Source organism: Xyrauchen texanus, chromosome 8 (genome assembly GCF_025860055.1).
Source record: "Xyrauchen texanus isolate HMW12.3.18 chromosome 8, RBS_HiC_50CHRs, whole genome shotgun sequence".
NCBI classification, from domain to species: Eukaryota; Metazoa; Chordata; class Actinopteri; order Cypriniformes; family Catostomidae; genus Xyrauchen; species Xyrauchen texanus.
The window spans coordinates 4733285-5310000 of NC_068283.1; the positions used below are offsets into that span (position 1 = coordinate 4733285).

At 40.1% G+C, this 576716-nt stretch overlaps 13 protein-coding genes, 1 long non-coding RNA gene and 1 pseudogene across 25 annotated transcripts; 9 read left to right on the forward strand and 6 right to left on the reverse strand.

Annotated features, from left to right (window-relative positions):
- The first annotated feature begins 6504 nt into the window (after positions 1-6504).
- On the forward strand, positions 6505-17804 carry LOC127647421 (gastrula zinc finger protein XlCGF52.1-like). The gene is made up of 2 exons (XM_052131640.1): positions 6505-6784; positions 14405-17804. Exons 1-2 carry the CDS (start codon positions 6703-6705, stop codon positions 15532-15534), a joined length of 1212 nt encoding a protein of 403 aa, XP_051987600.1. The 5' UTR covers positions 6505-6702; the 3' UTR covers positions 15535-17804.
- A 6258-nt stretch (positions 17805-24062) lies between these two features.
- On the reverse strand, positions 24063-25118 carry LOC127647504 (uncharacterized). Its single transcript, XM_052131772.1, has one exon. It carries the CDS (start codon positions 25116-25118, stop codon positions 24063-24065), a length of 1056 nt encoding a protein of 351 aa, XP_051987732.1.
- Positions 25119-33480: 8362 nt separating this feature from the next.
- Positions 33481-311786, forward strand: LOC127647428 (gastrula zinc finger protein XlCGF49.1-like). Of its 8 annotated transcripts, none has more exons than XM_052131657.1 (3): positions 33655-33701; positions 265844-266009; positions 266358-267327. In XM_052131657.1, exons 2-3 carry the CDS (start codon positions 265934-265936, stop codon positions 267035-267037), a joined length of 756 nt encoding a protein of 251 aa, XP_051987617.1. In that variant the 5' UTR covers positions 33655-33701; positions 265844-265933; the 3' UTR covers positions 267038-267327. The 8 variants fall into 8 exon arrangements, with proteins under 8 accessions (XP_051987618.1, XP_051987617.1, XP_051987612.1 ...); XM_052131652.1 differs by lacking the exons at positions 33655-33701; positions 265844-266009; positions 266358-267327 and adding exons at positions 191075-191089; positions 303830-304033; positions 309655-311786; XM_052131656.1 differs by lacking the exon at positions 33655-33701 and adding an exon at positions 216570-216658.
- On the forward strand, positions 73119-230017 carry LOC127647193 (zinc finger protein 850-like). The gene is made up of 4 exons (XM_052131307.1): positions 73119-73344; positions 205799-207104; positions 217915-217976; positions 228411-230017. The coding sequence occupies exons 1-4, from the start codon at positions 73242-73244 to the stop codon at positions 229487-229489; spliced, it is 2550 nt and encodes an 849-aa protein (XP_051987267.1). The 5' UTR covers positions 73119-73241; the 3' UTR covers positions 229490-230017.
- Positions 98945-132313, forward strand: LOC127647415 (gastrula zinc finger protein XlCGF57.1-like). Its single transcript, XM_052131632.1, has 3 exons — positions 98945-99182; positions 127109-127891; positions 131393-132313. Exons 1-3 carry the CDS (start codon positions 99101-99103, stop codon positions 132112-132114), a joined length of 1587 nt encoding a protein of 528 aa, XP_051987592.1. The 5' UTR covers positions 98945-99100; the 3' UTR covers positions 132115-132313.
- LOC127647437 (uncharacterized) lies at positions 137254-137843 on the reverse strand. Its single transcript, XR_007971058.1, has 3 exons — positions 137773-137843; positions 137446-137605; positions 137254-137358 (listed from the first exon to the last, which is right to left on the reverse strand). It is a non-coding gene; the product is annotated as an uncharacterized LOC127647437 (long non-coding RNA).
- LOC127647423 (gastrula zinc finger protein XlCGF8.2DB-like) lies at positions 164197-174365 on the reverse strand. The gene is made up of 2 exons (XM_052131646.1): positions 174094-174365; positions 164197-166915 (listed from the first exon to the last, which is right to left on the reverse strand). Exons 1-2 carry the CDS (start codon positions 174173-174175, stop codon positions 165924-165926), a joined length of 1074 nt encoding a protein of 357 aa, XP_051987606.1. The 5' UTR covers positions 174176-174365; the 3' UTR covers positions 164197-165923.
- On the forward strand, positions 221703-225924 carry LOC127647429 (uncharacterized). Its single transcript, XM_052131659.1, has 4 exons — positions 221703-222559; positions 222875-223456; positions 223629-223772; positions 225054-225924. The coding sequence occupies exons 1-3, from the start codon at positions 222455-222457 to the stop codon at positions 223692-223694; spliced, it is 753 nt and encodes a 250-aa protein (XP_051987619.1). The 5' UTR covers positions 221703-222454; the 3' UTR covers positions 223695-223772; positions 225054-225924.
- LOC127647477 (HMG domain-containing protein 3-like) lies at positions 257306-263714 on the forward strand (annotated as a pseudogene).
- On the forward strand, positions 302717-334406 carry LOC127647416 (gastrula zinc finger protein XlCGF57.1-like). Of its 3 annotated transcripts, none has more exons than XR_007971056.1 (2): positions 302717-302958; positions 325412-325421. XR_007971056.1 is itself a non-coding variant. In XM_052131634.1 (2 exons), the coding sequence occupies exons 1-2, from the start codon at positions 302877-302879 to the stop codon at positions 333181-333183; spliced, it is 1368 nt and encodes a 455-aa protein (XP_051987594.1). In that variant the 5' UTR covers positions 302717-302876; the 3' UTR covers positions 333184-334406. The 3 variants fall into 3 exon arrangements, 2 of the variants coding, with proteins under 2 accessions (XP_051987594.1, XP_051987593.1); XM_052131634.1 differs by lacking the exon at positions 325412-325421 and adding an exon at positions 331898-334406; XM_052131633.1 differs by lacking the exons at positions 302717-302958; positions 325412-325421 and adding exons at positions 321534-321819; positions 331898-334406.
- An 11933-nt stretch (positions 334407-346339) lies between these two features.
- LOC127647413 (galectin-3-binding protein A-like) lies at positions 346340-370427 on the reverse strand. 3 transcript variants are annotated; one of them, XM_052131627.1, is made up of 5 exons: positions 349544-351727; positions 348795-349001; positions 348578-348709; positions 347678-347939; positions 346340-347590 (listed from the first exon to the last, which is right to left on the reverse strand). In XM_052131627.1, the coding sequence occupies exons 1-5, from the start codon at positions 349614-349616 to the stop codon at positions 346561-346563; spliced, it is 1704 nt and encodes a 567-aa protein (XP_051987587.1). In that variant the 5' UTR covers positions 349617-351727; the 3' UTR covers positions 346340-346560. The 3 variants fall into 3 exon arrangements, 1 of the variants encoding a protein (XP_051987587.1); XR_007971054.1 differs by lacking the exons at positions 346340-347590; positions 347678-347939; positions 348578-348709 and adding exons at positions 354569-354772; positions 355541-356203; positions 370298-370427 and having other exon boundaries at positions 348862-349001; positions 349544-352103; XR_007971055.1 differs by lacking the exons at positions 346340-347590; positions 347678-347939; positions 348578-348709 and adding exons at positions 354569-354772; positions 355541-356203; positions 357643-357710 and having other exon boundaries at positions 348862-349001; positions 349544-352103.
- A 1419-nt stretch (positions 370428-371846) lies between these two features.
- syngr2a (synaptogyrin 2a) lies at positions 371847-377783 on the reverse strand. Its single transcript, XM_052131662.1, has 4 exons — positions 377553-377783; positions 375847-376084; positions 375335-375471; positions 371847-373323 (listed from the first exon to the last, which is right to left on the reverse strand). Exons 1-4 carry the CDS (start codon positions 377649-377651, stop codon positions 373129-373131), a joined length of 669 nt encoding a protein of 222 aa, XP_051987622.1. The 5' UTR covers positions 377652-377783; the 3' UTR covers positions 371847-373128.
- Positions 377784-378798: 1015 nt separating this feature from the next.
- LOC127647434 (transmembrane channel-like protein 6) lies at positions 378799-423040 on the forward strand. Its single transcript, XM_052131666.1, has 27 exons — positions 378799-378921; positions 379012-379152; positions 382742-382836; positions 382939-382990; positions 386072-386180; positions 386274-386414; positions 386496-386639; positions 389594-389702; positions 389792-389888; positions 389989-390225; positions 391090-391256; positions 391340-391484; positions 404347-404502; positions 410754-410905; positions 412002-412074; positions 412325-412422; positions 412497-412592; positions 412697-412772; positions 413169-413302; positions 413756-413878; positions 417651-417729; positions 418324-418409; positions 418512-419372; positions 419549-419642; positions 419732-419827; positions 422493-422639; positions 422737-423040. Exons 5-22 carry the CDS (start codon positions 386081-386083, stop codon positions 418393-418395), a joined length of 2199 nt encoding a protein of 732 aa, XP_051987626.1. The 5' UTR covers positions 378799-378921; positions 379012-379152; positions 382742-382836; positions 382939-382990; positions 386072-386080; the 3' UTR covers positions 418396-418409; positions 418512-419372; positions 419549-419642; positions 419732-419827; positions 422493-422639; positions 422737-423040.
- Positions 423041-426149: 3109 nt separating this feature from the next.
- Positions 426150-428993, forward strand: cenpx (centromere protein X). The gene is made up of 5 exons (XM_052131665.1): positions 426150-426208; positions 426362-426413; positions 428053-428106; positions 428344-428432; positions 428856-428993. Exons 1-5 carry the CDS (start codon positions 426155-426157, stop codon positions 428868-428870), a joined length of 264 nt encoding a protein of 87 aa, XP_051987625.1. The 5' UTR covers positions 426150-426154; the 3' UTR covers positions 428871-428993.
- Positions 428994-512159: 83166 nt separating this feature from the next.
- LOC127647274 (uncharacterized) lies at positions 512160-520941 on the reverse strand. The gene is made up of 6 exons (XM_052131422.1): positions 516653-520941; positions 516365-516542; positions 515740-515957; positions 513876-514148; positions 513547-513653; positions 512160-513235 (listed from the first exon to the last, which is right to left on the reverse strand). The coding sequence occupies exons 1-6, from the start codon at positions 520912-520914 to the stop codon at positions 513000-513002; spliced, it is 5274 nt and encodes a 1757-aa protein (XP_051987382.1). The 5' UTR covers positions 520915-520941; the 3' UTR covers positions 512160-512999.
- Between the last annotated feature and the right edge of the window lie 55775 nt (positions 520942-576716).

Genomic DNA, 576716 nt, shown 5'->3' on the forward strand with positions numbered 1-576716 from the left:
GAGATTCGGCAGTTCTGTTACACTAAGCTTGTTGAAAAAATATATCACATAAAAATACTCTTTACATGCAATATTTTACTGTAAACAAATGAATTACAGAACTTTGCTGCTTTTTTTATCACAAGGATAATATAACAAAGTATTTCTGTAATGAACCCTCAAATCACTTCAAATAAGCAATAATTTGAATAAAGACACTGAGCCTGTGTACATTTTGGACCCCGTTTCCACCTGTATTTAGCGCTGACCACATTTGACCAGTTCATCTCATGGAAGAGGAATATGATTCCTGTATGGAAAAGGCAGCTCAAACGGTCAGTGAGTGGCAGTGTCCTGAGTCTATAAAGAGTCTTCAAGGCTCCTGTTAACTTGTCACCAGAGGAGTCTCTTAGCAACCCAATTGATTAACAATGGTGCTATGCTAGCATTCGTGCTACAGGTGTACGATCATCAAAATAATTTAATTTACTGTGTTTTACACCTGTCTGCAAACGTTTGTTAAACAAGCTGTAATATTTTGTAATGTAGGAACATTGATTCATTAATCAATATAATTTATCAAAAGTGAATGCACTAACTTTGTACATCTTTCTGTGTGCCGACATGTTTGTGTGACGTCACGCACCTGCATCTTTGTGGAGAAAAATTGCCCAAAACTGCTGACTGAAGGTGCACCACAATGCTATTTTTCGTGGTTGCAAGTGAGCAGGAGATGCACATGTAAATGGTGTGCAACAGAAAAAAATATTTTTTTGTAATTAAATTGCACCTTATACAGGTTGCAAAGTACTTAATTTCTGTCACAAGTCCTATCTTGGTTTGTTTTGTACAACACATAGTATTAAGAGGTCCCCATCACTTGATCGACTGACATGGAATCATTGTGTGTTTGTTTGTGGTGTTTGCATCAGTGTTCCCAGACACATCTCACATTGGGAGTTCAGAACTCACTCAGAGCTGAATGAAATTTTAGAAGCTAATGTCAAATCGTCAAATGCGTTAATCGCAATAAAGAACAATTAACGCATTAAACACTTTAATCACGTGTGGTAACATATTAATTTTCACAGCTCGAATTATATTATATTATTATTTTAATAGAAAGGTTTAAAAATAATAAAGTGTCTGATTTTTTACACAAGGCTAAATAGTCAAGACACAAAGAAAATAATCAAGTATGCCTTCATTGGGATGCGAGAGTCATGAGTGGAGCCAAAATAACACGCACACACACACAGGATCATCTCGGCCTTTTCTCCCCTCCTGCGGTCTGGGCTGCCCTCTCCGCTCCCACAACAAACAAAAAACAGCTGTTCGAGGTGATTTTCACTCAGGTGTCAATCCTCAAAGCACTTAATCTCTCTTTCCTCCCTCTCCACAGACGTCGCTCGGGCAAACCCACATCACCATATACCCCCATCGCCCGATTCAGGTCGGGGGCCATCCGACCTGTCACGTACTCCCCCTCCCATTTCTGGGGATTAATCCGCAAGAGCCATCTCTTCCCCCAGCCTGTGGACCACCTTGGACTTGAAAGGCTGGACACTAGATACCAATGGGTATCCGCACGTTTGCATCCTTCATGCGATGGAGCCACTGGAGCGGGACGTAGTCTGAACAGAGGGTGAAAGCACATCCCAACAGATTGTACCAGAGGGTGAGGCCGCCCACTTTATGGCAAAACACTCCTTCTTGATTGTGCTGTACTTAGTCTCTCTCAGTGAGAGCTTGTGACTAATGTACAGCATGGGGCATCCTCCCACTCCACCATCTGGGAAAGGACCGCCCCAACCCCCTGTCCGATGTGTTCATCTGCAAGACAAAAGCGAGAGAGATGTCAGGAGAGTGCAATAACGACACACAACAAAATGCAGCTTTAACTTGCATGAACGCCTGCTGACACAGCTCCGTCCACTCAGGTGCACCCTTTTAGTAAGATCAGTCAGCTGGCTGAATAAAGAGGCTCAATAATAGCCAGCCAGCCACAGGAACTGTCTCACCTCCTTTTTGGTCTTAGATCTCTTGTAGGCTGCAATCGCTGCGTTCTTATCAATTTGGGGCCGCACCTGTCCATGACCCAAGTGGAAGCCCAGATACCGTACTTCCACTCATCCAACTTCACACTTCTTAGGGTTTGCCGTGAGTCCTGCCAGTCTCAATTACTTCAGGACAGCCTTCGGATGCTGCAGGTGCCGTTGCCAATCATTAATGTAAATAATGATGTCATTGAGGTCTGAGGATTATGTTCATGAGCCACTGGTACGTAGCCGGGGCCCCTAACAAACTGAAAGGGATGGTGACAAATATAAGCCGAACGGTGTGGAAGGGCCCTTTGAGATTCTCTCAGATTCTTCTATAACCCCATATCTAGTATGACCTTTAATTCATCCCGAGCCACTTTTTTTCTGTGTTCGGGTAATCGTATGGACGACTGCTTACCACTACCCCTGGGGTCGTTTCGATATGGTGCTTTATGAAATTCGTTGACTGGGAAGTGGCGAGAACACGTTGAAGAATTCTCCTTGCAACTTGGCAACCTCCTGACTCGTGATGGTGAGAGGTGGTCTCCGCAAGTGACCAGGATGATTCGATCGTTGACTTTTAAGTTCACCTCCGGTCCAAGCTCCTCCCTTCTGCCCAAATGTGTGGAGTTTTGCTCTCAGGTCAAGAACGTATTGAAATTAGTTTTTGCTGTTTGAAGATCCCTCCTCTCAATTTTCCCGTAGGATGTCGAGCACGCCACGCGTTCAACACCCATACAAAAATTTCAATGGGGAGAACCCCGTGGAGGCTTGTGGGACCTCTTGTACTGCAAAAATTAGGGACTCAAGCCTACTTACAAATCATATTTTTTAGTGTCTTGTTAAATCGTTCAAGCCATCTGTTTGGGGGTGATAAACGCTGGTCCAAATCTATTTAATCCCCAATAATTTTTATAGTTTGCATAGTGTAAGTGACAAACGTTGTGACCTGATCAGTGAGGATTTCTTTCGGAAACCCTGCTCAGGAGATAATTCTGAAGAGTGTCTCCGCAACACTATGTGCTGAGATGTTGCACAGAGGCACTGCTTCCGGATATCACATTGTGTATTCCACCAGAACCAACAAAAGCGATGTCCGTGTGCCGTCTGCTCTAATAGCCCTACGAGGTCCATGTCAGTTCACTTGAAGGGGGCCTCGATCAAGGAAGGGGCCCAGTGGTACTCTTGGGGTGCCCTAAGTGACAATGTCTCCACCTTCATCGTGGCACATCGGTCCTGGAAATGCCCAGGACCCCCACAGCTCCAGCAAACCTGCCCAGACTTCACGTCAACACCCACGGCAGCGGATTCACCAGCCTGTGGGGGAGAGTGGAGAGAGTTAGGGGAAGCCAGCAGGATGAATGTCCCACAGGACCTGGGAACTGGTTTTTGGGAAGGTATTCCCTGTTTCTGGGGAACAGGAATAGGATATGGGGAAATGATGGGGAGGGAAGGGAGAAAGAGGGTGTGAGAGAGAGATTTTTCATTTTAATAGCAAACTTTATTCAATCATTGTAACAAAAGCACAAATATTAAACCAATTTCAAGTCCACACAAGATAAAAAAATAACTCCTCCACCACCACTGTACAAAAAATAAAATTGTAACACCAATGTAGTTTAAAAGTTTCTATATCTTTCATTGCTTTATTGTACTTAAACTCCACAACAATTCTTGACTTGACAAAAGCTTTAAATAAAGAAGAGACAGAGCAGAAGAGAGACGTGTTCTTCCTGTTTGGAACTATTTGAACTGAAATTGGCCGCATCCCCAAAGGTGTCCTGTGCCAATCAGAAGTGACTTTTCAGAGTCACATGGTCGACTGGGCTGTCTTTTCCGACAGTCGATTTATGGTCCTTTGTTAGAGATTCTCACAATTTTCCCGCTCAAAAATAGTGCATATGTAATCATGAACTTTATATCTTCCAAGAGACATGATATTTGTTGTAATCAGCTTTCTCTATGTACCCAAACAAATGCTTACATACTACGTATACATGACATTTTTTCATGGATGTTATACGTGTAGGTAATAAAACATGAAAATCCCTGGTTACAAAATCATAGTGGTTTTACACATCATTGTATTTTATCAAGTTAAACCTTATAGTTATCATTCTTAGAATGAGATGAATTATAAAAAATTAAAGATTATATTTATAAATTACAGGTGATTGCACATTGCTACACATATTTTAAAGAGGTTAATCAGTCTATAATCATTAATTTGTCAGGTACAAACGTTACCACAGTTCAAAGCGATTTTCAGCATTATCTAGCAAGGCTAGATTAAGATGAAATGTCTTAGAGTTGTGCAAATCTAATGGTCCTTGTAACCTTACAAAAGATAAGTCTGCTTTAACTCTGTGTGGAAGATCAGGACATCAGGTTGCGGAAGGGCCTTTCTGACCAATGAGGATGACTGGGCCATTTGATTTATGACGGTAAAGAATTCCAGGACTGCAAAGGTTGAAAACTCTAGATTCAAATCATATCGTTTTAATTCTTCTGCATGTATAATACTACACTTGGTTAGTTGCCTAAATAAACTATTGTTTTTAGAAATGCTATGTTGAAAAAAATCGTTGCTCCATTAAACAGCACTTAGGAATTATTTGAAAAATAACTAAATATTTCAAAGGGGGTGTGGGAGGGCGGGGCCGTGTCGTGATTATACACACCCGGTCGCTTAAATCAGGCTAATTAAGCCTCTGAGAGGGATAAAGGCTGGCTGCAGATCGTTTACGGTTAGGTGACCGTCGTGTGTGTTTGTGTCTTGGTTTTTTATTTAGTAATTTTCATTAAAATATTATTTATATTGTCAAGCCAGTTCTCGCCTCCTCCTTTCCATTGAAATCCCTTTCAGGGGGCTAATAATTTTGTCTTCAACTGTACGTCTTTTCCCCCTCTGGGTGTGAGGAACTGCACTACATTTTTGGGGCATTGGGGGGAGACTACATGCAGACTGAGTGCACCTACTTTTAGGCACGCGGCAGCTTGCTTGCACCTGCACTGGCAGTCCACGTATGTCCACAGTTAAGTAAGTCCACAGTCAGTACACATTTAAGCTAGTTGTGGCATTTCATATAGGGACTCCATAGTGTCACTATATCGACACAACGTCGAGTGAGTGACAGATAAGGAATGTCTTGATAACAGTTGTAACCACCTTTCCCTGATGGAGGGAACGAGACGTTGTGCCCCTCTTGCCACAATGCTGAACTACCCGCTGAAATGTCAAGGACCCTGTCTCAGTTCCTTAGCACAAAACCTGAATGAGTCGTTGCGAGCTACGTATGTCCAGGGGAGTGGCATGCAAATTTACAAAGATCAGAGGTGTCTCTTTCCCTCCAACAGTAACCAAGATGTTTCTAGCCATTTACATGCACAAGTAAATTCATGTTGATCATAATTTCTATTTTCTAGTAAGACCTTTGATATTAGGGCTAAAATCGTATTCTTGATAATAATTTTTGTATTGTTTCCTGTTAAAATTTTGTTTTAAAAAAAGGTTTAGAAACAAAACTGCAAAAGATATTTGGGTTTTTCAGAGAATGTATTTTTAACATGTGTATTTTGTCTTACTGTACTGGCAGAGTTTTTATAGTCAAAACAAGTAAAAAAATCTACCAGTGCTGAAGAAGTAATCCAAAGTATTTAGAATACGTTACTGGCTTTGAGTAATCTAACAGAATATGTTACAAATTATATTTTACAGCATGTATTCTGTAATATGTAGTGGAATACATTTCAAAAGTAACCCTCCCAACCCTGCCTGTACGATACCTTAAACATCTTTTGCTAAAAGAGGGAAAACTCAGTTGCACATTTAATTGCTCAACACATAGCAATTAGCCACTGGGTCAATGCAGTGCTCTAGATGGTGTTTATGGCTTGACTGTCTGTCTGAACAAACCTTATACTATAAACCATTCAAACAATAATGTCATGTAACTTTGATTCATGTGTTTAATTTTATATGAATCATATATAATTATTATAAAATAAACATTAAGTACTATATATTACATGATATTTCTGATATAATTTAAAGTTGAAATAATGTTTTAAAGTGTTACTTGCACTTTTCTAGAAATATAAAAAATGCTCTGTATTCAATTTATTCTTGCTCGAGTGTATTGATTTTAATTCACAAAACAAATAAGCGTGAACAGTCTAAAACTGAATAAAAAGGAACAAATGTTTCTTGGAGAAACAGTTAAAATACAGAAAAAAATTAAATATATATATTTTTTAAATGAATCCTTTTGAGGTTCCTGGACTGGAGACTGTAACTGTGGAGGAGTCTTAAAGATTTGTTTTAACTACATTCCAAACTTCATTGTATATTGTAAGTAAAGTCCCATTATGTCTCAGAGACAAAAAATGAAAAATTCTCTCTGGTCCAGATGCGTTCAATAGGTGGCGATAATAAGCAATTGTAGTTTGCGAATCGCCATTAGACAAGAAGAAGAAGAAAAGAAGCAGATGACGGTGATGATGATGATGAAAATTATTCGCGCTGAATGAGAATAAATGTGTGACTTTCATCTCTTTTATTTCTTCAGTGACTTCACAAGTTTTATTTCCGGTGTTTATTTTCGGCGGGAGATTTGCGAGTTGTCTGTAACGCAGTAACACTCCAGGAAACAAGTGAAATCTGTGTGACACTGTTGTAAAGATGTTTATTAAAGAGGAGAGTGAAGATATGGGTTATCGAGAAGCATGCAGAATTAAAACCGAACACACTGACGAACGAACAGGTTGGTGTTCATTCTTCATTGTTTACATTCAGACAGTTGAACACATTTCTTGACTGTAGTTATTAAACCAGAGCAGCTGGCAAATAACATGGTTAACAAACCAATAATAACTCATATAACAACATGATTTTGAAAATGGCCCCAAGTGATCATGACTTTGAATTGCAAACATCTAGATTTGTCGGAGGTGCACAATCTATTGCAATATGGCTTGTAATACATGATTTTTATTGTATAATTAAATGAGAATGTCCAATATAATAATCAGTAGTGAAAATCTAGTTGAGTAAAAGTATTATATTGAAGAACTTGAATACAATTTAAAGTACTGGGAAATAATATTACTCAAGTAAATGTAAATAGGTTTGAAAAAAAAAAATACTCAAACTTATTTTTATGAAAATTAAATATAGTTTAAACACACTTTTATAGTTTTTAAAAACATATTTTATAGTTTATCAATTGAAAATTAATGTTAAAAGATCATCTGTTTGTTCTGAAGCATAGTGACAGCAGTCCAGTATTTGTTGGAATATTTTTACATCAAAATTAAATATTTTTATATATTTCTTTAGATTTAGATACCCAAGTATGGGGCATAGAAGCCCTTGTGACTGTGGAATGATAATGAATGTGGGTTCAGGGGTGTCCCGAGAGAAAATGTAGAATTTTCAAATTCACATTTGATAATCCTGTAGGCTAGCTTATGTGCACATTAAAAGAAAGCACAGGCTCAGCTTATTGACGGTTTTCGGAAGTTACGGTTGTTTGAATATGTTGCCTAATGATGCTTGCTCATAACGTCTGTGTATATGTATAAAAAAAACTCACAAATGATAATTCTCTCTAATTAAATGTGAATAAATAATAATGTAAATGAATAAGTCTCAGTTGCTTGGGCGTCCTTGTGAACACTGAATGTCGAAAGAAAGTGTTTATCATGTTTCTCCATTGCAGCGTCCCTCCAGCAAGTCAATATTGTGGTGAACTTGCGTTTGTTCATATGTTGTTTCTTCTATTTTATGGTGGTGAGCAAAACAATCTTAACAAGCATTATTGCCACAAACTGAATGGTCAGGATGTTGTGAGAAAGAGCTCTGAGGCATTTAGCTCTGGCCTTTTGAAATTCTATGCAGTGATAGCGGTATTAGCAAGCCTATTTTGGATGGATACCTACTGTATGCATAGCCAACATATAGACCGCAGTCATTTAAATACAGATAAATTAGTTAACCTTTATTTATAGAGTACATTTAAAAACAACAGCAGTTGACCCAAAATGCTTTACAAATCCAACATACAGAATGTATAAAAACGTATTGATTTAAAGTTAAATATAAAACATAATAAATTAAATTAAAACATTTAAATACAACATCATGTATTAATCCATTTCAACCTGTTCAATTATCTACTCAAAAGCAACATAATTAAAATATGTTTTTAAAGAAGATTTAAAAATTGGCTAATGATGAAGCTGACATTACATGGAAAGGGAGACTATTCCATAGATTAGGACCTATTGCAGAAAAGGCATGGGCACACTTGGATCTATAGTGACAAGGTGGAACCTTCAATAGAAGTTGATCAGAAGACCTGAGTGCTCTGGTTGGGGAGTAAGGGTTAGAAGGTCACTGATAAATTGGGGCGAGACCAGATAGTGCCTTGTAGAAAAAATCAGAATTTTAAAATCGACCCTGAATTTCACTGGAAGCCAGTGTAGAGATGCTAAAAGCGGAGAAATGTGATCCCTCTTTCTTGACCCTGTTAATGTCACAGTTCCGCCTGACGCTCCCAGCACTTACACTCCACGTTCTCTCTCTCCCGAGTACTAATCACCCGCACCTGAATCCTGTTCCCACATCATTCTGCCTCACAGTATATAAGCTCCACTCTCCATTCACTCTTTGTCTGGTCTCACACGTTGATCATAGACTCACTTACCTGCTTCCTCTCCTAGACGTTTCATGGTCATCGTCCAGAGCTCCTTGCTCCTTCGTTCCAGCAACGTTCCACGTAATTCTCCTCTCCAACGCTCTGGTGTGTTCAAGCTCCTCATTCATCACTCCATCGTCAAGTTCCCGTGATCTCCTCTCCGAGCTCCTCGCCCCGTCATTCCAGCTACTTTCCACGTAGTTCTCCTCTCCAACGCTCCGGTGTGTTCACCGTGATGGAATGAGTCATCACTCCACACTGTCTGCAAGCCTTCCACGACCCCGGTCTCCAAGCCTTCCACGGCCCCGGTCTCCGAGCCTTCCACGGCCTCTGTCGCCAAGCCTTCCACGGCCCCTGTCCCCAAGGTAACTCCACGCCTAAATAAATTTTTTTTGGGGGGGCTAACCCTATCCTGTTCCCAGTGGCCGATTCACTGCTGCATCCAGCAGCAGCGGCCACGGTCAGCGAGCCAGCGCCCACGCCTGCCATGGCCAGCGAGCCAGAGCCCATGCCTGCCACGGTCAGCGAGCCCGTGCCTAAAGCCCCAACCGTCAGCGAGCCCGTGCCTAAAGCCCCGACCATCAGTGAGCCAGCGTCAGCAGCCTCGACCGTCCCAGAGCCAGCGCCTGTAGCCGCGACCGTCCCAGAACCAGCGCATCCCGAGCCTCCCAGGGCTCCGCCTCCTGAGCCTTCCAGTGCTCCGCCCCCTGAGCCGTCCAGTGCTCTGCCTCACGAGTCTTCCACGGCTGAGCCTTCCAGTGCTCCGCCCCCTGAGCCTTCCAGTGCTCCGCCTCACGAGTGTTCCACGGCTCCGCCTTCCAGGCCTCTGCCTCCCGGGTCTTCCACGGCTCTGCCTCACAAGTGTTCCACGGTTCCGCCTTCCAGGGCTCTGCCTCCCAAGTCTTCCATGACTGAGTCTTCCAGTGCTCCGCCCCCTGAGCCTTCCAGTGCTCCGCCTCACGAGTGTTCCACGGCCCTGCCTTCCAGGGCTCTGCCTCCCGGGTCCTCCATGGCTCTGCCTTCTACGGCACCACCCCCAGAGTCCTCCATGGCTCTGCCTTCTACGGCTCCGCCCCCAGAGTCCTCCATGGCTCTGCATTCTACAGCTCCGCCCCCAGAGTCCTCCATGGCTCTGCATTCTACGGCTTCGCCCCCAGAGTCCTCCATGGCTCTGCCTTCTATGGCTCTGCCCCCAGAGTCCTCCATGGCTCTGCCTTCTATGGCTCTGCCCCCAGAGTCCTCCATGGCTCTGCCTTCTATGGCTCCGCCTCCGGAGTCCTCCATGGCTCCGCCTTCCACGACTCCGCCCATTCCCAGGCTTCCTGAACCTGTCCCTGTCCTGTGGCTGATCCCAGGCCTCCAGACCCTGCCCTGTGGCCGGCTCCCGGGCCTCCTGGGCCTGTCCCTGTCCTGCGGCCGCCTCCCAGGCCCCGTTCATCCTCCTGGGATCATTCTTCCCCATTTCTCACCCTCATCTGTCTTGGGGTGCCAGGAGTCGCCCTTTTAACCTGTTAACCTTCACCCCCACTCAGGGGCTCACAGCTGAAAATGACATACCTGAATTAAAATAAATATAGCTCCTGAGAACAGTGTACCACAGGCACAATTAAGGTCTCTTTGGAAAGAAGACACTTGGCACCCTACTAACAATAAATCAGAGTTGATAATGCTCAAACAAATAAAAAGTTATAAAAGTTGAAGTGCCTCATAAATAATGTGAACTTCAAAAAATGTTTTATTATTTCATGTACAAATATATAAAAATAGACCTGGAGGAATCCAATTAGGGAAAGGATTGAAAGCCACAAGTCTCATCAGTTTATATTTCAAATTTGAGGAAGATATAATGAAAAATGGGGTTCCTGCAAGCTTTTTTCCAAGACTATGTCAGTTCCCTTTCTCCCTTCCCCTGCGTGAGGCACATCCCCAGAAATGACATCCCCAAACTAAAATAATTGTAGTTACTGAACAATTTGCTCTACATGCACAATTTAGACATATTTAAAAAGAAGACACTTTGGAGTTTATTACCCAAATGTAAAAGTTGAAAAACTTACACAGACAAACATTTATAGAATTTAAAGTGTCTTGAAGATAATTTGTACTGCAAGTAACATTGCATTATTTTATGAAAAAATAAATGAAAACGAACCTGGAGGAATCCAGTTAGGTAATTGATTGAAAGCCACAAGTCTCATCAGTTTATATTTCACATTTGAGGAAGATATTATGAAAAATGAGATTTCTGCAATATGTTTTCCAAGACTATGTCCAGGTACCAAGAAGCCTCCTTGGATACCTCAAAAAGCAACCTAATGACCAAATGTTATGAAGGGTACTGCAAGCTATTTTAGTCATCATATACACTGTTCCATGCTTTTTCAATTATAAAATAATCCACACAGCTGTTGCATGGGAAAGAATGGAAAGATAATTAGCACCGCATGTCAAGTAAATAATTCTGTATAGTTTTTATGTGGCTGGCCATTCAATCAACAATCAAACTGATGGGCAGTCGTTTAGACAGCATTCATAAATCAACAATCAAACTGATGGGCAGTCGTTTAGACAGCATTCATAAATCAACAATCAAACTGATGGGCAGTCGCTTAGACAGCATTCATACTAAAGGTCGTCCATACAATCAAACTGATGGGCAGTCGTTTAGACACGTATAATGTGTGCATGTTACATAGCAACTCACCGATGTGAAATTGGACCATCTTTTCCGTCCTCAAGCATATCACCCTCGACGCTGTCTTCACTCTCCTCAATTTCGTCATCGCTGCTTCGAGTGATCGCAAATAAAACATCTTCAGCAGAAAAAACTTCTTTTGACGATCCATTTGATGAGATAATCCGTCCAGTAAGTAAGACGCGAAAACAGATGTTGACTGGGGAACCGCTCTTTTACTATGGCTTGTTTGTTGTCAAATGACGGGGTGTGGTCACAGCCTACATCGCAGGTTAGCTCCTCAATAGAGAGTGGCTGATTCAAATAAATAAAAAAATATCTTGTTCGCGAGGAATTTAGACTTTCCGTGTATCGTTGGAATCGTGCACTGCTTGGCTACATTTTCTATCAGTCATACAATTTCAATTCTTTCATTGGCTTTCGTTGTAAAGACAAAATAATAGGATCAGCATTTCATGACGCCAGAAAAACTGACCGCAGTGTTTGGATATTTTGACCTATATATTGCCTATCTTTGTATTTGTGTGTGTGTGTGCGGTCTTAATTTGTTCATTACACTCTAAGCAACACACCCATATAACGTTCGGCTACCGGAGTCTGTTTTTATGCATAATTTTATTGCATAACCGACAAGTATGATACTTCACCCTGAAGAAACTCGATGTAAACAAAGGAATAACCATCGATGTTACAACGTTATTGTTTCTTTGGACTAAAAATGCTCTATGGGATGTTATTCAGTGGACCCTCACCTTTCCATTCAATCTGGAACTTTTAGCAGTGGATGCGTGTGTGGCTCGTTATTACGACACTACTGGTATGTACTCCGCTTTTGATTACGTGTGTTTTGATCTGTACTGCTTACATAAATGCAAGAAATACATTCATTATAAGCTTTTCATCAAAAAACAGAGCTCTATCATCGATGCTTGAGGCTTACACCTTTAAAATGATATATAGTTTGCCAAGATTAATGATGTTCTTTCACGTTAAATCTATTCATAAACATTAAACTTGTGGGGGAAAAAAACTCTTCCGTGCGCTGGCGCTCTGGCAAAGGTTAACAGGTTAAAGAGGGCGGGGGTAATGTCACAGTTCCGCCTAACACTCCCAGTACTTACACTCCACATTCTCTCTCTCCTGAGTACTAATCACCCGCACCTGAAACCTGTTCCCACATCATTCTGCCTCACAGTATATAAGCTCCACTCTCCATTCACTCTGGGTCTGGTCTCACACGTTGATCATAGACTCACTTACCTGCTTCCTCTCCTAGATGTTTCATGGTCATCGTCCAGAGCTCCTCGCTCCTTCGTTCCAGCAATGTTCCACGTAATTCTCCTCTCCAACGCTACGGCGTGTTCAAGCTCCTCACTCCATTGCTCCATCGTCAAGTTCCTGTGATCTCCTCTCCATTGCACTGCAGTGTGCACTCAGGTTCACCAGCTCCCCTAAATCCCTTAATATACTACACCTCCGGGTTTAACACTACCATCGAGTCTGTGTATCTGTGACAGTTAAAAGCCTATCTGCCGCGTTTTGAACTAGCTGTAGGTGGGATAACACAGTTTAGGGCAGACCAATGTACAATGAGTAGCAATAGTCTAACCTTGATGAAATAAGTGAGTTGATCACAATCTCCATGTGTTTTTGGGAAATAATTTTTTTTATTTTAGTGATAGATCTCAGGTGTAAAAAGCTACCTTTGACAGGAGCACTTGATCTGCTTATTGAAAAGTAATGATGAGTCTAAAATCACTCCAAGACTCCTCATCTGATCTTGTACATTTGAAGACTGAGGACCTAACTGGGCAACCAGGCCAGGTAAGTAGGACATGGAGGAATGTAAAATCAGAACTTCAGTTTTGTTTTCATTTAACTGTAAGAAATTATTTGCCAGCCAATGTTTAACATCTTTGAAGCAATTTAGGGCGTTCTCAGATACTCATCATCTATACTCACTGGGAAATAAAATTGGGAATCATCAGCATAACAGTGATAAGATATGCTGTACTTATTTAAAATAGAGCTCAGAGGAAGCACAGTGAAAATAACAAGGGTCCTAAGATTACCACACTGGGGACACCACATTGTAATTTAGCCGAAGTAGAAGAAAAAATACCTATATTCACAGAGAACGTCCTTTCTTTTAGATAGGTGGAAAACCACTGGTGGTCATCCCCTGGATGTCAGCTATACATTCAAGGCGATTGAGGAGAATATTATGGTCGATTGTGTCGAACGCGGCACTGAGATCTAATAAAACTAAGACGACAGGTGAACTTGAATCAGTGGAGAGTAAATATCATTAGTGACCATCAACAATGCAGATTCAGTGCTGTGCAAGTGTCTGAAACCAGACTGAAATGATAAATGTATTTAGATAGGAGTAGAGCTGCAAATAAATAACTCTCCATAAGCGTGGAAATTTAAGGCAGTTTGAAGATTGGTCTGTAATTGTTGGATATATTGCCAGATACAAAAAAGTTTTTATTTTAACAAAGGATGTCGTATTGCATGTTTAAAACTACTTGTATCAACTCCACTTGCTAATGAGCTGTTAATTATAGTTGTCACACTGGAACTGATAGTCATGAAAACTTCTTTAAGAAGGTGTAGAGAAAGAATAGAGACTACATCTGCTAACTGTTGTAACTGGTTCAAAGTGAGTCAGGGAGCTGGATGGGGAAGGATTTAGTGGTTGATCAAATTGGGAAGTACAATTGCACCTTTAATCTGCTCAATTTTGTGAGTAGAGAAGTTTAAAAACATTTCACATTTCTCTTAGGTGCCGTCCAAAACAGAATCAATTGTTTTGAACAAAACCTTTGGTCGATTTGCATTATCAGAGATTAATGTAGAGAAAACATTTATTTAGCTTCCTTTACAGCTCTCTGATAGTTTGTTAAACACTCCTTTAAAATATCATATGATAACATAATTAAAGTGAATAAAGGTCACATTTATTGATTTTCATATTTTCTTTTTAGACTTGATGGAAATTAAAAAAGAAAATCAAGAATCGATTGAAGTGAAAGAGGAAAGTCAAGAACTGAGTGAAGTGAAGGAGGAACATCAGAATCCTCATTCCATAACTGAAGAAAAATCTTTTAGTAGCTCACAAACCAAAACTCAAGCCAAAAATCCTTGCACATCCCCTCAGTGTGAAAAACGTTTCACACAGAATGAAAATCTTAAGGTACACTTAAGATGTCTCTCCGGAGAGAAACCTTTCACGTGCCCTCAATGTGGAAAGACATTCATACGGAAAAGAGGTTTTAAGGATCACATAAGAAGTCACACTGGTGAGAAGCCTTTCAATTGCCATCAGTGTGGAAAGAGTTTCATACAGAAAGAAAGTCTTAAGAGACACATAAGAATTCACACGGGAGAGAAACCTTTCACTTGTCGTCATTGTGGAAAGAGTTTCATACGGAAAAGTACTCTTAAGGAGCACATAAGATGTCATAATGGAGAAAAACCTTTCACTTGCCATCAGTGTGGAAAGAGCTTCAAACAGAATGAAAATCTTAGGGTACACTTAAGACGTCACACCGGAGAGAAACCATTTACGTGCCCTCAATGTGGAAAGACTTTCATACGGAAAAGAGGTTTTAAGGATCACATAAGATGTCACACTGGAGAAAAGCCTTTCACTTGCCACCAGTGTGGAAAGAGTTTCACAAAAAAGGGAGGCCTTAATAATCACATTAGATATCACACTGGAGAGAAGCCTCACACTTGCCATCAGTGTGGAAAAAGTTTCTTTAATAGTGGACATTTTCATGTGCACATGAAAAGTCACACTGGAGAGAAGCCTTACATATGCTCGCAGTGCATGAAGAGTTTTACGCGTAAAGAAAACCTTGACATTCACATGAGAATTCACACTGGAGAGAAGCCTTACACATGCCATCAATGTGGAAAGAGTTTTTATCGGTCATACGCCCTAAAACGACACGAGCGTGTGCATACTGGAGAGAAACCATACCACTGTACTTCATGTGGGAAATATTTCAAACAATCAAGATCTTTAAGTAATCATAGAAAAGTACATTGCCATAAGCAATCTGTAGATAATTGCATGTCATTGGAATGCAATTCAGAGAAAGTCAAATAATAAAATTACTCCTTTGAAAGAAACACTAACACTAAAACCAATGTGTTCAGAATTATCCAATCACATTCAAACTCTTGTGCAAAAGTAATGATCATCCATTCTTCTAAAGAATCCAGACTGAAGATAAGCCGTTACATTGGCATCCTCTTGGTTGCATCTGACTGCTGAAGCCATGGACTGTAAAGAGTCTACTAAGCATGTGTGGAATCTCATTGTGAAAAGGTACCAGTCAGCACAGAGGTACAAAATTTCAAAGCATTAGTTATGCCATGGAGCACCGTGTAGGTCATCATAGACAAGTGGAGGGAATGGGGCAACACAATAACATAAGAACAGGATATGTGTCCAAATAATGATGAAAAGACTGGAAGAAAACCCATGAGGCTGTTGCTTTAAGTAAACATTGGTAGCCCACTTAATATATTAATTCAAATGTTTTCTTTAATATTTTTTTTTTTTAAGTATATTGTGTTTGCATGAGTCATCTGTGAAATTTTATGTTTAAATTTACATAAATTCCCATGATGTCATGACAGTGGGAGAAAGACTATTAGTAAATACAGGTATGTGGTAAGGATTATTGTAGTATTTCAGGTTTGGTATAATCTATAATCTCATTTACTGTACAATCTGGCCAGTTGCTGAAGGAACACAAATAAGTGGAAATCAAACTTTCAGCTGAGTATATTCTGATCATGTTGTTTAAGGTAAATCTGGGAACTGTATGTATATATTTCCTGTTGTATCATATGTGGAGTAATACAGAATGATGGACAGCTAAACTAATGGCAGGCTAAAGTTTAACTGGCTGTTTCTTTTATTGCTGTCTTGGCCCTTAAAGGAATATTTCACCAAAAAATTATATTCTCTCATCGTTTACTCACCCTCATGCCTTCCCAGATGTGTATGTCTTTTTTCATCTGCTGAATTCAATTGAATATTTTAGAAGAATTTCTCAACTTTTATTTAAAAAAATTTTTTTTTAAATTAAATCTTCGGTTGTGTTCTGTTGAGGAAAGAAAGTCATACACATCTGAGATGACATGAGGGTGAGTAAATGATGAGAGAATTTTCATTTTTGGGTGAACTATTTCTTTTAAGTAAAACAGTTTTGTCTTGTACACCTATAAAAATGCTGAATGAAAATAAATTGAATGATAAATCTAACACTAGAATTTGCATCTTTACATGAAGCAGTTAGTTATTTATTGAATACGCCAATATTATTATTATGTTCCGATATTTGAAAATGTTTCATTTATTACATATGTTTTCAAGTAGATCAGTTAAGTTTAAGGTAATACAAACTTGGCTGGGTCTTATATATAAAGGGATAGTTTATATCTCAGGTGTGTATGACTTTCTTCACCAGAACACATTTGAAGAAAATTAGAAAACGTTCTCAGCTCAGTAGGTTCTTAAAATGCAAGTGAATGGAGATTTCTCTTTTGAAGCTCCAAAAATCACAGTCAGCATGAACTTCATCGATACGACTCCAGTGGTTAAATTAATGTCTTTTAAAATGGCACGAATGAATTTTGGTGTGAAAAAGTAAATCTCTAGGTACTTTTTAAAACTCGAAATCATGCTTCCTGTCAGCTGCAGTATGCACATGTGACGTAATTGCATTGGCAACGCGCGAGAACTGGCACACGTGCGTCACAGCCAGAAGAGCAGCGCTAATAATACGAGTAGCAGAAATGCTGTACAGTAGCTTGGTTGGTTTTGGTTTAGATCTTTTATTATCTGTTTCTTTACTTACAGTGGTGCCTTCTTGTGCTTATCCTGGATGTCTCAACTGAGTGGAGAATGTGAGATTACATCTGTATTCATGGATACACGAATATGGCACCCGAGAGACCACTTGGACACCACCCTCTAGCGAAGCGTTGGATTATTGTTAAAAAGTACTAAAATATTCAACCGTTTCAGTCCAAAATATCGTATCGCTTTAAAATGTAACTGCTGAAGTTGTATTGATGATGTCTGTGATTTTTGGAGCTTCAAAATACAAATCTCCATTCACTTGCATTTCAAGGGCCTCCTGAGCTCAGACATTTTTCTTCAAATGTGTTCTGGTGAAGAAAGAAAGTCATACAAACCTGAGATATAATGAGGGTGAGTAAATAAAGAGAGAATTTTCATTTTGGGGTGAAATATCCCTTTAAAATCAGTAGTAATCACTCTCTGTACGTCCAGAAGATATAAACTAGTCTGAAACAGAATTATGAGACTGAATAAAGGGAATAAAAAGACCCTTCTTGGTTTGTGATATGAAATGAATGTGTAAAATAATGGAAAACAGAATAATAAAGAATAAATCAGAAGTTTGTTAAACACCGTTTTTTATTTTTTTAATTGTCATTTATTTCAATGATGGTGCCGCAGACGGTCGCCTCGGTGTGGAGCTCTCCCAATTTTTTTTTTTATTTTTGTTTGTTTGTCCTGTGTTTAGTAATCTTTTCCTAGTCAGTTTTACCAGGGACAAACTGCTGAACATTCGGCAGCACATACCAGATAATCTTTTTGAATATTCCAACGTTTTGCTGGACATTTTAGTCGAAGCTGTGTTGTTTAAACGCGCTACGAGACGCAAGAGAGGGACGCGAGCCAGCGTGCTGGTCAAGCTCCGTCAGAGTGGTGTTCGAACTGCACTGCCGATCATTCATCTAGCGAATCTCTGCTCTCTTCCCAACAAAACGGACGAACTACATCTCCTCACATGTACAAATTAGGACTTTTCAAACTCTGCTGCACTTTGCTTCACAGAAACCTGTCTGAGTGAAGCCATTCCGGACAGCGCATTACATCTGCCGGGCTTTCAGCTGTTTAGAGCGGACCGCATCACGGAGTTAACAGGGAAAACGAGAGGCGGTGGAACATAATTTTACATCAATGAAAGTTGGTTTACAGATGTAACAACGTGTAATGCTACTGTAAGGATGACAGGAAGCAAGACTCCGAGACACGGTAAGCCTTTTAATTTGCCTTTCTAGTCACACAGTATTTACAATGTCTCTGTCTTCGAACGCTGAGTTCGTTGTCGATCTCTCTTCCCCCTGCTCTGCGGCTGCTGGCTTTTTATCCGCTCTCCTCGCTCTACTGCAATTAGAGACAGGTGTTAGACATAATTTAGCCCAGGTGTGAGCGCCCTTACCGCTTTTCTCTCCCGGACGGGCGCTTGACCACGCCCCCGCTGCCACACAACGTTAAAGAGAATGTGCTGTACTAATTTAGCCTTTCTGCTCACCGCGGGAGTTTTCCTCGTTTATTCTGGTGTGTATTTACATTGCTCCAAACGTGTCTGGGAACATAGCGCTGCAACAGCTGCCTGATCAAATCACAGACGCTGAACAAAAATACCTGGACTCAGTTATTATTATTCTTGGGGATTTTAACAAAGCAAATCTCACATGTGAACTGCCCAAATACAAACAGCACATTACATGCCCCACCAAAGACAGGAACATTCTGGATCACTGCTACACAACAATAAAGGATGCATATCGCTCTGACCCACGTGCAGCTTTGGGACTCTCTGATCACTGTCTGGTTCATCTTCTGAGCTACAGGCAGAAATTAAAATCAACAAAGCCAGTTGTAAGGAATGTTAAGAGATGGACCACTGAAGCAGAGTGGGAACTACAAGCCTGCTTTGACTGCACTGATTGGCGTGTTTTTGAAGCTGCAGCTACAGACTTGGATGAGCTGACAGATACTGTTACATCATACATCAGTTTCTGTGAGGACATGTGCATCCCTACTAGGACTTTTTTATCATTCAAGAATGATAGACCATGGTTTACAGGTAAACTCAGACAGCTTTGCCATGCCAAAGAGGATGCTTGCAGGGGTGGGGATAAGTTCTTGTATAATCAGGCCAGAAACACACTGAATAAAGAAATCAGAGTGGCTAAAAGAAGCTACACTTAGAAGCTGGAAAACAAGTTTTCAGCTAATGACCCTGCATCAGTGTGGAGTGGACTGAAACAAATGACTAAATACAGGACTCCTACCCCCAACCCTGTGGTGGACCAATGACTGGTTGTTGACCTGAATGTGTTTTACTGTAGATTTGAAAGGCCCAATCTCACATCCCACACCCACTCGGACCTTCACTAAACAGAAACACCAACACCTCCTGCAACCCCCCTCCACCTCCCTCCTGCTACTCAACCTGCACTCAAGATCTGTAAAGATGATGTGTGCTGTGTCTTTTGAAAGCAAAAGATGAGGAAGTCTTCAGGCCCAGATGGCATCTCACCAGCGTGCCTCCGATCCTATGCTAACCAACTGGCCCCCATCATCAAACAGATCTTCAATAGATCATTGGAGCAGTGTAAAATCACATGCTGCATCAAATGCTCAATTATTATCCCTATCCTTAAGAAACCAAAAATCACAGGACTTAATGACTTAATGACCTGTCGCCCTGACATCTGTGGTCATGAAGTAATTTGAGAGACTGGTGTTGGCCCAACTGAGGGACATCACTGGACCCTTTCTAGATCCCCTTCAATTTGCTTATCGTGCAAACAGGTCTGTGGATGATGCAGTCAACATGGGATTGAATCATATCCTGCAACATCTGGACAGACCGGGAACATATGCAAGGATCCTTTTTGTGGACTTCAGTTCGGCTTTCAACACCATCATCCCAGCTATTCTCCGGACTAAGTTAGACCAACTCCCTGTTCCCATGTCTATCTGTCAGTGGATTATCAGCATTATGCCGGACAGTTAGCAGCTTGTGAGACAAGGAAATTCACTTCCAGCACCTGTACAATCAGCACTGGTGCCCCCCAGGGATGTGTGCTCTCCCCACTACTCTTCTCCCTCTACACCAATGACTGCACCACCAAGGACCCCTCTGTCAAGCTCCTGAAGTTTGCAAACGACACCACTGTCGTCTGCCTCATGCGAGTAGACGATGAGTCTGTATACAGAAATGAGGTTGAATGGTTGGCTCACTGGTGCAATCATAACAACCTGGAGCTGAACACGCTCAAAACGTTGGAGATGATTGTGGACTTAAGGAGGAACACCCCAACACTGACCCCCCTCACCATTTTAAACAACACTGTTGCGGCAGTGAAGTTATTCAGGTTCCTGGGCACTACCATCTCACAGGACCTGAAGCAGGACACACACATTGACTCCATTGTGAAAAAGGCCTATCAGAGGTTGTACTTCCTTCGCCAGCTGAGGAAGTTCTACCTGCTATAGGCGCTGTTGATACAGTTCTACTCAGCAGTCATTGAGTCTGTCCTCTGCACTTCAATAACTGTATGGTTTGGTGCAAAAATACAGTAACATACTGTATTTTTGTACTTTATATAACGGATTTGTTTTAGATTTGCACTATGTAAGTGTGTGTACGTATGAAGGTGTGTGTCTGTGTGTGTGCACGTATATGTTTAATTATAATTATTTTCTGTCTTGCTGCTGTTTTTGTATTGTTGTGCACTGGTATTCCTTGTATGTGTAAGCATACTTGGCAATAAAACTGATTCTGATTCTGAAGTGTACAGCAGAGCAAATTCCTACAAAAGACAGATTATAACACTGTAACAGAGTTTCACAGCAGAAGGGAAGGAGAACACCTCCAAAGTCCTTTTAGATTGCCTGTTCCATGCTTTTCTTAATCATCAACGAGCTCTCCTTTGTTACCATCTCCGACGCTTCGCCTGCAAAACATCATGCTCTGTCGTTGGTAATGTATCATTTTCTTATTCTGGTATATAATGTAATGTAATTTTGTTTTAGGTTGCACTATTCTAATACATGTTTTCTCTCTAAATCAAATCAAATACTTGTCCAGTAATTTACAACACAGTATTTTTTCCTTTTACCTTAAGCTCAGCTCCCAACATGTTACTCTGCACAGGCAGACTCCTCTCTTATAGGTTATATACACACGTCATTTTATTTTCTACCTAATGAATAAAACACTACTGGGTTAATATCATAACATATTACATTAACTACGACATTCATTGGTTAAATATGCAACATATTAAATAAAATACAGTTCAACAATGACAAACCAAGGTTTACAGCCAAACTCAGGCAGCTTCGTCAGGACAAAGAGGGTGCTTACCGAAGCTGGGATCAAATCTTGAATAATTAGGCCAAAAAAATACTGACAAAGGAAATCAGAGTGGCTAAAAGAAGCTATTCTGAGAAACTGAAAAACAAGTATTCATCTAACAACCCAGAATCAGTGTAGAGATGCCTGAAAGACATTACTAACTTCAAGACACCATCCCCCCAACTCTGTTACCCCTTTTCCACCAAGGCAGAGCTGGTGCTGGTTCGGAGCCAGAGCCTAGTTTCAAATCGGTTCTTTGTTTTTCGACCACCAAAGCACCAGCTCCGAACCAGTAAAAGTGGTTCTTAAGTAGCACCAAATCATTGCTGGTCTAGAAGTAAGAACCGCTTACGTCAGCGGCTGGGGGTGGGGTTACCGTGACCATCAAGACGAACAGAAACTTGTGACCGGCATTTTTGAATTAGCAGATAAACACGATGGACGCGATTAAACAAAAACAGTTGTGGTCAGAGGAGGAAACAAGCTGCTTTGTTGCACTCTGGTCCTCTGCAGAAGTCCAGGGTAAGTTAGACGGGCTTTGCGGATCTAAACCGGTTTTGCAGCAAATTCAGCGAGAGATGGCTGTAGCGGGTTCGACCGAACCTCCAACAGATAAGCAACAAACTAAAAAACTAAAGAAGGACTACAGGGACCAAAAAAAGGACCTCGGTCGAAGCGGCAATGGTCGCCTTCGTCGAAACCCACATTTCGACGTCCTCGACTCTGTTTTCGGCGATAGGCCGGCATGCCAGGTGACCGGGGCGCTGAACTCGGCAACAATAATGCTCGAGTCAATGGTGGATGATTCGCTACAGCAAAGTTGCACCGATCCTGGTAAGTTCTGTTTTTTAGATTATTTTACTTGTTCCGAGCATGTTTCTTAGCTGTTTAGTGAGGTTCTAATTTCTTACATCAGTGTTTGCAATGTGGCTATCTAGGATTGTATTATCTGTGATTTCATTGTATAAAGTAGCACAGAACAGTGTGTAACGTGTAATGGACAATATTTTTTAAAGCACTGTCTTGTTTTTTTTATAGAACTGTCTGCCATCACCGACCGTGATGATGACAACGCTGAGTTGCCGCCACCGCTGGGCTGCAGCTCTCCGTGCCGTCGTGTAGCAGCTCTGGAGAAGCATCTTCAGAACGGGGTAAGACTTGGTAGTGCAAATGGTCACATCATACACTATGCAAACATTGAGATGTGACTGTATATTACTATATATTATCAGGTACTGAAATGTTTATATTTTTTCTTCATTTAAAGGGTTAGTTAACCCAAAAATGAAAATTCTGTCAGTATTTACTCGCCCTCATGTTGTTCAACCCCGTAAGACCTTCGTTCATCTTTGGAACAGGAATTAAGATATTTTTGATGAAATCTGAGGGCTGGATCACTCCTCCACTAGTCCATAGGCTTCTTCAGGGATTGAAACTTGCCAGCCCCGAAAAGTTATTAACTTGCTATATACAATATAATGTTGATGCTTTTTTATGGACATGAGCAAAATCTGAAGTGATAGTGATGTAGTATGATGCTATACATATTTTTTATATAACTAATATAGCAGATGCATACCCGTAATTCCCTGCAGAAAACAATTATTTGCAATGCTATGACACATCATTGATGATCTGTCATCTGCTATTATTGCTGTACACAGGAAAAAGGAAGAGAGACAGTACCTCAGAACTGGTGCAATATTTGGAAAGGGCAGATGAGAGGTTCTTGCAGCACAGCAAAGAAATGGACGATGCCTTAGCGTCAGGACATGAGAGCGGACACACATTCTCTGCTTGGACTCATGGGGCGATGGTGGTCGTAATGGAGGCACAAGTGCAAAAATGATTGCAAATATACCACCACAGTATTTTTGGTTGCTGCTTTTTATGTAAATTTTTTTATTTAACTGCACTTTACATTTTCAAAGTTTGATAAAGATTTGTATTGGTTGTTTTTGTTTAAATACCCAGGTGAAAAAGACGTACAATTAAGTGTATTAAAAATGCATTACATTATATTTGTATCGTACTAAAAACATATTTAAGTACATTTTTAATACACTTAATTGTACGTCTTTTTCACCTGGGTAAACATGTTTATTAATACAAATGTCTGGTTCAGTTTCTTTAACACTTATCAAATATCGTATATGGTTTGTGGGTTTATTTTTTTATGTGATTTGGTGTATTTTCATAAATAATGTGTATATTAATCATGTTAATCAGGTGAAGCGATTAGCTGCATATAAAATTCTATAACATTTCAACATTAAATATGACTAAAATCAAAATGAAATTATTCACAAAATGCATAGTTTTAGAGATAATAGGGTTTATTCAATGGATGAGAATATAATACAATTTATGAAAGTGCAGATGTCCTCAAACACAAACGGCAGTGTTACAAAAATATGGCATTGGTGTATTCAAAGAATCACTCGTTCCCTCCGTTAAAATGCATCATTAATGCAGCTCTGATGTCAGCCCCTTCTGTGTTCGCACGCTCAGTTAATGTCTGAACAGGAGGCTCAATGTTTAGAGTCCTGTCTGGGTGCTCTTCAGTGAAATTATCACTATGTTCCTCACAAATGTTATGGAGCACACAGCAGGTCAGTGCAATCCTCTTGCTCAGCTCCAGCTTGCAGTCATTTCTTTTTAGGAGGCACCTCCATTGTCCTTTTAATCTCCCAAAAGACATCTCCACAACCGATCGTGCACTGCTCAGCCTGTAATTGTAGGTGTGCTGTTCAGGGGTCAGTCTGCCAGTGTCGGAAAAGGGCTTCATGAGCCAATTCTGCATGGGGTATGCCGGATCACCGATCAGGTAATGTCCAACATCACAGCCAGAGATGCTCACTTTGTTTTGCCCTAGTAATTCCCCGTCACTTAGGGCCTCCCACAAATGTGACTGTCGTAGCACTCGGGCGTCATGCACACTCCCTGGATAGCCAACACAAACATCCCAGAAAAAACCTTTGCCATCCACAACTGCTTGCAGAACAATAGAATGCCAGCCTTTATGACTGAAATAGTCTCGTGGATAGTCCTCTGGTGCAATTATTGGAATGTGGCTGCCATCAATTGCACCCACACACTGTGGAACTCTCCAACGATTATTAAAGAAAGTGGCCATTTCTAACAACTTTTCAGCATCAGGAAATCTTATGTGGATGGGAAGGAGCACCTTGATGACTGTGTTGCAGAATTCCTGAACACAAATAAATACAGTGCTGAGGCCTACCCCAAAAAGATGGCTGATTGTCCTGTATTCACCACCCGTGGCCAGTTTCCAGATGGCAATTGCCACACGCATTCGGATTGGGACACACAAACGGTAGTTTGTGTTCCTTCTCCCTATGGCATGCTTGACCTGACTGCAGTTGTACTCAAACGATTCTGAGGATACACGGAAATTCTGCATGAATTGTAAAGGGGTGAAATCCGGAACAATTGTGTCCCACCAGTGGCCAGATCGTGGGTATGCCCACATTACAGGTGGCCTCCGCCTTGCCTTCAGCTGCAAGATTGCCTGTAAAGATAAAAAATATATATATATGAAACTTATATATACAGTATATATATATATATATATATATATATATATATATATATATACACTGTATATATAAGTTTCATTTATGGGCAATAGGGTATAGGTATATTTTCTATCAAGTATACAGTACTATAAAAACAGTTGAGCTGCAGCAGTGAAGTGTTTATTAATTCATCTATAAGTACCACTTAAATGACAGGGCTACTTTATAAGGATTTTTTCAGTCTTTTTACGGTCATACATTGTCTTTTCAGACAACTTATTTTCATAGCCTTCTTGTCCAGTGAAAACCATGTATAAATCTAAATTTGGACATTTTTAATAGGCTACATATTACAGCTGCAGTAATACTAATAAAAAAAACATAATATAGCCTATAATAAAACAACACTGACAGTGGACACATTTTTCTGCAGATTATCTAGTTTTAGTTTTATTACTGTGAGTGGTTTTTGCGTTATAGCTCACATATACATATGAGTTTTCACAAAACAGCGTCGGAAAACTTATTCAACCAATGCTTAATACATTTTAATTTAACTGCAATGTGATCGATTATCAGCTAAATCGATGCTAGGAGGTTAGCAACATGCTGAGGCTAAAATATAAATCTCAGGCTAAAGTCGGCATCTTATTGTTAAAAATAAATGTTATGTACATACCGTTACTCTCGCTTGTAATCTCCGTCTGTACAAATAAAGGCGAGCCACGCGAACACGTTGGATCCGCCGTGTTTGGATGCCGATGTAGGTCCACAAAGCCATGAACATCAATAGCAAAGCAACGTCCGCCATTGTTTATTGGTGTGTTTGTGTTTGGCGCCACCGCGCTAACGTTGCTGGGAAAGATGAGAAGTATACAGTGACGTAAGTCCTGGCTCTGTGCTGGCTCTTTAGCCTGTGGAAAAGCAAACCGGTTCTTTGGAGGCTCATCAGTCGAACCAACTCCGAACCGGCACTAGCTCTAGCTCTGAACCAGCACCTGGTTCTTGTTGGTGGAAAAGGGGTATGTAAGGAATCAACAGCTGTTTGACGACCTGAATGTGTTTTACTGTAGATTTGAAAAGCCCAGTCTCATACCCCACACCCGCTCTGATCTTCACATCACACAAACACCAACACCTCCTGCAACCCCCTTCCTCCCCCTCCTGCTACTCAACCTGCACTTAAGACCTGTAAAGAGGATGTGTGCTGAGTTTTCCAGAAACAGAAGTAAAGAAAAGAAAATTGAAATTCATTTTCACTCACTTGTCTAAAATCTTGTGCTGATCAGATGGCCCCAATCCTCACACAGATCTTCAACAGATCACAGGAGCAGTGTGAAGTTTCCTACTGCTTCCAACTCTCCATTATCATCCCTGTCCCAAAGAAACCCAATATCAAAGGACTTAATTACTACAGACCTGTCGCTCTGATGTCAGTGGTCCTGAAGTAATTTGAGACTGTGGCAGGGCGGAGGGCGGGGCCGGGTCGTAATTCTACACACCCGGTCCCTTATCAGGCTAATCAAGCCTCCGAGAGGGATAAAGGCTGACTGCGGAGGATGGTGCGGGAGAGAGAGATAGTTTACGGACATGTCCGTCATGTGTGTGTGTTTGTCTTTTGTTTAAGTTAATCATTAAAATATTATCTATGTCATCAAGCCGGTTCTCGCCGCCTCTTTTCTGTTGAACTACGTTACACTGATGCCGAAACCCGGGAAGGAGGAGGGATATGTCGTAGTAGAGTTCTCGCCATTACCGTCCACCCCAACAGAGCAGCCGCGGCCATCTGCCGGGGGACGAGGAGCCCAGCCGCCTGTAAGTGGAGGAACGTCCGCCGACCGCGAGGGGAGAAGGGGCTCCTAACTGACCGCCTAGAGTGGTCAGGGCCACTGCCAGGGGTGGAGGTGTCCCCTACCAGCCGCTGAAATGTGGGTAGGGGCTCGCTGCCGACCGCCTGGAGTGGGAGAACCGCTGCCAGGGGTGGGGGAGACACCTTCTGTTCTCCAAGAACGCAGCGGGGCGTTGCATCTGCCAGGGGCTGGAGGACTGCGTCCGATCCGCCTGGAAAGGCATGGCTGTCGTCCGTTAGAGGGTGGAGGAGGGGCCGAGGAACATGCTACGGCGTATCGGAGAACTGGCGTGTAAGTGTTTTTTTTCAACTCTCTCCTCTCTGTCTCTTTCTCACTGCGTTGACCTTTTCCCTCTTGTTTAAATTTTACAGTGTTTTTTTTTTGGGGGTTACTACACTGTTACAGTTTCCCTCCTCTTGTCCCCTCCCTCATCCAGGTAGACGGGGATGACCTGCCGGCAGACGGGGCGTAAGGCACGCCCCTCCCCAGGGAAAGGGGGGGGGGGGGGTGTACATCATGCCGGGGGCTCCCCAGCCTGAGAGAATGAGGGAGGAATGTGGCAGGGCGGAGGGCAGGGCCGGGTCGTGATTATACACGCAGGGGATAAGGGCCGACTTATTTAAAATGTAATTGCATTTAATTTACCCTCTTCAGCCACAGAAACAATTACTTTGAAAATATACACATAATATAAAACAGCCAATAAAATGGATTTATATGATACCTGCAAAAATAATACTTTTTACAATATTAAAAGCTCAAGATTGCTGTGGAAATGGGTGAATGCCACCCAAAACCTTCTTTCTTTCATGGACTCGAGATGAATATATTATTTATAATAATATAAGCAATAAGCAATATAAGCAGTACACAAAATACATCTTTTATTAAAAGAACAAATATATCTTATTATTGTATACTTTTTTTTGCATACAGTATTTCAAGTGCTCACATTTTAATTAATCAATAGTAGCCTTTTGCTATCACTTTTTTTTATCATCTCTCTGGGTGCCGACATCACACCTGCGTCTCTGCAAAAAAAAAATTACATTGCACATTTCAAATCCGTTAAGATGTACAACGGACAAAGCATTGCTCAAAGGAAGAAATTTCCTTGGTTAGAGATCATGAACGGTTTGCTGGGACATGGTCTCGCTGTTAGTGGAGAGGCCATTCATGACCCCATGGCAGTTAATGTTGTCAACGGTAACTTATCTTGCTAGCTAGCTAATGTTTACATACAACATAACCTTGATATTCTAGATAATTAGATAACATGTGTATTTGGGTTGGCTTGTGAAATGGGTGGGGTTTGTGATGTTTGCACCAGAGCGGCATATTAAGGGCAGATATTATCACTTGTATGCAGTTAAAAAAACAAATGAATACAAAATGATTAATGTAAAAGATTATGTTGATGTTACACCACTAAACATAAGTTGTAAATCCAAGATACAAACTTGTTTAAATGTTAATTCTTTATGAGCTTTTTATGAATATTTAAAATGATACATTTCAGTGAATACAGAATATTTTGTAATATAAAATATTACTTTTAATAAAATAAAATAAATTACATGCAAGTTTGTTGTTTATTAATATTGCATAAATTTAGTTAAATTGGGGGATTGCACATCTCTAACACAAATTGTGTAATTATAACACATTAATGTGTTAAAAATCTTAACACAGTCTCAGTGTTAAGAGGTATAACACACTGCTCGAGTAAAAAATAACACAAAATGTGTTGTCCTTAAATAGACACATGGATGAGCTAAGAAATAACATAGGTTGCATTGTTTTTAACACATTTGTTTTAAGTGTGCGTGTGGGGATGGGGGCGTGGTTGTGTGTCTGTCTGCGGGAGAGCTCTAAGGCTCATCACCTGGGCTATCATTATCTCTAACACCTGTCTCTTGCTATATTGATGATGGAGGGAGACCTGAAAGGCCGACGGAGCAGAGAGAGAGAGAGACAACAGAGAGACTTGGCTGTGTGTGTCCGCTACTGTTAACGTGTACTCATTGACATTGTTTGTGTATATAGTTGGCCACTAAGAGCCCTTTTGTTTATGTATTTGGATGACGCTGAAGGAGTAATAAAAATACTCACATTGACTGTTCCGCTGCCTCCTGACTCCTCCATTTGCCCTGAAGATACAAACATTGTTACAGTGGTGCCGAAACCCAGAATTGGAGGACAACATCGTAATAGAAGCTTCACCACTGGGCGAAGTAACCAATTCCCTCAGCAGCATCCAACAGAATCAACATCAAGCCCTCATGGATTTACCTCTGGAGCAGGAAAAGCATATCCAACTCATGCTCCAGGCCCAATCGGAGGATTGGCAGATGTTCCGGAGCCTGATCGACAGAGAAGGGGCTATAGCTGTGACCCGGAGCCCACAACCCCTGTTACCCTTATCTAGATGGGGCCAAGCGATGATCCCAAGGCCAACCTCGACTTGTTCGAAAAAAGACTACTGATGTCTGGAAATGGCCACCTGACCAGTGGGCGGCCCATCTGTTACCTTTGCTCTCCGTGGAAGTGCAGCTAGCGGCCCAGCAACCTTTCATGCCACCAGCCTCCTCAACTACAGAGACTTGAAGAAGGCCATCATGCTGTAGGTTGGCTGTAGTCCTGAGCAGAGCCTCCAACGCTTCAGGACCCTGAAATCTGAGAAGCTGGCTGCCTGTGTGCTTTCACGCAACAGCTCAAGGATGCCTGTCGAAAATGGCTGCTGTCTGAGGAACCCACGTCGCTGTGGACATCATTGACCTGGTGACACTGGAGCTGCTAATCTCCCAACTCTCTCTGGGGATGGACGAGTGGGTCCAGTGCCACCGCCCGTTGTCACTTGAAGAGGCCATCCAGCTGGCAGAAGACTACATGACGGCGTTTCCCGGAGGCAACGATCCAGAGGCTCTTTCTTCACTCGCTTCTCTCTCTCTCCTATCTCACCAACTACATCTGCTCCTGTTCAAGATGATGCAAGAGAGAAAATTCCCATCCGCAGGGAGTTCCTTGAGGGGATTTCCCTCTAGAGCAGTCACGTGACGAGTCCCTCAAACACGTTTGACCAAGTGACAGTCATCGATGGTCAACAGCTCCAGCCTAACTTCGCACTCACATACCCATATTTTTCAATTATTAAAGATCGGTTGTATTGAGAGACACAGGACACTCAAACAAAAGAAAATTCAACCCAGTTATTAGTACAAAGAGCAGTCGGGAAACCCTCTTTCACGCTGCTCACTGTAATTCAATGGCTGGCCATTTAGGTCACGAAAAAACGCTTAACCGTATAATAGCCCATTTTTTTTGGCTGGGCATTCACGGGGACGTTTGTAAATGGTGTGTGGCATGCCGTGAATGTCAATTGGTAAATTCTTGCCACCTCAAAAGCCATTGTGCCCTCTAACACTAATTGAGGTACCACTTAAATCAAAAGATTTGGAATGGCCTCGTTGGGCCATTAGAGCGGACTGCACATGGGCATCGCTTTGTATTAGTTCTGGTGGACTATGCAACACGATATCTGGAAGCAGTGCCCCTGCGCAACATCTCAGCACGTAGTGTTGTGGAGGCACATTTCAGAATGATCTCCCGAGTGGGGATTCCAAAAGAAATCCTCAATGATCAAGCACTGCATTAGTCATAAATACTACGCAAACTGGACGAATTAAGTATTAAATCGATTCACACCAGTGTTTACCACCCACAAACAGATGGATTGGTGAAATTATTTAATAAAACCTTAAAAAATATGATTTGTAAGTTCGTACACAATGATGCTAGAAATTGGGATAAGTGGCTCAATACCTGTTATTTGCAGTGCGAGGAGTCCCACAAACCTCCACAGGGTTTTACCCATTCGAGCTGCTGTATGGGCAGTGACCACACTGTGTGCTCTATATTATGTGGGAGGAGGGACCTTCAAACAGTAAAAATTAAATACAGTACATTCTAGATCTTAGAGCAAAACTCAGTTTGGCGAGTTGGAGATCTCGATTATGAGGTTAGGTGAACAGATGGGGCGGGGCACATTAAATTTACCACCTCAACCTCCTATAATCGTGTAGCAAGGCGGTCCCTGTGGCCTTGGCAAGTCTAGTCTCCAAAAGGGTGGAGCTCGTGTTGGAGGTGACGTTCAAACCTAATTCATTCACCCCAGTCCCATGTGGAGACCACCTCTCACTTTTGCAGCTCACAGCTATGGCTGATTTGCAAGCAGGATTTGTGGACGTGTTCTCGCCTCTCCCCTATCGTATGAAACTCACAAAACACCTTATCGAGATCACCCTGGGGGTGGTGGTTCATAGCCGCCCCTATCGCCTTCCTGAACACTTGAAAAGGGTCAATGTTCGAGATGCACATAATAGAATCGCACAGCAGTGTCCAATTTTGACACATACCCAATGCTCCGGATTGATGAATTGGTCGATCGGTTGGGCGCGGCTCAATTTTATTAGATACTGGACTTAATAAAGGGTTATTAGCAGATCACTTTAACTCCAATCTCCCAAAAAAAGACTGCTTTTTCCACACCATTGGCTAACACCAATTTGTGACTTTTCTGTTCAGTTTATTCAGGGCCCCGGCCACGTTTCAGCGTCTCATGGACAAAATTCTCAGACCACATTTGGCATATGCCGCCACGTATTTAGATTATATTATCATTTATAGTAATGACTGGTGGCGGCACATGCAGCATCTGAAAGCTGTTCTGAGGTTGCTGCGATGAGCGAGACTCCCAGCCAACCCAAAGAAGTGTGCAATTGGGCAGATGGAAGTTTGGTATCTGGGGTTCCACTTGAGTCACGGACAGGTGCGGCCCCAAAGTACAGTACCATCGAGAAGGAGTGTCTTGAGATCAAGTGGGCGGTCCTCACCATCCGCTACTACCTGCTGGGATGGGCTTTCACCCTCTGTTCAGTTCACGCCGCACTCCAATGGCTCCACCGCACGAAAGATCACCCGTTGATGAATTCGAGATGATCCACATACTGGAGGCGCAGATGGTTGTGGCTGACTTTCTCTCCAGAAATTGGCAGGCCAGATGTTGCCCATGTTGGGCGGTGGGGTTATGTGGGGATGGGGACATGAACTCAAAGAACTCAAGCAAACAAACAATGGTGAGCCTTTCTCACCCTCTACTGCCATACCCTGTTTCTTGATTGGAACATACTCAGGGTGGTATGGCTGAAACAAGAGTTGCAGTGAACAGAGGGCTACTTAAAGACAGACCACTGTGTGTGGCTCACTCCTTATTTACAGACGCCTTGTGCTGCATCTTCAAAAAAACAATCAAAAACAAAAAAGGTAGGAATAACAGGCCCTATGAACCGTTGTCATTTATTAAGTGCCTCCTCTCTCCTCATTCAATATAAAATATGGATCACCCAACCAAATTCCAAAGATGACTGAATAAAAATCACACCTGTGGAAGGGGAAGTGTACTAGTTAAAACAATCCAGGAGAAGCAAAAGCTTACAGCACCTGAAAATTCCCAGACAGTCTCCCACAGAAGTACTAATCAGGCCCAACCCTGCTTAGCTTAGTACTGTAAGCTGTTTGTGAATGAAAGATATACATTCTCCTAGAAAATAAGTTTTAGCAAAGAAAAGAAGAACACCTTTCTCACTGAAACCCACTGAGAATGTATACATTGCTAAAACAAATGATCCTTCAATTGAATGGAAAAAAAATATGAGTCTGCAGATTAAAATTGGGGACAATGTTTTGTTATTTATAAGGTATAAACACTGTCATCTATTTAATGTTAACGTATTGTTGTGGCTATGATAGGAGTATTATAAAACACATTTAGATGGGCCAGTGGTGGCTCAGCAGTTAAGGCTCTGGGCTACTGACTGAAAAGTTGGGGGTTCAAGCCCCAGCACTGCCAAATAACACTGTTGGGCCCTTGAGCAAGGCTCTTGACCCTATCTGCTCCAGGGGTGCTGTTTCATGGCTGACCCTGTGCTCTGACCCCAGCTTAGTTGGGATATGTGAAAACAACTGCATTTCATTGGCTCTGCACAATGACAATAAAGTTTAATCTTAATCTTAGTTGAAGTTTATGGCTTGACTGTCAGTCTGAACAACCCTTATACTATAAACCATTCAAACAGTAATGTCATGTAACTTTGATTCATGTGTTTCATTTTATATTAATCATATTCATAAATGATTATAAACATTAAGCACTATAATATTTATGATATAATTTCAAGTTGAAAAGAATCAATTCTTTTGAGGTTCCTGGACTGGAGATTGTAAGTGAGTCTTAAAAATGTGTTTTTAACTACATTCCAAACTTAATTTTATATCGCTTTCTATCCAAGTGAAGTCCCATTATGTCTCTCTCTTGTCCAGATGCGTTCAGTAGGTGGCGATAATAAGCAATTGTAGTTTGCGAATCGCCATTAGACAAGAAGAAGAAGATTATCCTCGTTGAATGAAAATAAACGTGCTACTTTCATCTGTTTTATTTATTCAGTGATTTCACAAGTTTTATTTCCAGTGTTTATTTTCGGCGGGAGAATTGCGAGTTGTCTGTAACGCAGTAACACAAGTGAAATCTGTGTGACACTGTTGTAAAGATGTTTATTAAAGAGGAGAGTGAAGATATGGCTCATCCAGAAGCATGCAGAATTAAAACCGAACACACTGACGAACAAACAGGTTGGTGTTCATTCTTTACATTAAGACAGTTTTCACATTTCATGACTATAGTTATTAAACCTGAGACTCTGGCAAATAGGGCTGGGCGATATGGACCAAAAATCATATCTTGGTACCGTATTTTTAGGCTGAATGGCGATACAGTTGAAGTCAGAAGTATTCATAAACCTTAGCTAAATAAGTCCTGACATTTAAGCATAGAAAACATTCTTAAGTCAGTTAGGACCACTACTTTATTTTAAGAATGTGAAAATGAGAATGAATTATTTCAGCTTTTATTTCCTTCATCTCATTCAGAAGTTTACATACAGTTTGTTAAGTCAAGTCATTTTTATTTGTATAGCGCCTTTCACAACACACACCGTTTCAAAGCAGCTTTACAGAAGATAAAACTGTAATATCTATAATATCTTTGTCATCATTGTTTAGTTTGTTAAAAATACGATTGTTAATCGTGTTTAAAAATAAGTAATTAAATAATATTTGTATTAATAACCCCAGTGAGCAAGCCGAAGGCGACTGTGGCAAGGAACACAAAACTCCATAAGATGTAGATTAATGGAGAAAAATAACCTTGGGAGAAACCAGACTCACTGTGGGGGCCAGTTCCCCTCTGACTAAACATCATGAATATAATGTAAATATTACTTATGTATAGTTAAAGTCATGGTTTAAAATTATTAAACTAAGTAAGTGTTAAGGGTCAGTGTTTAAACAAAGATTTGGTATGAACTGGAAGATTAATGACCAATGTCTTTGAAGTCCATCCTGGATTAACTGCAGAAGTTCACATAGATGCAATTGTCCTTGTTAATTGTCTGATGAAGGCTTTTGTTGGCAATTAATTGATAGTCTATGTATTCCATTTAAAGAATGTAGTCCATCATTAAACCGAGGTGATGCAGGCAGAGATCAGTGAGGTGCATCCCAGTTCAACCTGGCCGATACATTCGGTGAGGTCTATCCTAAAACCAAGGTTCAGGCAATGGCGTATGAAGTATCCAATGTCTTATGGTTGGAGTTGGCATCAGTTCATCCTCTGTTGAGCCCTGGCATGTGTCGTAATTTAGCAATATTTCTTAGGTGGAAGAATGCTGTTCTACAAACATTGGCAAATTTGATTTTCAAAGGACAGCTAATTGTTTAAAATCACCATAATAGACTGAAGTGATGTTTGGCTGGCACCGGCTGTCTTTAGTTGTCATCATACAGCAACACGTAGCTGTGGAGTCCAACACATAGCAGGAATGGAGATGGATCCAGCCGGTTCTGGTGACCTCAGGATAAGAGTCCCGAGGTTGGGACAGGGAAACAAATCAAATAATATTAGCATAGATGCCATTCAGTTTATTGTAGAGTTATAAATCATGATCAATGTTTCTGGTTCCGGCAGACTAAACTAAAGCAGCCAAATTGTGTGTTGAAGGATAAATTAGGTGTATGCCTGGCTAAATAGATGAGTCTTTAGTCTAGACTTAAACTGAGGGAGTGTGTCTGCATCTCGAACAGTGTTTGGGAGACTATTCCTTGGTTTGGAGCCAAATTTGAAAAGGATCTACCTCCTTTAGTGGATTCTGATATTCTAGGAACTATTAACAGGCCAGAAGTTGTGGTCGTAATGAACGTGTTGGAATATAGCGTGGTAGAAGGTCTCTTAAGTACTGCGGAGCTAGACCATTCAAAGCTTTGTACGTATTTAACAGAATTTTACAATCAATATGAAATTTAACAGGTAGCCAATGTAACGATGATAAAATGGGGCTGATATGATCATATTTCTTGGTTCTCGTCAGCACTCTGGCTGCTGCATTTTGAACCAATTGAAGTTTATTTATTGTTCTTGCTGGACATCCTCCCAGTAATGCATTACAATAATCTAGTCTTGAGGTCATGAACGCATGAATTCGCTTTTCGGCATCAGCAACAGAGAGCATGCCAGGCTCTACGCTAACTTTTCTCCCAAGGAGTACATGCGCTCCTAAATGAAAACATTTAGGAGCACACAAAGAAATTTAGGAGCACTGTGAAAAATTTAATACAGAGTTTATTAACAAACAATTTATTACTAGGGATGCACCGAAATTTCGGCCACCGAAAATGGCATTTTTAGTTTTGGCCAAAAGAGAAAAAAGGCCGAAAATATGAGCCGATATATATGCCTCCCTGCCCCTCAGTTCTCAGGTTTCACTCTCGATCTATCTAATCATAATCATGGCGCTGCCAAGCAAAGGCCGATGTCAGCTGTGTGGAAATATTATATAATACTAATAAGCAGTACCGTCACAACCTATACGCATACTACGTTGTCTGCATAGAGCAGCAACTCCCTAGGGCGGCACCATCATTAACTAGGAGGGCACCAGATCCAAGTCCACCGGGTGCCCTTCCTCGCACGTTATACGTTATTTAAGGATCCGAAAGCAGTTGCGGAACACAGTCGATCGCTTCGCTCATATCACGCGAACACGACAATCCTCTTGACTACTGGTACATGAACAAAGATCGCTTTCCATTGCTAGCGCAGATTGCACACAGGTATTTATCTGCCCCAAGCACCAGCACAGAGAGAGAGAGACTATTCAGTGCAGAATCTCATGTTCTTGAGTTGCCAGAAAGCTGAGCAACTTTTGTTCTTGAAGAGAAACCGGACACTTAAATAGAAAGCATTCCAATTTGCTGTGTATAGCAATTACATTAAAATTTGTTTATCCCTGCAAAACTTTATTCTTCACTTGAGGTTACATCTGTTGTTTACAGTTTGAGGTTGGTTTTAATTCTATTTCTGCTGTTTTGCACAATAATTTTATATTAAAGTGGAAATATGTTTACATAAACAGAATAGAGGCACTCTGCCGTTCTGTGTTTTGCCTGTTATTTTCATTAAAATGACTGTGTAGCATATTTAAACTTTTTTATTTGCAAGATACTATACTAGAGCTGCTAAGTTCATTACTTGACTGCTGTTTTGCATATCATTAGAGTTTTTTGAATGTTACATTTATTGGATAATTGGTAAAAAAAACTCAAATCTGTTAAATTTGATTGTTAAAGAACTGAATAAAGAATAATATATTTAATATTGTTATAATATATTTTCTGTCCAATTTTGATGCGTTACTTTCAATAAAAGTGTGATAATTTTATTGGTTTGTAGTTTTTCAATTCAGATTTATTAAATTTATGAAATTAATTAAAAGGTATAATATTAATACAATTATATATAAAAAAAAAATATTTTAAAATGTGTATAAAAAAAAAAAAAAAAAAGAAAAAGTATTTTTCGGTTTTCGGCCAAGTGCATCCTGAATTTTCGGTTTCAGCCCAGAATTTTCATTTCGGTGCATCACTATTTATTACATACATATTTATACTGCGTGTATGAGTGTGTGTGCGTGTACTAAGGGATACACATCTGTGGAAAAGCACAAACCACCCAAATCACACGTTGACCCATGCCTACTAGAATCAAAGTATATCAGATGTCCAGCTGCTTTTGTATGTTGACTGTCTGGCATACTTAGAGGTCAGATATGAGCGTGAAGCAATCGTCTGTGTTCTGCAACTGCTTTCAGGTCCTTGAATAACGTATAGTGAGCGAGTAAGGGCAGCCGGTGGACTTTCTGGTGCCATCCTAGGGTAAGATGGTGCCCCCCTAGGGTGTTGGTGCCCTACGTAAACTGCGTAGTATGCGTATATGTAGCGGTGGTACTGATAATAGAACATGCCACCATATCAAAGAAAAATAAATGACACTTTGCAAAACGGCAGCATCCCACAAATTGAAATAAATGTAAAAAAAGGATGCTATTTCACATGTGCATTTAAAGTATAACTTTTTAACGTATATAAACAAAATGCATATAAATGTAACAATTCAAAACTAATACAATCTGAACAACATAATAAATTGGCTCTGCCCTCCCTCATGCATCTTTGGTTCATTGGTTTTCACTGCTTGTGTGATTGACAGGAACAACAGGTGAGGCTGTAAATCTGAGCAGACAGTAACAAAGATCGCTTTCCATTGCTAGCGCAGATTGCACGCAGGTATTTATCTGCTGAGTGTAAAAGCAGAATAAAAGCACTGTAAGTGAAATGCAGCTGCGATCAGATAATAAGAGCAAGTCATTTGTAACTCTGATAAGTGCAGTCTCTGTACTGTGTTGAGGTCTAAATCTTACTGAAATTGTTCATATATACTATTTCTCTGTAGAAATGAACATATTTGGGAGGATGCTACATTTTCTAGTATTTTTTACATAAATGGAAGATTTGAAATTTGTATATAATTAGCCAGTTCTCCAGGATCAAGTTGTGGCTTCTTAATAAGTGGTTTGATAACTGCCATTTTAAAGTTTCTTGGTACGTGTCATAAGGATAGCGAGGAGTTAATTAATAATATTAAGAAGAGGTTCTGAGTTTACAGGGAATACATCTTTTAAGGTCTTTGTTGGTATTGGATCTAACAAATATGTTGTGGCTTTTGATGTTTTGATAAGTTTTGATTTTCTCTTCATGACCTAAAGATTGAAGTTGCACATGAGCAAAATTATGAGACACTGTTTTCTGAGGTGCTATGACAGATGATTTCTTGATTTCAATTTTATTTCTGATTAAATCAGTAAAGAAATGAATGAAGTCATTACTGTTGTGCTGTGACGTGATATCTGGTTCTGTTGAGGTTTTATCGCTAACCAATTTAGCCACAGTAATGAATAAACACTTGGGATTGTTGTGGTTATTTTCTGTGAGTTTACTAAAATATGCTGACCTGGCAGCTTTTAGTTCCTGTCTGTAGCTACAGAAACTATCCTTCCATGCACTTCGAAATACCACAAATTTTGTATTCTTCCACTTGTGCTCTATTTTCCGAATGTGATCATTGTACCATGGTGCAGGGCGTTTTTCTTAAATTTTCTTTAATCAAAGGGAGGCTACACTATCAAGAGTGCTAGGGATGACTGTATTTATATTTTCTGTTATTCCATCAAGTTCTTCTAGGCTTTGGGATTTATTGAGTGTATGATATAGATCTGGAAGATTATTAGTGAAGTTATCTTTAGTGGTCGAAAGAATAGTTCTACCTGAACGATAGAGTGGAATAGATTGAGTAACATTAGCTGATTGCAGCATGCAAGAGACGAGGTAATGATCTGAGATGTCATCGCTCTGCTGCAGAACATCAACTCCATATGACAGAATTAAATCTAGCGTATGATTATGGCGATGAGTTGGTCTTGTTACATTTAGTCTGACTTCAGAGAGTTGAGAATTCCTAATTCACCAAGGAAATCAGAATAAGACCCAGGTGATCTATATACTTTAGCAAGGGTAAAAGATGACAAGCCAGGTACTTTAAAGGTTCACAGTGTAACAGTTTACAGTAACATACAGCGTCATAACTTTTTTGTGATTGATCAATTACATCTGTCTAATATCAATGAAAAATAAAGTGCTCGTAGTATTCCTAAAGAACACAAATAAATGTAAACAATTAAATAAAAACAGATGTTTTCAGATCCTTTTAACTTGGGTTTCACAGGATTTTCACATTTGTTTTTGTATTATGTCAGTCTTTATTTTTTAATGTCAAGTTTTTTCTGGAGGAAGAGAAGCTGGTCAACACGCTCACTTTCTGGGAGTGGCAAAGGTTTTTCTTCTCTAAACCTCTTAATCACTGCTGCAGCAGCATCATGTGCAGATTTTGGTGACACGTAGTCTTTAGAAGTGGCAAATAATGTTCCAAGCAAGTCAGCCAATGCACATGATCTCCTTGGTCTCTTCATGGGTAGCAGGGAGGTGGAGGCAGGGCCATCCTCATAGTTAGGTAGGTGATCATCCAGTCTCCTGGCCAGTCTCCTCTACCGGACAGTATGCCTCCTTGCTGCTGAAAAACATCTAAGCATCAAATCAAATATTTTTTTGCTACAGTAAATTGGCATTAACTATCACAACAAATTCATCCTATTGCATATTTAAATTTTTTAAATAATTATCCAAGTACAACTATTAAAACTAAATTAACATCAATGAAAATTTGTATTTATTTATTTTTATTTGTATTAACTGATACACTAAAAACTTAGCCTAATTTATTAATGTATTTATTTATTTACATTCTATTGCTTCTTTATGGCAGCCACATCAGAAACGTTTGTACATTTGAAAGTTAAATACTTCCATCTGGTGCACTTTGAGAGCAAAATTAAGAGGCTAATGTTGTGCTCTTGTAAACAGTTTTGTGCTCTTAAAGCTGCAGTAGGCAACTTTTAAATAAATTGAATTGTGAGAAACGGCGAGAAAAAAAATCGTCATTCGCTAGTAAATGTTTGTTTTTACTCGCCAGACATTTGACGACATGTAAGCACAATGTAACTAAAAAATATATTAAGCAAACTGAGAAAGGGGGCCTCTTCATATCTATTCACACAATGTAGTATATTGCAATTTCTTTTTTAGATTTTGCTTTATAATTTTTATCATATTTTAGCTTTTTAAAATGATACAAGCTGTTGTCACTGTTTGAAATTTCTTATACATTTTTAACAAAACAATTCACAAGGTAGAACCTAATAATGAAAATTAGGGGTCACGGTTGTGAAATTTGCCTGACAATTAATTGTCAAACAAATACTTGTGATTATGACAATTAATTGTCAAACAAATAATTGTGATTATGACGATTAATTGTCAAACAAATAATTGCGATTATGATGATTAATTGTCTGTTTTAGGTGTTTCACGAATATGACAATTAATTACAATACAAACTCACTATGTGTGCTTCATGCACACAACAAAGTCATTTATAAAAATGTAGATAGGGTTATAAAATAAAACAAGGGTATGATTTCCTTTTCAGGCTTCAAAAACATGAATGGCAATCAAATATAAAATATCAAATTTAAAATAATATTTTAATTATCAAAATATGTATAAATAACTAAAATATCTCTCTTATTTGTCCGATTTACTTTTGATCCATTGGACTTTTTCAATGTTTTGTTTTCTTTTATAGAGTGGTGGTGGTGTAGTGGGCAAAAGCACATAACTGTTAATCAGAAGGTCGCTGGTTCGATCTCCACAACTACCACCATTGTGTCCTTGAGCAAAGCACTTAACTCCAGTTATCACATTTGCACATTGCACATTTTTTTGAATTTCCAAATGAAGAAAACAAAATACGAAACAGTCTAAACAGTCTTTAAAAAAAACTGCGTTGGAGCCCAGTGTCTGAGGGATCTTCTATGAAAATATTATAATATTTTATAGAGTTTATCAATTGAGTCCAGTTGGATATGAATGTAATAAGATGATCTGTTCATAATGACAGTGTGTGTGTGTGTGTGTGTGTGTGCGTGTGTGTGTGTGTGTGTGTGTGTGTGTGTGTATATATATAAACATAAAAAATATTTTCATATTTCTTTACATACAGATATCCAAGTATGGAGGCATAGAAGCCCTTGTGACTGAGGAATGATACTGTATGGGGGTTCAGGGGTATCTCCAGAGAGAAACTTTTGAAAATGTAAAAGTCTGAATGGACCATTTTTCTATTTTCATTAAATTGAGAAAGACTAGGCTACAAACTAGTAATTGTTTTGTCTTCATCCTTGTCAGAGACGATGAAATCTGAATAATTTTCAATTAACAAAATAATTAACAAAATTAGAACAGAAATCTATTTGTTTATTATAAAAGGCTTTGAACATGCTGATTAATAAAACTACATTTAGAAAGAAACAACTTTATGGTCTAATGGGGCTCTGGAAACGCGCACCTCATGTTTACTTACATGTGGGGAAAAGAAGATGTGGGTGTAGCCCGGGACAGGGCATCAGTGAAGTGTGTTTCAGTGCTAGAGAAAAATATTGTCGCTCTGCTCACTAGAGATGATGAGAGGGCGTAACCGTCGTCATGATGTCTTGCAGTCAAGATGGAATCAATCTGGGATCCGGAACACGGTGACCTACGTAGCAGGGGCAATAGCAACTTCATACAGTCTGAGGCTGTGTTTCCACTGATGCAGAAGAAATCCGCACAAAGCTTCTCCAAACGCTAGGGAACCGATTGCCCCGTGCTGCTGTCGATTTTACAATCCACCTCGCAAGCTTGACGCTCGGCTTCCATTGAAAGCGCTCGCTCGCATTCGCTCACCATGCACCAGTGTTTTTAGCAACACGCATGGTCTAGATGTAGAACACAGGCTAAATATCGAAAATTACTCAAAAGCTTGGTATCATGGAGTTTTTTTATTGCGATAAATATTGATATCTTTTATCGCCCAGCCCTAACTTGGGTCAGATGTTTTGGGTAGCCTTCCACAAGTTTCTCACAATAGGTTGCTGGAATTTTGGCCCATTTCCCTCCAGACAGAACTGGTATAACTGAGTCAGGTTTGTAGGCGTCCTTGCTCGCACATGCTTTTTTAGTTCTGCCCACAAATATTCTATCAGACTGAGGTCAGGGCTTTGTGATTTTCCAATACCTTGACTTTTTTGTCCTTAAGCCATTTTGCCACAACTTTGGAGGTATGCTTGTGGTCATTGTCTATTTGGAAGACCCATTTGCAACAGATATATAACTTCCTGGCTGATGTCTTGTGATGGTGCTTCAATATATCCGCATAATTTACCTTTTTCATGATGCCATCTATTTTGTGAAGTGCACCAGTTCCTCCTGCAGCAAAGCACCCCACTCTTCATGGTTGGGATGGTGTTCTTTGGCTTGCAAGCCTCACCTTTTTATTCCAAACATAACGATGGTCATTATGGCCAGCCAGTTAAAAAAAAATGTCCTTAGACCAGAGGAAATTTCTCCAAAAAGTAAGATCTTTGTCCCCATGTGGACTTGCAAACTGTAGACTGGCTTTTATATGGCAGTTTTGGTTATGTCCATACAGTTGACAATTATTTTTTAATAATTCCCAAGAGCTGTTTAATGGAGCATTAATGAAGATTTCTTTCAACATAGCATTTCTAAACATAATAGTATATTTAGGCAACTTAGAGTGTTTATAATACAAATAGAAACAAAATTATAACCAAGAATAAAAAAATCTACTGGTCAAAATGATTATCCCTCTGATGTTAATAGTAAATAGTGTATCCCTTTTGCTTGATAGCAGCCTTTAGTCATTTGTTGTAGTTCTCAACAAGTTTTAGGCATTTCTCCTATGGATTCGCACCCCATTCCTCATCAAATCTCTCAAGCTCCTCCAGATTTGTTGGTCTCCTGGCATGGACTCTAGTCTTCAGTGTGGCCCACAGATTTTCTTTGGGATTCAAGTCTGGGCTTCATGCAGGCCAGTCAAGGACCTTCACTTTGCTCATTTGGAGGTAGTTCTTCACCAGAAGTGAGGTATGTTTTGGGTCAATATCATGCTGGAAGACGAAATGTCGACCCAAACCAAGTTTACAATTGCCTGAGTTTGTCTTTCAAAATCTTTTCGTAATCTTCCTTTTTCATGATTCCTTCGACCCTGATGAGATTCCCATTCCAGACGCACTGAAACATCCCCACAGCATTATACTCCCACAGCCATTTTTCACTGTGGGAACGGTGTTCTTTGGGTTGAGCGGTTCTTCTTTCTCCAAACATTGGCAACATCTCTTTGGACAAATAGCTCTAGTTTTGTCTCATCTGACCAAAGGACACATTTTCAGTATGCATAATGTTTCTCTGTTGTCCTTGGCAAACTTCAGTCTAGCTTGGAGGTGTCTCTCTTTCTTGGTCTGCAACCTCGCAGTCCATTCCTGTGCAGGGCTCTTCGTTGAGACATCAATCCCAAACTTGGCTAAATAATTCACTATTTTCTTGGCAGTTGTTCTTGGTTCTTTAGAAACCTCTCTTTCCAAGGTTTTTGAAATCTTTCACTTCCTGCCTCTGCCAGTCTTGTTCTCCACTCCAATTTATCACAAGGTCCTGCTGTTGTTCTGGGATTGATTTGCACTTTTCGCACCAAACTAGGTTTTTCTCTAGGAGACAAAATGCGTCTCCTTCCTGAGCGGTATGATGGCTGTCCCATTATGTTTATACTTGCATATTATTGTTTATACAGATGAATGTGGTACCTTCAGGTGTATGGAAATTGCTCAAGGATGGTTTTTGGCTGATTTATTTTAATTTTCCCATGATGTCAATTCAGTACACCTCCTATCAGAAGATAATTGTCTGAAGGCTTGACATCATTTTATGGAATTTGTCAACTTGGTGTATGTAAACTTCTGACCCACTGGAACTGTGATATAGTCAATTAAAAGTGAAACAATTGTTGGAAAAATTACTTGTTTCATGCACCAAGTAAACCACATGCCAAAGCTATAGTTTGCCAATATGAAATCTGTGGAGTGGTAAAATTTTTTTTTTTACTTTTAATGACTTACCTAAATGTAAACTAGGGCTGCAAATAACGATTATTTTGATAATCGGTTAATCTAATGATTATTCTGCGATTTATTGTAATGATTAATCATTTGCTCTTAACCGATGTATCAAGGTAAGAGATGAGCAAGGAGGAGACTGGAACCGGCTGACCAGTCAACTTAAAGTGTAATGAGAAACAAAACCCAAAACAACATACAAAAAACACGAACACAGACACACAAAAAGCGTCTGCGTGCGTCTCTCTCTCTCGAACTGGCACGTCCGGCTTGTCTTCATCCCCCTCTTTAGCTCAATTCTGGGCCGGCCGTGTGTCCTCACAGCAGCTCACTCCTCCCCCATCGGATGGCAGTAAGTCCTCCAAACCCTTGTTAAAGGCAGCAGTTCATACAGCTCTCGACCGCCTCTGTCCCTAGGTAAATGGCTGCGGCTGCTGCTCTGGTGGACGGCAGTGACGAGGACTCTGCGACAGTGCATCCCTACTTTCTGGGTTTCGGCACCAATGTAAAATGGTAATGGATGGGCAAGGAGGAGGCAGGAACCTGCTGACCAGTCAATGTGTGTAATGAGACAAGAGTAATGAGAAACTCTACCCAAAACAATATAAAACTAACATGAACACTGATACACACAAAGGACAAAATCCTCTTAAAAATTACTCTAAATGACATTCGCTGAATTAAAGGGAAAAAAAAACTTTTTTATTAAGTATAATTCAGTAAAGAAATTCACATAAAAAAAAATCGAATTGTTATCAAGTGTTTTTCGCTGGTTTTGAAATTAAAATTGTAGAAAAATCCTCAAACAAGATATGTGTATTTTTTCACTTGGTTATACTTCTGCGAGTGCAGTAAAGACAAAATATATTTATTTTCAAGATCTATTCTCTAGAAGTAAGTCTAAATATCTTATACGCTGCTTCTCAGGTGAATGCATCTTTTTTTGTTTTTTTTAAAGTATTTTTGGATATTTTAAAATATATTTGTATTTTTTATATTATATTCAACATTCTCAGATAACAATTTTTCTTCAGCAGTATAGCTGCTTACGTTATATGAAATGAGATCAAACGACTATTTGACAACAATGTTTTTTTTTTAGACATTCAGCCCTATAATGTAATCTTCTGACATCAACTGTATATCTCTGTATTTTTAGGCTGAATAGCGATACACAATATATATCTCTTTATTTTCTACAAAGTGGACTAAATGTTCAGTTGTAAGTCAAAGCCACTTGTAAAATGGTAAATAAAGCTTGCAAAGCACTTTGTTTTGGGGCAGAAGACTTTTCGGTCTGTGACTGCTTTGTGGCCAGGGTTGCAGCAGCACACATGCCGCAGTTTATGGCACTGTTTTAAATGGTGGAAGATATTTGAAGTGCTTCCAATTTTGGATGCAACCTGTTTATGGCATTCTCTACAGATGACATGCAGGGCTTGAAATTAAGCGTTATGTTGTGTAATGTAAATTGGTCATTCACTTGTCAGAGTAAAAAACTTACTTGTCCTCTTTTCTCTCTGGACATGTATTGGTTGCTTGCTCAAGTAATACGTCAGAGTTTCTGTTGTATGTTTTCTAAAATGACGTCATGGCTAACCTAATAGTATTATACCTATGCAATCAACTAGATTTTCTGGGATAGAAATGTAAACTGCGCTGGGTAGGGGAGGTTATTTTATGTTACATGTATGCACATAGTACACATGTGTCTACACATATATAAAGTAAATAAAGTAAAGCCTCCATCATCATTTACAGCAGGGGTGCTAACACTTCTACACACACACAAGCCACCTGTCAGTCAAACAGGTTAAGCGTACCGTTTTATTTGCTCAGTAAGATTCACCTTGAATGCATTGAGATCACAGGTGCCACGTTGAGTTACAACAATCTGGATGTGACTGCTGTGATTTGTGGTTTGGTACATGTGAATCGATGAAACTGTGTTTTCATTAGTGCTAAATAATGATCATAAATCACTGTTGTTGGTTGCTATGATGACGGAAGTTCACGGGAAGTCCTAAAGAGACTCTTCCGGGGCAACTCACCACACATGCGCAACCAAACGATGCCATATTGTCCACACAGCATTGCTAAGCAAACAAGTTAGCAGTCTTTCATGGAAAGCCTTTACTTTTAAAACCATACCATGTAAGCTAGAAGATAAATACAGCTTGCGTTTGAACAAACTAGAAGTGATTTAATCCTTTAACTTCTCAAACTTTAAACACACTTTTCTCTCTCTCTCTCTTATGCATTTTATCCAAATTTTGTCCCTCTCCATTGTCCCATAACACAAATTACTGTCTCTCAATGAGCAATTGAGTGGAAGTTAATTTAAGCTGAGTTTGGAAAGCTGATTAAAATTGATATTTTCTTCACGTTTCCTTTATTATTACCACATTTATCAGTTCTTAGCCAAAGCTGAACTACTAGATTAATAATAAGTCTGAAACAGTGTAAGTTTACAGAAAACTGATTCTCATTATTATCTACCAATCAGTTTCCAACTTATTTTTTATTACTTATCGGCTGTTTAATTTTATTTCATTTTTGTGTGTTGGGCAACTGAACATCAACTCAATATCCAGGCAACCCTGAATAAGACTCCAGTAGCTTCCCCATTGTGGAATTTTAAAGTGACAAAATCCCTCCAATAAAATATATCCTGTTACACAATCCTGATCTACAAGCACCAAGCCTCTATCAGAATCCCTGATATTGCCTAGCAAGCCTAATAACAAAACATTTATTGGTGGATTTTGTTCATTTAGTTGAAGTTTATTTTCCATTTAAATTTTTTGTCTTTTTTCTACCAACTGTTTGCAGTCTAGAGACAAAGCCTGTTGAACCACAGATAATTCTGTTTAAAATATTTGTCCTCAATATGAGTCATCTTGAAATGTCAAATTATTCACCAAATTTTGTGTGTTCTCGTCTAACCTCACGCAACTACTTTCTTTGTGTTTATAATTAATAATTCCTTGCATTTATATAGCGCTTTTCTAGGCACTCAAAGCGCTTTACATAGTATGGGGGAAACTCCTCAACCACCACCAGTGTGCAGCATCCACCTGGATGATGCGACGGCAGCCATAGTGCGCCAGAACGCCCACCACACACCAGCTATTGGTGGAGAGGAGAGAGTATAGTTATGTAGCCAATTCAGGGATGGAGATTAATACAATGCCATGGTAGATAGGGGCCAATGGGGGGTATTCGGCCAGGACACCGGGGTTACACCCCTACTCTTTACGAGAAGTGTCCTGGGATTTTTAATGACCACAGAGAGTCAGGACCTCGGTTTAACATCTCATCCGAAGGATGGTGCCTTTTTTTACAGTATAGTCTCCCCGTCACTATACTGGGGCATTAGGACCCACACAGACCGTATGGTGAGCACCCCCTGCTGGCCTCCCTCATACCACTTCCAGCAGCAACCTTGGTTTTCCCCAGGAGGTCTCCCATCCAGGTACTGGCCAGGCTCAACCCTGCTTAGCTTTAGTGGGCAACCGGGAAAGAGATGCAGGGTGATATGGCTGCCGGTATCGCGTTTATCAACGCAATCCAAATCCAAAAATTTCCACGTCTGTAAATAAATTGCAGAGAGAAGTGCCAGGTAACCCTGAGCATGCCTGTTTGAGGCATCTGTGGTAAGCAGTTCAATTGTACCGCATAATCAAGTGTATGTGTCAATCCTGCCAGATGTCATTTTTTTTAATTACACTTCACTAGTTGCTCACAAAAACAACACTAAGCTGTTGCCCTTCATTTGTGTCCCCACATATTGAAGCCAACATCTAGCTGTAACACTACACCTAGGCTCTTAACCTCATCTGTGTCAGTTCTCTCCTTAGTCTTCCACAACAGTGTGCCTACATGTTACTGAAGACTGATCCCATGGCCCACTGGAAAAACTTGAAGGCGATATTGAGTGACATGCTGGAAAAATTCACCAACTTCCTGGCCCAAAACATCATAGGCCAGATAAAACCAAGTGACAAGAATTCCACCTATCTGACACAGGGCATAAACAACCTAAAGCTGCTATCCACAAAACCTAAAAGGTTCTAAAGCATGCTATGAATCTGAAGCCCAATATTGACGCAAGTGGTCCAATTAACTGGAACAAGCATCACTGAGAGAAATCAAATGGCCCCAGGGAAGCCCTGACAGCTGCTAAGCACAGAGAGCACCAGGCTAAAGGCACCCAAGAGGGCCTGGAAAAGAAACTCCAGCACACCAAAGGGCAACTGGAAAAGGCCATGATTGATTTGAAAGACATGAACTCTTGAAAACAAGTTCTTGGAAGGCCATCTGGAAATGTCCAGAACTGAAGTTGAAACCCTGACCCAACAACTTTACCTCACCAAAGATGAGCTCGACATGGTCAGAGATGAACTGAAACACTTTTACGGGTTACAACGAGAGCTTAAGATGGACAGGCATCCCATAGCAGCACCCCTGGTCAACAAAGCAGCGTCCTCTTCCAAGAACCCCTTTCCAATAGCAGTACCTGGAATAGATTTTAAAGACCTCGACAAGCTGGCAAGGAACATTGACAAGTTCACACCAAATCCTGCTGAGGGTCACAAGATCCATACTTATCTCTGTGACAAAGACTTCCACCTGAATATGTGGCCTCAGATGACTAACAGAGACACATTATACCTACTATGGATAACATCCATCCATGAGGTGCAAAGTTTTCTTGACAGACAGTCAAACCACACAAAGTCTAACTATCAACTTCTGAGAGAAGACCTGATTAAAGAATTTCCAGACCCAGAGTCTGAGCAAGATTGTTTACATCCCTGAACACCAAACATGGACGGAAAGAGACCTTGCAAGCCTACTACTATCGACTACCGCAAGACTACTTCCAGTCCCTGAACAGACTTGAGATGGAAGTAGAATTCAACTTTAAATCCATTTTCCTCCAAAACCTGCATCCCACAGTGAGCTATCATCTAGGAGTCACAGCCTGTCCTTGCACGACAACAACTCAACAACTGTGTGACTTGGCACAAAAGGCTTATGTTAAACAAAGAATTGCCTTAAGAAAGGCCCACAAGGAATCATTAGTCTCAAGCCTTGCCTCTCAAAACCATCACAAGATATGTGGCATCACAGCAAAGCCAGGTTCTCCAGCATAGAGCTGAGTAAACCCCATGGCGATTAAGAGCATGGCCCCCACATAAGTGCCAGACCCATATGCATGTCCAACCACTGTGAGAAACCATGGAACAAACCACATCCCTTAAGCAATCCAAAAGAAAGGACGACATGGAACCCAGATGGACACCTAAAGGCAACTGACGACAAAAGCCATTGCAACACAGTGCAGATAGACACCGAACTGAGCCTACACACGAATACCCAACTGAGCCTGCACACAAACTAGATAAGCCACCTGCAGGAGACTCATCAGAACTGCTGAAGCTACTCACAGCATACTTCAAGCAGAATCTACCCAATGCCAACCATAAAGACATTTCGTACTCCTCCTGTCGTGACCAATGATAGGAATACAGGTGGCAGGCACAACAGGGACCAGCACGGCACTGGCTTATGGGATATAAATCTCAGCCACTAGCCTTAACTTTAACCACATCTTCCCATATTCACAACATGACAGAAATTACTCTAGCTAATGACGAGTTACATACAGACATCTAGAACTGTGTGAAAGACACAGTTCTGTGGCACCCACAGTCACCTAGAGGTGTCCATCGAAATCAAGTTGACAGCCAAGAGCTCCAAGACCAAGGGGGGCTTGAAACAGTCTGACACAGTTTAAAACCATCTCACATAGAGCTTAAACAGTTTGACACAGTTAACAACAATCTCACATACAGCTAAAATAGTCTGACATATTTCAAACTGTTCTGACAACACTTTAACACAACCAACCACTATAGGGCAATATCAAACTGTTTTCCTCATAGATAAAGCACCCAACCTTACTTTAAGGTACTTGAAAACCTTAGCTACCCTATACTAAGTTCACATCAACCACTCAGCACTGGATACATTAACTATACATTATTATGATAGGACACACTCAATAGGCAAAATGCTAAAACTAATCCAATTAGCCAGCAAGAAAGTCAATGGTATTATATCAGGATTGACTCCTTATGCTTTTTGTTCACAAGCCACCATGAATTCATAGAGCATTCAGAAAGCCTTGTGCGAATAAGACATTTATTTGTAATAGGCCATGATATTGTGAAAGAAAAAAACTAAACTACATTGACGGAACTTACTGCATTATGCTACACAATTGAACCTTGTGGATCAATTTCCAAAAGAACGCAATTCTTAATTTTTATGACTTGGCCTTCAAAACTTCTTGAGTGAAGAATATCAAACAAATCTCAATCCTTCTGGTTTTAAATGGGTACTCCTTCACCTTTGGTTCTGGATCGCAACAGAAACAAGGTGGAAGGAATTCACCTAACTGAACTGACTAATCGATTCAATTTCACGAATGATCGCTCGTATTCACGACGATTCACCTCAATAAAATCCGAATTACCCTTTACAGGTTTCCAACCATTAAGGAAAATTAAAGATGACTCTAAAACATGAAAAAAATTCAGAAGACTCAAGTAGCACCAAAACATCTCAAGAGTCATCTGAACACCTACTGAATAATTAATTATTCTCCACCAGTGCTTTAGCTTTGATTGAGGTGTTGTCTTGTTGTTGTTTTTTTCTGCTTCTGCCTGTGTTCCAGCAATCGTCAATGCCTGCATTTTGACCATTTCCGATCCTGTATATTCTTATCCTGTACATAATCTGCCAAAGTGCCTAGAACGCTAATTCGAGGTTTAACCTGATCATAATCCTGACAGTTATGTTTTTCATAAAGTGTAATGTATTTTTTTTTAAATAACACTAATTATTGTTTTATCATGCTTTATAACTGTTATTTTATAAGAATGTACAAGTGTTTGGTATGTAATTGATTCTCTCTTAAATTCCCGAATGATGATGTGTAGAAGTTTTAGGGTTTTGTGAAAAATGTTGCATAGTGAGGATGTCTTCAAATATAATGCCATGAGTTTTCATTTATCAATGAAAACAATGCGGTTTTCGTCCTGGCCGTGGAACGACGGACCAGATCTTTACTCTCGCAAGGATCCTGGAGGGGGCCTGGGAGTATGCCCATCCGGTCTACATGTGTTTTGTGGATCTGGAGAAGGCGTATGACCGGGTCCCCCGGGAGAGACTGTGGGAGGTGCTGCGGGAGTACGGGGTGAGGGGGTCCCTTCTTAGGGCGATCCAATCCCTGTACGTCCAAAGCGAGGGCTGTGTCCGGGTCCTCGGCACAAAGTCGAGTTCATTCCATGTGGGGGTTGGTCTCCGCCAAGGCTGCGCTTTGTCACCAATCCTGTTTGTGATATTCATGGATAGGATGTCGAGGCGTAGTCGGCGCGGGGAAGGTGTGCGGTTCGGTGGGCTGGGGATCTCATCGCTGCTTTTTGCAGATGATGTTGTCTTCATGTCATCATCGGTCCGTGACCTTCAGCTCTCACTGGATCGCTTGGCAGCCGAGTGTGAAGCAGCTGGGATGAGGATTAGCACCTCTAAATCTGAGGCCATGGTTCTCAGCAGGAAACCGATGGCGTGCGTACTCCAGGTAGGGAATGAGGTTTTGCCCCAAGTGAAGGAGTTCAAGTACCTCGGGGTCTTGTTCACGAGTGAGGGGACAGTGGAGCGGGAGGTTGGCCGGAGAGTCGGGGCAGCAGGGGCGGTATTGCACTCGCTCTATCGCACCGTTGTCACGAAAAGGGAGCTGAGCCGAAAGGCAAAGCTCTCGATCTACCGGTCAGTTTTTGTTCCTACCCTCACCTATGGTCATGAAGGTTGGGTCATGACCGAAAGAACTAGGTCGCGAGTACAAGCGGCCGAATTGGGCTTCCTCAGAAGGGTGGCGGGCTTCTCCCTTAGAGATAGGGTGAGGAGCTCAGTCATCCGTGAGGAGCTCGGAGTAGAGCCGCTGCTCCTTTGCGTTGAAAGGAGTCAGTTGAGGTGGTTTGGGCATCTGGTAAGGATGCCCCCTGGCCGCCTCCCTAGGGAGGTGTTTCAGGCGCGTCCAGCTGGGAGGAGGCCTCGGGAAAGACCCAGGACTAGGTGGAGAGATTACATCTCCACACTGGCCTGGGAACGCCTCGGGGTCGCCCAGTCAGAGCTGGTTAATGTGGCTCGGGATAGGGAAGTTTGGGGGCCCCCTGCTGGAGCAGCTGCCCCCGCGACCCGACTTCGGATAAGCGGTTGAAGATGGATGGATGGATGGATGGAGTTTTCATTTATCAATTAATGTCATACAAATAGGGCTGGGACAATGCGACGTTGACGCAAAAAATACGTCGACGCAAAATATGCACGTCGATTCGTCAGACCCAAAACAAAGATGGCTGCGCCGGAGAGTAGTAGCAACATGAGTGGCTCCTCAGACTATCAGAAGTGCAAGGCGGCACGCACTCTTTCCTCTAAAGTATGGGAATTCTTTAATTTAAAAGGAAACAATTCCGTGATATGTTGTCTTTGCAAAATAGAGATGGCCTTCCATTCTAGCACCACGGCAATGCACCAGCACCTGAAGAGGCACCTCCCGGGAGCAGCTGCATGTTGAAATGCTCACATTCCTCCACTCCAATATATGACAGTATTTTTTCTTGAATGACACTCACACACACACCCACACACACTATTCTTAAGGTGAAAGGAAAGTGTCAGAGTGTAATTTGTTATTTGCATGTGAATGAAGATGCTTTTTCTGAACGTTTATTTTCATTATTTATTTTTTGTTGGAAAAGCACTTTCTGTATTAGCTTAAAGCCCCCAAGTTTACAATAGTTACTGTATTCTTTTAATAGCTCTAAGAAAGGGTGGCTGGGTGACCTTTTTATATTTTTTTATTTAATGTTAGACATCAGAATGCATTATTTTGCTCTTGTACACTTTAATTGAATTTTATTTTTGAATTTTGAGTTTAAGAAAAAGGTGAGTGGCAGAGTGTATTACTACTGTATGTTGTTATTTTTATGTGAATGAAGAATTAAAAGATGCACTTTTTTCAGTAAGCTAGGCCTATGTGTTTTCAAGGCTTCAAGGTTTTATTGAATCCTACCTCTGACTAAGAATGCATTACTTTGCACTTGTATAGTCTTTTATTTTGGAATTTTAAGAGCAATAAAGATATTGCAATGTTAAGGAATTCATGTTTTTTCCATTCAGATATGTAAATCAACATGTATAAATTGCTATTAGTCAATTAATGGGGAGATAATCGAATCGAAATTGAATCGGACTGAAAAAATTAATCGTTAGATTAATCGATGCATCGAAAAAATAATCACTAGATTAATCGTTTAAAAAATAATCGTTTATCCCAGCCCTACATACAAAGTCCAGTAAACATAAAAAAAAAGCTACACTGATAAGATTGATTACTTATGACATTGATTGTGACCACCTTTGCCTTCAAAACGGCACCAATTCTCCTCGGTCACCGGGACACAATTTTTCTTGGTTGTTGGCAGATAGGATGTTCCAAGCTTGGAGAATTTGCAACAGTTCTTCTATGTTCAGTGGGGGGCCATGCTATCTTTTACAGAGATACCTGTTCTTTTATTCTATTTGCAAAATAAATGTTCGGGAGTTTAAATGTTTATTTTCTATTGACACACTAAAGCTGAAGATATAACCATCTTAAGACAAATGTTTTTGTGAAACATCTTACGTGCCTAAGACTAATGCACAGTACTGTATTTTCGGGTTATGACCGGGAAACTAACAAACCTTGGAACAAAGGCTGTAAATTATCTTGAGGAGAGGACGCTCTTGACCATGTGCCTCTGAAAAGCTGCTTATGATTAGCTCAGCATACCTTTGGGGTTTGGCCAATTTCATTTCAAAACTTTCCTACACTGAGGAGGTCTTCTGTCGTCTTCTGCTCTCTTCTCCGCTCTTCACTTCCTCTGCAGCTCTGCATCTTACGCACTCTTGCCCTCATGGCTTGTAGACTCCCCCCTGGCAACTCTCAAGTTCTGTACCATGTAGAAGTCCACAAAGGCTCTGACGCGAAGGTCAGAGGAAGCCCTTCTCTGCGCTACACACACACACACACACACGCCTCATCATCCATGGACTCAGACATGGTAACAGACATCCACAATCTAACAGCAGTCCAAGACATCAACAGAATAAACTTTCTACAAAGAGCCAAAGAACCAAGTAACGCAACGACACTCAAGTACATCTCCAGATTTAGCTGAAAGTGCTGGTGTATTATTTAAATACTTTGGGTAATCCGATTGCAAATCGATTTATACTCAAAGAAATGGTTCTTAAGGCATTGTCTACAGACTCCATAAAGCTCATTTTCTCTGTATTGATCATTTCTTTCACATTCTGTCACATTACTCACCAACATGTTTCATGTTTGTATGTTTAGAATAGCAATAAAGTCTTGTATTCAAGGATAATTTGACTATGGATCAAATTATCCATCTCTAAAGCTATACCTAAAATATGTGTGATATTTTTAATAAGACATGAGAATAATATTACTCCAATAAGTGAATTAATCATAATTCACTTATCAAAGCTAATACCTTAAAATTGAAATTGTGAGGGATACAACGAAACATTGTATTGCAACTTTAATGGTGGGGAATTTAATTCGAATTATTTGTCATTTATCTTTCTTAAATGGCTGTCAAATGTGGCTAATTCCATTATAAATTTCCTTACATTTATGAGGTATGCTGCACTTTAATCCTTACTGTGTACAATCTACATTAACCGAAATTCTTACAATACATTCTGTATGCATAGCCATCATATAGACCACTTCTTGGCCAATTAAATACAGATAAATAAAGGTCATATATTAATTTTCATATTTTCTTTTTAGACTTAATGGAAATGAAAAAAGAAAATCAAGAATCGATTGAAGTGAAAGAGGAAAGTCAAGATCTGAGTGAAGTGAAGGAGGAACACCAGAATCAGAACCCTCATTTCATAGCTGAAGAAAAATCTTTTAGTAGCTCACAGACTGAGATGAATTCCTCACAAAACAAAACTCAAGCCAAAAATCCTTTCACATGCCATCAGTGTGGAAAGAGCTTCACACAGAATGAAAATCTTAGGGTACACTTACGACGTCACACCGGAGAGAAACCTTTCACGTGCCCTCAATGTGGAAAGACTTTCATACGGAAAAGAGGTTTTAAGGATCACATAAGATGTCACACTGGAGAAAAGCCTTTCACTTGCCACCATTGTGGAAAGAGTTTTGCAAAAAGAGGAGGCCTTAAGGATCACATTAGATATCACACTGGAGAGAAGTCATACTGTTGCCATCAGTGTGGAAAAAGTTTTCATCGGTCATACGCCCTAAAGGAACATGAGAGTGTGCATACTGGAGAGAAACCATACCAATGTACTTCATGTGGGAAACATTTCAAACTATCAAGATCTTTAAGAAAGCATAGAAAATTACATTGCCCAGAATTGTTGTAGTAAGCAAACTGTAGATACTTCTATGTCATTGGAATGTAATTCAGAGAAAGTCAAATAATCAAATTGCTCCTTTGAAAGAAACACTAAAACCAATGTGTTCAGAATTATCCAATCACATTCAAACTCTTGTGCAGAATTAATGATCCATCCACCTGTCATCAAGTGAAGCTGATTAATCCTGAATGAAGATCAGTTGTTTCATTGGGATTTTCTTGGCATCCTCTTGGTTGCATCTGACTGCTGAAGCCATGGACTGTAAAGAGTCTACTAAGCATGTGTGGAATCTCATTGTGAAAATCTACCAGTCAGCACAGAGGTATAACATTTCAAAGCATTAGATATGCCATGGAGCACCGTGTAGGCCATCATAGACAAGTGGAGGGAATGGGGCAACACAATAACATAAGAACAGGATATGTGTCCAAATAATGATGAAAAGACTGGAAGAAAACTGTTGCTTTTAAGTAAACATTGGTAGCCCACTTAATATATTCATTGAAATGTTTTCTTTAATGAGTTTGTTTTTAAAGTATATTGTGTTTGCATGAGTCATCTGTGAAATTTGATGTGTAAATTTACATAAAGTCCCATGATGTCATGACATAGACCAAAACAGTTTGTCTGCCGGTGCATTGGAGAAAGACTATTAGTAAATACAGTTGAAGTCAGAAGTTTACATACACCTTAGCCAAATACATTTAAACTCAGTTTTTCACAATTCCTGACATTTAATCATAGAAAACATTCCCTGTCTTAGGTCAGTTAGGGTCTCTATTTTAAGAATGTGAAATTGAAATTGTGATTTTGCCATGATGTCAAGCAAAGAGGCACTGAGTTTGAAGATGATCCTTAAAATACATCCACAGATACACCTCCAATTCAGTACACCTCCTATCAGAAGCTTATTGTCTGAAGGCTTGACATCATTTTCTAGAATTTTCTAAGCTGCTTAATGGCACAGTTAACTTGGTGTATGTAAACTTTTTACCCACTGGAATTGTGATATAGTCAATTAAAAGTGAAGCAATCTGTCTATAAATGATTGTTGTAAAAATTACTCGTCATGCACAAAATAGATGTCCTAAATGACTTGCGAAAACTATAGTTTGCCAATATGAAATCTGTGGAGTGGTTAAAAATGAGTTTAATTGACTTCAACCTAAGTGTATGTACACTTCTGAGTTCAACTGTACATTGTAAGGATTATTGTAGTATTTCAGGTTTGGTATAATCTATAATCTTATTTACTGTACAATCTGGCCAGTTGGTGAAGGAACACAAATAAGTGGAAATCAGAGCGCTTAATAAGAAAAGGGCTATGTGGTTGGACAGGATATATTGAAAAAAATGAAGAAATCAAACTTTCAGCTGAGTATATTCTGATCATGTTGTTTAAGGTAAATCTGGGAACTGTATGTATATATTTCCTGTTGTATCATATGTGGAGTAATACAGAATGATGGACAGCTAAACTAATGGCAGGCTAAAGTTTAACTGGCTGTTTCTTCCATTTGTAAGTGTTCTTTTATTGCTGTCTTGGCCCTTAAAGGAATATTTCACAAAAAAATGAAAATCATATACTCACCCTTGTCCCATCTCAGATGTGTATGACTTTTTTCATCTGCTGATCTCAAATTAAGATTTTAGAAGAATTTCTATTAGGGCTGTCAATCGATTAAAATTTGTAATCAAATTAATTACACGGTGTCCCGATTAATTAATCGTGAATAATCGCATATACAAATATTTGTTGAGAAAGCCCCTCATATAAATATTTTTCAATAAATAATGATACATAGTTATATATATTTATTTATTTTATAAATATTTAAAGATATCTAAAATAAAAAAATATTCAGATAATTAAAATGCATTACATTCTTGTGGCAGAAGAGTTCATCATTAAGAAGACAATACAAAAAGCGGCTTTAGAATACAATGTATTGTTTACTACCATATTATTGATCATAAGTCAATCATTGGCATACAGTTCACACCAATCATTACACAAGTGATTTTGTCAATCAGTTGGAGATTTATTATGAGGGCTTGATTAAGGGCCGTCAATTTACACCTGCGTCAGACATGCTTTTGTAGCGTCTCGGGTGCATTGCCTCATAAACATAAAATTTTAGGTCACTGTGTCAAGTTTAATACAGTTTAATACTTATAACACACCTTGAAATCTCTTAGTTCGGATTTGCGTTCCATCAAGTGTTTTGAACGCAAGAATGTAACGCATGTCTGTTGTTCTGCTGCTCAAGGGTGTTTTTCTTCACTGTATAAAAACTGCGCATTGCCACACAGCTGAAGTGCCACTTACTGCCCTCTGGAGTAAACAGGTGGTACTACAAGCTTGCATTTCTCAGGAATCTTCCATATCAGTGCGGGCATTGTGATTAATTGCGTAATTTTTTGTCAAATTAATTGCACTGTATTGACGAGTTAAATCGACAGCCCTAATTTCTATACTTTTTTGGTCCATACAATGCAAGTGAATGAATGACAAAATTCATAAAATTAATCCATAAAACTCCAGTGGTTAAATCAGTGTCCTCAGAAACAATATGATAGGTGTGTGTGTGAGAAACAGATCACTTTCACATTCTTCTACTTGTGTTTTTGAGGATTCACACTCTTCATGCATATCGCCCCCTACTGGGCTGGGAGAATACTTTCAAGCTAAAAAAGGACATAAATATTGTTTTGTTTCTCACCAACATCTATTTTATTGCTTTTGAGGATATGGATTTAAACATTGGAGTCGTATGGATTACTTTTATGATGACTTTATGTGCTTTTTAGAGTGTCAAAATATTGGCACCCATACACTTCCATTGTATGGACCTACAGAGCAGAAATATTCTTCTAAAAATCTTAATACGTGTTCTGCTGAAGAAGTAAATTCATACACATTTGGGATGAAATGAGTGTGAGTAAATGATGAGAGAATTAAAAATTTTGGTTGAACTTTCACTTTAAGTAAAATATTTTTGTCTTATACACCTATAAAAATGCTGAATGAAAATACATTTTATGATAAATCTAACACTAGAATTTTGTATCTTGTTTACATATAGCATTTAGGTCTCGGTACAGATAGCATCAGCATGCAAGCTTGCTTTCATATCATGTGTTTTGGCTGTTTAGTTTTTATTTTACTCCGATATTATTATATTCTGATATTTGAAATGTTTCTCATTTATTACATGTTTTCAAGTAGATCAGTTAAGTGTAAGGTAATACAAACTTGGCTGGGTCTCATATTTAAAGGGATAGTTCACCCAAAAAAAAAAAATATTGCTCATTATTTATTCACCCTCATGATATCCCAGGTGGGTATAACTTTCTTCTTCACCAGAACACATTTGAAGAAAAATAGAAAAATGGTCTGTGGTGTGGGGACGTCCCCACGCCACATGGTCCTTAGAATGCAAGTGAATGGCGATTTTTCTTTCTTTAATTTTTTCTTTTGAAGCTCCAAAAATCACTGACATTCAGCATAAAATTCATCCATACAACACCAGCTGTTCTGGCAAAAACGTCTTCTAAAGTGACACGATCACTTTTGGTACAAAATAGATAAATATTTAAATACTTTTTTTTAACTAAATCTTGCTTCCAGTCAGCAGCGGTACATGCGTGTTACATAATCGCATTGCTTTTGAAACGTGAGAACTGACACATGTACGTCACAGCCAGAAGAGCAGCACTGTTTTCAAGTAAGGAGGAGGAAAGCTGTATAGAAGCTTGGTTGGCTTTTGTATAGATCAGTATTTATCTGTTTATTTACTCACTATGTTGCATTTGTGTCCTTATCCTGAATGTCTCAACTGAGTGGAGAATATGAAATTACATTGGTATCCATGTAAAGTGAATACATCACACGAAATACAGTTTGGACTCCACCCTCTCCTGAAGCATTTGATTATTACTTAAATATGTATCTTTTTTGCACCAAAAATTATCGTATCACTTTAGAAGACATTTATTTAACAATGATGTTTATGCTGGCTATCTGTGATTTTTGGACCTTCAAAAGAAAAATCTCAATTCACTTTCATTTTATGGACCTACTGAGCTAAGAAATTTGTCTTCAAATGTGTTCTGGTGAAGAAAGTCATAGACACCTTAGATATCATGAGGGTGGTGTGGCCTGAAAGAATTTGCTAACTTCAAGACACTATCCCAAACACTGTAGGGAACCAACAACTGGTTGAAGACTTGAATGTATTTTACTGTAGATTTGAACGGCCCAGTCTCACACCTACATACACTCTGACCTTCACTTCACACAAACATCAACATCCGACAACCCCCCTCCTTCTACTCAACCTGCAATTAAGATGTGGGAAAAGGAGGTGTGCCGTGTCTTCCAGAAAAAAAAGACATGGAAAGCACAGGGCCCAGACCATTTTTCACCCACTTATCTAAAATCCTATGCTAACCAGCTGGCCCTCATCTTCACACTGATCTTCAATAGATCGCTGGAGCAGTGTGAAGTTCCATGCTGCTTCAAGCACTCCATCATCATTCCTGTCCCAAAGAAACCCAAAATCACAAGCCTTAATGACAACAGACCTATCGCTCTGACGGCTGTGGTTAAGAAATCATTTGAGAGACTGTTGTTGGTCCACCTGAAGAACATCACTGGACCCTTTCTAGATCCCCTTCAATTTGCTTATCGAGGAAACAGGTCTGTGGATGATGCAGTATACATGGGATTGCATCATATCCTGCAACAGCTGGACAGACCAGGGACATGTGCAAAGATGCTTTATGTGGTCTTCAGTTCAGCTTTCAACACCATCATTCCAGCTATTCTTCGGACTAAATGACACCAACTCTCTGTTCCCACATCTATCTGTCAGTGGATCACCAGCTTTCTGATGGACAGGCAGCTGCTTGTTAGTCAACTTGGAGCTGAACATGCACAAAACAGTGGAGATGATTGTGGACTTTTGGAGGAACACCCAACATTGACCCCGCTCATCATTCTAAACAGCACTGTGGCAGTGGAGTCATTCATGTTCCTTGGCACTACCGTCTCATAGAACCTGAAGTGGGAGAAAAACATTGACTCCATTGTGAAAAAGGCCCAGCAGAGGTTGTACTTCCTTTGCCAGCTGAGGAAGTTCAACCTGCCACGGCCGCTGTTGATACAGTTCTACTCTGAGTCTAGTCCAGTCATTGAGTCTGTCCTCTGCACTTCAGTAAATGTCTGGTTTGGTGCAGCTATGAAATCGGACATCAGAAGACTACAAAGGACAGTTCGGACTGTTGAGAGGATTATTGGTTGCCCCCTGCCCTCCCTTCAAGAACTGTACACTTCCAGAGTGAGGAAAAGGGCTGGAAAAAACACCCTGTACCCCACTCACCCCACTACCTTTTGAACAGTTGCCTTATGGATGGCTCCACAGAGCACTGAGCACCAGAACCGTCATTCACAGGAACAGTTTTTCCGGAACGGGACAGGTTCCACTCAGAACAGGCCTCGCCATTGTCGACCAAAGAAGTTGAGTGCACGTGCTCAGCGTCATATCCAGAGGTATGATTGCTGCCAGCATTGCTGCAGAGGTTGAAGGGGTGGGGGGTCAACCTGTCAGTGCTCAGACCATACGCCGCACACTGCATGGCTGTTATCACAGAAGGAAGCCTCTTCGAAAGATGATGCACAAGAAAGCCTGCAAACAGTTTGCTGAAGACAAGCAGACTAAGGACATGGATTACTGGAACCAGTATTACCTGTGGTCTGATGAGACAAGATAAACCTATTTGGTTCAGATGGTGTCAAGCATGTGTGGCGGAAAACAGGTGACGAGTACAAAGACAAGTGTCTCTTGCCTACAGTCAAGCATGGTGGTGGGAGTGTCATGGTCTAGGGCTGCATGAGTGTTGCCGGCACTGGGGAGCTACAGTTTATTGAGGGAATCATGAATGCCAACATGTACTGTGACATACTGAAGCAGAGCATGATCCCCTCCATTCGGAGACTGGGCCGCAGGGCAGTATTCCAGCATGATAACGACCCCAAACACACCTTAAATATGACCACTGCCTTGCTAAAGAAGCTGAGGGTGAAGGTGATGGACTGGCCAAGCATGTCTCCAGACCTAAACCCTATTGAGCATCTGTGGGGCATCCTCAAACGGAAGGTGGAGGAGCACAAGGTCTCTAACATCCACCAGCTCCGTGATGTCGTCATGGAGGAGTGGAAGAAGACTCCAGTGGCAACCTGTGAAGCTCTGGTGAACTACATGCCCAAGAGGGTTAAAGCAGTGCTGGAAAATAATGGTGGCCACACAAAATATTGACACTTTGGGCCCAATTTGGACATTTTCACTTAGGGGTGTACTCACTTTTGTTGCCAGCTGTTTAGACATTAATGGTTGTGTGTTGAGTTATTTTGAGTGGACAGCAAATTTACACTATTATACAAGCTCACTACTTAACATTTTAGCAAAGTGTCATTTCTTCAGTGTTGTCACATGAAAAGATATAATCAAATATTTACAAAAATGTGAGTGGTGTACTCACTTTGGTGAGATACTGTATACTTATATTTTCTATTGACTTCACCAAGACAAATTTATGTGTAAGCATACTTGGCAATAAAGCTAATTCCGATTCCGAGTAAATAATGAGAGAATTTTCATTTTTGGGTGAACCATCCCTTTAAAACATTAAACACTCATTTACATTCAATGTAAATCCAGCAGGTATCAACAAGTCTAAATCAGAATTATGAGACTGTGAATAATGGGAATAAAAAGACCCTTCTTAATTTGTGATATGCTATGAATACGTAAAATGAAGGTGAACAATGTAGTAAAGAATACACCAGAAGTCTGTTTAACAATTTTTTTTTAACATTGTTATTGAAGTCTACAGCAGAGCAAAATTTCTACATAAAACAGATTACAACACATTTTCAATGGAGGGTAATCCCACTGTGGGCATTGAACCTGAGAAACAGATAAAAAGTGATATTTCAATAGAATTATTCAAAATACATTTTGATCTCCATGACTTCTGGTAAACAACTACATTGGCCAAAAACAGTAGCATATTTTATGTCTTTATTTATACGGAGTAGAATTCGTATATTTCATCTTTATGAAGATATATTGAGATGTATTATTTAGCGTGTGCTACAGTATGTTTTTATTAGTAACACCTTTGTGGTGGCAATAATGCGGTCCTCAGGATTTTTCTTTTCCACTGTTAAATGTTTAATGTCCAGCACCCATCAGACAAGTCATATGATTTTAGAGACTTGAATTTCTTTCCTGACTCATGTAAGCACTAACAGTGTGCATGAAGTATTGGGTAATATCACAACCAGAAGCGTTTTGTAAGTTTCAATTTATCGTCAATGAGCTCTCCTTTGTTGACATCTCTGACGCTTGGCGTGCAAAACATCATGCTCTATCTTTGGTAATGTATCATTTTCTTATTATGATATACAATCTAATGTAACACACATTTTAAGGTTATTCTATTCTAATACATGTTTCCTCTAAATGAAATAAAATACTTGCACAGTAATTTACAACACAGTCTCGTCTTATGAGCTCAGCTACACACATATTACTCTGCAGAGGCAGGCAGTTCTCGCATTGGGTTTGTACACACTTAATTTTTCTTCCTAATTTCTTCCACATTCTTCCTAATACATAAAACACTAATGGGTTAATATCATATCATATTACATTAACTACTACATTCATTGGTTAAATATGTAACGTATCAAAAAATAAGGTAGAGCAATTAAAATTTTTCCTGCTTTAGCTAACAATTTCCAAACACACTATAAATGTTATTCATGGTCACAATATTTCAAATGTATTTATTTATCACGATACTGGAGAAACTTTCTTTTTTTAAAGACTTTCCCCATTATGGTGGTGGGGTGTGTTTGATAGTGAATCGAATACTTTCTATGTTATATATTAATAAGTATTATGTAATCAAATATTTTCTATATTGTATATTAATAGGCCTTTCTCTGTTCTGGAAACTTTTAACCAATAGAATGTTCATATTGGGATGACTGATAACATGTAATGGGCCAATCAGGAGTTTGTATGTATTCCTTAACAAACATTTGGGGGAGGGTAGAAAGAGAGAACACACAGTTTATTGACTGAAAGCCTATTCACATAAAGTCTACTACATTTTTTTTAGTGTGAATGTTAGCATTTATGTTAGCATAGCATTTCCTACAAATCATCTGCCTACAATGTGAAGGTTTTTTAAGGAGAGCGGTCACTGCTGCTGTTTAATCCAGTATGTTGTGGAGCTAATCAACTGGTAAACACTGGCATTGTATGTGCAGCTGATACAGACCCCGAAAATTATAAACATAATAATAAAATAGTTGCTGTTCATGTACCCTTTGTACTGCAAGCATAAACTCTTGTTAAAGGGAGAATTTTTTTTTTTATGTAATCAGTGCGTTACGGCACACGGTCTTCATCAGAGTAGTCCTTGTTCCACCTAGTTGAGTGGAATGCTCCTCTTTGTATGGGGTTGTGTATCAGAGTAAAGTCATTTCTAGATGACCAGACAGAAAGTGCCTCGCCATCACTGTCCGCTACTGTGTATCCCCAGTCAGTGGTGGCTGTTGAAGTCCCCAATATAGATGGCAGGGTGAGGTAGAGTGGGTAGGACTTGCTGGTACCAGTAGGCACTAGGGGTATTGTATATGTTAGCAATATGGAAACCACCAAAGATGATAGTTTCAGAGAAATTGGTTGTTGTCAACTGGCATGCTTTGGCAACGTTAGTTCACAAAAAGGTGGCACGTCCATATTTGGTATGGGATGAAAATCACAGAAGATCAAAACCATTGATGGGGTAGTAGCCTGCTTCCTCAGTACCAATGTGGGTTTCTTGGAGGCAGATAACATCAATAGAGTGTTGGAAGAGAAGACTGCAATGAGGCTTCGCTTGGCTGCAGACAGGTCTTCAATATTAAGTTGTAGTATTTGGAGGGCAGGTCCTACTGCTAAGTGCTCTTGGAGCTGTTTGTTATTGCTTTTGGCTTTGGGGTTGTGACTAGGATTCCTTGAATTTGCTCTCAGGCTTCTTCTATTGGAATTTAGTCTGTTTTAGGGGGGTGCAAAGAAATATGGTAGAGGCTAGTTCTCGCGTGTGTGCACAAACATGGTCAAACTTTACATATGCAATCCATATGCATCCCAAAGATGAACCCCGGTGAACAAATATGGGATCTCTCTTGCACGATGTTTGTTTTCACGAAAGCATGCATCTCAAACTCTTAAGGGGGCACGTCCAATTTATGACTAGAGTTAAATTACATGAAATTTCTCCACTTGCCTACATTTTCCCCTGCTAAAATTAATTGTCCCCAATGACTTAATACACTTTTTTCACTTCTTTAACAGCTTCTCCAAAGAACACACTTCCCAGGCTTGTTAGCACCTGTGAGAAGACTTCAGGACTGAGTGAAACAGCATTGCATGCTGATTTTGGCTCATTAAATGGGTTTGAGTTTATTCCAGCATTGGCTTTTTTAGTTCTTCTTTGTGCTGGTACAGGCTATTTCATCTTTGGTTCGGACATTCGAGGAGTATCAGGCTCAACCCTCTCTGACCAGACACTCTAGGAGCTGTGTCATTGCTGGACTCAACTCTTTCTGGTACTGAAACTTGTTGTTCAGTGTTCACTTAAATCAGTACAGGTTCACCTATAAGGGCTTCAGTGGCTGACACAGGGTTATCGGGCTTCACATTCTCTGTCTCTTGCAGACTAGGATATGTGACTTCTTCTAACATAACAAAATCAGAATTTAGAACGCACAACCGGAACCTCCTTTTTGTTTTTCTACCCTAAGGTCTATAATGTAAGTATACCTAGAAACCCACATCAATCCCAGGGCAATATACCTTGTCATTCAAAGGGGCAAGACTCTCTGCAGCCTTGTGTTTAGTGTATTCCCTGTCATTTTCATGAGCTTCTTTCGATCTGTTTTAATGATTCACTAGCCAATCATGTTTTATGTACACAGTTAGCTCTTGACCAAGCAGTGCATCTACTGGAAGATGATGGTTGACTCCAAACAGCAAGTAATGTGGTGTTACATTATAAGCATAATCCAACTCAGGAAGGTGTTCTGACAAATGCTTTTTCTGTTTAGGGGGTAGGGGAGGAGTACGTAATAGATCATAAAGCATTCTGTTAAAGCGCTTGCACTGAGTGTTACCCTGAGGCCGATAGTGTTTGTCTTTACACCATACTTTTTACACTGCTCAGCAATCATTTCGCTTTCAAAATTTCTGCCCTGATCAGAATGAAATCATTCAGGCACTCCATATATCATTAACCACACTTTCAGAAGGATCTTGGGAGTGGTATCAGCCCACTGATTCTTGGTTGGAAATGCCTGGGTGAACTTTGTGTGAAAACATCAGTCACAATATACATGGTTTCACGGCCATCAGAGGCAGGTTCAAGCACAGTAAAATCTACTGCCACTACTTCAAGGGCCTTGAAGCCAGAAAGGGCTCCATAAGAGGATGTATCATTGGCTATGGCATCTTGGTTAGGATGCACCAATCATAACCAAGATCCACCAATCCACCTCATTATACATGCCAACCCAGAAGCATCATGTTCAGGTTCAGGTTTCTTTACTTATACCCATAGGTAGATTTGGTTTGCAGTGTGTGAGTTCGTACGTTTGACACATTTTTTACAAAAACAACACAAACAGTGTACGACATGATAAAAAGTGCTCCATATTCCATTCAACATTTAAAACAATATATAAATAGTTAAATAAAATAGACAGTGCATTTATATCATCATATTTGCAATGTTGCTAGAACTTATTCAGTAATAGCTGCCGGTTGTTATACCGCTTTGTTCTGCACTTTGGAACTATAAACCTTCGTCCAGTAGGAAAAAGCTGAAATTCACTGTGAAAAGGATGGGAGTCATCAATTAATATCAAGCCTTCAACCACAGTAACTGTGCAGAATACAGGGATGCTGGGTTAAGCTGTGACTCCCTAGTCAGCCTACTAGACCATTTGACAATTTGACAAAAAAATGTCTGTTCTTTAAAGATAGATTCCCGAACCATGACACTAAAGAAAGGCATCGTTGCCTCAACAAGTTTAGCGTGCGCTTAGAGCCATGATATCCCATACATTCATGAACATTTTCAAGGACCTGATCTTTCAGACATGAGGGTAAGAGCAGCTGTTGACATTCAACACAATGTTGGTCGTTCACAATGCGATAAAGCAAGTCATCCAGCTCTCTAACACACGTCCACAGCTTTATCAGTAACAGTACAGACTTTGATAGACCAGTTCTCTCACGAAAATGTTGCCTCAATTCCAGCCATCATTTCTGTGAAAAAAATAAATTAGTAATTAATAAGCCAAAAGTCAAATTGGTCACTGACTTCATAACTACAATTGTTCTGAAGTCTGACAAGAAAATTATGACTATTTTATAAAACGGCATAAAATATGCAATGGTGTTATCAAATAAGAGGAACACAAAAACGTACCGGTCAGGAATTATTTTTTAAGAGCACCATTGTCTATCCCAGGATCTCCAATGAAAGACACTCGGAGGGGATTCCTTGGAGAGGACCTCTTCTGCCGTTTCCATTGTATCAAGCCTCGGTTGAATATGTCCTCCCTTGTGACAAAGACACTGAAAACAGTTGTAGCATCTATTGCCTCTTTTAACTTGCTGACTGCTTCAGTAAGGCTTGATAAAAAGGAAACATACAGATGCATTTAGTTTCTGGAAGGCCCATGTTAGAAAGTACTGTACCCATGGTAAAAAGTTACGTAAAACGTAATACACCTGTTCTGCTTGTCTTGCTTTTGTTCTGCAATGTTCAAATCTATGATCGGTGTATCTTCAAATCTGAAATAACTAATACACTTTAGCTAAATACAGTTACTACAACACACACCTAATGGTAATGATCGGAGGTTAAAGCAATAAAGGGACATGTAAATTTACTCCATGAAACAAAAAATACATACAAAAAATATTGACCTTTCCACACAGGTGCTATTTTTATATAGTTTTCTGGATATAGAAACATGTATACCACTTACACTATATGGCCTAAAACTGATTGAAATAATAATTATAACTGAACTCTAAAAGACCTGTAACAAGGAGAGAAATATTTAAGATTTTTTATAACAACAGCAGCAGGCAACATAGCAACAGAATGTTGTCGTTGGCAGCAAGCTAGTTAGTTGATCTGATTCATAGAACGCTAAATATTAATCTAACTAGAACAACTAATTGGCTCCTTTACAAAGTTTACAAACAGGTAAGCATACAAAACAATGTATTTTAAGTAGTAAATTAAACTATAAAGTCTAATAACTACCCTGAGCACGTACCTCTCACTGGCCAACCATCATGCATCCGATCTTGACTGTTGAAGATTTGCCAATTTGGACTTCCAATCACAACAGACTTCCAGAAAAGGGTAAGCAACCAATGACATTTGAGTTTTCAATCAAATGAGCAAAGCTCACCCCACCACTGCCAAAAATAAAAGTGTTTGAGCAAGCAAAGGCTCACAGTACACTATAGACTAATCACATTTTCATCCAAAACACCATATTTAACAGTGTTTTAAATGACCACGGTACCGTAAAATACGACGAAGTGATTGCAAACGGCGTGAAAAACGTTAAAAACGCCATATTGTGAAAAGTGCTGCTTTAAGGAAAGCGCCGCAAATAATCTGTGTATCTGTGCAACCAAAACACAGTTTTAAATGGTGTCGAGTGGCAATCCAAACGGCATTTAAAGCGGCACTTTTCACACACAGCGGTGCGTTATTCATCAATGGCGCATTTTTTTACGCCGTTTACAATCACTACAGTGTATTTTACGATGCCATGGTTATTAAATATGCCATTTTGGATGAATACACGATTAGTCTATAGTGTATTGTGAGCCATTTGGCTTGCCATAGCAGAGATTAGATAGAGTGCGAGACTTTGGGGAATTGTCTTGCACGTGCTGTCAGGCATGTCCTCCCGTGTGAGATGTTGTGCAGGAGATGTAATTTCTTTGTGCGGCAATGAACTACTGTGCACAAGTGTCAATAATGCATGTGAGAGTTCTTCCTTTTTCCTTGCGTGGCTTTAATCTATTGAGCGTGCGAGTGTGAAAAACGAGCACGGATTATTGGCATTAATTTGCCGCCATACTATCCCAGTTCAAATCTCCAAGTAAGACCGGTTCAAACTTAATCCATTTAAGGAGATAATCAGCAAGAAAGGTGCATGCCTCACCTGCTGCTGAGGGCGTGTGAGAGCATACAAATATAATTATATCTTGTCCCTTTATAAGCGATAACTTGATGACCAAAAGTTAAAAAAATGGGTTTGCTGAGAGATGTAATGCACATACAGTACTATCAAGAGTAGCTTTCACATAAACTACAATTCCTCCCCCTTTCTTTATTTATCATTTCATCTGTCATCAGTGGTGGAAAATAATACTCAAATAAAAGTACTGTTTCATCTTAAAAAATGTAGTATGAGTAGAGTAAAAGTACCTGTCCTAAAATCTACTCAAGTAAGAGCAAAAGAGTAGCTCATTTAAAAGTACTCATGAGTAGTGTGTATTGAGTACTGAGTTGTGATAGCTATGCCCCTTTATGATAAAAACTCTATGCTGCAATTTAAATATGTTGCACACATACCGTAATTTACATTCCCTTTTATGGCTGTTTGCCAGAAAGAATAAAAAATATAGGTATATTGTAGGTGTTTGTGACAACTTTTAAAATACATCACTTATCTATAATACTGTAAACACTACATGAATCTGAATAAAAGGGCGACTTGATTACAGAAATGAAAAAATTTAAGTTGTTTTCAATATCATAATGTATGAAACATTAACATTAAAATCAGTTTATGTGTAGGGTCTAAATTTCCCTTAATGCCGACAGAGAGAGTTACAGTTGCACATAAAACATGTTCAAAACAATGCAAGGAATGCAAAAAACAAAAACAAAAAACACAAATTATGAAAACCCACTAAAAAAAGCAGAGGGGGTAGAGCAGTGATTTGGTACAGGGGCCACATTGGACTTTAATGGAATATTTCAAACAAAAATGAAAATTCTCTCATTATTTAGTCACCCTTATGTCATCTCAAATGTGTATGACTTTCTTTCTTCAGCAGAAAAAAAAAATTACGATTTTTAGAAGAATATCTCATCTCTTTTGGTTCATACAATGCAAGTGAATGGGTGCCAAAAAATTTTAAGCTCCATAAATCACATAAGTCAGCATAAAAATAGCCTATTCCATATTACTCCAGTGGTTAAATCCATGTCTTCAGAAGAGATCTGATAGACTGGTTGAGAAACAGATCAATATTTAAAGAGCAACATGCAGGTTGGACACCCCTATATAGCATAGTGTATGTTGATGATAAAACAACTAGATTTTCTGAACTGGAGTAATATATATTTAGCCATTAACAATATTTTGAGATAAATTGTGATAAAATAACTTCCGCGTCTATAAAGCACTAACCGGAAGTGACGATGGGCGAGGGAGTCAAGCTCAGGTTACAATGAATGCGAATGAAGAAACCGAGTTCTCCGGTGTGGACGAACATGCCTATGATGGCCCACAGGCCTATAATTATGAGCAAATTAAGAGTTAAAATAATTAAAAGTAAGACTTACTCTGCTAAGTCCTCGTTTTCGTTGCACAGAATGTCTGCTAACGTTAGCACTTTGTCCTCCAGTCCAGCCCGCGCCAAAATCCGGTGTAAACTTTGACGGTGGTCTTGATTCCATCGAGTGCACCGAGGGAACAGCATCAGTAATCAGCCTCACGTGGTCCTTACTCCGAAATCCCATCCGAGACTCCAACAAATCTCCAGGTCGATAATTCTCCGGAGTGAAATGTGCGCCACAAACGACCGAGTGTGTGGTAACAGACGCGGCAGTGAAGTCTGCTCTCTTCACCTGCACAAAACGCACTCAAGACCGAAAAGCCTTGTTTTTTCTAGAAGGAAAATGATGGACACGATGTCCTGACAGGCTGGAATTCGTGCAACCAGCACAAACACAATAATTTACCATTATGGCTTCTCTAAAACTTTCTGTCTCTCACTACTGCTCTAACTACATCAACACCCAACAATGAGAGAGCTGACCACGAGCTCTTTTGTTTGCCTCGCCCTACGTCATATGATGCGTTGATAGCGGGAAAGGTGTATTCCAGAGCCTAGCACATTTTCATCAAAATCTCTACATCAAATGAGATTTCATTAGTAATTTCTACATATGTGTTTTTAAAAGACCTCTGCAGACAATATAAAGTATTAATTCAGTTATAAATTCAACCTGCATGTTGGTCTTTAAGTCAATCTTTACTATAAATTCTCCTTCCTGCTCAGTCAATCTCCACTTTAACTTTCACATTCGTCTTCTTTTGTTTTTGCCGATTCACATTCTACTGGGCAGGGTGAAGACTTTCTAGCAAAAATTGACTTAAATATTGATCTTATAACAGTTTAGTCTTGGAAAACATTTGACTGTATGTAATTTACAAGTTTATGCTGATATAATGAGGTTGTTATGAATGTTTAAATGTAACAAAGTGATTGAACTGTTTAATATTGAATGTTCACTGTTCGTCTTATGGAGCGCAGTCACGTTCTTTGAGGGCAGAATATTAAAAAGTCATCATCACAGCAGGCTAAGCTTAACAAGGTTACTGCATGAACAGCTCATGATACTGCGGTCTTCTAAGAGAGTTTCTACTCTTGAAGATAAGGTGCAACTCACAAGGGAGCAACAACAAGGAGCTACCAACCAACTGAGGAAGGGGAGCACATAAGGTAGTCCACTGAGCCTCTTCAGCAGATGGAAACACGATCTCGATCCTCCAGGTCATCATTATCAAAAATGCACAATCTCCAGCACAATCTCAGCAGCTATGAGAGCCAGAGCAAAAGCAGCTGCAGCACAGGCTCAAATGTTGAAACTTACGATGAAACAAAAAGCTTTCAGCTTAAGCAACAGCATATGAGGAAGCAGAAGAAGAGCTGGTGAAAGTGGTGAACTTCATATAAAACCAGTTCCTGACATGCAGCCAGTCAATGTTGCTCAGCGTACCTGTGAATATGTACAACAGCACTTTCACAGAACTCCCATTTAATGATGAGTCATTAGTGTAGCGTATTTACGGGTTTCAATGAAAGTTTGCTATCTGGTTTGTTTGGCGGTGTTGTGTTATGCTATTAGCTTAGCTGTACTGTGTTTACAATATGGCGTTACAATATGGCGTTGGCAGGTTGCGCATGCTCTGTTGATTGCCCCAGAAGAGAACTTCCTGTGAACTTTCGTCTCAATAGCAACCAACACCAGTTTGTGATCTGGGTCAACACTAATGAAAACAGTTTAATCGATGCATATGAATGTCAACGTGTTCCACAATGCACAAATAAACAGTAATATTTGTTTTAATATTTAAAGGTAACTGTATAATTATTTCATCATTATATATTGAATTATTGTTATATGAGGGGCTTTCTCAGCAGATATTTGTATATGCGATTTAAATGTGATTAATCGCGATTAATTAATCGGGACACCATGTAATTAGATTAAAAAATATATTGATTGACAGCTCTAATATATATATATAAAATAAAAAATATTCAGATAATTAAAATGCATTACATTCTTGTAGCAGGAGAGTTAATCATTGAGAAGACAATACAAAAAGCAGCTTTTGAATACAATGTATTGTTTACTACCAATCATTGGCATACAGTTCACAGCAATCCATTTCACAAGTGAATTTGTCAATCAGCTGGAGATTTATTATGAGGGCTTGTTTAAGGGCCGTCAATGTACACCTGTGATAGACTTTTTTTTTTAGAAACAAGCCAGGGGTATACATAGTACACAGTACTACAGATATATTACTGTGTTGCTCACACAACTGACATTTCACTTACTGCCCTCTGGAGTAAACAGGTGGTACTACAAGCTTGCATTTCTCAGGAATGCATTGCGATTAAATGCGTTATTTTTTTGTCAAATTAATCTCACGTTATTAACGCGTTATATATATATATATATATATATATATATATATATATATATATATATATATATAATATTATATATATTTATATTTAGAGTTTGATTCCTTTGTTTTAGTTTTTTTCTGAGTTTGAACTGTTTCACCAACGGTATATATTTATAAATTATTTTGAGGTTCCTGGACTGGAGACTGTAACTGTGGAGGAGTCTTAAAGATTTGTTTTAACTACATTCCAAACTTCATTGTATATAGTTTTCTATACAAGTAAAGTCCCATTAAATGAAAAACTCTCTGGTCTAGATGCGTTCAGTAGGTGGCGATAATAAGCAATTGTAGTTTGCGAATCGCCATTAGACAAGAAGAAGAAGATTCTCCGCGCTGTATGAGAATAAATGTGTGACTTTCATCTGTTTTATTTCTACAGTGACTTCACAAGTTTTATTTCCGGTGTTTATTTTCGGCGGGAGAATTGCGAGTTGTCTGTAACGCAGTAAAACTCCAGGAAACAAGTGAAATATGTGTGACACTGTTGTAAAGATGTTTATTAAAGAGGAGAGTGAAGATATGGCTTATCCAGAAGCATGCAGAATTAAAACCGAACACACTGACGAACAAACAGGTTGGTGTTCATTCTTTACATTCAGACAGTTGAACACATTTCATGACTGCAGTTATTAAACAAACCAATAAAGACACTTACATATACAAAACTATTTTAAAATTAAGTGAAATATCAAATGAATGCCAAATATAATAATAATAATAACAATAATTTTGTAAAATTACTTTAATTTGTATAGCAAATGTACATGAGTAGATTAGTTTGAAAACAGCCTGAAATTAATTATTTCCATAAGTAAGAAATCTCACCCCCTTCAATGAACAATTAAAGGGTTAGGTCTTCTGCAGAACACAAATAATGATTTTAAGAATATCTCAGCTCTATAGGTCCATACAATGCAAGTAAACTGTGATCAGACCTTTGTAGCTCCCAAAAATCTCATGAAGGAAACATAAACGTAATCCATAAAACTCCAGTGGTTTCATTCATATCTTCAGAAGCAATATACTAGGTGTGGGTGAGAAACAGAACAATATTTAAAGGTTGATTGTGTAATTTCTGTGCTTCTTGTGGCACAAAAAGGAATTACAAAAATAAAGTATGTTTTCAAACAACCTTTGCCAACACCCCTCAGACTCGTCATGTCCTGTCACACTCCCTATGAACAAATAGGCCATTCTAAATAAAAGATGATACATGTTTAATGTCGTAATATACAAGACCACTATAACATAAACACTCTGGACAGAAAGCTTTGCAGTAGAATCGGCTCGTCCGCAACAGTGTTGTGTGGATCAGTACGATCCACTTTTTTATTTTCCCATTTACAGAGCCAGGGCTGTGTACGAGCACTGGATATTTTTTCAGGGCACACACAGAATGGACAGCTAGCAGACTGTAAGGAGATATTCGTGGAATTTGACAAAAACTGTATTGGATTGAAATTACACACATGTTTTCAGTATCATTTACTCCAGTGTACTAAAAACATACTGTCACCAAATCCATTTTAATGTGCTAATTTGGTACTCAAAAGTAAATTTTCTTATTATCAGAACGGTTGAAAATGGTTGTGCAAAAGTTTGGAATTCACAATACTGTCCGTGTCAATAGGCCTGTGCCCAGTTGCATAAAACACCTTAAGTTTTCCCTCAAGTATAACACTTAAAGTTAGATTTTTCAAAATGACATGAGGGCGTTATAATATAATCCATATAATCCCTTAGGGTGCGTCTCAATCAGCTCCCTTGTTCAGTTTCTGCTTCCCCATCCCCACTCTGCAACCTCTAGAGTGCATCTTATCTACTTGAAGGTTTGCAGAATGATACAAATAACAGGAAATCTTTCACCTTAAAATGTTTTTGATTTGAAGTAAGTTTACTCGGTTGTTGACGCATTAAATTCAGGCATCACTGTTATGATAGCGTTAGATACTTGCATCAAAGCTTGTTCCAAAAAATTTATTATTGGAATTAAACGCAATATTATTATTTTTATTTGTTTGTTAGTTTTTACCAAACCATGCAGCCCTAATTTGTTGTAATTGACATGTACACAACACATTGTATGAACCTACAGTACATAAAATACCAAATAAAAACTGTTACCTCCCTTGTAGATTTCTTCCATTAGATTAAAAGTGGCTCTAATTGATTTTAACTAATATTTTCTTTTTAGACTTCATGGAAATGAAAGAGGAAAATAGAGAGCTGATAGAAATGAAAGAAGAAAGTCAAGAACTGATTGAATTGAAGGAGGAACATCAGACTCAGAATCCTCATAATTTCATAACTGGAGAAAAATCTTGCTCTCAGATGGAGAAGAATTCCTCACAAAACAAAACTTTGATTAAAATTCACATTGGAGAGAAGCCTTATAAATGCCTTCAGTGTGAAAAAAGTTACATGGACAAAATAGGCCTTAAAAGACACATGCTATTTCACACTGGAGAGAAACATTTCACATGCCTTCAGTGTGGTAAGAGTTTCACGTCTAAAGGATCCCTTAAAGTGCACATGAGAATTCACACTGGAGAGAAACCTTTCACGTGTCTTCAGTGTAATAAAAGTTTCATAATTAAAGGACACCTTAATGTGCACATGAGAATTCACACTGGAGAGAAACCTTTCACGTGCCATCAGTGTGGGAAAAGTTTCTCAAAAAGAGGAGGCCTTAAGGATCACATAAGATCTCACACCGGAGAGAAGCCTTATCCTTGCCAGCATTGTGGAAAGAGTTTCCCAAAGAGAGGAAGCCTTAAGGATCACATAAGATGTCACACTGGAGAGAAGCCTTACACGTGCATTCAGTGTAGTAATAGTTTCACATCTAAAGGATCCCTCAATGTGCACATGAGAAGTCACACCAGAAAGAAGTCTTTCTCATGCCTTCAGTGTGGAAGAACTTACATGGACAAATTAGGCCTTAAAAGGCATATGGTGTTTCACACTGGAGAGAAACCTTACACATGCATTCAGTGTGGTAATAGTTTCACTTCTAAAGGATCCCTCAATGTGCACATGAGAATTCACACTGGAGAGAAACCTTTCACGTGTCTTCAGTGTAATAAAAGTTTCATAAATAAAGGACACCTAAATGTGCACATGAGAAGTCACACTGGAGAGAAGCCTTTCACGTGCCATCAGTGTGGGAAAAGTTTCTCAAAAAGAGGAGGCCTTAAGGATCACATAAGATGTCACACCGGAGAGAAGCCTTATCCTTGCCAGCATTGTGGAAAGAGTTTCACAAAGAGAGGAAGCCTTAAGGATCACATAAGATGTCACACTGGAGAGAAGCCTTACACATGCATTCAGTGTAGTAATAGTTTCACATCTAAAGGATCCCTCAATGTGCACATGAAAATTCACACTAGAGAGAAGTCTTTCACATGCCTTCAATGTGGTAAAAGTTACATGTCTAAAGGATCCCTCAGTGTGCACATGAGAATTCACACTGGAGAGACGCCTTTGGTATGCTCGCTGTGTGGGAAGACTTTTGCACGTAAGGGAAGCCATGACATGCACATGAGAACCCACACTGGAGAGAAGCCTTACACATGCCCTCAGTGTGGTATTTGTTTCAAGTCTAAAGGAAACCTTAATTTGCACATGAGAATCCACAATGGAGAAAAGCCTTACACTTGCCATCAGTGAGGAAAGAGTTTCAGTCAATCAATCGGCCTAAAACATGACAGCACACTGAAAAGAATCCATGTGGGAAAAGTTGTCACTAATCAGGGTCTTTAAAAAGTCATAGAAAAAAGCCTTTCCCAGAATTGTTGTAAGTTGTTAACAGTACTGATGTCCAGTTAGTGAATGAATCATTCTTTTGAACCGGCTCTTGGCTAGTAATGTTGCACAGTCATTTGCCTTTCTGCATTTTCACTAGCCAAAATCCCCTGACCCTTAAAAACTGATTTAGGTAACTGGAGACTGTAACTGCATGCATTTGGTTTGATCAGGGGTGTCAAACTCAAACAGCGTTCCTGTTAACATGCATTGTACAAATGTTGTACTCTTTACTCCTGTATACATGCGGCTCGATCAGTAAGCAGCTTTCACCACAGCAACGCATTTTTCCCACAACGCGTTTTAAATACAAACAGGATCCGAGGAAGACTTTGCCCTTTTATTCTCTGTTGCTTTGTTTTATTTCCAGATATTCCAGAGTTGTTGGTGTTTGTTTCCTTAACTTTTTATCATGACCTGTAGGGTAATTGTGCTGAAATTTCCCTCTGTCGTAAAACTCTGGTATTTCCATAATGGATGAGCGCATATACGTGAAAACAAGGGATCACCGTTATTTTACATTTGGGTGTTTAAATGGATATAGTTTACACATTATGTGATTTTTACACTGTACTCCTAGAAATGTTGAATTTTTTCCACTGTGTTGACTTGTTGTTGGGCTCCATCCTATGAAGTTTGTGATCTGGTATGCACGTAAACTCATCAAACACCCATTTGAACAGCGCTTATGCGTTTACATGGCCACAGTAAGCAGTATTCTCTGAAAGAAACCTAAATGTGTTGAACCGCTTTCTCTTAATCCCTTAAGCGGCTTAAGGAAATCAGCATTCTAGTTTACATGATGTTTCAGAATGCCGCTGTCTGCAAAAGCCCAGGTATACTTCCCCGCATTGCCTTTGTGAGTAAACTCTTCTGACTGCAAGCATATATGAACGCGTTTGACGGATGCCTACTACAACTTCTTTGTGATACTCTTTTAGTAGAGTCAGTCGCCAGCGCATGCACTGACGATGGAACCGGTACATCTGGACGTCAGGAAGATCTGGCCGGTGCGTGGTCGGGCCACGTGGACTGAATTATGATGAAAATTATGCCAGGTATATTCTGTGCTGAGCGATCCGCAACATGGACACGCCAAGTATAATTTGGCCTTAAACTGTTTTCTTAAGTGCATGTAATCGTGGTCAGTGTGATTAAGTTACAGATTCCTTGCAACATTTTTCTACTTTATTAAAGTACAGTCATCTCTTGGAATTTATGAAGGCAAACAAAACCTTTTATATTACTTTTAATATTAGAGACCATTAGAGAAAACACATTTTACAAAATAAGAGCAAATAAAGTGCACAGTGAGCTATGAGCCTAAATAGAACAATACATAGATTTTCAAATGATAAAATCTCACATCCGAGTCAAACAAAACTAATCAAACTGTCACTGTTTCCAGGCAGGTTCAAATTTCCTTAGAACAGTGAACACAAATATTGTGTGTGGAATTACACTGCTGCTTTTAAATAGCCTCTTCTGGGTGCTTTGATTTCGTGACGGTTTAAAAACAAATGACATTGAACTTGTCATTATTGTAAATTATTGTAAAAAAGTATGCACACAAGAACAAAAGAGAGAAAAAAAAAGACCCGACTGTTTTATGGTTTATCAAGCGCTGAGACTTTGCTCAGTAAAAAAACAACCTGAAATCATGTTTAATGGTCACAGTTAGTCCTCTTTGCAACCTGAACTTCTTCAGAACGCAACACAATGAATGAAACAACACAGGTGTTTTGAGATGCATTTATAAACAATGTTGTTATATTTAACTTTATTTTTATTGGTGTCTAAAAATGTGGCAATCCTAGGCAAGAAGCTTAAAGAAAAAACAGTGAGATTCAGCAGAAGAATCAAAGATGTCAATCCAGTGTGTTTAAACAGTAAATATAAAAACAGTGCAGATGCACACAAAAGTATGTTTGAAAGTGTAGAATAAATGACTAGTGATTTTGGTGTTCTAATAGTGGCGCATCAAATGGTTAACCGATATTGACTATCCATGCACATCTCTAATTTTACACAAAAGAAAAACGGATTGATTGGTCCATAATAATTGTGAAAACTGTCCATAGTTCTTCCATTTTATCCATAGTTATAACAATGGTATTGGGAAGACTGTGGTGTCAACATGTGAACCCATACATGACTACTCACTATCATAGAGAGTAACTATGATTTCTATTTAGGAAACTAAGGTGTTTTTCTAATGAAATATAGTAGTCTTAATACCATAGTTGTATAACTATAACACAACTAAATATATATATATATATATATATATATATATATATATATATATATATAGTTGTGATTTGTGGATTGAAAAGCCTTCTAATTGATGTCTATGCATGTAGTGTTACTATTCAAGTCGGTTACTCGACGTTACGTTGATGAGTCGACGGTAGGGGTCACTCCCGAGAGCCCCAATCTCTCTGAATGGTTTTCCATCACGCCACTTTAATTGATGTCTTTCGATGTCCCACCTTCCATGCTTAGCAAGCATATAAAAGGCAGATCAGAAGACAGCCTCCACAGAACCTTTCCTTAAGAGATCGAGTACAGATCTCTCTATGTGGATTTGTCAAGAGTTGCACAGAGTTCAGTGAACAGAGTTTTCTCTCCTGTTTAGCAGAAAGATCTTCTGTTCCCTGCTTGCTCAATAACAATTGTATCCTTACTTTTATTAAAATGTTTGTGTGTTTTTCAACAGGGAAAACGAACTAAGAGTAAAACTGTGATTTTATACGTCCTTTGAAGGATGGAAAAAAGTTTATGACTGTATTGTATTCATTTTATTAACGTATTATAATCCTGTCACTGTACTCAGGTCAACAGTACAGTGATCTGGTCATAACAGTTCTTGATTCAACAGTGCATTGATCTGAGAACCGCCTCTTTTTCTGACATGTCCAAAGAATCAATGAATGGGATTCTGATACTATCAGCATGAGTGCACCGAGGATTGAAATGAGGGTGTGAAAAGCATTTTCATTAAAACTTGCAAAAACTTTTCAGTTATGAATATAATTTTTACTGTTGTATATTTTGCATGCAGATTATATTTTAAGTTGTTATGATCTGGATCATGGTTTTTGTCAAAATGCGAGTTGATTAAGACTAGTTCCCTTTCAAGTTGGTCAGTAGCTGACACTATAGGAACTCCCTTGAATTAAATCTTTTAAGCCCTTTAGAATCACAATCATAGAATCACAAATCGCATTGTCAGATGGCACTTGGCATTCAGACACTGATGCACGTTGTCCTGGGCATATAAACCCCAGCACAGCGCAATTTCATCAGAAATTTCCTCTTCATGGTTGTGATTACATCTCTTGAACTCCGCAAGCTTAACTCATCTCTTCATCATTTGGATTTGGACACTTTAGCAGCAGGTGGATTATTTTCTTCTCCCTGTTTGTGTTCTAAAGATTAGCGTATCTTTGTATCGTATTTGTGAATTTCTTGGAAAATAATCTAAAAGAGCCATTTGCTTAGTGGTTTCTTTTTCAGTATACATTTTGCAAATGTTTCCCTCAGTGTAGCGATATAAAATCCATCTTTCTGACAGGCAGGAGCGCAGTTTTATCTGCCTGTGCAAGCCCACATGGAAGCAGCGCTCATTGAGACTTGAGTTTACTGTGAGTGTATGAAACGTCATGGTTACTGTTGTAACCTCCGTTCCCCGAGGGAAGGAACGAGACATTGTGTCGAAGGAAGTGACAAAAGGGGTCTTCCTGGGACGCCAAACGTTCCTCTGAACCTGAGAAAAGGCCAATGTGAAGTTGGCAGACAGAATTTGCATGCCCCGCCCCGGACATACGGGTATAAAGGGAAGCGGGGCAGCGAGTGCCAGTCAGGATTTTGCACTGAGGAGCTGAAAATAAGGTACGACCGTTTACAGTGGTGGGTCTAGTGCTTTGGCAGGACCTTCCTTCCCTCGGGGAATGGAGGTTACAACAGTAACCATGACGTTCCCCCTTCTGTCACTCACTCGACGTTGTGTCGAATGAAGTGACACAAGAGGTCCCATATAAAAACGGCACGCACTGACCGTGTTACATGAACTGACGAGACAGGTGCAAGCAGGCTACTGCGTGCTAGAGGCAACTGTGTCGGCTGCACGTAGCCCTCCCCAGCACCCCCAAAGAGGTGTCACATACAGACCTTAGGTTCCCCGCACCCCTGGGGGGCAGGAGCTACATGACTAGCATGGGATCAAGCCCTGCAGCCGCACCTTTTCTCTCACTATGTCTCTCACATAGGACGTGAATCTTAATGCTATGAAATGCATCGGGGAAGGTGGTCTTTCCCGGTCCTATTCTTTCAGGGGGAAAAGACCCTGCGGAGGCCACATCCTGCCCAGTCTAGGGGGAGGTAACATGTGGCAAATACACCACAAGGGTTGTGAAGCCGTACGTGGGAAATGGCGCGGTGGTAGGTCCAGCCTAATGAGCCCAAGGGAAACGCAGGTCCGCCGACAGGGGGACCGTACCGCGGGAAATACATTACAGGGAGTTTTCTTGAAAAGGAACCTGTCAAAACACGGGAAGAGACCGACTCAACCCTGAGATTGTAAAATTTGGCAGCTCCGCTGCTCTGCAGATGTCTGCTAAGGAGGTGCCATGGGCCAGTACCCACGACGATGCCACACTTCTCGTAGAGTATGCTTGAACCCGCAAGGGGCGGGCATGGCCTGGGTGTGATAAGCTAAGGAAATAGCATCAACGACCCACTGAGCTAACCTCTTTTTGGAGATGCCGTTCCCTTTCCGCCATCTGCAGAAGCAGACAAAGAGCTGCTCAGAACATCTAGATCTCTGTGTGTGGTCCAAATAGATACACCAAGCACATACCGGACACAGCAACGAGAAGGCTGGGTCTGCCTCCTCCCTGGGCAGCTTGCTTGCAGGCTCAAGGCTTCGTCGGAATCTTGGGCACGCGGCCTCAGGATAACGTGAGAATGTGCAGGACCGGACTCTAGGCAGGTGTCGCTGACAGAACGCATGCAGGTGCCCAACCCTCTTGATGGAGACTAACGCGATCAGGAGGGCCTTCTTCAGGGAGAGGGCCTTGAGCTCAACTGAATCAAGTGGCTCGAAGGGGGGGTCTCTGAAGGCCCGATAGGACCACAGAGAGATCGCAGGAGGGGAACAGGCTAGGACGGGGAGGGTTCAGTCTCCGGGGTCCTTCCAGGAACCAGAAAATCAAGTCGTGCTTACCTAGGGACTTGCCATCTACTGCGCCGTGGTGGGCTACAATAGCAGCTACAGACAACTTCAAGGTGGAGGGGGACAGGGGATTGTGTCTACAACTGCAGATGGTAGATCCACTAGATCTTCCGCATCCCATCCAGGGGCCAGACGTAGGGGTTCCAGAGGTCTAGGTGTGGGTGCCAGAGGGTGCCCTGTCCCTGAGAAAGAAGGTCTTCCTCAGAGGAATTTCCAGGGAAGTGCTGTCACGAGGAGCGTAAGATCCGAGAATCAGGCCCGGGTGGGCCAGTAAGGGGCCACCAGGATGACCCGTTCCTCGTCCTCCCTGATCTTGCACAGTACCGGTATGGTAATTTACAATAATGACAAGTTCAATGCCATTTGTTTTTAAACCGTTACGAAATCAAAGCACCCAGAAGAGGCTATTTAAAAGCAGCAGTGTAATTCCACACACAATATTTGTGTTCACTGTTCCAAGGAAATTTGAACCTGCCTGGAAACAGTGACAGTTTGATTAGTTTTGTTTGACTCGGATGTGAGATTTTATCATTTGAAAATCTATGTATTGTTCTATCTATAGCTCACTGTGCACTTTATTTGCTCTTATTTTGTAAAATGTGTTTTTTCTAATGGTCTCTAATATTGAAAGTAATATAAAAGGTTTTGTTTGCCTTCATAAATTCCAAGAGATGACTGTACTTTAATAAAGTAGAAAAATGTTGAAAGGAATCTGTAACTTAATCACACTGACCACACACAGCTGTATGTAGTGCGTCTGTCCCAATAGGAGCTCCTGTCAGGGAGTACCAGAGCGGACAGTGTGAGTTGTCTTGGGAGGCAAAAAGAGATCTATCTGTGCCTTGCCGAATTGGTCCCATATAAGCTGGACCACCTGGGGGTGGAGTCTCCACTCTCCATTGGGCAAAACCTGCCGCGACAGCGCGTCCACCGTCATATTATGGTTGCCAGGGATGTGAGTCGCGGCTGACTCCAAAGGAGTAGATGGCGGGTGAGTTGTGACAAGAGCGCACGCCGCCTTGGCGATTTATGAATCGCGTAGCTGAGTCTTCGGAACTCGTTAGCGCTGAGCAGTCGTGGGGCTGGAGGTGAGGGACTGCGTCCGGGGAGCCAGGACTGTAAAGTTTTGGTGCCGTGAGAACGGCGCACATCGGCTGGATGACCCAGTGAGTGAAGAAATCCCTCTTTATTGAGAATGTGGGTGCTGAATCCCGAAGGCGGTGCAGCAGATGAAACAAGGATTCTCCTCCCGGCCCTCAACCGGGGGATGGAGTGGTCTTGGCACCAGCTCCAGAGCGAACATCTGACTGCCTGGGTCGCCAATCTCATTAACGCTTCAGAGCTTTCCTGGTCCTGGAAGGGGTCTTGGAGACGGGGGCGTACACCGCATGCGAGTTGCTTGACACTGGGGCTGAGAGCTGGGCCTGGGCAAGATGTGCCATCTACTTCTTCACCGCCGAAAGCTGATGGGCGAAGTTGTCGACGGTGTCGCCGAAGAGGCCAAGCTAGGGATACGGGGGCATTGAGAAAGTGTGTCTTGTCAACGTTGCGCATCTCGACCATGTTCAGCCAGAGGTGACACTCCTGGACCACGAGGGTGGCCATCGCCCGCCCGAGTGCCTGCGCTGTGACCTTCATGGCTCTGAGAGTGAGGTTGGTGGCAGAGCACAGTTCCAGCAGCACGTCGTGGTCAGAACTACCCAGGTGCAGATCTTTGAGTGCCTTGGCTTGGTGAACTTGCAGGAGAGCCATTGCATGCAGGACGGAGGCGGCCTCTCCGGTGGCACTGTAGACTTTCGAGGTCAGTGATGACGTCATTCTACAGGCTCTGGAGGGGAGTACGGGGCGGTCCCGCCAGGTGGCGGCATTCTCAGGACACAAGTGGATCGCAAATGCTCTGTCCACCTAGGGGACCTCCGTGTACCCATGGGCTGCCCCGCCATCCAGGGTAGTGAAAGCGAACGAGCGGAGGAGTCGGTTCCGGGCAGTAAAAGGTGCCATTCACGACCGCGTCAGCTCATCATGCACTTCCGTGAAGAACGGAACTGGGGGGGGGCACCCTGACCCGAGGAACCGATCGAGGGGGGGACGGAGGTTTCCAGTCCAGCCTCGCGCTCACGGCAGCCCGGTAAAGCGTAGCGGACATCTGCGCGTCAGCCTCAGACTGGGCGAGCAGATCTGAAGATGGCAGCCCAGATGAGTCATCAGCATCAGACGCCCCTGTGACGCTCTCCGATGCAGCGGCGATGTCATCATCCAATTCCGGGGGCTCAAGGGAGAATTCCGGCTGGCCGTGAGGCGAGCCGCACTCATCCCGAGCTCGGACGGAAGCAAGCAAGTGTGCCGGGGGGGGCGGGTGGTTCGTGGGGATTTACCCGGCAAAACCGAGCCCGTCGTCATCCCCAAATTGCCTTCATCGCCAGCCGGGTCGTCCTCAATCCCGTGGGAAGAAGGAATGGCGCGGGGGTGGCTGAAATGGCTTTCTCTCGTGAGAAAATAAAGCCACGACCGCAATGTTACCATGGCTATGTTCTCGCTCTGAGAACATGAACCATTCATAAAATGCTGCCTGCGTGTGATCGCAGCCCAGGCACGCTGGGCAGCTTATGTGACCGTCAGAAGTGGAGAAATCAACCGCATCCAGGAACTACAGAGAGGCGGAAAGATATCTTTAAATGTATTGCTGTGTATTGCTCTTTTATGAGTGGGAACTCAAACTCTTTTAGAGGAAATAAACTCTTTTTAGGAAGAGAAACACTCTTTCAGGTAATGAAAACTCTGTCGAAGCGCCTAGGGTCGTAGACTGCTCAGCGTGTAGAGAGAGAGAACGCCAGCTGGGAACGTGCTGTAGATCCAGCAGCAGTGCTTATCGCCAGTAGAGGTGAGTGGAAGAGTGGTGAACTCAGCTTGCTGTTGCATAATCGTTAGGCTCAGAAGCAAAATATCAGCTGGCACTCGCTACACCGCTTTCCCTTTATACCCGTATGTCTGGGGCAAATTCTGTCTGACAACTTGACATTGGCTTTTTTTCAGGTTCAGAGGTACGTTTGGCATCCCAGAAAGACTACTTGTGTCACTTCATTTGACACAACGTCGAGTGAGTGATAGAAGGGGAACTAAAGACACTTTTCTTTCATTCTGTAGGATAAAACAAATAAATGATTTGTTCTTAGAATCTACCCGTATTTAATCCACCAATATGTAGTGATTTGCTATATGTTCCTCCACCAATTATATGTAGGGAATTTGCATAATTGTTCACTTACGACTTTAAGCTTATGCCTGTGTCATTCTCCGACCATTAATGGAAGGAATTTAGCTCAATAAGGGAATTAACAATTAATTTAGGGAATATTCAAATAATTAATGTTTATGTCCAATCAGAGTTTTCAGCCAGCGATGAGTTGATTGGAATGTAAGATTAATTCATACAATAATGCTACTTTCATGGCCATTGAATTTAATATCACAAATAGATTGAAATACTGTTTCTGAGCAGCTTTTAGGATTTCAAGGGACCGATATGATTTAATCAAATACACAGTCAACTTCTTAATACAAACAAGAGTTTATTAACTAATCTCCAACATAAAACCAAACTAAAACATAGACAATCAAACACAAGTTGGTGAGTGAGCTTCCACATAAAATGAAATGGAAATAATCTGTAACAGAAAAATTCACTTTATGGAGTCTGCAGACCATGCTTTGAGAACCATGATTACTTAATTTTGTATGCATCAATTTGCAATCGGCTATAAAACACCAGAACTTTCTGCAAAAGTTTGGAGGTTTATCCTTGCATAAGATGTGTTGCTTTTGTTCTTTGGCTGGGCCTGTAGAAAGTCTTTGTTATGTCGATGGATGGGTGATGGAATGACCAGACGGAGCCCCGGAAGCAAGAACTTCTAAAGGGAGAACTCTGGGCTTCCTGGGAGAGAAGTCAGTGTGGAAGATGTGGCGAAGAAAATGATGATGAGAGCTCCTCTGAACTTTGGCATTCCAAGCTTTCCTGAACTCTACGTTGTGTGGAATCTGGGAATAGGCGCCAAAGCAAAGATAAGCCAGCCGAAGAAGAAGGAAGAGAAGAGCTGAAATTGTCTGGTTGGTCTTTTAACCTGTTCTGGCTCCTAGCCAATCAGAGTTGGCTTTTGAGGTACCATGTGGTCATCTCTGTCCTCCCCTCAGGATAATCAATTTACTACCCATTGTTCTCAGTTTCCCACTCAAAAAGTTAATATTTTAATAATACATTTCATAACTTATAATAACCCCAAAATGCTTCACACCATCATTCTGGAATTTAAGAAACAATAAATTACATATCAAACACTTGTACTTTCTATTTAAATTTCAGTTATAATTAAATTATAATATATGAAAAAAAATCCTAATATTTAGTTTGTTAGTGGATAATACATTGCACATTATGAAAAACAACTGTCAGGGTTATAATCTGCATAGGATGCATTTGTCCATTTTTTTGTATAATCCTACACATGGCTGTGTATTTGGATAGTAGTGAAATAAGCAAAGTCATGTGACCGTGTACACTTTGGTTCTGGTTATAGAGCCCCTGCAGCAGGGCATTTGGGTGACGTTTCGGCGGCATAATCGTTCAGCAAAGAGACACCACTCTCCCGCTCCTGTTAGGGTTTCCAATAAATTCTCCCCACTGTAACGTTCCGGTGTTGTCTGTCCTATGTCCTCTGTTTTCACCCATCACTTTTATGTCATGTTTCCTGGTCTGCTCCGTGTTTTCCGTTTCACCCGTCACCGCTCCCATTCCATGTCACGTTTTCCCTGTTGTCTGCCCGTAGTCTCACTGTCCGAGCGTCTAAACTACATTTCCCACAATTCTCGGTCTTTTGTTGTATGTAGATGCCTGTTCCCATGCTTCCTTCGTCAGATGCCTGTTCCCATGCTTCCTTCGTCGTTTTCACTCCAGCCATCCCTGTGTTTACTTTCCGTGTTAAGTTAACCCTTTGTTTGCCTTCCGTGTTTATTTATCTTTTCCCATCGTGGATGTTTCTTTTGTTGGTGTTCTTTTGTGTTGCCGTTATTGTTAATAAAACCTGCTGCATTTAGATCCTCGTCCCGACTCTACCTTCTCCGTCATTCGTGACAGAAAGACCGACCGCAAATGGATCTAGCAGCGGTTTTCACCACACTGGCCCATGCAGGTTTTCCCGTTCGCGAGTACTCACGGCTCTTCTCCACGGTCGCCATCCACACCGGGTTCGACAACGCTTCCCTGAAGCTCATCTACCGGGGCGGGTTATCATCAAGCGCCGGAATTCGGAGAGCATACGTGGAGGGAGTACGTGAGTCTCACCCTCAGAAAACTCGCACCCGAGGAACCACTCCTCGTGTTTCCGGCTGTCGAGCCTGAGCCCCTGCCTTCCCGGATCGATGAGCCAGCGCAGCCAACTTCTTCCGCCCGGAGAAGGAGAAGGAAAGCCTCCGCTCTCCAGCTCACGCCTGCCACAGTCAGCGAGCCAGCGCCCGCGCCTGCCACGGTCAGCGAGCCAGCGCCCGCGCCTGCCACGGTCAGCGAGCCAGCACCTGCCACGGTCAGCGAGCCGGCACCTACACATATCACAGTGAGTGAGCCAACGCCTACGCACATCACTGTGAGCGAGCCTGTCGCCCCTGAAGTCAGTGAGCCAGCGCCTGTAGCCTCGACCGTCCCTGAGCCAGCGCCTGTAGCCTCGACCGTCCCTGAGCCAGCGCCTATAGCCTTGACCGTCCCTGAGCCAGCGCCAGCAGCCATGGCCGTCCAAGAGCCAGCGCCAGCAGCCATGACCGTCCAAGAGCTAGCACCAGCGGCCATGACCGTCCAACAGCCAGCGCCCCTCGAACCTTCTAGGGCTCTGCTTCCCGAGCCTTCCAGGGCTCCGCCTCTCGAGCTTTCCAGAGCTCCACCTCTCAAGCTTTCCAGAGCTCCGCCTCTCAAGCTTCTCGAGCCTCCCAGGGCTCAGACTCTCCAGCCTCTCGGGCCATCCAGGGCTCCACCTCTCAGAAGTCCTCTCGAGCTTTCCAGAGCTCTGCCTCTCGAGCTTTCCAGAGCTCCGCCTCTCGAGCTTTCCAGGGCTCCGCCTCTCGAGCTTTCCAGAGCTCCGCCTCTCGAGCTTTCCAGAGCTCCACCTCTCGAGCTTTCCCGAGCGTCGCCTCCCGACCTTTCAGGGCTCAGCCTCCCAAGTCTCTCGAGTCTTCCAGGGCTCCTCCTCCCGAGCCACCCAGGGCTCCGCCTCTCAAGCCACCCAGGGCTCCGCCTCTCAAGCCTCTCCAGCCTTCCAGGGCTCCGCCTCTCGAGCCTCCAAGGGTGCCTCTCGAGCCTCCCAGGGCTCCGCCCCTCAAGTCACTCGAGCCTCCCAGGGCTCCGCCACTCAAGTCACTCGAGCCTCCTAGGGCTCCACCCCTCAAGTCTCTCGAGCCACCCACGGCTCCGCCTCCAGAGCCTCCTACGGCTCTGCTCCCAGAGACTCCAGCACCTACTAGAGATCTGCCTCTCGAGCAGCCTTCGGCTCCACCTCTCGAGCCCCCTATAGCTCTGCTCCCAGAGACCCCTGAGCCTCCTACGGCTCCGCCTCCTGAGCCTCCTATGGCTCCGCCTCCCGAGCCTCCTACGGCTCCGCCCCTAAGGGCCCCTACGGCGCCACCTTCCTCGGCGCCACATCCCAGGTCCCCTGAACTGGCCCCTGTTCGGCGGCCACCTCCCGGATCTCCTCGACCTGTCCCTGTCCTGTGGCCATCTCCCAGGCCACCTGAACCGGCCCTTGCCTTTCGGCCAGCTCCCGGGCCACTCAAACCTGTCCTTGCCCGGTCGAAACCTCCCTGGCCTCCTAAACCTGTCCCTACCCAGTGGACGCCCCCCAGACCACCTGACCCGGTTCCCTTCACCCCCAGGCCACCTGACCCGGTTCCCTTCACACACCCCCAGAGACTGCTTACCTGCCCTCTCGGCCTCCCTGGTCTTCCGGTCTGCCCCTTGTGCCCCCGTGGACTGTCCCATTTCCCTTCTCTCCCCCGTGGACTGCCTTGCCCCCTGTGCCCCGGTCCTTTTGAGGGGGGATTATGTAACGTTTCGGTGTTGTCTGTCCTATGTCCTCTGTTTTCACCCATCACTTTTATGTCATGTTTCCTGGTCTGCTCCGTGTTTTCCGTTTCACCCGTCACCGGTGATTCTATTGTAAGGAACGTGGAAATAGAGACTCCAGCCACTATTGTTAATTGCATTTCGGGGGCCAGAGCGTCTGACATCAAATCAAATTTACAAGTGCTGGCTAATGCTAAACGTAGATTTTCTAAAATTGTTATCCATGTCGGCACTAACGATGTCCGGCTTCGCCAGTCGGAGATCACTAAAGATAATGTTAAAGAGGTGTGCAAACTTGCAAAAACGATGTCAGACACTGTAATATGCTCTGGTCCCCTCCCTGCTCGTCGTGGTGACGAGGTTTATAGTAGATTAGTGTCACTGAATGGCTGGATGTCTGAGTGGTGTCTGCAGAATAAAATAGGATTTATAGACAATTGGAAAAGTTTTTGGGGTAGACCTGACCTGCTAAAGAGAGACGGACTCCATCCCTCCAGGGAAGGTGCAGCTGTCCTCTCTAGTAATTTGGCTCATAGACTTAATAATGATATTAATTGACTAAATGGGGCCCAGGTCAGGAAGCAGACAAACTGGTTAATCTGAACGTCTGCTAGCTGCCTTGAGGCGTCACACAGGTCACATAAACTACAACACATAGAGACTGTATCACCTAGATATCTCATAGAGACTGTGTCTGTTCCCGAACTACCAAACACAAAACCCTCACTAAATCATTTAGAAAAAATTTGATTAAGGTCAAACTTGAACAAAACAAACAAATTAAAAATGTACATCATATAAAAATAGGGCTACTAAACATTAGATCTCTTTCTACCAAAGCACTAATTGTCAATGAAATTATTACAGATCATAGCTTGGATGCGCTCTGTTTGACTGAACCCTGGCTTGAACCGGATGAATATATTAGTTTAAATGAATCTACTCCCCCAGGTTATTGTTATAAACATGAGCCTCGTCTGAAGGGTCGAGGAGGAGGTGTTGCTACAATTTACAGTGAAGTTTTTGGTGTTACTCAGAGGACAGGATATAAATGTAAGTCTTTTGAACTAATAATGCTTAAGGTGACACCGTCAAATACAAATATAAATAAAAAATCTCTGTCGTCCTTTACCTTTGCTACAGTGTATAGATCACCGGGCCTTATTCAGATTTCCTTAGTGAATTTGCAAATTTTTATCAGATCTTGTAGTTACTGTAGATAGAGCCTTAATTGTTGGTGACTTCAACATTCACATAGATAATGAAAATGATACATTGGGATTAGCATTTATCGATATTCTCAACTCTCTTGGAGTCAGACAAAATGTAACAGGACCAACTCATCAGCCATAATCATACGCTAGATTTAATTCTTTCATATGGAGTTGATGTTGATAATATAGAAATTCTGCAACAGAGCGATGACATCTCGGATCATTACCTCGTCTCTTGCATGCTGCAATCAGCTAATGTTACTCAATCTACACCACGCTATCATTCAGGTAGACCCATTCTTTCGACCACTAAAGATAGCTTCACTAATACTCTTCCAGATCTATCTCATATACTCAATAAACCCCAAAGCCCAGAAGAACTTGATGAAATAACAAAAAATTTAAATGCATTCTTCTCTAGCACCCTTGATGTTGTCACCCCACTTCGATTAAAGAAAATTAAAGAAATAAGCCCTGCACCATGGTACAATGATCACACTCATGCTCTCAAGAGAGCAGCTCGGAAAATGGAGCATGTGGAAAAATACAAAATTAGAAGTATTTCAGGGTGCATGGAAGGATAGTGTCTGTAGCTACAAACACGCACTCAAAGCTGCCAGGTCAGCATATTTTAGTAAACTCATAGAAAATAACCACAACAATCCTAGATGTTTATTCAATACTGTGGCTAAATTGGTTAGGAATAAAGCCTCAACCGAACCAGATATTACGTCACAGCTCAAGAGTAATGACTTCATGAATTTCTTCACAGATAAAATTGAAATAATCAGAAATAAAATTGGAATTATGCAATCATCTGTCATAGCACCCCAGATAACAATGTCGAATAATTTCCCTCATGTGCAACTTCAATCCTTCGCTATCTTAGGTCATGAAGAGCTAACAAAACTTATCGAAACATCAAAAGCCACAACTTGTTTGTTAGACCCTATACCAACTAAGCTCTTAAAAGAGGTATCTCCTGTAATATCAGAACCTCTTCTTAATATTATTAACTCCTCACTATGCTTAGGACATGTCCCAAGAAGCTTTAAAATGGCAATTATCAAACCGCTAATTAAGAAGCCACAACTTAATCCTGGAGAACTTGCTAATTATAGAACGATTTCAAATCTCCCGTTTATGTAAAAAATACTAGAAAAGGTAGTATCCTCCCAAATATGTTCATTTCTACAGAGAAATAGTATATATGAAGAATTTCAATCAGGATTTAGGCCTCAACACAGTACAGAGACTGCACTTATCAGAGTTACAAATGACTTGCTCTTATCATCTGATCGCGGCTGCATTTCTCTTCTAGTGCTTTTAGATCTTAGTGCTGCATTCGACACGATAGATCACGACATTCTCTTGAATAGGCTAGAGAATTATGTTGGAATTTGTGGAGTGGCATTAGCATGGTTTAGGTCATATTTAGCAGACCGCTACCACATTGTCTATGTAAATGAGGAATTATCAAACCAAACAAAAGTAAAATATGGAGTGCCACAGGGATCAGTTTTAGGGCCTCTGCTTTTCTCCATGTATATGCTTCCCCTGGGAGATATTATCAGGAATCGTGGAATAAGTTTCCACTGCTATGCTGACGATACACAACTTTATATTTCTTCAAAACCTGATGAGATTTCACAATCCTCAAAATTAGCAGAGTGTATTAATGAAATAAAAGATTGGATGGCCAGAAATTTCCTTCTACTCAATTCTGACAAAACAGAGGTTCTAATTATTGGACCAAAAAACTCTGCAATATAATTTGTCTCTAGATGGATGTACTGTTACATCATCTTCAACAACGAAGAACTTAGGTGTTATATTTGATACCAATCTGTCCTTTGAAAATCAAATTACAAATGTTTGTAGAACAGCATTCTTCCACCTAAGAAATATTGCTAAATTAAGGCATATGCTCTCGGTTGCTGATGCCGAAAAACTAATTCATGCGTTCATGACCTCAAGACTAGATTATTGTAATGCATTTCTGGGAGGATGTCCAGCAAGATCAATAAATAAACTTCAATTGGTTCAAAAAGCAGCAGCCAGAGTGCTGACGAGAACCAAGAAATATGATCATATTAGCCCCATTTTATCATCATTACATTGGCTACCTGTTAAATTCCGTATTGATTTTAAAATTCTGTTAACTACGTACAAAGCTTTGAATGGTCTAGCTCCGCAGTACTTAAGTGATCTTCTACCACGCTATATTCCAACACGTTCATTAAGATCGCAAAATTCTGGCCTATTAATAGTTCCTAGAATATCAAAATCCACTAAAGGAGGAAGATCCTTTTCATATTTGGCTCCTAAACTATGGAATAGTCTCCCAAACACTGTTCGAGATGCAGACACACTCTCTCAGTTTAAGTCTAGACTAAAGACTCATCTATTTAGCCAGGCATACACCTAATTTATCCTCCAACCCACAATTAGGCTGCTTTAGTTGGGTCTGCCGGAACCAGAAACCAGAAACATTGAGCATGATCTCTTACTCTTCAATAAATTAAATGGCATCTACGCTTACATCTTTTTATTTGTTTCCCTGTCTCAACCTCGGGACTCCTATCCTGAGGTCACCAGAACCGGCTGGATCCAGCACCATTCCTGCTTCATGTTGGACTCCACTGCTACATGTCGCAGAATGATGATGACTAAATGCAGCCGGTGCCAGCCAAACATCGCTTCAATCTATTATGACGGACTTCAGAGGATGAAATGATGCCAACTCCAACCTGCATCACCTCGGTCTATAGATGGAGTACGATCTTGAAATGGAATGCATAGACTAACTATTGCCAACAAAAGCCTTCATCAGCCAATTAACAAGGACAATTGCATCTATGTGAACTTCTGCAATTAATCAAGATGGACTTCAAAGACTTTGGTCATTAATCTTACAGTTCAAACACAATCGATGTTTAATCACTGACCCTTAACACTTAGTTTAATAATTTTAAACCATGATTTTAACTATCCATAATTAATATTTACATTACATTCAAAATGTTAGCCAGAGGGAACTGGCCCCCACAGTGAGTCTGGTTTCTCCCAAGGTTATTTTTCTCCATTAATCAACATCTTATGGAGTTTTGTGTTCCTTGCCACAGTCGCCTACAGCTTGCTCACTGGGGTTATTAATACAATTATCATTTAATAATTTTTAAACACTATTAAAAATCGTATTTTATCGAAATTACACAATGATGATTAATCGACTTTATAGACATTACAGTTTTATCGTCTGTTAATGCTGATATTCTGTAAAGCTGCTTTGAAACTGTGTGTTGTGAAAGGCGCTATACAAATAAAATTGACTTGAATTGACTTGACTTGACCGTGTCAAATGTTCATGAATTAAGCTTCATGTGAGATGATGAACAGGATGCATGCATCATGATTAGTATAATAATTTAAAGTGTAGAGAGTTGGTTATATTGAAGAACAATGGAAGCCTTAGTTCTGTGATTTCACAAGTTTCCATGGCAATCATAGAAGCGACCTCAACAAATGGCTTTATCAATCATGTGATGATTTGGGGGTTTATCTGATTAACAACAAAGTTTTGCTGTGCTTCCCCATGATCCACCTCTGTTCTCAAGGCAGTTAATATTTGCCAGATGCAACAAATTCAGACTTGCTGGCACCAGTACAAATTTCTTTACAGCTCAGGGGTATGCCAGTGTATGCCATGTTTTAAGTCATTCTAAGTGGAATAGTTCAGTTTCTGAAATTGAATCGAGCCCACAACAGAAAGTGGCCAAAACTCACCCACAACTTTCCTGTGCCCCCCTTTACATAGTAAAGCCTTAACTTGCATCTGTACATGCAGTGGCGAATAGTGCTGACTGACAAAGTTTTCCAGAGCTCATGTCATGATATACATTGTGCTATAAATCTGTTTTATCTAGGTGTTGTATGAGAGAAAATTATATATAATGGCATTTGTGTTTTCAAGCAAAGCCAAATGTGGCAATTCTTAAAATATTTAGATTCTTATTGAATTCTACTCTACTGCTGATAGGTTGTTGTTGGAGTCATGCATACCAGCAGACGATGATCTGCTTTTAATGGTAGAAAGGAAATGTGAGGTGGTAGGAGAATCTCGTAAGCTTATAAGACCAATATGTGTATAAAATCTCTGAACGGCAGCATAGCGCATTTTATAAAAATCTAACTTTAACCACTTGTTTTTCTGAATAAGAACATGTAGACTCAAGAGTTTATATCTCTGCACTATTGGTTTCTATTTAGGCTCCAGGTGAGTGAACATTTATTTTACTGTTATTTAAAAAAGAATCCCCTATTTAATACATTTTGTTAATTTTTCCCCCAAAAGAAAAGTATAGTTTGTTGAAGTTATCTTATTTTGAAAAATGTCTTGGTAACGTTGGTGTATAAAACAACCTATAAATTTCACCTATATGTCATAATTGTTATTTTTAACATATTTTTTTAATTTACAAGTAATTTATTACTTGTTTTATTGTGGGGTAGATGACTTGACTGCAAAATTACATGACAATGCCCATCCCTACTCTTTTGCGACAATAAAAAAAATTCCTTGCATTTACATTTATTCATTTAACAGATGCTTTTATCCAAAGTGACTTACAAAATGAGGAAGGATACAACATAAGTGATTAATTCAATTGTATTAGAAAAGTACTAGCCAAGTGACTCCAGCCAGGTCTCCTAAGCATCCAAATTGGCCCGGTTGCTTGGGAGGGTAGAGTCACATGTGGTAACCTCCTCGTAGTCGCTGTAATGTAGTTCACTCTTGGTGGGGCGTGTGGCGAGTTGTGCATGGATGCCACGGTGGATGGTGTGAAGCCTCCACACACATTTCTCAACAAGTCACGTGATAAGATGCATGGGTTGACGGTCTCAGACATGGAGGCAACTGAGATTTGTCCTCCGCCACCCGGATTGAGTCACTATGCCACCACGAGGACTTAGTGTATTGGGAATTGGGGAAAAAAATAAAAGTACTAGCCAAGACAGAGTATAGAGTGCAAATTCCCCATCTGCTGGCAGGTCATCCCCGTCTACCTGGATGAGGGAGGGAACAAGGGGAGGGAAACAAAACAAAATGTGGCACCTACACGCCGTAATGGCGTTTTTGCTAAATTAAAAAAAAAATATTTAAAAGAGAGGGAAAAGGCCAACACGGAGCAGCAGTGGGAGAGAGAGGGAAAAAGAACACTTACTTGTCAATTCTCCGATATGCCGTAGCTTGGTCCTCGGCCACTCCCTCTAATGGATGAAAGCCACGCATCTATGGGCAGATCGGAGGCAGTCTTCCGGCCTCTTGCAGACGGAATGCCACACCGCATTCTCAGGAAACAGAAGGGGTCTCCCCCGCCCCTGTCAGTGGCTGGTAGGGGTCACCTCGCGGTCAGCGGCCGTACCTCCGCACTCAGGAATCATTCTTGGTCGTACTGAATGTAGTACAGCTTTAAATGTTAGTTTAGGCCATGGGCTGGTAATGGGCAACAAACAATGAAAAACTATGGTGCAGTCTTCGACTCATCTATGTAGTTTGACAGATCAAAACTGTTGTGCAAAGCTGTTTTTTTTTTTCATCTAAGAGCCATTTTCAAAGCTCAATTCGATTCAGAAGGTGACAATGAGAAGGTTATTCATGCTCTTATATTTTCATGCTTGGACTATTGTAATGTCCTTTATTCTGGGGCATGTCAAGCATCTATTTCTCAGCTTCAGTTCGTGCAGAATGCAGCGGCGAGGCTGCTTATGAATCCAAAAAAAGGAACATATCATACCCTTGTTAGCCTCTCTTCAGTGGCTACCTGTCCAATACAGGATCCAATATATGGTCTTATTATATGTTTTTAAAGCAGTTCATGGAATGGCCCTGGATTGTGTAGTAGATCTCATTAAGCCACATAATTTGAGCAAAATGTTAAGATCTGCTAATCAATTATTGTTGAATGTCCCCCAGTCTTATGATAAAAGGTGATCGTGTATTCTCTGTAGCTGTACTGAGGTTATGGAATAATCAACACTTTGATATTTGTCCCTCTACATCTATTACTGTATTTAAATGTTTTTTAAAGTCTTATTTGTTTCTTAAAGCTTTTTAATTTTATGTTAGTGCTGTATTGTGTTTTATGATAGTTTTATTGTGTGGTCTACCATGTAGTTTGTAAAGTGATATATATACACTCACCTAAAGGATTATTAGGAACACCTGTTCAATTTCTCAATAATGCAATTATCTAATCAACCAATCACAGGGCAGTTGCTTCAATGCATTTAGGGGTGTGGTCCTGGTCAAGACAATCTCCTGAACTCCAAACTGAATGTCAGAATGGGAAAGAAAGGTGATTTAAGCAATTTTGAGCGTGGCATGGTTGTTGGTGCCAGACAGGCCGGTCTGAGTATTTCACAATCTGCTCAGTTACTGGGATTTTCACGCACAACCATTTCTAGGGTTTACAAAGAATGGTGTGCAAAGGGAAAAACATCCAGTATGCGGCAGTCCTGTGGGCGAAAATGCCTTGTTGATGCTAGAGGTCAGAGGAGAATGGGCCGACTGATTCAAGCTGATAGAAGAGCAACTTTGCCTGAAATAACCACTCGTTACAACCGAGGTATGCAGCAAAGCATTTGTGAAGCCACAACACGCACATCCTTGAGGCGGATGGGCTACAACAGCAGAAGACCCCACCGGGTACCACTCATCTCCACTATAAATAGGAAAAAGAGGCTACAATTTGCAAGAGCTCACCAAAATTGGACAGTTGAAGACTGGAAAAATGTTGCCTGGTCTGATGAGTCTCGATTTCTGTTGAGACATTCAGATGGTAGAGTCAGAATTTGGCATAAACAGAATGAGAACATGGATCCATCATGCCTTGTTACCACTGTGCAGGCTGGTGGTGGTGGTGTAATGGTGTGGGGGATGTTTTCTTGGCACACTTTAGGCCCCTTAGTGCCAATTGGGCATCGTTTAAATGCCACGCCCTACCAGAGCATTGTTTCTGACCATGTCCATCCCTTTATGGCCACCATGTACCCATCCTCTGATGGCTACTTCCAGCACCATGTCACAAAGCTCGAATCATTTCAAATTGGTTTCTTGAACATGACAATGAGTTCACTGTACTAAAATGGCCCCCACAGTCACCAGATCTCAACCCAATAGAGCATATTTGGGATTTGGTGGAACGGGAGCTTCGTGCCCTGGATGTGCATCCCACAAATGTCCATCAACTGCAAGATGCTATCCTATCAATATGGGCCAAGATTTCTAAAGAATGCTTTCAGCACCTTGTTGAATCAATGCCACATAGAATTAAGGCAGTTCTGAAGGCTGAAAGGGGTCAAACACAGTATTAGTATGGTGTTCCTAATAATCCTTTAGGTGAGTGTGTATATATATATATATATATATATATATATATATATATATATATATATATATATTATAAATAAATACAATTAATAAAATTAAATGAATACCTTTTTCTTATATACAGTGCATTCATAAAGTATTCCTTTAATGACAAAGCAAAAAGCTGTTTTTTAATAACTTTGCAAATTTATTGAAAATAAAAAAACAATCACATTGAAATAAGTATTCTGACCCTTATCTCAGTACTTAGTTGAAGCAACCATTTTCAGGTCTCTCCAGAGATGTTCGATTGGGTTCAAGTCCGGGCTCTGGCTAGGCAACTCAAGGTCATTTACAGAGTTGTCCCTTAGTCACACTTGCATTGTCTTGGTTGTGTGTTTAGGGCCATTGTTCTGTTGGAAGGTGAACCTTCAGCCCAGTCTCAGGTCCTGAGCACTCTGGACCACGCTTTCATTAAGGATATCTCTGTATTTTGCTTCGTTCAGCTTTCCTTCAACCCTGACCAGTCCCTGCCGCCAACATCCAATTTTATCTGCAGAAGTTATAATGTATTAAATATTTGTCATATATATATATATATATATATATATATATATATATATATAAATGAGTTGATGTAAGTTGTTAACAGATGTACTGTTTCTCCAGGACCACTTCCAGGACCAGGAAAGCTCTGAAGCGCTCCTGAGATGGGCGACCCAGGCAGTCAGTGAATCCTTGTTTCATTTGCTGCACCACCTTCAGGCTACGGAACCCACGTTCTCAATAAAGAGCGATTTCCTCACACCCTGGGTCATCCAGCTGGTGCGCGCTCTTCTCACAGCACCTGGCCCCAAAACTCTACAGTCCCGGCTCCCCGAACGCAGCTCTCTCGCCTCCGGACCCGCGACTGCTCAGCACCGGCAGGCCAGCGCTGACGAGTTCCAAAGATGCCTCTCTAGGACCACCCCCCTGCTGGGTGCGTGGAGCAAGGTAAGTGCTTTGAGTTTTCTCAGCACCCAAGCCTCGGGACGCTCTTCTGCCTCCCGATGTGCTATTACCTGTCCCCTGGATTACCTGGTGGTGCACAAACCATTTCAGAGAAAGACAAAAAAGTTTCTCAAAAATAAATTGAGTGACACTTTTTTTGTGAAGTTCTTAACATATTTGTACATTGAATTATTTTATTTGTGTATTCATTTAATTTTTGAGAAACTCTTTACATTTATTTGTGGATCGCATACCTCAACTTTCTATTTGTGAATCTCTTTCCTTTTGTATGATAATATAAAACAATTCCATCTCCATATTTCTTGTTTGTTACAAAAATCACTATTTAAAAATAATTTCCAACGTCTCTGGTCAGTAGGTGGCAATAATGCGCTATATTTGTTTGGGATTCGCCATTAAAGAAGAACAGTTTTTCCCAGCGCTGATGAGAATGAATGCCCGACTTTCAGCTCTTTTGTTTCTATAGTGTACATAAGCGTATTTCCCGCCTCGATCGTAGTTCCAGTGTTTATTTTCGGCGGGAGAATTGCGAGTTGTCTGTAACGCAGTAAAACTCCAGGAAACAAGTGAAATCTGTGTGACACTGTTGTAAAGATGTTTATTAAAGAGGAGAGTGAAGATATGGCTTATCCAGAAGCATGTAGAATTAAAACCGAACACACTGACGAACAAACAGGTTGGTGTTCATTCTTCATTCTTTACATTCAGACAGTTGAACACATTTCATGACTGTAATTATAAAATTATATGAGCTGACAAATAACCTTGTTAAAGGAACACATTAAGGTACGCAAATGTATAAAACGGTCAAGTGAAATGCATCCTTGTTATCATTATTTTGATGATGAAACATCTTCCAGATTTGCTGTAGGGCTGCACAATTTTATCGAAATCAATATTGTCTGGCACAGAAACTCAATTATTATATGATCTCTCTGCAGGTGCTCCGAATCATGTTCACGTACTCCTAAACATACAATATATCACTATTATTATAAGCTGTGATTTGTGTTTTTAGTGATTGTAAATGGATTAATGGAAAGGAGGAGGCGAAAACCAGCTTGACAATATTGTAATGAAGAATTTAACCAAAAAGACAAATACACAAAGTTGTGAGACAGCTGAACGTAAATCTCTCTCTCTGTCGCACTGCAGTCTCCAGTCAGCCTTTATCTCTCTCTGAGGCTTGATTAGCCTGATTAGGGGTCGGGTGTGTGGAATCACCACCTGGCCCGCCCTGCACCCTTTCACATTCCTACCTCGTTCTCTCTTCATGACGTACACAGTCAGCGGCTGTTCCTCCGCATCCAGGCGGACGGGCTCCTCCTTCCTCCGGAGGATGGCCACGGCTGCTCCGTTGGGGTGGATGGTAGTGGTAGCGGCGCATTCCCTCCTCCTTTCCAGATTTCAGCACCAGTGTAATGGGATTAATTGAAAGGAGGCAAGAACTGGCTTGACAATATAAATAATATTTTAATGAAGAACTTAAAAAGACAAACACACAAAAGTGTCGTACAGCTGCCTGTAAATCTCTCCCTCTGTCCTACTGCAGTCTCCAGTCAGCCTTTATCTCTCTCTGAGGCTTGATTAGCCTGATTAGGGGCCGGGTGTTTAGCATCATGACCCAGTCCTGCCCTCCGCCCTGCCACAGTGATTCAAGCATTTCTAAATTTCCTTGTGTTGCTTTAATGGGATACACTTCATCTGTAGACTTAAAGTAAAAAAGTAGCTTGCTGTAACAGGAGTACCAAGGTAAAGTGAAGGTAATAACATGGTGTTTTGATTTCAACTATATGTTATTTAAATTAGACTTTAAGGTATCTTAAGTATTTCAGTAATCTTGAGTTATTTTTCATCAAATAAGCATCTGAAAAATGTTGAATTCGACACACACACACACACACACACACACACACACACACACACACACACATATATATATATATATATATATATTAGAGCCCGACCAATATGGGATTTTTGAGACCGATACGGTTTTAAAGGGGGAAAATTCACAGATTGCTGATATGGTGGCTGATATAGTTAATTTTTGAGCTAGAATGAAAACAGACCCCAGGTAGCCAAAAAAGGTTTGGCACAATAATGGCCCAGATCTGGCAGGCCAGAAGAAATAACTCTGCTCACTTGCAGTTGCCGGACTCTTGTGAAACACAGCATTGAATGACGTGCCAGAATCAGCCCAAGTATACTGGTCCGAGTCCGGGTGCTAAAACTGAGCCGACACTGCCGGCATAGGGCCACAATCACGGCAACAAAAATTGTACACTTAGCCAGTACTGGCCCGAGTCTGGATACCAAAGGCAAATCTATATGAAATACAAAATGACATCTATTTAATAATAACAACAAAAGACATTTTGCCAAAGCAATATTAGCTTGTTTGCTAAATTAAGTATATAATTGCACTTAATCTAAAACAGAATTGAAAACATTTTTGTGTTCAGTATAACTCCTCTTGTAATGAATTAGTTACCAGAAACTAATAAAATGTATGTTGTTTATTAAAGGCTCAGAGTTTTCTGGCAACACTGAACATATTTATTTACATCAGCTTAAACATCTATATGAAGAAACAATAAGCAAAACAAACTTGAGTGGAGGTGGAATATAAGGTTAAACAAATTAGTTTATTTTGCCCTTAAGAATTTAGAAAATGTATCAAGTTTACAAGGATTGAGGGTTACACCCTCTTTTTTTAATGGCATCCCCACCTACTACCTCATGTATTACCCCATAACATCCATATGTGCTCCTTTTCCCCAAGTAAAAATGACACCAGGAAAATCTGATAATTTATTTGAACCCTAAAATTAACATACAGCTTTATATAGCAAAAAGTGTCATGAACAAATGCAAAACCAAAAAATCGAATCCTCAGGACCCTCCTCAATTAAGTGTACCCTAAAAGAGAGACAGATTGACAGAAAGAGAGAGATAAGAGGGGGCACAGACACATATGGTTAGTTAGTCAGATAGATCTCAGAAATCTCAGACTGAAGACATGAATGGTAACTCTGGTAAATGGTAACAACATTTGTTACATACTTTAAAGAGAACTTGCTTGCTTTAGGGCCCAATCTCTACTTCCCCCATCTCTGTCAGATGCAAGCTGCATTCATCTTTTTATACATTTTTCAGTGTCTCCATCTGACGCACTGGCACTACTGGCATTTCTTCACACAGTTTCTTAAAAAAAAACAAATTATCAATCAGGTGAATAAGTTTTCCTGTTCAAACATGAAGCTTGTTATCCTAACTTAGCATAAAGACTGGAAAAGATGGGTTATATGGTCGTTTGAGAACGTATTCAGACCCCTTCACTTTTTGCAGACTTTATTGTGTTGTAGATTTCATTTTAAATGAATACGATTGACATATTTTATAGTTTCAAAATGACAAAAAAGGTAAAGGCCTAAAACAAAAGTTTGGGCACCCTGGATGGTCAGTACTTGGGCAAGTATCACGGCCTGTAAATGGGTACAGCTTACAGATATTTTAATAATAAAGTATTCTACTGATTATTATATTGATTAACCGAGTAATCTGATAAGAAATACTTATACTTTATATTGTTAGAATGTTATCTTTATTTTATTGATTTGCCTTATACGGTTCTTTATTGATACTCTTATTGGATATTTTTTATTGTTATTGTTATTATTATTATTTATAAATTATTATTTTATGCTGCACTAAGTTAACCATCTCCTGGTTCCAGCTTCATATCTAGCATATAGACATGACAGTGTTATCAATCTTCTCATCTAACTCTCGGCAAGAATGCATAAATGTGTTTCTTATAATGATTAATTAACACTATGATACACAAATAAAACTTACTGAGGACAACATCTTTAATGGAAAGTGCTTCAAAGCCATACTTACCATTCACTCCACGGCAGTTATCTTTCTTTGCCAGTTTGTTCGTCGTTATTTTTGACATTATTCTCCATAGTTTCTTTTACAGTCTGTAAAAATAGGTGACCTGAAAGACAATATTGTCAGTTACAAATGGTACAGTGCCTATAAATGATAAAGTATTCATCTTCCTAGGAATTTGTCATGTCTTACAGCACAGAATCAAAGTAGATTAAATGTGGTTTTTATGACAATAATTAACAGAACAATTTCTTAATATCAAAGTGAAAACAGATGTCTATGAAGTTATCTAAAAGAATTACATACAGTATATTATATACTAAATCAGGGCTCTAGACAAACATTTGAGAGCAGCAGCACCGGTGAACCAAGTTCTACAGATAGTGGCACCAGCACATGATTTGGTAGCACTGGGGTGGGGGATATTCATTTATTTTCATTAACAAAAACATTAACAGCTGTAAAAATTGTAACAACCTTATTTTTATTGGGTCAAATTTAAATATTCTGATTGACTGGGGGACATTTAGAGGCCTTCTTCTTCTCCATAAAAATGGAATGTACTTTGATTAAATGATGTTAAACATCAGCAAATATCAGTCCAAAACCTTTGACATACCAGTTTTTGTTTGAATTCCACCTGTGCAGCAATGCTCTCCTCAAGCTTCACCAGTTCATTCAGTGATATCAGTGGAATGCCAGAAACTTCTGGCACATCCACTGGACATGAATAATTGCTTTGCAGTTGAAGCAAAATCATTTTTTGAGAATTTCTGCAAAATATAGGAAAATACAAACACACGTTATAGTTTATTTAATATTTTGTTCACAGTGGACAGTTTGGTAATTTACTGTTCTCATTTTTCTTGCACACAAGATACTAACCATGGCACAGATGAACTCTTTCTAGATAAAACCAGATGATCTTGACAAATCAAGATGTGACAAAAACAATCACAAAAAGATGAAAAGAAGTATATTGGGGAGGCACATTTCTCTATTCACACAGAATATTGTGTAATTAAATAAAGTTCACTTACCAAGTACAAAATAAATAACTTTTAAATAAGTGAAATCAGTTATGATAAAATGTGTGTATGCACTGGAATAGTGAACAATACCTTTAGTTAAAGTTGTTCCACATCAAGTCCGGTGTTTAAAGAGTACAGAAGTATTAGGAGCAAAATAGTCATAAAACTAAGAGAAATAAAAGTACTCAGCTGGCAGCGAAATGAGCTCTATTCATGTGACATTATTTTAGTATTATGACAAATGTATTTTTGTGTTTGTAGCATTTTATGTTGTAGCATGTTAAAAATACTATATATATATATATATGTGTGTGTGTGTGTGTGTGTTAAAATGCATGTTAAAAATACTACTATATACTGATGTGAAGTTTAATCTTTGCATCACATTTTATAAACTTATAATATATTTTGGTTGTAAAACCTTGACATCTGAAGTAACTATATTTGCCTAATAAATGTAGCAAAGTGAAAATAACCATGAAATAAAGTGGAAGGGAAGTATAAAACTCAAGCACTTCAAATTTTTAGTTTAAGTAAATGCACTTAGTTACCAAAATAAAAGAATGCCAAAAATGTAACCAAAATGTAACATTAAATACATGTGCTAAAATTATAATATTGATACTTGCATGAATGCCTCACAGTACCTGCCTATTGGTGCTTAGCACATTCATCTAGGTTTGGTCTATAGCATAAAACCCTGTAATCAAGATTAATTACTAGATACTCTTATTAGACTAGTTACAACTGCTCAAACATTTAGAAATTGAGCTTTTTTGCCCTGGTATTTTTTTCTATAAAGAGAGAGGTAATGTACTACAGCCTACATAACATTTCTCCCTTTCTGTTTAACACACACATTTACTACAAAAACACTGCAATATGTCAGGCTTAAAATTATTCCAAGTTTAAGGGCATTTTATCTCTCCAACAAAGTACATTTTTATATAAATTAATAACTGACATAACTGTCATTTAAGAAACTCCTATTCGCGCCCATGCAGTAACCTTGGCCTGATGTGCAATAGTGATGGGAAGATCGGATCATTTTACTGACTTGGCTATTTGAATCTCGTTAAGCAAAATGAAGGAATGTTTATTTAAGTCATTTCGTTCATTAGAGCAGAATTAAATTAAAATGTTATATTTTTTAATAGCTGAATTCCCTCGATATGTCTATAGGAGATACAAACCAGCTCTACCTTTGGAGAAGGCGTAACGTTCAAGCTGGATGACGTCATGTAAACCAATCATATAATGCACCAACGTCACAGGACGGCCTTCAGTTTTAATTTGATCAAAAACATAGATTTTTGCATTTCCTTTACACAATATACAAAATGTATTATTAAATTGTAACACTACACATTTGATATGGGCTGGTGGTCATTTCACAAATGAGACCTGTCGCAACATTCTCTTCACCACCGTCTTATTAAACAGCATGTTTATCGTAGCAAACTCTACATATAGTTTTACTACAGAAGTATACAGTTTAGTGTAAAAATAAATTAAGATTAGCAGACAGGCGTTCGATTCATTGAGTGAAAAGCTTTTAGTTACCATAATTCACAAGCGTGTATCTAGTGCTATATCAGTCAACACTCAATTTTAGCTTCCTTATAAATAAACATTATGTCGATATTATATGTGTAGAACGGTTATTAACATTATATTATATGTTAATTATCAAAGATATACTTACCGCGTTAGCAAGCTTCTGCTGTTCTGCCGGTTAATCTATCAGCTCCAAAAGCCCGCCAAGTGTCATCACTAGATGTCGCAGCTATTGTGCGTGTCTAGAGAGCAGAGATGCTGTTTTTTTTTCTTTCTTCAAAACCACAATTCCCTTAAACCCTTTAAGCTTGTTTGATTATATGAATGAAATCATTAATTACCAAATTTTGTTCAATTTAATGGATTAATTAAAGAAACAAACAACCTCCATTATGAAATCACCAAAGTTAAGAAAAAAAAGACAATGTGGAAAAAAGCAAAACAATAAATGAATAATAGAAATTAAAATAATAATGAAATACAATAAATAACATAAAGTTGACATGGAAAGGGCTTTTCAACTGATATTCCAAAGTATATATAATGTGACTAAATGTTCCGTGTCTCAGCCCAAATCGGGCCAAACCCGCACATCTGAAGCCTTGCCAAATCTGGCTACCATTACTGGAAAAGAGATGGTTCGTTTTTGGTGAGCCGCTGCCAGAACACAGCTAGGGGTGGCTCGATACCACTTTTTCATGTCCGATACTGATTCCTATACCATAACCTTGAGTATCTGCCAATATCGATACAGATACACTACCATCTTTTACTCCCTCTTAAACAATTAAGCTGTTTATAACACATTTGTCAGGAGAATGCACTATGCTTAACCTATCCATCTAAAAAGCATCATGCTCAAACAGTGCAACAAACGTTCTATTCCCCTAAAGGAAGAAATAAAGTAGCCCACAACATGACTCAGTTGTGCAATACTGCTGCTTCATTTTTATTTACATTTTTCAAACAGAACTTGTTGCAGCATTTTTAATTAGTCAGCACAATTCAAACATTCAAAATTAAATTTAAAGTGCAAATTTAAAGAATTATAATTCCAGTCAAATACTGGATGTAACTCAACACTCAATGTAGTCATACCACTATTGTAAACCATAACTTAAATAAAATAAATAAAAACATAAAAAAATAATAGTATCTCCATTATAAAATGTACAGTAGAACACAAGCGACCCACAATCTTTCTGCCGATAGCCAGTGCATCACTTATACTGCATTGAGCTAGCAGACCCTCATTCACAATAAGTTGCAGGGTATGCGCAAAGCATCCCAAACTGGGAACTCCAAGGCGATCCATTGCTTTTATTACGTTACTAGCATTGTCTCTTAAAATTACATGGACTTTACTCTTCTCAATTTTCCATGTATTTAACAGCGATGGACTCTCCTGTGTGTGAGCCACGAAAGTGCATGTAGCACTGCTTTTTGCTAATTAAAGCTTGAGTCTACCCACTGTGCAGTCAGGCTTAGTAATGACATAGGACACACATCTGAGCTCCAGATGTCAGTTGTGAAGCTAATCATGGCAACATTTTCTAAACATTTTCTAAATGAATTCACACACTTGCTTGTACTTATTGGGACAGCCATGTCGGAGATGAAATGCCGGTTTGGCATCATGTAGCGAGGATCCAAATACTCCATTAAGTGTCAAAAACCCATATTCTCAACAACAGAAAGGGGTTGGTCATCCAGCACAATAAAGTCAGTCACTTTCTCCGTTATCAGCTTTGCTTTGTTGCTGTTTGGGGGGAGTTTTTCACGCTTCTGAATTGTTTCCAGCAATGTTTGTTGTTGCAGCACACTTTTCTTCTTGGCATTCATTGCCTGGATAAATTCAGCATACTCCTTTCCATGATTCTTCTGCAAGTGTTTAATCAAGTTCGTGGTGTTGAAGTTTCCACCTCGAAACGCTTACGTAGCATAAATTGCACTCGGCTTTGTTTTTTTCTTCCTTGAGTTTAAAATAACTCCACACAGCTGACATGATGATAGTGCTAACAAGTCTCACCTACAGTGGGTACGGAAAGTATTCAGACCCCCTTAAATTTTTCACTCTTTGTTATATTGCAGCCATTTGCTAAAATCATTTAAGTTCATTTTTTTTCCTCATTATTGTACACACAGCACCCCATATTGACAGAAGAACACAGAATTGTTGACATTTTTGCACATTTATTAAAAAAGAAAAACTGAAATATCACATGGTCCTAAGTATTCAGACCCTTTGTTCAGTATTTAGTAGAAGCACCCTTTTGATCTAATACAGCCAGTCTTTTTGGGAAAGATGCAACAAGTTTTTCACATCTGGATTTGGGTATCCTCTGCCATTCCTCCTTGCAGATCCTCTCCAGTTCTGTCAGGTTGGATGGTAAACGTTGGTGGACAGCCATTTTCAGGTTTCTCCAGAGATGCTCAATTGGGTTTAAGTCAGGGCTCTGGCTGGGCCATTCAAGAACAGTCACGGAGTTGTTGTGAAGCCACTCCTTCGTTATTTTAGCGGTGTGCTTAGGGTCATTGTCTTGTTGGAAAGTGAACCTTCGGCCCAGTCTGAGGTCCAGAGCACTCTGGCGAAGGTTTTTGTCCAGGATATCCCTGTACTTGGCCGCATTCATCTTTACCTCGATTGCAACCAGTCGTCCTGTCCCTGCAGCTGAAAAACACCCCCACAGCATGATGCTGCCACCACCATGCTTCAGTGTTGAGACTGTATTGGACAGGTGATGAGCAGTGCCTGGTTTTCTCCACACATACCGCTTAGAATTAAGGCCAAAAAGTTCTTGGACTCATCAGACCAGAGAATCTTATTTATCACCATCTTGGAGTCCTTCAGATGTTTTTTTAGCAAACTCCATGCGGGCTTTCATGTGTCTTGTACTGAGGAGAGGCTTCCATCGGGCCACTCTGCCATAAAGCCCCGACTGGTGGATGGCTGCAGTGATGGTTGACTTACTACAACTTTCTCCCATCTCCTGACTGCATCTCTGGAGCTCAGCCACAGAGATCTTTGGGTTCTTCTTTACCTCTCTCACCAAGGCTCTTCTCCCCCGATAGCTCAGTTTGGCCAGACGGCCAGCTCTAGGAAGGGTTCTGGACATCCCAAACATCTTCCATTTAAGGATTATGGAGGCCACTGTGCTCTTATGAACCTTAAGGGCAGCAGAAATTTTTTGTAACCTTGGCCAGATCTGTGCCTTGCCACAATTCTGTCTCTGAGCTCTTCAGGCAGTTCCTTTGACCTCATGATTCTCATTTGCTCTGACATGCACTGTGAGCTGTAAGGTCTTATATAGACAGGTGTGTGGCTTTCCTAATCAAGTCCAATCAGTATAATCAAACACAGCTGGACTCAATTGAAGGTGTAGAACCATCTCAAGGATGATCAGAAGAAATGGACAGCACCTGAGTTAAATATATGAGTGTCACAGCAAAGGGTCTGAATACTTAGGACCATGTGATATTTCAGTTTTTCTTTTTTAATAAATGTGCAAAAATGTCAACAATTCTGTGTTTTTCTGTCAATATGGGGTGCTGTGTGTACAATAATGATGAAAAAAAATTAACTTAAATGATTTTAGCAAATGGCTGCAATATAACAAAGAGTGAAAAATTTAAGGGGGTCTGAATACTTTTCGTACCCAATGTATCTATCACTCACGTTCAAGCTACTGTTCACATGATGCCAGTTTTGCCAAGTCCGAGTTTTTCCTTCTCCTGAAACGCAATTGGGCTAGTTTTGAGCAGCAAATGCGCAGGATTTTGTTGTGAAAACCTGGCAACCCTGTGTGATGCATGCTGCTCATCTCTCTTCAAGGCATGTTGCTCAGGTGTTAAGCATTTGTATGACAGTTTAGGACTAAGTTAGTGATCGTATCGGAATATACTCCCCCGGCTCCTACAGTATCCGATCCAGTGATTTTGGCCAGTATCGGACTAATACTGATACTGAATATCGGATCGGCACACCCCTAAACACAGCCGAGTGCGCCAACACTCAGCCGCAATTGGCCCGATTGCGCTGGCTACCTGGGACCTTTTCTATGTGGATTGTGCTCAGATTTTGCACCGATATGACTATAAAAAGTCATAGTTTACATTATTATTATAATACATTGTAATAGAAAATACATAGTACGAGAAAATACATTTTCTCAACACTGAGAAAATAAAGAATTAATAAAACTACAGTAAATATCTAAATAAACATCAGTACTGTATGTCCAGTGTCAGTCAGTTGCTGACCATTTAAATAAAGAATAAATAAAAATAAAATAAATAGCTAAATAAACATCAATAGTACTGTTTATTATCAGTCAAATGCTGACTATTTTAATACTGCCAGTCAGTTAGGGGCAGATTGTAAAACAAGAAGCATTTCCACCTGTCAATAGATAAACAGCAGCAGCAGCGTTACATCGTATTCTGCTATACAAGTAATGGAAAACCAGACTTTTAAATATTACATTTTGTAAGTGCAATGACTGGAATTGTTCAGTTGAAGGGGGTACCAAACTGTGAATCCTGAACAAAACAGTTTGGTGAACACATGTTTACATATTAGCTTCCACTCAGCTGGCAATGTATGAAAGTAGCTATGTGGTTAACTAGTTAGCTAGAAGCATGTTGTCATAGAGAGTAAAAGATGGATGTTGTTATTTACTTTCCAGCATTGCGTCTCACCATATAGGTAACAACATAGAATGAAATCAACACAACAGACCCACAACACCATTGCACCGCTGTCTGCTGAGCTGCAAAAAGATGCTCTGACAAACTATAGCTGGCTAACAGCAAACAGATGTGAGAAACATGGTTGTCAGGGACAGGGTTAACGCTATATTGAAAAGGGAAAATATGTATAAATAAATAAATTCTAATATATGACGTATGACGTGCCAAACAGATGAAGGTCAATACATTTGCAGGAAAACTGCTGTAATAACCAACATATAACTCACACTTAAGTTCCACTTAAACACCAGCCATTGACATAGTGACACCCCCGTGTAGTAATGCATTCCATTAACTTGGAAAGTCATAATTTCCAACAGTCCTATCCTGAAAAGTACAGTGGATCACCAATTGAAGTGACTTCCAACTTGGAAACTCAGCAGAAATATTAAAACTCTGATTTCGCCAAGATGCGAGTGCATGACATCACACAGACACGTCGGCACTCAGGAAAACAAAGTTAACGTTCAGAAAAATAGGCATGAAATCTAGATACTTATTCTATATAAAATTAACTGTAATGATCATTATTATATATATATATATATATATATATATATATATATATATATATATATATATCTCAGTAAGAACAGCTTTAGTTCAGCCACAATGGAGGGTTTTCTGGTTTACCTTCTAGTCATTCTGTGTACCGTTCCTGCCTGTTGTTTAGACCCTGATAGTTTGCTGCCTGCCCTGTTTATCTCTTGCCTGTCCAGTTCTACTATTGTTTGCTGCCTGCTCTGATCTCTGCCTGTTCTAGTTACTCTTCTGCCTGCCTTCTACATTCTCTGTTTGCCTGCCATTGACCCTGCCTGTACGACTTTTGTGCTGTCTTTAATAAAATACCGCAGATGGATCCCAACTTGCCTGAGACTTCATTACAGGAGACTTCGCCACACCATGATCCAGCGGTGATTTCACGTATGACGGAGGAGCTCACAGCCCAAGCTAATCAGCTGTCAGCTCAACAACAGCAACTTGTTCGGCTTACGGCAGCAGTTGAAGAGATGATGCGCTCCATGCAGGTAATGCATCAGCCGACATCCGCACCGGATCCCGCAATACCTCCAGCCGGCTCGGCGACGACTGCCACGCCCCTCGTAGTAACCTCCGCGAGCCCACGACTCGCGCTGCCGGAGAAGTTTGACGGTTCACCGTCGAAATGCAAGGGGTTCGTCATGCAATGCTCCTTGTTCCTTTCTCAGCAACCGGCACTTTACCCCTCTGACGAAAGCAAAATCCTTCTGATGAACTCCGTCCTCACTGGCAGAGCCCTAGATTGGGCAACCGCACTTTGGACCAGCCAAAGATTCGCTCAATTTACCTTTGACTCCTTCCGACAAGGTTTGATTGATGTTTTCGATCACCCTGAGGGCGGCAAGAACGTCGGCGAGCAACTTTTGGCTCTCCGCCAAGGAACACGGACGGCTGCGGACTACGCACTCTCCTTTCGAACCCTCGCAGCCCAAACGGGCTGGCTCGAATCCACCCACAAACTTCTCTTCCGGCAGGGCCTCGATGCAGATCTCCAGTCCGAGCTGGCTTGTCGTGACGAAGGTATTTCTCTAGAGCAGTTCATCACCTTGGCAATCGGCATAGACAACCTCATTCGTTCCAGACGTCCTGCTCGGTGGTCGACCCCTCTCTCTTCAGTGCCCCAACCAACCAACACTTCAGAACCCATGCAGGTCGACTGGTCGCACATCTCCCCCGAGGAAAGGGAACGCCGTTACGCCAACCGCCAACTGTCTCTACTGCGGTCAAGCGGGACATCAACGCATCAGCTGCCCGACGCGCCCTTCACAAGCTTCACATCCTGGGGTGAGTCTGCTAGTTTCCTCTACTTTGCCTGGAACCAGTCTCGAAGTACCCATTGAAATAACCTTCCGGTCAACCAGTATTGACTCCCAAGCTTTGATCGACTCTGGGGCGGCGGGGAATTTTATCGATGAATTGTTCTGTGAACAGTATAAAATTCCCCTGTCAGTGTGTAATCCTCCTTTGACAGTGGCGGCGCTAGATGGTCGTCCCCTGGGATCCGGTAAAGTGTATTACACCACCTGTGACCTCCTCCTGCAGGTGGGGGCACTGCACACCGAAACCATACGCTTCTACGTCATCCAATCTCCTCGCAATCCTGTAATCCTTGGCTTCCCCTGGCTCCGACTACACAACCCACGAATTTCCTGGCGGAACAATCAACTCACTCAGTGGGGCCCCACTTGCTCTACGAAATGCCTACGCTCCATTCGACCTACCTCCGTGGGGGCCGCCCACGTCATAAAGAACTTCGACACAGTTCCCGCTATTCCTTCGGCATACGCCGACCTCAGTGAAGCCTTCAGCAAGGCCAAGGTGTCACAACTCCCACCACATCGGTCCAGCGACTGCGCCATCGAGCTCCACCCTGGAGCTTCACCGCCCCGTGGCAGTATCTATCCCCTGTCAGAACGTGAATCTCTCGCCATGAAATCCTACATAGAGGAGGAGCTAGCCAAGGGGTTCATCAGACACTCCACCTCTCCAGCCGCAGCCGGCTTCTTCTTCGTGGGCAAGAAGGACGGCTCGTTACGCCCCTGTATCGACTATCGTGGCCTGAACGACGTCACAGTAAAATTCCGATACCCATTGCCCCTGGTTCCCTCAGCCCTAGAACAACTACGGTCGGCCAAGTTCTATACTAAACTGGACCTCCGAAGTGCCTATAATCTGATTCGCATCCGGGAGGGGGACGAGTGGAAGACTGCCTTTTTTACCACCAGCGGCCATTATGAATACCGGGTCATGCCGTTCGGCCTGTCCAACAGCCCTTCAGTGTTCCAATCTTACGTCAACAACATCTTCAGGGACATGCTCAATAGGTGCCTGATTGTGTACATCGATGACATCTTGATTTACTCTGATTCCCTCGAGGAACACCTTGTCCAGGTGAGAGTGGTCCTGAAGCGACTTATCCAGCACCAGTTATATGCCAAGGCTGAGAAATGTGAGTTCCACCTGAGATCTGTTGCCTTCCTGGGGTACATCATTAGCCCCGAAGGGGTGGCCATGGACGATAGTAAGGTCCAAGCCTTACTGAACTGGCCCCAACCTACCACGGTGAAAGAACTCCAACGCTTTCTGGGATTCTCCAACTTTTACCGAAGATTCATCAGAAACTTCAGCACCGTCGCCGCACCCCTCACCAACCTGGTAAAGGAGAATCAACACAAACTCCACTGGACCCCCGACTCCCTCCGGGCCTTCGCTCAGCTAAAGGAGCGCTTCACCTCTGCACCCATTCTGCGCCACCCAGACCCTGACATACCGTTCGTCGTGGAGGTGGACGCCTCGAACACGGCATTGGAGCGATCCTCTCCCAGCGACAAGGTAACCCTCCTAAGCTGTTTCCCTGCGCCTACTACTCCCGCAAACTCTCTTCAGCCGAGCGAAATTATGACGTCGGCAACCGTGAGCTCCTGGCTATGAAAGCCGCGTTGGAGGAGTGGCGACATTGGTTGGAGGGGTCCAGACATCCGTTCCAAGTTTTCACGGATCGTCGCAATCTTGAATATCTTCGCTCTGCCAAGAGACTCAACCCCAGGCAAGCCAGATGGGCTCTATTCTTTACTCGCTTTGAGTTCACCATTTCCTACCTTCCCGGGTCCAAGAATGTCAAGGCCGATTCTCTATCTCGACAACACGAAGCCACACCTCCACGCTGCAGCACCGAACCCATAGTCCCGTCCGAGTTGTTTCTGGCCCCCATCCAGTGGGACCTCATGGCAGACATCACCCAGGCCCATGCCTCCGCTCCGTCACCGGTCTACGGGAGAGGACCATGCGCTGGGTACATGATGCACCGCACTCCGGTCACCCGGGCATCACAGCCACCACCCGCCTGCTGCGGAACCGCTTCTGGTGGGAGACTGACACGGCCGACTTTGTTAACAAGTGCCAAGCCTGCAATGTCGCCAAAACCCCCAAACAACCATCAGCCGGCCTGCTTCAACCGCTTCCCATACCTCGACTTCCCTGGTTGCACATCGCTGTGGACTTTATCACGGACCTACCCAACTCTCTACACCATACCACCATTCTAACAGTAATTGACCGTTTCTCCAAGGCCTGCCGTCTCATCCCACTGCCCAAACTGCCCTCTGCCCTGGAGACCGCCGAACACCTGTTCCAATATGTCTTTCGGTACTATGGGCTCCCTGAGGACATCGTTTCCGACCGGGGCCCACAATTCACGTCCCGGGTATGGAGGGCTTTCTTCCAACTTCTGAACGTCAACGTCAGCCTCACTTCCGGGTACCATCCTCAGTCCAGTTGTCAGATGGAACGCCTGAATCGGGAAATTACAAGATTCCTCCGATGTACTGCCATCGCAATCAGGCGGATTGGAGTCGCTACCTTCCGTGGGCCGAGTATGCCCAGAACTCCCTCCTCAAACCCTCGACCAACCTGACACCATTCCAGTGTATCCTGGGTTACCAACCCCCTCTCTTCCTGTGGTCCGGCGAACCCTCCGAAGTCCCCGCAGTCAACGATTGGCTGCAACGCAGTGAGGCAGTGTGGGACCAGGCCCACGTCCACCTTCAACGGGCGGTGAATCACTCCAGAGAACAAGCCAACCGTCACCGTCGTCCTGGCCCCAGTTACGTCCCTGGCCAATGGGTTTGGCTCTCAACCCGAGACATCCGCATGCATCTACCATGCAAAAACTCAGTCCTAGGTATGTGGCTCCCTTCAAAATTCTTAGACAGATCAATCCAGTTTCTTTCCGTTTGCAACTCCCTACTAATTACCGTATTTCTCCTACTTTCCATGTCTCCCTGCTCAAACCGGCTGATGCTCCGAGGACTGTGGAGGGGGTGCCTCCCAGGCCCCTCGACCTCGGGGAAGACCTTGACGCAGGTCGCATCCTCGCGTCCGGAGCCGCTCACGGGGGGGCTCTGTTACGAACACTGAGAGCGCCCCCCCCCCCTCCAGTCATCGGAGATCTGATTCACCGGAGTATTGACCGCTAAGACTATATTTCCCATAAGCCCGCATACCTAGGTCTGATTACTCCACAGCTGTTCCCTGTTTCCCACGCTCTATTTAAACTGTTCAGTCTACTCTCTCTTTGCGAAGTCTTGTTTGCTCCGGCGACTCTACCAAGCAAGTTTATCTCTGGTTTACCTTCTAGTCATTCTGTGTACCGTTCCTGCCTGTTGTTTAGACCCTGATAGTTTGCTGCCAGCCCTGTTTATCTCTTGCCTGTCCAGTTCTACGATTGTTTGCTGCCTGCCCTGATCTCTGCCTGTTCTAGTTACTCTTCTGCCTGCCTTCTACATTCTCTGTTTGCCTGCCATTGACCCTGCCTGTACGACTTTTGTGCTGTCTTTAATAAAATACCGCAGATGGATCCCAACTTGCCTGAAACTTCATTACAGAACTACCCGCTTAAGGTCCTGCCACTGCATCTAAATTGAGTTCAAGTTAGGACTTTGACTAGGCCACTCCAAAACTTTAATTTTGTTTCTTTTGAGCCATTCAGAGGTGGACTTTCTCCTATGCTTTGGATCTTTATCTTGCTGCATAATCCAGTTGCAAGTGAGTTTCAACTCACAGACCGATGACCGGATGGTCTCCTTTAGGATTTTCTGACAGAAAGAAGAATTAATGTTTCCCTTAATTATTGCAAATTGCCCTGACCCTGAAGCAGCAGAGCATCCCCACACAATCACACTACCATAGTGGACCTTGTGCTTGAGGCTGGTATTCTTGCTGCCATGGATTACCTCTTGGGTTTGATAGCTTGTCATTTATCCATGTATTAAAAGGGCAGTCTTTCTGTCTGTGACCTGGCTGATATCCCCAACATATTCCTGGTGTGCCATAGTTTCTTTAACCGTTGTTCTGTCGCCCTCTTCCTACTTGGAGTGGTCTGTTCCAGTTTCTGTTGTTTGGGTGTACTGGATTTACATAGATTACAACTGGTGCTGGTGGCTGTGATGTTCTACCTGGTGTTGGTATTGCATTCTGAGTGACAGGTACAGGTGGCATTGCTACAGTCTGGGCAACAGGTGCAGACACATTTACAGGGGCCATCACTGCTGATTGTTCTTCTCCCTTCTCTCTCACAGCAGCTTGAATAATTTTTTTCCCCAGTTAGCTCTTCGAGCTGCAGTTTTCTTTGTAGTTCTTTTTCTTGATGTTTCAACTTTGCTTCATTCTTCCTTTGTTGTTCCACAGCATGAGTCACATGTTCACAGAACTCTCTTTGTGTATTGGAGTTCAGTCCAACTACATCCTCCAATTTGTCGTTCACTGTTTCTGTGGATGGAAATGCCTTGTTGATGAGAGAGGTTAACAGAGAATGGCCAGACTGGTTCGAACTGACATCTGCACCAACCCGCATCATAATAGTATTCTGACATGCTAGTCTTCTTACCAACTCAGATAACAATTATGTACAATTGTGGTGAGAAGACTAGCATATCTTTGTCCTACATTTCAGCGCATTCACACAATGAGGCGGCCTTGTTTGCTCATACACATTATCATTTGACTAATGAAAGAAAACACCAGCTGCAAAGATATCATACATTCAGCTTATTAGAACAAGACACCATTCATATAATAACTGATTAAAAGTATCTTTGTAGGAAATGCCTCCTGTATTTTACTGAGGCACACCACAGCTGCAAAGATACGTGCCAGCACAAAGGAAACACACCAAGGACTCACATCAGAATGCTATTAATTAACAGAAACACATTTTGTTTTTGAAGAAATACACCTGTTGTTCAAGGTTATACACCATATATCCACTCTGTGGCTTTCAGAAAACAAAGCATGATGGACACAGCAACAACTCAGCAATAATTTAAACTTGGACCCTAAACATACAATGTGTATTAGATATATGCCACCATTCAAGTTTGACTACAACTTAATGTAATTTAATTCATTGCCATGACAACACTATTAAAACTATCAAGCATCCCTTCAAAATTTTCCATCAGCAGTGTCTTAAGCAATTTGGGTAAGATAACTTTTTCAAAGTCAGTTGTAAGTGCCACACTTCCTGCTGCCAGTTGGTGGTGCTATGACTGTGACCCACAATAGCCCTGTCCATGTGATTAGCCCCCAGGAAAAATCATACAGCTCAATTTTGATCTAAATCACTCAACGCACGCAGAAGATAGTAGACACTTTCTGTTTGCCTATTTTTGCCATTAATTTAGTGAATTGCCATGGCAGCAGCATTATTTAAAAATCTGTTTACAATTTACCATCTTCGATGTCTTGGCATAATGTTGTCTAAATGTGATGACAGTCTTATGAATCACCATTCAGAGAATCAATCAATCTATCTATCTATCTATCTATCTATCTATCTATCTATCTATCTATCTATCTATCTATCTATCTATCTATCTATCTATCTATCTATCTATCTATCTATCTATCTATCTATCTATCTATCTATCTATCTCTGTCTGTCTGTCTGTCTGTCTGTCATCAATTTTTTTATTGTAATTTAAAAAAAATTGGCTAACTGCTTAATAAAAATTTTTTGCTATAATTTAATGTAATTATTTATTGAAAAAAATTATGTAGATCTAAAGATTATATTGCAATTAAATTATTTACCATTTTTTATTTATCCATAAACTGGCTTTAAATTAAAATAACAAATGTTATTCATGGCATTAGATGTTAAGATTTTAATGTGAGCACAGAAGTCATTTAGGTTAGTAATTTCATTGCGATTCTGTTGTTGCATTTTTTTCTCTGTGCACTGACAAAATAAAAGAAGTACATTTACTTTGAGTCTGCATTCGTTATTCATATGTACAACTGTTTAAATAGCTTCTAAATTAATGTAGGGAAAATGAGAACATAAATTAGTTTAGAATACTGTATGTTCGGCCATAATTATTCAAAGCATAAATTACCAACTGATTTCCAACAAACAACTATTTGTCATGGTTCCGGCATTTGTGCCAGCTCATACTGTTGTTTGTTTTTCTCTCTACCTCGTGTCACACGATCAGCATTTCCATAGGAACGGTGATTGATCTCGGGGAGATGCTGATCACAGCAATGATTTACTAGCCCGTTACCATCCGTTTCACTCCGATTGCACGCCCTACTTTTTCCTTGTGTGTCATCTCGTTATTTGCTTGTTTATTGTTAACTGTCATGTTAACTGTGCTCTCTTGTGTAGTTGGAGTACGCTCTTGTGTCTGTTGGTTGCGCCTCTGTAGAGGTGCGGTTTCCTTCCTGCTTGTCGTGACTAGGGTTGGGCGATGTCCCAAGTTGACGAAGTTGACAGTAAAACATCGCGATGGACGATGATATCGGAATGGCGGGATTATATAATTTTCAAAAATTATATGAAAAATTATAATTTCGTTATTTTAGTAACCCAACTAATGACTCGTCGGCGCTTTATCAGTAGGTTGCACGACACGTGAAGCATTTTTTTTTTTTAGCTTTCACTGAAGAAGAGTTGTGCACTTTTTATTTTAATATATCTCTTTACATAAATACTATTTTCCACTTAAAAACTATAATTTCATTATTTTACTCACTGATGAGCAAAAGGTCGAGGCAGAAATGACCATGTACCTGCAGGAAATGGCCATTGATGGGGAAGAGGACCCGCTGACTTGGTGGAAAACGAACGACAAAAGGTTTCCGTTCATGGCAAGATTAGCACGGAAATATCTGTGCATATGTGCTACCAGTACTCTATCAGAGCGGGTCTTCGGCACAGTGGGTAGTGTAGTTACTCCAATCCGCAGCTTATTAAAACCAGATAAAGTGAATATGGTGGTATTTCTGGCCAGAAACATCGAAATTTAAACATGGTCTATGGTGAAAGATATTAGACTTCTTTACGCATTTTTCGCCATCCATTGCGGAGCTATTCGATTTTGCATATTATTTTTTAAACGTTCATTTGTGTAGTTCATATGACCACTTTACAATATCTCAATAACATAATTTATTTTGTAGCCTGTGCTGAAGATAATTGTGCTGCTAATTATAAGTGAAATGTTAATGCCGAGTTTCGGTCTGAGTGTTGTTCACGTTTTCTTGTTTTATTTGTTGTTCTTCTATGTTTTAATAAATGTGTGTTATTCATATTCACCTTGTTTCTTTCATTTGATTTGACATTATGTATTTATGGCCAAGGAAATTTTTCTTTAAAAGTATTAACCAGACAAAAGTTATTTGACGTTCTCTGGTCTGGGTTTATCTTAAACTGCCGCTTCAGTGTATACAAGAGCTATGTGACAATGAGCAAGATTTTCTGAGACACTACAACTACTAATAATTAATTAATAAAGGCTATTTTCTTGTAGCCTACAACATATAATATTTTAATCTAAATGTACAGTGTAAGACATGTAAAAAAAAGACAAGAAGCTAACAATGTCAAGATCAATATTTTTGTAGCCTGCCTGACACGGTATTTTCACAGACTAACACGTCACGTCTCTGGCATATACTACAGTATTTAAAATAGCATATATGCATTAGTTATATTCTAAATTTAATTTACAGAGCAATCCCTGCAAAGTTTTTAGGTTAACTATAGAAAAGACTAGGATTAGTGAGTCACACTAGCAAGACTCGCAAAAGGGGCATGGCATCACGATGGTGGCTCTACATCGTGATGTTGGTCAGCCATCACGATGGACGATGATATCGTCCATCGGCACAACCCTAGTCGTGACCCTCACCAGTTCTGTGTGCAGTTCATGTGGAGGAGGATCCCTTGGTCTCTGCCCGCGTTTCATGGACTACATCATCTGGGCTTTGCTTCGCAACACACGGACTCTCTTTGGATTATTCCCGACTTCCCCAAAGCACACACTTATCATAAAACTATTGAATTGTCATCTCTGCTTTTGTGTCCTTTGTCCCCTCCGTGACACTAGAACACCAACCTTGTCACAAAGTCATCATGATGGGCTGGCACCACTCCAAAGTTATGTTGTGGCAACAAATACAGAAATGTAACTTTTCCGGTTGTCACAACATAATCAGTTAACAACATAATCAGTTACATTGCCACAACTAAAGTTTGGTCAGCAAATTACGGTGTAGTTAGGAAAGTGCCCATACTTTGGCTACCTGCAATTATAAAATGGCTGAATTTGCTGCTACTTTTCTCAAACTTTGCAATGCAGTTTTCTGCATTTTTTGGGGTTGTTTTATAATAATCATTATATACCCATTTAATTTAGTGTGAGGGTTTCCGATAAGGAGGACATGGGAGGCAGGTTGCTCCACTCACAGGTAAGGATTTTAATGACCACACTTCACAGCGTCACACAATAATCTCTTCGGCTTCACAATTATAAACGATTTGGCTTCACTATAATAAACTCTTTGGCTTCACAATAATAAACTCTTTGGCTTCACAATTCTAACTTTCTGGACCCAGGCTGTCTCTCACCCGTCTGCTGGTTGTGTTGCTGCTTTTATGCCACTCTCCCCATGCTCACTGGAATTAGAAACAGGTGTTAATAATTTAGCTCAGGTGTAAGCGCCCTTACCGCTTTCTCTCAATCCGGACGGGCACTTCAACATGCCCCCGCTGCCACATTTATTTCATTACATTTTAAATGCCATTACATGTAAATAGTTTATTTGGGGTGGCTGTGGCTCAGGTGGTAGAGTGGGTTGTCCACTAATCGCTGGGTTGGCGGCTCAATACCCGGCCCATGCTGAAGTGTCCTTGGGTAAGACACTGAACCCCAAGTTGCTCCCAATGTCAGGATAGCGCCTTGCGTGGCAGCTCTGCCGTCATTAGTGTGTGAATGGGTGAATGAGACGCAGTGTAAAGCACTTTGAATACTGCTAAGTTTAAAAAGGTGCTATATAAGTGCGGACCATTTACCATTTGTAATTGCCACTATTTACATATACACATTATTAAATAGTTTTCTATTATTTTTACAATTAAGTTTATATTTTTATTTATATAAAAATTAAGACATTTTTTTAACAAGAAACTTTAAAAACCAGGCTTGCCCAATACCTCAAAACATGTGAATATGCACAAAAAGGAATGAGGACATTTAATGCATTGCCCTGGCAACAGTATTTAAGATATCTCCCCGAACATGCCCATGTTCTAGGTGGTGCCGAAGAGCCCCTTCTGCACCACAACAAAGCAGCTTTACAGACAATCAGGCATTAACAGAAGATAAAACTGTAATGTCTACAATGTTGATGAATCATCATTGTGTAATTAGATAAAATACGATTTAGAATTGTGTTAAAAATAAATATAGGAACACAAAACTCCATAAGATGTTGGTTAATGGGAGAAAAATAACCTTGGGAGAAACCAGGCTCACTGTGGGGGCCAGTTCCCCTCTGGCTAACATCATGAATATAATGCCAATATTACTTATGTGTAGTGCAATTCATGGTTTAAAATTATTAAATTAAGTAAGTGTTAAGGGACAGTGTTTAAACAGATTTTTTATGAACTGTAAGATTAATGACTAATGTCTTTGAAGTCCATCCTATATTAATTGCAGAAGTTCACATAGATGCAGTTGTCATTGTTAATTGACTGATGAAGGCTTTTGTTGGCAATTGATAGTCTATGCATTTATTTCAAGAGTGTAGTCCATCAATAGACCGAGGTGATGCAGGCAAAGATCAGTGAATGATGACATTTAATGCATTGCCCTGGCAACAGTATTTAAGATATCTCCCCGAACATGCCCATGTTCTAGGTGGTGCCGAAGAGCCCCTTCTGCACCACAACAAAGCAGCTTTACAGACAATCAGGCATTAACAGAAGATAAAACTGTAATGTCTACAATGTTGATGAATCATCATTGTGTAATTAGATAAAATACGATTTAGAATTGTGTTAAAAATAAATATAGGAACACAAAACTCCATAAGATGTTGGTTAATGGGAGAAAAATAACCTTGGGAGAAACCAGGCTCACTGTGGGGGCCAGTTCCCCTCTGGCTAACATCATGAATATAATGCCAATATTACTTATGTGTAGTGCAATTCATGGTTTAAAATTATTAAATTAAGTAAGTGTTAAGGGACAGTGTTTAAACAGATTTTTTATGAACTGTAAGATTAATGACTAATGTCTTTGAAGTCCATCCTATATTAATTGCAGAAGTTCACATAGATGCAATTGTCATTGTGTTGGCAATTGATAGTCTATGCATTTATTTCAAGAGTGTAGTCCATCAATAGACCGAGGTGATGCAGGCAGAGATCAGTGAGGTTCATCGCAGTTCAATCTCGCCTTTAATTTAGGTGAGGTTCGGTGTGGTCCGTCCAAGGTTCAGACAATGGCATATGAAGTATCCTATGTCTTATGGTTGGAGTTGGCATCAGTTCATCCTCTGAAGTCCATCATAATAGACTGAAGTGATGTTTGGCTGGCACCGGCTGCATGTAGTCATCATCACTCACATAGCAGTGTAGACACGTAGCAGTGGAGTCCAACACAAAGCAGAAATGGGGCTGAATCCAGCTGGTTCTGGTGACCTCAGGATAGTAGTCCCGAGGTAGAGACAGGGAAACAAATAAAATTATGTAAGCATAGATGCCATTAAATTATTGCAGAGATGTAGATCATGATCAATGTTTCTGGTTACGGCAGACCAAACTAAAGCAGCCTAATTGTGTGTTGAAGGATAAATTAGCTGTATGCCTGGCTAAATAGTTGAGTCTTTAGTCTAGATTAAAATGCATCTTGAACAGTGTTAGGGAGACTATTCCATAGTTTGGGAGCCAAATATGAAAATGATCGACCTCCTTTTGTGGATTTTGATATTCTAGGAACTATTGACAGGCCAGAATTTTGCCATCATAATGAACGTGATGGAATATAGCATGGTAGGAGGTCACTTAAGTACTGCGGAGCTAAACCATTCAAAGCTTTGTGTACTGAAATTGAACAGGTAGCCTATGTAACGATGATAAAATGGGGCTAATATGATCGTATTTCTTGGTTCTCGTAGCACTCTGGCTGCTGCATTTTAAACCAATTGAAGCTGACTTATTGATCTTGCTGGACATCCTCCCAGTAATGCATTACAATAATCTAGTCTTGAGGTCATGAATGCATGAATTAGTTTTTCGGCATCAGCAACCGAGAGCATGTGTCGTAATTTAGCAATATTTCTTAGGTGGAAGAATGCTGTTCTACAAACATTGGTAATTTTATTTTCAAAGGACAGATTGGTATCAAATATAACACCTAAGTTCTTCGCTGTTGAAGATGATGTAACTACATCCATAGAGAATCCAATAAAATTTTAGCTGCTTATGTTTTTTTGTTTTTGGTCCAATAATTAGTACCTCTGATTTGTCAGAATTGAGTAGAAGGAAATTTCTGGCCATCCAATCTTTTATTTCATTGATACACTCTGCTAATTTGGAGAATTGTGAAATCTCATCAAGTTTTGAAGAAATATAAAGTTGGAAGTGGAAACTTATTCCACGATTCCTGATAATATCTCCCAGGGGATTCATATACAAGGAGAAAAGCAGAGGCCCTATACTTTTGTTTGGTTTGATAATTCCTCATTTACATAGACAAAGTGGTAGCGGTCTGCTAAATAGGACCTAAACTATGCTAATGCAACTCCACAGATGCCAACATAATTCTCTGGCCTATTCAAGAGATTGTTGTGATCTATCATGTCGAATGCAGCACTAAGATCTAAAAGCACTAGAAGTGAAATGCAGCCGCGGTCAGTTGATAAGAGCAAGTCATTTGTAACTCTGATAAGTGCAGTCTCTGTACTGTGATGAGGCCTAAATCCTGACTGAAATTCTTCATATATACTATTTCTCTGTAGAAATGGACATATTTGGGAGGATACTACCTTTTCTAGTATTTTTGACATAAATGAGAGATTTGAAATCGGTCTAGTTGTAGGATCAAGTTGTGGCTTCTTCATAAGCAATTTGATAACTGCCATTTTAAAGTTTCTTGGGACATGTCCTAAGGAGAGCGAAGAATTAATAATATTAAGAAGAGTTCTGAAATGACAGGAGATACCTCTTTTAATAGCCTAGTTGGTATTAGATCTAACAAACATGTTGTGGCTTTTGATGTTTCGATTAGTTTTGTTAGCTTTCTTGAACTATGACAGCAAAGGATTGAAGTTGCACATGAGGAAAATTATTAGACACTGTTTTCTGAGGTGCTATGACAGATGATTGCATAAATCCATAGATTATTTAAATTTTATCTGTAAAGAAATTCACAAATTCATTACTCTTGTGCTGCGACATAATATCTGGTTCTGTTGAGGCTGTAACTCTGCCATGTCCTAATGGCCAGGGACTGTGATGTATGTGCAAACTTTCAAGAGTTTTCACACATGTTATGTAACCCAAAAGTACTGAAAAACTTGAAAATCTGAATATTAATAATAATCCTTATAAGAACAATAGGGCTCTGCACTTTCAGTGCTTGGGCCCTAAAAAGAGGGCATTATATACAAATACAAATTGGGTAAACGAGACACACCAGGGAGAAATCTAGAGAACATAGACAAGAAAAGAACAGATCATTACAGAGAGGCTCTTGATTTGCTCTATCAATTTCTCCAGGTGTTTAGTGACCATGATGAAGAATCTTCTCTCTGCCATGTTTTCATCGCTTTCTTCGCAGAGTTCATTAGCCGAGTCATGGAAAAACACTCATACTGGATTGCAGTTCCCAAAAGCGTAGTTAGCCAACTATGGTTGCCAATTCCATCATTACCATCAACGATTCTGTGTTTCTCAAAACCATAGTTCCAATGAACCTTTGCAAACAACATCGCAAAATTGTGTGGTTGGAACTTCAGCTCTCCACCTGTAGTTTGAAGCATAGTTTCTTGTTTATTTATGTGAACGTCATTTGACTTCGCTGAGGCTTCTATATTTTTTTATTCTATTTATACCTTTCATTCTGTTAGACTTTAAGACCCTGTTTACATGCACTTAAAAAAGTGTTTATTTCGTTGGTTTGCAATAAGTAAACATCATGCATGTGCAGCCATTTTCCGTACACCAGGTAAGAGATTAAAAGTAAGTGATTTAACACACCTGTTTTTTTTGTCGAAGATCGCGGTTTATGTGGCCATGTAAATGCACAAGTTCTTACACAGAAGGTTTTTGAAGAGTGTGCATGTCCGCATGTGCTCAAATGCACTGGAGTGTAATGTATGGGAAAGTATAATGAGGGGAAACTTACTGAGCTGAAGGTAAATGGGGTAAAGAGAAACCTACACAGTGCATAAAAATGTGGACTCTGCTTTCGGGTCTTTAGCTGCTTTGTCTCAATTAACAGCTTGCTGGTTTCCATGTCACTGGTCCTACTTGTCCCGCCCCAAGCGGGTGAACGGGTGATCCCCTGCATGCGAGTTGGACGGGCTAACAAGCCATGGCTTTAAAAGCCATGGCCTCTAGCCTCAGTCGCTAGTGCGTATCATAAGACCAGGAGAGTGAGGTTTACACACTGCACAGCTATCATGTACCAGCTGGCTACCTCACTCCCATCCGGGTCATGGCACATGTGTCACCAGTCTTACTCAACCTGCATCGAGCGGGATTCCAACCAGCAAAACCCCAGCATGCTGCCCAATTGGGGAAAAGTCACTGCGCCCCTCATCTCTCCTGTGCTCACTCCAGTTGTGAGCCTGGCTGAAGAACGGCCTACTGAAGAGACGGTACAATGATGATCCACAGGAGGGGAACATATATTTTACATATATTTAACAAATACTGTATATTTCTGTGTGTAAATTTGGACTTTTGCCTCATAAAATAAAATCTTTACCCTACAAAACTTCAAAATTTAAGTACTTAAGTATACACAATAAAGAACAAATGCATGTTTTTCTGTTCTAATAGAATCTTTTTTATTTATTTATTTATTTTTTATTTAACCTTTATTTATCCAGGTAAACTGTTTGAGAACCACTTCTCATTTACAAACATGACCTGGCCAAGAGGCTACAGGAATAAATAAGAACATACTGTACAGCTGTACATAGTCAAACACATAACACACAGAACAAGCAACTAAATTAAAAAAGATAGATAACAAAGGGGAAAGGAAAAGGAATAGAGTACTTAAATATGTGTGTAAAAGTTGGTTCATGATTGTCAGCAGGAACAAGAGTCAACTATGTAATTTTCGAGATTTTGTTTAAAGGTGGAGATTGGGATCAGAGATGTAAGTTTCAGGGTATTTTGTAGTATATTCCAGTCATGTACTGATGCAAAGCGGAAGGCATTACGTCCAAAGGTAGTAGAAGTAGGGGGGTACTAAATTTAATCAAATTACTTGATCTTGTGTGATAGGTGTTATGAGCGGCATGAAGTAGGGATGACAAATATAGAGGTGCCTTGCCCAGAATTGTCTTGTATATGAAGAGAAACCAATGATGGAGCCGCCGGGTATAAAGGGAGGGCCAACCCACCAGTTTATACAGGTCACAGTGATGAGTGTGAAAGGGTGCATTAGTGGCAAAATGGATGGCTGAATGATAGATTGTGTCAAGTTTTTTTTAGAGCTGTGTTTGGTGCCATTCTGTAGATAATATCGCCGTAATCCAAAATTGGCAGTACTGTCGTCTTAACAAGGGTGCATTTGGAAGCATGGGTAAAGGAGGCTTTATTACGGCGATCATCCATGTTGTCAATTATTTAGTGAGTGAGGAAAAATATATACTAAGCTCATACTAAACAGCCTACAGCCTCTGTACAAGCGTGGAGGAACACTCTTTATTAATGCAAAAAATAACCAATAGACAAATCGTTTCATCACATCTGGGAACATAGGCTTTAATAGCAACTAGAAAATGCAAATACTAACAAAATGTACATTTGCATTTGAAATTTTATGTGCTTACATGAACTCCATTTTGTTTGCTCGTTCATGTGAATATACACATCCACATACTGTACAGAAGTTCATTGTACACTGTACATTAACGTGTTCATGTCTCAATTGTAAGCACAACATTGTTACCGTCTGTATATCTTTAAGTATTAGCTGTTTTTTCACATAAAATGCTGTATTTTCTCCATGTCAGTGTCCCTTTAACTAGGTTTTAAAGTAACTTTAAAGTTTATGTTCAGATTTTCAGCTAAATTTCTGTGCATTCCTAGTGAAATATTTTTTAATAACAATGTTTGTTAATATGGATCTCATGCAGATAATTTTTATTTTTTTCTTTGAATGCCAGTGTCGTTTAAGCCCCCATCCCCACTCCATATTTTGGGGGCCAAGGAGGCTGCCCAGGTTTAGGCTAATCTTTAAAACACAAAGTAAATAGACAAAGGTCACATTAATTGATTTTCATATTTTCTTTTTAGACTTGATGGAAATAAAAAAAGAAAGTCAAGAACCAATAGAAGTGAAAGAGGAAAGTCAAGAACTGAATGAAGTGAAGGAGGAACACCAGAATCAGAATCCTCATTTCATAACTGAAGAAAAATCTTTTAGTTGCTCACAGACTGAGAAGAATTCCTCACAAATCAAAACTCAAGCCAAAAATCCTTTCACATGCCATCAGTGTGGAAATAGTTTTACACGAAAAGGAAGTCTTAAGAGACACATAAGAATTCACACCGGAGAGAAACATTTCATGTGCCCTCAGTGTGGAAAGAGTTTCATACGGAAAGGAGGTCTTGAGGATCACATAAGATGTCACAATGGAGAGAAGCCTTTCACTTGCCTTCAGTGTGGAAAGAGTTTCGTAAGGAAAGAAGGACTTGAGGATCACATTAGATGTCACACTGGAGAGGAGCCTTACACTTGTCATCAATGTGGAAAAAGTTTCATTTATAGAGGAAACTTTTATGTTCACATGAGAAGTCACACTGGAGAAATGCCATTCACATGCTTGCAATGTGGGAAGAGTTTTGTGTGTAAAGGAAAACTTGATGTTCACATGAGAATTCACACTGGAGAGAAGCCTTACACTTGCCATCAATGTGGAAAGAGTTTTAGTCGGTCATTCAACCTAAAGCGGCATGAGAGTGTGCATACTGGAGAGAAGCCATACTACTGCACTTCATGTGGGAAAAGTTTCAGACAACTAAGATCTTTAAGAAAACATAGAAAAGCCCAGAATTGTTGTAGCGAACAAACTGCAGGTAATGGTATGTTGTTGGTATGAAATTTAGAGTAACTCGAGGGATAGAAAGGCTCATTTGCTACATTGTTTTAGCTGTAGTGACGAATCAGCTGTCCTATGTTAAGGGTAGTAAGAAGGAGAGATAGGGGATATAGCAAAAAAAAAAATACAATTGTTCTGAATGTACTCCGAAATAACCCAGGGTGTCATTATGCAGGGTGCAAGTTATGCCAGGCACATGGGCCTTGAATGCAATGTGGTCACTGCTATCACACAATTTGCTGTTTAGATAATTGCAAGAATAAGTGAACAGGTGTACTTAATAAAGTGGTCACTGAGAATATTTTTGTTGCAATTTCTTCAATTCCAAGCACCTATCTTTTATTTTGAATCGTGCTTATATTTTGATGCATGGTTTTGATGGAAGTTTTCTGCTTCACAGATCTAAAGCACACAGCTCTAATGCAGACTAAGATTGTAGCCTTTCACAGCTTTATCACATTAGGAATAACCAACACTCCTGGAACCATAACACACAATTTGATTAAAAAAGCTTTCTATCAGCCCGCTACAGTGCGAGTAAATCATGTCTGGTATTAGTCACTGGCAAGTAATATATTAACCCAACATTTCACTTGCCAGTGATTGACAACTAATCGTCATAATCAAAATCATTTGATTGTCATTTAATCGCAATAATCAAAATTATTTGATTGATATTTAATCATCAGCCAAATTTCATAATCGTGACAGTCCTAATTTTCATTATTAGGTTCAAACCTTGTTAATTGTTGTTAAAAATGTGTATGAAATTTCAAACAGTGACAACAGCTTGTATCATTATTTTGTATCATTAATTTATCATATAAATCGATGAATTGTGAAATGTTTACATTCTTAAAGGCTAAAATGTGATTAAACAATAAGGCAAAATATAAAAATAAAATATACAATATACTATATTGCATTAAGTCATATACAGCTCTGGAAAAACACATACCTCTAAATCCAGAGAAACTGATCATTTGGAGTGGTCTCTTAATTTTTCCTTTGTTTGTATTTGGTAGCATTGCCTTTAAATTGTTTAACTTGGTTCAAATGTTTTGGTAGCCTTCCACAAGCTTCTCACAAAATGTTGCTGGAATTTTGTCCCATTCCTCCAAACAGAACTGGTGTAACTGAGTCAGGTTTGTAGGCCTCCTTGCTCGCACACAATTTTTCAGTTCTGCCCACACATTTTCTATCAGATTGAGGTCAGGGCTTTATGATGACCACTCCAATACCTTGACTTTGTTGTCCTTAAGACATTTTGTCACAGGTGTCATTGTACATTTGGAAGACTCATTTGCAACGAGCTTTAACTTCCTGGCTGATGTCTTGAAATGTTGCTTCAATATATCCACATAATGTTCCTTCCTCATGATGCCATCTATTTTGTGAAGTGCATGAGTGTCTACTGCAGCAAAGCACCCCCACTACATGCCACCCCCATGCTTCATGTTTAGGATGCTGTTCTTCAGCTTGCAAGCCTCACCCTTTTTCCTTCAAACATAACAATTGTTAGTTTGACCAAACAGTTCAATTTTTGTTTCATCAGACCAGAGGACATTTCTCCAAAATGTAAGATCTTTGTCCCCATGTGCACTGGCTTTTTTATGATGGTTTTGGAGCAGTGGCATCTTAATTGCTGAGCAGCCTTTCAGGTTATGTCGATATAGGACTCGTTTTACTGTGGATATAGATACTTGTCTACCTGTTTCCTCCAGCATCTTCACAAGGTTTTTTGCTGTTCTGGGATTGATTTGCACCAAACTACATTTATCTCTATGAGACAGAATGCATCTCCTTCCTGAACGGTATGATGGCTGTGTGGCCCCATGGTGTTTATACTTGCATACTATTGTTTACACAGATGAACGTGGTACCTTCAGGCATTTGGAAATTGCTCCCAAGGATGAACCAGGCTTGTGGAGGTCCACAATTGTTTTTTGTTGTCTTGGCTGATTTCTTTTGATTTTCCCATGATGTCAGCCAAAGAGGCAATGGGTTTGAAGGTAGGCCTTTAAATACTTACAAAGGTACACCTCCAATTCAGCACACCTCCTATCAGAAGATAATTGTCTAAAGGCTTGACATCATTTTCTGAAATTTTCCAAGCTGCTGAAAGGCACAGTTAACTTAATGTAAATTTCTGACCCACTGGAATTGTGATATAGTCAATTAAATGTGAAACAATCTGTCTGTAAACAATTGTTGGAAAAATTGCTTGTGTCATGCATAAAGTAGATGTCCTAAATGACTATAATTTGGTAATATTAAATCTGTGTAGTGGTTAAAAAAATTGTTTTAATGAATGACTTCAACCTAAGTGTATGTAAACTTCTGACTTCAACTGTGTAGTATACTGTATATACAGTATATATATAGTGATTTAGAACACTGACACTTTTGCCTTTGAATGAAAAATTATTTTTACCTTGGATGAATTAAATTGATAAAAAATACTAGGAACAACATTAGTAATGTTACAATTAATTTTTACTGGTTAAAATTATTGTTTAATGTTTATATAATTGTATAAATGTATTTTCACCCTTGATAGCAAAACCCCATTTTCAGGAGTCATTATTCCAGTCTTTTAAGAAAATAATGTGTCACTTAATCATTATAACAAGAATTTAACAAATACTGTATATTTCTGTGTGTAAAGTTGGACTTTTGCCTCATAAAATAAAATCTTTACCCTACAAAACTTCAAACTTTAAGTACTTAAGTATATACAATAAAGAACAAATGCATGTTTTTCTGTTCTAATAGAATCTGGCGATCATCCATGTTGTCAATTATTTAGTGAGTGAGGAAAAATATATACTAAGCTCATACTAAACAGCCTACAGCCTCTGTACAAGCGTGGAGGAACACTCTTTATTAATGCAAAAAATAACCAATAGACAAATCGTTTCATCACATCTGGGAACATAGGCTTTAATGGGCAACTAGAAAATGCAAATACTAACAAAATGTACATTTGCATTTGAAATTTTATGTGCTTACATGAACTCCATTTTGTTTGCTCGTTCATGTGAACAGACACATCCACATACTGTACAGAAGTTCATTGTACACTGTACATTAACGTGTTCATGTCTCAATTGTAAGCACAACATTGTTACCGTCTGTATATCTTTAAGTATTAGCTGTTTTTTCACATAAAATGCTGTATTTTCTCCATGTCAGTGTCCCTTTAACTAGGTTTTAAAGTAACTTTAAAGTTTATGTTCAGATTTTCAGCTAAATTTCTGTGCATTCCTAGTGAAATATTTTTTAATAACAATGTTTGTTAATATGGATCTCATGCAGATAATTTTTATTTTTTTCTTTGAATGCCAGTGTCGTTTAAGCCCCCATCCCCACTCCATATTTTGGGGGCCAAGGAGGCTGCCCAGGTTTAGGCTAATCTTTAAAACACAAAGTAAATAGACAAAGGTCACATTAATTGATTTTCATATTTTCTTTTTAGACTTGATGGAAATAAAAAAAGAAAGTCAAGAACCAATAGAAGTGAAAGAGGAAAGTCAAGAACTGAATGAAGTGAAGGAGGAACACCAGAATCAGAATCCTCATTTCATAACTGAAGAAAAATCTTTTAGTAGCTCACAGACTGAGAAGAATTCCTCACAAACCAAAACTCAAGCCAAAAATCCTTTCACATGCCATCAGTGTGGAAATAGTTTTACACGAAAAGGAAGTCTTAAGAGACACATAAGAATTCACACCGGAGAGAAACATTTCATGTGCCCTCAGTGTGGAAAGAGTTTCATACGGAAAGGAGGTCTTGAGGATCACATAAGATGTCACACTGGAGAGGAGCCTTTCACTTGTCATCAATGTGGAAAAAGTTTCATTTATAGAGGAAACTTTTATGTTCACATGAGAAGTCACACTGGAGAAATGCCATTCACATGCTTGCAATGTGGGAAGAGTTTTTTGTGTAAAGGACAACTTGATGTTCACATGAGAATTCACACTGGAGAGAAGCCTTACACTTGCCATCAATGTGGAAAGAGTTTTAGTCGGTCATTCAACCTAAAGCGGCATGAGAGTGTGCATACTGGAGAGAAGCCATACTACTGCACTTCATGTGGGAAAAGTTTCAGACAACTAAGATCTTTAAGAAAACATAGAAAAGCCCAGAATTGTTGTAGCGAACAAACTGCAGGTAATGGTATGTTGTTGGTATGAAATTTAGAGTAACTCGAGGGATAGAAAGGCTCAGACACTTTTGCCTATGAATGAAAAATTATTTTTACCTTGGATGAATTAAATTGATAAAAAATACTAGGAACAACATTAGTAATGTTAAAATGTATTATTACTGGTTAAAATTATTGTTTAATGTTTATATACATTGTATAAATATATTTTCACCCTTGATAGCAAAACCCCATTTTCAGGAGTCATTATTCCAGTCTTTTAAGAAAATAATGTGTCACTTAATCATTATAATGTGAAACTTAGATTATGTCTTTGCTGTGATTTTTCAAATATTTTAAATAAAGTATTAACCAATTTCAAAAACAAAAATGTCTTGGTGTTTTAAAACTTTTAAACGGTAGTGTGCACATATATTTTAAAATAAATCAACTATAAAAAATAGCACGATTTGTTTTATAATATTTAAATAAAATGCTGTGTCAGTTAGCAAGTAATGCTAAAACTACATAAGCTGTCAGACTGAACATTCTGGAACTACTCTTATTTCAGTGATCTTATTGTGATTTTGCTAACAAGAAAACTCTTAAATGCATAAATGTACAATATTTGATAGTATGCAGAGTTGATTTCTTATTAATTTATTGCTTAATTCAAAGAATATTTGTTTGAAAATATAAATTGGTGAATTGCACAAAATCATATATAACTGTTATCAATTTAAATAAACACAATCAAGTAACCGATTGTTGCATACTTATTAATACCATTTAATTCAGAATCTGTTGCCCAGAGATGCAGTTACATACTCGAAAAATATGCTGGAAACCCAATCCCTACACGTTCTCGGCCAGAAACCAAGACTCTGTGCCCTCTTGTGCTTCACGCAAATACTTTGAGAGCATTACCAGGCATTTCCAGGTGGGAACCATGATGTACGGTTACACAGCTCAATGCATAAAGCAGCTGCCTCACTTTAACAGTGTTGCGTCCTTTTGATTGCATCACGATTGAGTGCAGGACACGCTTATTCTGTGTTCAAAGGTGAAGAACCTCTTTATAGGCCTTTGCAGCCATTACTTTCTTATTCCAAAGACGATGGACGTTCCCAATCGCGGCCGTTAATAGACGGAATCAGACCTTAATCAGGTTCAAAATGAGTAGGTGGAGAAAAAGCTTTTTCACATAAGATCATCATGTGGAAAAGATATGTGGATTGTTTTTGTTGCATTTTTACGGGTCCTAGGAGAGTTTTTGACTATTTTCTTAATTTTTGGAATAACAGATTTCATCAGAAATGTATCCACACTCGGTTTCGTTTCTCGATACAAGAGTTCAATTTGAATCTGGTACTCTTTGTACTACTTTATATACTAAACCTATGGATAAAAATGGTATCTTACACACTCCTGTTACACACGAGTGCTCATCCTACTTATTTATAAATGAGGTTACCATACACACAGTTTCTTCGACTGAAGCTAAATTGTACCTTTTTAAGTAAGAAGTGGTTAAAATGTACAAGCAATTTTGTTTGAGGGGCTATCTGACGAAGTGGTTGGATGATGCTCTTGATAGAGTACGTAACACAGCCTCCACACAGATGAAAAAAGATCAACCTTTTTCTGTTTTATGTACCACTACGTATTCGGCTCACAGGCAGGAAATTATGAATATAATAAAAAAATATTGGCATATACTATTGAGCGATCGCGTATGTTCGTCTGTGTTATCATATCCTCCTCTATTTCCCCACTATTGGGTGAAAAATATAAGTGATTTTTGGTTAAATCTGATACCTTATCTAGACATGATGCCATGGGTGGTCATTTAATAAAGACATCGGTTCTTCCATTGCCTTCACTGTGCTGCATGTAAGAATGCATGATAGAATGCATTCTATCTTTTTGTGATTGAACAAATTAAATGTCCTCGTAGAGGAGGAAATATAGAACGTATGCTTTTGGATTGTAGGTGGATTTGTTTTATGTAAAATCTGTTTTTGTTTTTTGGGTGCCATTATCCAAAGCGACTTACAGTGCACTTATTACAGGGACAATCCCCCCGGAGCAACCTGGAGTTAAGTGCCTTGCTCAAGGGCCCAACAGTGGCATCTTGGTGGTGCTGGGGCTTGAACTCCCGACCTTCTGGTCAGTAACCCTGAGCCTCAACCACTGAGCCACAACTGCACCTATGTATCCTCTGGGAATGAATGAAGATCTTTCTTTGAGTTGTTTTCTTTAGACTGAAACTATGTGATTCAATTAAGTGAATAAGTGACTAAATGGTATTTCTCCTTGTTTGTCCATTTCTAAAATTGCACAACGTTGGTCATTGTGTATGTGTATATGTATTGTAATCTGTTCTGATACAATTGTGAAGAAAATGTGTGAATGAAAATAAAATAATTAGGTAATTTAAAAAAATCCTGTTTTGTATTAATGGATAAGAATTTATATGTATATGTAAAAGTGTATTTTGATGTACAGTACAAGCTACATATTTTTGGATGTACAAAACTTCATCTTTTGACCTTCTATACTGTTTATATCCAGTATTAGATGTATACAGTAAATGCTTGTACTATAATTAATTGCAGGTGTATTGCTTATTGGTATTTAGCACTGATGAAGGGGTGATCCTGCCCAACCAGCATTGATTTCTGAAAATTGCCACCCTAAAGAGGCGTGTATTTACAGTGTGGTATTCACCTCAGGATGGAAACCTTATACATTTTTTACATAGCCACACACAGACAGATGTGGTACTCACCGAGCCAGGCTCTGTTGGGAACGGATGCTTTTGCTCACAAATGAGCAGCGAAAAAAACTATTCGCCTGACACACCAAGTACTTTGCCAAATCAGGCTGGATCAGGAAATCGAAATGGCTCAGCTGGCAAACACAGCCAGAACTGTGGAAAGTACATGTTTGGCCATTGAACAGAACACATGAGAAATAGATGATTTGTCACACACAGTATCTAATAAGCTAGAACCCCTTCTGTCAGGTGCATTTACACACTTAAGTGGCGAGTCTTTTCAGACTGGTGTTTATCACAGAATGAAAGCCTAGCATATTGCTCATTAAAAGTGATGCTTCACTTTCTGCAAGAGCTGTTGGATGTGGGTTTCTCCCCATCAGCTATAAAAGTGTATATTGCAGCTATTGTGGTGTACCGTACCCCTATCAGAAGAATTACGATGAGCAAGCACAAGCTTGTCACAATTTTTTAAACGTGGTGCGAGATCTCTCAGACCCTCTCACCTCATTACAGACCCAGTGTGGGACCCGTCCTTTGTCAGTGGTTAAATTGGGATTTTTGAGATGGGAGAACCCTAAAACTAGGTGATGTCCCACTATATATTATTATAAAAAAATAAAAGTAAAGTTTTAATTAGAGGTCGACCGATTAATCGGCTGATTTTTTTTTTGCATTTTTTTTACATAATCGGCATCGGCCAATACCCAGATAGCAATAAGTCGGCGGGCCGCTGGCGGTGCTCCGGAGGCAGTAGAAGTGGCAGAATGGCGATATCGCAAACACGTTTGACGGCGCACTGCCGGCGGCAGCCGCTTTTAAGCGGCAGCCGCCTTCCTACCGCCTTCGTTCTGCGGCCGGCCCGCTGGCAATCCGACCTTCTGCGGAGCGTCTGAGGCAAATGCTTTTTTCGAGTGATCTGCCGCTTATTGTATATATATATATATATATATATATATATATATATATATATATATATCTATATATCTATATATATATATATATATATCTATATATATATATATATTTTTTTTATATATATATATATATATATATATATATATATATATATATATATATATATATATATATATATTTATAGCATGCAGTTTATCAAGAATAATGATTGATCAAATCAGACAAATTTGCATTTGGCGTTTTAATTCCACATTTCAAAGTACAGTAACTGTCATTGAAACAAGATGTCAGATCACTGAAATATAAATAACAGAAAACTACAAACATTATATATACACACACACACACACTAAAGAACATGCAGGTTTCCAATTCAATTTTGGTAAAAAAATAAAAATAAAAAAACACTATTGTAACACTTACAATAATTGTTAATAATATAAAGAGGTCAGCTCTGGGATGAAAAGAATTACCAGTAAACATAAGCAATGAGGATATTTGGTACCAAATAAAGTGCAGTATACCAAATAAATTGAGGTATAACATCATATTTACAAGTCATTTCTAACAATAGGTTAAGTGGTAATAATTTAGAGTAAAGCTCTGGAGTAGAATATACCATTATAACTGCAATGCTGACCTGTGGCACAAGGATTTACAAGCTATATGTAACAATAGAATAACAGTTAAGCACTGTGATGGAATGAAAGCAGAATTTTTGGTACTAGTTAATGTGCAATATCAAGTATCAGAGGTATGAAATAGGATTTACAAACTATAATAGAATCGTTAAGCACTGACGGAATGAAATAAGCCAATACTAAAGTCACGGTAAGTAGAATATTTGATACCAGATAATGTGCAGATATCAAGTATTAGATGTATAATTTAGGATTTACAAGCTATATTTAAAAATAGAATAGTTAAGCACTGTAACAATGAAATAAGCAGCAAATTGTATATGAAATAATTGAGATCTTTGGTATCAAAGAATGTGCAGGATAACAGGTATAATATACATTTTGACATTCAACTTACACATGACAACAAGTGGGAATAAATATAATTAACAGCAGAAAATCTGGCTGTAGAGAACACAGCCAATCAGAATGTCTGGAGTGGTTGGGGACTGCGTGGCGTAGTGGGCTAAGAATCACCGGTTTTCCCCGACCTCCAGAATGAGGCAGTGCAAATTGGCATATCTTCAGTGATTCTGTGTGCACCTGTATAAAAGGACAAACCATCCCATATTCATCCAAGGAGCTGCCCTCAAAGCAGGATCACGAGAGAAAAAAAAAAAGAGCAATTTCCACAGTGAACAGTGTGGATTGGGTGAGTGTAGTCTGACATTTTTAGCAGGCTTTTTTAGGGGTCTTGATGTTACTGACTGCAGGATAAAGAAAGGGTTCCAGTTGTCAGTGATGCTGGGATGTCAGTAGTCAGCCTAGGTTTAAGGGGTCGGCTGTGGGTCCCTCTAAGCTGTGTGGCGCTTTTTTCCACCTTCACGTTCAGATGCTCCTTTCAGGTAACGCGTAACGTTAACCTGGATCGCCTCATCAGTGGCATCCTGGGTTGCCGTGTTCTTCCGGATGGCTCCTGTAGAAAATAAAGACCTGTCATTCCATTTGAATGGCATAAGGTCATACACATCTACTTAAATATAAAAAAAAATATCCAACTTACTTTGAACAATGGTCTTCAGGAACATGTCTCTAAAACATGCTTTATCCCCTACACCAGTCCAGGTTGTATTGATGGAAAGGTGATTAGAGAAGATACTCTGAAGCATTCGCCACACGGTTGTCTTTAGGTCCCTCCCACATTTGATTGCCAAAAACCGAAGCTGAAAATACAAAAAAAAAACATGTTACAAATTACATTTCTCTGAAGCTTCTCATAAATTTAAAATGTAACAGGCTGTGGATTCAGACTGTAGAATATGCAGTGTACAATCTTAACTTTACTTTTTAGATTACCCTATGGCGTTATAAACGAAATCGGCACACTTACAAATCGTTGCTGGAGCTCTTTATCCTGCCTCAAACTGTTGTCAAGCAATGCCAAATCTTCCTGGGTGTCTAGGGGGAGTAACAGATCCCCTGGCAGGGATAACTCTCCAACAGACACATTGGCACTGAAATGCTGCAGCATAGCATTTTGTTGTCCATGCTACGCACAACATCACCAAACTCCAAAACGTCGCAACATTAGGGTTTGATCTGCACCTACAGGGGTTCCCAGAATAAAAGAATCAAGTAGTCAGTCCTGGTCCTTCAACTACAAAACCATGACATTTATATCTAGGTCTACTACATGTTTGCCCCAGTGGGAATTAAACCAACAACCACAGGTGTTGTTTGCAAGTTGTACCTGATTGCCCAGTGCGAGCAAATGTCTTCAACATTGTCCCAACTTGCTTCACCTGCTCTATAAGTGAGCCGCTGTCACCTGGGAAGTAAAAATATATTGATTAGCAATACACTAAATATAATAGTAATATAATATAACCACAATTATCATACCAGTAAATTTCCCTGTAATTTCTATCCTCAGTATGTTATGCATGGCATACAAGTTCATAATGAAGAACCCTTATGATAACATCAATTTCATTTTTTTTCTTTGAAGCAGAATATTTGTTTGTAAAAGGGGAGGAAACAGAAAATAATGAAATATTGGTATACAGATTTTGGTTGATATATCATACTGTACAGTGAAATTTGCTATTGTTATATCCCTACTCACCTGAAGGACAGATAGATCAGGCAAATCTCCAGTCAGGCCTTTGTAGAGTGTGTGCTCCTGCATATCCACAGGTATTTTAATTCAAACATGCAACATATTGTAATAAATCTATAATATGCAGACTTTACCTTACACCCTCGGTTGTTTCTCTACACTTTTATTATATTAAATACTTATTTATATAGCTTGCTCACTGTATAATCATGATAGCCTAATGCTTATAACACAAGATTGCATCTTAAACGAATGACTGAGTTGAAAACTTGAATAAGAACGCATTTTACACAGAGGGGACCAGCTAGGGAAACTTACCTGCCTACAATAACTGTTTTCATTTGATTTGAGTTACATTAAACATGAATAACCTTAGCCGAGTCCCCAGGAACATCTGGCTATTAAAGTAACAAGCCTATAACTGCGGTCTTCTACACTCAAACTGTGAGGTTTATCTGCTTTCCTCGTGGACCTGTAGCACAATGCCCTGACAGTGACTTCACCTGTGCCCTGATCTTTATTAGAAACTGAGAGGAGAGCAAGTTAATACAATTGATATTACAATTATCACAAAAATTAACAAACAGTCTGCTTTAAAACTAAGAAAAAACAAGCTTCTATACTAACCTTACATTAAAAATGAACACGTGGCGAACTAGCTTAGCCGCTATCTGCCGGCACACCACATTAGATTAAAATACTTACCCTTGTAGTTGTGCAGATAACTCGATATGTAGAGTTTAAAGCCCTTGTCCCTCTTGCTTGTCGGAGCAGGGGACCAGGCATCAACAATGCGATGAACATCGCTGACGCATATTTTCGGAAGATTCTTGAGACATCGAGTAAAAACAGACATTTTGGGCGACACGCAAGTAAACCGGAAACAGATATGGCGACAGCGGAACTTCACAGTTCAGTCTTTGTCATGTGTTTTAGCAATACATTTTTAACATTTATAATGCGTTTAGATTTTTTTTATTGCCTTTACAGGGACTTTAACACTTTCTTAAACATTTGTACAGGTCATAATTGCAAAACCTGTAAAAACTTGTAAAAGGTAAAATAACAAAAAAATCGAGGCTGGAAAAAATGTAGACATAAACGAAATTTCTGCGCAACTGTGAAACCAGAGGATAATTTCGCTTTTTCATTGAGTTTATCCTTAACGTCAAAACGGGGATTTTCATGTTTATGATAGATATCACCATGGTTGCAAATTAATAAAAAAAAAATTAAAGTATACCCAAGATTTTGGCCATGTTGTAGATGTCTTTCACTGTTCACTGATAGTCAGGCATTGGTGAAAAGTCTAACTTCATCAATTTATTCTGCTAAATTGTTCATACCATGAATTAAATATCTATTTTAAAACCTAATCAGATTCAGAAAGATATTTATTGCCAAGTAAGTTTTACAAAAGGAATTATTTTTGGTTTATTGGTGCATGTCTCAAATGCGCAGCAATCAAAGAAATGTAAACAATTTTCACCTACGTGCATAAAATAATTCAATATATTTTACATATATTACTGTATAATCGCTTCAGAGTTTCAAAGTAATTTAAATGTCATTTCCTAAACCTTTCCTTATCATGGAATCAAGAGTCAAGCCTCTGTTATAAACCCTAATGGCTTTGGAGCAAAAAATAATAATAGCCAACATGGCTGGTCGATTTTGAGAGTAGAAATCCTTGCATTTCAAAGCGTCTTGCCGCCAGCCGGCCGCGGTCGATTAGCCCGAGGCAACCGCTAGAGAAAATGAAGCGGGTGGCCCGTCAGCTTTTCGCGGGCGGCATCTCGCAAGAAATGGGAGTGACGAATTCGGCGGCAAACGTTTCATCCCCGCCAGTGGGACGCACCTATAGCCGACAGCTTAGGGACGGCGGCAAAAAGAAGCCGTGCGGATATTTTTTGCTATCTGGTTATCCAAGTATATCAAGCCGATTATTAGGCAGGCACATCTGTGGGCAGTCTAGTGTTGTTGTGGAACATGTGTTCGACGCACGCTGCCCCTAAAGTCATTTTCCAGCAGAGTGAGCAGACCTCATCCAGTGCCTAAGGAAGGAGCTAAGTTCCTTGGAGAAAACGGTAAGGATTAAATTTGTATAACTCCTTTATATATAATTAAAAACTTTTGATATGTTACTGCCAACTTCAAGAAAAAACGCGATAGGCGACATGATGTTCGGCTACTTTGGATATTGATAGCGTAGTTGAAGTTGCATTATCACAGCAGAAGGGTTGCTATCATGTCACAATAAGTAAGCAAGAATTTTGCAATTTCAGACAGTGAATATGAGACTTTTATTTGTTCTGTTTGTGTGTCTTATATTTGAGAGGGTTGTCACTCAATGCAGAGAAATATGTAATAAAAAGATACCAACGCACTGTAGGCTATTGAAGGACTGGCTTTGGTAAGCTCGGACGTTATCGGTTCTGCTGTCGGTACTGGAGAAATTAAGAAAATACATTTATTATTGCTATAAAGAGAAAGTTATTTTATCTCGCCAGCTATTTCTATGTATAATAATTCTATGAAACCATTTGTCTGTGATGCAATTTAGCTATTCGCAGTCAGAGAGAGAGAGAGAGAGAGAGAGAATCTCTCTCACGAGGTGACACAGCGAGCACAACACGAGCCCTGCTTAATGAGTGACAGAACTAAACATTCAAACGTAGACAGGATACACTTTAGATCTGTGATATTAGTCTGATTTTATTTTAGATTTCGCCTTCCAAAGACTATAAAAAGAATATTTATACATAAGCCGCATTCTGTCTAGCACAACTTCCTTCCCTTCACAGCGGTGCACTGACATTTCTCCCTAAAACTCAAACTTAACGTCAGAATCAGCACGATTGGTGATTGTTGTAAAATGCAGTCTAGCTACTGTTGCTAAATTGTGGGACGCGTTTAATAATAAAAAGAGCGCAAGAGATACTGTTCCCATGGCGGCGCACGCTCCAAAACAAACCCAATGAGACAAACAAAGTATAGGCTACTTTGGGTTTCATGTGCGCGTCTAAATGATCAACTATACACAAAAATATGTCAAAACGACCGTCTTGGAGATTCACTTAAACACAGTTTAATGGACATAGTTATGGAAATAGTTGGGAGAAAATATGGTGCATCAGGAGCCTATTAGACTCGGTCTTAAAGGGGAAGCAGTCTAATAAACATGCTGACGATTGAGCCATTACTGCGAATCAAACAACAAAAGGCAAAGAGAAAAATCACTTACAGCTCTTGAATGAATAACTTCTGCATTAATAAGCATTAATCTATCTATGATAAACTATGCAGTGTTATTTTACAATTGATTACTTTATTAGATTTCTTTTAGACCACACCTGAACAGTAATGTTAGTAGACCTTCCTGAAATTAAATCACTGTGCCTATATAACGTTTATCTTTGTTTAATATATATATATATATATATATATATATATATATATACAAAAAGAACCGTTAAGAATACCGTTAAAGTACTGGATCGATAAGCAGTATCGGTAAGATAGTAATACCATTAAAACCTTAACGATACCCATCCCTAGTTATGCCTGTGCTTCTCTTGGATGCTCTGAATATTGGATTACGTGTCTGGATTGCCCCTTAATTAAAGCTGCATTTGGATCTCAACCTTCGTGTCTCAGAGCAGTTCAGTAACACCTGCTTTGTTTATTTAATATATTTGTTATACATTATTTATACAATATGTTTTTACATTATACATTTTTAATTTAAGTGTACAAGTGCAGATTGGTCAAGTGTTCAATAAATGTATTTGTTGAGAAATGTTGTCTATCTTAAGTAATTATTTGTGTTACATTTTATCTTTCAAATAAAAGGTTCAAATAAGAGGTTAAAAACAAGCACATATCGGCAAAAATAATCGGCCATCGGCCAACCTGGATTTCAAAAGATCGGCATCGGCCTGAAAAAACCCATATCGGTCGACCTCTAGTTTTAATAAAATACTGTACATGGGTGTCTAAATATGGATTTATTAATAGGCCTGTTATATAATAGTATGTAATCCATAGAAGTGTTTTTCTTTCAGATTAATATATTTTACTGGGATTCTGTTTCACTGGGATAATGATTTTTCTGTCAATATTTATGTATGTCATTATTGATGAAATTCATCTTTGACACTGGCTTAAAAAATACATCATATCAGACAATACTGTACATCAACTTACATACCACAAAATAAAACACATGGAACACACATTTGTTACCATTAAAAACATACCTAAAACTAGTGAATACAAAACTAATATATATGTATGTTTTTAATGGGAACAATGATATTCCCATTAAATAATGATATAATGATATATATGTACATATATATCATACATATACATATATACATATATATCATATATATGTATGTGTGTGTATATTCATATATACACACACACATATATACTCACATATGCATACTCATGCATACACACATACACACACCTACCCATATAAATATACTGTATAGTACCTCCATTGAGAATTTGGTTTAAAACAGTTACTGCCAATGGAACAAATTATAATTTATATATGTTCTTTTTAGCCAACGGTATACACAGCCTTCACCCCGAAGGGAGGGCCTCAAAGCAGGAATGGAGGGGATGGGTCTGGTCTGAATATACTGCAATTGCCTTTTTTCCATAAAGTGTGAAAACAGCTCTTTCAATGTGCTCTGTTTCTGGCTGGTGATCTTATTTGCTTCATTAATTACTCGTATGAATTTATTTTTCTGTCTCATTGTTAAATTGCCATACCACGAAACAATGTTATATGTTAAAATACTTTCGATCATCGATCTGTAAACAATGTTAGGACCCTCCTATTGATACTAAAATTTCTTAATTTCCTGAGAAGGCCTAAACACTGTCTTGTTTTCTTATGTATATGATCCACATTTTCCTGGAATAATAATGTGTCATCAATGATTATACCTAAATATTTAAAATGTGGCACTTGCTGTACCTATACACTTTTTATAATAACTTGTTCATATGAAATGCCAGCCGTACCGGTCCTATTTTGATTCCCACAGTATAATTCCTTTGTCTTCTCAATGTTCAATTGTAGATAACTGTTATCAAACCAATGTACAAGACTTTTAACACACTCAAAATAAGTTGAACTATGTCCGTTTGGCAAAAAATTAAAACCAAATCATCAGCGTATTTGATTAAAGTGAGATCTTCCCTGTTACATTGAAGTTCAAAAAAAGCAGAGCTGATAATACAGATCCCTGTGGTAACCCTAAATTTAAAACTACAGTATACAATCAGATGAGATGCGTTGGGGCCTATTTCTTACAACATTCCTCAATCCATAAAATTAACCAGCTACTTACACCTAAATCTTGTAATCTTTCTTTGAAAATTTGCTGTTGTAAAATGCTGATGTGAAATCCATAAAAAGAATTCTAACATGAGCATTCGCTTTATCTAAATGGTGCTGAACCTTATGTAATAGGGTCAGGGAGTCATCCACCATGCTCCGATTGGGCAAATAAGCTAATTGTAATGGATCTACAGAGCCATTCATTTGTACTAACAGTTCTTTACATAATATATGCTCCATGCACTTGGGAGGGCAATTAGGCGAAGGTCTTTAACAGCTCTGGCATGAGGTGTTTTAGGTAATGGAATAACAGTAGTGTTTTTCCATGCTACTGGTTCAAAACCATCATCTAAAAAGACTTGAAACAGCCTAGTACATACATACCCAAGTTGTTCTGCACACTCTTTTGGAACAACTTTCCCTTTATACTGTATTTGCACCTCCTTTATCTTATGTTTAACTTCTTCTATAGCTCTTTTACCTTATGTGTCTCATTCCTTAAAAAAGCCATTCTCTTCTTATTTAAAGATTGTTTAAGGTCTTTTTTAATCCAGGGTTTGTTGTTTGAGAATATTCGAAAACTGAATGATACAGGGCCTTCGGTTTGTTACACGCAGTCACATGAATGATTACATATCTTATCATACGTGAAACCAATATTAAAACAACAGATAATGAACTATACAAACTGCATAGAACAAAAATAAAAAAAGATTGTGGAGGATCACGGACCACACGGAACCAAAATTTAAAAGAACAGAGTGCCAGATGGTACACTAGAATCTACGGATCAGATATATGCAAGTGAAGTTTATACTAGCTAGCTCAATATTTTTCCCAACTGTGATGGAACTAAAATATAAACATGTCAGACTTCAATAAGCCAGAGCTTGAAGACCCACCGCCATCTCTATAAACTGTTGTTTGGGAGCATTTGGGTAGGCACGGTGAAAAAGTGCATGTGTGGGGTGCAGTGAGAAAGTGCACGCACGAGGCGATCAGCTGTGTTCCGTGACTGCTACCGGGTTCTTGAATAATGAATAACATGCAAGTAAGGGCAGCCTGTGGAATTTCTGGTGCCTCCCTAGGGTATGATGGTGCCCCCACTAGGGAGTTAGTGCACTACGCGGTCTGCGTAATGCTAACAGCTCTGCTCTGATAATGTGGATATTCAGATTTTCCTGAAAATGTGTATTTTTTAAACTCCTGTGATGTTGTTTCCAGTTCGTATTGCTGCTGTCGCAATGTTTGTAGCCTGCTTAGCATTGCTTATCTTTCTATTGTCAGCATTTAATCTCTCCCATTGTTTCGTGAGCATAGTTGTTCTGCTTTTATACTTTTTAAAGCGATACAACTATGTGCATTTTACCCTGTACTCCTTCCCTTCCACTTTTATCACAATTAAACTACATGCTTTACCACACAATTTTTTTTACAAGAATCATTGCATCAATCTCAAATCACTGGTGATCAGGATCCACCATGGCAACAACAATTACGTGAGGGCTTCACATCGATCTCAAACCCCTGTGTAAAGCGGACCAAGGAAGGGACGGAAACAGACGTCAGTTTAAGGGGTAAGCTTTATTTTTGTCACTTAATTTCCTTAACACACACACACGTATTCTCTGCCTTGTTGTCAGGCTCTCCCGATGCTCTGTGGCTGCTGGCTTTTATCCGCTCTCCTCACGCTACTGCAATTAGAGACAGGTGTTAGACATAATTTAGCTCAGGTGTGAACACCCTTACCGCTTTTCTCTCCCGGACAGGCGCTTGACCACACACTGCTGATCAAAAACCACCACCACCACAACAACCAACAATTGTGTCATGACATCTGCTCATATTATCACTTCGTGTGTTGCATGTCACATGTTTACTATAGCTTCTTCCGTCAGCAATGAGGGATTCACATGTGATAAATGTAAGGAATTAGTCAGGCTGATGGAGAAGTTTAATGAGTTAGAGACACACTTCCGAACTCTAGGGTAGGTCAGTGAGAGAGAAAAGCCGGTAGATAGTGTTTTAAATGCGGGTAGTACAGCAAGAATCACAAACACTTTGGCTCTGGCTGTGGAGCCGCCAAGCAGGGTGTTGGGTGACGTCTCTGCAGCATAATATAGGGCAAAGCGATACCACTCTCCCATTCCTATTAGGATTTCCAATCGATTCTTCCTGCTGCTCATGTTGAAAGTGCCCTTGTTATTGGTGACTCTATTGCAAGGAACGTGGAAATGTAACTATTGTTAAATGCATTTTGGGTGCCATAGCGTCTGACATCAGATCAAATTTACAAGTGCTGTCTTATTCTAACCTTATATTTTCTAAGATTGTTTTTCCTGTTGGCACTACCGTTGCCCAGCTTCATCAGTCAGAGATCACTAAAGATCATGTTAAAGGTGTGTGAAGTTGTAAAAGTGATGTCAGACACTGTAATATTCTCTGGCCCCCTCCCTGATTGTTGTGTTGACAAGGTTTATTGTAGATTAGTGTCACTGAATGGTTTGATGTCTGAGTGGGGTCCAGAGAATAGCATAGGATACATACACAATTGGAAGAGTTTTTGGGGAAGACCTGACCTGCTAAAGAGAGAATGACTCCATCCCTCCAAGGAAGGTGCCACTCTACTCTCTAGTAATATGGCTCATAGTCTTAATACTGATAGTATTTGATTAACTGGGGCCCAGTTCAGGAAGCAGACAAACTGGCTAATCCGAATGTCTGCTAGCTGTCTTGAGACATCACACAGGTCACATAAACTACAACACATAGAGACTGTATCACCTAGATATCTCATAGAGACTGTGTCTGTTCCCCGAACTACCAAACACAATACCCTCACTAAATCATTTAGAAAAAATTTGATTAAGGTCAAACTTGAACAAAACAAACAAATTAAAAATGTACATCATATAAAAATAGGGCTACTAAACATTAGATCTCTTTCTACCAAAGCACTAATTGTCAATGAAATGATTACAGATCATAGATTGGATGCACTCTGTTTGACTGAAACCTAGCTTAAACCGGATGAATATATTAGTTTAAATGACTCTACTCCCCCAGGTTATTGTTATAAACATGAGCCTCGTCTGAAGGGTCGAGGAGGAGGTGTTGCTACAATTTACAGTGAAGTTTTTGGTGTTACTCAGAGGACAGGATATAAATGTAAGTCTTTTGAAATAATAATGCTTAAGGTGACACCGTCAAATACAAATATAAATAAAAAATCTCTGTCGTCCATTACCCTTGCTACAGTGTATAGATCACCCGGGCCTTATTCAGATTTCCTTAGCGAATTTGCTAATTTTTTATCAGATCTTGTTGTTACTGTAGATAGAGCCTTAATTGTTGGTGACTTCAACATTCACATAGATAATGAAAATGATACATTGGGATTAGCATTTATCGATATTCTCAACTCTCTTGGAGTCAGACAAAATGTAACAGGACCAACTCATCGCCATAATCATATGCTAGATTTAATTCTTTCATATGGAGTTGATGTTGATAATATAGAAATTCTGCAACAGAGCGATGACATCTCGGATCATTACCTCATCTCTTGCATGCTGCAATCAGCTAATGTTACTCAATCTACACCACGCTATCATTCAGGTAGAACCATTCTTTCGACCACTAAAGCTTCACTAATACTCTTCCAGATCTATCTCATATACTCAATAAACCCCAAAGCCCAGAAGAACTTGATGAAATAACAAAACATTTAAATGCAGTCTTCTAGCACCCTTGATGTTGTCGCCCCACTTCGATTAAAGAAAATTAAAGAAATAAGCCCTGCACCATGGTACAATGATCACACTCATGCTCTCAAGAGAGCAGCTCGGAAAATGGAGCGCATTTGGAAAAATACAAAATTAGAAGTATTTCAGGGTGCATGGAAGGATAGTGTCTGTAGCTACAAACACGCACTCAAAGCTGCCAGGTCAGCATATTTTAGTAAACTCATAGAAAATATCCACAACAATCCTAGACGTTTATTCAGTACTGTGGCTAAATTGGTTAGGAATAAAGCCTCAACTGAACCAGATATTACGTCACAGCTCAAGAGTAATGACTTCATGAATTTCTTCACAGATAAAATTGAAATAATCAGAAATAAAATTGGAATTATGCAATCATCTGTCATAGCACCCCAGAAAACAATGTCGAATAATTTCCCTCATGTGCAACTTCAATCCTTCGCTATCATAGGTCATGAAGAGCTAACAAAACTTATCGAAACATCAAAAGCCACAACTTGTTTGTTAGATCCTATACCAACTAAGCTCTTAAAAGAGGTATCTCCTGTAATATCAGAACCTCTTCTTAATATCATTAACTCCTCGCTATGCTTAGGACATGTCCCAAGAAACTTTAAAATGGCAATTATCAAACCGCTAATTAAGAAGCCACAACTTAATCCTGGAGAACTTGCTAATTATAGACCGATTTCAAATCTCCGTTTATGTCAAAAATACTAGAAAAGGTAGTATCCTCCCAAATATGTTCATTTCTACAGAGAAATAGTATATATGAAGAATTTCAATCAGGATTTAGGCCTCATCACAGTACAGAGACTGCACTTATCGGAGTTAATGACTTGCTCTTATCGTAGATCGTGGCTGCATTTCTCTTCTAGTGCTTTTAGATCTTAGTGCTGCATTCGACCACGATAGATCACGACATTCTCTTGAATAGGCTAGAGAATTATGTTGGAATTTGTGGAGTGGCATTAGCATGGTTTAGGTCATATTTAGCAGACCGCTACCACATTGTCTATGTAAATGAGGAATTGTCAAACCAAACAAAAGTAAAATATGGAGTGCCACAGGGATCAGTTTTAAGGCCTCTGCTTTTCTCCATGTATATGCTTCCCCTGGGAGATATTATCAGGAATCGTGGAATAAGTTTCCACTGCTTTGCTGATGATACACAACTTTATATTTCTTCAAAACCAGATGAGATTTCACAATTCTCAAAATTAGCAGAGTGTATTAATGAAATAAAAGATTGGATGGCCAGAAATTTCCTTCTACTCAATTCTGACAAAACAGAGGTTCTAATTATTGGACCAAAAAACTCTAAAAATAAGCCACTAAAATATAATTTGTCTCTAGATGGATGTACTGTTACATCATCTTCAACAGCGAAGAACTTAGGTGTTATATTTGATACCAATCTGTCCTTTGAAAATCAAATTACAAATGTTTGTAGAACAGCATTCTTCCACCTAAGAAATATTGCTAAATTAAGGCATATGCTCTCGGTTGCTGATGCCGAAAAACTAATTCATGCGTTCATGACCTCAAGACTAGATTATTGTAATGCATTACTGGGAGGATGTCCAGCAAGATCAATAAATAAACTTCAATTGGTTCAAAATGCAGCAGCCAGAGTGCTGACGAGAACCAAGAAATATGATCATATTAGCCCCATTTTATCATCATTACATTGGCTACCTGTTAAATTCCATATTGATTTTAAAATTCTGTTAACTACGTACAAAGCTTTGAATGGTCTAGCTCCGCAGTACTTAAGGGATCTTCTACCACGCTATATTACAACACGTTCTTTACGGTCACAAAATTCTGGCCTATTAATAGTTCCTAGAATATCAAAATCCACTAAAGAAGGAAGATCCTTTTCATATTTGGCTCCTAAACTATGGAATAGTCTCCCAAACACTGTTCGAGATGCAGACACACTCTCTCAGTTTAAGTCTAGACTAAAGACTCATCTATTTAGCCAGGCATACACCTAATTTATCCTCCAACCCACAATTAGGCTGCTTTAGTTGGGTCTGCCGGAACCAGAAACCAGAAACATTGAGCATGGTCTCTTACTCTTCAATAAATTAAATGGCATCTACGCTTACATCTTTTTATTTGTTTCCCTGTCTCAACCTCGGGACTCCTATCCTGAGGTCACCAGAACCGGCTGGATCCAGCACCATTCCTGCTTCATGCTGGACTCCACTGCTACATGTCGCAGAATGATGATGACTAAATGCAGCCGGTGCCAGCCAAACATCACTTCAATCTATTATGACGGACTCCAGAGGATGAAATGATGCCAACTCCAACCTGCATCGCCTCGGTCTATAGATGGACTACGATCTTGAAATGGAATGCATAGACTAACTATTGCCAACAAAAGCCTTCATCAGCCAATTAACAAGGACAATTGCATCTATGTGAACTTCTGCAATTAATCAAGATGGACTTCAAAGACTTTGGTCATTAATCTTACAGTTCAAACACAATCGATGTTTAATCACTGACCCTTAACACTTAGTTTAATAATTTTAAACCATGATTTTAACTATACATAATTAATATTTACATTACATTCAAAATGTTAGCCAGAGGGAACTGGCCCCCACAGTGAGTCTGGTTTCTCCCAAGGTTATTTTTCTCCATTAATCAACATCTTATGGAGTTTTGTGTTCCTTGCCACAGTCAGCCTACAGCTTGCTCACTGGGGTTATTAATACAATTATCATTTAATTATTTTTAAACACTATTAAAAATCGTATTTTATCGAAATTACACAATGATGATTAATCGACTTTATAGACATTACAGTTTTATCGTCTGTTAATGCTGATATTCTGTAAAGCTGCTTTGAAACGATGTGTGTTGTGAAAGGCGCTATACAAATAAAATTGACTTGAAATAACCACAACAATCCTAGGTGTTTATTCAGTACTGTAACTAAATTGGTTAGGAATAAAACTTCAATTGAACCAGGTATTCCATTCCATTTGCTGTAATGGGTCAGAAAGAGCTAACAAAAATAATCAAAACATCAAAATCAACAACATGTACTGAATGTTAGGTCCAATACCGACTAAACTCCTAAAAGAGGTGTTTCCTGTAATCTCAGAACCGCTTCTTAATATTATTAACTCCTTATTATCCTTAGGGCATGTCCCAAGAATCTTTAAACTGGCAGTTAGAAACCATATTTATGTTGAAAATACTAGAAAAGGTAGTGTTCTCCCAGTTATGTTCATTTTTACAGAGAAAAGGTATATATAAAGAATTTAAGTCAGGATTTAGGCCCATAGTACAGAGACTGCTCTTTTCAGAGTTAAATGTACAGATGATTTCAGAGTACAGATGACTTCTAGTGCTTTTAGAACTTAGTGCTGCCTTTGACATCATAGAGTATGACATTCTCTTGGATAGGATTGAGAATTATGTTGGCATTTGTGGACAAGCATTAGCTTGGTTTAGGTTCTATCTCTCTGACCACTACCACTGTCTGTGTAAATGGAACAGTCAGATCAAATTAAAGTTATGTATGGAGTGCCAGATTAGTTTAAGGGCCTCTGCTTTTCTACCTATATTATATGCTCTCCTGGGAGACATTATCAGGAATCATGGAATTAGTTTTCACTGTTATGTCGACGATACCCAACTTTATATTACTTATAAACCCAATTCAATTTCCCAATTTTCCAAATTAATAGTGTGTGAAATTGAAAGAGTGGATGTCTAGAAATTTCCTTCTACTCAATTCCGATAAAACAGAAGTACTAATTATTGGAAAAAAAACCTCAAAAAATAAGACGCTAAAATATAAGCTGACATTTAATGGATGTACTGTAACGTCAACTTCTACAGCAAAACATTTTGGTGTTATATTTGATAGCAATCTAACCTTTGAAAAACTCATTTCCAATATTTGTAGAACTGCATTCTTCCACCTCAGAAATATTGCTAAGTTACAACACATGCTATCTGTTTCTGATGCAGAAAAATTAATTAATGCGTTCATGAACTCAAGACTAGATTATTTTAATGCCATTACTAGGTGAATGTCTAACAAAATCCTTCATCAGCCAAAATCTGTGACGAGGCAGGCAAGGAATAAGAATCTAAATGCAGCTTTATTAAACTGAAAAACAAGTTAACCCGGAGCAAAAGTAAAAGAAAAAAACTGGGAACCAAGCACAGAACATGAAAGCTAAACATACAAGGACTGACACAGGAAACAGGGAAACCAAGGGCTTAAATACACAACGGAACAAACAACGGAACGAGGAACACCTGGGGAAACAATCAGGGAATGAGACATAACCAGGGAGAACCAATCAAGGAATAAAACTACAAAGGACTACAAAACAGGAACTAAACAAGAATTTCAACATAAAAGTACAAAAACAAAAGACAACAGGGAACATGACAGAGCCCCCGCTTTAAGGAGCGGATTCCAGACCAAGGGGACCACAGCAGATCAGACAGGCGGCCAGGAGACCAAGGGGACCAGAGCAGATCCGGGAGATGGCCAGGAGACCAGGGCAGATCCAGGGGATGGCCAGGAGTCCAGGGCAGATCCAGGGGATGGCCAGGAGATCAGGGGAACCAGAGCAGACCAGACAGGCAGCCTGGAGACCAAGGAGACCAGAGCAGATCAGGCGGATGGCCAGGAGACCAAGGGGACCAGAACCGATCAGGCGGATGGCCTGGAGACCAAGGGGACCAGAGCAGATCAGGCGGATGGCCTGGAGACCAAGGGGACCAGAGCAGATCAGGCGGACGGCCAGGGTCAGAAGGCCTGGGAGGTGGCCGTAGGACAGGCAGTGGATCAGGGGCCTGGGAGGTGGCCACAGGACAGGGACTGGGTCAGGAGGTGGAGCCGCTGTAGGAGTCGCCGCTAGTAAGGTGGATGGAATCGCTGAGGGAGGAGTTTCTGGGGGAGCGGGCAGAGCCGCATGAGGAATAGTCTCTGGGGAAGCGGGAGGAGCCGTGGTAGGAATAGTCACTGGGGAAGCGGGCGGAGCCGTGGAAGGCTCTGGGGGCTGAGCCGTGGAAGGCTCTGGGGCGGAGCCTGGGGAGCAGAAGCCTTTCTTCTTTTCTGGGAATCAGGGAATGAGAAATAATCAGGGAGAACCAATCAAGGAATAAAACTACAAAGGACTACAAAACTTACAGGAAGCAGGAACTAAACAAGAATTTCAACATAAAAGTACAAAAACAAAAGACAACAGGCAATATGACAAAATCAAAGGACATTGCATATACGTGTATTTCCTCAGTTAATTCGGGATGACTACAATGACTTTAACACTTAAACTTATACAAAAACATTTTGTTTAATCTTAATATTGTCATTATATTGGCTCAGTGGGTGGCACTTAAAGCGCGTCTCACAGCAAGAAGGTCTCCGGTTCGAGCGCCGACTCACCCAGGGCCTTTCTGTGTGGAGTTTGCATGTTCTCTCCATGTTTGCGTGAGTTTCCTCCAAGTTCTCCGGTTTCCCCCACAGTCCAAAAACATGCAGGTGAATTGGAAACTGTAAATTGCCTGTAGGTGAGAGTGTGAATGTGTATGTCTGTTTGTGCTAGATGGACTGGCCACCTGTCAAGGGTGTTTCCCTACCTTCGGCCCGAGACAGCTGGGATAGGCTCTAGCATCACCATACATAGAACATGGATAGATGTCATTATATTCATTTATTTTCTGTTGTAGCATAATTCCATGTACAGGTGTTTTGAAACAATGCCTGTTGTGAAAAGCACTATACAAATAAATTTGACTTGACTTGATTTGAAACTTGTGTGATAAGTACAAGTGGTGAGCTGAAAGGCAAAAGAAACAGAAATCTGCACTGCAAATGTATTAATTAAGAAGAAATATTCATAATGCAGTCCTGTATAAATGAGCCTTCACAATACGAACAGTTGCCCATCAGCCACTGTGTTTTCAAAATAAATAATTTTAAGACAGGTTCTTTGTATTCACTGCTGTATTGAAACTGTATATAACCGTGACCCCAAAACTGAGGTGCATACGGTCATTTTATGTTTTTTGTTCTTTTAGAATAAAGATCTAAGCAGTGGCAACAGTATTTATTTATTTAGTTCAAATTGTGCAGCCCAGTAATAATTTTTTTTTTTCAATAAACAGAATAATCACAATAATCGTGCTTATCATTTTCACCATTATTCTGCAGCCCTAGTCTGTTATTACAAACATTGTAAACAAGTGGATGTCGAGGATGTTCATACTTGACTCGTGCTTTGTCCCAAATTCTGAGTTCTATCCTGAAGCAATCATCAAATGCAATACCAAATATGAATTTGGCAATTCATTGGGGATTAGGCCTTAGAAGGGAGCTTGGTCAGGGTTCCCACTTTTTTCTAGACACAATTTTCCCAGACATTTCCAGGACATTTTATGCCACCAACAAGTGAAATATTTAAGCAAAAATACATGCATTCATTTAAATCGAGCTTTTATTTTGCCGTTTTTTTTTTTAATACCAGATAAGCATTTTGCTCCATGGCCAAGTGTGATTATAAATCCATGTAAAGATTACATTTAATAAGTACGTAGTCTGTATGTGCTGTGCATTTCAGAGTGCTCTCTGTCTCACACACAAGAGTCCACGTGATGATCATGATGTGGTGTTTTCAGTGTATGAGCAGCCGTCTACACATTCATTTTGAAGCGTGCATCACTTGCAGATTATTTATCTATTCAATTAAATCAGAGACATATCACAATTGAATTTGATTAACTGCACATTCAAATATTCAATTTCATCCAAATATGTCATATTCATGACATTCTGCGTTTTATTGCCATTTGTATGTCTTGATTACGTTTCCGCATACTACATGTGCTATCTGCAGTATAAGTTGAATCCAAACATTGAATTATTGAAAATTAATGTACATCCGGAGGTTTTAAGTCACCATGCTACCTACCCAGTGTGAATTAATTTTTATTTTTTTAAATCAGTGGTCCAACTGTAATCGTTGTCTAAAATGTATAACTCAAAGGGATGCAGACTCATGAGGATTTTCCATTTTTGTTTTTAAGAATAATCTAAAAGCACCAACTTTTTTATTTATTCAAGTATAGAAACTTATCTGCACCATTGTGCAGAATTAGCTGCATAAGAAAGTGTATTTTGTTGTGGCTTGCTTCTGTTTCACAAATTTGTTCAGTTTCATTAATAGACTAATTTCATGACCACTTCTGGAGATACCAATAGATGGTGAAAAATGACTAGGGAGAGAGCTGACACAGATCTGCACAGGGGTTAAGGGCCTAGGTAATTATCTTTGATAATTATTAATTATTGCTAATAACCAAACCCACTCTTGAACGAAGCACCCAACAAGGTGTTATTTGGATTTAATTTGCCTTAGTGGTTCGGAAACCACTGAAGTGTCATTTGGATTTGATTGGAGTGATTAGCCATAAATACAAGTCAAGTCAAGTCAAGTCAAGTGGTTTTTATTGTCGTTTCAACCATATACAGTTAGTACAGTACACAGCAAAACGAGACAACGTTCCTCCAGGACCATGGTGCTACATAAAAACAACAAAGGACCAACATAGGACCACATGAGACTACACAACGAAATAAAATACCTATATAAACTACCTATATAAAGTGCACGTGCAAACGTCACAAAAGTACTGGACAGTACAACAAATTACTGACAATGAACAGGACAATAGACAGTGCAGCGCCGACCAGTACTCAGTAGTGCAAAAAGATGACAGTTTCTAAAAATGTAAACATAACATACTATGAGATAATGTTCTATGCACATAGCAGTTATTGAGGTAGCAGACAGTTATAAAGTGACAGTTATTAAAGTGCAACTCAGGACACGTGTGTGTCAAACCAGTCTCTGAGTATTGAGAAGTCTGTTGGCTTGGGGAAGAAGCTGATACACAGTCTGGCCGTGAGGGCCCGAATGCTTCGGTACCTCTTGCCAGACGGGAGGAGGGTAAAGAGTTTGTGTGAGGGGTGTGTGGGGTCGTCCACAATGCTGGTTGCTTTGCGGATACAGTGTTTTTTGTAAATGTCTTTGATGGAGGGAAGAGAGACCCCAATGATCTTCTCAGCTGTCCTCACTATCCTCTGCAGGGCTTTGCGGTCCGAAACGGTGCAAGTCCCAAACCAGGCAGTGATGCAGCTGCTCAGGATGCTCTCAATAGTCCCTCTATAGAATGTAGTGAGGATGGGGGTTGGGAGATGTGCTTTCCTCAGCCTTCGAAGAAAGTAGAGACGTTTGTGAACAAGCGATTGTTTGTGAAATGTAATCGATTAGAGTCAGTTTATTTCCTTCCACTTTGTTTCTGTCGCAATTCAGAACACTCAGCTCGCTGTAACTCAACATGATGCTTATGATTTCAATGCATTCAAAGCGAATCTTAATGCACAAATTAAGTAACATGCTTAGCCGCTTGCTGCTTAACTGCAAGGTTAACTGCGACTGTTTCAATAACAACGTAATTTGATCAAAGTGGATTTTCGGTTACACAACAGGGTTTGTACACTGACAGTACACTGATTTACTGCAAATCTCAAGAATGATAAAAAATGTACACTACCGTTCAAAATTACAGTCTGACAATGATTCACATTATAACACAATTTATTTTAAAATTGGTTCAGCAAGCATACACAAAAATTTGAACATCTACTTCTATGATTAAACCACAGACAGTTAAGATAGATTATTTGAGTGTCATCAATCTAATTATAAAATAAGACCATTTAGAAAGAAACCGAGGAACATCACTCTTTGATTTCTTCGTCGTGGCAGGGGAAATTTCTTAAGGGGGAACTTCATTTCATAACCTGTGTCTCGGTTTGTTTTATCAGAGAGTTGAATTCTATGTCTGTGCTCTTTTCATGAGGGCTGAAGTCGGTATTCAGCCTTTTACTCATAAAGGAGGTAAATACGAGCTCTTGATTTCTCATTGTCATGACAACAAACTGGCGATAATGTATACGTAATAATGTATACACAGACGCAAACATTATACTTGTTTCCCTGTACTGTTTATGGATTCAAAGAAAAGAATGACTGTGTGTATAAAATAACAAATAACTCATTTATATTATTGCCCGCATTCCAACACCATTATGATGTAGGAATATTTTGATGTTAGAAATGTAATTCAACTGACCGTATTCTACATGATTATATGTAGAGAAATTTGTTTAATGTAGATGTACACAGTACGTATTAAAGTGCCACGTACCTCCATCATTATGTAGGGAAATTTATAATGGAATTAGCCGCATTCGACAACCATTATAAGAAAGATAAATGACAAATAATTAGATTATTTGTCTGAATAAAATTCTCCACCATTAACATCGTAATACATTTACATTTATGCATTTGGCAGACGCTTTTATCCAAAGCGACTTACAGTGCACTTATTACAGGGACAATCCCACTGGAGCAACCTGGAGTTAAGTGCCTTTCTCAAGGACACAATGGTGGTGGATGTGGAGATCGTACCAGTGACATTCTGATTAACAGTTATGTGCTTTATGTGCGTTATTTTTAAATGTCTGTGTGTTACTAAATAAATGAAACAAAGGGACTTCTTTTTTAGCAGCTGTTTATAGAATAATGATCAGATAGAATGTCTCATGACTAATTTGGAGCCTAGAAAATTTGTTATTTTCCAGAATAAAAAGTCATAGGATTGGCATTGTTTGTTCATTGTAACTCAGGCGGGTCTCCCAAGAAAGCTTGCTTTAGCCCTGTGTGGAAGTTCAGATGGTCATGCTGAGTCTGCCCCATGTCACCATCCCATGGGTTGAAGGGCCTCTCTGACCAATGGCCTTTTTTGTTTAATCATGCTGTTTTAGTCTCCTTGAGCACTTTATCGTCCCAAGGCAGGCCTCCACTAGACTCCTTGGTGCCTAGTTGAGCAGAATCTTATCATTTATGATGTTGAGGAATTCCAGGATTACAAGTTTGGGTTTTCTAGATTCAAGTCATATTGCATAGCAACTCTTCATTCTTCTGCACCTAATATACTACATACATGTTAAATGTGTATTATGTAATGGAATATAGGGGAGTTAACGTCTGCGAGGGACCAAACTGGTAAGCAAGAGGGAATGCAGGTAGGTTTTGAGAAAACAGGGTTTTATTTTATCCCAAAAAGTAACAACAAAATACAACATATATAATCAAGTTCTGAAAACCAAAAAAAAAAAAAACAATTTCCCACCAAGAACAAAGGAGATATACATTGGCTGATCAAACCAATTACAAACAAACAAGGGGAATAAAACACTAACGCATTCACTACAGACACATGAACAAAAACTCCGGCTAGCCTATTAACTGAAATAAACATTACTTAAACTAAGCCCAACAATATCCAAATATCAAACTCAAATCTTAATAATATACAAAGTAACTGAACTGCATAATCCCCACTCCCCCTTGAAGAAGTAGGCAGTTGGTACAGCCCAATTAGCACTTCCTGTATTTAAGACCACTGCTTCCAAAGATCCCTCTTTTGCCCAGTTCTGGCCAGATGACCGCTCTGCAGCAGAAGCAAGGAACCCAAAAAAAAAAAAAAAAAAAAGACACAGTAAAACAGAAGAAGTAATTAGTAATATAATTAGATAATGCTGAAGACACAAAAGTTAACTAAATGTGTGCGCTAACAACTAGATCCAATGAATCTTCAACAGATACTAAATAAATCATAAATGTTATAAACACTGAGTTGTGTAATTATGTGTAATTAATTAAATAAAAACATAAAAAGGCATGTATGGGTGCAGGAAGGTTGCAGACTTTCACTCTTGCTGTAGGGCTGCAGATGTAGCCCTCACAACGTCCATTATGTAATTGTGAAAGTTACTCACTACTTGAGAACTCTTTAATTGGATCCTTTCTTACTAAAGTAATTATTTTTGAAAGAAATTGTACTTTTACTATTTATATGTTTAGTAGTTTATTTGACAGGGACAATAGACAGTTGATGACTGCCCCATAATTGGCTACAGAGATAAATTTAATCAGTAAGTCCCTTGGCAGAACAAATGAATTACAAAAGCAAAATTTAAAAATTAGTCAATAGATGGTAGACAAAAACATAACACCCAAATAACTCATTATTAATAACACTAATAAAAAAAAGCATTACATGATTAAATACATGAGCTACTACATTTAAAACTGCTCAATTATTATTACAAATGACTGGATTACAAATGATTGTTCACAAATTTGGTTTGTCTTTAACCATATTTTCAGAAGTAATTTAAATTGTGCAAGAGTAGGACACTGTCTGATGTTAGTTGGTAAAATTTTCCAAATATTGACAGCTCTTATAGAGAAAGCTGGTTGACCAAAGTCTTGGCTCTGTATTGCACTTCACATTCTCCTTTTAAAAAGGCTCTAGATTGTCTTGTGTTTTTCACACACAATGACACATTCCTTCAAAGGTGGGTGAGCAGGGTTGTTAATAATTTTGTACAATAGACAACAAATGTTAAAATTAACCAAATAAAAAAATTGTAACTTCATAGTTATATGACAATGATGATGCGTATTCGTTTGTTATCTAATATTCTTAATGCAAGTTTGTATAAACTGTGTAAAGGTCTATTGATAAACCAATTATTGGTCCTGCTTTTGACCACGATGTGATACATTAAGAGAAATGAGAAAAAAATCATTGAATGTAAAAATACTTTAGCAGCATCTATTGAATCGTGTTGTGCCATGCAAGGACTGGTCATGTGAATGAAAGCTCTGAGCACTTTGCTAGTTTTTAATACTTTTTATGTCATAAACCAGTGAGTTTTGAAACACCCTGATCCATAACTGTTCTATGAAGACAATATGTCAAATAATTCAAAATCCTCAGGCTCAGGCTAAAAGACACTTACTTGCTCAAGCTGGTACCCCTGACAGGGCCGCAGACCAGGGACTCAATTTGGACGGTGCGGCGGGAGAGATTCAGCGTCATCTATCGAGTATGTCGGTGATATTGGCGAAGGTCGTAGCAGACTTGAAGTATTTTGCTATAAACGTCAATCGATCATGGCCATGGAGATGAAATTCACAGAGATGGTTACAAGAGATGCAGACATCGAGAAACTGATCGATTATCTGGAGTCATCAGAGGGGGAATGAGCAGCTAATTTGCTTGCGACCAAGGTGGACTTGCAATGCGTTTGGGAAAAGTTGGAAGATTTCGAGAATAATAGCCGGCGAAACAACATCCGAATTGTTGGAATTGCTGAGAACGAAGAAGACAGAGATATGGTGAAATTACTAGACAAGCTCTTCCCGAGTCTGCTCGACATAACAGGTCATAAGCTGGAAATCGAGTGAGCTCACAGAGTTCCGGCTCGGAGATCCGCTGAGGGAGACAGGCCCGATCAACTCTGGCCACATTTCTGAGATCATCCGATAAAGATCTAGTGTTACGCGAGGCGAGGAGTAAAGGAGGGCTTTCTTGGAAGAACCACAGCATTTTTTTGTTCCCAGACTTTGCAAATTCAACAAGAGAGAAACGTGATAGATTGAAGGAATGCAAGAAACTCTTACATCAATGGACAGGTTGTGTTTGCACTGATGTTCCTAGCCAATTTGAACAGATACTAAAGCTGCAAAATATTTACATGCCCACAGCAAGCGATGTCCTTCATAAAGTCAATGATATGAGTAAGTCATGCTGTGATTCTCATGTTGCAGTCAAGTGGGCCTGACTCACTGAACATGCACTTGACCGTCCGAGGAGTTCCACCTAGTGGCTGGAGTTTGTTTTGTAGAGGAAAACGCCTTTGGAACAGTTGTGGATGAATCTACACATTCTTTGATTTATTCTGCCTATTGGCTGGAATTTGTTTTTCAGATTATTTTCTGGTTTGTAATTCTGTCCCACAAAATATGTATAGAATCACCAGACTTGAGCAATCCGATGGCAAGTTGTCGCAGAGGCCCTCATAGGCGTAAATGGACTGTTTGAGTTTAGATGGATGGACACCGGTGGGAGCTGTCGTGCACAGGGTTAATACACACATTTTTATTTTTTCTGTTTGTTTGGGGGGAGTTTCTGGGTTTGTGGGTCAGCACTCCTTAAGTTAGGAGATAACTAGCACGAGATTCTTCATTTCGTTGGTCATCAAATAAAATCCTTCAATTGCATAATCGGCAAAAGTTTCCAATTCAAGGCTAAAGTTGTCAATTAGATAAGCATTATGGACTGTCCCATACCAAGGTAAATTCCCTTCTAAGGTTTTCACTTCAGGTGAAATTCTCAAATGTGGTCTGTATAACTCATGTCTAGGCTTAATCTTGTGTTGAGGTTTGGGATAATATTTTTCAAAGATATGCAGTCTTAGAATCAGATGTAATAAATGTGAGGGGTGTGGAAACAACACTTATATAACAACATTCTGACCAGGATTGTGGTAGCCATACATAAGCAGAGCTGCCACAGATCCAAAATTTTGCATCTCTTGGGAGAATGATCAAATCTGGTTAAACAGTAAGATTCTTATACCCTGCTGGAGTTAAAAAGGGGAGATGAGTGAAATTTCTCTTAAACCATAAATTCCCACTGCACCGAAGATTTGACCATAAGTTACATATTTTTCATTACAACTTGAAAAACCCACTAATCTAGAGAGGTGATCAGCAGGTTGACAATTACAAACAGTTGCATTAAAACTTGGTTTATCATTGACTGGTAGAGGTGTGGGCATATCAGTAACTTCTCTAACTCAATTATGGATGACCGTGTCAATAGAATCATGTTCATACAAGAAATTAGACATAGGCGAACAGACTGTTTTAACATCAATATACATTTTCATCAGAGCAAATCGATGGGCTATGTAAGTTAGCAGTCCAGTCCAAGTTCCTTCCGGCAGGAGAATGACCAGGGCATATAACCAAATCATGCAACTTAGATTCAGTCACTGTCAGTGGATTCACTTGGAGTCGGAGTGGTTTATCTGTGGAGTGTTAGCACAAACATAGCAGTTGTGATACAATTACTTCGAGCAGTGTAATTAATCAATTTCCACCAAAAAGTTTTTGTTGTGGGCAGCGTTACTCACTTCAAAATAGTTGCGGATATTTTTGGCCACCAGATTCAGACAGTTCTCATTAGGTTGAGCTAGCACAGTAGCTCTGAGAATGAGGATGATGAGAACCTTCATTATACTTAATTAATGGGGAAGCAGTAATAAAATCTATACCGGATAATCTATTTGTTCTCACAAGCACTATAAGGAAATTTCTCACAAAACCAATAATGAGCTGGGATTGGTTCTGGGGGTTTGACACAACATCCATCAATGTAGATGCAGTGTCCTGGGCCTGGAAAGAAGCACCTATGGCAGAAGTACCAGCCTCCTATAGCGACAGATTTATTCTCAAATGATGGCAGTGATGGTGCCAGAATGGATCAGCCAACTGACACCGCTTGGACAGCAGGATCACGCAGGAGGCCGTCAAGAACATAGATTCATCAGAGTATCGAGGAGGGCGTCAACTGTTGGATCACATGAACAGTATAATGCCCTGAGAGCAGCTATCAGAGAGAGAGAGAGAGAGAGAGAGAGATAGACAGAGAACCATACACACACACATTAAAGAATGACAGAAAAGGAATGAGAGAAAGCGGGAGGGAGGGATGACCCTTCCTGATAAGTTAGTAACTGTTTTGTTTTCCTTTACAACATCTTTTCATCAGAGAGGCATCACATCAGCGCCCTAAGGCACTTTCACTCAGCTGACCTGTCAGGGGGAAGTAGTGTTATCATTGTAGCAGCATTAAACTGTAATGTCGGCAGGGTCTGCGATTTAGGGTTAGTAGAGCAAGCAGGAATAGTTTAGTTTGCATGAAATGCATCAGAGTCAAGCCTGGCTCGATTTCAACAATACTGGATAAAGGGCCATCATAACTTGAGGACACTTGTCTGAAACTTCCTACTTTCTCCTATGTCCTACCTGCACTGGACTCTGCATTTTAAATGTTTGTTGACTTCTGGATGAGCCAAAACATGGTATGAATCAATCAGTCAGTTCAGTACGCTACCCCATTGGAGGAAAACATTGTTGTTTAAATTCCAAAGTTCCCTATTCAATAACATGGCAGTCCATTTATTTTATTTTTTTTACAGACCTCGATATAATTTGGATTGTACATTTTAGACAATGACTCTGAGCCTGCACAGTCAGGGTGAACAGGATAAATTACAGCCACTTATGCAATTTGTGACTTTGCGGCTTGTTTAGCAGCTTTGTCATCTTTTCCTTTGCAACTGAATGTTCTGTGACCTGTAACTTTGCAAAACACAATCTGGTTACATCTTAAAGGGGTCATGACATGGTTTTTTTTTATTGTATTATTATGTTCCCTTAGGTGCAATTATAGTATTAATATATTTTTTTTTAAGAAAAACTTTTAAAATCTAGTGATTTATGACCTTTTCCCACCCTGTTTCTCATCCTCTGATTCAAACAGTCTGTTTTGGGGCGTTTTCTATTTAAGACTTCAGTGTTAACGCTCAGTGTTATGATTGGCTAACGTCAGTGCCTATGTATCAATTATTGACGCTTCCAGCCAGAACAATATGCAAGTAAACTACACTGTGATTATTCATAATGAATGAAATTGCGCTTTAAAAAGTAGTTTAAAGTTTAAAATAGATTACTTACAGTTTACGTCGTCGTTGTTCCCAGAATAGTCGGCACGGACTTATCTTTGAGCAACAGTTTTCTGGCAAAGCCAGCATCATATTGAGATTTGTTCTCAAAACAGTCATCCTTAAAATGTACAGAACAAACGCTTAAGTTAACACTGCCATGACTGGGACGTCCGCAAAAAATAAACTGCATCCATTTTTCCCTGACGCCTGGATCTTTCGGCAGCTTATTCAGAGGTTTTGTTTGACCACAGCCAGGAACAGCACATCTGTGTGGCATCGTAATTTTCCTGTGCACAAGTAGTCTCTGTCAGAGCTCGCTGTCCATCGACTGAACATTTGTGAGGCGACGGCGATACTGAAATGAGCGTAGTTGTCTTGCGCTTATAGCGTAGTTATCTTGTGCTGGAGGCGGTCATATGCAAACGCTGGTACGTCACTTCTAACCGTCACGTCACTTCTAACCATGAATCCAGAACGAGCTGTATTTTGAGCTTGATTAAATAAATGATTCGTTTAGAATGGGGAGGACGTCTTAAAATATTAAACTTGCAGGACGTTTTAATGATACAAAGACCTCTTATATACCAAAAGATCAAGGCAAATTTGGTTTCTCATGTCATGACCCCTTTAACTCTTAAATTTAAGAATGTTCAGTGCATAAAATCATAAACAGTGTCTTATTACATACAGTTGAACTCAGAAGTTTACATACACCTTAGCCAAATACATTTAAACTCAGTTTTTCACAATTCCTGACATTTAATCATAGAAAACATTCTGTCTTTGGTCAGTTAGAATCACTACTTTATTTTAAGAATGTGAAATGCCAGAATAATAGTAGAGAACATTATTTATTTCAGCTTTTATTTCTTTCATCACATTCCCAGTGCTTGTGAAACATTCTGGGTATCCTTCTACAAACTTCTCACAATAAGTTGCTGGAATTTTGGCCATTCCTCCAGACAGAACTGGTGTAACTGAGTCAGGTTTGTTGGCCTCATTACTCACACATGCGTTTTCAGTTCTGCCCACAAATTTTCAGATTGATACCAATCAGATTGAGGTCATGGCTTTGTGATGGCCACTCCACTACCTTGACTTTGTTGTCCTTAAGCCATTTTGCCACAACACTGGAGGTATGCTTGGGGTCACTGTCCACTTGGAAGACCCATTTGTGACAGAGCTTTAACTTCCTGGCTGATGTCTTGAGATTTTGCTTCAATATGTCCACATAATTGTTTTCCTCATGATGCCATTTCTTTTGTGAAGTGCACCAGACCCTCCTGCAGCAAAGCACACCCACAACATGATGCTGCTCCCCCATGCTTCACGTTTGGGATGCTGTTCTTGTTTAGATACTGTTGTTGATTTCTGAATGTTTTGAGTTCAGGTGAAGCTTTCGATGTGAACATCCTAAAGTCAACAGTGGTATACCACAGGGTAGGCCAGTGTGAAGAGGAGGAACAGTTTATCATGTAAATATGTCATTCAAGAAATAAAACAAACAAAAACTACTGAAAATTCCGAGATCAAGTCAATTTATTTTTTGGTAGTACCATTCCCAATACATGTTTCACAAATAATTTTACAGAAAATTATGCCTTAATACCTTAAAGGAGCCGTGTAAATATTCTACTACCATTTAGCTATATGTAAACAATAACAAAGGTATTCGAACGCTACTGATCCTGAAGCACTTCCGGTACCGGATCCTTTAAATGAGACATATTTTCTCAATGAACATAAAACAATTCCCTGAAGTGACTTTTCCATAAATGTTGTTGTTACTGTGCATCTACGCAAGAAACTGTTTAATGCCATAAGAATTTTTTTTTTTTATCATAAAATACTTGTATTGTCTTTTCCTTCTGGATAAAAGCATCTGCTAAATTACTTAATGTAGAAGTAAATAACTTGTGGAGCTTAGTAATTGTGTTAAAGTCTCTATGAATTAAGTGCCTCCCGTTGTTATTTTTAATGAAAGTGTGTTCCATTCAGAAGTGATCATCCATATGCCCTAATCATTCAAAGACTTTATCATTCACTGCGGGAGCTTTGAAAGGGTAAAATCTTTAAATTATCTATAGCATGTGTAATACAAGTCATGTATTCAATGGAAGAGTTAAAGGTGTTCAAAGAAATGGTTAGTTGTTCTTTTCTGGCTATCACAGCGTGGATTGTATCAAAGCAGACATTTCATATGAACAGGTAAGAATTTAGACTTTGTAATAGGGAAGAATGTTTTATATGATACACAATACACAAATACTTGTATGCTATTAATGAATTTGAAGAACAAAGTATGCTATGAATATCAATTTATATTTATCTAATGTAAATAATTATTATGCACTGTGTAATGTGCTGTAATGAAACTACCCAGACCCTAAAAATTCAAACAAAAACCATGCCCTTGACTCCAGGCATAAAATGAGGCAATCTCTCATGTTGTTTTAGGCCCTTGACCGACTGAAACTCTTTCCACACTGATGGCATGTATAAGGTTTTTCTTCAGTGTGATTTCTCATGTGCACATGAATGTTTCCTCATTAATTAAACTTTTTTCACACTGAAAGCAAGGATAAGGCTTCTCTCAGGTGTGAATTCTCATGTGATCATTAAGGTCTCCTCTCTTGACAAAACTCTCTCCACACTGATGGCATGTGAAAGGCTTCTCTCCAGTGTGAATTTTCATGTGCGCATAAAAGTTTCCTCCATTTGCAAAACATTTTCCACACTGACGGCAAGTGAATGGCTTTTCTCCAGTGTGAGTTCTCATGTGCACTTTAAGGTATACTTTAGACATGAAAGTATTACCACACTGAAGGCATGTGAACGGCTTCTCTCCAGTGTGAACTTTAATGTGCAGGTTAAGACCCTCTTTACGACTAAAACTTTTTCCACACTGATGGCATGTGAAAGGCTTCTCTCCAGTATGAATTTTCATGTGCGCATAAAGGTTTCCTCCATTTGCAAAACTTTTTCCACACTGACGGCAAGTGAATGGCTTTTCTCCAGTGTGAGTTCTCATGTGCACTTTAAGGTATGCTTTAGACATGAAACTATTACCACACCGAAGGCACATGAATGGTTTCTCTCCAGTGTGAACTTTAATGTGCATGTTAAGACCATCTTTCCGACTAAACCTCTTTCCACACTGAGAGCATGTGAAAGGCTTTTCTGCAGTGTGAATTTTCATGTGCTTGTTATGATTTTCCTTCCGTGTGAATCTATTACCACACTGAAGACACGTGAAAGGTTTCTCTCCAGTGTGAATTTTCATGTGCTGGGTAAGACTTCCTTTCCGTGTGAAACTCTTTCCACAGTGATGGCACATGAAAGGCTTCTCTCCAGTGTGAATCCTCATGTGCTTGTTAAGATTTTGTTTTTGTTTAAAACTGTTTCCACAGTATGGGCATGTGAAGGAATTTTTGGCTTGAGTTTTGTTTCGTGAGGAATTCTTCCCAGTCTGTGAGGAACTCACAGATGTTTCTCCAGTTATGTAATGAGGATTCTGATGTTCCTCCTTCAATTCAATCAGTTCTTGACTTTCTTCTTTCACTTCAATTGGCTCTTGATTTTCCTCTTTCATTTCCATCGAGTATAAAAAGAAAATACGAAAGAAAATCAATAAAAGTGACCCTCATTGTAAATCAAGGAAATCTACACAAAGTATCTACTTGTATTTTATCTCTTATGTACTACACAAAAGCAGCAGTTTCCCTTGTAATAAGCCCAACTTACTGATTTTCACAGCAAAAGTTTTGAACCCAATCAACAAATGAAGACTAGACCAGTTCACAGCTGATCCTTTCAACCTAAATTAATGTATCCACCTCTACTAATATAAAAAATATGATTGATCTGCTTTTCAAAGGAACTACTTGAGTACCTCTTTATTTAATTAATTTGCTTTTGTGTTTAGCCAAGAAGTTGGGTATTTGCGCAAGCAATAAGTAAAACTGGTAAAGCATTTTCCACATTGTAACTCAGTTATTCACTCTTAGCATAATTCTTGATTGAATTTTCATTTATCAGGCAAATTCCTTATCACAGCTTGTATGCAAAGGGTTGGCCAACTTAAATTTAACCTGCCTAAAAACAAACCATCATTTCTTAAGATTATATCAATACTTTTTGTTGTTATTTCTACCCCAGACAGAAGCGTCATGGTCAGTACAAACACACAAAAGTTCGAAGTGTGACCATTTATCTGTAGGCTAAATTATGAAAAAACTACTCTCATAATCAAGTCATTTACAATCTTTGTTGGTAGAGTTTAACTATCACAGCAGGGGTTTTCCTGGGTCAAAAATGGTCTTGATGTTGGCTAACGTATATAGTCATCTTTGCATGCAAATTTAGTTGATTACATAATTGCAATAAATTCATATTTAATGTAATTAAGTAGTTGCATATCATGTATTCATTGAATATACATGCTATTTTAATCATCCAAGCATCTGAACATTTTAAAATTGGACTTTGTTTTACTTAAATGTGCTATGGGAAATCAAACTAAACTCGATTAGTTACAAGGGCGCATTATAAGATTCTGATTACAGGGCATGACATAAAGCATTGTGATGTGCTTGTCCTTTGGACAAGAAAATTGGTCATTCACATTTCCAAGTAAAAAAGTTACTTTTCCAGAAAGAAAATGACACGTACATATTGGTTACATGCTCAAGTAGTAACATGTCAAAGTTTCTGTTATAGTCTATGTTTTCTAATATTATGAGAGATGCCCAACATAATAGTATACATATGCAATCAACTCGATTCTCCATCACAGAAATGTAAACTGCACTTGGTAGGGGAGGAGGCTATTGTAATATGTAGGGGTGGGTGATATACCGATAGACATGATAAACCAGTCAAAATTTGTCAACCGGTATACATTTTGGATTATCATCTCTATTGTGGTAACGCAAAATTTCCACACAAAAATGTGTACAGCACATAACACGCACGCACTACACACCCTGTCGGATAAATTGAGGAAGGCGGAGGGACTACTCATTCATCAAATTCATTTGAATGAGAAGATAAGAAGAGATTATGAAGGAAAAAGTGTGTATCCCATGGTGTGGAATTGGTTTAACTTTAGCAAACATGATACCAAGCCGAAAACAGTGATTTGCAAGGTTTGTACATTTTGCATGTCGATATATGTAAATATCCATGTGCATAAGTCTATCAGTGGTCAAGGGGAAATTATGAAATGCATGGTTTTTCACTGACAGCTGCACTTGTTTTGGCCCTAAATTTAGCTTGAGCGACCATCAAAGCAAATTCAATGAGATTCATCCCACGCTCCAAACATGTCTCCCATCCATACATGCGCAGCTGTGCTTTGTGTGAGTGTTGCATGACCTGAAACACGTAAGTGTGCGAGACTTTTGAAGGCATCACATTCCCTTCATTTGTGCTCCAGTGACAGAAAATCACACATGCTACTCTGGTTTCTCTCGATGTCATGTGGGTTTTTAAAATGCACATTAAAACACTTTCTAAAATTCAGTTCTAATTATGTTTTGTATCAGCAAAACAAACCATCCATACCGTATTTTCCTTCAGATATTTTTGTGGCAGGACGGAGGGCGGGCTGTGTCGTGATTCTACACACCCGGTCCTTTATCAGGCTAATCAAGCCTCCGAGAGGGATAAAGGCCGACTGCAGACAGTGGTGCGACGAGAGAGAGATTGTTTACGGACATGTCCGTCATGTGTGTGTCTTTCGTTTAAGTTTATAATTCAATTATAATTTATATGGCCAAGCCGGTTCTCGACGACTCCTTTCCATTGAACTATTTTACAATTTTATTTTTTCTTTATATAGATTACAAAAAACCCTAAGAGCCTAAATAAGTGTTTATTTATGGATACATTTTTATTTATATCTTATTTTCTTTGTTGCATTGCTTTGAGAAGATGTTAAGTTTCTTGAGTAAAAATTATTTATAAAAAATAAAAAGTAGTTGATTATTGCACATCATCAGACTGAAATGTGGGATTTTTTTATTTTCTTAAACTATGTTTGTCAGCTTGCAAATAAAGAGAAAACTATATAAGATGAAGTAGTTTCATGTAATTTATAATGTATTTAATTAGGGCTGGGACAATGCGGCGACGTCATCGATGACGTCGACGCAAAAAATACGTCGACGCAAAATATGCGCGTCGATTCGTCAGACCCAAAACAAAGATGGCGGCGCCGGCAAGTAGTAGCAACACGAGTTATCAGAAGACTATCAGAAGTGCAAGGCGGCATGCACTTGTTCCTCTAAAGTATGGGAATTCTTTAATTTAAAAGGAAACAATTCCGTGATATGTCGTCTTTGCAAAATGGAGATGGCCTTCCATTCTAGCACCACAGCAATGCACCAGCACCTTAAGAGGCGCCACCCGGTTGCAGCTGCAGATGACAGAGCACCGTAAGTTTTTTTTCAACTCCCCACTTTGCACTCGATGTTGGAGTAGGCTATAGTACGTTGTCGACACCTAAAGTTTTCGCTTATAGCTATTAATAATGCGCTTATAGCTATGAATGTCGTGAAAAATACATAGAGGACCCTGACAACACGCTGACAGACAGGACCAAGCAGGTAACATTTAATAAAGTCTCAACTTTCAAATTTGTTCATTCAAAGAAAATTAAACCATAAATAGGCCTACTATTTTGTGGCTCTTTAATGTGTCGTGACAGATTGCCTCAGTTAAAGCTGCTCGTGAACCGATCATCATTTCCTTGGCTAATTTATAGCATCAATAGGCTAAACATGAATGTAGCCTACATCAGAAGGACTGTTGTTTTAACCACGGAAAGATGTCAGTACGGTAGCCTACAATCATTATTCAAATTCAAATCCACCAACGTTAATCTTCTCTCTCCTGACGACTTTGTCGGACAAAAATGGCGTATTATGATTGATTGATCAGATCGCCAGTCAATCAAACTCCCGGCAAATGTTTTTTTTTAAACATTTTATACACCCCCACCCCCGATGAAACCAGTATTAAAGGTGTTGGCACAAGTCGATTAATCGAATCGAAATCGAATCGGACTGAAAAAACGAATCGTTAGATTAATCGATGCATCGAAAAAATAATCGCTAGATTAATCGTTTAAAAAATAATCGTGAAATTTGGTGGAGGATCGGTGATGATCTGGGGGTTCTTTGTGAAGGATGCATGAATCAAGCCACATACAAGCTTATCCTGGAAGAAAACGCTCTTCCTTCTGTTCAGACAATGTTCCCCAACACTGAGGATGGTCTTTTCCAGCAGGACAATGCTGCATGCCACACAGCCAGGTCAGTCGAGATGTGGATGGAGAACCACCGGATCCAGCCCAATCTCCAGACCTGAACCGCTTTGAAAACCTCTGGAACGTGAGCAAGAGGAAGATGGATGGCCACAAGCCATCAAAGTCGAGCTGCTTGAATTTTTGCACCAGGAGTGGCAAAAAGTCACCCAACAGTGATGTGAAAGACCAAATATTGATATTGAACTCTTCCTAATTTAAAATATTAATATTGTATTGTTTAAAAAATGAATATGAACTTGTTTTCTTTGCATTATTCGAGGTCTGAAAACACTGCATCTTTTTTGTCATTTTGACCAGTTGTCGTTTACTGAAAATAAATGCTCTAAATGACAATATTTTTATTTGGAATTTGAGAGAAATGTTGTCAGTAAAAATGTTCATTTTACTCAAACACCTACCTATAAATAATAAATCCAGAGAAACAGATAACTTTGCAGTGGTCTCTTAATTCTTTCCAGAGCTGTACATTGTTATCGCGATATAAATTTACCCATCTTGTTTAGTAATATGGTAGTTATTAGGGCTGCCCCGACCAAAGATTTTCCTAGTTGACTAGTAGTCGTTAGTTTAAGCCATTAGTCGTCTAGTTGTCGTACGTTTATGATATTAATTTAATTACTTGAATATATATTTTGGGGGCATTAGAAAAAGGTTTGAGTTCCAGGGGTGAGATAGAATGTTATAAGTAACATTGCTAACACTGTTCTACATTACAGAGAAATACTAAACCATAACAATGAACCTTTAAAATATCAATTTTACAAGTGCACGCAGGAAGCGAGCCTCCATGACACCGGCAAAAGTGGAAATGATTCTGAATGTGTCGGAAAAATCAGCAAGAGACTGTCTGAATATTTTATACATTTATAGAGAGAAATGCACATTAGGGTTGAGCCGACAAGACGATGATCTCTGGAATCAATGATGGTCAGAATGATCACAAATAGCTGATGTTTTTGACCATGTCAAGACGATTTTTGGCTCTTTTTCACATTAATGTATTAAATTATTATTATTAGACTATTATTATTATAAAATGTATATTACAAATAATTTGCCCATAACACAAAGACATGCGCTCAACGAAACACACTTTACAATATTATTAAGATCAGATGACAGAAAGTTGTCTATGTGCATGTATGACACGCTGTTTGTGCAGTTTCGTGGAACACGCACATGTAAAAGGTTCACACACTTTATTCGTTTCTCTCTTCTGAATAGTTTTTGGCAAGAACAGTATTGTCTATGAGTGCTGCAAATGACCTCAGACATCTCAGTACAGAAGGTGTTTTGAGTTCATTCACTTTATTTCCACAGAGCAGTTCATTGTGAACGCAATTCTGCAGCCTGTAAAATACAAAATATATAAAATAATACAAAAACACATTCACCTCAAACCATGTTTTATATTTCAGCGATTTTATTATCATCATTATAATGATTATTGTTACATTTATAATTGTTTTTATGTTTTCATTTGTGTAAGTAATTTTCCACCTGCATGTTTAGACGGATTATTGCTGACGGTAAATGGAAAGGTGTGTGTATATATATATATATATATATATATATATATATATATATATTTTATTCTTTTATCACTTCATTATTTTATTTGCTTTTACATTTCATTTGGAGTGCAATTTGAATTTAGAAATGTATTTGATTTTAGTTTTTTTAAATAGTTACATTTTCAAATCAAAATCACTAAAGCAAGATTATTCACGATCCTCAGCCTGGGTGTTTCCGATGTTATTTGATATTGCGAGATGTATATCATGAAAAAGGGAACAAAACCAATTTATTCACACACATGATGTATTTTCCCAGACAACAAAATACCCGTCCAGTAGAGAATACATAAATGAAGTAGATTCTTTGCCACGGAAATGTTGCCATTCACAACTGTTGTAAAGCCATCTTTTTAAAAAGTTGACCAACACACATTTTAATTGCACTAAACAACAAACCGAGCTCAAGAGAGTCGTGAACAAATGACTCTTTTGAACCAGATCTTTTTCATGAATCACCCAAAAAGAACAGAGGGTTTAAACGCAGGAGCTCAGATTAGCAGTTTGAATCAGATTCACTTTCTCAGCATTTACACTGAAGTTTAAAGGAAGAACTGAGGCAAAAATCAAGCTTTTCAGAAAGATGGTCATAAAAAGGGTGGAAAATATCATAATAGAGACCTGGCTGGACCTGGCTGGATTCACTCAGGGGAGGTAGTCAGCATCTTTATTCGCTGAGCTACCCAGGCCCCCCTTCCATATGATTTCGATAAAATTGAGGTGGTAAACATCAGAGCCCTCTCTGCGAAAACTCAACTGTGATTTAACCAACACTCAACACGTGCAAAAGGGTGTGAGGTCATGTTTGTTCTTCATTAACAGCCAGATCTTATTTTTTCTTCACATCAATCTTCACTCCATACCCCATTATGGCAAAGCAAAACACAGATTTTTGATAGCTTTGCAAATGTATAAAAAAGAAAATACTAAAATATCACATTGACATTAGGGCTGTGTGGTTTAAATTGATAAATCGAGATTTACAAAAAAGAAATGCTAAAGTTAGATATGTTGTAAATCCATCAAAGGCTGATTAAGCAAGAGATCATTTCATTACATTCAACACAGACTAAAATTTTACAACACTTAAATATTATAATAATAATAACAACAGCTGTGCATGAAACACTGATTTGCCTACAGTTACTGAACAAGATGGAAGATTAATATTAGATATTGATGAATTTTGCACTATCACTAAGATGAAGATAAATCGATTCAAAGCACTTAATTTCTGAAAGGTTCAAAACCATTAGAGCAGTGGTTCTCAACCTTTTTGACTCCAAGACCCCCCACCGTCCAAGACAATATTTGAGGTCCCCACCTGAAACTAGATGCGTCTGATTAAAATCGTGGATAATGTTTTATTTTACAAGTTTCAGAAAGAGTCCGTTTATAATGTGAGGGCATACGTCTTGAAATATATTTTTAAACATTTTAATTAAGTAGGATTATTTTAAGTATTTAAAAATTTCTTATTAAAATTCATTTTAAGTCATCTCGGGGGCCTCTTGGAAGTGTGCTGAGCCCCCTAGTGTGTCCCGGGCCCCTTGGTACAGAACCCCTGCCTTAAAACACCATAAACCATAAAATATTTAGGCACACTCAATTGGATATTAAAAGAAGGTGAGATAAATAGTCTCTGGTGAGATTAAGGAAAGAATAAAATTTGGTCTCTGTTTTGAATTTTAAACTACTAAACTATACGCGATCAGTGCTTTGTTGATATGTAACAATATTTTTCTGTTTTTGCAGTCCTTTCTTTGTTTAGCAAGGTTATTTGTCAGCTCCTCTAGTTTAATAACTGCAGTCATGAAATATGTTCAACTGCATGTAAAGAATGAAGAATGAACACCAACCTGTTTGTTCGTCAGTGTGTTCGGTTTTAATTCTGCATGCTTCTGGATAAGCCATATCTTCACTCTCCTCTTTAATAAACATCTTTACAACAGAGTCACACAAATTTCACTTGTTTGCTGGAGTTTTACTGCGTTACAGACAACTCGCAATTATCCCGCCGAAAATAAACACCGGAAATAAAACTTGTGAAATCACTGAAGAAATAAAAGAGATGAAAGTCACACATTTATTCTCATTCAACGCGAAAAAGCTTCAGCGTCATCATCGTCATTCTTTTCTTCTTTAATGGCGATTCACAAACTAATAAGCGCATTATCGCCATCTACTGAACGCATCTGGACCAGAGACATTGTATATGGCTTTAAACTGTAATTTTTTCGTTATAACAAGAACAAGGACAACATTGGATACTTACATTCACCACAATACACCACCAGTTTCAGTAAATGTTATACATTATAGCATTACCACTATATTTGTTAATCCGAATTTACATTATTCAAATAGAGCTTGGAAACTGAGGTCTTACTTTTGATGGAAACTGGAAACCAGCAATTCCAGCAGGGGTCTCTGGGCGTCTTTGTGTGCTGCATATCTGGACCTGGAATTCAAACAGGCAGCAGTGTCTGAATCCAAAGAACAAATGCTTGTTTCACCACATTCTATCTGAATTACTCAATACATAAAAACGTATCGGTTACCTAACATAACCTAGGTTCTCTCTAGATGAGGGAACGAGTATTGCATAAGCTAGCTTACACTACGGAAAGATTCATCTTTTCTGAGATATTGAAGCCAAAAAATGATCCTTAATTTTTGTATCCATTGTCAACGCAGTGCGGCAGCTGCAGACCTTGAGCGGGCTAGCTAGCGAGCTCATAGGTTGCTCTGCGGCAACTGCTGCAGCCTATAGACGAGCTTGGGTGAACTCGCATCCAATGAGAGGCGTCCGCGCGCTCACTGCATCAAAGCCCGCCAAAATGGCCGTGACTAGAGTGCATATAAGCGTAGTTCGTAGGCTGGAACCCTGGTTTTCATTGACTGAAGCGAAAAGTCGCCGTGGGCGCGAAGCACGGCCGGCTACGCAATACTCGTTCCTTCATCTAGAGAGAACCGAGGTTACGTTAGATAACCGATACGTTCTCTTACGAGAGGTTCTCTCATATTGCGTAAGCTAGCTTACGCTTATGGGAACCCATTGTCAACGCCGTGCGTGCCAAGCATCCACTGTATGAGCCCCAGGGAATTAAGGGGGACCCGGGGAGCCCTTATGAGTGGGGAAATAATATTTGGCTGGCAAGAATGCGGGTCATTGATTGTGTAATACATAAGCACATAGTGGGAAGGGAGCGACAGAGCGGCGGTGCCGGTCTGTGTGGAATGTGTCCCATCAGTGCAGCTCACCAGGGAGCTGTAGCGTATTAAACCACTAGTAGTTTTGCCTGCAGAGCGGGCACTTCCATATTGTAAAATCTGACAAAGGTGGAGGGGGAAGTCCATCCCGCTGCCACACATATGTCGTGAATGGAAATCCCGCTGGACCATGCCCACGAGGGTGCCATGCCTCTAGTGGAGTGAGCCCTAATGCCCAACGGGCATGGCAGGTCTTTTGACGCGTATGCAGCAGCAATAGCGTCCACTATCCATCTAGATAGTGTCTGTTTCGAGGTGGTGAGACCTTTGGTGCGCCCTCCGAACGAAACGAAAAGCTGCTCAGAGCGTCTGAAAGCGGCGGAGCACGCAGTATACAATCTCAGTGTTCTGACCGGGCAAAGGAGATTGGCGTCGCTTCGCTATCGGGTGCTGGCAGCGCCGATAGGGAAATGACCTGTGCTCTGAAAAGGAGTACCGATCACCTTGGGAACATAGCCGTGTCTAGGCTTTAAAATGACCTTGGAGTCACTTGGTCCAAACTCAAGACACTCAGCGCTGACAGACAGCGCGTGAAGGTCTCCCACACGTTTGACTGATGACAGGGCAGTCAGAAAAACGGTTTTGAGTGAAAGGTATTTCAAATCCACGGATTGAAGTGGTTCGAAAGGGGGGGCTTTCATAGTTTCGAGAACTATAGAAAGATCCCAGATAGGAACCGATGGGGGCGCGGGGTTCATCCTTCTAGCTTCCCTGAGGAAGCGGATGACCAGCTCGTTTTTACCCCATGACTGGCCGTGCAGGGGTTCAGCTGAATGCCGCCACGGCCGCCACATACACTTTGAGCGTGGATGGGGATCTGCCCTTATCCAGCAGCTCTTGTAGAAATACTGAGCAGCGACGACACCCCACATGTCCGCGGGTCCAGGTCTCTGTCGGTGCACCATTTTGAGAACACAGACCATTTTGACGCATAGAGTCTTCTCGTGGAAGTGGCTCTAGCGTGTATGATGGTGTTTATTACTCCTTCTGGCAGAGCGACGGGTAGTCGTTGATCACCCACGCATGCAGCGCCCAGCGCTCTGGGTGGGGATGCCAGATTGTGCCGCAAGCTTGAGAGAGGAGATCTGCTCTCACTTGGATGGGCCACGGCGCTGTGGCCGTCGAAGGCGAATCTCAAGAATGGCCTGTGACGGGGATTTACTTGAATCTGAAAGTATGCATCTTTCAGATCGAGAGAAATAAACCAGTCCCCTAGGCACATCTTGCGAGGAGTTTCCTGATTGTAAGCATTTTGAATGGTCTTTTTGCAAGCACCTTGTTCAAAACCCTGAGATCTAATATGGGTCTGAGGCCGCCGTCTTTCTTGGGAACAAGAAAATAATGGCTGTAAAGCCCGACTCAGCTCAGAGAGTGTGGCACTTTCTCTATGGCCCTTTTGCACAGAAGGCTTGCTATTTCTGAGCGAAGCATGCACGCTGCTTCCGTGTTCACAGTGGTTTCGAGCCGCGCTCTGAAGCGAGGAGGGCGGCGATCGAACTGTAGCAAATAGCCCTGTTGTATTGTGCTTAACACCCACTTGGATATCCCTGGAATAGCTGAATGGCCAATTCGCTCTGATTGCCGCTCACAGAGCGCTGAACAAAATGTGTGAGCGCGTTTAGTGTGTTTATGCATGATTGCTCGCAGACAGCATGAACAGGCTGTTTTGTGAGTGACTTCCCGATTGGAATGAATGGGGAAAGTCACATCTGTTACTTGATGCGCAAGCATAGTCATGGACACGGGACTTACACACAGAGGAATGTTTGCTGGCCGTGTCACAGAGCGGGCAGAGAATGGGCGTGCGCACGTATTCGTGGGCGCATTTATTGACTCTAACACTCGAGCGGTTCAGTAACCGCTTTATGTGGCGTGCTCTGGTGGGGACACGAGACATGTAGTGCTTGTGTGTAGAGGTGAACACTGGATTGTGGGCACATTTTCTACACATAGGGCTGGTCGTGTGACAGAGCGGCCAGAGAATGGGCGCGCACGACGCATTCATGGGCATCTTCATTGATTCTGGCCTTCGAGCGGTTCAGTAACCGCTTTATCGCGGCGTGCTCTGATAGGGGACGCGGAATGTGTTATGCTTGTGTGTAGGGGTGAACACTGGGTTGTGGGCACATGTTCTACACATAAGACATGTTTGCTCTTTACAAGATTTATTTGGGTCGCCGTAAAAGCGGCGTTTGAGTGCAGGCAAGCGGGCAGTGTCACCGGCTTGTTGGCTGCTAAATTCACCACTGTAGTAGCCTGAGAGAAGGGGACTGACAGGGGGCAAAGCTTTGACGGTGGTCCGGCCGCGGCGGGACTGAGCCGTCGTTTGTTCAACAAAGTTAGGAAGACTTCGGTTGCTCTGGTTTCAGCGTTACCTTAAATCGAGGCCCGCGGGGGGGGGCGGCGGTCTGCGGCGGCGGTCTGCGGCAGCTGTCTGAGCGCGATCGAGGGCAGCCGCCCTGTCGACGCTGAGAAGTCTGAGTTTGTTGAGCTGGGCACTGTAAAGAGGCTCGTGCAGGAGGCTGATCACGTGAGCGGCCTGCAGAGGAGCTAGCGCGACGTGGCAGGAAGAGGTTCATGGCTTGAGTGGCTTTCTGGACTTCTGAGAAGCGGTCAACAATGCCACTCACCGCGGAGCCGAAGAGATCGGTCGGAGAGAGCGGTGCGTTGAGGAACGTGGAGCGCTCTGCTTCTCCCATGTCGGCTAGCGTTAGCCACAGGTGTCTCTCGGTCACAGTCAGCGAGGCCATGCACTTCCCTAGAGCTTGAGCTGCAGCTTTGGTAGCGCGAAGGTCTTGGTCTGTCGCGCTTCGTAGATCAGTAACAGCCTCTGGGTGCCTGCCTTTCTCATCCCACTCCCGAAAAAGGTCCGCTTGTAGGATCTGTAAAACGGCCATGGAGTGCAGAGCAGATGCGGCTTGGCCGGTGGCGGAATAGGCGCGGCCAACATAGGCGGAAGTCGCTCTGCAGGCCTTAGATGGGAGCACAGGCTTAGACCGCCATCTCGCGGAGGGCGGGCAAAGGTGTGCTGCTACCGAGTCCTCGACCGGGGGGATGGAGGAGTAGCCTCTCTTGGTGGCGCCGTCCACCGACGCGAGAGAGGTGGAGACGTGGGAACGGGACCTGGCCGAAAAAGGAGCGTTCCACGACTTTGCAAGCTCCGTGTGTAGTTCAGGCAGGAAGGGAGCGGCCCGGGCCGCAGGTGTAGAGCGGCGATGGCTTTGAAGAAAGCAGCCGTCGAGCCTGTTGGGTGCATGCTCAGGGGGCGGTGACCACTCGAGCCCGAGGCGGTCGACGGCCTGTGTGAGGAGGCGTGTTAACTCTCCTTCGACTCCGGCGCGGGTCCTGCTGGATTCCTGGGCCGAGGAGGAGGCTTGGGAGCCTGACCACTCCTCGCTGTCAAAAATTAAGGATAATTTTTTGGCTTCAATATCTCAGAAAAGATGAATCTTTCCGTAGCGTAAGCTAGCTTACGCAATACGAGAGAACCTCTCGTAAGAGAACCTTTTTCTCTTTCTTTGGATGCTTAGTTCCCACATTCTCAGTTTCCAGTTGATGTGTCTGGGGTAGTCGTGTCTTTTTAGCTAATTCTGTAACTGTAAGTTCAGAATTAAGATACAAAGAAGCACCAATAACATATTATCAGGAATCAGAATTCAAACCTGACATGTAAGATTTGTGAGCAGTTGCAGTTGCTATTACTGGGAAAGGTTCTTTGAAATTGAGTCTGTATGAAAGGCACAGCTTTTTTTTGTTTGTTTATACCAAATTTCACACATGTAATAACCAAAATATGAAAATATTTGATGGAAATGAAAGAGAAAAATTAAGAGCCAATAGAAGTGAAGAAGAAATTCAAGAACTGAATGAAGTGGAGGAACATTAGTATCAGAATCTTCTTTTCATAACTGAAGAAAAATATTTTAGTTGCTCACAGACTAAGAATTCTTCACAAAACAAAACTCAAGTCAAAAATCCTTTCACATGCCATCAGTGTGGAAAGAGTTTTACACAAAAAGAAAGTCTTAAGAGACACATAAAAATTCACACTGGAGAAAAATATTTAATGTGCCCCCAGTTTGGAAAGAGTAGGTCTTGAGGTTCACATTAGATGTCACACTGGAGAGATTAGATGTCACTCTCTCCATAATTTAAGGAGGTTGAGGTGGTAAATTTGACGTGTTCCATCTCTATCCGTTCATTTAACCTCTGTGGCAGGGCGGAGGGCGGGGCCGGGTGGTGATTCTACACACCCTGTCCCTTATCAGGCTAATCAAGCCTCTGAGAGGGATAAAGGCAGACTGCGGAAGATGGTGCTGGAGAGAGAGATCGTTTACGGGCATGTCCCTTGTGTATTTTGTTTAAGTTTCTCATTAAACTATTATTTATATTGTCAAGCCGGTTCTTGCCTCCTTCTTGCCCATCTAAATCCCTCTACAACCTCATAATCGAAATCCTTGATACGCCGTGTAACCTCAAAGGGTCTTTGCCACTTGGAGAGTAATTCTGAGCTCGATGTATGGAGAAATACAAGTGCTTTGTCTCCCAGTGCAAATTACTGTAGCTGGGCACCCCTATTATAGAGTCAGCTTTGTGTCTCTTGAGCTTGGGTTAAATTTTGTTGTGACAACTGACCCAGAATTTGTATTGAATTTCATTTTTGCTTTGGGAAAGTCCTTTCTCCCACGCCTCCCATCAAGCACCCCGGGGGGCCAGCGTCCATACAGGAGCACGAAGGGGGAAAACCCCATGAAGGCTTGCGGGACCTCCCTGAATGATAGGGGTTCCAGCCATTTGAATCCGTGTATCATTCGTTCATTCGTTTTTTAACTAAAAACAAAAATCAAAAAACAACAAAACAACTTGTTTTCTTAATATCCGTTTTTTCAATTTCTGATTTTGTGCTCAAATGAGAAATGGGAAAGATGGATAATGAGCTCTAATCCAATTTTGATATCTTCATTTGACGCAAGTTTCATGACCCGGATGTGACCTTTACTGACTGGTCCGTGTATCAGAGCAAAACAATAATTAAAGATGATCATGGCCGGACTGGAGGAATATTCTGACATGATTAGGCAGCTTTTTGATGATGGCAAAACGCATGCCGAGATTTCCAACGCGCTGCAGCAGTTAGGTGTCCTGAGAGGCTCGGAAATGTCTGTCAGAAGATTCTGTGTTCAACACCAGCTCAGGTGAAAAAGACATCTGTCAGATGCAGAATTTGAAATGGCAATCATGTCATCAATAGATAAGGTAAGTTTTTACATACGCTTTCATAATCATTATTTTAGAGATTGTAGAGTGTTACATTTGAAAGTGCGAAGAAACACAAGGCAAGCGCAGTTTAAATTGTGTTTACATTCACCCCCATAGTAACAGCAAATAGTTGTGCCAGAGATGTCTGGTTGTGCTGTCAGGTGTAGTACTAATAAGAAACACAATCCCAATGTGAAGTTTTTTGTCTTATCTAAGGCCAGAGACTGTCAGCAAGTTTATTTGCCTCGAAAGTATAGCCATTATATAATTTAATTATCATTTAAATTATAATTTTTTATTTTTGTCGTCTTGACAGACAGGTCCATCTTATGGACGAAAATTCATGACAGGATATCTTTCATCAGTGGGGGTTAGGGCAGGAGAACCTCGAGTGGGAAGGATTCTCAGAGAGGTGCACCAGCCATATAATGAGCTGCGTCGCCAGGTATAAGTCACCTACATTAATTATGAAAAATGTTTTTTAAATTTGTGACCTCATGAAATGTTAAATTTAGACTTAAAGTATGCATATTAGAAGTTCATGCGTTACGTTTGTAAAAGCTTTGAACATTTTAACTAACTTAATGTTATTGCACTGCATTGATTGAATTATTCTTGTTTTAGGGAGCACGTAATCTCAATCCAGTTCCTTACCATGCGGAGTATATGGGCCACAAACTCCACCTAGACCAAAATGAGAAGCTGGGAATGTTTGGAGTGACGCATGTCTTGGCTATTGATGGATTCAGCACCAAACAACCTTATTATTTACAAAGAAGTTTACAGGCAAGTCCAGTCAATGTACAAAAAAAAAAAAAGGAAAGAAGCACTATGTGGGATTAGCGTACATTATCAGTATTATAATATCAGTATGTGCTACTTTTACTATGTGCTTTATGTATATATATATATTTTCACATTATCAATGTGAAATTAATCTGAATCTATCATATCCACATATGTATCCATATAATCTACACATTTTTTCTATTACAGGACAGCAGACAACAACGGCATGTGGGACCAAATCAGAGTGGATCATGGCAGGGAGTTTTACTTGAACCTGTATATGCAAGAAAATCTGTCTCAACACAGACATAACGTCAACAGGCTACCTTATGTACAGACAACTTCTTCAAGGGTGATTTGTGTCCTACTGATTACATTCAAAGATTGAATGGCAAAAATTTATGGACATTTACATATCAACTGAAGCTGAAATATCTTGACTTTACACTGTCTGCAACGAAATTCAATATAAAAGGACATTTAAAAAAATCATTGCTGTCTGCTTATACCTGTATTTTACACACCTGACCAACTTTTCCTGATTTGGGGTTGAAAAATGTTTTCTGATCTGAAGTGTTTTCAATCAGTTTAAAGTTTTTCTTGTGATTAAACAGAACCTTCGTGTGGAAAGAATTTGGCCAGAGGTCAATAATCGGGTGAATTATCCCCTAAAACGGGCCCTGGTTCACCTGCTGGATCAAGATTTACTCGACATGCAGGATGATGTAACCAAATTTTGTGTCTCCAACCTGGCATGTCAAGTGAGTCAGATTGGACTTGGCCAAATTGTGCAGTCCTGGAATGCCCATAGAATACCTGGTAAGATATGACAGTATTTGTATGTATGGACCTTTAACACAACTGACAACATTGTCCAAAACTAAAACCATTCTTTACCCATTTTAGGCAGAGGGATACCAAACCATCTTGCAGCTGGTAATGGTCCAGCAAGAATGCCCACAGTGCTGCTCCCCAATGCCGCAGAGGCAGCAAACATGTATGAGCAGGAGATGGGGTCCTCCCTGACTTGGGTATCTGTCTTTGGCTCTGACCCTTTTTCGTCAGAGCAAGACCGATGTCGTGCTGAGCAGCTGTTCGGAGTGAGGTTTCCAGACATGTCTCTTCTTTTTGGAACAGTGATTAACAATGACCATAGCGTGTTTCAGGAGGCACTGTTCTACCTGATCAATATTACAGAAAGATATGCAAGATAAATATAGGTGGGGGGATGTCAAACTAGGCATATGTACAGAGATTTGTGACAAACTGATTTTGGAAGCTCAATTGCAGATGAATAAACACATAGAAATAATAGAATTTGTTCAGAACTCTGCATATTTCTTTTAATGTCAAAATACAAGTATAACAAAATAAATAGTATAATATACAAAATAAAAAGTATTAACATAACATTTGCAAAAACTTGTAAAGCCTGCACTGAGCGTTAACATTAGACATTGTTACATAACAAAACACAAGGTAAGCTATACTAAAATTCAAGTATAACCAGTATAAAATCAGTATATGGTAGCCATATCACCCTGCAGCTATTGCCTGGTTGCCCACTAAAGCTAAGCAGGGTTGAGCCTGGCCAGTACCTGGATGGGAGACCTCCTGGGGAAAACCAAGGTTGCTGCTGGAAGTGGTATTAGGGAGGCCAGCAGGGGTGCTCACCCTATGGTCTGTGTGGGTCCTAATGCTCCAGTATAGTGATGGGGACACTATACTGTAAAAAAAAAAAACACAGTCTTTCAGATGGAATGTTAAACTGAGGTCCTGACTCTCTGTGGTCATTAAAAATCCCTAGGGCACTACTTGTAAAAGAGTAGGGGTTTTGTCCTAGCCAAATTCCCCCCCCCCCCATTGGTCCCTATCTATCATGGCCTCCTAATAATCTCCATCCCTGAATTGGCTACATCACTCTACCATCTCCTCTCCACCAATAGCTGGTGTGTGGTTGGTGCACTATGGCTGCTGTTGCATCATCCAGGTGGATGCTGCACACTGGTGGTGGTTGAGGAGATTCCCCCTATACTATGTAAAGTGCTATATAAATGTAAATTATTGTTGTTGTTATAGAAATATAAAAAGTGCTTTAACATTACACAGTGCAATGTTATACATGACAAAACAATACTCCAAAGAACTGTATAAATATTTGTTGCCACCATAGCAGAAAGAATAGAACATTCTAATATAGATATAGGAATAATAAAATAGGAATACAATTCTAATATAGGAATAACTTTTCCAATGGTGCCAGCGCCTCAAGAGTGTCCAGCCACTTCGTGGATGCTGTTCTCCAAATCCACAGCACGACACTTCGGGCAGTAATTGTGGCTGTTGTTCCACTCAGCAATACATGCCTTACACCCAATTAGGCTTCTGCAGTAGGTTGAAAACATGGGCCCGTCTAAAGGACCTGTTGATAAAAAAAAAATTTTTGCTTCCAGTATGCCGACCCTGCAATAAACAACAAAAATAGGGCATGATGATTTAATTGTCCTTCAACCAAATATTTGCTGTATTGTTGATAACTTATATACAATAGGACATACAAAACAGAGTTGGAGCATCCAAGATAGCTATGAATGCAAAATGTACTTTAATGTGAGAATAATACTTAGGTGTATGCACCTCATTCAGCTGTTAAGGGAGTTCACCATTTGTGCAGATAAGCTCCTAAAGTGACAGCAGAAAATAGCATTTGCACAGAAATCATTTCAAACATACCCCTAGTTCCATCAGAGTCAATTATTTAATTGCCCTGAGAGTCTGTTAAAATAATTGACTGCTGCTGTCCAAGGGCCTCTTTCACCTTACTGGTGATTGTTGACACACAAGCCTCAAACTCCGAGAAGCGGACTGTAACCATCTTGCTGGTCTCCAGCTTTTCATTCAGGACTTCAGCAATGAAGACATTAATAAATATTGATGGGAACATACACGTTTTTATACAAAGCCAAGTATATTAGAAATAACCAATATTGAATGATGGTAACCGAAATGAATGGTAATTTTTCTGTTGGCCTCATGTTCCTTCATATCATTAGGCTACCAGCAAACAGAGTTGGACACACCTCTGCAAAGTAATGTAGCACAAGAACATAGTAACAGTAGTACCAAAGAAAAATAAATAAAAGTTTGCTTTCATCACCTGCTGAAAGTTTTGGATATGGAACTCCTTGGAACTGGACAGGAGGAGCTTGTGGCTGTGCTGGGTGGACAGTGGAAGGAAAAGCAGAACAGGCTGGCCTGAGTGAAGTGGCCACAGCGGTGCTATCACCATGCACTTCATAATGGCCTCTAGCGATGAGGTCAAAGCAGTTGAAGTCACCATCAGTTCAGGGAAATATGGCGACGTTGGTGTCGTCTGTCAAATATATAGTTTCCTTTTGGACCTGTGACAGGTGTTTAGATTAGAAGTGAAGCTTTAAACACTGTTCCTAAAATTAAATTCGTACACACACAGTTTTTTTATCTTAACAATTGACTGAGGGTACGCTGAACATACCACCAATAGCACGGATAACGTTAGGTTTCTGCTAAACATGACATGAATTTACAATTTTTTAACTATACGTCTGTAACATAATTTATCAAAATTTTATTGGTTTAGTAAATGATGAAGCTGATGAACTAATTAGCTAACTATCAACCAACACTCATCAGACCCCAGACTCCTTAGACTAACGTTACCTCAGACAAGGGGTAAAGTTGAATAGTCTTTTTTGCTTAGGAAGGTTCCTAACTAAGTAAAATGTCCCAGAAGTGGTAGCCATGATAAGAGCTAGTCAGTTTCATGTCTCTAGGTCAAACAGTCGTTGAGTTTAATAGATTTATAGTTATACAAATATCTGTATAAAAAGTACTGATTATTTAATCCCAAAAACAAGTCTTGTGCTATAAAGTATGAACAATAGTGTGTTTTACAGTTGGTTTCATGTCTCTAGGTCAAACGGTCGTTGAGATTAATAGAATTAGAATATTACAAACATTTGCACACTATATTTATTTGAAAGAATATAGAATGTAAATTCCACAAACAGAGTCTTGTCATGAAAGGGACATTTTTAAGTTATTGATTTTATAATAACAAATGGCTAAATTGTTTAATTGATAGAGCTAATAAATTTATATGAAACAATATGTGTTTTTTTTTTATAAAGAAAACCCACTCATGCATGTCTAAGTTGGTTTGGCTTGAAAATGTTATAGACACGGAGAGTCGAATGAGTATTGTCGCAAATGTCAAACGAATGTCAAATATAATACTAACTTAACCGCACTTCCATTTTAACGTTATAGATATGTCATATCAATTTAGTGAGCGATATGATGGTGCTAGCTAACCAACCAAAACTTCTCAGTGACAGCCACACTAGGAGATACTAGGGAGACTTAGCTAGTCATAACATACGTTTTAAATAAAACAAATACATACCTGGAAAATAACAGATATTTTCTCTGTGGTCATGTCTTCTGGGTTTAGGGTAACCCTCTTACTTCCACTGAAAAGCACAAAAATGTCCATCTTTGTCACTACAACGGATACTTGGCGGTTTCTTTCCAATGGTCGAGTAAAGGGGATACTTGGCGGCCTTGTATAACAATCATTGTCCCACAGGTAAAGGGGCACGGGTCACATCCGGGTCATGAAACTTGCGTCAAATGAAGATATAAAAATTGGATTAGAGCTCGGGTCGTTATCCGTTTTTCCCATTTCTCATTTGAGCACAAAATCGGAAATCGAAAAAAACGGTTCGTTATCCGTAATTTCATTTTGCATTTGGAAACGAATATTGAGAAAACAAGTAGTTTTCTTTATTTTTGTTTTTATTTAAAAAAACAAATGAACCAATGATTCACGGATTCATTTGTCCCAATTTCTAGCGTCTTCGTGCACAAACTTGTGAATCGTGTTTTTAAGGGTTTGATTACATTTCTCCACCAGCCCGTCAGTTTGCAGGTGATAAACACTGGTTCAGATCAATTTAATCCCCAGTAATTCATAAAGTTTGCGTAGTGTACTTGACATAAACGTTGTGCCTTGGTCAGTGAGGATTTCTTTCTGAATCCCCACCTAGAAGATAATTTTGAAGAGTGCCTCCATAACACTGCGTGCTCAGATTTTGCGAAGAGGCACTGCTTCCAGATATCATGTTGCATAACCCACCAGGACTAATACAAACCGATATTCACGTACTGACCATTCTAATGGGCCGACGAGGGCCATACCAATTCTTTCGAAAGTGGCCTTGATCAACGTAATTGGCACAATGGTGTTCTTGGAGTGGCTGATGGTTTCACCAACTGGAATTTGTGGGTTGCCACACACCATCTGCGCACATCTCTGCGAATGCCCTGCCGATAAAAGCGGGCCATTAACCGGTGTAGTGTTCTCTCTTGTCCTAAGTGACCTGCCATAGGATTGTGGTGAGTCGCCTGGAAAAGTGTTTCTCGATGGCTCCTCAGGACTAATAACTGGGTTTTATTTTCATGGGTCTGAGTGTGCTGCGTCACTAGGTACAAATTGTCCCTAATAATTGAAAAATGTGGATATGTGAGGGTGACGTCAGGCTGGAGCTGTTGGACATTGATTACTCTCATTCGGTCAAAGGCGTGCCTAAGGGTTGTCAAGCAACTGCTCGAGAGGGAAATCCCCCTGAGGGTGGGAATGCTGGAGTATTTCCCCCCCCGTGTCACTCTGACGCTGAGCAGATGTGGATGGCCCACATGAGCAGATTTTGTTTTGCAGGACCTATCCACACACAGCGCTTTTAATAACCTTTTAAACCCCGGCCAATTTGTTCCCAGAATCAGTGGATGGGTGAGGCGGGAACTAAATCGCAGAAACTCCTACTCCACTGCCACTCAGGCCCAGGCTTCCCGGCTGCACCCGTGGCAGTGACGACATTAACCTGGGAAGGATGACAGAGAAGGGCAGGTAAGGGGGTTGGCTCATAGTGCAGCCTGCAAAGGAGGGGTGCCGGTTTGGGTGGAAATACTACCCGGGGAGCAGGTGTAGGGTGAGAGGGAGGAGAGGGAGGGACAAGAGTATTAGGAGAAGCAATAGAGAGAGAGAGATCTGGGCTGCTGCTCACCGGCTTCTGAGTAGGCCACCATGTGGGCTTCGGCCAGCTGGACGGCATCATCCACCGAAGTGGGGCGATGGCACTGGACCCATTTTACGGTTTCTCAGATGGTAGTTGCTGCGCCTCCCCGGAAAGCAGCGGCAGCAGATGGAGGGCCCATTTGTTTCACGGCCAGCCGGAGGCGGTGGCTGACTGCTCAAAAAGGCTCCATGGGTCCTGGGGACCCATCTTGTTGAGCAGGAGGTGCGGCTTTATCGCTGCCTCTGGGGTCGCTGCGGAGGATCCACCTGGAGCTAGCCAGCTCTGTAAGACCTGCCGATCCTTGGCCTGGAGGCTCTGGAAGCAGCATCCCTGCTCGAGGAGAGCTTGCTGGTGAGACTCTTGGATGCTGGCAAGGGCAAGGATGACTTCGTCCAGCGGTGAGGTGTCCATAGTGACCTGTCTTTTTCCTTAATTCTCAGGTTTCGGCACCAGTGTAGAGCGGTTTCACAGTCCACGTGAGTCAACTTTTAATGTAGTTGTCTTCAGCTTCAGTATTGGCTTTTCAGCTTCACAACATAGTATTTAGAACACACATGGACGGCCAGTAGACCAAGGGGACCAGAGCTGATCAGGCGGACAGCCAGGAGCCCAGAACAGATCAGGCAAGTGGCCAGAAAACCAAGGGCACCAGGGCAGATCTGGGAGACGGCCGGGTGACCAGGGCAGATCTGGGAGACAGCGGGTGACCAGGGCAGATCTGGGAGACAGCCGGGTGACTGGTCAGGCGGCCTGGGGGGCAGTCACAGGACGGGGACTGGGTCCGGAGGCCTGGGAGGCAGCCACAGGACGGGGACTGGGTCCGGAGGCCTGGGAGGCGGCCACAGGACAGGGACTGGGTAGGAGGCCTGGGAGGCCACAGGACAGGGACCGGGTCAGGAGGCCTGGGAGGCAGCCACAGGACAGAGACTGGGTCAGGAGGCCTGGGAGGTGGCCACAGGACAGGGACTGGGTCAGGAGGCCTGCGAGGCAGCCACAGGACAGGGACAGGGTCAGGAGGCCTGCGTGGCGGCCACAGGACAGGGACAGGGTCAGGAGACCTGCGTGGCGGCCACAGGACAGGGACTGGTTCAGGAGGCCTGCGAGGCAGCCACAGGACAGGGACTGGGTCAGGAGGTGGAGCCGCTGTAGGAGTCGCCGCTAGTAAGGCAGATGGAACCGCTGATGGAGGAGTCTCTGGGGGAGCGGGCGGAACCACGTGAGAAGTAGTCTCTGGGGGAGCGGGCGGAGCCGTATGAGGAATAGTCTCTGGGGAGCGGGCGGAGCCGTGTGAGGAATAGTCTCTGGGGAGCGGGCGGAGCCGTGGAAGGCTCAGGGGGCGGAGCCTGGGGAGCAGATGCCTTTCTTCTTTTCTTCCTCCTCTGGATGGTCGTGGCTGGCAACGCCGGCTCTGGGAGAGACGAGACTTCCAGCTCGTTGGGCGTTGGCTCATTGGCCGTGGGCGTTGGCTCGTTAAGAGGATTCTCAGAGGCGAACATCTCTCAAATTAAATTAATGTACTCTTCCCACGTGTAGTTCCCCGTTTCCGGTAATTCCCTCCATTCATTGGCAAGGAGGCCGATCTGGTATAGGGACTTTAAGTGGCGATCAGCAAAACCAGTGCATCTGGCTATGGTGCTGAACAGATGAGAGTATTCAACGATAGGGAGGGTTGCATGGCTCAACTGGATAAAGACCGCTGCTAGATCCATCTTTTGGTCAGTTCTTCTGTGACAAGGCATGCAAGGGATAAGGATCTAAATGCATCTTTATTAAACTGAAAAACAAACAAGTTACCCCGGAGCAAAAGGAAATGCAAAACACTGGGAACCAAGCACAGAACATGAAAGCAAAACATGCAAGAACTGACACAGGAAAAGGGGAAACCAAGGGCTTAAATACACAAGGAAACAAACAAGGGAACGAGGAACACCTGGAGAAACAATCAGGGATTGAGAAATAATCAGGGAGAACCAATCAAGGAACAAAACTACAAAGGACTACAAAACTAACAGGAAACAGGAACTAAACAAGAATTTCAACATAAAAGTACAAAAACAAAATACAACAGGGAATATGACAGTATTAATGTAGTCCCAACACAAATGGATTAAGTAAACTTACATTTTTACAAATTTAACTTGATGTAATGCAGTGAAATCAAGTCAAAGTGTTCTAGAATTGTGTTACTTTTGTTCATTTTAATTAAGTAAACTGAACAACCTTCAACCTTTTTTTTTTGAGTGTTGTATATTTAAGAAAATATTTTTTTACATTTTCAGTGAGGTAAATAACAAACGGTTTTAAGTTACGCAACAAATATAATGAAATTGCAATGTCAAGATGCATTATACAGTCACATTTCAGCACTTCACGTTTATGGACAGTGTTCAGTAGCACTTAAAGCGTGTCTTCACACGTTCATGTTAAGTGCAGTTTTGGAAATGCATGTAAAAATTAACAAACATTCGTAAAATCACTCATAGAAAACGCTCTTAACCGCTTAGATCAATTGTTATTTGGAAATGAGGCCAAGGTCTGTTCTATAAGATGACCATACCCCAAATAGGGCAAGAAGAAGGTAGCTTGTCCCAGCTTTTATCAGATTTTTATAAAATGTATAAAATACTTTTGATGGCATTCTTAATAAAAAAATTTTTTTAAATCTAATGTAAAACACAAAAACAAATATTCCATGTAATTATGTATTTTCACAATTAAGTTGAAAAATTATGCATAAATATTGACAAACCTTTATCCCAGTAAAATGTATTCATTTGAAACCCTTCTATGAACACACACACACACACACACACACACACACACACACACACACACACACACACACACACACACACACACACAAAACATTCAAAGGAACTACACTCTTAAAAGAAATGTTTCAAAATGGACCCTTTTGAGGTTTCTAAACATTCTTTCTGGTTCCATATAGAAAATGTCTAGACCCCTGAATACTAAAGGCCATCTGTAATTCGGATAACTAAATATTGTGGAAATGCTGGTGAATGATGATGTCCGTTTCTGCAAATCAATGTTGTATGTTTTTGACTGTTACAGTTCTTTAAAAGTTAATGTCTCTGGTTCATGCTGTCAGTAGGTGGCGATAATGCGATATATTAGTTTGTGATTTGCCATTAGAGAAGAAGAAAATAATCCGAGCAAAATGAGAATAAATGTGTGACTTTCATCTCTTTTATTTGTACAGTGATTTCACAAGTTTTATTTCCGGTGTTTATTTTGGGCGGGAGAATTGCGAGTTGTCTGTAACGCAGTAAAACTCCAGGAAACAAGTGAGATCTGTGTGACACTGTTGTTAAGATGTTTATTAAAGAAGAGAGTGAAGATATGGCTTATCCAGAAGCATGCAGAATTAAAACCGAACACACTGACGAACAAACAGGTTGGTGTTCATTCTTCATTCTTTACATGAACATTTAATGACTGTAGTTATTAAACCAGAGGAGCTGACAAATAACATTGTTAAACAAACCAGTAATGATATGTGCATACAATTGATGATAACTTGAATTGTAAACGTTACAGATTGGTTTGAGTACTGCACAATCTATAGAAATATGGTTTGTAATACATGATTTTTATTCTATAATTAAATGAGAATGTCCAATATAATAATCAGTGGTGAAAATCTAGTTGAGTAAAAGTATTATATTGAAGAACTTGAATACAACTTAAAGTACTGGGAAATAATATTACTCAGGTAAATAGTTTGTTCACTGAAAAACTACTCAAGCAATTACTTTACAAGTTACTTATCTGAAAATGGAACAGTTTACACACTTCTAATAAGAAGAACGTTTCTTTGAGTACCAAATTGGCACATTAAAATGGATTAGGTGACAGAATATTTTAAGTAGACTATAGTTATGGCTGCTGAAAATGGGGCTTTGCCACATAAGCAAAACATATATTTACAGAATCAACATTTAACACCCATTATTCCCTTTCCCCCTCCCAATCCCAAACCCCACACTGACTCTCAACAAATATCCCTGTGGTCACACTTTAATGTACACACACAAAAAAATAAAAATAATTTAAAACAAAAAATGTTCACACACATTTAAAACTACATTTCTCTCTCCAGTGCCCATCCCCGAGAGCCCTCCAAATAGGCCAAGTAGCTGCCCCATTTTTTAATTAAATGTATCTAAATTGCCTAGCTTTCTACATGACATTTCCTCGAATGTTGCCACCCTCCTCATCTCTGTGCACCACTCTTGAAATGATGGCACTACAGCGACTTCCATCCCCTAAGAACAATCTGTCTGTCAATCATAACACTGGCTAGGACCCAATGTTTTTATACATTTATCCCCAATATTTTTGTTTTTATGTGTAGTGCATTTAATTATTATCCCTTTAAGCTCCAAAGGTGTTTTTTATGATCAACATTTGTTTTAAAACACAGAAAATCAAAACATAAATACACAGAATCAACTTTTAACACCCACCACCACCCCTCCCCCTCCCCAACCCTCAACAAACACCCCCGTGTTCATACATGAGCACATGCAAACGAAAACAAAAACAAAACAACTAATACAAAATCAAATTTTTCCACTCTCTATCCACTGATCCACCCCAAGAACCCTCCAAGAACGGCAAGTATCTACCCCATTCCCTACAAACAAATCCAAATTCCCCAGTCTTCTATATGACCCTTCTTCTAAAGCCGCCACCCTCCTGATCTCCGAGCACCACTCTTGAAATGGGAGTGCTCCAGGTGACTTTCAACCCCTCAAAATCACCTGTCTGGTGACCATAACACTGGTTAGGACCCAATCCTCCACATGTATATTCCCCACATTGATGACCGCCCCATCTCCCAAAATACAGAGCCTGGGGCAAAACAAAACCCGAGTGCCCAAGACGCCAGATCAAAACTCTGAACCCTCAATCAAAACCCTTGGATCTTAACACAATCCCAAAAAAACAAGGGTTGTGTCTCCATCCTCTGATTGGCATCGCCAGCAGGTGGGTGTGTCATTAAGACCAAGCCTATACATACAATAATACAGAGCAGGTGGTGTATCTGTAAATACTTATAGAAATGAGATCTGGGAATCTCAAAATGTTGAACCAAATTTTCAACAGATCTCAACACAACCATATGCTTGAGGCAACATTAAAATAGAGATATTTATCCCCAATATTAATGACCATCTCATTGTCTAAAATACAGAGTCTGGGGCTAAATGAAATCTGAGTGCCCAATACGTCCCTCATAAAACAAAAACACTCCAAAATTCTTGGATCTTAACACACCACCAAAAAACATGGTTTGTGTCTCCATTTTCTGATTGGCATAGCCAACAGGTGGGTGTGTCTTTCGGACCAAGTCTATGCAATCTAGAGGGGATCCAATAGAATCGATGTAAAATCTTAAATTGCATATGTCGCACCCTTGCATCTCTAGATGTAGACATGACGTTTTTATAATCCTAGCCCACACTCCCTCAATACCAAATTTAAATATTTTTTCCCATAATCTCTTTGTGAGAAGTTGAAGCTCCATCCCACAGACTCTAATACACTGATGCCTAGTGAACTTTTCCAAAAGCAGAAAATATTGCCGAACCTATACATTTCAAAAATCTTAAAAAGATTATCCCATTCAAACATGTCAAATGCCTTTTCGGCATCAAGTGAGAGTCTGATCATTCGCCACTGACCACATGATATTGATGAAACGCCTAATGTTATCAGAAGAGCTACAGCACAGAATAAACCCCACCTGATCTATATAGGAGATGTCATAACTTTACTTAATCGATTAGCCAAAAATGTTTACAATACTTTAACATATAGTTGGATCAGAGAAATTGGACAGTAACTCTTACACTTGCTTGGATCTTTGTCCTTTTTAAGAATCGGACTGTTCCGGGCTTGTGTCATGGTTGGCGGCAACTTGCCATTCTTTAATGATTCCGTATAAACTTGTAGCAAGACTGGAGCCAGTTCTGTAGCATAAGTTCTAAAAAATTCAGCGTTAAAAGACATCTGGTACCGGAGCCTGTAGGCAAGGCCTTAATTACATCACAAAGCTCCTCCAAGGTTATCTCAGAATCAAGATAATTCATTTGCTCAATTGAAAGTTTAGGAAGTTCTAATGGTTCCACAAAGTTTCTAATATCCTAGTTTCAAGATAGAATTCTTTTAAAGTATTATTAATATCAGTAGCCGAGCTAAATATTTCACAGCTAGCAGATTTATATAAAAGGAATAACCTTGCTATTAAAATGCATACGAGAAAGGATATTGTGATAATGCTGCTTGAGTATTTTAAACATGTGGATATCCCACATGAACACACCAAGCGCATTAGTTATTGTTTCATGTCTGTCTCAATTAGCATGGAGTACCTGCTTAAAAATGGAAGGGAGTGGCTCTTTCCTTGGGTGATGTCAGCATGAATTATTAATCATGTATCAAAGTATTACTATAACAGCATCTTAATGCCATTAAAGTGCATTATTGACACTTGCGATAGATTAGAATCGTGCGAAGAAACAAGAAGAACTTGTGTGCGCGTTTTAAATAAACCCTCGCGTGCATTATTTACATGTATTGCCAGTATACAGCACTCATGTCGAGCGATGTCTGCTAACAGTGCCTGTTTTGTAAATTTTTGACCATCACTGTTGTAATTGATTGCAAAAAGAAAATGTTCACAGAAAGAAGCGCAGGGGACTTCTTTATGAGCGGCTTATTTTCTCCGCTTGCCATTTTCAACTACACACAACACATGCAGAACTGTGATGTCCTCAAGTTGACCCACATGACTTTTTGTGGCACACGCGTGTCATTCACAGGTGACTAAAATTCCCTTCAGAACAGTCTGAAATCTTTTATTCCCCATATTCAGCATTCACTAGAAAGAGATTGCATAAACGAGTAAATGTTTTTGTTCACAGTCAATGTTTTTCCACCAGTCACATTTATTTAAGCCAAGATCTGTTTGTGGTTAAACTGTTTTATGGAGAAATGACACATTTTATGGAGGTACAAAAGCAATATTAACATAATACAGTTTATCAGAAGTTTACTTACACTTAGGTTGAAGTCATTTAAAGCACATTTTTTAACCACTCCACAGATTTAAACTAGCAAACTATAGTTTGACAAGTCATTTAGGACATCTACTTTGTGCATGACATGAGTCATTTTTCCAACAATTGTTTACAGACAAATTGTTTCACTTTTAACTGACTATATCACAATTCCAGTGGTTCAGAAATTTACATACACCAAGTTAACTGTGCCTTTAAGCTGCTTGAAAATGACAGAAAATGATGTCAAGCCTTCAGACAATTAGCAAGTTAGCTTCTGATAGGAGGTGTATGGAATTGGAGGTGTACCTGTGCATGTATTTTAAGGACTACCTTCAAACTAAGTGTCTCTTTGCTTGACATCATGGGAACATCAAAAGAAATCAGCCAAGACCTTAGAAAAAAAATTGTGGACCTCCATAAGTCTGGTTCATCCTTGGCAGCATTTTCCGATGATGATGACGAGGAGAGGAAGAATTACACAGATCACAGTCCAGATGGACTCTAAACTTTCCAGACAGCTTCAGGAGATGTAGATCACAAAGCATGAGGGAATTATAATGCAAAAAATCATTTCAGGACAACACTGCTTCAGTATTTACTGATTTAGTGTTGTACTGACATGAAATAAAGCAAAGCCGGAACTGGCATTCTGTTTGAGCAAAACTTGCAGATTGTCTAAAAATGAAATAGCCCGGTGTTTAATGTTTAATGCATTCTTTATTAAAGTTCAAATAGTAAGGAAGCAGGTTATGTAAATACGCACCGAAATTGGCATTTCTCTGTGCAGTCAGATCCACTTATATGAGTGTTGTGAAAAATGGAACGAGAGTTTCAAACTTCTACCAGCTGATAAACACTCTTTTGCGCAGAGACACTCGTCCTTCGCGCTCACTCGCTGAAGCTGTCGTGATGGCTCGTGGTGTAGTGAATCATAATATGTGTGTCACGGTGTGTAGCTTATCATGAAAAAAATACACGATATGCCGTTAAGAAGAGAGAGTTTGTTTTTTTGTGAGTTAAAGATGGATCGAAGTGAAAAAGGTGAGCGAGTAGTCTTGGCCCATTATACAATGCAAAACAGTATTGGTTATTGACTTGTCTTTTTTGGTTTGTTTTCCAATATAAATATCTAAAACTCCTTGTGAACATTTACTTTAGGAACTATACGGCAGAAGAATTTTTTTTTGAGAATGTTGAATATAATATATAATATATATTTCATATTTTAAAATATAAAATCCTTAAAACAAGTTAAATTTACCTGAGAAGCAGCATATAAGATATCTAGACTTTCTTTCAAAGAATATACAGTATATTGAATACAATATATTTTGTCTTTACTGCAATCGCAGAAGTATAACTATGTGAAAAAATACACTTGTATACAAAATAAACTTATATTCAAGATACATTCTCTTTTTTTTTTTTTGGCCAAAAGAGGAAAAATGCAGAAAATATATGCCTCCCCGCCCCTCAGTGCTCAGGTTTCACTCTCGATCGATGGAGTCATCACGGCCCTACCAAGCAAAGATCGATGTCAGCAGTGTGGAAAAATTTTGAAGCAGTACTGACGCTCCCTATACGCATACTACGCCATTTTTGTAGGGCACCAACTCCGCAGGGGGCACCTTCTTACCATAGGAAGGCACCAAAAAGTCCACAGGGTGCCCTTCCTCACACGTTATACGTTATTCAAGGACCCAAAAGCAGTTGCGGAACACAGTCGATCGCTTCGCTCATATCACGCGAACACGACAATCCTCTTGACTACTGGTACATGAACAAAGATCGCTTTCCATTGCTTGCGAGGATTGCACGCAGGTATTTATCTGCCACCAGCATAGAGAGAGAGAGAGAGAGAGAGAGAGACTATTCAGTGCAGCATCTCATGTTCTTGATGAGAAGAGGAACTGTCTCTCCTGCCAGAAAGCTGAGCAACTTTTGTTCTTGAGGAGAAACCTGCCACTTGTACGTGAATGGAAAGCATTCCAATGTGCTGTGTATAGCAATTACATTAAAATTTGTTTATCCCTGCAAAACTTTATTCTTCACTTGAGGTTACCTTTGTCGTTTACAGTTTGAGGTTGGTTTAAGATCTATTTCTGTTGTTTTGCACGATAATTTTATATTAAAGTATAAATACGTTTACATAATCAGAATAGATGCCCTCTGCCGTTCTGTGTTTTGCCTGTTGTTTTCATTAAAATGACTGTGTAGCATATTTAAACTTTTTAAATTTGCAAGATGCTAGCCTAGTGCTGCCAAGTTCAGTACTTGACTGCTGTTTTGCATATCATTATAGTTTTCTAGAATGTTATAGAATGTGGATAATTGGTAAAAAAAAATCTGTTAAATTTGATTGTAAAAAGAACTGAATAAAGAATAATATATTTAATATTGTTAGTATATAATTTTTGTGTGTTACTTTCAATAAAAGTGTGATCATTTTATTGGTTTGTAGTTTTTCAATTCAGATTAATTAAATTCATGAAATTAATTAAAAAGTATAATATTAATACAATTATAACAAACAAAAAAATAATTTAAAATGGGTATAAACAATTTTCGTATTCGGCCAAGTGCATCCTGAATTTTCGGTGTCGGCCCAGAAGTTTCATTTCGGTGCATGACTATTGCTTTCCAATTACATGTATTTTATTTTAAGGATTTTTAGATAATTTTAAGTGAAAAACAAGACAAACACTACATAAAAATAGGAATTTTTGCAGTGAATTTTTTTTTCCTTGTAATTCAGTGAATGTCATTTAGAAGTATTTTTAAAAGAAGATTAGCTGCCTAAATCAACAGTTTAAACTTTGCCGGTTAAGAGCTGCTTTTAAAAGGGGAAAAAATGTCTGATCTGAAAATGTTTAAAAGCAAATACCTACACAAGCACGAGAAGTTCATGGATGCAAGGTTCGGACATGTGAACGGCAAACTCTGCGCACTTTGCTAGTTTTCATACTTTTAATGATATAAACTGGTGAGATTTGATACACCCTGATCAATAACTGTTTTAGGAAGAAAACATATCAAATAATTCAATCTTTGGGCTCTGAAGACATTAAAAGACACATCAAGCAGATGCCCCTCCGGAGGCCTCGAACCAGGGAGTCAGTTTTGCCAGAGAGGTGAAAGAGATTCGGTGTGAATTGTGGAACGTGTCGGCAATGCTGAAGATGGTCGTTGTTGACTTGGAGGATCTTACTGCAATACGTCGTTCGATCCCTTCCATGGAGACTAAATTCACTGAGGAGGTCACAAGAGTAGGCGGTGTCCAGAAACGGATCAATTATATGGAGTCCTCAGAGAGGGATTTATCTGCTAATCCACCAGCAACAAAAGCGGTCTTGGAGCATGTCTGGGAAAAGTTGGAGGATATGGAAAATAGTTGTCAATTGTAGTCAACGTCTGAATTGTTTGAATTGCTGAGCAAGCAGAGGGTCAGAATAGTGGAATTTCTGGACTGGCTCTTTCAGAGTCTGCTCAACAGAACAGGCCATAAGCTGGAAATCGAGCGAGCTCACAGAGTTCCGGCTCGGAGATCTGCTGAGGGAGACAGGCCCTGATCAATTTTAGCCAAATTTCTGAGATCATCCGATAAAGATCTTTTGCTTAAAGGGGTCATATAATGGTACATGCACTTTTTCAAGTTGATTGTACTGAAATGTGTGTTGGCTGTGCCTGTACACAACCATCCTATTATGATAAAAATCCATCCAGTGTTTTTGTTTTAATCTCCTTGTATATTTTCCCCTGCCTCAAATCGAGCCGTTTGACCATGTGACGTCACACGGTCGGACGCCCCTCCCAGGATTGTTGATTGACAGCAGTGTTTCAACACAGACCCGCCCTCGCTCGTGAGCGAGCTGTCAATCATAGTCCATCATCATTGTTGATACACTGGAGCAGAATGGCGCCTAAGCGATTGTGGTGTTGTGTTCTTCGGTGTAATAACGAACACAGCAGTCATTTTGATGTTCCTAAATCTGAACCGCTGAAGACGCAGTGGCTGAGTTTTGTTTACGATGGGAATATTCCCCACGAGCAACGTCAATGCGTTCACGTTTGCGCAAATCATTTTTCACCAGACTGCTTTATAAACGAGGGTCAGTATAAAGCTGGTTTTGCTAAGAAGATGCTGCTGAAAAAAGATTCGATACCAACTATTTATATTCCCTCTGCACCTCCAGAAGAAGTAAGTGTAACGTTTTATTAACCTTTATATTAATCTTTGCAAATCGCTTGCACGCTTCACAATGAATGTGGCTAATGTTTACACTCAGGGTACATTATAGCATGTTTTCCATAACGTTACGACGTTCTCAATATAATTCATAATCCCACGTTTATAATGAACAACGCGTTATGGTTATTGTGTTATTAAAAACTGTGTACGCAGGTGTTACAGTTAACATGGTAACACTAAGTTACACCTGGTTTACTTGTATGTTACTGATTAAGAAGTAATGTCAAAAAAAACAGTTATACGGAGAATAACTCCAGAACGGAGGGGCGGGGTGACCAAAGCTCATTATCATTTAAAGTCATATGCTCTGAAATGGTGTGCTGAAAACAGAGCTGTTTTTGAGCAGGTAAAATTAGTGTTTTCTTAAAATACTAATGAGAATTTTTAATAAAAGTATATTACAAAGTTTTCATTTAGACCCTAAAGATTCATATTAACTTGTACAAAAATGGCATTATATGACCCCTTTAAAGGAAGGCTTTCTTGCAAGAACCACAACATTTTCTTGTTCTCAGACTTTGCGAATTCAACATGAGAGAAACGTGATCGATTCAAGGAATGCAAGAAATTCTTACATCAACGGAAGTTTGCTTTGGCACAGATGTTCCCAGACAAATTGAGAATAAATGCTAAGGATGGCCGCAAAGTATGTACATATCCCCAACAAGCATCATGTCCTTCATAAAGTCAATGGCATAAGTAATTGTGTGATTCTCATGTTGCAGCCGAGTGGGCCTGACTCACTGAACATGCACTTGACTGTCCGAGGAATCTGGGCGCCTTTTTTGTTTCTTTTTGTGCTAGTTCCGCCTGGCAGCTGGAGTTTGCTTTGTGTAGTAATATTACTTCAAGAAACTCTTGCATCGTCGGTGGGTCGCTTTTGCCCTGATGTTCACTGCCAGGTTGAGAATAGATGATAAGGAAGTCCGCAAAGTATTTAAATGTCCCCAATGTCATTCATGGAGTTAACTGAGTGAGTGTGTCTTTGTGTGGTGCTCGTGTTGCAGCCGAGTGGGCCTGACTCACTGAACATTCACTTGACCATCCGAGGAAACTGGGTGCCTTTTTTATTTATTTTGTGCTGGTTCTGCCTAGCGGCAGGAGTTTGTTTTGTGTAGTCACTCCTTCGGGACAGTTATGTGGATGAATCTACATATTCTTTGTGTTTATCTGGAGTTTGTTTAATAGATTTTCTTCTGTTATGTAATTCTGTCTCACAAAATTTGTATAGAAACACCAGACTTCTGATGGCAAAGTTGACTGTTTGAGTTTAGAGGGATGGACTCCGGCTGTTTTTCTTTTTTCTGTTTGTTTGGCTCGGGGGGAGATTCAGGGTTTGATTGTTGAACTAATGTTGGAATGTGGTCTTTAGAAAAAAAAGTAGAGGCACAATAAATATTTTCTAATATGTAAAAATGTAAATATGTGTAGATTGTCTCTTTCTGAATGGGTTGAGGCACCCCATAAAAAGGAAGGATATTTCTCTTCTTAAACATAAGAAATATGATATATTGTTTCTTCATGAAACATATCTTTCCCCACAGGATGTGAAAAATAACTGGAATATATATGGTGGGCATGTTTTCTTTTGTGCTGGCTCAAGTAAGAGCAGGGGAGACATTACATTGATTGCATACATTGTATCAAACAGAGTAAAGATAAATTAGGAAGAGTCATTATTGTTTTAGGAGAAATTTAGGGGCAAATTTTGATTTTGCCTAATATTTACTCATCTAATGCTAATGATCAGGCCTTATAGATCTTGAAGGGATGTTGCGAGCTGCTGGCACCCCTCATGATATAATGTTGGGAGGAGACTTTAATCTATTGATGGACTCAATCCTTGATTATAGTGAATCAAAATTGTGTAAGCCCTCTAGAGCAACATTGTACATCATTCACAGGATGTGTAAAAATCTTGGTCTACCATATACAGTGGATAAAAAAAGTCTACACACCCCTGTTAAAATGCCAGGTTCTTGTGATGTAAAAGAATGAGACAAAGATAAATCATGTCAGAACTTTTTCCACCTTTAATGTGACCTATAACGTGAACAATTCAATTGAAAAACAAACTGAAATTTTCGTGGAAAAAAAAAGAAAAAACTCACAATAACCTGGTGCAAGTGTGCACACCCTTAAACTAATGCTTTGTTGAAGCACCTTTTGATTTTATTACAGCACTCAGTCTTTTTGGGTAGGAGTCTATTAGCATGGCACATCTTGACGTGGCAATATTTGCCCACTCTTCTTGCAAAAGTGCTCCAAATCTGTCAGATTGTAGAAAAATGCATTAAAGGTGCTTTAATGCATCACTTTTGCAAAATCCTGAATTCCAACAAATGTTAAAGGATGAAATCAATGTTTAATGGAGCCCAACTGGTCTTCATTAGCCTCTGTGGGCATGGCTTGGGAGGCACTTAAGGCTGTTCTTAGGGGTCAGATCATACAGTATGCCTTATTCATCCAATAAATCCAAAGCACAAGAACTTGTGGTGTTGGACGGGAATATTGAAAGTGCCGAGGCTGAACATAATACTATTTTGTCACGGAAGGTGGAGTTTTGGCTATTCAGGGCAAGACAGTCATACTTTGAGTCGGGAGACAAAGCAGGGAAGCTTTTGGCTAGATACATAAAGCAGAGAGTGTCTTTTTCTACCATTCCCTCAGTGAAATCTGCTGGTGGTGAAATTTTTACCTCAGCCATAGATATTAATTTAATGCTTTTAAAGAATTGTATCTTGATCTTTATTGTTCCACATCTTTGTCTACTGATGAAGATATTAGAAACTTGGATCCATTAGAACTCCCTAAACTGACGACACACACACATTTAGCCTTTCAAAGTGTATTGTACAAGAAACCATAAACACAATAACAATACCATCTGTGTAAAATTTTTTTCTTGAATGTTTGATATTGCTTTTAGAAACTTTAAGCACAAATTTTTTTCATGACTTCATTTTTTATTTTATTATCTTTGTCTTGAATAACTGAGAACATAATCTGTCTGTCACAATGTTGTATAGGCCTATACAATAATTAAGGAAATACAAAAATAAGAAGTCAGAAAATTAACTTTCCACTGTAAACAGTAGTGACGACTTGCCATTTATTTGAAGTGTATTTTTCAAGAGGTATTGTCCTCTAGTGTTATATTATCAAAATTCATTCTAATTCAGGCATTGGAGCAATTCACATGAATTTTCATGGATTGATGGATATTTGTCCTTTTAACAATGGGATTACTTAAGAGCAGTATGTAGTATTGACATCAAGCGTTTAAAATGGGTACTGCAGTCCAAATTCAAATTGTTGAAGGAGTCGTCTTACCCGCCCCCTCCTCCCCAGACTCGAAGCTCACACGGGTTGCCAGATTGAGGAAATGCAGCAGGAATGAGCAAACTGACAATGGCAAGCGAATAGCCTTACACTGTAAATTGATCAGCTAATGTATACGTTTGTATACAATGTTTTTATTGTTTGCAAATTATAAACCAGCTCAAATGGATTTTTTAGAACTACGTCAATGTTAGCTAGATGTATTGCTGGCTTCCATGGCTGCAGCACGCTATGTTTTCCCACTAACTTGTTTGAAATCTGCCAATCTGGGGTGTCGAAATACTATTGGGCAATGGGCGGGATCACACAGACCTAAACACAAACAGAAATTCCGGCCAGGAATGGACATTATACATAATATGGACATCCATATTATTATATGGACATGTAGCATTGTTTTCGAGAGAAACCAGTTTTTCAACTTAGCATGTTTCCTAAATCTCTGATAACATATTATGATCATTTTATGCTTTAGTACAGTAAAGATATTACATATTGCACCTTTTAACAATTTTCAATTACATTTGTACTCTTTATCACATGAGCCAGTCTCTGTCTCTATGTAAAACTGCACCTGCCATAAATGCATGAACACACGTCAACACAATCTTATGTTCCTGTTATAATAACAATAATGATATATACTCGTAATAATTTTTTTTCCACATATTTTCAAATTTTCTGCATTAGTGCTGCCACATAGATTCTGAAAAATCTTTATGCATTCTAGACAAACTTGTGCAAGTACATTTTCTACTGAGGTGAAAGTTTTGAGAGGACATGTTGCAACATGTTCTTGTTAATGGTTTCTGTCATTTGATTTGCTCATGTCTCTTATTCTGAGCATCAGAATATAATTCTTAGTGTATGACTTTAACCATGTATTATGCATCACTGACCAAATGGCAAGTTGATTCCTCAAACTCAGGTTTTCTCCCTCACTAATATGTCTACAGAGGCAGAATATTTGTATGAATAAACAGAGGCAGAGTTATTTTGCATTTATACTAGATTTGTGAGTACACATGGCATGTTTTGAGTGGCGCACACACTCTTTGAACAAGAAGGCAGGGAGATTTGAGTGTGTTCAGTTTTGCGTGAAAACAAAGGAAATCTTGTGCAAACGCAGATATTTGCACTCATGCAACCGGTACAAGGCATGACATGCATGTGATCTCAAGCCATAAAAGGGCAAAACTTGTGCCTGACCGATTTTCTATATCCGACTGTCACAGATGTATCGGTATCTGTGTATGTTTTTCTGATATGCGCAGATATGAAAACCGTTTTTTTCCAGAACACATCATGCAGAAAACAATGCTTGGGGTGATTTCGAATTGGTGTCATAATGTAGTCCAGCAGAGCATGCTCTGACTCAGAGCTGAGCTGACAGTGGTTCTGCAGATAGTGCAGAGTTAAGCAGTGTCTTCACAGTAAGTTGCTAACTAGTTTGTGAAATACATACTGGAAAGTTAATAAACAATGACCCCATCATTTTCCCTTTTCAATATAACTAATATAAAGTTAACCCTGTCCCTGACAACCATGCCACTTATGTTTATCACCTCTGTTTGCCATGTTAGTCAGCTATAGTTTGTCAGTGCAGTCAGAAACGTAGCAGATTGAAAGGTAAACATCAGAGCATCTTTTTGCAGCTCAGCAGACAATGGTGCAGTGGTGGATTGTGTCTGAGTGTTGATTTCATTCTTCATTGCTACCTAGTTGGTGAGATGCAATCCTGGAAAGTAAATAAATATCCATATTTTACTCTTCATGACAACGAGCTTCTAGCTAACTAGCTAACCATGTAGCTACTTTCATACCTTGTCAGCTGAGTGGAAGCTAATATGTAAACATGTGTTCACCAAACTGTTTTGTTCAGGATTCACAGTTTGGTACCCCCTTCAACCGAACAATTCCAGTCATTTCATTTACAAAATGTTGAAAGTTTCCCCTGAACTTGTATGGCAGAGTACGTGTTTATCTCCACTGCCACTGTTTATATCTCGACTCAGTAGCAGCGAACCATGAGTTATTGTTTGTGACTGTTTTGTTATATATTAATAGCAAAATATTTCTGATGATGTTTTGATAAGCAAGAAAACTGTACTTTAGTACAATTTAGAGGTACTTGTACTTGAGTATTACCATGGCATTTTGTATTAATTTATACTTCCACCGCACTACATTTCAGAGGGAAATATTGTACATTTTCCAATGTTGGCCATGTATAATAATAATAATGTCAAATATTCTTTGATTCAAATATTTAAGAAAGCATCCTTCTGAGTACCTTTTACATAGTCATATTGGTGCAAAATCAGTGCACAATCTACATAGAAAAGGTCTGTTTTCATTCAGTGATTGAATCAGTGAATTCTCCCCTTCTTAAATCGGTATCGGTCTCAAAAATCCCATATCCCACAGAGGCAGAACGCAAAAGTTAACTGTTGTAAGGAGTCCTCTCCTCAAAGTAAGAATGCAACCAATGCTTCATTCCAAGTTTGAATCCGTAGTGTTCAAGTCCGAGACGGGTCATCAATTTTGCAGTCCGAGTCCTGGACTTAAGTACTACAACATTTCCAGGTGTAAATGGTATTTAAGAAACTGCATTGATGGCTAGGTTCAGCTGGACTAAGCACACACTGACCTGATGACTGCCAGTCCTGTTCAATCAAATCCTCCATTAAATAGAAATTTTTAAAAGCATGGACTAAGCTAAAAGGTCTCACTCAGTAGTGCCAAGGTCAAAAGAAATTCCAGGAGAGATGAATGTGATGGAAAAAACCCCCATCAGTCTGGAAAGTTTTACAAAGCTATCTAAAAAATGTAACGCAGTGAGAGCCATTGTCTCCAAATGGAGAAAACTTGGCATAGTAGTGAACCTTTCCAGAAGTGTTCGGCCTTCCAAAATTCCTCCAAGAACAGGGGCATAGCAATCTTTTTAGAACTGAGGGGGACAGAATATTCAGTGAGAACAAAAAAAAAAGCTTGATTTAAATAATAGCTTTTCTGTAGCGTCTTTTCTTTGATGTAATCGTTTACTTTGATAGCCAGAATGGACAAAACCTCACCTCAAGCAGATAAATCTTTTTTTCTTTTTTTTTAAAATATACATTAATAGTCCAAAATCAACTTTATGCTTCTTTAATAACCAATATTGGGGTAAAAAAAAAGGGAGCAAGTGGAATTTACTAGTTTCATTAACCATAAGCAGCAACAACTTATCCAGGAAGTTACAGAAGAGCCAAGGAAGGCATCAGTTTTCACCTTAATAATGGCCACTTTTCATGACTCTACTGTTAGAAAGACACTGCATCGCAAATTGCATTGCAATAGAGTACTTATATGCATAGCCAACAGACACCCCACTTTTTGGCCCTTTAAAACAGATCAATTAAATGGGTAAAGGTCACATTTATTGATTGTCATATTTTCTTTTTAGACTTGATGGAAGTGAAAAGAGAAAATCAAGAACTGATGGAAATGAAAGAGGAAAATCAAGAACAAATAGAAGTCAAGGAGGAAAGTCAAGAACTGAATGAAGTGATGGAGGAACATCAGTTTCAGAATCCTCATAGTTTCATAACTGGAGGAGATATTTATAGTTGCTCACAGACTGAGAATTCCTCACAAAACAAAAAAGCCAATACTGCTTTCACCTGCCCTCAATGTGGAAAGAGTTTTACATGGAAAGGAAGTCTTAAGAGACACACACAAATTCACTCCAGAGAGAAACCTTTCACGTGCCGTCATTGTGGAAAGAGTTTCAAACTGAAAAGAGGTTTTGAAGATCATGTAAAATGTCATGCTGGAGAAAAGCCTTTCACTTGCTCTCAGTGTGGAAAAAGTTTCAATCATAGAGGAAACCTTCATGTGCACATGAGAATTCACACTGGAGAGAAGCCTTACACATGCCGTCAGTGTGGAAAGAGTTTCACAAAGAGAGGAAGCCTTAATGATCACATAAGATGTCACACTGGAGAGAAGCCTTACACGTGCCATCATTGTGGAAAAAGTTTCATTAATAGAGGAAACTTTCATGTGCACATGAGAAGTCACACTGGAGAAAAACCTTACACTTGCCATCATTGTGGAAAGAGTTTCATACGGAAAGGAGATCTTAATGATCACATTAGATGTCACACTGGAGAGAAGCCTTACGTTTGCCCTCAGTGTGGAAAAAGTTTCAATCATAGAGGAAATCTTCATGTGCATATGAGAATTCACACTAGAGAGAAACCTTACATTTGCCGTCAGTGTGGAAAGAGTTTTACAAAGAGAGGAAGCCTTAATAATCACATTAGATGTCACACTGGAGATAAGCCTTTTACTTGCCATCAGTGTGGAAAAAGTTTCATTAATAGAGGAAACTTTAATGTGCACATGAGAATGCACACTGGAGAAAAGACTTACGTTTGCCATCATTGTGGAAAGAGTTTCACAACGAGAGGAAAGCTTAATGATCACATTAGATGTCATACTGGAGAGAAGCCTTACATTTGCCATCAGTGTGGAAATAGTTTCTTTTATAGAGGAAACCTTAATGTGCACATGAGAATTCACACTGGAGAGAAACCTTTCAGATGCCATCAATGTGGAAAGAGTTTCAGTCGGTCATATACCCTAAAACAACATGAGAGCATGCATAAAGGAGAGAAGCCATACCACTGCACTTCATGTGGGAAAAGTTTCCGCCAATCAAGATCTGTAGGAAATCATAGAAAAGGGCATTGCCCGGAGTTGTTGTAGTGAGCAAACTGCATGTAATGGTTTGTCATTGGTATGAAATTCAGAAAACCTCTTTTCAATATAACTTCCATTTCTTCCAAAATGGCAAATACATATTGCATGGTTGTTTGCTTTATTGCATTACCTGTCCTGTAGTGATGCATTATCAGTCATTTTATTTAAGAGGTAGTAGGAATTAGAGCTGGGAGATACAATGGCAGCCAAAGGTTTGGAATAATGTACAGATTTTGCTGTTTCGGAAGGAAATTGGTACTTTAATTCACCAAAGTGGCATTCAACTGATCACAAAATAGGTTGTCAGGACATTACTGATGTAAAAAAACAGCACCATCACTATTTCCAGCAGCCATCACATCAGCAGAAAACCACTTGCCATCACAGTGCATCCGGAAAATATTCACAGCATTTGCCATGACACTCAAAAGAGCTCAGGGGTATCCTGTTTCCACTGATCATCCTTGAGATGTTTCTACATCTTGATTGGAGTACACCTGTGGTAAATTCAGTTGATTGGACATGATTTGGAAAGGCACACACCTGTCTATATAAGGTCCCACAGTTAACAGTGCATGTCAGAGCAAAAGCCATGAAGTCCAAGGAATTGTCTGTAGACCACAGAGACAGGTTTGTATCGAGGCACACATCTGGGGAAGGGTACAAAAAAAAGGTCCCAATGAGCACAGTGGCCTCCATCATCCATAAATGGAAGAAGTTTGGAACCACCTGGACTCATCCTAGAGCTGGCCGCCTGGCCAAACTGAGCGAATTGGGGAGAAGGGCCTTAATCAGGGAAGTGACCAAGAACCCGATGGGAGACTAGTCAGGATTGAAGGAAAGATGAATGCAGCAATGTACAGAGACATCCTTGATGAAAACCTGCTCCAGAGCACTCTGGACCTCAGATTGGGGCGAAGGTTCATCTTACAACAGGACAACGACCCTAAGCACACAGCCAAGATAACAAAGGAGTGGCTACGGGACAACTCTGTGAATGTCCTTGAGTGGCCCAGCCAGAGCCCAGACTTGAACCCGATAGAACATCTCTGGAGAGATCTGAAAATGGCTGTGCACCGATGCTCCCCATCCAACCTGATGGAGCTTGAGAGGTCCAGCAAAGAAGAATGGGAGAAACTGCCCAAAAATAAGTGTGCCAAGCTTGCAGCATCATACACAAAAAAACTTGAGGCTGTAATTGGTGCCAAAGGTGCTTCAACAAAGTGTTGAGCAAATGCTGTGAATACTTACGTGCATGTGTTGTGTTTTTTTAAATAAATTTGCAAAGATTTCAAACAAACTTCTTTCACATTGTCATTATGGGGTATTGTTTGTAGAATTTTGAGGAAAATAATTAATTTAATCAATTTTGGAATAAAGCTGTAATATAACAAAATGTGGAAAAAGTGAAGCGCTGTAAATACTTTCCGGATGCACTTTCCAAACACTGCTGAAAGCTATTTGGTTCGTTAAATGAAGCTTAACATTGTTTTGTGTCACATTATGCATTAGGCTGGCATGTCTTAAGATCAATATTAGGTCAAAAATGGGAAAAAAGAAACGGCTTTCTCTAGAAACTCATCAGTCAATCATTGTTTTGAGGTTTTTGAAGGCTATACAATGCTTGAAATTTCCAAAAAACTGAAGATTTCATACGAAGGTGTAACTACGGTCTTCAAAGACAAAGGACAATTGGCTCTAACAAGGACAGAAAGAGATGTGGAAGGCCAGATGTAAAACTAAACAAGATAAGTACATCAGTGTCTCTAGTTTGAGAAATAGACGACTCACATGTCCTCAGCTGACAGCTTCATTGAATTCTACCCGCTCAACACCAGTTTCATGTACAACAGTAAAGAGAAGTCTCAGGTGTACAGGCCTTATGGGAAAAATTGAAAAAACAAAAAGTAAAGGTTAGAATGGGCAAAGAAACATAGCAATTGGACAACAGATAACTGGAAAAGAGTGTTATGGATCTTAACCACATTGAGCTTTTGTGGGATCAGCTAGACTGTAAGGTGCGTGAGAAGTGCCTGACAAGACAGTCACATCTATGGCAAGTTCTGCAGGAATGTACAGGTGTATCTACAGGTGTATCTGGACAATCTGACAGCTAGAATGTCAAGGATCTGCAAAACTGTCATTGCTGCATGTGGAGGATTTTTTTGATTAGAACTCTTTGAATTGGTTTAAGAATTTCTGAATATTCTTTCAATTTGTAATAATAATTTTTCATGTTATTAATGTCCTGACTATACACTGTCATCAGTTGAATGCCACTTTGGAGAATAAAACTATCAATTTCTTTCCATAAGAGCAAAATCTGTACATTATTCCAAACTTCTGGCCGCCAGTGTATATCAAAAACAAACAAAATTACCTTTAACAAGATTTTGAATGTGATGATCATCCACCTGTCATCGATTAAATGATTCTGATTAAGATAAGCTGTTTCTGCAAGATATTCTTGGCATAATTGTTGTTGCATCCGTTGCTTAGGCCACAATCTGCAAAGAGTTTACAAAGCATGAGGGGGATCTTATTATGAAAAGGTAGAAATGAGCAGAGGGACAAATTTCAAAGCATTAGATACTGCATGCATTGGAGCACTGTAAACGGCACAATCAAAAAGTGGAAAAAATGTGCCACCACAGTGACATTCCCAAGAACCAAGCATCTGTCCGTGTGTAACAATGCCATTCTTAATATACAAATATTTTACAGGAAATAAATGTATAATTCCTTGGTTCAAATGCAGTTTCTATGACGTCATATTAATTGAGTCGTTAGATGGTTTATTTGTACTTTAAATAATTTAGTAATCACACTTCAGGACTGTTAAGTATTGACTATTGATGATTTAATAACTTAGAAGCTGAATGGTGTTATAAATGTAAAACAGTGTGGAAAATGTTTTGAACATCTTTAACTAGATTGTTACTTCATTTTAATTATTGCATTAAACTTTTGTCTTTATACTTATTCTGACTGAATGAAGGATGCTCTGATTGACAAAAAAAAGAATCTTATTCGCAGGAACGATGACATGTCATGGCTCAACGAAAGGCCCGACCATGGTACACAATTCTTCAAATGAAGTCCTAGTTAGTTGAAAGTGCTTCACCCACAAATCATCATTAAAGTGGGTCTTCACATTCCACCAGAACTGTTATGAGCACGGGTGCTCCAAGGTACGGTATATGGAGGCTGTCAGCGAGTGTGAATAGCCATTTGAGTTCTCATTATGTGAGCTATTGCACCTATATTGTGATGTCTCCTGGCAGCATTTAATTTCATAATGTACAATTGCTTTATTACAGAAAATACTCTCTCTTAAGTAAAGAGGTCTTTACCTCATGATGATGCACATTTACAATTCATGGAAACACGCAATGTTTTGCATTTTCTTTAGTCGAATTTTCAGAAATGTGCATTAAAATAGCAAACCATTTTAATGGAAACCCAGCTATTGACTGAACCCTCTAAAGATCCCACAGGCACCCTTTCAGTTCTCCGAGTAAGTTACTCTTAGTTACTGCAAGAAATGTAAAAAGCTTTCAAGGATACTTTGTGTGCAACATGCCAGTTTCATCATCAGCACAGTGTATGGGGACTGACTGTGTGCAGCATAGATTTTCCAGGATGCTTCTCATTTATGAAATTGTGCATCCTCATTTCCTTTCCTTGCTTTCTTTTCTTGCATCCTAGCTGCTCCTTCTTAGGAAACAAGGAATACATGTAAGGAAAGGGAAAAGAATGTAGGAATCGAAACAATATTAGTTTATAAAATGGAATGTACTTTCTAACTCAAGCATCATTTTAGAACGCCATCTTCGCACAGCTGTATTATCTTGGAGCGCTTGCCATTATATTGTTGACACTTGGTTCATATATTTATACTCTAATAAGTCATATGTGACAAAAATAACTAAGTATCTGACAATTATATGTTATTTAAACCGCAAAGTTGAAACATTAAATCTATTGTGTCACATGTGAAGTGAGAGGAGAATTTGTGAGCACTCAAAAAGTCTTCAGCATAGGATGCACCTGTGCTTCATTGTACAAGCCTCCTCGTGGTGCATTTAGAGAATCGATATGATGCAGACTTTGATCGTTTTCCTGGTCAAGGGCTCGAGGATGGAGGAGTGAAAAAATGAGGATGAACATTTTAAGAAATGAGAAGCACCGCTAGACATGGATGAGGTCCTCGTCTGTGTGTGTCGTCAGAGCATGTGCCTGACATTGACTGTACTATGAGTATAATTATACTTAGAAAGGCTAAGCACTCAACACTGTGCAAGATGGAACGGCACACACAAAAACAAACAAAAAAAGGATTCCGAGCCATGTACTGTCAACATGTTCTTTCAGTACAAGGACGCCATCACCCCTCGCACCATGGACCCTGGATGGGAGCGTGTGTGGCTGACGGACTCAGCTCATGCTTGGGCCTTTCCAAAGACATCACCCAGTCCTTCAAGGAAAATCTATAAAAATGAAAAGGAAATAATTTAGGAGATATAGAAAAAAACATAATTTTCAACATTTAATTATAAATAAGCTAGCTCAAGCAGATTTCAGGAGGATAATAAGAGAGGCTAAGCGGGTCTATTGGTGATCTGACATAACTTGAAAGGCTGCTTAACAAGAAGCCACTGCTCCAAAATTGACATAGAAAATCCAGACTAAAGTTTGTTAGCAAGTGCACATTGTGACAAAGATCTGTTTAGAGAAATGTCCTCTGGTCTGATTAAACAAAAACTGAACCGTTTGGCCATAATGACCATCTTTAAGTTTGGAGGAAAAAGGGTGAGTTTGCAAGCCAAAAAACACCATCACAACAAAGAAGCATCATGTTGTGGAGGTGCTTTGCAGGAGGGACTGGCACTTAAAAAAAATAGATGGCATCATGAGGAAGGAAAATTATGTGGATATATTAAAGCAAATCCTCAAGACATCAGCCAAGAATTAAAAACGGTCGCAAATGGGTCTTCCAAATGGACAATAACCCCAAGCATGAACAAGTATTGGAGTGGCCATCACAGAGCCCTGACCTCAAAATTTGTGGACAGAACTGAAAAAGCATGTGCGAGCAAAGATGCATACAAACCTGACTCAGTTACACCAGTTCTGTCTGGAGGAATGGGCCAAAATTCCAGCAACTTATTGTGAGAAATTGTGGAAGGCTATCCAAAACGTTTGACACAAGTTAAACAATATAAAGACAATGATACCAAATACTAACAAAGTGTATGTAAACTTCTGACCCATTGGGAATGTGATGAAAGAAATAAAAGCTGAAATAAATCATTCTCTACCATTATTCTGATATTTCACATTCTTAAAATAAAGTAGTGATCCTAACTGACTGCAGACAGGGAAAGTTTTCTACAATTAAAAAACTGTATTTGGCTAAGGTGTATGTAAACTTCTGACTTCAACTGTAAGTGGACAAATGATCAAAGACTTGTTGAATATGAAGAAAATGGTTTGCCTTAATGAAGGAGTTGTACATGGTGACAGTACAAAAATCAGCCCTGGATTTAACATTTGCTGCTGGACCATTAGGGGGCATAACTAATTGGGAGGTGTTAAAGAAGTGCACGATAGGCAGTAATCATTTAGCAATATTGAGCTCAATTATGGTTTCTGTTGATGTGAGATATTATTCAAGAAAAGGTAGGGAAATGGATGAATGAGGTCATTCCAAAGTCTCTGTCACTGTTCACAACCACAGAGGTTGTTCCCGAGTCTCTGCCCATGCTCACAACCACAGATGTCGTTCCCGAGTCTCTGCACATGCTCACAACCACAGAGGTCATCTCCAAGTCTCAACCAGTGTTTACGACCACAGAGGTCGTTCCCGAGTCTCTGCTCATGCATGACCATGTTGGTTGTTTCCCAGTGTAGGGTCTGGACCAACCAGACACACACTAATTATTCATTATATACAAAGGTCTATGAAACTCCTCCGAAACTAACATCCCAGATGAAACGAACACCCTGGCAGAACCAAGTCTCAGGTTACAGGGCTGATAAGGAGACTTTTACGACCTCCAAAGGAATGTTCAGAGAGTGATGACTCTCACTTAATTCTTACTGAGAAGGAGAAATGAACCCTTTTAATCCTATATATTCTATATATATATATATATATATATATATATATATATATATATCCATGTGATAAATGTATTGACATGTATCTAATGTTCCATCTCATGATTTTCCTTTATGTTGTTTGGTCTATGTTTTCTTGCAAACTCTAATGGGTTAATGTTTCAGACTTTGCATACTATGGTTAACCGAAATCATATGTGTGGCATATTTGGTCTCTATAACTTGGTATTTTGAAGATCGAAATGACTGTGTACATGATATGTCGATAACAACAACATATTAGTATTACAAGAATATTTCCTAGTTTCTTCATCGGCTACCACCCCTCCAGGGTGCACATGCAATGAGCACCCTTAGAACAAAGAGCAATAAACCAAATTCCCGCCTGGAACTTCCACCCTTCTTATTGGTCGAGCCAATGAGAGGTGGGACACATTTTCTAAGGTTATAAATTGCATCCACACCGGCCCTTCTCTCTCTCTTGCTTCTTGTCCTCTTGCTTTCTGGTCCTCTTAGCCCTCTCTTAGCTCTCTGAGCCTCGTGCTCTCTTACTCTCTTGGTCCTTCCTGAGAAGTCCTAATGAAGATGATGCTGAACTAGAAGGCGGCCCCCAAGGACTCCCAAGCGTGCGCCAGGCTACGGCCTTGTCTTTCCATTCACCAAAGATCCTCTGACTCCCACTGGTTCTCTCTCATCAAGACAACATCATCAAAGATCAACTGGAGCCTCAACAAATTGCATCAGGACAGTTTAATTCAAATGGGACATGCAAGTATCAAACTTAGTCTCATTATTTGATACATTAAGTATCCTTACCCCTTTCTAAAAAGGGCGTGTCAGAACTAATATGATGGTTTGCTCAGGCTGTTGATCTGCTGAACTTCAAACAATGCTATAACTTCTTGCCTTCCTGTATTCTGCTTCAGCCCTTTTTCCCTTGGTAAACTGTATGCATGTATGTATATGTATGTTAGAGTAGTTTAAATGTTTAGTTTAGTTAATAAAGTCTTGTTCATGTCCCACGTAAAGTTGTCTGTGTCTCAAGCTCATATCTAAAGTCACTAATCATAGATTTTGACTACTTGCTCTTAATACTTAGTAAGAAAGACATTTCCCATGCCCCGGAAATGTACATTTCTATTAATTAATTAATTAATTAATTAACCAATATTGAGTGTTTACGGGATGAACCGAGTATTTGGTTGTAATATTAATGTAGCTACATCAAGTTAACCCGATTAACTGATCCAAATATTCATAATCGATTATAACAAGTTATGATTGATTATTAATATTTCATAGAGCTGATTCGCTACACCAGTTATCTAAGACCCTTCCCTCGAGCCTCCCATGACTCCACCTTCCACGGCTTTGCCCCTCGAGCCTCCAATGGCTCTGTCTTCCACGGCTTTGCCCCTCAAGCCTCCCACGGCTCCACTTCCCACGGCTTTGCCCCTCTAGCCTCCCACGGCTTTACCTTCCATGGCTTTGCCCCTCGAGCCTCCCATGGCTCCACCTTCCCTGGCTTTGCCCCTCGAGCCTCCCATGACTCCACCTTCCACGGCTTTGCCCCTCGAGCCTCCAATGGCTCTGTCTTCCACGGCTTTGCCCCTCAAGCCTCCCACGGCTCCACTTCCCACAGCTTTACCTTCCATGGCTTTGCCCCTCGAGCCTCCCATGGCTCCGCCTTCCCTGGCTTTGCCCCTCGAGCCTCCCATGGCTCCGCCTTCCACCGCTTCGCCCCACGAGCCTCTCATGACTCTGCCTTCCATGTCATGGCCACCAAGCCAGAGTTCCACGTCATGACCGCCAAGCCAGAGTTCCACGTCATGGCCGCCAAGCCAGAGTTCCACATCATGGCCGCCAAGCCAGAGTTCCATGGCCCCAGGCCCGCCTCTGCTCTAAGAGCCAGCATCCATGCCCTGCTATACCATGTTTCCATGTCATGCCATGTATCTCACAGTGAACTTTGTGTTTATGATTTGGAGCATCAGGAGTCTTTTGTTCTTGTTTTCATGTCTTTTATTTTAAAGTTTAGTTCCTGTTCAGGTCATGTGGTGTCATGTCATGTGAATTTGTGTTCCCTCACGTGATCTTGTCATGTTTCCCCTGTTCATGTGTCTTGCTTTCATTGGTTCATTGTTTGATTATTTTGTTATTAGTCTTGTCTTTTCATTGGTTTAAATAAATTTAGTCTTGTTATCTTGTTTATAGTTTAGTCTTGTGATTGGTTGTCTTGTTTACCTGTTACACATGTCCTTGTATTTTAAGCCCTCATGTTTGCCATTGTTGTTTGTCAGGTATTGTTAATGTAATGTTGTTTCCATGTCATGTTGTACATGTTTATGTTTTGTTCACGTTTATAGTTAGGGTTTCTGGATATCACAATTGAAAATAAACTGCACTTGGGTTTCTCACTTCATCATCATCTTCGTCTGCCTGTCATTGCCTAATGAGCTTCGTAACACCTCTTGACCACTTTATTTACAAACGATACTTACCGGAATCTGCTTGCCTCCAGTTTTCACACTATTTCTCTGAAGAAAGGTCTTCCTAAAAGTCAGTTTTATAGATTGAGGAAATGTCACTCTGATACAGATTTTATTGAGGAGTCTGAGATGCTGAAAAACGAATTTCTTCATTGGGGGTTGCCGCTTCATTAGATTAGAACTAAAATGATTTTGTTTACCTTTACCACAATATATTCACCTACGTCTTACTGTATACGATTTTACTGTATTGCAGTACATTTTGTTGAATTCAATCATGATGTCTCCTCTTTCTGTTTTTGTGGCATAAATAGTGTTAAGATGCCACTTAGAGAAGGAAATCTTGAATTGATTTTGAAATTGTGTTTAATGTGATGCTGTAAATATTCAGTGTTTGTAGTTAGAGATTTTTCTGTGTTGACTAAAATATTTCTATAATGTTGTTGATCCTTTCCTGGTTGTAATTTACTGTTATTGTTGTAATTTTTTTTAGGGGTTTTAAGGTAGGGCGTTTGCGCTGTGTGTGTTTTCTGGAGGAGCTGAACACGCAGCTCCAGCTGAAGTCGGAGTCCTGATGTCAAGTGAATTTAGTTTGGTAGCAGGTAAGGTGGTCCAGACGAGCGATAGGTGGCGGTAATGCACTTAATATGCGAACCGCCTTTAAACAAGAAGAAGAAGAAGAAGAAGAAGAAGAAGATTCCCATCGCAGAACGAGAATGCTTGTGTGACTTTCATCTCTTTTATTTCTACGGTGACTTCTCAAGTTTTATTTCCAGTGTTTGTTTTCGGCGGGATATTTTCGAGTTGTATGTAACGCAGTAAAACTCCAGGAAACAAGTGAAATCTGTGTGACTCTGTTGTAAAGATGTTTATTAAAGAGGAGAGTGAAGATATGGCTTATCCAGAAGCATGCAGAATTAAAACCGAACACACTGACGAACAAACAGGTTGGTGTTCATCTTTACATGAACATTTTTGATGACTGTAGTTGTTAAACAAGAGGAGCTGACAAATAACCTTCTTAAACTAACCAATAATGATATGTGCATCAAATTGATGATAACTTGAATTGTAAACGTTACAGATTGGTTTGAGTGCTGCACAATCAACGTTACAGATTGGTTTGAGTGCTGCACAATCTATAGAAATACGGTTTGTATTACATTATTATTATTATTGTAAAACTAAATTAGAATGTCCAATATACTAATCAGTGGTGAAAATCTACTTGAGGAAAAATATTGCTATTGAATAACTTGAATAAAATTTGAAGAACTGATAAATAATATTACTCAAACAGGGGCATAGCCATTGTTTCAGAAGTGAGGAGTACAGAATTTCAAGTGTAATACCAGTTTTTTCTTACCTTTGTCTAATTGACTGGTTTTATTTTTTTCTTATATCTTGTTCTTAATTAACTTAATATGCTATTTAGAAAGAAAGAAATGCACATGTTCTGTACTGTATATTGCATATTGTATTGTATATTGCGCTTTATTTTTTACATATTGCTAATTGTGTTTAGTTTACATTGAATTGTATGTACATGGAACACAGTAATGAATACCTACACATTCACATACTATATATACTATTCTATTCTACTGTCCCCGGTTCAGGAAATAATTTAAAACGTCACTCAAACCACACTATAGCAAAGAGACTATGTAACTGAACTGAAGTGAGAAACATGTTCCGGTTTGGAGACCTTATATCAGTATAACAATTATGCAATAAACATTTAGTGTCAACCAGCTTTTTTAAGCTCTTTTTAATATTTTCTTTATTCAAAAACAACCAAATATTTATACAGAGTTTAAGCTAACATATATATCAATATTTTAAGCTACTTGAAACTGCCAAAAGTTTTTCTGTGACTCTCCTTCCCATCAATGAATTGCTGAGCAATCATTTCCCTATCTGTACTATCCAGTTTGTGATTGTGTATGTAACAAACAGCAACACCGTTTAGACGAGAATGTGTCCTTGTGCTTCAGAAGTAGGTTTTTAAACTTAGAAGTCTGCTGAAGCTTCTTTCAGCCTCAGCTGAAGAAACGGGGGCAACAAGGAGCAACCTCACAAGTCTTTCCACTTGGTCAAAGAGCTGGTGGTCTTCTGGCAACATATTACAAAGAGTGCTCGCAGCCTCAGTAGTTGACTGATAATTACACTTGGAATTTATCATTGTTATCTGCACCCTCAGTGAAGGCCAGTGCAATTCTGGATATTGTTCCAACAGACCACCATCAGCCTCTCCTGTCAACAGTACCTTTTCAAGAGTACTGATCGTAAGCAACCCCTCTTTGTTGAAATCTTTCTTGAAACTGCATATCGACATCTTCCAAGACCTTGATAAATTCTGCCCTGAAGTGGTCTGCAGAGGAAGTGGGTGCATGTGCTTAACCCTGACTAGACATGCTTTTGGAGGCTTTCGAGCAAGAGGCATTTCAACTGGAGACAGATTTATGGAGGTACACATTTGTGTTGCTTTGTTGTAGACACTTTGAAATGTATCCTCTGCTCTCTGTTTAGCAATTGTGCCCATCACACAGTTGACAGCAGCTAGCATACCATCTACTTTCAGGGTGTGGTTCTGAAGAGAAGTATTGAGAGACACCAGCTCTTCTGTCACTTCAAAGGCAATTAAAATGCCCAGCAAAACATTGCCTTTTTGAAATCTATCAAACAAACGATATGCCTGGCAAGCTGCCTCTGAATGATCACATGCCATTTCCTCCAGAGCCAGTAACATTGGCTGATACTGGTTTAGCACAGCATGAATGGCGCAAGTGTGTACTGTCCACCTTGTAGGACACAAAGGTCTGATGGCTTTGACAGATCCGACTCTCTGACTTTGAAATAGCTTGGAAAATTGACTTCATTTTCACAGATTGGCCAAACAACAGGAGAGTAATTGGAGATGCGGTGCAAGCAGAATCAGCTTTAATGCCAAGTATGCTTACACATACAAGTAGTTTGTCTTGGTGACAGAAGTTTCCAGTGCACAAACAATACAGCAACATGACAGATAAAATAATAATATTAATAGAATACAAATAAAAAGTGAATAGAAAATAAAGTGTATATAGAAATAATCAAAAGGACAATATATATATATATATGTATGTAAAATACACAAATACAAATTTGTTATATACAGAAGCAAGGGAATGTAATGGTAGAAGAGGTGTGGTATGTTGGATAAATATAAATAGACTTAAGCTGTGTATTGCACATTAATTATTGCTCAATGGGGCAGTTTTAACTGTTCATGAGATGCCTGATGGTTCTGGCGCTCAGTGCTCTGTATCGCCTGCCAGAAGAAAACAGTTATGCCTCCCAAGCCATGCCCACAAAGGATACTAAGGACCAGTTGGTCTTATAGACATTGATTTCAGCCATTAACATTTTTTGGAATTCAGGATTTTGCAAAAGGTATACATTAAAGCACCAACTATAAAATAAAGTTTTCTCCGTATGTGGGAACACTTCTGAACTTACCAGGGCATGATCTGAGACAAATGTTTCCAATTGAACAATCAACAACAGATGAATGTGTCTCATTCTCTGCTCATTTGGGACTCTATTAAGAACTCCCTGTTTGTTGTATTATTGCAATTCTAAGCATTTGTCTGGCCCTTGCCTTGTTCTCCAGTATTTGCCTTTTGCCTACTGTTTTTGGATTATCTGCATCGTTTGTTTGCTTTCTGGTTTTGACCCTTGCCTGCAATATCAACACTGTTTTTGACTGCTCCTTTAATAAAGCAATGGACAAAGTTTGAATCATCTTTGTCAGCAAAGCCTCATGGCTCCAGCAGCTTCTGAGTCTGTTCCAGTAAGAGCACCTGCTTACTCCCCTATCACTGTTAACCTGCGTCTTGCACTACCACAGAAGTTTGAATGATCACCAGGTCGATTTCGGGGTTTTCTGCTTCAGTGCTCATTGTATGTTGCTCAGCAACCACTAGCGTTCACTAATGAAGAAGCTAAAATAGCGCTAATTGTTTCTTTACTTCAAGGAAATGCACTCAATTGGGCACACGCTGTTTGGGATAGTGATGTTTCTGTTCACACATCATTGGAAATTGTTTTGTCATGCTTTTAAAGCTGTTTTTGAACACCCAGAGGGAGGAATAAGTGTGGAAGACCGGCTGTTGAATTTTAAACAAGGTAATGCTACAGCCTCAGATTATGCATTGACTTTGCGAACCCAAGCAGCACAGTCTGCCCATTGAAGACCATTTATCGCCAAGGCCTGTCGCACACTCTCCAAACTGAGTTAGCCAGTCGGGATGAGCAGTTATCTCTGGAACAATTTATTCAACTATCAATCAAAATTGATAGTCTCATCCGTACATGTACTCTAGTGATGTTATCTACGTATTTCATGCCTCAAAACCTAGTGACGCTCTCAGTGGAGAACCAATGCAGATTTAACGCACCCGGCTCACGCCGGACAAGAGATGACGTCATCTGCATAATGGTCTATGTATCTACTGCGGTAAAGTTGGCCATTACCTATCTGCATGCACCAGACTTCCTCCTCAGTCCTCCCGCAGCACGCCGGTGAGTCAAATTAATAACGGTAGTTTACTGGTGTCTGTTATTTTATCTTTTGATACACATCATGTTTACGTTCAGGCATTAATTGACTCTGGGTCTGCTGGTAACTATTGATGCAGCTTTATTGAAAAGATTATCCATTGATACTGCACCTTGTGTTCCTCCTCTGTGTATTACCACATTAGATGGATGGCCACTGGGGGAAGATGCAGTACAAGAAGTCACCAAACCTGTGAATATTCAGTTTGGAGCTCTGCAGGAGATCCAACTATTTATCACGAGTCATCTAAAAATCCATTAGTTCTGGGTTTCCCCTGGCAAACTCATCATGGCCCCATCATTTCTTGGAAAGAGTGTTTTGGAAAAGAGCTTTTGGAAAATAATCTTGAAAAGATTTTGGGATTTCAGATTCAAAGGAAGATCACAATGCATCAGAAAATCTATATGTTTACCCAGTCCTAAATTATGAAGTGTTATGGAGAGTATTTTTCAGGAGTCATTCTGCAGATTCAAACTGCCTCAATAAATGGTTTAGCTGTAAAAAAAAAAAAAAAGACTTGTGAAACTGTTGGATGCGATGAACTACATGTTGCTACTTGCAATATTTCTTATGTATCAGTTTTGCGCTTTTGATTGTGGATCAAGCGCCCTTGTTACAATGAAGCTAGGGGTGTAATGATTTTCTCTGACTTCGTTTCAATCATGGCTTTTACCTAACGAGTACGATGCATCGAAAAATCAGAAATTTGATCAGATTATTTTGAGATGATTAATAATTAGTTTAAAAAAGATGCTAAAAAAAGAGTTTTTACTGAACATTCCTGATTTTGAAATTCTCCAGACTTGAGCACCAGAGTAACGGATGCATTTAGGGCCAAGGAGGTTTGGCTTATATGTGCGGCAGACATGGGACTTGAGTCACACTCGAGACACATTTTAATAGACTTCAGACTCTACTCTAGACTCAACCTAAAATGATTTCAGACTTGACTCGACAAAGAGGACTTTTAACTGTAACGACTATTACAGGGTTTCCGCGGGGCCTTAAATAGCATTAAATGTTATTCCTACAGGCATAACATTTTTTAGATAGTTTTGAAAAAATAATATTACCAATTTATTTTGAATGCCTCCGACCGGTGTATAATTGACATAACGATGGATGTTTGGACAGCGGCGGGCTGGGACCTGGAGGAGTTATGACAGAGAGAGTAAAGTCGCAAAGAAATGGGGAAGTGCAAATTCCAGCAAAAATGGATGGAACATGGTTGCAGCCCGTTAGTGGTCAACATGGAGAAGGATTTTGCAGTGTTTGTAAAAAATGGGTGTTAATGCCATTAAATCTCATATGCAGGCTAATGGCCACAAATCGGCTGTGAAATGCAGACAGCAATTAACTATGTGTAGTTACTTTGCCGTGACCGACAAAGTAACCTCTTTAGCCACTACCACCACAAACACCACAACTGCTTTTAATCATTTTAAACCATGAATTTAACTATACACAAGTAATATTTACATTATATTCATGATGTTAGTCAGAGGGGAACTGGCCCCCACAGTGAGTCTGGTTTCTCCCAAGGTTATTTTTCTCCATTAATCTACATCTTATGGAGTTTTGTGTTCCTTGCCACAGTCGCCTACAGCTTGCTCACTGGGGTTATTAATACAATTATTATTTAATTATTTTTAAACACGATTAAGAATCGTATTTTATCTAAATTGCACAATGATGAGTCGACTTTATAGACATTACAGTTTTATCGTCTGTTAATGCTGATCTTCTGTAAAGCTGCTTTGAAACGATGTGTGTTGTGAAAGGCGCTATACAAATAAAATTGACTTGACTTGCCGCTACCGAAGGAAAATCGAGTGACCTTCGGGCAGTGTTTGGTTAAAATGTGACGCTGCAGGCGGAGGTGCTCTGGTGTCTGAACACTGCCATGCAGCACCACTCGTACGCATCCAATGAAGGTGTTTCTGAGTCGTTTCAGGCAATGTTTCCTGATTCTCAAATTGCTAAATCTTTTACCTGTGGCAAGGAAAAACCAGCTACATTTTAAAATATGGACTTGCCCCGTACTTCAAAAATAAACTGATTACTGCGATTAACAATGCAGGACCATTTGTGTTGATGTTTGATGAGAGTTTCAACCAGTCGACAAAAAATAAACAACTAGATGTCCATTTTCGATTTTGGGGAGGCTGGTTGTGTCCAGTCCCGTTATCTTGGATCACAGTTCATGGGACATTCAAAGACTGAGGATTTGCTTCACCATTTCAAAGTAAGTATAGTTGTACTTTTGTTAATGGAATTGTATTTGGATGAATTAAGGATGAAGATACAGGTTTTATACAGAAGTATTACAGTGCTCTTTGTATTGATTAGTGAATATAGTATTCTAAGTTTTTATTGCAAATCTAGAATACATAAACAAGATGTCTTTGTCATTACTCAGTGAATCTTATTGCTTTTAGATGGTGCTTTAAAAAAGCTATTTTTAAATTATAAGCGCAAATTCGCAATAACCAAACATTTCAGTAACATCTTTTGAGTTTCTCTTTTTTATGTCAAATCATTTATTAATTTATATTCTTAGGAATGTGTGCGCCTATTAGACCTGAGGCATCTCCTTTCCATTAATATGGATGGCCCAAATGTGAACTTGAAGTTCCTCAATACTCTCCAGCAAGAACATGCTGAACTACATGGAGGTCGGCAGCTAATTTCTGTTGGGAGCTGTGGACTGTACACGCTACACAAGTCGCACAAGACTGGCTTCTCCATATGGAATATGGAGAAACTGTTGAGAGCAATGCACTATATTTTTCACAATGTCCCTGCAAGAAGAGAAGATTATACAAAACTTACTGGCTCATCTGTTTTTCCACTCCCATTCTTTGGATTCAGATGGGTGGAAAATCTGCCTGTTTCAGAGAGAGCCACTGAGGTTTGGCCAAAGCTTAAAGAGTATGTGGAGGCAGTCCATAGAAAAGAACTACCAAACCCTGGAACCTCTTCTTTTGATACCATTGAAGCAGCAAATAAAGATCCCCTGATCTTAGCCAAACTTCAGTTTTTTATGGCGATATCCAGAACTTTTTGTCCATTCTTGAAGAAATACCAGACTGATGAGCCAGTCCTGCCATTTCTGTGCAGAGACTTGACAGAGTTGATGATGGTAATAATCTAATTTCTGCTTCATTTAAATGGCAAATTAAATTTTTTTGTTTTATGATCTTTTAAGTGGATATACTACATTGAATAACTGTATAATACCTGTGTAGGTTGGAATAACAAAGCTGGTTAACAGAATGTTAAATAACTAGACAAATGTGTTTTTCATTTTATAGACTCTGGTGAGACGTTTTATCAAAAGGGAGCTACTCCAAGACATCACTCCCTTTAAACTGACCTAACTTGACCTTGATGACCAGAAGAACTGGGTCAGTGCAAGCCATGCTGACATTGGCTTGGGTGCTGACTCTGTCCTTAAGGTAATTCATTGTTACTCTTTTATATGTATACATAAAAAGCTTAAAACTATTTTCTGCATTCATTCCCTATATATTACATACATGATGTGTGCTATCCCTCCTTGGTAGGCTCTTCAGAGCAAATCAAGCAACCGTGTAGGTCAGGGGTGCCCACACCTTTTTGTGTGATGATCTACTTTTAAATGACCAACTCAATAAGATCTACCAACTAAAAAAACACAGTTTCATTTAAAATAAGAAAATGCTTGTTGGGACTACTGCATGTCTCCCTACATGGAATTCATCTTCTAATTAATAAAAAAATATATAATAATGTTCAATGTTGATATCATTCAGTTTTAATACTAAACCCAAAACACCTACAGCACAATAGATTACAATAGCCAGGGCATTTACCTTATTCTGATGACTTGCACTGAATGGATTCAGACAGTTTTGCCTAATCCGGGCAGTAGCGTCGCAATTTCGCGCTGTTCTCAGAAGTCCTTGGAAGACGCGTATGCGCAAACGTAGTTGTCATGGCAACTGAATAAACAAAACCTCGCCTGGTCAATATTTACTCGTCAAGTGCAAGTCAGACAGAAACTAAAAGGAAAGACATTATATTTATTTTTATTAAAATTTTACGAAAGTACATTTACATTTTGTGCGATCTACCAGCATTGCCTTTGCGATCGACTGGTAGATCGCGATCGACGTATTGGGCACCCCTGGTGTAGGTGAACTCACTGCCCTCACATTTAGAAGGGACTGCATGAGGTGCCTCTCCAGAATCGTTAAGAAATACAAGACAAGAGCCCTTTGAAATACCCCACTGTCAGGCAGATTGCATGCTTAGATCCCTCCATCATAAGCAGAGACCCAGAATGGTGTAAGGGAAAGATTTCTGCAGGACAAGCAGTTGACAGGAGGGGTTTCAGCTGGTAGGAATGTTATAGGGATAGATTCAAAATAAAGGTTATGTACAGTTTTGTATGCACAAACTGTATTCTCAGTATATACTTTGAACTTAAGGACATTTTGAGGATTAGTTTAAGTTTTTTTAATGTATTTTTTTTTAAATGTGCATGCTTAATTAAATAGGGTATGATAATATGGTCTTAAACGGTAAATAATTAGGGGTTCATATTTTATATGTATTAGTCTTCCTCATGTTCAAACTCATTATACAATCAAGTTTACATCAATAGCCTGTACCAATGCGACGTCTGTATTAATAAATAACTATTTATTTAAATTGATGTGATTTAATGACTTGATTTTTGTGTTTGACCATTGCAGGTGATGCTGTTGTGCAACAATTTGACAGCTTTCTCTCTCTGCATGGCAAAAGTGAGGAGTTCCTCTCTTTCAAACCCATGGAGCAATGACTTGATGCTTTTCTTCATCAAACTCTCAACCAGACTTATCCTGAGCTTCGGAGTTTCTTTCAACTCCTTTTGCTCTTATCCAATGGGCAAGCTACAGTAGAGAGTGGCTTCTCTGTGAACAGGGAAGTAGAGACTTGCAACATAAAAGAAGAAACTGTTGAGGCCCAGAGACTAGTCTGTGACCAAGTTGGAGCTTGTGGTGGGGGGGTGTTCTCAAAGTGTCCCTCACAAAGGAACTACTGGCTTCTGTAGCCTCAGCCAGGACAAGATACAGGATCTACCTTGATGAAGAGAGGAGGAAGAGAGAGGGTGCCATGCGTGGACTTAAGAGAAAAGCTTTGGAAGATGAGGTGGGAGAACTGAAAAAGAAAAGGGAGGTGTTGACCGAGGTGTGCGCCAGCCTTCAGAAGGATGCTGATCAACTAGCTGAGCAGGCCGAAAATAAATCTAACACACTCATGGCTCAAATGATTACAAAATCGAATACTCTGAGGAGATAAAAGGACAAATGCAGTGAATTAAAAAATGTTGAGACAGAGTTGGAACTAAAAGCGAGCGGCACATGGATTAATTTTCTTATATACACAAAGATAAAACTGTAATTTCTATAGCATTTGAATTTTGAATACATTAAGTTCCAGCCTTTAAATGTTCAGAGTTTGAGTTTTTCCTTTACTGTCCAGACTAATAGAATTAGTTTCATAATTAGGGTTATATTTGAAGGAGGTCACGTGTATTTGATGGTACAATTTACACAAACCGAAACTTAATGGCTTTTTTACATTCATGGCCTGTTTTTTCTTTATGCCTAGCATTCAACATCTAGTTGATTTGTACTTTGTTAAATCAAATGTCAAATATCTGCAAATAAACTTTGACAATTTAAGCTGTCTCCTGAGCCATTTCTAATTCAGTTCAGGGTAATAGTTTATTTAAATTATGTAGATTTTCTCAAATATCCAAGATTATCATCATTGCATCATTGAAAAATGTAATGGTTACAATTCAGAATTTGGGACATGGGTATTTTAAAAATGTATCGTGTGTGTATAATATACATATATATATATCCATGGTTAGTCATGGGTCGTGTATGGCATTAAAATTATATAAAATGGCATTAAAATAGGCATTAAAAAGCATTAAATTAGATTTGATGATACCTGCAGGAACCCTGTATTATCTTAAAGGAATAATTTGTTTTATTTATATGGTTTTATTACATCTGTGTCACATTTCCCTGTGTGTCATGATTGATCAGAACTTTATCATAGAATTTGAATATTTATTTCTGCCTAAACCCGACATGTTATCAGAGTCCCATGAAACATGGCGGCACCTGCAGTCCCATATGTGCTCACATTTGCTTGTTCCCTCAGAAGCAGAAACTTCAGGAAGAACACATTCTCAAAAGTTAATCACATTTAATCACATAATTAAACTGCTTGAAATGTTGAGTTTGTGTTTCATTATATTTCAGCTGCATCTGAAAGAAATGGCACACCACTTTTTTCATGCTCTCTTTGTCTTTTCTAACTATGTTGCACTTTAATGTCATGCAGTAACACACTGACATAGTGATTGATGTATGTTGTCATGAAATCAGAAACCCTCCCCTTGAAATCTGAACACATAATACACATTTAAGTGACTAGGTATACAGCAATGTGTCTCGCCTGACCACATGTGATAGGGTTAACTGAGATGCATCTTAATACCGGGTGTAAACGGGATTTAAGAAACTGCATTGATAGCTAGGTTCAGCTGGACTAGAGACACGCAGGCCTGATGACTGCCAGTCCTGTTCAATCAAATCCTCCCTTAAATAGAACTTCTTAGTAGCATGGACTTGGCTAAAATATCTTACTTTGTAGCACACTATGCAAAGGTCAAAAGAAATTCCAGAAGAGATGAAGGTGATACAAACCCAGAAGTCTGATATGGGTTACAAAGACATCTCAAAGGCTTTGGGGCTTCAAAGAACAACAGTGAGAGCCATTGCCTCCAAATATTGAATATTTGGCATTGTAGTGAACCTTTCCATAAGTGGTCAGGCTTCCAAAATTCCTCCTAGAACAGGGGAGTAGCAATCTTTCCAGAACTGAGGGGGACAGAATGTTCAGCGTGAACAGAAAAAACGTTTTTCTGTTGCATTTTTTCTTTGATGTGATTGTATTTATAGCATACATGTTTGCACTCGTTTGACTTCCATAAGCAGCAACAACTCATCCAGGAAGTTTCTAAAAAATCATAGACATCAATTCTCACCTTAATAAAGGCCATTTTCATTACTCTACCTTTAGAAAGAGACTGCATTGCAAATTGTATTTTTTTCCTGACGTTTGTCATGGAAATAACTGTGATTATGACAATTATTTGTCTGTTTTAGGGCTTTTACGATTATAAGGATTAATTCTCAGACAAACGGTCAAACTTCTCAAGGTGAATGTGTGATTCACACACCGTGAAAATGTGTATGATTTATGATTTGAATGATTTATTTAAGCTTTTATTTCTTTCATCACATTTCCAAAGATGGCTGTGTGTTCCCATGGTGTCCACAATTGTTTTTCTGAGGTTTTGGCCAATTACTTTTGATTTTCTCATGTTGTCAAGCAAAGAGACAGTGAGTTCGAAAGTAGGCCTTAAAATACATCCACAAGTACACCACCAATCAGAAGCTAATTGTCTAAAGATGTAACATAATTTTCTGGAATTTTCCAAGCTGTTTAAAGGCACAGTTAACTTTGTGTATGTAAAATCCTGACTCACTGGAATTGTGATATAGTCCATTAAAAGTGAAACAATTTGTCTGTAAACAATTGTTGGAAAAATTACATGTGTCATGCACAAAGTAGATGTCCTAAACAACTTGCCAAAACTGTATATTGCTAATTTGAAATCTGTTGAGTGGTTAAAAATTTTGTTTTAATGAGTTTTAAATAAAGTGTATGTAAATTCTGACTTCAACTGTATATTATATTATGCAAAAGTTAAATGTTTCTGTCCAGAATTCTTCATTTTCACAAACATAATTTTACTCAAGTTAAATCCAATGTGACTGAACTAAAGCAGTTCTTAAAAGAAGAGTGTGCCAAAATTGTCTTTGAAGGATGTTGTTTAATGTAAGTCATAAAGTATGCAATAGACTGCAATAGTTTCCATATGCATAGCCAACAGACACCCCACAGTTTTTGCAATTTAATACACATAAATTGAAGTAAATAGATAAAGGTCACATTTATTGATTGTCATATTTTCTTTTTAGACTTGATGGAAGTGAAAAGAGAAAATCAAGAACTGATGGAAATGAAAGAGGAAAATCAAGAACAAATAGAAGTCAAGGAGGAAAGTCAAGAACTGAATGAAGTGATGGAGGAACATCAGTTTCAGAATCCTCATAGTTTCATAACTGGAGGAGATATTTATAGTTGCTCACAGACTGAGAATTCCTCACAAAACAAAAAAGCCAAAACTGCTTTCACCTGCCCTCAATGTGGAAAGAGTTTTACACGTAAAGGAAGTCTTAAGAGACACACACAAATTCACACTGGAGAGAAACCTTTCACGTGCCATCAGTGTGGAAAGTGTTTCAAACGGAAAAGAAGTCTTGAAGATCATGTAAAATGTCATGCTGGAGAAAAGCCTTTCACTTGCTCTCAGTGTGGAAAGAGTTTCATACGGAAAGGAGACCTTAATGATCACATTAGATGTCACACTGGAGAGAAGCCTTACACCTGTCATCAGTGTGGAAAAAGTTTCAATCATAGAGGAAACCTTCATGTGCACATGAGAATTCACACTGGAGAGAAGCCTTACACATGCCATCAGTGTGGAAAAAGTTTCACAAAGAGAGGAAGCCTTAATGATCATAGTAGAAGTCATGTTGGAGAAAAGCCTTTTACTTGCCTTCAGTGTGGAAAAAGTTTCATTAATAGAGGAAAATTTCATGTGCACATGAGAATGCACACTGGAGAGAATCCTTACGATTGCCATCATTGTGGAAAGAGTTTCACAACAAGAGGAAACCTTAATTATCACATTAGATGTCATACTGGAGAGAAGCCTTACGTATGCCATCAGTGTGGAAATAGTTTCTTTTATAGAGGAAACTTTCATGTGCACATGAGAATTCACACTGGAGAGAAACCTTACACATGCCGTCAATGTGGAAAGAGTTTCAGTCGGTCATATACCCTAAAACAACATGAGAGCATGCATAAAGGAGAGAAGCCGTACCACTGCACTTCATGTGGGAAAAGTTTCCGCCAATCAAGATCTGTAGGAAATCATAGAAAAGGGCATTGTTGTTTGGGCATTGCAGGTAATGGTGTGTCATTGGAATGAAATTCAGAAAAACTCAACATAAAGCATTTCTTCCAAAATCACAATCACATCTTACATGGTTGTTTGCTTTATTGCATTACCTGTAGTGTAATTCTATGAATGAAGATCATTTGTTTCTGAAAGATGTTCTTGGCACCCTTTTGAATGCATCCAGAGCTTAGACCATGATCTGCAAAGAGTTTACAAAGCATGAGGGGGATCTCATTGTAAAAAGGTACAAATGAGTATAGAGATACAAAATTTCAAAGCATTAGATACTGTATGCCATGGAGCACCGTCAACACCATGATCAAAAAGTGGAAAAAATGGGCCACCACAGTGACATTCCCAAGAACAAACATCTGTCCATGTGTAACAATGCCATTATTAATATACAAATATTTTAAAGGAAATAAATATATAATTCCTCGATTATAATGCAGTTTTTATGACTTCATATTAGTCATAGAGTCATTACATGGTTTATTTGTATTTACTATTGACTCTTTAATAGCTTAAACATTGAAGGGTGTTAAAAATGTAAAACAGTGTGGAAAACATGTCTTGATCATCTTTAACTAGATTCTTGCATTTATTTTTTATTTTAATTTTAATTCTTGCATTCAACTTTTGTCTTTAACTTTTGATGTATGCTGAATAAACTTTTTATTTGTATTGAATAAAAAGTTACTATATTAAACTATTTAAAAGAAAATATATGCAGATATATTAAATATAGAAGGCTAAACATTTACACACATACCGTATGGAACTTAGTGAAAGCACCTTTTGCTTTCCACCCAGCGCCCAGGTCTTTTTGAGTAAGAATCTAGCAACTTAGCACATCTTGATTTGACAATTTTATGTTGCATGTGAAAAAATGATTTAATGTTGTAACACTAAAGGTGGTTTATTGACATTGGCCCATTATATGATTTGTTTTGAAGACACAGTATCCAAGTTGATAATTATGCTCTCTCTTATGATCACTGTTCAAATTTAAGGACACTCAAGGCTCCATTTGTGGTTCTTCAGCTGCCACACTAGCTGCGTTTCAATCCAAATATTTTTATATGTATTTTGAAATTGTGAATAAGAAATCCTGAATGGAAACGTTTGATATTCAAGTAAACTCTCAAAATTTGCATAACATTTAACGCACTAGGAGGAGGTGGATTTTCTAGAGTTTCGCACAAGTTAAAAGGTGCATTAAAGAGATGGAAACAGCCTATTTGCAGGAACAATGACGTGTCATGGCTCAACGAAAGGCCCGACCATGGTACACAGTTCTTCAAACGTAGTCCTGGTTAGTTGAAAGTGCTTCACCCACAGATTGTAATTAAAGTGGGTCTTCACAATCCACCAGAACTGTTTTGAGCGTGGGCGATCCTAGCTATATGGAGTTCTCATTATACCTGGTCACTGGCTCGAGGATGGAGTGAGAAAATGAGGATGAAAATTTTAAGAAATGAGAAGCACTGCTAGACATGGACGAGGTCCTCGTACTGAGTATCACAAAGCAGTTGTAGTGAGAGTATAATTGTACTTTCAAAGGCTAAGCACTCAACACTGTGCAAGATGGAATGGCACACAAAAAAAAAAACTATGAAGTATTCTGAGCCATATACTTTCAGCAATTCATTCAGTACAAGGTGCTCTAAAATACCTGGAGAGAGCTATCAGTCAACATTCCCATGAATGGGAAGCTCTAATGTGGTGTTCTGTTGGCACAGGGTCTCAGTGACTACTCTGAAGCAGGTGCCATCTAAGAACCAGTTGTAATGTGACTTGCTCAACAGCCGCAGAACAATTATATCCTTACAACACAAAGTGTGCACGTTAATAATGAAATATTTTACAGATGGAATTTTACACCAGACCCTGTAGAATGGCCACTGTAGATTAAATGCTGCACACATTGGCATGTCGGCTTTCAATGAAAAATAATATACATACAGTATATCGACCAATCCTAGTGAAGTCAAATTTATTTGTATAGCACTTTTCACAACAGGCATTTTTCAAAGCAGCTGTACATTAAATTATGCTACAACAGGATATGAATGAATATAATGCCAATGTTAGTTACTGTATTTATGTTTAGAACTATTAGTGGTTGAAATCTGTAAACTAAGTGTTGTGGGTCAGTGGTTAAACAAAATGATTTTGTATGAACTATAAGTTTTAGTGTTAAAGTCCTTTAAATCATTCCGAATTAACCGAGGATATTTAGACGAACTGTCCTTTAATTTTGGCCGATGAAGGCTTTTGTTAGTGGTTAATTAATTTTCTATGTAGTTCTTTTTTCTTTTCTTTTTTAAAAGAGTGTTGTCCCTCCTTTGACCAAGTTGATATAGGTATCATTCAGTGAGGAGCATCGCAGTCCGGCTGGAAGCTTATTGCAGGTAACTTTGGTGAACTCCATCCTGAGCCCATGATGCAGACAGTGTCTCATGAAGAATCCCATGTCTTTGTGTTTGCATCAATTCATCCTCTGTCAAGTTCATCTTAGTAGACTGAAGTGAAGTCTGGCTGCAGTTGATGATCCCTCAGCAACACGGTGGGGGTCAGACATCAGGCAGGACCAGAGATGGATCTGAGAGGCTTTATAATCCCGAGGTTTAGACAGGGAAAGAAAGAATACAATTTGCGTTGATTCCATTCACTTTAAAGCATTGTTAAAGAAAAAGTGTTTTTGGTTCTGGCAGACTAATAACTATGAATTGAGGGATAAATTAGGTTTATACCTGGCTGAATAGATAAGTCTTTAGTCTGGACTTAAACTGAGAGTGTGTCTGAGTTTTGAACACTGCTAGGAAGACTATTCCATAGTTTAGGAGCCAAAAATGAAAATAGTCTCCCTCATTTGGTGGATATTTATATTCTCGGTATTGTTAACATGCCGGAGTTTTGTGATCGTAGTGAATAGCATGATAGAAGGTCACTTAAGTACTTCGGAGTTAGACCATTCAAAGCTTTCTAAGTAATCAAACATTTTAAAATGAATATTATACTTAACAGGTAGCAAATATAATGCTGATAAAATGGGGCTGATATGATCATATTTCTTGGTTCTAGTTGGCAATCTAGTTGCTGCATTTTGAACCAACTGAAGTTTATTTATTAAACCTGCTGTACATCCACCTAGTAATGCAGCACAATAATCTAGATTTGAGGTCATGAATGCATTAATTCGTTTTTTGGCATTAGAAAGCGATAGCATTCGTCATAACTTAGCAATATTTCTGAGGTGGAAATTTTTTTTTTAAAGGTTAGATTGCTATCAAAAATAACACCTAATTTCTTTTGCAGTAGAAGTTGATGCTAGAGTACATCCATCAATAGTCCGATTTTATTTTTGCATCTTATTGTTTTTATGTTTTTGTTCCAATAATTAGTGCTTCTGTTTTATTGGAATTGAGTAGAAGGAGCCACTCTCGGTCAACCTCTACAGTAAATGCTTTTACAGTAAAAGTGTGGCAGGGCGAAGGGCGGGGCTGGGTCGTGATTATACACACCCGGTCTCTTATCAGGCTAATTAAGCCTCCGAGAGGGATAAAGGCCGATGGCAGATAATGGTGCGACGAGAGATAGTTTATGTCCGTCATGTGTGTTTGTGTTTAAGTTTATTAATAAATATTATTTATATCATCAAGCCAGTTCTCGCCTCCTCCTTTCCATTGACTGCCTTTACACCAAGGTATAATGCAGATACTTTGTGAGTGCTGTACGTCTCATACACCATGTTACCATCTTTGGCATAGGATGCAACTGTGCTTCATTGTTCAAGTGTCCTTGGGAAGTTTTCTCCATCCTCTGTCCTCACCTCCTCGAGGTGCATTTAGAGAATCAATTTGATGGTGGACTTTGGTCAGTTTCCTGGAGATGGACTTGAGGATGGACGAGCGAGAAAACGAGGATGCACAATTTAAGAAATAAGAAGCACCCATGGAGATAAACAATCCTCGCCTGTGCATGTCGTCATGCTAAACGCTAGTCTCTCCCTCAGTAGACCTGCTCTGCATGGTGGGGATACTCGTCTCTCCCTCAGTTTCTGCTAGAGCAGCGTTTCTCAACGGGGGCGGTACCGCCCCCTAGGGGGCATTTGGACAGTGTTGGGGGGCGGTGTGAACGAGGCAGCAGAGAGGGGGGCGTTACTCAGAGCATTACTCAGAGGTACTCAACAGGCGGCCTGCGCAAAAATCTTTTCAGCTCTTCTCCTTAACCTATGTCTTCGTCTTGCTCTGATTACTGCTGCCACTTCACCAGGAGGATATGCCAGGAGAGCCGCTTCCTAAGTTACACATGCTTTTAAGAGGCGGAGAATTTTCAGCACAAAATAGAGGCGCACTTTCACCGGCTTTTTCTGTACATAACGCGGAATACATAATTAGGCGCATAATTAGTGCTCAGGGCTCACACTAATGACCGTAATTAATAAAAAAAAAGTGGTTGTTTTTGACGTCGTTTTTTCTTCGGTTCAGTTCAGGTGGCAGAGCTGTTGTTGTCTTTGTTCGTCATTTGAAATCAAATGACCGTTTGTAGGCTATTCAAATTTGAAGCCTAGTATATATTGCCTAATTGAGTGCGCGAACAACCGCTGCTTTTTCATTGGCCATTTAGGTTAGTTACGTTATTGTTCAGCCTGATAGTTATTGTGTGAGCCTGATTTTGTTTGAATTTCTAAATACATTTGCAATACCTTTCAAACAATCCATGTGTTTTTGCATTTTTTTCCAAACACAATATTACTCAACTTGAGGCTTTTACATGTAGTTTAAATACAATAAGAAACTTCTGTTTCAGTTTTTTTTTTACCAAAAACTCAGGCTTCAGGTGGGGGGGGGGGCGTTAAGAGGATCATGAAGAGGTCAGGGGGGCGTTTGTTCAAAAAAGGTTGAGAACCACTGTGCTAGAGGGTGATATCATTCCCCCATAGAGGGGATTTTGCATTTCACTGGATTTTGCACATTCAAGTTGGCAGCTTGTCTGTAGGCACGTGTTTGTTGGTCTGATTTATTTCAGTGTTTCATTTGAGTGTTTTTATTTAAGATTTGCTTGTTAATTTAACGTTCAGACATCGTCTTTAAAATGCGGATATTTTTTCTGCTGCTTTACGTGTGTGGCGGCTTGGTGCTGTGGATGTCTGGGGTTGGCATGTCTCCTGGCTTCGAGGACGGCGTTGGTGTACCTGCGCTCTGTCAGTGGCCTGTTCTACATGCCGGGACTGTATCAGAGTTGATTAAGGTTCCTACTCAGTTGATTCGTCTGTCCTCGAGGGATTTCTCTCTTGTGTTGTCCCTCTTTTCTGGAGCTGCATTGCGAGGACTGCGCTGCTTGTGGTTGTGGGGAAACGGGAGTTTATCGCCCTACATGTCGCCTACCTGTTGTAAAGGCTTGACCGATGCCCCAGCGAGGAGAATTTGGTTGGTTCTCCTTTTGCTTCTACTGTCGGGCAATGTTCATTCAAATCCCGGACCAGAGCTGGTTCAACTTCAAACACCTGATGAATATAAAGCTACAAATGGATTATGGTTTCTTCATTTAAATGTGCGCAGTCTGATAAATAAAATGGACTCATTAAGAGTTTGGGCTGATATAACTAATGCAGACATTATGGTCTTTTCTGAGACATGGTTAAAATCATCAATTACAAATTATATGATTAATATTGATGGATATTATGTTCTTAGATCTGATCGTGCAAAAAAGGAGGAGGAGTTGCAATATATGTGAAATCTAATTTAAACTGCTCCTGCTTACAGTCATTCAGCAAACCATGATGCTGCGCTTTTGCTAAGCACTATGGGGAACGCAATACCCAAGCCGCCGCACTTGGGGCTCTCCGGACCCCTACGGTTGTGCAGTGTATTCACAAAAACGCGAGAGGTCTCAGACATGCGCTTGAGATGTCGACTCAAGGGCATAAGAGCCCGGAGTAGCATAAACATCTAAACCATTACATTTTGATGAATGTGTGCGGAGAGGACCAGCCTGCCGCATCACAAACTTGTTCAGGCATGAGCTGAGATGTCGACTCAAGGGCATAAGAGCCCGGAGTGCAGAACATCCAAACTATAAAAAACAGAGAAAGCCCTGTGTCCCTCAGTTGGTCCCCTTAGGGGCCAAACATGAAAGATTCCACAATTCGGGGCAGGGATGAAATATTGCCCTGTGCCTGAGTGTTCGGAATCGCCCAAGGCGAGCTGTCGAGGGAAGAGATTAGCTCCGAGAACCAAGCCCTGTTCGGCCAGCGTGGTGCTATCAGTAAGAGGCAAAAACCCTTGCTGGCCCCCGGAAGCGAACCTCAGGAACATTCCATGTTGTGGCAGAACTTCTAAATGAAGTATAGAAGTACGTCATAAGATCGATGGTGACCAGCCAAATGAGTTGGAGGGCTTGAGACACGACCGTCTTGATAGGCATCATCTTGGACTTGAACACCCACGGGCAGATCAAGCCTTAAGATCTAAGCCAGACGCCACCCCTCACCCTCCATGGGAAACGGGAAGTATTTAGTGTAATAACCTAACTCTCTCTCTGGAAGGGGAACACATACCATGGCCCCTTTAACCAGGAGATTTGATTTTTTATTTTATTTTTTACATAAAAAAGAAATCCGGTTTACGGTAGTGAGAACACGCCGTTGAAACACGGAAAAGCGGCGAGTGAATTAAATCCTGACGCCCTTATAAGACCCACAGAAAAGAATATATCTGACAGAAGTTTCCACGCTGCCAGGATCTCTGAGATGGGTATTCGATTTTAATTCAATTCAATTAAATTAATTTTTATTTGTATAGCGCCTTTCACAACACACATCGTTTCAAAGCAGCTTTACAGAAGATCAGGCATTAACAGATGATAAAACTGTAATGTCTATAAAGTCGATGAATCATCATTGTGCAATTTAGATAAAATAACGATTCTTAATCGTGTTTAAAAATAATTAAATAATAATTGTATTAATAACCCCAGTGAGCAAGCTGTAGGCGACTGTGTCAAGGAACATAAAACTCCATAAGATGTAGATTAATGGACAAAAATAACCTTGGGAGAAACCAGACTCACTGTGGGGGCCAGTTCCCCTCTGGCTAACATTATGAATGTAATGTAAATATTACTTATGTATAGTTAAAATCATGGTTTAAAATTATTAAACTAAGTAAGGGTTAAGGGTCAGTGTTTAAACATCGATTGTGTTTGAACTGTAAGATTAATGACCAAAGTCTTTGAAGTCCATCTTGATTAATTGCAGAAGTTCACATAGATGTAATTGACCTTGTTAATTGGCTGATGAAGGCTTTTGTTGGCAATAGTTAGTCTATGCATTCCATTTCAAGATCGTAGTCCATCAATAGACCGAGGTGATGCAGGTTGGAGTTGGCATGAGTTTATCCTCTGAAGCCCATCATAATAGACTGAAGTGATATATGGCTGGCACCGACTGCATTTAGTCATCATCATTCAGCGACATGGAGCAGTGGAGTCCAACATGAAGCAGGAATGGTGCTGGATCCAGCCGGTTCTGGTGACCTCAGGATAGGAGTCCCGAGGTTGAGACAGGGAAACAAATAAAAAGATGTAAGCATAGATGCCATTAAATTTATTGCAGAGTTAGAGATCATGATCACTGTTTCTGGTTTCTGGTTCCGGCAGACCCAACTAAATTGTGGGTTGGGGGATAAATTAGGTGTATGCCAGGATAAATAGATGAGTCTTTAGTCTAGACAACTTTAACACTTCCTGTTGAGGGGTTGTCGAGTGTTTTGCGTCCTGAATAAAATGCAGGAACAATTTTGACGGAAGCCTCTGCAACCAGAAACACCAAGAGGTGGCGGGAATGGAGGGGCTTCGAGGGGGTACCGGGAGGGGTGCGGTGAAGCACGCGCCCCGTCCCGAGGGGAGCTACCCCCTAATCTAGGCGCAAGACCATCAGGGTTTTCTCTTACTAGAAATTATAGTCCTGAGGTCTTGCTTCGGGGGCTGGGGAGGGCGGCGAGACTTTCCCCAATCCCTGGGAGGAGGAGCACGACTCGCCACGCTTTGGTTTTGAGCCTCCCTTCAGACAGGACCGAGGCGGGTCTGAGGCTTGCTCATCAAGTGCAGGACCCACACTCAGGTCGTCCAGAAGGTCAGCCTGGTACGCCTGTAAAACAGCATAGTGTGCAGAGCAGCACCAGCCTGACCTGCTGCTTGATAAGCCTTCCCCTTAAAGTGGAGGTTGTCCTACAAGGCTTTGAGGGGAGAGAGGGCTTCTTAAGTGACGATGCCGAGCCCTGCGAGAGATAGCCCGCAAGCGTCTCTCCGACCGGCGGCATCACTGAATACCCCCGTGCCTCAGCACCCACGATAGTCGAATATAATGACGTCGAGGGTATGTGAACACGGGAAGAATTTTTTTTTTAGGGGTTCCTCCATGAGTAAAAAAGCTCTTCATGGAGGTTATCAAAGAAGGGAAGTGACTCATGAGGCATTCCCTTTCTTAGACTGGAAGATAAAATCTATCCCCTAATTTGGAGGGTTTGGGAGTCTCTTTTTCGCGTGGCCAGTCCAATCTGGCAACCGCACGAGTAACAACATCGAGCAATTGCTCCGTAGATTTTTTAGCGCGGACGGAAAGCTCGGAGGCGGGAAGAGAATCGCGATCCTCCTCATGATCCGAAGAAGCATCGGAATGCGCTTCGAGATCATGTGAAGGACCAGCTGGGTTTGGGGAGAGAGCGAGAAAAAGGGATCAACCCGTCTCTTGCTCCACAAATCCATGCAAGAGCCCCACGAACGATCTCTCTTTTTTTTTTTTTGTGAGTGCTGACTCACGGAAGCAAGCGAGGCGAGCGCGAAGCATTTTGCCTGTAAACAGAGCAAAAACTGATGCGTGTCCTCTTCAGCTATAGAGCGAGAATGGCTATCCATTTATAGCCTGGCCTCAGTGCATCTAATGATTACATCAGCTGAGGCTATAAATTCCGGTCAATGTTCATTGACGTGTTACACACATTATTCAGCTCGGTCACAGCTAGGATTGTTCCCCATGGCGCTTAGCAAAAGCGCAGCATCAGAGTGAAGCTTTTTGTAAAGGGAACAAATGATTCCTTAGATTGGATCTCTTATAGAGCATTACGCAATAAATGTACAAAATTAATAAAAAGTGCAAAATGTGATTATTATCTTCTCAATGAAAAATTTAAATCTAACAAATCCCACAAAGTTTTTGAAAATAGTTAAATCTACTTCGGTGATAAGTTTGTCAACTAGCTTTCCTGATTTTCTAAATTTAATTAACGACAGAGCAAATATTGCAGATACTTTTAATAATTATTTTGTTTCTGCTGGTTCAATTTTTTATTCTAATATTTTAGATGCTCATGCTCCCACTGGAACTCCTGAGGCGATCCAACATTGTCCTTTGCAGTTGTTCACTTTTTCTCCTATTACCACCACACAAGTTTGTGAAATTTTAACGAAATTAGACAGTAAAAAATCAGCTGGAATTGACAAGATTGAGCCTTATTTTTTAAGAATTGCAGCAAATATCGTGGCAGAGTCTATTGCCTCTATATTTAATTTAAGTTTAACTTCTAACGTTATACCTAGAATGTGGAAATCGGCAATGGTTGTCCCTTTATTGAAGGGTGGAGATCCTTCTAATCCAAATAATTATCGTCCTATATTCAAACTGCCCGTCTTCGCTAAAGTATTTGAATCTTTGGTAAATTATCATTTAAAACTATTCTTATCTTATAATGATATACTTAATGACTATCAGTGCCGTCAGACATGCCGTCTTGACCAGGAATCCCTGGAAGATGAGATTGTATTATCTCAATGTGACCTTCCTGGTTAAGTAAAGGATATAATAATAATAATGCGCCTGATGCTGACTGAACTAAGAGTATCATAAAGCAGTTGTAGTGAGTATAAGGGTGTTTTAACACTTGGGTCCTCTTTGAAAGAACCAAACTCAGAACCCTTTTAAGTGGACCAATAAGTGAAACGAGTGAAAAAGGACCCAGTTCTCTTTGTATTAACACCATTCGTGACCTTGAAAGTGTGCTCTGATCTCTTTTTGGTCCACTTGACCTGTCACAGGGTCTCAGTCCATTATGAATTCACTCTGTGTTGTTTTTGTGGAACCCACACAACTTTTTAAAAGACAGCATTAATGATACTACTTATGATTAGGGGTATATTAAATAATAAGAGTAACATTAGCTCTACATATTAATTTATGAGATTATTAAACATGTTTAATTCTCTTAACATTAATACCTAGCATGAGTACATGTGGTTTTGTTCAATATAACATATTTTATTGGCCTTATGCATCAAAAAGCACTGTATTACATAGTGTGTGTGTGTGTGTGTGTGTGTGTATATATATATATATGTGTATATATATGTGTGTGTATATATATATAATTTTGATTTTTATATGTTGAGAGAAAAGTGATGCATCAAACTGAATACATTGTGTTTTCTATAAATAATATTTTATTTAGATGCAAAATTCAAACATGGATCATCGTTTTATCTCATGACATCTATTGAATGAACATCCATTCATTGAAAACAATCGTAATATATTCCTGTCGTAATCTCTAAACTGTCACATGCTATTCCAGTGTGGTTTGGGTAAACCCTTGAGTCTTCATTTGCACAGAACACTGAAGAAAGATGTTTTTGTTTGTTTTGATAGTTTTCATTAGCAACTTACTCTGTTGTCTCCATAGTAACAGAATAAGCAGCTTGTCTCATATGTTCATTGCATGTCATCATACTATCAGGGCCAATCCTGTTTATGCAAAAGGAAAAATCAAGTGAGCCAGAGCACTTTGTGGTCACAATGCATGTTATTAGCGAACCGAACTGAAGGCTGCAAGTGAACCGTACTTGGACCACCTTTCGAGATGGTCTCGGTTCGGTTCACTTTAAAAGTTTGGGAAAACAGGGAAACTGTTTGGCTTGTTCACATATGGGCCAAAACGGAACAAGTATCTAAATGCCCTAAGAATATACTTTGAAGGCTTAGCACATGAAACTGTGCAAGATGGAAGGGCACAAAGAAATACTGTCAATGGTTCATTCAGTAATCCCATCATAAGAGAGACTGATGTAGTCCCATTATAAGAGTTACTTGAAACATAAATATGATATTTGAGGCTCCTTTAAGGGTGTCTAGAGGACCTCCAGAGGGCTCTGCTAGAAAATATTGCAAAAAACCCCCTAAATTAAACATGTCTCTCCTAAAATGTTAATTATCAGATGCTAGCATTGGTGTCTATGACGTGCAACACATTTATAACTTTTCACATCTTTTTTGTTTAGTGTTTCTAAATCCATTTAAGGCTTTGTTGAATGTGCCCCACCTTGTTTAAATAAAATAATCTGAGATAAATTATTTATTTTAAGATTGTGTGGGTTTGCTCTGGCATGGATAAACATTTCATTTTTTTTCAGGTCTTGGAAATGGTCTTAAAAAATCTTTAATTTTTATTTTAAAAACTCAGCAGCAACCTTTTTTGCATAAAAAAAAATACTGTTTCGGAAGTGAACATATTACAATTATGGCATAAATATTAGCTGTTTTGCTTCCATAGAAGGGCTCTGAATAAATCGCATGATCTGCTGCAGTAGGATTGTGATGGGCATGCGAGCAATAGGTCGGTGCTGGAATCATGTCTACTATTGTATTCAATCATGTAATTTGCTACAGTAAATGTGCTGCTGACAGAGACGTTTGATTGAGGGTTGGAAAAATCATTCTCTGCTGTACAAATCCAGCATTAAACCAAGATTCTTACATTTGTTTACATTGGAAGCAGGGAGAAACAATACCTCGGAAGAATAAAGTTGGTGTAGGACCAGAGACACAAGGCTGTGCATCTCAAGGCTGGGCATTTCAAGGCTAGACATAGGATTGGCACGAGTAGAATGTTAGAGAGCTAAAGTAACAACTAAAGGGACAAAGAAAAGGGGAAAAAACTAGTCAAGGAGAGTCAATAAGTAGTTTGGGTGAAAGTGGAGTTGAAGGAGAAGTGATGAGTGGGAATATAATTGAGTCTAGAATGATACAGAAGTTTTGAGAAGGGTGTGGTATGTCAGGGGTGAGTTAATAACTTACTAGCAAGCTAAAAAAACAAGTTGGAGATACAGTATTACATTTGCAAGTGTACTTCAGGATGAAGTATTGATGGTTGTGTGCAATGAGCAGATAAATAAAACTATGATACTAAAAGTGGTTGTGAGTTGTAAATTAGTAGGACATAAGTTATGTGTGAGTTGAGTGATTACTGGAGAGCCATTTTGAGTGCCTACTCAGTGATGCACCCACTGAGAATCATGTTGAAAAGCCCTAATAATTGGTGATTCTGTTGCGAGGAACGTGGAAACAGAGACTTCAGACACTATTGTTAAATGCATTTCGGGTACTAGAGCATCTGACGTCAGACCAAAGTGCTGGCTAATTCTAAATGTAGATTTTCTAAAATTGTTATTCATGTCGGCACTAATGATGTCTGGCTTCACGAGATGTAAATCACTAGAGATAATGTTGAAGAAATGTGTGAATTTGCAAAAACAATGTCAGACACTAATATGCTCTGGAACCCTCCCTGCTTGCCGTGGTGACAAGGTTTATAGTAGATTAGTGTCACTGAATGGCTGGATGTCTGAGTGGTGTCTGGAGAACAGCATAGGATTTATAGACAATTGGAATAGTTTTTGGGGTAGACCTGACCTGCTAAAGAGAGAGGGACTCCATCCCTCCAGAGAAGGTGCCACTCTCCTATCTAGTAATTTGGCTCATAGTCTTAATAATGATAGTATTTGACTAACTGGGGCCCAGGTCAGGAAGCAGACAAACTGGTTAATCCGAACGTCTGCCAGCTGCCTTGAGACATCTGTCACATACAGGTCACATAAACTATAACACATAGAGACTGTATCACTTAGATATTGTAGTATATTTTTATCAAGTTAAGTATACATTAATCAGGTGTAATCAATGTAAACATTGTTGATTTGTACCACAGTTATGTCTGACGGGCAAACATGCAGTTTAATGTGTGTGTGTAAAGGACTGTGGACGTGATGGAATGTGTGCTCAACATATGTGTGACTATTTGAAGGTGTGTGCAGAAACAGGAATAGCATTACATTTGTGCTCACATGACCACTGGGAGAATTTATGTCCTCCAAAGGTGGTTCCTGTTTACTTCTTAAAATGGTCACTTCTTAAAATGGTCAGACCAGAGTCAAAGAAGAAGATGATAGATAATGCATGTTTAAAAAAGTATAAGCCCCATCTTGTTTGAGGAGATGTATTTAAGTGAACAAAACCCAGAGTTGGTTAGTTGTTGTTGTGGTTGTACTGCAGGCAACTCGGCTTTATTGTGTGATAGTAAAGTCTATTCTTCTAAAATCAAAATCCCAAAGATGTTGAGTGATTTTTCACAAAATTGGCAGAAACTACTACAATATCACTTGTCTGTTCCCCGAACCACAAAACACAAAACTATTACTAAATCATTTAGAAAAAAATTTGTTTAAGGTCAAACTTGAAAAGAACATGCATGGAAGGATAGTGTCTATATATACAGACTGGTACTAAAAGCTGCCAGATCAGCATATTTTAGCAAACTCATAGAAAATAACCACAACAATCCTAGATGTTGTTTCATTACTGTAGCAAAATTAGGAATAAAGCCTCAACAGAACCAGATATTCTGTCGCAGCACAAGAGTAATGACTTCATGAATTTCTTTACTGATATAATTGAAATAATCAGAAATACAACAGGAATTATGCAATCATCTGTCACAGTACCTCAGAAAATAGTGTCTCATAATTTTCCTCATGTGCAACTTCAATAATGCGCTGTCATAGGACATGAAGAGCTAACAAAACTGATCAAAACATCAAAAGCCACAACATGTATGTTTGATCCAATACCAACCAAGCTCTTAAAAGAGCTCATTAATCTCAGACCGTCTTCTTAATTTTAATAACTCTTCACTCTCCTTAAGACATGTCCCAATAAATTTTAAAATCGCAGTTATCAAACCACTTATTAAGAAGCCACAACTTGATCATGAAGAACTGGCAAATTATAGACCGATTTAAAATCTCCTGTTTATGTCGAAAATACTAGAAAAGGTAGTATTCTCCCAAATATGTTCATTTCTACAGAGAAATAGTATATATGAACAATTTCAGTCAGGATTCACAGTACAGCGACTGCACTTATAAGAGTTATAAATGACTTGCTCTTATCATCTGATCCAGCGCCGGCGGTATGGGGGCAATGCCCCCAAATGTATTTTATGCCCCCCAAATTGAATTATGATATAATTTACAAAAAAAAATATCAGTTCAATTTAATTCACATTTCAGTAAGAAATAATAAAAATATATGTCTACAAACTGCTCATTATCTGAAAATATAATAAAGCCAACATAAATCCAGTGTGGCGCTGTGAGGACCCCCCTGCCGCCCCCCCAATCACGCACGTTAAATCGTTAATACGTGAATGAAATGATTTTCAGTTGGCGCGCTGCATTCAAAACTCTCCAAAAATGGACATTAGGAAATGGTTCAAAACCACAGTTTCTCCTTCAAGTTCCACGCCTATTAACGATTCTGCTGACCCCATACAGCAAGACAACGACAGCCCGGCTAACATTTGTGACTCCGTGGCCGGCGTGGCCGCTAACATCGTAGCTTCCCAAGCTAGCACCTGTAGCAGCTCCAACTGGCTTTGGTATTTGGTGCTTCTACCGCGACCTGCGAAAATTCGTTCTCCACGCTCAAAAATGTGTTTTCAGAACACAGAAGCAGCATGCTTCACACAAGAAAGGCCAGACTAGTTCAACTTGCATTCGAGAAGGACTTGACAAAAAAGTGTTGTGGTGCATGGAAGGACGCTGTTCTCAGGAAGTTCAAATCAGCTCACAAGCGGCGTCTTCAGCTTTTCTAACTGTAAGTTAAATTTAAAGTTTCATGCTGACCGGTTGTTAGTGTATTTATCTAACTGGCATTATGTACTGTCAAAGTTCACTATATTGTGTTGTACGTTATGTTGTTGTGATGAGACTAATAGTTTAGTAGGCCTATTTAGTTAAGTTTTTTTTTTGCGCTGTCCGTTGTCCTGAAATGTCACTCCCACCGTGGAGAACTACTGTCCTGTCAGTATGTATGACACTATGTGTATGTTCGTTAGCTATAATAAAGCTGTGGTCAGAGTCGGTCTTGCCATTTTTTTTATAGGCCTATTTAACCCTTATTTAATCAAATTTCTTAAGAGTTGCACGTCTTGCAACAATGTGTAATGGTTTATTATTGTATGGGTTGCATCACTTCATGGTAATAGCTAACAGAAAAGGCAGTAGCAATAATAAATATAGGATATCTGATATCCGAAAAAAAGTCCCCATACCTAGTGCCCACCCATTGAAAATAAATGCCCCCCTGCTGAGCGCAGCCTGGAGCCGGCTCTGATCTGATCGCAGCTGCATTTCACTTCTAGTGCTTTTAGATATTATTGCTGTATTTGACATGGTAGATCACAACATACTCTTGAATATGCTAGAGAATTATGTTGGCATATGTGGAGTTGCATTAGCGTGGTTTAGGTCCTATTTAGCAGACCACTATCACTTTGTCTATGTAAATGAGGAATTGTCAAACCAAACAAAAGTACAGTGCATCCGGAAAGTTTTCACAGCGCTTCACTTTTTCCACATTTTGTTATGTTACAGCCTTATTCCAAAATGTATTAAATTAATTGTTTTCCTCAAAATTCTACAAACAATACCCCATAATGACAACATGAAAGAGGTTTGTTTGAAATCTTTGTAAATGTATTAAAAATTAAAAATTATAAAAAAAAAACAATCACATGTACAGGTGAAACTCGAAAAATTAGAATATTGTGCAAAAGTTCATTAATTTCAGTAATTCAACTTAAAGGTGAAACTAATATATTATATAGACTCATTACAAGCAAAGTAAGATATTTCAAGCCTTTATTTGATATAATTTTGATGATTATGGCTTACAGCTTATGAAAACCCCAAATTCAGAATCTCAGAAAATTAGAATATTGTGAAAAGGTTCAGTATTGTAGGCTCAAAGTGTCACACTCTAAACAGCTAAACACCTGCAAAGGGTTCCTGAGCCTTTAAATGGTCTCTCAGTCTGGTTCAGTTGAATACACAATCATGGGGAAGACTGCTGACCTGACAGTTCTGCAGAAAACCATCATTGACACCCTCCACAAGGAGGGAAAGCCTCAAAAGGTAATTGCAAAAGAAGTTGGATGTTCTCAAAGTGCTGTATCAAAGCACATTAATAGAAAGTTAAGTGGAAGGGAAAAGTGTGGAAGAAAAAGTTGCACAAGCAGCAGGGATGACCGTAGCCTGGAGAGGATTGTCAGGAAAAGGCCATTCAAATGTGTGGGGAAGCGTCACAAGGAGTGGACTGAGGCTGGAGTTACTGCATCAAGAGCCACCACACACAGACGGGTCCTGGACATGGGCTTCAAATGTCAAACGTCTTACCTGGGCTAAAGAAAAAAAGAACTGGTCTGTTGCTCAGTGGTCCAAAGTCCTCTTTTCTGATGAGAGCAAATTTTGCATCTCATTTGGAAACCAAGGTCCCAGAGTCTGGAGGAAGAATGGAGAGGCACACAATCCAAGATGCTTGAAGTCCAGTGTGAAGTTTCCACAGTCTGTGTTGGTTTGGGGAGCCATGGCATCGGCTGGTGTTGGTCCACTGTGCTTTATTAAGTCCAGAGTCAACGCAGCCGTCTACCGGGACATTTTAGAGCACTTCATGCTTCCTTCAGCAGACAAGCTTTATGGAGATGCTGACTTCATTTTCCAGTAGAACTTGGCACCTGCCCACACTGCCAAAAGTACCAAAACCTGGTTCAATGACCATGGTATTACTGTGCTTGATTGGCCAGCCATCTCGCCTGACCTGAACCCCATAGAGAATCTATGGGGCATTGCCAAGAGAAAGATGAGAGACATGAGACCAAACAATGTAGAAGAGCTGAAGGCCGCTATTGAAGCATCTTGGTCTTCCATAACACCTCAGCAGTGCCACAGGCCGATAGCATCCATGCCACGCCGCATTGAGGCAGTAATTAATGCAAAAGGGGCCCAAACCAAGTACTGAGTACATATGCATGATTATACTTTTCAGGGGGCTGACATTTCTGTATTTAAAATCCTTTTTTTTATTGATTTCATGTAATATTCTAATTTTCTGAGATTCTGAATTTGGGGTTTTCATAAGCTGTAAACCATAATCATCAAAATTATATCAAACAAAGGCTTGAAATATCTTACTTTGCTTGTAATGAGTCTATATAATATATTAGTTTCACCTTTTAAGTTGAATTACTGAAATTAATGAACTTTGGCATGATATTCTAATTTTTCGAGTTTCACCTGTACATAAGTATTCACAGCCTTTGCCATGACACTCAAAATTGAGCTCAGGTGCATCCTGTTTCCACTAATCATCTTTGAAATGTTTCTACAACTTGATTGGAGTCCACCTGTGGTCAATTCAGTTGATTGGACATGATTTGGAAAGGCACACACCTGTCTATATAAGGTCCCAGAGTTAACAGTGCATGTCAGAGCAAAAGCCATGAAGTCCAAGGAATTGTTTCTAGACCTCCGAGACAGGTTTGTATCGAGGCACACATCTGGGGAAGGGTAAAGAAAAATTTTGCAGCATTGAAGGTCCCAATGAGCACAGTGGCCTCCATCGTCCGTAAATGGAAGAAGTTTGGAACCACCAGGACTATTCTTAGAGCTGGCCAAACTTAGCGATCGGAGGAGGTGACCAAGAACCTCTGTCACTCTGACAGAGCTTGAGCATTTCTCTGTGGAGAGAGGAGAACCTTCCAGAAGAACAAGCCTAGCAAAAGGCAACTGAAGGACTCTCAGACCATGAGAAACAATTCTCTGGTCTGATGAAACAAAGAGGCACTGCTCATCACCTGGCCAATACCATCCCTATAGTGAAGCATGGTGGTGGCAGCATCATGCTGTGGGGATGTTTTTCAGCGGCAGGAACTGCGAGACTAGTCAGGATCAAGGGAAAGACGAATGCAGCAATGTACAGAGACATCCATGATGAAAACCTGCTCCAGAGCACTCTGGACATCAGACTGGGGTGAAGGTTCATCTTCCAACTGGACAACGACCCTAAGCACACAGCCAATATAACAAAGGAGTGGCTACGGGACAACAGTGAATGTCCTTGAGTGGCCCAGCCAGAGCCCAGACTTGAACCCGATTTAACATCTCTGGAGAGATCTGATAATGGCTGTACACCGACGCTCCCCATCCAACCTGATGGAGCTTGAGAGGTCCTGCAAAGACGAATGGGAGAAACTGCCCAAAAATAAGTGTGCCAAGCTTGTAGCATCATACTCAAAAAGACTTGAGGCTGTAATTGGTGACAAAGGTGCTTCAACAAAGTATTGAGCAAAGGCTGTGAATACTTATGTACATTGTTTTTTTATTTTTTATAAATTTGCAAAAAGTTCAAAAACTTCTTTCACATTGTCATTATGGGGTATTGTTAGTAGAATTTTGAGGAAAATATTTAATTTAATACATTTTGGAATTAGGCTGTAACATAAAATGTGGAAAAAGTGAAGCCCTGTGAATACTTTCCAGGTGTTATGTAGTCTACACACTCCTGTTAAATCAGCAAGTTTTTGTGATGTAAAAAATAAGACAAAGATAAATCATATCAGAATTTTTGCACCTTTAATGTAAAAATTACAACCTATGCAATGCCACTGAAACGAAAGAGACATTTTTCAGATACATTTTTTTTAAAACGTAATAATCAACTGCATAAGTGTGCACATCCTTGAACTAATACTTAGTTAAAGCACCCTTTGATTTTATTACAGGACTCAGTCTGTTTGGATAAGAGTCTATTAGCTTGGCACATCTTGACTCTTCTTTTCAGATCTGTCAAATTGCGAGGGCATCTCCTGTGTACGGCCCTCTTCAGCTCTCAGGATTCAGGTCTAGGCTCTGGCTGGGCCATTCCAAAACATGAATCTTTTTTTGCTGAATCCGTTTTTTTGTTGATTTGGATGTGTGTTTTTATATCAATGTCATGCTGAACCAGTACTCCCTGGCCAGTTTTCTCTTTGTCTTCTAATCAAGTTTCAAGTTGTAAAATCGTCTGTCACGCCACGTGAACTTCAAACAAAATGTAGCCTATATTCTTCGAAGACTGCGTCATGAAGATTATTGCATATTTACATTTACATTTATTCATTTGAAGACGCTTTTATCCAAAGCATAAGCAAATAATCTTAAGGAGACATTTGTACAAAAAGTGCCATACTTCAAAGTTTTACTAGCATCAGAATAGCATTCAAAACAGATTTAAGTGCAACAAGAATTTTTTTTTTTAAGTGACTGGTTAAGTGCTCTTGGAAAAGATGTGCTTTTAGCCGTTTTTTGAAGAGTGAGTAAGCTTCACGGATGGAGTTGGGAAGGTCATTCCACCAACGTGGTATGATGAAACTGAGAGTCCGGGAAAGTGTTTTGGTGCCTCTTTGTGTTGGTACAACAAGGCTTCGTTCCTTAGCCGACCGCAGGCTTCTGGCAGGAGTGTAGATCTGCATAAATGATTTTAGGTATGCTGGAGCAGACCCAGTGACTGTTTTGTATGCCAGCATCAGAGCCTTGAATTTAATACGTGCATCAACCGGCAGCCAGTGGAGAGAGACAAAGAGTGGTGTAACATGCCCTCTCTTTAGTTCATTAAAGACCAGAGGTCCTGCTGCATTCTGGATCATTTGCAGAGATCTAATGCACATGCAGGAAGGCCTGCAATGAGAGAGTTACAGTAGTCCAGTCTAGTTAAAATAAGTGACTGAACAAGCAGTTGTGTGGCATGTTCAGAGAGGAAAGGTCTTATTTTCCTGATATTGTAGAGTGTAAATTTACATGATCTTGCATTCTTTGAGATCTGGTCTGTGAAATTAACTTGTTATCAATGGTCACCCCTAGATTTCTGACCATTTTGGAAGGCGATACTGTACCAGCTGCACGGTTATGATGTTGTGTTCAACAGCAGGATTGGCTGGAAAGACAAGGAGTTCGGTCTTGGCTGGGTTGAGTTGCAGGTGTTCCTTCATCCAGGCCGAGATGTCTGCCAGACAGGCAGCGATTTGAGCAGTCACTGTGGTGTCGTTGGGCTGAAAAGACAAGTAGATTTGCGTGTCGTCAGCATAGCAGTGGTAAGAGAAATCATGTGACTGAATGATGGGTCCCAGTGATGTTGTGTATATGGACTCTGTGACAGACAACAGGGCAGTCTCGGTGGATTGTCCACTTTTGAAGCCTGACTGATTGTCATCCAGCAGCTTGTTCTGTGAGAGATAGGCAGAGATCTGATTGAAAACTGTCCTTTCAAGTGTTTTTGCCATGAATGGGATGAGAGAGACTTGTCTGTAGTGTTCTATCTGTGGGAGCTTAAGTGCAGGTTTTTTCAGCAGTGGGGTTACTCGAGCCTGCTTAAATATAGTGGGAAAAGTGCCTGTAAGTAGAGATGTGTTAATTATGTGTGTAAGTGCTGGTAGGATGGACGGAGAGATGGCCTGGAGAAGGTGTGATGGAATGGGGTCAAGGGAACAGGTGGTGGGGTGGTTGGAAAGGAGGAGTTTTCAGACCTCAGTGTCAGTCAGAGGAGAGAACATAGAGAAAGAATGGTTGCATACAGGAGCCAGGGGTTTGACAGGGTGTGGTGCAGTGAATGTATTGCTGATGGTTGTAACCTTATTTGTAAAAAATGTGGTGAAGATATCTGCTGTCAGTGATGTGTCAGGTAGTGAAGGGGGAGGACAGAGAAGTGTGTTGAATGTTCTAAATAAGGTACGAGTGTCTGGTGCTGTTGATCTTGGTCTGGTAATAGGTTTTTTTTGCAGCTTTAACATTATCTGAAAAAGTTGCAAGCAGAAGTTGATATTTACCTAGATCTGCTGGATCTCTAGATTTATGCCATCTCCTCTCAGCTGCTCTGAGATCAGTCCGATGTTCACGAAGAACGTCAGACAGCCAGGGGCTGGTTGGTGTAGTACGAGCTGGTCTAGAGGAGAGAGGACAAATTTTGTCTAGACAGGTTGTTAAAGTAGAGTTAAGTGTGTCTGTGGCAGTGTTTACATCAAGCGTGGAAAATAAATTTATTGTGGGAAGAGAGGTAGAGACATCAGTGGAAAGGCGAGAGGGTGATAGGGAACGGAGGTTACGGCAAAAGGAAACCAACGGTGGAGTCAGTTTTAATATAGATGGGAGAATCATGTTGAAATTAATAAAGTAGTGATCAGAGACATGTAAAGGTGTAACAAGAATATTTGAGGTGGTACAGTTACGTGTAAAAATTAGGTCCAGCTGGTTGCCCATCTGTGAGTTGCTGTGGTGTGTAGTCTTTCCAAATCAAATGAGGCCAGAAGAGTATTCAGATCAGTGGCCTGGGGCTTGTCTTGGTGTATGTTGAAATCGCCAAGAACCACAAGTGGCCTTCCATCCTCTGGCAAGGAGGACAGCAGGACATCCAACTCCTCAAGAAATCTGACCTGGAGGGCGATAGATGACAACAACAACATGTATTTTTGTGGGATGCATTGTAGTAACGGCATGGAATTCAAATATTCATACAGAAATATTTTTGGTGTTGTTGTTAAGCTGCACATAAACTTGTGTTGCCTACATTTAAAATTACATTCGGGGCTACAGTCAAAACATTCGGGGCTGAAGCCCCAGAAAAATTATCTGACGATGCGGATGTCAAGTACAACTTAAATTACGATGGCTTTGGGAAACGGACCACAAATCTAAGATGTAAGATGTAAAACGTAAGATTGTAGATTCTATGATCTACTTAGGCTTACGATGCTTTTGGAAAACCAGGACAATTAATAAAGAACATCTTTTGCAAATAATATCTCAGTTAAAGTGATCTATGTGCTCTCTTGACTCTATCTCCACAATATTTTTTAAAGAAGTCCCAGAATACCTGATTGATGATGTTTTTGATATTGTAAATGGCTCTTTAGAAACTGGTAATTTCCCAAATGCCCTTAAATGTGCTATTGTGCAACCACTACTTAAGAAAACCAACCTAGATGCTCTCCATAATTTTAGACTGATATAAAATTTACAGTTTTTAAGTAAGATTTTAGAAAAAAAAAATTTTAACAGCTCAATACATTTTTCAATGAACACAATTTGCTTGAGAAGTATCAGTCAGGTTTCAGAAACAGTCATTGCACTGAAACTGCATTGTTAAAAGTGGTGAATGATCTTAGACTGAATGTTGATAAGAGGAATGCATCAGTCCTAGTCCTTTTGGACCTAAGTGCAGCCTGCAACACTGTAGGGTACAACGGGGCTAATGGCACCCTGTGGCAGCAGGGGCGTGGTCAAGCGCCCGTCCAGGAGAGAAAAGCGGTAAGGGCGCTTACATCTGAGCTAAATTATGTCTAACACCTGTCTCTAATTTCAGTGAGCACGGGGAGAGCGGCATAAAAGGCAGCCAGAGGGCCTCCATTGGGAGAGAGAGACTGACTTGAAAATTACTGTGTGTGTGTTAATAAGAGCTACCGTTGTAAAAGTGCTGTGTGCACGTCCAGATTTATATAATAAATTACCTCACCTCAGAGCCACTGCTTCAAGTGTCATCCCTTGGAGGAGATCTTTTACACACCCCTTAAGGAAATTTTGTTTTTTTCTGGTCACACCGTTGTATATACAACAGTTCAATGAACAAGTACATTTAAAAAAAAATAGGAAAAAACAAGTATGGTCATAAAAACGCATTTGTGCATGTAACTACGTTCTTACGTACCTGATCAGAATCTGCCGTTGCTGGTTCAAAACAAATTATGTGTTTGCATGTGCACTTTATATAAGTATATTATTTAGTCTGTGTAGTCTCATGTGGTTCTGTGTTTGTCCTATGTTGTTTTAAGTAGCACCATGGTCCTGGAGGAAAGTTGTCTCATTTCGCTGTGTACTGTACTAACTGTATATGGTTGACGACAATAAAAACCACTTGAGTTGACTTGAGGTAAGCACTTGAGTTCTGTAATAAATCAGTCTGTTGTGTCTCTCAGCATGAGCCTTAATCCTGAAGTTGTTTGTTTAATATATATATATATATATTAATTGAATATTGATGGAGCAACATAATTTGTGTGAAATGAAATAATACCAGAAGGTTGTTTCAATTAAATTATTATTATTTTTTTTTTTAAGTGGTGAGAGAGCCTCCCTTACTTGGAGCAAGTTTAAATTGGGGAATTTAAATTGATATTGTGTACATACCGGGCAATAAATATAGGGCACAATTTATCAACTAATGTAAATAATTTTATACAGCAAGTTGCTTTTTTGAGTAACAAATTAAGATGATGCTTACTCAAAATAACCACTTCAGAAAAAGTCAACAATTTCCTGTTAATTTCAAACACATTTGGAATTTTATTACATCTCAAGTATTTAATAAACAAATTAATCTCATTTATGAGTCAAATGTGAGCCCACTTTGAACATTTTTCATAGCAAATCTATTCTTCCCAACTAAGAAATGCAATGTGTTTTCCTATGTACATTCCCATGGGAATGCTCGTGTGCACCTTTCATCAGCTAATTGTCTGCACCTGTCGCTCGTTTCCTCCTTCCTACTTCTACCCTTGTGTTTCTCTTTTTCCTTGCCAGATTGTGTCTCATGTTACGTGTGGACTCACCTCAAGTCAAGTCAAGTCAAGTCAAGTCAAGTCAAGTCTTGTTTGTTTATTATTTCCTGTCTAGTTTATTTTTTCTTCTCTTGCCCAGTCAGTTTCCTGTTTTCCTGTCTGTGGAATTATCGCTGTTCTCCAACTCTGCTTACCAGGAATACTCATCTTGTTGTTATTCTGGGTGTAACATTCTGCTCCACATCCAGGCCTCTGTGCCATCCCCGCGGCTGTCATCGCTGTCTCACCATTGTTGTCATCTTCGCTTGGTCAACGCTGTCACCATCGTTGTCACCATCGTTGTCACCATTGCTGCCTCAACTGCTGTGCAACTTATTGACTGTTATTTCTCCTGAGACTTGCCATCTACCTGTATCCATTTTCATCACCATTAAACCGTTTTGTGTAGTCTGCATCTCTGGGTCTTTCCTCTCAAACACTGACAATACTGTAATTTCACTTATTGGACAGCTATTGAAAAATGTTTGATTTAATGACCTTAAACAACTTAAAATGATAAGCATTTTGTCTCAGGGATTTGTTTCAAGGAGTTGTATTAGCTAAATAAATTTGCAACATTTAAAAATATTATTTTTATTTTTAAATAATAAAGATTACATTGCCTCAATCAACCTTTAGACGCCACACGCAAAGATCTCATGGAACAGGAAAATATTCCAGTGCATAGTGACAAACAGGTGTTTAGGAAACTGCTGAGGTAGTTTTTGTTTTTATTTAGTGTTTTGGGAGAAAATAAAATCAATGGAGCCTTTAGCCCCATTGTACCCTACTCTGCTTAACAGAATTGAGAACCTCCGGCATCTCAGGCTTAAATAGGATCAGATAATACATTACTGGAAGGCTTATTTTTTGTAAAATTATGTGACTGTACTTCTATGAAACATAACATTCTAGATGGTATCCCACAAGGGTTAGTCCTTGGGCTTTTAATTTCATTGTATATGCTGCCGTTAATATAATTAATTAACATGAATTAAACTACCAGTTTTATACAGATCACATTCAATCATATACAGGGCCGGACCTAGGGTTTTGGGGGCCCTAAACAAAAATAGTGTATGGGGCCCTACAGGTTTCTAGAAAATTCTAGTTAATTTAGAAAAAATATACGATACGGTTGTGTGTTTTGTTGATTAGTGTAATTGATGGGCAAAAAATAAAATAAATGGGGGTGGTGGTTGTTTATTGGGTCGGGCCGGCCCTGATTATATATCTCTGTAGAGCTAAATGGCACAAGCATTAAATAGATTATCTTCATGTTTGTCCAACATCCTACAATGGAGGAACACAAACTTTTTGCATTTAAATTAACATACAACAGAGATACTTATCGTTGGCTCAAAACAAGAGGAAAAGAATTGAAACTGCACTAGGTAATCTGGCTTTGCAGTTAAAGACAGAGGTGAAGAACCTTGTCACTCTATTTTGTGATCTGAATTTTAAGTCTCATATAAATTATGTTACCTGTTTTCATCATCTTAGAAATAAAGCACAAATTAGACCCTAGTTTCACTTGAGGATGTGAAAAAAGTGATTCTTGCATTGATTATTGTAATGCACCTTAAACTGGCTTATCTAGGATTTGTATAGACTGCAACTGGTGCAGAATGCTTCAGCCAGAGTGCTTACAAGATCCAGGAGGAGAGACCACATTAGACACCAGTTTTTGATCATTTGCATTGGTTACCTGTTGAATACAGGATTAAATGTACATTTACATTTATGCATTTGGCAGACACTTTTATCCAAAGGGACTTACAGAGCACATATTACAGGGACAATCCCCCCACAACAACCTGGAGTTAAGTGCCTTGCTCAAGGACACAATGGTGGTGGCCGTGGGGTTCGAACCAGCAAGCTTCTGATTAACAGCCCTGTGCTTTAGCCACTACGACACCACCACTCCATATTTTTTGATTTGAAGGTTTTTTAGTGGTTTTTAAAGCACTTAATGCTTTAGCGCCATCATACTTTTCTGACTGTTTATCAAATTATGTTCCAACTTGCAGTTTGCTCGGCTGCAGACTTGCACTCTCAGACTTGCACGCTCAGACACGAGCGCTTCCGCTGCAAGTGACGTCACTTGCACGCTCAGACACTAGCGCTTCCGCTTCAGCTATCCATGTTTTCAATGTTATACAGTAAGGGGCGCTATGTCATCTTCTAGTACAGAATCTCTCCAGCAGTTTGTTAAACATCATATAAGTAAAGTATTGACTTGTTAAAAGTTTAAATAATGTAAATCGCTGGTACAATTTTCTGAATTGGCTGCAAAATGACAATTTTATTATTATTATTATTACTGAACAAAACGAGCTAATGCCTGTCAGTCTAACTCTGTTTACTTTAAACAAAGACTGGCTGTGTCGGATTGAGAACAGATCATTCAAAAATCGTTTCGTAAACATTATATATATATATATATATATATATATATATATATATATATATATATATATATGCTTTTTCGTTACATGATAAGATTTTTACATTTTACCTTAATATACGCTATTTTTTATCTCTGATACAAATAAAAATAAATTAATGTTATGCCTAACAACCACTCACGGTATTAAATACATAAAGGAAACTATTTAATAGAGTGGTATTACATGGTTTGCACGTTGAACCCAGTGTAGTTCAATAGCGTTTGGACCGTCCCGTCCTGTTTTAATGTCTACATTTTTTGTAAAATACGTAATGTAAAAATACATGCAATATTCGGTCATTCGACCTTGCATCTCAGTTCAGTTCAGCACAGCTCATTACATTCGAATGTAATTTCCTGTACACAGTCTAATATCAATTTTATCATTGGTTTCATTACAGATGCATGATGCACCATTCAGTTATTTTAGTTTCTGAAAACCCCTGGTACCACAGTGCACATCATGTTGCACTTTATACCACTGCAGTTTATGCCCTTCCCTGAAGCCAACCACCAAGAAAAAAATAAACCTACACTGGGAAGGGCATTTAAAAAAAGCAGTTGTTTTCCAAGGTAGGTGCATTCAACTATTGGATTGTAATTGTAGGTGCACAAGCACATTCGTACATATTTGTCCTTCAAATAAACAAGACGGTACTGCTCTGAAACATTCTCTAAACTGTTGTTTTCGCATGTAAATTGTTGTTCACAGACTTGCAATGCTTTTGTCCATATTTGGGCCAAAACACATGCCAATAGAGCAAACAGTAAATGTTAAACTTTTGTTTTCTTTTGCTTGAAACACAATTTACACCTTAACAAAGTTTTTCTTGTGCATGCAAATTTAATTTATGCTTACAATCTTATGTACACTTCCACAAATGTTACCTTACATATGCAAATCATTTTATGGTATATATTGATGGGTTTTATAAACAGTAGGCAACATTTATATTGAAATTGTAATAAGAATGGGTATTCTTGTGGTTTTAGGACATCTTAAATGAAAGGTTTTGATCTACTTCAACTGTTCACATCTGTAATTGTATGGGTTTTATATTGATGCATTGGCATTGTTTTTCCTGACTTTCATACTGTGCTTTATCTACAGGCAAAAGAATATGTTGTTGCCATTTGCCCTGTAGAACTGAGGCTCATTACCATTGTCCCAATTGCAGCAAAACTGTTCTGAGGAGATATGTAATGGAAGCTCACTTAAAAATATGCGCATCAAATGTACCCCTTCAATCCTCTAAAACTTCATCTGCAGTGGTTAATTTGTCCACAATGTCACCTGCACTGTCCTCACTGCCATCTACAGTGACACCTGCGCTGTCCTCACTGCCATCTACAGTGACACCTGCGCTGTCCTCACTGCCATCTACAGTGACACCTGCACTGTCCTCACTGCCATCTACAGTGACACCTGCACTGTCCTCACTGCCATCTACAGTGACACCTGCGCTGTCTTCACTGCCATCTACAGTGACACCTGCACTGTCCTCACTGCCATCTACAGTGACACCTGCACTGTCCTCACTGCCATCTACAGTGACACCTGCGGTAGCTTCTCTGACCACAACGTCCGGTTCACAATTGCCAAAAAGGCAAAATTTTATAAAATGCCCACATTGTTCCATCACTGTTCTAAAAAAGAACTTAAAAATCCACATTAACAGAATACATACCGACCATTCAAAAGATATCACAATGCATTCGCATCTTTCCAGTGTGTGTGTTGATCCCACAAATGGACTGTCAGCAGTTCAAAGAAGTGGTCATGGTTTCACTATACCTCTTCATGTTCAGAGAAAACGTGGGGTAAAGCTCATCATGTAAGTTGTGAGTTGGAGGAGTGTCGCCAGTACCAGCTACTTGCTCACCGAAGTGGACACACGTATAGTCTCTGTGAACACCTTCGCTCACTGGATTATTGTATTGAGACAGCATTTGAGGAGCACCTGGAACCAAGAGTCCTTGGTGAGATGGTCAAGCTTAAATTCATTGGAGAGTCAAAGAAGGCAGTGTGTTTGAAAAGACAAAAAATAGCTCAGACAGCTCATGTTCCATTTTCAGTGTTGGTGGCATTAGGTGAATCTCAAAAGCAAATCACTCTCTCCATACATGAGCCTACTGTTCATCACTATAATCGCCTTGGGAGAGTAATGGTCACATACAATTCAACTACAAGTACTTGGCACTGCCCATGTGCAAAGCCACGAATGTCTTGCCCTCACAAAAATATAGCCAAATGGCACTTATTCCAAACAAATAAGAACTTGTTCACAACACACAAAGATTCTAAATCAAGTGATGCCTTGGGTCCCCAGCCCTCAGAAGAGCACATCTTCACTTCCCCAATTGACCTTCAAAGCACTGTTCAATATATATATATCAATAAGAAAATTCCAGCTAATCTTCCAGAAGCAGCAACCAAATCAAAGGAATTTTCATCAACTTATCTTCCAGTTGAAACATTGTGTATGATGTGCAGTGGTGAAACTGCACTTGGTGCACCACTGCTGATTACAGCAAAAGCTAAAATTGTCACCATGGAAAGTATCATTGACAGTAAGTTCAACATTAAAAAATGTATGTTCATAAGATTGTATCATAACCATTCATAACCAAGTGTTACTTCCACATACTCCCTTTAGACATCTCTACATACACCAGAAAATGCCCAGGGTGTAATATGATTTATAGGTACCAGGAATGGCAGGATGGTCTCCACAATTTTGATGACCATGTGCTTCTGAGTCTCGAACTGTGTCTGTACCTAAGACACAGTTTACAGGTTTGTCTTTATTGCATAGTGTTTAATGACACATGACACATACCTATCCAATAATTAAGCTTTAAAAAATTTAGTTGACCAATTCCTGTTATGTCTATTCCAGAACCATGTATCAGTTTCCAGGGCTATAGATACTTTGGAGCGCCTCCGGAGAATAAAATACCCCAACAGAGACACCATAATCCATGGTTATGGTCATTTTGAGGCCTTGACAAATACAGAATACTTGTATTCTTGTGTTAACTGCGGTTACCATCCTCCCGTGGTCATCATGGACTTGCATAAGAAGGGTGTGTTTAGCATGTCAGGTAAGAGTTTGTTTTATTTTTTAGATAGTAACCAGAGTAATGAAATGTGAAAGTACTTTTCTTGAAATACTATCTATCGTTTCTTTTTTCTAAGTGAGTGACCTCAAAGAGCCTCCACCTGATTTTAGAGGGGAAGTTGACATTGAGGATTTCTGGAAATCAGTAAATCTTGAGATGATTGCTCGAGGATTTGTCCCCAGTAAGTGTGTTTTTGTTTTTTATTTTTTTAAGAAACAATAAATTCCTCTGGAAATGATTTATTGAATTTTAGTAAAAAAAATTCCCTCTGAAATGCATCTCAGTTTTCATATTATATAGACTAATAAATGTGTGCATGTGCATCAGGCCGGGCCAAAAATCCATTTGCTGTGCAACCTAGCTATGAAAGGTGGGCTCCATGGATAGGAAGCAAGACTAGGAAGGATAACACTGTATTGAATACAGAATACGCTAAAGTTGTTACAGCAAAGGTCACATCAGCTGAAGCTCAAATGATGAATGTCTCAGAAGACCGTCTTGTGGATGAGCTGATGAAGCAGAAGGAAGAAATCTTAATAAAATTCAATTTCAGGTGATCTTTGATACAAAAGGATTGTTCTGACAATGTGCTTGCATTATTTAACAGGTTGGTGTTGTCCGAAATCTATGCAAGGCCTGTAATATTGACTCTAAAGGTTCTCGCATGGATCTAGTTTCAAGATTAAGAGCGGAGATGCAGAACAGGCAGTCATATGACAAAATGTTCCAGAAAATCTGGGGAGCATCGGGTGGGCATATTACTTTAATGAGATGATACTTGAGAGATGATAATTTTACATGTCTTTATTCAGTTTTTATTATGGCTTTTCCAGGTGGCTGGTCAGTTATCCTATGCCCACATGGTGTGGTGTATAGTATAAAGTTCAATTTGAGAGCCGAAAGTCCCAGAGATTTTGCAGACCTGTTGTTGTCATGGAAGCACATTCCTAATGTTAGTGTCTATGACTTTGCGTGAGGCTTGGCCACACATGGTAATTTGCGTGTACCCACTTCTATTCCATTTCAACCTCATGAAGGGAGACTAGCTGAGTCAACACCAGACAACATCAGTTCAGCAAAGCAAGGCAAACTAAACGTCTCTCTTCCTTGGTTGTTTGAGAAGACAGACCATTTGAATATTAAATGCCATCCCATCACTGGATCATCTGAGCACTACGTGTTATATGACAAACTTCATGAATCAAACACAAAAGACCCCAAGGAAGTACTCAGAAGAATCAGCCTGGTCCCAGAGCTACAGGGTTGGCTAAATAGTCAAATAGCAGAACAGTTTTTGCAAACTTGCGAAAAAGTAACTATTTTCTCAACAACATGGCACCATCAACACATATCTTTATGATGCGCAACATCATTCATCATAAGAATACATCCACAAATCAGAAGCTTCTGGAAGTACAGCTGCAATGTGGTCACAGACCTCATGGAATTGAAGATATCATCCTGTCTGACTTGGGACAAGCTATTCTTGGTCAGTAGTCAATAGTTATGCTGCACCACTTTCTTTTATAAACCATAATATTTTGAGTAACTTTACAGTAGTAACCATGTTTTACCCTGCTTTTCTCAGCCCCTCAAGCGAGTGAAAGAGAAACTTTCAGACAACATCCACATCACATAAACCAGGACATTAGTGAGAGATTTTTGTTTTTCTCCTTGTGACTTTCAATGTTTTTTGCCTTTTTGCTAATACTTTTTTTTTTTAACATGCAGAAAACTGTGGACCTCAATGTGAAGCATTCACCAAGTGTACAAATATTTCAGCCTGTCGAGCATCATGGACTTTGGGAAATCATCCAGCTCAAAAAGAACTAGTTAGTTGCAATAAATTATTAATACAGCTCTGTTTAACTGTGGGATTTTGAATGTTGAAACCATTTTTTGTTTTGTTTATAGCTAAACTACATACTGGACATTGAGAGACCAGAAAAGGAACTGATCGTTCGAACAACAAATGCTGTCCTAAACCGTGCTGACTTTTGGACACTTGGCTTTAACAGAGACATGGAGGCAACTGTAAGATTACAGCTGTTTTACAATGCTTTATATATAAAATCAAATCCTTTTATCGTCACAACATATATTTGTTGTTACATGAATTTCTAATCAATATTGTAATTATATACTTTTTTCAGATTGGAAATGGTTGTTTTCAGTTGATTAAACGCATTGCACGCTCAAAGGTATTTTCATTTTATATTTAGTTACTTAGAAATACCTTTAAGTTGTACAATATTTAGTTTATAAAATATTACAATAGTTGAGTTGACAGTACATATTTTGAATGGCACCTTCTACACACTATACCCTGCAGGGCAAGAACATTTATGTAGCCAATCTTTATGTTGTACCAACGTGGCTGCCACCAAACAACTGTGATCCATTTGTGAGTCTACCTGTAAGTACATGTTGTTCTATTCCCTGTTATGCATGCTGTTATGATGTGACACTAAAACTTTCTAATTCATGTCAGGATGATGCTCACTTGAAAGATGCCCTTGTGATTCCGATTTGGACACCAGGACACTACCAGTTGTGTGTAATGCATCGCACGGCATTTAGTGAATATAGAATATATATATATATATATATATATATATATATATATATATATATCACAAAAGTCGTCCTTTCATGGCCATAGTGTTTTGATTTCAGTGCATGTATAACTGCAGAAAATACCAAATAGATGTAAATGTACACATTTAAAAAAAAAAATGGTTTTCTTATGTTAATAATGTTATTTACAGAATAAATTTACTGTACTTTTCTTTAGGTTTTGAAGCCAGCTCAGAAAGTAATTCTCTTTTTAGACTCTAAATGTTCTGAGACACCACTCGGATTTGGTGACCAGAGATACAAAGCTCTGTTGAGGTGTTTGGAGATATTTACTTAAAATGCGCGGTTGCGCTTTTGTTCAGAGAAGGTCACGTTCATATGACCTGTCTCTACGCTGCAATATAATCTTATTTCAGGGATTGTTCAGTTGGAGCTGTTTTTCAACTGTCTGAAGGTTTGTACTTGTTCTAATCTACTTCAGGTTTCTCAGACCTTTTTTGCATTAGTGATGATTTCAGATTTAAACACCTTTGTTTCATTGTGACAGCTGTGGTCTGAGAAATCTGTGTGATCCGACAATGCTTGCATGTTCAGTTGTTCACTAAGTCACAGTTCTGTGACTTATTTACTGAAGTTCATAGTATTGCATGTATTGCTCAGATGTTGTTTTCTTATATTTGCATGAAGGTTTGTTCTCATTGTGTTTTTGAATGGGTAACTGAGAGTGCTAGGGGATCCCTATCTGATTCAAACTCATTTTGTAATGTATTATGCTAATGTTATCTACAGATTGTTCTACATAGTTGCAGGCCAGATTTAAAAATGTGTGGAACTCCCTAGCCCTTTCACTGTACCCAGTTTGAGAAACACGTCTTCAGATTTAAATTTGTATGAAGTTTATTAAGAAAAAGCTGTTAATGTTAAAAAAAACAACATTTTTAATCAACAGGGATATTGCGAACAGGATAATGCCTGGGAAATGGGCTGAAAAGACAGGCCTTGATTTAGAGGTAAATTTCATCAAGTGTCAAAGTGTTACTTATTGAAATTTTAGTCACTAATGTATTTTGCTTTATTAAAGGGGTTTCCAGGGCAACCGAATGGTAATGACTGCGGTGTTTTCATGTTAATGGTAAGATTATTTTTTGTTCGTTCATCATCCGGCTATTTTTAATTCTCTTTTGCCTCATCGTGTCCCTTCCTCCTCCTCCTCCCTGTATAGTCTGCATTTTACCTGGTGATGGATTCCTCATTTGACTACACAATTGTGAGTCCTTGTTTACAATAATGTAGAGTCAGTGTGATTTTAAAATGCAACGGGGTAATTATTACTTTCATGTTTTGTACAGCTGGACATGCCAGAACTGCGGAAATGGTGGTGTGTGATGTTGGAGAACTATGGTCTGGATAGGTACAGTATTTCTTTTTTTCTTTTTTAAATATAAACAAAGTAATGGAACAATGTGTAATGCTGTCATGCTTTACAGCCATGGAAAGGTTTTTGCACACTTTACTGTGGAGTCTAAAGACTTCCTGAGGGGGGATCGACAACCAGTTTTTAGGCTAAAGAAAAGGACGTTTGAGGAGACCTTTCAGGTGAAAGCATATACTAGGGGATATGACACTTAATGTCATTTTACCTTGTGAATGTTGGATTTGCTTATGCTGTGGTGTCTGACTTACAGGCAGAGCCACAGCATCGGGTTCAGGAATTATCATCACAGGTACTGTGTAGTTGGTACTCTAAAAAGCTAATTATCTGTAAATAAAAGGTTAACACAGACTTAAATGTAATATTAATTTCTATATATTTTATATATTGTTAGGGAGATGTACTGCATCCTGTATTGGAGGATGCACCACTGAAATATCTAGGATCATTACAACAGGTACACTGTTTTGTTTCATGAAGCAACAAAGTCATTATGATTGTTTAAATAAATATTTATTTTGGTTTTTGTTGTCAATGTCTTTGGTTTAACACTGTTGTATCTCCCTTGTTTTCTGTGTTATTTCACAGAGTCGATTGATGCTAGATTTGAAGATAGCCAGCAAGTGGTGTTTCGAACAATCCAGTGTGCTGCTTGGTTCTGTTCAGTGGCCCAAAGTACTGTGTATGGAGGAACAAGATGTTGCGGAAGCCATTGAGAGATTGGAGAAGGCTGAGTTTCCACAAGACCGAATCGATGCTCTGGAACCATTTTGCTTTATCTTTATTGAAATGAGTGACATGCAAATGTTTCTTGAACATGTAGTTGATGTCATGAAATTAAAGGTGAACTGTCGTACTGCAATAGAGGAAAGTGCATAATGTGCCAATATGGAAATATATTCTGAACTATTCAAAAAGAGTTGCAAATTGTAGTTGCAATTGCGTTTTCAATTTGTGGACACATATAATGTGACAATCCAATCGCAATTGCAAATCGCACATTACCGTTTGCATTTTCGTTTACGTGGACGCACAGTGAAGTATCTTACGAGTTTTGCAAACGGACTTTGCTTTTCCGTTTGAAATTTGGCAGTCACTGTGCATTCGCGTAAACGAAAATGCAAACGGTAATGCGCGATTTGCAATTGCGATTGGATTGTCACATTTTATGCGTCCACAAATTGAAAACACAATTTGCGATTCCTTTTGAATAAATTCTGGAATATATTTCCAAATGCCAATGTGTTTATATTGTATGTTGTGTTTGTCTTATTGCATGTTGCACGTTAATTGTTTGAAAAAATTGCATCTTGGTGTTTTTTTGTTAGTTTGTTTTTAAATTCTATAAACCTGATTGTTAATTTTTATCCTTTCGAAAAAGAAGTTTATTCAAGTGTGCTATTAGTATATTTTTAAACAAAAAATAAGAAAGCATACTTTCAGCCTACACTTTATATACTTTATGTACTTAGAAATATTCTTAAAATTCCACTTAAGTGTACTTGACTGACTTTTGCTGAGAGAAAAGTCTGAGTGTTTTTGACCTATACTTACTATACTGTACTCTAGCATATGTATCTTATATGTATGAGATATACTTAAAAGTATAATGAATTATTCAAAGTATACTTGGCTTATAGTTGTGTTAACTCTTGATCGAGTAGCCTATTAAATATTATTTTTACATAGTTTTTCATATACAGTCTTATGAAACTTACATTTTTGGCAAATATTGATTAAAATATTAATATATAACAGATATGTCTCTAATTCTGCATATCTGAATTTGTGTGTAGGCTAGTCCACTGGTAGTGTACAGGAATTTTATTTAATTCTACTTTACTCTTTCCCCACCACTGACTGTAAGGGCGCTAAGCGTGTAAATCAAAACGGCTTAATATTTCCAAATTAAATTAAGCATAACCCATGAAGAGAAAAGATGGACTCAATCTTCTCCATCTGTGTTTTCCATCTGTGTTTTGATCATCGTTCTGAGTATGATCAAAAAGCGGAAGCGCTAGTGTCTGAGCATGCAAGTGACGTCACTTGCAGCGGAAGCGCTTGTGTCTGAGCGTGCAAGTCTGAGAGTGCAAGTCTGCAGCCAGACGCTATTGGCTAGAGGAGCTGAACACGCAGCTCCAGCTGAAGTCGGAGTCCTGATGTCAAGTGAATTTAGTTTGGTAGCAGGTAAAGTGGTCCAGACGAGCGATAGGTGGCGGTAATGCACTTAATATGCGAACCGCCTTTAAACAAAAAAGAAGAAGATTCCCTCGTAGAGAATAAATGTGTGACTTTCATGTGTTTTATTTCTACAGTGACTTCTTAAGGTTTATTTTCGGCGGGAGAATTGCGAGTTGTCTGTAACGCAGTAAAACTCCAGGAAACAAGTGAAATCTGTGTGACTCTGTTGTAAAGATGTTTATTAAAGAGGAGAGTGAAGATATGGCTTATCCAGAAGCATGCAGAATTAAAACCGAACACACTGACGAACAAACAGGTTGGTGTTCATTCTTCATTCTTTACATGAACATATTTGATGACTGTAGTTATTAAACCAGAGCAGCTAAGTTAAACAAATAATTAAAGAAGACACGCAAATGTCCAAACCGACAGAACATGAATCATAGCCGTCATCATATTAAATATTAAATACCGATGTTAATTCTAAATATTAGTATATTATTGATATAGCTGTATTACGTTATTCATTTTTGTTACAACTATGGCAGGTTTTCTAGTTTCTAAATGTGTAATTTCCTAATGAATACATTTTCATAACAAAAATGCCATAGTATGTTACTGTTACTACCCTGGAGCCTTGCATAGTTGTACGTGGTTACCATGATCTTACAAATACTACTGTAAAAAACTGTGGATACTAAGGAAGAACTGTGATAATTTTTTTTACAATGTTTATGTACCTACCAATCGTTTTTTCTTCTGTTTAAAATCTGATCGAGAATCTGCCCTTTTGTAAGAAAAAAACATCTGTCTATGTTTGCCTCCAGCAATTCCAAGAGCTGACTGAACATAAAAGGGAAATTTCACCTAAAAATGAAAAATGACCTCATCATTTACTCACCCTCATTTCATCTCAGATGTGTATGACTTTCTTTCTTCAGCAAAACACAAAGATTTTCAGAAGATTATTTCAGCTCTGTAGATCCATACAATGTAAGTGAATGGGTGCCAACATTTTGAAGCCCTAAAATCCATATAAGGCAGCCAAATTAATCCAGTGTTTAATTCCATTTTTATTTGTAATAAATTTGCAAAGATTTCAAACAAACTTTTTTCACGTTGTCATTATAGGGTATTGTTTGTAGAATTTTGAGGAAAATGATGAATTTAATCCATTTTGGAAGGCTGTAACATAACAAAATGTGGAAAAAGTGAAGCGCTGTGAATACTTTCTGGACACACTAAATGCATAGCCAACATATAGCATACCCCACTTCTTGGCCATTTAAAATGCAAATACATTCAAATGTCACATTTATTAATTTTCATATTTCTTTTTAGACTTAAAGAAAATGAAAAAGGAAAATGAAGAACCAATAGAAGTGAAAGAGGAAAGCCAAGAACTGAATGAATTGGAGGAGGAACATCAGAATCAGAACTCTCATTTCATTACTGAAGAAAAATATTTTAGTTGCTCACAGACTAAGAATCCTTCACAAATCAAAACTCAAGCCAAATATTCCTTTGCCTGCCCTCAATGTGGAAAGAGTTTTACACGTAAAGGAAACCTTTTGATTCACATAAGTCTTCACACCGGAGAGAAACCTTTCACATGCCATCAGTGTGGAAAGAGATTTTCTAAGAGAGGAGGCCTTACAGATCATATGAGAATTCACACTGGAGAGAAGCCCTACAGCTGCCCTCAGTGTCGTAAAAGTTTCATTAATAGAGGACACATTCATGTTCACATGAAAAGTCACACTGGAGAGAAGCCTTTCAAATGCTCTCAGTGTGGGAAGAGGTTTATGCGTAAAGGAGACCTTGACATGCACGTGAGAGGCCACACTGGAGAGAAGCCTTACACATGCCATCAATGTGGAAAGAGTTTTAGTAGGTCATTCAACCTAAAACAACATGAGAGAGTGCATACTGGAGAGAAGCCATACCACTGCACTTCATGTGGAAAAAGTTTCTGCCAATTAAGGTCTTTAAGAAATCATAGAGAAGTGCATTGCCTATAATTGTTGTAGTGACCAAATTGCAAGTAATTTATAATGTACATGTTATGTCATTGATGAAATTAAGAGAAACTCTAAACATTAATTTCTACTTGTCCCTCCTTTTCTTAAAAAGTATAGTAACAAGACAGACAATATACTTGTTTACATGATTTTAGAGCAATCAGACTTGTTACTAACTTTTCCTGAGTAAAGTTATAGCCAATTTTACAGCTTTGTTGCCATGATGTAACATTAAACAAACCCTAAAACTACTATAAAAAATGATGATGTAAACAATTTTACAGCTCAAATAATACACAAGTCATAACAGAAGAATTAATGTAATTTTATAAAATTATATGTCTCTCATTTCTGCCTTTAAACCCTCCAAAAATTGTCCCTATTCACTTCTATTGTAAGTGCCTCACTGTAACAATATTTTTGTATTTAATTTTTTTAGGTGGTAATCAATATTATGCCATAAATGCTGTCGATAAAGCTTAACTTGTATTCACCCTGGAATATAACTTTAATCAACAATGAAGTTCAGCTGTTTCAGTTTTCTCCGCATCCTCTTGGTTGCATCTGACTGCCATGGTCCACACAGAGTTTACAAAGCATGTGCAGGATCTCATAGAGAAAAGGGAACAATCAGCAGAGAGGTACTAAATTTCAAAGCATTAGATATGCCATGGAGCACCATTAAGACTATCACCAACAAGTGGAGCATATGGGGAACCACAGTGGTGCATTTACATGCACTTTAACTATTTGATTTCAGTCAGTCTAAAGCAATATTTGTATTTAAAATGTCTCGTAAGCACTTTAGTCTGACTGAAATCCTACCAGTCCGATTTTTGTTAAATCAAACTAACAAACCTAAATAATGTGATTGAAGCTCAGCTAAATCCAGCATGTATACACGTTAATCTAACCACAATTGTCTCAGCGTTATGCTCAAGCTTTGAAAAACAGAGGTATCACACACATATATTTTACCCGAAAGTTCAACACAAAGCAAAGAGGAAGAAGAGCAACAACAACACAAATGTTCCTGCATTCCAAACAGGATAAATCAGCCTCTTATAGGGCACATATATCACCCAACACCCGTCTTTGCAGTAACATCAGATTTCTTTCTTTAAAAACATTTACATTTATTTATTTGGCATGGCTTTCATCCAAAGTGACTTACAAAAGAGGAAAACATAAGCGAATCATCTTAAGGAGACATTTTTACGAAAAGTGCCATACTACAAAGTATTACTAGCATCAGAATAGCATTCAAAACAGATTTAAGTGCAACAAGAATTTTTTTTTAGTGACTCTTGGAAAAGATGTGTTTTAGCCATTTTTGAAGACAGAGAGTGAGTCAGCTTCACGGATGGAGTTGGGAAGGTCATTCCACCAACGTGGTATGATGAAACTGAGAGTCCGGGAAAGTATTTTGGTGCCTCTTTGTGTTGGTACAACAAGGCGACGTTCCTTAGCCCTTCTGGCAGGAGTGTAGATCTGCATAAATGATTTTAGGTATGCTGGAGCAGACCCAGTGACTGTTTTGTATGCCAGCATCAGAGCCTTGAATTTTATACGTGCATCAACTGGCAGCCAGTGGAGAGAGACAAAAAGTGGTGTAACATGCCCTGTCTTAAGTTCATTAAAGACCAGACGTGCTGCTGCATTCTGGATCATTTGCAGAGGTCTAACTGCACATGTATGAAGGCCTGCAATGAGAGAGTTACAGTAGTCCAGTCTAGTTAAGACAAGTGACTGAATGAGCAGTTGTGTGGCATGTTCAGAGAGGAAAGGTCTTATTTTCCTGATATTGTAGAGTGTAAATCTACATGATCTTGCAGTCTTTGAGATGTGGTCTGTGAAATATAGCTTGTTATCGATGGTTATCGATACCCCTAGATTTCTGACCATTTTGGAAGGCGATACTGTAGTTGAACCCAGCTGCATGGTGATGTTATGTTCAACAGCAGGGTTGGCTGGAAAGACAAGGAGTTTGGTCTTGGCTGGGTTGAGTTGCAGGTGGTGTTCCTTCATCCAGGCCGAGATGTCTGCCAGATCAGTCGTTGGACTGAAAAGACAAGTAGAGTTGCGTGTCATCAGCGTAGTAGTGGTAAGAGAAACCATGTGACTGAATGATGGGTCCCAGTGATGTTGTGTATATGAAGAAGAGAAGTAGTCCAAGCACTGATCCCTGAGGTACCCCAGTAAGTAACTGATGTGGCTTGGACACCTCACCTCTCCAGGCTACCCTGAAGGACCTATCTGAGAAATAGGAGGTCAACCAGTCCAGCACAGTTCCTCAAGTATAACAAATCTTTTTCATGATATTACGTGGACTTTTTTCATCATGAAATACAATTGAAGAGGGTAACCGGTGCAAACTATGGCCAAGGATAGCATGCTAGCATTAGCGCCATGAATGCAGAATGTAAACATTACCACAGTTTAACAATCTTTTAGTTATCGAGTTGTTACTCAGCTTCCTAACTGGTTAACAGCTTATTTTAGGCCACGTTCATACTACAAAGCTCAGGAAGTGAATCCAATAAATGTTTATGATGTTTATACAGAATACAGGACTGACTGCAATTGCGATGATAGATTAGTGATAACCATAGCAACGCTGCAGCGCCTGTGATGATAGATGAGTGATAACCATAGCAACGCTGCAGCGCCTGTGAACAAAAAACCAGAATGCCACCATTTTAATCCATTTTGTATCTGCTATTTTTGAACAAAGAGATTATCCATTACACATGTATTGTCATCCTGCAATTTTTAGTAAGATGCCTTAAACAGAATTGCTGTGTTTTGTTTATGCACTTCTAAGTGGCTGTTGTTAAAAAGTGTGCACGCTCTGGAATGCAATGTACAGGTTACCCTGAGACTGCAGGATTGATGAGAGAAACTAAAGAGGAGAGATAGACTGGAATAAATGAGGACACATAACTCTTTTTGTGTTAATTGCTCCAGGAGAAGCCATTAATCACTCGTTTTTCAGTTCGGTTCTGTACACACTGTGGAATTTATGAAAATATGATTATCGCTACCTGATTTGTGTTTACTGTGTGTGTACTGGACGGGATTAAGATCTAACTAAAAGGTTAGATCTGATAACGGTATTTAGCTGCAGTGTGCACGTGGCCTTACCTATCTCATGTGGATTTCATTCATAGAAAGAGGTAGAAAGCTTGACATTTATTGAATATGCAGCCTGAAGCAAATTACCAGTTTAATGACAGATGCAGAACTTTTCAAGTACACAGACAACAACCAACCTTTAAAAATACCAGTAATCACTAGAAAAATATAGACTATTGAAGATGCTAAGTGAAGCAAAGTAGAGCATGTTTAGTTAGAACAATCCAGGTGCAAATTACAGATATCATACATCTCATCTGCACCGAAAGCAAAGTGTCAAGAATGCAAGAAATGCACATGGCTGTGAAGTGTCCACGTTGTTGTGACTGTTAATCTAGTTAGCTGACTTCTTCGACATACCAGGTCATTTGGAAGACATCTACATTACATCCTCAGCTGACATCCATCATTTAACTATTCAATTAACCATGGTGTCATGTATACTTGGAGAAATGAAGACTGTTGCCCTATTATAACTGCCCATATAAACATAGTAAATGACATTCCCAAGAACAGGACATCAGTTCGAGCTTAATTTATATAGTGCTTTTCCCAAGCAACAGCAAACCTTAATACTGTTACAGTACAGTATATGCAAACACAACACAATGATCCTAGAGTCAAATGTATAATCTAGAGTGAAAATATGGATTTGCACATGTCCAATCCCAACAATTTAAATGAAACAAGTAGTAGGAGGCTAATTATACGATAAGAGTAGTCCTTCATGGAGTAGGGGCACCAAGCAACCCATGCCGACCTGCATCTCCCCCACCACAGAGCCAAAACGAGGATAAACTCCAGAGCACATTCAATGGCGAATGAGAAACACTTATTTCCGACAAAAATAATCCCTCCATCAGAAAACACAGCTGCTCTGTACATAACTATCACACCGCAAACGCTGGCATGTGGGCAGGCCAGTGGAATCAGGTAGACAGGGTGAGACAACGAGCGGATGCAGCCCGTCTGCAAGCACCATCGGGATCCATGAAAACAAGCGAAATCCTTTGGAATGGAATCCAACAATGTCAATTTTATCGTGTGTTAAACTAAATGAAAACATATGCAACAATGAGACGGAACAAAACAAAAGACAAAAAAACAGCTCCAGTGTGAAACGGCAGCCAAATGCGCACAGTGCACCCACCCAGTCTGATGGAGAATGTAACATCCAGAAACTACCCCTCACCCACCCACCCACCTACCTGAGAAAGTACCATTCGCACCAACACTGTTGACAGTCAAATTGCAAAGAGTGCCCCTCAACTAGGTTTGGAGCCCATGCCCCTTTAACCGTCTGTGCAGGTCCCTGATTTCCTACAAAATGATATGATTTAAAACAATAATAAGACCATACAGTCCTATTTAGAGAATAAGAACGGATTATAATATTTGAATAGCAAAGGGATCATTATAGAACCTATAAGTTCAGCTCAACCTACTGAGCCACTTGAACGCTTGTTCCTAAAGGTGGCAGCTGCGTGTCATCATGAGACCTGCAGTGTTCATAGGAGCAGATGACAAATTATAAGCCATTTTTAGTATTTTATTTTGTTAAAATGTTGTTGTATTTATGAGCAAGTACGTTACTTATATCATATATTTTTATGTATGCCTGCTTTTTATACTATGGTGATAGATCAGTTTTCAGATTTTTATGGGTTGAACCTGAAAGCTAGGTAAGTGTCAATTGGACCTGAAATAGGAATTTACATTAAACTTTTAAAAATAAATAAAAAAGCATGCTGAGTTGGCACTCTGCTTCTTCATTTCAAAAGTCCACCACATGCTGAGACATAAGTGACCTCAGCCAGATAAACATGCTGAAACTTAGATTGTGACAATTAGGTTAGTTACTCATAGCTTAATTTAGTTAAGCGTGTTCATTATTTCTTCATTTATGTTATTGTATCTTTTCTGTTATGTTGATGTTATACTGACATTAATACTGACATTCAGACATTAATACTGACATTCACTGACATGTCAGTTATACTGACATTCTTTAAATGTTTAATAGTATGATTTGGTCAGGAATTCATCCGTTCTCATTTCTGGTCAAAAATAAATCATGTCATCACTCAAAATCACATGCTACAAAATTCAGGGTATGTTCTCTTCCACTTCTGAAGACAAAGAGCAAAAACTCTGATATCACATTATTAATTGAGGTATGGATTAGTTTATTTAACCTAATAACATACACTCCTTCAAATTGCAGAGAATTATTTATACAACATTAAAAATGAAAGATAAGAGAACTTATTTGGTTTACAGAACATCTTTTCGAGCATATTCAGTCTGTGAAAAAAAACAAACACACTGGCATTGTTTAAGTCCAAAAAACAAATAACCTTCACTGAACATTTTGGACACCTTTAGCACAAAAATAACCAAACCAACACCAAAATATCTGACTTCCCAACTAAACCTGAAATGCACAATAAAGGTTCTATTAAATCATTTGGCCAAACTAATATCTCTGAAAATATGAAATCCCTCAAAGAACACTTTTGTGTGGCTTTACAGGTGAAACTCGAAAAATTAGAATATCGTGCAAAAGTTCATTAATTTCAGTAATTCAACTTAAAAGGTGAAACTAATATATTATATAGACTCATTACAAGCAAAGTAAGATATTTCAAGCCTTTATTTGATATAATTTTGATGATTATGGCTTACAGCTTATGAAAACCCCAAATTCAGAATCTCAGAAAATTAGAATATTACATGAAATCAATAAAAAAAGGATTTTAAATACAGAAATGTCGGCCCTCTGAAAAGTATAATCATGCATATGTACTCAGTACTTGGTTTGGGCCCCTTTTGCATTAATTACTGCCTCAATGCGGCGTGGCATGGATGCTATCAGCCTGTGGCACTGCTGAGGAGTTATGGAAGACCAAGATGCTTCAATAGCGGCCTTCAGCTCTTCTGCATTGTTTGGTCTCATGTCTCTCATCTTTCTCTTGGCAATGCCCCATAGATTCTCTATGGGGTTCAGGTCAGGCGAGTTTGCTGGCCAATCAAGCACAGTAATACCATGGTCATTGAACCAGGTTTTGGTACTTTTGGCAGTGTGGGCAGGTGCCAAGTTCTGCTGGAAAATGAAGTCAGCATCTCCATAAAGCTTGTCTGCTGTAGGAAGCATGAAGTGCTCTAAAATGTCCCGGTACACGGCTGCGTTGACTCTGGACTTAATAAAGCACAGTGGACCAAAACCAGCCGATGACATGGCTCCCCAAACCAACACAGACTGTGGAAACTTCACACTGGACTTCAAGCATCTTGGATTGTGTGCCTCTCCATTCTTCCTCCAGACTCTGGGACCTTGGTTTCCAAATGAGATGTAAAATTTGCTCTCATCAGAAAAGAGGACTTTGGACCACTGAGCAACAGACCAGTTCTTTTTTTCTTTAGCCCAGGTAAGACGTTTGACATTTGAAGCCCATGTCCAGGACCCGTCTGTGTGTGGTGGCTCTTGATGCAGTAACTCCAGCCTCAGTCCACTCCTTGTGAAGCTCCCCACACATTTGAATGGCCTTTTCCTGACAATCCTCTCCAGGCTACGGTCATCCCTGCTGCTTGTGCACCTTTTTCTTCCACACTTTTCCCTTCCATTTAACTTTCTATTAATGTGCTTTGATACAGCACTTTGAGAACATCCAACTTCTTTTGCAATTACCTTTTGAGGCTTTCCCTCCTTGTGGAGGGTGTCAATGATGGTTTTCTGCACAACTGTCAGGTCAGCAGTCTTCCCCATGATTGTGAATTCAACTGAACCAGACTTAAAGGCTCAGGAACCCTTTGCAGGTGTTTAGCTGATTAGAGTGTGACACTTTGAGCCTACAATACTGAACCTTTTGACAATATTCTAATTTTCTGAGATTCTGAATTTGGGGTTTTCATAAGCTGTAAGCCATAATCATCAAAATTATATCAAATAAAGGCTTGAAATATCTTACTTTGCTTGTAATGAGTCTATATAATATATTAGTTTCACCTTTTAAGTTGAATTACTGAAATTAATGACCTTTTGCACGATATTCTAATTTTTCGAGTTTCACCTGTATATATATCTTATGAAATGATGAAACAGAGAGGTTAGAGACTCTTAGTTGGAGTGTATCTGGACTGTCCAGCCTGCGCTGTCCGTTTGCTGCACCTCTGACACACACATTCAATAGACACAGTCATAAAAATCAAGTGTAAATCCACCTTAGATGGGCGAGGATGGATTTACACTTGATTCTTATGACTCAAATGTCTTTGTCCTGTAAACAGTCTAATAATCATAATTTGTGATATGCACGTAACTGAATGTTTACTTGTATTAATTGAACTAATAAAGACCTTAAAAATCCCCCACCTCTCTCTGTCTATTAATTTCAAATAAGCATGACATTGTTTGGAAGCTGTTGTCTTCAGCATGCCAACATCCACTATAAGCTTACACCTGCACTGAAAAGTGTCATTTAAAAAAAAATAAGCAAAATAAGCCCTGACTAGGTGGTTAGTTTAACAGAACCACATACTCGAAGATAGTGTTAAATCCGGAGGTGTAGTTTATTGAAGGAAAAAGGGGAGCTGGTGAATCAGAGTGCACACCGCAGTGCAATGGAGTGGAGATCACGGGAACTTAATTGGAGTGATGACGTGAGGAGCTAGAACACACCGAGTGTTAGAGAGGAGAACTTCGTAGAAAGTAGCTGGGATGATGGAGCGAGGATAGGAGATCGCGGGAACTTGATGATGGAGCACTGGAGTTAGGAGCTTTGAACACGCCGGAGCATTGGAGAGGAGAATCTCGTAGAACGTTGCTGGAACGAAGAGCTCTGGATTAAAACCAAGGACCGTCTAGGAGTTGAAGCAGGTCAGTGAGTCTATGTTCAACGTGTGAGACCAGACAAAGAGTGAATGGAGAGTGGAGCTTATATTGTGTGAGGCAGATTGATGAGGGAACAGGTTTCAGGTGCGGGTGATTAGTACTCTGGAGAGAGGGAACGTGGAGTGTAAGTGCTGGGAGTGTTAGGCGGAACTGTTACATTTAGGACCTCAAAAAGGAGCATTATGTGAGCAAAAAGAGACTGTTGAGTCTCAAGAATTGGCTAAATTCCACTTCCAGTTTGCATCAGCGTTCTGCTGGTGTTTATATTATGAAAATTACCATGTGACTACATTATCCAGCTTTTTACACTACTACTTGCCAAATAAATATGTGGACAAAGAAGAATTTGAGGTGAAATTATTTTATTATCTTACATGAAGAAATCATATGCATAGACTAATACAAAAAATAGGAAAGATGGCTTGCAATAATCAGATGAATGGTAAAATATGTATAGTGCGATTGACCAATCAGAATCGAGAATACCAAACGGATGTGTTATAAGTGTTGATAACTTGAGAATCACTCCACTTTATTCTGTGAGAGAATGAATCTCTTACAATTGTCACAAAATAAATAAGTAAACTAAATTTGAAAACACAATAAACTTAGGCCACCATACTGTACATACAGTAATAAACAGAAAATAAATGTTTGAAACCATTTGAAGTCACTCACCACTGAAGTGACATCATGAAGAACACATTATTGGGTTTCCACAAACTCTCTCATAGACTTTCAGCTGCAAAAGATCTGGACACTATTGAAGCTTATTCTATTCAAGAACTGACAAGTGACTAAACACAGTTCATATTTTTATTATATGGAGTTTTAAAGACAGTGTTTCTGAGATACTGTTTATTATACCACAATAAAAACTAATGCTGTACGCAACTGTAAAGAAAACACAGAAAAAATGCAGAAAATACATATAGACTCAAAGTAAATAACAAAAATGTACATATGATTTCACAGACATAATTAAATAAAACAAAGCAGAATTTAGCTGCAAGCAGCGATGACGGGCCAAATCACAACAGGTCAAATTCCACCAGCTGGCTTTCAGAAATCAATGCAAGGCTGAACTTTTAAATACTCCTCTTAGCTGATTGATGAGATTGTCCCCACATTTAGACAACATTATGCCAAGACATTGAAGATTGCAAACAGATTTTCACATATTAAATGGTGTAGCCATGGTGAGGCACTAAATTAATGTAAAGAAATGGGAAACAGGAAGTGTCTCATATCTTCTGTGTGCAATGTATGATTTAGATCAAAATTGAGATGTATGTTTATTCTTGGGGGCTAATCACATGGATTTGAACATTTTGGGTAACAGTCGTAGCACCACCACCTACCAGCAGGAAGCGTGGCTTTTAAAATAGTCCTCTTATATTTAGTCAAATTGCTTCAAAATTGTTTACAATTATGTCAAATGCCAAATGCATGTGTCCAATCACCTTTTTTCCGAAAGCCACCGGGTGGAAATGGACCAGTTGTGCTTGGGCCCTCATCACTGCTTACAGCTATATTTAGATCAAAATTTAGATGTATTGGGGCATTCATTGGAGTTGGACCAAAGGAGGATAATGGTTTATTCTGTACATGTATTTTGGGCTATATGCTGTATAAGAATCAATGAAAAGTGTTAATCTGAAAATAAATATTTAAATACAGTTTTTACATTGTGATGCAAGCAGTGCTTTTCATTTATTTATTTATTTATTTTTTTTGGGGGATAGTGAGGTGGTGAAATGACAGACTGAAAGTAAATTAATCCAGGCAGGAGCCACTTGTGCTTTTAGGGGGCACACTTTTAAAATCTATTTTAACCTACTTTCAGGATTATTTCAAGTAATTTTTTTACCATGTCATGTATAAATGGAAGCGCATTGTAGTTCTAGCGGGAAGACCAGCAGCTGTACATCATCACATCCTTAGCTGGGTAATTCCTAGCCAATCGCATGTAAGCCCATTGCTTTATAAGTCTGCTCACAATCTATCACATTGCTGTTTCAGTGTGCTAACACGGCAACCTCCACCACCCCACCACCAACAGTTTAGCCCTGTCCCAAACGGGGGTAGGCTCCTCGCCCCTGCCTCCTATCTCCGGCAGGACATGACGGTTACGGGTACAACTCCCTCGGACCGCCGGACGGGGCCTACGCCAAAGAGAGAGACATTACTTCCTGTTTTACATTTATCAAATAAATGGCATCTTAAACTTCACTCAAGCCTGTGTGTCTTCCCGATAGAACTGCAATCTCTACAAGTAAGCTAATAAAACAATTTAAAATCAAATGAATGTTTTATGTTCCCCTGTAAATCCCCCTTCCTTGTAGGTTGCCTTCTTCCAGTTTTTTAAAACCACTCTCAAAAACGGACAGTGGGCTGTTGGGAGGTCTAAAATGTCGGAAGGTGTAACAATATTCAGAGTCTAATATTCTGGAGTACTCAAGCCAGGGATGAATCTTGTACCATTCTGCTTTGAAGCTCCTCTTCCTGTCCCTCATCAGTGTCTTTGGATATGTTGTTAAGAGTGGCTGCACAGGTGGATGATCTCTATTCTTAATTATATCTGTGTAAGATGAAAGAGTTACAGTAAATAATTATTTAGCATTCCATAGGAATAAGTCAAGCTCAAATGAGTAAAACAAAAATGTTTATGGAAAAACAAAAAGATCTAAAGCTGAGTATTCTCATCTCAATCAGCCTAAACGTGTCTATAGACAACTGGCCTATAGCAACTGACAATATTAAGCTCCGTGACAAACCTGACGGTTCAGATTAAGTGGTTGTAGATGCACAGGGCTCATCTTGCTCACACTCTGCCTCAAAGTCACACTCGGCAGCCTCATCTCTTTTCTCTTCTTGCTCTAGATATTCAGTGCTCTCACTCTCCAGGTTGCTGTCTGTCTGCTCTCTGCCTCCCGGCCTGCTGACTCTCTCCACAACTAAAATACCTTGCTGATGGGATCTCTGTTCTTCTGGACTTTCTTCTTTCTCTAAGCTTTCATGTATTTCTGACTCTTTTTCACAAGCATCTTCTCTCTTCATTCTTGACTGACCATTATCTTTATTTTTCTTATTAAAGAAGGACATTTTGTTCTTTGGGTTTTTTCTCTTCATTTTAACTACAAAGGGGAAAAGGATGAAAATGTAAATGAAAGTCTGAAATGAAAAGAGAAGCTCACTCAAAAATCCTATCATTATTTAAAAGCCATTTAAAACCCATTTGACTTTCTGTAGATATAATGAAAGGAAACATAAAATAAAAGGAAATAGTGATTCTGACTGTGATGAACTGTCAGGCTCAAAAAGGGGGCAATAGAAAAAAACTCACAAATAATCAATATACAGTATAGAATAAGTCATATTAATTAATTTTACTGTGATTTTATTATATTTTGTCCTTTTTTGAGCATGACAGAAAATCATGAGCTGACACGACATTAGAGTTAGAAACTAACAAGTAAATTTTCAATTTTGGTCAGGTTATTTCTAGGTTCTGATGGTGTTTTTGTGCCCTGGTGAAGTTTTGACATTTGTGCATTTTTCAGTTGCTTAAAAACATATTCATGGCTAAAGCCTGATAACACTATATTCAGCATAACTGGGCTACAATAATATGTGAGCAACATGTATGTACATGTTTGTATTTTTGAGAAAATATTGTTTATGCAAAAGTCAGTGAAATAATCTGCACACCTGAGGAGACAAAATAATTGTTTTAATTAAAAGTAGACATTTTAAGCTTTCTTTAGACATAGGTTTCATGTTTGTGTGATAAATATTCGTGGAGTTTCAGTTCATTTTAGTGACGTGTTTCTGAAATATGCTCATGAACACAGAGACTGCTGAAAGCTCACCCTTTTTATTTTCTTTATTTTACAAAAGCAGAAGATTTTGTTGTTATTGTGAGTGTACACAAATAAAAGTAGACCATTTATAGTTTCTAATGGTGTCTTACACTTATCTGTGTGCACAAAATGACGGCGAATTTTAAGTTGTTACCACTGCTATAGGGAAAAATCCAGCTGGTGTGTGCGTCGACCCCAGAGGGTTATATCTAAATTCTGGACATCTAACATCTCATTCATTGAGTGATTGATGAATCCTTCATAATAAATAAAAGACTTACCAGATTTTATCTTTACACTTTTGTCTGCTTCACATCACCTTCTAAAAAGGCTAACAATTAATGTAGAGACCTTATATTTTCAAAAGCGGAAAATATAAGTTAAATATTACCTTGCTATAAGAGCCTAACTGAAAACTAAATTTCTTTAAGGTGTTACATCTGTTCTCTGGTAGCTGCTGACTCTTTCCCAGATAGCAAAAAATATCCGCATGGCTTCTTTTTGCCGCCGTCCCTAAGCTGTCGGCTATAGGTGTGTCCCACTGGAGGGGATGAAGCGTTTGCCGCCGAATTCGTCACGCCCATTTTCCAGATAGAAAAAAATATCCGCACGGCTTCTTTTTGCCGCCGTCCCTAAGCTGTCGGCAGAGGCGCTGCAATAGGGCAGGCAAGGCAGGCAATTGCCTGGGGCCCCGCATTTTGAGGGGGCCCCCGTGGGCCGATCATTTAAACAATCAGAAATGTTCATATTAATATAACACGCAGTGATGCCGCAACACCTCCGCATCCCCCTTAGTGGGCCCCCCTCTCTCGCAAGGCTGCGTATGCTTTTGCTGCTTCTGGCGCCTTTTTCAAACTGTCGCAGCGCTTACTCACGTTTCTGTCTTTCTTTTACTGTCTGTACCCGAAAATGCATGAATTCGTGTATTAAAAATGAAGAGGACATATCCATCTGGCAGCCAGAAGCGGAAAAAAAACAAGATGATGGGGAAAAGAGAAAACATGACTGCGGTAAGTGATGGAGAATGAGATGATGATGATTAACTTAATTGACTTAAAATTTACGTTAAGGATAATTAATGACAAACAAATCGTTTAGATCGTTCAATTCACATTTATTTTTCACAGTAGTAACGTTACATATTGTTTTAAAGCACCTTTACATAAAATACATGTAAGTTATCTCGAGTGATCTGTTATCAGAGGTGACTGTTAAGTAATGGTAGCTATTTTAAGAAATGTACAAAACAAATCACACAATCCATGTTGTTAATTTCAGTTTAGTTTCACTTAAGATTAATTACAAGTAACGTTAATATGTTACTGAAAAACTGTTTAGCTAGGGGGTTGCACTTAGCAACAGCATGTAAAGTGTTAGACGGAAGTTTTTCAGCTTTAAAGCTGATTAAATCATACCTCAGGTCAACAATTAACCAAAAGAGGCTCTCAGCACTGGCACTAATTTCCATTGAACGGAACACACGAAGGTCTTTGGATATGGAGGACATAGTGACAGCATTTGCCGTAGCTAAGGCTCAGTAAGCAGCGTTTTTAAGGTGACAATACATTATTAATATGAAGATTTATGTACACTCAAAAAAATTATAAGTTAATTTATGGAACCTGTTGACATAAAAAAGTTAATTAAAGCCAACATATCATTTAAGTACTTTAATGTTGTAAACAATAAACAATTTATGTTCTGTTAGATGTGTTTTGACTACTTTTTGTATGTTGTATAATTATATCTCTAGGTAACAAAGATATATTTACAAAAAAATATTTTAGAAGGGCCTCATTGATTAATTTTGCCTGGGGCCCCCACTCAATGTTGGTTCGCCTCTGGCTGTCGGCTATAGGTGCATCCCACTGGCGGGGATGAAGCGTTTGCCGCCGAATTCGTCACTCCCATTTCTTGCGACATGCGGGCCACCCGCTTCATTTTCTCTGGCGTTTGCCTCCGGTGGATCGACGGCGGGCGGCTGGCGGCAAGCCGCTTTGAAATGCAAGGATTTCTACTCTCAAAATCGACCAGCCATGTTGGCTATTATTATTTTTTGCTCCAAAGCCATTAGGGTTTATAACGGAGGCTTGACTCTTGATTCCATGATAAGGTAAGGTTTAGGAAATGACATTTAAATTACTTTGAAACTCTGAAGCGATTATACAGTAATATATGTAAAATATATTGAATTATTTTATGCACTTGAAAATTGTTTACATTTCTTTGATTGCTGCGCATTTGAGACATGCCTCAATAAACCAAAAATAATTCCTTTTGTAAAACTTACTTGGCAATAAATATCTTTATGATTCTGATTAGGTTTTTAAATAGATATTTAATTCATGGTATGAACAATTTAGCAGAATAAATTGATGAAGTTAGACTTTTCACGAATGCCTGACTATCAGTGAACAGTGAAAGACATCTGCAACATGGCCAAAATATCGGGTATACTTTAATTTTTTTTATTAATTTGCAACCATGGTGATATCTATCATAAACATGAAAATCCCTGTTTTGACGTGAAGGATAAACTCAATGAAAAAGCGAAATTATCCTCTGGTTTCACAGTTGTGCAGAAATTTCGTTTATGTCTACATTTTTTCCAACCTCGATTTTTTTTTTTGTTATTTTACCTTTTACAGGTTTTGCAATTATGACCTGTACAGATGTTTAAGAAAGTGTTAAAGTCCCTGTAAAGGCAATAAAAAAAAATCTAAACGCATTATAAATGTTAAAAATGTATTGCTAAAACACATGGCAAAAACTGAACAGTGAAGTTCCGCTGTCGCCATATCTGTTTCCGGTTTACTTGCGGGTCGCCCAAAATGTCTTTTTACTCGATGTCTCCAGAATCTTCCGAAAATACTGGCGTCAGCGATGTTCATCGCATTGTTGATGCCTGATCCCTGCTCCGACAAGCAAGAGGGACAAGGGCTTTTAAACTCTACATATCGAGTTATCTGCACAACTACAAGGGTAAGTATTTTAATCTAATGTGGTGTGCGGCATATAGCGGCTAAGCTAGTTCAGCCACGTGTTAATTTTTAATGTAACGTTAGTATAGAAGCTTGTTTTTCTTAGTTTTAAAGCAGACTGTTTGTTAATTTTTGTGATAATTGTAATATAAATTATATTAACTTGCTCTCCTCTCAGTTTCTAATAAAGATCAGGGCACAGGTGAAGTCACTGTCAGGGCATTGTGCTTCAGGTCCATAAGGAAAGCAGATAAACCTCACAGTTTGAGTGTCTGGTGAAGCTAGAATTAATAAGACCGCAGTTATAGGCTTGTTACTTTAATAGCCCGATGTTCCTGGGGACTCGGCTAAGGTTATTCATGATTAATGTAACTCAAATGAAAACAGTTATTGTAGGCAGGTAAGTTTCCCTAGCTGGTCCCCTCTGTGTAAAATGCGTTCTTATTCAAGTTTTCAACTCAGTCATTCGTTTAAGATGCAATCTTGTGTTATAAGTATTAGGCTATCATGATTATACAGTGAGCAAGCTATATAAATAAGTATTTAATACAATAAAAGTGTAGAGCAACAACCGAGGGTGTAAGGTAAAGGCTGAATATTGTAGATTTATTACAATATGTTGCATGTTTGAATTAAAATACCTGTGGATATGCAGGAGCACACACTCTACAAAGGCCTGACTGGAGATTTGCCTGATCTATCCGTCCTTCAGGTGAGTAGGGATATAACAATAGCACATTTCACTGTACAGTATGATATATCAACCAAAATCTGTATACCAAAATTTCTTTATTTTCTTTTTCCTCCCTTTTACAAACAAATATTCTGCTTCAAAGAAAAAAAATGAAATTGATGTTATCATAAGGGTTCTTCATTATGAACTTGTATGCCATGCATAACATACTGTGGATAGAAATTACAGGGAAAGTTACTGGTATGATAATTGTGGTTATATTATATTACTATTATATTTAGTGTATTGCTAATCAATATATTGTTACTTCCCAGATGACAGCGGCTCACTTCAAGAGCAGGTGAGGCAAGTGGGACAATGTTGAAGACATTTGCTCAGCACTGGGCAATCAGGTACAACTTGCAAACAACACCTGTGGTTGTTGGTTTAATTCCCACTGGGGCCACCTGTACATGTAGTAGACCTAGATATAAATGTCATAGTTTAGTAGTTGAAGGACCAGGACTGACTACTTTATTCTTTTATTCTGGGAACCGCTGTAGGTGCAGATCAAACCCTAATGCTGCGACGTCTTGGAATTTGGCGATGTTGTGCGTAGCATGGACGACAAAATGCTATGCTGCAATGTTTCAGTGCCAATGTGTCGGTTGGAGAGTTATCCCTGCCAGGGGATCTGTTACTCCCCCCTAGACACCCAGGAAGATTTGGCGTTGCTTGACAACAGTTTGAGGCAGGATAAAGAGCTCCAGCAACGATTTGTAAGTGTGCCGAGTTCGTTTATAACGGTATAGGGTAATCTAAAAAGTAAAATTAAGATCGTACACTGCATATTCTACAGTCTGAATCCACAGCCTGTCACATTTTAAATTTATGAGAAGCTTCAGAGAAATGTAATTTGTAACATGTTTTTTTTGTATTTTCAGCTTCGGTTTTTGGCAATCAAATGTGGGAGGGACCTAAAGACAACCGTGTGTGAATGCTTCAGAGTATCTTCTCTAATCACCTTTCCATCAATACAACCTGGACTGATGTAGGGGATAAAGCATGTTTTAGAGACGTGTTCCTGAAGACCATTGTTCAAAGTAAGTTAGATATTTTTTTTTATATTTAAGTACATGTGTATGACCTTATGCCATTCAAATGGAATGACAGATCTTTATTTTCTACAGGAGCCATCCGGAAGAACCCGGCAACCCAGGATGCCACTGATGAGGCGATCCAGGTTAACGTTACGCGTTACCTGAAAGGAGCATCTGAACATGAAGGTGGAAAAAGGCGCCGCACAGCTGAGAGGGACCCACAGCCGACCCCTTAAACCTAGGCTGACTACTGACACCCCAGCATCACTGACAACTGGAACCCTTTCTTTATCCTGCAGTCAGTAACATCAAGACACCTAAAAAAGCCTGCTAAAAGTGTCAGACTACACTCACCCAATCCACACTGTTCACTGTGGAATTTATTTATTTTTTTTTATTTTTTTTTTTCTCTCATGACCCTGCTTTGAGGGCAGCTCCTTGGATGAATATGGGATGGTTTGTCCTTTTATACAGGCGCACGAGGAATCACTGAAGATATGCTAATTTGCACTGCCTCATTCTGGAGGTCGGGGAAAACCGGTGATTCTTAGCCCACTACGCCACACAGTCCCCAACCTCTCCAGACATTCTGATTGGCTGTGTTCTCTACAGCCAGATTTTCTGCTGTTAATTATATTTATTCCCACTTGTTGTCATGTGTAAGTTGAATGTCAAAATGTATATTATACCTGTTATCCTGCACATTCCTTGATACCAAAGATCTCAATTATTTCATATACAATTTGCTGCTTATTTCATTGTTACAGTGCTTAACTATTCTATTTTTAAATATAGCTTGTAAATCCTAGATTGTACATCTAATACTTGATATTTGCACATTATCTGGTATCAAATATTCTACTTACCGTGACTTTAGTATTGGCTTATTTCATTCCGTCAGTGCTTAACAATTCTATTATAGTTTGTAAATCCTATTTCATACCTCTGATACTTCATATTGCACATTAACTTGTACCAAAAATTATACTTTCATTCCATCACAGTGCTTAACTGTTATTCTATTGTTACATATAGCTTGTCAATCCTTGTGCCACAGGTCGGCATTGCAGTTATAATGGTATATTCTACTCCAGAGCTTTACTCTAAATTATTACCACTTAACCTATTGTTAGAAATGACTTGTAAATATGATGTTATACCTCAGTTTATTTGGTATCCTGCACTTTCTTTGGTACCAAATATCCTCATTGCTTGTGTTTACTGGTAATTCTTTTCATCCCAGAGCTGACCTCTTTATATTATTAACAATTATTGTAAGTGTTACAATAGTGTTTTTAAAAAAAAGAAATTGGAAACCTGCATGTTCTTTTGTGTGTGTGTGTATATATAATGTTTGTATTTTTCTGTTATTTATATTTCAGTGATCTGACATCTTGTTTCATTGACAGTTACTGTACTTTGAAATGTGGAATTAAAACGCCAAATGGAAATTTGTCTGGTTTGATCAATCATTATTCTTGATAAACTGCATGCTATATATATATATATATATATATATATATATATATATATATATATATATATACATATACACACAATAAGCGGCAGCAGATCGCTCGGAAAAAGCGTTTGCCTCCGACGGTCCGCCTTTGATATAACGGCGGCGGAGCGGCAGCTGGCCAGCGGGCCGTCCGCGGAACGAAGGCGGTAGGAAGGCGGACCGCCGTCAAACGTGTTTGCGATATCGCCATTCTGCCGCTTCTGCTGCCGCCGGCGCACCGCCAGCGGACCGCCGACTTATTGCTATCTGGGTTGCTCAATTTTCATAGTCATGATTGCTTTGTATGTAGTTTTCACCTACAGGTATGTAGTTTTCACCTACAAAATTGTTTGGCGTGATCCCATTCCAAATTTGGGGGGGGGGATTTTCATTACTGCCACCCACAGGACAAACTGTGCATTGCACCCAAAACTGTTTGGTGCGATACCATTCCAAATTTGGGGGGGGGGGGGTCAAGCTTGTTGACCCCTGGGCCCCCCTAGAACCGCCACTGGTGATAACAAGATGTGGGACCCACTAGGAAGATGGACACCTAAAGACGAGCTCCATCAAAAGCTCACCTTTTTCACTCAAAATCCGATGAGTTTTTAACAGTATATTATAAAGTCTGTTACAACAAAGGGGCAACCTTCATACACTTAGTCATTACTTTTTTGTTTTCAGGCTAGTGATGTCTGCAGCAAATAATCCTAAAACAAGTGTGGCTAAAGCTAGCGGGAGATACAGTATGCTAACATAGCGGACAGGACACAAACTAGACTGGCGAATCTTGCTACCTCCACGGTAACTGAGGCAGCAGACAAGATTACTGGTGTCAATGCAACAGTCTCTGGGGAAAGCCATGGAAGAAATGGGTCAAATTAGTAAAATGCTGATGATACTCCAGGCTGAGGTAAGTGAGATCAAGGACACCAATGTGGGGGCAACGATGTGGATTGAATCATTTCCCTACTTGACGAGGCAGAATATAGAATCTCACAGCTAAAAGATGAGAATCACCAGCAGCACACAACAAGTGAAAAGCTAACGGAATAAAGTAAAGCAATGCATGAGGCTATTGTGGATGTAGCTAATAGAGACAGACTTCAAAATTGTAGACTCATTGGGCTAAAAGGCATTTAGAAAGAGGAAGTTCATTCTCGAAGGTTTGGGGATCGAGTTGGATGCCGATCAGCTTCAACAGGTGCACCGGGGTGCTAACTTTTCAACCCAAGGATTGAAGACCCCAAGACCGATCGGTATGCGCTTTATCAGTCTGGATCGAGAAAAGGGTACTGATGGTGGCAAGAGATATATCCTGAATGAAAGTGGACCTAATGTGGCCGGGAAGGGAGGGAAATGGCAGAGAAAGGGAGAAACTTAACAGAAGTTTGGAAAAGGCTGCATGACTTGAATGTAAGATTCACACTTGCCTATCCAGCTAAACTGCGATTTTCTTGGAAAGGGAAGAGGATGAAGTTTACAGACAGTACGAAGGCATTCCTCAGGGAAGCATCTATTGACACAAAGGATTTTATTTTCAGTCATGAAGCCTGGTTTGCTGTCAGGACAGGTCTTTTAGGATTTTTCTGTTTGTTATGAGATACGGACCCAGAGGAATGAAGGTTGATTTACATTTTGGTTGATCATACATATATCAAACGATGCGTACATATATCAAACGATGCGGGCTGTCGTGAGGGAGGTGTCTATGTCACTGTAAGTAGTAGAGATTCAGTGTCTTATCTAATTCTAAGTATTTGAAGCTACTAAAGGAGGGAGGGTACATGTGTATGCATACCCTCTACCAGTACATTACCAAGGCCTGGACTGATGAGAACATTCCACAACAATGGAGAGATGCAAACATTATTGTCATTTATAAGAACAAGGGTGACAAGGCCATCTGCAGCAATAGTAGGGGCATATTACTTCTTTCTGTTGCTGGTAAGGTCCTGGCTAGGGTGTTACTTCAGAGACTCATCATGGAGTGGTGGTGGCGTAGTGGCTAAAGCACAGGGCTGTTAATCAGAAGGTCCTTGGTTCGAACCCCACAACCACCACCATTGTGCCCTTGAGCAAGGCACTTAACTCCAGGTTGTTCCGGGGGGATTGTCCCTGTAATAATTGCACTGTAAGTCGCTTTGGATAAAAGCGTCTGCCAAATGCATAAATGTAAATGTAAATGTAAATGTAAATGCATAAATGTCATCAGTAACATCACTGTCAATGCTTCCTGAATCGCAGTGTGGATTTCAGAGGAACAGCAGTACGGTCAACATGATCTTCACAGCCCGGCAGCTTCAGGAAAAGTGCCGGGAGCAACATCAGGACATTTTTATGGTCTTTGTTGCCCTCTCCAATGCTTTTGACACTATACTTATAAGGATTAGTATACCATATAAGTGATCCAATGTGGTGAGTGAAGGGTGGAGCTTTGAAGGGACCATTTCAAATGCCTGTTGAGGGAGGGTCCTCATATAGGGGAGTGTGGGTTCAACAGGTCTTAATAGGAAAGACCCTTTCTTGTTGTTGTTTTTTTCTTGACTTGTGTCTATTATTTATGTTCATATTTCGTAGCAGTTTGCTACTTGAGTTATAGAGATAAAAAATTTCAAACATGATGTAAAGGGATTCATGGAAAAAAGGAGGCGAGAACCGGCTTGACAATATAAATAATAGTTAAATTAATTATTTACGGTAGTTGTCGGTCGTTCCTCCACTTCCAGGTGGCCGGCTTCTCCGGCAGATGGCCGCGGCTGCTCCTTTCGTGTGAATGATAGCGGCGAGAACTACACTGCGGCGCATCCCTCCTCCTTCCCAGGTTTCGGCACCAGTGTAAAGGGATTATTGGAAAGGAGAGAACCGGCTTGACAATATAAATAATAGTTTAATATAAACCTGAACCAAAAAGACAAACTCACACACACAGGTGTCAGACAGCTGTCCATAAATCTCTCTCTCTCTCTCTCGCACTGCCGTCTTCGGTCGTCCTTTATAACTCTCAAGGACTAATTAGCCTGATTAGGGCCCCGCCCTCCACCCTGCCACACATGATACGATTTATCTCTTGGAATATAAATGGATCACAAAACCCATTGAAATTAAAGATATGCTTATCATATCTAAAATTCTATCAAGTAGACATAGCTTTTATAAAAGAAAACCACTTAGTTGAATTGGAAGTTGTTAAACTTAAAAGGGACTGGTTTGCACAAATATTATAGTTCTTACTGGAGTAAAAATTGCTGTTATGTGATTTTGGTTAAGAAGAAATTGAATTTTACTAAAATCAAAGAGAGAAAGGACTCAGAGGGGAGAATTATATATCTGGAGGCAAAGGTTGATGGGCTACATCTTAATTAGGGGTCCCAGTACTGATTCGTACTGATTTTCTGTTTATATTAGGGGTCCAAGCACCGAAGGTGCAGGAACTCTCTTGTATTTGTACTGATTTTCTGTTTATTAGGGGTCCAAGCACCAGAGGTGCAAGAACCCTATTGAATTTGTTCCGATTTTTATATTATTTTTAGGGGTCCAAACACCGAAGGTGCAGGAACCCTATAGTATTTGTTCTGATTTTCTTATTATTTTTCTTATTCTTAGGGGTCCAAGCACCAAAGTTGCAGGAACCCTTTTGTATTCGTACAAATTTTTTTTGGTTTGTTTTTTAACTAGCGAACTCCAGGGGTGGTAGCCAGCATCTTTTACCACTGAGCTTCCCAGGCCCCCCAAACTCTTATTGTAATTGTTAAGATTTTTATTATTATTATTAGGGGTTCAAGTGCTTAGCGCTGAAACCCTATGTTAATTGTTAAGATTTGTATTATTATTATTATTATTAAGGGTTCAAGTGCTTAGTGTTGTAACCCTATTGTAATTGTTACGATTTTTATTATCAGGGGTTCAAGCGCTTAGCACTGAAACCCTATTGTAATTTTTAAGATTTTTATTATCAGGGGTTCAAGCGCTTAGCACTGAAACCCTATTGTAATTGTAAGGATTATTATTATTATATACCTCAAGGTGGCGCTATAGTGATAATTTTTATGTTTTGGCCCATAACTCCTAAACCGTTTGTCGCACACTCAAATGTCTTACATCGTTGGATTCCTTGACTCAAGTCGAATATTAATTTTTGTTAATTTCAATTAGCTTTGTTAATTGACTCAAAATATCAAGGAGTATTTTGAGTATCACTTTGACTGCCTAGCAACCAGATGGGCTTGCCTATCAACCAAATCACATATCTCTGCACCAGAACATCATAGTGACTTCCGGTTTCGTTAATTTGTCTCAGGGTAGCAAGGAGCCTTTTCAGTATCACCTTGGTAACTACCTAGCAACCAGATGGGGTTACCCTATCAACCAAATCACATATCTCTGCACCAGAACATCGTAGAGACTTCCAGCTTCATTAATTTGACTCAGGATATCAAGGAGTCTTTTGAGTATCACCTTGACTGTCTAGCAACCAGATGGGGTTACCCTATCAACCAAATAACAAATCACATATCTCTGCACCAGAACATCATAGCGACTTCCGGTTTTGTTAATTTGTCTCAGGGTAGCAAGGATCCTTTTTATTATCACTTTGGTAACTGCCTAGCAACTAGTTTAGTCCTTATTATGTTTATTGTCTTCATCTGTTTCCTCTTGTGCCTTGCTTGTATATATTATGCTCCCTTTCCTCTTGTGTTTGTCAGATAATTATGTTCCCATGCCTTTTGACCAGTGTTTGTGTGTTCCCCCCTATCTGGTTAGTTATCTTGTTTATCAGTTATTCAGTTTGTTATCTTGATTTGTTCTGTTTGTTTTCTTATACGTTTTCTCCCACATGAGGGTTTTGTGTTTCATGTTTGTTTCTTTTGTTTATAATACAATTGTTACGGCTGTGGGAAGCAGGAGAAGGCAGACAAGTGATTTGGATCCAAACCCGGCTTTATTTATAAATCATAAACAAATAAACACAAAGAAAAGTCCACGCTGGGAAAAACTAAACTAAAACACAAAAGAACACAAGGCAGGAAGAACATAAACGAAGGGAAGGAATTAGGGGCATAGACAGCGAACATCCACGAAAGGCAGGGGGTAACCTCGAACGAACAAGGGGAACAGAGAGAGAACCACGAGAGAACATAGGAATTGACATGAAACGCCAACGAACGACAAAGGAAAGGGAAAACAACAGGGTTTAAATAGACAGACACGGTAATAACAAAATCACGAACAGGTGCGGACAATAACACGGTGCAGGCAGTGATGAGGGCCGGGAAACATGGGAAATGATGTTTATACACAGACAGTGAAACACGGAACGGACAACAAGGAAAACATGACATGTGTAGGGCTCACAAGTTTTGGAGCATGTGTGTTTATTAGCAATAATGAATAGTTATCATAGACAACCATCAATCATTAATTAATAGAACATTGATTAAAATCAATGTTACACGGGCACCAATTTATGTAGGCTCACAGGTTGGTTAGATCAGTTTTACTATCAAATATAAATTTATAATTAATGTTTATAGTATAAGTAATCTGGTTACAGTTGGCTTCTAACAACAACAACAATTAACAATCTGAAGTAATGTAGGAGTTCTTGACGTGGCAGAGGCTGGCTTCAACACAATATTCAAACAAACAAACCAGGAATACTTATTATAATCAAACAGTAATGAACACTGCCAATACTAACTGAAAATAACACAAAAACATAAGGTGGAAACCCTAACTAAATGGTGGAGCTATATGCTAGTGAATGTGTGTGTGTGTGTGTGTCTCGAGTCGGTAACCAAGACACAAAATGGCGGACTAAACTCCTCGTGAGGAACTAGTCAAAATGGAGGGCTAGGCCGGAAAGGGCGGAGCCAACGATTACGTGAAGGTGTAGGGAAAGCAAGATGGCTGGATCAGATCCAGCACAATAGAGCTAATACCACGTGCGGGTGGTAATGAGCAGACACACAAAGGAACTGAACGAAACAGGCGGGAGAATTTGAAAAACACCAGCCTGATTCATACATAAACCGTGGTGCTGCTCGCTCCGTGAATTTCAGTGTGTGAGAGAGCGAGAGAACGAACAAACAGGGGTTCATGCAATTTAACAGAGACACGCTGGTAAAAGCGCGATTGAATCGTTGATTCAGATCACTCAATAAATAAACATTTCCCCAAAAATGACGATCTCATAACTCCAAACAGCAATCAACGATCGTAGTTAAATGTACAGTTGTAAACAAAACATTCACTTTCAGCGATCGCAGTTAACATACAAATGAAAACAAAAACATCAAAACATTCAGCAATCAAATATATGATTTAGATTTATAAGAAAGTCGCTTTTGATCAATGACGTCTGAGATTGAGTCCATGGGCGGGACTTCCGTCCGGTTGCGATGCATTCTGGGAAATGGAGTTCAAATGTACAGTTGTAAACAAAACATTCACTTCCTAATCTCCTGCATAGTTTGTTTACCCTGCTTACACATTAGTGTAACTTGGGTTCGCACGGAGGGGTGGAGATTATGGAGGAAGAGAGATCTGAAACCTTGTTCTTCTTCCAGGCTTGGCTCATTACTTCCTTGGAAGTATGCGTTCCTTAAACGCCTGTAATACTCCCTGGGAGGCTCCAAACGCTTCTGCTGGATGCGGATGGCGCTGAGGGTGGCTGATGTTTCATTAGTGTATGGCGAGTATTCCTCGCTCAGAACCCTACAAAGCCTCGGGTAACTGTTCCGAATGTGTGGCGGTAGAGTCTCTATGAAAGCATGGACATTCCTGGAAGTGGTTTTCCAGATAAGCTTCAATTTCTCACGCGCTGAAGCATGAGGCAAGTCGGCAAGACAATGTTCGATTTCCCTTCGGTAATCTTTGACATTCGAATCTTGGCTTGCTGGGTCGAAGCGTTCTATGTCCTTCGCAAAGGAGTCAAGCTGGCGCATGCGCAGACCTGTGGCTTTGTCCCCCTGGTGTCCATCTGAGTCGTCAGAGGATGAGTACCAGTGCCTGCCCCCATTGCCATGGCGTTGGGTGAGACCACTTCCTCCTCCTGGTGAGGGAGGCGCCCTGCTGGGGCGGGGTCTGACAGGTGTCTGAGGGGAGGATTGCCGGAACGGGGTCTTGCCCCCGTAACGTGGTGGACTCGTGTCCCGAACAGGGATGTGCTCTAGCTCCGGGAGTTGGGACCATGGTTTTCGAATACTACCTGAACCAGGGGTGGGGTGTTTCATCGTAGTACACGCCTCAGAGTCCTCTGCCCCACTCTTGTCAGAGGTGGAGTAGCGGAGCACTTCTTGAGCCTTAGCTCGTGCGTCTCGGCTTTCCTGCCGGACTCGGTCGTCCGTGGCTTCTCGGCTATCCGTTTCAGCCGACTGGAGTCTTCCTACACACTCCTCCAGCATCGTATTCGTTGTCTGGAGGTCTCTGTGTAAGGCACGATTGTGGGAATCGAGCCGAATCCCATGGGTGGTAAGTGTCCTTACCTCACCCTTGAGTGCTGCTATCTGCAACTGGGCCTTTTGGTGGTAGAGCAGGAACAGTCTGCCAACTGTTTCCTGGATAGTGGGTATCTTCCCTTTAGGATCGTTTGCACTATCAACCACGACGGCCATTTCAGCATCACACTGGGATTGTGTGTAGCTGTTAAGCTCCTCCCTCGATTCTCTAGGTACGAGGAGGAGGTCAGTGACCCAGTTGGACAGTGAGGTTTCCTCACTTGACCAGGGAGCTTCAGCTCCGGATGCTGATAGGGACTGGGAATTCATCTCACTGCTTAGGCAGGTGAGAGGGTGACGTCCAGTAGACCCCTATAGGAACTCTTTGAGAGTTCAAAATTTGATGCTTGAGCTGAGTTTTGAAGGTGACGATTGACGACACCTGTTGCTCTGTGGAAAACATATCCACAGAAGAGAATGCACAGGGAGGGACCACTTACCTGTCACTCAAGAGCAACTTTGTATTATTAGCCGTTTCTTGAACTGCTAATTAGATGTTAACAAATCACTGTGTCAGTACATCAGATTACTTTGTTAGTATCTAGCGACTGAATCTTCACACAAAAATGAATTCCAATGAGTTATGAATTAGTATCAAACTAACAACCATTAACACAACACTTGCAATAATGCACAACCACAAACGGCCTTGTGCCTTAGCAGTTTCGACTTCCTGAGAAAAGTGAAGCCACGTGGGAACCTCTGGCTACTCTTCAAAAAATTGCTTTTTAGTTATTTGTAAAAATATTGGAGAAAGCCAACAAATATCACGGCCTCACACGGGGCACCAATTATGTAAGTTTTGGAGCGGATGTGTTTATTAGCAATAATTAATAGTTATCATAGACAACCATCAATCATTAATTAATAGAACATTGATTAAACTCATGTTACACGGGCACCAATTTATGTAGGCTCACAGGTTGGTTAGATCAGTTTTACTATCATATATAAATTAATCATTTTTAATTAATAAATAATTAATAAAGTTTATTAATTATTAATTAATAATTAAATTAAATAATAGAATTTGGTTCGTTAAATTCTATCCTCGGGGCACCACTCTTTGACAAGAGAAAAATGATAGTAAGTGACTGATCAAGTCTCATAAAATTCTACCCTGCAGATTGAGTATTTTGACTGAGAATCAAAATAATCAAAAGAGGAAGTAGTTAGTCAAATGGTTGCCATATGAACCCACAAGTAATCTGGTTACAGTTGGCTTCTAACAACAACAATTAACAATCTGAAGTAATGCAGGAGTTCTTGACATGGCAAGACAACACAACACGTTCAACACAATATTCAAACAAACAAACCAGGAATACTTATTATAATATAACAAGATTTATTATAATCAAACAGTAATGAACACTGCCAATACTAACTGAAAATAACACAAAAACATAAGGTGGAAACCCTAACTAAAATGGTGGAGCTATATACTAGTGAATGTGTGTGTGTGTGTCTCGAGTCGGTAACCAAGACACAAAATGGCGGACTAAACTCCTCGTGAGGAACTAGTCAAAATGGAGGGCTAGGCCGGAAAGGGCGGAGCCAACGATTACGTGAAGGTATAGGGAAAGCAAGGTGGCTGGATCAGATCCAGCACAATAGAGCTCATACCACGTGCGGGTGGTAATGAGCAGACACACAAAGGAACTGAACGAAACAGGCGGGAGAATTTGAAAAACACTAGCCTGATTCATACATAAACCGCGGTGCTGCTCGCTCCGTGAATTTCAGTGTGTGAGAGAGCGAGAGAGAACGAACAAACAGGGGTTCATGTAATTTAACAGAGACACGCTGTGAACAGTGCGATTGAATCGTTGATTCAGATCACACAATAAATAAACATTTCCCCAAATATGACGATCTCATAACTCCAAACAGCAATCAACGATCGTAGTTAAATGTACAGTTGTAAACAAACATTCACTTTCAGCGATCGCAGTTAACATACAAATGAAAACAAAAACATCAAAACATTCAGCAATCAAATATATGATTTAGATTTATAAGAAAGTCACAGTTTCTAAATTAAATCTGCCCAGATATCAAGCCTTACTTGTGAAATCCTGTGTGATTTCAACAGGGTTGTCTGCTGGATTCCTGTTGCATTGAGCGGTCAGGAGAAAGCAATCTGGATTCGGTCCTTTGTCTTGCGCTCGTCAGCGGAAAGACGCGTCTCTGCGTTGGTTCTCGGGTCCGGTGATCGCGAGGAACGCTAGAGGTAGTCAACGTTGTAGGAAAACGATTGAGAAGGGAAGCTGGTCGCCTTTTCCGTTTCCTAATATATTCACTGTTGTTTAACAGTGAAGATGAAATGAACCGGTTGAACACTACACGACTGGAACAAAGCTAAGTTAATCTTGCTCTACCGTGCCAACTGGTGAGGTTCAGAAAAACGTGGTCTTCTTTGTCCAGAAGGAGGGAAATTCCTTTGTGTAGATATGTCTCTTTAGAGCGCAGCGAATCTGTAGGTGTTAACAGTCAAGCTGAATGCAGAGAGAGAGCGTCTCAAATGTGCAAAAGTCTCCACAATGAGCTCCACGTACTCCTGCCAGGTGTAGTCTCCGATCTCCGGCAGATCGTAACATCTGTGTTTAGGTACCCCGATCCTATAAACGACCTTCAGGAGGTTGTCATCCCAACCGGTGCTGCCGGCCACGCAGGAGAAAAAGTGGGAGAACTCACGAATGTTTAGGTCCATCCGTGTTAGTTCCACGAAGAACGCCGCTGGATCCATCTTTGTGGTCGTTCGTTCTGTTACGCCTGTGGGAAGCAGGAGAAGGCAGACGAGTGATTTGGATCCAAACGCGGCTTTATTTATAAATCATAAAAAAATAAACACAAAGAAAAGAAAAGTCCACGCTGGGAAAAACTAAACTAAAACACAAAAGAACACACGGCAGGAAGAACATAAACGAAGGGAAGGAATTAGGGGGCATAGACAGCGAACATCCACGAAAGGCAGGGGGTAACCTCGAACGAACAAGGGGAACAGAGAGAGAACATAGGAATCGACATGAAACGCCAACGAACGACAAAGGAAAGGGAAAACAACAGGGTTTAAATAGACAGACACGGTAATAACAAAATCACGAACAGGTTCGGACAATAACACGGTGCAGGCAGTGATGAGGGCCGGGAAACATGGGAAATGAGGTTTATACACAGACAGTGAAACACGGCACGGACAACAAGGAAAACGTGACATGGAACGTGGAACGTGGCATGTGAAACAGAAAACACGGGGCAGACAACACAGGAACGTGACAACAATTTTCAATCATTCAAGTCAAGTGGTTTTTATTGTCGTTTCAACCATATACAGTTAGTACAGTACACAGCAAAACGAGACAACGTTCCTCCAGGACCATGGTGCTACATAAAAACAACAAAGGACCAACATAGGACCACATGAGACTACACAACGAAATAAAATACCTATATAAACTACCTATATATACCTATATAAAGTGCACGTGCAAAAATGTGCAAAAAGTACAGGACAGTACAACAAATTACTGACAATGAACAGGACAATAGACAGTGCAGCGCCGACCAGTACTCAGTAGTGCAAAAAGATGACAGTTTCTAAAATGTAAACATAACATACTATGAGATAGTGTTCTATGCACATAGCAGTTATTGAGGTAGCAGACAGTTATAAAGTGACAGTTATTAAAGTGCAACTCAGGACACGTGTGTCAAACCAGTCTCTGAGTATTGAGGAGTCTGATGGCTTGGGGAAGAAGCTGTTACACAGTCTGGCCGTGAGGGCCCGAATGCTTCGGTACCTCTTGCCAGACGGGAGGAGGGTAAAGAGTTTGTGTGAGGGGTGTGTGGGGTCGTCCACAATGCTGGTTGCTTTGCGGATACAGTGTTTTTTGTAAATGTCTTTGATGGAGGGAAGAGAGACCCCAATGATCTTCTCAGCTGTCCTCACTATCCTCTGCAGGGCTTTGCGGTCCGAAACGGTGCAAGTCCCAAACCAGGCAGTGATGCAGCTGCTCAGGATGCTCTCAATAGTCCCTCTATAGAATGTAGTGAGGATGGGGGTTGGGAGATGTGCTTTCCTCAGCCTTCGAAGAAAGTAGAGACGCTGCTGGGCTTTCTTGGTGATAGAGCTGGTGTTGAGGGACCAGGTGAGGTTCTCCGCCAAGTGAACACCAAGGAATTTGGTGCTTTTGACGATCTCCACAGAGGAGCCGTCGATGTTCAGCGGAGTGTGTTCACCTTGTGCTCTCCTAAAGTCAACAACCATCTCTTTTGTTTTGTCGACATTCAGGGACAGGTTGTTGGCTCTACACCAGTTCGTCAGCCGCTGCACCTCCTCTCTGTATGCTGACTCGTTGTTCTTGCTGATGAGACCCACCACGGTCGTGTCATCGGCGAACTTGATGATGTGATTCGAGCTGTGCATTGCTGCACAGTCGTGAGTCAGCAGAGTGAACAGCAGTGGACTGAGCACACAGCCCTGGGGGCCCCAGTGCTCAGTGTGGTGGTGGTGGAGATGCTGTTCCCGATCCGGACTGACTGAGGTCTCCCAGTCAGGAAGTCCAGGATCCAGTTGCAGAGGGAGGTGTCCAGGCCCAGTAGGTTCAGCTTTCCAATCAGGTGCTGGGGAATGATTGTGTTGAATGCTGAGCTGAAATCTATGAACAGCATTCGAACGTATGAGTCCTTATTGTCTAGGTGGGTGAGGGCCAGATGGAGGGTTGTGGTGATGGCATCATCCGTTGAACGGTTTGAACGATACGCAAACTGCAGTGGGTCTAGTGAGGGGGGCAGCTGGGTCTTAATCTGCCTCATGACGAGCCTCTCGAAGCACTTCATGATGATGGGTGTAAGTGCGACTGGACGGTAGTCGTTGAGGCAGGACACTGAAGACTTCTTTGGCATGGGGATGATGGTGGTGGCCTTGAAGGACGTTGGAACAACGGCGCTGCTCAGAGAGATGTTGAAGATGTCGGTAAGAACATCTGCTAGCTGGTCTGCACATCCTCTGAGCACTCTGCCAGGAATGTTGTCTGGTCCAGCAGCCTTCCGTGGGTTGACTCTACGTAGAGTTTTCCTCGCATCTGCCGTGGTAAGACAGAGCACCTGGTCGTTGGGAGGAGGGGTGGACTTCCTCGCCATCATGTCGTTCTGCACTTCAAACCGAGCGTAGAAGTCGTTCAGCGCATCTGGAAGGGAGGCATCTTTGTCACAGGCAACTGATGTTGTCCTGTAGTTGGTGATGGCCTGGATGCCCTGCCACATGCGCCACGTGTCACCGCTGTCCTGGAAGTGACTGTGGATTCTCTGGGCGTGTGCGCGCTTTGCCTCTCTGATTGCCCGTGACAGTTTGGCCCTAGCTGTTCTTAGGGCTGCCTTATCACCTGCTCTGAAGGCGGAGTCTCGGGACCTCAGCAGCGTGCGCACCTCCGCAGTCATCCACGGCTTCTGGTTGGAGCGTGTGGTGATGGTCTTGGAGAAAGTGACATCATCAATGCACTTGCTGATGTAGCTGGTCACTGATGCTGTGTATTCCTCCAAGTTGGTAGAATCGCCATATGTTGCAGCCTCCCTGAACATGTGCCAGTCAGTACACTCAAAACAGTCCTGAAGAGCAGAGATGGCACCTGCTGGCCAGGTTTTCACCTGCTTCTGAAGCGGTTTTGTGCGTCTGACGAGCGGTCTGTATGCTGGAATTAACATAACAGAGATGTGGTCTGAGTAGCCGAGGTGGGGGCGGGGCTCCGCCCGGTACGCGCCTGGGATGTTTGTGTAAACAAGATCAAGCGCGTTCGCCCCTCTCGTTGCAAAGTCCACATACTGATGGAATTTAGGGAGCACTGTCTTGAGATTTGCATGGTTGAAATCTCCGGCGACAATAAACAGTCCGTCGGGGTGAGCGTTCTGCAGTTCGCTCATAGCCCCATACAGTTCACAGAGCGCTTCCTTAGCGTTAGCGCTGGGGGGAATGTAAACTCCGGTTATGCAAACAGTGGTGAATTCCCGTGGTAGATAAAAAGGTCTGCATCTAACAGTCACAAGCTCCAACAGCGATGAACAGTAACTAGAGACTAGCATAGAGTTCTTGCACCATTCCGTGTTGATGTAAACACACAAGCCACCACCGCAAGTCTTACCGCAGAGAGCTGTATTTCTGTCGGCACGAAACGAGGCGAGCCCGTCTAGCTGAATGGCGGCATCCGGAACTCTGTCGCTGAGCCACGTCTCCGTGAAAACAAAGACGCAGCAGTCTCTAAACTCACGCTGTGTAGCCTGCTGGAGTCGGATATAGTCCAGTTTATTGTCCAGGGAGCAAACATTTGAGAGCAGGATAGACGGGAGAGCCGGCCGGCTAGGGTTTGTTTTTAGCCTAGCATGGACCCCCGCCCTCTTTCCGCGCTTCCGCTTTCTCGCACGCCGCTTACGACGTCCTCTCCCCCGGCCACCGGCATCAGGCGACGCCGAGGGCTGGAGGCCTGGTCTCCGCAGCAAGCCGAGTACGCGTAGCGCCTCCTGCAGGTCATCATGCAGCTTGGTTTTTGCATGAGTCTTATATTTCAGTAGTGTCTGGCGATGGTAGACACGAACACCGGTTGCTCCGATGTCCATGTGTCGCAAAAGTCGGGCTTTTTTAACAAAAATAGCACCATTGTGGATCCGGAGTGGCCGCTGCGTGCTACCGCGCCGCCATCTTGGATCTAATGCATTCCTGCATTCCTGCATTTGGGTCCTCCTTCCTGCTTGCGTACCGTGACAATTTTATTGAATCTTACTCCTCTACCCCCATTGCCGTGTGTAATAATATCATATGTCAATGTATGTTCAACTTTTGGAGCTATTTGCATTATAAAATAAATTTTATATATAAATTTGCAATATTAAAAAGACTGACTGCTTACATTTCTATGACAGCACACTGCAGATTTATATCCAAAAGAAGTCTAGAAGTCAATTTCAATACACAGACAACTAGAGGAACACCTGAAACTAATGAAAACAAGGACCAATGAACAAAGACCATGAAAAATAACTACAAAACACAAACAAATGAAAGATATTCAAACTAAATATTTGAGCGTTGCACCATTAAACTTTGGTAGAACATAACCCTACATATGAACTAAATATTTACTGAAACCTCTGACCAGGAGTAACGGATGGAATAATTTTTTTTTTTTAAATAAATCAAATAAATTAGAAAGGTTGAACAGTTTATACTGGTATTTATGGGACGTTTTAATCCAAATCAGCAAATACAGTTGGATAAAATTATATTAGTCTCATGGCCTATTTGACAAAATCCATCTTTCTTGTAAATGTTAGCCTATGATCGTGATGGAGTGGTATTGGAGCAATGGAAATGCTGATGTCCAGACTTCCCCTTCTGTCACTCACTCGACGTTGTGCCGAAGTAGTGACACTAAGGGGTCGCTCTTGGGAGCCCAAAATACCTTCAGATCTTTGAGAAAAGGCCAATGGGAATTGGCAAGTGGAATTTGCATGCCACTCCCCCGGACATACGGGTATAAAAGGAGAAGGAATGCCCACTCTCATTCAGATTTTTTTCTTCAGAGCTGAGCGGTTGTGTATCAGCGAGCTGAATACTACTGCGGTTCCATTCACCTCGAAGTGACTTTGATATACACCGCATTCCAGCGGCTTTCTCTCCTTCTGCACATCTAGTGCAGATTACATCCCTGGGCGCTTCAACTCATTCCTGGCTAAGGGGCACCGCCGGTGAAGGATCAGGATATTCAGAGGTAAGAGGCAGGGAATTGTGAGTCTGGCGAATCTGTTGAATAGAAACACCAACTTGACCAACTGAGAAGCCATTATCTCCAGGGCCTGATTAGTGGAGGTAATCTATTCCTGTTGGCGAACCCAGCAACACTCAATGTTGGGTGAGGGCAGTGCGAAGACTGGCATCCTATGCTGGGTACATTGGAGGCCAGCGGAGCATTTCTGTCACTGATCATAATGAAGTACCCAAGATGCAGAAGAACAGTTCACAGTTAACTAACAACAGAAGCAAAATAATTACTGAGCAAACTGAAGAAGTCAACCGTCATAGATTGCTGTGAGGTGAAGGACAGTATATTGAGGTTGACCAGCAGAGAGGGGTGGTAAGACTGGCCTCCCTGGCGAGTACAGCAAGCGGGCGAGCAGCTAACGCAGCAGAGAGCAATGAACAATCCAAGGACAGGCAAATAATCCAACCAACCGAAGCTGACACTGGAGGAAACAGCACAGCGGAGAGACAAGGCAGAGGAGAAACAGAGTGAGGTAAACTCAAACACTACACAACAATCTGGCAAAGAACATGACACACTGGGGAATTTAAATAGCCAGAAAAGAACATGAACCACATCTGTCGTGGATCAGCCTCTGTCCAAAGTTGTCATGGCAACGCTGATCATGGCTGCTCAGCGACAGCTGAGCGACACGAGGGTAAATTAAAACAAACACATAGGACAAAACGGGACTGTGACAAAGGCACAGATAAGAAATGTGTATAGCCTAACAACATATTAGAATTTTAAATGAAACGTGCCACACATTATACATTTATACTCGTAGCTAGTGATATGAAGTAAAAAATTGTTAATTGCCATTCCTGATCAAATCGCTTGCTATGCATTTTGGTGAGACTGGCTAAGGAGGTCCCATTTGAGAAATGAACTCACTGGCTAAACTAAACCATTAGTGATCGGTGTTGGTTCAAAGAATGAAACATGACTGTCCCCTACTGATCATGTCTCTCCTGTATCATGCCTAATGACACCTCACACCACGTGATATCACGGGACCTGTTTCCGAAAGGCAGCATCTGTACATAATATAAATGTTACATAATAATAATAATAAAAGGGATTAAAAATACAACACTTTGACTAAGCAATCTTTTTTGGTTTTTAGATTGAACGAAGTGTGCAGAACTGTAATCTAGAAAGAGGGGATGCTTTGGAGAAGCTCAAAAATAAGACAAATTTGTCAATACATAATTCCCATACTTCTATTTATATGTGACATTTTTAAATTGTTATGAATTGTGGAGAATAGTTTCAGAATAGGTCAGTTTTTCATCAAAATTAAATGCCAGTATCTTACTCTTAAACACATTTCAGCTTTTAAGATGGGGTCAGAGCAGTGGCACATGGTAGTTTGTCAAAAGTGGTTGCAAATTTTAAATGCAGCCTACATGAATCAATTGCGAGAATCAAAGTTTCACTTACCCAATGTTACATTTTTGACAAAATACAGCTTTTTAAGGCCACATCTCTTGACTCTTGATGTCATGACAACGACAAAATGTATGACGGCTGCACATGAAGGCTCTAGTGCAAAACAATCAACTGCTACAACAGGATTCCACTGAAGTGTTCAGATTTACAGTCCTTTACTAGCAATATTTAGCCATTTTTAAAACATTAAAAATGGCTAAAAGAAGACTTGTGCTCTATCCATCGCTGATAAGCATGGCTTACACCCTCAAACTACAACACCCATCATGCGCACACATACAACTTTACTGTGCACTCTGGTGAGTGTGAGTAAATCATGAGAGAAACTATCACTTTAAGCACAACATTTTATAATATTCATGATATGAATTAAAGTTCACTTTGTTATAAACTGTTATTGGTACTTCTCTTAAATATAAAGTCTTCTAAATATACTTTATTTCAATAAATAAATAAGGGGGAAGGGTCTTAAACTGATAAAGTGAACACAGCACAGTCCACAGCCATGTTTATGGTGAATAAAAACTGATCCTTTCTCAGAATTGCAATTTTGAGGGAATTAAGAAAGATTTGTATCCTTGAAACTGTGAGGGTTCCTAAATATTGTGGTAATGCTGGTGACAGATCGTGTATTGTGATGTCCATGTGCCAACAATGCTGTATGAATGTGTTCTTGTTACGAAGTTTTTTTTATTTATTTGCCTCTGGTTCCTGCTTTCAGTAGATGGCGATAATGCGCAATTAGTTTGTGATCGCCACCAATAGACAAGAAGAAGAAGAAGATTCCCTTCGTAGAATGAGAATAAATGTGTGACTTTCATCTGTTTTATTTAATCAGCGACTCCTCAAATTTTATTTCCGGTGTTTATTTTCGGCGGGAGAATTGCGAGTTGTCTGTAACGCAGTAAAACTCCAGGAAACAAGTGAAATCTGTGTGACACTGTTGTAAAGATGTTTATTAAAGAGGAGAGTGAAGATATGGCTTATCCAGAAGCATGCAGAATTAAAACCGAACACACTGACGAACAAACAGGTTGGTGTTCATACTTCATTCAGACAGATTAGTTATAACAAACCAAAAAAGACACGGAAATGTACAAAAATAGTTTGAAAATTCATATTCAGGGGTTTTCCAGGGTCGAAAATGGTATTTGGTCGTGGCTGATATATCATCCCCATGCTCAAAGCTCAGGTTTAACACATAATTGCAGTTAAGTTATTAATTTATGGGTCATTGACAAATAAGGTTGTCTGAGGTGATGGAAATTATATTTAAAAAATCTGGTTTAAAGCACATGTGTCAAGTTTGTAGACATGCCATTTTTGAGTTCATATTGGTTTTACAAATTGTTTGAAAACAATAGCATGTGTACAATAAAAAAAATTGACTTAAAAAATGTAATGTGGTGCAGCCATCGAGAAAAATATATTAAAAATAGTTTCCTCTCACCTTGAATACATGAGTGTACACAACTTCATTATTAATTTCGTAACCGTTTTCAAAAATGCACTCACCACTTTATTAGTTACACCTGTACATGTACTTAGTCATGTGATTATCTAATCAGCCAATCATGTGGCTGCAGTGCATAAATCATGGGTCAGGAGCTTCAGTTAATGTTCACATCAACCATCATAAAGGAGAAAAAGTGATCTCAGCGACTTCAACAGTGGCATGATTGTTGGCGCCATACAGGCTGGTTTGAGAATTTCTGTAACTGCTGATCTCCTGGGATTTTCACACACAACAGTCTTTAGAGAGTATAGAGAATGGTGCCAAAAACAAAAAAAACCTCTAGCGAATGGCAGTTCTTTGAATGAAAACTGCTTGTGAATAACAGAGGTCAGATGAGAATGGCCAGACTGGTCCAAGGTGACTAACCCAAATAACCATGTTACAACAGTTCTATGCAGAAAAGCATTTCTGAACATACAACACGTCGAACATCGAGGCGGATGAGCTACAGCAGCAGAAAGCACTTACGGGTACCACTACTGTCAGCTAAGAACAGGAAACTGAGGCTGGAGTGGGCACAGGCTCACCAAAACTGGTTGGAAAAACTTTGCCTGGTCTGACAAATCTGGATTTCTGTTGAGGTGCACAAATGGTAGGCCCACTGCAATTTGTCCATACCTGATTATTATCTCCTCAATGTATACTGTGGTTCTGTCTTGCCATCCTGGTAAAACACTCATCCTGTTTTAGTTAGAAAGAGGGTTTGAAACTTATTCTTGCTCTTTTTTTATTTTTTTTTTTATTATTTTTTTTTGTAGTTTTGTTCCAGCTGTGTAGTTCTTGCACTTTCCCTTGTTCTGTTGCTGAGGAACTTGACAACTTTGAATTTTGGTGAGGCGATTTGATCAAGTGCCCCATGCATCCTTTCAATCTGGAGAGGTAATCTAAATTGTCCGATCTTCGTCTTAAATCTCTGATCGACCGATCGTGCCTAGATTCAGGGCAGATTTCTTGGCAGCATTTAGGCAATCACACATACACTGTTATGAATTAGTGCTTTCTCAGCCCTTGATGCATGACAGTTTGGCCTCTGGAGGGGGAGTTGTTGGCAATTCTAATCATTTGCATATTTAAACTTTCAGACATGTAATTAGGTGGAAGATGCCAGATAGTAAAAAAAAAGTGTGTAAAAATTAAACGTGTATGAACAGGTGCCCGTTTTTAAGTCATTATTATGGTAGTAATTCTGACTCGCTGCACAGTTAAGAGCACAGAGGACAAAGATACTGCAAACGGGTATGACAGCAAATTAAACAACAAATAAACATGCAAATTAAAATCAGTATACAGTATGTGATGTAACGTGAGTCAAGCAGGCAGTATGTGGAGCGATAGACACTGTTTAAGTGATCACCAGCACTTTCACTCCCTTCAACATTTCAGCTTCACTCCCTTCTCAATCTTTCATCAGTCACTCATCCCAGGCTATTCTGTGAAGATCCCAATTTAAATCAGATATATTCTGGTCAGAATTCCAGTTATCACAGCAATACAGTTTAACCTTAATGCCACTGTGTCTTCGTGCAGTTGAGTAAATAGGCCCTATTATGCTTTTGGAGATTTTACCTTTCTTTAGTGTGTAATATAGCTGTTTGTGCTTGTAAAAGGTCTGCAAAGTTACAAAGCACATAGTCCACGCCAAAGGGAGTTACTCTCCGTCCATAGAAAACACTGCTCCTGAAATGCCTGGTTTGCAGTCCAGCTATTACTTCCATGACATGGCTATGTCACTATGTAACACATTTGCATAATGCCCGCCTAATGCCCTGGAGCTGAAACTCTGTTATGGTAAGGGGCGTTACATTTCCGACACATGCTCTAAGCAGTTGACCAATTACAAAAGACTGGGCCAGCTGACCAATCAGAGCAGACTGGGCTTTTGGAAAGGGGTGCTTTATCAACCTGTAAATGAGCATGATGTGGGCTCTTTAATAATTAGTGATTTGTGCTACAACTAAACCACTTTTAAACCATAGATACTAATCATTTCTCACCAGAGCAGTTTTGGAGAGATGTGTACACTGGCGGCTAAAAGTTTGGAATAATGTACAGATTTTTGTTGTTCTGGATGGAAATTAGTACTTTTAATTCACCAAAGTGGCTTTCAACTGATCACAGTATAGTCAGCACATTACTGATGTAAAAAAAACAGCACCATCACTATTTGAAAAATGTATGTGTATATATATATATATATATATATATATATATATATATATCTCTCACACATACTGCACGCACAATTATTAGGCAAATGAGTATTCAGATCTTCTCATTATTTCATGAACATTTTCCAACTCCAATCCATATAAAGTTGAATGCTTATTGGATTCAATCATTTGTACACAATGTATTTGTGTAATGAGGGAGGGTGTGGCGAAAGTGAATAACACCTTATATCAAGGTGTGCATAATTATTTGACAGCTTAATTACATCTGATAAAATGGGCCAAAAAAGAGATTTAACTGACACTGAAAAGTCAAAATGTTTTAAATGCCTTTCCGATGGATGCAACACTCTTGAAATAGCTTAACTATTGAGGTGTGACCACCAGACAATCAAACTTTTTTTTGCGAATAGTCAACTGGGGCACAAAAACGCATGGAGAAGAGAAGGTGCAAATGAACTGCAAAAGACTTCAGAAGAATTAAACATTAAGCTACCAGGAACCCATTATCCTCCAGTGCCACCATATTCCAGCAACCTACCTGGAGAGTCAAGAAGTACAAGGTGTCAAGTGCTCAAAGACATGGTCATGGTCAAGAAGGCTGAAACATGACCACCACTGAATAAGATTCACAAGTTGAAGCATCAAGATTGGGGAAAGAAATACCTGAAGACAGATTTTTCAAAGGTTTTATGGACGATGAAATTAGTGACACTTGATGGACCAGATTGATCAGCCCATGGCTGGATCACAAATGGAGACCGGGCTCCACTTCGAGTCAGGTGCCAGCAAGGTGGAGGAGGGGTACTGTTATGGGCTGCTATCATTAAGGATGCGGTAGCTGGACCTTTTCGAGTTGAAGATGGACTGAAACTCAACTCTCAAACCTACTGCCAGTTTCTGGAAAGTACTTTCTTCAAGCAGTGGTACAGGAAGAAGTCCTCCACATTCAAGAAGGCGATGATCTTTATGCAGGACAATGCTTCATAACATGCATCCAAGTACTCCACTGCTTGGCTAGCCAGCAAGGGCCTCAAAGATGCCCAAATAACAACTTGGCCCCCTTCCTCACCTGACTTAAAAGGCCAAAAAATGTATTTAATTGTCATTTTGTGTTACTTATTTGTTTGCACTTACTCTAAATTACAAAAATAATTTCTCCCAACTCAATTGATTATTCTCTTTTTAGTTGCCTTATAATTGTGCACACTAATAGTTGCCTAATAATTGTGAACACAAGCTAGGAAATAGCTTTAAACGAACAACTTCAGCATTACGGCTCATCACAGCTGAGAGACCCAACAGACTGATTGATTACACAAACGGAAGGCGCTTACCTCTTATCGGAATTTCCACTTTGGAGTGGACACACTGTTTAAAATGGTGGAGGACATTGCGGTTTCTAGAGGGAATGACACTTGCGCACTGGCTACTGCAAAATAGGGAGAAATACCCCCACTTTGACGCTATTTTTCCAGCATCTCTGCTTGGGTGTGGCAAAAGGTGATCGCACACGCTCCGTCTCTCTCTCTCACACACACACACACACACACACACACACACACACACACAGCCATCCATCCTTGTTTATCCAATACCTTGTTAGAAACAGCACAACCCGTGATTCTATTTCTGAAGTTAACTTTTTGAATTACTAATGGAGGCTTGGACACATTATTTGGTTTGAACCAGCAACAGTTTGTGATCCGTCACCTAAAAAAGTAGTTCCAAGAACAAATGCATTTTTATGATTACTCAGTTTTTTTTTTTTTTAAATCAGAATCCGCTTGATGGCCAAGTATGCTTACACATTCAAGGAATTTGTCTTTGTGACAGGAGCTTCCAGTGCCCAACAATACAAAAACCAATACAAAAAAGCCTCTGCTGGGCCTTTTTCGCAATGGAGTCTCCCACTTCAGGTCCTGTGAGATGGTAGTGCCCAGGAACCTGAATGACTCCACTGCTGCCACAGTGCTGTTTAGAATGGTGAGGGGGTCAGTGTTGGGGTGTTCCTCCTAAAGTCCACAATCATCTCCACTGTTTTGAGCGTGTTCAGCTCCAGGTTGTTATGGTTGCACCAGTGAGCCAACCATTCAACCTCCTTTCTGTATGCAGTCTCATCGTCATCTCAGATGAGGCCGATGACAGTGTTGTCTGCAAACTTCAGGAGCTTGACAGAGGGGTCCTTGGTGGTGCAGTCATTGGTGTAGAGAGAGAAGAGTAGTGGGGAGAGCACACATCCCTGGGGGGCACCAGTGCTGATTTTACAGGTGCTGAAAGTGAATTTCCCTTGTCTCACAAGCTGCTAACTGTCTGTCATAAAGCTGATAATCCACTGACAGATAGACATGGTGGTTGGTTTAACTTTATCCAACCACCATGATAAGAATATCTGGGATGATGGTGTTGAAAGCCGAACTGAAGTCCACAAAAAAGATCCTTGCGTATGTCCCTAGTCTGTCCAGATGTTGCAGGATATGATGCAATCCCATGTTGACTGCATCTTCCACAGACCTGTTTGCACGATATGCAAATTGAAGGGGATCTAGAAAGGGTCCAGTGATGTCCTTCAGGTGGGCCAACACTAGTCTCTCAAATGACTTCATGACCACAAACGTCAGGGCGACAGGTCTGTAGTCATTAAGTCCTGTGATTTTTGGTTTCTTAGGGATAATAATTTAGCATTTGAAGCGGCATGGGACTTCACACTGCTCCAGTGATCTATTGAAGATCTGTGTGAAGCTGGGGGCCAGTTGGTTTGCACAAGATCGAAGTCACGCTGATGAGACGCCATCTGGGCCTGAAGCCTTCCTCATCTTTTGTTTCCAAAATAAGTACAAATGAACGTACTTGTTCATTGAACTGTTATCGCACTTGTGCTATATGGCCCTATATCAGCACTGCTGAAATTACCTGCGGCCGAATCACAGCAGTGCTGATGTAGGGCCACATCGCAATCTTGCTCTTGTGATATTGCTTCTATAATTATTATTATTCAAAAAAATGTAATGTATCTTTTCTGTGTGTGATGCTCTCATAGTTTTTACTGTTTGCCATCATGTCACAGTGACCTTTGATTGTGAAAACAGAACTATTCATAACTGTTTTCAACACAAATAAATGTTAGAATTTCACAATTAATGAAATGAAAATGTCGATCCATTTCGATCAACAAACCAGAAAGTATATAAAAGAGTCTTTTGCCAGTTTGGATCACCACTTTAATCATTCCTTAATAAATAAATCCATAATAACAGATTGATGTAATTCCTTGGAATGAATAGGCACAAAATTCAGAGCTCTTTAGGGCAGTAGCTAAACTGAACTACTTTACATTTACACAAGTGTATACACATTTTTTTTACACTTGTTAGACTGTGATAATTCAATTCTGTTTACAATAACTGTAAATTGCCTTTTTTTATGAACACATTTTTACCAAATGTCTTTTTCCATTTTGATAAATGGGAGAACTCCTAACAGTTGTTTGTCTCTATGGGCCATATAACAATTGTACTATTAAGTAACATAATAGTAATATAATTGTGGTCAGTGTTTTTAGGCAGTTTAAAATTGGACAAACACTTTCCATAGCCGTGATTGAATATTTGCCTTATAAATACATTTTAAGCTAAAATTGTGTTAAAAGTGACTAATCGAGTTGTAATTTGGGAAATGCTTTCAGTTTGACTTGCTGTGTGGGACATGTATAAAAACTCTGGCATTCACGTTACAATTTTAACTATAACAAGAGATTTTCTTTCCAGATAACAAGCACTGAGACTTTGTGCCCTACTTTGTCTTAAAATTAAAGGGGTAGTTCAAACAAAATGAAAATTCTCTTTTCATTTACTCACCCTCATGCTGAATATGATGAGAGAATTTTCATTTTTGGGTAAACTATGCCTTTAATAATGCATGCTCTGTAGGCTATATAGATGTATAGCCAACCTAGGCAATACCCACTTCTTGGCCATTTAAAACACTGATAAATAAATTAAATAAATAAAGGTCACATCTAATGATTTTCATATTTTCCTTTTAGACATGACGGAAACGATAAAAGACAATCAAGAATCAAAAGAAGTGAAAGAGGAAAGTAATGAATTGGAAGAGGAACAACAGAATGAGACTCCCCATCATCTCATTACTGGAGAAACATCTTTTAGTAGCTCACAGACTGAGAAGAATTCCTCACAAAATGAAACTCAAGTCAAAAATCCTTTCACATGCCATCAGTGTGGAAAGAGTTTCATACGGAAAGTAAGTCTTAAGAGACACATAAAAATTCACACCGGAGAGAAACCTTTCACCTGCCCTCAGTGTGAAAAGAGTTTCATACGGAAAGAACGTCTTAAGGATCACATTAGATGTCACATTGGACAAAAGCCTTTCGCTTGCCTTCAGTGTGGAAAGAGTTTTACACAAAAACGAGACCTTAATGTACACATGAGAATTCACACCGGAGAGAAGCCTTACACTTGCCATCAGTGTGGAAAGAGTTTCAATAATAGAGGACACATTTATGTGCACTTGAAAAGCCACTCGGGAGAAAAGCCTTTTGCATGTTCTCAGTGTGAGAAGAGGTTTCTGCTTAAAGGATCCCTTGAAGTTCACATGAAAATTCACACTGGAGAGAAGCCTTACACATGCCATCAATGTGGAAAGAGTTTCAATCGGCCACACAACCTAAAACGACATGAGAGCGTGCATACTGGAGAGAAGCCATACCACTGCTCTTCATGTGGGAAAAGTTTCAAACAATCAAGATCTTTAAGAAATCATAGTAAAAGGCATTGCCAAGAGTAGTTGTAGTGAGCAAACTGTAGGTAATGAAATTTCATTGTAATGAATTTCAGAGAAACTCAAATGATAGAATTGCTCTTTTGAAAGTAATTATTTCATAAAGGCTCGTTTGCTGCATTGTATTACTGATAGTGACGTATCAGCTGTCTTTCTATGTAAGGGGTACTAGGATGTAGAGCTGGGCTTTATAGCAAAAACTAATTAAATTGTTCTGCATATATTCAGAATTCAAAATATTCCATCTCTTTTTCAAAAGTAATGATCATCCACATCCCATCAATTGAATGATTCTGATTAATTCTGAATGAGGATCAGCTGTTTTGTTTGGATTTACTTGGCATCCTTTTTGTTGCATCCGATTGCTGTAGTGTTTTTAATTTGGTATCAACGATCAAGTTTATATAATATAGAAACTGCGGTGTATTTCAGAAAGCAGAGTTAACCCACTCTGACATAAACCCTGAACTCTTAGTTGTTTGAACCAAGCATTGCTTACTCATAGTTATTGATTCCAGACAACCAGTTCTGGGTTAATTCACTTAACCCTTAGATTGAAACTCCGTCTATGCATGTTCAGTGATCTCAGAAGGGCATTCTCAGCAGAGTGCAAAATTCACTATTCAAGAGTCACTATGGAAACAAGCTAAGAATAAGGCATGCCATATTTCAGTGATGCAGAACAAGAAGTTATCTTGACTACGAAAGAAACATTATAAAGTTGTCTTTACTCGTACTAGCAATAGGAGCTGCATTGGTTTAAGACTGAGAGTTTGCTTAAGAGTTTTTACATTCCTAAAACTACAAAGTTTTTAATAAAACCTAACTTACACAAGAAACCATCTCGCATGCATTATTGTTTAATACATTGTGCACTGTATGTACTTTTCTTTTTTAATACAATTTGATGTACCCAGTTCAACAGCCTCTTTCCCACAGTTGCTGATGGTGTCATTCTATTAACCCTCTTTCAGTTGTAGGATCCCATTCAGTTGTCGTAAGTTTCCATACATTTAATGGCATGTTTTTCAGTAGGCCACACATGATTATTGATGTTAATTTTAAGATGAAGATCTGTTGAAATAGAGGTGGAGAATGATGGAGTCCAACAAAGTTATATGTCCTTTTACGTCCTTGTCTTATTTGGTCTGACATTAAAACTAGCTTGTTGTCTTTGCCCAGCCATGGCCTTTTAGGGGACTTCTCATTTATGACCATTTACCTCCAACTTGGAACTGAATTATATGATGTAGTTTTCATTTAGGATTATGTGTCCAAGACTTGAGTTGAATTGACGGGGAATGCCATCCCTTGTGTAGAAAAAAAAAAAAAAGATCAAATAGCTAAGACCATCCCGCTTGTAAAACTGCCCTCCCCCTTACCATCCCCTTTGGACAAATTGTGACATGCATTACTTTGAACTATTCAAGCTAAACGTATTTACATTTTCTATATATATATATATATATTATGCTTTTTGTTTTTTAAAGAGCTTATAAGGATAACGTAATATGGCAAGGCAGTGGAAGTTCCTGTCATGTGGCCTATGGGATATGAATGATATAATACATTCTCATATCTATATTTGGTATGACAAATTATAACAACATTTACATAATTTATATTGACATAAATTAAGAAATTAATTTCACTGTAATATGCCTTTAGTTAAACCGTGGCAGTATCAAAGCTGGGTTATTACACATTTGTATTAAAATTGAATGGTAACAAACAAGATTGCCAGCGATTAAATTATTTTTTTTTTTTTGCATGTTAAAAAAAAAAACTCTTTTGCATGCTATTGCCCCATGCAATTGTAGGGAAATGTTACTCTCATCTCATCCTAGTTACAAAGGAAGCTGCAAAAGGTCCATATTGCAAGGTAGATTCAATATGTAATTTAGACAAGGATCATGTACAGATTCACATAATATCTAGTTAGTGAAGAAGAATGAGTTGTATTTTGTTGCTTAAGCTTTGAATTGGCTGACACTGATACTATGCAATGTAATGAATTAACATATTAACATAAAAAGAATGTGCGTTCCATAATTTAGTTCAGATATTTTTAGATATCATAAATGAAAAGTATATTTTAGTAGTGATAAATATAAAAATGCTACATAAAGCCCTTAAGTATGGAGGCCCTTCCAATGTGTTCTGCCTTAACAATACTAAAGTATTTAAAACATCCCATTAAAAAAGCACAATGTACTGTACACAATTTGTTCTCTTTTGAGAATTTTGTTCAGTTGGTGAAGGAACACAAAAAAGTGGAAAGCAGAGTGCTTACTAAGAAAAGAGCTATGGGGTTAGCCAGAATGCCAGTTTTGCTGAAAAAACTTTCAGGAAAGTACATTCTAATCATGTCTTTTAAGGTAAATCTAGGAACTATATGGATATGAGATCACCCATTGTTAAATTTAGAGTAACACAGACTGGTGGCTGTTGCTAAATGTAATATTGTACGCAGAAATGTTAAGTTACGTTGACTAAAGCATACAGTGAAGATAAAAAAAAAAACAATGTCCGGGAATACTTCATTGCTGGCAGAGTGTGTCTCCCCTAGCATGTCTGGCTGTGTTCTAACTGCCGCTGATCATGCCTTTGCAGGGTACTTCAAAAGGAGCACAATCCATGCTGTATGATCAATTCCAAAAAGGTTTTACAATAAGAATCGCTAAAAAAATTGTTTTGACTTGCCATTAACACCATTATCAGATCCAAACCCGGTTGAGGGTAATTGTCTTCATATGGAATAGGGCATAGGAATGATTACTTCTAAATAAGGCACACTTGATTCTGAAGCTGGACAAAAGGAAACTTGCTGGAGTTTATATTTTTTCTGCAGATGGAAGTTTCTTTGATATACTGAAGTGTTCTTTATGCTTTGTGTATTGTGATTCAAAACGTGAATAAATTAGCGTCTATTCGCTTGTTTCACAATCATCTTTTTTTTTGCACACTGGCTTCAGCCTTGTACTAACATAAACAAAGTCCCTGCCTTACATGTTTTCTTGTTTGAAAAGCCAATTCGCTCGTAAATATGTGACAATGCAGTAACAAAGTCAGACATAAATTTGTTTCATGGCACATTATCTGCATCAAAATGGCATCAAACCTGCTAATAATGAACTGGTTTGACTCTCATCTGAGTGAGGCATTGAGGAAGAAGTAATAACAGGAAACAAGCCAGGAATATATGTAGAGGCATTTGAGATGACTGATTAGAACGTCTCAATGCAAGTAGGCTTAGTGATGCAGATAAAGTCTGATCCCTTGTGGAATTTCATTGAAGGACAATTCAAGCTGAATGTAAATTTTATAATCCATAGTCTATTTGCACTATAGACAAAAAAACATGAAAACGTTGATGATTTTGTAACTAGCTAAAGCTAGAACTTTAGCACTGAAATGCCAATTCACTATTGAATAGCTCAATGGAAGGTTAGTTGAGCTCATCATTACCAGCACTCCCTATGATGCTTTAAGAAATTACATGTACAGTAAGCCCAAAGGCTACTCTATAGCTGATGTACTAACAGAGGCATGCAGGTATGAAGCATTTTTAGCCGGTAATAAACTGTAGCCAAGGCAATGCCCTGAATAAAATGGTACCTGCACTACATGCAGTGACAGTGGCCACTGGGCAAAATGCAGTAAAAAGAACAGATGACTGACAGCTTTCCAGTAACCGCTGAAGAAGTAACTCACACATCAAGTAACCGACACATCAACCCAAGGAAAGACTACAAACAGAGATGAGCCCAGCATTACTGCTGTAGACATTATTAAAGACAATGATGAGTACACCTACCAAAAGCATTTCTATGCCATCCCTATTAGTGCAAAATGCATGCACAGAATCCATGTGAAACCACCAAGAGATGAGGCACACACAACCCTAAACGTCAAACCACCTCATCTGCAAGGACATTGATGCACACATTGCCTGAAAATTGACACTGGGGCATCAGGAAATACACTCCCACTGCATACATTCAACCAGATGTGTGGTGCATCACCACAGAGCATGGAACATTTACAACCAGCACCCAATGGGAAGCTGACCTCATACAGTGGTTATGCAATTTCTTGCTTTGGAATTCTTCTCATACAATGCCAGTACAAGTCTAGAAGAAATGATGCAAAATGTCGTTGACGTACCAGGGCCAGCTGTGTTGGACTACTGGAGATGCTCAGCTTTGTGACTGTTAATGTTCATGCAATGCCTGAACAAAAAAGTAACAAATGAAATAAATCAAATTTAAAAGATTCTTCCTCCACAACACATACAGTAACAAACATCAAAGTACTAAAGGAGGCATACCCAGACGAATTTGACAAAATTATGAGTTTCAGTGGCACAGCAAAGCTCATCCTCAGATGCCAATCCAATCATTGACCTGTCTCGCAATTGCAGCATTCACATCAAAGACAAATTCCAAGAAGAGCTGAACACATTTTTGATCAAGGAGTCCTGCACAAAGTGGAATAGCTCACTGATTAGTGTTCCAGTCTTGCTTTCAGCGCAAATGTCTCGATCCACAGAAACTAATCGCAAGCCTTAAGAGGTGTCCACACAAAGTTACAGCTGTGGAAGAGCTCAATCCTAAATTTACAAATGCAAAAGTGTTAAGCAAACAAAACCAGGATACTTGTCTATACACCTTGATGAGAAATCACAAATCCTAACAACATTCCGTAATCCATTTGGTCTCTGTGTGTCCCAAGACCATGTTCAAGCCAAAATGGATCAAATTCTAGAAGGTCTCAATAGTGTAATTAGTATAGCCGATGATGCTGCTGTATGTGGATCTGACGAGGATGATTGTGACAGGAATCTGATAAGCCTAATGGAAAGAGCTGCTGGAACAAGTTTGGTGTTCAACAGTGACTAATGTATGATCAAGCAGGAAAGTATCCCCTTCTTTGGCAATCTGTACACAGATAAAGGAATCAGATAAGATCCAGCTACGGTCCATGATGTACATAAAATGCCAACCCCACAAAGCAAAGATGACCTTAACCAATTGATGGACATGTTGAACTACCTTAAATCCCAAAGTTTGCAGACAAAGCCCACAGTCTGAGAGGATTGCTCAAAAGTGAAACGCCAAGAACATGCGATGCTGTTTTCCAGAATTGCTTTGACTTTAGATACTATGATCCAACAGCTACTCTACTCTTGAGGTAGATGCATCACAGAAAAGCATTGGCGGAGCTTTGGTGCAGGACAATAGACTAATTGCCGATTAAAAGTCGATTACCTACTGAATGAATACACCCCTTTCTGAACGAGTCAGTCAATTACTTTGTGTCGTGAACAAACTGAATACACTGGTAAACTCATTCTCGTTTTGAGACCGACATGAGTGAATCAGTCATCATGAATGCTGACCAGTTGAATTAGAGAACGAGCTGCGTGACGGTTGTTCATATCATCAATCTTGTTCAACAAGAATAGGGGCTGGATGAATTATGAATAAAAGTGAGTGATGACTACACATTACAATGACATATGGATGTTATTGAAACTCATTATAATTTTTTGATAAAAAGTAGTGCGGAAAGTTTGTAGGGAAACACTTATGATGCTTTAAAGGAATAGTTCACCCAAAAATGATAATTTGCTGATAATTTACTCACCCTCAGGCCATCCAAGATGTATCTGAGTTTCTTTCTTCATCAAAACAGAATTTAAGGATTTTATTTCAGACCTCCTGCTTTAAAAAATGCAAGTGAATGCACTCTTTTGACGGTCCAAAATGCATATTTAGGGTGCATCAAAATTATCCACACGACACCAGTCGACAAATACAATTTGTAACGATTGATTATTTTTAGAAACAAAACAATATTTATAATAATTTTTAACTAAAAATGTTCACTTCCATACATCTCTATGATGCTCGCTCATGAGCATAAGCTTGTTGCGTAAGGTCATGTGTCACTTGGAGGAGGAGGCGGGAAGCGTGTCATTTTTTGCAAGAGTGCTGTACAAAAGTTTAATTGTATTTGCTGTAGATTTGTATAAGTGCATTGTTCAAAATGGTCATTTGGTGTGTGTATCCTGGATGCTACAACCTTCAGAAGCACAAAAGAAAATGCACGCCGGGAAAAATATTAACTTTTTATTGGACAAAGATAAATTATGACACCGAGAAAGTGTGCAGATCCTGCAGTACATGTGTAGAACATCGAGACACAAACCCAAAAGAACCCATTATTCCACTCAAAACTTCCACAAAGCCATGGCAATATCTGGGGCCTGACCTATTTGAGATTCATGGACATCAATACCTACTCACTGTAGACAAGTATTGCAAATAATCAGTGGTGGATGAAATTTTCAACCAGCCATGCATTAGCCCAAAAAATGCAATTGTACATTTCTTAATTGGGACGACCAGACAAAATAATGACAGACAATGGACCACAGTATACAGGACAACCTTTCAAGTAATTATTTGCTGACTGGGTAATAAAAAACACCACCATTTCACTGCATTATCCAAAAAGCAGCAGATTAATTGAGAGGCATGTAAGACACCTCAAGCCCATTGTTAAGAAAATCTTGAAGCACAAAAGTGATCTGCAGATAGCGCTGCTCCAGCTACGAGCAACACCCACTGACATTGATTTACCCTCCCCTACAGAATTACTCTTTAGTAGACCTGTCACCACCCTCTTAGCAAGTCATGGAGATCCAGAATGCACATGGAAAAGAGAACAACAATGATGAAAACACATCATGATTGTTGTAGTCAAACAGACCTACCTCCACTGTACATTGGAGAGCAAAGAGAGCTAGACAACGAGATGAAAAGGAACTGTTGTTGAAGGTGCCGTGAGTCCAAAAGCTATCAGATTCAAACACCAAATGGAAACACAATCAGACATACTAGGAGTAACCTCCGTGAAATGTACGTGTAACATACAGAGAAAATTTGGGAAAAAGTACACTTCACTGAAACACAGAATAAGGATGTGGTTGAACAAAACCACATTTATCCTGCTGGAAACAAAATCACACAACCTCTTGAAACAAAGACAGACAATACAGACTCTAAGACATCAAGGCTAACATGCACAATGTCTGGACAGATCACAATTAGGCTAGCACAGTACAAGGACTATGTGTAATGTTTGATTAAGTGTCAATAAATCAAAAGTGTACCAGTTAGTGATGAAGTGCTTAGTTCTGTGTACAATTGAGTATGTGACCAATCAGATCGTCAAGTCAAAGTCAAGACCACAGCAATATATTCTTTACTGAATGTAAAGTGAATAAATAGCTTTGTTAATTAAGATTCTATAATACAGTATTGTAAGTTGAGCATGTTGCACTGTGTGATTATAAGATGTATTTTGGTGCTTATGTTAAACCGGGGGGGGAGTTGTGATGCATAATATGCAGTGTGCTTACGTCGGAAATGTTATGTTAGGTTGAATAAAGTAAAGACGGTCTTCATAAAAAGCTAATGTTGTCCAGTTTTACTTCAGTGGCCCACTTAAGACTGCAGTCTGGGTTGCAGCACTAAATGATGGGCCCCCTAAACAGTTTGAGTGTGGTTTTAGGGTAATACAATTTTTTAGATGGAAATCAAACAGTGCTATATTATTTACAACCTCAATTCTGAAAAAGTTTGGACCATATGAAAATGCTAATATAAAAAGGAGTGATTTGTAATCCCTATTTCTATCATCTGTTCTCTAAATTGAAAGATAAATAACACATCATTTGATGTTTATATTATATATAATATTATATGTTATTATATTTATTATGAATGTATTTATTGTTTATTTGAATGAACACTCATTTCAAATCAGAGTATTGCAACACTCTACAGTTGAGTGTTTACCACTGTGTAACAATTTTTCCCCATTCATCCATTATGCAGGTCTTCAGCTGCACAATTGCACAGGGCCTTCATTGACGTATTTTGTGCTTCATAATGTGGCACACATTCTCAACTGGAGACAGGCCAGGACTGCAGGCAGGCCAATACAGCACCTGCACTCTCTGCTTATGCAGCCATGCACTTGTAATATGGGTAGTATGTGATTTGGCGTTTGTTTATGAGATCGGCCTCCTACAGTCCTGACCGTTCTCCAATTGAGAATGTTTGGTGCATTATGAAGCGCAAAATACAACAACGAAGGGCTGTACAATTGTACCGCTGAAGACCTGCATAATGGATGAATGGGGGAAATTCTGCTTGCTAATATGAAATAAAAAACTTGTTTCTTCAGTGCTCAAATTCTTAAGTGTTATTAGAAGTGATGATGTTACACACTTTTTTGGTATATCACAGGGTGAATACAATTAACAGTCACAATTTTTATTAGAATTTTCCATACTGTCCAAACTTTTTCAGTATTGGGGTTTTCATAGCTTGTTATTTTCAAACAAAAATTATCGTTTGAATCAAACAATAAATAAAAAAACACTGCATATCAATCAATCACATTTATTTCTATCACATATTTTAAACAACACATGTTGACCAAAGTGCTTTACACTAGAAGAATTAAAATATTAACATTTAAACACAAACACACTAAAAACATAAACCAAAATATAGATGCAGTCAAAGGCAATAGAGAAAAGATGAGATTTAACTAGTCCTAAAAGACTCAATTGTGCCACAGGATCTAATGTGAAGAGGCAAACTATTCCAAAGGCAAGGGGCCGCAACAGAGAAGGCACAATCCCTTTGGGACTTTCAAAAGCAGACACTGTGAAGACCTTAATGATCTAGTGGTTTATATATGATGTAGAAGGTCAGAAATATAATCAGGTTTAAAGCCATGCAGACCCTTAAAAAATGTTAAAAGTAAATCAAATAGATTTCTATATATAACTAGAAGCCAGTGCTTCCTGCTGCCAATCAGGAATCTAGCCACTACATTTTGTACTTACTGTAAACATAAAAAGGAAGTGTTTGAAAGCCCCAAATACAATGAATTACAGTAATCAATTCTGGATGAAATAAAAGCACGAATAACAGTTTCCAGATCCTTAAATGACAGAAAAAGTCTGGGGGAGTGGTAAGGCTCGTCACCTGGTTCACAATGATTTTTAACACCTGTCTCTCATTATAGTGATGGCGGAGGGAGACTTAAGAGCCACGCCACAGCATCAGAGGAGAGAGACCTGAGAGCACCGCAGCCAGAGTGTACTGATATTTATTGTAGAACTGTTTATTTATAACGACAGTGACCGTCGTTCCTACAGAGGAAAACAGCAGTGTTGGGTCATTATCAAAACATGGTAACAACTCCTTTACTTTTCAGTTATGAAAAAGATTTCAACTAGACAAAAAACTAAAATTAAACAATACAATTAAAAGGCATTTTCTATAACCTAACCTTACATTAAATAAAACAAAATCGTCTGACTATAATTAACTATTTACACTTCTTTTTTTAATTTTTTATATAGATTTGAATTTGCCAAATACCTGTATAAACCAAGTGTGCCGCACAAGCCCTCAAAAGTGAAGCCAAAACGTCTTGATCGCCCCCCGGTGACTGGTCCTAGTATAGGTCATAAACCCCGCCTCCCCATGTTATTCAACGGGACATGAGACCAACTAAACAATTAAATTACACTTCACATATCTTTTTTCCAAAGATAGTTTCTGTCATTTACTGTAGTTTCTATCACGTTGATGTAATTTGAAGTGTTTGTTTTCCAAATAAGTTTGTTTTTAGTTATTTGATGCTATAAAAACGGTGCTGTGACATCATGATTGACAGCTGTGATGGACAGGTTCTCTGAGCGAAGTAGTCACTGAAGCATCCTTAACTGACTATTTTTTTGGGATCTTCAGAGGACTGAGGAGATTGGAGCTTTAAATTTAATATCAAAATTTATATAATTAATTATTTCACACCGTCATAAGTCAAAAGTGCAGGGGCGTGTCCTTGCGATTGATTCAGCGAGCGGCTTTACTTCCTGCTCCCTACTGCGCAGGTCTGGTCCCGAAATCGCAACTGCGCAGACTCAAGTCCCAAGATGTCAGCGCCATATCGGGACACTGGCGGCTTCAGTTCTCACCAATGGAAAAGAGCGAAGGTGCGTCGTCCATCTTTTTTTACAGTCTATGGTATAAACCCTTTATACCATAGACTGTAAATCTGATACATCAATTCTGTGACATGTTATGACATGATATGTTTATATTTTACTCATTTGATTTTATCTGGTCATTAGAGCAAAGTCTAATAAGTGAAAGCATAATAGCAAAACAAAATATGAATTAATAATTAAAAATCCTTTGTTTTTGTGTCATTGGTGTTATAAATGTTAAAATGTGTATTTAAATAAAAATTGTGGAAAAGAACTTCTGAGGTCAAAGTTCAGAGAAATGATAGGCCTCTCAAATGTGTATATAGTGATTTTCCAACCATGGTTAATAATTTCATAATTTTACTGTAATTTTTTTCACATGGTTCATTTAAACATGTCATTGGTTTAACGTTCACGTGAAATATTTTTTTTGAAAAGTCAGATCAGTGGTGTGTTTTGTGATGCTATCGATACCATTTTAGAAAATGTTATCTTTTAAGAGAATTTATCACCGTCATTGGTGTAACAACCCTTGCTTTATTAAACAAAATTAAATAATAATAATAATAAAAAAACAAAGTTAAAAAAAAAAAAACTATCTTTGGTTTTTATGGGTGAAAACTGAACTGAATTGAAAATGTCAGTATTTTGTAAGTCGGAATGTAAACATATGTAAATATCTGCTCAAATCTGTATCTTTGCGTAGATATCAACCCACACATGTAAAAAATGACAATCTAATGTTGAACTGTCTTTTTTATATATATATTCAATATATATATATGTGTAGCCTAACTGAAAAAATAACATTATGTCTGTTTTTTCTTTGCTATCACCCCATTCAATGAGAGGACAATTAGCCTCGGAGACCGTGCGGCAAAAATAGGATCAATGCCTAAAGTATCCGCTCACTGCGCGTCTGGGCACGGAGGATGTGAACGAACCCGGCGTAAGAATGGTCTTGCTCTGGTTCATGCTTTCAGTAGGTGGCGAAAATGAGCAATATTCCTTTGTGGTTCGCCATTAGAGAAGAAGAAAAAAAGAAGAATATGATGACGGTGATGATAATGAAAATTCTTCGCGCTGAATGATAATAAATGTGTGACTTTCGTCTGTTTTATTTCTTCAGTGACTTCTCAAGTTTTATTTCCGGTGTTTATTTTGGGCGGGAGAATTGCGAGTTGTCTGTAACGCAGTATAAAACTCCAGGAAACAAGTGAAATCTGTGTGACACTGTTGTAAAGATGTTTATTAAAGAGGAGAGTGAAGATATGGCTTATCCAGAAGCATGCAGAATTAAAACCGAACACACTGACGAACAAACAGGTTGGTGTTCATACTTCATTCTTTACTTATAAAACCTTATGAGCTGAGAAATATCCGTGTTACGAATTAATGGGGGAAGATGAAAGTTGCCTCTATTAAAAACAATGTGTTAGAAGTCTGATATTATTAATAATGTACATTTTATTATTATTATTTGTGATTTAATATATGATACTATGACAGACAAATCTAATCATAGAATCCCAGTCAAAAAGATTATTCGGAAAGAAAACTTATTCTATACATTTATAGAGGGCTATCATATACATATTTGAGAGGGCGTCTTTCAGATCTTCCCTTACAAAACAACTTTGAAAATGCATTCAATTGATCAGAACTTTTAATTGCAAAACATTTTCCAGATTTGTTGTAGGGCTGCACAATCTTTTTGACAAATCAAAAAATGGTATAGTGTGATTATTAAACTGCAAAAGGCTGAAATTAATCGAATCAAATGGCTAACTGTACATTATCCTGCTAACTGTACAATATTACTCCCACAAACCAAATAAACATGGACAACATTTTGCGTTGAGATTATGTAATAATGAGAAGAGAAAGTAAACTGCTGAATTTCACCTCACAGTGAAATGAGGCATACTGTATGATCCGACCCCTAAAACCGCCTTAATTGCCTCCCAAGCCACGCCCACAGAGGATAATGAGGACCAGTAACCATAGAAACATTTATTTCAGCCTTTAACATTTGTTGGAAATCAGGATTTTGCAAAAGGAATACATTAAAGCGCCAACTACATAATTTATTTTTCTCCATATGCGGTAGCACCTCTAAACTCACCAGGGCGTGATCTGAGACTAAGATGTTTCCAATTGAACAATCAGCAAAAGATGGAATTCTAGAATATATCTTATGGACTGATTAAAATTTTTTTATAGTCACTCAGATGGGTTTAAAAGTCTCCAAATATCTGTAAGACCAAGATTTTTACTCATCCTTTGAAGTGTCTCTAGGGGGCTTACACACTTTTGCTTCACTATAATCAAGGACTGAATCCATCAATAGATTAAAGTCTCCTCCCAGTAGGGCTACATGATTATAGCAAAAATCATAAATGTCGATTATTGCTCTTGATATTGTAATCGTGATTATTAATGTCGATTAAAATACCATGACGTCATAAAGTAAGCAACCTTGCAGTTCTTCAGTGTAGCAGATTTCAATGATGGATATGAGCTGCGCTCCAGTTTCTTTTAAGCATTATATTGTATTGTATTTTATATTGTAATAATGTTTGATAAGGTAAGGCAAATGAAAATGATTGTAAATTGATATCTATGGTATGGAATAAATGTAATTATTGCTAAATTACTCCATTACTAATTCAAACTTATTAACAGCTGATTTAAATCGACTAAATTAAAAACAGTAATTTGTTTACGGAGTTTGTGTGATTCTTGAAAATGTTAAATCTTCGAATACAAGCTGCGTGGAAAATGGGTCTTATAAGAGCAGACGCGATAACAATGACGGTGATTCCTGAAATATGCTATTCATGCCATATTCTTTATGTTGGCAACCCTTCCAAAACACACTTTTAGAACAGTTAAGCTGAATTATTTTATTGCTATTTTGTACAAATCAAATTCACATTGGCCTAATTATTGACATGACAAAACAAAACTGTTATTACATTTTTTATAAATTGTACACAGAAATCGAGCAATGTGATAAACTCTCCCATTACAATGACTGCTGTCACTCACTGCAGGTTTACACTGTTAGAGATCTGCATTTCGACACAAGCTCAGTGATGCTACGCACAATGTTCTGCACTCTCGCGAATGCTCACATCAAAAACAAAGCTGTCTAATCAGCATAAAAACTCTATTATTTACACTGCAACTGTGCCTTGATTAGAACGGGATTGTTTTAGTTTTGTCTTGTTGCTCATTTGCAGTGTATTAAACATCTACATTCAAAGCGAGCAGTGCGATATGCAATGAATCCCAAATAATTACAAAGTGCTTTTCGCTCTTGTTCTACAGGTTCTTTTCAAGTGTCAGGTGATGTTTCTTCAGTATTCATTTTAGTGTGCTGCGCGAACAGCGCAAGAACATTAACAAGCATCTGGCCATTCAGATGTTTAAAACTTGCGCATTAGGATCAGTTGTCATTACAGATAGGACGGAGGACTAATCTAAGCAGCTCTGATTGGCCATTGCTGTTTCATTGCGAAACGGATATGTTAGTGATCGGTTAGAATACTCAACCGCTGCAAAAACACGTTGTAAATAGAAACCATTGACGCAACAGGAGCAGACTTGAATTGAACGCTGTAATCGTAAATTTTCATGATTACATAATCGTGGCAGCCGTAATCGTAATCGCGATTTCGTTTTTTGATTAATTGTGCAGCCCTACCTCCCAGTATTATACTATGTTGTGTGCCAGCGGCTTGCAGCAACCCTCCAAGATCCATTAAAAAGCCATGATCATCAGCGTTAGGTGCGTAAATATTAGCCAAAATCAACATTTGCCCCTGAATTTATGCTAAACAATTATGACTCTTCCTAATTTATCTGTACTCCGTTTGAGACATTTGAATTTACTTATCAATGTAACTACTCCCCTGCTCTTACTTGAGCCAGCACTAAAGAAAATATGTCCGCCCCATATTATCCCAAATTTTTCAGCTTCCTGTGGGGAAAGATGTGTTTCTTGAAGAAACACTATTTCATATTTCTTATGTTTAAGAAGAGAATTAACCTTCCTTATAAGGGGTGTCCCAACCCATTCACATTCCACATGTGAGAGATAATCCACTCATTTTAACATTTTGACATTGGTTGTGTCAAAAATAAAATTATAAAGACCACATTCCAACAATAGTGCAACAGTCAAACCGCGAACTGAATGTTCAGTTTAAATTTTAACTACCTGACGTCCATCCCTCTAAACTCAAACAGTCCATGTTTGCCTACGAGAACCCCCGCGACAGCTTTGCCATTGGATTGCTCAAGTCCCGTGTTTCTATACAAATTTTTTGAGACAGAATTACATAACAGAATCTATAATACAAACTCCAGCCAATAGGGAGAATAAACAAAAAAGAATGTGTAGATTAATTCACAAAATGTCTCTGTGTGTTCCTCCACAAAACAAACTCTAGCAGAACCAGCACACGCAAAAAAAAAATCCATTTAGTTTCCTTGGGCAGTCAAACGAATGTTCAGTGAGCCAGCTGTTCATGAGTGCAGCAGATGACCTAATCCTTCCAATGTCCAGCAAAAATACTCCACAAAACAAACTGCAGCCAATACGGAGGCATAAACACAAGTAACATGCAGATTCATCCACTACGGTCCCGAAGGAGTGTTATGACACAAAACAAATTCCAGCTGCTTGGCAGAACTAACACACACACACACACAAATGACACCCAGACAGTCAAGTGAATGTTCAGTGAATCAAGCTCTCTTGGGGGCAACATGAAAATCACCAAATGGCTTATTTACCCCACTGACTTTATGAAAGACAATGTCTGCCTGAATTTAGTTTCCATCGCAGTTATCGATTGACGTATTACAGCATGAACCTTCAAGTCCGCCACAACCTTCTCCATCATTACAGACATGCTGGACATTTGGCATTGAATTTCTCCCACCGCACCGTCCAAATTAATTCCCTGGTCTGCTGCCCTGTCTGGGGTATCAACTAGTGCCCGACAGATATATCGGTTAGCCTTTTACTGATATATTGGTGTCTGCTAATATGTTTACCTTTTTTGAGAACATTTAATGCGGAAAACAATGCTTTAGAATTGGTGTCATTACATAGTTTGTACAGCAGGGTGCGCTCCGACTCCATTGTTTACAGAGCTGACTCTGAGTCTGGTGGCTCTCTAGACAGGGCAGAGTAAAGCGGTGCAGAGTTTGGTGGTGTCTTTTCGGTATGCTGCTAACTAGTTTGTGACAGAAAAGCCATCTATGCATATATGACGCGCTGATACCGAGTCGTGCAGTCTCGTGGAACACATGCATCTAAGGATCTCACTCTTTGTTTCTGCCTTCCGATTTTTGTTTTTGCAAGAACAGTATCGTCTAGAATGCTGCAAATCAGACATATTGGTTCAATAGGTGTTTTGAGTTCAGTTCACTTTATTTCCACTGAGCAGTTTATTGTGAACGCAACTCTGCACCCTGTAAAATACAAAATATATAAAATAATACAAAAACACATTCACCTCGAACCATGATTTATATTTCAGTGATTATTATCATTATAATTATTGTTACATTTATAATTGTTTTTATGTTTTCTTTTGTGTAAGTAATTTTCCGGCTGCATGTTTAGACGGATACTTGCCTGACGGTAAATGGAAAAGATATATATATATATATATATATATATTTATTTTAGATTTTTTTCAGTTTCATTTAAACTTTTATTTAAAATAAATAAATAAAGTTTAAAGTTTGAAATCAAGGTGTCTTGCTTTTTGTCTTATTGTGTAGGCATAACACTAACCCTGCTTAACAAAAATTACCCCATAGTACCACCTAGAGTCCAACCAGAATACCAGTGTTTGTCATTTTATTTAATGTTTTTGACCAACCAACTAATCAAAACTTGGTCGACCAAGACTCTTCTCATCAACTAAATTGTTAGTCGACTATCAGGTAAATATCAGAGCATCTTTTTGCAGCTCAGCCGACAACGGTGCGGGGGTGGATTGTGTCTGTGGAGTGTTGATTTCACGCTACGCTGTTAACTAGTTGGTGAGACACAATGCTGGTCCATCTTTTACTCTCCATGACAATATTAACGTCTGGTTTTAAAAGTCTGGTTTTCCACCGTTTAAAGTTTCTCGTTTACTTGTATAGCAGAATACGATGTAACACCCCTGCTGCCGTTTATCTCTTGACTCGACAGGTGGAAATGCTTCTTGTTTTAACACCTGACCCTAACTGACTGGCAGTATTAAAATAGTCAGCATTTGACTGATAATATACAGTACTGATGTTTATTTAGCTAGTTATTGTATTTTCATTTATTCTTTATTTTATCAGTGTTCATTTCTAGAATTTGTTGACCATGTATTATAATAATAATAATAATAATAATGTCAAATGTTCTTTGATCAAAATATTTGTTTAAGAAAGCAGCCTTCTGAGTACCTTTGCATAGTCATATCAGTGCAAAATCGGTGAACACATAGAAAATGTCTGTTTTCATTCCAGCTAAAAAAATAACTATATCAGCCACCATATCAGTAATTGGTGAATTTCCCCCATCTAAAATTGGTATTGTCTCAAAAATCCCATATCGGTCGGGCTCTAGTATAAACTTGAGCATGTGTCTTTTAATATCTCCAGAGCCTGAGGATTTTTTATTATTTGACATGTTGACTTCATAGAACAGTTATGTAGCAGGGTGAATCGAATCCCACCGGTTTATGACATAAAATGATTAAAAACTAGCAAAGTGTGCAGAGCTCGCTGTTCACTCGTCCGATCCCCACACGGCATCGCGCGACTCCTCAAAATAGATGTTTTTTTACCACCATGGCTTGTCCAAAGCTAAAAAAAATGTATATGTTATGTTTTTAAGACCATTTCCCCCAAAATTTTATCACATTTATAATTTGTAAGATATGATTTATGCCTTATGTAGTAACCCCATATAAGCACTTTAATATAAATTCATAAATACATAATATTAAAGAAATAGTTCACCCAAAAATTTTAATGTTCTTATCATTTACTCAACCTTATGTCATCATGTATGTGTATGACTTAATTTCTTCTGCTGAACACAAATAAAAAAATTTAGAAGAATATTTCAGCTCTGTAGGTCCATGCAATGCAAGTGAATATGTGCCAAAATTCAGAATCTCTTAAAGGGACATAAAGGCAGCATATAATTAAACTAGGGATGTGCACGAGTCGTGGAATATTCCAATATTTGTTCTGCAATAATTTTTCGAATAGTAAAAATACTATTCAAATTTTGCAAAGTTGTGCTTTGCTGGCCATATATACAGTGAGATGCATGTTAAATCTTGAACACACAAACTAAAACTGGCATTATAACAGAATGCACTGGGTGGCACTGTCGAGTGTGGACACATTTGATCACATTTGTTGAGCAAACTGTTCAGACCAGCGAAATGGGTTATTGTGAGAATGTGGCTTACTGTGTGCAGCTCGTCAGAAAGCAGTGTCCTCGTAGCAACGTAATCCCCGCGATGCTTCTGTAAACCACAAACATGGCATCCGAGAAAGACTATGCTAGCTGAGGTAAGGGACATCCCATAATTTAAGCTGGTGTGTATAAATGAGTATAGTTTACAGAGCATGTGGATAGGCTTGTTTTTCTCAACAAAAACATGACATGAGTTACAATATTAACATGATAACTATTATATGGCGAGTGTTTATAAGTTCTAGGAGAGCACGATCTGTGTCTGCACACTCTTGTGTACTCACGTGACTGTGCCTTTGGTCCATCCATTATATTATGAGCTCGCGAGTCTTTGCGAGCTAAATGTAATCATGTTTGCTTGTCTCTGAGTGCTTGTTTAGAAGACTGTATTCGCACCGTGTAATTTTGTGCTCTCTCGCTTGTTGTTTGCTTGCACTATGGTTATAAATGCAGCACTGGCCTAATCAGGCAAGTGACAGTTCTAGCAAAAGGTCCAAATCTCTCTCACACTGACCTCGGGCCATCGTGTAGTAGAGGTCTGCACAGGCCTTAAAGTGAAACCTGAGCAGTACCCGAGATTTTGTGGCCAGCCCCTACTCGGCCCGAACAATACTGTCAAATTTAGGCCCGAACCCGAAATCGCTTACTATCTAATTTCTCCTAGCAAGTACTGTTGCATTAGGCTATATTTTTAGTAAGCATACATGCAACATTCGTAACAGTACTGAAACAGTAAACACACACAGTTTTAACAAGGCACGGCAGCCCCTTAGTACACTAGAGCACAAGGGGAAAAAAGCATTTCCTTACCGTTTATAAGCGGAAACTTCGACTGGTGCAGAACAATCTGGAATAATATGAAACACTGCAGCAGTCCTCTCCTTTGCTGAACTTGTTTAGAACGTTGAATCTTTGTTACAACTGTGCTAAAAACAATCTAGACGCAGCACAAAGAATGAAACTAAGCGCAAGTGTCTCAACATGCGTTTTTGTCAATTTTAAGTTCTTTTTAACTTGACACAGTGTTTAAACGGTGCCGGTCCTGCGCGAGATGCGGTGCAAATGTCAAAGACATTCGTTCAGCATGTTTTTAAACAATGGGAAAACAGACACACACAAAAACACGTTCGATGTGAACGGCCCCTGTGCGAAACGAGTTTGGTAAGCATTCATACAAACCCGACCTGAACCCGAACTCCTACTTGAAAAACTGAGCCGAATCCCGTCCGGCCTGGGTTGGGTTGCAGACCTCTATCGTGTAGTCCTTATTGTTGAGCCCTGATTTGGAATTATCTGTCTGGTTTTTTTACAATTCGGTAAACCTCTAACATCCTAACCCAGTAGGGAATTCACTTACATAAAACATAGGCTTGTCAGCTTTGTGTTAATATTTTCACATGACATTGTAACACTAGTTCTGTTCAGTTACGTTTAGTCGTTTTGTGCATTAATTAGACTTATGTTTGACAACTTCAACAAGTTCAAGCCTTTTAATCTTACTGTGACAGGGTGGAGGGCGGGGCCGGGTTGTGATTATACACACCCGGTCCCTTATCAGGCTAATTAAGCCTAATTAAGGATAAAGGCAGACTGTGGAAGGTGGTGTGACTAGAGAGAGATCGTATTCGGTCAGCTGACTTCGAAGCTCCTTGCTTAGTTGCCTTTCAGGTTATGTCGATATAGGACTCATTTTACTGTGAATATAGATACTTGTCTATGCCATGAAGTTAAAGCTCTGTCGCAAATAGGTCTTATAAATGGACAATGACCCCAAGCATAACTCCAAAGTTGTGGCAAAATGCATAAGGACAACAAAGTCAAGGTATTGGAGTGGCCATCACAAAGCCCTGACCTCAATCTGATTTGGAAATTTGTGGGAAGAACTGAAAAAGCATGTGCGAGCAAGGAGGCCTACAAACCTGACTCAGTTACATCAGTTCTGTCTGGAGGAATGCACCAAAATTCCAGCAACTTATTGTGAGAAGCTTGTGGAAGGATACCCAAAACGTTTGAACTAGGGATCCACCTATACCACTTTTTCTCTTAAGATTCCGATATCGGAAATCTCAGTATTATAAGTGAACCGAACTATTGAGCATCTACATCTGAGATGTTGTTCGTGAGTAGCGCTCAAATAATGCGCACTGCTGTGAAGGCTAAAAATAGCCTCAAGTGTGTGTGTGTGTGTGTGTGTTGTGTAAATAGTGCAGCGTCATTCACTGACGCGCTGGAGCTGCACGTGCATTACATATTTACTTATTAAAAACAGCCTTTTGTGATTCACAGAGCTATCGCACGTCTTCAAGTGGGTTTGAATAAAATGGACGAGTTATATGAACTACTTTAATTGGGTTTTTATGGTTGTTTTATGTCATTTTTTGAGCTTGACAGTAACGAACATGACTAACACACAGTATCGGATTTGGATTGGGCTCGTCACAACGATACCCGATCCGTCTAAAAGCTTCAGTATCGGAGCCGATATCGATCCAGGTATCGTTTCGGTGCATCCCAAATTTGAACCAAGTTAATCAATTTAAAGGCATTGATACCAAATACTAACGTGTATGTAAACTTCTGACCCACTGGGAATGTGATGAAAGAAATAAAAGCTGAAATAAATAATTCTCTACCATTATTCTGATATTTCACATTCTTAAAATAAAGTAGTGATCCTAACTGACCCAAGACAGGGAATGTTTTCTACGATTTCAAACTGAGTTTATATGTATTTGTCTAAGGTGTATGTAAAATTCTGACTTCAACTTTATGATGTAAGAAGAATAACCGCGTAAATCCATTCTTTGTTAAACAAGCACTATTTAAGCACAAGAAACACATTTCTTGTTATATATCACTTACAGTTGCGAAGACCCATCCGATTCGTTTTTTTTAAATCTAGTGTTTTGATCTTGATGCTACAAGGCCTGGGTATACTTTGGTTTTTCTGCATTCCGGATCTGATCTTGCCCAGTCGACCAGGTTGCCTTTCAAAAGTTTACTCTCTTCACCGTGAACGAATACTATGTGCACTACGACTGGTTAGTGATACTCTTTTAGTGCAGCCAATGGCAGGCGCATGTGGCGATGATGTGCACAGACGAGGACCGCATCTGCCTGTCGAGAAAATCTAGGCCGAGCAGACTGTGCTGATGGCCAAATTTGCTTCACGTATACTGTGCGCAGAGCTATCAGCAATGTGGACAACAGAATATGATCTACTTTTTATACATGTTGTATATACATACATAATTTCTGTGCCATGTGTAACATTTCATGGTTTTAAACATAGATTCTAAATTCTTATGGTTAAATTAACCGAGATTTAATTAACATTAATAATCGCAGTTAATAGTGAAATTAATTAATCAAAAAAGATAAATGAACAGCATCTGTTTCGGCTAATCAGATGACAAAAAAAATCTGTGATCGGCTGTAAAAAATCCTGATCCGAGCATAACTGCTTGTGATCATTCAGTGCCAGCTTTTGCAAGCCAGTGTGAGATTGAACCCCTATCACTGTGTCAAATATTTGACACTTTTTTCTTCATTTTTAATTAAAGTGGTCACTGCTGGAATCGATAAAGCAATCTTACGTGGGAAGGCTGTGGTAGTCAAGCATAAATTGTGTTGTGCCTTCTTGTTCGTTGAGCCTTGATTTCTAAGCACCAGCAATATGAGATGATAAATATTTAATGTAATGCAGTTGCAATTCCAATGTGACAAAATGAACACTTTTTCATTTTTTTGATTTTGCCAAATTGTGCAGCCCTAATTGTTGGAATTAAGACCCTTTTTTAATATAAAATGTTTGCATATAAAATATGATTTAAAAATTGACACTCGACCCTTGTAGACATCCATTACACTGAGGGTCACTTTTAATATTTGATATTGATATTTTCTTCTTAGACATGGAGGACATGAAAGGGGAAAAACAAGAACCGATAGAAGTGAAAGAAGAAAGTCAAGACCTGAATGAAGTGAAGGAGGAGCACCAGAATCAGAACCCTCATTTCATAACTGGAGAAAAATCTTTTAGTTGCTCACAGACTGAGAAGAATTCCTCACAAAACAAAACTCAAGCCAAAAAATCCTTCACCTGCTCTCAGTGTGGAAAGAGTTTCACGTGTACAAGATCCCTCAATGAGCACATGAGAATTCACACTGGAGAGAAACCTTTCACATGCCCTCAATGTGGAAAAAGTTTTACACGGAAATACTGTCTTAATATACACATTAAAATTCACACTGGAGAGAAACCTTTCGCGTGCCTTCAGTGTGGAAAGAGTTTCACCCGAAAACTAACTCTTAATATGCACATTAAAATTCACAATGGAGAAAAACCTTTCAAATGCCATCAGTGTGGAAAAAGTTACACAAATAAATCTGGCCTTAAAACACACAAACTGCTTCACACAGGAGAGAAGCCTTTCAAATGCCTTCAGTGTGGAAAAAGTTTCACATATAAATTTGGCCTTCAAAGACACATGCTATTTCACACCGGAGAGAAACCTTTCACATGCCCTCAGTGTGGTAATAGTTTCACATCTAAAAGATCCCTTAATGTGCACATGAGTACCCACACTGGAGAGAAACCTTTTGCATGCCTTCAATGTGGAAAGAAATTCATTCGGAGAACAAATCTCAACATGCACATTCAAATTCACTCAGGAGAAAAGCTTTTCACATGCCCTCAGTGTGGAAAGAAATTCATTCGGAGATCAAATCTCAACATGCACATTAAAATTCACACAGAAGAGAAGCTTTTCACATGTCCTCAGTGTGGTAATTGTTACACAGACAAATTAGGCCTTAAAAGACACATTAAAGATCACACTGGAGAGAAGCCTTTCAAATGCCATCAGTGTGGAAAGAGTTTCATTTATAAAGGACATCTAAATGTGCACATGAGAGTTCACACTGGAGAGAAACCTTACACATGCCATCAGTGTGGAAAGAGTTTCACACGGAAAGAAGGTCTTAACATGCACATTAAAATTCACACGGGAGAGAGGCCTTTCACATGCCATCAGTGTGGAAAAGGTTACATAGTCAAATTAGGCCTTAGAAGACACATGCTATTTCACACTGGAGAGAACTCTTTCACATGCCTTCAGTGTGGTAATAGTTTCACCTCTAAAGTATCCCTTAATGTCCACATGAGAATTCACACTGAAGAGAAGCCTAAAGCCTAAACGATTTTCATGCGAACGCTTGGCATCGGTGTACTGTCGAACACAAGGCTTTGAAAATAATTTTCATTGGACTATTCATGCATACATAGGCTGTTATGAGATTCTAGTCTACTTCTCTATGGGATTTAGACTAGGGAAGTACCGATATGGAATTTCTGGGCTGATACCGATAACCAATGTAAAAAAGTATTTTTAATCCATTTAACCTGGAACTAGCTGTGAATGTAAATAATGATGTGCTATTTCCCACATTCTGTTTATGTTGCAAAATTTAATAAGCAAATGGGATTGCGTGTATGACTTTCTTCACCAGAACACATTTAAAAAAAAAAATAGAAAAATTACTTTGCTCGGTTCATTTACACATTCATCTGTATAAACAATAGTATGCAAGTATAAACACCATGGGACCATGCAGCCTCCATACAGCTCAGGAAGGAGATGCATTCTGTCTCCTAGAGATGAAGGTAGATTGGTGCGAAATGTGCAAATCAATCCCATTCAACAGCAAAAGACCTTGTGAAGATGCTGGAGGAAACCGGTAGAAAAGTATCTATATCCACAGTAAAATGAGTCCTATATTGACATAATCTGAAAGGTCATAAAATGTTTGCAAGTGCACATGGGGACAAAGATCTTAATTTTTAACAAAAAAATGTGCCGTTTGGCCATAATGACCATCATTATGTTTTGAGGAAAAAGGGTGAGGCTTGCAAACCAAAGAACACCATCCCTACTGTAAAGCGTGGGGGTGCTTTGCTGCAGTAGGGACTGGTGCACTTCACAAAATAGATGGCATCATGAGGAACAAAAATGATGTGGATATATTGAAGAAAAATGTCAAGACATGAGTCAGGAATTTAAAGCTTGGTTGCAAAGGGGTCTTCCAAATGGACAGTGTTCACAAGCATACCTCCAAAGTTGAGTCAAAATGGATTAAGGACAACAAAGTCAAGGTATTGGAGTGGCCATCACTATCCCTGACCTCAATCCGATTTTGTGGTCAGAACTGAAAAAGCATGTGCGAGCAAGGAGGCCTACAAACTTCAGTTACACCAGTTCTGTTTGGAGGAATGGGCCAAAATTCCAGCAACATATAGTGAGAAGCTTGTGGAAGGCTGCCCAATACGTTTGACCAAAGATAAACAGTTTAAAAACAATGCTACCAAATACTTACAAAGTGTATGTAAACTTCTGACCCACTGGGAATGTGATGAAAGAAATAAAAGCTGAAATAAATAATTTTCTCTACTATTATTCTGACATTTCACATCCTTAAAATAAAGTAGGGAACCTAACTGACCTAAGAGAGGGAATGTTTTCTATGATTAAATGTCAGGAATTGCGAAAACTGAGTTTAAATGTATTTGACTAAGGTGTATGTAAACTTCTCTTGTAGGATGTTTTGGAAGTCCCGGAAATGTGGGATGCAGGAAACGCCACTTTATTTGATACTCTGGTGTCTCCAGCCGGCCTTTTCGGAGGCTCTGTGAATAGAACTGCTGAGCGCTACGTCACGACTCGGCAACAATCACAGGCTATGAGACATTTAATGCAAAAATGGAGCAGTACTTCATCACAACCGACTTGCTCCCGCGCTCTTGGTCTAGCATCTGGCTAAAAACCCCACACCAGCTGCCTCAGTGCCGCCAAATGTCACCGCCGAGCCGCTAGTAAAGCCACTCAAGCCATGGCCCAAACAAAGGCAGCTGTCTCGGCACAAGCCCTGTGCAGCAACGCGCTCCTGACACACAATACTGTTCTCCTCTTCCCCACTGATGTTTGTCAGGAATGGAATATCGTTGTTCAAAATGTTGTTTCATATTTTGTTTTCTGTGTTTCACGTTAATTACATGCAATAAAAGATTGCAAAAAGAGTACTGCGCCCACTTCAAAGCCCATATTTTGCACAACCGCTTCCCAGTGGTGAGCGGTACATTACATCTTGTAATGAATTACCAAGATTGAAAAAAAGATTACAGCGCTCGTTGCACATGCACAAGACGCTCACACTTTTTCAATAAAGAGTTTCCCCTCTTCAGAGCATCACATTATGCGCAACCGCAAGGTGACCATACCAAATTGCCCTCTGTCCTGTTACGTGGACATGTGGCGAGCGCTTACTGGCATTCTGACAGGATGCTAAAAAACTATAGAACATGGTTATATGATCCAATTTGCATATTGGCCACCCATTTCAACAGTATTCTGTCTTCCACTGTTCCGACACTGCAGTGTGTTGCAAGTCCTCACGGTCGTGTCAGAGCTGGTGTTTTCAACATTTGAGAACAATATGTGGTCCAACCACACGATATGCCGGTGTTGCGACCACAGGCTGTGATTTACAGCCATTATTTCCTCATTATGGAGAAGGATTGCGGGTTTCGGCCCATTGTAGTTCTGAGATGCTCTAATCGCGCACTTGCGACACACCCATTCAAAATGTTAACTCCGAAACAGCTTATCGCACATCTGTCCTTGGGCCAGTCTGTCTCTGGCTACCCACATGTTCACGAAATGTATGCGGCGATTGCCCCACTGAAAATTAACGGCCGTGGCATGTCAACCGCCTAGAGCAACCGGCAGTCTTTCTAGATCTGAGAGATTTTCATTCCAATATTGTGAATCGCCACATTCTGATTCATTCGGACCACACAACAGTAATGGCGTATATATGTCGCCATGATGCGCGGGCCCACAGTATGGCTGGCAAAATGCTGGTATGCGCTTCCCCCGGTGAAACGCTAGTATGTGCTTCCCCCGGTGAAACGCTACTGTGTGCTTCCCCTGGTACGCCTCCATTCTGTCATCAGCAAAGCCCGAGTGGACAATGTTAATTGCACCGAAATGGCCCAATCAGTCCTGGTTTCTGGAGATGGTAGAAATGCTGGACGAGCTCCATGTGAAATACGGCTGAAGGAAGATATTCTTTCTCAAACACAAGGCACAGTTTGGCATCCCCAGGCAGAGCTGCGAAGCCTACACGTTTGGCCTTTGCACGGAGCATGCTAAACATGCCAGAACTGATGCATTCAGTCATAAACACCATTTTACAGGCCAGAGCACCAACCACGAGACGCCTCTATCCGCTAAAATGGAATATGTTCACTGATTGGTGTCTTTCACATGGCAAAGACCCAGTAAACTGCCCCATAAATTCACATATTTCTTCAAAAGCAATTAGAAGCAGGACTCAATGTTTATGTGGCGACTATATTTGCGTGCAATGCACCTGAAGCCAGCGCCACTATTGGTAAGCATGATTTAATCAAAGTTCCTTAGAGGAGCAAGATGATTAAATCCACCTCAGAGTTGGGACCTAACTTTGGTCCTAAAAGCGCACGGGCCCCCCTTCGAGCCTTTGTTCTCTGTTGATTTGCACATGCTCTCGAATAAGACCACACTACTGTTGGCTCTGGCCTCAGTAAAACGGGTCAGTGTGACTTACTGTAAATGTACTATCAATTGACAATTCATGTCAATTGATAGTACACCCTTCAGACTGCAGGCGGTTCACCTTTAAGCCTTCTTCCCTCCTCCATTTAATTCAGATGAGGAACAATCATTGCATTTGTTATGCCCTATGCAGGTGCTACACACATACGTTGAGCGCACCTGCCTGATCAGCTCTTGTGTGCTATGGAGGATGCACAAAAGGAATGTCCATTTCCAAGCAAAGACTTTCTCACTGGATCGTTGATGCTTACGAGTCGCAGGGTAAGATTTGCCCAATTGGTGTTAAAGCATGCTCAACTAGATGCATGGCCTCTTCATGGGCATGGACGAACAGTGCGTCTTTACAAGACAAATGTTTTGCTTTTCAAAACACATTCGCAAGGTTTTACAACCTTTACGTAACGTCTCTCTCTTCACAAGTCCTCTCTGTTTAGAACACTTGCTATTTCGTTTGCCAAACATATACTTATGCCCCTCCATTCAAGTACGGGCTTCCTATCATTTTACACAAACTTTTGCATTCAGGCCATTTACCATAAAGTCACTAACACTTCCGAAGCAGCTAAACTGGGTCCTGGGATGAAAGGAAATAAAACACCAACATTAACCTGCAAGCAGATTACATTTTTAATTGAAGAGGATATTTATTTTGTATCTTTTATGCACTGAATAGCTTAGGAACGCCAAAGCCGGCCCAAGGCACAAGCAAACTAAGTAACTGCTTAGGGCCCCCATGGCCACCAGGGGGCCCCCATGAGCACATGAAATGACAGCTTGATTTTTAAAAAAAAAAAATTATATATATATATATATTGAAACAATTATACAAAAACACAATATTATGTTAACGGGCTGCAGGACATATCCCTCTGGTGCAGTGAAAAGGAAAAAGAAAAAAAACTGAAGAGAATAAACAGCAAGATAAAGTTATGTTAAGTAGCTAGGTTATGTTGCGAGCTAACGTTAGCTGGCTAGTTAGTTAACATAGCATAGGTAGCATGTCTTCTTGTTTTAGGAAAGTTCACATTTGATTAAACATCTGTAAATAGCCTTGACATCTTAATATATTATAATACAACATATAACTTAGATGGTTTTAGATTAAAGATTTTGTCTTCTCTGTAAAAGTAACTTGTTCCTGGTTATATCTTTGTAAAAAAATAAATAAGCTTCTGTTCCATAAACTTGGTACTGATAACAGCTTAACATTATTTACATTAGTCTATGATTTTGGGGTCTTTGCTATTATGCCTCAATTATCTATATAGATTAAGAGTTGTTTTAGGTGTACAGATGGCTTGCTGCTGTGTATAATAATGTTAAAATAACATTCTGTTCTGTCAACTATGTACTCTTATGAAACTTCCCTAGGAGCACTGTTGAAATATTTTGGAGGTGGGGCACAACCAATGCCACCTGCCCCAAGTGCCAGTGCTGATGACGATACAGCAGGTGAGTTTTCAACAATCCCAGATCAATATATTTATATGGATAAACCTTCATCAAGTCTGTCCTCTGCAGGCGGCAGCACTTCCCACCACATGCATCCACTGATCTTACTGTTCCTTCCATGTCTGTTTCAACCTCAGTGGATGTTGCAGGTAAATTAATAGCACAGCAGCCTTTGTAGTTGCTCAGGTTACTGTAGAATATCCTGAGATTAATATTTCTAATTATAATTATTAATGTAACACTGTTTATCTTAAGTTATTTTTATTTGTAATTGATTGTTCTGCACATTGCTAATTTGTTTTTTAACCAAAAGCAATTAAAGTGGTTAACTTGCTTACAGTTTGGTCTGCTGGTTTATTTTGCTACTTTTTAGTACACCACATTAAGTATGCCACTTACTGTAGTACTGTAAGACTTTGAATATTAAAGTGCAAATGAACACCTGACCGCTCTTGTGGGTTTGCTACTGTTAAAATTAAATAAAATTCTGCTTAGGGCCCCATAAATCCGATAACCGAAACGATTACGTTACATCGATAAAGCTGCGTGATCGTACGTGAAATGATCCAGGTGTCTTGCCGAAGAGCTTGCGTTTACATTTGATGAGACACGTATAGAGTGAAAACATAACCTCAACAGGTTTATAATTAACTGGGGATCCACAAGCAAGTGACAGATTTACAAATGCATGCAACAAATCCTCACATGCTCAATTGACAAATCCACAAACCAGAAGAATGTACAAACATACTTCACTCACAAGTCACAATACAAATGATTCCTAAGCTGGTGTTTAAAGCCTGGTTGCTTTAACGTGCGTTCAGACCAGAGGTGGCGCGAGCGTCAGAATTCGCTCTGGCTGCCCTGCCAACAACGCTATGGAAGATTCGTGGATGCTCTGACGTAGTTGAAATAGGCGGCAATGTTCGTTCGGAATACTTGGTTCCGCAAAACATTCAGACATATCTACCGGTATCTTTTTGCCGACCAATCACAAGTAGCGTATATCTTCATGACGTCTTTTAAGTGTGAAATTAATTTCAATTATGGTTGTTTGTTACCAAAATAAAATACATATATCCCTTTAAACAAACAGGGACAGATCGCGTATTACGGAAAAACCCGCCACGGCAATAATTAGTTTCTCCATTTTGTCTTCGGAACTTTTGTTCGGTGGGAACCAAAGTTTACACTGTTGTGTTCTGTAGACTTCACTATAGCGGAGCACTTCTAAGCGTTTTTTTCCCCCTCCCTTTATTTTATTTATTTATTTGTTTCCTTTGTTCCATCAATTTATGTCCCACGTACAAATAAAAAAGAAGAAAATGGGGAGGAAAAAAAGAAAAGAAAAAAGATTTCAAATCTGGTCACATGTCTTTCCCGCTCTTCTTTTTTATTTTTTTTTTATTTATTGATGTTTAACAAAACAAATAGTAAGAACATACAAAAACGTCATTAATACAGCACATATTAAACAAACAAAGAGCCAGGGGGAGAATCAAATAAATACATTAAAGATAGAACATAATAGCAGGCTTCTTATTTTTAGAGTCATAGATGGATGCGTCTCTTTACCAAAAGCAACAAAGGAAGGTTTAGAATGACTAAATTTCAATAAGTTAATTAGGCATACTTCTTCCTGATTTTTACCTTTGTTAGCATGGAGACCAAACAGCACATCCCTCCATAACAGAGAGAAATTAGCGAAAAGCTTACCAGCAGTGTATCGGGACAAATCTTTCCAAAAAGTGCTGGTGTAGGGACATTGCCAGAACAGGTGTGCCATTGTTTCTGGGCATACACCACATAAAGAGCAGTTAACACCTAAGGAGATTTTGCTTAGCAGGATAATATCTATGTAAAATTATAAAGGAGACTTCTCTTACTTTATTCGTAAGCAGGTATTTGTAAGGTAAATTCCATATATATCCCCAATTCAAGTTGTCAAAAAAATTAGACCAATAGGGAACAACATTGGGGGAGCTGATGACATCTCTCTGGAATAAAGAACGAATACTACGATTATTATTCCTTGAAGTAGTTCCGAAACAAATATCACCAACCAAGGTCAACCTAGGATCCAAAACAGGTAGGCAATCCGGTTTTCCAGTCCCTTTTAAGAGAGTTAAAATACCAGATGGGATGGCATCCATGACAATTGCAAATTCTCTTGGGGTGATTGGAATGCCAAAAGTGTGAAGGAATTCAGAATAATTCAATAATGAACCGTTATCGTATAACAGATGAGATACAAGAAATATGTTATTATTAAACCAAGTGTTATAAAATAAGGATTTATTTTTGAATTTAATAAGCCGATTATTCCAGATGAAGCACCTATGTGGGGAGAAATTATGTTTGTAGATTAAAGACCATTCTAAGAGCATTTGTTTATGGAATTCAGATAAAATTAACGGAATCTTTTCTATTTTATAATCACATAAAAGTAAAAATTCTAGACCACCAACCTTAGAGAAAATATACTTAGGTATAAAATTCCAAGTAGATGAGGGTTTTTTAGAAAATGTTTAATCCAGTTTATTTTAAAAGTATTATTGAGGGTTGTAAAATCCAGAAAGTTTAGACCATCCATCCATCTTCAACCACTTATCCGAAGTTGGGTCGCGGGGGCAGCTGCTCCAGCAGGGGGCCCCAAACTTCCCTATCCCGAGCCACATTAACCAGCTCTGACTGGGGGACCCCGAGGCATTCCCAGGCCAGTGTGGAGATGTAATCTCTCCACCTAGTCCTGGGTCTTCCCCGAGGCCTCCTCCCAGCTGGACGTGCCTGAAACACCTCCCTAGGGAGGCGGCCAGGGGGCATCCTTACCAGATGCCCAAACCACTTCAACTGACTCCTTTCGACGCAAAGGAGCAGCGGCTCTACTCCGAGCTCCTCACGGATGACTGAGCTCCTCACCCTATCTCCAAGGAAGAAGCCCGCCACCCTTCTGAGGAAGCCCATTTCGGCCGCTTGTACTCGCGACCTAGTTCTTTCGGTCATGACCCAACCTTCATGACCATAGGTGAGGGTAGGAACAAAAATTGACCGGTAGATCGAGAGCTTTGCCTTTCGGCTCAGCTTTCTTTTCGTGACAACGATGCGATAGAGCGAGTGCAATACCGCCCCCGCTGCCCCGATTCTCTGGCCAACCTCCCGCTCCATTGTCCCCTCACTCGTGAACAAGACCCCGAGGTACTTGAACTCCTTCACTTGGGGCAAAACCTCATTCCCTACCTGGAGTACGCACTCCATCGGTTTCCTGCTTAGTTTAGACCACCACGTTCAAATATGTTCATAATAACAGATTTTTTCACATAATGCGTCTTGTTTTTCCAAATAAAATTGAATAGCAAGTTATCAATGGATTTACAGAGCTTTTTGTTGACAAACAAAGGGATAGCTGCATAAGTAAGACAGGATAAACCTTCTGCCTTTGTCAACAGCACTCGTCCTTTCAAAGATAAATCCCTCTGCAGCCATTGATTTAGCTTCTTCTTTGTCTTATCACTAATTAAACAAAAATTTTCAGAACATCTTTCCTCCTCATTTTTCATTATAGTAATCCCAAGATAAGTGACCTTATCTTTGATAGGTATGCTACAGACCTGGGAGGTATCGCTTTCTTTTATGGAAAAAAAGTTCACACTTATTCAGATTTAAGCGGAAAATAATTAAATTGTTTTGATAGCAACTGGCACTTGACTGGCATTTAAAAAAAATAAAGTAGTATCATCTGCTAGTTGGGTGAGGATAACTTCTCTGTCTGCAATGGAAATTCCTTTTAAAGCACTATTTTTAATATGAATAGAAAGAAGTTGAGTACATAAAATGAATAGGTAAGGTGAGGCAGGGCAGTCTTGTCGGATGCCTCTTTGCAGCTCAAATCTTGGCGAGGTTCCATTTTTTGTCTGATGGAGCTATTGCCTTTACAGTACATTGTTCTGACAGCTTTACAGAAAAAATCACCAAACCCAAATTTCTCAATAGTTTGAAATATAAAGTTATGTTCTACTGTGTCAAAGGCTTTATAGAAGTCCAAGAAAAGATAATACTATCATCAGGACATAAAAAAGAATAATCAATTATATCTAAGACAAGTCTAATATTGTTTGATATGTGCCTTTTTCTCATGAATCCTGATTTGACTTCATCAATGATAGGGTTTAAAACCTTTTTTAAGCATTTTGCAATAATTGAGGCAAAGATTTTGTAATCAGTGTTAAGTAATGAAATAGGTCGCCAATTATCTATAAACAGTGGATACTTTTTAGGTTTGGGGATTAGCGTAATTAAGCCTTGGGTCAGCGAAGGGGATAGAGAAACTTTATCAACACTTTCTAATATTACTTCAAGCAGAAAGGGAGCCAGATCTTGTGTAAAAGCCTGATAAAACTCTGCAGAGAGGCCATCCACTCCAGGAGATTTGTTAGTTTTAAAATGTTCAATCGTGAAAGTAATTTCCTGCAAGGTTATAAGGTCATCGCATAGTTTCCTATCATCTTGAGAGATTGGAGTGACGCTAAGAGAGTTCAAGAATGTAGTGGAAGATTGATGGCAAAATTTGTATTTGTATAAATTTCTTAAAAAGTCTGCACAGAAAACAGTTATACTCCTCGGATTATCAGTAACAGTATCGTTAATATTAAGTTGCTGGATTAAATTACATTTCCCATGATATTTTTCTAATCCAAAAAAATAGGCAGAGTTCTGCTCCCCTTCTTTAATCCATCTTTTTCTTGATCTTATAAAGGCACCTTTTGCTTTGTTGGATTAAATTTAATTTAATTTAATTAGTTCCGAAATTAAAGATAGACGTTCCTCTTCTGATATATCTGCAGGGTCCTTCTGATATAAGGAAATTATTTTAGAGACCACTCTTTCTTCTTCCAATTTACAATTTTTGGATAAGATGCTACCATAATTCCTCAAATATTGGCCAGTTTTAAATTTCATAAGTTCCCAATTGCTACCAAAAGCATCCTCGGACTTCGCTTTATTCCCAAATTTTTATATAAGATTTTTAATGTCTGATTTTACCTCATCGCTTTGAAGAAGCGAGCTGTTTAGTTTCCAGTAAGCATTCCTACATCTTGTGGAGGGGTCAGAGTGCAAGGGGATAAAAATGGAGAGTGCATTATGATCTATTAATGGGGTTGTGATAATATTAACAGAAATATTAGCAATATTCAAGTGATCAGAAACTAACCAATAGTCCAAACGAGAACGCCTGGTGGCACTACTATTACTCCAATTAAATGCATTTATGTTAGGATTGTTAAATCTCCATACATCTACCAAGTTAAACTTTAGCATAAATAAAGTTAAATTACAATTTACTGCAGTGGGAACACGAGGAGGCCAGCAGTCATTACGATGATCCAGAATCATGTTAAAATCTCCCCCTATTACTATACATGAATTTGGAAATTTACTAAGGGTATTTTGTATAAGCTTCTCTAAATTTTCAAGCAATATGTCGTTCTCATGGTTAGAGTCATAGCCATATATGTTAATAAATAATAATGGTTAAAACTTGAAAAATAAAATGACCTGAAGAATCACTGATAGGTCCCAGGAAAATAATATTTTAGGGTCGCAACACCTGCAGAATGTTCAGACCCATGAGCCTGCCACAGATCATTCCCCCATTGGGATCTCCACAATCTACCATCATTCGGAATGGAGTGCGACTCTTGAATGAAACAGAAATCAGATTTGTACTGCTTAACAAACAAAAATAACGCCTTACGCTTAACAAATATTCCTAAAAGTTTAATGAAATTAAACTTACTATATTATGAATATATGGAGCTGCACCAATTCACATAAATAGAAGGTGCATAGCGATAAAATAAAGGAGATACCTAGATTTTCAAATGACAACAAAACAGTTATCAACAATAAATAGACATAAAATGATAGCCTATAAAACATTACAAATAATTGAACAAAATGTAATAGAATCTATCATGTAAACATATTCAGAAAAGTGTCAATTAAGTGCACAATAATCCTTGTAAAAAAGAACAAAGAGTATAAATAAGTAAAAGGATTCAGGAAAATAGTGTTTCTCAGAGCAAATAAAAGGACAAATCCAAAGCGAAGTACAAATTTTAGAATAAGCTAGTTTGACTCGACTCGATAAGGCACATATTGACAGGAATGATGTTTACCACTTTCAGGTATCTGGAAACAGTTCAACCCCGTTGGCAAAGGCTCGACCACCCACGAAGTAAGCAGCTTTCCCTTGTTCTCGCGCTTTAGCCACAAGTGGCCACAACTGCAGTCTTCGCTCTCTGATTGGTGGGGATAGATCTTCAGCAAAACGTAGCTTGTTGTTTTGAAGGAAAGAGGACTTCTTTGCAGCCTTCCAGACAGTGTCGCGGTAAATACGAGCACCAAACTGTAGAATTATCCCTCGAGGCTTGGTGGCATCTTTCTTTAATTGGCCAAGACGGTGCACTGAATCAATAACATCAGGGAGTTTGGCCTTGTGCTCCGGCAAAGTGGCCTGACAGATACGAATAACCTCTTGGCGAACATTCTGATCTTTGTTTTCCGCCAAACAATAAAGGTTCCACGGTGGCAAATAGTTTTCCTGCTCAGTAATTCGATGTTCCATAAGGTTCGTCTTTTTCTCCTTGGTCATCAATTTGGGTCACTTCACGGATCTCTGTGTATTGTTGGAAATCATTTTCTCCACACTCTTTTCCAGAGAGTCAATTCTTGTGTTGAGACTGAGATTCTCTGCACAACATCTTCACTATCTAAATCCAGATAACGCTGCGGCTTCATTTTTTTTGGAGCAGGAGGTTTGGAGGGAGTTGAAGTAGGAGTTAAGGGGATAGGGGAGAAATCTGCTTCCCGAAGGGAGAGCACCGGAGTATCTGACATGCAGTAGTCATGTAGGTTGTTCACAAGCGGGTTGTCCGTCGGTATCTGCATGCTGCTGTAGCTGTGGTATATTAGCATGCGAAACTGTTAGCCGAGGATAATTCCCCCAGTTTGTCGTTAAGAGGCGAGACTAACCACGCTTAACCAAAAGTAGACACGGTGCACCCAATTCTGTTGTAAGGTATTTCCAAGAATATACTTAAAATAACTAAGCTTCACTAAAATGCATGTCTGAGGGTGAGCAGCTCCGAAGCGTGCGGCAATCACTCCGCCATCTTGACCGGAACCTTCATTACCATAATGTTGCCCGCACTTGAACTTTCCTCACTTGAACGCCCACACTGCCCAAGACTCGCAGCTTCTCGCCGCCGAGAGACGCTGGCTGCCATAGAAAATGAAAGACTTCTGGTCGATTTGACGCTCTCGACGCCTCTGGTCTGAACGCACCAGCCTGTGATGACAGCCTACCTAGAAGAGGACTAGGACTGTTGACTACATTACTTATTATTTTGTATTATTACTCAGACTTTAATTTTGACACCCTTAAGTTGTTATGTTTATAAAGATTCGTCAATCAGTTTTTCAAAGAGGTACACATTTGTAATTCGTAAACTGAAAATGGTACAAAGGCATGGACTATACAAGACATTTGACCTACTTTCGCACCTATCCTCCAACACAAAGAGAGAGACTCGTTAAGCTGTTTCTGTTATCATTTTATTATATAAATACAGAGCACTAAAACATCCCCAATGTCCAAGAGCTTAAGTTTTTTTTTCTCTCTTCAAAAAAAAAAAAAATGAATGCAGTACCAACCTTGGCCACCAGGTGCCACTATCAGTAAACATGTAATCTTATGCTTTTAATGCTTTCTCTGTTGCTATGTGTCATGCGCAGACTTTCATGGTGAAATTGAATTATAATAATAGATTTTAATATAACATATCCAAATATTGTTGGTTTGTCTAAATATGAGCTAGACAGTTATGCCTATGTAAAATGCTCATCCCAAACAAATTGGTGAGGGATGATGTTGTTTAAAACAAAATAGCACTGTTGATTATGATCTCAGTATGTAATAATGATAATAAAATGATTCCTTACTTTTTCACCAATGAATGGATGATCATGAAAGAGCGCACACATCCCTTCAAAATATAATGTATTTGTAATGTAATATGCACAAGAGAAGAATCTGTCAAAAGACCGGGTTTTCAAGTGAATACTCATTTTGTGTATCTAAAAACAGGTCCACCTCAGCGATATTAACAACAAAACACAACGCAGCTGCACAAAATTCTCAATGAAACTGAGAGAGATGGACAGAGGAGGCTGAAGGCAGTCATAGTCACAACATTAAACATTTATTTTTTATTTTTAAGTGCACCTTAAAAATCAAACATTGTTTATGATTCAAATTTAAAATTAAGTGGAAAAAAAACATTAGGATTAAACAACATTCAAACATAGATGAATATTTGACACATTTTTTAAATCAATTTAAATCAAATTTAATTGATGAGACCAAACTGAAAAGTCTGGATGAAACTACCTGAAGCTGAATCCATACAGTCAGATATACTGTGGACGCACAACAAATCTAAAGCTGTAGTCATCGGGACAGGGGTTTGGCAGGCCCATACTGTTGTTGTTTGGCATGACCGCCATATTATTCTTAAAATCTTGGACATGAAACACATTGTTTTCATTTTTACAGCTGAGGATCAACCTGTTGTTAAAGCGAATATTGCTGGCATAATTGTACCTATTGTTATATGAGAGGAACCTTGCAGCAGGGAGAGAATCACATCTAAAACCATTGTTAGAGCATTCCTGATGGCTAAGAAAAACCTGTGCTTGCCACTGGACCTGTTGATTTCTGAAAATAGCACTAGTGTGGACGGGAGTTGAGAAAGTTTGGATTCTGTTATTTTGGCCGTAGTTATAGTACTGGTAATTGGCTCTGGTGTCATTGATGGATACACTCCACTCTTCTGCAGTGTAGATTCTGGGTAAATACTCATCACTGATGTTATTCATTTGCTTCCTGATCTTAGAGAAGGGAAGAGCATTAAACTGAAAGCCTTTGAGCATGCCAGTTAGGTACAGTTTCTCATGTTTCTGATGGAGAATACTTGAGGTAAACTGCATGTCATAGAGTTTATCTACTGGGATCAACAAAAAGCGGATGTGATTCAGGAGACTGGTCTGTTGTTCTGGACTAACTGCATCGGCTTTGTCTTGGATCCAGGTCTCCAGTGCTTCAAGAAGAATAGCTTCATCCTTCACAACCAGGTCTGAGCGCAACAGCAGAGCGTCCATCATGTGAAAGGAGAGGGTGCTCCACAATGGAGAACTTATGAGGAACTCACAGTTCCAGGAAAGGTACTGAAGGATGTTTTCCTGAAGAACAAGATCACCTGTGCGGACACCATACTCGTACATTGATAACTGGGTCTGGAAGCTGTTGTCTTCAGGAATGAGTAGAGTGAAGACCCTGCCAACATCCTCCATAAGCTTCTTCACTCCAAAGATGTAAGCCAACTGATGGAGGCATTGAGCCGATGTGATGGAAACATCAATCTTGCGTGTATACAAATACCTGAGGAAGAGTTGAGCAAACTGTGAGATTTTTTTACAAGAATGTACAAATGAAGAGGAAAATCCATCACGTGTCTGGTAAAGTTACCTGAGAAAAGAAGAGGCATGGGGATGGCAAGTCTGACTGACCTCCACTGTGAGATTTCTGGAGTCGTTTTTTAGGTTTAGTTTTGAATAAAGCATGAGAATCAGCTTGTGTACACAAAACGTAAATTCTGCCTTTTCACTGAGGTCTCGTACATTAATGCTGAAATCACAACCATCTCCACTGTCAAACAGATCACCAAGATCATCAGACAAACCCAGACTGTTATCCACAGAGAACTGATGATCGCTGCTCATGTTTTTACCTACAAAGAAAATGTAATAAAACACATTAAAAATAGAAATGATGTAGAAGAGTCATAACCTTTAATTGCACTTTCATGCTTCTCCACAAGAAACATGTGCATGATCACTTTAAGAGCATGTGCCTGTTACATGAGTGAGTTACTTTGTTTAATTTTTGCAGAGCTGAGTATCATTCATATGTACTACTTGAGAATATATCCTTTTTAGTAAAAGTTAGAAGTTCAAAGTAGTTGCAGATAATGTTCAGTAGTATAGACGTTGTTTATACTACATCAAACGTATACGCTGTACATTTGAGGGCATCTGGTAGTTTAGACTCCACCAGTCACACCTGTTGTCTAGTTTGGGTGAAGAGCTCAAGAGCTTTCCCACTAATAACAAAGTAAGAGTTTCACAGGCCCGAGCACTGATGGTGGATCCAAATTAAGCATAGCTAAATCCATCTTAAATGTATCCTGCAGTAAGAAACCCCTGGTAATTAAAAAACTGCTGAAAGGTAATATAGCTCTAGACAATAGTATGTGCCACGCAGCTCGTGCACCTGTACATGTGTTGAATGCCGTGTGTCCTAACTTGGTATAAATGCAAATGTGCCTTAACTGTGAACAAGAACGACTTCAATGAGGAACTGGCTCACCAGTTTCACAGACAACTCCTGCATCCTCTTTATGTGTGCAGTCAGTAACACCCCAACCTTTGAGGCCACAATCAGACAATGAGTTCTCAGAGCCTTTACAGTTTATGTCATCCAGCCAAATTGGACCAGAGCCTAAAAAGGGAAAATAAATAAGTCAACTGTTGACAAATGCAAAAGAGCTACTATCAAACTCTCTCCAACACAGTGCAGAACTTGCCTTCACCATAATGTCCTCCAGTGGTGGCTGATATAGCTCCAGGAAAACCCAGCTGATGACACACCACCTGTGCGTCAGCCAGTTCCCATCCATCATCACACACTGAACCCCACTGTCCATCATGATACACCTCCACACGACCAGATGAAGGCAGATTGCCCACCAATCTCACTCTCCCTTCCTGTGTAGGACGCTTTTGTTGGTCATCTGGAGCAAGACAAATAAATTATTTAGATGTTTAACTGAAGAGATGCTCAGAAGGCATAGAAAATGTCTTAAAACCAGTAAAACTCAGCTAAAACAAACAATTTGGGTTTGGTCGTAAAGTTGCAATAGACCACCAAATGCTTAAGACTGATTTGTAAAACAGAGATAATATGCTGAACATTAAACAAAAGTTGCCCTCCAAGACCATATTTAGTTAACAACACATTTTCTCATAATTAAAGCTACCATCGAACTCAGAGCTTTTATATTATGATCTATCCTGTGAGACGGGTTTGGATTCAGAGAAAACGGTGTAAGAACATAGGCAAGACAGTCAAAAAAATATATAATTTCAGTCACAAAAAATTAAAATGGCTCCTTAATGTTGGGGTTAGAACTGAATTTCTACTAATTTTCCTACTATATTTTAAATATATTGATTTTATCATCATTTTTAAAACATCAACCAAATGCAAATATTTGCTTGCAGTGTAGAGCAGTTCTTATCAAATCTATAAACTGAGGTTTGTTGATATACTAACCAAACCGAGTCCAACGCTGTCCTGAAACATGAAGAAACAGAAGAGGCCATAAAAGATACATGATTCTTCTCATGCTGGAAAACTCAATACAGCAAACCAGTATTCAGTATATGAAAAATCCTCACAGAAAGAATGACAAAACATTTGCCTTTAAATATCTACCAAATCAGGTCAACAATTGCAAAAAAAAAAATCACATGGATCTAGCATTGTCCAATCACAGGGAAACCTGAAGTTTCATTTCAAGCTAAATCAAAATAAGAGAACCTGAATAGCTGACACATGCATGTTTAACCAAAAATGTCAGCATGTCTAGAATTGTGGCAAGCCACATGTCTTAGCAGAGCCTGTGAAAAGATCAAGTGTACCTGATTGTATATGTAATAATATAAGATCAGTAATGTGCAGTCCTTTTAATAGACGTAAACGGTCCGCATTTCTATTACATATTTACACACACATTACATATAGCCCTTATACCAAATTCTTGGGACTGACATTGATATCAATGTTGTTTTCGAGTGTATAACAGGAAGCTGATGGTGCAAAACCCAGAGAAAAACCTCTGAATTAAATTGCACATTACCCAGCCCAATAGAGCTTTGCATACACCTAAACTTTGCATATATGACAGATTGCATAGCACTGCGCTTAAGGCTTAGCACTCTTAAAATAGGGTCCATGATCTTACAAAATAGTAACATTAGTCTATGTTTGGCTAAATGTAATAGAGGCATAACAAAAGAACAAAAATGGCCAAAATACTGTAGGGTCGTTGTAAATTCTTCGATGGTAATCCTTTGGATTTTGCCTATTTTATCACTGGCAAAGTGTAAATCTGGTGGGTCAGTACTTTGTTCCAATCCCAACCTCATGAGCAACAGTAAGTGATGCAAACACCATTAAACCTTTTATCATTGAGGCTGTAGAAAATAATTTTACTTAGTGCCAGAATTCCAGAATTCCATGCAAAGAATCTTTCATTTAAAACAATGAACCTTTTGAACGTTTAAAAAAAGACCCATCCCGCTCTGGCTAGAAATGCAGTAATAGATAAACAAAAAGAACATTAACAAAGTAAAACATCATTTTTACTGGTTAAGATAAATAATACTATAAGATGGGGAATTTTCTTCTGGGGTTTTGAAATGGCAGTTTTGGATTTATGAGGAATAAGATGGTGGTTAAAATTATACATTTTTATTGGGCACTCGGTTTGGGCACCATTTGATATGGGACTTGCTCTGCCGCTCCAGGAAAATGAGGCCATGTCTAGAAGGGTACCATCGATCAAAAATATCAAAATGTTTAAGTCAGAATGCACTGTTATTTCTGAAACGCCATGGGAAATATGCATTTTTAGAACCACATGGTGTAGTTCAGTTATCTAAGCTAAGGGCAATACACTAGCCAACCAATTCCTGACCCTTGATTAAGGCCTTGGCAGTAACGTAACAGTATAGATGCACGTTTTTACATTTTTTATTACCTATGTGTTGTGAAGTGATCCTTAAATCAACCGTTATTCATTACTTTTACATTTTCATTTGAACTGATTCAAACAAGTGGATAAAAAAAAACTTCAGGTACATCAATATCGTTCTTAAAAATAGTCGAGCAAATGTTTTCAGAAAACATAAAAAACAATAAATAACTCTGGTGCATCAGTGGAAAATAATCATTCATAATTTTGTTCCAGTTCAGATTTTTTATATTGAATTTTTTTTATATATATGTATCTGATCTGTTTAGTTCATCATTTGGTTAAAAAACAAAACAAAAACACACATTATGAGGAAATATGACATTGGCGAAAACACCTCAATAATTAGTGTAAAAGATATGTTGTGTTTTCTAATGTGTATCACTTCATTCTGTTACATTCATGACACAGAAGTACAGTACTGCCATGAGACCTCAAGCTGTTGGAACAAGGGTCTTTGTTGAGAAACATTTTGACAAAGGCTCTGACCAGTCTCTTAAACAAATGGAAGCATGACCATCCAAAAGCCTTTAGTCAAACCAACCAGAACCCAAGTTTACACAATGGCTGCCAACAGCCAGTTGGCATTATTGGAGTGTCAAAAAATGGTAAATTCTTCATCTAAATGAACAAACCTTAATGTATCTAGATGTGCATCATCTAAAAAAGGCATTAACCAGTTCTTGGCACGTACAAGTCTCTGGCACTAAATGAACTCAAGTCCCTCATACTTCACATCTCCAATCTTAGTTTCAGGAAGCAGAATTCGCCCATCCAGGGTGAAAACCACAATGTAAGTTGCAATTTTCCCAGCATCCTCCTCAGATTTGAGGGCAACAATAATCTGGTCATCTGTGTTTGGGACAAATTTGAAGGAGGAAAAGCCGTGGGTAGGGTTCAGAGGTCCCACGTCTCTGGCTTTGAAGTCCTGGAAGTCCGGAGAGCAGCTGAGCATTATATTGGTGCCCCGTCGCTCATCCGCAGTCTCCTCGTACCGCTCGCTGCTAGCACGGCGAGGAAGGAAGAACCAGCGTTGCAGTGTGTCGCTCCAAGCTGCTGACTCATGTATGAGGTACCCTGAGATGGCCATAAAGAGGAAATTAACAGACATGAAGCATTCATTCATAATAATGCATCACCCGAAACCTGTCAAGAACATGTCCGGGTCATATTTCACCCCAAAATCAAAATAAATAATAAATTACGCCAATTTTATTAGGCCAATACAACAAATCCTGCCATGATGTTTTACTAATTTCCTTTTTTTTCCTCATTATGGCAATGATAATTTGATTTTTTCCCCAAATTGCAGTAACCAGGATTGGGGTGTACTTATAAAATAATGCCACAATGGTAAAAATTTGATTAATTTCTTACTTTACAATATAATTTCTTACCTTCTGAAAGTCCCTGTAGTGGTGACACAGTAACATTTACTGAAGCCGTTATTATTTTTGCCATATTTGATAAATTGAAGGATTCATGTAGCCTTATATAAATTGGAAAAATGTATTATAAATATAATTTTCATTTTTTTATTTAAATTTGGGCTGAAATATGATGAACACATGTACTTGAAGGGCTGCACAAGATTCACTTTATATACATGAATAGCTGCTTTTCCATCATTGGGCCGAACTGTTAAGGCCAAAGTATACTTAATTTGTCCGCGTTGCCGATCGCTCTCTGCACAGTATGCGTGATGCAAATTTCGTCATGAGCACTGTCCGTGTGAGGGCCAGATTTTCTCAAACATGCGGAAAAGTCATCGTCTGTGCGCATGGTCGGCATATGCGCGTAGTGCACGCTCGTATTAGCTTGCGATCAGAAGAGTATACTTTGAAAGGCAACACGGTTGACCAGGTGCGATCCAATCTGGAACACAGAGAAACAAGGTATACCTGGGCCTTAACTGTGTGCTGTCCTGTACCGTTTCAGGCGAGTTCGTAGTGCTGTGAAATCAGGATTAGAATGGACTGATTGAACAATTGACCAATCGTGAGTTGCAATGTCACTAAAGGTGTTCCATCAGCATGGTTGAGTATGGTTAGCTATAATCGTGCTGAGAAATGTGGGCCGGGTTGTTTTGTTATCATACAGCACCGAACTGGGCTCAAAAGGAAACTCTTCTGGAACTGTTCAGCCTGACGGTGGAAAAGCGGTTAATGACTGCATCTCAGATTTAAAAGGGGGACTATTGTAAATATCAAGCCACTTTTTCTAGTTTTAAATGTAATTTTTGGGCTTTTTAGCCTATATTCATAGGACAAAAGAGGCTGAGAGGTAAGTACGATTGGGAGAGATTGGCAATGAAACCAGGTCATGGTCAGATTCAAACAGTAGTTTAGCTATTTTCCCACTAGTGTAGCATTTTCAGACAAATAGCGATGCAGCGTCACAAAATACTACATTTGTCACATTGTGTTGTGAATTAAGCATTGGAGCCGATGGAGTCATCAAACTTTATGTGAATTGGTTCTTATGGACAGATATTGTAAATGAACTGGTTAAAATAAACAATTCCCTTATACCTAGCATTAGGAACACCAGTTCTAATAAGTTTGAATGAGTCTGTACTTTTGGATGGTTCATGTAAATTAACTAGTTCACATAAATGATTCACTGATTCACTTGAGCTCCAAGCAACCTTAAAGGGACTTTGCCTTCTTTTTTTTAAGCTAACGTAAACGTTAACGCTTTGAAGCCATGGTAAATTTTGAGATTACTATTGTTTTATGGTTAAACTAAGATTACTGTAGTAAAATCGTTATATTACTATCAGCTCATATTATTGATTTCTGCAATCAGAACTACTTTCTGCATGTAGTTTCATTACTTTAAGTTATGAGTTGCTTGTATCTTGGAAAGCTAAATTTTCAAAGTAGTTTCCCCAACACTGATTCTTAGATATGTCAGGTGCAAAATCAACTGTAAAAGCATTAAAGGAGCAATATGTAGCATTGACATTAAGTGTTTAAAATGGGTACTACAGTTCAAATTCAAATTATTGAAGGGAGTTGTCTCCCCCACCCCCTCCTCCCCAGACTCAAAGCTCACACGGGTTGCCAGGTTGAGTACACGCAACAGGAACAAGCAAACTGACAATGTTTTTGCAATGTTTTTATCGTTTGCAAATTATACACCAGCTCGTATGGATTTTTTAGAACTCTGTCAGTATTAGCTAGATGTATTGCTGGCTTCCATGGCTGCAGCGTGCTGTGTTTGCCCGCTAATTTGTTTCAAATCTGGCAATCCGGGGTGTTGTAATACTATTGGGAAATGGGCAGTGGGTGGGATCACACAGGCGAAAACACATACCGAAATTCCGGCCCGGATCGGACATTTCAATGTAGAATATACTGGCTGTAGCATTGTTTTCGGAGAAGCCAGTTTCTCAACTTAGCATGTTTCCTAAATCTCTGACTTTGCACCTGTTTAGAGATGAGTAAAACCAAGTGCCAATACTCTTACTGGGATTTCAATCCTGTCTCTCATTTCACTTACTAATACATGTTGGAAGTCAGTGAAAGAATGACACTTACCAGGAGGACTGATTCCTGCAGCGCTGCGGAGAGAGTTGTATTTAGGTACCCAGTTCTGGTGCTGCACATCTCCGTGGAATCCCACCACTTTCACCCATTCGGGATTGTCATTAAGCACCTCTCCTGTGGTGGTGGTCCACTCCTTCCCCAAACCTCCCACATAGAGATGCTCATCCTTCACAGCAAGCCACTCTGCCTTAAACCCTGAGAGAAAGAAAATGAGAGAACTAGGATTGAAAACCATGAGGTATTCTAGATGTCCTTTTTTTAACAGAAAAGTGAATGAGCTTTATATTTGGATAGCTGTGAAATACTTTTGGGAAATTGACATGTCTGGCGATGACATTTTAAACCTAATTTAAAAATGCTTTTTTCCCTTCTGCTCTAGTGTACTAAGGGGCTGCCGTGCCTTGTTAAAACTGTGTATGTTTACTGTTTCAGTACTGTTACGAATGTTGCCTGTATGCTTGCATAAAATATAGCCTAATGCAACAGTACTTGCTAGAAGAAGAAATTAGATGGTAAGCGATTTCGGGTCGGGTCCACACGGTCTCGGGTACAGGTCGGGTTCTGGTTTCATTTTAAGGCCCGTGCAGACCTTTATGCTGTAGTAACAATGTGAGTCAAGTCATCTGTTAGCTCAAGTCAGTTCTGAAAGAGGATCTGGGAACCACAGTAGAGGAATGAACATTACACATACATAACACTTTTCTGACACTACACTCAAAGCGCTTTTACACTTAAAGTGAACAGGGGGCTCTCCTAAAGTGTCCCAGTCACTTTTACTGGGGCATTAGGACCCACACAGACTGCAGGGTGAGCACCCCCTGCTGGCCTCACAAACACCTTCCAGCAGCAACCTTAGAATTCCCCAGGAGGTCTCCCATCCAGGTAGTGACCGGACTCAAGCCAGCTTAGCTTCAGTGGGTAAAAGTCTAGAGCTACAGGGTGATATGGTTGCTGGGAACTAACCTTTTGAAACAGAGCCATCTCCATCTGGCAGTATGACCCAGGGAACTGCCTTCTGTCCTTCTATGTTATAAATTACTCCTGTACGATCATCCACACTGTACAGTTTCCCATTGAAGACCACTAATTCCGAGAGCTCCATGCCTCGACCCTTCTCTGCCAGGTGGCTTTCCAACACCACCCTGTCCTGATCCCACTCAACTGCCACCATATCTCCACTCTCCGACACCAGAAGATAACCCTTCAGCATATAACTGAACCACGTCAGCTTCTTTTTACTGCGCGAGTTTGTGTCCAGGTCAGCAATGACCCCGATCCGGTAGCGCATGCCTTGGGTCGTGTGTTCTGGCGGGCTGAGGGGGTACGTGTCATTGTAGAGGTCCTCCACTCGGATATCTGGATGGTTCAACCTCAAGCCATGTCTGCCGTTGCGTTGAGGGTGGAAGGCTAGAAACTGCATGTAGATAAGGAGGATGAGGGTTAGCGCTGACGTGACAACGATAATGGCTTTCCATTTGATGCGGAATCGGGGGTCTGTGGTGTTGGTCATGGAAGTGATCATCGGGAGCCCTCCTACAGAGATGCGCAGAGAATTCATAAGCTCATTTTGGTTAAGGCCAGTATAGCCTGGAGAAACAGGCATGTGGGAGGGCGTGGCAGCCACACCTGCACAGGGAACAGAGGGTTACGAACATGCAGGTACTTTTTCCGATGTTAAAATATTTTTGCATATGTAATTTGAGCATCTACAGCAACATCAGCTAATTGAAAGCTGTGAGTTTGGGGGTGATCTATCTGTTTGTCCATCCAATAGAAGACATGGAGATTGTTTGGGAACCTGTTTGAAAACAGTCTTTTCTTTTTCTTTTTTTTTTACCACTGTCTTCAATCCATGGTTCGAATGATGTATTGAAAAGAACGGACTCCAAAGAGCATAATTATGTCTTGCATGCCAGTTTTACTCTAAACAAGAGCAAAATCTAGCCAGTGAAATTGTTCATATCAGAGCGCAGCCAGAAAAGACTGTATTCATTTTAGAAACTTCCAAGTATTAAAAAAAATACCAAAACTGTATGATTTTCGTGACTTCAGTTCCATTTACGGTTTTCCGAACACACAATTTTCCACCGATGTGGACAGAACACCATAATAAAATACTCTGACAGTGTTCTTTTACTCTGTTTACTGAATACTGAATCTATACCGCAAAACATACAGCGCGACCAGTGTAGTCAGATCCCAGAAGATTTACTCTAATGATCCGGTTCTTTTGAATGTACAGAACGAAACATCCTAACAGACAAAAGACTAACAAACTAAAAGGCATTTGTGATTTCTCCCAATAATTTTCATAAAAGTGGCCCATCTTCGCCATTTTGTCTCTGGTCACCACTTTGTGTTGCTGCTTATTTCCATAAAGTTAAACATTACACAATGTTTTAGCTTGATGTGCCCAAAGATGCTGCAAATCGTTTACATTTACACACCTTCCTGGTGCTCCAAACCTGTATGACTTTCTTTATTCTGTGGAATGTTGAAGAAATTTTCAGCTGTTTTTGTCCATACAATGAAAGTCAATGTGGTTGAATGTTGTTTTGGACCCCTTTTCATTGTATGGACCTGAAACATTCTTCAAAATATCTTCTTTTGTTTTACACAGAATAAAGAAAGTCGTACAGGTTTGGAGTGAAATTATGGTTAGTAAATGATGACAGAATTTTCATTTTTGGGTGAACTATTCCTTTAACCACCTTCTTACAGTGCTGATTAACTTGTTTGACTGCTCTGCTCTACTATCAATTCCTCTCAATCTTTGTTCAGTTAATTTATTGAAGCATTCCAGAACAAAGGTTTCACATTTACAGCTGAATATTTTTCAAATTAAACAAACACATTACTCCTCCATATACATTTGTAAATCTACAAAACGAACATTGATTATCAATTTGATTCTCATATAACTAACCTTTCTAAACTAAAAAGATTTTTAAATGTAAACAAAATTAGATGCTCACATCAAAAACAAAATTTACAAGCAAATGTTAAAAAACATTCTGGTCCAATAAGACACTAAGCAATTTAGACTCAAGACACCATACTCTTACCAGCTTCTCTTCTGTACCTGAGCTGTCAGACTTTGACAGGATACATTGAAAGGCATAGCAACATGGAGTATGAACAGTGTTGCAGTGGAGTTAAGGAGTGGCTTAGTGACTTGACATTAGGCAAATAGAATGAAAACAGGTATGTCTGGATATTGAACCTGCTTGGTGGTTTAAAACAATTGTTACTTAAATGAGTGGTTTAACAACTGATTTTACTTTTGGACATCAAGTGGCGACCCAACACAGTACAAAACTGTACTTAATGTAGCATAGGTTGCATTTTCCCTCATGATATCCCAGATGTGTATGACTTTCTTAGCTGAGCAGGTCCTTAAAATGCCAGTGAATGGAGATTTCTCTTTTGAAGCTCCTAAAATCACAGACAGTTTGCACAAATGTCATCCATACGATTACAGCGGTTAAATTAACGTCTTCTATTTTGTTTGAAAAAGTTAACAAAAGCTTAAATATTTATCTCTAATTCATGCTTCCGATCAGCAGTGGTACGTGCATGTCAAGTAATCACATTATCGTTTGAAACATGTGAGAACTGAGGCACGTGCGTCACAGCCGGAAGAGCAGCGCTGTTTACAAGTGAGAAGGAGGAACACTGTACTACTGCTACTGCTTTGTTGGTTTTGGTTTAGATCTGTATTTATCGGTATCAAACTTTACTCACAATGGTGTGGTGTGTTTGTGTACTTATCCTGGATGTTTAAACCAAGTGGAGAATGTGAGATTACATCTGTATTCATGGCAACTTATCACAGTTACAGTTGCTACTGTAAAATCGTGACAAACTTTAGTAAGGGATGATGATGTGATGGGGCTGTGAACTGTTTGAGAACTGTTTTGAACTTCCTCCATAGCACTTTAAACAAGAGGATTCTCCCTAGAATTAAAATGGGTGGCATCAGTTTTGTGGTCTGTCCCGCGATATCGAGGGTAGCCTGTGCGCCGATGCGTGCGCTCCAGAGATACAGAGCAGAGAAGATCATTGGCGCGAGTGGTACCGCAATGGCTCACGCAAAACTTGCACGAAAACCAGGGTTCAAATGCACTGCAAAAATATCACACTGCCAAAGTTCTAAACTGGAGATTAACATTAAATTTCCCTCAAAATTTAGATTAGGTGGCTGCCGAAAATGTGTTGTTTTCTGTATGTATTACAAAACTGTAATACATTTCTCTAGTCCCAAGTCCAAAAGAGCAAATGGCCAATGAACTCTCTGCGTTGTACTGTAGTTGGCATGTGTTTGACTGTCTGACTGTCTGTCGTGTGTGTGTGTGTGTGTGTGTGTGAGTGTGAGCGTGTATTTATCACTTTGTGGGTACCAAATGTCCCCATAAGTATAGTAAAACCCGAAATTTTTGACCTTGTGGGGACATTTTATCGGTCCCCATGAGGAAAACAGCTTATAAATCATACTAAATTATGTTTTTTGAAAATGTAAAAATGCAGAATGTTTTCTGTGAGGGTTAGGTTTAGGGGTAGGGTTAGGTTTAGGGGATAGAATATAAAGTTTGTACAGTATAAAAACCATTATGTCTATGGAAAGTCCCCATAAAACATGGAAACACTACGTGTGTGTGTGTGTGTGTGTGTGTGTGTGTGTGTGTGTGTGAGTGCGATTTGGTTTTTAGGTTACAAACTATACAAGGGTATTATGCTGTAAATGTGATATATGAGGACACCCCTAGTGTCCCTGTAATTAAAACATCTAAAAAACTGTTTTTTTGAAAATGTAAAAATATCATAAGTAGGGCTGGGTGAAATATATTGTGGCGATGATATAAAGTGTCAGGCGCTTGAGATTTTGCTATATTGTATATATCGTATCCATGTGCAGCGTGTGCGTATCGATCAGTGGCCATGCTTCCCGTGAGACTGAAACCAAGCTTGTGCGGGGAATGAATTGCTCAAAATATTTAAAAATTGTGCACACTGGTTTAACGGCAGATTCAGGCAAATAAAGGAATTATGCAGATCAGGCAACGGTGCAAACACACACACAAACTCGTTGCTGGTTCTTTGCAATTCTGATATTGCGGGCTGATTGTGAGCACTCTGTAGCGGAGGATGCAGCAGTCCACCGTGATCTGACACACTCTGCTGGGATAGCGTCACTGATCCAGACACCTGAATCATCTCTTTAACATGACGAGGTGTACTTGACTATATATCGCAAAGATTTACATCTCCATCATTTCATTAATTATTGCTGATATGATCAATAGGAAAGTCAAGAAAACGAAGGGGAACTTGTCGTTAAAACAGGTGCGACATCTGTGGTGTAGGTTCACAAAAACTGACACAGATTAGAAAATGTAATCAGCAAACTGTCGCCGATGATAATCACTTGTGGTAATACAAACAGTCTGTTTTACCAACTTACAATGAAGAATATTATGAAAGGCATAAGATGCGCTCTGCATTAATTCCATAATTATATTTTAGTTTTTGCAAGAAGTGTTTATAAATATATTTGACATTTATTTTTTGTAAGATGTGTTATTTTCGTTGTGTATTTTTTTCTTCTAAAATTATGTAATATTTTCTTTGATACTTTGCTTTGAAAAGATCTTGAGTTCCTTAAGGAAATGTTTCCAGAAAACCAGAAATACTATATTGTGATATATATCATTATTGTGATAAAAAAATCACACATCGTGCTATAAGATTTTGAACATATCGCCCACCCCTAGCAAAAAGGTTTCTGTGAGGGTTAGGCATAGAGTTAGGGGATAGAATATATAGTTTGTAATGTATAAAAATCATTATGTCTATGGAGAGTCCATGTAATGATAGGAGTACCAATACTGTGTGTGTGCGTGTGTGTGTGTGTGTGTCTTTCCGTGGAGGGATGCGGGAAAGACCGATGAGTCAGATGCCTTCTATGACCTCCTGTCACAGGTGTTGGCTAAAGTGGCCCCTCGGGATAGAATCATCATGTTGGGTGATTTCAATGCCCGAGTTGGTCATGATGCTAGCACCTGGTCAGGAGTGATTGGAAGACATGGGCCTGATCAGCTAAATAACAATGGCAGGAGGCTGCTAGATTTTTGTGCAATTACCAACACACTGTTCCAGCATCGGCGCATCCACACAACATCATGGATGTATGCCGGGTCCAAGCAAGAACATCTGCTGGACTACATAATGACGGAACAGCGGATGCGGGCCCATGTCCTTGACACCAGGACCTACCGTGGAGCTGATCTGCCCACTGACCATCGACTTGTCATCTGTAAGATGCGCCTGCCATTCTTCCACTCCGGTGGTGTGTGTAAACCCAGGACCCCTTTCAAACCCATAGTGGCCTGGTCTAGACTAGCTGATGAAAGTTGCAAGCGAGAATTTCAGCATCGCTTGCAGCTGGGGTTGGCATCGTCCCCCACTCCTCTGGATGTCGAGGGGAAATGGGCGAGGTTTAGGGCTGTGGCTCATGTAACTGCAATGGCAGTTTTGGGCACACGGTCCAGACCTCCTCAGAAACCCTGGCTGACAGAGGAGGTGTTCAGGCTGGCTGAGAAAAAGCGACAGGCCCACTCTCATCGTCAACAGCATCCCACATCAGAGAATGAGGAGGCTTACCGCAGCCTTCGCTTGGAGGTTCGGAGAGCCGTGAGGCGCTGCAAGGATGGTTGGTGGTCGCGGGTTGCTGAGGAGATGGAGTCTGCCTCGGTGGCCCACGATCACAAATCGCTCTTTAATTCTATCAAAAAAGTTACTTGCAGCGCCACACCTATTACCATCATTAGGGGAAAGAACGGTGATCCAATCTCCAACCCCCAGAAACAGGTTTACAGATTTGCTGAGCATTTCTGTGAGGTCCTGGGGAGGGGAAGTCCCTGAGACTGGAAAACATTGTGGGACAAAGTGGGGATGACCCTGCTGGGGCTGCGGTGCCACAAATATTGAAGGAAGAAGTCGCTCCCTGTGGGTGGCTGGCTGAGGTGCCATCTATGGAGGAAGTACTGAAGGCGATCCAGAGCCTGAGGCTAGGAAAGGCACCAGGCAGAGATGATCTCCCCAGTGAAATGCTGAAGGAGGGTGGTGTTTGTGCACAGACTGCCCTACATGATATCATAACAACAGTCTGGACCACTGGGCGGGTTCCGCAGGATTGGAAGGATGCCCTGGTGGTCCCTCTCTTTAAAAAGGGGGACCGCTCAGATTGCAATAACTATAGGGGCATCTCACTCCTCAGTGTGCCGGGAAAGGTCCTGTCAAGGATTATTCAACATCGCCTTGCCAGGCACGCTGAGGAGAGACTTGTGGAGCCCCAGTGTGGTTTCAGGAAGGGGCGGTCTTGCACAGATGCCATATTCTCTGTCCGTCTGCTACAGCAGAGGTGTAGGGAATTCCAGCATTGACCTGGTCAAGGCCTATGATACCATCAGTGGGCCTGGGCTCTGGGTTGTTCTTCGTGCTTTCGGAGTCCCAGACCCACTGCTCGCGATCATTAAGGACCTTCATGATGGCGAGCGGGCCCGGGTAAAACTACGTGGTCGGGAGTCGGAACCATTCCCTGTTCACCTTGGAGTGCGACAGGGATGTCCTCTGGCCCCCACATTATTTAATATCTATTTCGACCATGTGGTTCGTGAAGCCTTCGATGGCTGTACTGGAGGAATTTCCATCTGGTACAGATATAATGGGAGGTTGATCGATGCCCGGGTGCGGTCAAGGGATGGCTCCCTATTGGTCAACCACATTATGTATGCTGATGATCTGGTGATTGCTGCTCACTCAGAGGAGGAGTTGGAGGCACTGCTGATGAACCTGGAGCTTGCCACTGAGAGATGGGGCCTTACCATCAGCCCAACCAAAACTAAGCACCTTCCTGGGTATTATGTACCACCGGACACTACACCCCCACAGCTCCCAATTGGTGATGGGGCAGTTGTGGAGAGAGTGGAGTGTTTTCCATACCTGGGAAGTGTGCTTATGACCAGCTCCAGTTTGATAGCAGAGGTCTCACTCTGAATCAGTCGAGCAGCATTATCTTTTCATCGGTTGCGTAACGCTGTGTGGAAGCTACCCGGTTTGTCGCTCCGCACAAAGCTTCAAGTATTCTCGGCCACGGTCATTCCCTCCCTTCTCTATGCTTGCGAAACGTAGACCCCCCTAATGGAACATCATCGCCGGCTCGAAACATTTAGGCTGGCCTGCCTAAGATCCATCCTGGGTTTAACCAGGCTGGATTGTGTGAGGAGCTCACAATTCTTTGAAAGATGTGGACAAAGTCCCATCGGTGAGCTCCTCCGGCAGAAAAGGTTGCGTTGGCTGGGTCATGTAGCCCGCATGCCCGGCCACCGCATGCCTAAACAGTTTTTGTTGGGCTGGAGAAGAGATGGAGTGATGTGGTACAGGGGGATGTGGAGCTGAGTGGACTTGCCGATGACTGGTACCAGCAGTGTCAAGATCAGCCTCTTTGGAGGAGGCTTGTGAAGGATGCTGCTGGCCAGTTGGAGGCAGTCGCCCTCCAACAACAACGGAGGGCAGAGGAGCGATGCTCACAACAACGAGCAGAGCGCAGGGTGGCTAAAGCACTGCAAGTTGGCACAGTAGGGGGCACAGGTGGTGCATCAGCCGGTCATCTCAGTCATTTGACCCGTGTCACCGGATGGATCTGTCCCGTGACCTCCTGCCAGCGGGCTTTCGACACTTCATGTGGCCTAAACGTGCACATAGCCTGGCACAAGCGTCGTGGTGACGTCACCGCCACTTAGTGGCGAATGGCGGTTGTTTGTTTGTTTTGTTTTTGTGTGTGTGTGTTTTAACAGTGTTTCATTGTAATAAACTGACATACATCCATCATCCTTTTACACTACTGACTCTGGATTATGTCTGACAAATGACTTTGTTTTAAATCAGGTTATTTTAATAATTATTATTTTTTAAGTATGCTTCTTTGTCACAAACACACTTAGTTCTCTTACGAGAGGTTCTCTCATATTGCGTAAGCTAGCTTACGCTATGGGAAAGATTCATCTTTTCTGAGATATTGAAGCCAAAAAAATTATCCTTAATTTTGAATCCATTGTCAACGCAGTGCAGCAGCTGCATACCTTGAGCGGGCTAGCTAGCGAGCTCATTGGTTGCTCTGCGGCAACTGCTGCAGCCTATAGACGAACTTGAGTGAACTTGCATCCAATGACAGACGCCAGCGCCGTCACTGTATCAAAGCCCGCCAGAATGGGCGTGGCTAGAGTGCATATAAGCGTAAGTTCGTAGGCTGGAACCCTGATTTTCATCTATTCAGCGAAGCTCTTCGCATCTCTGAACTGCAGAAGCCGCGTCGCCGTTCGAGGGGCATCTAGCAAGCTTGGACAGCGCTCGAAGAAGCCGTCCGTCTTCGCCACCTTCAGCCATCCTGCGAGCTACGCCATCCGGCGACGTATCCTTTTTAGAGCAAGCTATTTCCTCAGCGAACTTCACAAAAAGAGCAACGAGCGTCTTTTTTAAGATGCCTCGCACCACCTGCGCCTCATGCTGCGCCCCTCTCAGCGCCGGAGACCGCCACCTCATCTGCGCTCTCTGCCTGGGACTGGAACATGCAGAGCTCGCCCTCGCTGACGGCGGATGCGACCTCTGCGAGGAGCTTCCGATGTCGACCCTGCGGGCTCGACTCGAAGCACTCAAAACCGAAGCCGCCAGCCGCCTTCGTTCGCCACGCAGAAAGAAGCGCTGCTCCCAAAGGCTGCTGGAACCGGTGTTAGAAGCGACTACCTCGCCGGAGCCTCTCCCTCGAGCCTCGCTTTCACCCTCCCGCCCCGGGATCGCGCAGTTGCCGCCGGCGGCCGCACTGTTGCCATCTCGGATGACGAGGCGGAGGATAAGGGCTGCTGTTCCATCATGGCTTCGGACAGCGAGAAGTGGTCAGGCTCCCAAGCCTCCTCCTCGGCCCAGGAATCCAGCAGGACCCGCGCCGGAGTCGAGGAAGAACTAACGCGCCTCCTCATACAGGCCGTCGACCGCCTCGGGCTCGAGTGGTCACCGCCCTCTGAGCAGGCTCCCAACAGACTCGATGGCTGCTTTCTTCAGACCCGGGCCGCTCCCTTCCTGCCGGAACTCCACGCCGAGCTCTCTAAATCGTGGAATGCGCCTCTCTCGGCCAGGAACCGATCCCATGTCTCCACCTCTCTCGCTTCGGTGGACGGCGCCACCGAGAGGGGCTACTCTTCCATCCCCCCGGTCGAGGATTCGGTAGCAGCACACCTTTGCCCGCCCTCCGCGAGATGGCGGTCTAAGCCAGTGCTCCCGTCTAAGGCCTGCAGAACTACTTCCGCCTGTGTTGGCCGCGCCTATGCCGCCGCCGGCCAAGCAGCATCTGCTCTGCATTCCATGGCCGTTTTACAGATCCTCCAAGCAGACCTTCTTCGAGAGTGGGATGAGAAAGGCAGGCACCCAGAGGCTGCTTCAGATCTAAGGAGCGCGACGGATCTCGCCCTTCGCGCCACCAAAGCTGCAGCTCAAGCCCTAGGGAAGTGCATGGCCACGCTGACTGTGACCGAGAGACACCTATGGCTAACGCTAGCTGACATGGGAGAAGCTGAACGCTCCACGTTCCTCAACGCACCGCTCTCTCCGTCCGGTCTCTTTGGTTCCGCGGTGAGTGGCATTGTTGACCGTTTCTCGGAAGTCCAGAAAGCCACCCAAGCCATGAATCTCTTCCTGCCTCGTCGCGCTAGCTCCTCTGCAGGCCGCCCACGTGACCAGCCTCCTGCACGAGCATCTTCACAGCGCCCAGCTCAGCAAAGCCAGACTTCTCAGCGTCGACAGGGCGGCCGCCCTAGAACGCGCTCAGACAGCCGCCGCAGACCGCCGCCCCCCCGCGGGCCTCGGCTTAAGATTGCGCTGAAACCTGAGCAACCGAAGTCCTCCTAGCTTTGTTAAGGAAACGACGGCTCAGTCCCGCCGCGGCCGGACCACCGTCAAAGCTTCGCCCCCTGTCAGTCCCCTTCTCTCAGGCTACTGCAGTGGTGGATTCAGCAGCCAACAATCCGGTGATACTGCCCACTTGCCTGCACTCAAATGCCGTTTTCACGGCGACCCAAAGAAATCTTGTGAAAAGCAAACATGCCTTATGTGTAGAAAATGTGCCCACAATCCAGTGTTCACCCCTACACACAAGCATTACACTTCCGTGTCCCTATCAGAGCCCACTCACATAAAGCGGGCACAGCCAGCTCGAGTGTTAGAGTCAATAAACGCGCCCACGAATCCATGCGTGCGCCCCTTCTCTGCCCGCTCTGTCATACGGCCAGCAAACACCTCTCTGTATGTAAGTCCCATGCCCATGACTATGCTCGCGCATCACTTCACAGATGTGACTCTTTCCCCATTCACCTCAATCGGGAAGTCACTCACAGAACAGCCTGTCCCTGCTGTCTGCGAGCAGTCATGCATAAGCATAGCTCACACATTCTGTTCAGCTCGCTGGTGTGCGGCAATCAGGGCGACTTGGCCATTCACCCTCTAGCGTTACGCTTCAAAGCGTGGAAAGCTATCCCTGGGATATCCAAATGGGTGTTAAGCACAACAAAACAGGGCTATTTGCTACAGTTCGATCGCCGCCCTCCCCGCTTCAGAGCTCGGCTCGAAACTACTGTGAACACGGAAGCAGCCTGCATGCTTCGTTCAGAAATAGCAAACCTTTTGTGCAAAAGGGCCATAGAGAGAGTGCCACCTTCTCTGAGCGAGTCGGGGTTTTACAGCCGTTATTTTCTTGTCCCCAAGAAAGACGGCGGCCTCAGACCAATATTAGATCTCAGGGTTTTGAACAAGGTGCTCGCAAAAAGACCGTTCAAAATGCTTACAATCTGGAAAATCCTCGCGCATGTGCGCCAGGGGGACTGGTTTATTTCTCTCGATCTGAAAGACGCCTACTTTCAGATTCAGATAAATCCCCGTCACAGGCCATTCTTGAGATTCAGCTCGACGGCCAGGTTTATCAATACACCGTCCTTCCGTTCGGCCTGTCTTTAGCACCCCGTACTTTCACGAAGTGCGGATGCGGCGCTCGCACCCCTGCGGAGTCAGGGCTTGCGAATTCTGAACTATTTGGACTATTGGCTGATTTTGGCACAGTCACATACGGAGCTTCTGTCTCACAGGACAGTTCTCCTCAGTCATCTGAACAGTTTAGGTCTTGCAGTCAATTGGACCAAGAGCTCACTACAGCCCAGTCAGGCAATTTCCTTCTTTGGAATAGAACTAGACTCCATGGCGATGACGGCTCGCTTATCTACACAGCGGCCGTGTTCAGCGACTAGCCGCGTCCTTTCAGATGAACAGCCTCACGCCTCTGAAAAAATTTCAGAGAATGCTAGGTTACATGGCCTCAGCCGCAGCAGTACTTCAGCTGGGTTTACTGTGCATGTGCCCGCTTCAGCATTGGCTAAACACCCGCGCGTCTCGCCGGGCTTGGGCCATGGGCCGCCAGCCGATCAGAGTGACTCAGACCTGTATCTCAGCTCTGCAGCCCTGGGCAGTGGCCGAATGGTATCAGCGGGGAGTGACGATGGGAGCTGTATCTCGCCGAAAAGTCATCTCGACAGACGCGTCCAACACGGGTTGGAGCGCGGTCTCGCGAGGGCTCTCCGGTTTTTGGCCTATGGTCAGTTCAGGAAAAGCTCCTTCACATAAATTGTCTGGAAATGATAGCGGTCGAGTATGCGCTCGTGCGCTTCCTCCCGGTCATTCAGGGTCACCACGTCCTGGTCCGTTCGGATAACAGATCTGTGGTATCCTATCTAAACCGTCAGGGCGGTGTCAGATCCAGGAACCTCTTCCATCTGACAAAACGCATACTGAGTTGGTCCCAGTGCCACCTGCGCTCGCTGAGGGCGACGCACGTGCCAGGCCACCTGAACGACGGCCCAGACAGACTGTCCAGAGACAATATTTCCCCAGGGGAATGGTCCCTGCACGCTCAAATAGTCCAGAAGTTATGGAGCATATTCGGCAGAGCAGAGATAGACCTCTTTAGCGTCAGAAGAGAACTCTCACTGCCCAGTATTTTTCTCGAAGCGAGGACGCAGCTGGCCCAGGACTGGCCCAACCACCCGCTTTACGCCTTCCCTCCCGTCTCGCTATTGCCACAGGTAATGCAGAGGATCAGGAAATGCGTCACTCGGTGCTCCTCATAGCCCCGGCTGGGAGAATCAGACATGGTTCCCGAGCTTACGCAGCTGTCACTGACAGCCCCGTGGCCCATTCCAGTGAGAGCAGATCTCCTCTCTCAAGCTCGCGGCACGATCTGGCATCCCCACCCAGAGCGCTGGGCGCTGCACGCGTGGGTGATCAACGACTACCCGTCGCTTTGCCAGAAGGAGTAATAAACACTATCATACACGCTAGAGCCCCCTCCACGAGAAAGACTCTATGCGTCCAAATGGTCTGTGTTTTCAAAATGGTGCACCGACAGAGACCTGGACCCACGGACATGTGGGGTGTCATCGCTGCTCGTGTTATTACAAGAGCTGCTGGATAAGGGCAGATCCCCATCCACGCTCAAAGTGTACGTGGCGGCCGTCGCGGCGTTCGCTGAACCCCTGCACGGCCAGTCACTGGGAAAAAACGAGCTGGTCATCCGCTTCCTCAGGGGAGCTAGAAGGATGAACCCCCCGCGCCCCCCATCGGTTCCTATCTGAGATCTTTCCGTAGTTCTCGAAGCTATGAAAGCCCCCCTTTCGAACCGCTTCAATCCGTGGATTTGAAATACCTTTCACTCAAAACCGTTTTCTAACTGCCCTGTCATCAGTTAAACGTGTGGGAGACCTTCACGCGCTGTCTGTCAACGCTGCGTGTCTTGAGTTTGGACCAAGTGACTCCAAGGTCATTTTAAAGCCTAGACACGGCTATGTCCCCAAGGTGATCGGTATTCCTTTCAGAGCACAAATCATTTCCCTATCGGCGCTGCCAGCATCCGATAGCGAACGCGACGCCAATCTCCTTTGCCCAGTCAGAGCACTGAGATTGTATACTGCGCGCTCCGCCTCTTTCAGACGCTCTGAGCAGCTTTTCGTTTCGTTCGGAGGGCGCACCAAAGGTTTCTCCGCCTCGAAACAGACACTGTCTAGATGGATAGTGGACGCTATTGCTGCCGCGTACGCGTCAAAAGACCTACCATGCCCATTAGGCATTAGGGCTCACTCCACTAGAGGCATGGCCTCCTCGTGGGCATGGTCCAGCGGGATTTCCATTCACGACATATGTGTGGCAGTGGGCTGGGCTTCACCCTCCACCTTTGTCAGATTTTACAATCTGGAAGTGCCCGCCCTGCAGGCAAAACTACTAGCGGTTTAATACGCTACAGCTCCCCTGGTGAGCTGCACTTACGGGACACATTCCACACAGACCGGCACCGCCGCTCTGTCTTTCCCTTCCCACTGTGTGCTTATGTATTACACACACACTGGCCCGCACTCTTGCCGGCCAAATATTATTCCCCCACTCACAAGGGCTCCCCCGGGTCCCCCCACCCCCGGGGCTCATGCGGTGGATGCTTGGCGCGCACGGCGTTGACAATGGGTTCCCGTAGCGCAAGCTAGTTTACGAGAGAACCTCTCGTAAGAGAAGGAATCGGTTACCTTACGTAACCTCGGTTCTCTCTAGAAGAGGGAACGAGTATTGCGTAGCCGGCCGTGCTCGCGCCACGAGCGATTTTCGCTTCATTCAATGAAAACCAGGGTTCCAGCCTACGAACTTACGCTTATATGCACTCTAGCCACGCCCATTCTGGCGGGCTTTGATACAGTGACGGCGCGGGCGCCTGTCATTGGACGTAAGTTCACTCAAGTTCGTCTATAGGCTGCAGCAGTTGCCGCAGAGCAACCAATGAGCTCGCTAGCTAGCCTGCTCAAGGTATGCAGCTGCTGCACTGCGTTGACAATGGATACAAAATTAAGGATAATTTTTTTGGCTTCAATATCTCAGAAAAGATGAATCTTTCCCGTAGCGTAAGCTAGCTTACGCAATACTCGTTCCCTCTTCTAGAGAGAACCGAGGTTACGTAAGGTAACCGATTCGTTTTTACTTAAGGAATAAAACTAGCCCAAGACTAAATCAACTTTCACTTTGTGGCATGATCTATATCTATTATAGCATGATCTGTTTTTTAGTCTGATGCATCGACTAATATTTGGCCATTTTGAAATATTAGAAATGCTGGTGAAGATATGTCGCCCTTTAACCTTTCAATGACGCTCTAAACCGTCATTTCGTTAATCACGTGATGTAAACAATCACTGCTGGACCAATCAGAGAGAGCTTGTGACTACGTGTATCCTCTTTCACATCTCCAAACAATTACACCACATAACACTAACATTGTTTTTATCTCTTTATGCTGTGAAATATTTGATCTTAAAATGCTATTGTAGTTATACAGTATGTTTCATATGAATCAAGCTCTCTATTGAGATCAGCGTTCACTTCCTTTTACAATCTCACATATGAATCTATGAAATTATCGCATACACAAGGAGAGCTATTGCTCTGACATTTTTGGGAAACGTATTTTCACATATTCTTGGTTTTTTACCCACATTGCAGGTTTATTGATCAGACAGAAGCTGGTTGCTGCACAAATAGTAAATAATAAATAGAACTCGACAGCTCAAACGTTATTTACAGATGGCTCACCTTACGGTAGGGTGGAAGACAAGGTTAAAACTGATTCCGTGCTCTGTTGATGTTAAAATCGCGACTTTTTGATGTTACAAACTGTCATTCCTCAAGACCCATTCAGGCAGCTCTGCGCATCCCGTTCGCTTCAGCAATGGGGGCGTGTCCGCGTGCCGTGAGAATCTCTTTACGCTCATACTTGCGTTGACTTTACGCATTCTTTCTATTATTTAATGTAAAAGAGGTGGGGGTACACAAAACAAACGCAGTTACATAATACAAAAGTACAAAAGCATTACAACCAGTGAAATAGTTCTGATAGCGTTAGAGTGGTCAGATGTAGTAAGTAACACGTTAGTGTTTCATTTCAAACATGACTGAATGGTCTCCATACTAGTTTACCCTTGTTAGTCCTCCGAGGTCCTTAGAGGACAAAATGTCAAAACTGACACCAAAAATATTATATATTAATATTGTTTTACACTTTCACTGACTTTTACTAAAACAGTATGCCAATGGAGTAGCATGTCCGAGTCCTTAGTATACATAAAAGAGTGAGTGAGAAATACCCGGATATACTTCCAGTTTAAAGCAGAACGATTGGACACTTAAACCCTTAATTCCGCAGTTGAGGAGACGTCACACTTCAAATTTCGGATTTTAAAAAATAATCACAGAGAACAGAGTCGGGCAGCTCTTTTTAACTATAAGTGCAATATATATTCGAAGAAATTTGTTCCTAGTGCTTAAATGGTGCTTAACAAAAGCAGAGCGGATTATTTCTGCGGTTGTTATTACATCATATATTTGGACCACAGGACAATCCCCATGTTCCCAACAAAGTATATTAGGGAATGTATTCATACATCTCACAGATTCATACCGGCTGGGAAGTGTGTCATTCATCACAAACAGTGCATACTTTGACAGTACGCAATATTTCAGACCCAACTATGATGGAGTTCATGTTTTAGCACTAGCACCTCCTGTAGCGACAACCAAATGAGCTGTGACCACTTTGCCATGTCCAACACCAAAAATATTTGCATAGCATGCTGAAAATGATAAATGACATGCAGTGGATGGTTCTTCCAAAGTTTTTGTTGACTCCACCTCTTGAATTTTATATTTAGACTTTGGTGTATAACTGGATCTACCAGGACGTGTAACATTTGTATGATTTCCTTAACAAAACATGGAGTACCTGAAAGCCATTTAAGCAATATGTTAAAGATTTGTAACAAGTACACAATATTTTCACCGGTTCATAGGCTACCCAGCTAGTTGGATGTTAATGGACATATATACAGAGATATACACAAAATACAGAGCATATGTTTCCCTTTTGAGCAAGCTCTTATTTTTTTAATGATAAACCCAGTTCCTCACATTCTGACAAATTTCTCCGTTATCTGTAAATGATGACAGAACTTTCCATTGCTACAATACACCAATGAAGCTATTCAGAAAGAGAATCTCTTGGTCTTTAAAGTTAGCCTTGTTGGTCATTTGTCTGTGCTGTTATTTTAACATCCGATTTGCAAAGGGATACAACAAGTCTGGGATATTTTTAACATTCAAACAATCAAGAGTTTATTGGACAGCATTTTCCAAAAAAAAGAGAATGTTGCAATAACTGCTGTTTCAGGAACAGTTGCAAAAATAAAACAGGAAGGCAAACCAATTATATGCTTAGAACTGTGAAAGTAAAATATAGGAAAGTAATCAGCCATCAACAAACAACCATATTAAAGAACAAAACAACTCTAGTAATTACCGGCCAACTCAGATTCTTTCTTTTTTTCTTCAAATTTAGGATACTGCAGAAGACAGTAAAAGTGGCCTAAAAAAGTCAGTGCAGAAATGCATTTCCAGACATATAAATCCTTGAAAATGCCAAGATACTCATTCAAAACAAGGCACGAATTCAATGGTAGGAGGTACAATTTTTGGCCTGACTTAAAAGAAAATTAAACACACATTTTACGGCTGTAATTAGACAGCAACATTATATTTTAGGATTGTTTAACATTTAGAAAATCAGGTGCTTAAAGTATACAAAATTATACACTACACAATGTACACCATTGCCAAGCTCATTGTCACAAACGCAATAAAAGCATTAAACAGTAGTTTATTTGGTAGTTAACTTCCTACCTCACAGCATCAACCTAACAACTCATCAATGATGCACACTGTGTGCAGATATTAAATCCATTTGGCAAAAGATTTAGTGCATAGAAATGTTCTTTTTCCTTTTTAAGGCAAATAAATTCAAAATATGGCGACGGTGTGAATTACTCTATTGTATTAATGTATTTGGCACATGGAGTCTGTTGACTATTGTCTTTGTATCAATAGTTTTGTTGTGATGTTTTTCCCATCACTATAGTTTGGAAATCAACCTACTTTTAAGGAAACCAATTCATGTTAGTTCTGTAATGATTGTTCAAAACATATTATATGATTGTGTATTTAGAGCATGAATTTGTTTGTCTTCAAAGAGTAAAACCAGCTGCAGCTGTTATTCAATCTACACAGAGGAACCCAATTCAGAATATACCAACAATACAATTATTAAGATAATTCTGCAAACGTGCAAATGACTTTTGCACTTAGGGTCATGTTTAGCATTTACTGGAATCAATGCAAAATAAAAATAAATAATGCTCTTTAAAACATGAAAATACACAAAGCATGCCAAGTGTCAACCACAGGACACAATTTAAACTCTTATGGAAAAGAAATACAGTGAAGTGGAGCGTGTGAATCAGTCCACACAGGTGAGCTTTTCAGAATTGTGTTAAAATGCCTTCTTGACGCTTGTTAGGTCACAAAACAGCCGTCCCTTAGTAGGCAGGAGGCTGGTACCCTCCCTCTCCAGAAGAAGTGGTTGAGAATGGGGACTGCTGGTAACTCTGCTGAGCACCGGGATATGCCGAAGGGTACGTGGAAGTGTGGTCACTTACTGGATCGGTGTAGCCTGTATCAATACTGTCCACTCCTTGGCGGTATCGTTTAAATGCAAACACGGTTAGCAGCGCCTTGAAGAAGAAGATGACATATGCTTCAGTTTATTAAACTGAACCAATACAAGGAGAGAGGGGTGAATGACATGACTGAAATCATACTAGGAGTTATTTTACATCACCGTAACTATATTTCAGATGGACACTAAAAATGTTTTATAAATTATATGGGTCTGGATCTGTTAAAGTTTTTCAAAATGACACAAACATTCAATTCACACAAAACAATGACTTAAAAACACCTCTACTTTCAATAACATGTTTTCCATTTCTGAATTTTAAACTTTGTTCAAAGTTGTCGTGATATTTTTTCTGGTAATATCAAGTCAGTGTTACCATCCAGAGTAATAAAACAAACTTTTTTTTTTAAGATGAAATTTGTGTAAAAAATTAAAAGGTGTAACCAAAAAATGTGTACGTTTTTCCCCTTCCTTAATTGAATTGTAGAAAGTTTTTACAAGTAATTTATTCATTCAGATTAAGTCAGTTTTATTGAGCAAATATAATATACTTGGATTAGGTCAAATTAATGTACTGTAGTAGTTTTTAATCAACTTCATTAGGTTCATCAAGCTTGATTTAGTAAGGTTGAAGTTTATTTTCTTATGTTGGAACAACTTAATTCATTTGACTAATCAATAGTGTATGTCAGGTGAGCAAGTGTAAATGGACAGTGAAATTGTTGCACTGTACATTTAATTGCAAATGTTCATAGAACTAAATCAACACTTGAAATAAATATCACATGGAAGTGAAAGTCCATTATCAGCACAAGCGCCATTCTTCACCACAATGGTAACCCCCAAAACTCCAGACTAACAGAAACTCTTTTTAAATACCAATATAACAGAACATTAAACAATAACACATCTCTTCCTATTCTCATTTTGTTAACAAATGCACAAAATAACACATTAGTTCAACACTTTTTCAATCACGTCCCATGCAAAGCATCCTGGAAAATGGAAATCCCCGGCCCGGTTTCATCAATGCTGCATTAACACCATAAAAAGTATTCATGTAGTCCCAATTCAAATGGATTAAGTAAACTTCCATTTTACACATTTAAATGGATAGAACGCAATGATGTCAAGTTTTGATAAAATGTTCTAGAATTGTGTTGCTTTAGTTCAAGTAAACTGAATAAGCAGCAAAAATCATTTTTTTATATAGTGTAGCCATTCTGTTGTTATGTGACAAATAAATAAATAAAAACAGAAGACCTCTACACCTTCATGACGTTTTTACAAAATATATAAGTAAATAGGATATTTTTTTTATTATTTTCTCCCCCTTTCTCCACAATTTGGAATGCCTAATACCCAAAGCGCTCCAAGTCCTTGGTGGCGTAGTGACTTGCCTCAATCCAGGTGGTGGACGAATCTCAGTTGCCTCAGAGACATCAATCTGCGCATTTTATCACGCGACTTGTTGAGCGCATTACTGCAGAGACCTAGTGCGTGTGGAGGCTTCACTCTATTCTCTGCGGCATTCACGCACAACTCACCACACGCCCCACATTATAGCGACCACAAGGAGGTTATCCCATGTGACTCTACCCTCCCTAGCAACCGGGCCAATTTGGTTGCTTAAGAGATCTGTCTGGAGTCACTCAGCACACCCTGGATTCGAACTCACAACTCTGGGGTGGTAGTCAGCGTCTTTACGTGTGAGCTCATTTGTGACTCAAAATTAACAAAAATATTCTTTGCCTTGAAAATTGTTTTCATAAATCAATATTTTAACAAATATATTTTACTTGATGTTCCACCACTGCTTCAGATCAACACATGAATTAAAAACAAAAGACTCAAAACAGTAACACATTATAAATATGACTGGATGAGTCCCATTCGAAGTCGTTGAGAAGACGAATTGCCTATTCGTACCTGTGATGGTGTGACCACATGTCAGTTCAATTCTTTATTGCTTGTCAACTGTCAATAGCCTACAGTTACACCGTATCTACACATGAAGCGGTTTACACCATGTATCAGGAGGTCTAATAAAGTGGGATTGTACTCACCCAAGTGGCAATGGAGAAGAAGGAGAAGGCCACCACAGCTCGGGCCGCATCAGCAGGGATGCCCCCTGTATTTTCCGTTTTTGACCACTGATTGGCTAGGAGACAGAAACACACAAACCACAGGAATGTCCATGCTCCTAAAGAAAAGGGCAAGAAAAAAACGATTGAGTAAATAAGTAACAAAATGTAGCTCCAGTGCAGACATCATATGCACGCTTGGCTTGATGCCGTTGGAGTGTCAGGATGTTCTCTTAGCAACACGCTAAAGGCATACTCCATTGGAGTAAAAGATGGCATAGCAAAGAGAGCTATTTGAGTGATGCACAGGGTTGCTGTCTCTGTAGAACATTCTAGATCACTCACTTGTGAGGTTCTGTGACAGTTATGATGCTGCCTATGTAGGCAGTAGGCAGCAAAGCAACTCACTGATGTTTTAGTACAGAGCCTTTATCTGGCTCCTACACACTGAAGATGACAATTAATGAATCTATTATAAAAGTAAAAACTCTTACCAGAGAAAACCAGATCACCCAGGACGATGTATTTCCTTTCCTTGGCATTGCTGATCTGGGGGAAATAGGCATCCAGGATAATAAAGATAACACAGGCTAGGAAGGCTAGAACTCCGATACTCAATCCATAGCTGCAAGCACTGTCACTCTGATTGAAAATGCACTTGGTGTCTTTTCCAGAGGATTCGTTGATGTAGCCTTCAGAAACGATGGTAGCAAACACCACTATGGAGAAGAGCTGTGATAGAAATTAACAGGGCAAAATTAAAATATAGTAATGAACAGAATCACAGTTGAAATCACATACAGTACACCAAAGCAACAAACTGTTGAGCACTGCATTCATTTAATAGGTCAAAACTTCATGCTGAAAAGAACAATGACATGTTGAATCGAAGGCGTGACCCTCTCATAAGATGTTTATTATTAAGAAAAGCAATTCAAATCAGTAAAAATAGGGTTAATTTTTTTTTTTTTATATGGGCATCTACGTACACTAGCTAAAGGCTCTGCCAAAATATGACATATTTAATGGTCCCAAAAAAGTAGTGGTTTAATCCATATCTTCAGAAGCTATATGATAGGTGCGGGTGAGAAACAGATCAATATTTAAGTCCTGTTTTACTCTAAATTCTCCTTCCTGCCCAGCAGGTGGCGATATACACAAAGAATGTGAATCGCAAAAAACAAAAGAAGAAGAATGTGAAAATGGAGATTTATAGTAAAAAATTACTTCAATATTGATCCATTTCTCACACAAACCTATCATATCTCTTCTGAAGACATGGATTAAACCACTGACGTCTAATGGAATGCTTTTATGTTATTAGGTATCTAACTTTGTTGACGAGAAAACCTGTACTAGATTTTATAACATTAAAATCATGAAAAACAGATTTTAACACACTATAGCTCTGTTATAATGAATAATGTTTACCTCTTGTGGCTATATCTTTGAAACCGGGTGTATTTTAGTGTTTATGGACTGGCTCAATCGCTTTTATTTTTAAGCAAAGGACGAGTTGAAATTATCTTTGGTGGTAATCAATAATGTGCTACAAATGCTGTCAATTGCACTTAACCTGAACACGGAAGATTCCTTTTAGCAATTGGTCTCTAGGTGATTTTTAGTGGATATCAGTTCCTCTTAGTTCAGACTAGCAGAGAAACCACAGGTGTTTCTTCACATTAATATGGACATATTCCACTGACATTTGACAAAGTGTGACACAATATACCGTTCAAAATGAAGAACAAAGGCATCGGTCTACCATTTAAAACATAAACTTAATTTAGTGAAATGTGCAGCTTAAAAATTGTTCCATTCTAATTAATGCCACTTTAGTTTAATATTTTGTTAAGCAATATGTTGACAAACTTTTTGGTTTACCCTTCCCTGTGGTAGATATGAATAAATATTTAGCTTGAGTATGACGCACTCGCAAAACTATCTGCATGAAATAAAGTATTAAAGCATGTGCTTAACTGACATCTCGATACAGGCCTACCCCTGCCCTGCTGATTAGTCAGATGACCAAAACCCTCACAAACTTTTTCCATGTCTGCGCTTTTCAACTTTAGCATGAAGCTAGTAAAGCGCTTGTTTCACTCTAAATTCTTCTCTTCTACACCACCACGGTTTCAAACCAACTGGCTCATCTGGTCAGAGCACTAGCTGGATTAGTTTACGATGACTGTGATCTCACCCAACTGAACAGGCGCAGTAAAGTCTGCGGCTGCTTTATAAAGCTCGAGAAATCAAAGGCTCCTCCGGCCAGCGATGCACCGTAAGCACTCGTCTCCATCTTCGGTGTTTCGTGTGTCTCTTGCCCCCCTTCGGTCGTTAAATCTGCGGCAGAGGGTCCAGCTTGAGCTCGGCAATGTTCTGTTTACTTGCACACTTGTTTCCTGAAAGTACCGCTGCACCACCCTTCAAGGAAGTACACGTCAGGCAGTAACGAACTTTGCCACATGAGCAACAGTGAACGAGTCACTGGAATATAAATTACACATATTATCCAACTGAAAATTAATCCATGTCAAGCTGCAGTGTTTTTTTTTTCCCCCCCGTAAATTCTCATCAAATGTTTTAAATATCACTAATTTCAGAGGTCTTTGTGACTTTGATCTCGCTGTTTGAAAACTATATGGCTATTCCATAATACCAAATGGGCTATTATTCTAGATTATACACGTGTAAAAGACTGAAGTCAGAAGTTTACATACACCTTAGCCAAATACATGTAAACTCAGTTTTTCACAATTCCTGGCATTTAGTCATAGAAAACATTCCCTGTTTTAGGTAAGTTAGGATCACTACTTTATTTAGAGAATGTGAAATGTCAGAATAATAGTAGAGAGAATTATTTATTTCAACTTTTATTTCTTTCATCACATTCCCAGTGGGTCGGAAGTTTACATACACTTTGTTAGTATTTGGTAGCATTGGCTTTAAATTGTTTAACTTGGTCAAACCTTTTGGGAAGCTTCTCACAATAAGTTGCTGGAATTTTGTCCCATTCCTCCAGACAGAACTGGTGTAATTGAGTCAGGTTTGTGGGCCTCATTACTCGCACATGCTTTTCAGTTGTGCTCACAAATTTTCTATCAGACTGACATCTCGGCTTTGTGATGGACACTCCAATACCTTGACTTTGTTGTCCTTAAGCATTTTGCCACAACCATGATGCCATCTATTTTGTGAAGTGCACAAGTCCCTCATGCTGCCAAGCACCCACAACATGATGCTGCCGCCCCCATACTTCACAGTTGGGATGGTGTTCTTCGGCTTGCAAGCCTCACCCTTTATCCTCCAAATATAACGATGGTCATTGTGGCCAAAAAGTTACATTTTTGTTTCATCAGACCAGAGGACATTTCTCCAAAAAGTAAGATCTTCGTCCTATGTGCAAACTGTAATGTTGCTTTTTTTATGGCTCTTTTGGGAGCAGTGGCTTCTTCCTTGCGGAGCAGCCTTTCAGGTTATGTCAATATAGGACTCGTTTTACTGTGGATATAGATACTTGTCTACCTGCGTCCTCCAGCATCTTCACAAGGTCCTTTGCTGTTGTTCTGGTATTGATTTGCACTTTTCCCACCAAATTACATTCATCTCTAGGAGAAAGATTATTATAATTATTATTATTTTTTTTTTTCATTTTACAGATGAATGTGGTACCTTCAGGCATTTTGAAATTGCTCCCAAGAATGAACCAGACTTGTGGAGGTCCAAAAATTTTTCGGAGGTCTTGGCTGATTTCTTTTGATGTTCCCATGATGTCAAGAAAAGAGGCACATAGTTTGAAGGTAGGCCTTAAAATACATCCACAGGTACACCTCCAAATTAGTACACCTCCTATCAGAAGCTTATTGGCTAATTGCCTATAGACTTGACATCATTTTCTGGAATTTTCCAAGCTACTTAAAGGCACAGTTTACTTTATGTAAACTTTTGACTCACTGGAATTGTGATATAGTCAATTAAAAGTGAAACAATCTGTCTGTAAACAATTGCTGGAAAAATTTCCCTAAATGACTTGCCAAAACTATAGTTAATATGAAATAGCTAATATGAAATCTGTGGAGTGGTTAAAAAATATGTTTTAATGACTTCAACCTAAGCGTATGTAAGCGTACTTCAACTGTATCTTGCATTCTTTCTTTTCTATCTATCTATCGATCAATCGATTGATCTGTATGTCTGTCTGCCTGTCAATAATCTATATCCGTCTGTTTGTCTGTCAATAATCTATATTTGTCTGTCTGTATGTCAGTAATCTATATCTGTCTGTCTCTCTGTCAGTAATCTATATTTGTCTGTCTTTCTGTCTATCTGTCAATCAAGAATATATACAGTGAGGAAAATAAGTATTTGAACACCCTGCTATTTTGCAAGTTCTCCCACTTGGAAATCATGGAGTGGTCTGAAATTGTCATCGTAGGTGCATGTCCACTGTGAGAGACATAATCTAAAAAAAAAAATCCAGAAATCACAATATATGATTTTTTAACTATTTATTTGTATGATACAGCTGCAAATAAGTATTTGAACACCTGTCTATCAGCTAGAATTCTGACCCTCAAAGACCTGTTAGTCTGCCTTTAAAATGTCCACCTCCACTCCATTTATTATCCTAAATTAGATGCACCTGTTTGAGGTCGTTAGCTGCATAAAGACACCTGTCCACCCCATACAATCAGTAAGAATCCAACTACTAACATGGCCAAGACCAAAGAGCTGTCCAAAGACACTAGAGACAAAATTGTACACCTCCACAAGGCTGGAAAGGGCTACGGGAAATTGCCAAGCAGCTTGGTGAAAAAAGGTCCACTGTTGGAGCAATCATTAGAAAATGGAAGAAGCTAAACATGACTGTCAATCTCCCTCGGACTGGGGCTCCATGCAAGATCTCACCTCGTGTGGTCTCAATGATCCTAAGAAAGGTGAGAAATCAGCCCAGAACTACACGGGAGGAGCTGGTCAATGACCTGAAAAGAGCTGGGACCACCGTTTCCAAGGTTACTGTTGGTAATACACTAAGACGTCATGGTTTGAAATCATGCATGGCACGGAAGGTTCCCCTGCTTAAACCAGCACATGTCAAGGCCTGTCTTAAGTTTGCCAATGACCATTTGGATGATCCAGAGGAGTCATGGGAGAAAGTCATGTGGTCAGATGAGACCAAAATAGAACTTTTTGGTCATAATTCCACTAACCGTGTTTGGAAGAAGAAGAATGATGAGTACCATCCCAAGAACACCATCCCTACTGTGAAGCATGGGGGTGGTAGCATCATGCTTTGGGGGTGTTTTTCTGCACATGGGACAGGGCTGACTGCACTGTATTAGGAGAGGATGACCGGGGCCATGTATTGCGAGATTTGGGGAACAACCTCCTTCCCTCAGTTAGAGCATTGAAGATGGGTCGAGGCTGGGTCTTCCAACATGACAAATACCCGAAGCACACAGCCAGGATAACCAAGGAGTGGCTCTGTAAGAAGCATATCAAGGTTCTGGTGTGGCCTAGCCAGTCTCTAGACCTAAACCCAATAGAGAATCTTTGGAGGGAGCTCAAACTCCGTGTTTCTCAGCGACAGCCCAGAAACCTGACTGATCTAGAGAAGATCTGTGTGGAGGAGTGGGCCAAAATCCCTCCTGCAGTGTGTGCAAACCTGGTGAAAAACTACAGGAAACGTTTGACCTCTGTAATTGCAAACAAAGGCTACTGTACCAAATATTAACATTGATTTTCTCAGGTGTTCAAATACTTATTTGCAGCTGTATCATACAAATAAATAGTTAAAAAATCATACATTGTGATTTCTGGATTTTTTTTTTAGATTATGTCTCTCACAGTGGACATGCACCTATGATGACAATTTCAGACCCCTCCATGATTTCTAAGTGGGAGAACTTGCAAAATAGCAGGGTGTTCAAATACTTATTTTCCTCACTGTATCTGTCTGACCAACTGACTGGCTGTCTCTGTCAATCTGAATGTCCGTCTCTCTGTCGATCAATAATCTATATGTCTGTCTGTCTTTCAATAATCTATATCTGTCTTTCTGACTTGTCTGTCTGTCTATCAATAATCTATATCTGTCTATCTGTCTTTATCTGTCTATCTGTCTGCACAGTTCAGCACACAGAGTCAGCAGTTATTTAACATGCAAAGATAAATATTTTTGATTGAGCAACTCGCCCAGTGTTGTGCAGTTAGACAGGATATAGACCCGATCTTCCGATCACTCTGCACAGAATGACTCTTAGATCTTACTCAACAGAACTATTGTTTCAGGGTTGACTATGTAAACTCAAACTGTGACACTCATTCACAAAATATTTTACAATAAAAGCAACATGATGTACTTTAATGCCAAGGTTGGCCTCTAGATGACAGTATTGTACTTTGCTTTCAATCTGATTAAGCACCTGCTTCCATAGAATTCTCTACTAGCTACATGCTATTATGCATTATTTGAGGGTTATGATCCCCATCTACCCTATCACTCTCATACTGTAAACATTTTGGGATAGTTTGAGATTTTTTAGATTGTCTGTCATAGCTTAGCATGTTTTCAATATCTTCATAATGCAGTTTTTCTTAAAGTCCCAAACTATTTTATACAATTTAAATTCAATACAGATGTTTCTAATGAGTAATGAAAAGACATTGAGCCATTTAAGAAGAACAGACCCCAAAATTTCTTTGTAACATACTTCCCTATTTCACTTAATATGTTTTAAAACTAGGCCAGCAGTATGTTTGTGTTTTTGGCAGCAATATGTTTGTTGTCTGTTTCAAAAATGTATTTAAAAGCTTTATTTATTTTACAGGGTATGCTGAAAGATGGTCAGTCATTGTACCCAACACCACAAAATGAAAATTGTTTGTAAATTGTTCACTGTCAAGTCATTCCAAAAGGAGATGTTGGGCAGAATGTTAAGGACTTACAGACTCAGTCCCCATTCACATTCATCATTTTATGAAAAAGACGCAATGAAAATAAATGTCCCTAACGTTCTGCCCAACATCTCCTGTTGTGTTCAATGAAAGAAAGGAAGTCATATAAGTTTGGGACTACACACGGGGAGAAAATGTTGACTGAATTTTCATTTTGGATGAAGTGTACCTTTTAGCATTTTATAAATAAAATACAGTATATGAAATGTCATCCTACGAAAGCCCTGAACCGCAAGGTGACAAAAAAAAAAAAAAAAGACATTCAGACTTAGGCTCAGGAATGTACTGAGACGCAAAAAAATGTTGTTCCACTTTTCTTTTTTTTTTTTTTTACCTTGCGGTTCAGGGCTTCCATAGCATCCTGTGGATAGACATCTGAATGAGCAGTCAGACATCCACCTTTCCTATTTCTCCCTTAACTGTGCATAACAGGATGGAGAACACCATGGAGGTGGCTAGCCAACTGTGGCAGCACAAGTCTTGATGCTTACCCACTTCTTGTTACTTCCTCCTGCATGCTGACTGTGGTTTGTCACTTTATTTGCCCTCTGTTAGCTGAAAAGTGTGTCTGCAACTTATAGTGTGCTTGTTGCCATGTAGAAAACTTTTTATAATCTTTTTTTTGTCAGATCTGCATAGTGACCATTGTGTTTGAAACTCTGTAGAGCAACAGAAGTTAACGTGAGTATCGCAATTTGTTTGCACTATTCTCAGGATGTTATTTATAGGAATCCAGAGTACATCATTCATAAGAAGTATGGTAGTCTAGTGAATTTCATGCTGAGTTTGTGGTGTTCTGATTCAAATCTGCCAAAATTATTCATCATGTTTACATGCATGATTGTCTGAATAAGGTTCATATCCTGGTTAAACTTTTATTCTAAAAAAGTTATTGGAATATTCCAATGTGTAATCAGCATATTCTGAATAAATGCTGTTATCTGCATTTTGTTTACTTTGAACAGAAATTTAACCCTAGAATGCATATGTAATTTAAACCCCCTTAAATGCACATGTGGGTCAAAAAGACTCAGGTGAAACCTAGATGCTTATTCTTACTAAATTATGTATTTTTCAAGTAAAATTAATGATAATTTAAGTTTTTATGTAGTTGATTTATGACAAATTGAAAGTAAATGAACTCATTCATTCTCATTCATGTCTTTAACAATTACACACAACAGCACAATTAATTTCAAATTGTTGTTCATGAGACTTTAATAGCTGTAGGTTACATGGCATTTCTTTAAATGTTTTAAAATGTTAGCTGAAAAAGTCTCCTCCTCTCTCAAAAAATGTGTTTCTTCAATAGCTTGACTTTTCACAACTTTTCACAAATTCTGATTAATACAGCCATATGCCTGCTGTTTTCTTTAGATTTCTAGAAACCAGAATATCGGCTCAATCTGTTTATGACAATCAGGTTAATGTATTTACATGATTCTTACGTAATCAGAATATTCCAAATTCTGATTAGTATAGAATATTCTTAATGTAAATTAATATTGGAATATGCCTGCTGTTTTATTCAGATTTCTAGAAACCAGAATATTGGCCCAATATGGTTGTGACTTTCAGGTTAATGTATTTACATGATTCTTACATAATCAGAGTATAACCAAATTTGGATTAGTATAGAATAAATTTAATGTAAATTAATATCAGAATATGCCTGCTGTTTTTTTCTTCAGATTTCTAGAAACCAGAATATTGGCTCAATCTGTTTATGACAATCAGGTTAATGTATTTACATGATTCTTACATAATCAGAATATGACCAAATTCGGATTAGTATAGAATATTCTTAATGTAAATGATTATCGGAATATGCCTGCTGTCTTAATCAGATTTCTAGAAACCAGAAATGTGGCTCAATATGGTTGTGACTTTCAGGTTAATGTATTTACATGATGCTTACATAATCATAATATTAACAATTTTGGATTAATATAGAATATTCTTAATGTAAATTAATATTGGAATATGCCTGCTGTTTTATTCAGAGTTCTATAAACAAATATTGGCTCAATATGTGTCACGAACTCCAGTTCCCGAATCCACCCTGCCCCTTCCATCTCTCACACTCATTCCCAATCACCCGAGTATTAGTTTCACCTGTACTGTTTGTGTTCTCTATTTATACCCTGCCCTTTCACGTTAGCTTTGTTGGTTATTGCTTTATTATCCCTTGGCTTTGCTAACTCTAGTGTTTTGCTTGTATTTACCCGTTAGTCCTTTCTCGTGTTTGTTTTGTTTATCTGAACTCCTGGCTTTGACTTTTGCTTTCGTCTCGACTACGCTCCTCTGGATTTGCCCCTTTGTACATTCACCAGTCTGTGAATAAAGCTGTTTTCTGCTACTGTATCCATCTCGTCCAGTTTCGTCACAATATGGTTGTGACTTTCAGGTTAATGTATTTACATGATGCTTACATAATCAGAATATGACCAAATTCTGATTACTATAGAATATTCTTAATGTAAATTAATATTGCAATATGCCTGCTGTCTTAATCAGATTTCTAGAAACTAGAATGTTGACTCACTCTGGTTGTGACAATCAGGTTAATGTATTTACAAGATGCTTAATTAATTAGAATATACCAAATTCTGATTAGTATAGAATATTCTTAATGTAAATTAATATTGCAATAAGCCTGCTGTCTTATTTAGATTTCAAGGATCTAGAATATTGGCTCACTCTGGTTGTGACAATCAGGTTAATGTATTTATGTAACGGTTACCCTCTCTTGTCCCTCTGTTGCCCTTTGTTTTCCACCTTGTCACTTTTCACTTCTTAGTTTTCACTTTAGTCCCTTATTTAACTCCATAGTCCACCCTGTCTCGTTTCACTGTTGCCCTCTTGTTTACCATTGTTGTCACTTTTGCACTTCTTAGTTTTCACTTTAGTCCCTTATGTAATTCCATAGTCCTTGTTAGCGTTCGTGTTCACTGTTCATTGTTTACACCTGCCCTTGTTAATTTGCCTTTGGTTTCTGTTAATCACCTTGTTATCTTGTTTGAGTTCTGTTCTTTCATTGGCCACCTTTCCTATGTTTGTGTATTTATACCCTGTGTCTTTGTTCAGTCTTTGTCGATCGTTGTTTGATGTTTGCCTGATGTTTGCCTGATGTTTGCCTGATGTTTGCCTGATGTTTGCCTGATGTTTGCCTGATGTTTGCCTGATGTTTGCCTGATGTTTGCCTGATGTTTGCCTGATGTTTGCCTGATGTTTGCGTCTCTCCCTTGTTCCCTGTTTGTCTCTCTCCCTTGTTCCCTGTTTGTCTCTCTCCCTTGTTCCCTGTTTGTCTCTACCGTGGTTACCTTATCTAGTTTATGTTTCTTTTCCCCATCGTGGGTTGTTCTTTTGTTCATTTAGTGTTTTTGTTATCAAATAAACTCAAACTGCGTTTGGATCCGCATCTCCTCGTCAGCCTCATTATTCAGACGTTACAATTTACATGATGCTTACATAATCAGAATATGACCAAATTATGGTTAATATGGAAATATTCTTAATATCAATTAACTTTGGAAAACAGTATTCAGATTTCTAGAAATCAGAATATTGTCTCACGTCAGTTTAATGTGTTTACATGATATCACAAAATGGAATATGACCAAATTCTAAGTAATATTCTTGTGCATGTAAATAGTCAATGTCAAATAATTGTCTTGTCTGCTTTCTATATATTTTTCAAATATTCTGTGAATTTTTGAGTTATGGCCCATCAAAACATTTCCTGCTCTGTTTCAACTCTAGGCCGCCTAGATGGCCACTGCCCTGATCATGGAGACCATTCCCAGTGGAAATGGAACCCAAGACATGATCGAGCTGGAGGATGTGAGGATACTGAACAGAGGAGTGAGATGTAGGTACACATCATACAGATAACACAGGTTTATGTTTCTATGAATGTTCTAAATTAAGCCAGAGGGGGAAAATGGCTCTGTTTTGCTTGTAGTTGATCTGACACATGAGAATCCAGAAGACCGGATTGAGGAACTGAGTTACCAGGAGACCAATCAGACAGATGAACTGCTGAGGAATCACTGGTCCAAATCAACCCAAAGGGTCCTTTCCTCCTTGCCAAGTCGCAATATTGGTGAGATAACATTTTGGTACTGTTTACAATGGATATCTGTGAGCTTCTATAACTATGGGTACCTACATCTCTTATTCTTAGGATGGAGTCAGAAATCTGTGCTCTCCCAACACCAGAGCCGATCCACCCAGAGACGCAGAAGAAGAATTTACAGCTCTGTCTCCACCACACGCCGCCCTACAGAGCAGGACATTTCTATAGGGCTGGGAGTCTGCACCATTGATGGTTTGGGACATTACACTAAAACACTGACAATGCTATAGGAATTGTGATTTCCTTAGACAAGACACTATCTCATACACTTCTTCTACAGTTATATTGATGGTAGTTGGCAGTTATCGTAGATACATGGGAAGTTTGGATATAACATCAAGATTTTAGGTAATAAATTATGTGAATATACAGGTGCTGGTCATATAATTACAATATCATCAAAAAGTTGATTTATTTCAGTAATTCCATTCAAAAAGTGAAACTTGGATAATGTATACATTCATTCCACACAGACTGATATATTTCAAGTGTTCATTCCTTTTAATTGATGATTATAACTGACAACTAATGAAAAACCCCAAAATCAGTATCTCAGAAAATTTGAATATTGTGAAAAGGTTAAATATTGAAGACACCGGGTGCCACACTCTAATCAGCTAATTAACTCAAAACACCGGCAAATGCCTTTAAATGGTCTCTCAGTCTAGTTCTGTAGGCTACACAATCATGGGGAAGACTGCTGACTTGACAGCTGTCCAAAAGACGACCATTGACACCTTGCACAAGGAGGGCAAGACACAAAAGTTCATTGCTAAAGAGGCTGGCTGTTCACAGAGCTCTGTGTCCAAGCACATTAATAGAGAGGCGAAGGGAAGGAAAAGATGTGGTAGAAAAAAGTGTACAAGCAATAGGGATAACCGCACCCTGGAGAGGATTGTGAAACAAAACCCATTCAAAAATGTGGGGGAGATTCACAAAGAGTGGACTGCAGCTGGAGTCAGTGCTTCAAGAACCACCACGCACAGACGTATGCAAGACATGGGTTTCAGCTGTCGCATTCCTTGTGTCAAGCCACTCTTGAACAAGACAGAGCGTCAGAACACAAAAAGGACTGGACTGCTGCTGAGTGGTCCAAAGTTATGTTCTCTGATGAAAGTACATTTTGCATTTACTTTGGAAATCAAGGTCCCAGAGTCTGGAGGAAGAGAGGAGAGGCACAGAATCCACGTTGCTTGAAGTCCAGTGTAAAGTTTCCATAGTCAGTGATGGTTTGGGGTGCCATGTCATCTGGTGTTGGTCCACTGTGTTTTCTGAGGTCCAAGGTCAACGCAACCATCTACCAGGAAGTTTTAGAGCACTTCATGCTTCCTGCTGCTGACCAACTTTATGGAGATGCAGATTTCATTTTCCAACAGGACTTGGCACCTGCACACAGTGCCAAAGCTACCAGTACCTGGTTTAAGGACCAGGGTATCCCTGTACTTAATTGACCAGCAAACCTGCCTGACCTCAACCCTATAGAAAATCTATGGGGTATTGTGAAGAGGAAGATTCGATACTCCAGACCCAACAATGCAGAAGAGCTGAAGGCCACTATCAGAGCAACCTGGGCTCTCATAACACCCGAGCAGTGCCACAGACTGATCGACTCCATGCCATGCCACATTGCTGCAGTAATTCAGGCAAAAGGAGCCCCAACTAAGTATTGAGTGCGTTACATGCTCATACTTTTCATGATCATACTTTTCAGTTTGCCAACATTTCTAAAAATCATTTTTTTGTATTGGTCTTAAATAATATTCTAATTTTCGGAGATACTGAATTTGGGATTTTCATTAGTTGTCAGTTTTAATCATCACAATTAAATGAAATAAACATTTGAAATATATCAGTCTGTGTGGAATTAATGAATATAATATCCAAGTTTCATTTTTTGAATGGAATTACTGAAATAAATCAACTTTTTGATGATATTCTAATTATATGACCAGCACCTGTATATATATAGGGCCTGTCATTTCTTAAAGTTTTTCACCATTTTTATTTACCGTTTTAACTTTACTAGTTCACCAGTGAATGTTGAATATTCCAGGTTTAACAAATTCAGTCAACAGCTTTTGTTAAACAAAACTGACTGCCACAACAAAATAATTTTGAATTCCTCCTTTTTCATTTGAAAAAAGGCAGAAATTGCAGTCACAATAAGGCACTCACAATGGAAGTGAATAGGGACAGTCAGGGCTGGACCGGTAATCTAGCATACCGGCATTTTCCCGGTGGGCCGACGCACTTTGGGGCTGATCAGGGTCGGACTGGCCATCAGGAGAACTAAACGGGCCAGTTGGTTGGCCACGAAATGGCCCACGATAAGCTAAATTGAGCCGCCGCGTTATGCAATACATAACGACCACAAAACGGCTTCGCGATATGCAGAAAAGGACAGCGAACTCCCCAAACCCCAGCCCACCATGCCACCCCACCGCCCGCTCAACTGTTGGGCTAGTTGCTATGTAAAATCCCAGACCGATTTCTCTTCCCAGTCCAGACCTGGGGACAGTTATTAAAAGCTAAAATACACACTGTTTCAAAAGTATTGTCATAGATGACATGTTAACATGATTTTAATGTGAAAATATCACTTAACATCCATATCTGTGTACAACAAGGTTGTAATATTTGATATAACTTTACATAGATAAGGTTAGTAAGAAAATATCAAAATAAAATCAGGTTTACATGTATAATATTTTACATCTTGTGACAATACTTATGAAACTGTGTGTATTTTAGCATTTCTGGACCAGCCCCATTCACTTCCATTGTAAGTGCTTACTGTAACTGCTATTTTGTTTATGAAGGAGGGATGTCAAAAATCTAAATAGTTTTTTTTGTGGTAATCAACAGTATGACACAAATGCTGTTAATTGAGGTTAACTTGTGTTGAACCTGGAATGGTCCCGCAGTGTGACAAATGCATGTTTAAAAGTACAAATATTCCATGCATTCTCTCGATCATATGAACTCATTAAAAGTTGCATGCATAATAATTAGAAAAAGAATTTGAAAAAGGCGGTTTATATAGCTTTAGAAGTTTAGCAAGTATTTCGTGTCAACTTCACACCACTCACTAATGAATCATTGTGAGAGTGGATTTGCATGTCTTTGTTTCTCTGTTTTGGTCATAGTGACTCTAATTGAAGGGTTTCTAAAGAACCTGCAGGGTTTGTCTGCTGGTGAATGTGTGCGTCTGTTGCGTGAAATGCCTCTTACTGTTTCTGAGAAGCGTCAACTAAGGTATAAAGTTCAACTTTAAATCAGTATACTGATGGAAGACTAATGGAAGACGGCCTGCATAATCTTTGTGTATCTTTGTGTCTCATTAGAGCTCTGGCTTGTCATGGGGAATCTGGACAGTCTCTCTCCGCTAACAGAGCTCTGTGCTGCCATCAGTTTCAAGCTTGTGTCTTGACACCAATTTGTGTCCTATTCATTGAAAGTATCATTTATAAACATCTTAAAATAATTTTCTCTGGAGTTTTTAGTATTAAAAATCATTCTTAAACCTGTTTTTGATGCATAGGGCCTGTGTGGTGGCTGGTTAGGTAGACTACAGCTGTGGCAGGGTGTGCTTAAAAGCATCAGTGGCCGCTTTGGCACCGGAGTTCTGTCCTATTTTATCTTCCTCAGAACTCTGTTATGCTACAACATCCTCCTCTTCCTCATCAACAGCCTCTTTTTGCTCCTGCCACAAATTACAAATCCCCCAGAAGCCAGAAACAAAACTGCCCTCACAGACTTCTGGCTGCTTACTGGGACGGTAAGGATGCATATATTAAATAACAGGCACTTTTTATCATAGCCATTGACAAGGGTGAACAACCTGGACCATTTTCCCTGCCCTGTGGTAAGGGGAACCACAAAGGTTGTCTAAGGAAGGGTTTAATGGGGCTAATGGTCCCCCAGGGTAAAATTCACTTTTTATTTTATATTTCTAAATATCGATTCAATTTTGAGATCATTTGATCTAACATTTAATAATTTATTATATAAAAGTTTATATTGCAAATTTATGTTGCTAATGAGAATCCCTAAAATGATTACATTTATTTTGAGACAAAATACTTATTTGTCATTTTCAGTTTTGTTAAAGATTATTAAATCATATAAATTTAAAGCATAGTATTTGTGGTAAAAAGCCCCCTTGTTGCAGGGGCTACTGCCCCATAAAACACAGTTTTTCTTGAGTGGGGCGAATAGATTTGTCATGAAGAATGTTTAAAGTGGGCTCACGTTGACGGATCCAATCACAATGGTGATTCATTTGTTTATAGAATGCTTGAGATGTTATGAAATGCCAAATGTGTTTGAAGTGAAATGGTAAACCCTTTTCTGAAGTGGTTATTTTGAATAAGCATTATTTTAATTTGTATTTCAAAAAAGCATCTTATGCATTTTAAGCATTTTACTCAAGGGGTGCATTTAGTCCCATTGTACCATGCTATTCATTGAGCTTAGGGGAGGGAACATTTCAGGACCCTGATTTATATTGCTCACTTAGTACTAGTTCTATGTACAGCAAAGAAAATATATATAATATTTGCTTCTCAAATAAATGTGTCTCGCTTTAAGGATGCATAATAAGAAAAATATTTTTTGCAGTGTATTCTTTCTTCTTCAACAGGGTTTTCTCACAGAGTCTGGCATGTTTTATGGTTCCTATTCCAACTCCACAAGTAGAAACTGCAGAGCTGAAAATAAAATGTGTATCAAAAATTACAACTTTCCACTGGCGTATGTATTAGCCATCGGAATGGGCCTGTTTGTCACCTGTGTAATGCTAGTGCACAGGTTTGTCTCTCTTTTTCTGTCATTTCTCTATAGTTGTATCATCACTCGCCTTTTGACTGAATCAACATTTGTTTCTCTCATAGCATGTCTAAATCGTTCGGAAAGAGTTTCCTCATATTCAAATCTAAAGGTTACTTGGCTTTGAAGGTGTTCTGCTCATGGGACTTTAAAATGAGCAGGAAAAGATCTGTTAAACTGCAGTCAGTGAACATCCGCACTCAGCTGAAGGTTTGTAGAATTACGATATTATTCATAATTCACTTGATATTCATGCTAGAAATATTTTACGCTGTAGAGCACAATATGACTCATTTCAGTATTTATTGGATGAAAATGATACCAGTTATGTCCCTCATTTTGTCAACCAATTTTGCCCAACAAAGTTAGTGTAAAAAACAAGCAAACCAATATTAAGGCAACTATCACTTGTGTGCAGAATATTTGTATTGTGCATTTTATTGTGAGTAAAGAAACACTTTTCTGGTTGAGGTCACCACATTTGTAGCAGTGTAAAAAACTTGCAGTACGTCACAATGCAAATACTTAGGATTTAAATAGCATATGAAAGTAACACCTTTAGAGAAGAAAAGGGAAGTCGATGATATCTTGCACTGTTATGCATGTTCAGATCACACCTAGAGCAACTGCAGTCTGATGAGTCAGTCTCTCAAATCCCAGGTCATATGTATAGCCCAAATCAAATACAAATATTGTTATGTTTATGTGTGTAGGAAGAATGCAACTTCGATTCCACATCTTTATTTGCTGAACAATCACAACTGAAACAAAAGAACATACTGAAAACATGTCCTTACACTTCTAACGGCGTTTCCATTCTCCTTCTCTATGTGGTTTCTTCTACCTTTTATTTTGTACCACAGTTTCATCTTTTGGCTTTAGATGGATATAACAGCACAGTATGAAACTTCCTTATTTTAACAAGACATCACTTAAAAAAACATGTTTAACCTTGATGTAAATACACTACAGTTATATATAAAGAAAATGTTATTTTAGGAACATTAAGAATTTTTTTTTGCATTGTGACATTAGTTTTATGACAATTATACACTGATGTCATTACTCATACACTGTAATAACAATTGTGTAAAAACTAGTTTATTTAGCTGAATTTAAATTGGATGTCATTATAACAATTTCACTTTATTTTACTTCGGCTAGCCGCTATAAATGTAGCATTCAGTGGACCTAACTATAATTGTCAACTCTGCAAGTTTTATACTGGAGCACAGTCTCTTTTTGAGAGACTCAGGCTTCACTCATGATAGTTTGATTCGGAGACACGTAGATGTTAACACTTGACACACAAACATCAGTAATGGTGATACTCAACAAGCATCATTAAGTAAAAGATGAAATCTTAACATCACTACACAACTATTAATAAACAGTAATGACTAAAAAAACACACACACAAATCTGCAAATAGTTAAAAATAAGCCTACAACATTAACCTCATTATTTATTCATGCTGCAATGCATGCTGGGAGCTGACAAATCTTTGTTTGTTCAGTGAGTTGAGATGACAAATGCACTTGTTGATTCAACTTAAGGACAAGTTGATAGAATCACAACTTAATATGTTCACTGGACAATTTAGTTGTGTCAACTCAAAAATGCACCTTGATACAACTAGATAATTTTTTACAGTGTTTCCGCAGTGCGGAAAAAACAACAACAATTACGTATTAAATTGTCAAGTGTTTTTACATCATGGTAGTAATTGATGTGCTCTCTTTAATTTACGTTGCCTTAAAAAACCATCGTATTGCAGAATTTTCACTCTATTAGCCCACAGTGATGAGAATGTAATGAAAATCATTAAAGAGAATACAAATGACAAAAAATCACAAGTAACATGTTTTTGAATTTGGCAAGAAAATGTTCTTAAATGGCATGAAAGTAATGTCACGATTTAAAATTATATTAGGTGTCTAACTTAAATGTACTAAATTTAAATACATATAGAGTAATACAATGCATTTATTGTGTAACTACATGTTGTTCTACAGAATTCTACAGATTCAATGCCAATATCAGTTGATTTATACATTTAAAGCAACAGCAGTTGACCAATGTGCAGTACAACAACAATTAGAAAATAGAAATATAAAATGTATACAGTATAAATATAAGACAAAATAAATTACAGAATACATTAAACATCACAATATATCTAGGTTTAATTATAAGCTATAGAGAAAAAGATGACTTTTTTACTTTGATTTAACATTGTGTACTGTTGAGGCAGTTCTAATTAAAACAGTTTGGCTTTTCCAGAGATTGGGGGCAGCTACTGCAAAAGCACGGTCACCTCTCAGTTTTAATGTAGACATTGGAACAGTTAAAAGTCTCTGGTTAGTCTCACAAGATTGTGTCCAGACAATAGTTCAGAGGTTAGATGGTGCTAATCAGTTTAAGGGTTTGAAAACTTAGAGTAAAAATGTAAAATTAATTCTGTAAAGAATCGGTAACCAGTGCAGAGAAATTAAAATGGGGTTTTGACATGTGTACATTTGCGTATATGTCATTAAGACATATACGTGGACCGGGTCACTGAACATTCACTTGACTGTTTGAGGTGTTTAGCAGCTGGAGTTTATTATGTAGAGTAACACACATTCAGGACAGTTTTATGGATGAATCTACATGCTCTTTGAACTTATTCCTCCTGTTGGCTGGAGTATTTATTGCAAGACATTGGAGCGATTAAGTTATTTGTTGCACTCATATTGCAGCCAAGTGGACCGGCTCACTGAACATCTGCTTAACTGTTTGGGTAATCTGTACGCTCTTCTTATGCTGGTTCTGCCTAGCAGCTGGATTTTATTTTATAGAGCAACACACCTTCAGAACAGTTTTATGGATGAATCTACAAGCTCTTTGTGTTCATTCCGCCTATTGGCTGGAGTTTGTTTTTTAGATTATCTTTTGCCATGTAATTCTGTCTGACAAAATTTGTTTAGAAACACCCGAATTGAGTAATCCGATGGCAAAGTTGTTGCGGGGGTTCTCGTAGGCGTGCATGGACTGTTTGAGTGTGTAAGGATGGACGCCAGTTGGCACTGTGGTGCATGGGGTCAATGCACACATTTTTTTTCTGTTTGTTAAGTTCTGGGGGAGGTTCAGGTTTTGCACTAATGTTGGTCTTTATAATCTTGTTTTTGAAACACAATCTATTTTTTCTTATATGTCAAAATGTCAAATGTTAATATGAGTGGATTTTCTCTCTCCACGTGGAATGTGAATGGGTTGGGGCACCCCACTAAAAAGAAGGAAGGTTATTTCTCTTCTTAAGCTTAATAAATACTGTATGATAAAGTTTCTTCAAGAAACGCATCTTTCACCACAGGAAGCTGAAAAATTTGGGATGGATATGTTTTCTATAGTGTTGGCTCAAGTAAGAGTAGGGGAGTCATTATGGTAAATGGTCTGCACTTATAAAGTTTTTTCTAACCTTAACGGTATTCAAAGTGCTTTACACTTTGACACATTCACCCATTCATACACACATTCACACACCAATGGCAGCAGAGCTGCCATGCAAGGTGCTAGCCTGCCATTGGGAGAAACTTGGGGTTCAGTGTCTTGCACAAGGGCACTTCGGCATGTGGAGTCGTGTGGGCCAGGATTCATACCACCAATCCTGCGATTAGTGGCCGACCCGCTCTACCAACTGAGCCACAGCCACCCACAATTATTATACTGATAAGTAACGTTTCTTAGGGGCCGGATCATACAGTATGTCGCATTCACCAAAAAATCCAAAGCACAAGAACTTGTGGAATTGGAAGGGAATATTAAAATTGCTGAGACCGAATGTCGTCTAATGGCCCCAGATTGTACAGCAGGTTAAGGTAAAGAAGGAGGCAAGAACTGGCTTGACAATATAAATAACAGTTTAATGAAGAAATAAATGAAAAACACACAAACATAAACACACAGAGCATTCATCACCGACCACATTTATCCCTCGTGCGCCCCCATCAGGCTGATTGGGGGCTGGGCATGCGTTGTTCCAGCCCGACCCTGCCCTCTTCCACTCTACACAGATATACACTCACCTAAAGGATTATTAGGAACACCATATTAATACTGTGTTTGACCCCCTTTCGCCTTCAGAACTGCCTTAATTCTACGTGGCATTGATTCAACAAGGTGCTGAAAGCATTCTTTAGAAATGTTGGCCCATATTGATAGGATAGCATCTTGCAGTTGATGGAGATTTGTGGGATGCACATCCAGGGCACGAAGCTCCCGTTCCACCACATCCCAAAGATGCTCTATTGGGTTGAGATCTGGTGACTGTGGGGGCCATTTTAGTACAGTGAACTCATTGTCATGTTCAAGAAACCAATTTGAAATGATTCAAGCTTTGTGACATGGTGCATTATCCTGCTGGAAGTAGCCATCAGAGGATGGGTACATGGTGGCCATAAAGGGATCGACATGGTCAGAAACAATGCTCAGGTAGACCGTGGCATTTAAACGATGCCCAATTGGCACTAAGTATGCCAAGAAAACATCCCCACACCATTACACCACCACCACCAGCCTGCACAGTGGTAACAAGGCATGATGGATCCATGTTCTCATTCTGTTTACGCCAAATTCTGACTCTACCATCTGAATGTCTCAACAGAAATTGAGACTCATCAGACCAGGCAACATTTTTCCAGTCTTCAACTGTCCAATTTTAGTGAGCTCTTGCAAATTGTAGCCTCTTTTTCCTATTTGTAGTGGAGATGAGTGGTACCCGGTGGGGTCTTCTGCTGTTGTAGCCCATCCGCCTCAAGGTTGTGCATGTTGTGGCTTCACAAATGCTTTGCTGCATACCTCGGTTGTAGCGAGTGGTTATTTCAGGCAAAGTTGCTCTTCTATCAGCTTGAATCAGTCGGCCCATTCTCCTCTGACCTCTAGCATCAACAAGGCATTTTCAGCCCACAGGACTGCCGCATACTGGATGTTTTTCCTTTTCACACCATTCTTTGTAAACCCTAGAAATGGTTGTGCGTGAAAATCCCAGTAACTGAGCAGATTGTGAAATACTCAGACCGGCCCGTCTGGCACCAACAACCATGCCACGCTCAAAATTGCTTAAATCACCTTTCTTTCCCATTCTGACATTCAGTTTGGAGTTCAGGAGATTGTCTTGACCAGGACCACACCCCTAAATGCATTGAACCCTGACGCAAGCCCGGATCAGTCTGATTCTTAAAAAGGACAAAGATGCAAACAAGTGTAAGAGTTACCATCCAATTTCCCTGATCCAGCTAGACATAAAATAATATTGTCAAATATTTGGGCCAACTGATTAAGTAAAGTTATGAGATATCTTATACATATAGATCAGGTGGGGTTATTCAAGATCGTAACTCTTCTGATAACATTAGGCATTTCATTAATGTCATGTGGGCAGTGGCGAACGATCAGACTCTGGTTACTGCCATCTCACTTGATGCCGAAAAGGCATTTGATATGGTAGAATGGGATTATCTTTTTAAGATTTTGGAAATATATGGGTTCGGGATTACTTTTATTGGGTGGATTAATTTACTTTATAGACACCCGGTAGCAGCGGTACAAACAAATGGATTAATTTCAGATTATTTTACTCTGGAAAGGGTCACCCAGCAGGGTTGCCCTCTTTCCCCATTATTGTTCTGTTTTGCTCTGGAAATATTAGCAGCCGCGATAAGAAAGGAGGATGATTTTCCAGGGGTGATAGTAGGAGGTGTGGTGCATACACTTTTTCTTTACGCAGACGATATTTTATTATTCGTCTCCGACCTCACTAGACCCATGCCTTGCCTTCACAGAATTAATAATTCCTTTCTAAATTTCCTTTCTAAATTTCCTTTCTCAGGATACAGATTTAATTGATTTGTTTTATTATTGTGCATTCAGTCTCAGACATTTGGCTCATTGGTCGCTCCCACCTTAGAGAGCCCATCCCTGGTTTTGTATTGAATAGGAAGTTCTTGCCCCTATTTCGCCATTACAAAGCCTTTCTGTCAAACTATCCAGAGAGGTTAAGTTACACCGTTATCTCGCATTTGCACTCTGTATGGACAAAAGTGTCCAGAGTGTTTATTTCAGACATTTATTTAGGACTTGAGCATATGGCTGAACCCCAAATTATGTATTAATAAGTCCCCTTTCTGTTGGTCAGAGTGGATTGTGAGGGAGGTTAATATGCTTGGTGACCTATATGATAGTGTTGAGATCCTTTGGAAATACGGTTCAACATTTTGGGATTCCCAGGTCTCAGTTCTTTAGGTATTTACAGCTATGCCACCTGCACTGTTCTATTTTGGGGAGTAGCATGCACCCCCCTAAAGCAACAGATACTCTGGGAGTGGTGATTACTGCTTTTGGAAAAGACCATGAGGCATCAGAGTATTACTCCCTGCTAATTCAGAGTCTGGGGGATGGAGCTTCAGCTTCTCTCGAGATTATGGGAGAAAGATTTTAACTTGGTATCGGAGGAAGGAGTGTGGGCTAGGATTCTAAAAACAAAGTATGCATCTCGAGATGCAATGGTTCACCTTATGCAATTCACGATTTTACATAGATTCTATTGGACACCCTCTAGATTGTATAGGCTTGGTCTTAAAGACACACCCACATGCTGGCGATGCCAATCAGAAGATGGAGACACAACCAATGTCTTTTGGTGGTGTGTTCAAATCCAATAATTTTTCATCCAAGAGTGTTCGGGGGAAGGGTTTAATTTTATATAATTTGATTCTGCATTTTCTGTTATGTTTATTTAATTTGTTGAATGGAATCAAAAATGTAATAAAAAAAAAACATATACATGTAATCCCTGTCACAAAACACTAATAATTAGTAAGATACTGGATCCAACAGTATGGCGTTTAATATTGGACAACACAGCGCGCAAGTGAATTTCAACAGTGTGAGCACCATGACACAGCTTGCACGTAAAATTTAAACCTGCAGAACTTGCAAATCACAAACTCGAGCACAAAAAATATGATTGTGCCCACAAATTAACAAGTCCCACACACGCCCGAGTTATTTTCTGCACACAAGTCGGTTTTGACACTCAGGGGCGGGGCCCAATCCTTTTTGTTAACAAATGCTTTTGGCTGCTGACCAAATACTGTATTGATTGGCTGCATCTCTTCGAATCTCTTGTGATTGGGTGTTGTTGGACGAGAATAGACAGAAAGTAGGAAGGATGTTGCAGACAGTAAAGAGGTTATGGTTTCTTTCTAAATTCCTCCTTAATTTCTTGTAGCTGTAAGATGTTTTGTGCATACACACACACACACACACACACACACACACATGTTGTGTTTCCATGTTTTATGGGGACTTTCCATAGACATAATGGTTTTTATACTGTACAAACTTTATATTCTATCCCCTAAACCTAACCCTACCCCTAAACCTAACCCTCACAGAAAACTTTCTGCATTTTTACATTTTCAAAAAACATAATTTAGTATGATTTATAAGCTGTTTTCCTCATGGGGACCGACAAAATGTCCCCACAAGGTCAAAAATTTCGGGTTTTACTATCCTTATGGGGACATTTGGTCCCCACAAAGTGATAAATACACGCTCACACACACACACACACACACACACATACATACATATATATATATATATATATGAGAGGCAAGATGACACTAGCTGCGTTTGAATAAAACAAGAGCGCGTCCATCTGAAGTGTGATAAGAGACATGAAAGAAGGGCCGGATGCGCGGTCATTATAAAGCCTTGCTACTGACGACGATCATTATCGGTCATATAATGTTGTAACTGACAAATCAGAATCAAACATTTCAGAGAGACATTCCTGTAATAATATTATATTTTATGTACACTTGATTTCCTAACCTGGCCTTATTCTGCTGCACCTGCTCTGCTTTCCCATCCCCAAGACTGACTGGCTTCCTCTCTGAGCTGCATTTCATCTATATAATTAATTAATGTAGAGGCTGATGAGTAGTGGATGGCCCTTGCAGTACCACACAAACAAGCTGGGAACTATCTGGTATCTAGCTATCTACACTTACCATTTTGTGAAAAACTAACGTTCCCTTCAACATTAATGTTAGATGGATAGATATGGATAGATAGGGTACCTCTAAACAGGTTCACTAAACGCCTTGATGCGTTCTATATTTCCACCTATTTTCAGTTATTATCAAAGACAGAAAACACACACACATACACACACACACACACACACACACACACACACACACACACACACATATATATATATATATACGTATATATATATATATATAAACGCACAAAACATCTTACAGCTAAAAGAAATTAAGGAGGAATTTAGAAAGAAACCATAACCTCTTTACTTAGTCATACATTTTTGGGGCATTTACATGTAAATGGTTGAAATCATACTTACTCTATGTGATAGATAAATTGTTTCGATAAATATCTAAAGGATGCTTTTATTTAAAAATGTTCTTTAATATTTACATTTTTTCTCAAGCCTTTTGATCTCGAGACTTTTTTTTTTTACACCAATACCCCCTTGTTGTTTGCTTTTTGTTGTTCAGTATTGTGTAGGGGATGCTTTTCTTTCATTTACACTGACAATAATTGTATTGTTCCAATTGATGTATATATTTCTTATTTCTCCACTAAGAGAGTTTTGTAAGTTTTTTCTTGTCAAAAATAAAAAGTTCCCGCTTTCTGTCTGTCCTCGTCCAACAACAGCCAATCACGAGAGATTCGAAGAGATGCAGCCAATCAATACAGTATTTGGTCAGCAGCCAAAAGCATTTGTTAACAAAAAGGATTGGGCCCCGCCCCTGAGTGTCAAAACCGACTTGTGTGCAGAAAAGAACTCGCGCGTGTGCAGAAAAGAACTTGCGCGTGTGCAGAAAAGAACTTGCGCGTGTGTACAGTTAGGCGCGCGTGCAGAAAATAACTTGCGCGTGTGTGGGACTTGTTAATTTGTGTGCACAATCATATTTTTTGTGCTCGAGTTTGTGATTTGTAAGTTCTGCAGGTTTAAATTTTACGTGCGAGCTGTGTAATGGTGCTCACACTGTTGAAATTCACTTGCGCGCTGTGTTTGTGCGCTTGCGCTGTTTTGTCCAATATTAAACGCCATAAACAGCGTTAAAAACATGCTTGAGAAGACGAGAGGGAATAAATTAGAGGAGAGAACCAGTAGGCTTAGCTGGCCAGCAATATCTTGTAAAACAGAAAATTAAGTGCAAATAGAAGGGACAGATGGATCATAAACAGAGGAAATTATATTCAATCTAAAATCCCCTATCTTGTCAACAAAGAAATACAGGAAATTTTCATAGATAGATGAAGACACAACTGGTTAAACACTAACAGAAGGATTCACAAAAGAGTTTATAGTAGTGAATAGCATTCTAGGTCAATGAAAGTTTTTTCAATGATATCAGAGTAATATTTGGACTTGACTGCTCTCACAGCTCTCTGAAATTTAAATGTTTTAAGTGTCCTTTAAAACATCATAAGAAACCGGAAGCAGGCCTGCATGAGAGCATGAGTGGTATCATTTAGCCAGGGCACAGACTTGGGTTTAGGATGTTTAGCCTTCAAGTCAAGTCAAGTGGTTTTTATTGTCGTTCAACCATATACAGTTAGTACAGTACACAGTGAAATGAGACAACGTTCCTCCAGAACCATGGTGCTACATAAAACAACATGGGACAAACACAGAACCACATGAGACTACACAGACTAAATAACATACCTATATAAAGTGCACGTGCAAACGTATGCAAAAGGTACGGGACAGTACAATAAGACAGTGCAGCTCCGACCAGTACACAGTAGTGCAAAAAGATGACAGTTTTAAAAATGCCAAATGTAAACATAACATACTATGAGATAGTGTTCTATGCACATAGCAGTTATTGATGGTAGCATCCAGGTATAAAGTGACAATAATTAAAGTGCAACTCAGGACACGTGTGTGTGTGTGTGTGTGTCAGTCCAGTCTCTGAGTATTGAGGAGTCTGATGGCTTGTAGGAAGAAGCTGTTACACAGTCTGGCCGTGAGGGCCTGAATGCTTCGGTACCTCTTGCCAGACGGCAGGAGGGTGAAGAGTTTGTGTGAGGGGTGTGTGGGGTCATCCACAATGCTGGTTGCTTTGCGGATGGAGTGTTTTTTGTAAATGTCTTTGATGGAGGGAAAAGAGACCCCAATGATCTTCTCAGCTGTCCTCACTATCCTCTGCAGGGCTTTGCGGTCCGAAACAGTGCAAGTCCCAAACCAGGTAGTGATTCAGCTACTCAGGATTCTTTCAATAGTCCCTCTATAGAATGTAGTGAGGATGGAGGGTGGGAGAGATTCTTTCCTCAGCCTTCGAAGAAAGTAGAGACGCTGCTGGGCTTTCTTGGTGATAGAGCTGGTGTTGAGGGTCCAGGTGAGGTTCTCAGCCAGGTGAACACAAAAGAATTTGGTGCTCTTGACGATCTCCACAGAGGAGCCGTCGATGTTCAGCGGAGAGCGGTCACTCTGTGCTCTCCTAAAGTCAACAACCGTCTGTTTTGTTTTGTCCACTTTCAGAGACAGGTTGTTGGCTCTACACCAGTCCGTTGCACCTCTGCACCTCCTCTCTGTATACTGACTCGTCGTTCTTGCTGATGAGACCCTCCACTGTCTTGTCATCAGCAAAATAATGATGTGGTTCGAGCTGTGCATTGCTGCACAGTCATGAGTCAGCAGAGTGAACAGCGGTGGACTGAGCACACAGACCTGGGGGGCCTTCCGTGGGTTGACTCTACGTAGAGTTTTCCTCACATCAGCTGTGGTAAGGCAGGGCACCTGGTCGTTGGGAGGAGGGGTGGTCTTCCTCACCACCACGTCGTTCTGTGCATCAAACCTAGCATAGAAGACGTTGAGCGCATCTGGAAGGGAGGCATCTTTGTCACAGGCAACTGATGGAGCATCCGAATCTAGAATGTTAGTACAGATAGAATTAAACAAAGTGAGGTGCTCCTCTGCTCTCAAGGCATGTGGAGAGTAATTAAGAGTTTGAGAAACATCATTAAAGCTGCAGAAAAATCACCAATAGTGGTTGATCTAATCATGAGAGACCAATGAACAGGCGTGTAAAGTTTGTGTCCTTGTAAATGGGGCCTTTGTCCATTTTAACTTAGTCAAATGAGTCAATAATACTAATAAATTATTTTGCCAAAGAATTTGATGGACAGCAGGCATGGATATTAAAATCCAAAAGAATTCTATCAAATCTATCAAAATTAGGGATGATTCCCCCTAAAAAGTCTGAAAAGTCAAAAATGAAGTCTTTGTGGCGTTTTGGTGGTTGATATACCTGTCACGATTCCCTGGTTGTCTGCCCTGTGTTTCACTAGTCTTTGTCTAAAACTACACTTCCCACAATTCCCGGCCCGTATCACTGCCAGCACTCTGTCATTGTTAGCACCTGATTGTCGTTTGTGATCATCCTGTGTCTGTGTATATAAACCCTGTTTGTTCTCCATTCCCTTGTCGATCGTTGTATGTTGATGAATGGTTCTCACGTGTTTATGTTTTGCTGTTTTTTTATGTTCCCGTGTTTTCTCCGTTTCCCTTCCAGCTGTGTTCATCCTGCCGTGTTTTCCCAGTTCCGTGTTCCTCTGATGTGTTCGTGTTTTAATTTCAGTTTTCCCATCGTGGATGTTTCTTTTGTTCCTGTTTGTTTGTTTTCACTCTGTGCTTAATAAAACCTGCGCTTAGATCCCACTCCTTGTCTGCCCTCGTCTGCATTATAACAATACCACTCCGATCACCAATGATTTTCCCAGTTCCTGTAGAGTTGGAGTTGTTGGCTCTACAACAGTTGGAGTTCAAAAGTAGAATAGGCATCAGTCATTAAAGTCCAATGACAGAAAGTGCTTTTTTAAAGATTGATGCCTGCCCTCCACCTCGACTGAAAGTTCAGGGTGAGTTAAAAAATGTGCAGTCAGAAGGCACAAGTTAAGTAAACGTGCTTAATTAACCAGCATTAAACTAAGTTTCAGTCACAAATAAGAAATCCAAGTGAGGAGCGGTGAGAAAATCATTGAGAATAAACGTCTTGTTTAACAACAATCTAGTTTTAATCAGAGCCATCCTGATCCACACGCAGCAAGTCATAAGTAGGCAGTGATGCATGGCACAGCGAACGAAGATGGCAAAGACACACTCCACCTCAGAGTAGACGAGGAAATCAATGCAAAGGGAGTTTACCTGGTCAGCAGCCATATCACCCTGTAGCTCTAGACTGTTTATCCACTGAAGCTAAGCAGGGATGAGCCTGGCTAGTACATGGATGTGAGACCTCCTGGGGAAGACTAATTTTGCTGCTGGAAGCAGTGTTAGCCGCAGGACACCCCAGTATAGTGATACACTATAATGTAAAAAGGCACCGTCTTTCGGTTGAGACAACAAACCAAGGTCCTGACTCTCTGTGGTAATTAAAAATCCCAGGACACTTCTTGAAAAGAGTAGGGGTGTAACCCCGGTGTCCAGGCCAAATTCCCCCCATTGGCCGTTATTAATCATGGCCTCCTAATAATCCCCATTTATTGGCTGCATCACTCTACTCTCTCCTCTCCACCATCAAATGGTGTGTGGTTAGCGTACTGGCATCTCATTATCCAAGTGGATACTGCACACTGGTGGTGGTTGAGGAGAGTCTTCTCAACCTTCTCAACTCTTCTTTAGGAGATTTCGGTCTTTTACCATTCATGTAGATAGGTGCTGCACTGGCATGACTGGACATAGCCTCCCGAGAGCATTCCAAATATAGCCGACAGTGGACTGAATGCTAGGAAGACTTAGGTCTTTCTTCCACCATGCTGCTTAAAAAGTACCTTTTTTTCCCGGAGAATGCAGGGATTGCTTTTTATTATCATTATCATTTTTTCAATGTTAAAATACTTTCTCCTGTCCCATTTAATGTGGAGAGACAACTATAAGTTAAGCAATATGCAGGTTCACATCCTGTCAATTCCGTTTGGTGCAACTAAAGTTATGCAGAAATTACCCACTTACAGTCTCTGTGTTACTTTTTTTGTGTTTTAGGAGATGCTTTCAGACCTCAGCTGCAGTAAGGAGAAGAGAAACGTGAGGTCAACAGTGGTCTGTTTAGCTATACATTCACTTGTATGGTCCATTTGCCTATTTAGCATAGCTGTGTGCTTGCTGGCTGTTTACTACTACTGTCATGAGATTGACAAGGTCAGACTCAAATATTTTCATCATTATGGACACTGAGCAAAAGCGTATTTTCAGATCTGTGTACGTTTGAGTCTTGAGTAAGCAGAAGGCTTATCAGTAAAGCAACAACACAATTAGTTGTGCCACGAATGGTCACGTCCTGTTCGGCGCTCACAGCAGAGTCACTTCTGCACCTGCAGCCTCATCACATACAAACAGCTTCATGCATCTGCAAACTATATTGTCTGGTTGCCAATATTGGAAATATTATTTTGAGGACTGCTTACTGACTATCACCTAAAAACATATGTTGAGATTTTAATTTCAAAACCATAACTATTAATAGGAAGTTGGTCTTTCTTAAAGGGATAGTTCACACAAAAAATTTAATTCTTTCATCATTTACTCACCCTCATGCTATTCCAGATGTGTTTGACTTTCTTTCTTCTGCAGAACACAAGTTAAGATTTTAGAAGAATATTTCAGCTCTTTAGGTCCATACAATACAAGTGAATGGTGATCAGACTTTTGTAGCTCCAAAAATCACATTAAGGAAACATAAAAGTAATCATAAGACTCCAGTGGTTAAATCTATGTCTTCATTTTTATTTAACAGTAATGCACATTATATAAACACAATGGAAGACAAACACAGGGACAGAAAATATTTAGCTCAGATAAGTTTTACATTTTCTGAGAACACAAATACAATATAGAGGGGGAATAACATTTGCAGACATACACTGATATAATATGTTGTGAATGTATGTGTGTGTGTTTGTCTGTGTGTGTGTGTTGCATGCAGATTAAATTGCTTTGGTTTGTGTGGTGTATTTTGTATCTTTGGGTTAATATGAAATGCAGTTCTGGTGTAGTGGGAGTTAAAAGGAAAGGTCAATATTTTTGGATATGCTGTTGTGTCTGGATCACTACCTCTCCATTATGGCAAATTTTGTCCTCAGGTTGTGTTATGGTTAAAAGCCTCTTCTCTGAATTTGCAGTGGGCCCCCCCCCCCATCTGGGTATCCACAGTCAATGTGGCCGGTACCTCCGCAATCCCATCTGGGGTGACAGCCATGTCTTCAGAGAGCTGGACAGTTATCTTTGGTTGTGGGTCATGAATATTCAAGAGTTATTCATTTCACCGTGGGTCAATGCAGCCGGTGTGGCCAGTACCGCTGCTACCAGGGGGAGTCCACTCGCTGCATGTAGTTATACATGTGGCTTCTAACCGTAAAGCTCATGGATTTGGGAAATAGCAATGGGCTAGGATGAAGTGAGGTGCAGCTATTTCTCCCAAATCTGTCTGGAGGCTATAGTGGTTCAGACAGAACTCTATTTAGTATTTAAGGTGAACTAGGAGGTAAACACAACATTGAGACTATCACATTGAACGATCCAACGTCGGACATGACACACAAGGGAATTTAAATAAGCAGGGAAACAAACAAGGGGCAGGTGCCGCTTGCAGCTGAAGGTTGTCATGATTCCCATGGAAACGCTTATTCTGCCAGCGCCACCTGAAACACATAAGGGCAAAACGTAAACACGCTTTGACCAAAACAGACAGGGAATGATGATGCCACGGTCCTCATCAGACAAAACACTCAACATGGTGACAAGACAGTGACATCACTGGTAGAGTTCGACCGATATTGTTTTTTTCAGGCCGATGCCGATCTTTTGAAATCCGGGTCGGCCGATGGCCAATTAATGCTGCCGATTTATTTTGTCCGATATTTGTCCGATATGTGCTTGTTTTTAACCTCTTATTTGAACCTTTTATTTGAAAGATAAAATGTAACACAAATAATTACTTAAGATAGACAACATTTCTCAACAAATACATTTATTGAACACTTGACCAATCTGCACTTGTACACTTAAATTAAAAATGTATAATGTAAAAACATATTGTATAAATAATGTATAACAAATATATTAAATAAACAAAGCAGGTGTTACGAACTGCTCCGAGACACGAAGGTTGAGATCCAAATGCAGCTTTAATTAAGGGGCAATCCAGACACGTAATCCAATATTCATAGCGTCCAAGAGAAGCACAGGCATAACTAGGGATGGGTACCGTTAAGATTTTAATGGTATTACTATCTTACCGATACTGCTTATCGATCCAGTACTTTAACAGTATTCTTAACGGTTCTTTTTGTTATATATATATATATATATATATATATATATATATATATATATATATATATATATATATATATATATATATATATATATATATTACACAAAGATAAATGTTATATAGGCACAGTGATTTAATTTCAGGAAGGTCTACTAACATTACTGTTCAGGTGTGGTCTAAAAAGAAATCTAATAAAGTAATCAATTGTAAAATAACACTGCATAGTTTATCATAGATAGATTAATGCTTATTAATACAGAAGTTATTCATTCAAGAGCTGTAAGTGATTTTTCTCTTTGCCTTTTGTTGTTTGATTCGCAGTAATGGCTCAATCGTCAGCATGTTTATTAGACTGCTTCCCCTATAAGACCGAGTCTAATAGGCTCCTGATGCAACATATTTTCTCCCAACTATTTCCATAACTATGTCCATTAAACTGTGTTTAAATGAATCTCCAAGACGGTCGTTTTGACATATTTTTGTGTATAGTTGATCATTTAGACGCGCACATGAAACCCAAAGTAGCCTATACTTTGTTTGTCTCGTTGTGGTCTGTTTTGGAGCACGCGCCACCTTGGGAACGGTATCTCTTGCGCTCTTTTTATTATTAAAGCGTCCCACAATTTAGCAACAGTAGCTAGACTGCATTTTACAACAATCACCAATCGTGCTGATTCTGACGTTAAGTTTGAGTTTTAGGGAGAAATGTCAGTGCACCGCTGTGAAGGGAAGGAAGTTGTGCTAGACAGAATGCGGCTTATGTATAAATATTCTTTTTATAATCTTTGGAAGGCGAAATCTAAAATAAAATCAGACTAATATCATAGATCTAAACCAGGCTATTTTTGAATGTTTCGTTCTGTCACTCATTAAGCAGGGCTCGTGTTGTGCTCGCTGTGGCACTGCGTGAGAGATCTCTCTCTCTCTCTCTCTCGCTCTCTGAATGCGAATAGCTAAATTGCATCACAGACAAATAGTTTCATATTATTATACATAGAAATAGCTGGCTGGAGATAAAATAACTTTCTCTTTATAGCAATAATAAATGTATTTTCTTAATTTCTCCAGTACCGACAGCAGAACCGATAACGTCCGAGCTTACCAAAGCCAGTCCTTCACTAGCCGATTAATCGGTCGACCTCTAATCAATGGAGGGTGCACGGCGGTAACTCACTCGCGGCAGTAATTCACATGCGGCGGTAACCAACTACCGGACACATGCACCCACACAAAGCATGTACATGAAACACAAGACAGACAGGGGACGATGATGTCATGGTCCTCGTCAGAAGATGTAATCTCTCCACCTAATCCTGGGTCTTCTCCGAGGCCTCCTCCTAGCAGGATGTGCCTGAAACACCTCCCTAAGGACCTAAACACCTCCCCCCATCCTTACCAGATGCTCAAACCACCTCAACTGACTCCTTTTGACGCAAAGGAGCAGCGGCTCTACTCCGAGCTCCTCACGGATGACTGAGCTCCTCACCCTATCTCTAAGGGAGAAGCCCGCCACCCTTCTGAGGAAGCCCATTTCGGCCGCTTGTACTCGTGACCTAGTTCTTTCGGTCATGACCCAGCCTTCATGACCATAGGTGAGGGTAGGAACAAAAATTGGCCGATAGATCGAGAGCTTTGCCTTCCGGCTCAGCAATGGGCTAGGATAGGTCGCAATATCGCCCCCGCTGCCCCAATTCTCCGGCCAACCTCCCGCTCCATTGTCCCCTCACTCGTGAACAAGACTCTGAGGTACTTGAACTCCTTCACTTGGGGCAATACCTCCTTCCCTACCTGGAGTACGCACTCCATCGGTTTCCAGCTGAGAACCATGGCCTCAGGTTGAAATCATTATATGAAATAATTTTGCCTCTCATAACAGAGTTAGCTGTTTCCCATTGTGTGCATGCAGATATTCCTTCAGTGCTAATTTCTCTCGAAAAAGAATTCCCATTCCTGTTTAAAAAGGTTGTTAAGCATTGAGGTATTAAATCGCCATCTAAGTGGTGGATGTGGCTGGTGCTCTGCTAGAAAAGTGATGCTGATGGGGGTATGGTCAGAAACAGTGATAGCATGAATAATTGAGTCAACGATTTTATGTGTTTTAGAATTGTTTGTCCAAACATAATCTATTCGGAAATAGGATTTTTGATGCAGGGAATAGTATGAATAGTCCTTACTGTTAGGATTCTTAAACCTGCAGATGTCTGTCAGTCCATAATCTGAGATAATATTTCTTAATAAGGGATGAAGAATGGTTTATTTTGCATGACTTCAGACATGATATGATAGGTGTGGGTGTGAAACAGGGCATACTCTAAATCTCCATTTACATTTCTACATAATGACTTAAATATTGTTCTGTTTCTCCCCCACACCTAATATATCACTTCAGAAGATATTGATTTAACCACTGGAGTCTTAGGATTACTTTTATGTTTCTTTTATTTGATTTTTGGAGCTACAAAGGTCTGATCACCATTCACTTGCATTGTATGGACCAACAGAGCTGATATATATATATATATATATATATATATATATATATATATATATATATATATATATATATATATATATATATATATATAAATCTTTGTGTTCTGCTGAAGAAAGAAAGTCCCTTTAACATCCAGTCAAGTTCTTCCATATGGAGGATGGCACAATAAGAATAGAATTTTGATATTTAAAAAATTGGCAATTACACTAGACAGACAAGTGTATAGTACAAAGCTGTCGACTCTTTTTTGGAACAAATGGAATGCCACACCAGCTTTTGCCCCACACATTTCTTTATGGACCTCATGTTGTGCACAGGAGCATTGTTATGCTGGAACAGAAAACAGCACTACCCAAACTGTTGGAAGTACGTAGTTCTGTAGAATGTTACAGTATGTTTTAGCATTATTTTTCTTCATCAGAAGTTAAGAGGCAAACACGTTCATTAGAATAAAATGTCTGCATACTACACTGTGAAAAAACTAATTTTTCTGTTGAAAGCTTTTAGAAAGTAAATTAAAAATTAAGTAATAGTAATGTGATTACTTGATAAAGTAATTAGTAATCTGATTTCTATTTTTTATTGGGTTACTTTTTGAGTAACTCACCCATTAGGTGTGTATATATATATATATATATATATATATATATAGGTGTATGCTGAAATATTGCAAATTTTACAGAAATGCTTTGATGGTTCAGTCACAGGAAACAGCACCATTTGCTTCCCCATGACTTCAATGCAACATCCTCATTAATCTAATTTTCTAATGTTTTCCAAAAGTTGCTCGTCCACACTCAAATATCTGAAAACACTCAAATCCCCTTACTCTGCATGCAAACAATTTTTTAGAAGCGTGGTGTGTCTTTTCCATGTACAGTTTGAAATACAATTGTCCTCATGTTTCGCTGCCAGACAACAATTCCGAGTTAACTTCCTTCACCTTTGGAGGAATGCAATGTGAAGGTTTTACAAAGTAAGATTCATTTTTATCAACGCTATCAAAGTAGATAGCAGACACAACAGTGCTGCTAAAACATGAGTTGAATGAATCACATGACTTCGTCAACCCAACAAATACGTCACCATTTTTTTTATATCTCCACACTACAAGACAAAGACAGCATTTTCAAATGTATCCATCTCAGTGTGGACGGAAGGCCAAAACGTAGAGAAAAATATGCATTTTCACACAAAGTATGGATGTGGCCTTAACAGGAAACCTCACAGATACTGATCCTAGTCATGTTATTTGATTCATTTAACTATGTTTAGTCTGAAATACAAATGGACATTTTAAATGAACAAATCTTTGACTGTTTTTCATTAGTATATCACCAAATTTGCATTATATAAAATAAAATTAGTTTTTATTTCCACCTACACTTTGCTTTTATTGAAATTAAAATATCATCTTTATGCATGTTCTTAACAAATATCTTTGTCCCTTGCTTTGTCCTTTTCAATCTTGCTAAGCTGTGAAACTTCTCCCTTTTACAAATGAAAAACACAATTCCAAGCACCTTTTCCTGAAAATAAGCCTTCTCTGGTCTGAAGTGTTTATGAATACTTAATTGAAATAATATACATTGTACTGTATTTGCGTGCCTGTATCCCATGTAGAGATGTTTTAACCAAGATGATCAAGTGAGTTTGCTGATTTTCCCTCTGGTCATATCTTGCATCAGCCATCTACTGCCTGGTTTCTTCAACATCTTATCTAGGGCAGAGCATTACAAGTCACCGGATGTTCATATTTATGTCTCCATCATAAGGTCAGCAAATGCCATTTACATTACTACACTATGTACCACTTATTCGCTTCCTGTTTAACTCCCCTGCGTGCAACAGGAAACAGCATATGCCATTTGATCACTTTATTTTGCTTCTCAATCTAGCATGACTTGTTAAAGTATTTAAACATTTGAAAATGCATTTCATACTGACAATGACTTGGATACACCTTTTGTTATGATGAAAAGGATTTCAAATTCTACTTTAAAATTCATTTTGGTCATTTTTGTGGTTCTTAATATCAAAAATGTCAAAGCTACGCCACCTCGCTACAGAGGTTTGGCATAATCTTTTAGTATTATTTGATTAAAAGATTAAAAACTAGTGTGGTGTAACCAACATGAAGGAAGCCATTATGTTGGCAAGAAGAGTATATAACAGGAAATGTTGTCTCAGAGGTGACCCTTGTAGATCCTCACGACTTTGTGTAAAGGTCAATAATTCTCTTTAAATATATACAACAAATTACATTTTCAGGTTGTCAAATGGTATAACCCCAAGAAAACTTAATATGATGTAATGTTTGTTAGAATGAAGTACTAATTTAAATAAAAACATAAATGACATTTAAAATAATTTCTCCTATCATAGCCTAATATGCAGAGCCAGCTGCAAGTAAGCCATTCTTAGATTGATTTCCTCAAAACACTGTGTCTCTGTGGCGCTATAAAAATTGTAGTTTGTTTTGAGTGACCCGTTCAGCTCGACACACAACACTGGCTTGACCAATGGCGTGAGTTTGAGGCATCTGTTTGATCAATCAAAACTGTTTGAAAACAAAGTTCCGTTCAGTGGCGCTGGTGGTGCAGATGTCACACAATTCAGCTTTAAATACATTATACACTGAATTTGAGGTCTTTTTGTTTTATACCCATAATGAAGTCTTATGTTTTCTTATGATTTTGCAGTAGCGGTGCCCTAATAAGCATGAGTAATTTGCAAATACTATGCACATAAACATTTCCTAGTAATACTTGGCATGGTTCATAACCGTGAGTTCCAGATAAGTTTGTGTAGATAATAATAGACTGTCATCACTTGAATCATATATCATTTTTGTTTCTTCCTCTTTCACAGGAACTTGTTGTTGAAGGGTTGCATTTTTATTGTGTTGTGTTTCCACTGGCTGGAGAATATTGCTGCCCAGCAGGTAAAACAATATATTCAGGTGACAATGATCTTTCTGAAATTAGTAACACAATGTTGTTATTGGTGCTGCACATGAACATCATGGCAGTTAGTGGTAGTTGATCAAGCTGTCAATCCCAACCATTAGGATGCATGTGAATGATAATTTTGTTTGGATGTATTTTCTTTCTATGATCTTTTAGATGATTATTATACATGTATATCGAAGGTTTGTTTACAATATATATGTTTTCAATTGTGTTTACTTGCAGTGCTGGGAGACATTTGTTGGTCAAGAGCTTTATAGGCTGGTTTTGATGGATCTCATATTTGCGATGCTTTACATTGTCTTTGGAGAGTTTCTGTGGGGGTGAGTTCATGTGATTCTGGATGATGACAGTGACTGATGTTCACCGGGTTTGTTGACACTTTCTGTCCCCTCAGGCTGTGCACGCAAAACATGTCATTGAGAAGAAGGAAACTAGTGTTTGACATTTCACGAAATGTGCTGGAGCTCATCTATGGTCAAACGCTTGTGTGGTAATGTCATTTCCCCTGCTAATCACGAAGAAGCATTTCATCCCCACTTGAGCTGTTGTTCAGGTAGTTTCTTTCGAACAGTCTTTCCTTCGATTTCTTTGCAGGCTCGGAGTGCTGTTTGCTCCGCTGCTGCCCGCAGTACAAATTGGGAAACTGTTTCTCATGTTCTACATGAAAAAGGTGAAGGGATATTTCACCCAAAATGGAAAAGTCTGTTACCATTTATTCACCCTCATGTCATTCTAAACTCATTTGATTTTCATCAGTCACCATTCACTTTCATTGTATGGAAAAGTAACGGACAAAAAAAGTATTCTAGTTTTAATAATAATCCAGGACCCCCCAATTAATTTGATTGATCTTGTTTTAGAAACAACACTACATAAGATATTTAGAGTTTTTATAGTCAAAACAAGTGAAAAAGAAGTAATCCAAAGTATTTAGAATACGTTACTGACCTTGAGTAATCTAACGGAATACATTACAAATGACATTTTACAGCATGTATTCTGTAATCTGTAGTGGAATACATTTAAAAAGTAACCCTCCCAACCCTGCCTCTCACCCCCTCAATAGACAAGTTTGGTGACAAACTTCCAAGCACCCAGGAAGCACTGGAGAGCGACACAGATGAGCACCCTCTTCATCACCCTCCTGTTCTTCCCCTCCTTCATTGGGCCCCTGGCATGTGTCATATATACAATGTGGAGGTATGATAAGAGCATTCACTCTCTTCACAACACTGCCGATGGAGGGCCAATTCTGCCAAAATAAAATAAAATAATTTCCCACTGTACCACTGCTCTAATCAGGACTCAAGAACTATGCCTGTATGTAAAAGCCACACCCCTTTATTATCATATAAGGACAAATAAAATATAGAAATTAATAAATAGAATAAATATGCATGGAAATAAATCAATGAAAGAATAAATACAGACATGCATATATATATGTATACGTAAATACATTTAGATACAATTATAATAGTTGAACTTTTGTTTTGATTGATTGAATGACATGATGTAAATAAATGATAAATAAATAAATAGTTAGTTAACACAAAATAAATGCAAACTGCATCTGAGTCCAGCACACAAAACTAATAATTTCCATAAATGTTTAGTTTATAATGCGATTATGATTATGAACGGTTCTCTTAGTTTCAAGCCGTCGTCAGGGTGCGGGCCATTCAGCGACCCCGACAAGAAACTCTTGGACAGCTGGGCATACAAAAACCTGGTGGACAACCCTTTATTCCTTTTCATTATCACAGGCCTGTTACTGTGAGTATTTTTTGCTTGTGGGTTCATCAAAATTTTGTTGTTTTTTTGGTGTGATCCATATGTTGACATTTGATAATGTATTAGGGATAATGAACTAACAATGAACAATATTTTTGTTCAACATTAAGTTGATGTTAATTTCTAACCATTTTCATTTTCAGTTTATGTTAATATATAACACACGTCCCTAAATGAACATATACAACTTTTGGGTATGTAACTGATCAAATTTCTCACGGCTGTATTGTATCGTGGTTTTAGGGTCACTGTTTTGGTATGGCCTGCCAAATCCAAAGTGAGAATACTATTTACTTGGTAACAATCACTAAAACAGGTTTCCTTAACTTAAAGTTTATTCTAATTTAATTTTTAATAATGAACAATTTAATAAAAATAAAAAAAACTTGCATTATTTTGCTAAATACATAAACATTTCAAACCGAACATATATTCAACATTTGGTAACATCACTATAGGAAGAATATACTGCTGCTAAAATGGATATGAGAAGGGTTGTTGTAACATGGCTTGAGTGTTTTAATTATAATCTGAAATACCAAATCTTCATCAAAGAAGTTGGGCTACATACTGTATATTTGGTTATGAACATCCTCAGCACTTAAGTTAATCTTTTGTGTCAGTCCCAATAAAAACAGATGGGACACATGTAGAAAGTTGACCCACTTGAGACACAGGCAACATACTTAGGCTACAGAGCAACAGAATCATAAAGGTGCATTAGCGGAGGTTGCCTGTCTTTTTGATTCTGTGTTTTCTTCACCAAACCGTTAAAAGGAATAGTTCACACAAAAATTCAATTTCTCTCATTATTCACTTACCTTGATGCCATCACAGATGTTAATGACTGTCTTTCGTCAGCAGAACACAAATGAAGATTTGTGATGTGATATGATTTGTGATGAAATGAAGAAGGTCCTTATAATGTAAGTAAACGTGTGCCAGCACTTTGAGGGTCCAAAAGTCACATTTAGGCAGCATAAGAAACAAGTCGATAATTAAAACGTTTTTAACTTTAAAATGGCACTTCCGTCTCTGATGCTGTTTGAAACGGCCAAACTCTCACGTGACGTTCGTTCTTCTGTTGTAAATTAGCGCCACTTCCAAATTCTTGTGTTAACTCACCAACACGCTTACATTCACGCGACAGCTACATGATGCGTCAACTGCTGGTAGAAAGTGCTTTTAAAAGACAATAACTTTTTAATTATCAATTTATTTTTTTACACAAACGTATCGATGTGCTTCAGAAGACAATCATTGATCTGTGGATTACTTTTATGCTGCCTAAATGTGACTTTTGGACCATCAAAGTGCTTGCACCTGTTTACTTGCATTATAAGGACCTGACAGAGCTCAAACTCAAACATATAACAAAGAAAAAACACAACATTGAGTCAACATTTAACCTCCACTATTACCCTCCCCAATCACCAACCCCATCCCGACCCCCAACGAACACCCCTGTGGTCAGAAATAGAATACACACACAAAAATAAATAAAAAAAATAACCAAAATAAATTATAATATAATAATCATATATAATTCAAACGAAACCTCTCTCTCCACATCCCCTCCCCGAGAGTCCCCCATAAACACCAAATACCTGCCCCACTTCCTAGCAAACAAATCTCGAACCCCCAGCCCTCTGCTCAACATCTCAAAAGCTGCCACCCTCCCCATATCCGTACACCACTCCGGAAATAAGGTAGCCCCATCTGACTTCCATCCGCTTTCATCTCCATGGAAGTGGTCGATCGACCTATTACAGCCTGATCCTCCAAGTCTGCGACGACCTTCGCCAGCATTGCAGAGATACTCGACAGCTGACACTGAATTTCTCCCGCCGCACCAACTAGACTGAGTCCTGGTCTGCTTCCCTGTCAGAAGTATCAGCTCGAGCAGTTAAGCGTCTTTTAATATATCAAGAGTTAGAGGATTTTGAATTCTTTGACATATTGTCTTCATTATACAGTTAATAATCAGGGTGTATCAGGGGGCCTGGGCAGATTTCTTAAGCAACCAAATTGGCCCATTACTAGGGAGGGTAGAGTCATATGGGGAAACCTCCTCATGGTCACAATAATATGTGGTTCTCGCTCTCTGTGGGGCACATGGTGAGTAGTGCATGGATGCTGCAGAGAATAGAGTGTCTCCACACGCACTATGTCTCCGCCTTAACGTGCTCAACAAGCCACATGATAAGATGCGCGGATTGACGGTCTCAGATGCATAGGCAACTGAGATTTGTCCTCTGCCACCCGGAGTGAGGCGAGTCACTATGCCACGAAGACCTGGAGCACATTGGGAATTGGGCATTCCAAATTTGTGAGAAAGGGGAGAAATCAGGGGGTATGGAATCTCACCAGTTTATGACATAAAAAGTATTAAAAACTAGCAAAATACGCAGAGCTCGCCATTCACATGTCCGAACCTTGTGTGGCGTCACACGACTTCTGCTTTATCCTCTTCTAAAAATCTTAATTTGTGTTTTGCTGAAGAAAGACAGTCATACACATCTGGGATGGCATCAGGGAAAAAGGATCATGAGAGAATTTTCATTGAACTATTCCTTTAAGGCCGAAACTTACTGTGCATGAACGCAGACGTGAGCACTTGGCCAATGCGTGGTTGAAAATAGCTAATGTGCTCTCTTGCATTACTGTGATACTGAACAAACCTCATTACTCTTGGAGATGATTGAGTTACCTTCAAAAGTCTGTGCCATTTAACTGGATGTGTTATTATTCTGGTATATTGACTTTATTTTTGCGCAGCAATATTCTTTTCAAAATGTTGTTCCATCATGACAATGGTTGTCTTTAGTCATTAGTGTGATAGTTCACACGTTCACACAAGTTTCATGTCTATCCTTGTATTTTTCATCTGGTCGAGGTTGATCAGGGTTTTAGAAAGTAATTATTAATAAGTAATGCAGTTACATTTCAGACAGAGTAAGTAGCACAGTAATCTAATTACACTGTAGAAGATGTAATTTGTAGTTAGTAATTAATTACTTTTTTGAGTAACTTACCCAAAACTGGTTTTCACATTTTTGAAGAGTGTGCATGTGCTCACGTGCATCGGGGGAATCCTGAAGTCTGATGTAGAGGGAAATCTTCTTTTGCAGCACAATGCATCTGTTGCATTCCACAGTCCATGCAGCTTTCCTGTTGTGGCAGGGCGGAGGGCGGGGCTGGGTCGTGATCCTACACACCCGGTCCCGTATTAGGATAATCAAGCCTCCTCCTTTCCATTGATCCGCCCTGCTACACCTGTCTTCAGCAGCTTTCTCGCATTAAATGGCTTTCTGGTGTACGTGTAAATGAGCTTTTATAATTTAATATTCACAGAAGTTATTACTCCACCCCCTGCGTAACGTGTTAAACCAACATGGTTCGAATGATGGATGTGCGACATAGTTGCTAGAGTTACGGGAAACAGTTGTGACCATCTAGTTCATTTCTCCAACGGTGCATCATACTATGGTAGTTAAGCAATGAGTTACGTTGTACTTGAAACACACCCCAGTTCGGTTTGTAATCAAGAACCGTTACGCCCCTAACAATTTACATTTAAAAATCTATAATATGGCCTGTGTACACATCAATAACAAAGATTAATAAATGCTGTAAAAGTATTGTTCATTGTTATTTCATGTTAACTATTATATTAACTAATGTTAATGTATACAGCCTTATTATAAAGAGAAACAGGTGATTCTTCTTTAATTGTCTCTCTGTTTATTTCCAGATCCATTATATACATACACACACACGTTATGGATGGCCAAAAAAAAGTTATTTCATTGTTGCAGAAACAAATACACAATGTGAGTATTATTATTTATTTAAATGAGTAAAATCCTTTGCACTCTTGGAGGCAAAACTATTTATTGATTTATTTTACCTGGATTATGAATGTGTAATGCAGCAGTGAGAGCGTGATAAATCAAGGATATTATCCTAACTGGATTTGTATATTTTCTCAAAAAAATGTGAGTGGTTTCCATGATGCTGGGGTTTTGTAGGTTGCTGCAAGTCGCTATGCGGTTGCTAAGATGTTCTGAGTGATTTCTAGGCTGATACCTACTGTCTCTAGTCCAATGTGCTCACCCCATATCTTTATGATATTCTGGTCTTTAGATATTGCTCAAGTCCATGTTTGTTTCACCTGTTTGTTTATTGCAATAGCACACCTTATGTCAATGAGCTGCATTATTTGAGTTATCATTAATGTAGGTATAGCGTAAATGCTTCGGTACATGTTACAGGAGTCATTCTTATGCTTAGGCATTTGTTCAAATAGACAATAGATAAAAGCTATAATGATGTTTGCCTTAGTAATCCTCTCAATAACCTTATAATTATGAAATTTAGTTTTCACCCTTTTCTTGGATGCATTAATGGATACATTTCTCTCTTAGGAGGGTGAAGATAAGATGTTCCTTATAGCTAAACTGCAGGCACTCAATGAGCAGAGTGGTCATGTGTTATAACTCAAAGCAGTCAGGTGAGATTTTCTTTGTAATCCTCTGAATTCTTGTCAGCACATTCCTTTGTCCATTCTGGATGTTTTGATTTTTTATCTTTTTCTTTTCCTTCTTCTGAACAGTGTTGTGTGTTTCCGTGACATTGTCAGCTAATGATTGCTTTGTAGAGATATAAGGAAGACTGGATTCTACAGAAAATTTGCAACAAAACCTAACCCAGGAATCATGAGACTTGCAAAACCAGTGCACGGAAATAAACTAGGATTAGAGCTCCTTGTTGGACTCAAATTACACTTGTACTTCATGTGTCCTTGTGTAATCATGTAAAAAATATTTTTATGTTTTTTTTATACTTCAGTTACTTTCTGTTTATATATTATAATTTTTTTTATTATTTTGGTATCTTTGAGGAAATTATGGCCATTTTAAATGTAATTTAAAGTAATTTAGCGTTTCCCATGACATGTTAATGAGATTAAATTAAGTTTATCACTTTGCTGTTATTTGGAGGTGTAAGATGTACAAATAAATGCAACATTTATTGTTGTAAAAGACCAATATTTCTGACTACTTGCATTCTGCTCTCAAATATTTTTGTATTAAGACAACTGAACTTTATAATTTTACCTTTATTTCAGGCAACCAGTTTCCTTAGGACATTATCCTAATATAAAGTCATTATATAATCCCTTATTTGTTGTTGGTGCTGTATATTATAATTACTAGAGACTATATGGTCATATGTAATACAAGGACAATGCAGTGGTTTCCAAACTGTCATTCAAACCTGTCATATTTAATTCTGAAGAATGTTGTTCAAATGGTGGCCAAAGCTAAGAATATCTGTGCAGAAATGCATTCTATGAGGGAGGATCTTACTTATCTTGATCTAATGTCTACTGTATAAAGAGGTGTTTTTGCTTGTGTTCTCAATACCACGCCATATCAACTACAGCATCTGTCATTCAGTAACCCAAAGGAAGGTACGTTTCTTTTCTTCTTGTGCTTTTGCTTTATCCTCTTGAATAATTTCTTTAAACTATTCAGCATTGCTTAAAGATTAGATGAATTGGTTATCCCTACTGGCTTTGTATAATTGCTTGTTTTATGGTACATCAGCCCATAATCTTGGAATTGTTGTTTTACTGATTATTTATAGGTACTAAGTTTGTATATCAATGGAATCCAAGCACACCTTATACATCCGACTACCAAAAGAATATGAGGGATCTATTCAAGAATTTGGAGAATGGGTAAACTGTTGTTATATGATGTTGTTTATTCTGTCATGTTTGTGCGATGCTAAGAGTATGAGATTAACTATATACTATCATTTTCACAGGACCATGGGATTTTTGTGATAAACCTAAATCCATATCTGACAGAGACTGACCTTCGGTCCTACTTCCAAAAGTTTGGGACAATTACAGAATGTGTTGTAAGTGCTTTTATATTGGAAACTTTTAATGCAGGGCAGAACAGTACACTTCTCAAACTTCTCTTTGGTGGCTTATGTTGTGAATCACTATATTGTGAACACGAATTTGAGCTCTAGTAATGGTGTTTATCCAATAAACATTCAGACACTCATGACTTAATGACCTGCGACTTGAATATGAGTTTTCACATAATAACAACACAGCTGGTATTAATCAACAACACTGTAAAATGTGCTATCGTACATCTTCATTTGTAGATGTTAAAAAGTACAGTGCTATTATTAAAGAGAATTATGGAAGCTGGATCCTGCCACGGAATAAAAAAATAAATCCTTTTACAGAGTAAATCAGTAGTGACGCAAGCATATGCTGTGTCTTGTTCTCTCCTTTCAGGGGAAGTAGTAACCAGAGGGTTCTCTTTGTAGTCAGTCACATCAACACTACGTTAGTTGTTGATGCTATGTGGAATCTATACCATCGCAACATGTTACTGAGTGCACACACTTCTCGCACTACTGGCCAAGAGGGTAGAAAACTGCAGACATGATCTGCAAAATCATGCAGGTCCATTAGTGTAGGTTGTAACTGTGCCTTTCTGTTTGATGCTGTGTTTTCGATCACCATACAAGCGCAGCACTTTTAAAGGGCAGAGCATGTGCAATTTCTATGCCTTGTCGGAATCAAAGGGAGGAGGAGAAAAAGCATTCAAGGTTTGCCACATAAGACCTTTAGGAACATAACCATGCCTAGGCTTAAGCACAGCCTTAGACAAACCAGGCCCAAATAGCAGACAAGAATCATGGCCTGACAGGGCCTGAATATCCCCAAATGCTTCACTGAAGCCAGAGCGAGTAAGAATGTGGTGTTCAACGAAAGCACTAAGACCGGGACAGTAGCAGGAAGAGAGGGTTTGAGCCGACTCGCTCCAATTTATAATCAAAGGGTGCTTGCCCACAGATAAACTGCCCAATGGGGCATGGTTTGCTGCTATGGCAGTGACTTAGACTTCAAGCATAGATGAGAAAGTCCTGCATCCAACCCTTTTTGTAAGAAGTGCAGCACTGTATGTAGTGAAATCAGCAAACGTACAAGGCATATAGCTGGCTTGTTGAAGGGGCTCTGGCCTGTAATATGGTGTCAAGCACCGGCTGTGACAACCAGATTGTGTCAGACATCAAGTCTACACAGCTCCAGCTTTGGATGACAGATCATGACACTGATCAGACCGTGAACCTGCACATTGTTCAAGCACCTTGTTCATGTCCCAAAAACCAGACGACCATTGCATAGAGCTTCTCAGCCCGTCGTGACAACTCTGCGTCTGGCCACTCGGCCAAGTGCTATGCACTTCTCACGCCCTTGTTCGTTGGTCAGAATTGCCAACATGGCCATCAACTCGGATTTCATACCAAGAAGGAAACTTGCCTACACACTTTCTAACCAACAGACATTTGAGGCCCAAATGTTCCAGACACTATGTAAGCAAAAGATGCCTGTGTTGCACCTTTGTTCCTCGGACTGTGCTAAAAACAACCAATCGTTGAGGTAGTTTAATTCATGGACGCCGCTTAGCCCCAGCAGAGCGACTGCTACATCAACACATTTAATTTACATGCAGGAAGCAAAAGACAGGCAGAAGGGCTTTGAGCTGGTATGCAGTCCCCTGGAAGTCAATCCTCAAGAACGGCCTGTGACGAGGGGCTATCTGCACATGAAGGAATGCGTCAGTCAGATCGGTTGACACAAAATCTGTTGAATCATCTTGAATGGAAACTTGTTGAGTGACTGATTCAAGCATCTCAAGTCCAGTATGGCCGTAGCACACCATCCTTTCTGGCACCAGCAGAAATTAGCAGCTGTAGGAGCTTTTCTGTACACCGGCATGCTACCTATGGCATCTTTGGTGAGGAGGGATTGTACCTCTGAGTGCAAAATCTGCACATCCTGCTCTGTGACGTCGGAGTGGAGGATGCCGTATAGCGAGATGGATGCCTTACGACTGAAGCCCATAGTCATGAGTAGTTTTGTGTCTCGTGCAACTTCAACGGGGTTCGAAAACTTTGTTGGAATGCGAATATCATGGTCACAGAGCCAACAGCAACACAAACAGTGAACACACTGTAACCGCGATTCTCATTCCCGCCTCATTTACAGCAGAGAAGCGAGTGGGCTACAAAGCGACATGAAGGTGCCTAAAATCTTCTAGCATGGCATCAACAACAGTAAAAACAGGCAGCGAAGTGACCACAAACTGTGCCATAAACTTGTTCCCAGCTACAGTGGTAGGCTTGAACACATTTGCAGATGCTTTCTTTCACTCATTCTTTGAATGGATGTGACATAAGAGGCACAGCACATACGATTTTGTGAAACATTTGAGAAGTGATTAAATTAATATACTCCAATCCTAAACATATCGAGACCAAAACAGTGTTCTTAGTTTCCTTTAGTTCATTTAGTTCTTGTATGAGATGTGAAAGGCACAGCAGTGAGCAGCTGATGCTTGGTGGTTTTCACAAGTGCACATTAAATGGCTGACACCCTGGCCAGTGAATGACTACTGAACTAGGGAGCTGATTTAAACAAGCCACCAGTATTTGTGATGGATTAGTCAACTGTGAAATAACATTCCCTTGTCATGTGTGACTTTCCCTTAATGAACAGGTCAAGACTGACAAGACATCAGGCTGGCCAAAGGGTGTGGGCTTTGTCAGATATTCATCTACAGAGGAGGCTGAAGCAGCGGAGGCAGCTAGACCACCACATCTTGGAGGGTTTCAGACGGATATCTACAAAGTTGTAACACCAAAGGTGTTAACATCAGCAACATCTTGAACATTTATGATCAGATATGATGCAGCAAGACATACAATCAGTTACAACTTTATCATCTGTCTGTCCTGAACAGGTTGCCGAGGCAGATAAAATCTCTCCAATTCCAACAGTTTCATGCAAACCTTCACTTGAACTAGAAATGCCGCACAGACACATCAACAGTCGCTGGTTGCAGTGATTTACACTAAACCTCATCCTCTGATTTTACTCCTAACAAATGTGAAATAAATGTGTCTGTATGTTACACCAGTTTATTGTCAAATGTTATAATTTCATTATCACCTTCATACTACGTTTTGATGTGATTTTATGCTTATAAAATGTTCTACTGTAAACAATGCCTATGTTAATGTCTTTAAATGCTGCATAAATTAATTCTCAAAGCAGTTCTCATTGATTCATATGGTATATTTCATTCCTTTTATTTATTTCTGTAATTTGCCCACTAATGTAACTATTGAGGTTACATGGGAGATTACACATACTGTCCAGACGATGGCAGTGTTTTATAAATTAGTTATTTTCGAAACATGTTGACAATTCAAATTTTCCCATAAAACCTGAGTGTATATATTTTTTAATATCTTTATATAATTTGTATTCATAAAAGACAACTTTTAGACTGTAGTTCTTTATTTTCTTACCATTTATTTTTGTTGCACGAATGAAGCAAGGGGTTTAACACCAGTGACAAATTCTCTTAAAAGTTTCATTTTCTAAGATGGTGTCAGTAGATTCACAAAACATACACTACTGACTAGACTGAAAACAATAAATAATATCATTAAATTATTATTTTTTATCTTTCACATAAACATTATGCAATGTAACAAGACCAATTTAAATGAACCATGTGTAAAAAAAGAAAAGAAAATAATAATAATAAAAAGAAAATAAGAGTAAATTACTATTAAAAACGTTTTCAATATCGTAGGGAAATCATTATATTGCACGTCTGAGCAGCCTCTTATTCGTATGAACTTTGATCTTGAGTTATTTTCCAAAACTTTCAGTATTTTTAAAATACACATTTTAAAAATTGAATACACCAATGACATAAAATCAAAGTACATTCTTTATAAATTATTAAATGTTTTTCTTTTCCCCACACTTGTTAGGTGTTTCACTAATGCTTTTGTAGAGTAATATAGTTAGACCCATTAGAGAGAACAGTATGAACAATGATGACCAGGAGTAAAAATATTCCATAAGACCAAAGACAGAAACTGAAATTGAGTTGAGGAGTGTAACGAGGAGGAGGGCGAGGCCGCGGCCGGGGCCGTGACTACGCATGCCATATGCAGCTGCCATGTGTGTATTTGCCACATTCCGCTGCACTTCCCGCTCCTCTGCTGATTAGCCCGATTGGGGGCCGGGCGTGCGTAGTCCCGGCCCCGCCCTCCTCCTCCTCATCACAAATCTTAACTCAAACTAATTTGGATTGACATAATCTCTCATCAACAGTACAGATAATTCTAGGAACATCCAAACACAGCGTTCTATTCAACTACGTGAATGCAATCATTCAAATGATTATAGTTTAGACACAAGTTGAGTCAAATTGGTCAATAGATACAGGTCAGATGTCAGTCATAGATTGAGAGGTCTCTTCTCCTTTTAGGTTTAAAGGCAGAATTGTGAAGCTTCTAATTTTATAAAAGCACTTGCATTAATTCTTCTGTTAAAACTTATGTATTATTTGAGCTGTAAAGTTGTTTAAATAAAAAAATGTTACGGTCTATTTAGGGTTTGTTGACATTACATCATTATGGTAACCAAGTTGTAAATGACATGAGGACTCTTGTTTTTCGCTCAAGAGTGTGTGCCTAATGTGTAGTGTGTGTGTGTGTGTGTGTGTGTGTGTGTGTGTGTGTGTGTGGGATGAGGAGAGTGCTTCCCATAGTTGTATTAAGCTTCAAATTTCTGGTCACCATTCACTTGCATTGAAAGGACCTACAGAGCTGAAATAGTCTTCTAAAATCGTAATTTGTGTTCTGCAGAAGAAAGAAAGTCACGCACATCTGGGATGAGATGAGGGTGAATAAATGAAAAGATAATTTAAAATTTTAGGTGAACTTTTACAGAGCGACAGGACTTACTTTCCATTCCTATTTATCATGTTGTCATAATTTTGACGTGGTTTATTAAAACGTAAGCAAAACTGTATATTCTGCTTTTTCTTAGTTATGTCAGTAAAATAGTCAGTGTACTTCCTTTCTGAGTCTCTCAGAGTTTTCTGCTATTTTTCCATATTTTGTGTTCTGTTCCATTATTTGTAATTTACAATAACATTATTTTGAGTGTCTCTTAACAGAAGTTTGGGAGGAGCATGTTCATTTATTCCAACCAATCACAACGCTAGAGTAAGCATATGAAAGCTGATGCTTACCTCTGTCCTGTGACAGTTCTTCTGGCATCCTCCTCCACCCCAACTCCATATTTTTGGCCAGTGACCACTAAATCAGACAAATAAGTCCTTGAAATTATTTTTTCCACACCAGTCTATTATTGTGGTATAATATATCTTTAATTGTCTTTAAAACTGCATCTACAGTATAACCACATGCACTGTGATTGGTCAATTTTTAACTAAAATTAGCTGCAATAGTGTCCAGATCTTGTGTCACTGAAGGTCTGTCTATGTGAGAGTTTGAGGAAACCCAATAATATGTTCTTCAGAACACTTCAGAGATGAGCAACTTCAAGTGTCTTTACATATATTTATTTTATAAATGACCTGAACAGTGATTGAGGGTTAAGATTGGTATTCACCTCTCATTTACCAAAAGACCTTTCCATCATAACATAATGTAATTCTGAAGACAGTTGGTTGTTGAAAGAATCAGATGAGCAATATTGTCTTCCCCCAACATTTGAGACACAGTGATACAATAATGATTCATTGGAGAAAGAGTTCCTGAGACTCCCACATGACTGATGTGTGCATTTCACATTTCCCGTTTTGTTTTGTAAATAGTAGTACCCAGTAATTGTTTTTTATTTTTGTCCCCTTTTCTCCCAATTTTGAATGCCCAATTCCCACTACTGGTCCTCGTGGTGGCGAGGTTACTCACCTCAATCTGGGTGGCGGAGGACTTTTTTTTTTACATTCTACCTTTTTAGCAAAACGCGTGTATTGAAGTGTATGACTGAGCTCTCTTTACTCTGCTGCACTTTTGTATAATGTGTGTAAATGGTAAATAAAGCATCGCTGGCTGTAAGTCACATTTTACAAACACATTAGGATTAAGTGTGTGCCTGCAATAGAATGTCTGATAATGAGAGCTTTTATAACATTAACATATTTCAACGAGTACACGACGAGTAATTTATTATGTAAATAAATATCTGCAGTTCCGTAAAGATTTTTCCAAAAACTTGAAACCGTTGCAGTTCTGTTTTGGTGCGCAAGAGGGCGGCAACGCCCCAGTCGACATCACCATTCAGACGACGTAGAAGACAACTCAACCAATGATGTTACAGGAGCCTTTATGACGCAACGTGACAGAATGGCGTGCGCGGGAGATGAAGTCGTGTTTAAAAAGGTATGTTTAAAATCATTTATATTAACCTCTTTAACATATAATTCATAGCATGATTGGCAGTTGTAGATTTTTGGATGATTAGCGTTTTTTAGATACTTGCGCCTTTGCATTGGCGCTTATATTTAACGACTAACAATCATATCATTTTTTTAGGAAACTATCAGCAAACTGTTGACAAAGTTTTTCAGGGAGGACAAAACCAAAGGTGAGACAGTTTATTTTTTTTAAATGATCACGGATCGTGGAATGTGACAATTAGATTTTTAAAGGTTTCATTTACGTATTCGTAATGTTTCGGTCATACAAGCAGTCATAAACACTGAGACATGTTGGCAATGATATTTGTAGTAAACCATAGTAACCGCAAAATTAACCACGGTTACTATATGGATACAGTATATTGTATTAAACCTATGATTTCAGAAAAAAAACACACACAAAAAAAAAAAAAAAAACAGTCACGGTTACTATAATATATAGTATGTATATAATATGTAAAACCCTAGTGAACTAGTGGTGCTTGTAGTAAAACCATTATAAACTCCAAATGTATGATTTCTATTATTATAGTTGTCACTTTCCTGTATAACTATGGTTTTACTTTGAATGTTATGGTTAAAATATCGATACTGTAGTAAAACTATGGTAAATTAATTGTTCAACTATTTCAGAACAATTAACCCTTGTGTGACCTTCAGGACATTTTTATCTTTTTTAATTTGTTTTTTTCGATAATTTTGGCTGTATTAATGCCAATGACATACATTTAGCCAAAGGTGTGTGTTTTTATGGGAATTGTTATATTTCAACCTCAGTTCCTATAATATATCTATAATACACCGTGTACACAAAATAGTTACACTCAGGATATTAAGGACAAAAATTTCCCCATTGAAACCCATTAAAATGGCAATATTTGATCACAGTGCCATTTAAAGCATAAAATCATTAATTCTATGATATTATGCTTTCATTCCAGAGCCCTGACTTCAAAATGTAAATGTTTAATATTTTCAACTAGATGGCGCCATTTCCTAGTTTATCCTATGGAGTAAATATATCCTTTTTTGCTATTTTCTGATTGCTGTATTATAGAGCACTGCAGGCCAAATGAATAAATGATGCAGCTGAAATTGTGTGGGTGTGTTGGTATGGATGTCAGAGTGTGTTTTGTATGTGTGTAATAGGAAATGTGTGTGTAAACAAAACAACAGTGGAATTATGTAAACAAATTGGCATTTAAAGGCTTACAATCCTGAAAAGTAATACATATTTGGTTATGATCAGGACTGATATTGGTTAAAAATATAAGTCAGTGAAAGTGGAAAATAGTATTAATATATATATATATATATATATATATATATATATATATATATATAAAATATTATTATTATGCCAGTTTTTTTATGCAGACATTTTTGTCCTCTAAGGACCTCTGAGTAACTTTTTGTTTAAAATCGATGCACAAGGGTTACATTCCTGCCCTGTTCTCTAAGGGGGCTCTGTAGTTAGTTATAACAAAGTTATGAACTTGGTAAAAAATTAAATGGCAATGTGAAAGACCCCAGTGTCCAATAATTACATTTATTAATGATCACAATACATGACAATATTTTGTGCCACCCAATACAGTTCATACAAGTGTGCCGCACAAGCCCTCAAAAGTGAAGCCAAAACATCTCGATCAATGTAGTGTTATCAACAAATCAAAAAGATCAACAGCCTCCAATACTGACATTAAGCACAACACACCCGTTCATTGAAGAAGAGCGCTTAAAATCAGTGTTGAAATCATGCAGCTGTACAACATTTACTAGTATCACCTTGTTGCCCTTCCACAGCGAGTAGTGATGCTGTCCTGCTCATGGCTGAGATGCTGAAAGTGTTTGTCGAAGGTAAAACAAAGGTTACCTCATTCCATTTGATAAAAGTTAATCTGGAAAATCACTACTCCATTCTGTCTTGAGCCGTTTACATACAACATACCCCAAATAATAGGATCTAGTTTGTATAATTGCTAACGTTTCAGTACATATCCATCAAATTACTTGACTTGTATGTAATTCCATCATTGTAAAGTGTGTACTGGTTCTTTCTTTCAATGCAATTAATATGATGTGCTAATGCTTTAGAGGCGGCACGCAGAACAGTTAAACAGGCCGACAGTGAGGACTGTGACACCATTGATATTGAGCACTTTGAAAAGGTTCTGCCACAGTTGGTGAGTTGAATGTTGTTTGTGAGTTAGTGCAAGTACAAAAAATTTTGTTTGGTCAAAACTAAACTAAAATAAAAACTCTCTTATAAGACCACAGCAATGTTACTTGTTTTCAGTTTCCTAGCTTTATTATTTTACACAGTATATTTGGTAATGGAGAGCATTTTTCGAGACGCTCCGCTTTCGGTGGAGGAAAATGTGTTCTTGGATGTGATATGTAATCGTAGCAAAATGAATGCTTCCCCTTGTACTTGTTCCTGTGTCCTTTTCATCTAAATGATTGATTTGATTCATAATAATATTTTGCAAAATCTTTTTTGAAAAATGCAGCTCAGTGCTCAGTCAGCAGTGCATAATAATATTGCATGTTTTGCAACAACTTCCAAAGTTTTTCTCTAAGAGTTCATGTATAAATTTCCTTTGCAGCTGCTTGATTTTTAATTTTTGCTGTGGAGCCAGAAGATGGCGAAGTTGGATCACAAACAACCTGGATTTCACTTCATCTCCTTTGCAGCTCCTTGTATTGACTGTGTATAAGTATTTCATGTATGACTAATAATAAATAAATCAAATAAATTCTAATTGGATGTAGTTATTTTTCTGGTTGTGATCTTGTTATCAGTCTTTCATGTTGTTTAGTAGTTTAACTGCATCAGTGCTCTGTCACTGAAGACTGGACGGTAGGAATGCCTGCTGGTTACCAGCGGTGTTATTGCCTCCCAGGAATGAGGTCTCGACTCTCACCCTGTCGTGGCTCTGTAGGCCACCTGTGCTCCGCTCAGCAGCAGGTGCTTCCAGCATGCTTTGCCCCGCTCCCCCATCAAAGCCTCTTGAAGCAGTTGGAATTGATTAAAGTAATAAGGGAGGCAGCAAAGCCCCTTAGATGATGACAAGTGGCAGGAAAAAGGAGCACCCCCCTCCGGCCACTTTGAAGTTCCCCTTTCCCCTCGCTGTCCTGCAATGTGGAAGAGTTGAAGGTGTCACGAAGGTGAGAGGGCATAGGGCAGAATGTGTGCGTGGAGAGAGTGTCAGACTGGTAAAATTATTGCGACCACACGCGTAGTTGTTCGGTTTTAGTGGAAGCATAACAAAACAAATTGGAACAGAAGAACATGACAGGAAGAGAGGGGTGTAATTTTGAGGGTAAATAAGACATTGAGTCGCACTAGTGGGCTTGCGTCTTTCATCATGGCAGAGAGAAAACATTTCGCTCTGATAATTGTGCCCTTGGAGTCCGTTTAACCTGACGCCAGTAAGTTTCCTGTAGTGGAGCTAGAAAGGGATTGCACGCTTTGGTTTATTATTGGGTAAACAGAGTACATGGCAAGAACTATTATTAAGGGCTTGGGGATTTAAGCATAACTGCAATACATATTGCTTGTTGTGTAGCAGCCCATTTGCTTCAATCTTGCTGCGTTTTCTTACCGAGTATTTTTGTCTTGGTTTCCAGTAAAAAAAAGAGAGTCTAAACATCCTTTAAGGGTTAGTTCACACAAAAATGAAAATTCTCTCATTATTTACTCACCAGCATGATATCCCAGGTTTTGAACACATTTGAAGAAAATAGAAAAATATCTTAGCTCAGTAGGTCCTTAAAATGCAAGTGAATGGAGATTTTCTCTTTTGAAGCTCAAAATCACAGACAGTCAGAATAAACGTCATCCGTTCAACTCCAGCTTTTAAATGAATGTCTTCTAAAGCGGCACGATCACTTTTGGTGTGGAACACCCCTCCCCCACAGTATTTAAGTACTTTTTAACTATAAGCCATAACTTCCATTCAGTAGTCTATATGCATTCATGAGAGCTCTGAGTTTTTGGTGCGAAAAATATAAATTTAAGTACTTTTTAAATATAATCCTTCTGTTCCGGTTAGCTTCACGAGAGGCTGGAGTTCACCCGGACTCTCGCTTGACGTATTCACGTTGGCATGTTACTGCCGTAATCTCTCGTTCTCCACTCAGTTGAGATATCCAGGATAAGTACACAAACACACCATTGTGAGTAAAGAAACCGATAAATCTGATCCAAAACCAACCAATTAAACTTCTGTGCAGCGTTCCTCCTCCTCACTTGTAAACAGCGCTGCTCTTCCGGATGTGATGCACGTGCCTCAGTTCTCACGTGTTTCAAATGCTAATGTGATTTCTTGACACGCACATACCGCTGCAGACTGGAAGTGATGCTTTATAGTTAAAGTATTTAAATATTGATATTTTTCGCACCAAATGTGATCGTGTTGCTTTAGAAATCATTAATTTAACAGCTGGAGTCGTATAGATGATGTTTATGCTGACTGTGATTTTTGGAGCTTCAAATGTCTGATCGCCATCCAATCTCATTTTAAGGACCCATTAATCTGAGACATTGAAAACAATTCCCCAATTAAAAGAAAATAATTTTTATAAATGTGTGGGAACACTGTTCTCATGAAAATGGTATAGTGTCCAAAATGGTATATTATTTAATATTTTGTGTTTGTAAAAGAGGTTGTTGTTTCTTTATAAATGCAAATTTGTGTCTAGGAATGCATTCTTACAAAGAGCATTTCTGCTTTTACCCCGCTATTTAGTGCTTTTATTGGACTTGGCCCCCCGCAGTCATCACCCAACCAGTGGAAGAACTTGACCCATTTTGCATTGTGTTCTGACACATTTTGGAGAAGGTTTTGTCCGAACAAAGTATGAAAGAAACCACAAGCGCAAATGAATGTAAAAGAATGAATACTTTGATCTCTGATGTGGTTGTAATTATAGAAGGGAACCATCCTGTACATGGCTTATTTTACTCTTAAAGAAATTGTCAATTTAATAGAAAAACAATCTGTATTAAATTACATTGGATGGTGCAGTCTCTTAAGAACAGCCACTTATCTAATTAGTCATTGCAAATGACTAATTACCTGAGAGTCAGAGTATTAATTATGCAGAATTAAAATACTGATCATTTACAGCCATTTGCAATCTTGACAATAAGGATTTTTTTATGTTAAGAAGAAACTAAATTCATTTTGATATCACATTCTATGGCATGTTGGAGTGTACTTCTAGTTCAATGTTGGATTTTGTCCATTTGACGTTTGGTGTATCTCATCATTCATCATCCTTGTGCTTCTCAGTGGAACAAATTACCTCTGAAGGCAGCGTTATTAAACATTCGAAAGCAGTTAAGACAAGAATGGAGGGGTGGGTTGAAAAGAGTAATGAGTTGAAGCTTTTCTTGATCCTACATTAAAGGCGTGTCAACTGCAGTTCCAGACGCTTTGGAGAAGCTCTGGAGCGCTGAGCACTTTCCCCGTGAGACAGAGACTGATCAGTCTCCAATTCGGCAGCAGAATTTGGACGAACCTGCACAAATAAGTCAGTAATCAGGGCTGTAGCTTGTGAGGATGATCTCCACTGATGTTGCAAAGTAAGTGCAATGAGACACTCTTGAAAGGCCTACAAAGATGAACCACATCCAAACTGAGAAAGGAACCAGGTCATCTCAGACAAGACCACAATATAACTTTTGGAATGCACTCAGTACATGTGTTGTAAATGATAGTATGTCCATGTATGGTGTGAGAATGCACTCCAGCCATTTGTAAAGAGCTGTAGTATGTGTTTTGCTGCTGGCTGACTTCACACTTTGAAGTAGTTGAGACTGCATAAAGCATAAACAGGTGCTATGATGCTGATGTCATTAAGAGGTTTTGTTTTATGTCATCTCATTTTCTTTACTTATCCTGGCTATACAGAATTAGGCAGCATGTCTATGTTATTCAATATTTAACAATCCAATCCAAGAAATGTTGTATTTGTCAGTTGGAACTGAACACATGAGCTGGCAATAATTTAAACGAGAAGGTGAAATCGGTTGGGCAGTTTAGGTGCCCCATAAACTTGCAATGTGTACATAAAAAGACATATGTTTTGCTGTTAAATTTCCATTGCTCATAGAATTTGTCGGTCAAATTAAAGATCGTATTCCCAGTGTAGAACGCAGCATGGTCAAAGATTGGGTCAAAGTTTGTGCAAATACAATTTAAAGCCTAAGTGACATTTACGCACCACTAGTCTTACAAAGTGAATCGGATAAACCGATCAGACAGTCCTACCCCAAGCTTGCACCATGTCGGGCTGCTCAAACAAACAGATCTTTTTCGTTTTTATAGTCCCACAGTAGCTGGGCTTCCATCCATGTATTTTGAATTTTTAGATATTGTATAAAAATGCTGGATGGAAACACCAAGATGCTAATAAAATCTCCAAATAGCATTTTAAAAATGCATAGGCTTGCTTGAGGTAGATACATTTATTATTCGGTAAGAAGAAATGCACATAAACTATGAATGAAACACTATAAGGAAGGCTACGTTGGCCAAAAAGCCGTGTAAATACATAATTCGCTCGGAGAATATAATCAATATGATCACATATCTCAAATGTTGCTCTGGTTATTCTGAAATGCCAAATCTTGCCATCAAAATGATTGGCTATACCTATTAGAAACTGGGACCTATGTAACTTTAGATATTGTTTGGATGAATGGCTAGCTAAATCGATGCTAAATATGCTTTAAGGTTGACAGTAACTGATCATGTTTAACTCACATTAAACTAGTTATGTTGTTAAACCGTAGCCTACTTATCCTTGGGGTTGGCTGAATTAAAAGTTTAGCTTTCTTGTTTTTTTGTTTTCCTCTTCACATTAATGTTATAGGCTCTGCTTCTGCCGACCCTGGCATGAGGAGACAAGAAGGCTCAGGAGATGAGTCTTTTCTGTCTGGAAAAAATTAAATAAATTTTTTTTTTGAGGTAATGTCTGTAATCCTGTAAAACAGAATTCCTAAAATTGGTATCGAAAAAAAGCATAGTTTAGGAACCGGTATCGGTTATCGGTATCGATATCGGAATTGTATTAACGATACCCAGCCCTAACTTTCACAGAATGTTTGCTCTCAGATGCTACCTAACTAGTGGTCAAGTAATTCATTACATTTAATAAAAGAGCCAAAGTGACTTCGCCTTCCATTTTAATTTCTATTTTGCACCAATTTCCCCAGAAGTGATGATGTTGTTATCTTAGAGCGAATGAAATGCTGATTTATTCACAGATTATTTTTGTGATAATCCAATTTTGCTCGTAAATTCTTAACTTGGATGGACACATGACAACTGTTTCGACTTTTTGGAAGAATCGAACCACAATGGTTTACATGTTCAAAATGTTCAAGTATTTTATTCTCGAAACAATTGCAACTTCTCATCTTTAATGAAAATTGCAAAGACCTACATAAAGTGTGGCCTGGATAGATCTAGTGCTGTTCATCACTGGTTGTCTTTGTGACCTGAATGGCGCCCACAAGCCGCTTGACCTGGCCTCTCAGGGGCCCTTCCTCTAAAGATTGGCTCGGAGTCCAGGGCTGATTGCTGGGATCACTCCTAAGTGATTTTGGCACTTGGCTGTTTGTCTGTGGCTGAGGTTGGACCGCTGCTGTGCTCTGCCTATTGGCTGGTGCCCTTCAAGCCATAGGGGTCGGAAAAGAGTCTTCCGGAACAAGCGAGGTGGATGATGGGGTCACTGACCTTGGTGGTGCAGAAGGGATGAACAATTAGGCTGCAGTCTGGGCTATTTCTGGAGCCACTCTCCACCTTTCCTTTGCTGGTAGCCATCATGCAGGTCCTACTAGATGCCCAAGGCACATGTAGTAACAACGAGGTAATCCCCTTACATAACACTAGCCTGTAAATGCCTGAAAGTCTTTCAATTAGTTTTGGGGAGGTCTCTAAAAATAAATGTTGCATGGTCTTGAGTGACGTCAAAAGGTTAGGAGTGACTGGGGCGTTGGGTAACCCAAATTAAAAGTGACTTCTTGACTGGAGGTTAGCAGAGCACTCTATTTTTAGGTCCTTCAAGTTTGAAAACACCACAGCAGAGGCCCTGGATTTCCTCGTCTGAAGCTTAGTAGACCTAGTGCACTGTAATGTCATGTGCTCCAGATCACGCAACGACTTGGTGATATTTGAAAAGTAACAACTAATGACTGAAATCTCTTTAGGAGCCCGTAGGGTGCTTGTGGTGAACACAGTATGGTGACACACATCAGTTAGACCTCATCTGTTAGAAGAACATTTTACATGATTGTAATGAGCAAGTGTTTTCTTGGAACTCTCTTTGCATTCATTCAGGTGAGGTGTGGTAATAATTGTAAATGAAAAAAATCTTAACTGCTTCTGTTCCTGATTTTAGATCCTTGAAGTTTAGGATCCAAAACTTGCAATGAATGCTGCTTAGACAGGGATTACTTGCGCCTTGCAAGAAATGATTCTGCCTGCTGAGCTCAAAAGGCACTGGCTGCCAAATTGCTTTACATATTTATGAATCTGAAATGACGACCATAAAAATTTGGATCTTTTGAATGTCTCAGCTGTGAAATACTGGGCATTGTGAAAGCTTTATGGATTTATAAATGTTAGTGAGTAATTTTTTGCCTTGTTTTGGTTAGTTAGTGCACCTTTTGCGTAATTAAAACCTCAAGATTTTTATTATTTTCGAAATGCATAAAACCTCAAACAAATTGCAATGTTGGATTAGAAGGAAAAATCGAGGAGCTTAAAAGCAAGGACTCTTTTTTTGTTTATGGCAAGAGACCAAGGAGACAACATTCAAACTGATTTTACATCTCTGTGGAAGGAAATGTAATAAAACAAAGAGTGAGCAGCAGAGGTGATTTACCAACCTGTCTTGACATCAGAGACGAAATAAAGCAGAGCTGTTGGAAACTGGTTGGTCTGAGGGAGGAAGAGGGTAGAGCTATTACTCACATGGCACATTCGACAGGCCCACAGAGCAGTCAAACACATGGCAATCCCATCCATTCTGGGATCAGCGGTTGTTCGACAAATGCCCACTACACTGTGTCTTGGGCCGGATGGTAGATTTTGCTATACCGTTTAGAATGCGGTAGATATATTTATGTGACTATCAAGACAAGGAAAAGACAGCTTTACATTATTTACTTGCAAGCGTGCGAAAATACCGAGCAAAACAAGTAAGAACTTTTTATAATGGTGTGTAAATGCTGGCTTCAAGTGCCTGGAAAGCTCCTACATCCGAGTTGTGCATTCATTTAAACTATATTTAATACATTCAAGTCAGATACACAATTTGGAAGACGCTAACTACAGCAAATACTCAATAAACAATGGCAGAAGCGTTTGTATCAGTGAATATGCATAAGTGAATACACCTGAATCACTTTAACACCCTCTATATAATTTATTAATGTTATATAACAAACTATGAATTAATTTGCATAAAACAAACCACTACAATTGAGTCATTAGCTTTACATTCATTGACTATAATATCGTTAGTATATTGCTATTATATAACAATTATTGAAATAAAGTATTCAAATTTAATCAATTGAGCAAAATCATTGCTTTCTTTCATTACATTTATGCATTTGGCAGACGCTTTTATCCAAAGTGACTTACAGTGCACTTATTACAGGGACAATCCCCCTGGAGCAACCTGGAGTTAAGTGACTTGCTCAAGGACACAATGGTGGTGGCCGTGGGGTTTGAACCAGTGACCAGCTGATTAACAGCCCTGTGTTTTAGCCACTACGCCACCATCACCCACATCTTTCATTTTTCATGACAACACAACCATAGGCAACTATGGTATCATCTAAAATTCCGAATTTCTTACGTATAAAAATGGTTGTGGTTGGTCATTTATGTGCTCGGAACTGGCAATTACGATATTTCCGACACCACCTGTTGGCGACATAAGCACATGAAGCACTTGTTCACAGTAGCCAAGCAACAATGCAACTTGCTGCATAAATGCACAGTTCAACAGGGGTCACAGGTTTGCATAATTTTTCATTAGTGTCCATCAATTATTAAACTATAAGATATAATTATTAGTGCTGTTAATTGATTGACATTTTTTATCAAATGAATTGCATAACAAGCCACATAATTAGTCAAATGAATCGCATATTATTTGCATATATACATATTTGCTGAGAAAGGCCACTAAATAAAGATATACATAAATAATTCTAATAATTAAAAATACAAAATATATCATATTGAAATTCAAATTGAAGTATATGGCATTGTTGTGGTGCAATACATTATTGGTTTTAGAAGTCAATGTACTATTGTTTGTTTGATTCCCATATCATTGAACATAAGCTTGCTGTTCACATCAATCCATTTTGCAATTCAATTAGTCAATCTGTGGACTCGTTCAGGACGCGCTCTTGCTTTCTGTCTGCTCCGTTTAATTGTCGGTCTATGAACGTGTCAGGCGGACACTTTTGAAGCTTCTCACAGGTTTTTTGTGTCATAAATGCCATGCTGGGAACACCAGCTTCGAAAAGTTACGTAAAATGTACTTATTTTATTTACCAGTGAAATTGACTCAAATTAGCTTTAATGCTTTAACTTATTAAATATAGAAAGAACTTAATCCTTTATGCTATATTTAATTCACCACAAAATCTAAATTTCAGTGTAGGCGAAGTGAAGCAGTTAAGACTGCCTATAATCTTTTGTGTACAGGCCCCGTCCTCCCTCATACTTGGCCTCCTCATTGATCTGAGTGTTCTACTCCTTCCCAGACATGAAAAGTAAAGCCACTCCAAAAACAGCATCAGTGCAGATCAAATCTCAATGAGCTGTAATTTAAAAAACAGCCCGCTGGAAAACAGCAATAAATTAGCAAAGCCTTCAAAGGAGCCGCCTTTTTGTGCATAAAACAAAAGGACTTTAGCTATTGGCTATGAAGAACATCTCACAACATGCTGGGACAAAGAGCAGGACAGGAGAGACACTATGAATTGGTCTGATGGGGGGCTTTTGCTGTCGATCTGGGGAGCTGTCCAACTCACAAATGCTCTCTATGGGCCAGATGGTGTTACTCAAGCGTGGATCAGTGAAGTCATGCTGATGAGAAATTGAGAGATACCCAACAGCCATTTTTACCTGTCAGGATTGGGGAAGTACTTTGAATCTGTATCTTCCCAAACTACAGAATAATGTAAAGTAGTAACTGGTACTGTCAAACTACTCTTTAAAAAGGCTAAACTACAAGCTACTAACAAAAATAGATAACTATATTAAAGCTATTTAAGGTAGAATTATGTTCTATTGAATAGTTTGCTAAATATTTCGCTACACAAAAGTTGCATTTTATACAGATCAAAATGTAAGTCATTTTTTACTATAAATCTCCACTTTCACTTTCTCATTCTTATGTTGTTGGCGATTCACATTATTTGTGCATATCGCCACCTACTGGGCAGGGATGAGAACTGATAGTACAAAAGGCTTAAATATTGATCTATTTCTCACCCACTCTTATCATATCACTTCTGAAGATATAGTTTTAACCACTGAAGTCTTATGGATTACTTTTATGCTGACTTAATGTGCATATTGGATCTTCAAAGTTTTTGTCACCATTCACTTGTATTGTGAGGACCTACAGAGCTAAAATATATTCATATAAAAAGCTTCATTTGTGTTCAGCAGAATAAGTCATACACATCTGGGATGGCATGATGGTGCGTAAATGATGAGGGGATTTTCATTTTTGGGTGAACTATCCCTTTAAGTATCATAACCATCACTGCCATTATTGTTCTTATTTTCAACCTCCTATTTTTGAGAGCCTGTTTGGGTCATTGTTGGCATTGTTGTGCACTGAAACTTTCAACCCCAGAAAAAGGTCCGTAGTTTGATGGACTTGCTCAGCCTCTACAGCTCAATGCTCAGAGTTCCTGTGCCAGGGTCATAGCTCACTGGATGACAGGGGCATAAATTTAAGGGAATAATTTGGCCCTTTCTTTCCGAGCAGTCGGTCATAGATGCAGGAAATTGTATTCCCATTGATATCCTCTCTGCATTTCCTCGCCAAACAAAGGTGAAGAAACACTCATTTCCAGGAGAGCAAGAGGGTTCACCAGATACATTACACTCATTTCCAAGGGAACCTCCAAACCACCATGACATTGGTGAGTAGGGCTTCGGGCTATGGAGGAAAAAAAGAGGACTTGTTTAAATAACCTCATATCCCGTGCATGCTAATGTTCAAGCACTTTGATGCGGAGCCTAGATCATAGCCACTGTTCCACTACTTGTGTTTTAAGGCAGGTTCACACTGCCCCAACAAACAGTAACATGTAAAATGCTCTGAGTGCAGAGACAAGAGCACTTGTACATATTAACTTGGGATAGGAGATAAAAAAATCAAAATAATTTAATCCACGTTTCATATAAAATGCTGTTTTAAAAGGGTTGTACAAATATTTTTATTTTTAAAAGCGGCAGCCGCCTTCCTACCGCCTTCGATACGCGGACGGCCCGCTGGCCAGCCGCCGCTCTGCCGCCGTTATATCGAAGGCGGACCGTCGGAGGCAAACGCTTTTTTCGAGCGATCTGCCGCCGCTTATTGTGTATGTATATATATATATATATATATATATATATAGCATGCAGTTTATCAAGAATAATGATTGATCAAACCAGACAAATTTCCATTTGGCATTTTAATTCCACATTTCAAAGTACAGTAACTGTCATTGAAACAAGATGTCAGATCACTGAAATATAAATAACTGAAAAATACAAACATTATATATACACACACACACAAAAGAACATGCAGGTTTCCAATTTCTTTTTTTTAAAAACACTATTGTAACACTTACAATAATTGTTAATAATATAAAGAGGTCAGCTCTGGGATGAAAAGAATTACCAGTAAACACAAGCAATGAGGATATTTGGTACCAAAGAAAGTGCAGGATACCAAATAAATTGAGGTATAACATCATATTTACAAGTCATTTCTAACAATAGGTTAAGTGGTAATAATTTAGAGTAAAGCTCTGGAGTAGAATATACCATTATAACTGCAATGCTGACCTGTGGCACAAGGATTTACAAGCTATATTTAACAATAGAATAACAGTTAAGCATTGTGACTGAATGAAGTACAATATTTCGTACCAGGTAATGTGCAATATCAAGTATCAGAGGTATGAAATAGGATTTACAAACTATAATAGAATTGTTAAGCACTGACGGAATGAAATAAGCCAATACTAAAGTCACGGTAAGTAGAATATTTGATACCAGATAATGTGCAAATATCAAGTATTAGATGTATAATCTAGGATTTACAAGCTATATTTAAAAATAGAATAGTTAAGCACTGTAACAATGAAATAAGCAGCAAATTGTATATGAAATAATTGAGATCTTTGGTATCAAGGAATGTGCAGGATAACAGGTATAATATACATTTTGACATTCAACTTACACATGACAACAAGTGGGAATAAATATAATTAACAGCAGAAAATCTGGCTGTAGAGAACACAGCCAATCAGAATGTCTGGAGTGGTTGGGGACTGCGTGGCGTAGTGGGCTAAGAATCACCGGTTTTCCCCGACCTCCAGAATGAGGCAGTGCAAATTAGCATATCTTCAGTGATTCCTCGTGCGCCTGTATAAAAGGACAAACCATCCCATATTCATCCAAGGAGCTGCCCTCAAAGCAGGGTCACGAGAGAAAAAAAAAATAAATAAATTCCACAGTGAACAGTGTGGATTGGGTGAGTGTAGTCTGACATTTTTAGCAGGCTTTTTTAGGGGTCTTGATGTTACTGACTGCAGGATAAAGAAAGGGTTCCAGTTGTCAGTGATGCTGGGGTGTCAGTAGTCAGCCTAGGTTTAAGGGGTCGGCTGTGGGTCCCTCTCAGCTGTGCGGCCGCCTTTTCCCACCTTCATGTTCAGATGCTCCTTTCAGGTAACGTTAACCTGGATCGCCTCATCAGTGGCAGTCCTGTGTTGCCGGGTTCTTCCGGATGGCTCCTGTAGAAAATAAAGACCTGTCATTCCATTTGAATGGCATAAGGTCATACACATGTACTTAAATATAAAAAAAATATCCAACTTACTTTGAACAATGGTCTTCAGGAACATGTCTCTAAAACATGCTTTATCCCCTACACCAGTCCAGGTTGTATTGATGGAAAGGTGATTAGAGAAGATACTCTGAAGCATTCGCCACACGGTTGTCTTTAGGTCCCTCCCACATTTGATTGCCAAAAACCGAAGCTGAAAATACAAAAAAAAACATGTTACAAATTACATTTCTCTGAAGCTTCTCATAAATTTAAAATGTGACAGGCTGTGGATTCAGACTGTAGAATATGCAGTGTACGATCTTAATTTTACTTTTTAGATTACCCTATACCGTTATAAACGAAATCGGCACACTTACAAATCGTTGCTGGAGCTCTTTATCCTGCCTCAAACTGTTGTCAAGCAACGCCAAATCTTCCTGGGTGTCTAGGGGGGAGTAACAGATCCCCTGGCAGGGATAACTCTCCAACAGACACATTGGCACTGAAATGTTGCAGCATAGCATTTTGTCGTCCATGCTACGCACAACATCGCCAAATTCCAAGACGTCGCAGCATTAGGGTTTGATCTGCACCTACAGGGGTTCCCAGAATAAAAGAATAAAGTAGTCAGTCCTGGTCCTTCAACTACTAAACTATGACATTTATATCTAGATCTACTACATGTACAGGTGGCCCCAGTGGGAATTAAACCAACAACCACAGGTGTTGTTTGCAAGTTGTACCTGATTGCCCAGTGCTGAGCAAATGTCTTCAACATTGTCCCAACTTGCTTCACCTGCTCTTGAAGTGAGCCGCTGTCATCTGGGAAGTAACAATATATTGATTAGCAATACACTAAATATAATAGTAATATAATATAACCACAATTATCATACCAGTAACTTTCCCTGTAATTTCTATCCACAGTATGTTATGCATGGCATACAAGTTCATAATGAAGAACCCTTATGATAACATCAATTTCATTTTTTTTCTTTGAAGCAGAATATTTGTTTGTAAAAGGGAGGAAAAAGAAAATGAAATATTGATATACAGATTTTGGTTGATATATCATACTGTACAGTGAAATGTGCTATTGTTATATCCCTACTCACCTGAAGGACCGGATAGATCAGGCAAATCTCCAGTCAGGCCTTTGTAGAGTGTGTGCTCCTTTTGAATAAAACTTTCATAAGTGGGAAGTTGCATATCCACAGGTATTTTAATTCAAACATGCAACATATTGTAATAAATCTACAATATTCAGCCTTTACCTTACACCCTCGGTTGTTGCTCTACACTTTTATTATATTAAATACTTATTTATATAGCTTGCTCACTGTATAATCATGATAGCCTAATACTTATAACACAAGATTGCATCTTAAACGAATGACTGAGTTGAAAACTTGAATAAGAACGCATTTTACACAGAGGGGACCAGCTAGGGAAACTTACCTGCCTACAATAACTGTTTTCATTTGATTTGAGTTACATTAAACATGAATAACCTTAGCCGAGTCCCCAGGAACATCGGGCTATTAAAGTAACAAGCCTATAACTGCGGTCTTATTAATTCTAGCTTCACCAGACACTCAAACTGTGAGGTTTATCTGCTTTTACTTACATTGCTCTGTACATAATATACTGTTTTTTGTTCTTTATATACAGATTGTATTAGATTTGCACTACGTGTGTGTATGTGGGTATGTATGAAGGTGAGTGTATGTACGTATGTATAATTATTTATTTTGTGTTCTTTTTTGTTTTTAATTACCTATGTCTTGCTGCTGTTTTTTGGTATTGTTTGTATTGTTGTTGACTGGTAGCTCCTGTCACCTAGACAAATTCCTTGTATGTGTAAGCATACTTGGCAATAAAGCTGATTCTGATTTTCTCATGGACCTGAAGCACAATGCCCTGACAGTGACTTCACCGGTGTCCTGATCTTTATTAGAAACTGAGAGGAGACCAAGTTAATATAATTGATATCACAATTATCACAAAAATTAACAAACAGTCTGCTTTAAAACTAAGAAAAAACAAGCTTCTATACTAACCTTACATAAAAATACTAACCTTACATAAAAAAATGTACACGTGGCGAACTAGCTAAGCCGCTATCTGCCGGCACACCACATTAGATTAAAATACTTACCCTTGTAGTTGTGCAGATAACTCGATATGTAGAGTTTAAAAGCCCTTGTCCCTCTTGCTTGTCGGAGCAGGGGATCAGGCATCAACAATGCGATGAACATCGCTGACGCGTATTTTCGGAAGATTCTGGAGACATCGAGTAAAAAGACATTTTGGGCGACGCGCAAGTAAACCGGAAACAGATATGGCGACAGTGGAACTTCACAGTTCAGTCTTTGTCATGTGTTTTAGCAATACATTTTTAACATTTATAATGCGTTTAGATTTTTTTTATTGCCTTTACAGGGACTTTAACACTTTCTTAAACATTTGTACAGGTCACAATTGCAAAACCTGTAAAAGGTAAAATAACAAAAAAAATCGAGGTTGGAAAAAATGTAGACATAAACGAAATTTCTGCGCAACTGTGAAACCAGAGGATAATTTCGCTTTTTCATTGAGTTTATCCTTCACGTCAAAACAGGGATTTTCATGTTTATGATAGATATCACCATGGTTGCAAATTAATACAAAATAATTAAAGTGTACCCGATATTTTGGCCATGTTGCAGATGTCTTTCACTGTTCACTGATACAGGCATTCGTGAAAAGTCTAACTTCATCAATTTATTCTGCTAAATTGTTCATACCCTGTATTAAATATCTATTTTAAAACCTAATCAGAATCAGAAAGATATTTATTGCCAAGTAAGTTTTACAAAAAGGAATTATTTTTGGTTTATTGCATGTCTCAATGTGCATCAATCAAAGAAATGTAAACAATTTTCACCTGTGCATAAATAATTCAATATATTTTACATATATTACTGTATAATCGCTTCAGAGTTTCAAAGTAATTTAAATGTAATTTCCTAAACCTTACCTTATCATGGAATCAAGAGTCAAGAATCTGTTATAAACCCTAATGGCTTTGGAGCAAAAAATAATAATAGCCAACATGGCTGGTCGATTTTGAGAGTCTAAGCTGTCCTTGTAGGCTATTTCAAAGCGGCTTGCCGCCGGCCGGCCGGCCGCGGTCGATTGCCGCGAGGCAACTGCCAGAGAAAATGAAGCGGGCGGCATCTCGCAAGAAATGGGAGTGACGAATTCGCCGGCAAACGCTTCATCCCCGCCAGTGGGACGCACCTATAGCCGACAGCTTGGGGACGGCGGCAAAAAGAAGCCGTGCGGACATTTTTTGCTATCTGGGATAGTGCTGTAGTGAACGTAACATGCACAGCTGCATATATAGATGAATATGAACATGTGAAGTGTGGTGATGGTAAGCAAGGCTTTTTTAAAGGTATTTTTTTATGCTCTTTAATGTTCTCAATGCAGTGTTGCTGAAACACACCAAAAGAACATTTACACCACTTTTTGAGGTAAGGAATTTGAATTCTTGCTGACTTTTGTGGCTTTATATCGTCTTCCTTAATCTCTCTTGATTGTGGAAATATTGCTACAATATTTAAAGGAAGTCAAGGCCCCTTAAAACAATGTTAAAACAAAGCCATCTGAGGAGTACCGCCCTTCTATGCATCCGTGTTATTTAATGGAGAAAAAAGACCTGTCCACCTACAGCTGAATAAACTATTTAAGTCGATCATATACGGAGAAAGACATGATCGCAAAGACAGGAAAACCTAAAATGTGGTTATGGAAGAAGAGATGGATAAACAGTGTTTGATGTCTCACAGATCATAAAACCTCATAACTAAAGTTCAGTTTCTGTATGCCCTGATCTCGTCTCTTCATAAAATCTCTTTCTTGATAGATCTGACAGCACACAGCAGATGAACACAAAAGGAGATATTCTGAAGAATGTCCAGAATGCAATTTTTTGTAATAGGGAATGAAACTGTCCAAAATGACCCTGAAAAAAATTTATTTGCTTTTGCAATCAGTCAAATTGCGTGGATGTATTGCAGATGATTAACAAAGAAAAACTGTGGAAATATCCAAATGCAGGGCCGCATTAACACACCCCGAACATTCAAACGAGTCTTCCCGCGAACATACATACATTGACGCTCGCGGGAAGACTCGGTAACGGTAGATGTTGGCTGCATCTGAAACCAAAGGTCTTGTGCCTCGCTGCCCTATCAGTCTATGACTCAACAGACAGCGTTTGCGTACAAAGTTACCTCTAGAAACTGGTTTTGGACAGGCCACATTGTTGCTAGGACACCAGCAAGTGATTATCAACATCTGGTCTCCACTGAATGTCACGCATCTGTTCATTCAATCCAACCAAACCACAATGGTCTAATAGTCTAGAACAAAATGAGCAGAGTTTTGCCAGTAACCAAGTGTATATTTTATATCTACAATACTACTTTCTCGCTAGATAATTTAATTAAAAGTGGGAAAAATCATACATTTATACACAAAGTTGCTATCAACCGCCTCTTCGCCTGGCATTTTTTCTTCTTCAGCCCAACCGCCATGGATTCGGGAGCACAGGATTGTGGGGTTTCATAGGCTGTAAAGGATACGTCTATACTGCCTTCAAAAATGGATCAGATGAAGGTATCTCAGTAGACAGGATGTGACATTAGATTCGGATATGCCTTTGTAACCTGTCCTGGTCACTCCGCTCCGAACGGGACTCGAAACGACGTCTCCGGCGTGGGAGGCAGGTGCGCTACCAAGGAGGCTAAAGGCTACATCCTCTAGCATCAGTCGCTAGTGCACCCCTTGAGGTCAGGAGAGTGAGGTTTACTCACTGCACAGCTATATACCAGCTGGCTCCCGTTACACTCACCCCCCTAAACCTCAATCCCATCTGGGTCACGGCACCATTGTAACCGGTCCTGGTTGTCCTGCTCCGAACAGGACTCGAACCGACATCTCCGGCGTGGGAGGCACCCAAGGAGGCTAAAGGCTACAGCCGCTAGCGTCAGTCGCTAGTGCACCTCTTGAGGTCAGGACAGTGAGGTTTACACACTGCACAGCTATCTACCAGCTGGCTCACGTTACACCTTCATCCCTTCCCACCTCCATATACAGCCTCCGAAGGCAGCATTTTCCTGGTTTCAGATGCAGAAATGTTACAAATGTTCTGACTGATATTCTGGCCACATACTCTTAGCACATATTCACTACCTCAGTTTGCAGCTTATCTCTAGTGGTCTTAGATGATGCAGTCTTCCGTATGTGGAGGAATACAGAATGTATAATAGCAGATGCTAAGGAAACTGCAGGAACTTAATACTTTGATCTGCTAATTACTGTGGAAAATTACCTGGCAGACCACATGCCTTTTTATTTAACTGCATTAGCAGACTTTTCCACTTTAAAAGGGACCTTTATTGAACCATAAATCTTTAAAAACACCATAAGTGGTATAGGTTTGTGTACTGTTGAGTTGCCAAACAATTAGTCATTTTTATGTAATGCACAACTGGATGTGCACCACACAAGACAATGTAAGTTAACACAGCAGTTTTTGCATTTGAAGAGAATCAGAAGGGGTCTAACCTTACTCTCTTTGTAGTTCTCAAGAGTTGTTGTTTTAAAAAATCATACATTGTTGGGTACAATCTTCCTTTAGAATGCAAATTCAAATTGAAGGTTAACGGTCATCTTTATTTCCCAGTCTTTGAAATCCTCCCTAAGAGATCATATCTGCACCTTGGTGATGACTTTAATTGCCATTCAACATTATGGGGGTTTTAGGGGCACTAGTCCTGTGCCCCATGATGGGATACAACAGAAAGGCACCAAATACAAGGCACGTAACATTCTACTGTGGGAGAGGTCATGAACATTGTACCAAAGAACAACACTAAGACTTGCAAAGAAGCCAGTGCCTCTCCAATCACCATCTGCTATGCTTTCATATCACCTGCTTGTTTTAAGAATGTATTTGTGTATGCGCCTACATATACAAACAGACCACTAGCTCCCACTCACATACAAAGACAAGAACTAAACAAAGCACATAAAATAACAAAGGCAACATGCGAGCCCCTTGTCAGATTTAAGATGGGACACATAGTTTAGTCTCACGTGGAGTCCTCCGCCCCCCGAGGCCTGTTGGTATTGCTTTGATTCTTTATTCCGCACCGTGTCATCTCTTGTTTCTTAACCAGCACCCCCTGCCTTTAAGTCCAGCTGATGGGAGACTCTTTTGTCCAGTAGCACCCTGGCAACGACATCAAAGGATTTAGGGTACAACTGAAGTTCCTCCAAAAACAAAACACATTAAAATATATAATAGAGTTCTCAAAGAGGTTCCTGGAAAGAAGACAAGAGTGGAAGAAAGATCTGTAATTCACTGGTTTGACAATTGTTGACTCAATGGATGACAGTCAGCATCATTACATTAATAAGCAAATTAAGGAGAAGCTTCAATAGGTCAGATAGTTTAGATGGTATTTTAATATCAAAATATCATCTACAGTTGAAGTCAGAAGTCATTAAAGTTCATTTTTTATTTAATATTAGTAAACTATAGTTTGGGACATCTACTTTGTGCATGACATGAGTTATTTTCAACAATTCCAACAATTGTTTACAGACATATTTCACTTTTTATTGACTATATCACAATTCCAATGGGTCAGAAGTTCACAGTACAAACAATAAGTTATCTGTGCATATAAGCAGCTTGGAAAATTTTGAAAATTATATCAAGCCTTTAAACAATTAGCTTCTGATAGGAGGTGTACTGAATTGGAGGTGTAATTGTGGATGTATTTTAAGGCCCATCTTCAAACTTTGTGCCTCTTTGCTTGACGTCATGGGAAAATCTAAAGAAATCAGCCAAGACCTCAGGAAAAAATGGTGGACCTCCACAAGTCTGGTTCATCTTTGGGAGCAATTTTCAAACAACTGAAGGTACCACATTCATCTGTACAAACAATAGTATGAAAGTATAAACACCAAGGTACCATGCAGCCATCATACCGCTCAGGAAGACGCATTCAGTCTCCTAGAGATGAACGTAGTTTGGTGCGAAAAGTGCAAATCAATCCCAGAACAACAGCAAAGGACCTTTTGTAGATGCTGGAGGAAACAGGTAGACAAGTATCTATATCCACAGTACTGAAAAAGTGTGTGCGAGCAAAGAGGCCTACAAACTTGACTCAGTTACATCAGTTCTGTCTGGAGGAATTGGCCAAAATTCCAGCAACTTATTGTGAGAAGCTTGTGGAATGCTCCCCAAAACGTTTGACCCAAGTTAAACAATTTAAAGGCAATGCTACCAAATACTAATCTTCTGACCATTGGGAATGTGATGAAAGAAATAAAAGCTGAAATAAATCATTCTCTCTACTATTATAATATATATATATATATATATATATATATATATATATATATATATATAAAATAAAGAAGTGATCCTAACTGACCCAAGGCAGGGAATGTTTTCTACGATTAAATGTCAGGAATTGTGAAAGATTTAGTTTAAATGTATTTGGCTAAGGTGTATGTAAAATTCTGATTTCAACTGTAAATAAAAATGTGAATCATTAAAAGTCTTGCCTTGTGCCAAATTTATAGCACACACCGAGTTATTTTATGTTTGCTTGCTGCTGGAGGATAGCACACTTGAAACCACATAAAGAAAAAAGGAGTGACAAGGAAAAGAATAAACTGCGTACAAACTAGGTTTGGAAACCGATAACTGGTAATGTATAGTTACAGAAGGACTGATTATTGGATTGCATTTATGCTTCTGAAAGAATCTTTGAAAAGTCAAAAGATTAATTTATAAAAAAAAATGTATTCTTATTTTAAAAGTATTTTATCATTTGGCAACAGGCCACTGAGGGCAGTAAATTATTATTTATTTTTTTATTGTTTCCAAATATTTCTTCAGCAAAGTAATAATTGTTAATGGAACAATTAAGGAATTGGAATGATCAGATAACTTCCTATACCCATCCTTGGAGCAAACCATTGAATCTTGTGAATATTTTCAATGAGCTAGGGTTAAATGTGCCGAATTGTAGTCGAGATTTGAGAGCTAGGAAGAATGGCAAAATTACTAGTGAATAACAACTTACATTTTTGTCAGTTGTTCATACAAAGCTATCATGGCTTTACAAGACTTAGAATATAATGCACAAATCAAATGATCTACTTTTATGATATTTTTTGGTACTTTTTGTAGCTCAACTACCTCAGTTTCAAGACACTTGTACTGTCCTTTTAAATACACAGAAGAAAGAATGTCATAAGGGCTTACATGATGTCAGATTTTTCATTTTGAGCTATCCCTTTAATTACGATCAGCTAACTTATCCTTACAAAAATTGAGAGTTCTCTGCAAATTCGCCACAGATCATTTTCACAAGGTTTGCCGAAGGTTCATCACTACCGGTGAAGAGCTGCAAACTTCTGGCCAACATTTGCAGTGAATCACAAGCTCATTTGCATGTGAAAATAACAAGTGGCAAATTTGCGGCATATTTCGATTTGTTGTAAGGGTTATCACTTTCAATACATATCCGAGTCTTACGGATTCAGATTTGAATGAATCTTTCAGGGAATCCTCTGTGTCTGTAAGACTAGCATTCATCCTTGTGAAAAACAGCCTTGTCTGTTGTCCGCCCATAGGGCTGGCTGCCCGCTCTAATGCTGGCACCAGGTTGCCTACCAATGTTGTGCAAGCCCTCTATTCAGTCCGACGACAGAGACGCTCCTCCATCCGGGCCAAGCTTGTAATTAAATGTCCAGACCTCAAAGAGCACAACATTTCAATCTTAATGGTAGGCTTCTTTCCAAGGCCCTAGTTTAATACCAACACAGCACCCATAAACCAGTGATGTGGACAGAAAGGAAGAAAGATATTAAGACTACAAAGTGCTCGCGTCCCATCTCGGATTAGAGGTTCGCTGTTCCTTTGTAGTACTAAGTGGTAGATGCATACCAACAAAAATAATAAGTTCATTTGAGTCTCTCTTATTGTCTTGTCCTTTGCTCTATATTAAGACTGCACAACAATGTTCAAAAGCAGCGGCAGGAAAACGTCTGAAAGCCGTGGGGAGAAAATTAATGCACTTCATGTTTAGAGAGCGTGTTGTGCGATTAAGGGAAGCCCACATCAAATGGTGCGGCTTTAGAAAACCACCACTTGAAAAACAAGACGCTGCTTCTTTGTGGAACTGTGGAGAAAAGAGGATGTGTTTTAGAGAGGACCAAGCCCATGTTAACAATTTTGTGGAGCGATATGAGTCAGGAAATATATACAAAACACAGACTTGTTGAATAAAGAGTAGACATGCAAATGGCCATTTGCTTAAGGAGTTAACTGAGAGTAATAAAGCTATTAGCGACTTCAAACAAAGATTTCAAGTAACTTGAAGCTATATCAGGGGTTCACAAACTTTTTTCAGCTGAGCCCATGTGACCTAACTTATTGAAGATGACAGAATGACAGAAGCCTGAAATGTCCCACCAAATAGAAGCCTCTAAATGTAAAATCCTTACTGTAAGCAAGAATATGGTTTTGAACACATAATGTGTAATGGTACAGTATTTTGCTACTGATGATTTTTACATGGCTGGTTGTATGTATCACGTAGGTTTCCTGGTGAAATGAACACTAGAGGCACTACACAACAATGACTTTTATTCACTACCACACAGAGCATGAGCACAATGGCAGATGTGATGCTATCTTATGACATTTAAACACTAATTTGGATGGTAGCTCAACTACCAGTAGCAGTGGCGTTGCACTTGTGGCATCACAAGTGCAGGACCAGGGAACGAGTCCTGGGGAGCACGTGAGATGACACATGAGCCAAAAGTATCAAAGAAGCACCAGATAAAGACGTGGTTGTTTCAGCATTTGTGTTTTTCATGTCACATTTGCTTATGTGACACGATCGGTTAGGTTTAGGTTTAAGGTTTAGGGTAGGGAGGTCGGTTTTGTACATTTAAAACTTGATAGAGCATTAACCCTAAAAATCTCATCTGTGTAAGAGAAATGTAACTCTCTATTAGCACCACACAGTGGTCATTTCACCTCAGAACTGTTGTGACAGTGATACGTGTAAGGAAACATGCATGTCACATTTATTTTCAGGCTGATGCTATGAAGCATTTTTTGGCCATTGTACAATTTGAATTTGCATCATTCTATAGCTACTTCACTCAATCCTGTGGTAAGATAAGGACAGGTCCAGTATTTCTTTCTCTCACCACAATATTGTAGCCATATGTGTTAGGTTGTTTACTTTTACTTGTTTTTGACTGGAGGAATTTTCTGAATCAGTCCACAACTTAGCCTAAATTATTAACATGCTGTTTGTTCCCTAATACACATGTACACACTTATAGTGCCCCCTCTGTGGGCCTTTAGGTAAGGGAATGGCAAGTTTATTTTTAGAGGCCCAATCATGTAAATCTACTCTTTAAACAATACACTTTAAACTTTAGGATCAACCACATCTGAAAAGAAGCTAGGTCAGTAAAGGTTGCACAGAGGATTTAAATCACGATGAAGCTTAAAGAAATAGAGGCGGGTGGGAAGAGAGACATTTTGAAAGGGAAAGGGGAGGGGAGAATGGAAAAGATAGGGCTTGAAAGAGGAGGAGTTGGGACTACTGAGCTTTGGAGAAACTGGCCTCCAGATTGCATCGTTGAACAAATAAACAACTACTTAACAGTCTCTTTAAAATCAAGCTGTGGTGAAGGTAAAGGAAATGTTGTTGAGCGGTGGTGGGGTGGTGGGGTGGTGGGGGGGGGGGGTGTTCGAGGTCCTTTTCTGCATATCGCCGCGCCGTTTTGTGGTCCGTTCTGGATAACGTAGCGGCTCATTGTTGCTTATCGCATAAAAATGTTATGCAAGCCCCAACCACAACCCTATGCCTTACACTAACCCTTAAATCTAATTGGCTGATAAGAATGTTGGTCCAGGACTAATAAGGACATGGATCAAGCAACACATCCTAACAGGCAGAGGGAAATATTAGTTTTTGATAATAATGTTGACCCAGTCATAAAACTTACCTTAACCAATAACAGAGGTAAAGATTAGACCCCAGACCATATCCCAACCCTAAAATAGAATTGGCTGATAGGAATATTAACAAGGATGCTGATCCTAGGACATGTCCTACACTGCAAAATATTGAAAAGTGTCAAGGGACAGTGTCACGCTCAGAGATCCACTTTGAGGAAAGTCATTATTCTGAATGGTGGGAAATAAGCCTAAGCAAAGAGACAACAGTTCGGTCATGTTGGCCACATCTGTGAATGTCTTTTGGTCACTTTTTTCACCTTTGTCCTCTAGTTATCTCATCACTGCCCAAAGCCTGAATGAGGATCTGACAAAAGCAGATAAGTGTGTCCTATTCTTGGCCATGTTGATCACAGCTCTCTTGATAATCTGCTTCTCCAATATCAGATGTTGATGAGGTCACTTGCATGGCAAATGAGCATAATCCACATTCCCTTTGATCACCTCGCAGGAAGAGAGCATCAGTCAGGTTTCCAGACCTCTTTACTTTGTCTGTGTAAAGGATGTGGCTGTGAACCTTTTTATTGTAAATCCTGAGATAATTTCCTGTGAGTAAACTTCACTTTCCAAAGTTCAGAGAAAGTCAGGCTCATGGTTTTGGAATGTGGTGAACAGGAGCTGGCATTAAATTGTCTTCATTGTGCATCTGTCAATCCCATTCATATTAAATTAGTCTAATCACTAGGGGTGGGAATCGTAAGAATTTATTTATTCTGGTTCCAGTTCTGATTCCTCTTAACAAGTGAGGTTGCTGAACTTTTGGATTTACTGTCATATCAGTAACCATCCAGAAATTACACTGAATAATTGGTTCGTTTCAAGTCATACATAAAGAACTACACTAGTCACACTGTATGTTTTGTGATATAGATTCAAAAGAAATAACTCATAAGAGTCATTAGTTCAGGAATCGGACTATACTGGTCACACTGTATTTTTTGAGCTGCAGATTCAAAAGAATGAACTCATAAGTGTCATTCCTTTGAGAATCAGACTACACTGGCCACAATATATGTTTCATGCTGTAGAGCTCATAGGAGTCATTAGTTGGGGAATCGAACTACTGTACATCGGAGGCACTGTATATTTGCACTGTACTGTAGATTCAAAAGAATCAAATCATAAGAGTCATTAATTTAGGAATCGAACTACACTGGTCACAATGAATGTTTTTGATATAGATTCAAAAGTATCAACTCATAATATTCATTCTTTCAGGAATCGGACTATACTGGTCACACTGTATGTTTTGCAATATAGATTCAAAAGAAATACCTCATAAGAGTCATTAGTTCAGGAATCAGACTATAATGGTCACACTGTATTTTTTGCGATATAGATTCAAAAGAAATACCTCATAAGAGTCATTAGTTCAGGAATCAGACTATAATGGTCACACTGTATTTTTTGCGATATAGATTCAAAAGAAATACCTCATAAGAGTCATTAGTTCAGGAATCGGACTATACTGGACACACTGAATGTTTTGCAATATAGATTCAAAAGAAATACCTCATAAGAGTCATTAGTTCAGGAATCGGACTATACTGGACACACTGTATGTTTTGCAATATAGATTCAAAAGAAATACCTCATAAGAGTCATTAGTTCAGGAATCGGACTATACTGGTCACACTGTATGTTTTGCAATATAGATTCAAAAGAATGAACTCATAAGAGTCATTAATTAAGAAATAGAACTACACTGGTCACAGTGTATGTTTTGCAAAATACATTCAAAAGAATCAACTCATAAGAGTTATTAGTTCAGGAATCGGACTATAATGGTCACACTGTATGTTTTGCGACATAGATTCAAAAGAATGAACTCATAAGAGTCATTAGTTCAGGAATCGGACTATACTGGTCTCACTCTATGTTTTGCACTGTAGATTCAAAAGAATGAACTCATAAGAGTCATTAGTTCAGGAATCAGACTACACTGGTCACACTGTATGTTTTGCACTGAAGATTCAAAAGAATCCACTCATATAAGTCATTCGTTCAGGAATCTGAACTATACTGGTCACACTGTATGTTTTGAGCTGCAGATTCAAAAGAACTGGCTCATAAGAGTCATTCCTTTGGGAAACAGACTACAATGGTTGCATTGTATGTTTCAGGCTGTAGATTCAAAAGATCCGGTGCATAAGAATAATTTGTTCAGGAAACCAACTACACTGGTTATGCTGTATTCCGTGCTGTACTACTAATCAACACTCCTTTTCTATTCAATGCATATTCATGAAATCTTTTTAGAACAAGTTAGCTGTCTCTAAAACTCTACAGCACAGGTGGACTATTCACCTGTTGATTTAAGAATAAAAGGTATAGTTCACCCAAAGAAATACATTTCATTCATGTTGTTCCAGACCATTTGACTTTTTCTTTCTTCTGTGGGGCACAAAAGGACATGTTATGCATTTTTTAGAACTGCCCCTTTAGAAGAACTGTATAAGTTGAAACATTGTCACGACTAGGAAGTATTTAAAAAAAAAACATAAACCATGATGAAAAAGAGGTTTACACACGCCAGTGCTTATGTATGAACGCTTACGTAAACCTCTTTCCTTTCAAGAGATCAAAACTAAACGCAAAGCCATAAAGGACAATTTGAAAGTGGCCTTGCAAAGTGCTATCTGCCTTTCTTGAATCAAATGCTAACCCTGCCGATGAATGACACTTCCCATGTCACGCAAATGGATCCAATTAATGTTCACAGAGGAATTAAACAGGCTCTCACGAAGACCACCCACATAGAGAGCAGCAACATGACACTGACAGCCTGTTACGGCCCATACAGAAACACTCTTGGGATGGAGGATTTTCATACATGGCTTTGATGTCTACAGGCTTTGTTTGTATTTGTCAATTGAGGAATTACAGTGCAGAATGACAGAAAAGCCTTTGCATTATCTGTGTTTTATAAGCATTCATTTATGTATTGCCTTGTGTGTCCAATTGCAGAGGATGTCATTATGTGTATTCTTCACATGTAAGGACTCAAAGAGGAAAGACAGACAAATGCAAGTAAACAGGCACTTCTGGTGACTAATGATCCTGATAATGACAAGAGAACAGACGGAGGAATGCTGGTCTAAAAATAGCATTAAATTTTTCCATCCCTGTTTCCTATCCCGAGCTCTCCCTTGAAGATGGGAGGTAAACAGTGCTGGCATAGTTTAAAGAGGCATGTGCAAGCGGAAAATCAGGTCCCCTCCCACTTATCATCACAGTATCTATTATACCTTCAGGAGGTCTATAGGCACAACAAGTGTGCATTACCAACATCACTGCAATGCTTTCCACTTACCCACTGAACAGACATCAAGTACATGTTCTGAAAGATTAATTTAGCTTATGTACTCTATCAGAGGTGTCCAGGAATGATACATTTTACAGGGCGGAAAAATTATCCTCTAATTTCTGTTATTTTGTGCTGTAACATTGATGGATAATGCCAACAAAATTACAATGGAAGTGAATGGAGCCAATATTAGGATGGTTTAAAGAAAGAAGTGTGAAGCTTACTGTATGTAATTGTAGGCAGCTAGTACGTGATAGCTGTGCAGTGTGTAAACCTCACTCTCCTGGCCTTAAAAGACACCCTAGCGACTGAGGCCATGGGTTTTATAGCCTCCTTGCTAGCACATCTGTCTCCCATGCCGGGAGTTCCCGGTTCGAATACCACTCAGAGTGGGTCAAGCAGGATCGGTGACACTGGTGCCGTGACCCGGATGAGTGTAATGTTAGCCAGCTGTTATATGATAGCTGTGCATTGTGTAAACCTGACTCTCCTGGCCTTAAGAGACACCCTAGCGACTGCGGCCATGGCTTTTATAGCCTCCTTGATAGCGTGTCCACCTCCCATGCAGGGGATCACTGCTTTTTTGAATCCCGCTTGGGGCGGGTCATGTAGGATGGCGTTTGGCCGTCATAGCAATTAAGTTGAAAACCTGGATATGACATCACACAGAATAGGTTAGTAAATTATCACACTAAAATCATGTTAACACACATATTGTTTATGTCTTTCTTTTGAAACAGTATTTTAACGTTTACGGATCAGAGAAGGAGGGACAAGTGGTTTCGATTGAACTCATATTGAACCCCGAAAAATCCTTTACCTTTGTTTTGCCAAGTATGAGCCATTGTAGTCCTAAACATGTACTTGGAATAATTTTATATAAGTCTAAACTAAACTCATCAAAGCATGAATAACGTGCTATACATGTTGGCTGGGTTAAGCAAGTCCTAGGTAAAACACTGGCTATAAATGAATGTTTTTAAATGCAGGTGACTTATGATGCAAGTTACTTTTGCAAATGGGGTCTACTCTCTGTGGGTGCGAATTAGAGACTTTTGTTGGAAAAGTTAATCTTCTGTGGCTGCCAAGTGCTGTCCTCATTGGAATGGGATTGGCTTCCTGTCAATATTTTCACTGAACATTGTAAACATTTGAAGTGTCAAAAACTGGCATTTACTGGCGGAAACCCTGTACTGTATATAACCCATTTTTCATCATTATGCCAAACAGCCTAACAGGAATTAATACTAATGTTCTAGATTTAGTGACTCAATCAGACATTTAACTGCCACTGGATATTTAGAACAGCTACTGTTGAAGTAATCAGCAGGATTGGATCATTCCCAGATGAGTAGACAACATTACATACCTGGTAATGCTTGAGAGATCTCAGACATGTTCTCTTTCTATTTCTATAATGGAAGCAAGTATTTAGAGTTGGGCAGACCTTTTTTCCAGTGTGATTAAAGCCCCCAGAATTACCCAGAGGGATATTACAGCTTCTTAAACTATTGGGCGCAAAATACTGATTTCTCATATTAATTATACATCATAAGCTCCTTTGAAGGTCATTCCTCATTAAGAAGACAGCATGTCTGGTAGACGAAAATAAGATGAGAAAAAAAGGAGACATTCGCCCAGATAATACTAGTGTTCCTAGAAAATCAGTGGGTCCTGTCCTTTTGTATCATTATTATTTCTCAGCTTAATTTTTCAAGCAAAACATCAGGCTCTGATGTCAGTGTATCATTGTCATTTCAAACATACCCTTGAAAGCGGCACACAAGTTGTGATTGAACACAGAAAGCTGTCCTGCAGCATTACTTTGAGGTAGAAACCACAGAACCACAGCTAATGCCTTGATGTTCCCTGGTCTGAACTACTGTCAACAGATATTCACTCAGCAAAATACTTGAATGCGAATGTCATTCCAGATTCTCTCTCAGCAGAAGCTTGGGTAGTGTAGCCTTCTATTGACTGTCCGCATGCGGACGATATAGTGTGCATATTATTTGCCGCAAACGTTTTCCAGAAGTTTACAGCTCTTCACCGGTAGTGACGAACCTTCAGAAAACCTTTGGCAACAATGGACAATTTGCCGCAAATTTCCTAAAAAAGCTAATTTGCATGTAAAAATGAAATGAAGCGAATTTGCAGCAAGTTTGCAGTGAACTCTCAATTTTGTAAGGGGAGGTATAGCCGAGCCTTTAACATCTTAACAAAATTTTGCTTTTGCCTTGAAGCCTAGGACCATCTTTAGGGTCAGTCAGACGGGTTCTCTTTGGAGAAGTAACTGTTCATAACGAGACAACAAAGAGACATGACATGAGGGGCAAGGGTAAAAGAACAGAGCATGAGGCTGATTGATTCAAGAGTGGAGAGGCACAAGAGACAAAAGAGTTGAAAGGATCCACTGCCTGCTCCCTTTGCTTTATATTGGATGCTGTTTTCAGGAGAACTTGGTCTGGAGATTCTCCTTTCATCCCTCACCACAAGCTGAAGAGACATATAAAAAAGTTTGCTCCGAAGTTGCAATAGTTGTTTTTAATTCGACCAAAACCATTGTCAAAGGCCTAATTACAGAAGAGTGCATGACCCAGCCCTTTTCAAAAAGCCTGTACAGTAAGTTTGATCTTTTGTGTCCTTCATCCTGTTTTTTTTTTCTCTTTTCTTCATCTAGTGTGTTATAAAGAATGCCATTGACTCACTTGTGGTTTACATTTAGTCAAAGTGTGTCTCCATCTGCACCCTCATGTTTCCACCCTTTTCCTGGCTTTGATCATCATGGAGACTAAACTGTCTGTTCCATGGACAATCCTTCTCCACTCATGCACCAAGTGTCCACTGTGGACCAACATTTCAAACACTTGCTCTGAGTAATGTGTTTTATTTCTGCCTTATGTACAGGTAGAGTTTTGTCTAGGTGTATTTGTACAAATCTGATCATTGAGAAGAATCTACTGGAATAACAGTACTGAAAATATCTACTTCTATATTTTAAGTTCTTCCATTTCAGAAACAACATTTCCAACTCCTTCTCTTCCGTCCCCCACCAGAAATGGAAGTGGAGCGTAGTTCTAGCAGGAAGACCAGCAGGTGTACGTCATCACATCATTAGCTGGGTAACTCCTAGCCAATCGCACGTAAGCCAATGCTTTATAAGTCCGCTCACAATCTATCACATTGCTGTTTCGGTGTGCTAACACTGCAACCTCCACCTCCCCACCACCACCAGTTGAGCCCTGTCCTGCAGGGGGTAGGCTCCTTGCCCCTGCCTCCTATCTCCGGCAGGACATGACAGTTCCGGGTACAACTCCCTCGGACTGCCGGATGGGGCCTACGCCAAAGATAGAGACATCACCTCCCGTTTTACATCTATCAAATAAATGACATCTCAAACTTCACTCAAGCCTGCGTGTCTTCCTGATAGAACATACTAGGCTTAGTTCAACCACCTCTTGATCCCCTTCCCTCTACTTCTAGAAATATTCTCTGATCTGCTGCCTCACCTTCATCTGCTATAAGAGTTGTCCCAACAGCATTTAAGGTAACTTCAATTCTCAAGAATCTCAATGCAGACTGCACAGATGTCTAAAGCCTACTACTCACTAGGGGTTGCATAGACTAGTCGATTATTCCACAACTAAATTAGATGACATTGTCAGCTAGAAGTCAACTAGTCGCTCACCATGTGATTTATAAAATATGTCTGTAGGAAATACAGTGGGATTGAAGCCCAGTGGCTATGACTCACATATAGGCTTTGATATTCTGTCAGACTCGCATTGAAACACAGACATACAAAATGTTCTTCAGAACTGGTGTATGTTTGCTGTGTCGCTCTGCTCAATAACGAAACACATCAATGCATCAATGTATCAACAACAGGATGCACAATTTAGGAAACGATAAGCTCCCATAGTCTAGCTGGCTATCTAATGCCTAATGACATAAAGCTAAAAATAAATACTAGGGCTGTCGATTTTATACGTTAATTTAATGCAATTAATCATATAAAAATGAACGCAATTAGTCATGCCAACCTGTGTGTACGTATATTCCATAATTAAAGTACTGATTTCCTACCACACGAGCAATTAAAGCTGAAAGTGCATCTATTTTTACAAGCCGTGTCAACAGGTGGCAGCGCGCCTCAACGAATCTCACAAGCAGTGCTGCCATAGAATGAGAACTATTCACAGTGGAAGCGCAACAGGTGGGTGAAGAACAACAGAATCTTGAGACTTGGTTTTCAAAGTTTCCATTACTTTTAACTCAAAACAGTGTCCTAAAAAGTTGGTGGTTATGATGCTGAATACCAGTGAGACGCTCCAAAACCATCCATCTGAGGCACGCATTTGTACAATGAGTGACGATTAAAAATAATGACAAGAACACATACTGTGAGAACTGGACACATTGACGAACTCAATGCAAAACAGATTGCTGCCAACTATAGGCTTGTTCAACGATATGAGAATAAATCAAACATTATATTGAGTCTTTAAGCCACTTTTTGTATTGACTAATCAATGTTTATTTATCTGCCACAATAATGCAACTGAATTTCAATCCATATTATATATTTATTATTGGCACTATGTATTAAATGTATAAATATTTGAATTATTATGCATTATTAATATTCATTTTCATTATTTGGGGGCCTTTCTCAGTAAATAATGATGTATGTCGATTACAAATTTGAATCAATAGACAGCCCTGAAAAAATACATATAATTAGCTAAAACCCATTACACTGTAACGAACGTAGATCTATCTGTTGTGTACTGTAGGATTGTATGTGTAGGGGAGTGGAATTTGTGCAGGTTTAGGGGTGGAATGACGTTACAACTAGTCGAATTGGACTCAATTAATGGGCTTGACTAGTCGACTATTAAAAATCAGTAGTTGTGCAAACCCTATTACTCTATATCATAACCAAAACCATGAAAAGATAAATTTCTATGCATATTTGAACCTTTCTTACACACAATAATTGTGAACTTTGTCAATCAGACTTCAAACTCTGGCTACTCAGCCAGAACAACTCTATACAAATTCTCATTGATCTGCATCTGATCTGCACAGTGGCACAGAGCGGGTCACATCCTGATCATACTTTCTTGATTAGAAACCGAACTGGATAGTAGACCTAGCCAAGAAAGGCCCACTCTCCTCACTCTTTACTCTCAACTCTGGGTATACCACAGGGATCAGTGCTAGGACCTTTGCTGTAGGAAGATAGAGCAATAGAAAAGAGGAGCATTCATCTTTAGTTTTTTCTTGTTTTTAATCGAAGGTAGACAGAATGCCATTCTGGACCATTCCGGATCACATGGTTCTATGCATCTACAATGTCATCAAGGATCTCTATATGGGATGTCTACCCATCACATCAGTCTTTAATCTCTCCTCCTACTTGTGGCCTAGATCTCACCTCAATTCTCTTTCTATCTCTGTGGATTATCACACAGTTGATGTCTAAAACACTTAGAATTCATTAAACAATTATGCTACCTTTGAGCGTGGTATTTCAGCAAAAATCCGTGTTTTATTCAATAACCACCAGCTATCTAGTTTAAGAAAGCACAAACAGCACTGAAATAGACTGACCAGCATAACCATGCTTTTCAGCAGCAAAACATAACTGGTGAAGCTGGTTGACCAGCATACTCTTTCTGATGAAGCTGGTTAAGATAGTTTAAACGATGACTTAGTCGCACTTTTGATTTGTCACTTTGTAAGTAATATTTGGTCATGTTATGTAGTCAAATGCAATTACAATTTTCATTACTTCATAAAGATACTCAAGCATTGGAGCAAAACTATACTATTATATTACATTTTTACATCTGTTGTCAATTAACTTGTGAAAGCACAATCAAATAGCTGTCCTTGTTTCCCACTTTTAGAAGACTTTGCAAAAACTGCAGCATTCCGACTTACTCCAACCTGCTAAATAAGGCAGGCCTCCCATGTTGCCTTAACAATACTTCTATTCAGCTAGTGTTTATGTGAGAATGTGGACAAGAATGTTGAATGACTCCTTTTACCATTAACAGCAACTGATCTGTTCAGATTCAACACTACTGATGGGATGTAGTAAACTGAATCCAAATTTGACAGAATGCATAGATAAGTAATCTGTTTTGTCTGACTTACAGGCATGCTGGGGCTTTGGCAGACGGAGGAGCTTAGACCTCATTGTGGAAGATTCTAATAGACCCCAACCGCTACAAGATTGAGCAACGGACAAAGACATCAAAGTCTAGTAGAATTAACTGGCTGTTTGATCTCTTTCTGTTTTCCCTCTCTTTTTAACATCACTCTGTACTGTTTACACTCTGCTCTTCATTATGCTCCTCATCCATCAGACTCATTCAGACTCCATTGGCGACAAGAACATCACATTAACGATAATGTTGGAAAGCCTAAGCTCTGGTTTCTAAGCATTGGGCGATATTTGTGTCTATGCTACCAAATGCAAGTCTCATAAGACCTACGGATTTTAGAAAGTCATAATTCACTGCTTTTCAGCTTGCTCTTTTGCTAAAACATTCATGTTGTGGGGAATAGGGCCATCGCTTGTACAGAGCAGGGCCTATGGCAATGTTGAAATCGCAAGGCCTCTTGCCATCAGACAGGGTTGGAAGTGGAGGGGTGGAGAGCGTTTCCGTTCCCCGTTAGTGGAGTTCACGTGCCGGAGCCCCCTGCATTATCGATCTCATTGATGGTAGCTATCTCTGGAGGGACAGCATCAGTTGCACCAAGGGTGGGGTTGGTAGAACCATTCGCCACAGGGCCCCCCGAGGAGCGGCCCTGGTGGAGAACATGACAGGTGGTCATTTGACGAAAAGAAATGATATGGACTAAAAGGCCTTTACAATTATGCCCACTCTCTATAACCATAAAAGGCCAGTTAATAAAGCATTGGATAACCACACATTACAAATAAAAGTGAGGTTTTTGCCATTGCACAATGGCTTTTAAGGTTTTTAAAGATTGTACCACATTGTGAAAATAAGTAATGCTTGGGTGTTGGCGAGGATGCATTTATCAAACTTTTGCTTATAAGTGTTTTTGTGTACTGTGTGTTTGTGTAAATGTTTGTCTACAAGGATATTATGCTATAAATGTGGTTTATGAGGACATTTCTAGTGTCCCCATAATTTTAATAGCTTAAAAAAACATGTTAAACAAGAATTTAATACATAGAAAATGTAAAAATGCACAAAGTTTTTTGTGAGTGTTAGGTTTAGGGGTTGTGTTAGGTTTAGGGGATAGAATATATAGTTTGTACAGTATAAAAATTATTATGTCTATGGAAAGTCCTCATAATGATAGGTAGACCAACATGTGTGTGTTTGTGTGCGTGCGTGTTAAGGCTCAGTGAGACAGAGACACTTGTGCCCGTGGCATCAGGGAGAGCTCGTGACTGTGCCTGTTTAACTCTGCTAACAGAACAACCATCCTCAAATGCAATCACGCAAGCCACAGATGGCCCACAGAACACAGACAACCACACAGAAACTAACAAGGAACCATAATAATCCAAAGCATAGACACATAAACCATAGAGAATACCAACTCTGTAAAAACAATGCTGCCTCAAAACAACTATTGCATTCATTATATAGCACCCCCTACCTGTTTTGAAGGGGCGGAAAAAGTCCTCAAATCTGGATGACAGAAGGCGTACCTGCTGTGCAACTGGTGACCTCTGAAAATGTATTCAATAAAAATTCAGTGATGAAATATTGAGGGGTAGTCTCAGGAAACTATGCCTGAAATTTTTAACACCATTCCATTTAATAAGGTTACTGCTGAAATCATATTTCCCCATCTCAGTCTCAGCCACAGACCGATGCTGCTGGATTTTTCTAACAGTTTTATTAATTGTGTAAAAATGTAACACTATTTTCTTAATATGATTAATTGCACTACACATTAAATTGGCTGCCTTAATTGCAAATACTTCATTATATTATTGTAAATGTTTTGCCAGTGACATTTTTTCTTTCTTTTTGGAGGGCTCTTAAAGTATGTATACCATATTTACCATCAATCAGCATTGTGAAGATGTAAATTTCCTGTGGAAACCCAAAACTGACATTGAGATGAATTGAAATGCTAATTGATATAGGTCTATGTACACTGGTGGTATTATAGACTTGTTCGAGTGTGACATAGCAAGTGAAGTATGTAATCACAAGATCAGGAACTCTCACCTTAAATATATTCAGATCACAAGTGGTCATAGGAGATGCATCTGAGATGCACTGACCTTAAAAAAATATTGTACATTTCATGTTTCACTTTTTTCACTTTGAAGATATTGTACATTTTGCCACATCTAGCTGTAAACGTTTAATTCCTTGGTAACACTTTAGAATACTGTATCTTACTTAATGCATAACTAATAAGGAATTACTGCAGAACTAATAGGTAATTCTTCATTAACTACTAAGGAAGATGTGTTAACTAATCAGTATGTAATAGCATTTTATATTTGTGTTTAGTAACAATTGGCTGATCAATAACTATTGAATTCAGTTATGCCTCCTGATGAACTACGTACTTTTAATTAGAAATAATTACAATAATATAATAACAATTAGCCATTACAATATTCAGGTTGTGGCTCTTTCTTCTTCCTTACTTCTAATGTTATTATTAGTATGGAAATGCAATATGCATTTCATGGAATTACTACACTCCCAAAATGAGCCATTACAGCGAATTTAATAGTTTTGGCCTGTATGGTCAATTGCTTTGTGAGTGTGATCTGTAACCAGAAATCAACTATGGAATGGAAACCCATCCCCACTCTAAGTGACTAGCCAACTTACCTCAGGCAGGTTTATGATTTATATACAGTATAGTGTGTGTGTCTCTTGTTTACCTCAGCACATTTCACATTACATTTGGGTAAATTATTCCTGTATGTAAGGCAATGACTGTGGGGAAGGGAACATATTAATTGATTAATTAATACAGAATTACCACATAATTATGAGGGAATTACTTACAACCTGGAACAGTATTCTAAAGTGAAAATACAGGGAAAACAAACACTGTCAATGTGAACACTGTCATAAAGAAAGCATTGTTTTAATACCAATCAAATGACCAAAAACTGACCAAACATAACAACAGATAAAACTTCAAGAAATAAAATAAATGTCTATGACCTCACAAGGCCTGAACCTGAACACTGAGCAATGTTTCTCTGACACACACATGTATTAAATCTTTTTTTTTTTGACACAGGTCAATTGTCTTTTTTTGGACAATGACACTTCAAAGTGGCTCCTTCATGCACATTTCTTTGCATTGTTCTGCAAACTGTGACAGTTTCTGGCCTCTATGGAATGTTTCACGCAAGGTCTTGTATTGCTGCAGTATCTGCAAATGTTTTGCGGTCCACCCCACACTTGTGGTATGCCAGCGTTTTGGTGATTCCCTGTTCCAAGTACTGCAGGACCTTTTAGTATCTTTGTATTGCATAATCTGGTAGAAACACTGGGAGAGGAAAAAGGTGCATGATCAAATAAGACTATCGTCTCTTGTGACAATATCAATCACATAGAGTTCACTGCCACATATGGTAATTTTATTATGTGGAAGAGTAGGTGAAACATGGAAAAGGAACTGGTTCTTTTTAGTTAACGAGTTGAACCAGTTCACCAAATCAGATTGAACGTTTGAAAGAGTTTGCATCTTGAGTCAACGCTGATCCTAACCTGTTTCTCAGATGTGCATGACACTCCAACTCGAAATGAGCCGATAACCGGGAGTAATATGATCCTAGAATTGGTGATATATGCTTTTTCCAACTCTTCTTTGCAATGAACCGCTCCAACTAGTTCACAAATCAGACTGAATGCTCTGCTCGCAACATTTCTCGTGTCAACAGTACAGCACACTGAACTGTGAATCGCCTCTTTCAGATATGTGTCCGACATACTTAGAATCGATGAGCTTGTGACGTTGAGCATGCATGTGATTAAGGGGCGAAATGTATGTTTCTGGTGTATTTTGCTGAACAACAGAAAGTATAACAAATAAATCTATGAATAACATAGAAATATGTTTATGACTTGATTGTATTACTCACAACAGTTCTTGAGACACAAGTAAACTGATCCCGGGACAGCAGCTCTTGAGTCAAAAGTACACTTATCCGGGGACAGCAGCTCTCGATTCCACCGTACACTGATCCCGGTACAGCAGCTCTCAAGTCAACAGTACATTGATCCCAGGAGAGCAGCTCACAGGTCAACAGTACAGTGATCTGGGGACTGCAGCTCTCGAATCAACAGTACACTTATCCAGGGACAGCAGCTCTCGAGTCAACCGAACACTGATCATGGTACAGCAGCTCTCGAGTCAACAGTACACTGATTTGGGGACAGCAGCTCTCAGGTCAACAGTACACTGATCCCGGGACAGCAGCTCTCGAGTCAACAGTACACTGATACGGGGACAGCAGCTCTCAAGTCAACAGTAAACTGATCCCGGGACAGCAGCTCTCGAGTCAACAGTACACTGATACGGGGACAGCAGCTCTCCAGTCAACAGTAAACTGATCCCGGGACAGCAGCTCTCGAGTCAACAGTACACTGATACGGGGACAGCAGCTCTCGAGTCAACAGTACACTTATCCGGGGACAGCAGCTCTCAAGTCAACAGTACACAGATCCCAGGACAGCAGCTCTCAAGTCAACAGTACACTTATCCGGGGACAGCAGCTCTCAAGTCAACAGTACACTGATCCCAGGACAGCAGCTCTCGAGTCAACAGTACACTGATATGGGGACAGCAGCTCTGAAGTCAACAGTACACTGATCCCGGGACAGCAGCTCTCCAGTTAACAGTACATTGAGTCGCTCGCGGCAGTTCTCGATTCAACCGTACACTAACTACATTTCCATCCAAGGAAGTATTAGCGCATCAAAATAAAGCTGAAGGAAACGCAAATTATTGCTAAAACTTTTGCTGAAAAAGTATTAGCGCATCAAAATAAAGCTGATGGAAACGCAAATTATCACTAAATATTTTACTGTTTAACTCTAGCACATAAACTCTATGTCAATACTTCAAATGTCATGAAAAACTGGTTTGGAAACCCTTTTTTTTTTGTAGTGTCACATGACAGAATTTGCCCCATTCGTTAGCCTGTGTTAATCATGACGACAAGCAGTGGCGGCTGCTGGTCTTTCAAAGAGGGGAAGCTCATTTTCGGCCTACATTATAAACTTATTTACCCTATTTTTTGCACTAAATCAATCTTAGGTGTTGATCTGCCCTGCTGTTTAATTGTAATTTTTTCCTAGTAAGGAAGACTTTCAAATGGCTTCGCCAAAATCAGGTCGACAATATTAGCACCGTCTGCCATCGTGCGCAGTTTCACCCGTACGACGCTAGCCTAGCCTACTGTATGAATGAATGAACGAACGAACGAACGAACGCTCTAAAACAAAATTTATTAAACTTGGTAAAACTGAAACAAGGAATGTGGTGTATAATTGTGTGAAATGTATTATGCAAATTGACTAGCAATTTCGCCAAGCAAATATAAAGAAATAGGTTGCAGCAGTTTGTCTTTCGACTACACTTGAGAAATCCGCGATGGGACTGAGCTGAAATAGCTTCAGTGACTTCTTATAGTACAGATTCGCTGTCAATCAAAAGGAGATGCAGTCTTTCGACAGATCCTCCAATCATCACGCGGAAGCCCGGAGTCCGGGCCAGCCCACTCCTCATTCACCCCCAGAGACGCTGAGCGTCCGTGGCCGGGAAATAATCGCAGCATTTATCCAATGACCGTCTATTTTCGGAGCACTGAAAAAAAATGTTCAGAGCAGCCACATTGAAGTCAATGGACGCTCGGCTTCAACAGGGAAATGCACTGACACTACGGGAATGTATGAGAAGTAAATCGAGTCAGCCGACCGATTTATATATGTAATGTAGCTGATTCTGAACGAACTCGTCTTCGAGATGAACGTGTTCTAACGCATTTTTAGTCAATAAATTGTTTACACAATAGTACATATTTGACCATTATTTTTTTGACATTATAGGGGAAGCTGAGCTTCCCTTGCATTCTTAAAGAAATCCCCACTGACGACATGGTACACATCCTTGAAAGCCAATTTATTGTAAGTGATTATGGATTGATCTTAACTCCATATAGATCTGATGCTGCAAACATGACACTTCCAGGAGTGCCAACACAAATATCTTTTATCATGCACATCTACAAGTGCACGGAGAACAAATTAATGGCCACTGTTTATTTATTAAAGTTGCTTTTACACACCATTCAAAATAATAGACGGCAGTCATGGAATTAGCCCACAATACAAAAAAAACATTCATACAAAATGTATTTCTGTGCACAAAGATGTTTTAAATTAAAAATAAATACACAATACTAGGAGATTCAGTGTGCTTTTTTGGAACACTACTATATAGCTCAATTCTATAGAATTATTGTTAAGCTGACTTTTGAAAAAATGCTGGCAAAATTCCCTGTATTAAATTAAATAAATTAGCCTACCAAATGAACAAAGCATTAAATAAAATAATTAATTACAAAATGAAAAATACATAATGCAGATGTGATGGCGATGCTTTAGATTAGATGATTATTCAAAATAGCCTGTTGAATACCAGGAATGTATCGTATGTAAATCCTGATATTACACTGCATCAATGTTTCTTTAATAGCTGTGCACACAGCATATACACATCGATGGATGGTCCTTTATACTATGACCAAAAGTTTCTCCACTACTTAGTGCAATTTTCCAGCTTGAACAGGGCCATAACGATTCACTTTCGGGTCAGGACTGGTGCCAACCTGCGATAGGCGCAACATCAGGACCAATATTACAGTCCTATCAGAAGGGCAACTGCTCCCTTTTGCAATTCCTCGTCTTCTGATTGCTTTTATTTGTGAAATTAAAAGTAAGCTGTCTAATTTCAATGAATTGTCTCAATACTGTCCCTATGATACCAAAACTTCAGAGGAAAAAACATTAGTGACATCTAGGAGGCGAAAAATACACAATTAGCGATAAACACACATTTCTATCGGGAAGACACGCAGGCTTGAGTAAAGTTTGAGATGCCATTTATTTGATAGATGTAAAACGGGAGGTGATGTCTCTCTCTTTGGCGTAGGCCCCATCCGGCAGTCCGAGGGAGTTGTACCCGGAACCGTCATGTCCTGCCGGAGATAGGAGGCAGGGGCAAGGAGCCTACCCCCCTGCGGGACAGGGCTCAACTGGTGGTGGTGGGGAGGTGGAGGTTATAGTGTTCGCACACCGAAACAGCAATGTGATAGATTGTGAGCGGACTTATAAAGCATTGGCTTACGTGCGATTGGCTAGGAGTTACCAGCTAATGATGTGATTATGTACACCTGCTGGTCTTCCCGCTAGAACTTCGCTCCACTTCCATTTATGTATGAAACGGCTTAAGGGCAGATTTGTTTTGCGATAAACCATAACTAATGCGACAACGTGTTTTTTTTAGGCATGACGTCATCACGTACACCATTTTTATCGATAAAAGGTCATTTGAATGGAAATTTAACTTTGTCGATAACAAAACAGTGAGAAAAGTGGATGGAAACTAGGCTAGTAATACGGTGACAGCTGCCCTAGAGTCAAAACAGTACATTGAGTCACTCACAGCAGTTCTCGAGTCAACAGTCCACTGATCCGGGGACAGCAGAACTGCTGATCAGTGAGCTGCTGATGAACATGCGTGAACCGAGGACTTGAATGATAACAATATATTTTAAAAGGGGGTTAATTTAAATTGGCAATTTTTTTCTTAATTTCTTAACTTTAATATTATAATGTGCATCGGCCTGCTAGTGGCCCACTGGCCCACAGGGAAATGTCCCACCTGTCCCGATGGCCATTCAGACCCTGTGTCTGTACCACAAAATGTGTTTGAAAACTATATTTAGGGTTAGAAAGAGGTCTGTGGAGCGGAGGCGAGGGATACAGGGCATGTCCGTCATTCTCTCTCTCTCGAACCGTCGTCACTGACTGCCTTTATCCCTCGCGTGCCCTATCAGGCCAATTGGGGACCGGGCGTGCGACATTCCAGCCCGGCCCCGCCCCCCTCCGCTCCACAAGGAGAACTTGTTTGCCCAATATCGCAACAGTCAGTACGTTTAAATTATTTCAAGGTCTTTATTCATTTATATCTGCATTCCTATCAGTCTGCCTGCTGAACTTTATAATATGAGATGCTGCCTGTGGCATCAGAAGAGCATACAATCTTCCCAAGTTGGTTTCTTTGCTTTGATAATACCAACACTGCTTGAAAATCAATGGAGAGACTCTGGAGAGTCAGAGGTCAGAGCGAGTGTTCTGGTGTTGTTGCAGTCGCAGTGGTGTTATGGGAGCAGATTCTGGCCAGCATGTAATGTGGCCCCTCACTTCAAAGGGCTATATGAAAATACATAAATACAGAGCCATTAGGTGGATTGTTTTCTTAACTTAACATTTCAAATAACATCAACCATGATCATGTGTTCAATCTCCACTCTACATTGCCTATGGTAATGCTGTTTTTGTTCAAGTGTCGGGGCAGTCCATGTTACTGCCATCTGAGGATCATTGACATCCTCACAAAAGTGCCGAAAAAAGAAAAGAAGAGTTGAACAAACACATTACAGACAGAGCAATAGCCTCCCTTGGCGGTATGGCTCTAATTACCCACCCAGCACTGAGGCTTGTTGCTGGTGGAAATATGGGCCTCAACTGGCACACATCCGTGGGAGAGAATGCCACAAGTCAGGAATTCACTCAGCAAGTTGTAAGTATGGATTTTCGGGACAACATTATTAGTGACACAAAGGAGTTTGTAAACCATACAAATGACTCTGTGAACTCCAGATACAAGGGTGATCTCCCATGTAGACAGATTACAACTTAATTAAACCAGTGAGGGCTTCAAACAGCAACCGGCTCATCAGAATGCATTCCTGTTGGAAAATGACCCACATCAAACAGTAATTGAGTCTTTCTTTTGGACTAATTATAACTCCAAATGTTTACTGGAAGGAAATCGCCTCCTTTCCCCCAATACTACGATATAATGTATTCACTAAACTAAACTAAAAGTTCACGACAGAATAAAATCATAACATTCTTAAAAATATATTTTTAGACACATACTATTTGTAAATGAATTGTTTAAAAAAAGAATCAGAGAACCATTTTGAGAAGAAAAAATTGTAAGCATGTTAGAATGGTATGCAAACCTCCTTAGCAACTGGTTCGATGTACTGCAATTTTGAGGTTGAACTGAACAACCTGTAGAAATATAATGAAATGCTAGTATTATTGTACCAAGCAGGCTGAATTTCAAGGAAAAGGGAATGTTTTCATATGCTGGTTTTACTTAAAGTACGTACTAAGATTTTTACATTTTATAAACAAAATGAGAATGGGGCTTACCTGTGCAAAAGTTACAAAGTTCATATTTCATAACTGTATTTCGTTATACCGTATTTCATTTTCGAATTTAATTTTTTAAAACTTTCTTTATATATATATATATATATGGCTCCATCCACCGCTGTTTTTCTTTTCTTTTTAATAAACAGACGTTAGAATAAAGCCCCAAAAGATGTTTTTGTAGCCTGTGGTGATTATTTTCAACCCACCGAATACATTTTTGGTACCAGGAATGGGGTATATGATGTTGGCCAGAGGTGGCATGGCGAGGTGACGAGACTGCTGGATGAGAGAGAGAGAGAGAGAGAGAGAGAGAGAGAGAGAGAGAGAGAGAGAGCACCTGATTTACGCTGATTCCAAAGGTGTGTTGTTTGATGATACACCTATCCAGTGACTGTCGGACAAGAGAACATAGAAGTATATTATGCAGACATTTAGCAAGATATCCTTTTGTTTCAACATTATGGACTGATTAAGAGACTTTTTGTTATGCCCAAAAGTGAACTGACAATGTTTTTTACTGAGTTGAACTGAGATAATTTGACATCTGATGATGATAGTCCAGTATTACAAAACACTGATGGTGAACATGGTGCAAGTAGTAGTATGCATGATGTTCAGGGACAGATTCAAGAACTCAATAGAAAGCATGACGAGACCATGGCAGCTTTCCCCAATCTGAGTAGAGAGCCTAACAGGTGTTATGTTTATGTGAAAAGAGAATGTCACTGTGGCAGGGCGGAGGGCGTGTCCTGGTCGTGATTCCACACACCCGGGCCCTAATCAGGCTAATTAGCCCTCGAGAGGGATAAGGGGCGACCAAAGATGGCAGTGTGAGAGAGCGATTTATGGACAGCTGTCCGACACCCATGTGTGTTTGTCTTTTAGTTTTTATTGTGCGCTCGCCTACCGACCTCACGGCGAAGGTCTCTCTGCGGCCTTGAGACGGTTGACACAGGGACAAGGAGACTTGCTGTTCCGAAGCTGGTTGTCAGACCACTCTGTCCCCCGGTGGAGGGCTAGGAGGACAATCTTTTGTTTAATATTCATTTAATTTCGCCGCACGCTCAAGTAGCTGCTTTATCCAAAAATTCAACAAAATGTAATTGTTTTCATTCCCTGGGTCACATACCCCGTGTGCACGGCTGTCATTACGACCACATTCCACCATTCCATTTTGGCAAGATCGGCAGTCCAGCAGCCTCTCACGTCTTCACGAAGGTCGCAGAGGCAGCCCTTGCCCCGTTAAGGGAAGTGGGCATTCACATCCTCAACTATCTCGATGACTGGCTAATCCTAGCTCATTCTCGGGATGTGCTGGGTACACACAGGGACCTGGTGCTAACGCACCTCAGCCGGCTAGGGCTTCAGGTCAACTGGGAAAAGAGCAAGCTCCTCCCAGTCCAGAGCATCTCTTTTCTCAGCTTGGAGTTGTTTGCCTGTTTGAAGGCATTCAGAAAGAAAACAGCGGCTCCACTGAAACTGTTTCAGAGGCTCCTGGGTCAAATGGCATCCTAAGTGGTGGCCACACCGCTCGTGTTAATGCATATGAGACTGCTTCAGCAATGGCTCCAGACTCGAGTCCTGAGATTGGCATGGCACATCACGTGGCTATCACACCGGTCAGTCGCCACCTCTTCAACCCTTGGAACGACCTCACATTTCTATGGGCAAGTGTTCCCCTAGTCCAGGCACGTCATGGTTATGACGGACACCTCCAAGATAGGCTGGGGCACTGTATGCAACAAGCATGCAGCCGCCGGCTCCTGGATGGGCCCGCGGCTACATTGACACATGAACTGCCTCAAGTTGTTGGCAATACTGCTCGCCCTGTGGAGGTTCCGGCCCTTGATCCAAGGCAAGCATGTGTTGGTTCGGACAGACAACATGACAACGGTGGCCTACATCAACTGTCAAGGCAGTTTAAGCTCTCGTTGTATGTCACAACTCGCCCGCTGTCTCCTCCTCTGGAGTCAGCAGCACCTCAAGTTGCTGCGAGACACTCACATCCTGGGCGACCTCAACTCTACAGCAGATGTGCTGTCACGACAGGTTACCAGCAAGTGAGAGCGGAGACTCCACCCTCAGGTGGTCCAGCTGATTTAGAGTCCATTCAGGCAGGCACAGGTAGACCTATTTGTTTCCCCAGAATCCTCCCACTGCCCCCTTTGGTACGCCCTGACTGAGGCACCCCTTAGTATAGACAGCCCCCTGGACTGCGCAAAAATGCGTTTCCCTTAGTGAGCCTTCTTGCAGGTCAGGGAGGACAAGGAGCAGGTCATTCTAGTAGCACCCTACTGGCCCACCCAGACTTGGTTCTCAGACCTCACGCACCTCGCGTCAGCCCCCCCCCTTGCAAATTCCCCTGAGGAAGGACCTTCTTTCTCAGGGACAGGGCACCATCTGGCATCCACGACCAGACCTCTGGAATCTCCATGTCTGGCCCCTGGACTGGACGCAGAACACCTAGGCAGCCTACCACCTGCCGTGGTAGACACAACCACTCAGGCTAGGGCTCCCTTTACGAGGCACCTGTATGCCTTGAAGTGCCGTCTGTTCGCTAAGTGGTGTTCTTCCCGACGTGAAGATCCCCAGAGATGCGCAGTCAGATCGGTGCTTTCCTTCTTGCAGGAGAGGTTGGAGGGATGGCTGTCCCCCTCCACCTTGAAGGTGTATGTAGCCGCTACAGCAACACACCACGACACAGTGGATGGTAAGTCCTTAGGGAAGTACGACCTGGTCATCAGATTCCTGAGAGGCACCAGGAGGTTGAATCCCTCCAGACCATGCCTCGTTCCCTCATGGGACCAGTCTTCAGGTTCTATGGGGAGCCCCCTTTGAGCCTTTGGAGTCAGCTGAGCTTAAGGCACTCTCTTTAAAGACAGCCCTCCTGACTGTGCTCACTTCCATCAAGAGGGTAGGTGACCTGCAAGTGTTCTCTGTCAGCAAAACATGCATGGAGTTCAGCCCGGGCTACTCTCACGTGATTTTTAGTCCCCGACTGGGCTATGTGCCCAAGGTTCTCAGCCTTGACGTCAGACCCTTCAGAGTCTCTGACCAGCTCTTTGTCTGCTTTGGTGGAGAGCAGAAAGGAAGCGTTGTCTCCAAGCAGAGGATCGCTCACTGGATCATTGACGCCATAGCTATGGCATATCACGCCCAGCATGTGCCGCCTCCCACAGGGCTACGAGCCCATTCTACCAAGAGTGTGGTGGCTTCTTGGGCACTGATCAGTAGCGCCTCACTAACAGACATTTGCAGAGCAGTGGGCTTGGCAACACCCAACACCTTTGCAAGGTTCTACAATGTCCGGGTTGAGCCGGTTTCATCCCGTGTCTTGGCAGGAATGAACAGGTACGTCCAGGACAGTTGATCAGGTGTATCGCTTGCGCATAGTGCCTTTCACCTCCACTGAGCTGAAGACTTGCACTGTTGACTCCCAGTAGTGTTCACAAAATGTGTTCCCTGTATGACTTCCTCCTAGTCCTGTGGCAGGCGAGTTTGCTCACAGCCAATATGTTTCCGGTGTTATGGTGTAGGACACATAGCTAAGAGGTGTGAGAAGAAAAATAAACAGTCTGTTACAGAGAAGGCTAACTCGGCAGTAAAATGGCAGTCCATAGGCTCAGCAAATATCGATATTGTCATGACCGACTACTCAAGCGTGAAATGGGAAAATTTCCAGTCACTAATCTAAAGATTAGTGGAGTAATTTTTTTTGTTTACTTGACACAGGAAGCCAAGTCAGTGCTATTTTTGAGAGTTTCAACAAAGAACACTTTTCTGGAGAGGATGAAGATATGCTGTCCACAGCAGGTTGGCTGAAGATTACTGCTGTCAACAGTTTAGACCTACTGTGAGTTGGAGGTTGAAACCATGGATATTATCCTACCATAATGTTATAAGATGGTGCCGTAGATGGCAGCCTCGGTGTGGAGCTTTCTTTTGTTTTTTGTGTTTGTTTATCCTGTGTTTAGTAATATTTTTCCAATCAATTTTACCAGGGACGAACTGCTGAACATTCGGCAGCACATAACACAATCTTTTCCCAGTTTTTGACAATTCAGATGTTTTGCTGGACACTTAAGTCAGAGGAACAGCTGTGTTGTTTAAGTGTGCTATGAGACGCAAGTGAGGGAAGCGAGCCAGCATACTGGCCAAGCTCTGACAGCGTGGCTTTAGAACATTGCTGCCAAGTATCATCTAGTGAATCTCCACTCTCTTCATAACAAAACAGACAAAGAACATCTCCTCACCCATACAAACAAGAAATTTTAAGACTCTGCTGCCTTGTGCTTCTCAGAAACAAGGATGAGTGAAGCCATTCTGGACAGCATGTTACATCTGCTGGGCTTTCAGCTGTTCAGAATGGCTCGCATTTCGGAGTTAACAGGGAAAAGAAGAGGCTGTGGAACATGCTTTTACATCAGTGAAAGTTGGTGTACATATGTAATAACGTAAAAGAAGATGTGCTGTCTTAATTTGGAGGCACACTTTATATTCCTCCACAAGCGTGTGTGAGAGCAGCACTGCAAAAGCTGGTTGATCAAATCACAGACACAGAACAATAATACCCGGACTCACTTATGTTATTCTCTGTGATTTTAACTGAGCCAATCTCACCCTTGAAATGCTCAAATATAGACATCACACCCCACTCTGATGGTGCCCCACCATAGACAGAGGTATACTGGATCACTGCTACACAACATTAAAGGATACATATCGCTCTGTCCCTAGAGCAGCTTTGGAACTCTCTGATCTCTCTGGTTCATCTTTTTCCAACCTACAGGCAGAAAATTAAATCAGCTAAAACTGTAGTAAAGACTGTTAAAAGAGGGACCAATGAAGCAGACCTGAAACTACAAGCCTGCTTTAACTGCACTGATTGGAGTGTTTTTGAAGCTGCAGACACCTGGATGAGATCACAGATACTGTGACATCATGTATCAATTTCTGTGAGGATGCATTCCTACTAGGACTTATTTAATGTTCGACAATGACAAACCATGGTTTACATAAAACTCAGGCAGCTTCGCCAGAGGATGCTTACAGAACAAGTAAAGCACAGGGACCAGACAGTGTTTCACCCAATTACCTAAAATCCTGTGCTGACCAGCTGGCCCCCATCTTCACACAGATCTAAAACAGATCACTGGAGTAGTGTGAATATCTCTGCTACTTCAAATGCTTCACAATCATCCCTGTCACAAAGAAACCCAAAATCAGAGGACTGAATGACTGCAAATGAGGATGCAGAATATGAAGACTGTATTGCTGACTAAGTGATGGCTGGTGAAAAGTGCTGTAGGGTTAGACAGATTTGTGGAGTAGAGGAAGTAGTAACCTTCACGGAAGTACACCTACTCATATACACAACAGCTGAACTGAATGATTTTCATTTGAAAAATCCCACTCTCAGTTCTTTCAGAACCTTTTGGCTGCATAAAGAAAAGTCCACCACTCATGAGAGATCTGGTCTATCAAAGTCTGTACTGTCACTGATGAAGCAGTGGAAGTGTGTTAGAGAGCTGGATGGCTTGCTTTATCGCATTGCGAATGACCAACATTGTGGTGAATGTCAACAGCTGCTCTTACGCATATGCCTAAAAGAACAGGTCCTTGAAAGTGTTCATGACAGTATGGGACATACTGGCATTGAGCGCACGGTAAACCTATTGAGGCAACAATGTTTCTGCGTCAGCATGTATAATGATGTGGAGCAGTGGATCAAAAAGGTTCATCCTCCTATGAAGCCATTTCTGGCTCATAGTCCATAGAGTTGACTTGCGCCTTGTTCCCTTGTGGCGTTCTCCCACAACACCACAATTTAGGGAAGAATCTGTTTCTGAGCAGGTTGAGGTTGTGAATTCTGATCCTGATTTTGTGTTAGAAGAGGTCACACATCCAACCCTGAATTTGTTTTGTATTTATATATATATATATATATATATATATATATATATAAATACAAAACAAATTCCATATATATATATATATATATATATATATATATATATGGGCCCAATCAACTCTAGATTTTTTTGTAAGGGTAATTTTGTGTCATAAAGCAGCTGAATTACCCCTTTGTTTCTGGGAGAGTTGTGTTTGCTGAGCTGGAGCAATTATACATTATACATTCATTTCCATTGTAAGTGCCTTACTGCAACCACATTTTTTTTTTAAAATGTTCAGAAGGGCAATTCAAAAACATTTTTGTGAGGTAATCAACTATATGCCACAAATGCTGTCAATTGAGCATAACTTGTACTCAACACAGAACATTCCTTTAAAGCACATTTTGACTTATTTGAAATTCCAGAAAATCCACCTCAGACTAGAGCAGAATTTTTGTAAATTAATTTTGAGTGTTAATGCGCATTTCAAGCATTTCCATCAGGTTTTCTTTATTTCTTTATTTTTTTTCCAAATTTGGAATGCCCAATTCACAATACTTAGTAGGTCCTTGTGGTGGCACGGTTACTCACCTCAATCCAGATGGTGGAGGACAAGTTTCAGTTGCCTCCGCTTCTGAGAAAGAAAATGTGTGCATCTTATCACGTGGCTCGTTGTGCATGACACCGCGGAGACTCTGCATGTGGAGACTCATGCTACTCTTCGCAATCCAAGCACAACTTACCACATGCCCATCGAAAGCGAGAACTACTAATCATGATCACAAGGAGGTTACCCCATGTGTCTCTACCCTCCCTAGCAACCAGGCCAATTTGGTTTATTAGGAGACCTGGCTGAAGTCACCTTGGATTCAAACTCAAGACTCCAGGGGTGGTAGTAAGTGTCAATACTTGCCTACCCAGCAGCTGCCATGTATTCAGAAAACAGTGACTGCAGTAAGTTGTCGTATTATTCCAGTTTTTTAAGTCTGATTTTCTGCTGGTGTGTCTTGATTATATTTAGGGCAAACAAATCTAAATCAATAATTGCTTACAAAACATTACACAGTGCATAATAAGATTGAAAACTAAAATTGAATGTAGGCAAATCAATAATTGCAACAAGCAAAGTTTCCTTACATAGTCATTGAGAAATAAGGATTTATTCACAATGAAAGAGAAGAAAATGACCCCCTTTGCAAATCTGCAAAGCCTCTGTGTTGTGCCTCTCCGATCCAATCAGAGCGAGGCAACATGCCAACAATAATGTGATGTCACCTCTCTAGAGAAGAAACAGACCCTCGCTCACTTCAAAGAGCTCAGAGGTGCTTTCAAACATAGACTGGTTATAAAATACAACAAAGATTCATAATTTTTCTGTGACATGAATGGAATTTCCATCATAAAGTATACCTGAGTTCAATATCAGGGAGTAGTTCTTCATTTCGTACATAGCCTTCAGAGCTAGCTAGCTATTTACAGTAGATTGTTAAACAAGCTTTCACCGTAACCCTGTTTGTACTAAAGATATTGAAGATATGGCTGTGAAATTATGTATTCAATTGAGTAAAATACTGTATATACTGTATATATGACTGACAGTCTCCCAAATCAAATGGAAGTATTTGGGAGACTGTCAGTGTAGCTTCTGGAAACACCTGGAATAAGGTTAGTTAACCCTAGAATACAAAACTGGGGTCAGTTTGACACAAAGGGGTCTGATGTTTGGAAGATTTTTTCAATAAAAATATTTATTTCCTTGATCTTCCATGAAAGCCTCAAAAATATTGTTGGTGACCCTCACTAATGTAACTTTCATATTTCTTGGTCGTAGTTTCAGAAACAAATAAACATTTTCTATCACTACCTAAAGACAGCACAAAGGGCTCAAATTACCTGCATTTCCTTTGGAATTCTGACTTCACATGGTATATATATATATATATATATATATTTAGAAGGTATTGTTTTTTATCCCCAATTCGTTGTATTGACTGCTGCTGGATCCCTGTGTTGTGAGAGCTCCCCCTTCAGGTCACCCGTGGTAAATATAGTATTCTAACCAATTTAGAACAGATATCTTTGTCTTGTGCATTTTGTGAGTTTATGGGAAAAGGTTGTTTCTTGGTTCTCTATAAGCTGCCTTGTCAGCTGTAGATGTATTTTGCAGCATAAATTATGCATTTGTTGCATTTCTTTTTTCAAACAGAACAATACTCCCTTTTAGGAGTTGTAAAATAGTTAGGCTTGATGTTTAAAGCTGGCTCTACACTTTTGAAAGTTAATTATCTTAACTATAAGTTACAAGGTGTACACTGTAAAAACACAAAAAGCAACAAATTGTCTTGTTTTGCAGTAAAAAAACATGCAGCACTGCATTAGATATAAAATTTGTCTGCCAATTTAACCATTATTAGTGTCAAATTCATAGCAAACACAAACAACTAAATTCACCTTTGGTGCTGTGGTTGTGTGTGATTAGTTCCCAGTCACTGTTGAGAGAAATTGAAGTAGGAATGACAAAGGCATTTTTCAAATTACAACCCTGGCCCTTTGCTATTTCAGGGCACACTAGTCAAATTCTTGTCAACAAGTCGGCATTTTTGTTATTTTGTTATTTTTTTTTTAACTTTCTAACTTTCTCCCTGCATTAAAAAGTATGCTGGAGTCTTCTGAAAGTACAGAGGAAAAGAATGACCATAATTGCAGTTTGGGACAGCGAGGGAGTGCCAGTGAGGACCTTTAATCTGCACATCTTCATTTGTCTCAACCCGGACAGTGTGGTATATTTTGCTCTCATTTAACGGGACATGACAATGGCTATTTTCATAATGAACTAAAATACCAGTGGCGTGCTGTCTGTTCACTGTGTGATCTCAACAGTGTTGGGAAAGCTACTTTGAAACAGCAGCTTGCCAAACTACAAGCTACTCATAATGTGTTAAATCAGGGACTAAAAATGAAAAGTTCATTTTGGTTAGTTTGATTTAATTGGTTAGTTTAATTTGGATAGCAAAACGTAAAAGTTTTTTTGTACCTGTTCAGAAGTTCCGCAGCCTTCTTTCCAAATAAAAGAATGGTTAACAACATTCTTTTTAAACTGATATTACTCTGTGCTAAGGGGTGGGTGAAATACCAGTTACAGTGTTGCCAGATCTCGCAAGAAAAACAAGCAACCTGGTCTGAAAAAACAAGCCCAAAATAAGCCACTTGCCTCACCAATATAAACGCAAATAAGCAATTAATGAATTTTCCTGTGTGGTGGATTTATCAGCATAGAAATCATAACAAGCATGCAGATAATTAGCAGTTAAGTATAATTTTATTTACGGATCTGATTCTGAGTCATAACCCAGCAGCATCAAATCTGTATTAATGCTTCATATCTAACAATAATGTTATTGCATATATATGTAGTTATACTGTACATTGTTGTTAAAAAGTTCTTCATTCACAGATTGTGACATCCACAACGGGCAATTAGGCAAAAAAATGTGTGATGCAGCAGTTTCCTTCATAATAAAAGCACTTGTTTCATTTTTATGAAGCATGAAGTGGTGCAGTGCCAAAAATGTACAGTGATAAACTCTTTGGCATTTGGTTTCATAATTTTTTTTTTTATCGGAACGAAATTAACCAGTTATAATCAGTTACCAGCACTTAAAAAATAATGGTTTCACTAATAATACTACTAATAATAATTTCAGTAATAGAAAATCACTTTTTGGTTTCGTTCTGCTAATTTGTTCTACTTTGTTTGTTTTCTGTTTTCATTTTCGTTCCTTGAACCGTAATTAGTCACTGATTTAAATTACGACCCCAATTCCTCAAAAGTTGGGACAGTATGCAAAATGCCAATAAAAAGAAAAAGGAGTGATTTGCAAATGTAATTTGAAAATGACTCAATATCCAGATAGGCTTCAGTAGCCTAAACGTATTCATGACTGTAATGCCTTTATAACAGAGTGGGCATTTCCTGCTATCTCCCTGCCCAACTGATTGATGGGTTAAAAGACAATGAGGTCACAGTGACCTCATAAAGGCATTCAAGGTAAAGAATGTTGCTCATTACAATAGCTTCCTGTCTGAATATGACTGATTGTACTGCAGCGGTCTTGTCTGTACAGCGAATGCTGATTTATCTGTAATGTTTCTAACTGAGCGAAACATCTCAGACACAGCCAGAGAAGTAGTAATCCCAGTTGATATGTTTTTTTCTGTCTCCACCATCTCAATTGCAATTTCTCACTCTCAGCTGGAACTCCTGTTATTGTACTTGGATAGGCTTGAAGCTGACTTAAAAAAATGTGCATCTCTACACGGAATAGAAATAGACCAGATCACAGAGTTTTATGAGGAAGGAAGGTTTATATGCCAGTGTGCAAATACATCAAACGAATCTAACATGCAAAGAAGACTAAGTACCGATCATTAAATGACCACAGAGAAGCATTCTTTAGATCAAGAAAAGATGGAAAAACTCTTACAATAGGGGAGGAGATAGGGAGATGTAGAGATGCCAGAAGGTTTGTCACCAGGGAAAGGTAAGCAGCAGCTTATATTCTACAATTAACTGTTAGGTTTAGGTGTCGGGTTTTGTGGGACTACAAATGAACACAACAAACAGTGTTTGAATGGTCTTGGTTTGCATGCAGATTGAGGGTTCTCTTCTAGACCCAATCCTGAGTCTGTCTCTTGGTGAATCTGCATATGTCACAAAAACATGAATATGTGAGTTTGTTTCTAGTAGATTAGTTCTGGTGGCTTAATGTGAAGAATATTTACATATGTATCACCTCACAGAGTTCTGGAAAAAAGAAACTTCTGAAGATACATTTTCTACTGACATAAAACTTAGTAGTGCCCTTACAAAAATTCTAGAGTTGCTGAAAACATGTTGCAAATTCGCCACTCATTATTATTATTTTCATCATTATTTCACATGCAAATGAGCTTTGCGGCAAACTCTTCATTGTCACTAAAGGTTTGCTGCAGGTTCACCACTACCTGTGAAGGGCTCCAAACTTCTGACTAACATTTGTGGCGAATTACAAGCTCATTTGCATGTGAAAATAATGAGTGGACAATTTTCGCCAAGTTTGCGGCGAATCTGGATTTGTTGTATGGGAGGACATGTGAGCTTGACCGCATTAAGCTGTTTTTTTTCTTCTGCTTTTTTTTTTTTGATGATGATACCAGCTTAGACCAGTTAATAATTGTGGCAGGGCGGAGGGCGGAGGGCGGGGCCGGGTCGTGATCATACACACCCGGTCCCTTATCAGGCTAATTAAGCCTCGGAGAGGGATAAAGGCCGATGGCACACGGTGGTGCGATGAGAGAGAGAGATCGTTTACGGACATGTCCATCATGTGTGTTTGTATGTTGTACAGTATATTGAAAAGCCAGTTCTCGACGACTCCTTTCCATTGACTTCTTAACACTGGTGCCGAAATCCGGGAAAGGAGGAGGGATACGGCGTAGTAGTTCTCGCCACTACCGTCCACCCCAACGGAGCAGCCGTGGCCATCCTTCGCCTGGTAGAGGACGACGGCGGCCGACCACAAGGGGAGAAGGTGCTCCTAACCGACCGCCTGGAGCGGTCAGGGCCACTGCCAGGGGCGGAGGAGTCACCTACCAGCCGCTGAAACGCGGGGAGGGGCTCGCTGCCGACCGCCTGGAGCGGGGGAGACCGTGGCGGGGCATTCCGTCTGCCAGGGGCTGGAGGACTGCCTCCGATCCGCCCGGAGAGGCACGGCTGTCTTCCGTTAGAGGGTGGAGGAGTGGCCTAGAAACAAGCTATGGCGTATCGGAGAACCGGCCAGACGATATAAATAATATTTTAATGAGAAACTTAAAAGACACAAGCACACACATGAGGGACATGTCCGTAAACGATCTATCTCTCGTAGCACCACCGTCTGCCATCGGCCTTTATCCCTCTCCGAGGCTTAATTAGCCTGATAAGGGACCGGGTGTGTATGATCACGACCCGGCCCCGCCCTTCGCCCTGCCACAATAACCAACCTGGACAAGCTACAAACCAGCGAGCATGTTCCAAAACACAGCTACCTTTTTAAGATCAATTGAACAGGCACTGAACTATGGTATCTGTCTATGGACTGTCTATGGTAATGTGGGTGTGCATTTTGCTGTATCCATTTACTTTCAGGGACTCTTTATAGTTGTCTCTGCTCAAACACACCATCAAAGTAATCTGTTGAGGGCAGAGGTCAGGGGTATTGTTGGACATAGAGCACAATTGACTTCAAAGGACAAAAGATCCCATCGCTGGCCGTTGTTCTTTTAAGGACGTAATCAAGATAGATGCTTACACAGTAAATAAAGCAGACACGAGCGTTTAAGTGCATGTATGTATGCACTGGTTTCAGGATATCCAAAAGAGTTCAATGCTGGAGTCTGAAAATAGCACTCAAAAGATTACCTTTGAATAATTAGCCCGGCTGACATCAAAGGAAAACAAGCCTTGGTTTGGTCTGCTCAACCTCTGCAACACAGAGAATGAACAACAACAAAAAAGCTTGTCATCGTATTCCGGGCTGTTGTTGTTGTTCTGGATGGCGAAACCCAAAACCATGTCAAACATAATGGAAAATATTTGAGGTCCTCTTTTATTAACCAAGAACAGCTTTGATGTTTGACGTCTTTATTTATTTTAAAAGAAGAAAGAGAAAGGGCCGACATGGCGTGTCAGCGATCTTCTTTCGGAGACCAGAGATGAACAAGAGAAATAGTATAAAACAAAACCAGAGCTCCCTCGCTGCTTATAATCAATTAAACATCATTATCAGATACATTTGGGTGTTTTAGCAAAGATCAAAGAACAGTAGGAAATGATCAAAGTGACAGCGTTTGTTTGAGCCGAAAGCCCTTTACTGCTACTGCAACTCCGCCTACTGTGTGATGCTGTCTGACTATGAGCTCCAATCAGCAAACAAAAGAAAACCAGTCAAACGAGAGGCCGAGGCACGGACCCCTCAAAGAGAACACGGGCCTTTCATTCTTTCATTGTGTGTGTGATGGTGAATGTGAATGTGATGGTGACTGGCCTGCTGAAGTGACGACTTTGTTAAATAAACAGTCAGTTTGTTGCGCTAATCAATTTCATATGATCTAGCTATAAAATTGAACAAAGAAAGCAGAAGTCTGATGAACCTCAACAGATGCGTATATACTCTACAGGACGGGCCAAAGGAATTTCAAACGCCTCCTTTATTGTATACCATGAAACTTCCACATGGCTCCAATATGACAAAAAGAACCTCAAAGCATTGAGTCAAAGAGCAACAATTTTAACTACAAGAAGAGAACCACAGTACATGTCTGTTAAGCAGTCTTAGCTGAGAGTTGACATTTCCTAGAGTAAAATATTGTAACTCTTCGATGAAAAACGCATATCTCCCCTTTTGGAAATTTTTCATTTTTACCATAGACCTAATGCATAGAATGAGCTCTTCCTACTGTTTGAACTGTGCATCAAAATGACCAATGAAAAGATGTTTAATCAGGTTCTGCTTCACAAGTATCTCCATTGGCCTTGAGAAGTGTCCATCAAAACCACATATGTCCCACCCTTATGTTTTGAAGAGCATCAACTAATTTACCTCATCTGTCCAGCTGAAGTGTAGTGAAGAGATTGCCTACATTGTGTAGGCTCTGTGAATTCCCTGACAGTGAAAGCCATCCATTCATTCACGCACAATGCCAGGTGGCTTTAAAAAGTGGACTGTTTTCCATCTTTGCAAAACTGTGAGTGAAAGCTAATTCTGACTGGACGCTAGGACCTGGTTTAATGCGCTGGACCTGGAAAATGTGTCTCGAAACCGGACTGTCCACTCAACAACCGAATTAGAAACCCTAGTCATAAAACTGATTTAGATCTAAAGTAGTAAGTGAAAGCTCAGATTATATCCCAAAATATTTTTTTTAGCAATCGATAACCTACCAACTGTGTTCTGGGAACACGAACAGTTAGATTCGAGATTGTAACTGAACATGCGCCACTGGAATACATGATAAGAAAACCGTGTATGTCCATGTACGCTAACAGATGTTTAATGATAGAATTCTATTTATGGAAGGTGACAAATTAAGTTATTTTAGTTTCATTTTGTGAGATTGTTTATGAGAAAGAGTTTTTCCATGCTCTTGAAAAATTATTTTGTAGATATGTGCCTTTCATATGACAGCGGCAATATAAAATGATTGCTCTTTTATAGCTCAGGAGACTTCATTGAGTTCATTGACTTGACCGTTTCAGATGTTACTCTGAAACTTCCTTATGGGAAGCGAATGTTGAGTATCGAATTGGGGATAGCGTAGGACAGATAATTTGCTCTTGGACGATAAGAAATGTCTGAATTCATTTTGAGATCTCTTCTGAAACTCTAGAGGAGATACCTGTGAGATTTATGGGGGTCTTTTCTTAGGACAAACATCTGAGAAACAAGAGACTAAACCAAAGTCTCTCATGACACATGCTTAAATATGGATGTTTCTCACAAAGGGATCACACGGCTTCGATTAGGGTGACATTTTGGCAAATTGATTGCTATAGGGATGTACTGTTTTGAGGGTGTTTTGCCATTCTCCTTGTAATTTCATTGCAATTGAAAAACTATTTGAGATACAGGTCTCTTTTGTGTTTTTTTTTTCTTCTTTCCTATGGGGTTATTTGGTGATTTCATGGCTGTTAACTTTAGTTTTGTAGTGGAACTCACTAGAAAAAGCTTGATTTTTTTTAGATGCACGTACAAACACAAAGTCTTATTCCGTAAGCACATGCAACTGAAAAGTAAATTCAGACACTTTGATGCATTTCTACTGAGAATTTTTGCACTGATGTCCAATAGCACATTCCAACTATCAAAGGCACGAACCACAAACCTTTTCAAGCTTGTGTTTTTTGCCACTTGAAACTCTAAATGCTTGGCAATGGCATTAAAAAGGCCCTCTTGAGTTTGCTGGCTGCAAGGAAAAAGTTTGCATTGATGTTGTGTTTGAGCAAGGGTGTGGATGACTGGAAAAGTGTCTGCATTGGAGCTACAGGGTGGTCAGCCATGTGTGCCAGAGTTATAGTTTGTTTTCTCTTTAACATCCTTCAGCATACCTGAGAATCACAGCTGACCTTCAGTCTTCCAGCTTCCCTGGACTTTAAGGACTGGATTAGAAGTGGATGTTGGGATGAGGCTGGGACTCCTTTGTTGTTTCAGGTCCCATATCTGCTGGTTCTACAAATTTGACCAATTTTTGTGATGGGCACAAAGGAATTATCTTTCAGAAGAGCAGCTCAACCTACTGCTTGGTTCACTTTGACATGATGAGGACAAATGGAGCCACTGAATCTTTTTGTATGGTATTTAGCAAATAATAACAAAATCAAAGTAGCATTACCTGTACATCATGAATACAGTAGACTTTTAGGCTTTACACAAGTATATGAACATAGATGCTTTTAGGTTTGATTTCAGGTAGCTTACACTTGAGCCTTCTGGTGATTTGATACAGGATACAATGCTGTAGGGGGAGTCTTGATCTCCGTCTAAATACAGGTTGGCATTTCCCCCCTTTCCCTATATACTGTACGTGTTTATATATCCCTATAGCTTGTGTTAAAAGCTCTTTATGTATTTGCTCTTATATTTACAGTGCAATGCCTTTTAAGCACAGGTATGACCATAAATGGCTTCTCATTATCGTGGTCACATCAATGAAGCTAGTCTTTATATATATAATAGAGTATTTGTTATATAAAAAAAGTATCATAAACATATTTAGAAACTTTAACTACAATAGATTCTGCATTATAGATTATTTAAACCTCAAATTCCATAAAGAAATACCACATTTATTGTTACAACTGTAAAATTGTGGTCAAGTTTATTAAGGGTGATGATGTGTAATACATTTTTTTTTATTTTGGTACATGGCACAATGTTTGTTACGATGAGCAGGACAGCAGACGAGGATCTAAATGCAGGGTTAGCTTTATTAGACAACTAAAATAGACAAAACCAAAACAAAGGAAATACCCTCAATGGGGAAACACAACAAAAACACGGAAAACATACAAAGGTAAACTGGCAGGGTAAACATCAACGAACACGGAAACAAGCATCCAAATACATCGACAATCGACAGGGGAATGGAGAAACAGCAGGGTTTAAATACACAGGAGACATGATGATGACAAACGACGATCAGGTGAGCACAATGCCACAGGGCTGGCAGTGATGAGGGCCGGGAATCATGGGAAGTGTAGTTTTACAAAGGGAATAGGAGTTAGAGACAAAGACTAGTGAAACACAGGGCAGACAACAAGGGAATCGTGACATAAGCCCCCCTCAAAGGAGCGGCTTCCAGATGCTCCTCAGAAGAAAATAAAACACAAAGGAATACTCAAAGAAAACAAAAATCGTCCAAGGAGTGAGTGGGGGGGGGAAGCAAACAGACAGACCAAGGGAGCACAAGGGGAAAACAGACAGACCAAGGTAGCACAAGGGGCAAACAGACAGACCAAGGGAGCACAAGGGGCAAACAGACAGACCAAGGGAGCACAAGGGGCAAACAGACAGACCAAGGGAGCACAAGGGGCAAACAGACAGACCAAGGGAGCACAAGGGGCAAACAGACAGTCCAAGGGAGCACAGAGAGCAGACAGGCAGTCCAAGGAGGCACAGGGGGCAGACAGGCAGTCCAAGGAGGCACAGGGGGCAGACAGGCAGTCCAAGGAGGCACAGGGGGAAGAAGTCAGTCCAAGGAGGCACAGGGAGCAGACAGGCAGTCCAAGGTGGCCACAAGAGGACTGGATCAGGTGGTCTGGGAGCTGGCCACAGAGCAAAGACAGGTTCAGGAGGCCTGGGAGGCGGTCTCAGAACCACAGCCATGGGGAACTCCGAGGGCGGAGCCGAGGTAGGCGGAGCCGTGGATTGCTCAGGAGACCACATCGTAGAAGGCTCTGGAGGCATAGCTGAGGGAGGCTCAGGAGGTGGAGCTGAGGGAGGCTCAGGAGGCGGAGCCGAGGGAGGCCCTGGAGGCAGAGCCGAGGGAGGCCCTGGAGGCGGAGCCGTGGACTGCTCAGGAGACCACATCGTAGAAGGCTCCGGAGGCGGAGCTTAGGGAGGCTCTGGAGGCTCAGGAGGCGGAGCTGAGGGAGGCTCTGGAGGCTCAGGAGGCGGAGCTGAGGGAGGCTCTGGAGGCTCCAGAGGCGGAGCTGAGGAAGGCTCTGGAGGCTCTGGAGGCTCAGGAGGCGGAGCCAAGGGAGGCTCAGGAGGTGGAGCAGAGGAAGGCGGCGCCGTAGGAGGCTTTAGAGGCGGAGCCCTGGAAGGCTCAGGAGGCAGAGCAGAGTGAGGCTCGGTAGGCAGAGACCTGGAAGGCTCTGGAGGCGGAGTCGTAGGAGGCTCTGGAGGCAGATCCGAGGGAGGTGGCGCCATAGGAGGCTCTAGAAGCGAAGACCTGGAAGGCTCTGGAGGCGGAGCCGAGGGAGATGGCGCCGTAGGAGGCTCTAGAAGCGAAGACCTGGAAGGCTCTGGAGGCGGAGTCGTAGGAGGCTCTGGAGGCAGAGCCGAGGGAGGTGGCACCGTAGGAGGCTCTAGAAGCGAATACCTGGAAGGCTGTGGAGGCGGAGCCAAGGGAGATTGCGCCATAGGAGGCTCTAGAAGAGAAGACCTGGAAGGCTCTGGAGGCGGAGCCGTAGGAGGCTCTGGAGGCGGAGCCGAGGGAGATGGCGCCGTAGGAGGCTCGGGAGGCAGAGCCGTAGGAGGCTCGGGAGGCGGAGCCCTGAGAAGCTCGAGAGGCGGAGCCCTGGGAGGCTCGAGAGACTTGAGAGGCGGAGCCCTGGGAGACTCGGGAGGAGGAGCCCTGGGAGGCTCGAGAGACTTGAGAGGCGGAGCCCTGGGAGGCTCGAGAGACTTGAGAGGCGGAGCCCTGGGAGGCTCGAGATGCGCTGGCTCTTGGATGGTCATGGCTACAGGTGCTGGCTCTGGGACAGTCGAGGCTACAGGCACTCGCTCACTGACATTCGAGGCTACAGGCGCTGGCTCACTGACGTTCGAGGCTACAGGCGCTGGCTCACTGACGTTCGAGGCTACAGGCGCTGGCTCACTGACGTTCGAGGCTACAGGCGCTGGCTCACTGACGTTCGGGGCTGCAGGCGCTGGCTCACTGACGTTCGGGGCTGCAGGCACTGGCTGGTTGACCGTAATTGGCGGAGGCTGGAGAGCAGAGGCCTTTCCTCTTCTCCTCCTCCTTCGGGCGGATGAAGTCGGCAGTGCGGGTTCGTTGACCACGGCAGGTGTGGGGGTTGGCTCACTCACCGCGGCTGGAGAGGAAAGCCCAGAGGCGGGAGCCGGGATCAGGAGAGGTGGCTCCCCAGCAGCGAATTCCTCTACGATGAGACCCACATACTCTTGCCAAGTGTAGTTTCCGGTCTCCGGGAGTTCGCACCATCGGTGTTTGGGTACACCGAACCGGTACACCACCTTCAAAGTGTGGTCATCCCAGCCGGTGTAACTGGCCACGCTGGTGAAGTGGGAGAACTCTCGGACAGACAAGTCCGCCTGTGTTAGCTCCGTGAGGAACCCTGCTAGATCCATTGTTGGTCGATTGTTCTGTTACGATGAGCAGGACAGCAGACGAGGGGCGAGGATCTAAAAGCAGGGTTAGCTTTATTAGACAACTAAAATAGACAAAACCAAAACAAAGGAAATACCCTCAATGGGGAAACACAACAAAAACACGGAAAACATACAAAGGTAAACTGGCAGAGTAAACATCAACGACCACGGAAACAAGCATCCAAATACATCAACAATCAACAGGGGAATGGAGAATCAGCAGGGTTTAAATACACAGGAGACATGATGATGACAAATGACGATCAGGTGAGCACAATGCCACAGGGCTGGCAGTGATGAGGACCGGGAATCATGGGAAGTGTAGTTTACAAAGGGAATAGGAGTTAGAGACAAAGACTAGTGAAACACAGGGCAGACAACAAGGGAATCATGACAATGTTGTATTTTTTCCTCCTCAGTGCTGTTTAGCATGACGTTGCTGTCTACTGTTTTAGAGGTTTGACTTCCTCCATTGCACTTTAAACTAGAAAATTCTCACTAGAATTCAATTGGGTTCCAACATATAAATGATGAAAAAATATAGATTGAGATCTACTTTTTCAGCATGTTATTGCATGATGTACCATGTACAATATAGTGTATACATTATCACAATACAAAAATGTCAGTGGTCTGTATTGAAATTCTCAACACCAGCTTATAAAACACAACAAATAATAACACTAACTAAAATGTTAATTAGTTAATTCTACCCTTTTCTCCCGAATTTGCCTCAATCCGAGTTGCCTCCGTGTCTGAGACAGTCAATCCGTGCATCTTTGTGGCTTGTTGAGTGTGTTACTGCGGAGACCTAGCTTGTGTGGGGCTCATGCTATTCTCCACGGCATTCATGCACAATTCACCACGTGCCCCAACGAGAGCGAGAAGCACATTATAGCAACCACGAGGAGGTTAACCCAACGTGACTCTACCCACCCAAGCAACTGGGCCATTTGGTTGCTTAAGAAGCCTGACTGGAATCACTCAGGATACAGAACATTCGAACTTGCTACTCCAGGTTTGGTAGTCAGCATCGTTACTTGCTAATAAACAGTCAGTAATAAAATAACAATAAAAAACAGCAATGAATAGAAATAGATAAAAAATAATAGAACAAAAACTAAAATTTAAGAAAATGCAGGGCTTTTTTTAACAGCATCAAGTGGCTCAAGGTGGCACCGAGTATGGCTGCTGCATTGCGAGCTCCGACTTAATGTTGCAGTTTTTTGTTTGTTTTGTCTACAATTCTTATGTTTTTTTGTCTTGGATATTGTTTGCCTTATTGTCTACGATAGACAAACACTTTTGGACATTTGGTTCTACAATAGCACACCGAAAACTGGAACCCTTTGCCTGGGCAGAAAAGGGAATGTAGAGCCGGCATTCTCATCATATTAACACATCATGCAAATCGACCCCCACTACCCAGTATTCTACTTGCAAATGTTCAGTATCTGGACAACAAGCTCTGCGAGCCTTTATCGCTTATCTCTTTCCAACGAGAGATGTGGGACTGCTGCATTATCTGCCTAAAAGAAACTTGGATGTCTGTGGAGATTCCAGACTCAGCCATCGAACCCGCCAGGTTCTCCTTGCACCGAGCGGATAGAGCAAAAGACCTCTCAGGTAAAAGCAGAGGTGGAGGTGTATGTTTTATGATCAACAAATCCTGGTGTGATCAGAGGAACGTACATTCTATCAAGTCTTTCTGCTCTCCTGATCTGGAATTTCTCATGCTTCTATGTCAACCATTCTGGCTACTGAGGGAATTCACAGCAGTCATTATCACTCCTATGTACATCCCGCCACAAGCCGACACAGACTGGGCACTCAAGGAACTGCATGGGAGTATAAGCAAGCAAGAAACCATGCACCCTGAGACTGCTTTCATTGTGACCGGGGACTTTAACAAAGCCAACTTCAAGTCAATAGCACCAAAATACTACCAACACATCAGTTTCAACACACGAGAGGACCGGATTTTGGACCATTGCTACTCTCCCTTCTGGGATGGCTACAAATCCCTCCATCGCCCATCATTTGGCAAATCGGACCACTCTTCTGTTCTGCTTCTGAAACTGAAACATGAAGCACCCACCCTCAGAACGATCTGGTCGGACCAAGCAGACTCTATGCTACAAAACTGTTTTGAACACGCAAACTGGGAGATGTTCTGGTCTGCCTCTGATGATGACATCAAGGTATACACTGATAGCGTAACATGTTTCATCAGGAAGTGCTTAGAGGATGTTGTACCGACCAAAACAATACAGATCTACCGTAACCAGAAACCATGGATTAATCACTTGCTTAAATGACTGGCATCCTGTTGCTCTGACCACCATCATCAGCAAATGCTTTGAGAGACTAATCAGAGATTGGAGCTATGTTTTTCCACACAGTCATGTGTGTACAGAGAATACAGGTCTGTGCAGCCGAGAGTCTGCAGCTTCAAGTTCCTCTGTGTCCACATCACTGAGGAACTCACATGGTCCGTCCACACTGAGGCAATTGTGAAAATGGCTCACCAGTGCCTCTTCTTCATGATATGGCTGAGGAAGTTTGTAATGAACCACCACATCCTCACACGGTTCTACACCAGCACTGTAGAGAGCATCCTGACTGACTGCATCACCGCCTGGTACGGCAACAGCACCGCAAAGCCCTGCAAAGGGTGGTGCAAACTGCCAGACACATCATCGAAGATGAGTTTCCCTCCCTCCAGGACGTATATACCAGGCAGTGTGTGAAAAAAGCTCGGAGGATCATCAGAGACTCCAGCCACCCGAGTCATGGGCTGCTCTCACTGCTACCATCAGGCAGGTGGTATCGCAGCATCAGGACCCGCACCAGCTGACTACATGACAGCTTCTTCCCCCAAGCAATCAGACTTTTGAACACTTAATCTCTCACTATCAAAATGCATCAGCACTGAACTTTATTAATCTTATTATCTCACAATGAACTGTCATAAATTATATTCTCTCTTAACAACACACTGGCAACTGACTATCAACCGACAGCCTGAATGTCAATTCAGCACAATACAACCTACTTTATATTTTCTATTTTTATTGTATATATACTATTCTATTTTTATTGTGTATGTGTGTTCTATATTAACAATAAGAATATGAACTTTCTAATAATTGACACAGGCCTAGGCTATCACAAATATCACAAATATAGCCGGTTATTTTTTCGTTATTGACGTTATAATCAGTCTCCTTGTCCAGTCGGGCAAGTAAAATTCTCTTTCACTTTCCCCTTTAAAAATCCACTTGTCCTGGACAAGCATTAATGTCGAGCCATGATTAAATATTGTATTCAACATTCTCCAATAACAATTTTTTCTTCTGCAGTATAGCTCCTAAAGTAAATGTACATTGTTTTTAAGGCGTTTTAGATATTATTTTGGAAAACAAGCCAAAAAAGACTAATCAAAAACATATTTTGTTCAAGTGTATAACAGACTAAGACTACACTCTCTCACCTTTATGTTCACTTCGATCCATCTTTAACTCACAAAAAAAAATTATCTTCTTAATAGAGCTGCATATTGCCGTTTTCTTCATGATAATATACACACAGTGAACGTGACACATATATTATTATTCACTACGTCACAAGCCATCACGTTATAATGTAGCTGCAGCAAATGCGTGTGAGTGACGAGCATCCTCACGCCAGAGTGCATAAGCTGGGAGAAGATTCAATCTCTTCCCTGGTCACTTCACGCAATTCATAGATGAATCCTTTCATTGTACATTAGGCTTGTTATAGATTGTGCTTAATTTACAAAACTCTGTGCTATTTGCCTAGTGCAATAATCATTGCGCTATTACTGTCCAGGCGCGCAACTGCATATTAATAAAAAGTGATGCTTGTGTACATTTTATTTTAATCATGACAGCAGTAATTCTTTAAATTATCATCAAATGCTGGAGTGATATATGGTGTACTCAAGCACATTCAGCATGTAAAATAAATTATTCAGGTGTGTTGTTCACAGTAGTGGAGTGATGCTGTACAGCAAACGAGCAAACAACCACTGAGCAAATTGCGATAAGCACAGATTTGCCCCAGAATAGCACCCTTACATGTTGATGCGTTCTGCAACGTTCCACAATTCATAATGCAATTTTGGCACAAGAGGCACTTTAGCAGATATCAGTGTAAAATGTCTGCTTCTACTGTCAGTTTGAATGACACAGACATTTGAAAGGAACTCTTTTACCCCCTTGAGTACTGGGGTTTGTTACTGCCACAGTAAGGTAAGAACTGAAGTATGAAGTATGTTAAATCACGCTTGCAATGTGTTGGCCAGGCATTGGTATCGTTGTTTGTATACTTGCATAGAGTATGAATTTGTCGTAAAGATTGTCACAAACAAACATAAATTCTAGGACTGTAATGAACCTGAGAATTGAGAAAAGTCTCTGGAAACTGTACAAGCTTCCTATAGGGGTCCTTCTCAGTTCAAAAGGAATATAAAAAAGAGGAATAATATTTAGTATTTCACTTTGTGCCTAAGGCTGGTGAAAAAACTTTTTGAGAGAGGGTTTGACCTGTTTCTCTTCTCATATAAAAAAACAAAAGGAGAGTGTGTTCTGACAGCTGCAGCTCCCGCTCCCTGCGGAGAGCTGACGGAAAGCTTTGAAGAACTTGACCTTATGGAACAATAAAACGCCATCATCAAACAGTCTTCTGAGACAGACCACTGACCCCGACAACTCGCCTGCCTGAGAGCTCAGTGTGTGGGTGACACCATACATGCTTTCAAACATACCATAAGTTGTATTGGCCAGTATGCAGTTAGGCTATAGCTTCCTCTACAGTACTGTGAACCCTATTAAACATTCTTTCAATCTAAATGTGTGTCTGCTCACATGCATTATCATGAGGTGAAAATGATCGAAGACATGCTTCTGATAAACTTGCCGCAAATTTCCCACTCGTTATTTTCACATGCAAATCAGCTTATGATTCACCGCAAATGTTTGCCACGAGTTTGCAGCTCCTCACCGGTAGTGGTAAACCTGCAGCAATCCTTTGACAACAATGGACAACAAATGACCATCCCAAATGAAGAATTTAGTGGTGACAAGAGATTCTCTCACACGCAATATATTATGCGTGTGAGAGAATCGAGCAAGCAGCTCGTCAAAATGAGTCTGTCAGCGCAAGGATATTTGTGTTTTTAGCTAATATTTCATGCTCTCTGCACACAATGTATAGCATACATTTAGCCAATACGTGTTTTATTTTGCACATTGGAGAAGAAAATCGGCTAAACAGGAAAAGCATGTTTTAGCAACAAAATAAGAGAGTGGTGGTGGTGTAGTGGGCTAAAGCACATATCTGTTAATCAGAAGGTCACTGGTTCGAGCCCCACGGCCACCACCATTGTGTCCTTGAGCAAGGCACTTAACTCCAGGTTGCTCCGGGGGGATTGACCCTGTAATAAGTGCACTGTAAGTTGCTTTGGATAAAGGTTTCTGCCAAATGCATAAATGTAAATTTAATATGATGGGGCAAATTAACAGAATATTGGACTTGCTATATGAGGATATATTGTGCCTATAGACCAGGGGTCACCAACACGGTGCCCACGGGCACCAGGTCGCCCCCAAAGACCACATGAGTCGCCCGCAGGACTGTTCTAAAAATAGCACAACTCAGCTGCGTATAAAATTTTATTTTATTCTGTTGCTATTCATTTTTTTTTAATCACACTTGCATTTATATAGATTTAAAAAATGAAAATATCTTAAAAATATGTTTCTTATACATGAAGTTTAGATAAGTTTAGGTGAACTCTGACGTACTCCAGTTCGGTCAGTATTGTGCGTGTGACAATACAGTGCTCGTGGAGAGTAGGCTAAGCTAGAGGGCGCAGCGAAGATTGGCGCTGAACGTAGTTTCTTACCCCAAAAACATGGCAGAAAAAAGAAAGAAAACGTATCACTTTCACAACGAATGGGAGTCGGGAGTTCTTTTTTATGACTGTGAAAGAAACCTGCGTGTGTCTTATATGCGGAGCGACTGTGGCAACGGCAAAGCGGCACAATGTGGAGAGACACTTTACTACGAATCACAAAAACTACTAACTACCCACCGGGAAGCGCACTACGGGCAGAAAAAGCCCTTGAGCTAAAGACAGCTTTGGGTAAGCAACAAGCTTTTTTCACAAGGCCGGCGAAAAAGTCACAAAAAGCAACCGAAGCCTCTTTTAGATCTACGCATTTCCTGATCAAGAAGAAGAAGGCATTTTCAGACGGAGAAGTTGTCAAAGAAGCAATGATGATAATTGCTAACAATGTACTTAAAGACGAGAAATATGGAAGCGATGTAATCGGCACTCTCTCCGACGTCCAACTGGGGGCATCTACGATGGCTAGACGAGTGTCAGCTTTGTCCAGTAACTTGGTCGATCAGCTGGACCGGGATCTGGCGAGGTGCAGGTGGTTTAGCATCCAGTCGCGACGAGTCCGTGGACAGCACAAGCGCAGCTGATGGTTTTATCCGGATGGTGTTTGAAGATTTCTCCACAAGAGAAGAACTCCTGACACTACTGCCCATAAAGACAACTACGAGGGGAGTTGACATTTATAACACAGTGAAGGAGTTTTTCGTGCAGAAAAAGGTACCATTGGAAAAGCTGGTAGCGGTGACCACATATAGGGCTCCTGCTATGATTGGCCGACATGCAGGTTTCATCGCTCACTGAAAGGTGACCCAGACTTCCCAAAATGTCTGCATTACCACTGCATCATTCACCAGCAGGCATTGTGTGCCAGATCGGCTCTGGGCACGTGATGACTCCCGTTGTGAAAATCATAAACAATATCCGCTCCAAAGCAAAACAGCACAGGATTTTCAAAGTGCTATTGGAGGAGATGGCAGCTGAATATGGTGACCTGCTACTACACACAGAAATCAGATGGCTCAGCAGAGGACGAGTTTTACTTAGTTTTTTTTGTCACTTTTGGGTGAAATCAAAGAGTTCATGCAGTCCAAAGGCAAAGACGTCTCACTGCTAGAGGACACAGAGTGGACACTTGACATTGCATTTTTGACGGACATTACTGGGAAACTAAACCAATTAAACTGCGAGCTGCAAGGTAAAGGCAAGACTGTTGTTAATATGATAAGTGATTTAAATGCATTTAAAGCCAAAATGAACATTTTCTCTGTGGCTCTACAGAGAAAAAAGGTGCTGCACTTTCCCTCTGTGCAGTCAGTGCTGAAAGACAATGCTTCTGCATCTGATACATTTGACAAAGTTGCAGACAAGTACTATGAAGTCATAAACAGACTTGGGCAAGAGTTTGAGAATAGGTTTTGTGACCTAGATCAGCTTGAGCCATGTGTATCATTCATTTCCAATCCTTTCATGAATGTGGACACAACAAGCTTTGCTGAGCAACTAAGTACAACGTTCAGCTTGGATGCTGGACAGGTGGAGATTGAAATCATAACATTGCAAAATGACCTCCACCTCAAAGCCTACCAAGCTGCACCAAACTTTTGGTGCCTTGTTGACACAGAGAAGTACAGTGGTGTGTGTGTGTACAGCAGCTATGAAGGTTGCCAGCCTGTTTGGTTCTACCTATCTATGTGAATCAGCATTTTCTGACATGAACTTCATCAAGAACAAACACAGAACACGCCTCACTGATGCACATCTGAAAGAGTTACTCACAGTTGCAGTGTCAAGTTACACACCAGATTACAATACAATGGTAAACAGCATGCAATGCCAGTCTTCCCACTAACAAAGAAAATTATACCAGATGTCAGTGGCAACATGTCAGTGCCATGGCAAAGTTTAATTAAAATATTGAAGAATTGTTCAATTTAAAATGTGTGTTCATGACATGTAACAGTTATTATTTTATTAAAAATACAGCAGATTTGGTCATTAGTTCAAAATGTGACAAACTTTATTTAAAAATATTTAAGTTTTCTCACTACATTACAGATGTACATAATTGATAACTTTTTGAAACATGGTGCAACATAGTTCATGATTTGTTTAAAAGGTTTGTCAGTGGCTAGTGAAAATGGGACATTTTTCCTAAGAAATGTAATGTAAGTGATCATCTGAACATTTTACAATTACTGAGATAAATAGAAATAAAGTGCTGAATATTGATATCTGTTTCCCACCTTGTCATTGTTGGTAATTATTGTGAGAAATCATTAATGTGATCAGAGTCTTTACATTATTAATAATGTATAAGGCAAACTAAGCAAATTTGTTATTTCAGAAGAGTGTATCAAACTGGTAGCCCTTCGTATGACTCAGTACCCATGAAGTAGCTCTCAGTATCAAAAAGGTTGGTGACCCCTGCTATAGACACTATACTTTCTCACATGTTTTATATCAAAATGTTGAATAATGTCCTCCTTGATGTCCCTACCAACTTTCAAACCATATTTAATAAAATTTTTACCAGAATGAAAGTAGTTCATTTACATTTATTCATTTGGCAGACGCTTTTATCCAAAGTGACTTACAAAAGAGGAATAATACATCATAAGCGATTCATCTTAAGGAGACAGTTGTACAAAAAGTGCTGCATTACAAAGTTTCACTAGCACCAGAATAGCAGTATTCAAGCAGATTAAAGTGCAATAAGAATTTGTAATTTTTTTTAATGACTGGTTAAGAGCTCATGGAAAAGGTGCGTTTTTAGCCGTTAGCCTGAAGACAGAAAGTGAGTCAGCTTCATGGATGGAGTTGGGAAGGTCATTTCACCATCATGGTATGATGAAACAAAAAGTACAGGAAAGTGTTTTGTTGCCTCTTTGTGTAAGTACAACAAGGCGCCGCTCCTTTTCCGACCGCAGGCTTCTGGTTGCAAAAATATGCTGGAGCAGACCCAGTGACTATTCTTGCATAGTTAATGTATGTATAATGTATAATGTATAAAGTTAATGTATACACACATGATTAATAATGCTCTTTTTCTTTATTTAATTAAGTACTGCTGTCATGATAACTAGTTTATAGCATCAGGTAAATATCACTTACTTTTGTGAATACGGTGAAATCTTTAATAAACCTATTTTACATAGAAAGGAGACTCGTTAGCAGCTCTGAAAATAATGCCACTCTAGACCAGTATCAGTGTTTGGCCATGGAGAGATAACAAGGAAGACAAAAATGTTGAAGAAAAATTACAATTTAAAAAAAGAGCACAGAAATGATGGCTCTCTATTTAAAGTGGCAATGCAAAAAATAAAATAAAAAGGCATTTCAATGCTATCTTCAAAGGTCAGATTGAGACAGGTGGCTTCTTTCATTCTTCATTTCATTTAACATCTTAGTGGTCCAGCAGGCACAGCCCCACTCCACATGTTCATCTTTGCTTGGCACTCATAGAAATGACATTGAAAGTGTAGGTTTGAGTTCAGGAATGATGCAAAGTTCAAGCTCCTGCTGCCGACATGAAAGCCGGCTTAAGCACACCTTGTTCTTTGTCTCTGTCATCCGCTTCATAACAGCTGCATCTTCTCAATCTGGGGCTCATGGGGACAAAACAAAATCCATGTGTTAATTACCTTTGAAAGTGTAATGATTGCAGGGCCAGGCGGATGCTTCATCTGGTTTTGGATTTAGGACTGAGAAAGGGCTGTGCTTTCATGTCTGGTTACAGTTTGACTTCTCTTATACCTGCCTGATATGCACAACGCTTGTGGGAAAATAGCTCAAATACCTTTCAGAACCAAAGCATGTGCACTTCATATTTTTGTGATGCAGATTTGCAGATTTTCAATGTGGTCTCAGACTCCTTACATATGCCAGTTCATCTTAAATCTGTTTGATCTTATTTTAAGTTTCAGTTTAAATGAGTTCTACTGTAGAAGCTAAGCCTTACTAAACTACTAGAAAGAAAATGATGGGAATTTATCCCAGCTCAACAATGTTGACATAATATGGTTAGGTACACAAATAGCTCTCATGGAAATAATAATAATAATAATGCAAAAAAATATTGTATAATGCAAAACATCTTGGTTACTATCGTAACCTCCATTCCCTGATGGAGGGAACGAGACGTTGTGTCGATGTAGTGACACTAGGGGTCTCTCTTGAGAGCCTCGGTTACCTCTTATCTTTGAGAAATGGCCAGTGAGAATTACCGAACAGAATTTGCATGCCCCATCCCCGGACATATGGGTATAAAAGGAGGGAAGCGTGCATCTGTTCATCTGTCCTAGAGTAAGGTCCCGGCCATTTCAGTGGCTTAGTACAGTGTTGTGGCAAGAGGGACACAACGTCTCGTTCCCTCCATCAGGGAATGGGGGTTAAGACAGTAACCAAGACATTCCCCTTCTGTCACTCACTCGGCGTTGTGTCGATGTCGTGACACTAGGGGGCCCTATTTAAAAATGGCACAATACTGAACCATGTTGCATGGACTGCTGATGCAGGTGCAAGCAAGCTGCTGCGTGTGAAAATAGCAGGTGCATCAGACTGCACGTAACCTTCCCCAATGCCCCAAAAGACGTTATATAGTTCCCCACATCCCTGAGGGAGGGAAGTGATGTAACTAGCATGGGAGCAGGCCATGCCAGCCGCTGCCTTTTCTCTCCATATAGTTTTAGATGCGGCAGGGGCCATATAACACTATAACAGGCATCACGGAAGGCTTTCTTTTCCAATCCTATTCTTTCACGGGAAAAAGACCTTGCAGAGACCACATCCTGCCCAGCAGGGGAGGTTAACATGTGGCAAAATACATCAACGGCCTGGGTCTGGTAGGCCAATGAAATGGCATCCACGATCAAGTGGGCAAGCATCTGTTTGGAGACAGCGTTCCCTTTCTGCTGTCCATCAAAGCAGACAAAGAGCTACTCAGAGTGTCTAAAGCTCTGCGTGAAATCCAAATAGGTGTGCAAAGCATGATCACTGAAAGGGGTCGTAGGAACCTTGGGCACGTAGCCCGGTCGGGTCTCAGGATGACGTGCTTCCCTAATGACTTACCGTCCACTGCATCATGGTGAGATGCTATGGCGGGTACATAAACCTTCAAGGTGGAGGGGGACAGCTGCCCCTCCAGCCTCTCCTGCATGAATGAGAGCTCTCCCCCCATCTGCGCACCTCTGTGGATCTTCAGACCGGGTGGGTTGGGTGGTGGTAGACCATTTAGGTCTTCCGCATCCCGTCCAAGGGCCAGACATGGAGGTTGCAGAGGTCTGGGTATGGATGCCAGAGGGTGCCCTATCCCTGAGAAAGAAGATCCTTCCTCAGGGGAATTTGCCAGGGAGGTGCTGTCGTGAGGAGCGTGAGATCCGAGAACCAAGTCCGAGTGGGCCAGTAGGGGGCCACGAGAGTGACTTGTTCCTCGTCCTCCCTGACCTTGCACAGGATTTGTGCAAGTAGGCTCACTCGGGGAAATGCGTACTTGTGCAGCCCCCGGGGCCAGCTGTGTGCCAGTGCGTCTGTGCTAGGGGGGGCTTCCGTCAGAGTGTACCAGAGCGGGCAGTGGGTGGATTCTCAGAAGGCAAACTGATCTACCTGTGCACTGCCTAACAGACCCCAAATCAGCTGTACCACCTGATGGTGGAGTCTCCACTCTCCAATGAGCTTTACCTGTCTTGACAGCATGTCCGCTGTGGTGTTTAGGTTGCCCGGGACATGACTGGCATGCAGCAACCTCAGCTAATGCTGACTCCAAAGGAGGAGATGGTGGGCGAGTTTAGGGCATAAAGCTGCCTGGTAGAGGGAGCTCTGTCTTGAGTGATCGTGTCTACGATGGGTGGTGGTAGACCATTTAGGTCTTCCGCATCGCATCCATTTAGGTCTTCCCGGGCCAGACATGGAGGTTCCAGAGGTCTGGGTGTGGATGCCAGAGGGTGACCCGTCCCTGAGAAAGAAGGTCCTTCCTCAGGGGAATTTGCCAGGGAGGTACGAGAGTGAACGCCACCCTGGCGATTTATAAACGATACTGTCGCTGTGTTGTCTGAGCGAATCAACACGTGCTTGCAGCGGATCAATGGCAGACATCTGTGCAGTCAGCAACTCTAGGCAGTTGATGTGCCAACCCAGCCAGGGCCCCATCCAGGAGCCAGCGGTTGTGTGCCCATTGCACACGGGGCCCCAGCCCAACTGGGAGGCGTCCGTAGTAACTCTGACACGTCTGAACACCTGCTTTAGGTGGACTCCTGCCTATAGAAAACATAGGTCTGTCCAAGGGCTGAATAAGTGACAGTAGGAAGGGGTGAGTGTCACACGGTATGTGTCAAGGCGCCATGCCCATCTCAGGACTCGAGTCTGAAGCCAATGCTGAAGCGGTCTCATATGCATCAACCCGAGCAGCACAATCCATCGATGAGAATGACTTATGCCCCAGAAGCCTATGCAATTGTTTCAGTGGAACCGCTGTGCCCGGTCTGAATGTACTCAGGTAGTTCAGCAGCGACTGTGCACGCTTGCTTGTGAGGAGTGCTGTCATCGAGACTGAGTCTAACTCCATGCCGAGAAAAGAGATGATCTGAACTGGGGAGAACTTGCACTTTTCCCAGTTTACCCGAAGCCCTAAATGGCTGAGGTGCATGAACACCAGGTCCCTGTGTGCAAAGAGCAACTGTCGAGAGTATGCTAAGATTAACCAGTCGTCGAAATAGAGTATGCGAATGCCCACTTCTCTTAACTGGGCAAGAGCTGCCTCTGTGACTTTCATGAAGATGCGAGGGGACAGTGACAGACCGAAGGGGAGGACCTTGTACTGAGTTTTCGCCTCGCACCAAGGTGAAGCAGAAGCCGCTGAAATGTGGCGAACGCCTAGCGAAGGATTTTCCCGGCGAAACTGGGCCATTTAAATTCCCAAAATTGCTCCAGCGCCAGCCACGCCAGCCCTATACACGTGGGTATAAAGCGCGAGCTTTACTCAGCTCGCTGAAACACAACCGCTCGGCTCCGAAGAAAAAATTGGTCTAAATGGATGGTCTTCCCTCCTTTTATAACGTCGAGTGAGTGACAGAAGGGGAACTTCATTGCAAAGCATTCTTAAGTAGAATTTAAATTATAAATACAGAATGAAATTACGACTGTTGGTTGTTCAAGTCATGAAAAATTATGAACAATTATGTGTTTTACCAGTTTAGAAATCACAAGTTGAGTTTAGTATAGAAAATAAAGTATGAAGTAATACATTTAAGCAAAGAAAAAAGTAAACAAGTAAATATCAAAGAGCATTTTTAGATAACAAAAACTAAATGACTAATCTGGACATAGAACAAGTTTTGCATTAAACAGGCAATGAGTATGTAAGGCGGGGTGCCAATTTGTTTGCATTCAAAGGACAAAAATCCTTAGGGAGGCAAAGAGCAAATGCATGATCTTTAAGAAAATCAACATATGAACTTTCTCAAAATTAACATCTCTTCCTGAGGCACCACACCCCACTGAGTTAAGATTGCAAATTCACACCTCATTGTTGCCCTTCCACATCTGTCCCATTCTCTCCCCTCTCCTCCTCCTTCATTCTCCTTCAGCTCAGAATCACCATAAACTGAAACCCAAGATCTGTATGTAACAGAATATCATATCTGATATAAAAAAATTATGTAACTAGGCATGTTTGGTATAATTTAAGAGATTTGACTGGTATGACTGGTATAATGGTCTCTTTCCCATGTTGGTAAAAATAATGGTAACACAGTTATAAGATCTTTGCCAAATACTGCATAGTTCTGGAGGTATATCCCCCTCCTTGACTTACAATTTAAATGATATCATGTATGTTAATAAGATAAAACCCCAGGAAGCCAAGAACCCATTCACCCCCAAATTCTCATTGTTACAATGTTTATGTTTTCTCTACTGGGAGTCTGTAGTCAGATTTCCCACACAGCTGATGTGTGTAGTTTTGCCTACCATAGAATCAGTAATCCAGATCTCCCATGCTTTGCATTGCATGTAGTCTTCCTATTGTCAGGTATGCCTCTTGATTCTTATCTTATTTTAATAATGTTTGTTTATTCTGATCATGTGTGAAATTGGCTTTGATTGATTTTGTAACTTATGTTTAAATCCTAACTGGCTAATAAATTGTTATTATTTGATTTATTATGTATTCCTCCGAAATAATGTATATAATTACTGGAGCTTTAACCCTTTCCAGCTGGAGCATTCAAATTTGGAACAATTATTCGCATGGTTCCTGTCACAATATCTTCGCCATCCAATCACCTATTTTATTTCTGAAAACTGCCAGATACTCATGACAATATAAACTAAATAAAATAAAGGCACATATGATTGGTTAAGGGGTTACTGGGCATGAATAATAAATGTATCATCATCTGCATCATCCTCCTTTGCCTGAGTGGAGCCAAAGAGGACGTCACAGGTGATTACCTCCAGTTTTGGATTTACTGCTTCAAATTGAAAACTGAGGTGATATTTCAAGGTAAGACAAGTTATTTAACATGTGTTGTCAATATTGTCTATTGAAAGTCAAAACATTTTAGTTACGAAGCATTTATTTGTAGGAGTAACACTCATTTTGTTCTGGAAAAATGACACCGTTCATCGGACAGGCAGTTAGCCTTTATTTTTAAGTACATTTCTGAGAAACTTGCTAAATAAACATTAGCTAGCAATACTATGTACATTTTTGGGTAAATATCAATAACTTTAAAAAAATGTTTGTAGCTTGTGGAAGATAGTCAAACCTTTTTAGTTGCAAAGCATTTATTTGTAGCAGCGCTGCTAGCTAGTTTTGTTTGTCTGGAAAAAAAACTTGACCGTCATCGGCGAGCCTCTTTTTTTATAAAAGTTTTTTTTTTTTAATTTTCTGTGAAACTTGCTAAATAAACATGAGCTAGCAATACTATATTTTTAACTAAATATCAATAACTTTTTTGACAATTTTGTCGCTTGTGAAAAATCCGCCTGAAGTAATGTGAGGTAGAGAGCAGACACTGTTCAGCCTTTTTTTTTTAACTGGCCTGCTAGTTAGATAAGTTATCAAGCTTGTTGATTTTTCCATGTAATAAAAATGGTAGATATCTTTCTATAATGTAGCAGATAGCCTTATCCATCCGTTACCCATTAAAAGAAAATACAAATAAATAAACCTTCAGCTGCCAAATTATGCTAATGAGAATTTGGGGGTAAACTGTGCTAAAGTGTCCTCAAAATAATGGCAATAATTGTCCTAAAAGTAGGCTTCATTTTCTATATCCAATATATATATATATATATTTAATGTGTGTATTTATTTGGGGTTAAATATGACATTGCTTTGACAGGTTTAGTGAGAATCACCCATTCTACATAGAAATATATTTTGTTTAGTAGATTTCTTTGACTTTGATTTATTTAAAATTGCCTGCACTAACCTTTCACTCTCTGCATGTCCGGAGCAAGAACTCCACACACTGCGGTGACTGCATTTAGATTGCGTGTAGCTTCCTGTTCACAAGGAAAGTGTGAAAGGGCTGTCTGCAGTTGTACATTCTGGTTAGTCTGCAAGCCTTTGGTGACTATTCAGTGTATGAATTTATGAAGAACACACTGCTGGCTACCAATTGTTGTACTTTTTTTCTGTTGTAGAGATGGAAAAAGACTATGGCTCCCTGCTCAGCACCCTCAAGAGGAGGAGGCCGCTGACTGCTGATGAGCTCACAGGAGGAAGATCTGCTGGACCAGGAACTACTGCAGGAACACCCGGACCACGAGGATATGGAGGATGAGATGGAACCTGATCCCTAGCCAAGACCATCAACTGGGTATGCATGAATGTGTATTGTTTGTTTCTATTTCTCATATGACTGATACTCACAGTAACACTAACACTGTTACTCTTATTATTTTGAGTATGGCTATCCATTCTTGGGCGAGGGGATTTATGTCGCATGACCACTACAAGGCTCTTTTAGCAGCTCTACATGTTGTAGATCATACCACATAGGATAATCAGGATCGGCTTAGGCAGTTGCGTTATCTTATGGACCACCTCAAACAAAAATGCCAGTAGCTCTTTCAGCCTAACCAAAATCTCACTATAGATGAACGTATGGTCAAGTCTAAAGCTTGGTCAGGATTTAAACAATACATGAAGGGCAAGCCCTGCGATGGACTGGCGACCTGTCCAGGGTGTCCCCCGCCTTTCGCCCAATGTTAGCTGGGATAGGCTCCAGCCCCCCGTGACCCTGTACACAGGATAAGCGGTTGACGATGGATGGATGGATGGATGGATGAAGGGCAAGCCTACTCTGTGGGGTTTTAAATTATGGGTAATTGCAACATCAGACTCAGCGTATACTCTCGAATTTAATGTTGTATATAAATAATGACTTTAAAAACACAGGTAGTCATGATGGACGTGTCACTGACTTGGCCACCAAAGTAGTTGAATCATTACTGCCGACATTCAAAGACCAGGGCCACAACGTTTGGTATAACAACTTTTATACAGCCCCAGCTCTTATGGTTAAGTTGTTAGAACTGGGAACTAATGCCTGTGGGACATGCAGGGTGAATCGTAAACTGTTTCCTGCAGAATTTAAAGACATCAAAAGTATGGAAACGCAAGTCAGCTCATAGAGATATGAGGTGGTGAAGGATTGAGGGGAATATACTTGTAATTCAGTGGAAGGACACGCGTGCAGTTACATGCCTCTCCAATTTCCAATATGCGAATGGCTCAACCGAAATTACTAAGTTTTAAAAAAATTATGGCGACTGGACAAATGAAGTAGCCCTCCAGCCCACTGTCATCAGCGATTATAACAAAAACATGGGCGGTGTTGATATGTCAGACCAAATTATAAAATCTTACGACGACCTACAAAAAACTCAGAAGAGGTGGGCGACATTGCCGTCGTCAAAAGTTTCATATTGTTTAATGAATGGCAACACATTCATGCAGCACCAGGGGATGAGGATAGACCGTTGAACTTAAACCAGATAGATTTCAGAGAAAACCAGGCTCATCAGCTGGGAGGTATCGATATTCACGCAAGTTTCCCTTTGCAAACACTAAAGCCTGTAGTCCCTCCTTCGTCATCACTCCACGCAGCCCATGTCCCTACATTTTAAGAGTCCTCTAAGAGATGTTGGATATGCTATTGGAAAAGTAGGACTGAAAATAAAACTAAAGTAGCTTGTTGCACGCCGGAATTTAATGGCAAAAGACTTTGCTTGGTTCGTGATAGGAACTGTTTTCAGTCTTGGCACTCTGTTGAGTGTGACCAGTTTCGTGAAGAGGCCTAGGTTGGGCTGTGTTTACTGGTGTTGTTCTCCCTCTCCCCTCTTTTCTCCCTCTCTTCTCTCCACAGGTATTGCAGTTGTTGAGTATTTATGAATTTATATATATTCTGATCCTGCACTCTTTATTATGAATGTATTTACTGTAGAAAGTTTGATTTTGTATGTTTTGCTGTGTAATTCTTGTGTAATTCCAATGTTCAAATTAAATCATGTGTGTGTTATATTGAACACATAAAATGTATATTTCAGTGTTTGTGTCCTTCAATATCAGATGCAATCTCAATTTATTATTACAGGTGCACAAATGGTGTATTTGAGGAGTGGTCATGTAAAATGTATCTTAACATTCTAAATGTTTGTTTTATACTGTTTTCCCACTAATCACTAGAATGGTCATAACTTTTAAACAATTATATTTCTAATCTGTCTGCTGTTCTACATTTCCCACAAAATTATGTATATTTCATACACTCTAAGTTTCCCTCTAGCTTGTAATTAAAATGGTTGAAAATGCAGTTGTCTGATGAAGTATGGTGGCCGGAGAAGATTTTTTAAAAAATTGATGTGAAATCTTATTGATAAAGGATGATTAGCCTTAAATACATATATTTATATAATTTGAAAGCCCTAGTTCTTCTCTTCAAAATGGTATATAGAGTCCAGTTTTGTGATGTTATATGAATATGAATAGAATACGAATTTGGATATGAATACCATATTCTGGCACAGAATTGAATTTTCAGAATTTTGGGCTCTGGCTGGAAAGGGTTAATATAGGAGGAAGCCATTTAAAGACTCTCAGTTTAAATTATACTGGAGCTTTAATTATAGGAGAAACCACCTAGGACAACCGGTTAGGAGAAAGCCATTTAAAGACACTCAGTCACTGCTCACCGCCCATCTTAACAAGTTATATACTGATCGAAAGGACAATGAATAGAAGAGGATTTAGAGTAATCACTAACTTAAAAAGAACAAATTAAAAGAATGATCAGAAATGAATTAGAGCTGTAATCTAAATTAGAGCTCAACTTAAATTGAGTCAGATAAAATTAATGACAGAATCAATTTGTAAAATGTAAATTAACAATAATTGCTTTACTTCAGCACTCAGAAAAGACACGGAGACCTTCAAAGGGGCCATTCTATTGAAGTTCCACTCCAAACTGAAAGGTTTGGCTATACCCTTCCATTTACAAGTAGAAAAGGCAAGTGTCGAAAAACTTTGAATCAGATAACGTTAAAACAAGACAAACTGTCCAGCTTTAATCTAAAAAGGAAATATGAAAATATTCCAAAATCCAAAATTAATTTAAATGGCTTGTTCTTGGAACTTGAATGTCTTCCTGATTTGATGACCACAAAGAGTGGCTTATTTGGAAGCAAGGTTGGGAAAGCTGCAATTCTCTTTTGTATTCCCTTTTCACTTTATATAAGTAATGCAGAATGGTTTCAGAATCAATGGAGAAATGTGTTATTAACAATTAATTGAGAATACCAATGCACCTAATGCATATACCTGTGAGAGAGGGTTTGACCTGTTTCTCTTATCATATAAAAAAAACAAAAGCAGAGTGTGTGCCCTCCAGGGAACGTGTCCAGTGCAAATGTAAATCTTTCCAGTTGACTTGATAAGAGCTCCAGTTTCCAAATGTGAACTAGTATAAGAGGACAGACACTGTTACAAATGGCCAGAATACAGGTATACAGTTTGTTTGACATAGGCATATTGGAAGCAGGTTTATGCAATTTTGCAAGGATTTCATGGCAACTAGTACAATCTTTCATCATTCAGTGACATACGTAATAGCAGATTTGGTACTGAGAATTTGTGGAAGGCTCGAAAAGCATCATGTTTGATATAACTAGGGTCCTTTCTCAGGGCAAAAATCTGAGAAGCAGGAGATTTAAGATTTTTAGGCTCCATTAGATCTCATTGTTTTCTGCTGAAACAGTTGAGTTATTAGATATCTCTGTGGCAGTGGGGGCGTGGTCAAGCACCCGTCCGGGAGAGAAAAGCGGTAAGGGCGCTTGCACCTGAGCTAAATTATGTCTAACACCTGTCTCTAATTTCAGTGAGCACAGGGAGAGCGGCATAAAAGTCCGCCAGAGGGCCTCCACGGGGGAAAAAGAGTGACATGAGAGTTACTATGCTGTGTCATTAAGCTGGCTGTTTATAGAGTGCTCCTTGCACGTTGTTATTGTTATTGTTAGTAATAAAGACCCTCACCTTTGAGCCACTGCGTCAAGTGTCATCCCTTGGAGGAGATCTTTACAATCTCATTGGTGATTTGTCTTATTTGAGTATTTGTCAATAGTGAAGTGGAGAAAAGGACGTAATACTAGGGCTTAATTTGACTCTAAACAGATTTTATGAATTACTTGGCTTTCATGGAGTGATGACATGCCAATATGAGAACACTGATGAACAAAGAGTAACATCTATACGCTCAGATGTTTTACCAAAGTCAAAAGCAGAGATGCTTCTTCCAGGAAACTGGACGTCCATTCCCAGAGCTGGAAACATGGGTGGAAAGTAATCAGGCTTTGGAATGCCATCTTGATAAAAGACAAATCCTCAGGGAGCTGGTTGGACCTGGCACATTTTGGCACAAATTGGGCTACATCATACTAAAACACGACATCAAAGCAGGTGCCAAGCTCCTAAAAAAGCCTGCCTTTTCTCTGCCAGCTGCATTTATGCCTCTGGAATCTCACTGGCAAAAGACAATGTGCTGTAACTTTATGATGATATGCAAATGCTGTGTATTTATCTGGATTGGCAAGGTGGTAATGGTCCCGAGACATGCTATTCTCTGGTTGATGTTCACAAAAAAATTATTTTTTTGTGTTTAATTTTATTGAAACACTTTAATTATCTCGGGTAAATTTTTCATCCACAAATGTAAATGTATAAAAACACAGCCTTTATTTACTGTCTTCAAGAGAGAATTTGCATTGTACTACAAGTCCCTGTGGTTTATGAAGAAGAAAACACCAAAAAAACTCCTTAATTTTATTGATGCCTTAAAATTAATTGAAGCCCCTTAACTATTATTTTATAACTGTTTCTTTATCTTATCTTTTTTTTTTTATTATTACTTTAATTATTATTATTTTACTTTAATTTACTCTCCTTTTCCTAAAGTTGTTTGTAATTTTACGTGCTCTGTTTCCAGTTAGCACTGATATACTTGTGAATTCTGACTAAGCCAGATATTGTTGTAAATTTTACAATTCAATAAAAAAAAAAAAACATAATCCCACCCTTGACACTGATTGACAGGTTTCCGTGTAAGGCATCGGAAATGGAAATACTAAGGGAATTAGTATTCCATTTGAGTTTTGGCTGGCTACATACGCGACGCTGAGAAAGTGAATAAGCAGACGTGGTAATTGAAATTGCTATTTAAATATGACAGGGCCAAAACTCGTAAGATATGAGAAACACAGTTGCAAACGGACTTTGCTTTTCCATTTGAAATCTGGCAGTCACTGTGCGTTCGCTTAAACGAAAATGCAAACGGTAATGCGCGATTTGCAATTGCGTTTGGATTATGTCACATTTTATGCGTCCACAAATTGAAAACGCAATTGCAAATACAATTTGCAATTCCTTTTGAATAATGTCCGGAATATCGTTCCATAGTACACGTTTCTAATGTGAAAGTGACATAAAACAAGTAGTGCAAAAGATATGACAGTTTTTAAAATGCTGAATGTAAACATAACATACTATGACACAGTATTCAGCAGATAAGCTTATACCAAATATGGACATAGCAGTTAGGTACAATTTTTTAGAAAACGGTAGCAGCAAAGAAATTCAGGTAGGTAATACAGACATGTGCGAAAATGGCAAGGGGAGTTGGATGGTGAACGTGTGTGTGTGTGTGTGTGTGTGTGTGTGTGTGTGTGTGTGTGTGTGTGTGTGTGTCAGTCGAGTATTAAGGAGTCTGACAGCTTGGGGGAAGAATCTGTTACACAGTCTGCCCATGAGGCCTGAATGCTTCGGTACCTCTTACCAGATGGGAGGAGGGTGAAGAGTTTGTGTGAGGAGTACGTGGGGTCATCCAAAATGCTGGTTGCTTTGCATATGCAGTGTGTGGTGAAAATATCTATGATGGAGGGAAGAGAGACCCCGATGATCTTCTCAGCTGTCCTCACTATCCTCTGCAGGGCTTTGCGATCCGAAACGTTGCACTTCCCAAACCAGGCAGTGATGCAGCTGCTCAGAATGCTCTCAATGCTCCCTCTGTAGAATGTGGTGAGGATGAGGTGCTGGAGATGCGCTTGTCTCAGCCTTCAAAGAAAGTAGAGATGCTGCTGGGCTTTGTTGGTTATGGAGCTGGTGTTGAGACACCAGGTGAGGTTCTCCATCAGGTGAACACCAAGGAATTTGGTGCTCTTGACGAACTCAACTGAGGAGCCATGGATGTTCAGAGTGGTCGCTCCATGCTCTCCTGAAGTCAACAATCTTCTCTTTTGTTTTGTCCACATTCAGAGACAGGTTGTTAGCTCTGCACCAGTCCATTAGCCACTGCATCTCTGTATGCTGACTCGTTGTTCTTGCTGATGAGACCCACAACGGTCGAACTTGATGATGTTGCATTGCTGCACAGTCGTGAGTCAGCAGAGTGAACAGCAGTGGACTGCGCACACAGCCCTGTGGGGCCCCAGTGCTCAGTGTGGTGGTGGTGGAGATGCTGCTACCGATCCGGACTGACTGAGGTCTCCCAGTCAGGAAGTCCAGGATCCAGTTGCAGAGGGAGGTGTTCAGGCCCAGCGGGTTTAGCTTTCCAATCAGGTGCTTAGGAATGATTGTGTTGAATGCTGAACTGAAGTCTATGAAACGCATTCGAATGTATTTGTCCTTTGCCTCTCTGATGGCCCGGAACATTTTGGCCCTTGCTTTCCGCCTTGTCACCTGCTCTGAAGGCGCAGTCTCGGGTCCTCAGCAGTGCACGCACCTCCGCAGTCATCCACGGCTTCTGCTTGGAGCGTGGGTGATGGTCTTGGAGAAAGTGACATCATCAATGCACTTGCATATGTAGCTGGTCACTGATGCTGTGTATTCCTCCAAGTTGGCTGAGTCACCATCGGTTGCAGCATACCTGAACATGTGCCAGTCAGTGTACTCAAAACAGTCCTGAAGAGCAGAGATGGCTCCTGCTGGCCAGGTTTTCTCCTGCTTCAGAACCGGTTTGGACCGGCTGACAAGTGGTCTGTATGCTGGGATTAGCATAACAGAGATGTGGTCTGAGTAGCCAAGGTGGGCCTGTCAGGTCTGGTACGCGCTGGGGATGTTTGTGTAAACAATATCCAGATTGTTTGCCCCTCTCGTTGCAAAGTCCACATGCTGATGGAATTTAGGGAGCACTGTCTTGAGATTTGCATGGTTGCAGCATTCTGCAGTTCACTAAAAGCCCCATACACAGAGCGCATCCTTTGTGTTAGTGCTGGGGGAATGTCACTGGTGATCAGTGATTGGACATTGAGAATAATGGAGAGCCTTGCCCAGTTCAGGACAGCCACTAGCATCTGCTCAGAAAGTCACTAGATTAGTCACTAGGCTTTTTTTTTAATTAAAGTCTCTAAAGGAGTCTGAAAAGTCTTTAAGTTGGCAACACTGCGGTCAAGAGGCGGAGCCACTGTCCACCCAGCCGTATCTAATGCTCAGACTCTGGCTCCAGTTTTCACAAGATGGCGACTCCAATTTCAACCCAAAACAAGATTTCAAAACCACACAAAGGGAATAAATGGTGCCGTATTTTCCACTCGTACGGTGTATAGTCACTGGTTTGTAAGCTATAGCAATATTGGATCGCTAAAAATAATACATTTAATGATTTATCTAATAAGTTACATTTATAACCGAATACAAACATTGATTATACTGTGTGTTTTTTTTTTTTTTAATAGTAAAATAATTGTAATTATTTTCTAAAATCTCTTTTACTATCCATTTTTATTTTTCACCTTCTTTCTTTGTCTATTTTATTAATTCCACCACATTTATTTTTCCTATTTTCCTCATTGCATAAATGATAATGAGTGGGTGTGTCCTCTCAGCTGTTTGATTGGTCCAGACTGTTTGTCTAATTTTTACCTCTTATTTTTAAGAAATAAAACATGCACAAATATAAACTTGTTAAATTTTATTGGAAAAATTGTAATAAAATGAGATCAGTTACAACTATAAATCCATACACCAGCATTATACAGATTAATAACAAAAAGCATCATTCAGATTAATAACAAAACATTTTACAATACATGTGCGTAAAATGTAGATTCTTATCATAAAATCCCCTCATTTCATTGATTATAAAATAATTATGTGATTATAAATTCAGCACCAAGTTTTAAGTAAAACGATTTCACAGTGTGTATTTGACCTTTTAATCAGAGAGAAGCTTGAAATATTGGTTCCTGTTCTACACTGTACAAAGCTGTAATGTGTACATTAGTCTACTGAAGAGGAGCTGAAAATTTGTTTTTATATTTGATTTCATTAATATATAAAATTTAAATCACAACCCAACACCATTCTTATGTTTTTAATTCAATTCATGCTTTGTGGAATAACCCAGTAATATTTTTACCCTCCACACATTTAAACCCCAAACACACACATAAGAACATTATCATCATGCTTACTGATCTAACTACAATAAAAACACACAAAAAATGAATTTGTATATTGACATTTTTTAAAGGAATAGTTCTAGACATTTATACTGATTTTGACTTTTAAATGCTCTTACTCTTTTGCTCCTTCCTAGAAATAAATGCTTAAAATGACCAAAATTATCTATCAATAGAACAAGATATCTTTACTTGTTAAAGTGTAATTTGTTTTGCAGTGAATATGATTTCAGTGGCAGAGATCAATCAATTCATACTAACTTTAGCCATCATCTTCATCACCATCATCATCATATTTATCACGAGGTGCTGAAGAGAACATGTGTTCATTAACATTAGACATGTTCTCCATCTGCTTTTTCACCTAATCCCTGAAGAACCTTGCGGTACTCTGCAGTATTAGTGTCCTCGTGCTGGTCCTGAGTCACCCACTCATCCAGACGCTCACGCTGGTTCTGATCCAGGATTCCCATGTGGCTGTACTCTGACACCAGGTTTCTGTATCCTGCTTTGTAGTAGCCTCGGACACCATCATCGGAGAAAATATGACTCGGAGTTTGAATACTTTCACCTGGAAATACACAAAAGAATATCATCAAGTGTAGCAACACAATGGCCCTTTTACACTTAGACCATCAGTTGTGTTTGTTATGTGTTGTATTGAATCTCTTGTATTGTTGTGTTATTAATTAACAGCATTATTTATCAAATTAATCAACAGCAGAATTTAACAGCAGCGTTATGAAACTACCCGTAACATTCTGGTAACTGCTACATTATTGTGTCTAACGTAAACACCCTGCCAAATCACAGCATCTACTGGAGGGCAAACCATGCATGTGTTTTGCAGGATTAACACCTCTGAGGTAACACCTTTCTTACCTAGAGCATCTCTGAGCTTTTGTGAGGTAAGCGGGTGATGTAGAATCATGCAGCATTTCATCAGAAGCTCTATGTCTCCACTAATCATGGTGTCTGCTAGAAGTTTCCTGCAAAAAAAAAAAAAACATACATTTTTAAAAGCAGATTTAACCTTTGCCTTTATGTTTTAATGAAGTAAATAATTCACTGCTTAACATTGTAATGCTGTACCGAAAATGTTCAATGCTTAAAACTACTCCAAATTCCTGTAGTGTTAATTGGAAGTCTGTATAATTGCCTTGCATGAAGATTTCATCCGTAACCGTTAACACACAGAATGTGAATGTTACCTGGCCATCTGTGAGCGGTTGCTTGGGCCCGTAGTTAAAGCTTGTCTGTGATCTTGTCCCAGAACCTCCATGGCAATCAGGTGCTGTCCAGTATTGTCAGTCTTTATGCTGTTGATAAGTTTATTAAGCTCCGGGTTTTTATTTTTAAACTCGTTCACCGAGTTTGAGTTTTCCATGAACATCTGAGCTTGTCTGATGGAGTCTTTCGAGGGAATATGGCTTGAGATAAGTGTCCCAGTGGTGTTCTTACTGGACTTGCGAGCACTTAGAACACTGCCAAAAGATAATGAGAATGTTGTGTCAGTGGTATATGTTGTATCATTTGTGTGTCAGTGGTATATGTTGTATCATTTGTGTGTACGTGGTATATGTTGTATCAGTGGTGTATCAGTGGTATATGTTGTGTCAGTGGTGTTCAGTGGTATATGTTGTATCATTTGTGGGTACGTGGTATATGTTGTATCAGTGGTGTATCAGTGGTATATGTTGTGTGTACGTGGTATATGTTGTATCATTTGTGTGTACGTGGTATATGTTGTATCAGTGGTATATCAGTATCAGTGGTTTATCAGTGGTATATGTTGTATCAGTGGTATATCAGTGGTATATGTTGTATCAGTGGTGTATCAGTGGTATATGTTGTATCAGTGGTGTATGTTGTATCAGTGGTGTATCAGTGGTATATGTTGTATCAGTGGTATATGTTGTATCAGTGGTGTATCAGTGGTATATGTTGTATCAGTGGTGTATCAGTGGTATATGTTGTATCAGTGGTATATCAGTGGTATATGTTGTATCAGTGGTATATCAGTATCAGTGGTTTATCAGTGGTATGTATGTTGTATCAGTGGTATATCAGTGGTATATGTTGTATCAGTGGTGTATCAGTGGTATATGTTGTATCAGTGGTGTATGTTGTATCAGTGGTGTATCAGTGGTATATGTTGTATCAGTGGTATATGTTGTATCAGTGGTGTATCAGTGGTATATGTTGTATCAGTGGTGTATCAGTGGTATATGTTGTATCAGTGGTATATCAGTGGTATATGTTGTATCAGTGGTGTATCAGTGGTATATGTTGTATCAGTGGTATATGTTGTATCAGTGGTGTATCAGTGGTATATGTTGTATCAGTGGTATATCAGTGGTATATGTTGTATCAGTGGTATATGTGTATCAGTGGTATGTATGTTGTATCAGTGGTTTATCAGTGGTATATGTTGTATCAGTGATGTATCAGTGGTGTATGTTGTATCAGTGGTGTATGTTGTATCAATGACGTATCAGTGGTGTATGTTGTATCAATGATGTATCAGTAGTGTGTCAGTGGTATTTATTGTATCAGTGGTGTATGTTGTATCAGTGGTGTGTCAGTGGTGTATGTTGTATCAGTGGTGTATGTTGTATCAGTGGTGTGTCAGTGGTGTATGTTGTATCAATGATGTATCAGTGGTATTTATTGTATCAGTGGTGTATGTTGTATCAGTGGTGTGTCAGTGGTGTATGTTGTATCAGTGATGTATCAGTGGTGTATGTCGTATCAGTGGTGTATGTCGTATCAGTGATGTATCAGTGGTGTATGTTGTATCAGTGGTGTATGTCGTATCAGTGATGTATCAGTGGTGTATGTCGTATCAGTGATGCATCAGTGGTGTATGTCGTATCAGTGGTGTGTCAGTGGTATATGTTGTATCAGTGGTGTATCAGTGGCATATGTTGTATCAGTAGTATTTATTGTGTCAGTGGTGTATCTGTGGTATATGTGGTGTATCAGTACCACTTACTTAATCGTGGATCTCGGTACACATTGCTGTTGTGATATGAATAAATAATAGAAATGTCTATGAGCAATCAGGTACTTTACCTTTTATTTTCACCAACAAATCCAAGATGGTACATTTTGATGAGGATACATTCGTCACCTCTGATGAATTTAACACTCTGTAAGTATTCCTGCAGTGCAGTGTCACTCTCATTTGTACTTCCATCAGTTACACCATATTTCCTAGGGTTTTTCTGAGACAAGTCGTATCCTCGCTGAAGATTAAGCATTGGTGCGTACAATTCAAGGTTTGTCTGGATCTAGTGAGAAATTAAGAGTGTGAGATTAAATACATGCGCAGGTGACTGTGTAACACTGTACACTGATTGGTCAGGAATGGGTTTTTCTAATTATGTGTTTCTGTTATAGCATTCTCGAGTACTTATATGCTTCCACAGCCACAAGCCCCAAAAACACAAATTATATATATCTCATATATCTAGGGCATATCAACCACTGAATCATCAACAAGAACATAAACCAGTCATTTATTGTGATAACATGTTGCTGGTGGACACGTGAGAAAAAAATAAACATGTTTTCTGTAAGGAGACGTTTATTTAACATTTATGGAAGGAGATCTACAACTAAAATCTGGCTTTTGCATACCGGATGTGCACACATTGTTCCATGAAGCAATCAGAGACATAAATTAAGTGTACCTCACCTCATTTTTCACTTTCTGACGTAGCATCAAAGCTTCTTTATTCAGGTCTTCTGTCTTGCTGCCAGTTGCTTGTGCTACTGCATGATAAAGAGCATTCTGATGGTCAGAGTTGATGCTGATTATCCTGCCATCATCTTGTACAACGTAAAAATGGCCGCTGTTCAGCTGTGCACCAGCTCTGTTTTTAAAATTAAAAGTAACTACGTTCAGTACACAATGTTCATAAGCATTAACACTGAAAGTTATTTCTATAAGTGAGCTGTATAATGCTCTAGTGATTAGTCTTACTGTGATGGATGCAGGTCTTTTGGGGATTTGGTTAATTTCAGTTTTATATCGCCTGCTGTTTTGTTGGTTCCTGGGTAACATTCCTCAGTGAGCTGTTTTCCATTTTCATCAACGACAGCGAGTTGAATTCCTTTTCCATTGAGCAGGTTACTTTTTGTGAGCACGTACATATCGAGGGCTGTAGTGGGCTGATCGGCTTTGCTCATATCTTCTGTATACTGGATTAGCTTTGTTTTGTCTTCATCTGACAGCTGTTCCACTTCCTTGTGGCTCGCAGATTTCTTGTTGTGCTTTTTCCTCTGGTCATCAAAGAAATGCTGAGTTTTATGTCTGTCCATAATGCGGTCTACCGCCTGTCCAGCTGCACTGGACAACTGACTCTTAAATGTGCTGGTCATTAAAGAAGTTATATGTTCAGAACAGGAACTGATGAATTGCTTAGAAACCTCTTGAGCGATAATCTGTAGAAGTTCTCCTTTAAGGCGTTGTACATCGTGTAAATTATGTCGTCCATCTTGGTCATACTTTATCATGTCTTTCTGAAGCTCACTGATGCTCTCCTGTAATTCAGGAACAAATTTCTTGTCTATTATCTCCTTTGTTGGTACGGTACCCAATATTTGAACGAGATTTGTTGAGTACTCCGCTACTTTCAGAATGAGCTTTGCTGTTTCAAGCACACCTGAAAGTTTTGCTTTATTCATAAGCTCTGTTGCTGCTTTACACACCTCAGAGAGTTTGCTGATAACGTCCCGTGCTGTGGTACAGTCCAGTATGAGGTGAGGAATTATTTCTTTGCAGAGCACACCAACTGATTTGTTTATTTGCTTCTCATAATTCTGGTCAATCTTGAAATTCTCTTTTTTCAAGGCAGCTTTAGGAACACCTGAGCTGATGAACTCAACAATAATCTGATCCAGTTCTCTGCTATGCTTCACTGATGATGTAACGACATTCTCAAAACTGCTTTGTAAAATCTTCTTAAAGACTTCCTGAAGTGCTGCATCGATTGCGTAGTTCATGGCACTGAGCACAGACTTTTTCCCGATTTCCTTAACTGCATATTTAGTTGCATATTTGAAGTTCTGTCTGAGCGCTGTAGAAGATGTCATGTTTTTCATTGTAGACTTAAAAGTTTCCTTACTGACGGATGATAAACCAGACTTAATGCTTCCTTTGACTGAAGTAAACATTGCCTTTCCTGATTTGATGAATTCAGATGCAACAGAAGAGAAAGACTTTGTACCATTGAGGAGACTTTTTGTCACTTTAAACACTGAGGTAACCGCTTTCTTGATAACGCTAAACCCAGCTGTTAGCAAAGCAAGCCCGATGCTGATACTCTTAGATATTGCCCATGACACCCAATCAAATGTGCCCTTTATCATCCCCTCTATTCCATTGATCATGTCAGACACTCCTTCTGAAATCAAGCCCATTCCAAACTGGCTGGCTGTTCCAAATGTCAGCGCACAAATAAGAATTCCAGCGAGCACCTGTACCACCCCGAGTATGAAACATATCAAAGCATCCAAACAAAACTTAGGCTTCTTTTTCACCTCAAAAACAACACCGAGGCCATAGTCATATAACGATCTCAGCTCATTTGTGACGATGAAGTTCTTTTCTTCAGACAGAGTGTAGACTGAACAGTCCTCTGTAATGGCGTCGCTGTTGTTTTTCTCCAGCTCTTGAAGTTTACTCAATGATTTATCAATGTACGTCATCCAAGACTTAAAGATGTTCATTCTGGCCTCCATTTGACTCTGAAAGTTGTTGTTGTCTGAGCTCTGGTCTTTGTTACCAGTGACTGATAAGTTACATGAGATCATTGTGTTTGAGACTTCTGAGACATAGACGTCAATGGATTTCCTTGCGTCTTCCAGCAGGTTCATTGCATCTGCTTTATAGTTACCCTTCCCAAGGTTGATGGTGATGTACGCCTGGTTATAGAGTGCCACAGCCTTGTAGTGTGGGTCAGCGTTTACAACTTTTTGCCAGTAGGAGTTAGCCCCAAAATCATTGCTGGATTTGTTTCGGCAGTGTAGATCAGTTCTTACAATTGCCTGTCTGACGTGATCATAGAAATTATTGCATTCTCCTTGCAGCAGCTTTCCACTTGTTTCATTCATCGTCCTGGTAAGGTCTGTTTGAAGTTGACTGAGGTCATCATGCCTGTCGATGTGCTCCTCATGAAGGGTCAACCACAAGGCCCAAGATTCTTTCAAAGCATTGATGGCAGGCTGATAATCAAACTTAGACTGATGATGTGTAAAGGTTTTAGGAATATTACTGAGCTGCAATAGCATGGGATCCAGTTTTTCTTCCTGTGTGTAATGCTCATCAAAGCCTTTCAGCAACTCACAAAATGTGGAGAACAGGTTTTCCTTTAGTTTTATTTTAGCCAGCTCATCACTTTCCATGTCGTGGATTCGTTTAATTTCATAATCCTCTCTTAGCTGTCGCATTATTTCCACAGACTGACCTTTGTAAGCGGGTGCGAGATGATCACAGTTCACAACCATCTGGACCATCCCGGGATTGCCTTTTCGAGACGTACGACCAAATATTTGTTTCTCCACTCTTCGGTTGTGTGGAAAGTAAGTAAGAAGAACGAAAAGACCACCACACTTATTCACACTTTCATCAACCTTTATGTCTGTGCCCCGTCCTCCGAGATTTGTAGCAATGATGATTCTGCCTGCACAGAAATTCTCTCTTTCAATGTTGTGCTTCTCGCTGATTGTGTACAGAGTAATCTGTTCTGCCTTAATTCTTCCTCCATCTTGTATTTTCTCATGTAGTTCATCTGCCGTTTTAACATCTTCACAAATTACCAAGATGACTTGTCCTCTCTCTGCTACTTTCCATGAAGTTTCACAAATCGTCTGAATCCATTGATGATTCCCACCTTTCACCTGGATGACTGGAAGCTCGACCACCCTTTTATGGCGATGTGCAGGTACAGTGTAACTCTTTGCTTTATAATGTTTTGCCAGAAAGTCCTGATCTGCATTACCTCCTAATGTACCAGAAACACCAAATATACCACTCCCTTTGAGGTACCTTTTAAAGTAATGGAAATTTGACATGTAGTTTGTCACGTTGGATATCGGTGAAATCGCAAGTTGGTGCTTGAACTCCAAAAATTGTTGTAGACCATTACCCCACTTCTTGTTTTTCTCCAGCACACCGCTCGCTTTGAAGTCCACTGGTATTATCGCATTATACTGGTGTCTGTCAGGACTGTCAGCAACTTCCCTTCCAGCAGCTGGTGAGGTGCCAATCATGTATTCTCGGCCCTGTGACATCTCAATAGCCCTTAGTGCATTCTGGACAAAACCTGGTAACTGATTCTCAATGTAGCTTTTCAAGAAAACAGGGACGACAATGAAGTTGTTGGATTCTTCAGCCGTTTGGAGGTTACCTGTGTACTTGATACATGACTTTATTGTGCTTACAGTTGCATCAATAAGTGATTCCTCAGACATGATTTCGCATGCCAGTCCTCCTTCCAGCAGTAGCATTTCAACATTAAGGTCACCTTGTTTTTCCCGAGCTTCAAAACATTTGGCTTTCTTGTTCTCTAAAGAGTAGCAATTAAACACTGTACTGTTCTCCAAGACTTCCTGAAATATACTCAGAAGATCGTACTGTTGTGAAACTCCAAGTTTCTTCATGACTTCAGATAATGCTATGGACATTCTGTCCTGGTTCTCATCTTCTTCATTTTCTTTCTCTTTCTTGCTCTCAGCTTGATGTATCATTTCAATATCCTCTTGGGTGTAGAACCCTAAAGTCACTCCAGGCAACAAGATCTCATTTGCTGAAAAGCTGTCTGATGTTTCCAGTCCCATAACGGCTGTTACAGCTTTATGAAAGTACTGTATCCTTGTTGCCCATTTTATCTCACCTGTTTCAAGCATTTCAATTGGTTGACAAGTAGATATCATGGCCCATATGTTGGAAAGTACTTGCTCCACATGCCTAAATCCACTAGATTCATGGGACAAGAACGTCACTTGAACTCCATTGTCCAAGGTCATATAGTCCACTTCATCCACTATTACAAGCTCAAATTGCCTTGTATCTCGGGTAGTCCTCTTCTCAAATTCCTGTTTAAGTATGTCTGCTGCAAAGACTCCCACTGTTCCATATACTATTTGTTGTCTGTAAGCATCTTTAAGATGTTCCTCTTGTTTCTCTGGTGAATTGGCACATGACGAAGGTGGAGGTACTACAGATGAGGTGACACCAAACATTTCAAATAATTTTTTCCATTCTTCTTGGTCTCGTCGGGCGAGAACTGGAGAGCTGGTCACAATGTCCACTTTTGTTCCACGAATAGCCAGAATTGTAGCAAACATGGCTAAGATACTGGACTTGCCTTCACCTGTGCCAATCTCAAGAAGACATCCTTTATTTTCTGTCAGCTGTGCTAAGAGGAGCAAAAGCAATGATGCCAGTTGTGTGCGTCTTGGAAAATAGCCTTGGATCACTGTGTTGTCTTTACTGGTGAGTGTTGAGCAGTCTTGCACTGCTATTGACATTCCAATTAATACATCTTTCAGAATGTTGATATCTGGGTTTGTAAGATTAAGAGATTTTATCTTCCTTTTCAAATTGTCAATTTGTTCCTTGGTGAGGTCCACCAATTGATATTTTGGGAGTTCCAACTCCATGTATCTAAGCACATCCTTCAACAGCACCAAGATTTTCTCTGGGCAGTTTGCTTCACGAAGTTCCTTCACAATTGTGTCTGCATCTTTTTCCTTGTCATTTTTTATTTGTTCTTGAAGAAACATTAAAGGGTTTTCATTCATAAGAGCAGAGAGTATGACGATGCAGTCCAGGTGGTAGGTTTGTGCTGTGTGGAGAACTGAATTAAGTTGATCACATTTGATAGCTGGACTTTTGCAAATCAAGAGCATTATTTCTGATGGTGTCCAGATTTTGTTGAACAACATTTGACCCAAAATGTCCCTACTTTGTGGTGACAGCTCTGAAATCATGTCAAGTACATTTAATAAAATGCATTCAGCCAAAGTAGGATTTGTGGTATTAAGCTGCTCCACCAACCCCAAGAGAAAGCCGTACTTCTTCTCCCAGCCAAGTGACTGATCTCCATCATCTTTAGCATTTTCAGCACTACTGTGCAGAATGAACTGTAGAGATGCCTCAAGAACTGTGAGCTTCTCAGTAAGAGACTGTTCATTATATCCTACAGCATGATCAAAGGTAAACTGAGACCATACTGAAAGGTTGTTTTCTCTACAATATTGAACAATAAGTTCATTCTGGAGTGTCTTAATCCTGCCCCAAATCTTGTAGTGCTGTATGTCTTTATCTTCAGTGATTTGGTACTTTAATAAAAGCTCTTTGAATTTTTCTTCAACATCAATTACCTACATAAATAAATAAATGTGCAAAACAAAAAAACAATTTATCACATGCTGTATATACAGTACTGTTGTAATTTAGCTAAATCTGTATTAAAGTCGTACCTCGTCCCTCTCGATCGCAGCAGCGTCATCTTCTATTTGCTGATGGAGAACTTGTGTGCGTTCATGATGTTGTTCGTGACCTCTGAAGCTCTGTTTTTCACGAAGCCGCTCAGTTGCTCGAGAAAGCTTGAGTCTGGATGATTCACTCTCTCTGTCCAGCTCCTGTTGAATCCTTTGCTCACGTTCCAAACGTTCCAGACGTCTTCTCTCCTCCTCTCGCTGTCTCTGTTTTTCATCTTCTTCAATTTTTCCTGTTTTAAGACATCATCAGACACCATGGAATTAGGAACAACTTACAGATAACACTTTATCGTTTAATGAGTTATTTAATTGCACAGGCAAGAATGACCCATGATCACTCTCAGCACTAGCCATGTGCTGTCACAGCTGTTCATTAGAGTTGTCTGTATTCTTTGTATTAACTGCACAACTAAGACTGGATTGGAAAGGCTTTATCTCTACTGTGGCCAAGGAGGCATTTACCTGTCAGGGGTAATGCAAGACACAGAGTACCCATCAGGGCTATACCTTTAATGGAGAATGGAAAGTGCACTGTTCTAGACTGTAGAACAGAGAACAGAAACCTTGAATACAATGAAATTAGATTCCCTTGTGGGAATATGTGTAAAATAGAAATAATAGAATGCTGTTCATAATAGGGAGAATTATACAAAATACTGTACAATAAAAAAACATTATTTTGTTGTCTGTGTGTTTTATTCTGTATAACCTCCTAACAGAATTTAGACTGATGGTATTCTTAATCTGTGACCTAGTGATCCAGTATCAGGATTTATTTATTGATGACTTCAAAGCACTTCTGTAAGTCGCTCTAGATAAGGGTGTCTGCTAATTGTCATAAATGTACAATAAACCATTGTAAGTGCAAGTTTTTATGCCATTTTCCATCCAGCTACTTTATGTGAATTTTGAAAATGTTAATTATAAATCCTGAATGGAAACAAGCCTGAAAAGAGTCAAATATTCTTAGTAATTCCCCTCAGTCATTAGTTTCTGGTTTACACAATGATTCCATGACTTTCTTTAATTACAAAAGACTGATATTTTAATCATTAATAACTGTTTTGTTTTATGAATGGAAACACTATACCACCATCAGTGATTAAGGCCATCAGATAATTCTGCTGGAGCAATTGTGTGAGATTGTTCATTTCCCCTAAATTGACAGCCAACCAAACTAAAACCAAAATAAATCTAAAAAAGTTCTATACCAACACTGTTCTTTAATTTGGTGTGGGATAATTGATGTGTGCTGTAGGAAGCTACTGACTGAGAATAAATGATGAAAGTGTACCCATGTCAGCATCCCATTTTTATTTTTAAGGATTTTTTAGGATGTTTAGTCATTCTTCCTCCGTCGTTAGTAGTTTTATTTGTGATAAGTGTATGTGTATGTTAGCACTCTGATGGAGAAGATTGTAGCATTAGAGGTGCAGACTCTAGAGAGGGTTAGTGAGAGTGAGAGCAGTATAGTTTCTGTAGGGGAAAGTCTGGATGCCTAGTAATCTCACACTCCAGCATTAGAGCCCTCACAGCGGGGCGAATGGGTGACGACTAACAGGTTTGCTCTCCTCAGTGAAGCTCCTGCTGAGAAACCTGAAAGTGTTTGCACAGATCCCTGACCTTAACCACACTGAACACCTTTGGGATGAACTGGAACACCGACTGCACCCCAGGTCTCCTCACCCAACAACAGTGCCTGACCTCACTAATGCTCTTGTAGCTGAATGATCACAAATCCCCACAGCCACGACCCAAAATCTAGTGGGAAGCCTTCCCAGAAGAGTGGAGCTTATTATAACAGTAAAGGGAAATAAATCTGGAATGAGATGTTCAACAAGCACATATGGGTTTGATGGTTAGGGGTGCACATACTTTTGACAGTATAGTGTAGTGCAGAACTGATATGTTTCCAGGAACTTACCATAGTTGGGACAGTAATGAGTGCCACCCTCGGAGGTGCAGTGCAACTGAATCTTGGAACGGTCGTAGGTTTCCCTTAAGATAAACGATGTGTCGCCTTTATGGGTGTTAAACTCATATGTAAAACTCTTCCATGTGTTATTTCCATATCTGAAGTAGATGTAGCGATGGATTAACCTTTTCTCCTCATAGGATGTTGTGCAGCCAGCATTGATGCGTGTATACTGGGAGCAAAAAAAAGGCAGTGAATAAAATAACGTAAAGAACAGGCTGATAATGTTGTGAGATATTATGTTATGCTCTTAGTTATTATCTGGCTAATCAGAGGACATGCTAACTAGGAAAAAAAGAAATATGAAGCATGATTTAGGGTATAGAATTGCATAAATAATCTTGTGCAGTGAATGCACCAAAAGTTCTTACCCCTCTGTCCTGTGTGGCAAATTGCCAGGTATAAGGAGTCTGATTCTTGACTGAAACCTGGGCACCCATTATTCAGGATATTCTGTTGGAGCCTGATATTATTCCTGTACAGAGAAGTCCATCGCTGTGAGAAAAGTAGCCTTTGCAGTCTGCTGCTCTTTATAAACTACAGCCTATTTATCTTAAACTGTACAGAAGGTCAGGAGGGGGCTGAGCTAATGATTTACGCCATTTATGATAAACTAGAACTCAGGAGTTAAATATTTTCCGTGTAACTTTAATTGTATTTTGTACTTGGTCTTTTTTTATGAGTTGGTCACTAACATTTAAAAAAATACCTTACATAAACATATTCTGTCCTTAAACTTCTTTCCAGCTTTGCAAAACATTGCCTTACTTTGCATATATTTAGAACTTCCACTTTTGTTTTTTCAAATGTAATGTGCATGTGCAAGTATTAACATAATCAATAGACATCATTCAGTGCTGCTGCATTATATTAATGCAACACAGGGACCAGGGCGTCCAGCATTGCCACTCACATACCTGCCTGCCTTCATACATGTAATGAGAGTGTGAACGTTAGCGAAACACCAGAATTTACAAGAAACAGGAAGATAAAAATGAGAGCTCTGGGTTTTAAAGTAGGAAGAATGGAAAAAGGAAACTGAATGTGATAAAGTGTGTAAAGTACAAGAAGATGCACTATAATGTATCAAAATAAAACAATCAAGCAAGGTTAACGTTTTTATTCCTGTCCTGTACAATTTTTTTAATTCAAACTTTACCATTTAACATTCAAGTTTGGTATCAGATAATTTTATTTATATATATATATTTTAACACGTAAAAACTAAAGTGATTTCTAACTCCATCCTGAGATAAGATGGTGTATTTAATTCACTCTGATACTGAAAATCTCCTTCATTTAAAAAGACTTTGGGTGAATCTCAGGTTTCTAGATTAGGATCAGCAGCCTGTACATTAACTCATAATAGTTCTCCAGAAGTTTGATTATGTTTATTACTACATTCATGAATGTGTGTGTGTGTGTGTGTGTGTGCGTGCGTGCGTGCGTGCGTGCGTGCATGCTTTCTAGATTAAATTCCTGCTTCCACAGTAGTGACTTCAGATGAAGTGAACCTACGGAGAAAGATAACAGGGGTTTAATTATATAGTTATCTTCACAATAAAAACAGACTATACATCATAAAATACCACCTTTATTTCCGGAGGTATGAAAAAACCCCTTTGAACTTAATTAAACCCACTAGTGTTGTCAAAAATACCGGTACCCTGGTACCAAGTCGGTACTCAAACAAAATATTATTTACGATACCAGAATTTCTGAAGGTATTAAAAGGCATCATTTATTCTCAGTCAGTAGCTTCCTACAGCACACATCAATTTTCCCACACCAAATTAAAGAACAGTGTTGGTATAGAACTTTTTTAGATTTTTTTTTTGGTTTTAGTTTGGTTGGCTGTCAATTTAGGGGAAATGAACAATCTCACACAATTGCTCCAGCAGAATTATCTGAGGGCCTTAATCATTGATGGTGGTATAGTGTTTCCATTCATAAAACAAAACAGTTATTAATGATTAAAATATAATAGGAGGGGGCTGAGCTAATGATTTACGCCATTTATGATAAACTAGAACTCAGGAGTTAAATATTTTCCGTGTAACTTTAAGTGTATATCTTTAGACATTAGAAACATGCATAATATTGCAATTAAAACATTAAAAATCATTGTAAATTCGAAATTTTATTAGAGTCATGAGGCTGGTTATTTTCACTACAGCTTAAACTACCTGACTGCTACTTCACACTGCTGTGTGTCAGCCAAGAATGTGTGTGTGTGTGTGTGTGTGTGTGTGTGTGCGTGTGCGTGCGTGCGTGCGTGCGTGCGTGCATGCTTTCTAGATTAATTTCCTGCTTCCACAGTAGTGACTTCAAATGAAGTGAACCTACAGAGAAAGATAACAGGGGTTTAATTATATAGTTATCTTCACAATAAAAACAGACTATACATCATAAAATACCACCTTTATTTCTGGTATGACAAAACCCATTTGAACTTAATTAAACCCACTAGTGTTGTCAAAAATACCGGTACCCCGGTACCAAGTCGGTACTCAAACAAAATATTATTTACGATACCAGAATTTCTGAAGGTACTGGGGTACCGAGTCTACCAGGTACCCATGCAGAGGCGACAGTAAAAGATGACGACAAGCAAAGCTGCTGCGGAGTCTCAACTGAATCTTGTCGAAATGAAAAGTGGAAAAAGACAGGTAATTTGAGGCTGATGAAAAGGGAAACATCACAGATCAGTAAAAACCTATTTGTAAACGCTGCTTTTGCAATTTTCTGACGAAAGGAGGAAACACATCAAACTTAATAAAGCACATGAAAGACAAACACCCGGATTTATTCAAGTAAATAAAGCGGGTGAGTTTAAACTTTCAGTTTATATTATGTAGATCCCAAAGTATTAGGGAATGATAAAAAAAATAAAAAGTACATTCAGAAGTACCATTGTGGAATAAGCGGAGGCGGAGCTCTTTAAAGGAAACATCCCGGCTTTACATCTTAAATGCGGTCAAATTTAATGCGTTATAGCTTTATTAAAGTTCAAATAATACAGAAGCAGATCTGTGTGGTCGGTGCCTCTTCTTTGAGTTGCGCGAATGTCCCGATCTAAGGGGGAGAGATTGAAACTGTACCCGGCTGAGAGAGACTCTGCCTCTGGGAACTCATCCCTCACGCACGCGCGCTAAATGCAGCTAAATTAGAACTTACTCGTGACTTATTTAATCATAATATCTATATGTCACTATGCATTTCTTATCATGAAGAAAATTGGCAATATGCAGCTTTATTAATTCTAGAGCACTTTGCACATTAGTTTGGAAATGTTATTTTATTCATTATTTATGCTTGTTTATTTAGTACTTGGTAAAAACTTAAATTAAAAGTTGCAAAAGTTGAAGCAAATCTTATATAAGTGTTCAAAAATACTTTAAGCATACATTGTTCAGTTTTGTTATATTACAATATAATATATTTAAATTAAAGTGTTGCTCAATGGCATATTTCTGTTTTTAGTTCTGATGCTAATGTTTTGTAGTCTTTGTTAATAAAAGAGTGTTGTTTAGTAACCTGTTTTTGTGTTTTTCTTTGGTATCGAAAATGGTATCGAGTACCGTGAAATTTCACTGGTATTGGTACCGACTACTGAAATTTTGGGACCGTGACAACACTAAAACCCACACTCCCTCCTCCTCTTAAAAAGTCACTTCCTCTTCATCTCGAATCAGGAGAGGCTACAGGGTTAAAAAGAAAAACAACAAAAAACACACACACACACTAACCGTGCGTTCACACCAGAAGCGGCGAGAGCGTCAAAATTCGCTCTGGCTGCCCTGCCTTCAACGCTCGAGGACGCTCGTGGACGCTCTGACTTAGTTCAAATAGGCGGCAACGTTTGTTCAACGTTTGTTCAAACGGCAATGCTTTGTTTTGTGAACTATATTTAAAGGGGCCGCAATTTAAACATCCAGACATGTCGACCATTTACTTTTTGCTGACCTATCACAAGTAGCGTATATCCTCATGAACTCTTTAAAATGTGAAAATAAGAAATCGATCGATGGCAGAAAGTAATTAAAATTATAGTTGTTTGTTATCAAAATAAAATACATTTGTAATAATAACTGTGGTCTTGGTTGTTTTATATCCCTGTAAGCAAACAGGGACAGATCATATATTACTGGGAAACCCGCAACAGCAATAATTAGTTTCTCCTCCATTTTATCTTCGGAACTAATGTTTGGTGGGAACCAAAGTTTACACTGTTGTGTTCTCTAGACTTCGCTAGAGCGGAGCACTTCTATATTCCAATAGGTTGCCGCCGAACCGCGTCACAGCTCATTACCATAATGTTGACTGCACTTGAACTTTCATCTGACGCCCACAACGCCCCAGACTCGCCGCGCCGCTTCTCGCCGCCGAGAGACGCTGGCTGTCATTGAAAATGAATGACATCCGGTCGATTTGACGCTCTCGCCGCCTCTGGTGTGAACATACGGTTACTATCAGCACGCAGTTTTCATGATTTAATATGTTAGTGTAGCGCCTCTCTAGCGTGTTTAACTATAGTGAGAGGTGACTATCCTGAGTTCTTTAAAACCTCTATCCAATTAATCAAATAAGTGGGATTTCTCTAATAAACTTATCAGTGCTTAACTTGTGTGTACATAATTACTAACTTATTATATGAAATACTATTTTCCTTTAAATCATCATTTAAGCATTAATATTCACACTCTAATATGAAATATCTAGGAATTACTTTTGTCCTTAAAACCTTCCACATTTAACCCAAAAACACTCTTTTCTTAATTAACTTAATATATCAAAATAGTCACTAACCACAACTGTTATATAAAAAACAATATAAAAGATTTATTTAGAAAAAGTAGATTATTAGTTAAATGTATCTTGCAAAAATCACTTCTCAGATCACAAATGCACTTAAATTCACATTCAAAACATAAGGGCCCAAGAAAATAAAATAGCCGGCAATAACCTAGACTAATTTGAAATACCCTTCAAATGTTCAAATGATGCAGGCCTGTATGAAGCTCGCGTACGTGGCAGCCTTTAGCAGCATGGCTGCTCCACCACGCAGTCCAAAACAAAAGAATACCTGTAGGCCTACACTCAATGGGAATGTTGCCTCACGCGCGCAGGATGAAAGGCGACAACAGCAGGAGATATGACGAGAAGATCCACGATGAAGAAAAGATCATTGAAGAGAAGATTCACAGGGTTGACAATAAAACTCACACAGCTAACGATCTCGCAGTTCCACACAGGCTTAAACTTGGCTGCTAACCACTAGCACATATTTTAATGACTATCCCTCTGTGTACAATGGTTAGAGGCTGATCTCTTGATCTACCAGGCTCATCATAGGTAAGTCTAATAGTTGGTTTGGCAGTTCTCTTAGGTCTAGGCTCAGATCCTCCTGGACCTCTTCTTCATGGTCAGACTCTGATCCAGCTTGACTGGTCTCTTCCAGAACTACTTCCTGATCACACTCCTCATCCTCAGGTTCCGGTTCAGAGTTGTGGTCAACATCTTCTGGGTCTGAATCATTTTCATGAGCAGGTTCAGCTTTAGGGTCATTTTCATGTTCTGTTTCAGGGTCATCTTCTAAGTCAATTACTGGCCTGGCAGTTTTTAGCACCCTCGAGACAGGCTCTCTCCGAGTGACACGTTGAGTGACATAATACTCCATGTCAGAGGACGAATCAGAAAACTCCTGTAACGCTTGAGTCTCTGGTCTCGAGTCTCTTTGACTTTTCTTGCGAGTGCCTGCTCTGGTCTTAGGTCTGGAAGGTGGATCCGCATCCTGGTCAGCGGGTGGCATTCTCACAAGCTGTCCAATAGGAAGAAGGTGCTCTCTGTGCATAGTTTTTTCCCCTAGCCTTCCATCCTCCCGTTTGATCGTGAACACAGGTAAGTTTGGCATCTTTCCAACGACAACATATGGGTCAGGGCTCCACTTACTTTCCAGTTTGTGCTTTCCTCTCAGGCCTAGATTCCAGAGCAGAACCCTGTCACCAATGTCTATGGACTGAAAGGTAACTCGGCGATCATACAACCTCTTGTTTTTCTGGTGCCGTTTGTCTGCAGCATCAGAGGCTAGCTTGTAGGCTTGCTTCAAGTCTTCCTTCAGCTTTGTGACATATCAGGTGTGAGACACATCTTCTATGCCATCTGGGGACATTCCAAAGCACAAGTCAACAGGAAGTCTCGCATCTCTGCCAAACATTAGATGGTAAGGCGAGTACCCTCTGGCATCTTACTTTGTGCTGTTGTACGCGTGGACCAAGTAAGGCACATGTTGGCTCCACGTACGCTTCTTCTCCCGTCTTAACGTACCTAACATGGAGTTCTGTTGAACCTTTCTGGCTGCGGGTCTCCTTGCGGATGATACAGTGTGTTCCGCGACTTGTGTATCCCCATCAAGGTCAACAGCTCTCGGATCAAGCAGCTCTCAAAATCTGTTCCTTGATCCGAATGGATCCTCGAAGGCAGTCCATAATGTATGAAATATTTCTCAATCATGACCTTTGCCACAACATGGGCCTTCTGGCTTTTTGTTGGGAAAGCCTGAGCGTATCTCGTGAAATGATCTGTGACCACGTGGTCAGGCTTCATGGAAAGAAAGTCCATGCACACTAAATCCATAGGCCCTTGGCTTACGATCTGATCCAATGGAGCAGCTCTCTGTATAGGGGTCTTGTGAGTGACACACTCTCCACAGTCCTTGATGTATTCTTCCACATGCATCGACATCCTAGGCCAAAAGAATCTACTTCGGAGCAAGTCAACAGTTCTTTCTTGTCCCAGGTGCCCCAGGTCATCATGCATGGCCTGCATAACCATCTCCCGGAACTCTCTTGGCAGGATGAGTTGACTGACCACATCTCCAGATGGTCTCCGGCTGCACTGGTACAGCAATCCATCTTGCATTGACAGCTTCCCAGCTTCTCTTTTCAATCTGGACAACTCAGGACTCCCGTTCACATCCTCTGGCCAGCGCCCATGCTTGACGGCTTGTATGGCCAGTCCGATGGCTTCATCCTCTTCCTGAGCCTTCCTGAGATTCCGTTTGGACATGAGTTCCAGGGACTTTAACTCCATGTGTGTTGGAAACGCATACAGGTCAGGAACACAGTGGGGAGATGCTCCAAGCTGAGCAACACAGACTGGGGTACTGTGTGCAGACTCTGGGACGCCGACTCTCTGGCAGATGGTCTTCACTCCAGACTGAGGTATAGTCACCCAGCCATCGTCATCCACTTCTGGCATGTTCCTGGACAACAGGTCTGCATCAATGTTCTGTTGGCCTGTGCGATACAATCACATCAAACTCGTACATTGATAGGGCAGCTAGCCAGCGATGCCCCACCGCATTGAGCTTGGCTGTGGATAGCACATACGTAAGCGGGTTGTTATCAGTATGTACGGTGAATCTTGCCCCATACAGGTAGTCATGAAATTTGTCGACTACTGTCCACTTGAGTGACAAGAATTCTAGCTGATGTATGGGGTAGTTTCTCTCTGCAGAGCTGAGTTTTCTGCTTGCAAAGGCAACTGGTCTCAGGCCTTCAGTGTGTTCTTGGTAAAGGACAGCGCCCAGACCCTTCAAGCTTGCGTCCACATGCAGGATGTATGGATTCTGTGGATTGGCAAATGCCAGAACAGGCGCATGTGTCAGACAGTGAATTATGTGATGAAACGCATCGGTGCAGGCTTTGTACCATCTTTCCCCAAAAGGCTCTGATTCTTTCAAGTAGACTTTGTTCACATCTTGGGCATATTTCTTTCTGAGTTGGAGCATATCCCTTCGTGAGTTCAGTCAGTGGTCTGACTATTGCAGAATAGTTCTGAATGAATCGGCGGTAATAACCACAAAACCCTAGGAAAGATTGTAACGTCATCAGGTTTGTTGGCATTGGCCAGGTAGTGACAGCCTCAATCTGTAGACACAATGTACCCCAGGTACTTGACCCTCGGCAGACAGATCTGACACTTGTCAACTGAGAGTTTCAGCCCAACTTCACCGAGACGATCTTGAACCTTGAGCAGTCTCTCTTCGTGTTCCTCGAGAGTTTTTCCAAACACTATCACGTCATCAATGTACACAAGCACTTGTAGGAGGTTCATGTCACCCACTGCCTTTTCCATTAACCTTAGAAAGGTTGCTGGTGCCCCGGTAATGCCTTGAGGCATTCGTTTGAACTGAAAGAATCCTAACAGGCAAATGAATGCCGTTTTCTCTTTGTCTTCTTCGGACATAGCTATCTGGTAGTAGCCTGAACGCAAATCCAGTACGGAGAACCACTGGCTCCCTGTTAAGGCATTCAGTGCATCTTCAATGCATGGTGTTGTATACTGGTCAGGTATGGTTCGGCTATTCAACAGTCTGTAATCTATGCACATCCTAATAGCCCCAGTCTTCTTTCTGACTACAACTATTGGGGATGCATATGGGCTTCGGGACTCTGTTATGATCCCTGCCTGCAGCAGTTCCTGTAGATCACATCTTCAATATCTGCAGGGGCCAGCCGGCGTGATCGTTGACGGAAAGGCCGGGAATCAGAAAGTCAGATTCTGTGCTCTACTCCTTGTGCTAATCCCACGTCCCACTCTTAAATTGAGAAGACATGAGACTTCTGAGCCAATTTCTTACATAATCTGTTCTTCCATTGTTCTGAGATAGGAGAGTCTCCAAAGTTGATCATGCTCTCATCAAAGTCAGAGGAAGCAGTTTTCTTAGGGGGAATCGTCGCAACTGAATCAATGTGATACACACATCCAATCACTGTTCCCACAGGTATGGAAGTTTCTCTTGAAGATTTATTCCTTAGTAGTATTCTCAAGCTGTTGACATCCAATGCCCCGCTGGGCTGGGCACAACCATGGGATGAAGAATCACATCAGCAGGTAAAGCGGTGGCAGGTGATGAGTCTATCATCAGGATTTCTTGAACAACATGCTTCTTCAGCTCGACCTTGCACACAACCGGAGCGTCACCATCTGGGGTTAAGACCAAAGGGCCTGGACCCATCCATCTTACACGGCCAGCCTCATCTTCATGGACCGGGACAGCAACACCCTTGAGTGCAGGTTGATCTTCCTTGACACAAACATGAAGGCCTAGTGTTCGGGTGACATCAATGCCATTGTCTTTGCATTGATCCACCAAGCATCTAACATGGCTCACATTGGTGCCCACAATGACAGCCGTCTCATCTTCAGCTTTGGAATCATCTTCAGCCCTGGGGTTTGGACATATGAGAGCTAGGACAGTTACAGTCTGGCTGGTTCCTAACACCTCCGCTGGATACTCCATATCAACTACCATGTAGCCACGGTAACAGTAGCTAGCTCCAGACTCGCTTAAACCCCACAGGGAAAGACCAGAAACTGGCTGAATGGGCATATTAGACAAGTACTTCCGGTACCAGGGTTAAAAAATTATCGTCACCTGAGAGCCACTATCTAACAAAGCAGTGCAGTGTTGTCCATTAACCTTCAGCGGCACCAGGCTAGGCGGCCCAACTAACCCATCCGGAATATGCACACTCTCAGGCATGTCAGCTGTACTTTTCTTAACAGAACAGTTAACTGCATTAGCGGTGGTATCACTTGACGGCTGGTTGTTATTGGACAGCTTCAGAGCCTGGATAAGTCTCTTGATAACTTTAGCCTGGTTTTCTGGGTTTTGACACTTCCTTGCAAAATGCCCACTCTCACCACATCGATAACAGAAGTGTTCCTCCGATACTTTGAATGATCATTGTGGGGAGCTGACTACTATTTCAAAGCTGCTATCTCACTGTCTGAACTGCACTCACTGTACTCTACATTTGGGGGAATTTTCTCACTGCTAACTGACGTGTCTTGTGATTGCTTAGAAATGACAGCAGCAACCAAGGCCTTAAGTTCTTTGATCTCAGCCTTCAAGTTCTGAACTTCAGTCTGTTTCACTTCAGCATTCTGCCTTACATTTCCACTTTGCATGACAGGACTAATCTTCTTTCTTGAGGCCTCAAATCCCTCTTCTGTGCATATCTCCTTTAACAGCTGGAGAAAGGTTGGGGGGTGTTGCTTTCCTCTCTCTCAGATGAAGGTTAACTAACATCATATCCGAGGCTATCGCACCCCGCAACAACTGTTCGAGTCTTGCTTTATCTGCACACCCAAGGGGAAGACCATCTCTCTGCACAACTCTATTCAGCGACTGTTCTAGACGTCTGAGGAAGTCAGACAGCTTCTCACCTGGTTGTTGCTGCAGTAAACGAAATGCAAAATACAACTCTTCTCCTGACTCTGCTGTCCCAAAAGCATGCTCAAGGGACTCTAAACAGTCTTCGGGGCTCACATCAGGATTTCAGTTGCTTTTACAATGTCAAGCGCTGGGCCTCTAAGACTTTCCATCAGTCTCTGCCTCTTCTCTTTGTGAGAGCAGTCACTCTCTTCCACCATGAGCCGTGCTTGACCCAACCAGTGGTCAAACTGCTCCTCTCCCACGGGGGTGGGCAACAACCCAGAGAAAGTTTATAGGTGGCGATAGCTTCCATGCTCACTTGAGGACTTTGACGTCTTGTGAATTAAATCACTCACAGCTCGCAGAATGGCCTCTGATGACTTGGCAGCAGCCTCATCTTCTGGAAACAATGTGCGAAGGTCTTCAACATGCGTACCTGGAGCTTGTTGCGATCCGGACATCAGAAATTGTGTACTGCCTCGTGAAGCTTCATCTGCTATGATAACAGGCCACGGCCCTCCTCTAATGCCTCGCCACAGCACCATGCCTTTAATTCTCATGCTAACTCTTTTATGCGCTCCATATTAGCTTATAAGTTAGCCCTATTAAAAGTTTCAGAATGCTAATTTTCTGTTGTAAATAGTACAAAAAACAAAAAAAAACCACACTATTATCCCAGCGGTGCCTCCATTTTATGTAGCGCCTCTCTAGCGTGTTTAACTATAGTGAGAGGTGGCTATCCTGAGTTCTTTAAAACCTCTATCCAATTAATCAAATAAGTGGGATTTCTCTAATAAACTTATCAGTGCGAACGAAATAATCTAGTCTTGAGGTCAAGAACGCATTAAATCGTTTTTCAGCATCAGCAACAGTGCGCATGTGCCATGATTTAACATTATTTCTTAGGTGGAAGAATGCTGATCTACAATACAAACAAATTGTTCTTCACTGTTGAAGATGATGTAACAGCACATCCATCGAGAGTGAAATAATATTTTAGCGGCTTATTTTTGCGGAGTTTTTTGGTCCAATAATTAGTAAATTTTTTGTCAGAATTGAGTAGAAGGAAATTTCTGACCATCCAATCATTTATTTCATTGATACACTATGCTAATTTGGAGAATTGTGAAATCTCATCCAGTTTTGAAGAAATATAATGTTGTGTATCATCGGCATAGCAGTGGAAACGTATTCCACGATTCCTTATCTCCCAGGGGAAGAATATACAAGGAGAAAAGCAGTGGCCCTAAATCTGATCCCTGTGGCACTTTTGTTTGGTTTGACAATTCCTCATTTACATAGACAAAATGGTAGCGGTCTGCTAAATAGGACCTAAACCATGCTAATGCAACTCCACAAAAGCCAACATAATTCTCTAAACTATTCAAGAGAATGTCGTGATCTATGGTGTCGAATGCAGCACTAAGATCTAAAATCACTAGAAGTGAACTGCAGCCACTATCAGATAATAAGAGCAAGTCATTTGTAACTTGATAAGTGCAGGCTCTGTACTGTTATAAGTTCTGTACAGTTCTCCAGGATCAAGTTGTGGCTTCTTAATAAACAGTTGGATAACTGCTATTTTAAAGTTTCTTGGGACATGTCCTAAGAATAGCGCAGAGTTAATAATATTAAGAAGAGGTTCTGAAATTACCAGAGATACCCCTTTGAAGAGCTTAGTTGGTATTGGATCTAACAATCATGTTGTGGCTTTTGATGTTTCATTAGCTCTTCATGATCTATGACAGCGAAGGATTGAAGTTGCATGTGAGGAAATTTATTAGACACTGTTTTCTGAGGTACTGTGACAGATGATTGCATAAATCCATTTTTATTTCTGATTATTTAAATTTTATCTGTAAAGAAATTCATGAAGTCATTACTCTTGTGCTGTGACATAATATCTTTAATAAAGATTAAAACGTAATATCTTAATAGCTTTATTCCTAACCAATTTAGCCACAGTACTGAATAACCACCTAGGATTATTGTGGTTATTTTCTATGAGTTTACTAAAATATGCTGACCTGGCAGCTTTTAGTGCCTGTCTGTAGCTACAGACACTATCCATCCATGCACCACAAAATACTTCTAATTTTGTATTTTTCCACATGCACTCCATTTTCCGAGCTGCTCTCTTGAGAGCATGAGTATGACCATTGTACCATGGTGCAGGGCTTATTTCTTTAATTTTCTTTAATCGAAATGGGGTGACACTATCAAGAGTGCTAGAGAAGACTGCATTTATATTTTTTGTTATTTCATCAAGTTCTTCTGGGCTTTGGGGTTTATTGAGTGTATGAGATAAATCTGGAAGATTATTAGTGAAGCTATCTTTAGTGGTCGAAAGAATAGTTCTATCTGAACGATATCGTGGTGTAGATTGAGTAACATTAGCTGATTGCAGCATACAAGAGATGAGGTAATGATCCGAGATGTCATCGTTCTGTTGCAGAATTTCTATATTATCAACATCAACTACATATGACACAATTAAATCTAGTGTATGATTATGGCGATGAGTTGGTCCTGTTACATTTTGTATGACTCAAAGAGAGTTGAGAATATCGATAAATGCATTTTCATTATCTACATGAATGTTGACGTCACCAACAATCATAGGCGGAAATCGCTGGGAGTCGGGGAACAGGACCCCCATCTGAGGGTTGTCCCCCCCAAAATATCATTAAAATATGTGTATTGTAAATAATATAATGATATATTCTTAAAATAATTGTTTAAGAAATAAAATAATACAAATGCAAACGGGGCAACAACAAAAAAAACCTTGGTGTCCCCTTCAAAAATTGCTCTTGAGAATTGTTATGTTTATTGTCCCCCCCAACATTTTGATGAAATTTTCGCCCCTGCCAACAATTAAAGCTCTATCAACAGTAACTACAAGATCTGATAAAAAATGAGCAATTCACCAAGGAAATCAGAATAAGGCCCGGGTGATCTATACACTGTAGCAAGGGTAAAAGGCAACATCGTGTCACATTAAGCATTATTAGTTCAAAAGACTTACATTTATATCCTGTTACTAAGTAACACCAAACACTTCACTATAAATGGTAGCAACAGTTCCTTACAATAGAATCACCAATAACAAGGGCTCTTTCAACATGATTCTCAGTGGGTGCATCACTTAGTGGGGAGAATCGATTGGAATAAGATCCTTAGAGTATATTCTGAAAGAGTATAATTTCCTTTCCTAAAAGAGTATATTCTAAAAGAGCGGCACACACCGGAACGTCTTTTTCAAGACGCGTCTTTTTAAAGATGCCATTCCAGCTGTGTGTTATTCCTGGTTGCGGTCGATATCTCTCGCCCTCTGACAGCCACGATCGGTGTCTTTTGTGCTTTGGCGCCACCTAGGCCGAGACTTCTTTCGTGGATGCGTCATGTCCTCATTGCGAGGCCATGACCATGGCAATGTTGCGGTCGCGGCTCACTTTTGTAAGAAAGCAAGCCACCCCAGCAGCTCGCTGCCTCGGACTTTCTACCTATGGGTATGAGGCCAGCGCAGCGAGCACTGGGAGAGATCTGGGGATCACAATGGGACCACCTCCGCCGGTTAAATCCCTGCGGACCGCCTATTCCCCGGCATGCTCGTTTGCTCCGGTTGGGCACTCAGATGAGTGTGCCAGCTCACCTGCAAGTACACCAATCCAAGGCGCTGAAAGAACTGCATGAAGGTAGTTCTGCCCAGGATTAATGCAGGAGCTGTGCTCGGCAACCAAACTTGCCCTTCGTGTAACGAAGGTCACAGCGCGGTCTCTCAGGCAGACGATGTCCACTCTGTTGGTCTATGAGGGCCATCTGTAGCTGAACCTGGTCGAGATAAGCGAGGCCGTCAAGACACACTTCCTGAACGCCCCATCTCCCAGGCTGGCCAATTCGTCGACACCGTCTGGGACTTTGCCTAGCAGTTCTTGACAGTGAAGCAGCAGACGGAGACCATCCTGCCCAGAAAACGGTGTGGTTCAAGAACCCGCACTCTGTTTGCTCGTCGCTAAGGGTGTCTCCCTGCAGGCCACGGTGGTGAAACACCTCCTCCCCCCTCCTCGACCGATCCACCGATGAGTATCAGGTGTCAAGTGAGTGCTTTGATGTCTCTCGACTCAGCACCTCCACAGGGCACGAACCACGTCAATTTGGCCTCCCTGGCTACACCCCACCGCAAGGAACCACCTGCCGGTACGTCTGACGAAATTGTTCCCCTGGTCCCCCTCACCTGGAGTTTGGACCCGTCGCTGACGTGGCTGACCCGGACCGTCCGACTCGGCTACACGATTCAATTCATCAGGCGCCCGCCCAGGTTTACCGGCATCCACTTCACCACAGTGAAGGGCGAGAACTTCGCCACCTTGCACGCAGAAATCACCACCCTTCTACAGAAGCATGCAATAGCCGAGATGTTCATTGTACCAAAAAAAGGCGGTGGGTTGCGGCCAATCTTGGACTTACAGGTTCTGAACCGGGCCTTACACAGACTCCTGTTCAAGATGCTGAAACTGAGGCGCATTCTAGTGAGCATCCGGCATCAAGAGTGGTTTGCGGCAGTGAGACACTCGAGACGCGTTGTGTGCGCACAAGGACCTGGTGCTCACGCACCTCTGATGACTAGGGCTTCAACTGGGAAAAGAGCAAGCTCCTCCTGGTTCAGAGCATCTCTTTTCTCAGTCTGGAGTTGGACTCAGTCTCGATCACAGCGTGCCTCACGAATGAGCGCTCCCAGTCATTGCTGACCTGTCTGAAGGCGTTCAGACAGAACACCGTTGTCCCACTGAAATAATTTCAGGGCATATGACTTCCTTGGCGGGGGCCACACCGCTCGGGTTGATGCACATGAGACCGCTCCAGCAATGGCTCTGGATTTGAGTCCCGAGATGGGCATGACGCCACGTGACACATCGTGTGGCCATCACGCCGATCTGTCGCCACCTCTTCAGCCCTTGGAATGACCTTGCATTCATTCGGGCAGGGGTTCCCCTAGAGCAGGTCTCCAGGCACCTTGTGGTTACAACAGATGTATCCAAGACAGGCTGGGGCGCTATATGCAATGGTCACACAGCTGCCAACCCCTGGACAGGCCCCCAGCTACGTTGGCACATCAACTGCCTCGAGAGGTTGACAGTACTGCTCGCCCTGCGGAGGTTCCGACTGTTGATCTACGGCAAGCACGTGGTCTATGCTCCCCTCACATGTCACAGCTCGCCTGCCGTCTCCTCCTCTGGATTCAACAGCACCTCAAATCGCTTTCAGGGACCAAGTGGTGAACTTGCAAGCGCTGCCCCAGGAGGAGGCAGACCCAGCTTTAGCGTTGCTGTGTCCGGTGCACACTTTATGCATCTATTTGGATCGCAAGCAGAGCTTTAGGATCTCTGAGCAGCTCTTTATCTGCTTTGGTGGACAGCGGAAAGGAAGCGCTGCCTCCAAGCAGAGGATCGGCCACTGGATCATCGATGCAATAGCTGTCGCCTACCAGGCTCAGCATGTGCTGCCCCTGCAGGCATACGTGCCCATTCCACCAGGGGTGTGGCAGTCTCTTTGGCTCTGACCAGTGGTGCCTCTCTGGCTGACATTTGCAGAGGGCTTGTCTACACCCAGGGCTGGTAATCTGGCATACTGGGCATTTTCCTGGTGGGCCAACGCACTTTAGGGCCGTTGAGGGACAGAAAGGCCATCGGGAGAAACAAGCGGGCTGGTGGGTCGGCCGTGAAATGTGCTGAATGGGCCACAAAACGGTGCCGCGATATGCAGAAAAGGACAGCGAACCCCCAACCCCCCCAACTTTTGGCTGACCAATCCCAAACCCCAAGGTGTAGCCAGGGCTGAATTCCTCCGAGCCCCACTACATCGACACAACGTCGAGTGAGTGACAGATGGGGAAATTCCTGGTTACTTGCGTAACCTCTGTTCCCTGATGGAGGGAACGAGACATTGTGTTCCTCCTGGCACAATGCTGAACTACCCGCTGAAATGGCCGGGACCTTATTCTCGGCTCCTCAGTACAAAACCTAATGAGCAGTATTTAGCGGCCCCTCCTTTATACCCGTATGTCCGGGGGAGGGACATGCAAATACCACTCACCAATTCCCACTGGCCTTTTATCAAAGATCAAAGGCGTTTCGGGTTCTCAAGAGTGACCCCTAGTGTCACTACATCGACACAACGTCTCGTTCTCTCCAACAGGGAACGGAGGTTAACCAGGACGATTTCCCTTTCCATCGTTTGCTACTTGATCAAATTCGATTTTCGTAGCTTTTAGTACCTTACATTTGTCACATAAATTCCCTTCAGCGAGAGCTGACTCATGGGAGGGGGGAAATGGCCAAGATCACATTAGTAAGAAAATGGGGGGGGGGGGGGGGTTACATGTTTATCCACTTCAGAAACTTGTCTAAACATGACCTTGCTCTGGGCGTCCATGTCTTTCTGAGCAGAAGCAGTGTAACATGTTTAGATTTGAACTAAAACAACGACATGGAACTTGTTGACTATTCGATGTGTTGACTGATCAGAAGGTTGGGGGTTCGGACCACTACACCAACACCACGCTGCCACTGTTGGGCCCTTGCGAACGGCTTCTAACCCTCTCAGCTCCATCATGCTGACCCTGACCTCTTACCCCTGACCCCAACTTCCTAACAATCTCTGAAATGCAAAGAAAATAAATTCACTGTACTGTGACAAATAAAGACTTCTTTCTTCTTATACACAGTAAACTCACCTCACCATCCTGACTGAAGTTTCTCATTAAATGGAAACACGCACATTCTCTGAGCTTGTAGAAACCGGTCCCTTGTTCTCCTACTTTGAGGTGTCACTGATTCTTACATCCAAATCATGTAGACATAGATGCTCGGAATTACATTAAGCTCAATGTGGACAATCTGTAAAGTTGCCCACACTCACACATGAATGTTGCTGATGGTAAATTTGAGGTATATTCATTCCCTAGTTCTGACGTTATTGTGACGAGGCAGGCAAAGAATGAGGATCTAAGTGCAGCTTTATTAAAATACACAAGAAAACACAGAGTAAAGAAAAACACAGGGAACCTAGCACAGAGCATAACAAAACATACAAGAACTGACCAATAAACTGTGGGAAACAAGGGCTTAAATACACAAGGGAAAACAAGGAACACCTGGGGAAACAATCAGGGAATGAGAAACAATCAGGGAAAAGTGGACGGCAGAGCCATGGAGGACTCCGGGGGCGGAGCCTTATGGGACACCGGGGGCGGAGCCGTGGAAGGTGGAGCCAAGGAGGGCTCCGGGGGCGGAGGCGTGGAAGGCAGAGCCATGGAGGACTCCGGGGGCGGGGCGGACTTTCTTCTTCTCCTCCTCCTCCGGTCGAAGTTGGCAACGCAGGCTCTGGGACGGACGAGGCTGGCAACGCAGGCTCTGGGACGGATGAGGCTGGCAACTCAGGCTCTGGGACGGACGAGGCTGGCAACGCAGGAACTGGGATGGACGAGGCTGGCAACGCTGGCTCTGGGACGGACGAGACTTCCAGCACGTTGGGTGAGGATCTATGTGCAGCTTTATTAAAATACACAAGAAAACACAGATTAAAGAAAAACACAGGGAACCTAGCACAGAGCATAACAAAACATGTAAGAACTGACCAATAAACTGGGGGAAACAAGGGCTTAAATACACAAGGGAAAACAAGGAACACCTGGGGAAACAATCAGGGCATGCGAAACAATCAGGGGGAAACCAATCATAAAATGAAACTACAAAGAACTACAAAAACCAAACAGGAAACAGGAACTAAACAAGAACTTCAACATAAAAGCACAAAAACATAAGACAACAGGGAATATGTGACAGTTATAATGCTTTGTAGCACATTTCATTCTCTCCACTGCAGTCTTCAGTTGTAGATAAAACTAGCAGACATCAGCTAATCTGACAGGGAGATTTTGAGTAACAGAAAATGTGTACACAATCGCAGGTTTCAACACTTGGTAGGTTTTAGGTTGGCAGTTCGCTTGTTAGCTTCGGTGCTGAGGTAATTTGTCAACTTTTAGTGACGTTTAGCCAAATAGCTATGTATTTTGGATATGTAGCTAAAGGTGATGTATTAAAATATAACCAAATAGATGACAAAAATAATTCATGATACAGTTATTACAGAGTGAAACTGACACACTAAAAATGATTGAAATAAACAATTTTTAAATAGGCTCTAACTTGGCTATTTGAATCATTTGTTTGAATCAGTTCTAAGTCGGCTATTCGAGGTAAACATTGGGAATTGATTCATACATCTGAAGAGTCGTTTTGGTGATTGGACAGTATAGAGATAACTGACGAAAATTGTCATATTTAAAAAAATAAACATAGCAGCTACGAAAGCATTAATATCGCAGAAACAAATGAATGTGCCTAAATAACTGTATTAAGTTTTAAAAAGCAGTAAAGTAAAAGTATTTCTCCTCCCCCCTGCATGAGTATTATTAATAACAGCAGTGTGTAGTATAAGACATTTATAGTTACATTTTTACCTTTTTTTCTGCACTACATTAAAGATGAGTTAGTCAGCAGGATGAGGAATAGCTACACATTTCTCCTCAGAGGAGTCTCCTGCTGGTCATGTTTCAAAAATACAGTTTGAGTAATACAGTTACCTACAGGGAAGGGTGAATGTTTTACTCACTCACCTTCAGCAACGCTTTTTTCTGGTCAGGGTGGAGGTGGATACGAAGTCTATCCCAGGAACACCCTGGACACACCATGCACACACACATTCGCACCTATGGGTAATGTAGTGTAGTCAGTCCACCTATCAGCATGTTTTTGGGAGGTGTGAGGAAACCGGAGAACCCAGAGGAAACCCACATGAACACAGGAAAAACATGTGAATCTCCACACAGACAGTAACCTGAGTTCAGGATTGATCTGGAGACCTGGTGCACCACAGTGAAGGCTTTAGTAACACCAAAATTACTGTTTTGATTCTATAGATGAAAAGGTTAATATCCATAGGCATGTGGTAAGACTGGAGGTTTTCAATTCAATTCAATTTTATTTGTATAGCAATTTTAACAATGGACATTGTCACAAAGCAGCTCTACAGAAATATATAAATTCAGGATATACATTTTAAAATGTATAAATTATCCCTAACGAGCAAGCCAGAGGTGACGGTGGCAAGGAAAAACTGCCTGAGACAACATGAGGAAGAAACCTTGAGAGGAACCAGGCTCAAAAGGGAACCCATCCTCATCAGGGTGACACCGGATAGTACAATTATAAATAATTGCTTCTATAACAGTGTACTCCATGGTCAAAATGTGCAATTGTGTAACCAGGTGTTTCATTATCTTTTTCACATGAGTTTTGTTGAAACTGTTTGTGGCAATTGCAGTCCTAAAGCTGTCATGGAAATTGTAGTCCTACGCCATCTTAGTAAAACTGTTCGTATCAATTTCAGCTCAAAGGCATCTTCATGGTTCCTAAGTGGTACCATCCACAGTAATTTCCTGTATCTTTAGGCTTTCCATGTGGAGGCCTTCCACAGCAGCAGCGAGAGGTTTCAAAGTGATGAGAACTCCAACCAGAAGTAGGGGATCAGGATGGAGGTTTTAACCCGCTATATAATCTGTTCCACTAGGTGTCAGCAGAGGACTAAACTGCTGGAAGTAAAAAAAAGTGAGCAACTTCTCTCTTTAGAATTTTAGAATAAAATTTTTTATTTTTATTTCAGTGATCGTTGTGTGCTGCACTATAACACCATGCACCAGAGGGAGCTACTGAGCATCCTGTTACTGCTCCTCAATACACTAAGTTTTTATTGCCTCAGTCTCCTGTGACTGAAAATGAGGTTTGCATTCACATATCTGTAGCTTATTAAAGCAATATAACACAAATAAGAACAAGGTTATACTGAATATTGGCACAGCTGTGATTCGGTGTAGGCACAAGGCCACAGGTAATCTCAGTTAATCACAGGTCATCTCAGATAATCACAGGTAATCATGGGCAATCTCAGGTAATCACAGGACATCTCAGGTAATCACAGGTAATCATGGTCAATCTCAGGTAATCACAGGTCATCTCAGGTAATCACATATCATTTTAGGTATTCACAGGTTATCTCAGGTAATTACAGGTCATCTCAGGTAATCACAGGTCATCTCAGAACACAGATGAGCGGAGTGATACAAAGTGAAATGTCCCAGTGCTTTTATACTAAATATCAGCACACTTGAACACCGCTCACCCAATCAGATTAGTGAACTGGAACTAACGGTTGTATGATAAAGTTAAGATGAAGCTTATATACACTTATGTTAATTTGTACATTCATTTTGAATTTGTGTAATGTCTGAGTAATTTATACACAGGGTCCTCTAGGGTGCCTGCACAAGCCTGTAAAGTAGTAAAGGAGCTCATTTTCATTCCTGTAGAAGTTTCTACATTTCAGAAACAGTTTTTTATCTTTGCTCTAATTCTTCAAACTGCACTTGCCGCATCCTCCTCGTGTTCATCCTGCCTGGTTGCTTAGTAATGCCTGCGGTGGAGAGTACCTAGAGTGCTTGATCCCGAGCCTCGCGTCCGCGAACGAGCATCTGCAGTGTGCGTGGGCTTTATGCTTCTACACACCAGTCAAAGAGACAAGGACGTTAATTTACAGTAATAATAATCATCATCAGCAACATTATCTTCATTATCATCATCACTGCAAAAAACAGCCTTGAGGATCGCAGGAGGACAAACATGGCGTGCGGATAAGATGAGAGCACGGTGAGCGTGAGACGGAGAGATCCGTCAGGTGAGGAGCGGATCTGGATTTTTCCTCATTATTTCTTCAACCTCACCTTCATCAGTGGCATTATAAACACATCCACATCAGGATGGAGTTTTAATAATGCGTTTGGGAGTGTTTACTGACACGTGGGTGTAAACGGTTTAAATGGCGCACGCTGCCGCATTGCTCTTGTTTGCACGCGCTAAATGCGGCCACATATATGAACACATTCACTCGTTGTTGTTGTTTTTTTATTTTTTTTATATTGGGATAACATGAATCAGCAGCACGTGTGTATGTATCTGTTTGTGTGTGTGTATGTCCTATAGAATCTGATGATGTAACATATACACAAAATCTTATGACTGTCTTTATATTTATTTAATGATTAATGTTTATAAAATGTTTTCATTACAGTGCTTCTATTGCGTATTAATACATCTGTGTGTGTGTGTGTGTGTGTGTGTGTGTGTGTGTGTGTGTGTGTTTGAGTGTGATGGTATTTGCACTGTAAAAAAAAGCCAGACCTTCCCCAACCAATGTATCATCCAAAAAACACTTGGCTGAGGGGCGGGGCTTAACACATATGTGTGTGTGTGTGTGTGTGTGTGTGTGTGTGTGTGTGTGTGTGTGTGTGTGTGTGTGTGTGTGTGTGTGTGTGTGTGTGACCATGTGGTACACATACCTGCTCTGGCAACAACTGACATTCACCTTGGTTTCATGGTTGCCGAGTAGATGTGCTTGTGACTCTCTCTCTCTCTCTCTCTCTCTCTCAATTTAATTTAAAGTACTTTATTTGCATGATTGAATTTACATACAATATTGCCAAAGCACACAAAACAGATAATGACAAGACAAATAGTAATAATAAAAGAGTAACAAATAGCAATACAAATATAATTAAAATAAGGTGCCAGGTAATGTATAAAATAAAAACTATAATAACAATATACACTATACAATATAAAATAAAATAAGCCTTTAACATGACATTATAAACATAAGAGAATAAAAGTACTGTGACTGAAGTACATTAAGGCAGTGATTGGTTTCTTAGGGTGTGCATCTCAAAAAATAATTTTGCTGCAACTGATGCATGATTGTCCTCCCCCAGTAACACCTGCATTTGATCACAGTAAATTTCTCACAGTGAAGAAATCTCTCTCTCTCTCTCTCTCTCTCTCTCTCTCTCTCTCTCTCTCTCTCTCTCTCTCTCTCTCTCTCTCTCTCTTGCTTTGCATGATGGGATTGTTGGGTGTGTGAGTGTGTAAGCGTTTTGCCGGTGAGAAGAGCGACTGGTTTTCTCTTTCTATTCTGCGTTGTTTTTATTTTGTTTTTTTTTTGTGTGTGTGTGTTTGTTTGTTGCTTGCTTGTTTGTTTTCTGACCTCGTGGCGTGGTGTAGAGATGGAAGCTCACCCGAGCAGGTGAAATTCCTCTCTTCCACTTCGTCATGGAGTCAGGTGTATGCCTGATGCTGGTACGTCAGTGGAAGTTGTGCTCATGGCTGTGGGTGAACAGATTGACTTTGAGAATATCATCTTGACCTCAAGAATGAACAAGGCCTTCGTGATCTTTCTGAAGGAGCGCAGTTTGGTTGGCGTGTGGGTAAGTGCCGTTTTTTCTGCTATATCACATTTACAATGTCCTGCCATTCATATCCAACAGTGATATTGAACCTGAATTGCTGAGATTTGGAGAACTTGCTAGTGGAATAAAAATTATTCCACTCGGTTGTAAAAATCAAGCGTTATGACAAGTGTTTATGTTCTTGGAATCGCAATCTCTGGAAATCCTACATGATTTATGCGAGTACTGGCAGTCTGAAATGTTTTGAGTGTGGAGATATTGGACACAAGATATTTGCTTGTCCATACAAAACCCAGACTGAGAATAATGTGAATACAAACAGAACTGAAACTGTAATGCCTATAGCAGAGGAACAAAGGGTTGAAGCAGGGGAAGATCAAAATGTAACCAAAAATGAGAATGTACAAGGTGTGGTTGTGCAGGAAAGTGTGGAAAGTTCAGCTGGTGTAGTGGTGGAGGATAATAGTGAAGTGATAGAGGCTGCTTGTGTTGAATCTGAAGTTATGTGTACTCTGGAAACTTGTAGTGGGGGTAATACATGTGAAGAACAGTCTTCTCTTACACAGATGGAGGAGGCAGGAACTAGTGATGGTATGGAGGAGATAGGCGATGATGATTACATTTCTGAAATGTCAGACATCCCTTCTCAGTGTGGAGATGAAGAGCTGTACACTGTAAAATAAATTAATTATTTCTTATGAAACTTTTGGCAAAAGTTTTTCCCATACATCAATAAGTTTTTGATTTCAGTGGGAAAAATACAGAAGTCTGTGGGTTTTGAGGAGCTTAGTAGAAGGAAAAGGTTTAATTAAAGAAAATTGTCACAAATTTACAGAGAGGGAAAACCTAAACCAAAAGACTAACCAAATCTTCTGTCTTGTCTTAGATTGTTTTCCTTCTCCCTTCTTGTTATTTTTCTTTTCCCTCTTTTCATGGAGTGAAATTAGGAACAATTAATATTAATGGAGGGAGGGTTCGAAATACAAGGGCATTCTTATCAGAATATATTCAGACTAAGAAAATCAATAATAATTATTTACAAGAAACTCATAGTAACATGACAAATGAAACAGACTGGAAAATGTTGGGCAAACTGGGCTTTTTCAGAACAGGTTCAACAATAGCATGTTTAAAAAAGTTGGGAACCACACCAGTTAAAAGAGAAATATTGACCAATTCTACAACGCAAGGGCCAATAGAATCAAAAGCCTGCTTAAACAACACAGTCGGGAGAACATCACTGTGACAAGAAGAGGATTTCAACTTATCTAGCAGAGCGGTGACATCATGTAATGTTACTAGTTTAAAGGAGGACCACGAATGGGGAAGAGCCAAGGCACATGCCTTCTTATGAGCAAGTGGAGGCAAGATACTTGCTCTAATATTAGTAATCTCATCAACAAAGAAATTAAGGAATGCATTACTGTCTAAAGTAGAGAGCATTGCAATGGGAGGGACAGATGGTGAAACAATTTAATTAATGGTGTCAAACAAGAATTTGGGGTTTTTCTTATTTGAGGATATAAGCTGAAAGAAGTATTTAGTTCTAGCACTTTTCAGCAGTTCATTTAAGGAAGCTGTTAATTCCCTAAGATAAAGCCTATGAACTTCGAGTTTAGTTGCTTTCCATAAGCGCTCTATCTTTCAACTCTGGATAGATTTATTTATCCAGGGGCAGGGCTTTTTAAGAGAGACAATGTTTGATTTCACAGGTGCCACTTCATCTAAAATTGCTAAACATTGGCTGTTAAGAGACTGAGCATAAACATTTGCATTACTGCAACCCCTTAGTTCAAACAAACAAACAAGATAGAAAACCTCTGGGCAACATCCTGGTTTATAATTCTCCTTTGAGCCTTAATTCTCAAGGCGGGGGGTCCCGAGGTAAGTTCATGTCAAAGAGTACACAGCTATGGTCACTCACATGTACATCCTCCACACACACATTTACTATATCTAGACCCAGTGAAAAAACAAGGTCCAGGGTGTGCCCCTTTAAATGTGTAGGTCCTGAGACATGTTGAGTAAAGTTAAGAGAGTCAGTGATGGATAGGAGATCTGCAGCTGCATTACATGAGATATCATCAATATGAAGGTTAAAATCTCCAATAATTACAACTTTCTCTAGCTTGATGATAGAGGATAAAAAGTCAGTAAAATCAGTAAGAAAGATGCCTGCAGGGCCAGGAGGACGGTAAATTATCACACAATAAATCATGTTAGCAAAACCAATCTTGATCATCTGTGACTCAAAAGAGGAGAATGTTTCAGAGTTTATTACTCTGCATACGAATCTGTCACGATGCACAACAGCAAGGCCACCGCCTCGGCGTGCCATTTGAGGTGCCCCAATCACAGAGCAACCTGCAGGGCAGAGCTCATTTACAGTGGGGGTGTTGCTATTTTATTTGGGAAAAATTTTAAGATGACTGTTGTTTCTTCTTGTGAGATAGAAAGAGGAAAGTGTTTAGATGTTCAAGTTGATATAATGGGCCAATTGTTTGTATTTTTTCATATCTATGCCCCAAATAATGGAGCAGAGAAAACTAGGTTTTTTTAATAAAGTACAAGATGGTTTAAGGCAATTTGATAAGAATGCTTTTTAAATTTTAGGTGGTGACTGGAATTGTACCCTAAATTTTTACTTTAGATAGAAATGGAAAGGAACCCTGCCCTCCCTCAGTAAATGTTAAAATAATATTATTAGAGAGTATGATTTATTTGATGTATGGCAAGAACAGCAACCAAAGGCAAGTACACCTGGGTTAAGGCATCTAATGTACACCTGGGTTAAGGCATCTAATGCACATATTAGTTCAGCTAGGTTAGATAGGTTTTATATAAGTAGGAATAGGAATAATAGAAGTTTTTCGGATCATCATTTGTTTTTATTTGAAATAAGTTTTAAAAAATCACAACGCTCTAGTTTTTATTGGCATTTTAATGTTAAATTATTGCATGATGTAGATTTTTGCGAAAAGTTTGTTTTATTGTGGCATGAATGGAGAGAACCGAAAAGTGAATATGATGATATTGTACAATGGTGGGTGGTGGGGAAAACACAAATAAGAATGTTCTGTCAAAATTATACTGCTCAAAATAATAGTTTGTTTAAAAAAACTATTAGAGATCTTGAAAGAGACATTGAACAACTTGAAATGAGTGCAAGTAAAAATAATTTAGCAGGCGTGGTAATGTTAAAGTAAAAAATTATGCTTTACCTCTCTTCGTCATGAACATGCAAAAGGAGCTTTAATCAGAGCCAGTTTTTCCATGGACGCTCCTAGTTCTTTCTTTTTTAATCTAGAAAGAAAAGAATCAGAAAGAAAACAGATGCTACATCTGAAACGAACTAATGGAACTTTGACGTCTGATCCAAAAGAGATGTGGACACTTGCAATGGACTTTTATAATGAACTGTTTGGAGCGCAAGAGTGTGATTGCCCTAGTATGGACTTTTTACTTAAGGATTTGTCTAAATTGATTGCTGAACAGCAAAAGAAATTGGACTCTGAGATACAAATACAGGAATTGTTAGAAGCAGTTCAACAACTTTCTGTTGGTTGGGCCCCTGATATTGATGGACTTCCGGCAGAATTGTATAAACATTTTTGGGACTTATTCAAAGAAGACATTTTAGAGGTTTTTGTAAGTTTATTTGAAAAGAAGGAATTGCCAACAAGTTGAAAAGAGCTATATTGTCTTTACTGCCCAAGAAGGGTGACCTTGGTCTTTTAAAAAACTGGAGACCAGTTGCTTTATTATGCACAGACTATAAGATTTTAATAAAGTGTTTTTCAAATAGACTAAAGCAATACCTTGGGTATGTGGTTCATAAAAGCCAGACTTTCTGTGTACCCAACTATAATGGACAATCTTTTTTTATTAATAGATGTAATTGATTTAGCTTGTAAGGATAATCAAGATTTGGGTGTACTTTCTATTGATCAAGAAAAGGCTTTTGATAGAGTTGATAATTTGTATTTGTTCAGTACTCTTAAAGCTTTTGGAATTGAAAAAAATATTAATATCAGGGATAAATCTTATATATGCTGGGGCATCGGCCATGTTAAAGGTAGGAGGTGGGCTTAGTCAGACAGTTTTAATACATAGGGGCAGTAGACAAGGTTGTCCTTTATCAGGGCAGCTACACTCTCTGGCAATTGAACCCTTGCTTTGTCAGTTAAGGAAGAAATTGCAAGGTTTTTTAGTTAAAGGGTTTAAAAATCTATGAAAATGCCTCATCTGCAAAAGTCAACTGGGAAAAAAAGTGAAGGTTTTATTATAGGGAACTGGCAAGAGAGAAATCTCCCTGTACTTCCAGGTGGAGTTGGATGGGGTAGTAAAGGGCTACAAATTGTTGGTGTCCATTTAGGAAAGGAGGGTTATCAGGGAAAGAACTGGGAGGGTATGGTGGAAAAGGTGTTGTGCTAAGTTGTCTAGATGGAACTGGGTGCTACCTCAGCTATCATATAGGGATAGTGTTTTGGTTGCCAATAATCTATCCATACTCTGGCATAAAATGACTTTGCTTAATCCACCAGAGGATGTTGTTCACAAGATACAAAAGAGATGAATTAATTTATGGTCTGGATGTCATTGAACGAAGGCGGCTGTGTTTTTCTGCCCGTTCATGAAGTTGGGCACAGACTAATGGATGTACAAAGCCGAAACATGACCTTCAGACTTCAAGCTGCACAGAAACTGATATATTCTAGAGGATCAAATTAGATTGATACAGCGCTTTGCTACTAAAAGTGGACATTTTTAAATATGACATGCAGTTGTTTTTAATAAGGCTGACAGACTTGGGTTTGAGTGGCACTTCGTCTTTCTATCAGTCAGTTTTAAAAACATGGAAATCCATTTTTAAATTGGAGAGAGACTTTTCAAATCTTGGAGACTGGATACAATTTTTACCTCCTGATAGAAGTTAAGGTGTTAAACCTTAAGAGCTTAAGGACTCTAATGGCAAAAACTTGTTGTACTAAAATATCAGATCTGAGAGCTGGTGAAACCTGGAAAAGTCCTGAGGAGATGTGTTGCCTGACAGGCATTAAGTCTGTCAGGTTCATGAAGATGGTACATAATGAAATGTATTCATTTTTACCTTCTGCCCTTAGACAAGTTTCTGAGGCCATCAAGATATCTCCACTGAAGGACGAAGGCTATCTCCTTTTTCCAGAGATAAAGGTTTTTGCTGCTATTAAGGAACAAACAACGGAGGACTCGTTTCTAAATTTCAGAACTCCAGATCTAGCAAAGTTTGAGGAAACCTCTAAGAAAGCAATGTATGTAACGTGTGAAAGTGTCTCATCGTGCCTCCATAAAGAGGCTGAAGGAATCAAAATAGCTGGATCTATTTGGGCCAGACTCGTCCCCTAGGGGCTGCTGGAGATCCCTGTATATGCCTCCCATAGAGAAACTACATATCTCTAATGGAGGGTTATTCAATGGGCGGTAGCCACAAACAGACATGTGGCACACATTGATTCCACTGTGGATAAGGGGTGTCCTTTTTGTACCTTTGAAGAGTCTGCAGACCATGTTTTTTTACACTGTTTTAGACTGAAAGGGTTGTTTCAGACTCTGGGGGAATGGTTTAGGAATTTTGGAGAAGTGTTTAGCGAAATACAATATATATTTGGACCCAAGTATGAAAATGTCTCTGATACATTTTATAGTGGATGAAGCAAAGTTGGCAATATGGTTGACAAGAAAACAGAAATTAAGGGGTGGGGAGGGGGGGGATTCAGTAGACCATGATTTGACATTTAAAGCCCTTGTAGCAGCTAGAATTAAAACAGAGTTTGCTTTTTACAAAATGACAAATAATATGGTTGTTTTTAATGATTTTTTGAGGTATTGGTGGAATTTTATGTAGAGCTGACGAAGAGAACAATCTAGTTATAATTCTGTAATAATTTCGTTTTTTTTTTAGTAATGTTAAAATTCAAAAATTCTCTCTGTCTACCTCTCTCTCATGGTCATCTCTCTCTCTCTCTCTCTCTCTCTCTCTCTCTCTCTCTCTCTTTCTCTCTCTCTATATCTCTCTCTCACTGTAAGCTCTCTCTGTCTCACTCTCTCTATCTCTCTCACTGTTATCTCTCTCAAATTCAAATTAGCTTTATTGGCATGACTGTATACAGTGTACAATGTTGTCAAAGCATTGAGTAATAAACACATTACAAACAACAACAACAACAAAAAAAACATGTATATACAATAAATGAATAATAATGATAATACAATAAAATACAACTGACAAAGTAAAATACAGAGAGCAATGAGGAAGGGAGGGAAAAAAGTCAATTAAAATGTTAGTTTGAATAGAGCTGTAATATGACGAGGGGTCAGTTTCTCGCCCTCATGTGATGACAGGACAACACATACTGCGCTTGCAGCTGAACACACTCTAATTTCTCTCCCATAAGATATGAGAGTTTGTCATTTATGTCCTGGAATTCAGGTATAATATGAGCTATTTGTGTAAAGTGTGTGTTTCTAATGGTCTCATATTTACTGCAGTGAGTGAGGAAGTGAAATTCATCCTCCACAACTCCTTAAGTGCAGTGTGAACACAGTCTGTCCTCTCTGGGTCTCCGGTTCTGTCTGTGTCGACCCGTCTCTACAGACAGACTGTGCTCACTCAGACGATACTTTGACAGTAGCTTTCTTTCTCCATAATCTTTAATATGGATCAAATATGGTGCCAATTTATAATCAGTCTTAATTCTGTGGAAGTAGTTTAATTTCAAATCAAATCAAATCAAATCAAATCAAATCAAATCACTTTATTGTCACACTACCATGTACACAAGTGCAACAGTAGGTGAAATTCTTGTGTGCAGTTCCGAGCAACATAGCATTCATGACAGTGACGAGTCATATACCAATTACAATAAACAACATACTTACACAACACAATTTACATATCAAATGTACACATACTTACACAACACAATAATTATATACAATGTACAGTAAACAATACACACAATATACAATACAATAAGTAAGGAGTATATGAAATATATATATATATATATATATATATATATATATATATATATATGAAGTATTATGTTGAGGAGAATATGTTGACAGTCCAGTGTGAGATTATAGATGAATAAAGTGCAGTGCTAATTATTGATCGTGATAGACCAAGTGTTCAACAGTCTGACCGCTTGGGGAAAGGAGCTGTCATGTAGTCAGCTGGTGCGGGTCTTGATGCTGCGATACCGCCTGCCTGATGGTAGCAGTGAGAACAGCCCATGACTCGGGTGGCTGGAGTCTCTGATGATCCTCCGAGCTTTTTTCACACACCGCCTAGTGTATATGTCCTGGAGAGAGGGAAGCTCACCTCCGATGATGTTTCTGGCAGTTCGCACCACCCTTTGCAGGGCTTTGCAGTTGTGGGCGGTGCTATTGCCGTACCAGGCGGTGATGCAGCCAGTCAGGATGCTCTCTACAGTACTAGTGTAGAACTGTGTGAGGATGTGTTGGTTCATTCCAAACTTCCTCAGCCGTCTCAGGAAGAAGAGGCGCTGGTGAGCCTTCTTCACAATGGCCTCAGTGTGGACGGACCATGTGAGTTCTTCAGTGATGTGGACACCGAGGAACGTCTAGGTTACGAATGTAACCTCCATTCCCCGATGGAGGGAACGAGACGTTGTGTCGGAGAAGCGACACTAGGGATCTCTCTTGAGCCACCGAATATACCTCTGATCTATGAAAAAGGCCACTGAGAAGTTGGCAGTCAGTATTTGCATACCCCGCCCCGGACATATGGGTATAAAGGCGAGGCAAATACTAGAGTTCATTCAGGATTTTTCTGAGGAGCCGGAAATGGTCCAGCCACTACAGCGGCTCGGCTCAGCGACGTGGCGGGAAGGACACAATGTCTCGTTCCCTCCATCGGGGAACGGAGGTTACATTCCGTAACCTAGACGTTCCCCTTCTGTCGCTCTCTCCACGTTGTGTCGGAGAAGCGACACTAGGGGTCCAATTTAAATCACGCCATGCGCTGAGCCGTGTACGTGTTCTGACACAGGAGCGGGCAGGTGTTTTTTACGTGCCAGACGACCAGCTGTATCAGACTACACGTACCCTTCCCCAATGCCCCACCAAAGTCATCGGAATCCTTTTGGTTACCCTGACAGGGGAACAAGGCGACGTTGCCAACCTGGGAACGGGCCAAGCCTGGCTGGGCCTCTTTTCTCTCTATGTTTCTCGCATAGAGCAATAGACAGCCGGGGCCCTTACACGCACTGAGGGAAGGGGGTCTTACCCAATTTCCTATTCTTTCAGGGGGAAAAGACCCTGCGGAGACCACCCCTACCCAGCTGGGGAGGTAAGGTGGTGAATACATCACATGTGTTTTTAGGCGACACGTGGAAGTGGCGCGGTGGTAGATCCAGCCTCAGCGAGGGGGGAGTTGCTACACACGGCGACCGGTGGGCAGCCGAAACTTACCCAAGGAAAACACGGGTCCACTCGTAAGGGGACCGTATCGCGGAAAATACACACAGGGGGACTCCGCGTAGGAGTCCTCACCCTGTGGAGCACCTATTCCAGTACAGGGTAGATTTGAGTACCCGCAGTGGATTGGGTCGGCAAGTTCCTCCACCGAACTGCGGACCCATGAGGGCTAGGGAGGAATCAACCAGGGATCTGAGTTGGGTGGAATCTCCCGGGAAAAAAAGACGCACAGTTATACTTCAAGCGAGGGAAAGGGCGTATACGCAAGCGATTCACCCGGTCAGCCCATCAGCGTGTTACCGAGTTCTACTGGCTCGGACCTGAGAAAACACGGGATGAAACCGACTCAACCCTGAGATTGTAGTATCTCGTAAAGGTGTTGGGTGTCGCCCAACCCGCAGCTCTACAAATGTCTGCCAGGGAGGTACCCCTGGCCAGTGCCCACGAGGACGCAACACTCCTTGTCGAGTGAGCTCGGGGGGAGCACGGCCTGAGTGTGATAAGCCAGTGAAATGGCATCTACTACCCAGTGGGAAAGCCTCTGTTTGGAGACAGCGTTTCCTTTCCGCTCTCTCGGGAGGCAAGCAGGTCTACCTGGGCCTTGCCGAATCGCTCCCAAATCAGCTGAACCGACTGGGGGTGAAGCCTCCACTCTCCACTGGGCAAGCGTTGTCGTAACAGCGCGTCCACTACCACATTGAGTTTGCCGGGGATGTGAGTGGCACGCAGCGACCTGAGTCGCTGCTGGCTCCAAAGGAGGAGACGACGGGCGAGTCGTGACATGTGGCGGGAGCGTACGCCGCCTTGGCGATTTATGTACGCTACCGCAGTGGTGCTGTCTGACCTGATTAGGACATGTTTGTCTCGAATTAACGGGAGGAACTGTTGCAGGGCAAAGAAAACAGTCAACAACTCTAGGCAATTGATATGCCAGCGCAGCGGGGCCCCTCTCCAAAGGCCCGCAGCTGCGTGCCCGTTGCAAACGGCGCCCCAACCCGATCTGGATGCGTCGGTAGTGACCAGGACACGTCGGGACACCTGCTGCAGGGGCACTCCTGCCCGTAGAAAGCAGAGGTCTGTCCAGGGTTTGAGTGTTTGGCGGCATGCGGGGGTGATTATAAGACGGTGCGTGCCGTAGCGCCATGCTCATCTCGGGACTCGAGTCTGAAGCCAGTGCTGAAGCGGTCTCATATGCATCAACCCCAGCGGCGTTGGATGCTATATGCCCCAGGAGCCTCTGGAAGAGTTTTAGAGGGACCGTTGTGCCTGGCTTGAATTTTGCGAGGCATTTCAGCACCGACTGTGCACGCTCGTTGGTGAGACGTGCGGACATTGAGACTGAGTCTAACTCCATGCCGAGAAAGGAGATGCTCTGAACTGGAGTGAGCTTGCTCTTTTCTCGGTTGACCTTAAGCCCCAAGCGGCTGAGGTGTTTGAGCACCTGGTCTCTGTGAGCGCATAGTAACACTCGGGAGTGGGCCAGTATGAGCCAGTCGTCGAGGTAGTTGAGTATGCGGATGCCGGCTTCTCGGAGCGGGGCAAGAGCTGCCTCTACGACTTTCGTGAAGACGCGATTGGACAGAGACATGCCGAAGGGGAGGACTTTGTACTGAAACGCCTGGCCGTCGAACGCGAACCGTAGGAAGGAGACGTGGAAGTACGCATCCTTCAGGTCTACCGCTGCGAACCAATCTAGGTGCCGGACGCTTGTTAAGATTTTAGCGTAAGCATTTTGAACGGGAGTTTGAGCAGTGCTCGGTTTAAAACTCGCAGGTCCAAGATTGGTCGTAAGCCGCCGCCTTTCTTGGGTACAATGAAGTAAGGGCTGTAGAAACCCTTCTTCATTTCGGTTGGAGGGACAGGCTTGATCGCGTCTTTGAGTAGAAGAGTAGCGATCTCCGCGTGCAGGGATTGGGCATGTTCGCCGTGCACTGCGGTAAAGCGGATGCCCGCGAAGGGGGGCGGGGCCTGGCAAACTGAATTGCATAACCGAGTTGGATGGTCCGGGCCAGCCAGCGTGACGGGTTGGGAAGTGAAAGCCACGCATCCAATCTCCATGCTAGGGGCACCAAGGGACGAAGTATTTTTGACGTATCCGGCGGAGCTTCGCGAGCGGGTGGAGCAGGTAAAGTGCCGCCGGGAGGCAAGGGTATGTCCCGAGGCTTCGGTGCTGAGAAAAGACTCGAAGCACTTACCTTGCTCACGCGACCCGCAAGGGGCGGGTTAGTGACTGAGGAGGAGGTCTTATGGTGGCGTCCTCTGGACTCGTCAGAACCGGCCGGCCGGGGGTCAGTCGTGGGGCTGAAGGCGGATCTGTGGCCGCGTCCAGCGTGCCGGGACTGTTGAGATCTGGGGCAGAGTGCCGTAAGAACGGCATTTGCGGGCCAGATGACCCAGAGGCAAAGGAAATAGCTCTTTTATTGAGAATTTGGGTACCGCTGCCCCGGTTAAGGGGAGCAGCAAATGAAATGTATTCAAAACAAAATTCTCCTCCCGGCCCTCCACCAGGGGACGGAGCGGTCTTACCATCTCCGGAGCTAACGTCGTGGGCTCTGGGTCATCCGTCTCAGGAGCGCCTGGGAGCCTTCCGGGTCCTCGAGGGGGTCCGTTCCTGCGGGGCGCTCGACGCGTGGGCTGAGAGCTGGGCCCAGGTTGAGGCGGAGCAGCTTGTTTATTCGCAGGGGGACACCCTCGGCGAGCAGACGGGGCATGGCCCGAGGCGGCAGACTTGCGACGGGGTAGGATCTGGGAGATCGCCTCCGTCTGTTTCTTCACCGCTGAGAACTGCTGGGTAACGTCCTCGACGGTGTCGCCGAACAGGCCGAACTGGGAGACTGGGGCGTCAAGAAAGCGAGTCTTGTCGGTCTCACGCATCTCGACCATGTTCAGCCACAGGTGTCGTTCCTGGACCACGAGGGTGGCCATTGCCTGCCTGAGTGACTGCGCTGTGACCTTCGTGGCTCTGAGGGCGAGGTCGGTCGCTGAGCACAGTTCCTGCAGCACATCGGGATCAGGGCTACCCACGTGCAATTCTTTGAGCGCCTTGGCCTGGTGGACTTGCAGGAGGGCCATGGCGTGCAGGGCGGAAGCGGCCTGTCCAGCGGCGCTGTAGGCCTTCGCTGTCAGCGAGGATGTTGTCCTACAGGCCTTGGAGGGGAGTACAGGGCGACCCCGCAGGTGGTAGGGTTTCCGGGGCATAGGTGAAGCGCAACAGCCGTATCCACCGGGGGAATCGCTGTGTATCCGTGGACCGCTCCGCCGTCGAGGGTAGCGAGAGCGGATGAGCGAGTGGCTTTGCAAGAGGTGAAAGGCGCTCTCCACAGCGACGTCAGCTCATCATGCACTTCCTGGAAGAACGGGACTGGGGGGCATGGCCGTGGGCGGCGCCCAGACCCCAGGAACCAGTCATCCAACCACGATGGCTGTGGGGAGGATGGAAGGTTCCAATCCAAGCCCATGCTGGCGGCAGCCCGGGAAAGCATGTCGGACATCTGAGCGTCAGCCTCAGCCTGGGGGTGCTGGCCCGAAGGCGGCAGCCCAGGGGAGTCATCCGCGTCAGTTGCCACGCTCTCCAATGCAGCGGCGAGCTCATCCGTTTCGAGCTCTAGAGGATAGGCAGGCTGGCTGTGAGGCGAGCCGCTGTTGCCTCGAGCCCGGACGGGAGTTAACGAGCGTGCTGGGGAACGGGTGGTCCACGGGTCTCTGGTACCCGACGGAGCCGCACCCGCTGCCACCCCAAATCGCCTCCAGCGCCACTCGCACCATCCTTAATCCCGTGGGAAGAAGGAGCAATGCGATGTGCGGCTGGAGTGGCTTGTTCTCGGTTGAAAACAAGTTGCGACTGCAACGTTGTCATGGTCATGCTCTCACAGTGAGAACATGAACCATCCACAAACGCAGTGTGATCGCTACCCAGACACACGAGACAATGCCTGTGGCCGTCTGAAACGGAGAGCACTCTACCGCATCCAGGAACTACACAGCGGCGGAACGGCATCTTTATAAAGACGTGTCCTGAAAAGGACGTTCACGCTCGCTGTGTTTGCTCTTTTAGAGGAAATTACTCTTTTAAATAAAATCACTCTTTTAAAAAACTCTTTCGAGTTTTTATCTGCGCTGTCCAAGCGCCCAGGGGCAACAATGCACAGCCGTGCACAGGATAGGAGAAAGCCGCTGTTATGCGCCATCAAATCCAACTGCATGCAGATCGTCAGAGGAATACACGGGTGTGTGTAACTCGTAGCAGACAGCATACAAGACCATCGGCTCCAAAGAAAATTTCTTAATGAACTCTAGTATTTGCCTCGCCTTTATACCCGTATGTCCGGGGGCGGGGTATGCGAATACTGACTGCCAACTTCTCATTGGCCTTTTTTCATAGATCAGAGGTATATTCGGTGGCTCAAGAGAGACCCCTAGTGTCGCTTCTCCGACACAACGTGGAGAGAGCGACAGAAGGGGAACTTGAAACTTCTGACTCTCTCTACCGGTGCTCCATTGATGGTGATGGGGCTGTGTTCTCCGTCTTTCCTCCTGAAATCCACCACAAGCTCCTTGGTTTTACCGACGTTGAGGGGGAGGTTGTGCTCCTGACACCAGCGTGTCAGAGTGTGCACCTCCTCTCTGAAGGCTCTTTCATCATTGTCAGTGATCAGACCTACCACCGTCGTATCGTCAGCAAACTTAATGATGGCATTGGAGCTATGTGTTGAATACAGTAGGGGGCTGAGACCACAGCCCTGCGGGGCTCCAGTGTTGAGGGTCAGTGATGAGATGTTGCTGCCCATTCTAACCACCTGACGTCTGCCTGACAGGAAATCAAGGATCCAGCTGCACAGCGAGCCGTTTAAGCCCAGAGCCTGGAGTTTCATATCAAGCTTGGAGGGCACTATGGTGTTGAATGCTGAGCTGTATTTACAAACAGCATTCTCACATATGTGTTCCTTTTTTCCAGATGGGAGAGAGCAGTGTGTAGTGTAGATGCAATGGCATCATCAGTGGAGCGGTTGTTGCGGTAGGCAAACTGCAATGGGTCCAAAGAGGGGGGCAGAACAGAGCAGATGTAATCTCTGATTAACCTCTCAAAGCATTTGCTGATGATGGGGTCAGAGCAACAGGACGCCAGTCATTTAAGCAAGTGATTGTGGCTTGCTTCGGTACAGGCACAATGGTTGATGTTTTGAAGCATGTGGGGACTACAGACAGGGAGATGGACAGATTGAAAATGTCCGTAAAAACACCAGCCAGTTGATTCGCGCAACGCTCTGATGACGCGGCCCGAATGCCGTCTGGACCCGCGGCTTTACGGATGTTCACCCGTCGGAAGGATCGGGTTACATCCACAACAGAGACGGAGAGTGAACCAACCTCTGTAGCATCAGCCGCGAATACTCTCTCTGCGAGGGCAGTGGTGTTGTCCTCGAAACGAGCATAAAATGTATTAAGTTCGTCCGGGAGAGATGCAGTGGTGTGGAGAGATGCAGTCTTTATTCCGTTTGTAGTCCGTGATGGTATTAATTCCCTGCCACATACTTCTAGAGTCAGTGGTGTTGAACTGACCTTCAAGTTTGTGCCTGTACTGGCGTTTGGCTTCACTGATGGTGTTACGGAGGGCATAACTGGCTTGTTTACGCTCCTCCGTGTTAGAAGGATTAAAAGCGGAGGACCGCGCATTGAGTGCCGCGCGAACCTCGCCGTTAACCCATGGTTTCTGGTTGGGGTATATCCGTATTGTTTTGGTCGGAACAACATCCTCTACGCACTTCCTGATGAAACACGTTACGCTGTCAGCGTAAACCTCGATGTCGTCATCAGAGGCGGACCGAACATCTCCCAGTCCGCGTGATCAAAACAGTCTTGTAGCGCAGAGTCTGATTGGTCCGACCAGCACTGGATCGTTCTGAGGGTGGGTGCTTCCCGTTTCAGCTTCTGCTTGTAAGCGGGCAAAAGCAGAACGGAAGAATGGTCCGATTTGCCAATTGGGGGGCGGGGGAGGGATTTGTAGCCATCCCGGAAAGGAGAGTAACAATGATCTAAAACCCGGTCCCCTCGTGTGTTGAACTTTATGTGTTGGTGGTATTTTGGAGCAATTGTTTTGAAGTTGGCTTTGTTAAAGTCCCCGGTAACAATGAACGCAGCCTCAGGGTGCGCAGTTTCCTGCTCACTTATACTCCCATACAGTTCCCTGAGTGCCCGGTCTGTGTCGGCTTGTGGGGGGATGTACACAGCTGTGATGATGACCGCTGTGAATTCCCTCGGTAGCCAGAATGGTCGACACAGAAGCATGAGATATTCCAGATCAGGAGAGCAGAAAGACTTGATGAAATGTACGTTCCTCTGATCACACCATGATTTGTTGATCATAAAACATACACCACCACCTCTGCTTTTACCGGAGAGGTCTTTCGCTCTGTCCGCTCGGTGCACGGAGAAGCCCGTGATTTCGATGGCCGAGTCTGGAATCTCCGCAGCCAGCCAGGTTTCTGTAAGGCAGATAACACAGCAATCTCTCTTCTCTCATTGGAAAGAGATCCACGCTCTCAGCTCGCAGAGCTTGTTGTCCAGAGACTGAACATTTGCCAGTAGTATACTGGGTAGCGGGGGTCGAGTTGCACGACGTCTTACTCTGATGAGAACGCCGGGCTCGTTTTCCTCTTTTCCTTCTGCGTTTCCCTCGGCCGAGCAGCCCAGACAAAGGGCTCCGCCGGCGTGTTTGTAAACAGCGGGTCGGCATTAAGGAATTTGAAGTCCGGCTTTCGATGTGAAATTGTAGAACCAGTGTCCAAAAGCGTTTGGCTGTCGTAAACAATAAGGCAGACAACATCCAAGACAAAAAACAAAGAACTGTAAACAAAACAAAAAATAAACCGCAGTGTTGTAACGGAGCTCGCAACGCAGCAGCCATACTCGGCGCCATCTTGAGTCATTTTATGTACTTGTGTGACTTTGTGCTGCCACTCATGAATGTATTCTTTCTGCGTTATTCTTTCCGTCTTTTTCTGAACTGGATGGATGAATTTAGTTGATATTTTTCTACTAAATAGTGCATAGTGTCACTCTCTGGGTGTCCTGTCCTGTGTGTAAAGGCACAGTGATGGTAGTTATCTGGAGATGTGTCTGACACACTTCTGGATTTCAGTGAGGAGAGGGAACCGGCCCAGTTCTGCTCTACAACTACAGGCTTTGTCAGTCAGATCTTTTATTGCCAAATCAAACTGTCCTGAAGCAGAGATTGTAAGACCCAAAAAAGTGTAGTGGTTTGCATGATGAAGGATTGTTCCCAATATTGTGAATATATATTTATTGCTCATAATGCGATTACTTTGGACTTCTCCATGTTCAATGGTAAGGCCCAATCACTGCTATATGTTTCTAAAATGGAGAGGCTTTGATGTAGTCCCTCTTCATTAGGTGACAGCAGCAGGAATTCGTCAGCGTAAAGGAGGCATTTGATTTCTCTGCCATCTAAGATCAGTCCAGGGCAAGATGACTTTTGAAGGGTTGTGGCCAATTCATTGATATAAATATTAAATAGAGTTGGGCTAAGGCTGCAGCCTTGACGAACTCCCTTCACACAGCATTTATTGTCTGTGTACATGTCTTTTATGACATCATATGTCTTTCCTCCTATTCCAGTCTGGATGAGTTTCAGGAAGAGTCCGTTATGCCAAACAGAATCAAAGGCCTTTTTAAAGTCAATGAAGCAGCCAAACATTTGGCCTTGTTTTGTTTGCTGAACATATTTCTGTATAAGTGAGTGGAGTGTGCAGATGTGATTAGTTGTTCTCTGTTTAGGCATGAATCCAATCTGACATGTATTTAGTGTCTTGTGTTCTTGAATTATTTATAATGCAACAGAAGAGTTTCCCGAGGTTGCTGCTTACTGTAATGCCCCTGTAATTATTGGAATTGTACTTGTCCCCTTGTTTGAAAATTGGGGTTATTTGATTTTTCTTCCAATTCTGAGGAAAGTGTCCTGATCTTAATAAGATACTGAATCATTTAAGAATAGCATCTTTCAGTTTGTGGCTGCTATGTTTCAGCATCTCATTATATATTCCATCCAAGCCACAATATGTTTTATTTTTGAGGGATTTCATCTTTTCAGTCACTTCATTTAAAGATATGGGGTGTTCAAATGGTTTAATTGATCTTTTATTGTGTGTTCCAGATTATTTAGTTGAGGGGTCAAATGTTTTTGGCTGGGGTTTGGTTCATTTTGGTTCATTTTTGGTTCAACAAGGTTTCCGAAATGTTCTGTCCAGAGTTTTGGGTTACAGATGGGAATGGATTTGACTTTTTTTGATTTATCTAAATTATTCCATAAATCCCAAAAGTAGTTTTCATTGACAGCCTCCTCAATCTTGTTGAGTGTAGCTGTCATATGTTCAGCTCTTTTCCTTTTTAGTAGTGACTTGTACATTTTAAGTGTTTGGTGATATGTGGATCATGTGTGCTGGTTTGCAGGGTCTCTGTGTTTTTCATTTGATAATGATTGTAATTCCTTTCTTGATGTTTGACAATCTTTGTAAAAACCAATCTTTAACGATTTCTTTCTTTCTTCTGTACTTTTGTCTTTTTCTCAGGGCTTTGCTGGCACTGTATGAAATATTTTGGTTAACTGTTCTGTTGCAGAATTGATACTTTTCTTGTCTAGTCCAAATTTGGTGTAGATAAATCATATTCTGAACATGAATGTTGTGGAGCTCAGCATCATACTGTGCTGGTCTGTCATTTTTCCATATAAATTTGGTGGGGAGGGAATACAATTGAATTTTCTGATCAGAAGATGGCAGATTTGCTGACTTGTTTAGACTAATGACTATATGGCTGTGATCTGAGAAAGGAAGCTATGACATCACCATGAAATAGTTGATCTTATTGTAGTCTATATCTGTAATATCCACTGTGCTGCTACCTCGAGGTGAGCAGTAAGTAAAGCGACCAAGAGAGTCTCCCCTTGTCCTGCCATTAACTATATATGAACCCAGGCTTTCACAGAGCTGCAGGACGTGTTTCCCATGTCTGTTTATCGTGTTGTCATAGCACTGACAGGCTTTAGTACAGAGTTGATTCTGCTGTATATGTGCACTATTAATATATATCTTCAGCTGAACTAATATAGTCTGGTTCCTTTCCGGTTGAATGATCTCTGACTGTAGCGTTGGTAAGTTGTCCTCGTTATAATATGGGGACTCATATGGGGGGATATACACTGCACATAGATAAATGTCCTCATCTGAACAAATTACTTCCTTATAAATTTTCATGCAGATATGTGTTTTCCCTTTTTTTACAGGTTGAATACAGTGTGAAAGATGCTTTTTAAACCAAACTATAATTCCTCCTGAATCTCTTCCACTATTAACATGAGGGTTTTTGATTGAAGGTATAACTAACTCTCTGTAGTTTGAAGGGGTGTAGATTTGAGACTCTAAACGACTCCATGTCTCAAGCAATATAATTATATCTGAACTATATACAATATTTAAAAATCAGGGTTAGTGCTTTTCTCTCCAAAAGATGAAGAGATCATCCCCTGAATGTTGTAGCATGTTATTTTAAATGAGGACATTTTCAGCATGTTTTTTATCTGGTGGTCACTGGTGTCTGAACTATCTCTACCAGCCACAACAGCGCGTAGCTGTCCGACTGTCTGCCAGGATGCCGTGTGTATGGGTGCGATCGCTGCGGTTTTGTCAACCTGTGGACGCACCTGCCTGTGACCCAAGTGGAACCCCAGATACCTAACTTCCACCCGCCCAATTGCACACATCTTCGGGTTGGCCGTGTGTCCTGCCCGCCTCAGCGCTCTCAGGACAGCCCTCAGATGTTGCATATGCTTCCGCCAGTCATTACTGTAAATTATTATATCATCTAGATATGCTAGATACGCCATGTGCGGTCTGAGGATCTTGTCCATAAGGTGCTGAAACATGGCCAGGGCTCCAAACGACCCGAACGGAAATGTCACAAATCGGTGGAACCCGAAGTTTTTTCTCGGGACATTGGAGCTAAAGGGATCTGCCAATACCCCTTTGTTAATTCCAGCATCGAGTAAAATTGAGCCGCGCCCAACCGATCGAGTAACTCATCAATTGGGCATTGGATAAGCATCAAATTTGGACACCGAGTTCACTTTCCGGTAGTCAACACAGAAATGGACCGAGCCGTCGCTCTTTGGTGCCAGAACTACCGGGCTGGCCCAATTACTGTGCGACTCTTGTATTACGCCCATTCGAGCATTGCCTCTATTCTTCTTGTGCTCAGGAAGACGATAGGGGCGGCTATGAACCACCACACTCGGGGTGGCCTCGATATGGTGTTCTATGAGGTTAGTGCGACTGGGCAGGGGAGAAAATACGTCTGCGAACTTCGCTTGCAGTCTCGCAACATCTGTCAGCTGCGACAGCGAGAGGTGGTCTCCACAAGGACCGGGGTGAATGAATTTGCTTTGGGAGATACCTCCGGCCCGAGCTCCGCCCTCTCCGGAACCGCCGTCGCCAAGGCTACAGGTACCGCCTCCCTCCATGGTTTGAGGAGGTTGAGGTGGTTGGTTTGATGTGACCATCTCCTATCCGTTCGCTTAACCTCATAATCGAGATCTCCAACTCGTTGTGTGACCTCTAAGAGTCCTTGCCACTTGGCGAGCAATTTGGAGCTCGAGGTGGGAAGCAACACAAGCACTTTATCTCCCTGTGAAAATTCCCGTAGTCGAGTGCCCCTGTCGTACAGTTGGCGTTGACGTTCTTGTGCTTGGAGCAAATTCTCCTGTGTTACCCATCCCAAAGTGTGGAGTTTTGCTCAAAGGTCAAGAACGTATTCAATTTGATTTTTACACACCGAAGTTCCTTCCTCCCAAGCACGTCAAGCATGCCCCGTGGCCGGCACCCATACAGTAGCTCAAACGGGGAAAAGCCGGTGGAGGCTTGCGGGACCTCTTGTACTGCAAACAGCAGGGGTTCGAGCCACTTATCCCAGTTTTTAGCATCTTCGTGCGAACTTACGAATCATGTTTTTCAAGGTCTTATTAAATCGTTCGACCAGTCCATCGGTCTGCGGGTGGTAGACGCTTTTACTAATCGACTTAATGCCTAATAATTCATATAGTTTGCGAAGTGTACATGACATGAATGTTGTGCCTTGATCTGTGAGGATTTCCACTCGGGAGATCATTTTGAAGAGTGCCTCCACAACACTGCATGCTGAGATGTTGCGTAGAGGCACCGCTTCCGGATATCACGTTGCATAGTCTACCAGAACTAACACAAAGCGATGCCCGTGTGCAATCTTCTCTAATGGCCCGATGAGATCCATTCCAATTCTGTCAAAGGGGATCTCGATCAATGGCAGCGTGCACAATGGTGCTTTTGGGGTGGCCAGTGGGTTCACCAACTGACATTCCCGGCACGCCGCACACCACTTGCGAACGTCCCCGTGAATGCCCGGCCAAAAGAAATGGGTCATTATATGGTTAAAAGACTTTTCATGACCTAAGTGGCCGGCCATTGGATTATAGTGAGTCACCTGGAAGAGTGTTTCCCGACGGCTCTTCGGTACTAACAGCTGAGTTGTAACTTCTTTGGTTTGAGTGTCCTGCGTCACTCGATACAACCGCTCTTTGATAATAGAAAAGTACGGGTAGGTGTGCGCAAGACCGGGCTGGAGCTGTTGACCATCAATTACTTTCACTTGGTCAAAGGCGTGCCTGAGGGACTCGTCACGCGACTATGTTTATGCTAGCACTGAGAGCCTGAAGTGTTTTGAATGTGGAGACTTGGGCCATAATCTCTTTGCGTGTCCACATAAAAATGACCAGCGTATGTCTACATCTTGTGGTGATGTAAATAATACTGACCAACAAATGAGAGAAAGTGAAGAACAGAGAATTGAAGGGCAAGATGAAGGGGCCAAAGATGAGGGCAAGGTGCAAGATGTGAGTGAGATTATTGTACATGCTGGGAGTGTGGAGCAATTTGGATGCAGTTCTGTCTGACGATATTGATAAGAGTGAGGCCCAGAGTGTTGTGGAATATGTGTGGGAAGTTAATGACGTGGCACAGGCTGAAGGCTTAGAGGAAAATATGGATGATGAGATGGAAAGTTTATCCCAGTGTACTGATGATGGATTAAGCGATAATGATCAATGGTCAGATGGCTCAAGAGGAACTGATTAAGATCTGTTCAAATTATATCAAATTAATACATTTCGTGATAAACTAAAGGAAATGCTGGTGTTGATATAGGTAATTACTTCCCTGACAAGATTAGTTTTTCTGTGATATGGGCTAGGAAAGTGAGTAGCTATGAAGAGCTCACACAACAGAAGTGATTTCATCTCAAAAAGCATATCAGGTAATTCATCAGTTCATCATATCATAGCAGTTCTCAGACAAGGCAAAAAGACAGGGAAAGTGAGGGGGGAAACTAAATAATCTCAATGGCTTATGACTTTTCTTTTTCTTTGTTTTTAGTTTTATATTTTTTATTTTCCCATTGCTTATGGAGATCTTGCGAGTGGAATCAATTAATGTAAATGGAATAAGGGATGGGAGAAAAAAAATTATTATAAGAAATTATACGATTGAAAGATCTGTGTGTTGTTTTTTTGCAAGAAACCCATAGCAGTCAAAACAATGAGATTGATTGGGGCTTGTGGTGGAAAGGAAAGAGAATTCTTAGTCATGGGACTAACTTAAGTGCTGGAGTAGCAGTGCTTTTTCCCCTGCTCTTAAAACAAAGATTTTATTTTAAAGTGGTACCAGGGGAGATTATTGATTGTAAGGGCTGAAATTGGGAATTTTCATTTTCTGTTTGTGAACATCTATGCCCCTAATATAGGAGCAGACAGAGTACAGATTTTTAATAAACTAGAGCACATTTTAAAACAACAGCAGGATGGTGACATTATTGTATTGGGAGGAGATTGGAACTGCACTCTAGAATTTATACAAGAGAGAAATGGAGAAGAACCTCATGCAGAGCTATTTGTTTAGCTAATATAATAAAAAAATATTAATTTCTCAGATGTGTGGAGAGAATATAATTTATTAGCAAGGCAGTATACATGGATGAAAGTTAGTAATGGCAGTATTTCTGGAGCACTTTGGACAGGTTTTATATAATACACAATTTAGGAAATAACATCATAACAGCTATTTCTGATCATAAGCTTATCACAATTGAGTGTAGTTTGACTGATAGAAAGCATACGAGTTATTACTGGCATTTTAATGTTAAACTTTGGGAAACCTGGAAAAGTGTCTTTATGAAAGTATTATTCAGTGGTGGGAAGTTGGTAAAGTGCACATAAGAGGTTTCTGTCAACAATGTGCATCTCATTCCTCTTAAGTTTTGAAAAAGACATTAGAGTGGTTGGGAAAAGTGATCATGGACATTGAAAAAACATGAATGATAATGTTGCTAGGAATATACCAGAACTGTGGACTGAAAAAAAAAAAACTTTTTAAATGAAGAAGTTAAAGGAAAAAAAAAAACAGGACAAGAAAAACAGATGTTCATTTTAAAAGATATCAATGGACATAACACTTCAGACCCAGCCGTGATGTGCAAACTTGCTGTAGATTATTATTCTAGTTTATATGCTGATGACAAATCAACTGTTACAAGATCTTCCTGTGTTAACATTAAAACACATTCAATCTTTAAAGACTGAACTCACTTTTGAAGAGGTTACTGCTGTTGTTATGGCACTCCCCTTAGGACGTACACCAGGATTGGATGGATTACCTGCCGACTTTTTTTAATGTTACTGGACATGATTATTTTGAAGCACTCCACAAATGCATCAATGAAGGAATTCTTCCCTTGTGTTGTCAGCGGGCAGTTTTAACGCTACTCCCAAACAAAATGACCTAACTCTCTTGAAGAACTGGAGACCTGTAGCATTCTTAGGCTCTGATTACATTTTCTTTTTTCTAAATGACTGGCCAATAGGTTAAATGGTGTATTGCATACAATTATACATAAAGATCAGTCATTTTGTATCCAAAATTGATCTATAATAGATAACTTACATTTGGTATGAGACATTTTTGATTTGGCCAGTTATAATAATACCAATTTAGGTTTTCTGTCATTAGACCAGGAAAAGGCTTTTGACGGAGTTGATCACACTTTTCTTTTGGTATTGGAGATAATTTTATTTTCAAAATAAAACAGTTGTATGCTGGGGCCACATGTGTGATTAAAATAGCTGGTGGCCTCAATATCCCTGTATAAGTCAACAGAGGCATTAGGCCAGCTATTTCAGGTCAACTTTACAGTATATCCATTGAGCATTTGCTGTGTAGATTGAGAAGACAGCTAACAGGTTTACAGCTCAATACATTGGATTATGTGCCTTATCAAGCTTTCTGCATATGCAGATGCTGTCATAGTTTTAATTAGAAGTCATAGTGATGTTCAATGTTTAAAAAAGACTTTGGAATGTTATGGGAATGCGTCTTCAGCCAAAGTTAATTAGCAAAAAAGTGATGCTCTGTGGTGTGGTCAACATTTTTTAGTCCATCAATACCTGGTGGTTTGCAGTGGGGGAGAGCGGGTTTTAAATATCTACGGGTATTGTTAAGGACAGATGAATATAGAAAAAAATTGGGAGGGTCTAGTGGAAAAAGTGTGCGCTCGGTTGTCTCACTGGAAATGGTTGCTACCCCAGATGCCTTACAGGGGGAGAAACCTGGTCTGTAACAACCTGGTTGCAACATCTCTGTGGCACAAGATTATGGTTCTAGAGCCTCCAGAGGACCTATTAAGAAGAATTCAACTGCACCTGCTAGTCAGGTCAGCACTGGTTGTAGGCACCAGTGCTTTATCTGCCAATACAGGAAGTATGACAGGGGATTGTCGACATTAGATCTAGAGTCAGAGCTTTTAGACTCCAGGCGGCTGAGAGATTCCGATATGGGGAGGATGTAAGCTGGGCTGGGGTGGGGCAACATGGGCTGGGCTGGGGCAACATGGGATTTGACCACCACTTGTTTCTTATGGATGCCGAATAACTAGACCTGTCAGGATTTACATTTTTCTATAGATCAATGTTAAAATCATACTTCATCCATATTTCATTCAATCAAAGAACCACTGTTGTTTAAGTCTGCACTTTATTTAGATCTTTTTAAATCAGTATCCCTCAGAAAAGCGTTGTTGACTGCAAATACTACCAAAATTATACATTTTGTTTCTGAGGAAGGATGGATTTCTGCTGAGAATTTGGCTTCAAAACTGGGCATAAGATCAGTTCGGGTGGCAGAGAGACTGTTGACCTGTGCCTGAGACTGTTTTTTACCACCAGAATTTAGACTGTCTTTAGAGACACCTGTTGGAGAGGAAGAGACTTCTGTCTTCCCAGAGCTGAATTTCCCACCTGCTATTAGAAATTGGCAAGAAATGGAAAATGGTTTGCTTTCTTTTAAGACACCTCAGCTGGGATTTTTTTTTAGAAATGCTGGAAAGAAAGCTATCTATGTACTGTGTGTAATGGTGTTACATCTTTTTCAGCTTCAGAGTGTGAGAATGTCTAAATGGCAGGAGATCTTTGGGTCAAGTGCGTCCTCTGAATGCTGCTGGAGGACCTTGTACAAACCTCCTTTTGAGAAAAGAACTGGAGTTCTGCAATGGAGGATTGTGCATGGTATAATAGCCACAAACAGACAAACAGCACACGTTGGGGAGGGTTGTCCTTTTTGTGGAGTACAAGAAACAGTCTTTCACTTATTTTATAATTGTGTGATATTACAGCCATTATTTTATAAATTAGAAGAGTGGTTTCAAACCCTGGGGGAAGTTTTTTTTACACCTGCAAGGTTTATTTATGGGCCCAAGTATAGCAGAAGTAGAATTGATAGTCATGTTTTATTACACTATTTATTTGTGCAAGCGAAGATGGCTATATGGTTGTCAAGAAAAAGTACATTGAGTGAAAAGGGATCAATTTATGTTATTACAGTATTAAAGGGATTAATAAAATCATGTATGAACATAGAGAATAGTTATTATAAATTGATGAATTATCTGCAGATGTTCAAATATAATAAATGGGGAGTAAATCTGTGTATTTGTGAAGTTGACCCTAATGACTGTTTGCCAATTTATGTTTGAGTAATGTTTGCTTGTAAAACTACACTCATAATTGTGTGATTATGTATTTATTTTTCTTATTGTTTTAACCTTTTGTAATAAAGAGACCTTAAAAGTCAAGTTTCTCTCTCTCTCTCTCTCTCTCTCTCTCTCTCTCGAGCGGATGTTGTGAGTGAGTGGGTGGAGCTAGCGCGCGTGAGTGGAAGAGAACGCTGTTGAATGAGTGAGTTTTTCTACCTTTTTCTATCTTTTGCGGTTTGTTTGTGTGAATCTTTTGGTCGGCAAGAATATTGTTGAGCAAGAGACGCTGGCCGATATGGCAGCGTCTCAAAGTTTGGATAACTTAACGCGGAAACATGGCATTAAAGTCATCCCCTCGCAGCGTTGTTCTGTTGAGGATTGCACTATTGCAGTCGCTGAAGTAGTTGGTTACTCTAGTATTTTGTCTGCAGCTAGAATGAACAGTGCTGTAGTGATTTTTTTGAATAGTGTAGAGAAAGTCAATGACGTTGTAGTGAAAGGGATTGTCGTCAACAGTGTGTTTACCCCAGTAATGCCTTTGGTCCAGCCGGCTAGAAGGATTACGCTTTCAAATGTACCGCCATTTATCAGAGATGACGTGATCGAAAGGGAATTAATGACACATGGTAAAATTGTGTCTCAAATCAGGAAGATTGCGTTAGGTTGCAAATTACCTCAGCTGAAACATGTGGTTTCATTTAGAAGACAGACACACATGATTCTAAAAAATGAAAATGAAGAGCTAAGTTTAGCCATGAAATTTAAGGTGGACAACTACGATTATGTGATTTATGCAACTTCAGAAAGTATGAAGTGCTTTGGTTGTGGACAAGAGGGACATATAATTCGTGCTTGTCCTGAAAAGGATGACTCAGTAGTATCTCTGAATGAGATCAGGAAAAAGGAGCAGGCAAATGTAGGTAGAAGTGAAGAGCAGAGACAACCAGAACCCGGTGAAGGATCAAGGGTTAACACGGAAAGGGGAGATGGGAATAATAATGGAGGAATTGGCAAGGAAAACTTGGAAGATGTTGTGAATGAAGTTAGAGAAGCAAGTACTTTAAAAGAGTGTGAAGTAACTGATTCTAACTTAGTTGCAATAGAAGGTGAGGAAGACATGGAAATGATAGAGGATGAAAGTGTTTTTAAAACACCTGCAATAAAATGGAAATTGAAGAAAAAAGGCAATGGGAAGAGGGTTAGGAAAGACACGGGAGATGAAATATCAGGAAAAGATGTTGAAAATTCTGGGATTCAAATGGAGTCAGATATGAGCAATATTGACGAGCCTCAGTCTGCCTCAGAAAGTGGAGGTGATTCTTCAGGGTCTGTGAATTCAGTCTCTCAAAAAAGATCTGCTAGAAGTGACTATACACTTGAGAAAATTAGAAAATTCCTACAAACAACCAAAGGAATGAAAGGAGTGAGAGTGGAAGATTATTTCCCAGATCGAGAACTGTTTATTAATTCAGCTAAAATGTCAATGAAAGAGAAGGGTGCAAGTAACTTTACTGATCAAGAAGTTTACAGATTGAAAAAAATTGTGCAAAAGCTGAAAATGAATATACTGAATGATGAATTAGAAACAGAATGATTTTTTTATTTTTCTTGTGTTATATTTTTTGTTGTTTTGCCCTTTTTTGGTTTTTATTCATTCACTTATGAGTACGCTAAGACTGGGCACACTCAATATAAATGGTGCACGAGAAAGTGGGAAGAGAACAATGCTTTATGAATTAATAAGACAAAAGAAATATGATGTGATGTTGGTTCAGGAAACCCATAGTGATGCTAAAAATGAGAGTGATTGGAAAATGGAATGGGATGGAGAAGTTATTTTAAGTCATAAAAGTTCATCTAGTGGTGGTGTAGCTGTTCTTTTTCAAAAACACATAAAACCTTTATCATATGAGGTGGAACACATTGTTGAAGGGCAACTATTGAAAGTCAGAGCAAAATTTGAAAAGTTTGTTTTAGTTTTTGTAAACATTTATGCTCCTGTTCATGGTCCTGAGAGGGTTTATTTTATAAAAAAAATTGAGTGATGCTCTATCTAGTTTTGAACAAGAGGAGTATTTGTTTATGGGAGGAGATTTTAATTGTACAGAAGATCATAAAGTAGATAGGAACCATAAAGAGCCTCATATTGCATCTCAGCATGAAATATTGAAACTCATTGCTGAACATGATCTCTATGATATTTGGAGAATCTTGCATAAGAATGAAAGACAATATACATGGGCACAGGCAAGAGAGAATTTAATTACTTTGGCTAGACTGGATAGATTCTATTGTTTTAAACATCATTTTAATGTTATAAAGAAATGTATGATTTTACCTGTAAGTTTTTCTGATCACTGTTTAGTAGAATGTAATATTTATATAGCAAATATAAAACCCAAAAGTGCTTATTGGCACTTTAATGTCTTATTGTTGCAAGACAAGTCTTTTATTGAGACGTTTACATATTTTTGGAAGCAGTCTGGGCTGAAGAAGCATGAATATAGATCTTTACGACAGTGGTGGGATTATGGTAAAGTGGAAATACAACAACTGTGCCGGCAGTACACACTCAATGTTTCTAGGGAAATTTCCCTGTCAATGAGAGACCTAGAGATTGAAATTGTGGAACTGCAAAATTCAGCAGCGTTCACAGGAAATTGAGGGCATATTGAGCTCCTCAAATCCAAAAAGAAGATTTTAGATGAGCACAGGGTGCGTTGGTCCGCTCTCGATTTCAGAGTATTGAGCAGATGGATGGCCCGACTAAGTTCTTCTTTGGTCTAGAAAAAAAGAATGGTCAAAGTCGATATATTCACTCGCTATACTCAACAACTGGAATAGACATAACAGAGCCTAAGGAAATTAGAAAAAGGGCGGTGTCTTTTTATTCAGAATTGTATAGGAGTGAGAGCTCAGAAGTGGACGAGCCAGTCAATTCATTTCATACAGGGTTGCTGAAAGTGCCGGATGAAGTTAATGCTGAACTTCAGAAGCCCATTTCCACAGGAGAATTGCAGATTGCACTGCAGAGCATGGGATGTGGCAGGGCACCTGGAATGGATGGTCTCCCCATCGACTTTTACAAGATGTTTTGGTCAGTAATAGGGGATGATTTGCTTGCAGTCCTCAATGAGAGTCTGGCTGATGGCTTGCTACCGTTGAGCTGCAGAAGGGCAGTCATAACCCTGCTGCCAAAGAAGGGAGATCTAAAGGATATAAAGAATTGGCGACCCGTTTCACTTCTGTGCACTGATTTAAACATTTTATTTAAGGTTTTGGCAATAAGACTGAGGGAGGTAGTTGGTAGGGGCATTCATCATGATCAGACATACTGTGTGCCTAATAGGTCCATCTTTGATAACATATTTTTAATTCGAGATATTTTGGAAGTCTCTAGGTTATTGAGATTAAACACTGGTCTTATTTCCATAGATCAGGAAAAGGCGTTTGATCGGGTTGAGCACGGCTATCTCTGGCGTACACTGGAGGAGTTCGGGTTCAGCCCAGGTTTTATTGCTATGATCAGGGTCTTGTACCAGGACATTGAGAGTGTGCTGAAAATAAATGGAGGTTTGTGTGCACCTTTTAAAGTCAAAAGAGGGATCAGGCAGGGATGTGCTTTATCGGGAATGTTGTATGCCTTGGCTATTGAACCTTTGCTGGTAAAAATTAGAAATAGTATTGAAGGATGGTCTATACCACACTCAGGTGAAAAAGTGAAATTATCAGCTTATGCTGATGATATTATTGTTATGATTAAAGATAAAAATGACATAATGGTGCTAAAGAAAATTATTGATGAAATTTGGCATTAATTCCTCAGCCAAAGTAAATTGGTCTAAAAGTGAGGCATTGGTGTGTGGTAAATGGGATGGAGGTCCTCCTGAATTACCAGGAGTCCTGTCCTGGAAGAGTGATGGCATAAGATATCTGGGAGTTTATCTTGGGAATGAATCTGTATTACAAAAAAATTGGGATGGTATTTTAGAAAAAGTAAAAGGAAAATTTGAAAAATGGAAGTGGCTTTTGCCGAAGATGTCATTTAGGGGTTATAGTTATTAATAATTTGGTTGCATCAATGTTATGGCACCGTTTGACTTGTATTGATCCTCCCGTTGGGCTTTTGGCAAAACTACAAGCCATTATAGTAGACTTTTTCTGGAATGGATTTCACTGGATAGCCCAGAGCGTACTTTTTCTGCCCACGGAGAAGGGCGGACAAGGACTCTATTCATCTGGCCAGCAGAAGAGCGGCTTTTCGACTGTTGTTTATACAGAGATACTTGACGGGACCAGTGGAGTTGGTCTGGAGGAAAGTAGCTGATATTCTCTTCAATAAATGAGTGGATTGAACTTGAACTCAGGACTCTTTTTAACAGACTTCAGTAAACTACAGTTTAACATGTCGATTCAATTCTATAAAGGACTTTTTAATGTCTGGCAACTTTTTAGAAAACAGAGGCAAGACACAACATCTCTGTACTGGCTGCTCGAGGAACCTCTTGTTCATGGAGCGAGGTTGTATGTGGCTTGTGAAGTCACACCAGGACTATCTCAAATATTGTGCTCATCCAAAACATTAAAATTACATAACTTAATGGACATTGGTGGTCTTGAGCTAAGTAATTCTCAAGCTGTGGCCTCTCATGTAAGAGTTCAGTCTGTACGACAGGTTGGAAAATTGTATTATTGCAAAGGTTGACAGTAGAAGAAAAAATGTTATTGAAAGATTACTATAATGGTAGAGTGGCTTCTATTTTTTCAGATCCATTTCCAATCATTTTAATTACTCCTGATTTAAAAGGCTTAAATGGTTTCTTTTTGGATTTGGAAAGTCTGGAGAATCTGAACTTTCAAGAGGTTCAAAGTAAAATGTTATATAAATGCTGTGTAAAGGTGTTAAATAAAGCAGTTCTTAAGGAACGAAAGGATACAGTGTGGAGAGAAAAACTGGGGTTGGAAGATGATGTAAAACCTGTATGGAGAATCCTGTATAAATCACCGTTAGAAAAGTCCACAGGTGATCTTCAGTGGAAAATATTGCACGGCACAGTTGCTGTAAATGCTTTTGTGAATACTATTAATACTAATGTGTCTGATGAATGCCCTTTCTGTAAAATAAGGGAAACGATTTTTCACTGCTTTTTAGAATGTTCAAGGTTGAAGAATTTGTTTAGTATACTAACATTAATGTTTTTAAATTTTGGTGAACACTTCTCCACTCAAAGCTTTATTATCGGCCCATGTTATAGAGCGGCACAAAGAAGTAAATGTCAATTGCTAAACTTCTTGAGTGGACAAGCTAAAAGAGCTATTTATATCTCAAGGAAAAAGAAGTTAGAAGGTATAGTAGGGCAAAAAGTTGAGATGGTTTTTAA

Bases quoted from the DNA above. Each gene is read 5' to 3' on its own strand.
- LOC127647421 (XM_052131640.1), top strand. From the start codon at position 6,703: ATGTTTATTAAAGAGGAGAGTGAAGATATGGGTTATCGAGAAGCATGC. The intron at 6,785-14,404 runs GTTGGTGTTCAT...TTTTCTTTTTAG, and splicing joins ACACACTGACGAACGAACAG to ACTTGATGGAAATTAAAAAA.
- LOC127647504 (XM_052131772.1), bottom strand. From the start codon at position 25,118: ATGTGGGCATACCCACGATCTGGCCACTGGTGGGACACAATTGTTCCG.
- LOC127647193 (XM_052131307.1), top strand. From the start codon at position 73,242: ATGTGTGACACTGTTGTAAAGATGTTTATTAAAGAGGAGAGTGAAGAT. The intron at 73,345-205,798 runs GTTGGTGTTCAT...TTTTCTTTTTAG, and splicing joins ACACACTGACGAACAAACAG to ACTTGATGGAAGTGAAAAGA. The intron at 207,105-217,914 runs GTGAGCAAACTG...CTGCACCCTCAG, and splicing joins CATTGCCCGGAGTTGTTGTA to TGAAGGCCAGTGCAATTCTG.
- LOC127647415 (XM_052131632.1), top strand. From the start codon at position 99,101: ATGTTTATTAAAGAGGAGAGTGAAGATATGGCTTATCCAGAAGCATGT. The intron at 99,183-127,108 runs GTTGGTGTTCAT...TTTTCTTTTTAG, and splicing joins ACACACTGACGAACAAACAG to ACTTGATGGAAATAAAAAAA. The intron at 127,892-131,392 runs GTAATGGTATGT...TTTTCTTTTTAG, and splicing joins TTGTAGCGAACAAACTGCAG to ACTTGATGGAAATAAAAAAA.
- LOC127647423 (XM_052131646.1), bottom strand. From the start codon at position 174,175: ATGTTTATTAAAGAGGAGAGTGAAGATATGGCTTATCCAGAAGCATGC. The intron at 166,916-174,093 runs GTTGGTGTTCAT...TGGAAATGAAAG, and splicing joins ACACACTGACGAACAAACAG to AGGAAAATCAAGAGCCAATT.
- LOC127647429 (XM_052131659.1), top strand. From the start codon at position 222,455: ATGTCCATTTTCGATTTTGGGGAGGCTGGTTGTGTCCAGTCCCGTTAT. The intron at 222,560-222,874 runs GTAAGTATAGTT...TTATATTCTTAG, and splicing joins ATTTGCTTCACCATTTCAAA to GAATGTGTGCGCCTATTAGA. The intron at 223,457-223,628 runs GTAATAATCTAA...TTCATTTTATAG, and splicing joins ACTTGACAGAGTTGATGATG to ACTCTGGTGAGACGTTTTAT.
- LOC127647416 (XM_052131634.1), top strand. From the start codon at position 302,877: ATGTTTATTAAAGAGGAGAGTGAAGATATGGCTTATCCAGAAGCATGC. The intron at 302,959-331,897 runs GTTGGTGTTCAT...TTTTCTTCTTAG, and splicing joins ACACACTGACGAACAAACAG to ACATGGAGGACATGAAAGGG.
- LOC127647428 (XM_052131652.1), top strand. From the start codon at position 309,657: ATGACGGAAACGATAAAAGACAATCAAGAATCAAAAGAAGTGAAAGAG.
- LOC127647413 (XM_052131627.1), bottom strand. From the start codon at position 349,616: ATGAGAAGAATCATGTATCTTTTATGGCCTCTTCTGTTTCTTCATGTT. The intron at 347,940-348,577 runs GTGAGCCAGTTC...TTTTCTTTGTAG, and splicing joins AGGAGTTGTCTGTGAAACTG to GTAAAAACATGAGCAGCGAT. The intron at 347,591-347,677 runs GTAACTTTACCA...ACTCTTCCTCAG, and splicing joins CATGCCTCTTCTTTTCTCAG to GTATTTGTATACACGCAAGA.
- syngr2a (XM_052131662.1), bottom strand. From the start codon at position 377,651: ATGGAGACGAGTGCTTACGGTGCATCGCTGGCCGGAGGAGCCTTTGAT. The intron at 375,472-375,846 runs GTAAGAGTTTTT...CCTTTTCTTTAG, and splicing joins GGGTGATCTGGTTTTCTCTG to GAGCATGGACATTCCTGTGG. The intron at 373,324-375,334 runs GTGAGTACAATC...TTCTTCTTCAAG, and splicing joins TCTTCTCCATTGCCACTTGG to GCGCTGCTAACCGTGTTTGC.
- LOC127647434 (XM_052131666.1), top strand. From the start codon at position 386,081: ATGGCCACTGCCCTGATCATGGAGACCATTCCCAGTGGAAATGGAACC. The intron at 412,075-412,324 runs GTAAAACAATAT...GTTTACTTGCAG, and splicing joins AGAATATTGCTGCCCAGCAG to TGCTGGGAGACATTTGTTGG. The intron at 412,773-413,168 runs GTGAAGGGATAT...CCCCCTCAATAG, and splicing joins TCATGTTCTACATGAAAAAG to ACAAGTTTGGTGACAAACTT.
- cenpx (XM_052131665.1), top strand. From the start codon at position 426,155: ATGACGCAACGTGACAGAATGGCGTGCGCGGGAGATGAAGTCGTGTTT. The intron at 426,209-426,361 runs GTATGTTTAAAA...TCATTTTTTTAG, and splicing joins ATGAAGTCGTGTTTAAAAAG to GAAACTATCAGCAAACTGTT. The intron at 428,107-428,343 runs GTAAAACAAAGG...CTAATGCTTTAG, and splicing joins GCTGAAAGTGTTTGTCGAAG to AGGCGGCACGCAGAACAGTT.
- LOC127647274 (XM_052131422.1), bottom strand. From the start codon at position 520,914: ATGTTTGGTGTCACCTCATCTGTAGTACCTCCACCTTCGTCATGTGCC. The intron at 516,543-516,652 runs GTAAGACTAATC...TTTTAAAAACAG, and splicing joins AAAGACCTGCATCCATCACA to AGCTGGTGCACAGCTGAACA. The intron at 513,236-513,546 runs GTAAGAAAGGTG...GTGTATTTCCAG, and splicing joins AAAGCTCAGAGATGCTCTAG to GTGAAAGTATTCAAACTCCG.